We start from the raw sequence: 512,183 nt of genomic DNA on the forward strand, positions 1-512,183 counted from the left end.
CAATAGTAAAATATATCTTTTAAGTCATTGATTTTTTAAAAATAACTTCTTTCATTTGGATACCTGCTTTTACAATAGATTATATTAACGCCATGTTTGAAGGAAAAAAGATGATAATAAACTATGGCGGGGCTGATGAGTCTACATTAAAATACAAATTTAAGTTTTCCTACTATTAAAATATTTATAAATGATGAATCGCACATACGAGGGTCATCCGGAAAGTAGTACCCGTTCGTGCCGCATGAAGTGCTGACGACGCGAGTAGCCGCTGGACGAGGTCAGATAGCTTCAGTGGCTTGTCTGCCTTCTCTGAGCCAAGTTGCGTGACGCTAGCATTGCCTGTGTTGTTTCTGTGATTGTTTACAATGTTTAAAAAAATTGAGAACGCCGCCAGTTGTGAAGTGAGGGCAGTGATTAAATTCCTCAATGCAAGAAACGTTCGCCCATGTGATATTCATCGCCAATTAAAGGAGGTGTATGGAGACAATGTAATGGACGAGTCGTCTGTTCGGCGGTGGTGTCGCAACTTCAACATGGGGAGGGGGAACACACACGACGATGAGCGTTCGGAGAGACCGTCTGTCATTACAGACCAACTGGTGAGCTCAGTTGACGAATTCGTGAGGAACGATCACAATTGATGACATCTGTGAGCATTTTCCCAATGTTTCTCGAACAATTGTTCATGAAATTGTTAAACACCATCTGCATTATGCAAAAATTTGTGCAAGATGGGTCCCTCGCGTATCTCAATGAGCTGGCGGCGAAGGACTATGCAGCAGGAATACAGAAACTTGTCACACGTTATGACAAATGCCTTAATTTGCTTGGAGATTATGTTGAGAAGGAGTTTAAAGTATCCTCTTTCAAATAAAATTTTTTATGTTTGTTAATATTTACTTTTGTGTCTTTATTTCACGAACGGGTACTACTTTCCGGATGACCCTCGTACCTTTCAACGTTCAACGTTCGAATTTCCATAATTTCCGACCAAATACTGACCTGAAGGTAGGTTTTAATAACTTGAACACAAAGGGAATCCTTTCTAAAAACTACAACGATATTTTTGGAGATTAAAATTTTAGAGGGGAAAATTTAGAAATGATTCATAGCATGTCTAAAAATATTTTATATACCTTCGTATTGAAAAGAAAAGTCAAATATTAATCAAACCAAAAATAATTTTTGGAAATAACTCCTGCAGATTACGCATGTGATATATTGCGTCACTGCATATGATAATCACTCTTTCTTATCATCCCACGTCGGTCATTTTTGAATAATTATTTATTGTTACACATATCCTACGATATGATATCAAAGGGGTTTTCATACCTCTATTTAATAGAGCGTTAATTAATTAGCAACGTTTGCCTTCTTCACCAGACAAATATTTATCGATCGAAAGCAGCAATTTTTAAATAAAATAAAAGTGGCCTAATAAACCAAAGTTATACTTAAAATATGACATTAGGTTATCAGAGCACATTCAAAGTAAAATCAGTCGAATCATTCCATTGTAGATAAACTTAATTTCCCATTGAAATTTTATTCGATTAATTTGAATAGAATTAAAATTATTACAAATATATATTTAAGAAACCTTTACGTCAAACCATACATTAGGTGGATCAAATTTAATTGAATCGATGATATTATAAATATGTCAAAAATCTTACTCTTAACAACCGCGCAATCATATATTCTCAGAAGGTATTATTCTTTTTTAATGCTATTATTTTTTTCATCAGTTTTCCATTTTGGAACTTTAGTATTTCCTCAATACAGTACGGGAAAATGTGCGTGAAAACTAATTCTGTTTTTTAAACGAATTGGCTCGCTTTTATATTATTTACATTACAGTAAAAAAAGTCAATGCAAAAGCCTTGGAACATATTTTTACATAATGTTTCAAGACCTTTTACAGTAGTATGTGTGCGTATTTGTGTGTCCAAGACCATAATGAAATTGAAAATTTCAGGCGTCACTTTTATTTCAAAACAGAAACCTCGTCGAGAAATACTAAAACTGTTCAAATATATTAACAATGGTGGTCCCCTGGCATTGCTTTAATGTAGTTTTCTTCCTAAATCATAATATATTATTATTTAAATAATATACAGAAAGGCTTCAGTTGATGATAAGAATTTTAGGTAAAATATTTCATTTCATTATTCATTCCCTGGCGTCATATCTGCCACCGTAAGTTTGGCATGATGAGGAAATGTGATACTCCAATTATTACGCATTCCTATTACAAAAAACTCGCCAGAGAAATATACACTGAACAAACCAACCCTCGTATTTATCAAAATCTATTTACATTCATTCCTCAAAGAAAAATTATTTGAACACATTTTAAACAATTACTATAGCACTAATTAGTTTTTTAATCACCATTTTTCATTTCAAATAAAAAGATATTCAATAAAAATTAAGTATTATTTCATGTCATTCCACAGTGAATCATCATTTTTCAAAAAAATAATTAAAAATAAATGCGAACATTGTATTATGAGAATTTTATTTTTTGAAAATGAATGGGCACGATTTTTATTATTTTCATTAGAGTAATTAAATACAATTTATAAGCCTTGAAATAAATTTTTACATTATGTTTCAAGGCTTATTGCATGTGTATGTGAGTGTATTTGTATTTCCAAGACCATCATGAATTATAAAATTTCAGGCGGCCTTTTTTCCCTTCTATTTAAAAATGCAACCTTGTGGAGCAATACTAAAACTATTCAAAAATTATTAATCAAGGTGGCCCCCTACATAATACTAACTCTCATAAGTCTAACTCTCATCAAATTACTCTAAAAAAACTTACTTTGAACAACAGCACAACTGTTTATTATCAAAAGATATTATCCCTTTTTAATGCTTATATTTTTCCAAAAAATTTTCCATTTCGGAACGTTATGCTTTCCAGAATACAGTACGTGAAATACTATGCGTGAAAGATTATTTTATGTATTTGAAAAGGAATTGGTTCGCTTTTTTATTTTTACCATTATAGTAACTAATTTTAATACATAAGCCTTGAAACATATTTTTACATAAGGTTTCAAGGCTTATTGCATGTGTATGTGAGTGTATTTGCATTTCCAAGACCATCATGAATTATAAAATTCCAGGATGCCATTTTTCGCTTCTATTTAAAAATGTAAACCTTGTGGAGCAATAAGAAAACAATTCAAATATATTAAACACTTGTGGCCCCCTGCATCTTACGCTCTTCTAAATTTCACCCAATTTCATTATAAATGTTCATTTAATTAAAATTTAGGAAATATGAACCATGGTCACCCCCTGCCATTGCTTTAGTCCAATTATTTCAAATATCATTATATATTATTATTTAATTAATATTTAGAAAGTCTTCAGTTAATGATAAGAATTATGGCTAAAACTTTTCATTTAATTGTTCATTTCCTGGCGCCATTTCTGCCACCGTACGTTTGGCATAATGAGGAAATGTAATACTTCATTATTTACATATTCCTATCAGTAGAAACTCGCAAAAGCAATTATACATAAAACAGTTTTAAACTCGCATTTATCTAAAGTTATTTACATCAATTCCTTACATTAAAATCATTTGAAAACATTTGGAAGAACTATTAGACCACTAATTATTTTTTTAATTTACAATCATTAATATCTAATGGAAAGGTATTTTATATGAATTAAATGTTGCTTCCTATTATTTCACAAGAAAACATCATTTTATAAAAATCAATAAATACTTAATGGTCACATTCCATTAACGTAGTATCGTCCAGGTTTCATGCGATTTAAGGCTTCTAGAATTATAGGAAATTTAATATTAATTTTAATTTTAAATTATGATTAATAATGAAAAATGACGGTTTTATTGTACAAAATGGAAGCAAGTAAAAATTATATGGAAATCGTTCATAATTTAGAAAATATAAGCACGTATATATATCTTTAATTGAGTAATGGCTTTAATGTACGACAAATGTTTTTCAAATCAAGAATATCGGAAAATATAACATTTTAATAGGAACATGAAAATAACAAGAAATACAAAATGTTATACCATAATAAATAAAATGACACGAAACAATAAATAGAATTACAAATATATATGACCAGCACAAAACGTTATATTTTTTATATAATAATCTAAAAACACTTCAAATTATTATAAAATTAATCACACTGCTTGAGCCGTCATTGAAATAGATCAATTTAATTGAATAGTTATTCAAATATATTTTTAGTACGTCAGGATTTTAATTAGCTCCATGATTTATATTTGTATGTTAACCTATATGTATTCAGGAAAGTTATCATCTCTCTGGTTTTAACTTTCTTTCTTTACATTTTAGGAGGTTCATATACACTACTCTGTTTCATATCACAAGAGGCTTATTGGGTTATACAATATGAATAATATTTTCTATACCTGTCGTGGTACAGAATAGTAAAATATCTTTTTAAAATTAATGAGTTTTAAAATAACTTTTTTCATTGGTTTTTAAGTTTTAACAATAGATTATATAAGCGCATTGCTTAACGACAAAGTGAAGATAAAACACTTCGGTGGGTATAATGAGATTCTACATTAAAATACTAATTTAATTTTTCTCCATTATTGAAATATTTATTAAGTATCGATTGCGCTTACCTTTCAATATGGCGTGTTTGAATTTGTAACTGCATTTCATAATTTGCAACAAAACACGGACGCGGAGGCATATTTTTATAACTTGTACACAAAGGGCAATCTTTTCGAAAATTGCAACAATATTTTTAGAGATTATGTATTTCAATGGTAGCATTTGAAATTATGAATAAAATGCCTAAAAGCGTTTTTATTATCTTCGTTGTTAAAGGAAAAGTCAAATATATTAGGACCGAAAAAAATTATTTTAAATGCCTGCAGATTAGGCGTTTGATATACTGTTTCACTGCACATGTTAATCCCTCATTCTTTTCATCTAACGTCGTTAATTTTTACAAAATCTGTCATTGTAACATATATCCTGTGAATTGATATCAAAGTGTTTATTCTATCTAAAGTTAATGGAGAATTAACATATTAGCCATTCATAAGGAAATACTTTTATATTAAAAGTCGCAACTTTTTGCATTGATAAAAGTGGCCTAATAAACCAAAGTTATAATTAGAAGATAATATTAGGTCATCAGAGCAGTTCCACCAAAATAAAAGCGAGTCGAACAAGTCTATTGTAGCTCAACCACAAATCAAATATCAAATACAACTGAAATTTCACGTAAATAATTTCAAAAGATTTATAATTATTACAAATATATATTTAAGAAACTTTTAAATCAAACAATACATTAAGTGGATCAAATTAATTAAATCTATGAAATTATATAAATATTTTAAAAAAGGTTACTATTTACAACCGTAAAATTATATATTCTCTGAAGGTATTATCCTTTTCTAATGCTATTTTTCTGCAATCAGTTACCCATTTAGGAACCTTAGGCTATCTAGAATATATTGAGGTAAAATATGTGCGTGAAAAATAATTCTATTTTTTAAACGAATGGGCACGATTTTTTATTTTTTTCACTAAAGTAATTAAAATCAATTTATAAGCCTTTAAACATATTTTTACATAATGTTTCAAGGCTTATTGCATGTGTATGAGAGTGTATTTGTAAATCCAAAACCACCATCAATCATAAAATTTCAGGCGGCCTTTTTTTCGCTTCTCTTTAAAAATGTTAACCTTGTCGAGCAATAATAAAACTATTTAAATATATTGATCATGGTGGCCCCCTACATAACATTTATTATGACTCTCATCCAATTACATGATACTTGGTTCTTTAATTTAAATTTAGAAAATCTTCAGTTAATGATAAGAATTATGGTTAAAACTTTTCATTTCATTATTCAATACCTTGCGTCATATCTGCAACCGTAAGTTTTGAATGATGAGGAAAGGTAATCCTTCATGATCATTAAAAATCAAAATTTTATGTGGTGTACAATTCTAAATAAGAACAAACGTATTAATGCAACACTTGATTATTTTAAAGACTAAGTTGGCCTGCATATGATAGTTTTCTAATAATATTTTCTAAAGTATTTTCCATCAATTTTACCAAATTTTAATCTCCATAAATACATGAGGGAAGCATACTAAATTTACCACATATTACAATTTGAATAGATTTCATTTTATTAGTATAATAGATTATTCCGTTTATAATGATACATTAAAATATAATTTTTCTTTGACATGGGTAATTCATAACAATATGTTTATACCTTTGAATGTATTAGAATGTTTTTTATTATTGTGTTATTAAACGTTTCAATTATTTTTTTAGACAGTTTTCCCAATTATAACACCACTGCAAAATTTCATATAAATGTTTGCATATCAAATGTAAATCATGAATTTTATTTGTTACTGAAAAGGGTCAAAATGCAAATTTATATGTGCATTTGTATTTTCAAAAACAACATTAATGATTCAAATTCCCGACGTAATCTTATATTCATCCGATATCATTAAAATTGATTAATTAGTTAAGTTTGTAAACCTTAAGTTAATCATAAGATTTAGGGCTAACGCTTTTCATTTTATTTTTGATATCCTGGCGTCGCCGTAAGTTTTCCGTATATTTTGTTTCCTTTTGAATCGCCAGTAATCATTATTTTTCAAAGAACTATTAAAAACCCCATACAAACATTCTTTTATCGTAGTGGTGATCCATTTCCATGTTATTATTGTGTTCTTGACTTAAAGGTAATTAAATTCGTATTTTATTTTAATATTTTTTATAAAAAATCAAGATTATTTTCTACACACTGACAGCAGAATAATATTATTTGGAAAATTCTCTTAAGTTAAAAAATAACTAAAATTGTTATAAAAACATATGTCAAAAGGTTTACATGCAAAAAATATATTTCTCATTGTAAAAAGTAATGGAAAAATATAAAAATTCACATGAAACTTCAAAATAAGGTAAAATAAAAAATTTTATTATCTTTATACAAATTAAATGACATTACTAATTCTGTTAGAAGTTATATACAGGAGGAACAAATACATTTTATTTTTTGTGTTACGATTTAAAAGTTAATGTAAAATTCTTTAAAAAATCAATAATCAGATATTGCTTTAGTCTTTGTTGTAAATGTTGAATTTGATGAATATATAATGAAAAAATTGCCTGAGGGTGTTACTTATTTCCAAACTACATATTTCTTTTTTCCAGTACATATTAATCCAAGCTGTTATAATCTATTATAATCTGGTTTTAACTTTCAATCATAATATTTGAAAGGAATAGGTGAATACTATGATATATGAAATCTTAAGAGGCTCATTAGAATCCAGCATCTTGCATAATATTTTCTGAACATATGGTAGCAAACAATTGTGATATATCTCCTTAAAATTATTTATTATTAAATATAACTTTTTTCTTCTGGGTATAAATTTCAGCAAAAGAAAATATTGATGCATTTATTAACGGCTATGTGATAAAACTACAGCAGGGTAATGTGATTCTACATTAAATAAAAATTTCATTTTTCGCTTTATGATTTAATGGTATGATATTATTCATAACATGCCTAAAAGCGTTCATATTATATTCGTTTTGAAAATATGAGTAAAATACTCATATTTGCAAAACACAGTGTGGACATATTTTTTCCGATTAGGCATTAGATATAGTGTCATTGAATATGTATTTCTCTCATTCCTATCCACTCACGTCATCAACTTTACAAAAGTTATTCATTTAACTTGTATATGGTGAAATGCTTTCAAAGGATTTTCTCTATCTTAATTGAAATAGAGCGTTAAAGAAATAACCACGCTTGCTTTCTTCAATAAGCATTTCTTTTCGGTTCAAAACAGAAAATTTTGCGACAGTAAATGTGATCTAATTAACCAAATTTAAACTTAATAAATAACATTAGGTCATCACAGGACATTCACCAAGGCAAATATCAGCCGAAAAATCCATTGATGGTCAAACTTTAATATAACTGAAATTTTATTTAATTTATTTTAGAAAAAAGAAAACTATTACATATGTATATAAACGAAAATTTTTATTAAACAATACATTAAGTGGATCAAATTATATGAAATTGATGATATGATAAATATGTCAAAAATATCTTAATATTTGCAACTATACCATTGGACATTGTCAAATGATGTTGTTTCTAATCCCAAGCTATTTTTCTTCTTATGGGTGTTCCTTTTTGAAACTTTAGGCTTTCTAGAATACATTCCGGGATATTATGTGCCTGAAAGAAAATTTTATTTATTTGGAAGCGAATGGGCCCGAGTTGTATTAATCACATTAAACGAGTCATGCTCAATGCATAGGGCTTCAATGATAATGTTCACATATTACGTGTTGATTGATACACAAAAATTATCCTAGCTCTAAAATTTAAACTAGAAAATAAATTGCAGTAAAATTTCTTTTCCAAATTTATAGTGGCCAATTATGCTTTGGTTGCATTGTATCATTAAATAAGACTAGTATATTTCCATATCAAATTCACCTTAATCCAGGAAAAATATAGAATGATAGGAAAGGCATTGATATCAACATTCAATTCAAAATACAATGCTGAATATTATCAACACTAATTCGGGCTGCATATGATAAATTTCCTCTTTTGATATCGTCTTTGATATTTCCAATCGTCTTTTTGTGACCAAGTTTCTTGCATTAACTCTTCCCAATGTTAATGTTTATATATTACGCGAGTGGAGCAAATTTACTTAAGAATACACCTTGAATTGATTTCATTTTACAATTACTAACTAAAAATGAGATAATAAAAATGAGGAATTAAAAAATGCTTTTAATCTATTCCTCAGGAGGTAAAGATTATTCGGCTAATTATGTTAAATTAAAATACAATAATTCTTTGACACTGGTAGCATTCAATATATATGTACATATACCAATATATTTGAATTCTATGGTCTCGGGCTCAACTTTGTGGAGGTTCATGTTCGTTTAAATGAATATACTTTGTAACTTCCACACAATTTTTATTCGTAGTAGTAGTAGTAGTTTTGAGGGGAGGCGACCGACAGCTAAGGTCATTTGCGCCATAGGGGATTGACAGGAAAGGATGAAGGGTGGAGAGAAACCCGGCGTCGGCGTTAGCCTACTCTTTACGAAAGGCGCCAAGGGGTCCGCAGTTTAACGTCCCATCCGACGGACGGCGTACTCCCTCAAAGTGCCCTCCACAAAGCACCTCAAGTAGGGATCGAGATACCCCTGAAAAATATTCAACACCGCCGGGATTTGAACCCGCGCCCTCAGTGTGGGAAGCCAGTACGTTAGCCCCTGCACCATCTCGATCCCCTTTTTATTCGTACTACCGGTTTCAACGCAACGGCGTCATCATCAGGTTTGTACCTGATGATGACGCCGTTGCGTTGAAACCGGTAGTACGAATAAAAATTGTGTGGAAGTTACAAAGTATATTCATTTAAACGGACCAATATATTTATTCGTTTATAAGTAACATTCATTTTTGTATATTTTTAACTAATGATTTTATCTAAAATTTAAACGTTTTATTACAAACATCTGTATTACAATCGATAACAATATTTTTATACAGTTCCATGATATATGAGTGTTGATTATGTTAAAAGATTATGATTTTCTAAATTTTAAAGCAATGACAAATATATATTTAAATGTTGGATAAAATATATGAGTCACGAATTATATTTCTTACTGGAAAGGATCTAAATGAGTGTGTATACGTGTATTTCCAAAAACATCATGATTTTTTAACTTCCAGCCGCGAAATTGAAATGATGTAAATAAACTAAGCATTGCAATATATATGCATTCATCGCTTTTCATTAAAAATGATTATTTATTTAAAATTAGGATACCTTATGCAAACAATAAGATTTATACTAAAAACGTTTTATTGCATTTTTGATATTATGCCGTCATTTCTGCCACCGTAAGTTTTCATGATGAGGAATTGTAATACTTGATCGATTATATATTCTCACGGCATCAAACTCGCAATAGCAAATTTACATTGAATTTTTAAATACTCACATTCCTTTTATGTTTATCTGTACATTTTTAAAATTTACATTCATTTAAATTTCAAATGAAATACATTTTAAAATTAAAATAACATAAATCATCGCATTTAAAATTTTTATATTGATACATAATATAAAATTACATGATAATGCCTAAAAACATTTTTACCGCTTTAATGGGTTTTATTTTAATTTTACAAGTGTTATTACCAATCAGAAAAGAAATATATGTATGAATTAAATTTTGTTTCCTTTCGATTCAGAAAAAAATATAATTTTTCAAAGCAATATTAAAAACCTGACGGAAACATTGATATATCGTAGTGTTTTTCAGTTTTCATGCGAAGGCGATTTTCTTTCCTCGATGTATATTTTATAATATAATATATATTCAATAATATTTTTTATAATGTTAATATATATTTTATAAAATATATAAATTTATAAAAATCACTGTTATATTCTACACATTGACAGCAGAAAACTATTAGTTGCAAAAGCCTTTATATGTTAAAAAATATCAGTAAAAATATTTAAAAAAGATTAATGACTTAAATGTACAATAAATATTTCTCTAAATCAAGATTAACGTAAAATATAGAAATGCATAGGCAACTGCAAAATATGGCAAAAATCCTAACATAAAAAATTAAAAGGGTTTCATGCAACAGGAAAAAATAGTTTTTTTGTTTGCATAATAATTTTAAAAGCATAATATCTTTAATGACCCATTGTTTTAGCCTTTATTGAAAGAGGTACATTTGATTGAATAGATAATCAAAAGTACGTAAATATGTTATATCGTTAATTTACGCACTGATTTGGCCTTTATTTAAACAGTTAAATATTATTTAATAGGCTATAAAAATATTTCAAGAACAAGAGGGTTTTAATTAATTCCATAATTTATATTTATAAGTCAACCAATACATATTCAGCCAAGCTGTAACCACTCTGATTTTAACTTATAATCTCTATATTTTAAAGAAGTAAGAAACTATACTCACCAGTTAGGCATTCGCTGCATTGTATCATCCAATATGATAGGTATGTTTTCATATTAAACTCAGTTAAATCCAGTAAAATATTCAATTAAAGAAAAACTTTGATATCCCAATTTAGTATGATCTGCAATTCAGAATCCAAGAAAACAATTTATACTGCGCTTTATAATATTAACCACAAATTCGGCCTGCAAACGATAGTTTTCTCATAAATATATGCATACTCTCATCCCTTTGTCCCAAAACATTATGCATGAAATTAACCTTTGTTAATCTAATTGAATTGCTTCAGCGAAACATGCCAAATTTTCTATAAATTATACCTAGAATAGATTTCATTCTACAATTATCAAATAAAAATAACGAAATTAAAAAATAGTATTAGTCTATTTCCCAGGACTTATGGATATTTTCTTTTATTATGCTAGATGAATATACAACTTCTCCATAGGTGATATTCACTTTGAGTATACGCTTATATATATATTTACTTACACACAGGTTTTCAACACTGGCATTTTTACCTTAAACAAAATTATTAGATAAAATTTATAAACACTTTCACTGCATTTATTTTTTTCATTTTACATGTCTTAATATCAACCAGAAAATCAATAGTTGCAAAATTTCCTACTGATCATAATAATAGAAAAATAAGTAAAATTATTAAAACAGCAAATGACAAATCCCTCTGACGAAAAGCAAATATTTCTCGAAATGAAAAGTAACTGAAATTATAAAAATTCATCAGCAACTAAAAAATGAGATAAAATCCAAAATTTTTTGGAATAAATTTAAAGAGTGATAACATTAAAAATGATAATGGTGATGTACGACTGGAGGAAATACCTTTTTTGCATAATAAAGTAAAGGCTTATGTAAAACACTTAAAACTATTACATCATTATTAACACCCTGCTTAAGCCTTTATTGTAACTGTTAAATTTCATTGAATAGATAATAAAAATGTAAGTACGTGAGGGTTTTAATTTTATACCTGTTTTTTTATTTGTATGGTAGCTAATTCATATTCAGCAAAGCTGTAATTCTCTGATGTTTACATTGAATGAACAATTTTTAAACAAGTAGGTTCATTAATGCTACTCTATGTCACATCACAAGAGGCTTATCAGAATTATTTATAAAAGATAACATTTTCTGTCCAAGTCGTAGTATTTATAGAATAGTCTCTTTTAGATTATTGATTTTTCAAAATAACCTTATTCTTTTGGGTATAAATTTCAGCCATATAAAGTATTAAAGTACGTTTTAGGCCCAGTGATGATTAAAGAACTACGGCGGGGATGATGTAATTCTTCATTTCTCTACTTATAAAATAATTATTTATTTTGAATTTTGCATACCTTTCAACATTTCACTCTGGAATATTTTACTTCACTTCATAATTTACGAAAAAACAGTGACGAAAAATATTTTAATAAATTGTGCACAACTGGCAACATTTCCTTATAACTTCTTTATCTTTATGGGAAACCTTTTCTTATAGCATTTTCTTATAAATTACATACTTTGATATTAACATTTACAAATGATATATAACATGTCTAAAAATATTATGAAATGTGTTTACAAATTATAAAACCATTGTAAATAATCATATAAATATTTGCGCAATATATCTATATATATATAATATTTATACATATATATTAGAGTGATATTTGTATATATATATTATATTTGGTGTGTTTATTTGTATTAACAAAAACATCATGAATTTTGGAACTTGCATGCGTCATCGTTTCCTCTCCTTTCAAAATATAACCCATTCCGAGTGACAATAAACTTATTCCTATCTAAGAACCATGGCATCCCCTTGCTATTGCCGGAATCTAATACTCACCCAATTTAATTTAAAATGGTTCAATCGCCATTTTTACGCCAAAAAAATCAACATCGTTCATTTTTGGAATATTAAGCTAGGCATAATATTTAACGAGAAATTATGTTAATTTAAAGGTATTTAATTACTAAAAAAGGAATGGGACGCTTATTGTCTTAAACTACACAATATTTTTTAATTTTTTTTATTCGGCTCAAAACATAGAAATCACATCTTACATGTGCAATAAAAATATATTATTTCTTATTTTACAAGAAAGCGCGAAAATTGACGGCGAAAATAAAGGTTTTTCAAAAAGTTTGTTCACAAATAGTCATCGGCAATATTTAAAAAACAAGTGTGACAAACATTCATTTTTATGAAACTAAATTATTTATCGGGAATTAAATTGTTTTCAAAATAGCTTGAAAATTATTAGAAGTATTAACGCTGAAAATAATTTTCCGAAACATTTATATATTGTTTTTAAATATGTTAAATATAATTATGGTTATCCCTATCCCGAAATATTCCTCCATAGTATGGGATCCATATGAGGTGGGATATATTAAAAAGATGAAAAAAGTTCAAAGAAAGGCAGCAAGATATGTACTCGGAAGGTACAAAAGAAGATATAGTGTCACGGAAATGTTAAATGTACTGAAATGGAGAGTTAGAAAAAGAGTAGGCATAGAATGGTTAAAAAGGACGAAGCGTGGGAAGATTTATTGCAAGGGATTGAAAAGCCCAACTTTAAGGGGTAAAACGACTATAGTTTCAAAAGAGAAATAAGAACGCAAAAACAAATAATAGAAAATACTCAATAGAACAATAATTGATTGGAACCAGCTGCCTGGAGGTTATTTTTAACCCCTTCCATCCAATTTTAGAAGTTTCCATTGTTGTTAATATAATATTGTTTGTATGTGATGTGGACGGCATATTGTATGTGATGTGGAAGTTTGTTTGTATGTAATGTGGATGTGTCATATTATGTAATAATATATTGCCTGTTTTTCTAATATCTGTTTCTCTAATGCGTGTATGTGTGTCATTTTCGTTATAAGAGTTATCTTTGACCAAACTTAAAAAGCAATTTACTTTTCTGTGTATCTTAAATGCTGAACTAATATTTTATATTTTAGTAATACTTATAAAATAAATAAATATCAACGTATCGGCTACAATTCATTGTTGTAACTATATCAATTTAACGTGTATAATATAGTTCTTGTCTATAATATTTTTCGATAACATGGCTTATTTACTGCCACGGTAAGTTTAGCATGACTTATCAATGGAATACTTTGAAATGATAAATTGTTTTGATAAATTAAATTAGAGTAGCATCAAACTCACAATAAGATGTACATATGGATGTTGTTCATTCTTCGATTAGCTCATTAAAATTTAGAATTGCATTGAAATTAAAATATCCAAAATTTTACAGCCAGAAATTTAAGTGAAGACCAAGTTTTTTTAATTGGTTAAAGGCGATGGAAAAAATGTCTTTACTAAAATTTAATTAATAAATTACAAATTATTTCACATTAAAAATAATATTTCCTTATTCTCCAATAATTTCCGTTAAAATCTTAAAACTTAGTTTTACTCCTTTATTTATTGACTCATAATTTTTATTTAAGGTAAAAAACTATCATCAATATTTGTAGGCGGAATACTATAATTTTTTCAATCTATCCATGTGGCTCTTAACCCATTCAGGAGAACGTATTTATTATTTACCAATTTTTTAAATATTTAATTAAAGGATATCTAGGCATAAAAATCTGTCATACTTGATATCTAGGAGTCTTCTGCTACGGTAAGTTTGGAATGATAAGAAAATGTAATACCTTATAAATTACAAGTTCCTTTCATGCCATTCTCACAATAGCAAATACACATTGATTTGTTCTCATTTTATAATCTGTCAATATAATTTAGCTACAATTTAAATTAACAAAAATTAATACTCGAAGGAGATTACCTGATGATGAAGCTTGAGCGTTGAATCCGGTTGTACGTAAATAAAGGACAGTGGAAAGATACATTGTATTCTTCATTTAATTAAAATGAATTTCCACAAGGTTGAGCCGGGAACAATTGAATACTAGAAGGATATCTCCTACCAAAACTTTGTCTTTTAATAAATTTTAATGTTCCCAATAAAAACTTACACTAAACATTTAGCATAATTACCAAATGCATATTTTCATTTCTAACATAAGGGTTGCAAAACTAACTAGAGAAATACACATTGAACATTTCTCTCTATTCATCATATTCATCCAATAAATTTGAAAATCATACGAATAAACTAAAGCCTAAGAATATAGTATTGGCCTTAAAAATTTTCACTTTTAAAGTGAAGGATGTTTATATTGATTAATAATAAATATTTCATATTCCACCTTGTGCCGTTTCCCTATTCTTACTTATATACATGATATGAATTTTGGCCCTTATCTAAAATGGGCGCATAGATATGTCATTTATATTTTTTACTGCAATTCATTGTTAATTTTCCTTTATTCGGAATAAACTTTTCAATGAATGCTGGTTTTCATAAGGTTACCTGTGTAATTATATTGCAAATTCTTTTTAAATAATAAGAATAACATACACCTAGGTATAACAATATCTCTTTCTTGATAAAAAGTAGTATTTTCTTATTCTATTTTTAGATATTTTTGGCACCGAAGATTGAAAAAGGTGAGCCTCTGCAATATGATGTAATTACCTATTTAATATTTTTAATAGATATATAACCTACAACATAAAAATTTTCCACTTTGCTATCCGTCTTACCTTTCACAGTAGTTAAGGAATAATTTCCAAATATTTCAATTCATTAGTAATATGAAAGTAGCTTAAATTGCTAAAAACACATTGAGCTCCTCCATTAACATTTTACGCAATTTAATTAAGAAAGAAAGTAAAATAAATTTACTGGTAAATTAACACCGAGAAAACACAGTATATTGCTAAAATTTATCCTTATAATTTATGAAAAATTAAATGTATTTTTGTGATACATATTTATTTATTTTATTTCTGAATTTATTTATTACAAGTTTAAATTTGCACAATGTTTGCGCGAAGCTTTTTTCCTATGATTCCTATTTTTATTTTCGTATGTTTTAAAAATATTTTATTGCAGACCCGTTCTTTTAATAAATATTTAATAATTCCTCAACATTGAGTGCCATGTGTCTTCCCTGCAACGGGTTTTTGACACGAAGAGGAATTGTATTGCTTGATAAATTATAATTTTTCTACGTCTTTATTAAAAATACATTATTTCCCCTTATTCTTTTACTCCATATTCATTTGGTATTATAATTTTTTAGAAAAGAAAAACTTGAAAAGAGAATATTGTTGCGAGCCAATGTTTTTCAGTTTTTTCTGATGTATTGATGTATTATGATTGGATTATTGTAATTTTATTGTTAATTTTTCAAATGAAAACGGCGCTTTTTTCAATCCAATAAATTAAAATTTTCTTTTAACCTAAATAATTTTTTAGAGTAAAAATGAATTTAATTTTTGTCAATTGGTTAGCCTCTATGACTATGAGAGGAGTATATATTTAATGGAATGATTGGTTTACTAATAAGAAAAGTGGGACTTTTATATTAATATTAACTGTAAGTTAACATTTATTAAAATAATCAGTCTATTAATTAATTCTCTTAAGTTAAATCGAAGTTTTTTACTATTTTCAATTAATAAAGTAAAAATCAACGGCAGTATTATCATGGTAATGAAATACGGAGACAATTTTTCAATCTTGTATCCAATTGTAATGCATTTTTAACTATCCAGGATAATATAACAAAATTGAATTTAATTATTTTTTGCAAAATATAATATTTTTAAAAATTGGAATGGTAAAATATAAGTGCTTAGATATACGACATTTATAAATATAAATAAATATATACAAATACCTGCATACGTATATATATATATATATGCATTAATGTATATATTTCATTCAAACAATGTAATTTCTAAAAATATACTTGATAAACATGGGGTGTTTAATACTTTATAAGGTTTTCACCTACAAAATCGTACGTGACAGTAGTATGAACCAACGTATTTTGTGTATTTTATTCAATAAAAAGAACCCATATAATCAATGTGCAAACGCACGTACACATCTTGCAATAATAATGTGCATAAGAGGGCGAATGCATTAAAAACTAAATTTTTATAGGTATGCTTTTTCCACCTAACGCGGTGAGACAACGTTACTCAGATTTCTTATCTTTCGTGGTAAAAATTGCATCTTAAATTAATCTGTTCTACAATTAATCGATCTGATTTATTGGCATTGTCTCGTGTACCGTCGTATGACTGGGCTAAGGGCAAATTATCAACGTCATTGCCAAAGAGCAATCCTATCAATTTATGCAAGTGAGTTAATTTATCATTTAACCTTCGTCCCTTGAGTAATTACCGTCCTACCTTCTCTAATAATATTGATATGCTACTCAGTTTATTATAAAGACATTTTACAAATCTAAGCTTCTCTACGCTAGTCAAACACTACGGGACCCAATTCGGCAATCGATCCAACTTCATGAGGCACCCATATACTATCAGTGTATTTGAACTGAGACCTAACCAGCGAAAGATAATATTTCTCTTTAACCTTTCGTCATATATCCCCAACAATTTTGATAAATCCTATTTTTCTGTAAGCCTTTCCACATGTGCTTCGTATGCATTTCTTTCAGGAGAGGTTGTGAGTGAAGGTAACGCCTAAGCATTTAATAGATTCTACACATTCTATTTCGGTGTTCCTGATACACTAGGCGTTCGGTAGGGCATTTGCTTTATTTCTGAAAATTCATCAATATGTGCTTTTCAAGTTGAATTCTAATTGCTAAATATCGCGCCTGCATTGTATAGCATTTCAGAAATGCTATGCAATGCTTTACCCTCAGGATTACGGATATCTCTGTAAACCACTCAAACAATGCCAAATAAATGTTTCTTACTAGTGACTATGCAGCAATGTCGTAAGCGAAAAGAAGGAATAAAAGGATTTCAATGACAGTCACCCGGGGTACACCAGAAGTGACATCTATTGCATTAGAGCTGACACCATATATGAGTAGTCTTTTTACCCAACCATTCAAAACTATTCATCCCAGCCTAGGGTATATTTATTTACGACCCACGCTTCTACCTTTGTGAGCAAATTACGTATAATATGATACTTTGTTGAAAGCTTTTTTGAAATCTGGAAAACATAGTCCACTGGAACATTGCTCTCTCTCTCGAACTAAGGAACTCATGAAAAAGCGCAAGTTGTTTCGCAGGACTTAGCCTTTCGGAAACCGTGCTAGTTTTTCAATAATAAATATTTGTTATCGGGGTGTCTCACGATCGAACTAGCAACTCTCTATGTTCCATAACCTTGCATACTAAGGATGTGAAGAAAGTAGATATGATATTGATTGCAATGCAACAATTATTGTTACGGCCCCTACCATAGTTTCTTGTAATTTGTTATTGATTGATTTTTCATTGTCTCCAATTATAAATATAGGTGTTTCATAGCCGTTTTGCAATCACTGGAACTTTGTGATCTTCTAGAGATATCTTAAATATGTTTTCTAGACACGGTTTATTTTCCGACGCTATATCCTTACATATACAACCGGGTATTTTATCGGGCTTGGGCATTTATTAGGCTTAATATTTTTTCAGCAAATGGTTTCTTCCACTATATGATATTTCAGTTTTGGGAATAGTTTGTCGGGCACGATTTGGTCAGCTATCGAATAAATTCGGTGCGACATTGGTGAAGACGCTTTGAAGGAGGAAATTTAAAAAGTCTGCATTTTCCAAACTACTATTTACCCTTACGCCTCCATCGTTTTAAAGTGAATTAGTGTTAAACTTATTTCCCTGAACCTCATTCCCTGAACGTCTGACGTGCGGCCAATATTCTTCCGAATCCTCTGGAAAATTTTCTGTTGCTCTTTTCCTTTACATTTGCCTAACCCTGGCGGTTTCAAGGTCCCTCACAGCATACCTTTATTCTCTTACGAAGTATTTTGGCAATCCTACGCGTTTAGTATCCATTTTTATTTCAACAGTTGCTATGATTTACTTTACTCTTATTTTCTTAATTAATTCCTCAATACGAAATTTAAAATTCGTACATAACGGCTACTCACCATAACGAACCCTTCTAATAACTTCCCACAAATACGCAGCTAGATTAAAATATTTGTAAACCCAACATTGAGGTAGGATATCCTTTTGTCTATACTATTCATCCAAACATCATTTAATCCAAAGAGCCGTGATAGATTCCTTTGGCAGGCTATTTTTGTCCGAATACCTTTCTAGGAATTTCGTAATTTATCATTTACGAAAATGATTCCTAATGAATGGACAGATTTTATTTTGAATTTAGTCTATTTGACACATGACACATTGATACATGTCACACATGACATTTCTTTACTGGATCCGACACTCTCGAGGCGTCCCAATATGAAATTTAACTAAATGCAATATCTAAAGACAATGCAACGAAATTTTATAGATACATGAGAACAAGGAAAGATAACAGGGAACGCGTGAATATATTAAAAATTAAGGCAAATGGCATTGTAACAGACATTGTAGAAATAGCAAATATGTTAAATTCCTGCTTTACGGATGTTTTTCGGGGAATAGTAAACAAAAAGGAAAATAAGGCTTGCCTAAATTGCTCAGAAACGGCAGAGAACTTCATCAGTATAACAGCACCAAATAGCTTACTGCCCTCGACAAACGGTATTATCGAGGACTCATATTATGTGAAAAAATAAGGAGGATGAGGAAAAATAAGTCAGTGGGACCGGATAATATCTCAATTGACATTCTAAAACTGGGTGATACCGCAATAGCTTTGTACCTGAGTCATCTATTCAAAGTAACTTTAAATAATTATGCCTTGCCCAATGATTGGACAAAAGCAAATATTACACCAATTTTCAAGAAAGGTGATAAAAAAATTGCCAACAATTATAGACCGGTAAGCATAACCTCAGTTGTTTGCAAAATTATGGAAAAAAGAATCGCTGACTACATTCGGGATGGTGGACAAGAGATAGATGGCTATTCAAACACCAACAGGGGTTTAGAACGGGATACTCTTGTGAAACGCAGCTTCTGGGATTAAGCCAATATATCGGCGACGCAATAGACGAAGGAAAGGATGTGAATGCAGTAAGAGTTGATTTTTTGGCAGCTTTTGACCGAGTGCCTCACGATAAATTATTGTTAAATTTGGATTCATTACCATTGGACTTGAGGGTAAAACAATGGATAAAAAATTTTGTTAGAGGCAGAACTCAAAAATTAAAATTAGGGGATACATTTTCAAATGAGGCGAGCGTTTTAGCAGGAGTTCCACAAGGCAGTGTTCTAGGCCCATTACTCTTCCTGATTTACGTAAACGATCTACCAAACAATTTACATTCCCAAATAAGAATCTTTGCTGATGACTGCATTATATACAGACGGATAGAGCATGTACATGACCACGTAATACTACAAAATGACATCCATCGCCTCGGTGACTGGGTTACAAATAATAATATGGGCATTAATATAAGTAAAAGTAAGCATATAAATTTTTCAAATAAAAAGAATGCAGAAAAGGAAATTTACACCCTCTTTGGAGAAAGAATCCCATGTACCAGTCAATGCAAATATTTAGAAATTATATTAACTAGGGATCTTGGGTGGGGAGTCCAAGTAGATAATTTGACACAGAAGGCATTTAAAGTATTGCATTGGGTGATGAGAAATTTAAAAGTAAGTAGCGTAGCCACAAAAGAAAAAGCATATAAGGTACTGGTTATCCCTATCCTAGAATACTCCTCCATAGTATGGGATCCATATGAGGTGGGACATATTAAAAAGATAGAAAAAGTTCAAAGAAAGGCAGCAAGATATGTACTCGGAAGGTACAAAAGAACAGATAGTGTCACAGAAATGTTAGATATACTGAAATGGAAGAGTTTGAAAAATAGAAGAAAAAGGAGTAGGTTAGGCGCGATGTATAGAATTGTTAAAAAGGATGAAGCGTGGGAAGATTTATGGCAAGGGATAGAAAAGCCTAACTTAAAGGGAAAAAACGACCATAATTTCAAAATAAAAATGACTCAAAAAACAAATAAGAAAAAATACTCTTTTTTAAATAGAACTATAATTGATTGGAACCAGCTGCCTGGAGGTTCGTTTGAGCCCTTTCCATCCAATTTTAGAAGTTTTAAGTATAAATGTAAAGCAGCCACTGGGTAATAAACTTCATTGTAGTTATGATAATATTGTTTGTATGTGATGTGGACGGCATTTTGTATGTGATGTGGAAGTTTGTATGTATGTGATGTGAAAGTGTCATTGTATGTAAAAATATTTTGTCTCTTATCTGTTTTTATATGTGTCCGTATGTAGTTTTCGTTGTAAGAGACAACTGTGACCAAACTTGACCGTTGCCACCAGGAAAATCGCCTAATTGTAACGTAATTGTGTAAATAATAAATAAAGCAAAATACGAGATCTGTCCAAAAAGTAGCCATTCATGCAATATTTTGATCGGAATAGCCTACCTAGAATAATAACGTCTTAGTCTCCTTCGGATTACTCAAATTGGGACCTCGCATACTCATCCCTGCGCTCTTTCACTGTTAAAACCAACGGGCACGGTTCTTTTCCAGAATGATCATCAGCTGCCTTGCCGCATTCTTCTTTATCTCATCAAGAGAACGTTGGGAAGACTGAGCTTTTGTTTCAGGGTCATTGCCGTAGACCCGTGAATCGTCTCCAGTTTTGAGCTATTTTTAGAAGTCCTGAGTCATCGTGTACGACTTGAAGCGAGTACTCCGAAATTGCAACACGCCATAATTTCGTTTTCCAAGATTATTCGGGTCTCCCACCGGGTCCACGTTCGTAGGTTTGCCGACGTTTCGAGGGCCGAGTCGTCCATCGTCTTCAGGGCATGTCTTTACTCAGGTATTTGGCCGCCTTATATAGTTTGGCCAAACACCTCACCGGAATCCTGTCACCTCACGTCGGACTGTGTGAACACCACATCAAGAACTAAGTGAACTTCGTTAAAACTTTGGCTGAATTTCGCCTCGAAGAAGGAGACCTCATGATCAGCCTCGATGTGGTGTCGTTATTCACTCGCGTGCCTCTCAAAGACACTCTCAGACTACTGGAAGCCATGTTTGATCGTGACACGGTGAATCTCTTTCACCACGCACTGACTTCCACGTACTTCAAATACGATGGCGAGTTCTTCGAGCAGACCGATGGGGTGGCAATGGGATCTCCCCTGTCTCCTGTGATCGCCAACTTCTTCATGGAAGATTTCGAAGAAAAGGCCCTAATATCAGCCCCTCTCAAACCTAAATGTTACTTCCGGTACGTGGATGACACATTTATCATCTGGCCGCATGGATCGGAGACCCTCAAGCAGTTCCTGGAGAACATGAATAGCCTGCACCCAAATATACAGTTCACCATGGAGGTGGAGGTCAACAATAGCCTTCCATTTCTCGATATACTCGTCCACCGGAAAGCAGACGGGTCATTGGGACACAGCGTCTACCGCAAACCGACGCACACAGACCTTTACCTCAACGGAAGAAGTCACCATCACCCCTCCCAGAGAATGGCGGTTCTATCAACGCTTATACACCGAGCAAGAGCAATATCTGACACAGAAAGTCTTCACAAGGAGCTGCTGCACCTTAAGAAGACTTTCAGGCAAAATGGCTACAGCGAAAGAGAAATCGCGTTGGTGCTAAAAAGGACCGTCAAGCCTCGGGCCTCCACACCGAAGTAAGCCGAACCAAAACCACTGGCAAGGGCGGGTCTACCCTTTGTCTCCACGGTCTCGGGCAAGGTCACGAGAATACTGAAGAGGTACAACATCGACACCTACTTCCGTCCCTGTAACAAACTCAGGGACGAATTAGTAAGGGCAAAGGACTCCTGTGGCCTCATGAACCCTGGAGTATACCGGATACCCTGCGAGTGCGGCCAAGTCTACGTGGGAGAGACCGGAAGGACCATTGCTACAAGGTTAAAAGAACACCGGAGACATTTCAGACTGTGCCAACCTGAGAAGTTGGCCATTGCAGAGCACAGCATCATCTCCGACCATAGCATTCGGTGGGAGGAGACAAGGATCCTGTGCCGAGAAGAGAAATTTTGGGAAAGATTGACTAAGGAAGCAATAGCGATCCGGCTCGAAAACAAATCCATTAACCGAGACAGCGGATACTCCCTCAGTAACGCGTGGAAACCCATTTTGAGGAACATCAAGGCAAACAAGAGGCGGAAAGCGTCCGACCAATCAGACGTGACCTGACCTCCTGACCAAACTATATTAGGCGGCCATGCCCTGAAGACGATGAACGAACCCCACCAAAACCATAAACCCCACACGCCCCCCACTGCCACAACACATAGTTACCCTCATCAAAGGGAAGAGGAAACTATACCGCGATTGGATAAGGACAAAGGATCCATCACTAAAAACCGAGTGGAATAGAACAAACGCCATTATTCGCAGGGCAACCAGACAATACAAGGAAACGGCCTGGGAGAACGCGTGCAAAACCTTGAATTACAGGGACGGTGGAAAATTTTGGCACAAGTTCAAGGTGCTGACCGGACAAAAAAGGAGGGAAACAACCAACCTCATTGTACCCGACGGGACACCAATAGCCACGCCAATGGAGAAGGCAGAAGAATTCCGCCGAGTACTTGACGGCGTATACCAACCTTTGGAGGACAACCTTTTCCATGAAGACAACGTACACATGGTGGAAGAACATCTGGCCAACCTGCCGTACTCCTTACAACCGACCCACGACGCAAACCAGGAAGATGATATCACAGGAAAGATTGACGAAGACGATGTACTTTTTGCCCGACCATGGAAAAACACCGCACCAGGGGAAGATGGAATCACCAGCCGGCATATCAAGAATGCGCCATCATGCTATGCCGCTATGCTGAAAATATTCAACGGAATAATGACATTTGGCTACTACCCACTACAGTGGCGGAAGATGACGACAATAATGCTGCCCAAACCAGGGAAGGACACCAAGAAAGCGGAAAACTATAGACCAATAAGTCTTACTAGCAACCTGGGCAAATGGTTCGAAAGAATACTGGTCGCCAGAATGAAAACAGTGTTTGAAAACAAAGACATCCTACCACAACACCAGTATGGTTTCCGCCCGGGGAGATGCACAGTGGACCCCCTAGCACTCTTCACCACAGAGACCGCGGAGGCCATTAATCAGAGGAAATTTATGGCAGCACTCTTCCTGGACATCGAAAGGGCATTCGACCACGTATGGCACAACGGACTCCTGTACAAACTATCAACGATGCCAGAAGTTTCTCCCTCATTAATAAGAATTATTAATACCTTTCTGTCGAATAGGGTTGCTAGAGTGAAGGTGGGCAATACACTATCCAATCCCTTTTTTCCTTCAGCTGGAGTGCCTCAAGGCACAGTCCTGTCCCCGCTGCTGTTTGCAGCCTACTGCTGGGACATGCCAATAGATACCACGAGGAATCGGGTCGTAACAACTGCCCAATATGCGGATGATACGGCCATCTGGGCGCCGGCACGGACACCAGAATCGGCTATGGCACACCTCCAGAAACAAACTAAAAAACTGGAAGAATGGTTCCGAAAGTGGCGACTTCGGCCTAACCCCAAAAAATCCACCCTTATCATGTTTACGAGTCACTTAGACCGAAGGATGGTGGGACTGCGACAACCCACACTTGGGCTCTGGCAGCAACGGATCCTGACGTCCAACTCCGTCAAATACCTGGGGGTCACTTTGGACAGACACCTTACATTTTATGCACACATCAGGGATGTATGGTCGAGATGCAGTCGTCGGAGTGGTCTACTGAGAGCAGTCCGGGCGAGAGGGAAGGGGGTCTCTGCGGAGTGCTGCCTACTCCTATACAGGGCCTTTGTCCGCCCTGTTATGGAGTACGCCGCGCTAGCAATCCTTCCCTTCAACAACACTCATATGAACATATGGGCCGCCCTGGAAAGGAGAGTGCTCAGACAGCTGCATCTTCTGTCGCCCATGCATCCTAGTACTGAAGTATCTTTAATTTCTAATACTGAACCTATCCTCCACAGGTTATGCCGTCTCCGCGCCCGAGCTGCAAACCGGATTGCCACCTACAACGAAACACTCCTAGGGGAAATAATGCAGAGTGCCAGCGCAGTACTGGGGAAACGACCAAAGACGAAACTAATTTCCCCAGCAAGAATAATAAGCGACCAACTACACCTGTATTACGAAGAGACACACCTACAACCTTATCGACTTGGCAGCATTCTACCAGTTCCCGAGAATCTACGCCCCATCGAGGAGTACCCACTCTTCCGAAAGAAAACAAAACGGAGAAAACAACAAGGGACTGAAGAAGAGCCGCAATTGGAAACAACAGCGTAGTGATAAAAGTACCAGTGAAAAATGTGTTTTTAAACAAAGACAATTATTTATTTATACTATTTATACTATATTTTACATTACTATTTATTTATTTATTTATTTATTTATTTATGTATTTGTCTCAATGGACATAATTGTTATGGACTTCTTTATGGCGGCCTGCGAAGGGTTTTTCGGGTTTCCCCTTCGCCTAGGGTAAATGCCAGGCCAATGCTACCCCGCGAAAAGATACATGCAATAGCTGAACAAAAGACATTATAAAACAGCTTTTAGACCCTGAAGAGGCGCACAGCCTAAAACAGGGCTTCCTGGTTTGTTGTACAATGTTATTTACTATTTACTGTTATCCATTGTTACCTGTTATTTATTGCTTATAAATGTTATGTACAACAACCTGGATAAATAAACAACTTTTTGAATTGAATTGAATTGAAGACGATGGACGACTCGGCCATCGAAACGTCGGCAAACCTACGAACGTGGACCCGGTGGGAGACCCGAATAATCTTGGGAAACATTATTCGCCGGGAAAATACCAGATCATTCTTCGCCATAATTTCGCTTTCTAAAATTTCCCTTCGGACCTTTCCCCAAAAGCATATGTTCACATATTCTTTCCAAGACGCTACTGCTATTTTCGTACGCCGACATCTGAGTGTCTCTCTTCTGCTCAATCACCCCCAGTCATTTGACTACTTTTACGGCTTTTTATGCCTCTATGCCCCACTACTCACAGCAGCCGCTGTATAAAAGGAAGTGATTTGTGGATAGGGCTATGAAAACGCTTTTTTAGGGAATTAAATTGCTACGGAATTTTAGGGGACAGAAATTGTAACGTGTAAATATGTTGATGTGCGTCGAGGAGGAAAAGGAAACTTTCTACCCAAAATTCGTTATTTTTCAACTCCGCTGAAAGAAGAAATTTTTTTCAATAAATTAGCTCTCATTTTGAGGATAAGGGTTTTCAAAGGAGTCGGAGGGAAAAATAATAAGGCTCGATGAAATATTAAAAATAATTTTACTAATTCCCTTAAATGTAACCATTTGAGGGTATAAAATCATTCGCCTTGCCTAGAATGTGAATAATTTTTTGTAATTGTGTTTTAATTGTAACAAAACATCAGTCATTTGATGAAGGGTATAGGAAAATGATGGCATATGAGTATAAAATGCATAATAATTGAATAAATGAATTATTTTGTATAATTTTAAGATATTTGAAATAAAATGTAGCATAGATGACAAGGTAATAAAGGATATGAAAATGCTACCAAACGGATTGTTAATAGCATGCAGACACTAAAAAAAATGAGTACATTATTAAGGTAGCAAAATAATTCTGAATATCACAATATTGTGCAATTACCAAAGTTCATTCTAAAATTTTGGATCAAGGTACATTTTCCATTCTCTTAGTTAGATTCATACATAAATGCATTTGCCATCAAAACTATTATTCATATCTTTTAGCATCAGTTACAATTTTCAGTTGAAGTGGGTAACAATAAAAAGAGAAAAATATTAGTTATTCTAAAAAATTATGCAATATAAATGTTAATCAATGTGCAAAAGTTATTATTTAGTCAAGAATCAGCAAACCAAGATTTGATGTACCCTAATACCTTCATTTGCTTGGGTGGTTTATTGATCCTCCCATTTATTTAATAATATTTTTTGCATCATTATAATTATTATAACTTTATGTTTTCTTAGACTTAATTAAAAGTTCAAAGAAACTGTGGGAAACTCAGTAATAGTATCTTCAAAAAGCATCATCTGCTGATCGACATTACAATGAGGTCAATTAATCCTGGTCAAGACATGATTTGACACTTTAAAAAATATTGCATAATTAAACCATTTATTTCCTGAAAATGCATATATTAGGTTTTAAATAAAAGTACATCATACTTCTTCAAAGTATAATTATCATTTCACGTGTACACAAAACTTTGAAAAAAATTAAACTTTAAAAGAATAAGGTAGCATCAATCTACCATTATTTTAATAAGTTTTCTTGGTTCTTCATAACATCATTACCTTCAACCAATTATTATCTGAATATGTTGATTAGATTTTCCCATTCACCCTTCATGTATCCATTTCTGTTTGGTAACATGATTCATCCTTTCAGAAAGGATACTAGCATGCTTAGAGGTTTAAAGATTACTTGAGTTTTACATGTGATATGATGGTGAAATTGGCCCTGATGTACACATAGCGAATGATATGCAAAATCCAATGCGCAGAATGTGATGCTGAAATTAATGGGAGAGTCTGGGCCTTGTGGTCAGCAACTGATGATAATGTCCGAGGTAGGTAGAATGACTGAAAATTATTTGCTTTATATTTTTAAGCATTAGCTGTTTGATATTTTATATTCAAATATTGTGAAATTTTACAACATAAAGATATTTTGAAACTTACCGTCAACATTGCTTTTGACTGAACCTAAGAATAGAATATTTCCTCAAAGTTCTAAAAATTTAATATTTCATTGGATAATAAAGAAAATCTTACCTTGAACTAAATCTTATCACTCAGGAAGTTCAAAAATTCAGGCTATGCAAGGTAGTTCTTTGGGCATGTACTGTGAGTGGATTTTCACTAAAACTAGTTCCTCTAAAATATTCTTTGGGTTTGGCATATTACAGTTATGTTCCTATGGCTGTGAAGGGCATGAACTGAATATTATTTAATGTCAGTTAACTCTGTTTCCTGAACAATGTCAATGTCTTCTTAGGAAGGAATTTCTTTTTCCTGAGCCTTACTAATACATATCACATCTACATCTCTCTTTTCCCAATCAATTGCAATCATTCATTATTATCAAAAGTACCTTGATAAACCAAAGAACAACTTCTGTTACATAAGAAATAAAAATTAATGCCAACAGTTGCATATTCTTACATGAGATAGGAACTATTATTGATTTAATGAAATCTTTCAGCTAAGTTTCTCCCTCATTAATGCTACAGATTAGACCATAAAAAAGCTCTTTCTTTCAAGTTTTCCTAAATTATTAACCAGTAATGTGGGGATGTTATCTATGTCACCATACTTATTTGATTCCAATTCCCTTATTGCCCCTTCTGTTTAATAATCAAATATGCTTGTGCCAAAGCTATGGCATATTGTATTTCTGATTTAAACTTCCCATCCTGATACCTTGACCATATATATTCTTCACATATTCATTGCATCTCTTGCTATTCACTTGGTTCAATTAATTATTTTACTGAATGCAAATTTGATGGTGTGAGTGGATTTCAACCTCTTACTCCATGAGAATACTTTTACCTTTCTGTAGACCTATTTCTCCCTTCTTTTGCAAACTTTCCATAAACTTGCACTGTCTTTCACTGGACTTTATTAATCTTGCTAATTTACTGCCTCACTTTTGGTGGACTATTTATGTTCTCCTACTTCTTTCTGCATTTGCTGACATTCTTCCATTTTCTTCTCTCATCTATTTCACTAAACATATTCTTGGAAATGCATGCCGTCTTCTTCATATTTCTTTTTCTTATAGTTTTAGTTGTTGCTTTAAATAACCTTTTTTGGCTATGTCCCCATGTCTCTTCTAATTTAATGTGCCATCTCCCTTACCTTACACATAAATAATCCTACTGCTTCCTCTTATTCCTTTCTTTATGTTCCAGTTAATGCTTCTACATTCTATTTCCTGAACTGTCTTCTCATGATCATCCAAAGGAATCAGATAATATCCATTATTAGTACTAATTTATGATCTTACCTCTTTCCCCTCCCTCCCCTCTCCTTCCCCCCTCTATTACCCACCTTTTCCCTCCAATGAATGGTATATATATATATATATGGACCACAGCTTGACTGATGTGTACCTAATGATGATGCCTAAGAGTTGAAACTAGTAGTACCAAAATAAAGAACAGTAGAAAAATACATTGTACTTTTCATTTAATGAACATGAACTTCCACAAAGTTTAGCCAGAAACTGTCAAATACAAAGAATAGGGAACTTTCTCACCAACCCATGCTGATGGCAGATATTTTTTCATGGTATGCTGATCCCCACTTAAGGTGTTTTGTGTTTAATGATGGTATAATCATTTTAACCAATTATGCCGTCCATCCAATAGGTGTTAAAACTGTTCCATTTGCACCTTTCTTAAATATATACTAATACTGGTAATGTTATCTCTTCACCCTTCCTCGTTTCCCATGTATCCCCAAGGGCACAAATGACTTAAGCTATCAGTCATCTCCCCTAAATCTAGTTCTTAGATTAAGCAGAAAAGCGGTATTAATATTTTTTAAAAGAGGTAATAATACCTTTCCAAGATTATTCGGGTCTCCCACCGGGTCCACGTTCGTAGGTTTGCCGACGTTTCCCATATAAGGCGGCCAAATACCTGAGTAACGACATGCCCTGAAGACGATGGACGACTCGGCCATCGAAACGTCGGCAAACCTACGAACGTGGACCCGGTGGGAGACCCGAATAATCTTGGAAAACATTATTCGCCGGGAAAGTACCAGATCATTCTTCAGGTAATAATACCTTTTTCTATAAAGGCATAAAATTGTACAAGCAGAAAGTTTCTTGTAAATAGCCTTGTGCTATAAGTGCATGGTCATTCATAGTTCATAATAATTTTTAATATTATCTATTATTTTAAATCTTAACCTTATGTAATATTAATATAAGAATTTGATTATTGTAACAACATGGTTCTAAAATTATCATATTGTTTAAAAACCATCTATTTTAATTGTCACAGAGCATGAATGACTTTTAATGTCATTATAAATGTTTTCATTCTTCTATTATAAAAATTTTGTATCACATCATTACTTAAGCTGAGAACTGCTCTTAGGAAGGCATTGATCATATCTGAATTAGGCAGACTAAAAATGTCTCACTGAGTCTTTTTGCCTTTGATGTTATTCATATTTGTTATGTGATGCCTTCATTTTGTAGGTTGAATAAAACCAACAAAATGGGCCAGAGAACTACAGAAGTATATAGAATTTTCATTCATGAGTGGGTTAGAATGGGATACTCTCAGAAGAAGAAAAAGAAGGCCAAATTCTATACGCTTATCAGATGGGAGAAGGGATGCTAGAATGGAAATATTATAGCACTGGTTGAAGGGGGTGTTGTGATGGGAAGCCAGTTTAGGGATGGGGAGACCCACGGATGGGGAGGAGGGATTACACAAGGCACGATGGTTGTTGATCTTAAGGATCAGGGGTGTGGAACATTGGCCTATGTAAAAGGCCAGGCAGAGTTTACAGGTCAGAAGTAAACAACATTCTTGGATGTACAGAAGGAGTGCGGGAAGGGGTGAAGAGAGTTAAAAGGTGGGATGGTGGAGTGGTGAAAATATGGCAAGTGTTGCATCTTCCTCGATGATATGGAGTGAGTGTGGCTCTGGAGGTGAGAGGGGATTTTGAGAGCGGCTAGGTGGATTTGAGAAGATCTGCTTGGTTGGCGGGCCATTTGAAGGTGACAGAGGGGCATTTGCAAAGAAGGTTGGAGGAAGTGTTATGATTTTTGAGGATGGGGACAGGACTTTGAGAATAAATTTGAGGGACTGAATGCCAGGGAAGTAGGTAGTACAGATTGAGAGAGAGTGGGAGTCTGTAGTTGAGGGAGGCTTGGGGCTGTTGGAATGTTTGAGTATTAAGGTAGGTTTTTGGATGGACATAATTGCTAATTAAATAATTTGTGACCCCTAGCAAAACACAACATCCTACTCTACATCAGGTCCCTCTTCATCTCTGAGTACTTTCTTCCTCCCTTCATCCCGTCCAACATCCCTATCCTGTTCCTTCCCTTTCCTCGTTTGCCCAACATTCTCCCCTCAATTACAGTCTTCAACATCTCACTGCCGGTCAATACGCCCCTCATCCATTTTTCCTGCCTCCATAGGATTTCTCCTAACAAACCCCTCCCTTCGCCCACCATACCAAGAACTTCCTCATTTGTTTTCTTCTCTCATCAACTCCCTCCTCCTTGTGAGAGCCTCTTTGCCTAGCACATTTCTTTTCCTTACGTCCCTAATAGGATTTGATGGTAAATACTAAAAATAGGATTTGTCAAACTCTCCAAAATACGCCTCTGTCTCAGTGATAACTTCCTCATTTGAGCTAAATTTTTTCCCACGAGCCATTTCTTCATGTTAGGGAATAAGGAAAAGTCGAAGGGAGCCAGATGGGGTGAATATGGGGGATGCGGCAGCAATTCATTACGTAGTTCATGCAGTTCGGTAGGGACAACTCCAGATGAATGTGCTAGTGCGTTATCGTGGTGAAACAGTACCTTCTTCTGATATTCCAAAGAAACTGCGGGAGATGCCGCAACAGCAACTTTTAACGGAGTCATCCGCTAATGTGCATTTCAATGCAACAATTTCAGAGAGTAAAAATCATTCGCCTTGACTGGGATTCTTCTGATATGATAAGTTGGTGATGAAAAAATTGTCGGCCCGATGGGTGCCACGATTGCTCACGGTGGACAACAAGCTGATCCGGCTGTCAACTTCAAAGCAGTGCCATTTTCAGCAGATTTTTCAGCCTTCCTAAAATTCATAAAGTAAATATTCCCATGAGGCCAGTGATTTCCAGTGTATCCGTCCCCACGAGAAAACTAGCCTCCCTTTTGAATTCCCTCTTCAGAGAGTTGACAAATTTCCCATCTAAGTTAGGAGTGAAAAATTCCAGTGATTTCTGTGCACAGCTCTCCAAGAAAGGTCCCCCACCCTCCAAACATATCCTAGTGTCTTTTGATGTCAAAAACCTTTTCACAAATATCCCGGTTGTGCATTGGTAGTGGCGGAAAGAGTGCTAAAAAGTGTTTGGGCCGAACCACCCTTCCACAGTGAGTTCATGTCACTTTTGAGATTGTGTGTGGAACAAAATTATTTCCAATTCAACAATGGATTCTTCAAACAAGTTGAAGGATTAGCCATGGGGTCCCCGTTATCACCACTACTTGCTGACTTGTACATGGACGATTTTGAAAGTAAAATATTCAGCAGCCCCTCAATTTGTACCAAGAATATTCACTGTTGGTTTCGATATGTAGATGATATCTTTGCTTTATGGACAGGCACTGATAGACTGTTAGAAAAGTTTATGAACAACCAGAATTACCAATGCAAAAGTATCAATTTCACTTGTGAGAAAGAACGTAATAATCAAATAAATTTTTTACATATCACAGTGTCGAGAAAGGGACGGGACTTTGAATTTGCAATTTTTCAGAAAAGTACCACCACAGACCACTTCATCCCCTCCAACTCCCGCCATCACATATCGCATAAGCTTTCCACTTTTCATTTCCTTCTAAACAGACTGTTGGCCATTCCTCTTTCCAAAAGTAATTTGTTAAAGAACTCAAAACGATTAAAGGTTTAGCAATTAAAAATGGCTACAAAGAAAATTTAATTGACAAAATACTGCAAAGAAAATGTTCCTTCAAAGCATACAATCTTTTGTTCAAACCAATTAATGTGGAGGAAATAGGTTATAAATGGTGCAAACTCCCGTATTATGGATTAATTTCACCAAAGTTAGCCAACCATTTTCCTAGGGAGAAATTTCGGATAGCTTTTTACAATACTACTAACTTAAAATCATTCTTGAATACTACAAAAGACAAAATATGTACACAAAATAAAAGTGGCGTTTATAAGTTAACTTGTGGGGACCGTAGTGCTATATACTATATACATAGGTCAAACAGGGAGATCATTAAAAACATGGGCGGAGGAACACAAACGCTGTTTCAGGAACTGTGACCTCAAGCAATCACACTTCACCAAACATCTATGGGAAGAAAATCATGGGAGTGATTTCAACCCAGAACTCTTACACCAGATGGAAAAAGGAATGAGGATGGACAAATGGGAAGAACTTGAAATCAGGAAGAGTTTAAAAACGGGTAATTTGGTTAACAATTTATTGTTTTAATACCTCTCCCCAATCCTGGAAGTACCCCTTTCCTTCACAGATAGACCCGACAAACCCCCCACCCTCTGTAAACCAACCAATCACCTTTCCTGATGCTTAACACCCCTCTCCCCCCTCCCCATCAACGCCGATTGCAACCCCATTTTCTTTCCCCTCCTTCTCCCCCCTCTCTCACCCACCCCTCCTCTCCCTCATGAATGGTATATAAATGGACTGTGTCTTGATTAATTTGTACCTGATGATGACGCTTGAGTGTTGAAACTGGTTGTACGTGAATAAAAGACAGTTGGAAAGATACATTGTATTCTTCATTTAATTAAAATGAATTTCCTCAAAGTTGAGCCAGGAACAATTGAATATATATATATATATATATATATATATATATATATATATATATATATATATATATATATATATATATATATATATATTGGATCTTCAAAAACAAACTCTTCAGGTATGAGACAAGTCTAGAAAAGTTTGATTAAAACATTTTTATGCATAAACAAAGTGAAACAACATTGGCATACAGGTTGCTTCACCTGTATAGGACAAGAATACTCACATACAGGACATCAGCTGTATGTAGTTTCTTATGCTGAAATAGCGGTCATCTCCAAAATGCCATCTTTGGGGGAAGAGCAGAGAGGATATGAGTTTGGGTGAGGGGGAGAGGAAAGGGACAAATATTGAATGGACAATGGAGAGAGGGATTATGTGTAGGCGTTTTTTGAAAGGTTTTATTGGGCTGTATTCAATTGGGGAGGTTGGAACGACTGAAGACTGATATACGCTACCTTGCATGTTCTCTCCTAAAATATACTGCTGGTGGAATCAGGAATGGTTTTAATCGCAGAAACAAAGAAGCGGTTGTCAAAAGATTGGTCGTGGGAAGTAGTAAGAATAGGAATGGGATAATTAAGGATTATGGAAGATTAAGTTAAGTATAGGTGGTTATTCATGGGGAGGAATACAGTTGTGGTACATTCACCTGCGTAGAAGGCAGGACAGACGTTAACAGGAGAGGCAGTATATTAAGTTTTTTGAAATGCAGGTGATGAAGGAATAACTCCTGTGTAGGATTTGGTTGTCAGTTAAAATGTAGGCCAAAGAAAATTGCAACATTTGCGACTTGGTTGGTTGTATGGTGCAAACAGGACCTGAGTGTTCCATAAGTTTTCTTATCTCTTTCCTTCATCCTTTTTTCCCTTATTTTTCATAATTTCTATCTAGCTTCCCCTACTTTTCAATGGATCATCCTAACAATTTTCAATCATGGCTGCATTAATTCCACTTACATGCACACAAAGGAGCCCAGTATGCTAGCCATTCTGAGTTTCTCACCTCATGCTTATGTCTAATGATTATAACCAAAGGTCTTTTACTCAAAATGCCCCTTTCTGGTATCCCATCTAGCTTTCACCCATATTTACATACCTTCATATTTTATCAATCACAAAAACTCACACGTGGTGTCCTCTCACACTGCCTAACTCTTTTTAGTGAACTTTGAATCAACTTGCTATCCCTTGCCAAAATCAAATCAAATATTTTGTTTGCTGCAACCCGGTGTTTGACTGAGGAATGTTTTTAATTAAATCCAGAATATTATTAATTCGTATAATGTAGTTTTTCTTGAAACATTGATCTGGACATTGAAATTAATTATTTTAAATATATAGAAAATTTAAAGGTGTATGACCTCATTTATTCAATGAAGACATAATTATTAAAAGCTAATTAAAAAATTAAATTAAACACTTTCCTATCGTATAATTATATGAACTAAAAAGATTATTAAAATTATGTGCTTATATTCTCTTCACATGGACTACAACCATGACATGATGGATGGGCTTGTGTGTTCCAATGACCCCTGATCAGCAGGCCGTGGAGAAAATCACAACAGAATGAAGTTAGGAAGGAAGTCTACAGAGATGAAGTCAGTCTTTTTTGTACAGTGGTAGGCTGGGTCTTTTAATCTTTCAGAAGATACAAGAGAAATATTTGGTTGTTTTATCCATTCAAAACCTACCTTTACTGGTAGAATACCTAAAATTGTTATATTGCGAGGATGTGACAATGATACTACAACATTTTCTGTGATTTCTTTTATGCACAGAATGCTGCCAATTTATATTTGCATTCCTCTATAGAGGCCCTTTTTATGGTCAAATCCTGCATTTGTTTCTCCTTCTATCTAATACTTTTCCTCTATTCTTTCAGATAACCATTCTTCCATAGATTACCTAAAATTGTTATATTGCGAGGATATGACAATGATACTACAACATTTTCTGTGACTTCTTTTATTCATAGAATGCTGCCAATTTATATTTGCATTCCTCTATAGAGGCCCTTTTTATGGCCAAATCCTGCATTTGTTTCTCCTTCTATCTAATACTTTTCTTCATTTCTTCCGGATAACCATTCTTCCTCAGGGCCCAATCAGGTGTCATTTTTCCAGTGAAAATGATATGCTATTCGTGATGGAGTATGCCCAGATGACTGAAGTCTTGATCAGTGATAACTTCTGTGATGGTGGGAAGAAACAAGAAGGTAACAGTCTGTGTGTATCTTCTTTTGGTTTAGTGCATGACCCAGCTTCCCTTGGTAATCATTACATACAGGAAGTGTGGTGGACCAATCACATCTATCTCCATGGTAAGCTTGATGGATTAGTGTAGGTAGTTTAGAAGCTATAGGTATTATCAAGGTCTTTGATTCCTTGGGGCCAGATGATGAATGTGTTCCCCACCTATCTTACCCCTGGAGACAGTTACCTCCTTTGTAAGTCCAAGATTTTCCTTTCTAAGTCCTCCATGCATAAATTGGTAATGACTGGTGGAGATAGGATACTGTCAGGGCTCCCTCTGTCTACTCGCAGTAACATCCATTCCTCAGAAAGTATAAGTTTCTGAGACAATCCTCAATCAGCTCAAGGGAAATCTTTCATTACTCCATTTTTGAACCTCCTGACAATTTTTATCGAGCCTCCATAGCCAAACTATAGGTGGAATAATCAATGTTGCTCACAATGAGCCAGAATGGCACTCCCTCCATGTGGTTATTGGGAGGGCCTCAGATGGTCTTAAAGTAGACAGTAGTAGAGTTCACTGCTCCATGGGTAGTATAGATGTTGTTTGTTAAGGCTTCTACTTAGGGGCCCCATTATTGCAGTTGGATCAGACTTCAACTTTTTGCAAGTGGCACCACTAGTGAGTGGCAGCAAGCTTGTCATTATAGTTAGCTGCTTTTGAGATGAGCACCATTCTGTTCCCATGGTCTGCTAGGATTATGAGGAGGTCTTCATTATTTCCCAGCTCCTTAAACGAATCCTCAATCCTTTTCTTGATCAATATTCACAATACAGACTTTTACTTGGTCATTGGCACCTTCAGAACTAGTCCATTCCTTAGCATTCACTCTGACATCAGCAAACTAACTACATCTGGCCACCTGGAGAATGGGCTATTTAGCAGCTAAAATGCAATGTTTTAATCAAAGAGAACATACCCTTGTTTTAGCATTATTTTTATCTTCTGTTATTACATCTTTTTTATAGATGACCCAAGGCCACCCAGCTTCTTAGGGTCATTTCAAATGATTTTATTCAGATGCATGATAACAGTTTTCCTAATGTATACTCCATGAGGTTCTCCCACCAACCACCTTGGTTATACTCACTGCCAGAGTGCAATACTTAATCATATTAGTCCTCTAAGATTTTCATAATTGCCTCCAAGTATTTATTTAAAGAATTCCTGGAAGTCCACCCTAAAGTCGTACTTATGTGCACTAATGGATCTAGGTCATATTGAGTCAGTCCCCATGACTATAGTTTAGTCATGGTCTGTTTAAAGCAAATCTAAATTCTCATTGTTCTGCAATTAGAGTGGAATCTTTCAACATATATATGGTATCAAAAACATTAAATGCAAATCCTGGAATTCTTGTTAGCAAGGACTCCCTTGACATTTAGCAAACCATTTGTGGCTTTCTCTTTATGTGTTGACTTTACTTCTTTCTCTTACTCTTTTTCTCCCTTTCTTCTATTCAAGACAGTCATTCTGCAAAGTTGTCACTTAAAAAGAAGGAAGTGAAAACATGCGATTTTGTATTCCCTATCATGTTGGATTTGCCTGAAAAGAAAAGGCTGATGAAGAATTGAAAGAAGCCCTGAATGGCCCTGAGTGTCTATCTATTTCATACTTATGGACAATTCAAAGATGATGACAAGCAGTCCATCCCTAGTGAGGGGAAGGGAATAATCGAAACAGTGACAAAATAATCAAATTTGTGTAATTAAGTCCATAGCATGAGCGTGGCCCATTTCCATCAGTACTATTTGATGGAATAAGGTTACAATCACCCACATGAGGATCAAGCATTTTTTTTCCAATCTATTTATGTTAGGCAAAATATAGCCCTGACTCAATGACCTTGACTCTTAGGGTGAGATTATTTAAGACATGGAATGTTAGGATGATGTAGATTACAGGGAAATTGGAAAATATAAAGTAAGTTGTTGAGAGAAGAAACCTATAGTTTAGGGATATGCAAGATGAGTTGGAAGGAGAGTGGGGATTACTGGAATGATTGTTATAGGATAATGTAGATCAGAGGGGATTAGAGACAGCCGGGGTTGCAATAATAATGAAGGGAAAGGTAGGAAGAAGAGCAGTAAACATAAAACAACCAATTAACAGGCCATTACTAGCAGAACTAAGAGCTGAAATAGGGTATAAAATCATTTATAGGACATAATTGCAGGTGTTTCTGGAGGGAAACATTTGATATTGAGGAGGGATTTGAATTCAAGGGTAGGCAAAGGAACAGATGTTGGTGAGTCAGAGGACAACAGTTTAGGAACAAGGCATGCCTGTGAGAAGTAAGTTCTGCAGGCCTCTGATCATCATGATTAAAATATGGACTCCATCCTCCAGAGGACGTAATCCTTATTAAAACCTGATGGTTGATCATGATGGAGACTTGATTCAACCACCACAATATGCACATTAAAAATGTCTATGGATTCAGAACTTAATCAGCCTATGCTATGGTTAGGTACTGTTTCCCAGATAATTAAGATCATAATGTAGTACCGATGTAGTGCGACATCAGATTCAAGAAAAGAACACAGCAAAGACATTTGAGGAAATGAAATGTAAAATCATTATTTTGGGAGAAAAAAACAGCAAGCTATAGAGAAAATTGCTAGAGAGGAAAGCAAGATATGTATAATAGAAGAAAAATGGGAACATTGTAGAAAGGGATATCTAAAGCCTTTAATACAACCATAGAAACAGTAAATAAGAAAAGTGCAAGGAAACTTAATACATATTATGAAAGAGCTGATTAGAAACAGAGAAGAAAAGGAAAATGATAAATGTAAATGCAGGGTTAAGTAGATGGCAGTACAAAGATTTGGATAATAAACTGAAGCAGCAAAAAAATACACTAAAAGAAGTGGAGAGAAAAATTCAGGGCTTGGATTCAGAAAATGAGGATGACATTTTTGAGCTGCATTGGAAGGTGAAAGCATTGTCAGGAAGAAGGGAATATACTTGAAAATATGAAGAGAATATGCTTGAAAATATGAAGGAAATATGCTTGAAAATAGTAAAAGATAAGGCTGGAGAATTTTATAATGAACCTGGAAAGATTCAAAAGAGATGGAAGAAATACTTAGAGAAACTAATTTTTGGCAAAAGTATTAGGGCAGTGAACATAAGCATTGTAAGAAAAGATGCAGATGAAGATAACTTAGACCTAGACATACTTAATGGAGAGATAGAAGGCATACATAGTATTCAAATTAAACAAGGCTGTAGGGGTAGATAAAATTCCTCTTTCTCTACTCAAGGGTTTAGGAATATGAGTAGGAAGAGCTTTTGTGGACTTATTCATACCATTTATGAGGCAGGCATAGGCCGTAAAATTTTGTCAAATCAGTGTTAGTTCCCATCTCAAACAGGGAAAGGCTGTGTAAGGACTATTGAAAAATAAGTTTCATTTTGATTGTAGCCACTCAGGATACATAGTTGTGCTCAGGAACATCTCTGAGTAAATAGAGAGGATAACAAATTGCTTACAGAAGGGATGATCAGCTTGAGTTCACAGAGGTGAGAGGTGGCATGATGCCATAGCAGTATTGAGGTCACTAATAACAAGGAACAGAAAACAATAAGGAAGTGATTGTTTTTTGTAGATTTCAAGAAGGCATTTAATAGAGTGGATTGGGTAGAATAATTAATGTTATACTGAAAATTAAAGAATTTGGAGAGATATGAGACGTATCCACAATCTTTTAACATCTCAGACTGCTCAGGTGTGACTGGAGGATTAATAGTCCAGCTGGTCAGTATAGGGGAAGAGGGGTGAGAGAGGGGAATCAATTATCACTAGTGCTATTCCATGCATATCTTGAGGATATGGTTAGAGATGCATGAAAATAACATGAGATATTGATGCAATTCTGGGTAGAATTCATAAATTCAATAAGGTTTGTGGATGATCAGGGTTTAATAAGTCAGTCACCCAAGGGGATGCAGGCAGTTCTGAGCACATGAAAAAGCCTGTGTAAAAGATATGGCATAAGTAAAAATGTTAACACAACTAAGGTAATGAGGTTTTCAAGAAAGAAAAAAGCTAATTTAATTGTTGTAAAAGGAGTTCATGCACTAGAGGAAGTAGTAATATTTACCAATGTCAACAGTATTTTGGACCAAAATGGTCAAAGGGTTAGGAAAATAAAAAGAAGATTAGCATTAGCCGAATAAGCTTTTATTAGTAGGAGGTAAATTATGGCACTGATGTTGAGTAAGCATATTGAAAAGGCTCATAAAACTTGGATATGGAGTGTGGTTTTGTACAACATGTAAAAAATGTCATTGAAGTGAGATCATAGGCAAAGATTGGAGGCTTATGAAATGTGAGTATGGAGAAGGATAGAAAATGTGAATTGGGCAGAAATAAAAACAAATAATGGAATATTAGAGCTGGTTAAATTTAGGGGAGGAGTAGGGATTGTTGAGAGAAATCCACAGGAGGCCGGAAAGATGGATGCAGGGGGTTTTGTTTGGAAATGAAGGACATTAGGCTGGCAAGGAGGGTTTAGGAATCAAAGGAGCATGTTGGATGGAATGAAGGGAGGTAGGAAGTGTATGGAATTGAGGAGATGTTTAATTTATTGTTGGATGTCCGCTTTTTCTTGATATTAGATGCTTAGATAGGTATTGTTGTACCCTTTTATTGCCTCTGTCCTCCTAGAACCAACCTTAAATGGTACAATACCAATAATTATGAAAACAATAAATCCATATTTTGATTGGAAATTAACAAATATCATAGCATGATAAAATGAATCCTCACTGTCAGTCAGGATGCAGGAGTTTTTTTATCGTAAAAAAAGTATTGTTTTTTATGTTGAAAACCCTCACATGGACTACAACATGATGGAAAGGCATGTGTGTTCTGATGACCCCTAGGGCTATTCTGGCTAGAGCAATGTTAATTGCTCCTGGTATGGTCACCCATAGGTTGAATGTTAGAAGCCATACAATAGGTAGTCCATTCAGTGTCTGTTCCGTGAGGTGACTGCAAAGGCATCTGACCACAGTGGGGCAACCATTGAGTCAAAGACACCCAACCCCTGTGAGGTGGCCATTGAGGGATGGTTTTATATTAAAAACACTAATGAGGAAGGCAGCAGGAAACCATTTCAATTATTATTCCAAAGACTTTTATGATGGACAGTATAGAGAATATCAGTCCTGGCAACTATGGGACTCGGCCCTATCAGCTGTGTCATGCATGGCAGTGGGAGAGGCAAGGCTTCCTCGGTCTTCATCTCATGAAATACTTGCAAATAAAAACCAACAGCAGCAGCAGAGAAGACAAAACAGAAAACAAAATTAGTTAGATTAGGAGGGTGGAATATTTAGACATTGCTGGAAACAGGAAAATTAAAAAATATAAAGTGAGAGATGAATAGAGGAAATAAAAATGGTTTAAGGTCCATGTGAGGTGAGATGGAGGAATAGCTGGGATTACTGGTGTGATAGTGATAGCATATATACAGTGAAATGGATAAGTGCTGGCAAAAGATTGACATAATATTGAATAAAAATTATAGTTAAAATAGAGCAAGCGACAAACAGAACATTAATAGTAGAGGTAAAAGCAGAATCGATGCACTTGGTCATTGTTCAGGTACACATGCCATAAAACAATCATAAGGAGGAAGCAGTCAATAAGGTATAGTATCACTAAGTGGATAAAATAGGGAGTGTTTATGAAGTTACATTTGATAGTGATTGGGGATAGGAAGGTGGAAGTAGGCAAAGGAAGAGATAATGATGAGGTGGGAGATTACAGTGTACTTACAAGGAATGACTGCAGTGAGAAAGCATTTGAGTTCTACAGGAGGCAGTGATTTATCATCCCCAGTACTTGGTTTCAACCCCACAAAAGACAGAGATATACATGTAAATGCCAGGGACTCAGAAAGGTATCAGTTAGATCATATTATGGTAAAGTATAGATTAAAGAACATTATGATCAATTTGCACAGTTTCACGGGAGCGGATGCTGACTCTGATCACAATTTAGTCTTTATGAAGTGTAGGGTTTCATAAGCATAAGGCAGGGGTGGCGGATTGGGAAGTGTAATTTAGAAGCATTAAGTATATTGACAAGGAAGACATGTGTATCACCATGCTGTAGAGAAAATCACAACTAAGGGAAAGGAGCTGAATAATATGGGAATGTATCCAAAAGGGATATTGAAAGCCAAAAAAGAAAATATAGGAACTGTAAATAGTAAAAGAACGAGGAAACTATGGATCATGGATGAGATGATTAGAAGATGGATTGGAGCAGGAATTGGAAGAATACAAATACAGAGTTAATTAGAAGGAAGTGCACAGAGTTAAAAAATAAATGAAGATATATAATAAATAGATCAAAAGAAGCATGGTGGGAGACACTGTGCAAGGGCATGGAACTTAGCAGAGGAAAGGTGTAATTGGTGCACTATACAAAAAGGTTAAAACACTCTGGGGAAGTAAGAAGGAAAAATCTATGTTAACAATCAGAGGTAATATGGATAAAATGTTAACTGAAATAGAAAAATCCAAAGAGGAGGAAGAAATACATAGTTTAGGCCCAGAAATACTCAACAATGAGATAGGAACAGTATTAAGAGAGATGAAATCAATCAAGGCTGTTGGGTAGACAACATTCCCGCAGAATTACTTAAATGTTTAACGTAATGTGGAAGGAAGAGTCTTTATGGGCTAATTCATAGCATTTAAGAAAAAGGAATCTGGGTGGAAGACTTTTTCAGACAAGTGTAAGGTCTAATTCCAAGAGGATAAAGGCTACATCATTTGAGGACTGCAGAACAATAAGCTTGATTTCACATGCTGCTGAAGTGGTTCTCAGGACCGGATATCGGGGCTGTAAAGCAGCTGGGGCAGTGAGCAAGACCTTGCGTGAGATTTGCACTTGGTCAGCCTTCCTATAGCACCTTGGCTACCACCTCGTAGATGTATCTGCTTGTGTGTGGGTTGAGAAGGTTTTTGCATTACATTATGCCTCTGTGGGTTCAGGTTTGCATGAATATGTTGGTTTTGCATGTTGTTTTATCCTCTTTTGCAGGTGGTGACCTAACACCCCCCGCCACATGCCCTTGCGGCGGCTTAGTGGTACTATGACAATGTATATGCCTGGTTCCACCATAGGACGGATGCACGAGTAAATTTTTCCGGATACCCCAGCGACGACGTTATCACCTCGACGTTGTGTAAGGGCTCAGAGCTTCAAATCATGTTTATAGACAGGTGTATATATATATATATATATATATATATATATATATATATATATAGGGATAAGAATCAATATTAATGAAACAAAGGTTATGCGATTTTCTAGAAAGAAAAAGGCTAAGCTAAACATTAAAATAGGAGGGCAAAAACTAGAGCAGGTAGAACAATTTACATATCTCGGAAGTGTTTTGGACCAACACGGTCAAAGTAGTAGGGACGTAAGGAGAAGAATTGCGCTAGGCAAAGAGGCCTTCACAAGGAGGAGGGAGTTGATGACAGGGACGCTGAATAAGGATATTATGAAAAGAGTCGTAAAAACTTTGATATGGAGCGTAGCTATGTACGGCGCGGAAACGTGGTCATTGAAGCAGGAGGATAGACGTAAACTGGAGGCTTTTGAAATGTGGGTGAGGAGAAGAATGGAGAAGGTGAAATGGACAGAGAAGAAAACAAATGAGGAAGTGCTTGGTATGGTGGGCGAAGAGAGGGGTTTATTGGGAGAAATCCTACGGAGACAGGAAAAGTGGATGAAGGGGGTGTTGACCGGCAGTGGGATGTTGAAGACTATAATGGAGGGGAGAATGTTAGGCAAACGAGGAAAGGGTAGGAACAGGATAGGGATGTTGGACGGGATGAAGGGAGGAACAAAGTACTCAGAGATGAAGAGGGACCTGAAATAGAGTAGGATGCTGGATTTTGTGTTTTGTAAGGAGTCACAAAATATTTATTTATTTAGTAGCTGTGTCCATCCAAAAACCTATCTTAACCGGTAGATTACCTGATAAATAAAATATATATATCTCGAGATCAATAGCTGAGAACTCGCCGTTGGACTTGTTAAAACGATTTTTTCGCCGCTATTAAATTAAGACAATGTATAATATTCGATAAAATCTTGAACAATCTCCCCCTTCTGTTTCCCTGTACCCTAGGCCTATCTCATGCGCATTGTAATGCGCAATCAAAGAAAGGGCCGAGGTAGATGGCGGACAAGGGCCTTCCGATTGAATAGGGTGACCGTTGCGGCCTCCGGTAAATAAACGTTACAAAAGGTGATTTTTTTCTGGGGATTATACGGTTGTAGCAACAGCTTGGAGAGGTGTTGTGAGTTGCATGCGGGAGGGATAAAGGGTCTTGTGTAAAGGTGTTCAGCAACCTATTAAAGGAAGGGAGACACTTCTATAAATATTTCCCCTTCCTTTGAGCTCCGCATTATTAGTTATTTCTTACTTAAAACAAAAGCATTTTCTCCTCATTCCGAGTCTGGATGGGGTATTTTTAGCTCTGGAAATATATATATACTTCCATACCACAATTAAGATTCATCCCCTGGCCTCTCCACCCACCACGAGGCCACATACTCGGGACGCCGCACCGTAAAATCGGAGCGGTCGCCAGGGCTAGTTTCCGGAGTGGTTGTCTTTTTCTGGGTCGAATCTTCAATGCAAGAGCCCACCAAAACCCTCGCACCTCCAACCGCCCTTGGCACTCGCCACCGGAACGAAAGCGGGAAGCCGATTGACCGGGGTGGCTAGCCGTCGGTCGCCCGTTTAACCGAAATCAAGGGCCAAAACTACTCCCTGGTCCGTACCGGGCATCCGAAACCCGGTTGTGAGCCTGAGGGCTCACCCTCCATGATCCCCTTCTCTCACTTACCGGTTTCTAGGCACGGCGAACACCCGGGTGGACCGCAGGCCAGATGGCATGGCCGCACATTGGCAGCAGATCCACTAGACTGTCTGGACATATCCCTTCCTTGCTGAGGGTTTCTTTGCGGGTGTGTCTTCCCACCCTTTTAGTTGCATCCTATGACAACAGGGATACTGCGGGAGTATTCTCAATCCCCCTACCCGCAGGGGTAGCAAGAAAAAGTATTTATGGCCACTGTGTGTGTGTGTGTTTTTAAAAATGATTTGCTATTGTATCTTGTTTCATGCCAGTGATTTTCACTGTTTTTACTAGGACGTCCTAAAAATAATTATTACTGCCACAACTTTTAAGTGAGACTGAGTTATTTACAAATCGAAGGCTTCTCTATATTATCTTTGGTCCTACAGAGAAGAAACATACTCTATTAGCCTTAGTGAGGGGCTGTTGTCGATTTGTCTACCATCAGCTTTGTCCATACTGATAAAAAAATATTATGGGGAGCATTGCAATGTTTAAGAAAAATGTTCCATACCTAATTTTCATAGCTTTCAGAATTAAGAAGAAATCAACCATCACGCCGAGGTATTTTATTTTCATTCGATATTCAAGTATTTGACCTTCTAGTTCAGCCCCTTTTGGATGTTTTTGACACCACTTCCTGCTTCTTATTTGAATTTTTGATTAGAATTGCTGCAGATTTTTTAACATACAGTTCAATATACTCCTATGGAATGATTTTGACAGCTCCTTAAGATCTTCATTTAGCGTGTGTCGAATACTCTTTACCGGATACGTACACCAATACATCAGCTGTCATCATATATAAAGCTCCTTTCGAGCACGTTCAAATAATCAAAAATTAAAATATTTGTTGTTAAATTATATATTAATAGTAAAAGTTCCGCCAACACAATTCCTTGTGGTATATCTTCAGTGCTCTAAATTTGCAACCGAAATAATTCTTAAATTTTTATTCATACGCAGTATCTCGAGGGTAATATGTTCTTCGCTCGAAGTCAGGTTTTAGGAATGATCTCAATGAAAAAATTTCCACCAAACTAATTGTTAGCCGATGATGAGGGGAGCTAATTGATGAGAAAATTAAAGCAAGTGCGATTTTAGGCCTTAAAAGTATTTTTGGCCTTTATGTCATCTGGGTTTACCCGGTGATTTTGAATTAAAATATAATCTTTCTTAGGCCAATTACGCTAATGACTATGAAGTCACGAAATTGGATTTTATTTTATTTGGCTTTTTAATAATGCCAAAATGAAAATTATTCTCCCTGTTGGTTATAATGTGCCCTTCTTAAGGTCTTAAACACACTTCCTTTTTTTACGAGTACATATGCATCATTTTATTCGCAACTTCCATGTCATGTTCTATCTTTTGGTTACCATTGAATAGTATTTCATCATTATTTATTTTGTTGTCGCATTTCTTGCTTGAAAACGAACAATATGAGCTTTCCCTGCATTCTGTAAGAGTTTATTTCATTGTTTTTAGTAGCCTGTTAATAGTACTTTGATTTTCTGATTGCTTTAGTGAAGAATATTTTTTTCTAATCATTCTTTCTTTTTCCCTCAATTTTCTTTGATACATTAATTATATTTCATTTTCCATGGGCTTTTTAGCATTTCCCAATTGTTTACAACTTTTTTATCTTTTTTAAAAATGTCATATTAGCGTTTCATGACCATCAAATTCAAAAATCTGAGGGACATCATCTGAACAAAGCCAACGACCATCAAACTTCTCTCGATGAAAAAATTCTTCGTAAAAATGCTTCGAACTGGGTTTTGAATGCGATACTGGCCCAAAAGGCCTTTTCAAATTCTTCACCCCTTATCGTTTCACTTATTTATTAGAAAGTTAACTAGGACGAGGTGTGAAAACTCGCAGCGCACGAGTTATCGCCATGTTCAGCTTCCTCCCTGCACTGCAGTATCCATGGAAACGAAGTTAGACGTCAAGTTACGAACAGAACGAAAACCCGAATTCAAGCTAGCATTGAAAAGGGGACGATTCGAGGAGAAGGAGATGAAGGAGAAGGTTTGTAATATGGGTGAAGGAAAACAATGGCCGTGCACACAGTACGGCACCTGTCGCCTGGCAGAAAATACGATTCGGACAACTATCGTATTTATTACTTCAAAATTAGTATAGCTGCCGAAGCAAAATGGATGTATATGAAGGCAAGAGTTGGTAATTATTTTCGAAATTCGTCACTTGAAACTCAACCAACACACCTTTTACGAGTTTGAGTATGAAAATAATGAAACAAATCAAGTACCCCATACATTAGGAATAGGTAGATTTATTAGAGTGTGAAAAAATAAGATCTCCCTCGTGCCCTGGTGTGTTCAAAAATGTAATAAAATAAATATTTTACTGTTTTTTACAAAATAAAAGTGGAGCGAATATAGGATTCTAAGTTTTCCTGAATTAGGAAAAACGCATTTGTTGGGTTTAAATCTGGTTAAAATTATCAAAACTCACACATATGATTTAACATCGGCAATTGCTCAATGAAAATATCCCATAAGTGTGTGCTGTGAGTTTACACGTAATACCATGTGAACATTTTTTCTTCATTCAAACCTGCATATCTCTGACAGCGTCCGCGGATATTTGTAACCAATATAGGCTTCACCCATTATGTCCTGACTTTAAAATAATTCGATTATCTTGTGGAGGTGCGAGGTGACATGCATCTCACGAACTTCTGACGTCATTAGCGGCCAAGCGAAAAATTGTAAGTGGACACATGGCTCCTTCAGAGAGACGCTAAACGGAAGTGTAGCATTAGCGCCGAAGATGTAATTGGGCGAACTCGGTAAATTTTTTCACTCCTGATCGCTCCTTTAAACATGATGGCTAGGACGCAAACGGATTATCCTCACCCCATTGCCAATTCGCCCACGTTAGCTTCATGCTGCTAAGCGCAAGCACATAATGAGGACTTTCCGAAGTTCAAACAGTTTGAAGTATTTAGGTCTATCCTCACTCGAGAATTGTGAAGCTCTCCCAGCGGCGGTAGCCTGTGCAAATGGAGATGCTCATCGGAGAGGTTGAAATGCATTTCGCTCGGAATGATGGACTCCCCATTAGGCAACGTTACATACTCGATTACTTAGGGGGAAGGTCGTGATGGTGTGATAATTTTTGGTGTGCAACTCGAGAGGCGTGGAGTACCTTATGGTGGCTAGATGGCGGGTTGTGTGCCATAGGGTGAACCTCGTTTCTTCCTCCAGGAGGGTCGAATTTGAATGGCGCCTGCAAGACCTTCGAGATCAATCCACACTCCCCTTCTAAGTGGGAAGTGGGACCACGCGAAAGTTCACCATAAATCCAGTTTTAATTAGGCTGCATGACAATTCATACATGGCGGTTTTTTAAATCTTATTTAGAATTTGTCATGGAAAGTAAGATACTTAAAATGTTGAACCCATTTGTAACTGAAATAGCTACCCCCGCAGAAAATATTTTCCTCGGATTAGGGTAGCCCTCGAGTGCACGAAGAATTATGAGGATCAACGTTTCTCTCAGGTTCCAACGAGAATTAGGTTGGAATGCATGTTACTCCAGGCACACCATCACAGTCGAAAGTCACCTTAGCATTCAATCATTTGGAAATCGTAACACAGTCTATAAAGGATCTAAAAAATATTCATCTACCAACCTACTTTCTTAAGATGTCAGTGAAAACAGAGAATTTTCATTTTCAGCCTAAGAGTCGTCGTGGTGGACGTAGATGCATGTAAAAAAACCTCGGGTAAGTTAAGGCTAAAGCTGTAGTTGACAAAGAAGCAAATACGAGACACTACATAAACAAAAGCTTATTCGCAGTAGAATGAAAGTCGTGCGAAATGGTGTCACTGAAGTTGCAACATGGAAACATTTTCGTTAAAAATTGATTTTCGTCACAGAAATCAGGCGTTTCCGTTCCTCTACCCCTAGCCTGAATTGCTGCGAATTCAAGAAACGGTACTCTCACAGCATTGATTTCTAGCATTTGTTAGAGCTCATTTTTGCTCATTAATATGACTTTCGCAGTCGACTTGTCCAATACGAAGTAATACAGTCCGACAACCTACTTATAAACTGTATTCGAGGCAATCACCTGACATAAAGGCTCTATCCTCCAACAAGTCCATCAGGTAGGAGGTCATTTTGCAGGTAGATGATAAGGTAGGAAGTAGGGGAAATTTAAGAAGTGAGGGGCTCAAATAATTTTTACAAAGCAGAAGACAGAGGAACCTGCTATGTGGTGGACATAGATTGTGATCAGAGCGCTCTCCGGATATAGTTTGTGACACTGTTCCAAAGACTAGATATAAGTATATTGAATAATTTAAATTATTTTTTATATAGGCAACATAGGTAAAACAATTTTTCACAAACTTGAGTTCCAATGCTTACGCATCAACATCAGGTTCAGTGAAGCAGAAAAACGACTTCCTTGAGTACATGCATCTCAATTAGTTGGGCGGATAAAAGGGAACAAGATGCGAATTGCTAAAGAGTAACCTCTGGGTCATGGCTTCTTTTCCGTATTTCTAGCTGTTCCAGGATTCACGTTTGCTATTTGAAAAGCACAATTATTAAATTTTAGATCATTTTGTTGACGATAGGGTAGCAGATGTTCAGCGAAGTTACACTTAGGTGCATGATTATTTTTTAAACAGAATTATGTTATTTGGTCCCACTGAAATGCCATTATAATTTTTACAAATATTTTCCGTTTAAAGTAGGTGGCAGATGGATGCAGAATGTACACTCCTGCATTGATTAGCCTCGTCTAACAAGACAAAATCTGCCATCCTACACTAAAATAGGAGGTTCTTTAATCCTGCATGTATTCCATTCGCATTATATCTCCCTTCATTCCATCCAATAACCCCATATTTTCCTACCCCTGCCTAATTCTGCCTGCCTACTCTTGCTAAACGTCATCCTGATTTCCCTGTCATCAGCCTTCCATCGCTAATCAAAATGCCCTGCATCCATCATCCTTGCCTTCTTTGGATTTCTCCCAATAACGCTCTCTCATTCCCGAGCATGTCAAGTACTTCCTCGTTTAACCATTTAATCATTTCCATCCACCTATGACCCCAAAGTATTCCAAACGATTTTCTTCGACGACCAAGTTTCTAGACCATACAAAATCACGTCCAATAACACTTTTTATCAGTCTTAACCCACTTATTAACGCCCAGTTATCAATTTCTGTATTTTTGTGAAAACTGCCTTGCCTTACAAAATTCTTAATGTCTCCCTAGTATATCTAGCTCAGAGACATTTTATAGATACGAACATTAGCTGTTGCCCTCCTTTTTTAACGTTTAACTTAGTTTTCCTTTTCCTCTAAAACTTTTAAACCGCTGTCTTATTTATTATAATTCCCAATCTTATAATTAATGCACTCAGTAATTGTATTCTCTTGGCTGACTGGCTAACTAAAGCTTGCTTATCGCTAACCGAACTGATTTAATGAATTTCCCATCGACATTCAATCTTATTAAAGTAACAACCATACTATTTTTACCATTTCTTCCATGTATAAGCTGAAAAGCCCGGGTGATAACGGACATCTCCCTCTTACTCCCCTTCGAAAAACCTCACACCGACTCTATCCGCCCTACACACTTTAGTAATTAATCTACTGCACATTTTACGGAATAATAGGTTATCCCTCGATCTACTCTTATCTTCTATAATACAAGTACATCCATTACTTATACACAATTTATTCTAACAACACCCTGAAAGATACGAATTAAACGAATACATCCTGATGGTACTCCATGTTTCATTCTATTAGTGATCTTACCATTACTATGGCATCAAGCGTGCACTACCCCTTTCTGAATCTCAAATAATTATCCCCATAGTAATAATATTCCTTGCTCTCAATTCTCTTATGGATGATCGTGAGAACCAATTACGCTGCAGTGCGATCAATTTTCTATTTCTTTTGTCCTTTATGGAATGTGAACCAGCATTAATCTGACGACATATTCAGGCCAAATTCCTCCCACTTAAATGTTGCGAATGTCCCTATGAAAACACTCCATTCACGTTCAAGGAAACCATGGATTAAGGAGGAGATAATAGATGAGAAAGATAGATGAGAAGAGAAAAAGGAAGAAAGTAAATATAAATGTACGTAGAAAGAAGGACAAAGAGACATGTAATAAATTGAGATGGGTTACAAGTAAACGTAGAACAAAAAATCGTGGTGGAAGATGCAGTGCGAGGATATCGAAAGTTTGCAGAGAAAGATGCGCTATACAGCAAGGTATCGTGAAGTAAAAAGGGAAACTCTGTGCTAACAGTTACAGATAAGTCGGGTAAAGTAGTAGTTGAAACAGCAAATATCCAAGAGAAATGAAAGGAATGTATAGAAGAACTGTATGGTAAAGAGCGAGGTTAGACTCAGAGAGTGAATATGACGTAGATGAAGATAGTTTAAGTCCAGGGTGACTCGACAGTGAGATAGAAAGGACATTACGGGAGGTGAAATCAAATAAGATCGTGTGGATAGACAACATTCGTGCGGAACTACTTAAAGGTTTAGGAAAGTGTGGAAGGGAGACTCATTTTGGACTAATTTGTAAAATTTATCAGAATGTGAACGTGGTTGTTCAGGAGTAGAGTGTTAAACTAATGACTGGAGGGCCCGGGTTCAATACCCGGGCAGGCCTCTCTGGGCGCCCTCAGCTCCACCCAAGCTCTGGCATTTTTCGAGTATCAGATCTTCTTGAGAAACCATAAGCGCCATAGAGAAAGGATCTGGCCCCCTTCCCCTGACGAATGAATTCCACGAGCCGTTGGGCTTAATAATGGGTAAACTCTCTAAGTCAAACCAACCTTCGGGTTGATTAAGGTGTTTTACAACTACCCATATGCATCATTGGGTATCATCACTGCGCCCATCATGCATCACTGCGCCCAACAATGCGTCTATTACATCCTAATTTTTTACATGCTAGCCCGTAGATTTTTACTTGTGGGGGTCGTATTGTAAGTCGTAAGTTATAATTACACCTTGATTTTTACCGTATCCAAGTCCACATAAACACAACATTCGATACTATTTAGATTGTAACTTGGCCTGTAACAAATACCATATTTCTTATGTTCTGCTTCCATTCTTTAATATGGAATATTATTTAATATTCATATTTTGTCTTCAATAATTGATCTAACTAGGTATGTAGGCGTGCAAGTATACCATCTAAAAATATCTTTCATGTATTGTAAATCAAATTTTTTCTTAAATTTTAAATTATATTTTAGTTCTGAATAACGAGTGTGTATGTTTGAACTTTATATTATTTGTACTGGGTGTAAATGTTTTTATAAGAGTGGAACTAGTCTATGTTTTTCCTTTCTTTTTGTAAATGAGTTATTCCCGTCAATGAATATCTAAAATATCTAAATATAAAAATAACTTTTTCTATTTTCACGATCGGATAGTGTTATTCTGATCCTTTATCGCTTGTCAAATCAAATGACGCCTGTTTCACACTTAATCTCTCTAATTTTGTTTATGTGATCTCTCCTACCGTATTATGATGGGGGAGTAACAACTCGGTATTTTACCATATCAAACGCTTCTGCAGTCAACCACTCCCAACTAGTTTGTAATCAAAATCCGTGGTTCTACAACATTAATTAATCACCGAACATTAGCTTTTCTACCAATGCAGGAAGAACATTTCAAAAATGCATCAGATCAGCATATTTATTTACACGGCACCCCACCACCCACCCAAGGGATCGTGTGGGGGGCGTTTGGACGTTGGCAATGAAGTGAGTTGAAAGATTCTTACCACCGAAAATTCATTAAGACTAAGTTCCTTCACCCTTTTTTGCATCATGAGGAATTACTATCGAGATTATTTGCCAGGAATCCACAAATGAAGATCTAGTTTTTTCATATCTAATTCATCACAGATATATTGCTCATAATTTAAATCAATACTCAGTTTTTACCAATGAACCATGCAACCAAATATTTTACTGATTTTTGAGTAAAATGCGTTAAATATAAATAAAATCAATGTACGTGATGACTGAGAAATTAAATAAATTTATATGCGGAGTCCGGTGATGAAGGCACCCATTGGCATTGCGACCTAATTGGATTATTATTATTATTAGGTAATCTACCGGTTAAGGTAGGTTTTCGGATGGACACATCTACTAAATAAAACATTTTTTGACTCCTAACAAAAAACGAAATTCAGCATCATACTCTATATCAATTCCCTCTTCATCTCTGAGTACTTTCTTCCTACCTTCATCCCGTCCAACATCCCTATCCTGTTCCTTCCCTTTCCTCGTTTGCCTATCTCCCCTCAATTACAGTCTTCAACATCCCACTGCCGGTCAACACCCCCTTCATCCACTTAACCTGCCTCCATAGGATTTCACTCAACAAACCCCTCTCTTCGCCCACCATATCAAGCACTTCCTCATTTGTTTTCTTCTCGGTCCATTTCACCTTCTCCATTCTTCTCCACACCCACATTTCAGAGGTCTCCAGTCTACGTCTATCCTCCTGCTTCAATGACCACGTTTCCGCGCCGTACATAGCTACACTCCATATCAAAGTTTTTACGGGTCTTTTCTTAATATCCTTACTCAACGTCCCTGTCATCAACTCCCTCCTCCTTGTGAAAGCCTCTTTGCCTAGTGCAATTCTTCTCCTTACGTCCCTACTACTTTGACCGTGTTGGTCCAAAACACTTCCGAGATACGTCAACTGTTCTACCTCCTCTAGTTTTTGCCCTCCTATTTTCATGTTTAGCATAGCCTTTTTCTTTCTAGAAAATCGCATAACCTTTGTTATATTAATATTGATTCTCATCCCATACCTGTCGCACTGTATTTCCAATTCACTCAGCAATGCTTGCAACCCCTTGGCTGACTGACAAATCAGCGAACATAATTGATTTTACGAATTCCCAGCCCACTTTCATTCCTACTTCCAGTTCTTCCCATGCCTCTTTAATCATTTCCCCGGCATACAGGTTAAACAGCAACGGTGATTATGGACAACCCTGCCTTACACCTCTTCCTAACATTGCCCATCCGGACTCCCTATTCCCCACTCGCACCTGAGCATTCTGAGACATGTACAGGTTGCGGATTATCCTCCTATCCCTCCAATCTATTCCTATTTTTTGCAATGTACTCATTAGTTTTTCCCAATTCACTCTATCAAACGCTTTTTAGAAATCTACGAAACAGGCAAATACCGCCTGGTTGTGTTCTATATTCCTCTCGATTAATAATCTCATTACTGCAATGGCATCACGCGTACCTCTCCCCATCCTAAACCCAAACTGATCATCCCCTAAGAATTCATTTGCCATTCTTTCTATCTTTTGTTTATGATCCTTAGAACAACTTTAGCTGCGTGGGATATCAAACTTATTGTCCTGTAGTCCTCACATGATGTAGCCTTTACCTTTTTCGGAATAGGAACTAACACTGATCTCACAGTCTTCCGGCCAGATTCCTTCCTCATAATGATACAACGTGTCAGCCCATATAGCCTCTTCCTCCCACATTTGCCTAAACATTTTAGTAGTTCCGCAGGAATGTTATCCACCCCACGGCCTTATTTAGTTTCATCTCCCTAAATGCCCTTCCTATCTCATCGTCGAGTATGCCTGGACCTAAGCTATCTTTCTCTAAGTCATGTTCCTTTTCTATGTCTAACTATGTTGGTCTGAGTACTTTACTATACAGTTCTTCTACATATTCCTTCCATCTCTCTTGGATCTTTCCTTTGTCAACTATTATCTTACCCGACTTATCTCTAACTGTTACAATAGATCTTCCTTTCTTACTTCCCGATAAAGATTTAACTTTGCTGCACAGCGCACCAATTTCAGCCTTCCTCTGCAAACTTTCCATATCCTCACACTGCGTCTTCCAACATGCTTTCCTTGCCTTATTTGTTGCCCGCCTCAATTTATTGTTTGATTCTTTGTACTTCATTTTGCCTATCCCTGTATTTACATTCTTCCATTTTCTCCTCTCATCCATCTTTGTAATCATCTCATCCGTGATCCATGGTTTCCGAGTCCTTTTAGCGTGAACGGTTCCAGTAGTGTCTTTTGCGGCTTTAGATAACCCTTTCTTGATACTTTCCCATTTTTCTTCGATAGTACTTAGCCCTTTACCATCCTCCATAATTTCCTCTCCAGCCTGTTTGTATTCCTTCCTTTTCAAACTATGTAATGCTTCTACGTTCCATTTTCTAACCCACCGTCCCTGCCTTATCTTTTTGACATGGACGCTACATTTCATAACAACTAAATTGTGGTCAGAGTCCGCATCCGCTCCCGGGAAGCTGTGCGAATTTATCACACTGTTGCTAAACCTGTGTCTAACCAGAATATAATCTAACTGATACTTCTCTGAGTCACCTGGCATTTTCCATGTATACCTGCGTCTTTTGTGGTGTATAAACCAAGTGTTGGCGATGACTAACCCCTGTCTCCTGCAGAACTCAACTGCTTTCTCCCCACGGTCATTCCTCGTGCCTAAACCGTAGTCCCCCACCTCATCACCATCTCTTCCTTCGCCTACCGTCGCATTCCAATCCATCACTATCAAATGTTTCCCTGCGGGAACACACGGGATTATGTCCTCTAACTGATCGTATATCCTATCGAGATCTTCTTCCTTATGGTTGCTCGGTGGCATGTATACCTGAATAATAAACATGTTCGTCGGTTCTGCTTTTATCTCTAATAGTAATATTCTATCCGTTACATGTTCTATGTTGACTACGCTTCTTCCTACCTCTTCATTTAATACTATGGCAACCCCTCGTTGGCTCTCGTCCCCGCCGCTGTATGTTATTCTATAATTATCACTCCAGTAATCCCCGCTATCCTTCCATATCACCTCGCATAGACCTAAAATATCTATATTTCCCCTTTCCATCTCTCGCTTAACATTCTCCAGTTTTCCTGTCCTCATCATTGTCCTAACATTCCACGTTCCTATTCTAACTAATGTGGTCTTCTTCTCCTGCGTCTTCTGTCCTGCTGCTGCTGGTTTTCCCTTGCAAGGGTTTCGTGGGATGACGGCCGCGGAAGCCTTGCCTCTCCCGCTGCCTGGTACGACACACGGCCGATTGGGCCGGGCCCCGTAGTTGCCAGGACTCAAAATCTCTTTAGTGACCATCATATTTATCTTGGGAATGATAATTGAGGTGGTTTCCCATTGCCTTCCTCAATAGTGTTTTTAACGTGACACCATCACTTATTGGTCGCCCCTCTGGGGTCAGACGCCATTGCAGCCGCCTCACTGAGGAACAGACGCTGCGTGGACTACCTTTCGTCTGGCTCCTAACCTTCGACCTATCTGGCATGGGTGACCCTACCAGGAGCAATTATTATCACTCCCGCCAGCACAGCTCTAGGGGTCATTGGAACGCGCAAGCCCTTCCACGACGTCAAGGTTGTAGTCCAGGGGAGGGCTAATTGGATAAGTAGTTCAAAAAACATTCCCATTGTAGCACCCCTTGTACTATATGGATGGCTAAATTGTGGTTCACCTGGTGGTTTCCTCCCTATCACCATCTCAAACGCATATATATTCCTAGTAGTGGAAAAGAACTCGACTGTCACTCCGCCGTCGTCAAGATTCCCATTAATTACCTAAAAAGGCAATATCATTCCATGATTGCTCAATATGGACACAATGTGGAGATCTAGGTTTCTTTTGGTTGCAAGGGGTCTTGCCAGCCTCGGATCAAGAAGCTCCACGTTGACACTTGGTGGCAAGGATTGACGTCGTAGTCCTCTGGTTGCAACACGGGCAGGGCAAGGGCGCCGCCACTTAGGCGTCTCGATTAATTAGCATGCCACTCGCCACCACGTGAGCCAATCGTGCTTGCCAATGGAGGGGCCGACGGAATGGGACATCACGGGACATGGTGGACACCAAGCTCTCCTAGGGGAAGATAAATCCTTGCTGTGCAACTGTGCGTTGAACATGCATTTATTTTATCATTCATAGAGTATCGCATTATCATCAGCATCGATTAGTCACGAAAGAGATTTATTGCTCCAACAACACTTGAGAAACATTTTGTCCGAGTAGTAGTAGTAAGTGGAGGCTACCGACAGCTTAAGTCATTTGCATCATTAAGGATGGATGGGAAAGGAGGAAGAGAGGAGAGAAACCCGGCGTCGGCATTAGCCTACTCTTAACGAAAGGCGCCAAGGGGTCCTCAGCCTAACGTCCTATCTAGGTGGGATCATAATATCATTGAAAAAAACTGCTTTCCCCAGGATTCGAATCCGGTGGAAAGTCAGTAGGCTATCCATCGCTCCATCCAATTCCCAAATTTAGTCCGAATTATTGAAGGATGACCCCAAGGCTTTCTAATCACATGTTAGGGAATTATAAGAAATATCCAATTGTAGTCCTTTGAAGACAAAAATAAGTCACATGTTAGGAAATTGCAAGGAATATCCAATTGTAGTCTTTTGAAAACAAAAATATTAATATACAGCATATTAAAAGAGAGGGCCTAAAAAGCAAATGCTGAAAATAAGTTCTTTAAAAGCGTCTCTACTTACGACACAAAATACCCAGTAAAAGCTCAGTCAAAATCATTAGGGAGAGTGGTAGGCAAGGTAGGATGGTATACAAGTAAATCGGACTTTTTTGTATTTTTAAAAGGTATATCACTAGGTTTCCCATGGTAAAATAATTTATAAATTAAGGCTCGACGGTATAAATATGATCGCAATATACTGTGTAAAAGAATTTCCGTCGGCACAGGGACAGACTTATGCTTGACGGCACTATTTCCGATAGCGCTCCAGTAAGCGGCATAACATTAACCAAGAATGGAATAGAACATCTGCTCCGTAGTATCAAAGCACACAATGCACCAGGTTCAGAAGAAATATCTGCTAGAATATTGAAGGAATTAGCTGAAGACATCGCCCCGTTTTTAGAAAGTGTTTTTCTAAAACGATAGGAAAAGGCTCAGTCCCTCGCGACTGGAAGGTAGCCCGCATTACTCCCATCTATAAAGACGGCAATAGAGAGAAGCCAACCAATTACCGACCCATTTCTTCGACATCGATCTCTTTTAAAATATTGGAACACATTATTGTCACTAACATAATGAGATTCCTTGATAGTAGGAAAATACTAGCCCAGAGCCAGCACGGATTTAGGAAAGGCAGATATTGCGAAACACAATTAGGCCTTTTTATTCACGATATACTTAGATCGGGAGAAAACACACAAGTCGATGCAGTAGAGTCATTGGTTTCAAAGAAGCCTTCGATTAAGTCCCACGCAATAAATGTGTACGCAAACGTAAATTCTATAGTACCAATGAGAAAATAATCAGTTGGATTAGAGACTTCTTGTTAAAGTGCAAACAAATAGCACTCATCAATGGATTACGCTTTACGCAGGTGGATGTAACTTCGGGCGCCCCCAGGAAGTGTAATAGGGCTGTTGTCTATTCATCTCCATTATGCCCCGCAAACCGCCGCAAGGGCGTGTGGTGGGAGGTGCCAGGTCACCCCCTGTAAAAGAGAACAAAAACAAATGAAAAATCAACATATTCATGCAAACCTACACCCATTTGCCGTATACATTCAAAATTCTATTCTTAATATACATAAATGATGTAAGCTCATAAGTTAGTAGTAATCTCAGATTATTTTCGAACGACACGGTGGTATACAGGGAAAAAAGGACCCCATCAGATTGCGAGCTACTCTCTAGAGACGGACCCTTGGGAGGAAATTTGGGAAACATTAGATAAGGTCCAAAGAAAATCCACCGCATACGTGAAAATTTGTTATAGTAAGAAGGCGAGTGTGACACGTATTTTCGGGGAATAAGGCTGGGAGTCACCTTAGATGCGAAGAGAAGCATCGAGACCGACTTTTAGGAAGGTTGAGGACAAAAGAGTTTAGCAATGAGACTAGAGAACTTATTATGGCTCCACACTATTTAGGTAGATCAGACCTCAAAGATAAAATAATGGAGATAGATCCCAGTGCAGATTGACACAAATTCTCGTTCTTTCTACGGACAATAATGAATCATAATAACAAGAAATCAAGTTTACTATAGAAATATTAAATGCATTTAATTTAAAAGTCAGGACAATATTAAACGCTGCATAGAGGTAAGGTATATTCGTAGTTTCACATGTATGTTAGTTGATAGCATATTTAAGTTATGAAGGTTTTTGTATGAATAATTACGACTTTTTGAGTGTAGATTGGCATGAAATTGTGAGTTTTGCTTGCGGTTGAATTCTCTTTAACGAGTGGTGACCTAACACCCTCGCCACACGGCCTTGCAGCGGCTTGCGGGGTAATATGTAAATGTAAAAGAGCCTATACTCATCTATATCTGCTCAGTACTACCCGCAAACTGTCGCAAGGACGTATGGCAGGGGGTGGCAGTTCACCAGCCTATCTACACATTATCCCTCTACTTCCTCATGCACCTGGCAACCCGCGATCCACCAAAACAGCGTAGAAATGGGGCAACCGAACACCAATCATGCAACGTGCCTACATATATTACGAGTATTACATGGTTAGCAGCTATTCCTATGCCTACACAAAGAGGACAGGTAATTACATTGAAAAATAACAGGCACACACAAAATTCAGGCACTTATTACCGGTTGCTATACTGCAAATTCCGAATGGATGATTCACTAATACAATAACTCTCTTTACATTCACCTACACCCCACCTGGCACAAGAGCGCACGGCGGGGGGCGTTATGATGCCAGACTAAGAGAGTGTTTTGCGGGAATTTAATCATGTGTGCCCCTATTTTCGATAGCATGTACCTATTATTTTCTTATGTATTCCCCCTTTTATTGTTATCGCGAATAGTGCGCGGGAAAAACGAATTCTTGAATCCATCAGTTCGGCAGTGTAACTCTTTCATTTTGTGGCAATATTCGGTCCTGCCAATGTAATTTGGGTGTGTAATTATATCTCCAATGCTGCTTGCAGAACCACACGCTTTTTATCTTTGTAACAAGTTTAATCTAGCCCTTAGTCTTTGCATAGCTGTTTAAGGTTCCCACCCCAGTGTCTGTATTAAATGCTTGACGCTTTGTGTTCTTTTGTACGAATTTTTCACGAACCTGGCGGTTTTTCTTTGTGCCCATTTCAATTCTGTTATTAATGCCTTTTGTATGGACCCCAAACGCTCGCCGCAATTACAATGTGAGGCCTTACTAAATAAAAATAGCGCTTTTTCGTCGCTACACATTCCGACTATACGTTTGACGAATGCAAGGTTTAGTTTAGCAAGTTTGCGCTCCTCCAAAAATAGTGCGAATAGGTTTTCTCTAAGAAAGATCCGATGCAATTGTGACCCCCAAGTATTTTACTTCATCCACGACGCTCATCCGAACATCTCCGAGTGTGTTAGTTGGTAAAGTTTAGTTGTGTTTTCTATTGTTTAAGAAATGCATGACGTATATTATTTCGTATTTAATTCCAGACCCCATTCTTCATACCATTTTTTAATGTTGTTTAAGTCAGTTTTTAGTGTATCACGATCTGCGTCATTTAATATTTATTTCCCCGTAGATTACAGTGTTGTCGGCAATGAGTATTTTGTTGTTTTTTTTATTTTACAGGTTATGTTGTTTATGCATATGAGAAATAGTAGTGGTCCTATGACGCTACCCTATGGGACGCCGGATGTCACTTTCACATAATTAGAGCTTGAGCCATCTATCACTACCCTTTGTTTGCGGTCAGTAAGGATGTTCCGAATTCAGTTTATTACATTGCCGTTTATTCTATACCATTGCAACTTGTGAATAAATTTAGCCTGTGGGACTTCACCGACGACCTTTTTGAAATTCAAAAACATCGCATCCACTTGTTTATTTCCTTCCCCCGACTGTAGAACCTCGTGTAAAAGAAGTACCAACTGCATTTCACATTATCTCTCATTTCTGAATCCGTGTTGTCTGTTGGATAATAGGTTTTGAGTGTCGAGCAATGCCATGACGTTACTAACAATAACGTGTTCCAAGACTTTAAAGGAGAGGGAGGTTAACGATATTGGTCGATAATTATCGGGGTCTTGTTTATTTCCTCTTTTAAAAATAGGTGTGATGTTAAATGCTTTCCAGTCCAGGGCAACAACACTTTCTGCAATTGAATTGTTAAATATATATTCAAAAAAAGACGCAAAATCGGGCGCGAGCTCTTTCAGAACCCTTGCGGGAATATCCTCTGGCCCGGTTAATTTATTGCTTTTAAAGTGTAGGAGTTATTTCGTGATACCTTTGTACGAAATTATGTCATCCATCTTGGCAATAAGTATGACGTCGCCTTCATTGGGTGTCTCTCTATTATTAGTGTACACTCCTTTTAGTAAACTATTTAAAACATTTGCTTTTTGGGTGCGGTCTGGATGAACATATATACCATTGCACGAATATATACGCAACTGTGGGTATAGATTTGCATGGATGTGTTGATTTTGCATGTGCTGTTCTCTTTTCCAGGTGGTCACCTAACACCCCCAGCCGCACGCCCTTGCGGCGGCTTGGGGGGTATTAAGCAGATGTTGATTGCTGCCTTTGAGGGACTCACTCGGTGGACGTTTTCCCTAGCGTACGACCAGAATGCCTTAGAGTCATTTTCCAAGTAATCGCATAGAATCTTTCTTTTAAAATGTATTAAGGCCCTCGGCATTATTTTCTTTGTTTCCCTACAATGTATAGAGTGTTTTTTCATAAATTATCAGAAGTCGTTCCTTGGCAGTTTTTCAAAGGTTTTTGTATTTCGAGTGCAATACCCTTTGTTGCCTTTAAACCCTCTAACTTCACTGTAGTGCCGTCCTGGTTAGTTGCTGTCGTTTTTTCTTGGGCAGGGATATCTACATACATCTATATAATACCCCGCAAGCCGCCGCAAGGGCTTGTGGCGGGGGGTGGTAGGGCACCACCCGTAATTGAGAAAACAGAACGCATACAAAAGCCACAAATTTATAAGGTCCACAAACAACATGCCATCAATTCGTGCAAAAATCCCTACACCCCACGCACATTCAAACACACAAACTACCAACTAACATACACATGCACCAACAAATATATACCTGATAGCTTTGCATTGTTTAATTTTGTTCCGACTTGTAAATTAAATGTTTTTAATAATTCTAAAGTGACTTTGGTTTTATACTATTTCGATTTCTGATTTTTCTGGGAAAGAATGAGTGTTTGTATCTATCTGTACTGGAATCTATCTCCCTTATTTTATCTTTGTGGTCTGATCAACTTAAGTAATGTGGGGCCATTGTAATTCCTTTAGTGTCTTCGCTAAACTCGTTTGTTCTGAACCTTTCTAAAAGTCTAAGTCTCACTTGTTCTCTTCGCACTTCAAGTGGCTCCCAGCTTAAAACCCCCAAGAGACCTGTCGCACTTGTATTCTTATTATAACAATTTTTAAAGAACCTGGCGGATTTTATCTGGACTTTATCTTATTCTTTTTGCCAAACTTTCCCCAAGGATCCCAAACACTTGCGGCATATTCCAAATGAGGTCTAACTAGAGCAAAGTAACACCTCTCTTTAACTTTCTCATTGCATTTCCCCGCCGCCCGTTTAATGAAGCTGAGTTTTTCTAAGCGGATCCGCACATTGTCCTGATATGTGCTCCCCATGAAAGGCGTGGTGATAGATACCCCCAAATATTTAATTTGATTAGCTGTAGTTAGTACTGTACCCACTATTTCGTAGTTTATGTCCTGCTCGCCACTTACTTTGTTCCAAACTTTCAAAACTGCGCATTTGCCAATATTAAGCATTAATTCTCATTTCTCGCACCAATCCGAGATTGTGTCTGAGTCTCGAGATAGTAGCTCGCGATCTATTTGGCTCCTAATTTCCCTCTTTCCCACCGTGTCGTCAGCCAATAACCAAAATATTATCTCAGAAATCTCAGAAGTTTTGTAAGTCTAGTATATGTAATGATAAGGATGTTATCTTCGAAATTGGAGGTTAAATTAATGCCTTATCTTCTGCGTTTCGGGTGAATGTGACGTCGAATAACGAAATAATGCGATCTTAGTCAACGCCTATATCTTATGCCGAGCATGCGTCTTTACGTTACAGACATTGAGCAATGACAGTTATATCTTCCACATAGAAGCCCAAGTAAGTTCCTAGTGCATTATCAAGTCCTCGTTACACTCGTTTACATACATTTTGTTCCGTGCATAATTAATTTTTCAGTTTTCTCTGGATAGTAATTGCACCTTCAAACACTTTCATCCACCTCATACGCAGTAAGCTTTGGACATATTAAATCAAAATATACACCGCACCATACGAATACACTACCACAGTGTTTTCATAAAATTTGTCACCCCAGTCCTCCCCCTCTCCATTCAAACACGCTCACAAGAGAGGCCCTTATAGACGCGAGCATACTACCGTCTCCACACTTGAAAACCAACCGCACCCTACGCGTTTAAGTTCGCGCGCATGAACTACCGTATTTCTAGGGGCTATTCTGCAACTCTCACCCCCAATGATGAGCCACCGCTGGTTTTATCACCAGCGGCGGCTCATCAACTATCACCGCCAGACCTATTCCGTGATTCGTATCACCATAAAAGTGACATCACAGGTGATATATCTTCACCTAACGCACCGCAACTGCAATGATTCTGCTTCCCAAATAAGTGATGTTATTCAAACAAAAAGGGGCGGTAGGACTGTCTCGGGAAGGGTACTAACCGCATTACCCCGAAATGCGTCCATTGATCAGCATCATCATCATCAGAATTTCAATCGTAGGCTTGGTTTACTGCAGCCCTCCATTCTACCCTATTTAATGTCAATTCCCTCAATCCCTGATACCCTCTCTGTTTTGCGTCCTTCTTAATTTGTCCTATGTACATGTCTCTTGGTCTTCCTCGTGAAATCTTTCCTTCTATTTTGCCTTCTACTATATTCCTAATCAATCCATTTTGCCTCAATGTGTGTTCAATCCATCTGTCTCTTCTTTGACGTAGAGTTCTCCATATGGTCATATCCTCTTCTGCTCTTTGATATACTTCCTCGTACCTAAATTTGTATGTCCATTTAATCTTCAGTATTCTCCTCCAACACAATGTTTCAAAGGCTTCTATTCTTCGCTGGTCCACTTTTCCAATGTTCCAAGTCTCGGAACCATAGAGCGCCATGCTCCACACGAAAGTCTTGACGAATTGCTTCCTTATTTCCAGTCTTAGTTTCTTTGAACATAGCAATTGCCTCTTCTTCATGAATGCGTTCTTAGCTTGGGCTATTCTTCGCTTGGTGTCGGTCGAACTTCTCCCATCCCATGTTATGCTGCTGCCCAGGTAGATGAAGTATTCCACTTGCTCTAGTTTCACCCCTCAAATTGTAATATCTGCTTTCAGCTTATCTCTTCCGAATACAAGGATTTTAGTTTTCTTCTTGTTGATGTTCGTATTATATTGCCCTAGTACTTGATCCAAAGCCCTTACAGTTGCCTGCAGGTCCTCTCGCGTTTCCGCCACTACTGCTATTTCATCTGCAAACCGGAGCATGTTGATTTCTTCTCCATTTACCTTGACTCCTTTGATACCCATTTCTTGGGTTTTTTTTATTGCCTCTTCCAGGTATACGTTGAATACTGCTGGAGAGAGGTTGCATCCTTGTCTTACTCATTTGCTTATTTTGGCTCCTATTTTTCTTCCATTTTTCGTTTGTATTGTTGTAAACTGATTCTTGTAGAGGTTATTGATAATTCTTCTGTCGTTGTAGTCCAATCCAAGCCTCTAGTATCTTTATCATCTTGCTCCATTGATCAGCATAATAACACTAAATTGTCTTATTACTAAAAATATCTTTCGAATCCCCTCCAAGAACTTGTCGGACGCTCTGTGTTCCTATGTAAAATATTAACAAAAGAAAGAAATCCTTTTCTGATATGTTTGAGTTATAAATTCAATGTTTACTTGCTAGTCCCCAATTGACAGCGAAATGTACGAATGACGTGAGGTTTATTGAGGTCCTTCTCCTCTTGAGCATTTCATTCCAATAGTTCACCACTCTTCGTTCGATGACAAGTAGCTCCCTTAATAGGAATCGACTAGATTTCAAAGCCCTCAGGTCTTTGATATTTTATCTTGATTAGGTATGATACTAAATTATATTATTTGGGTCTCTTTGATAATATCCATCCATCTATGGTTAAAGAAAAGAAATGGATGAGATTCGTCCTTCCGAGAGTCCATTCAGTCATTACTACATAGCTTTCCTGGAAAATAAATATGAAACATTTAAATCACATTCTATTTTCGTCACTGGTGTCCTTTATTAACAGCCTCAAAATTGTCAAGATAATTTGAACCTCCATAGCATCCGAAATCCAATCTCCTCGCTTACAAACAAACGCACTTCTCCCGGTGTCTACTTTCACCTCGTGAACTGCATTGGCGCCATTTAAATTGCGAGGTCTTTTCTGTGCCATAGTTTACGGTAAATACTCTTTATCTCAGTCATACTTTGAAAAAATTGGCTCGTTTTCAGTATTTTGTTTTCTAAAATCGATAGAAAAAGGCTAAATACCTCGAGATTGGAAACTAGCCCGTAAAGCTCCCATCTATAAAGACGACAATAGAGAGAAGCCAACCAATTACCGACCCATTTCTTCAACATCGATCTCTTTTAAAATATTGGAACACATTATTACTAACATTTTGAGACTTCTGGATAGTAGGAAAATACTAACCCAGAACCAGCACGGATTAAGGAAGAGCAGATCTTGCGAAACACAATTAGGCTTCTTCATTCACGATATACTTAGATCAGGAGAAAACAACACACAAGTCGATGCAATAGATTCATAGATTTAAAAAAAAACCTTAAATAAAGTCCCAAACTATAAATTTGTACACAAACTTAAATGCTATGGAATCAATGAGAAAACTATTAATTGGATTAGAGACTTCTTGTCAAATCGCAAAGAAATAGTAGTCATCGATGGGTTGTGCTCAACGGATAGGGATGTAATTTCGGGCGTCTCCCAGGGTAAGGTAATAGGCCTCTTCTTTTCTTAATATACGAGGTCTGTTCAAAAAGTATCGCGACTTTAGTGTTTTTCCAAAAATTATTTATTTATTCATGAATATCTATTTTGTCCCCTTCAAAGTAACTCCCATCAGATATTATACACTTGTGCCAACGTTTTTTCCAATCCTCGAAGCACTTCAAAAAATCATTTTTTGTGATATTGCTCAGCTCCTCCTTCGATGCAATCTTTATCGTCAATCGTAAAGTAGCGTCGTCCTTTCACGGTCCTCTTCAGTTTCGGGAAAAAAGAAGTCACTGAGGGCCATGTCTGGAGAATACGGTGTTGGTGTATTGTTTTTGGCCAAAAATTCGCGCACAAGTAATGTGTGATCAGAGGCGTTGTCATGGTGCAAAAGCCAATATTTGTTCTTCCACACATCCGGGCGTTTGTGGCGGATTACTTCGCGCATAACTTGCAGGTAATATTCCTTATTTACCGTTATACCCTGTGGCAAGAACTCACGATGCACCACGCCACTACAATCGAAGAAAACTGTAAGCAAAACTTTCACATTCGACCAAATTAGGCGCGCTTTTTTCGGTCTTGGCTCGTGCTGCAGCTTCCATTCGGATGATTGGGAGGATGGGAATTCCCACGTCATTACCATAAACCCATGATTCGTCACCAGTTATGACCCTCTGAAGCAAATTTGGGTAGTCGCGCGATACCTCATTAGCAATGTTAGTGCGTTGCTGTTTTTGATCGAAATTTTACAATTTTGGTACGAATTTCGCGGCGACCCGTGTCATGCCCAAATTATTGGAAAAAATCGATTGGCAAGAGTCAGTCGATATATTTAGGTCCTCACCAACTTCTCTAACGGTGATTCCACGATTGGCCAATACTATTTTCTTCACTTCATTATTGTTTTCGTCTGTTGTTGATTTGCTCGGGCGTCCGGCACGCTCTTCGTCCTTCACATCTTCTCAGCCCGCTGATAACATTTTGTACCACCGATAAACGTTGCTTCGGTCCAAGGTAGCTTCTCCATATGCCATAGGCAATATTCGAAATACGTCCGCGCACTTAATTTCGTTTTTCACAGAAAATTTGATACCGATCCTTGATCTATTTTTTGGCACAGGCAAATATCGAATACAAGGCAAAACACGTCCAAGAAAAACAGCTGACAACAATTAACTGAAAATTCAAAATGGCCGAACTTTTCGGCATAAGTACCAACATAACGCGGCAAAAAAATCGAAAATAAAATATACAAACAAGCGAAAATTCAAAATTCGTGATACTTTTTGAACAGACCTCGTATGTTGGAGTGCGCATAATTTGCGAGACCTCGGTGCTGAAACATCCGGATCTAAATTTATTTGGTAAGTTCAACCTAGCGTTGAATCGTCTTTCTTCTAATGATTCCCACCCCAACTCCACAAGCATTTCAGTGACGCTTTTCGTTTTATCGCAAGAGTTTTTAACGAAACGAGCTGCCTGGCATTGAACCTTCTCAATTTCCCGAATGAGGCAATTTTCACTCGGATCCCATTCACTACATGCATATTCTAAATGAAGTCTCACAAGAGCGAGGTAACAACGTTGTTGACATTGGAGTCGTTTCTGCCTACAATGCGTCTAATAAATCCCAATTTTTATATGCTTCCCCACAGACTTTACGCATGTGGGTCCCCCAAGTCATTAGGGAATGTAACACCTAGGTATTTTACGGTATCAACTACTTCTAGGTTAACTCCAGCTAATTTGAAAACAAATTCCGTTAATCTTTCAAAAAAATTTACCATCGAATATTTATTAAGGTTTAATGACAAATCTTCTTTCAATAGACCGAGACAAATACTACATTAATGCATCTACAACCACACAATATCCCGCGATCCGCCGCAAGGGCGTGTGGTGGGGGGGGGGGGGTAGGGTCAACACTCGTTAACTAGAATAAAACCACAAGCAAAAGAAATCACGCTACCTCTACGCACATATTAGTTTAATCATGCATTTGAAAGAATATAATCACACGAAAGAAAGTACTTACCTGCGAAAATATTCAAATCATGCTGCAGAACTGTTAAAAATATGGGTCTATTAAATGAAAAAAATAATATGCCGGAAGAAACATGCAGGAAATCGGCAAATGTATTCACAATCAATTCTAACTATCTCCTACTCGATTGCTGTTATATGCATTATGATCTCTAACGGTTCGAGGAAAACACGACACATTAAATCTATCCGTTCTACAATAAATCTCCCTTATTTTACGTTGGTGATCTAATCTATTATAATAAATTGGGGCCTTTAATGCGTCTTTAGCATCCTCAGATATGTAACCAGCCTCAAACCGCAGTATTTTAACCTATAATTAATCCGACGGTAAACTTGTGGCTCCCATCCTGACTCTTGCAGTAGTGTCGTGACAGTGCTACCTTTTTCATAAGAACCTTTTACAAACCTAGCTGCTCTCCGTTGCACGCGATCTCTTTCCAAAATTAACCCTACTTAATGAGGGCCCCATACATTTGCAGTACTCAAGTTGGGACATAACTAACGTGAAATAACAAAGCACATTAACCCTTTGATTACAATTCCCAAGAATTCTTTTTATGAATCCTAACTTTTTATTACCTGTCCTTCAAATTTCACGAATGTGTTTTCCCCAGGACATATCCGTGGTTATCGTTACTCCCAAGTATAATAACGATTTCGCATGAGTAATGTTGGTTCCTGTATAGTGTAGTTGTTTTCTGTTGAAGTACTTTTCCTCCAAAATTTATCGAAACACATTTATTCAAATTTATTCATAGCTCCCATGTCTCGCGCCATATTTGAATTGCATTTAGGTCGTCAGCTAATAATACTTGAAAGTCGGTGAGGGATTTATAAAAGCAGGTTTGCGGATGATCAAGCTTTAGTTTCCCAGTCAGTCAACGGTATTGCAAGCATTTTTAAGCGCATTGGAAAGTCAGTGCATTAGATATGGGATGGGAATGAATTATTACAAAGCTTAAGGTCATATAGTTTTCAAAAAAAGGAAAGATAATGCATGTACAGGTATTAAAACAGGAATCCATAAAATAGAGCAGGTAGGACTGTTTACTTATCTTGGCTGTGTTTTGGACCAAAAATGGTCAACGCAGAAGGAATATAAGAAAAAAAGCGTTAGGCAAAGAAACATTCACAAGGATGGGGGAATTAACGATAAGGACATTGATTAAGGATGTTAAGGAAAGACTCGTCTCCGGAAATTTTGATGTGGAGCGTGGTTATGTACCGCGCGGAAACATGCTCAATGAAGCAAGATGATAGGCGTAGATCGAAGGCTTTTGTAATGTCTGTGGAGAATGAATCGAAAGTTGAAACGGACAGAAAATAAAACAAACGAGGAAGCGATGGGCATGGTGGGGGAGAATTCTTTGGAGAAATCTAAAGCAGGAGGAACTATTGATGCAGATGTTTTTGATTGGCATCGGAAGGTTGAAGAATGTGATAGAGGGGTGAACACTAGGCATGCGAGGAAGGGGAAGGAATAGGATAGGCGTGTTGGACGGAATGAAAGTAGGAAATAAGTATACGAAATTGAAGAGGAGCTAATTGCAGCGTCCGATTAAAGGTTGTGTTTGGATAGGAGAGCCAAGCAAATGCATCGCTGTTTAACCTTTGTCTACCCAAAACCTTCCCCAACTGGTAGAATAGCGAATAATAATATGAAAATAAATTATCAAAGGTTGGTTTTGGGAGATGGTGTGCATGGGACGTGATCATTGACAAAAATGATGGCTTTGGTGGAGTGCTGGTGATCGTCCACAGATGCAACACCCAGTAATGCAAGAGGTTACGCTGAGATGAGCGGTATGGGAAGGGAGCGCGTGTGTTTAAGGGATAGTGGATTTCGAGATATCAATCAAGTTATCTCGGTGTTTGGAAGAGACTGAAGGTCATTTTGTGAGGAGCGATGACGCGTATACTTGGTTGGCCGGAAAGGGGAATGACTTGTTGATCATGTGACTGAAATTGTGTATTCACGGAAATACATGGAGGCGCTTTAAAATTATCTTTGCGGGTAGTTACTTTTGGGTCGAGGATTGTAAATAGGGATGGGAAAAATATTTTTTTGGTAAAGTTTACAGATATCCGCGTCTTTGTAGGGCATTATGTTGATTAGTGGTGTAGTTTCGTAGGTAGGGGGGCATTGCTGCGAATTCGGTGAAGGGGGGTGGAGAGACTAAAGGGGTGTTGGTGAATTACGTGTATCAGCTGTCGAAGAGGTATTGCTGGTAGTTGGTGGACATTAATCCGGGAGGTGGTGTTTACTATTACAATGGAGGAGCGTATATGAGTCTAAAAAGTGGCGGTGGAGTCAGAAATAAGAGAAGCTAGGGTGGCCGAGAAGGAGGAATTCGGATAAAAAATAAAGGAGAAGAGGGTATTATGTCCGTGGGGCTGAATGAGGAATACATCTTCCATATAGCGGCCCAGCAAAAGAGGTATGGTGTTACGGGAAATTGTTTTCACAGCTACCGCTAACGAGCTGATGTTTTTCAGGATCATACAAGTGCTTGCTGTGATGTGTTATTCCGTTGCGTAAAATTTTTTGTAGATTGTGAAAACGTTTTTGGTTACAACTTTTTCTCCGAAGAAAAAGAGATACCCTTGAAGGAATTTGTGTTCGACGTTGGGAGAGACAATGCCTTTAAGGTCTGCCCATATATTTAATGCTTTGTATGAACCTCCTTCTCATGTGTTCCTTTTGTTTTATTAATTGCATCCCATCGCCGTGAAAAAGGGAAGTAAAGAGTTAGACTGTTAATCGACACTCATTTAGGAAAATCATCTTCAATTCAACCAGACGTTCGAGGAAAAAACAGACTCGGGCGAGTAACTTATTAGTTTTTTATCTGAGCCTGCACCATTGCTAGTACCAATTGGTTGATGGGATTACAACAAACACTTCTCAACATTCAAATTAAAGTTCAAGGTACAAGAACTGTGCGGGTGAGGTGAAAAAATCGTTTAAAAAACATATAATAACTGTCAGGATAGATATAGGAACGGTAAGCAGGGATACAAGTACGAAGTCCTGGATGATAAGATAATTTGACGGATTGAGGGGAGAAGTAAAGGGATGAACACTAATACTGATTGGGACGAAACAAAGAGAAGAACTGTTTAATAAACAAATAGCTCAGCTGATAAATCAATGCGGTTAACAAATCGAAAGAATCAGTGTACCGAGGTGAAGACACTTCCAGGAACGAGAGCAGTGGATGAGATATATGAGCTTTTTTAAAATATGGCAATATATAAAAAAAATACATTTTTAACTAAAAGAAAAAGGAGGGCTGCAATGAAGCCAAGATCTGTTAAGCAAAGGAACTAGGCCAGTAAGCTTAGATATAGAAAGGGGGCTTCATGTCAATGGACTTACAGACCGTACAAGCCTTTTTCCCTTCTACTGTAACTTCTCGAGTCCGGAAACATTACAGAGCAGGATGTAAAACACGACGAAGGAACAGAAATAATCCAGTGTTAAGCAGACCGCTCAAATTAAAACTATTCGCACTTAAGGTATAATAGAGAAAATAATGAGTCACTTTGTGGCCGTGTTCGTAGCCTTTTGAAGCAATTCATTTAGACAGGAGACTTCGTTAGACCAATTTAAATAGCCCTCTTGAGAGAAGAAAGAGCAAGGCAGAAGCATTTGTCGTACATGTCCATTAAGTGCTATTCGGCAGAGTGGAAAGGCAGAATTAAGAATCAACAATGGGAGACAGCACCAGAACAAACAACACCTTAGTGGTGAGGAATGGAAACGAGTTTGCGTTTAAAAGAAAGGAGAGAAATGTAACACCACGGCAGTAATAAACAATTGAGCATATATAAATAATTTTCATAGCCGGGAATCATTTTTTGGTCTATTGATTTTTTGGTAATCGAAGAAAGACACTGAAAGAAGTTTTGAAAATATTGCAGAAAAATAAAGTGAGCTGGAGAGATTTTAAACATATTTGAAGCATTTTTATGAATAAACGAGTAAGGATAGCGGAAGAGGACGGGAGATGAGAAGATCTAAGTAAAGTTGTGAGAAGAGGAAATCCGTTATCGTGCGCCCTTTTAAATTCGTCCCTCAAGGAAATGGTTAGATGGGAAGTTGATAATATGAGCTGGAGTGTCAGATGACGGAGGTGGTAGTACAGCTTAAGGATTGGATTCCTTGTTTATGATATTAGATATTTAATGCGTATTTTAAGATAAAAATACGACAAGAAAACTTATGAAAGAGCTCCTCGAGAAGGCTAAGAAAACTTTTAAGTAGATCATGAATTATAAAGGTGGGGCAGTGAAGAATCTTGGTAATAGTTTGAGGGGCAATGAGCAGAGAGGGAGGGAATATGAGGGGCGTTGTGCAAATAATTGTAACATTCACGAAGAGGGTGGAGTTAACGATGGGAATGCTAAACAGAAACGTAAAAATATAAAGTAAGGACATTCTTTTAGAACATAGTAATATATCTTCTGAATTTTGAACCTGAAGAAAAGAGGATAAGTATAGGTTTTGCGATGTGGAATGGATAGAGAAAGCATTGAGCAGAGAGGAGAGACGAAGTTAGGCGCTGGAAGAAAAAATCTCTAAGTGTGGCATGTGGTGAGATGGTGGTTACGTAGTTGAAGCGAAACAGGAGGTTTCTGGGGGTAATCAGGGAAGGAACAAATGTTAAGAACAAGGCAAAGATTGAGGGGGGAGGGAATATTGGAAGATGAGCTGGAAGGGAGTACGCTGGATGGGCGAAGAAGAGCAGGAAACACTGTATACCAAGAAGAGTAGCTCGAATGTCCGTCGTGTAATGGTTCCATTGAGGGAAAGGGCGCGCCGCGTAGGCGCCGATCAACGGGTGACCGCCTGGTGTATACCAGGCGGAGGAGTCCCTCAGGTGACGAAGGCGATCGAGGCGGCGGTCAAAAGCACGAAGTGCTCTAGGCTGCAGGTCGTGGCCCATGTGGGCACCAACGACGTCACGGACCGTGGATCCGAGGAGGTCCTCCGTTCCCTTAGGGAACTGAGCTCCGAGGTGAAGCGCGTCCAGGGCGTCGAGGGGGTTCGGCTGGGACTAACGGTCTGCAGCATCGTTCCGAGGGAGGATCGCGGGTCTCTGGTTTGGAGCCGAGTGGAAGGCATAAACCAGAGACTATCGAGATTCTGCTCGGACATAGGAGCCTCCTTTGTCGACCTGAGACCAACCCTCCGATCTTGCAGGACTCCCCTTAACCGATCTGGGGTCCATTACACGGCGGAAACGGCGAGTAAGGTGGCGGATAGGATACTCGACCACTGTAGGCCTTTTTTAGGATAAAGGGCAGGTCACTTAGTGGGTCAGTAACATCTGGGGATAGCGCGTATAATATTATTAATAAAAATATAAAAGTCACCGACAACACTGGCATTGATTTAGAAAGACATGTGACACGCACTTCCCCACAAAGGCGTCCTAAACTACAGTCAGGCACAAATAAGGACGTTATTCAACATCAAAATAATTTAACTATACTTGTTATAAATTGCAGAAGCCTCAAGAACAAATCAGCGGATCTAGAACACATAATCCAAACTCATTCCGCTGATATAGTATTAGGCACAGAGAGTTGGCTGTGCAATGACATAAACGACCAAGAAATTTTCCCAATATATTTCAAAGTTTACCGACACGATAGAGATACAAGTCCCGGAGGAGGGGTTTTCGTGGCAGTTAAAAGTCATTTTGAAAGCAGGCAAGTTTCATTTGAAAATAATAACATAGAAAGTGTTTGGTGCACCTTAATACGGACCAATCAACCCAACATAAATTTATGCTCTTTCTACAGACCTCCAGACTCAGATTTGAAAACACTTCACACCCTCAACGATCAAATTTACAATTTTACACGTAAATATAATAACAGCATAAACATAATTGGTGGCGACTTTAATCTCCCTGGTATAGATTGGGACAACAATATCGTTAAATCTGGGACCCGCGATCGCGAATCTTGCCATTCCATGATAAAATTGGTTCAAAGAAACTCCCTCCATCAAGCAGTACGCATGCCCACCCGTGGAAAGAACATATTGGATCTATTTCTTACAAACACGCCTGAACGTATTATTCATCTACATCTACATAATACCCCGCAAGCCGCCGCAAGGGCGTGTGGCGGGGGGTGTTAGGTCACCAACCGTAAAAAAGAAAAATACCACATGCAAAAAAAAAACAACACGGAAAATTACACCCACAGCAGCGCACACACTCATGCAAAAATCCCTTCATCCAATACTCATGCAAACACATAAACCGCAAAACAACTAAAAAACTGCACCCCATGATGCAGCACGAAAGACATCCTACAACACGGAAGCCAGGACACAACAAGCAAGAAATTGAAACATCACTACCACATGAAAATGCACCACGAAACACTCTACCCCCCAAAGAGACAGTAAAAGGAAGGGAATGGGACCCAACGTTGCAGGTAGCAGTAATTTGCCCCCGCGGAGAGGGACGAGGGATTGAAAGGGAAACTTAAAAACAGATGAACAGAACATGAATGAAGTCATTCGGAAAGAATGGGTTATTATAGCAAAACACATAAGGTTAGTGGAAGAGCATGCATTTAAATACAACTAATTATTTTTTAGACGCTGAGGGTGGCAAGTGGAATTTTTGCTATCTATAACCCTGCAGTTGCTATCCCGTATTGTCCGTGGGAAGAAGGAGTCCTTGAGTCGGCTAGTTCTGGCATCTATTTCCCGAATTTTATATGCATGATCCAAGCGACTAATGTATGTAGGAGTACGAATAATTTGCGAGACCTCAGTGATGAAACATGCGGATCTAAATTTATTTAATAATTTCAATCTTGCATTGAATCGTCTCTCAGCCAATGATTCCCACCCCAAATCCATGAGCATTTCGGTGACGCTTTGCGTTTTATCGTAGGAATTTTTTACAAAACGGGCTGCCCGGCGTTGAACCTTCTCAATTTCCCGAATGAGACCTTTTTCACTCGGATCCCACACGCTGCATGCGTATTCTAAATGAGGCCTTACAAGAGCGTGGTAACAACGTTCCTTGACGTTCGAGTCACTTTTGCCGACAATGCGTCTAATGAATCCCAATTTTTTATATGCTTGACCCATTCTTTCCGAATGACCTCATTCGTGTTCCGTTCATCTGTTTTTAAGTCTCCCTTTCAATCCCTCGTCCCTCTCCGCGGGGGGAAATTCCTGCTACCTGCAACGTTGGGTCGCATTCCCTGCCTTTTACAGACTCTTTGGGGGTAGAGTGTTTCGTGGTGCATTTTCATGTGGTGTTTCAATTTCTTGCTTGTTGTGTCCTGGCTTCCGTGTTGTAGGATGTCTTTCGTGCTGCATCATGGGGTGCAGTTTTTTAGTTGTTTTGCGGTATATGTGTTTGCATGAGTATTGGATGAAGGGATTTTTGCATGAGTGTGTGCGCTGCTGTGGGTGTAATTTTCCGTGTTGTTTTTTTTTTGCATGTGGTATTTTTCCTTTTTACGGTTGGTGACCTAACACCCCCCGCCACACGCCCTTGCGGCGGCTTGCGGGGTATTATGTAGATGTAGATGTAGAAGAGACGGCGGAGAGAACGAAAAAAATGAATAAGTCAAAGATGCGGGGCAAACGGGGTGAATGTTGGCAGGATGCTGGCGATGCGTGCATTCGTGACACTAAGTCAAAGAGAGGAGACTCTCTTCTCTCTTCGGGCAATACCTTCCAATGGAGGAACATCCCCTCGACTTCACACCATCCCCACAGGAAGTTAAATTCAAAGTTGGAAATTATTGAACTTTTTAGGCGCCTCCTCTGCCAAATCACGGGCGGTAGCGGAAGACCCTGTGCCCCGTGAGAGCTGATCAACTCGTGACGCACTCCGCGGTGCGTATACGAGTCGTCCGACCGACCTCCCATCCTTTCCTCCCCTTCCGCCCCCCGCATCGCATACTTCTGAGCGCACACATCGGTGTGTTCGCGGATCGTGCTGGAAGGGGGCTAATGGGTCTCTCTCGCAGCTGACCAGCCCCCGACACACCCCTGCTTATCTATGCGCAACCCAAGACGCGCCCCTCCATTCCTGCTCGCACCCCGCACTACTGGTTTCTCTGTGCGTTCGATGTGCGTGTCCCCGTCCACCGCCCTGTGGTGATGTTATGGGAGGGCGAGGAGGGGATCGGGGGTGGTTCGGCTCCGTTGGGGGGATGAGAGGGGAAGGAGTCTATTACGCGGAAGGCACGCTAGGCGGCGCTAACCTCGCAAGAATTCCAAACCGCTCGCTAACGAATATAATCCGAGCGCGCGTGGCCGTCAGTCGTCTCGTGCCGTCGGAGCGTGAGTGTCAGACCTCTTGTTCACACGCCGTGTCTATTAGGGTCACGTTTCCAGTCCTCGTCGCATCCCCTCAGGGACCAGAAGTCGAAGGAGAAGCGACATAGGCGCCCTCATAAAGGTATGCTTGCTATCATATCGCGTCCGTAAACTTCCGCCGGGCCCGGGAGGAAGACTCTTGTCGAATCTTACTTGTTTTTTTGCCCACTGTTCGCCTATCGAAATATGATGCTGGCTGGGCCTGAAAGTGGGGGCTGTGACATTTTTGATTAGGCCGTCGTGAGACGGGAGGCGGCGGGGACATGCGCCCGAATACGGCGAGACTATCCCGCCATTTCGGGGCTTCTATTCAGGCCGACGCTCACCGTCGCCCAAACCCCTCGACGCCCCGCCGGAGCGCCGGTTTTATCATCGGACACAATATCTAGCGATCGCCTTATTGTATGTGCTGGGGTGTGGAAACGCAATTAAGTGAAAGTTAACGGAAGCACGTACCGTAGTGATGAATGACTTGATGGCATTAAGGTCAAGAAACACGAGGAAGGAAAATTGAATATTTGAAAGCCCACTGCTTTCATTAATAATAAGCACGCAGTGATACCATTTTTGAGTCTTTCCAACATTAGTCTTACTAGAGTCACTTTCAAGCTTCGGGAAAATCTTTGGCTTTCGCATTTTGAGGGATATATACAAATATATATATAATATATATATAATATATATATAATATATATATAATATATATATAATATATATAATATATATATAATATATATATAATATATATATATATAATATATATATTATATATATATGTGTGTGTATCGCAGTTGCGTGGTACCCCTCCATCTGAACGCCACAATGCACTGAAGCGAACGTTAACCTGCGGTTAAGTGTAATTGGAAGGGATTCGTTTTCTGTGCTTTCTCGGTATGAATGTTTTGCCTGGAAATGGGGATCAGGAGGGCGTAGCGAGAGTGCCCCGTTGTCATATGATTTGAAAGTTGCGCCATTTTCTAATTCGCTCCTCGTGGGCCACTTCCTTAGGAAACAGACTGTACTTGTATTGGTCGGCTACCCACGTGCAACACCACTGCAAATGAGACGAGAGCTATCGGAGCATTTTCTTTAGTGCCTTGATGGACATCTGCGGGGACATTTAAAATTTCGTCATAATTGATGATTATTTAAGAAATAGGCCACTCGCGCACTAATTGCAGAAATGTGTGTGTCATATTATTTCAATTTAAAGTGTGTAAAAGGAAGTTAAGAGTGATTGATTTAGTTTCTGAGCGACCCCTCCTCCCTAATTCGGAAGCAAGTGATCCTCACTCCCTAAACAACGAAACGAATTCTCGAGTTTTACAACAAACTTTTAAAGCAGTAATGGAACTCTTGAGGAGGCCTCTGCATTCTGTTCTCATGTCATGTTACTTCCACTTACCGACTTGATTCTCCCAACTGATGTGTACACATATGTGACTTCAAAATTTCTTGGATAAATTATTGACCTTTTAAAATACATAATCTTTGCTTTTAATGTATAGATAAATCATTAGTATTACATGCGAAGTAAAAGAAAGTAATCATACTGTTTAGAATCATATTTGAATATGCAGTTCTAGTAGGCTCGCTCATCGACGACATTTTTCAATTCTCACTCGACGAAAGTCTTGAGGCAATTAAGTTACGTAAGGGTTTATTTAAAACACAGTCGGTACCGGTCCTAATAATAATGTCAGATACTTATGAAAAGTTTGATAATTAAGAAATTTCTCGGAGGGTTGAGTAAAAAGAATCTCGGCGCGCCAGTTTGCAAGTCCCGCTAGGGACGAGGGCAAAGCTTCGCGCCATGGAGATCCCGCTGCTTCGAGAGGGCGGTGGAAGGGCACTTTTTCCCTGTGCCCCCTGAGACTTCCCTCCAAATCCTTCGATCCAGGAAAATCACGTAGCTAAGGTTATTTTTCCGATTTTGTCGCATCACCCGGACTCCGGCTGAGTAGCCAATTCGTTCTCCAGCCCACCATTGCCATAAATCGTGTATCGCGTTTCGAAAAATCTCACACCGATCTATCAGTTTTCGATTTGATAATTTTCATTTGGTTTGGTGATATGAACCTATCCTCTTCGTGTTCACTTAGTTTTTTCAACGCGCCCCTCAAGTAATTGAAAAGGGTTTCGCACATTTATCTCAAAATGGTCATGCCAGTCATCTAAATTAAGCACCATGGCCGTGATACACTAGGTCAACTTTTTCAGTCGTGAGAGATGTTATCAGATCTTTTAGTTTGATTCTCACCATTCATTATTTATTATTAATTATATGTTCATGAGTGCCTTTTCAGTGAGCAGTAAAAATATGCGATTCGACTCTTTAGTTGTTTGTTCTTTGAAGTAAGTCTGCCCCCGGAGCAGTAACGTGGTAAAAAGAGAAACTCAACAGGCTTCCACGGGTGATTTTTATGTCTTGTCTCCGACAGTTACAACTTCCAAAACAATTAATATTCAAGGACAAGGGATTTTGTTCGAATCACTTTTTCCTAAAGCGGTTAGAAGCCCTGGAAACCCACTGTGAAGCTAAATACTGCTCAATCTCCATAAATTCTCGTAATCGGGTCTGCCGGTTGGTCCCATGCCGAACTCCACTAACCTCAACATAAAAACAAAGGACGCGGAAAGTCGGGAGAGCCTTCGCCCTCCGCCAACCATCAGCATCTCCTTGGTATGCAAATGAATCCGTGTGGACCGATGTGACAAAAGAAACTTGACATGCGAGGCTTTCCTTAGCGGATCATGGAATTACTAGTAAGCCAAAGTGACGGATGGGCCTTAATGCGTTTTCGTGTTTATTTGCAATGCCCGTCTTTTTCAAATGGATATCTTATCTTGATCTTTCCCGAAAAGAGTTTAGAATGAAAAGGTTGAAAGGTGTCCATGAGTTCCTTCGCCATGCTTTGAAAACCTTGATGATAAAATATTGAACCATTCGAGTACCATATATTTCCAGTAATTCGAAGGTTCATAGGTTTTGGATGAGTAAAATGCTGAAATGAATACTTGGAACACGACTAAATTAGAATGATACTACCATTAGCAAGTACCAACATCGATGCCTTGTCGAATGACAAAAAACAGAGACAAATTAGCGTCTGACTGTAAACCGCGGAATATTAAACTATTGCTAAATTTTATTGCCTCAGTGAAAATCCTAGGTCTTCGGCACCCTAATTCCATAGAAAAGTCAGACCAGTCTGATAATAACAAGAAAGACAGACTGTCGGACTAGTGGACTCCAAACATCCATTTGCACTCGCGTGTTTCTCAGTCACGACGTTAACAGCGCATTTTTATCACAATGGCAGGGTGGTGATAAAATAGCATCGTGCTTTTTAGGCGTCTCTCGGCATATAAGTACATGATCTGTTGATCTTGTAGGGGTCAACGGCCACGGGAACGTCCTGTTGCTTTCCCCATTCTAAACAGTGCCATCCCTCTCTTATTTCTCCGATACCAATCCAATTCACGAAATACAGTCGTTTTACTTTCACTCATTTATTGTTTTTAATCTCCGGCGTAATATCCGCCATGCTGATCGAAATGTATTCAGATGCTGTCCTGAAATCTTCCTCACTTAACTATTAAGGACTTACTTCAACCCTGTGCCCGACCGGATCATTATACCTGTAGCAGCCACTTGCTTGAATTGTTTTTTATTTCAGGCGGCAAATCCTGTGGTGGTAGATATTGTCATGATCCTGTTCATGTTATTTATGAGTGAGTCTTATTCCTGTTCATGGAAGTAGATCTTAGAATTCTGTCATTAGTGGAACCAGCCACCCGTGAAGCCTTGCACTTAGTGAGAATGAGGAAATGGAAAGGGCATCAAGTCACAGAATTGGGTTTCAGCGCGTGTGTGAGCGACCCTTGCCTCCACCCGCCTCCCACAACCCCCATTTCGGCCACTTCTGACGAGCGAAACTGGTGTCACGCGTGGGCCGCCCGTACCAAAGCAACCAGGGATTCTGCACCCGCCGCTGCCGCTGGGCAGCTCGGCTGAGTTGCCTACGCCGTCTATCGTGAGCCTTCCGAAGAAGCGGACCCAAGGAGCCCCTGCCTAAGAGGTTTCCGGGTCAATTCAATGGGTTCATTGAATTCTACATAAACATAATACCTCACAAGCCGTCGCAAGGACGTGTGGCAGGGGGTAGTAGGTCACCAGCCATTCTACATGTATTCTCTCAATTTCCTCATCCTCCTGGCTCCCCGCGATCCACCAAAAACCACGTGGAAAGGGGACAACCAAACACTAATCATGCAACATGCCTTCATATAAAACGAGTATTATATGGTTGGCAGATTTGCCTATGCCTACTCAAAGAGGACAAGAAAATATATTGAAACACATTCAAATACATTGAAATATTTTAAAATACATTAAAAGAGGGCATACACACATGCAATTCAGACACTTACTATATAATGGGTTAGTATTTTTCGCATTCCGGACGGACGATTCACAAACATAATAGATTTTATACACATTCGCCTACACCCCACGTAACACGAGGGCACACGGCGGGGGGCGTTCGGACTCCAGAAGTTGACGTTAATCCTGCGATGCAGGGTGATAGTGGCGATCACTATGATTCACCATCTAGAAGTATGTGGCAAAAATTATTTGTGCTGAAATCTTAGTTGGTTTTTTAACCACTTTATTAAATGTAAAAAATAATCAGAAGAAAGAAATGAATGCATTCGAGTGTGGCTGATTTTCAAACCAGACGCCCAAGTTCCCCGCATGACGTTTCCTAAATTGCACACTTATGGTCAGTATTTAACGATTAATTTTATGCTTTTATTTTATTAGTTTGGTGTTCCCCTGTTAACATAATTTTTCGTGAATGCAAGCGTATAGTTGACATTTCATTTTCTCAAAATATTTTTATTTCTTCGCGTAGTAAATTCCTTTTTTTTGTAAACTGATGTCACATATTGAGCAATGCCATGAATGGCGGAATAATGCGATGGAGGCAACTTCGGTTGCTCTCTGATGACAGTCGATTCCGTCCAAGGCCGTTGGCGAGTAACAAACTTTACGAGCATGTGAGATTAATTTTTTGTGCGACTAGTGTTTAGAAATTATATTTCTGGAGACCTGTTTGCAGAATTCCTGACATAATATGCTTAGGATCATTAATTTGTCATACCTGTATTTTTGCAAAAAAAATTACTCAAAAAAACTAAAAAAAACGGAAGAGGTTTTAGATCGCAAGGTAAAAATACATGATTTCAATACAAATTTTTTCTGACAATTCAATACAAAAGTTTTTCTGACATACCCCAAATCAGGTCCGAAATAAACTAGGCGAAACAAGCGCACTTGTTTCAATGCATTCAATTGATACTAGCTTGCATGGGAAAGAATACATAGTCATTACGCAAGTGCGCACGCACGTCACGAGCCATTTTTTGCCACCCACCCAAGCGCATTGCGCGATGTTCAAATAGTTCCCCCACTTCTTTAGGGAATTTCCTATTTATGGGAATAATTTTTTGGCTCGCAGATTTCGGAAATGATTTTTAGGACACTTGGGAAGGCAGGTAGGAAATTCTGTCGGATGTCTCCCTCGACGAATATCTAGAATTTTTCGATAGAATTATTCTTCCTCTTGCGATCGTATTACCGCTACCTTCAGTGACAGGTGCAGTTCTTTTTTAAATTGTCCAAACTAATCACCCGTACCCCACGCATCCATCCACGATTAAGTGTTGAATATAATGTAGCACATGTCACTGATCAAGTGACGACCTTTAATGAGAATTTATTAGCGGCAAAGAAAAGTTCGGGGGAGTGAACATGTTTTATTGCAACGGCCGCGACCCCTTTTCCCCATGAGCAGCCTTGTTCTTTCAGAGTATCTTTTGATTTCTCTATGTTTTCCCCAAAATATCGCCGCGGTGAACAAATGCCTGGAGTCTAGTCTTAACCAAGGTTCAATTTAAAATTTTCTTTCTAAATATCATCGCATTATAATCAGTATGAGAGCAGAAATCGTACTTGGTGTTGAAATGACGGCACAATCAAGCATGTCATGCTTAATTTGTTTTCTGATACGGCAATGAATGTCCTCAAAGGCTGCACAAAGTTCTAAGGTCGAACCCACGCCAATTGGAACCCACGCCTTTTTCCTGGCCCCTCCCTCGTTCCAAGGACTCAGGTGACTGGGTATGCTGAAAACTCCTATAAATAAGCCATCGCCAGAACGGTCACTCCGCTGAAATACGTATGTTAGCGCTTGTCCACGCCCGATGGAGACCGAATCCTCCTCCCCCTTGTTTCTTAAATTAAACGTTATCCCTTTTTTTTGGTGACTTGAAACATTTTCTCTCCATGGCCTCTTACGAGAGGTGTGGTCCAATGAAGTCATAAATGCGTGGCGAACGTTTGTTAAAAAAATCATATTTCCACAAGTGTACAGTATTTAACACAGCCAGTTGATTAAACATGGGGGAAATATTATGAAACGAGACAAAATAAAATTAATAGCGCACGAATGGAAGACATTAGACTCAAATAACCAAAACACCATTAAGTTAAAACGTTTCGTTACATATTTCATGCTTATAGTTTTCTGAACACAAGGAAGTTTAAAAATTGTTAATGGCTATAAAAAATTTTAATTTTTTCTAAGATGCCTTTTTGCCCAAATAGTTCTCTAAATACCGGTTATATTGATTGAAATCTCAGTCATTTCACCTGGCTAACGAAATTTGCTCAATGGGGAATGTTTCGCCTTTCTTCGGGCCCGAAGGATTTTTCTCTTTGGTTGGAGGGTAGCCATTTAATATATTAATGTATTAAAATAAATCCTGCCTTGAAATAACACCATTTTCTGTTTTATATCGATTTCCAGGTCATTAACATATGTTTGCCCGAACCGGATTTGGTTTTTTCTACGTTTTTCCATCGTCCAGGATTGCCATTTAGACGGATAAATTTTAATTTTTCACATTCTGGATGGAAAATTTAAGGTCGGCCTTTGGGTAATGCGTTTATAAGGAAAGTGAATTGTAAAAATTGTAAAGATATTAGGCCAATTTTAAATTTTTCGCCGTTATCAGTGAAACGTTTAAGTAATTAGTAAACTTAATAGGTGAGTTTCCACCGAGGACTTTCCATTTCTAATACTACCGCCAACACCCACTGAGCCACGACCTGATGCATAAAATGAAATGTTTAACCCAAAACCAAATCGCCTGATATAGTGATTTTAGCGGGACGGGGGTGAGTGGCAGTTGGTCAGATTCCCTAATGTGGGCGGGTGCCGATCATCGGGGGACGGTGGTTAGGTGTACCGAGGGAAGGGAATATCATAGGGGACGTCGAGAAGGGTAGATGCTTGATGGGATTGATTTCTGAAGTTCTGGAGACATTGTACCCATTTTCCGCCGAGTTCTCACGGTTGCTCTGCGTTGACCACAGGGATGAAATAATAGCTTCTTGTGAAGTCATATTTAAAGGAAAGCAGGTTCATACTATGCACTTTTGGTGTTGAATTTATATGCCCAGAAAGAAACGTCGCGTGTAACTGTCCCCAATGTGGTGTACCGCGCCACCACTCTATATAACCATAGAGTGGTGGCGCGGGATACTATTCTGCCATAAGGGCTATTCTGTTTTTCTCCGTTGATGCCCTATGAAGTGGTTTAAATTATGAGTCAGCCTTGCAGGTTGTAGATGGCTTATATTTTTTCATGCATAAATACATATTTTGCTTAGTATACCAAGTAGAGAAGAAAATTGCATCTGGTTTGATTTTGATTCTTATCACTCATCGAGTAGATATTATTAGGATAGATATAATACACAACTATTATATGTAATAAAAGTGAAAAAATCTATTAACATGTGCCTTTAAGTCTGGTGACGTGAATATTTTCGTTTTTACGTGATTCAGGTCAATATTAGTGTTTGCTACTTCAATGGTCTTAAAAACCGTGAAGTATGGGATAAATTAGGGTGCGGTTCCCACGATAAAATACGGTAAAACTAGAATTATTTAAAATTTTAACTATATTTCGTGCTTCACTTTCGACATGCTAATTTTCGCGGTTAGTAAGAAAACTATTGATGAGATAATATAGGAAGAGGAGTGGAAAGTAATAAGAGTTTAATTAACTATTCTTTCTTCCAGTTAAAAATTGTATTTCATAATTAGTTATCACTACTATGAATCATTATGAATTTATATAATTTGTTTCTTTAAATATATACCTTCTTGGAATCAGCCTTATGCATATTATGAAAATTGCTTGCCGTGATACGGACAGATATACTTCGAAATGTGCGATGGGTAATATTATTGATTCGATATTTCTCATGCTATGGCAAAAAAGGCCTATTATGTCTTCCTGTCGCATGTGGTTTGAACAAGTTTTTAGTTTTATCCATTGATTCACTGTCTGGGAGGGATTAAGCTTGAGATCGCCGTTGTCATTGAGATTCTTAGTAAGACCTTGAAAACCTTTTGCTGACAACTGAAAAATATTGAAAAATTACCACGTAATGATTGCAATTGACGAGACACCCTTGTAAATTGTACCGGTAATTAAATGATTTACCTCGAGTTGATCCCCACGCATGGCTGTCGGCCCGTGCGCATCAGCGCTCATCCCTAAGTAGGACTCTCCCCCTCCCTCCCCGCACGCCACTCGCTCATTCTCCTTGGTAAATGACTCTCTTATTTTCATGGCACATTTTCAACAAGTGAATACCCTTATCATCTCGTCTTACCAGCCTCTACTTCTAAATCCTAATCTACATACCTCTTTGTTTCCTTTCTACCTTCCTCCTTTCTTCTTTAAAATATCTGTATTTTTGTTTACGTATTCGTATTGCGTATACCCTGCGGAACCACGAGAGTTCGGACACCACTTATAAACATATAAATTCAGACTACTATCAAGTGTTCGTAATGACGATTTGAGATTTTAATTTGGTGTAGTGATAATTGTCGTTGGGACATTTTTTCTTGCTGCATTTTTTATTTCGCATTTCTTAATGTTGGTAGAGACTTCAATTTTGTTTCTCAAGTATATCCGTCACACTTGACTTGCCATGAGTAGTTTCTCTCAAGCAGGAGTTGTTCGCAAGGTTCTGCTCGGGTAGTGATAGGATTCATGTCACAGTCTCCCGGCCACCAATTCTATTGAGCCGTTTAACCAATAAATGTTTTCAGGCACGCTTTTGGGTCAAACATATTTTTCCTTGCTTGGATCGCTGGAAAACAGATTAAATGATTTTTTTTTAAATGGGATGTTTCACTTTTGGCAGTTTTGCCGTGATATGTTTTGCACTCCGCGACATTCAGGCGCGCCGCAAGCGAGTAAGTTTTCGAAATAAGTTTCGCGGTGGGTGCGCTGGCCTTGCAGGCACCGCGATGCTTCGAGAAGGAAGCACATCTCAACTAGTTTTAGGGGAGGTGACTGACAGCTGAGGTCAAATGGGCCATTAGAGATGGATGGGAAAGGAAGGGTGGATAGAAACCTGGCGTCGGCATTAGCCGATTCTTAACGAATGGCGCCAAGGGGTCCGTAGTTTAACGTCCCATCCGACGGACTGGGTATTCACTCAAAGTGCTCCCCTCAAAGCTCCTCAATCAGGGATCTGGATACCATTGAAAAAGATCTGCAGTCTCCAGGATTCGAACACGGGCCCTATCGGTGGGAAGCCAGTATGTTAGCCACCGCGACATCCCGATCCCCGAAGCGCATCTCAAGCGCAATCGTGACGCCATACTTGTAAATAAATCAACCAGTGGTGAGCTGGTGTGAATTGAATTGATGATTGAATGTAGATTGAAAAAAATACCAGGTTTTTATCGCAATGGATGGTTACTAAGTTAATTTGTATGAGGACAACATTCATTCAACATATACATGTGTATACATATGCATTTGTAAACGTATACATATATCGCCTTTTTTTTCAATCTTCCCAGTTGAAATTTCTAAGCGTGAGTCCGGGTAACGTCACGGTATAAATACAAATATTTTATCGAAATGCCACACCGCTGGAAACTATAGGGCGTATTTAAGGTAAAATTATGTTACTCATGGGTTTAAGGTTACTCATGGTACACAACGTTAATTTCATTCAGACTTGATCGACTCCCATACCATATTTCCCCGCAAAAGGCATACAGTCTTCGGCCCGATGGCACCGTCAACGCCCCGGGGTAGAGCAGTGGAAAATGTATCACATTCCATCTAAGTTGACGAACACGTTCAGTTTTTCGTTAAGTGCGATGTGAATGAGAGGGCGCGAGATCGAGTCGAGTCGAGGTTGAGATGTCGACGTCAACTTGTGCATTGCGAAGCCGATGCGTCGAGAGCGTTTGCAATAATAATCATTTATCGCTTCGCACTCATCTCATCCTATCGGGCGTCGCGCCTTGGCACCCTGCGGATTGGAGGGAGGAGGGGTGGGCTGGTGCGTAAGGGGAGAGGGTTGGACGTAGCTTCCGCTGGCAACATGCGTGTGGCGGCCCACAAATGCGCCGTCGCCAAAGAGGAGAACCTCAAGGCTGCGGAACATTCGACCTTCCCCACGCCCGTTCCCATCCCGGCTTGTGTGGCGGAAGGAGTGTCTCGGGCGTGAGGCGGCGTCGCTGTCTGAGAGAGAGGGATGGACGGAGGGGGAGAGTGGTCGTGGTGCGGGTGGGGGCGTGCGTGAACTTCTGGGAGGTACAGTGAGAAAGAAATGCGCGGAGGGTATGCTCGGGTGCCGGGGAGGTGGACGCACGCCGTCAGGATTCACGTAGATGTTGTTATCATAGTACACTACCACTGGATCTATTCATTATACTCGTAAAATAATTTTCGGATTATCCTGGTTGATTTGCTTTTTCGACCTCAATTTTTACATCAAAAGGATCCGATGTTTACCCGGCTTATGATGCCGATGAATTCTATTCGGCTTCTAAGCCGGGTCCAGCTCTTCATTTCTGCCGACGTATCGGTGGTCGAGTCGTTTGCTGTCCTCAGAGATGCACTGAAGACGATGAACAAATCAACCAACGAAACTTCGGCAGAAATGGAAAGCTTGGCCCGACTGCAAATTCGAAGAGAATTCATCGGACGTATCACGCACAGTGTACGGACGAACTGACAGGAAGAACTGTATTGCTGTCTTGTTAGTTTACACGAACATTGTGTACACCAACACGAAAAGGTTGGTGGTGGAATTATGGTTTTTTGAGGATAGGGTAGAGGTGTTTTAGGATTGATCTCAGAGACTAGACCAGCGATCTAGGCCAGCGATGTATGTGGTAAAAATTAAAAGAGGGTGGGTTTCTGTGGTGGAGGAAGGTTCGGGAGTGTAAGCATGTCTTCGGATTCTTTTGTTTAGAAGGGATTCAGGATAACCTCGTTGGAGGAGGGAATAGGGTAGATTTGAGAGGAATTTATTATCAAGGGAGTCGGGGTGATTGCAGATTCTGTGTCCTCTTATGAAAGGGGAATAAGGAATGACGCGCTTGAGTCAAATCGTGCCAATAATATAATTAGAGAATTCTGATTCTAACAATAGTTATAAACTGATCGCTACTTGGTGGTGATGGACAGCTGACTGCATTACAGGAGATGAAAGTGACATGGAAACCCAGATGGAGCACAAATATGCCGGAGGAAAATCAAGCAAGAGAAAAGTTCAATTGTTACCGGTTCAACTTTGTGGAAGTTCATGTTAATTAAATGAAGAACACAATGTATATGTCCACTGTTCTTTATTTACGTACAACTTGTTTCAATGCTTATGAGTCATCATCAGGTACAAATTAATCAAGTCGCGGTCCATTTGATGTACCATTCATGAGGGAGAGAAGGGGTGGGTGAGAGAGGCGGGGAAAGGAGGGGAAAACAGTGGGGTTGCGATCGGCGGAGATGGGAAGGGGGAGAGGGGTGTTAAGCGTCAGGAAAGGTGATTGGTTGGTTCACAGTGGGGTGGGGGGTTTGTTGGGTCTTTCTGTGAAGGAAAGGGGTACTTCCAGGATTGGGGAGAGATATTCAAACAATAAATCGTTAACCAAATGACCCGTTTTTAAATTCTTCCTTATTCCCAGCTTTTCCCGCTTTTCCATCCTTATTCCTTTTTCCATCTCGTGTATGAGTTCCGGGTTGAAATCACTCGCATGATTTTCTCCGGTCCCTCATGAATGGTATATAAATGGACCGCGACTTAATTAATTTGTGCCTGATGATGACACCTAAGCATTGACACTAGTTGAACGTAAATACAGAACAGTTGAAATATACATTGTGTTCTTCATTTAATGAGGAGAAAAGTTCACTGCGACTATCGACAGAAAAATGAAAGGAATAAATGGGACTAGCATAGAAGGGCGATGGAAGGAAATAAGAAATATCATGATGGAAGTAGCTCATTAGCTGCTGGATAGCGGCTAAAATTAGAGGCATCTTAGAGGCAAGGGAAAAATACAAGAAAACAAGAAATAAAACTAAGGAAAGCTTTTATAAGAAGTAGCGGAACCAAAAAATGCTAAAGAAGGGAAAAGGGGAAATGTCTTACAAGTATGGGCTGGTGAAGAGACAATTCGGAAAGAAGTAAACTAAAATCTCACAACTTCCACGATGCAAAGATACTTATAGAAGATGAAGATATTGGGAATAGATGAAAGAAATGTATCGAATAACTCTACCAAATGCCCAAAAAATCTAATGTGACCCTATTAAAGAAGAAATTGTGATCGAAGAAGACCAATGGGATCCGGAGATACGAAGGAGTGAATTCGACGGAGGCATGAAAGTGATGGTGATGAACTATAACGCACCAGGTGTCGGCAAAATACACGGAGACATATCAAGGCGCTCGGGTTTAAAGCAAAGGACACCTTCTTGGGAATAATTAAATATAGCTACGATAGTGGAAAACTACTCGAGGACTTAGGAATGTAGTGAGATGATTGCGGTACCGAAGAAACCAAGAACAGATAAATACGAAGCAGGTAGAATATTTACCCTGATGCCTCACCCATTGAGCATACTAACTGGGATTATTAGCCGGAAAATAGAAGAAAATATCCCGGAAAACCTCACAGGAAACCAATTCGGATTAAGGAAAAGCCGAGAAGCAAGATAGTCAATCCTCCGTTTGAGGGTGCTTGCCGATAAAATGATGAACGTAAACAGTCCTTGACAAATGGTATTCGTGAAATTACACGAGGGAAGGCCTTCGACAACTTCGAATGGAACAAGTTGTTTGAAATACTAGAAGCGCTTGGAATGGAGAACAACGGCAGAAGAATAGTTCATTAAATGTACTCAGTTGCGCTCGTCAAGGAGGGAGGGTGAAGAGAAACTCAGCGTCGGCATTAGCCTACTCTCAACGAAAGGCGCTGAGAGGCCCGCTGTTCAACGTCCCATCCGACGGACGGCGTACTCGCCTGAAGTGTTCAGCGCACAGAACCTAAATTAGGGATCCCACTGGAAAAATATGTAGTCTCCAAGATTCGAACCAGGACCTCTGGGTGGATTTATATAGGTAGCGGCAAATTTGGATTCTCCATCGTAAATTATCCATATCTTTGCAAGAGAACGCCATCCACTGCATCTTGATGAATAATTTGAAGGCAAAAATTCAATGGCCCGTCGAATTTTATGAATGGATGTTTGCAGCGACGCAAGGAGTTCATTACTGGTCATTAAAGATGTACGATGTTGAAAAAAGTATATGAATAAATGAAGTTCGGTCCTCGGCGAACGAAGGCGGATTATGACATCGTTTTGATAACACGCTCCTTCCCCGTTAGGGCTGACGCTTCGACGCCTGTTTTACGCACGCCATTACAGAAGAGGCATTGTGTCATAATTAGTTAACAGTATCAGGCTCGCCTTGTGAAATCACATTAAGGAATAAGGCAAACTTAATGTATATCACAAAAATGTATGGTGGTACAACCAGTTTCATCACCTACGCGACATCTTCAGGTCTTTGCAGGTGCAACAAAGGGGTTGAAACCGGTCGTATCGCAATGAAGTTTCATGAAATGTGCATTTTTTTCTAATTCCTGCATTGACTCCAAGCGGGCTGCTGTTCGGGAGGTAGGTGCGATTGCTTCCACGAAAGTCGGGATATCTGACAGTCTGAGGGCAGCAATACAAACGATATCCTGGAATATTTTTCTGCGTGCTACTGAGATGAATATTTAATTGTTAGTTGTTATTTTACAATTAATCAATATAAATTACTATTGGTGTATCATTATTCCATAAATCACAAGTTAATTTTTCAAAAAACCTCAATGCTCTCTAACATTTATTTAACGGAATGCAGCGAACTGTATCTTATTTTTAGAGAAACGTGTAAAATAATCGCAGAATTCTAACTCCAGTTAGCCTGTAACACTTGTAACACGATCAATCCAATTTTTACATATGTGCATGCGGCTTCTCCTCGAAACGTGCACTAATGTGTAAATTATTAGCCATCACTTCTCATCTTTATAATCATAAGTTGAACTTGGCCCAAGCATTCAGTCAGTCTTCCATTTTGCCACTCAATTATCACACAGAATGTATTTACTTCCGAGATAGGGCGCGTCATCTATAATAACTTCGTTTTCAAAAGTAATATCGATCCTTAGTCTGCGAGATATGTGCCCAGAATTCAAAACTTTTTACAAAATCCGAATTACATAGCCGATCACATTCCCAATTACATCTAACCATTTACTCCTCCGTCTGTTGAAAAATGGGAGCGGGGTCTTCGCGGGTGTGGGCTAGTCAAAGATATGTACAAGTGTCGTCTACGTTTCGATTAATCCCTCACGATAAATTGGCTCCAAACAGGGCACGGCATCAGCAATCGGAGAGAGTACTAAATGAATCGATTCAGAGCTTGGATATTGGGTAAATTGTTGCACTCGCATAGGGAGAAAAATGAGCCCATTATATTTATGGCCTAGTAAAAATAAATCTATTTGTCTGATTTGATGTTCGTAGGTCCATCGATGATTCAAATCTTCGCTGCGTATGGCTGATGAAACTTGCAAAGTGAACCGTGCCGCACTAAATACTTTCATTAGTTTCAATTATCCATGGTGATCTATGTCTTTACATCGAATCAATACGTGTTGCCGGTTTGCAAGTGCCGTTATGGCTCTTTTCATTTGCTCATAGCAATTTTTTCACGAATATTGCGCCACCTTTTGTTAAAATTGTGTCAATTTTGCGATTACAATTTTACAGGCCGGCTCCCAAGTACAGTGAGCGAGCACTAATAAATATGTCTCTAAGCTTATTATTACTTGATCTAATCGACTCTCATTTAATAAATTTTTCCTTGGTTGGTATTTGTAAATTGTTCGTGAATGTAAGCGTGAGAAGTTTTAGTTGGAGGTAGTAGTTGTCCATATCAATCACCCCGCAGTTAACGCCATCTAATCACACAATAAATCCACGCATGAATGACTAACTTCAGAAGAATTCAAATTTAAATAGCATTTCTCGCTAAGTTCCACAATATTAGTCAATCCTTTCGAAATGGACACCACGGCAGAATGTTATTCATTGAATGTTCCACTGAAAGTCATTGCATTGGCTTAGACATCCTAAGTTTGGAGTCATTCATATGGTCCACGTCGTTCCTTTGAATGGGGCAAATCAGGAGTTCCTCACGAGGTGCACCTAAAGTAATTCCGTGGAAATCAATCACTTAAACCATTGACAATTAATGCGCTCTAGCCCTGAAAGGGAAACCAAAAGTATCCTCGGAATGGTCCACAGTGCGGAAAGGGATGGCTCGGCTGCCTGCACACACCACTCGGCGCTAATCGTGAGGCGAACGGCGTCGCCCGCCCTCCTCCCCCAACCCCCCCACGCCCGCTCGCCGCAGCCCATCCACCCAGTAGGCGATCGGGACAATTTCACCCGGCCTTCCTTGGCGCTCAGCTAGCCACATCACAGCGGATCAGATTCCTGATCTGGTTGGGTGCAATTAAAGCAATATAGTGTGAGCCTTATCCGAATTGTTTTCATTTTAGTTGTTATATGATCGTTGAATTACAATATTTGTATGGTTTCCTCGAATTTGTTTTCAAAGTTGTGGCTAGGAATTAATAAAAAGGCACTATGACTGCGAACATACTCATGGTCTCACTGTTATATGATTTTTTAAGTGCTTCGTAATTCCTTAAACTTCTGTTTGACGTCCACCCGTCCTTATGAGTAGTTGTAAGACGAAGTCAGTGGTTCCAAGGAAAAGAATATGGCAGTCACATGTGGCGGCAGTATACTGGGTTTCCGACCGAGAAAGTGGAGACCGAGAAGCAGCCATGTACACATTTCCTTTGCCGCCCTCATAAACCCATTGACCTCCAAATACTTGGGTGTCGCCGACTGCCCCCCCTGTTTCTTTTTTTTTAACATTTCCCTAAAATGTCCTTCGCCCGTAAAACTTGGGTCATCCACTTTTTCCCTCTCGTACCCACTGCAAGCGTCCCTAATCTTACGACAAACCTTCCCATTCCATCCGTTTCCACTCTTGTGACCTCGCACATTTCCCACTTCAAATCACTCCTCCGTTCTTCTTCGCCCTCTTATTTCCCCATGTCTCTCGGAGGTTATTTTGAATATCACATCATGTCCTTGGATACACAGCGAACATGGAAATGGCGTTTGTTTGGATGTAATTACGTGTACATTAATTTCTTTGTCCCCACTGTGAAAGTCTTTACCCACCTATGGGTTATATTTTCCTGTAAATATAAATTAAATCCATAAATTCCATCAAAGTGCTTTCCAAGATATCCGTGCTACCATACGGAAAAATATTGTTCCAGACGCTGCGCTGAGCTGCAGGCGAAAGGTAGTTTTGCATTCTCTTAGATGACAACTTTTTCCTCAAAACATAATTGTGACATTTCATTTATTTAGAGTTTGCTGAAGAAATTATTTCCTCGTAGTTTTAACGTAAAAGTTTGTACAAAACATAGTTCGTCCAACTACGAATCTGACTTAAGGTTCATACTTTTTTAATAAAAAATGGGACGGCATCTTCAGACTTCAGTTTAATGGAGAAAAAATTAAATATTTACCAGCGGTACTTAAGAAATCGTCATAGCTATCAAGCGTCGCAACCATGACCGCCAAACAGGAGCAGTGTACAGGTGGGTAAGGCTGATGATAAATGCTCTCTAAATGTATTATATCTCTCCAAAAACGTTTAAATGGTGGTGTAGAACTCCACCATTATTTAAGTTGCATCTTCAAGCAATGAAACCTTTTTAAAATGGCCAAACCGTAGCCTTTTATCCAGTCGCGTTTGGATTCTGGACCTCTGTGCGATGGTGGCGCCGCGACTTCTTGCACTCCGTCGTCGTTCTGTCGCGAGCACTTCCTTGGGCTTGAGAATGTGAGGGAATGGGAATGCAGGGTGTGTGATTGTTAGGGTACGATCCCCCTTCGAGTGGCTCCTTCAGGGACGAGCGGCGCCGCGTCTCGGGGAGTAAGGGGAAAGGCTCAAGTCCTTCGTGCTGAAGGATTTAATCTTTATCGCCTGTTTGCCATCAATTTGGAACGTCAATCGTGACTTAGGCTGAAGGCTTACAGTTGATTCGTCAACCAGAACGTGAATTAGCAAAGTTGGTAATCATTCTCCATTTTATTTTTACTTGTTTCTGATCCTTTTCTACGATCATCGAGGCATGCGATGTGCATGCGCTGGGGTCAACCATGAACGTGAAATTTGGACCAGTTGAACTTTGAAGTTGACGTTAACAGCTCACGCCTTTACGAAATCGTGAATTTTTCCATAGAAATGAATATATTGAAAAAGCGTACCGTAAATGCGAATTTACCGTACGTAACGCCAAGTTTACGATTGGAATTAAACGCGAGTTGAACTCGTTGCTCTGTGTACGCATTTCCATGAAAGGGTTTACATTCCCGGAAAGGCGCGTCAATTGTGAAATTGCGATCGGTAATACGCAGATTTTTGTATAAATTATTCGTAAATGGTGCGTTTATGTCACGTTCTAATGAAAATATAGAAGCAAAGAGTACACTGAAAATGGTATTACCGTATGAATCATTTCGTTCCGTTGCTTAAAATTGGTATAACGCTATATGTTTAAAAGAACCTTCGCTCATTTAAGAAACCGTGAACGTATCGTATTCACAATTTTGAGAAAAATAGTTCAGACTTTTCAAAAACCTTTCTGGAAATATTTTCCGGCAGTCGTCCTTATCAAAGCTATGAAATTTAAAAACAATTCCGCCCACTTAAAGGAAGAGTATAATTTAAATGTAGCATTGAGAAAAGTCAAATTTCCACCTTCAAATTGGATGATACCATTGGATATTTGGAACGCTATTCCAAGTGTAAGTAAACGTAATTGGCAAAACAATATTTCAAATTCCAGTGGAAGCTGTGAAGTTGTTATAAATTGCCCCGCTAAACACGTCGTTCTTCCGGAAGTATAGCATTGTACAGTAAGTGACCATTTGTAATGAACTTTCAAGCTGCACGCAAATACTTTCGGTGATAAGCGCAGTGTTGCTTGGACTTGGTGAGTAAATTAGGGTGGAGGCGGACGGAGTGAAGGAGCGTGAAACACGCCGTCGGCATGATCTACTCGGGCATTATCTGCTCTAATAGTCCTCCCGTCGCTCAAAGGCTGCTCACCCAATCCGGTGCACCGGCCGAAATGCACTTGCGCCTCTCCCCCGGTGGTCGTTAAAAGCTTCCTGGGAGAGGAAACAGACCAGTAGCCTCCCGTGCCCACAGGGTGCGCAAGCTCAAGATACGCCATCGCAAAGGGACCTTCCACCCCTGCTATCTGGCCGGCCACGCATGGAACATGCCTGAGAGGAGATGTTCACCACTCGCAAAGATTTACCCGTCCGCAGGTTGGGAAGGCTGCCTTATCCACGCAATTGAAACCATAATAGATGTTTTCGGGGAGTCTGATGCCGAGTTAATCTTCAGTCAACATGACCGGTCAGATAAAGAATTAATCAAAGCGATTCGAGGATCGAGATTCATGTTTGCCTTGATCAGCAACTCTCGTGAACAGTCAGAGCGGCCAATCTCTGATATTCTCGGCGGCGTCCAATTCTCCGGGTCGCGTAGAAATGCGAAGAGAATTCAAATTTTGTCTCGAGTCAACCAATACATCATATTTTTTCAATTTAGTTTTAAAAGTGAACTTTCTGATTATTTTTTATCTGCAAAAGAAAGCATTGCAGATGTGTTAAGGAATAACGATTATTTCCAGTATCACAAAGTAAAAGATTTACATTTTTCTGGCCAGTGAGGTGAATTGTCGCGGATGAAATCCTGGTGGGAGGTCGATAAATGTTCTGTGGCGGACATATTACACTCCATGTATTCTAATAACTATATTCTAGAGCCCTTTGCCGATCCTACGGAAGTTTAAGGTTTAATAGTTTGGCAAGGAACTTTTAAACCCCTATTTAGCTTTTTAATCATCTTCATATCGTTTTGTTTGCGTGAGTAAAAATATATTTACGTTTTCCCTTAAAATTCAAATCTGTTAATTGAGAGCCAAAAAATCCTTTCTTTATTTAAGCATCACTTACATGAGGGCATTGGCATTCAGATAATGAAGCCAGCACTATTTTGGTCATCACATTAACAACCTCTTAAATATATTTGAGTTAAAGTAGAAGATTCATTCCATATTTGACTAATTAGGAATACATGGACGTGAAATGTTCTCATCTGTTCAAGAGAGAGTGATTTACTCGCACGTCATTCTTTCTTGATCCAATGATTGTCCTTATTCATGAGAGCCATCCACACGCGAAATCCCGATTTAGATCCCATCCATACAAGAAACAAACTGATTTGGATGAATAAAACTGAAAATCCAATCACAACGGAGTGAATTCAAAATCACAACATGAAACGGTCTTCACTCGTTATTTTATCTTAATGGCCATGCTCATCCATCACGGCGCAAATATGTAACAGTAAACTGAATTATTTTATCACATAAAACTTGAAACCTACCTTGCGGTTACGAATGGAACAGCTTAGAGCCACGCGGAGTAGACTTCGTTTCAAACTTAAAAGTTCCTCCTGCTATTTAAACTAAGTTAAAGTGCCGAAATTAGTCGTTTTAGTCTCCTTCATTCAACAGATACGGTTCGCAATGAGAGGTACTTGCTTCATTAGGCAAGGTAGGGTCCTATTGCTTGGGTCATATTGCTCCCCATTGTGAACTTCCGTGTATGCAGCACTTTCCTCTCTAGCACTTGAACGTGTTGGAGTTTCTGGCATAGGGAAGTGATCTTCAAAGTGAGTAAACTGGCTTCATCACACCATGTCATTGCTAATGGCAAAGATCGTGTGGTGGGAACCCATTGCCAACTTGCCCCAAGTGCACCCATCAGATGGCTCGCATAGGTTCAGCTACACATTGCGTAGGTATCCAATTTTTATCTTGCACCCACTATTCAGAGCGAAAATGTAGCTGCAATATTATTTTATTTCCAAAGCCAAAGTCATTGGACTTAGAACCACTTTTCTCGCATGCTTTTGCCAGTTGGCTGCGGTGCCACAAGTCTACAAAGTGAAAATAAAAGTTACAATCTTTTATGGGAAAACAATAATAACAATCACATTAAATGCAATGAGAACTGAAATTTTGTTAAAGAACTTAGGAAGCCGGATAACACACGATTATTAATTCTGTTTCCCCGACACACAGCTGTAAAAGTTTCGTCAAAGGGAAAAAATGAGTGATAGGCATTCCAATTGCATATTTGAATTCAGCGTGAAAATCTCTCCGAGAAATATTTTCTCTTTTCCATGACACAGAAATCGCTAGACAATGTTTTCAGAAATATGAAATTATTTCGTTAAATGCGTGCGTTTTAATGTTTTATAAATAGCTCACCAACCACACATTAAATCTACTTATAAGTAATCAATACGCCTACGTCAATTTTATTATAAAGCTATTATCATTAAAATTAGCTAACGTAGAGGTTAGCAGTCGTTTTACTTTGCTACAATGAAGCTCCATTTTGTGTTCAAATTCATGCATATGGAATCAGTGTGAGAGAGTTTCATTTGCAAGAGTCAGATTTTCATTGGAAGTACAGTTTCAGTGGAGGGTAGTCAGCTGCGTTAAAAATCGTTGCACTAGAATAAGAAGTGCCACTGAAATCAATAATTTTATACTCAAGGTGAAGCCTTAACCAGCAAAATACATAATTACACATAAACTACCATACCTAAGAGATCTAATAAGGAACACTTTTCTGCGGGCAGTAATTAATAGCAGCGATTTTGAGTGCACCACTCCTAATTCAAGACCGTGCATTTCATTTTAATCGTCCTTACTTCTCGGCGGTCGGATCAATAAGGGGGTGAGGGCCGATTGTAGGTAAAGGAAAAAATTGCCATGAAAAATTGTGTGCTATAACAAAGTTTCATTGGCGACGGCATCAGGTATAAAATTATTATACCTGATGATATCGCCCATGCGTCGGAACCGGTAGTAGGGTAATAAAGTTTAGTGTGAAAAAACACCTAATTTACTTATTCATTGGCCATAAATTTTCACAAAGTTGAGCCTGAAACCATAGCCTTCATATGGAAATAACTTGATTGAGCATATATTATGCGTAGTAATAAAAACGATGTGATTACTTCTATAGCCAGTGTTTTAAAGAACAGTCAAAACAATGAGTTTAAATAATTAGGGTTTAGAATAACGTTGCGTTATAATAACTGCGATTAACACGGACTGACACATTCATTACCGAGAAATAAGTTAGCGTGTGCATTAGTAAACATATTGTTGCAATAGTTCATGGTAAAGTGAAAATAATAGAGAATTAATTCCAAAAACATTGAAAAATGCATTTCTTATCTTTGAAACGTTCTGAATAAAAAAATGAAGTTAAGGAAATACTTGCCTGAGGTACAATTCACATGGAGTTTACGGTCTATCAAGATAAGTTTCAACTAAATGTATCGATTTCTGTTTCTTTGCTTTTGCAGGTCACTTTCTCCTATAATTACTGCTTATCCTAATTAACATCCACGTAATCAATTCGGTGTTCTCGGCGAGGTTCGATGTGTGAGGCGTGACCGTGGTCTTTGATGTCCGCGACTGTCTCTACTTGCTACATGCATAATAGTATTGTTTGAGCTCAAATTTACGCCCTTGCTCTAACGGGAATTCAAATTTAATTAGAGATGGATTTCGGCCAATGAGAAACGAAACGTTCTTCCAGTAATCTGATATCAAATGCGACTTACCGGTTTCAAATTGCCGAAAAGTTTTTCTTTTTACATGAAAAGACCAACAATAAAATTAAAATTTCCTTCGAATTATCAACATTTCGATTTAGCGCGATTTCAGGTACGGAATTTCGACCTCAAATGATATTTTGCTTTTTTCCTATTAGATGGTCTTCAACCTGACAACTTTTAAGAAAATAACCTGGAACCTTGGCAATCCAAGAGAGTAAAAGCAGTTCGTAACGTTCAAAACGGTAAATGGAAAGATGCTTTCTTTTTATGAAGCGTAAACGTTTACCAAGGAGTAGGGAAGAGTGAAGCATGTAACGCATCCGGCAGATTTTTTGAACAAAAATAGAAATGTAACATAAAGAATTGGGAAACATATAAAATTAAACTCTTGTTCAAAGGTTAACTAGAAACACAAATAAAGGACACTCACGAAGATGTGCGACGTTTCAATGGACCGGCCGTCATCTTCTGAAGATGTCCTTTGCTTTAGTTTCTACATAGGTTTCGTTCCGTTTTGATCAATAGTTTTAAAGATATATTTGTGCAGTTACTGAAGAGAGTTCGTTTTCGAAAATCTGCATTTATTAAAATAATAAGTGAGATAAGGACTCGCCCTTTAGGGAATGATTGATGCTTGGTGCATCATTTGTGTTGCTATGAATATATGTCAAAGAGTTCGGTTGAAGATGAAAACCAATCGCTAAAACTATTTTTCCCCCGTTCACCGTACTCTTAAGGAATTGCTTGTAGAATTTTCGGTGTTACTAAACAATATTATTTTATGTACTGTATTTCAGAAAAAACCTAATTCTTTCTGTTGTCATTTCATCCGACGCTTTTCCAAATTTTACGGTAACGAATTTATGACGATCTACAGGCAATCCATTTTGTCTCCTGGAAGCGGTTCTTTTCACAGTCAGCTTGATACCATGAAAATAGAAATGTAACATAAAATTCATATTAGATCGCTATAAGTTTCCTTATAAAGCTATTTACGGAAGTCGATTTTCAAAAATGCAATAGTAAATGTATTTCATAAAATATTGTAAGCTACATTAGCTTTCAAATGCATGTGAGCTCTCGCGTATGGGCGATAAAAATAATTTACTCTCGCTGAAAGATAACTTATGAGAAAATCACAAGTATTTATACATAGGCGTGTAGGTTTTGCAAAATGAGCCCGTGTTTACCCTTGGCCAGCCACGACGTCGCCGTAGGATTATCATGTCGTCGGAGGATTATCATAATGCACTGGTAATACTTCGAGATTATGAGCGAATTTTCTCCTTATGTTCTTAGGCATCCTTTTCGCAACTTATCGCATTTATGCCTTCCATCACTTTTTTGGTCGTAAATCGTCCTTGGCTTCCGTTGAATAACACGCTTAGGTAAATGAGGGTGGAGTGAAGCGTTGTGTCAAGCACGAAATTTTAGCACAAGGTCAAGTCCTTAGTTTTTCTTCATTGCATCTCAAAGGCGATTCGAAGTCGTCGCTCAGACCCAAACTGCTCCTTTTGCGTGATTGTGTCGTGACATCGACGTAGATGCAAGTGTCACGCAACTCCGTGGCTGCTGGAAGTGTAAGGTCTCCCTTTCGTGTTCTCCTCATTGCAGCGGATCACCAGTTCCATTAAACACATTCTTCTCTCTTGTTCTGGCTTCCCTGCTACAATTATCACTCTCTCCGGCGTTCGTTTTTTTTGACGGTGCATATTATAGAGAGCTCGCGCGGAGGAAAGAGACGATTATGAAGTTTCAGAGTCGGATTCGAAATGGATAATTATGGCCTGTCACCAGAGGTGTCGTAGCCGTTTAAGGGGGGTATATTTTCAGGAGTCATTAAAGGAAATTACGCCAGATCATATCCCATCCTCTTCATTGCTTTCATAAATTAATTTTGGTGCAGATGAAAACATTGACAATTGGTACTCAATTTTATAAATAATATGTATTTAGCTTTAGATGTCGATGGGTGTCATTTGCTCGAATACCCCTAGTGTCACCTTGTGAATTATATAATCGAGTATAGTTCGGCATGTTAATACTACATAGTTGGATTACAGCTCCTCTAGATGGCGGGCTTTTAAATTATAACCTTCGGTTGCATGCAGTTTTGGTTGAAATGTTTCCATGCATAAATATTGTCATGCATAGAGGAGTTCCAGGTAAATGACTTACTAATGTTTGTGTATATTAAATTTGTTGGCCGCCAAATATTCTGATTTTATGATTACTTATCCGATTAACGTTTGTTTATTAATGTCTATATGAACCGAAACCGAAACACGGTAGCCCCCTCGGGCTCGTTAGCTGCAACCTCAATGTAACAGCTGTCTACAGTGTATTTCTGATATTTTCGTTTCTTCTGAGTTTAATGATTTTTGGTGTTTCCAGCGTCTTGCTCGTAAGGTCGGTAGGATATTTTTATGGAATGGGGATCCGAGAAGGGAGGAGTGCCGCTTGTTGGCGGCGGTGTGTGGTTTTGATAGTTTTATCATGAGACCAAAGGTCTTAGAGTAGGAGTTTCCTGTCCTTGGTGGGTTTTCTTTCGTCCTTTCCGTTAGATTCCGGAGGAATTTGAGGGCGGACGTCAAATAAAAGTATTTTTGTGTGTCCATATTTCTTCGTATACACCTCGGGGCTCCTATTGAACGCCATTATATTATTTTCACAACTTCATACTCCGTGTGGATAAGTCGGTGCGGCATGAAGCACACTCCATGGTTCCAATTCAAGTTCCAATCTTCCTTAGCGGAGGATAGGTCTTATCATGGATTGATAAAGTAGCATTATTGTCCTCGGGGATATTTTTGCTGAGAGACACAATAATGGGCCCATCGCTCTTGCCACTGCCTTAGTTTTACCGGTGGCATAGTTCACATATTTTGCCCACCAGAGTCCGGCGTCTAAAATAACGCTTAGGAATTTGGTTTCATCGTTCCATGGGATTTGTTCTGTGCCGACATGGATGGGCGGTCTGTTGCCGACTCTTGGCCCTCGTGAAAACACGAGGTGTTTGCATTTTTTCGGGTTAGTTTCTAGTTTCCAGTCTTCCATCCAGTCGGAGAGGGTGTCCAGCTGGCTCTGTAATCTCGTGGCGGCCAATGTGGGGTTTGCCGCTTAGGCGATGGTGGTTGTGGCGTGCGGACAGAAATAGTTTCACATATGTTTATTATAAAACTCTGACATAGTCTTATGTTTCAATTTACAACTGAATTGTCTGTTTGCTTCCAATTACAGAGGAGAAAACTGATCTTCAAACGAAACATTTTGAGTTCAAGGATTTAATTTATACAGGTAACCTGTAAATTATCGCCATGACATTAAGGGATAATAAAAATTATTTTTTTTCGAGGCTGGAGATATAAGAAATACAATAGTATCGTTTCGTGCGATTTTCGAATTGCTGATGGAAAGTAAGAATTTCCACAACTTTGGGTGACTGGAACAAATTTCTCGCCACGGCGTGTTCGAAAGCTCTCGAGGTCATCACAGTGCGTAATATTAGTCTGGATGGAAAACATTCTTCACAGAAGCGAATAGTTAGATGAAATGGCTCAGAGTGTTGGAACACCCAGTAATCGTTCCTGAGAATGATCATTCCCTTCTCAAAACAATAAAAAATATTACGTTATGCCATGTACCCTCGGAGCTAAAACTCTCAAGCTTACCAACTTCCAAAGGCCTCTGCTGCCACTTGAGCCTTCCCTTTCGTCAACGGGTAGATTGTTAGTCTTACGATGATGCTCTTGGCAAATCATGCCGACACACGTTTTACCAGCCTGCCGCAAGAAGAAGGGACGGAAGCACCAGAGGTGTGGATGTCACTCAGTCTACCTCCGTCCCTTCGATCCCAACGTTGCGTAACTTCGATGATCTAACGGGATCGGGCTGGGCCCATCCCAGCCCCTTCCTAGCAGGGGGAAGCGAAAGGGATTACTTGTGCGGTAGGGGACGTGGCCGGGGGGGGAGGATGAGAGGTTTGGAAAGAGCCCATTGAAGGTGACCGTCAGTCACTCATGTCTTGTTCACATTATTATCGTTTTACGATCGTAGGAAACGCTTATTTGGAGAGTTACACTATTGAAGCCTACATTTTAGATGACAGTATCCGAGATCTAGGGTTTTTACTTCTTACGGTGAAAAGCGCAGGCAAAATGAAGACTTCAATATTGTCAAGTCCACATCGCTAGGAAGTGGTCTGTCCCCGTGTTTTCCATCTTTTAATCTTCCGGCAATGAGTGCACAACACAAGTGGGAGCTCACGGGGACCGTTGTTCTGCAACCATTCGCTCTTCCTTATGTGCGTTCCCACGACACCAGGGTCACAGATATAAATTGGGTATGACCGCACTTATCCTAACCAGAGTAAAATATTTCACTCAGGATTGGCTGGCGTTCATATCGCTAACTCTTACGCGCGTAACAAGTGGCACTCTCAGGAAAGCATTCGGATGAGCATGGTTTCCTCATTTCAATTGCATGAGACGAGGCGTCGTCGCACGCCGTTAAAAAGAATTACTGTCGTAGGTCGAGGGCAGGTAAGCATTTGCTCGAGTGTGACGGACGCTTTAGAGGGAATTATCCCGTCATGTCTTTCTTGTCACCATAAGAGCGAGTGGCGAGGTTTCTCTCATCACCTTTAACTGACTGTAAAGTTTTGAAGTGTGGATGTTTTCACGTCGTATCCGCAGGGGAAAAGTGGACGAAGGCGTGAGTCATTGCGTCACAGGTGATTACGTCTTTAACCTCGCTAACCTTTCATTTCCTTAAATCTTCCGAAAGAAGAACGACTATTGAGGTATTTACGGCGTACAAATAAGGTCACATGGTGCCAGAATGATCCCTGGTGCCATATACCATACTATAAGTCTTTGTCGTTCTGATTTCCTTCCTGTATGGACCGCCGACATCTGCATTAGTTTTCCCAACGAATCCGCCGGGTAAACTTGCTTGTGAGGCCACAGTTTTTCATTAATATACCTGGTCTACTTTGAACGTAATATTCTTAGGTTAAAATCTCCGATTGATACCTCATAAATAATTTCAGCTTATTTCACATTTGATCTCAACTATGCCCTTTGTCAGGTGGGAAATATCTGATACATACATATACTACATTAGCTGCCATCCTCGAAGGACAGATCAATGCTATGCAAAGCAAGGATCCTAGGTAACCTGAATGTCTTTGTTTTCGACCCTGTACGGCCTCGAGAATGCCATTTGCCTTTGGCATGATTCTATTTCAGACAATTCAAGTCCTAAATATGCTCTTCTCCGGTGCAAATGTTCCCATCAAAGAATATTTCATTGATTACAGTACGACTGCCGATAATTCCTCAGAAGATGCGGGCACCTGAATTAATGAACCTAACTATAGATCGTAGCTCAATTCGTAATATCATGGACTGCATTACGTGGAAGGCCAATTGCGGAATCAGTAATCGTGCAAGATAGATTTTATGAGAAGTGGTGCATGTTCTACAGATCATGAATCTCTGAAAAACCGGGGTGGGAGAAAGAAGTTCTTCGCGTGTTCGTCATGCATGCCCTGTTAGTCACCGTTTGCTGCACCGAAGTATTCATGTTATTAATTGAACAAAACATTTGCAATAACTATTTTTCACGTGTAAAAATTGTGACAGGAAATACAGAAAATTATTATTAACTACAAACCGGCAAAAATAGAGTAATTCTATTTTGTTTCCTTATTGACAATCTAGTAACTTTTATCTGCTTACCCACACATAATTTTTATTTCCATCCCATTCGGTACTTACTAGTTTAGAGAGCAATTCTACTTTGTTGAGTTCAATTCTTGGTCATTTAAGGTGTCACTGGTTTAAGTTTGGCTAGTTCTATATTCATAATACCTATCTCGACCCCATTGTGTGTGTTTCCAACTTTTCGTGGAATCTGCAAATTCAAACTGCAAAGGGAAAACTTTCTTGTCATTTTGAAAAATTCCTAGACCCGAAAGGTGTAGAACATTGAATAATATTTATTGACAGATCCCGTTTCAATTTCAATTACATTACAAAATTTGTTGCAGTGTTTTTTACCGTCATAATGCACTCCATTCAATTATAGTTTATCATTTGTAAATGTTTTAATCTACTAGCCTGGTTTACGAGCGCATTTGAGTTGAGGTGCTTTTTTTATTCCTGAGCCTCGGTTACTCTTGGCAATATCGTAACTCGTAAGTCATTTCTTGGAAAAAAGAAAAATTATATCTGAAATACTAAGTATTGCCCGGCATGGAAATGTTTTCCTTCATCCGTGACATATATTCTCTTCATAGGATCAATTTAATATCTCAACATGGGATAGTAGCATCTTATTTTCTTTCGCGTTTAGTATCATTGTCTTTCTTCGTTATATTCAATAGATTCAGGCGATATGCAGTGGAAGTTCGTCATTAACTTGTGGAAAAGAGCAAATTTGTTTTTCTCATAGCTATCTTCATTAACTGGGCCTAGAATTATCCGCCTGCATTTCTTTCTCTTTCTTCTTGAATCTCGCAAGTCCGGTGATTTCTCTGTGAGCTTGCAGGTGATTTGTGATGCTAACTACATCCGCCATCGGCGGTGCTTGATATTCGCTTTGTCCCTCTTTCCTTTGCGAAATTTTCTCTCGCATAATTTCCATCTTCCCTCGTTTTTTACATGCTGATGGCTCTACATTGCTCCTTAATAATATCGTGAATATTATCTGCCCATGGGTATGTGTATATATATATGAATCATAGCTAGTCTGGTGAATGGATGTCTCTCCTATCTCACCCATTGTGTGATGTTTGCTTGAGTTCAGTTGTGTGTGCATGAGTGAGACGTGACCTCATTCGTCGTAGAAATGTACGAATTTCTTTACCACTCCCAGTTATAGGTCTTAGGTAATTTAATAGATAAAATCAAATATTTGTGCAATAGGTTTTATTCTCTTTCCTAATATCCTTCCGAAGAAGCACTAGGTGTAGGAAATTTACTGAAGTGATACTAAAAATATGCTCTGAATCCAAATTCGACATCAACTGCCTTCACCCAATCTCTGCTGATTGCTAATTCTTACTTCTGCAGATACGTAATTCGTTGCGTGAAAAAATATCACAGATTAAAATCTGAATATGGAACCTTTCCTCATACGCCCATTCCCACAAATTCTATAATTAGAATATGTCTTAAAATAGTTCTTTGCCTAAAACATGTATTCTGGCTTAGTATATTCTGCATGCATTCTGATATATATACTTTTAAGAAATAACTTAAATATTGCGAAAATTGTTTCGGCTGTGCTTTGATTGGGATACTTAGTTTAGGCAAAGGAATGAGGATTCCCTTGTCTAGAAATGTTCTCTGAAAGCCGCCTTATGGTGAATGGTACCAATTAATGAGAACTGTAAAGTAGCGAAGTTTTTAACGGATTGCATTGGTGAGAATTTTAGGACGTCGCTATAATGTATTATCCCAGGAAAATAAACTACACAGGTCTGTTAATTGTGTCATATAAAACCCCAATTTTATATCCGCGCTCCATCAAACAAATACATATTGGGGCCACTGGTCGATTATCACATATCGTGAAAGTGTTTTATAACCTGGATCCATTCTTGGAAATCTCCGCAGGATTTACGAATGGGCGGGGTCACGAGTGGCATTGAAACCCATTTTTATATGAGATATAATTTGATTACCTCGTGAAAATCAGTGTTCTAAAACAATTGTTTTGAAGAAGTAACACTTGTTTAACGATTCCTAGATTATAAGATGTAGATCTTATAATCTAACAATTTCAAGTAGGACTATTGCCTAAACAAAATAATTAAATTATATTAATGTCTATCTTGTTACATGATTTAAAATGTAAAATCGACAAATGATAGGGAAATGTATTGTTGATGGTGCATCTTTGAAACTAGTCCTTATACATCAGATAAATTTTGTTTAATTTCTTTCCTTTGTAAAACCCAGGGCTGAAATCGCTTAAATTCTCTATGTAAAATCTGTTCTTACATTTGTTTTTGACGAAAAAACGCACAGAATGTCCTTTTTGTACAGTTTTGGTGCTGACATGACAAGATCTTGATGGTCATGCCAGCACCGAAATTTTCCTCTCACTGCAAAAGCCGATTCACATTAAGTTTCAACGACTCTTATCTCAAAATCCTTACCCAACGTCCTTTTCATCTATTCCCTGCTCATTTTAAAAACTTCTCTACCTAACATTATTCTTCTTAGGTCCTTAATACTTGGATCATTTTGACCCCAAAACATTTCCGGGAAAAGTTAACCGTTCTACATGCTCTAATTGATGAATTCCTATGTTAACATTTAAAATAGCTTTACTTTTTCTTGAAAACCATATGATCTTTGTTTTTTACATTAATTCTCATGCCATAATCATCACTCTACCCTTCTAATGCGCTCAGATATTCTTGCAATCTCTTGCAATTCAGTTAGATAACTGGTTACTTAAAGCTTGCCCAAACGCATACCCAATTCAATTTATGAATTCCCCACCGACATCCATCCGAATCTCCAGTTCTTCCAATGGCTCTTTCCCTCTCGGCGTGTGCGTCAAAAGCCACAGGCGAAAATGAATACCCCTAATCAACCCCTTTTCCTTACACTGCTCGACTTTCCATCCGCCGCTCGTACCCGGGCAGTGAGAGTCCTTCAAAATACAAACAAATGTAACAATTCTATCCAATTCACCCTATCAAACGCCTTCTCAAAAACCACAGAACGAGCAGATACTTACTGCTTGTATCTTATATTCCTCTCGATGTGTGACCCCATTACTACTATGGCATCTTTCGTACCCCTCCACTTCGGAGTCCAAACCAATAATTTCCTAAGTAATCATTTGCTCTGGTCTCCTGCCTCTAATTGATAATTTTGAGAATCACTTGAGCTGCATGCGGAATAAAACTTATTATTCTCTTGTCCTAACATATGAGCTAACTCTTTTTTTGGGATAGGAAATAACGCATATCTGACGAAATCCTCCGGCAAAATCCCTCCCTCAAAAATAATACGAAATAGTACAAATAAACTCTGACTCCCCAGTTTTCCGAAACCTTTAATTAGTTCCGCGGCGACTATTTCTATCTCCAAGGCTTTATTTGATTTCTATTCCCTAATGGCCTCTCTATGACGCAGGTAAGTATGCCTGTAATATACGCCATATTCTTTTTCTTTGCCTAATATTACGGGCCAAATATCTTTAGCATATCGATTCTCGATGTATTTTTTCCATCTCTCTCGAATCGTTCGTGACTCATCAAATAATTTCAGTTCCTTACATTTAGTAGTGTGTTCGGATTTTCCCGTCTAACTTGATGGTATTTCAATCATCTTTCTGCATAAAGCACCCATTCCAATATTCCTTGGTAAATTCTCGATGTTTTTGCACTGCCTCCTCCATCGCACCTCTTTCCAACTGTTAGTTTCACGCCTCTTTATTATTTATCTCCTTTTATTTCTGTCATCCTATTTCGGTGTTTATAATCTTCCATTTCCTCTGAAAGTTTTTTTCTCAGTCACCTCGTCTATGGCTTCTTGTCCTTCCACTTTCACTTGAGAGCCTGTTAAATGTTTCCTTAGTTACAAAGGCGTCTTTTGGTATACCTGTATTCTCATTTTTCTTTCACGGTACCCGTCTCCATGTCCTTGCAGATAATTTTCTCTACTGACTCCTGGTAATTCTTTTTTTCGTTCCAGTTTACGCTTCTACATTCCATTCCATAACTCGTTTTTCCTATTTTCTGCTCTCGAATCTGACGTTTTACTTTTTTAGTACTGCATTCGTTTAGTACCGATTCAGTTTCATCTCAATCCGCTCTCGGGTACTTTCCATGTATACTAACGTTCAATTATGTCTATGTACTCCGCTAAGCCGCGTGTTTATTATGATTTAATCCTCTCTCCTGCAGAATTCTATTAATTTGTCCCTCCGGTCATTCCTTGTTCCCAAACCGTAGCCCTCTTCCTCACACCCATCTCTCCCTCCGCCCATCTATGCAATTTAATAGATGGTAAATGTTTCTTCTCAGGAGCATCCTCAATTATTTCCTATGATTGATCGTATGTACCGTGTAATGCTGTTTCTTCCTCCCAATTATTTGTTGTTGGTATGTAGACCTGAATATTGGCTAAGGTTGTTGACTCAGCTTCTACTTTAACTAATATTCTGTCACTCACCTACTATGCTTCCTCCTGCCTGTTTGTTCAATACTGATGCCACTCTCGCTTGCTCTTTTCCCCTTCACTGTTTATTGCTCCGTAATTATCTCTCCAATTATATCTTTTCCTGTCCTCCTTTAGCCATAAAATATGTATATATATATATTATCTCTCTCCTTCATTTGCTTCATATTTTCCGATTTCCCTATCCTCAACATCCTCCTTAAACTCTAATTCCCTAATTTTAACTTGTTCGGCCCTCTTCTGTATTTCCTTCTCTGAAACTGCCGTAGTGTCCGTTTTGTAAGGAATTCGTATGATGACGATCGCGGACGCCTTGCTACTCGCGCTACCGGGCACAACAAACGGTCGAGAGTAGCCCAGTAGAGGTTGTTTGTTTTGCCAGGGTTATTATTCATATTTGTTTCTAGAGTGAGGTCTCAGGGGTTAATAATTGAAGTGGTTTCCCATTGCCTTCTTCAATAGTGTTTAAATGTGGTTTCATCATTGGTACGTTATACCGGTAGAACCACAGCAATCAACCCTAAAGTTAGTTTGATAGGTGAAGGTGGAGATTGCCTAGTAATTGGTCAAACGGCATGTGAAGCTCACGCATTAGAGTACGGAGGCCATCGTGTTTATCTCTGCCGCTTGTGGTTTCCCAGGAAGAGCTGGTATCTCACAGCTTGGGTGAAGCTGAGGGTGGCCTGGTAAACGAACCCTGGCCGTCGGGTCTGTAGTCCCGCTCTCCACAACTGGGTTACCACGTCTCCGTTCAGTTTTCCAAGTTTATCTATACAGTGCCTAAAAATATACTCTTTATTACAATAAACTAAAAATTGTGTGAGCAACCAATGCCCAGACATGAAACCTCTTTATGAATCCATGACCTTCACCCCTTTATATTTGTCACATGGCTCCATGTTTACGACCCAACGGGGTTTTACTTCTGCTCGTTCTGGATTGACCAAAGGAGCTGTATGAAAGACTATCATTGTGTTGTGATCGTTCACAGATAATGCATGAGCATGGAGACGTAAAGATTGTCGAAAAATTCGACAGAAAACGAGAGTTAACTAGCATGCATAAATCTGTCACGGATTTCACTAACGGAATCTCCATCATTTTTTATAAGTTAGGTCGGATATTAAAAGTACAAAAAACCCACTTCCAGCAAGAATATTTCGAAATATAAATCAAAAGGTCTTCTGGTTTTCTAATTATGAGTATAATTTAGGTATATAGAAAAAATAGGAGCTTTTGGTTTTTTCTTAATTTCAACTCTTAAGCATTTAAACATAATAGTACATTCATGTAACGATACATGAAATGTCTCGTATGTGACCGTGTAAGGACCTCACCAACGTGTGAAGTGCATCCTTGTCTGACGTGCATAATATGTGTTACTGCGTAAAGGAAATAAAATACCGAGTCGAATTTAATGTGAAAGCAAGATTCCACAATGCCGCAATGTCATTATGTTAGTTTTGACGAGCACTTACCGAAGTCCACACTGGCCTCCCTAGTAATCAGTTGAAGAAATTTTTATCGAAAACGTTTTGAACACGTAAACACTTGTTGCTTGGGTCTTATCCAAGTAATTGTGCGTAAGGAATATTAAAAAGTGAATATGTGAATAGAAATAAATATATATATATCTATATATATATATATATATATATATATATATATATATATATATATATTTTAATATTAATGGACTTTTGATGGACCATATTGCAAATTGTATTATTATAGTTATTCTTAAAATAAAGGTAAAATAAATAACTACAGGAAATACAGTTCTTCGAGCACCTTGGTAAATAGTTGGTAGCCGAGAGGGTTCTGCCTACCATTAATGATGCTGAATGCATAATTTGACGGAATAGTAAACTGACACATTGACGCCGTTAGGATTTTACCTCTATTACAATTTACTACTGAGCAATCGATAATGTGCTATGCGGTGTTGAGAATATCCTGGTGAAATACAAAGACAATGTCCTTTGATATTAGGCGTGGAATTTAACGATCCATGCACAATAGTAAACGAAATAAGCAGACACTAAAAACTACCTGACGTTATTTCCAAAAATGTAATGAAATACGTAAAATCATAGCAAGAACAATGTAGGCTGAATCTGCAGTTGATCAATATTATTAAATAAAGACACCGGCATGTGGAATAGTAATTATACACTGTATATTTTAATGCTACCCAGATAATATCTCTCCTAATATACACATTCGTCAATGGGAAGAATATTCCAACCGTTCAAGGACATAAATTAGGGTGATTTGAGGTGATTCCCCAGTGGCATTGAGGGGAAAAGCTTCACAGCGCGACTGGAGACGCTTATGTTGGTTACTTTTGCTCACTCATCCCCACATGTCCTGGTCAGTGTATTCCAGCACTGTTTCTAAATTAATATTGGTAGATGCATTTCAAATAATTACTTTTTTAATGGCGCATTTCATCAATTTGTTTTTCGGTTAAGAGGCGGAAGAGGGCTGTCGAAATTCCGGAAGTCACCGTGAGGAGAGCACTTTTGCGTTGCCATGGGGGGGTGAGGTGAAGGGAGGAAGGCGTACTCAAGACGCCTGAACTACTGTATTGACAACTTTTTTTCTGGGCTACTCCCATCCCGGGAACTACCCTCCATTTCCGTTTCGTTTACCCAAGTTCGATATTCCGGCTGATAAACTCTTTTTGTCCCAGCGATGGTTTTCTTTTCCATTACTTGAGTTTTATTCCTGCTTTTATGACGTGGAACATCTCTGAATATTTTCATTTGAATTCAAATTTATTTCATGTCTTCATACCACTGGACAAAGCTCATTTTTTCATTCCATTTCAGTGGACAAATATTTCACTCGTTCATTTATTTTATGCAATAATTGTACGTGAAAATCAGGGAAAGGCAGGGAACGTCTTCTCAGATAATATACTTATCGGTGTTCTTCTTTGAGTGCGGAGGAATTTAGCCTTGGGGAAGGACACGGGAATTGTACGGGTTTCCTACGCCGATATTCTATGCTCGATTCCTGAGGTGGGGTAATATTAGTGCTATCCCTATCATATTTCAGTTCCCTGTGTAGTCATAAAGGCTGCTGCCGTGTAGGATACACGTGTAGACGTTGCCCTGTAGAGTGTTGCAGAGGTGGAGGAGTAAGAGTTTTTGGGCTTAAATGTGAAATCATCCCACGTACATGACTGTTCAGAAATGAAACTCGGGCTTGCGAGGATGAGCATGTATGTATAATTGTCGAGTAGATGTGACGAATGTGGGATACGTGAGGAGTGTTGGTGTTGGCATTTGGAGAAGGAGAAAAATCGCGTGAGAGTTTGTTTGTGAAAAAATGTTGACGGAAACACCGTTAGCAAACAACCATGAAAAAAGTGCGCAAAGCTCGTCCGATCGCGTTGAATGGATGAGAGTCGAATGCACATGGGGACATATGAATGAAGAATAAACGGTTGAGGAGGAGGAGTTGACCGAGAACTTTATGGACGGTTATGGTCTAAGCAGCGGAGGAATATACTTAAACGACATAATGCATTAATGTGATGCCTTATAAGTTTGCAGCAGAGAAAAATATCGAGAAAATTAGTAAGAAAGAGTAAGATTCATTTTGTAACCTTAAACCTGACCTTTTTCTATCCATCCCTACCATGTAAGGTTAAGACCTGGAGCCCATGCATAGATTTAAGGCCACTGAAAATAGCCTGCCCGCGCCTGATGAAAAATAATTATACATATACCTCAAATCCTCCCTTTTCCACATTAGACTTTCGAGTTTTCTTTAGAGGCTAATTATAGATTCTTAAATTCCCGATTTATCATCACCCTCACATCCTGGGGTGGGGTGGGGAGTGCTCGCGGGGACTGAGGGGAAGTAAACCCCTTTGGGGAGGGGGGGGAGAAGGGTTTGGCGAGGGGTCCCTTCGGTAAGTCGGAGACAGGCGGCTGCACGCCCTTCCCCAAAGTGGCCATCCCCGCCGCGGGGCGAGCACGTCCGTCCAACGTCAACGCGGGCTTCTGCGCCGTCGGCCGCCGACGTCTAGGATATTTTCGGCCTTTTATTGGACACTTTCTCGGAGGCGGATCACGTTATTAGTTTGTTATTTGCTTCGCTTCGCAATGGCTCTATTGGGGCTAATTGATGGGTTAAGGACGCAAGGATGTTTTTTCTTCTCCTCCGAGGCATGGATATAACCGCCTTATCTTCCTAATGAGATGGCGCACAGCGCTCAAGCGGCTACCCTAAAGATGGATGGATGGATGGTGGCTGACGTCGTTATCGTCAGCGTGGCCATGGGAGCCAAATGCCTCGGTGACGATTTCACTGAGTTTTTCGCCCCCTAAGTTTTAAATGTAGGCCTAAAGCTGTAGGTTTCTGGTTTTCCGAAAATATTTCAAGACACCTCAGAGTTGTGCCGGCTCAGAAGAGACCCAATGAGTATCGTAGTAACAGCTATTTCGTGAGAGATAGTTCATTCAAAATATAAGTTAAAATATGCAATAATCGATAGAATATAATTGAAAATGAAAAACGCTGGTGATCTGTTCGAAAAAGAGTTAATCTGCCTCCAACATTTAATTAATTAAAATTTGTACTTGAAATCTCCTTGTAAAGAAAACGCATGAGGACTGCAGTTGATGCCTATGACGCCTTAAATTTGGCCCCACATCGCAGAGGATATCCAAGAACTGCACAAAAGACTATCTGGCGTTAGCCTCACGAGAAAGAAAATTATTCATCTGGATTTTATTGAAATTGTTCCTCGGAAGGACTCTCTCAAACCCCGCATAATTGTGCATACACCTGGGGAATAGTTCTCCTCTTTCCAGCAGCACCATTAATGCATCGAGTGTTATCATCAATGTCACTGAACTCTTTTTCGATTGCCGAAATTAAAAAAAAATAGAACTCGTAAGCCACTCTTGAAAAGCAAATCACACTAACGCCTACCTCAACTCCTTTGGAAGAATTGACTGTAAAACACTCATTTTTATGCCTGGGAAAACGCTTGCAGTGAGTGAACTTCTAGGTTTTTTCCACTACTTCGAGGAGTTCCTGAAGATGCCACCGCTGAAATACAATTTGTCTCTCAATTTTGACGAATCTAATCTTGCGGATTTCTTTCATAGTGACCTTGAAGCGGCTTATACGATTCTTTGAACGACTCATGAATAGGAAATAAGCCTTTTGCAGAATTAAATGGTGAACTTATAATTTTAATTTACTCTTAAAGGAAAATCTAATGCTCTTTTAAAATTTCAGGAAAAGAAAGACGGAAATAACGTTGTCTGTAAAGGGAAAAATGAATTCAGATTACGAGCAAATACCCAGGTACGTAACACGATCTTGAAAAGTGTTTCGCCTGTTATTATGTGTCCTGAGGCTTCTTGGGAAAGCATGAAACTGGTTTCATGAAGCTGAAGCATCTCTCCTAACCATGCTCACTTTACCCATGATCGGTGGCCAAAATGAATAAAAGTTGTATTTTCTCGCAAAGCATGTCGACTAGAAGGTGCCAAAATGTTCTCCCAGCATGAGTTGGGGGTAGAAAGTTCACTGGCTTATATACCTAAATATGTCTTCATGTATACTCTACAGACCTGGCATTGATGCCACGAAGGAGGAGCACCAGTGGAAAGCGATGGGCAGATATAGTGGGGCTGCAACAACTATATGAGGTCATAAGTAATGTTTCTCGACAACTTCGAATTCGCCGTCAATTTCATTTCCACGAGTTACACCCAAATCAGATCTGCATTGCTTAAGTCGCCGTCTCAATTCTCTCGCAAGCTTTTTGGCCCAGATTGAGGCCAAAGTTCAGCTTTCCGGGAGTCACCAACAGAACTCTTTTCGGCCAGACTCAAATATACATACAAGCATAGTTATTGTTGGCCGGTAGTCCTTAAAATACTTAACAAGATTCCGGTACGATAAGATACGGGTTCAAAACACCGAATTCGAAAAAACGGTAGTGATGTACTGTGGTGTTTGTTCAAAAATGTTTATAACCTGAATTTTCTCTAAAATTTAACATTGAACCATAACTATTTGGCTTTTCAAAGATGGTAACTGATTCAAAGTTAACGTAATTTAAGAAATAGGAGCCTTAAATAGGTGATTTTATTAAAAATCCAAAATTTTGTAGATTGTAGCCAGCTTGATTTTATGTAATAAAGAAACCTGCATTTTAATTAAATTAAAACCGTGTAGTAATACACAAATATTATATATCAAATATTATGTTTCAAATATTATGGATTATTTTCAATTAAAGGCTTAGAGTCATTTTTCAGAAAAAATTGAGAATATTATTTGGATCCCATAGTTAAATAACCTTGTCTATGTCATGTGGGAATCGAATACCATTTAAAAAATAAATGTTCTTATTCTCGAAGTTGATGACAACGGACTAAATGGAGTACTTTTCTCTCAATAGCTACATGCCATTTAATAATTCTTAAGTCTTCATCATACTTTTATGGATCGTGAGGAAACGAAACGTCACAAAATATTGATTGCCATTTGTTTCTGCGATTTATCAATACATCCTTTGAGTCAATACCTAAAAATGTGATAGATCGGTTACTTAGTTAAACATAACTTTTAACGGAATATCATCAGTAAACATTCACATTGTCAAACGGTATGTATGCGTAATACAGTACAGTCAATTAAAGTGTTGTGTAATCACCACACTTTAATTGACTGAAATGTTAGTATGGTTAAGAAAACAGTACAATTACATTTGCCATAAATTCAATGTATGATGTCAATTAACTTTGATATCTTTCTTCAATTTTAAATGATTGTGTAATGCTTCTGCAATGACAATGTTCTTTCTTTTATTGCATGAAAAACTTAGGGACATTTTAATCGCTTCATTTATCTCTGCTATAAGAGCACTTAACTTTTTTACTATACATAAAATTAGTGTGCAAATTTAAATGCAGAAGTCAGAAAAAATCGAAGAAATGCTTGAATAAATTTAAACCATGAATGCAAAGAATCACTGCAAATTGTATTCATCATAACGATCAAATTATTTCATCCTAAAAAGCTGGAACACCTGTCACCTAGCAAAAATACATGGCCATGAAAAACTAGCATTCCTAAATGGGTCGTAATTAATTGTGTGTGCGTAATTAATTACCAAATATGCCTTATTTTAATATTCAATTTGCGAAAAATTCATCGCTTATCACTAACCAAATATTTCATAACCTTAATTAATTAACATCACCGCACCTGGTGAAAATAGGGAAAGAGATAGAGAATACCTGTTGCTGAAAATTAAAACTATTTTTCAGGGCTCCCTTCCCTGCTTTGAACACAGTAGTTCCCCAACATTACTGTGAGTATAAGACTAGCTGTCATATGGGCTTTTAAACATCTTATTGGAACAAAGTTGGAAGATCTTTCTCTAGCTACGTGAATCATAACTCCAGTAAACACTCTCTCTCAAAATGATAAAACCGTCCTAAAATTTGCTGAGAAACTGTTCTTGTATCGTTACACTAAAAAAGAGATAAAAGCTTGATGTGGCCGTTCTAGGTCAAACCTTCAAAATCCTTGTGTTGATGAAATTAGGGGAAAGCATACAATGAGCATTTTTGGAATTATATTTTTTAATGATGTGTAATACATTTTAGTAATAGGAAATTGCGTAACACGGAAACAAATAAATGTTAAAATCATTAAGTTATATATGCCATTCGAAGTTTTGCTGCGTAAGCTTTTACTATAACCTTTGGGGTCAGCAGCCTTTTCACCTCTGGGGCCAAATTTTATCCTTCCTTACGATTGAAGAGCGTGGCATGTAATTTTATGCCTCTTTTGAGATCGTCAACCTTCTTATCCATGGGAAAAAAATCTAAATTTCAAATGAAGCACAAAGATATCCAAAGTTTTTTTCGATATCTCCACATTTCTCTTTTTGTGTATAGCTTTTATTTTGATAATTTTCTGAGGGAATTTGAAGTTATTAATGTGCAAACACATAGCGAATAACATAGAGCCGATAGAGCTTTCGTTGCCAAACTCTACCGTTGTCTGATGAAATCATGAAGGTTTTGGCAAAGCATGGAAAAGTTATGGAATATCGTGATGGATTGGACGGCCACCCGAATCACGCTGCCTACGCCAAAGGCCGTTCATTGAGTTCGAGTGACTTTTAGCTTAGTGAAGAACTTGATTGGGACTGCTATGCTTTTTCCCTTTATTTGTGAATCCTTTCCTTGAAGTTTCCTACAGAAGTCACTTGCCTATGCATGGAGCGTTAAAAAACAATTAGAAATACTGTTTTTGTGTTGCATTTAATGACCACCTACTTTGGTACAACTAATACGATCATTTTTATTTATAATATTTATATTTATTCACTGATTTACTAAAATGTAATGGAAGTCATTTCATTACTATCTCAGGATCTTAAAAATAGTCAATTACGCTGAAAATGAAACCAAGTTGTGCATTGCAGGCTTTTTCATATTGAATATCATTAAGGAGACTGTATACATTGACTGGTGAAATCGAGTTGTAATCGCTCAGAGTCTCAGTGAATATACATCTGATATACGCTCTCAAAAAAATCATCCTTGTTTTACGTGGCCAATTACTTTGGTAGCTCCACAGCATGAATGTTCCATTGAATCTTATTAAACAAGTTTTTCTTATTAATGGTATTTTTTTTCAGTGAAAGGGATCTCAGCTCACCAGCCATGGCTTCGTCAACCAACCAGAACCAAAGGAATGTCTTCTTGAGGCTCTCTGGTGAGTTAATATTCAATACCTTAATCTTTGATTGAAATAAATGTTATGGAAATACGTTTCCTCTCTTCAATCATTACGTTTCTTTATTCAAGTACAAGTATGCAATACATTGCGAAATTAGAGCGTGCTAGGAATCAGAATGCTCCTGTTCAATAGCTTAATTAAGATTTATTTAAGGTTTAACTAAGTATCTAATTTTTAATTGTCTGATAAAATTATTAAAGTAGTCCAGTATAGTTATAATTTGGCATTAAGAAATGACATTCCATTTGGAAAGTGCTAATCTTGTAGATACTCAAATTGTTAGTAATGTTTTAAGAGCGAATTTAACTGATAGTCACCAAATTGTAATATTGAGGCTGGCAATATAACTTCAAAGGAATTAACTGAATTTTTAACTTCTGGTTTTGTTGAGATCTCTCCTTTGGAAAGTATTCATTTAAATCAAAAAGATACGTTGATCGGCATAGAATGACCACTAATCAATTCTTTATGAATAGCTTAATGCTTATGTTACCAGATGGCTCGATAAGGTTCAAACTGTTTTCAAAAATGCGGAAAAGGGGCGGCATAATAACTTGTATGATATATCCGACCAATGTTGACAGACAACTGCGAGGGATACATCTCAGCAACGACTGCTATTAGTGTATGTCTGTTATTCATATAATTCTGTGGTCGTTATTTTATATCGTGCCCATCTAAATGCACACGAAAATAATCTGAGATTCTCCTCAGACCACGGAATTCATCATGTCGAATGTAAACATTAACTCGGTGACAGAATTACGATGCATTTTATAACCCCTGATTAATAGAATAAATTTAAGTAAAAAAACAGAAGGAAAACTTTAGATCCTCGCTGGGCCATCCTTATTTTACAACGAAAAGGGGGATAAAGTATCAAGTAGTCAACAATAAAGCCAATATATTAAACTCATTCTTCCACAGTAAAACATCGACCCCCACAAATCTCCGGGACCTGATGAGATACCGGCTCGCGTGTATAAAGAACTGTCGTCTGAAATTGCCCCTTATCTAGAAATAATATTTTAGAAATCATTAGCAAAAGAAAGAGTGCCTAGCGGCTGGAAGATAGCTTCTGTAACGCCCATATTTAAAAACGGAGACCGGGAGGACCCCAGTAATTACAAGCCAATATCGCTCACCTCCATCTCCTGTAAGATTATTGAACACATCATTGTTAGTTTCATAATGAGGTACCTCGATAGCCAAGATTTATTGATTAATGACCAACACGGGTTCCGTAAAGGTAGATCCTGCGAAACTCAACTTGCACTCTTTGTTCTTGATATAATGCATTCTGGTGAAAGTATTATTCCAGTTGATGAGATATTCCTATATTTTGAAAAAGCTTTTGATTAAGTCCCTCATTGCAAGTTTATCGCGGAGTTGGAAACTAATAGAATACACGGGAGTATTATATGTTGGATTAGACAATTTTTAAAAAATCGCGTTCAAACAGTCGTCCTGGACGGTGTATCATCCGATACTGTCAAGGTCACGTCGGCTGTACCACAAGGAAGTGTCATAGGTCTCCTCTTGCTCCTTATTTGCATAAATGACCTTAGTACCGTGGTTAATAGCAGGCTCCGTCTTTTTGCTGACGATGCGGCGATTTATGGAGACATTCGACGTCGCGAAGACAGAGTCGCGTTAGCTAACGACCTAGATTCAAGTCAGAATTGGTGCAACACATGGCAATTGGAATTAAATTTGAAGAAATGCGTAGTGGTACATTTTTGGGAAAAGAGTAATTCCCTCCCATTTAGTGACAAAGTGAAACAATCCGAAATCGCGAGTGTAGATTCCTTTAAATACTTGGGGGTAACAATTACTCACGATCTGTCCTGAAGAAAGCACATACGAGAAATATACGGTCGTGCTAATAAAAAATTGGGATTGGTAAAAAGAGTGCCCGGCCGGTTTAAATGACTGGGTCACCCAGATATGCGCCATCTCGCGGGGTCTCACCTCTATTATACTAGCAGATTTGGAAACGGTTTCAATTACCGAAACGGAGAGGCAGTCATCAAAAGATTGATTGTGGGAAGCAGTGTGAGTAGGGGTGGGATAATTAAGGATGGTGGAAGTTTTGGTGGAATATCGGTGGTTATTCATGCGGAGGGAAAGTGTGGTCGTGCATTCGCCCACGTAGAAGGCAGGGCAGAAGTTGCAGGAGAGGCGATATATAATATTTTTTTAGGTGCAGGTGGCGACCGGTTGGGAGTTGGTACTAAGTGAGGGGGAGGGTCTTAGAAGATGGCAACATTTGCAGCGTGGGCGGTTGCATGGTGCGGATAGGGGCGAGGAAGAAACGGGGGTGCTCGCAGTAGGTTTTGCTGACTTGAAGATGTCTCGCAAGTTCGACGGGCGTTTAAATGAAACAGAGGGACAATGTGGGAATAAAAGTGATGTGGACTGAGTGTTATTAATAATTGGGAAGAGGTCACGGATTAAATGTTTAATTTTGTGTGATCCGGGGAAGAAAGTGGTGATAAGATTAGGGCATTTTGGGCGGTTTGGTTTGGGGGAGGAGTGTATTGGGTTGACGGTTTGAGGATTTTACTGTTCCGTAGTTTTTCAGGGTACCCACATTTTCTGTGAGAGTCATGCATCTGATCCAGATATTTCTGTTGGGAGGGGGTGTTGTTGCAGAGACGGAAGCCACGGACTGAGAGTGAGAATGGGATGAAGCGCTTTGTATGAGGCCGATGGCAGCTGTCGAAATGAAGATACTGTTGCTTATTAGTTGGTTTAATGTGGACTGAGGTGTAAAACGTATTGTTTTGGAGGCGAATGTCGATATCTAGGAAAGTGATATTCGAGTCAGATATAGAAGAAGTGAAAGATACTGAGAAGGAGGAGTTGAGAGAGGAAATAAAAGAGGATAAAGTTTCGTGTCCGTGGGACCAAAGGAGGAAAATACTGGGAGACCTGGTGCCCGAAAAATCACTCTGCTTGTGTGGAGATGAGGGTGCCCAGTAAGGCTTATCCGGGAAGCGAACCCGGACCCTTTGGTCAGTAGTCCAGCTCTACCCCTGAACTACCGCGACCCACATATATATGTATACACATACACCACACGCCCTCTAATTTGTACAAAGAAATTGTTTTCATTTTAACTCATCACGGACGGAAAGAACATTGTGGGATTTGGCTAGTACTCATCGGTTAATTAAATTCTTTTTCATGGTAGCTTCGATAAACGCATAGAAAATAAAACTGTACCTGCTTTGCTCATTAGGGCGAACTGGGATATCATAGTGTCTTTCACTACTAGGAGAAAATGCGATCAAAATGCAACCCGCGTTTTGGAGATCCGCCCGGAGGCGGTCGCCGATCACACTCGCGGGAGACTGACCGCCCACACGAAGAGCGAAAGGTGGTCCTACAGAAGAGCTGCCCGAGAGGCGCCGTCCTTTCGTCGAGAGATACTTACCCAGAGGTTTATGGAAAAGGGCGGTACGAAATGAAAGCCGTAATCGAAACGAAGATTTGAAGTTCTTAGGGCTGAAGTGTGTACTTCGATGCTGTTAGAAAGCGGTTTCACAGGGTCCTAAAATTTACGCTCGAGCCAGGTCCGGCAGCATTCTTTCCTGTAAATAATACAATAACGATCCTCAATGTTTTGGTAAATTCGTTGAATGAGCGATTTTTCGTGGTTAAATTTTCATTCTCATCGCTTGAATTAGTATTGTCCAAGTATTTGTCAATTTAATGTAGGAATCAGTTCAAATTAAATATTTTGTTCTATTAATTGTTCATTCAAACAAAATTTGCTCTAGCATAAATGGGTAAACCGCTAAATTACAAAGAAACTGCGGGAGATGCCGCAACAGTAAATTTTAACGGAGTCATCCGCTAATGTGCATGGTAAACCGCTCTTTAAATTCTCTATTTATATTTTTGGTGTGAGGTGTTTTATTTTCACTTATTGTTTTGACGAGCAATAATTAAATTAATACTATTTCATATCTGTGCGAAGGTTATTCCAAACTTTCACCATGTCTGTCTGCTTCAAAATGGCTCCAAGCGCTACGAGAAGTGCGTTGAAGTATGCACCATTTGTATTCTTCGAGCTCCTTTCTGGTGCTTCAAACGTTAGAGCCCTTCGATCGGGTTTTAACTTTTGGGACACCCTTCGTAAGATAGCCGAACCCTCCGAAGGGTCATTCATAGTCGCATCGGCTTGAAGTAGCTAAGGCGTTGGCTGAAGACTCTCTGCCACCGAGAACGTATATATGCTTAACCCTGCTTCGTGCCAAATTGGGACGCCGAAAACGCGGCTCAAAAATAAATTCGCCATCGGGTGGAGTGGTTTCGGAGGCACCACCATACCGTGGTCTCTATAGGCTGCAGGGGCATTCGGCCGTGGCCGCCGCCGATGGGAAGGACACGCCGCGTCGAGCCTGGCAAAATCGCAGAGGCCAAAACTCCCCAGGCGCTCGTCCTCAATTTTTTGGTCAAAATTGAAAAAGTTTTTAAATAGATGGTGGGTGCCTTTTATGTTATGAAGACTTACCTATAGTGAATAAACCAAGGTTTTTCATACGCTGATTGTTACTATTTTCTAAGCTATAAAAATCGGCGTTTTGCCAAAGTTATCGGTTCCCCAAGAGCTGAGCGAGGATCTTATGGGGAGTTAATTCCCAAGTTCTGTTGGCTTAGGGATAATAATGTCTTTTTTTTACTTCAATCTTCTGTCAATGTGTTTTAATACCTGACTGAAGCAGGGCTCAACAACCATAGCCTGTGCCTTAATTGCCGAAGCTTTGGCGCATTATATACCACTAAAGCCTGGAATTAATGAAATGCCGGGCATCAGTGGCATCCCGGGACCCCCTTGGAGCGAGGGCATCATTAATGTAAAAAGAGAGGGTGCTATTTCGTAAAAATCGCTTGACCACAGGCCGCTTGGCACCGCCGCCGCGTCCTGTCCCGACATCTCGCCGTGAGCCAACGCTTTCCCGCTCGCAACCGCCGACCCATCCAGCGAACCTCCACTCCCGCGCGTGCTTTCGGCCTACCCACGTACCAAATGCGTATGAACACTCATCGACCCGTTACGGGCCACAGGAAGCCGCCCGAAGTGTTTCCCCTATCCCTACTTCCTGCTTTCGTGTGCCGAATGGATCGATACCTATATAACTACGGAGGTTGTCGGTGAATCGCGAATTTTTATTAGAATTCTATCCGACGAAGTAATATATCGCCATCAAGTTACCAATTGAATTAAGCGGTGGAGAACTTTTCGAATGGTGAATTAATACTCTCAACTCGTCCTCAGTTTGGTCGTAGATTTCTGTGTTATGGGATGCCGACATGTTTGGGGGTAGAGGGTTCTGAGTGGGGTGTGGTTCGGTTTGCTCTCTGACATCTGGTGGCGGGGGTCAGAAGTATGGAAATCGTTACAGGTCCTGAAATGAGAGAATTTGGACAGAATTATTTTACACAGTGTGTGAAGAGGAACTTCCTATTCAGGCATTTTTACTGCGTGAGCTCTACCACTGAAACTGCAGGCAACAGGACTCAGCGCGTTCATTTATTACCAGGAAAGTTTAATTAGGGATATGAAAGGCGAAGAATAACTCTAGTTCACACTTGTGCACTTTATGCCACCCCTTAGTGAAGGACCGCAATTTGCCCACCGCTATACTTCTCCTCCGACGGACATTTGCGCTTTCTCAAGCCGAATAAACACACTCAAGGCGGCCGTCTCATGACTCGGAAATCGTATTGTTCATCTTTGAGTATCAGATATACTGTGACTGCAACTCCCCCTGCCATCCGCTCTTTTGGTGACTCGCAGAATTTCCTGGCGATCATTTCAAATAAAACAAGGACAAGTTTCCAATGAGACGGTTTAAGAAGTCGCTCTTACTGGGCAAAAATCAGCAGGATAAGTCAGTGAGTACAAGAAGGCAATAGCATGCACAAATACCGCCCCTTATGTGAAACGTTTTCTTCGAATTATTGTCCATTCGGCAATTAAATGGCACGGTCGGAGTAACCCGATCAGCTGTCGTTGGTTCAATTATTTCCTGCAGCGCCAGTGATGGCGATGAGAGTCGTTCACGGCCGCAAGGAGCATTCTGTGTTCCAAACCAAAGTTGTCGTGATCGGTTCGGTTACGTCTGGTATCTAAGCCAAATTTGTATTATTTTAGCGTGGACAATTTTAGAAATATTAACTTTAATTTTGCCTCTTTTGCCTTTTTTATTTCGCAACGTCAGACAGTACGTCTTTACTCTACGAGCCGCCTCTTGGGCGAGTTGCAGGGGTGTTTCGGCATTAATCCTTAATTCTTTATTTGTCGAGGATAGAAGGCAGAATTCGAGAGAGTAGAGAAGGTATTCGGATGCATTAGGATGATGAAGACCTTGACGAAACAAAGAATGCTACACAAGTGGGAAAGGAACTATAAATACTGAACTTACTTGGGTATTCCTCTCCTCTAATTCAATATTTCACTCTAGTACGTGTTTATAAATCCGTGTCGGATTTGACTTAATATTCTTTAAAGGCTGAGAAAATCCCTTACTGTATTAACCACAGAATTTCGTAAATGTCTGATTTTTCGATAACACGACCATAGAGCAAGCAGTCTATCCGGTAATGCCTTGGATCCCCTTCCTCTGTCGTTACCTTCGTAGACGGAATTCGCATAAGCCATTTTCGAAACCTGATATATGGCAGCTTTAGCCACGGAATTATTTTTTACCGTTAAGTAAGGCGAAATTCCATTTGCAATCTCCTTCGGGTATCTCTCCAGGTATTCCTTTTAGGTATGGGACTTTATTTTCGCATTTCAGACTTTTTAATTTTTTTACACGAAATACTCAAGTGGCGGCGAGTCCACTGTCTAGGAATTCCGCCTCCCTCGGAATGGTCGAGCGTTGCTGTCTAGTCTTGCCAAGCCAGCCACTGTTAGCCGACGCCCGCCTTCAACTACCCGCCGTTCGACCACTTACACCTCATCCCCTCCCAAAGCTCTGGCGGCGACTCCACGGGTGTGACTTCGGGGTATCGGGAGCGGCGTCCGCCGATACCGGCGGCGTCCCTAATCTTCCTGGGTGCGGCGTCAGTGCGGGTGGCCGCGGACATCGCAACCTCCCCTTCCGCCCTCGACACAACCCGCCCCCCGCGCCGCCCGCTCCCTTTGCCGCCCGCCGTGTCACGGCTTGTTTACTTCCGAGGCTCCGAAAATATCCCAACGGACACATATTTTCGCGGTTTATTTCCGTGGCATGTCTCCACTCACTGGGCCACTCTTCCTCTCACTGCGAGGCGCTGTCCGGAGACTGTTATGGGTAGAGAGTTTGGAAAGAATGTGGAAACGCCCAAGGTCAAGTTCACCACTCCAAATTAGGGTGGCGCTTGCATCTGGGAACCCCGTTCCGAGGGAGATGGCCGCGCAACGAATGTTGCCCCAGCTTCTCACGATATCGCACGGCGCCCAGCGAAAACCGAAAAACAATGGCAAAATTCAATGCTTCGTAGATTTAGATCGAAAATATGGTACTTCAGCAATTTTTAGATTAATTGGGGTCTTGATTTCTATTTTGTTGTTTTTGCAATCATATCTGTGCAACGAGTTAATTTAAACAATGCGGTGATCAGGTGCGAACTCCTTCCCGAGGTTCCAAAATGAGACTTATTTGAGAATTGAAGCCAAATACATATACATGATGCACTATAAATTATTATATTTAAAAAAATTATGAAAGTAAATTATGATAATATAAATTAACCACCCATTGACTTAGCTGGAACAGAAAGAACTTTTCTCAATTTTATTTCTTTCAATTTGTGTTCCTTTCAATAATGCAAATCAGGAATTCTATTGAGAAAGAAGTAATTTAATTTTGGTATAATTAACTTTACTCTTCTTTAGTGAAAGTATTATAAACTTGGGATGAATAATTAATTATAAAAATAAATTATCCAAAGTCATGAATTCCTTTTCTCTGTTCCAAATTTCCTAAACTTAATTGTAGCGTGAACATTTCTGCCGGTTTTCTCCTGGATCAGAAGAGCAGATATTTGCGTTGATGTGTTTTAATGCATTTAAAAGTGCGATTGAAGAGCTTTTAGAAGAGTTACCTCATATTTTTCTTTTAATATTTTAATCCCTACTAGATGAGCTGCAGATTTTGCTTATCTTTATTTGACGGATAATATTTGGTGGTCATATTTTATTGCTGTTTCACTAACGCCAAGGCATTGAAATTTCGGTAAATCCCCCGCACTGATCATTAATTAGTGAGGGCCTGTAAATATGTCTTTAACATCCTCAGATAGGTAACCTGCCTCAAATTAACGCAGTAAATTTAACCTATATTCAAGCTTACGGTCAACTAGTGATTCCCATCCTAATTCGTCCAATGCTGTGACACTGCTACCTTGTTCATAACAACTTTTCACAAATATAGCTTCTCTATGTTGCACTCTAGTTCCACATCTAGTTCCAAAACTAAGCGTATGTGATGAGGATCCCATACACTTGCAGCATGCTCAAGGCAGTATACTAACCAACGCGAAACAGCAAAGCTCCTTGACCCTTTCATTACAATTCCCAAGTATTCTTTTTATGAATCCTAACATTTTTATTAGCTATTCCGGTAATTTCACGGATATGGTTTCCCCAGATTTCTCCAGTTTCAAATAAGATTTACTATTTTCATTACAATGGGAACTAGGGGATGATCAGTTTTTCCCTCCATTATCTTATGCGGTAGGAAATGGCCCATAGGAAAAGCGCAGTCGATCGGAATCTCTCCTATATCGTACAAATGCTGTCGAAATCCTTTTTTTTTACTGATTTAGTTCAAGTGGCAGGACAGGAGCTCCGCGAGAGATAATATTTCAAAATTTAAATGAGAAACTACAGAATGACAGCATGTGACAGTAAAATCCTGGAAATATATGAACAAGTGGTCATTATTGTGCATCATACCACAGTCGTGTAATACCGTATCGTACGGTATGCTATGTTGATCAATTATAAAGGCAAGAATGGAAGTTTCTCCAAGAATTTTCTTTCTAATTAACATCTCTATGGACGTCAATTGAACTGATAATCCACCGCAACAGCAAGCTTCAGATCCTATTGCTATTGCTAAAGCTATTTTATCTTAAAATGTAGTGGCGAAACATATATTGTAAAAAGTTTTAAAATCAAAATATGTAGACGATTATCTCATAATTATTGAATATGTTAATGTGACCTTATTTTGTGCCAAAATTGTTCTTACAATTAGGTTTGTTTTGACCTTAACCCATCGTAGTGCTATCCGCCAGAAAAATCATACCAGCGACTGTGGTACTGATTCACGCAATTTTGACGGGTTATTCATTAAGTTGTGCTCCTGTATATGAGCGTTTATATGTGTGGTACGTGGTATTCCAGGGGTAGAGCATTGAGCCAGAGGTCCCGGGTTCGATTTCCGGGCAGTGTGATATCTCAGGTATCAGAACGTCGTGGGAAACAATTGGCGGCACAGGGGACGCGCCTCCCTTCCCCTTCCCTCCCCATCCTAATCCCCTTTCCCACCCGTCCTCACTCGTACCGTAGCTCGTGACATCAATTCATTCCTCGAAAATTATCGCAGCATGCATACACCGTCGCAATTGCACGCACTCTATTTGCTCACGACGCATTTCACAAAGGCAATCCAAGTCGGGGGATGAAAAGTGGTGAGCGGAATGGTTCCAGAAACCGATAGTCAATCAATCATTGCGCAACATTTACTTTTCACGACATTCATCACACACCACCACCGATGAGGCTTGATTGTGGCTTCATTGGCTTTGCCTTCTCAAATATCTCCCAAATGGGGACCGTGACCTAGAGACCTTTCTTAGAGGTCATTTCGTGGTAACTGGGGATGCAAGGATCAATGATGTTTTCATGGCGATCTGACCAATTAATCAAATTAATAGTTCCTCTGTGTGCTTGTGTGCGTAATTATCGAAAATACTGCATACTTGATGCTGCCGGCGCTGGTCGTGCAAGGCCGGCGGTCACATCTTCACGAACGTATCACGGGGGCAGGGAGACGAGTTATTAGGAATGCGCGGTTTTAATATGCTCCAAATATGCATGAGGAATTTTTTATGGTGGCAGCTAATGGGAACTTATTATGTCTTTGAGTTTCAATTTGATGGCAAATTTAAACGAAATGGAGTTTAAATGGAGAGTGAATTAATTATTTTTTGTGAGATAAACGTAGCCGTTTCCAAAACGAAAACAAAAAATGTCTGCGATATGATTCATTGCTTTAGTCGGAATGTGAATGCATCGTAAACCGCGACACAGTCCCCGCCGAAAATTACTGCAATTTTTTTCATAATTTCGCTATCAGTTTAAATGGAGAGATAATGAATATATGGCATTTTTCCTTGTAACTGTCCGTTATTACGATTTTATTGGTATATCGCACAACCATGCGTTTAAATGTGTACAGTTTAAGTAGATGATAAAAATGAGAATGGAAATAATCTTCATTTGGAGGGCATTGACGCTATGTATGTAATAACTACATGCAATAGCAATAGGAAGAAAATAGTAATGCCTTAGCCTGTAGGGATTAGTATGTAATAACTACATGCAATAGCAATAGGAAGAAAATAGTAATGCCTTAGCCTGTAGGAATGGGTTTTCCATTGCAATGTCGGTGTAGTGGCATACATAAATAACTAGAACTCATATTTATGCCAGCATTAATGAAAATAAAATGCGCATCGTTTTGCATTGGAATTATATGAGCTAATTAAGTACTTTTCAAAGCATCATAGCGGTCGATGTCATGGTAAATTTCAAAATGCAATTGCCTCCAAATCCGAACATCAGTTGCAAGAAAGAACGCGCAAATTGGGCAATAATATATGTTAATATTGTGAAATGTGCCTTTGGCGGTTTGTAGAAATATGTTTCCTTCTATTCTACCCGTCTATGTATTGAAATCATTTTCCCCTAGTTTTTCTTATTTTGCTCGTATTAAATGTCCATCACAAGCTAACAAGCTATCACTTTTAAAGGAATACGCTTTTTTATAAGAATTGTATGAGGAATATGTTCTCATTCGATTGAATTAAAATTTTTATTGTTTTTTCAAGTATCTACCTATTTTGTGAGCATAATATAGCGTAGAATTTAGATTTTTAAATAAATTTGAATGCACCTTTTAACGCGAAAACAAAAAAATTTACTTCACCAAATCTGGTAAATGTTTGCTTCTATTTGACACTATTCGGATTGATAAAGTTATAATTTTTATATCCAATTAACATCTTGATTTCAAGCGTCATTTATGAAAATATGGTTGTTTTCTAATATAAAAGCAATTCTTTGCAAAGAGGCTTACCTTTTTTCGATAGGGACAGGTTTTTTAGTAAATAATCTTTATCACACCTCAGTAAATGATGTATTGATATTTCGCTGTAGCTATGTATATAAGTTATTATTCTTTGTCATGCTTTTTTACCCCTAACTCTTATCGTATGATTAGTAGGAAATAAGCAAATGGATAATATCTTTCGTAGGAGAATCTAGACTGATAATTTCGGAAGAATTCATTGTCGATTTGTCGATTAAGATGGAACGGTTGGTAGATTCTCGAGTTTCCCCTTACCCTACGCTGCTCTCGACCTTCTTGAGCAGTATAAAATGTAAGTCGCGGTCCAAGTTTAAGCTAAGTAAAATGTTGACTCGGCGTTTAAATATTAAGCCCTGGTAAAGTTTACGCTGCTAAAAGCGCAATTGAAGTAACAGTTACTGCGTGATAAAGTGAATAGGTTTCAGCCTTATTATATTTTACCCGCAACTGACGTGACATCGGATGATAAACCTTAAAACTGTGTTTTTATCTATCCACAATTGCAAACTGGGTAGCCAATCAGGACACAGATCACCACAAAAAATTGCCCCATCATACAGTTCTCGCCTCAGGCAGTTGCGTTGTCGAGCGATAACCTACGAACACTAATTCGTTCTTCTCTCATCAAAGCACACGTTGTCTCGCGGGTCATAGCATTCACCTGTCTTGTCCTCGCAGCGCTGCCGCATCAATGAATTCGGGGTATGGTGGCAAAGCGAAAACGCAACGAAAAAACAGATACGTGTAGCTTTACGCCGCCGCTGGCGACGTGACCACCCCGTCGCGGGAGCGCCGACGGTGCGCCATTTGGCCGCGCAGCCGCTCTTAACTTTTGCATATATACTGCCTTCCGTAGGCTCCGTTTCATCTGGCTGCAAATAAAAAAGTAAATAATCTAATTTCGCATCATAGACTGGAATGACAGCCGCGGAGATAACAAAAGCCGGTTAAATTGTACATCCCAGTTTAAAACCCATTCTGGTCGACGGAGGCGGCTAAGGAGCTCCCAGGGACACTAAACTGCGAGAGGAAACTGAACTGGTGACGCAGTTGACACTAGGGCATTTAAGTGAGGTCCGTGGGGCCCCTTAGAGATTGTCAAATAAAATTCTAATACGCAAAAATGGAGACCTTAGTGGATCGTGCCCGTGTAGGCACGTGATTGGCAGACAAAGACATTCCTCACTGACACGGTAGATAGCGCCGTGATTTCCAGCTGCCATGCCAGTTTTCATTGGTTTTGCCTCCTGAGGTTCGTGGTCTCTCTATGCATCTAGGCGACGTGGCATTTTGCAAAACAGTCGGCGAACCTATTTCAACACATTATGTTGTTCACGTTGTCAATTTGGAAGGTGAATCCATGGGCCAGTTTCAAATTTTAATAATGTATGAATAGCACTAACAAATGTAAATATTGTTAAAGAGAAAAGAGAGGAGGATAGGGTCAAGCAAAATCCTGCTGTCTCGACAAGTTAATAGCTTAAACTTCTAGTGTTGATTCATATGCGACAAGGTATGAGCAAAACCAAAGGGTGCTGAAATTCTTCTCAGGACACGACAAGGAGTGCCCACGTTATCTTCTGAAATAAATTCGTTAAACTCCGCGTATGAAACCCAAGCCCTGAACAGGGCAAGCCAATAAATATATCACATCACTACTGTTACCTATTTGTGTTAAGCGTTTCATTAACTGACCCGCCGAGGAAAAGTTAACGCCCCATTACCAGTGAAGTATTTGTAGCAACATTTTCTTGCGTATATTCATTTCATTACGTAAGATTTTTATTTTGAATTAAGAAGCCCATAGTTTTGAGCTAACGGATTTTTTTAATCCTGTAACTTGAAAACGTCGACATCCTTTCAGATATAAGTAAGGGGTTGGTTAATGAATCAGCTAAAATACAGGATTATTTTTGTTACATTTTCCCTCTTTATATATATTTACACATAGATTTACCTATAGATTTACACATTGGCTCTTGAGAGACATAAAACTGTTAGTTTTCCAAACATTCGTCAATATCGCTCTCCCTTATGTATGTATGTTTGATATGACAAAAATTGAAAGTAACTTGAAGGGCACTGACAAGAGGCCAGCCAAAATTATTTTCTCCGTCGAAGTTGAAGCTGATAGAACGTCTTTATCTCGAGTTGGCCTAATTTGTGATGTCCCTCCCTTCTATTTGATTCCAGTTAGTGTTTTAGTAGCTTGTCCTGCGTGTGGGCTGACCAATGTTGAAATCTCGCAACTGCCCGCTGGCCTCCTCCTGGGCGGAATTCTTAAATACTACGCGTCATTTGTCGGGTCCATTCCCAGAACAATAGGTTAAAGGGGTTATCATCAGTACTTGGGGGGGTGTTGGGTCAATATGCGTGCGCTCCCGCCAACCGAATCACCACCTAGCAACCCACCGCCCTCCACCAAGCGCTGCTCTAGATGGGATGGGTACTGCAGTGCCATGGAAAAAAAGTTCTCGTAATTTGATGAGAAAGTATCGTTTTTAATGTATATGGAAGACATTGCAATCGACATCACAAATCGCATCGGGTCGTCGACATCACGTTCATATCACAGATCTGCGACTTGATTACGGCTTGTGGTTTGTCATCAATTTGCCCCCTTTTCCCTCCTGGCCTCAGTGAGTGCATCCACACTAAACAACACCCCGCAAACCGCCGCAAGGCCGTGCGGCTGGGAATGTCATGCCACAAGCCATCTACGCATAAAAATGCACCTTCACTTAGAATCGTGTCTGCTACGGATTTTGTGACATTTATGGGACGGCATGCCGAATACATATTTCATGTGCCTCCTTTATCTCGGTGTTGTCGAAACCGAGATTACAATTTGCAATGGAACAACTCGTCAATTTTTACGTTTATAGCAGTACGCTTCCAGCCCGACTCCATCGAGCAAATTTCGTGCAGAGCGCAAGAGCATCGACGTCGACATTCCGAATCGGAATCGAGCAGCCATAATGAAGCACCCCTTGAGGGGAGGGGGTGTGCGGGAGCGGGGCTGGGATGGGGGCGATGAGACGTGGAGAAGGGATGGGTTTGGCTGATGGCTCCGACGGGGCGGAGTCCGTGGCTTTCGAAATGCGCTCGAATGCTAGGGGTTGGGAAGCTGCTGTCGCTGGAGCCACTGGGTCACTCTGGGCGCCGCGTATGCCGGCCGAGACGTGCGGGTACGGGCTGGGGGTTGCGGCATGCGGGGGAGGGGGTCAGAGGGGCGAGGATCAATGGGGCGGAGGCGGTGGAAGCGAAAGTGAGAAGGGGCGGACGAGCGAGCGAGTGGAGGGGGGTTGTTGTGGGAGGGAAGCGAGCGATGTTTGGGAAGAGCCGCTCTGGAAGGCTTGCGTGAATGGATGGAGGGAGGCCACGCCGAAAGAAGCGACGGGACGAAGAATAAATATAGAGACGAGTTTCAGGCAAACTAAGGAAATGCGTTCTCGAAACTCCGATTTAAGTTGTGCAATGTAAAGACTTTAAAATCCCATTTTATGAATTTTCACGATTAATTTCAATTCGATGCGGCAGGATAATTTCAATTCAGTATTTACCCAATCCCACGCTCAATTCTTCTGTAGTAAACTTCGATTTCTATAGCGTTAACTCTTCTTGGGGTTAGCGAGTAAGGGTGCGAGAGAGAATTCTTTCTATTTCTGCATGGTACTTCGCAAGCTACCGGTAGGGTGAGTGGCAAGGGACGATTCAACACCAGGCATGCAATATCAGAAATGAATATTTGATTAATTTTCATTTACTCTATATCTCTGTGAAATATTCAAATAGTGTAGATCATAACTACAGGTGGGCGCACTACTTTGTCTCCAGAGATATATTACTCTACGCGTATGAGAGTATCTGTTAGTAACAAGAAGGACAATAATAAGATTAGATGAGATAATGACAGCATACTAGTCCACTTAGAATGAAAAAAAAATAACTTTACCCTCAAGCGTTGTGTGATATAGTTATTTTGATCCGTTATCGTTCTTGGGAGAAATGACGTCTTAAATATATATGTTCTACATTTAAATCTCTCTTATATAAATGACATTATTACCGTTGTACGATAGGGCTAATAATACATACATCTTCAGCATCATTGCTGAAAGAACGTGCTCCCAATGGTTGCTAGAGTAGGTATCTACTATGTGCAGAAAATGCGAACATATAAATTGAGAAGCGATGAAAATAAAAATGCGTGACATTGCTGTGGTCATTATTCATTGATACTTAATTAAACTAAATTAGGTTCTAGTTCTACAATTAATGTAAGTGAATGGAATAAATGGTATAATACCACTTGAAGTATAGGTTTTGGCGACAAGAATTAAAATAATTCCTCCTCTCTGTAGGTTTGGTCGCCAGCATTTAGTTAAACTCGCCGCGGGCTAGGTCGCTGTCATACAGGTGCACTCCTTTCACTCTCAACTTGGCAAACGGCTACAATCAAAAATAGCGCCTTCATAAAAAAAATTGGCGCTCTAAATGTCTTTGGTGAGCCCGTGCTGCACAATTTCTTTTACCGTAGTTTCGAGGTAACGATGAACTACTCTGCTTGCCAAGGTGCCTGTGGTGTATTCGGCAATGATTAATTTAGCTGAAGATGCATTTGCCTTAGGTATGAGCGAGACGAAAGATAAATCTCGGGTAAATTGTCCAAAAAGGATTTCAACACACAGGTGCCTATCCCCATCACACAGGAAAGGCACGATCTAGTTGATGAAAATGTTGCATATTCTCCTTCCATGGGATTTCAGTTGTGGAGTTTCAGCAGCCGCTCTGCGCAGTTTACATGAACCTGTATTCACTGGTAATCAAAAGACGAACGAATTTCCTTTCATAATATTTCTGCATATTTATTTGTAAAATTATGTAGCCCAAAATAGTTGAAGGTTTTAGATATTATTGCAATTCGACATGCCACACTTAGGAACATAGGTCATACTTTTAGACTTGTGTTCCATTTGATTGAAGGCAGAAAGTGGACAGGGCGTCGGCATCCGTTGTAATCCCAGTAATCAAACATCTATGATTTGAACTTAATGTGTGAAGACTAAAGACTGCGAATGGTCATGTGTCTCCTTGTACCATATCACGTTTCAGAGGCAACCGATAAATGCAGTTAAGTGGTGATTTCATTAATCGATAATAGCAATGTAAGATTTACTTTAGACAAATCTTTTCTGCTTTCGTCCTTTTTTTCATTCGCAATAGCCAAATATCATCTATCATCGTAGGAGTGCCTTTTGTTTGTCCTCATGTCGTCCAGGAAGCCGCACTTTTATCCGATTGCTCGAATCTCTACCTTCTATACCTTCGGCTATACTACATCACTCACTACGCTTCAATTCCAAATATATTAGAAATGATATGACATTCATTTCGGTAGTTTTTCAAATCCTTTTTGAATCAGAGTATACGTATTTTGAAGTGTTTCAAACGAAGACGGGATAGTCTTTTAGTTTCGAAACTATAGAGTTGGTTATTACTAATGCAAGTGCAGAGAGAAGGTAATTATAGATAAAATGGAGGAATAATCAACCTCGTGTCGAGATCATTTCACTACATGGAAATAATGACATAATGTAACTCTAGCCGAATCTGGTTGGCCGAAGTCCATTTAGGTCGGTCGACTCAGGAGGTTTCACATTTCCCCCGATTGCTCTCAAGTCGGTCTGAGCCTTTGGCGATCCCATTGCCGCTGAACCTGCTTGTAGGATTCGCATGTTACGAGATACTGAAATAACTTTCACGTCCTCATGACATATCTCATTATTATTTCTCTTGCCGCACGATTAGAATTAATACCATATCAATAAAATATTTAAACACATGCGGCAGACAAGTGTTTTGCATTTGAATTAGTAGTAGATACCAGGTTAAGGTGCTTCAACAATTATTACTATGTGGCAACATCGGAACACAGTAACCGATATCCCTTGGCAGAGCGTATAAGTACATGAAAGAGGCGGTGATCTCCTTTAGCTAGGGCGACTATCTCGTTTTATTGTGAGCAGCACCTCAAACGGAGACAGTTAAATTCTCTTTCCTATGGGTGCAATCTCGCTATCGTCTGCCATTATCTATGCAAACTTCTTTATTCTTGACGAATTTTTCAATGAAGGTTGATATCCTAACAGCCCCTAGTAAACGCCTTCAAAGCGGCCTGGATGGTTTTACCTAGATATCTCGAGAGGGCCTGAAAAACGAGAAATGAGTGACCGCAGTAACGATAAGATTGATGTATCCTCAAGGTGCATTTTCTTGCTCTTACGGCCTTTAAACGCTGAAGGCATTGCCAATGTCGCAAATTAATTGCGGAGTAAATAATATTAATAGAATTCGTTAGTGCAGCATTTTCCTCACCCAATAAAATAGAAAAGTAGCAACGTGTTAGGAACATATGATTACATTCTCACTGTGACGATAACATCAATAGAAAGGAATATTTGCAATACTTAACAGTATCAAAGGAAGGAAAGTTTGTTTAGGCAGATGCTCAGAAATTTTACATCGCCCTGCTCTCTTATAAAACCTTTTCTCGTCACTTGACAATCCGGCATAATATTCAATGCTTTAGGATGACGTTAGAACGCATAGAAATAAAATAAATCAATGAACTCCTTTCCAAACTTCAATTGCGTCTTATCGTTTGGGAATTAGTGATGTTGTGACTCGCTAATTTGGGTATGAGATGAGCGATAGCTATAGGTGAGTAAGCTTAATATATCGTCCATTAATCGACAGTATTGTGCTTGTATTTTAACAAACTCAGGAATGAAATAAGCTACTAATGGCACGTGAATTTTCTATTGTCTTTGCACTTGACAAGTTTATTTTGCAGTGGACAAGTTTCCAATTGAAATAAGAGGGGTTCATTTTCCGCCAATTCAAATTTCATCTCCTTGACTAAATTCACAACTTATTTCATTCAAGATATACAATAGACAAGAAACGTTTTTTGAATTTGTTGATAGATTGACAACTATGGAATTATTGAAGCAAGAGAGAAGAATGTTCATGACCCCGTTCCTAAGTTTTAAAATAGCTTCAAGTATATTAATATCGGCGGAGAGACTTGGGAGATTACTGCCAAGAGCACGTCATGTTGGCGGGAAGTCGCGTCGACCAAGTTTACGTTAAATCTTTCCCGCCCAGACTTTTGGACGCCAAATGCCCTTCGAGAACTCCTCGAGATGGTTGAGCCGACTCATTCAACCTGGCGGGTGTCTAGCCACAACACCGGAACGGTGAGAGGTCGAATGTGTCGTCATTCATGCTCGCCTTTGTGTCTCGTTAATATCTAGATGTAATGGAAGGCATTAGACCTTGGGAGATTAATGACAACTGGTAGCAACCTGAGGAGAAAGTAGGGCGCCCGTTACCGCTGACAGGTGTTTTAGCGACAAATGATCTATGCTTCGAAAAAAAGAAGTATCGAAGCGTATATTTTGCGCGAGATAATGTGGTAATTATTACCTCCTTGTATTTGGTATTTGCATTTTTGTATTTTTTTGGTACCCTGCAAGGGCTATGGTACCCCACCAGGGTGTATGACAAAAACACACCAGACTTATTTTGACCCGAGTATTTTTACCCCTACCGCGGTAGGACAAAGTCCCTGATCCCTTATCGTTTGTAGAAAAATGTACATCTGTAATCTATCTGTTCCACACTTAAACTCTCCAATTTTATTGACATGCTCTCACCAACGGTAGTACGATGGGAGTAATAATACATTTTCTGCATCATTGCTAAATAGGCATCCTTCCAATTTATGCAAGAGTCTTTACCCGCGGATGAATTCTAACTCGGTGGTGATGTTGAGCTATCCAAAGGGAGTGTAACCCACAGTCTAATCTGGTCGGTGTCATTGTGGGAATATGGTTGTGATTTTCGTTTTAGCAATCCACTAAGTTTTACTATTGACTATCCCATCGATTGAATAATGAAGACGAAGCATCTCCCCTGACTAATAATTCTTTCACGGCTTCGAACGACAAGTGACTTACCATCGTCGCCTCTCTGCCGCTACAGCGAACTGGGAATGGCGAGGATTATATCAGTTTATCACGCATGTGATGTCGCAATGAAAAAAGTAAAAGGTTAAGGACATATGCATTGCTCGTCATTTGCATCAGTAACATCTGCTTCAATTATCTTGCACTTTTTCTTTATCCAATTAGTGGTGCAACTTTCGGTTCAAAATTGAGCATCAAAAGGTGCTCGGTCCCCAGCGCATCAGCGTTGGGGGCGCGGTGCGGAAGGTATGTAAAGACCAGAGGCAGAGAAGCGGGGGGAGGGCTTTCAAAAAAGCGAACACTCGAACCACACAAACGAGGTGACTCGCCTTTGCCCACGATCAGCGCGTGACGGCACCGAAGAAACAAGTGCTTTATCAGGAACAGCGTCATATCCTGCGCGGTTCAATGGCGCAAAGGGGCTGTGTTATAGCACCAGCCTTGTTTTTGTAATTTTGGGAAAATCGTCGTCAGTTCGAAAAAGGAGTTGTTAGTTGCAATTATATTTCTCCATTATTTTATTATATTTCTCCATTGATGTTGATCTTTACTTTGGCATTGAGGTGGTCGAATTTACAGTGGCGAAAATCATGGATTTTCCAAAATTTCTTGATTTAATTAGACGTTTATTTCTGAATTAAGTAAAACATTATTAAAAGTCATCTGAAGTTTTCTAGAATCGAATACACTCACGCTAATTCTACTCACGCAAGCACGCTTACCCATGTGTATAATTTTAAGATTTAATTAAAGCATTTTCCTCCAATGTCTTTGGTATGTTTAGCAGTAATACGTCCTCTAGCGACCAAGATCTCATTGCTAAACTATATCATCTTAGGATAACAACGGAGTCCCAGCGGGATGGGGGATTCAAACCAGCGTCCTCAGGGCAGCCAATTTATTGTATCAGTAACTTCCAAACCTCGGCCGGGAGTTTATTCTGCCTGTCCACGTCTTTCTAGATAAAATTTAGGGAAATTTCAGCAATTATGATAGCTATAGCATTTAAGGGAGGGTATGGTGGTCCAGTGGGCTTAGCGTTGCGGGTCTTCGGGTCTTGCGTTAGGGTGCGTTAGGGTTAGGTGCTTAGGGTGCGTTAGGGTCTTTCCTCCGCCCATTGCCAAAATAGCATCCATCTTATTTCCCTCATACGAAGGGAAAGGAAATGGCCCGCCTACCGTGATGTGTGAATTTCACACGCCGCTGGGCTAACCATTTGGTGAGCTCTACCATCACCTACCAAACCGACCTTAGGGTTGAATACTGTAGCGACTTTGGTACCTTCATGCACATCCCGCATTTTTTATGCTTCTCCCAAGCATCACTCACGCTTGCCATGTTGATATATTTTTCCCATCTCGCCCTCTTCGAGGTCATCTTGCCCTTATATCCGTACTTACCCTTATATCCGTACTTTCTTATCTTGCAGCTCTTGGACTTTGGCTCTCAACTGCTTTTTCGCTCTAGACTTACTTTCATCCCATTTGCGCCCCAAATTTATTTTTGAATCTACCAAATGGTGGCCTGTTCCACATTCACCACTTCTCATTTGCTTCGTGTCTATCATTTGAGTGTTAGTGAAGGACAATGAGGGATACTCACGGAAACCTCCTTCGCCATGTATATAAATGAATAAACTATGCTTAAGCCGTACGTAAGCATAGTTTATCTATAAAAAAGATTTTTTCAAAAATAGTCGATTCAAAAAAGATAAGTTTGTGTATAACACACAAGCTATCGTTTTTTCGTGCTCTCGCCGGCCCCGGTAGCGGCGGGGTAACGCCCTCGTCTGCCTATCCAGAAGTTGCGGGTTCGAGCCTCGCCTGTCCTCTGCCCTGTCCTAACTATTATAGTCTCGAGGCCTGTTTTCTGTTCCTTTAAACAAGCTGGCTACGCAAGCTTGGGGTCCTATTGAAGGGACAAACTGGGGAGGCAGCAGACCGCGGCCCAATACGCCCCACCATCAGCAGGTGTGACTGACACATTACGACGCACGAGTACTATTTATCCTGAAAGGTTAGCTAAGTTAAATTCGTTATTAACACAGTCATAAACATTATTACTATCGAAAAATTTAAATACAGTTAAAATGTACTATAATGGAGGAAAGCTGAGAAAACCGCGTGGGGGAAGAACTTGTAGATCAGAAATGAGTGCCCATGCGGGAGTCCGATTCAAATTTGTGTCAGTTTTGCGTTATTTCCGTTTTCCAAGCATCGGAATTAGCGTTTTGCGAGCGGGACGCTGGTCGTGGGTGACGGGAGTGCGTGGAGCAAGCACTACAAGAATGTGGCGGCGCGGTCGCAGCCGGGCCGCCACGCCTGTCAACCGGCGCCGCGAGAACGCCTGGTCGCGACCGCACTTGCCCAAACCTCCCCATCCCCGCGACCCTCCCCTTCCCCCGACCTCCCTCCCCAACCAACTAACCCCCACCCCTCAAACCGTCCCCTTTCCCCTCAAACCTTTCCCCTCCCCCGACCCCAAGCTGAGAGCCACGCTGCCACTTTCACCATGTGAATTGCGACGCCGGGAGAGTTGGTCCTCTCCGGGTTTACTTTCCCCGCCGTCGCCATCCCCTCCCCACCCCTTCCACCATACGTCACTAAAATACGCCTGATATGAGGAAGCGTGCGCTCCCAAATAAATGTGTTCATGATACAAACAATATTAGTGAAATGATTTTTGCCATTTTGCAATGCTACGTATTTTAAGCATGGGCTTCCATTCTCGTTTTGAAGCAGTAGTAGTTATGGAAGCTATTCATGTCTATTTTGACGATGATTGAAGCATATTAATATGGAATGCATATTTGTGAGAATTTTTCATTTATTTTTAAGCGTCAAACATCTAAAAAAAGTTTTGCTGCCAATTATGCGTTGAATTTAAATTGTATCATTATTTATTTGGAAAGCGATGGCCATCGTGACCGAATTTTGGTGACGTTACTTATGAGGACCCAAAGTGCATTATTTCTAGCCAAATACCCGTGTTATAAATTAGGTGAGGTGCCAGGCATAACTAGTGTGCGTTGGAATACGTATACATCTCACAATGCCCAGAAAGCCTCCGCCAAGGCATATTCTAAATGTGGCCTAAGTAAATCACGGTAACACTTTTCTCGTGCTTTTTCATTAAATTTTCCTGAAACCTAGTTGCTTTGAAGTTTTAGTGATATATATTTCCGGTAAAATATAAGTGTTGTTCGTAACCCTGACTAATGGTAACTCCTGAACGATTAAGAGGCTGTCTGCACGAGAACAGCCCGCAGACCAATAAAATCCACTCCAATACCCCGTCAAACATTTCCCAGTCTACTATTTAACCCCAGGAACACAGGTAATATTAAGTTTTGACTGCAATACTCGGGTAAAACATTTGATGAAATACAGATCTGAATGTTGGTCATCGAGACGTTAACTAGAGTCATTAGGGTAATGCGATAATAGGTAAAGTTCCAAATTTACAGATTTAAATAGCTTGGTTAAATTAACGGTGGCTAAGAAATACTTCTTCAAAATTCTCTCGGAGAAGCATTTCCAATAACATATGTTTTATTCTGAGTGATCAGACAAGACCGAAAAAGAGGAGGCAACGATATTCATAAGACTCCTCCGGAAAATACGCCGCCCACTTGTGCCGTTAATTTTAATTCCGTCGTCGCTGTGTCCAAGGGCGCTTGCTTGCTCACAGGGTTCTCAGGCGTGAGGGCGTCTCTCCCGTACCCCACGAAATAGGTCCGAGGTTACGGGGGCACACTCTTGTGTTGGTCGGGGGGATGCCAAGTCTCGAGAGGGCTCTCCAAACGACCAAAAATCCTGCATGTAGCCCGACTCTCCTCCGGGTGCCCCGTAGACACGGCAACCTTTCTATTCCTCCGCCACTACTACCCCCCACCCACCTCTCGTACGGTGACTTGACTGTCTCATCGGACCGTGTTCTGTGCTGGAGTGTGAAAAGCGTTGCGACGATGATTGTGCGCGCTGGGCGCATCGACTCCCAGAGACCACTGAACCTAAAGCCTATTCCGAGCGGGTGAACATGAATCGATGATAAAGTAATGGTTTCGCATATCAAGTTCCCAAAATTAGTCAAATATTCCCCCATTGAAAGTAAACCACACTTCTCCTATCAAAATATACTTCTTGCTCTCATAAATTTGCAATTCCAAAAAACAATTAAACTGATTTTAAATAGAGCAATTAGAACATTTGATCAATTGAAATAGAGCGATTTCAATTCTTCCAAAATGAGCTAGAATTATGAATATGTTGGAGAATAAAAACTTTCAACGGTGGTATTCGAAATTAGTTGGCAATTTACGAACGTAGAGCAAGTATTCTCCATTTACGACAATTTCTACCGTACGCTCTATTGTAAACACTTTCATTTGTTTATTTTTTGGTAGTAGTGCTTAAACGTGAATTGGACGATCATTATTAGTTATGAAGGAATGTACACAGAGTTTTAAATAAGATGGGTATCCAAGCTCTGAAAAGATAGAAAGTGTAAAATGTCTTATGGTGAGACGGCGATTTTTTTATATCCTTCGAAAAATAATTTATCTGGACTCCAGCACCACCTGTCTCTTGTATAGAACGATAGATATACTCGTCTCTAAATGCTACTTGGTTTTGGAGAACCGGATGGAAAATTAAGTATCGCATGTATATTACTCTTCAGTGCTAAGAATGATATTGAGTGTTATTATTGAAATCAGTCTCGCCTTGTTAACGGTGTGATTTTTAGCATCCTGATTTCAATAACGATTGAATTTAGAAATTAATTAAGCATGATGTAAAACAGCTATTAATCCAATTTGCGAAAAATTGTGTGTGTAGAAGTTACATACGCTGTTTGGAACCGAATATAGAAACAATTAACCTAATATATTTTTTTTACTCCTATAAATTGACCTCTATTACGTAACCAGTAACAGTCACGACATCTTTGGGCACGAAGATGAGCCGAGTGCCGCTATAACTGTATAAATGGTGGAAATGATCGTACATAAATTAAATACCAACTGAATGGAGTTACTAAGAGTTTAATTTGGTGATTATTTTAGCATTTTGCCAGGTAACGCTTGAAATCGTCACCGACGTTTATTTCTATTAATAGATTGATACCATCATGGTGAATTGACCTGTAACGGTAATTTTCTACGCCAAAAACTGTACGTTAGTAATTTTCCGCGATATTTTTCACCCTATGATCAGTGAAGAATTTATCCATAAGAACCACAGAAAAAATCGTTGTTAAATTGAACGAGAATTCTGACAGCGATGAAACCGTATTACCCGGTTATATTCATGGAAAAATAGTACCAAAGCAATATCCGAAGCGGGGTCAGTGTTATCCGCATATGATGCGAGGTATCGGATACGATAGCAGTAGTATTCGGGCTCACATCATTCCAGCGATTTTTACGGCGTTCTTCACTGACAGCTCTCCGGTGCTTGATATATGTGCTTTGTTTTACCGCGGTTATTTCAATTAGGAGCGAATGCATGTAGCCTTTTTCTGGAGGGCAAAAAATAGTCCGTGTTTAGTGAACAAGGCACTATGGAAACAACTAGGTATACATTCGATGCAGCAGATACCGACATTTAATGTGATAATCATTTTATACATATTTCATGTAACATTTATTAATTGTTCAAAAAACGATATTATTCATTTGCTATTTTCTTTTTGTAATATGGTCGTATGTAATGAAAGGGCGATTTATTAGCAAAATTATATGACGCCTTACCTTCGCTAGGATTCACTTATCAATATATCGTTCCCTCTATCATGAACTTGATACCCACAAATTATCAAACCTTCTTTTATGGTAACCCAGAGAAGCGAATGAATCCAAGAAGATTGGAAAGTACTCTACTAGTAATCTAATATTGTAGTAGTGTACTTGTTGATCTTTATCAGCGTAGTAAGATTGAACGGATGATTAATCATATTTAAAATTCTTATTTGCCCAAATAGCGTGCATGAGACCGACTATTAGCTTTTCGCCAGAAATTTGTTAATAATGAAGTTATTCAGAAAATATTACCTGCTCAACATCTCCACGTTCAATAAGTGTGGTTAATCTGACAAAAATGTGCAACCAGTGATTGTGCAATTTTTTGTGACGAATATTACACATTGATCCTTGGAAAATCTTTAAGAAAACCGCAAGGACGATGCATAATTCCGTTCGAGGTACTATGACTGAGGCGCGGTGGATATACATTATCGGCGGATAAAATAACGTTTTGGACGGAGCAACAATCGTGAGTCACGATTTTATGGGACCATTTTTTGCTCCAATGTCTTCGAAGCAGACGAGGAAAAGTGATCAAGGCCCCGGCAGCGTATAACGGGATCCACTCCGTCTGGTGAATGGAGCGTGCGACCCACAGACACCCTGAAAAGGTAGGATGGCGCTGATGATTTTTATATTTGAATGCCCTATCTCAAATTTACGTTTCGTTATTAAGTCATCATAAACATGGTTATCAATCTGGGAAACTCGTTTGTGGAAGCTGTCCAAGTAACCCTATTACTTGCCATCGCTTCATTCCATTATTGTTGACGCGCTGATGTGTTGCTTTAACTTATTCTCGTGATTTAGTCCTGGCCTTCTCCTGTAATTATTGCCTTCTACAGTTTCTTCGGCTCCTGCACAAATCTGACAAGTAATGAATGAAATGGATCAAGTATCAAAATTTATAGCCTGAAAACCGTCAAGAAATAGGACGGAAAATACGCAAACTTGCTTTGGCAGTTATGTTTATCGGTGACGGTAGCAAAATGTCTGTAAGGTACGGAAATTTATTTTGCTCTAGCTCTGGGGCATGTTTTTTATGTGTGTATATGGGCATGAGTATGAAGGCGAGGAAGCGAAAGAAACTAGGCAGAATTTTTTTAACGAAATACTCTGCAAGAATTCTTAATATATACAACTCAGTTGTAAAAGTACTACGGCAGTCTAAGTACTGCATTTACCCGAAATGCAGTATTTAGACAAATTAAATTCAATTTTTGTACAGATGATATCGGAACAGTGTGAAATGTCGAAGAGGCCGAAATAAAGATATATTTTGGACATTAAATAGGGCTCTTATTTTGGTCATATACTTGGAAAATACCGTGAAAAAACAGTGGAAAAATAAAACTTACAATAGAAATAAAAATATAGCGATACATATACCGGCACATTGGCATATTTTAAATACGAGTATATTGGTATATTTTAAATATACTAGTTTCCGATTTACCGGTATATTTACATATACCGGTATATCGGAATCTAGGATCGCATTGCACATATCTTTTAGGTACATTATTCGATTCGACATTACGAATACCATCAATAAAATATCTACGTATTATGTTAAGTTCTCTACGCTCCTTTTTCCCTGATGTGGTAGCTATAAACATTTGTTGATCATTTGCTTCTTCACTAAAAATAACTTTCGAATTATCAGGCCACTGAAATTGAAAATATTGAATGGTGTACGTGTGCTTCTTTCAATTAGTGCTTTGGTCATTTTTTCTCCCTCATTGTGGCCAAAATGATGTGGCGTAATGGCTTGCGTGATCCAACAATTCCTAAATCTGTGCTGACAGGAGCAATGGTAATTACCCTTGCAGAGGACCCATGCGTTGTAGATCGAAGAGTAGCAGCCCAATGAATGCTACGAATGACTCGTATTCCTTTCGACGGCAGTTCCTTAGTTAAGCGGCTTCAAAGGCGCCTGATCTTTGTAGGGTTTTGGTTTAAGTAATATTGCCAAGTTAACAAATGTATTAAGAAAGATAATGGGAAGCAATATAAATTATTTTCTCAAGACTTTAGAATGAATATAAGTATTAGGGTAATAAATGCTGGATACTACTGGGCTCCTTTGGGCAGGTTGTTTGGCGGCCAGTGGGGATAACAAGACCTCCACGATTTTCCTCCTAAGCAAACCTTACATAGCCGATTCAACATCATCAGAAGGGAATATGGAGGACTGGAAATAATGGAATGGGGATCTGGAGTGTTAGGATGACGTTTGCGGACAGGAAACTTAGAAGAAACAAGAGAGAAATGGAGGCTGGGAATATAGTTGGGTAGGACTGGCAGTGCGAGATGAGAAAGGGAGACAGCTTGGATAAGGAAGGAGATAAATTACGGGAGAGGAGCGTTAACTTATGGTAGATGTACATCTCTTATCCGCTCTTCCATATCAAACCCAAAACTTCTGAGCAATAGATCAAAAATTTGCTATCGACATTCGGAAGAAATTTGAGACTTTTTTCACAAGCTTCATCATGGGCTAGTTCACAGTATCACTGATATCGGGGTACATATTCTCTACAGAAGCACGATCTTTCTTACTTTTTCCTGGCCCAACGGAATCCAAAGACGTTTCCTGCTCTATGCCTTTGAAGAAAAATGCTTATTAATGAACGAAACTGCGATTCATCAGATGCATAGCAGGGAAATATTGCAATAAAAATAAGGCGAGGCAATTTCGTCCGAATGTGCTACGAGAACTTAACGTACCACGAGGTCCAAAAAATGTTTGTTAAAATTTTTATGATGTAAGCGAATACATCTACGATTACAGGAAAACTTAGGGTTATGAAAAAGGGCATGAATCTTCGAGACGCATGTCTAATGTCAACCTGCAGTTCGTCTTAGTTAAGCGCTGATAGGAAATTATTCCAACTCCGCGAAGTAGTGCGTGTAGGTGGGGCAACAGAGATAGGAATGGGAAAGGCACTGTCAAGCACGTCGACAAGGAACCCTTTCTTCTATGGGCAGTCTTGACTTTTACAGTCAAAGTTAATGGGCAAAACCACTGAAACTACTTGAGTGCAAATGCGTCAACTTTGAAATATACGATGGCGTCGCAAATTTCCCATACCTTTACGGTAATTTCGCGAATGACTTGAGTGCTAAAGCCACATGCCTTTTCGACCTTATGATGAGTGAGCATAATATTTGCGGAGGGGTAGGAATCCCATCGCTCCCGACGGTTGCACCGCTTGCTGGTCTCCGGATGCTTGTGTGACGTGAACATGACGGTACTCGCTCTCCCCCCATGGAAATGTATTTATACCCAGAGGTGGGCGTCAGAGGCGGGATCGAAATAGCCCGAGATGCAGATTTTAAGTCCTGATAGAAGGATGGCGAGGGCGGGTGGTTTGTTCGGCGGCCGTGTCCGTCGTCTCCCGAGAGATATTGCTCGCTCTCATACCGCCGGAGGATTTAACACCTCCCGTCAGTCGGTCGGCTGCCTCCGCCTCTCCCTATGCCGGCGGCCCACTCCGCCACCCCGTGGGACGCGGGTCTGAGCCCCGACTCGGGTGAATATGTGAAGACGCCATCACGGAGGGATTCCCCTGAATTGAGTGAGCAGTGCGATAAGAACTTTTCCGTCCTCTCCCATAAACCATAAAGTTAAGTTTTCACATGCTTGATGAGGGATTGGTTTTAATTGTTATCACATACTCGTACTAATCTTCAAATTAAGAGGAGTGAATGGAGGGATTTATTGGTCAACTCGTACGTTTAGAGTAATCGGGTGATGCTTCGTTTCCTTCACACCTTTTCTTAAGGGAGCTGGCTCTTTTCTATATGTATTTGTTAAATCCATCACTCACTGTAGGCATGAAGTGATTTCAAGCAGTATGATCGATATAATTGGCCGCGGCGTGGTTTAAGTTACGAATACTGGGTATAAGATTGTCTCAGTATGTTCTATTACCACTAAAGCAATTTAATTAGAACAATCTGGTTTCCTAATGGTATGTCGACACATTTGTCGGTAGTTCGGATTGGAAAGTAAGGGTGTGAGAGGGTGTGGGAACTGGTAGTCTGACTGGTTTTTCCGGTAATCCAGAATGGACGGAGGTTTTGGATGCCCCCGGAAAATGATTCCCCTGAAACACTTCGGCACGACGTGAATTTCAACTGTTATCTATGATTTCGTATTCAGCTCACTACACCAACCGCCGCGACTTTCAAAAATGTACCCATCAATTTTCTTTTGTTCTTTTTTTCACCCCTACAATTCGCCTCAAAATTTCCTGTTTATCCCTAGCATATCCCCAATCGCTAATTTTCCCCCTTACCCAGTTTAATTCATTCCTTCTCCTCCATATCCACAATTGAAAGAGTTTCCAATCTATGAGTGCCTTCTTTCCTCAAACGCATGATTCCATCACCAAAATAAAGTCCTTATCAAATAGTGCTTCGGCTAATCTTTTCTTTAGGCCTTCAAAATAATTAGCTTGGTAAATTAACCAGCCTTGGTTAAGTCAAGGGAATAAACAGCATGATCTTAACTCAAGAATCCCGTTCACCCTCCCCTTTGCTGCCTTTTACAAGTGGATCTATGGGGATTTAAAACAATGTAAAGGGAAACATGTGTACTCCTGCCCACGCGTGACGTCTTTGGAATCCAATCTTGATCCTGCGATGAAACCGATCATAGGATGCGCGGATAATATCCTGCAACAAACTGTTCCCCAAAAATCTGCTACCCCCACGACTCTTATGAGATCCGAGTGCAGCGGAAGGGTGCGTATTCCAGCGGCTGGCTCTGCTGCCCTCTCACACTCGCGCCGCGGCGTTCGATTCTTCGTTGACAATACAGGGGGCTCAACGCCCCCTCCCGTCTAGCGTGCCCGTCGAAATATAATGCATACTCTGATTTGAATAAGACGTTGACCTTCGGGGATGCCTCGGCGTTTATCGTTTCGATTAGGAAACATTGGGCGGCGGATGTCCCTTCCCGTCAACCCCCCCCCCCCCCCAGGCCATGCTTTCTTCCTCAGCTCCGGCGGCGGGAAGAGACACAACCCCAATTCTCGTATTCACTAGTGATACTGTCAATCCTCTGCCATATTCTTTGAAACTTTTTCCTCAAATGTCCTTCCGGGGTATTTTAGGAAATAATCGAAACATTGGGAATTCCGGTGATCGTGACGATATTTCAGCACCCTGGAGATCGCCGAGTCTCATAGCTATTATTCTTTGCAAGTAGAGGGAAATTGAATTGAGTAATTCAGACTTGAAAACTTTTTATGTCATTTTTCTCTGCTCCTTTGACTTCAATACATCCAGTCGATGGCCGACTGTTGAATACCATGAATTCACTCACATACAAATTGAGATGGGTAGGAGTGCATACCTGTCTACATGCCTATTTTATCGATATCTCGGAGATTTAACGAATGAAAATTATTTCGTGGGGCACATATGGTTGTGCTAAATATGAAAGCGGTTCTCAGTGTACATTTAGCACAAGTAAACTTACTTATGGTATGTTCTTAAATTATCAAAGTAAGTTCTTTTTTCTTCCCTCATAAAAAAGCTCTTTTTTCGCTGTACAAATACGCAAATGTCCTCGTTTTCTGTGCGCAGGAAATTATTAAATTTTCATCTAAACTAATTTTTTTTGAACATTTTACTGTAAAGCCTTTCAAAGGTACTCAGAACCATCTTGGGGAAGTCTATGTTAAATTATGAAAAAAATCGGATTTTGGGCCGGGCGTCCCGAATCTTTCTAGGGCAGATGGGCAGTGCGCAACCACCCTGATCTCTCTCGCAACCCGACATCCAACGCCCACGTCCTCCGCAGCCTTAGGACATGCATGGGATGGAGGAACGTATCACTTTCATAGGACGGAGCAATGCGACTGTAATTTTCGCGATGCTTCCAGATCGATATTTGGCGAAGGCCGAAGATGGAGGAAAGACTGATTAGTCTGCACTGGTATTCGCTTCAGGGGAAGCCAATTTTACAATAACTATGCCGTTACAGCGTTAGTCGGTTAGGTCTGGAAAGCGCGGGCGAGTCATATCAATCTAACCTAAGATCTTTCATGGGGAGCCAACGTTAGGGATCATCCATAAATGATGTTTAGCACTTGGGGAGGACGAATGATTTGGTTCCCCGTGACGTCATGACGACGTCATGCGAAGTTTCATGTCAATGAGGTTGCTAAGTATTTTGCCTGTATCTTCAATGCTTGAATAAGCCGTGGAGCATTTATGAAACAATCCAGAAATAATGCAATGAAAGAAAATGAACTGTTGGGAGTTAAACAAGAAAGATCTCCTTTTTGTTCACGCTTTCAGAATACGGTTTTTGTTTGAAATTTTGTAAATTAGACCATTATATGAAATATTTGTAGTCGCGTTGACACTCAAATTACGCATTGAACATGAGTTTATCAAAAAAGTATCCCAAAGGTCTTTGGGAATGATATCAAGATTGAATGATGTGAGGAATAATTTAAAAGATTAAATTTAGGTATTTTCTTATCAGGATCAAAGTCATGCGTCATTTTTTCAATGAATGCGTGCTAAAGTCACTTAAACGACCAATCGGAGCTTCTCAAATAATCAAGTAAGAGACTCTGTGATAAGAGAATTTCTGGATTTCCCTCCATTCATCCTTCACGAATTGTCCACCAAATGTCCCAGTCAGAATCTCAGAAGTCGAACTAGGTGACATTAGATCGATAGATAGAGGTCTTTATTCGGGCGAAATTGACCCACCGTCGTATACAATTATATTACCCATAACATTTGTAATTACATGCATACACATTAATACATATAGACAGACACTCATATATTATTCATAGATTTACACAATTATATATGTGTGTGTGTGTGTGTGTGGGTCGCGATAGTCCAGGGGGGTAGAGCGTTGGACTGCCTGACCGGAGGGGCCCGGGTTTGATTCCCGGGCAAGGCACTCTGGGCACCTGCAGCTCCACCCAAGCTATGTGATTTTTCGGATACCAGATCTTCCTGGGACACCATAACCGGCAAAGGGAAAGGAACTGGCCCCCCTACCCTGATGTGTGAATTTCACACGCCGTCGGGCTTAGTACTGGGTGAACTCTACCATCACCTACCAAACCGACCTTCGGGTTGATTTCTGTGCTTATGGTTTTATAATTATATATATATATATATATATATATATATATATATATATACTCATATATACAGAAACAGATATAAGGAAAAGGGATAGGAACACATATAAAGGACGAACACAATAGAGGTGGGGAAGGCGGAATCGAACGGATCACAAGAGTAAAAATCTTTCTTCTGGCTATGCGTGCCACGAAACGCACTGTTCCTTTCCTGTATGATGTTGTATGAATTCTAACCCACTGTCCTTCCCTTTCCTTGTGTATTGTCTATTTCTCCTTTGGTGGGTGAAACAGCCCCCTGACGCCATCTCTTGGCTGAAAGAATCGGGGCGCTTGGCGACATATTAGACCCACGGATCTCTGAGTAAATTGACTATCCTCGATAGCTCAAGTGGTTAAGAGCATCCGCCCGGCAAGTGGAAAGATCCGGTGTTCGAGTCCCGGTTGAGGAAATATTTTTACTCTTGTGATCCGTTCGATTCCGCCTTCCCCACCTCTATTGTGTTCGTCCTTTATATGTGTTCCTATCCCTTTTCCTTATATCTGTTTCTGTATATATGAGTATTTATTCGCCGTTTGGCGGGATTTCGTGTTTGAATGTGTATTTGGCCAATGTGGCTCATCTCTTTCTTCTGGCTATGCGTGCCACGAAACTCACTGTTCCTTTCCTGTATGATGTTGTATGAATTCTAACCCACTGTCCTTTCCTTTCCTTGTGTATTGTCTATTTCTCCTTTGGTGGGTGAAACAGCCCCCTGACGCCATCTCTTGGCTGAAAGAATCGGGGCGCTTGGCGACATATTAGACCCACGGATCTCAGGGTAAATTGACTATCCTCGATAGCTCAAGTGGTTAAGAGCATCCGCCCGGCAAGTGGAAAGATCCGGTGTTCGAGTCCCGGTTGAGGAAATATTTTTACTCTTGTGATCCGTTCGATTCCGCCTTCCCCACCTCTATTGTGTTCGTCCTTTATATGTGTTCCTATCCCTTTTCCTTATATCTGTTTCTGTATATATGAGTATTTATTCGCCGTTTGGCGGGATTTCGTGTTTGAATGTATATATATATATATATATATATATATATATATATATATATATATATATATATATATATATATATATATATATAATTGCACACATCCTTGTATACATACATATTCATATACAAATTAAGTACAGACATACTTAAAGTAAATGACAGTGAAGAAAGAGAACAATAAAATAGGTAAAGTCTAAGCAAAGAATGAGGTTTATGGGAAAAGCTAGGGAGAGCGTGGCATTGCTTACCTAGTAAAAACCCACGCAGGAAAACACCCACGAAGGAAAGGGGTGTGTGAAAAACCCTACGAATTAGAGGAAAGATACATGTACATTGTAACAATTATTTTTCGCATAGTATACATATTATTAAGTTACTTAAAATTAAATTAAGTGATTAATTATGTTAAAAACACATGAAGAGTAATGAGAAACATAACATTTACTAAAAATAATTTTGCAAAATCCTGATGCTTGAGATGAAAAAAGAAAAAGTAGAAACGGTGATCTGTGTAACAGGTGGTTTAAATGAGGGAAGGTGTACTGGTTGAGTTTTGTACCGGAAGAAAATGGACTTGTGAAACCCTCTCTTAATATTGTTTTGGATGGAGAGTTTTTTATGCCATCTGGGAGGAAGTTCCACACACGGCATGCTGTAAAATGAAAATATTTTATATAGATTTCTGTGCGAAGGTTTGGGGCAAGAAGTTTATTGTTACCCCTAGTATTCCCGTTGTGAAGTAACTGATGGGAAAGACATTTTTGTATGAATACACATGAAGAGTAGGTAATAGAAGGTCGCAGGCATTTATATAGTCTCCCAATTCTCAACAGGATATTTCCAAACCACTGGCGTGTGGTTTGGAAAGATCCTGTAGAGAATTGAGAGAATATGTAAATGCCTACGACCTTCTAGCTTTAACCAGGATATTCTTGTAAATGAGTCAGAAATATGATCTGATTTTCTAAGATCACATATGAACCACACACAGGAACTATTCATCCTCTTGAGTTTGGTTTTCAGTTCGCCTGAAAGGTCTTGGTATACCAAATCACAGTAATCGAAATGGGGTGTGAGAATGGAGGATAAAAAAAGCGTCTTTAAGGACGGAGGAGCGATGTGCTTTAATCTTTTCAGTGAATTTAGGGATGAGTTTATTTTTCTGCAGACAGCAATTGCATGATCAGTCCAAGATAACGTTTCATTAATGGTTGCGCCTAAATTATTTACTATCCTTAGGTATGGTATGATAGATCCTCGCAATGTTAATGGTGGGAGTTCATCGATACTTATTGTAGAATGCAGTTTATGGTATCCAATTATAATAGGCTGACTTTTGATGGGGTTTATTTCAGTAATTTTTGTATACACCATAGCGACAAAGCAGCAAGATGTGAATTAATTTCGTCCATAATTCTAGGTAGGTCGTGAAGGCGGAAATGGTGATATACTACCTTGATCAAAAATTTCCCGGAATTTATTCAGAAAATTAAAAATACAAGTTTATTCATCTAAATCTATATTGTCCCCTTCAAAGTAATCCCCATCGACTGCAACACACTTATGCCAGCGCTTGATCCAATCCTCGAAACATTTTTTATATTCGGTTTTCGGTATGTCCATCAGTGCTTCCTGCGATTTTTCCATTACTTCCTCTCGGCTGCTAAAACGCGTTCCCCGTAATGGTTTTTTAACTCGATTGAACAGAAAGAAGTCACAGGGAGCCAAATCAGGTGAATTCGGTGGCTGTTGGATGGTATTTGTTGCATTTTTCGTCAAAAAATTACGAATAATGATAGCACTGTGCGACGGTGCGTTATCATGGTGCAAAATCCACGAGTTTTCTGCCCACATTTCTGGTCTCTTTCGGCGAATTGCTTCACGCAAACGTCTCATAACGCCCAAATAATACTCTTTGTTTACTGTCTGGCCTTCTGGCAAAAATTCATGATGCACTACACCGTTGTAATCCATGAAAACCGTCAGCATTGCCTTCTTTTTTGACTGAAAACGACGTGGTTTTTTTGGTCTCGGCTCATTTGGTGAACGCCATTCACTTGCCTGATGTCTGGATTGCGTGTCGTACTCATAAACCCACGTCTCGTCTCCAGTAATGATCCTTTTGATGAATGTGGGATCGGATTCAGCCTCGCAAATCATGTCTTTTGCGACGTCAACACGGTCTCTTTTTTGCATGAAATTGAGGTCTTTTGGCACCAACTTTGCTGCTACACGACGGAAACCCAAATCATTAACCACAATGTCTTGGGCGGATCCATAGGCAATGTTCAAGTCCTCCGCTATTTCTCTGATGGTTAATTTGCGGTTATTGACCAACATTTCTTTTACTTTATCAATTTTTTCACCGACTTTCGATGTCGATGGTCTGCCACTGCGTTCATCATCTTCGATCGACTCACGACCACTTCTGAACCGCTCGTGCCACTGGTAAACGACCGTTTTTTTTAGAGAATCGTTGCCGAAACACTTTTCCAACATTTCCAACGTCCGTGCGCCACTAAATCCGTTTTTTACGCAAAATTTAATACAAGTTCGTTGTTGCAAATTTAAATCCATTTCTGCAATTGTAAAAAATCGCCAACACACACAGAGATAGATGTACTCTTGGCTACGTAACTTTTGCAAATGTCAAGTTATGACACTAAGATTTAAAGGGAATATCAACAACAGATGTACCAATTTAACAAAAAAAACAGAACTCAAATCGGAACGATGGGAGCGCCACACGGTGGTTATTCCGGGAACTTTTTGATCAAGGTAGTATTGGTAAATCATCCGCTCAAATGTAATGGTTGCAATCAGAAATACCTTTACTAATATCATTTATATACAGGGAAAAAAGCAAGGGTCCAAGAATGGATCCTTGTGGAACACCCCTCTGTATTGAAAGCCAGTGAGAGGATGAATTAGGTGTGATGACTCTTTGAAATCGGTTACTTAAGTTTGAGCGAATCCATTGCAAAGACGAGGAAATTGGATGTGAGACATCTTCTATCACAATAGGAAAGACTTAAAAGCTAAATTTCAGTGGAAGGGCACCTCTGTTTTACTTACGAGAGAACACGTTGTCTGAATTTTCTCATCGATTTTTTCGGCAAAAATCAAGCATGGGTATATTTCAGTCCAGCTAACCTAGCAACTAAGGTAACAATATAACAATAAGGCTATGTATGCTCGCTGGCTTCTCCATTAAACTTTTTAGTTTGCGCCCGAATACCACGGTAATCATCCCGATGACACTCGCGCGTCGTACAGCTCGCATTCGTCGCACATTTTTTTTGTAGAATTCCTTGCCTTGATTCGCTGAAGCTCTTCCGCGACACCCGAGTGCATTTGTTGATGCTGTGAGCAGGATCGCTATCACAGTGCACGGCTTCGTTCGAGCCCGAGTCCTGCCTCTCCGCAGATCGTGCACAAACACACTTGTCCTTGTTCGATTTACGGACGAGATGATACAGGCTGAAGTAAACATGATGTGAGCACTCCAGACATTTAAAAATGATTGGTTGGTTCCTTGGCACTCAAGAGGCGCAAGCAAACCGAGTCGTTCCTTCTCGGCTGAGGAAAGGATGTGAACATTACGGAAATATTGAAACCACGACACAAATATAATAATTTTCGTGAACGATATTCTTCATTATTTTCACCGACTCCCCATTAACTACTGCTCATTTCCCAATGAGCAAGTGATCAAGTCAGGGGACTTCCCTCGTTTCCGTTGCGCTACTGACTATACTTCTCACAGTGGAAATGCACGGATCGAATAAGAATTTCCATGCCCTCAAATTAAAACGAGTGGAGCATGAAAGCACGCGTGAGGGAATGGGGACGTCAATCCCCTGTAATAACCAACCAGCTTTCCTAATAATAAGCACTCGGCCCCAATTGCGTCACACTCGTGGAGGCTGGGTCGGAGGTCCGACCATTGGTCGCGGCATTTAACGGACGGGGAGGCTACTTGTTACTTGCGGCGCGAGTGACAGGCGAGGAAAGGGGAAAACGAGGATGAAAAAAGTGAGGAGCTAATTGTCGTCTGGGAAGATTTTACATTAAAGACAGCCAAGAAGGGAATGGCACGGAAAACTGCATCATATGGCTATGGCCGATTAAAATTAATACCATTAAGAATGACAACAGATGGGAATTCGATGAAGCCCGTCGAGTGTGAAGTGCAACAAAGTGCTCACCAGTTAATCGAGTTGAGAAGATGAGCACATATATTTGTAATCAAGCCTATATCCGACTGCGTACGCGAATTCAATGGGGATACACTCCCTCATTTTTGAAAATAGTAATTGTAAAAGGAGACACGATTTTTGAGGCCACAAGGGCTATTGAACGTACGAGTTGTAGTTGATTCGGTAATCATGGTAGTGTAAGGTTTAATGCGTAGGAAGTAGGGGGGCGACACACACGACGCATAGCAGGAACAAACGCGATTCTGTCTCTAGTGAATTCCACCGTTTATTTTTACGTAGACTGAAGATCTTGGGGTAAGACATATTACTTTTATCACATTTGAAACTTTTCGATGAATTATACCGACTGTTTGTACATGTTTTTCCATTGGAGAAAATAAAAGGAAGCGAAAGGTTCTTCTCCGTAGATGTAAAATTGCGCTAAGAAAGAGGGTGCCTGTTGCTATTGATTATTTGCAAGTGAAACATCGGCGAAGGTTAACTAGAGTACATTTTCCTCTCCGTCATTTGAACTATCCTTCTCTTCGAACTAATTTTCTTGAAGCTAATTAAACTAACGGAAAATACTAAATGAGCTGCATCTCCAGGCTCTTTCAGGTGTATTTCTATTTCAGGGAATAGTTACTGATCTTTGAGAGGTAGCTTGTCTTAGAATGTGACAACTTGGTGTGAAGCCACTAAGCACTTGAAACAGTAGTTCTCAGCAGTAGTTACTCTGGATATTTAGCATACCCTGTTTCTCTTTAGGTGTTTATACTCCAGTGTCGTTAAGAAAAGACGACACTTGGTATTTTAGCTGCCTGTTTACGACAAAAACCTGCTGAGTCCTGGATTTATATGCTCCCTGATGATGCATTTCCTCTTATTTTGGCCCCCCCTGTTCAGTTGTGTCTATGCCAAACCACACCAAGTTCCATTTGGACCAATTGCCTGAGGTATTAGATCACCTTATGTTCGTTGTAAAGTTGTTGATCAGGTTAAAATTCATTTCATTAAGCGTTTAAAGATGAAAGTCCGGAAGATAGCAAAGGCTTGTGGAATCATAAGTAATGGTACTTTGAGCACCTACATTGATATGTTAATAACTTGTTCTTGATGGTATCAATAGAATCTGTTACAATGCATCAGTTGTGCCTGCTACTTTCCATGGATTATCCTGACCGTCCTAGTTGTCTGATGCAATGCGGTGATTTGACGATCCTTCTCTATCGAGAGTAATCCTGAATGTTTTGCACTCTCGGAAAGTTTTATTCTGTTCCATTCTTCTGAGCGTTCGGTACTTTGGCTTATTAGCATGCAACATTTAGTATCCATAACATAACGTTATAATTAGGTAAGATAGCATATTTGGATAAAGAAAGACAAACCTAATAGGTCTCCTAAATGATAGGGAATCATTCAATGGGATGTCTATAAATGACTGCATAGTGCTTTTGACCGCTTACAATTCCCAAATCCAATTTGCACAGCCCGTCACGCTGCGCAAAGCCCCTGAATGGCATCACTTTACTCCCCTCCTGAGGGTATCGTGGCAAATCATAACTTTGACGAGGTCGCTGACATTTGCCTCGGATGCCATGGCCACGAAAATATTAGACGCGGATATCCTTTAAGGTTAGGGGGTGGTGCCATTTCATCAAATTTTCTTACGACGGGTAGGCGGAATACATGCAAGGTGCATTGCATTATTATTAACCATTGCTTATGAAGAAAGAATGTTATCCTAGATCGCCGAAGACACATTATGCGACTTCTTACTAATTAAACTGTCACTTCCGAATTATTATTTATCAACCTATTTGAAGTTTAATTTTTTTTTACTTCCATCATTATACATCCTGGTACCACTAAAATTAAAAAATACAAACTTCCATTCACGATAACACATTATTTTCAGCGCAAGTGCGCAATCAAAGTGAACGGTAGAAAATTGTAGAGAAACACGTTGGCGCCAAACCTAATTGCTTTTATTTTCTATTTTTTATAGAACGGTGCCGCTTTGATATGCATATAAATGGTAGGGCCGATTATTACGTAACAATAGGAGAGAGGTATTTACTTCACTACAAAGGCGGAAGGGATAAGGAAATGCGAAAATGGGCTCACGTAATTTAAGGAGGGCCTCACATGCGGACCGCGACATGTCAATATTGCCCGCGGAAGGATGTACACAGAGTGCATGAAAAGCCTACCTTGGCCGCTATAATATGTAAACTTCTTGGAATGAAGAGCACACTATATTTTTATACTCTTCTTTATTTGTTTACTTAGAAAAATACATTGTTCTACTTCGAAAAATGCATTGTGTTCTTCATTCCATTAACATGAACTTCCACGAAGTTGAGCCGGAAACCATCGAATGCATGTAAAATTCTGTTATCTCAACATCATGTGTGAGCATTTAATGATCCTATAGAATTTGTTTTTAGTAAAGGTATATTCCTGATACTCTTAAGAGTGTCTACTTCCTTGTTGCTGTTGCAAGTGCAACATCAAGGTGTTCATGACCAAGCGGATAAGATACAGGAAAATCGACATGTATGAGAACAAATTCATTTCCTTGTTTTATGCTGAACATAATTGCAATAGCTTATATCTTGGGACATTGCAGACGTCACATTTGATTTTCATTCGGAACGGTTGAGCAGAAGAATCATAAACAGTCAATGCTAGATGAAATCGTGTGAGGAAGACCACATAATCTGATGAGTCGCTTAGTCTCGTATCATTTGACTTAGTCGCGCCAAGAAAAAAATAATTTGAACGCTAATGTTTAAGCTCTGTAAATAGTAAAATATTGCGCTATGTGAATGCCAATGTTTCAATCACGATGCACTACACAGGTATTTTGGTATCGCGCTCTAGTATTTTGCTACATATTTCTGCGGTGTGATTGCAGTGCATAACTTGTGTCATGACAGTGCTAAAGAGAATTCCATTCGATTGGAGGTACCTTCTAGAATGGCTCTTCAAGCACTTATATTTTGGGACTGGAAATCTACTGAAGACATGTCTGCCTTCGTGTGGAATGGAAACCTGGACACGATCGAATCTCATTAAAACAATTCTTCGGTTCTGTACTGGGCTGATGTAGGAATGGAAGTGTATCAGTGTAAGTGTTGCAGTGCATCAAATCTTATCGAGTTCTATGTATTGTATATAGTTCTATATATACCAGTCCAAATTTTCGCTCCAGGTTATTATTTAATTATTATGTCCAATTTCTATTTAATTCCATTTTAACTCCATTTAATTAATTTTCACAAATAAGCAGTACTTCACGCGAATTTTATGCCTTTAAATGTTCCCAATGAGCATTTCTCTTCTTCATAGCTCTTGTGGGGTTGGAGAAAAATAGATTGAAAAAATGAAAGGAAAAGGTGAAATGCTTGGTATTATGGGGTAATTAAGGAATGCTGTCATCAAAGGTTGTGCTAGAAGGGCTGGGATAGCGGGAGGAATGGATACGCATATTAGACCGAATAAAGGGATTTAGATATTATGTGGAGTTAAAAAAATGGTTAATAGCAATGTTTGGTTTTAGAGTACTGCCACGGGTCTCAGAAAGGTACATCCTTGGATCCATTAAAGATCGGCATTATACTGGAAAAATGCTTTCAGCTAACATCTCTCACAATCACTCTTCATGGAACTCGTTAAATGTCTATTCGCGCCGTCCAGTTAGTCTCATCATTCTTCCGTTACACCGCATCTCCATCGCTACTATCCTTGTCTTTTATCGCTCTTACAGTTTTCCCCATTTCCATATAACTGTATCATTTATACGCGTGTTAATTGATTGTTTCCTCTTTTCCAAGGCTATGCTGGTCGCTGTTAGTCAATTTCCCTTCTGATTGAATGGTTTCCTTGTCTTGGCTCTTCCACACATAAAACATTCGCTTTTTCATCGATTTTTTCGTCATAGGTTGGCAGAATTCCTCGACTTGCAAAACAGGAGTTCAATCATAAAATAAAACATTAATATACCTTTTAGAAGAATAATTTTGATCGTTATACCCGAGACTTATGATAGTGTGTAAAATCAGTTCTGAAATCCGTGGTGAAAAACCGCCACCAAATTAGAGTAAAATTGAATGAAAGCTTTCACTGGCTGCTTACCCGTCTGCACATGGGTAGTCAGTGTAATTTCCAAAATCGCTTCCCTCGGACATTTTCCCTTCGTTTTGTTGCAGCAAAGCGTTCAAATATTAAGGGCATGAAGACTATGACGTTCAGCTAAATATGCCTACATAACCGTGCATGCTGAGCAGAATAAATCTATAATATGGGTGCTTTCTCGCTCCCTCTTTTCATACGCGCTGCCCTCAAGTCGGACTGATCTATCTGCTCCTTGGATGCTCTTGGCATTTTAGCACTAAACATTGGAATATCGCATATAAGGGTCTAATTTTTTATATTAAGCACGGTCAATTGAATTTAACCTAAGGACTGGATTCAATTCCTTGGTTTATTTTGAACCAATTCGTATTTATCTCCAGGAATTTAAGATCTTTAAATGAGAAGACATTTTTGAATACTAATGACGCAATTTACCTACTGGTGTAAATTTGATAAAAATAATAGGAAATATACCAAAGGACTATATTTATATATTACATAAACTCAAAGCTAAAGGAACCACTTCGTCTTCTGTGACTGGTAGAGACCTATATTGGTAGGACTTAGTTTTCTACAAGGTTATTACCAATCAGAACTTTATGGAAACATTTCTGTGGGCTTCTTCCAACTTTTAGGACGCCATTTCTCAATGTAATATTAGGTAATTGCTGGCATTTTTTCCAAAGTATGTTTATAGAAATGATAACAAAGGAGGAGGAACCAACTCACGAATGGCCTGCAAGTCGCCCCAAAGTTTGTGGCATCGGGTGTAGACAGCAACTGAGACGGAAAGGGTTAAGATGTGAAGAGTGTGAATTCGGATCGGGGAAATTTACATTGAATTTTGGCGCCACGCGCCGCTCGCGAGAGAATGGAATTCCCTATTCTCCTGGAGCTGGTGTCTGCTACTCTCCACTGACATTCATGGCCTCACGGACGCATGTTCTCTAAACTAAAAACATATTGATCGGGCATCAGAGGTGAACAGATCCACTCTTAACCTTTGAGCAGCAATTTCAATCTCGTATGAAATTTTTTCCCCAGTGGTCCATTAGGTTATCGCAGTGACCTTTGTATATATAGCACATATTTAGAACAATGTTTCACGCTGCTGATACACCCTCTGGACTCTAAACGCGTCCAAGTCAAAGATTTTTTGCCCCCTCTGCATAGAGAAATGAAAACAAAGGAGCGAAGCTTTCGTTTTTCAATTTGGGCTATGAAATGCATAAAACCTTGAGTGGGAGGCCCGGCCCTGGAGCACATCCGCGAGCCTCAGATGGAGAAATCCCGCTCTTTCCGTTTCAACGTCAAGCGACCTGGTTTTAGCAGCCATGATAAGATAAAAATGCCTTGTACCGAAGTCAGAATTCGAATGACGGGAAGAGGACGTGATGTTGAGGGCGCCCACCTATCACTTGGATACAATATCTGAGATCGTGTAGTGCGATCGGCTGAAGGAACGCGGTACAATCCGCCATCGAATGCCCTCTGAAAGTGAGGGGAGCGATGGGCACCGGCCAGGAAATATTTCACCGCGAATCCCGCACCATTTGGCCTCCATATCTTCGGAGAGATATGAAAAGCGATCCCAATCCGATATTCCGTCTTCAGCCTAGAGATGTGGCTTCCTTGACCAACTAATAGGCCAAGATGGACCTTGTTATGAACGAGGCTATTGCGTCGAGAACTGGGATAGAAGAATGATGAATACGTATGGGATACAATTGAGTTCGAGCGTCATCACATGCACTGCATAAAGTTCAATTCTGATGCGAGCCCATGCGGGATTGCTTGGCTGGCTACGCCCAGCCTCCAGAGGCAAGCCTACTGAGCCTTTCACTTACTCTAACTGCCTCTCTTTATGCTTGTGCCCCACGAGCTATCTTATTGATTGTGAGCCAGAAAATAGCTAGATGTGTGCCCGTCCTAGTCCCCTCCGGTGACCGATTGATTGAGCGTCATACCCATTCAAGTGTGATACGGAATGTGGCACATTACATCTGAACTCCGTTGAACTTAAATTAATAAAGTAACGTTACGACTTGGCACATGGTGTAAGAATTATCTTTGGCCTTGAGTTTATATAGCTCTAAACACGAAAGAAGGGAAAACTGTAATAATGGTAATTACCTCATAGTAGTGGTGTTATTTTCATTTCCTTCGATGTAATGACTGTATTTATCGTAGATATTAGTTTCTGTCATCAAAAATCAGCCCCCAGTTGACCTCTCGTAAGAGAGACTGTTCTACGGCGCCATTTTAGTTTTTGTTTTGCTTCTTTGTCATATTTCAAATATAATCAATTGAAACGGACTGCCAACTTTAGGATTATACTTAAAGGCTTCTGAGGTATTGTACATAAAATATTATAAAGCAAGCTACTGATGTGAATGCGACTACGGATACTATAGTTGTGTGTACTGCGAGGAAATTTCATGCTACAATAACATTTTCACGAAATTATGGCTCGCTCAATGTGTTCGACAACTCTCGTGCTGCTTGCCAGCCCTCGCCCGATGAAAGTCACTGATTCCCTTCCGACGCCCAAGGGAAGAAAGGACACTGCTAGGGGAAGGATGGAATTAAACGGAAATGACTAACAGGACCTCGGCCTTTGAAGAGCTTTGAGCTGCGTCTAAACTCTTCTATTATGAGCATGAATCGCTCACGTTTAGGGTTAACGCCATCCCTAAGGGTGTCCAAACTTGTTAGGCAGCAAGAAGCCGCAAATTTAGGCACCTATTTCGGCTCATGGATTAAGAAAGCAATAGTGTATCCGAAAAACGTAATTTTGCGGCCCCATAATTCCAAGCACTGGCAGCGTGGCAATGAGCAGAAGAATAATCACCATGGCGGGAATCTATTATACTTTATGTAAAATACAAGAACATTTTCTTTTGAGAGTTTTTTCTTTTCACTTTTCTTACCCAGGGATCGCTAGTAAAAACGGAGGGCTTTTTTAACGCAAGGCGGGAAAATGCTGAGCTTTGCTCAAGAAAGTGAAATTCGATGTATTCCGCATGGATGTAATTTTAATTCTTGCAATAACTTTATTATCCAGTTATAAATTACGGATATTTGAAATGTAAACTTAAGTACACATTTCTTGGTTTGGTGCTTAATTTTATGACAAAGAACTTGCTTGCTATTTTTTTATATTTTCCTGATTACTACTATTCGCCCATATTTTTTCAGAATACTGCTGTGATTGTATGCGTTTCTCATTTGTGTCCTTGTTATGTCTTATTTTGGCATCTTAACACCACGGAGAACAACCTTCAAGCGCAATGTTGGGCATGAAAAGATAGAACTCTAGATTCTTGCAAATGGAGTCACCATTTCACTGCATGGAAAAAATACATGAAATAAGATAAACAAAAATTAGAAAATGCCGAACGAAAATAATTGGATACAAAGCTAAATTTAAAAAATATATGAAACCTTTCCAAATAAATGTACTCCTAAAAATAAGTTAACTACGCACGGCACAAAGCACATTTTAAAACAATTAATTACGAGGATCAATAACCGAGAAACAATCATATGACAAATGCTAAATCATGAAATAACAAATCTAAAATTATTGGCATGAAATACTATCTGAACTAATAAATTAAAGTAAATCCTAAAAAAAAAACGGATAACCTCTACAGAATAAAAATAGTCCGGTATAAGAAAATAAATATGAAAGTGGTCACAAAGATCACATAAGCTACTAAATTAAAAGAGAGGAATGTCAAAATTTAAGTAAAAACTACCAAATGGATTGTAAAGAGAATTCAAAATTACGTAAAAAGCGCGTTGTGCGCAAGTAAACTCAATCTCAGCTATCACAGTATTTATAGTCGAGCATCAACTGTTAATTCTTATTATTTGATACAAAGATGGCAGTACTACTGCGTAGGGTATCCAAACTCAAGCTCCTTTTTTAAGAGGTGCCTTACATTTAGGCACTTTAGGCACCCTAATTCCTTGCGAGTTTGGACGCAGTTTTAAGAACTCACGTTGATGGAAACAAGAAATGGAAGAAGTTAATTTTTCTCACCAGCTGGTTTTAATGAAATTTATGAACTCCTACATCCCAAAGGAATAATCTTAATACTAATTCTCTCCACTCACTCTCCGTAAATATACGTGTTTCATTCACTCGCAATCAATAATTAATTAAATAATCAATGGAGAGAGGGCTAGGACTGGGCTAGACCAACGAACTACTCCTGACCCCATCCGAATCGCGGATCCAAAGTAATTTCCAATTATTTGTTCCCTGGCAGCATTTAGTTGAAAGTGACCGAGCAATTGGTTGATATTATAACAAAGGCATAATTCGAAGAACATAAAAACCATAAACACAGTAATCAACCCGGAGGTCGGTTTGGTAGGTGATGGTAGAGTTCACCCAAGTACTAAGCCCGACGGCGTGTGTCATTCACACATCAGGGTAGGGGGGCCAGTTCCTTTCCCTGTGCCGATTATGGTTTCCCAGTCGAAGAACATATGATGATAAAAATAATATTCTTTCGTTCATTTCTTATCCTGGCTTCGAGAATTGTCATAATATTGAAATTTGATGTCACCGCATTCCGTCGATCGCGCAAAAGACTCACGAAACTCTCGTAGTTTCTCGGTAATCTCTTAGTGGTGATAGCCGCGGGCGTAACAGTCCACGTCCCTCCCGGAAGGAATCTCGTCCAGGACACACTCCGAACTGGACCATTGGCTCCTACCACCCGGGTCGGTGCGGAAAAACACTCGCGAACGACGTGACCTCCTGTGGCCTTGGATCTCCTCTCAGCGAGAGGGAACAATGAGCTAGACGGATCACTCTCCTCGGATGGACTACGTCTAATGCACCAGATTAAGAATGTGGGTTAAAGCGATAGATTCGGATCAACGCGCCTTCGATGCCATGCGTCACAAGTCCATTGCAGGGCGTCCATCAGGGTGGGGGGTAGGTGATAGTGGAGGTTCGAGAAAGGAGGTCGGGGGGTGGGGTATGGCTGCTCGTCGTAATTTCCCATCGGGCCTCGTCCCACACTCGCCGCGGCCCATCTGGCAGGCCGCGCAGTGCTGCTCGCTTAACACGGCGCAGCATCTTTCGATTGCGCCCTCATCGTGTCAACCACTGGAAGAACGTAGATGGCATGCGTGGCATAGACCGAAGAACTAATCCTAAAATGTTTTCACACAAAAACATGCTCCCGATCAGTCTATACTGGTGAAACTAATTGGGATCTGGCAAATTATTTTGCGCGGAAAATTTAAAGTAATTTTAACTGTATGACAAATCATTTGAGTTTGACTCTGACACAAAGGAAATAATTTGAGCGCTACTTTGCATTGACACGCGAGGCCTCAGGGAGGGGTTGAGGGAAATATGTTCCCGAACTCCTATTTATGAGGGATCCTTTTCCCCCCAGCACAATTGGTGGTGACCTCAACGGTGGAAAATATTTCGCAAAACAATTCAGATTTACCGACAGGAAAATAATAACAAATTCCAAAAATTATCAAATTGCCAGTAATGGCAAGAGACCAACAATAACCCCCTGCCCATGTTCCTCTTCACCCCTCCGGCAGCAGCGGAACACCTCCACAACACCACCAGCCTCATTGGAACCTGGCCATCGGACCGGGAAGTCGTGTCGTGCCCTCCTGTAACGGAAGGATTTTGATTCTTATGAATGTTATTCATTTTTATACTAAACTTTTTCTTACGGGTAGGATTTTGAAATTTTATTTGACCTAAGTCTACTGCTCCCCGCATACCCTATGTGTGAAATCCGGAAATGAGAAGGGATATCTTTGGAGGCGCTCTGCAATTATGGAAGAAGGATAGGGAGGATACGATTTCCAGGAAGTTTCCCAAGCAAGGAGACACGAGAAATCTTCCTCATTTACGCGAGAGCAAAAAAATGCTTGCCAAAAGCTTAAAAAAATACTTGAGAGTCTATAAAAAGAGCAGCAGCAGCCATGTACCAACGATAACGCTGAAATTTGTTTTGGAATACAGTCGGTAGCATAACTAATCCAATTAGGCTGTATGGAAACATTTTTTTTTTCAAATCCATCTCATTGTGGTGGTATATATTAAATATTTGTGATGTTGAAACGAACTATCTATATTCAGCACATTGGTGATTATGTAACCAACTCTTAACATATCATCTCAGTGTTTTAGCGCAAGTTCATTTGGTATAAGACAAGCAGGGTATCTTCTCCATATTTCCACGCACTTACCTAATGCTTTTGCCCATGTATTATCTTTTTCGTTCCATCCCGTTGAATGAAATCGTAGCTCAGTTAGCACATAATTATTGTTCCGTGATAAAATTAACTGATCACGGAAACTCTCGCTAAATAAGTGGGTGGTACTTCGTGCTTCATCCGCTTCCCTTGGGAAGAAGATGTTGTATTAAAGAAGCTTCCTTGTTCAGGGGAAAGGCACCTGCAGATTTAAAGCAAATGAGAAGTTTAATTAATTAATTTAACTCGAAACAGGAAAAAACGGTGAATATCCTGTGAACAGCGACGACCAAAATGATCTGGAATCTGGTACCAAAGGATTTTATGCGTCGCAGCATTTAAAAGTCATAAAATTTGCCCAAAATATCCTAAAGGCTTCAACAAAGTCCACGGGACCCCGATGCAGTTTGAACTGGCGACTTTCCGATAAACCGGCGTGCGCGTCACTAGACCCACTAAGTGGAAGTCACGAAACATGGGGGAGGCAGCTGGGTAGGTTTCTCAGTATGCCCGAGTATTTAATTAAGTAATAGAATGACATTATTTGCTCTAATTCCACGAATTGTGTTAAATGGGAAATATTCATCCCATCTTGTAATAAAATCATATAAGGTTGTCTTATTTGAAGTGGAGAAAGAGGCATGTTTAATTATTGTGGTAGTAGTAATGGTATTTAGGGGAGGCGACCGACTGCTGAGGTCATATGCGCCATAGGGGATGGACAGGAAAGGATGAAGGGTGGAGAGAAACCCGGCGTCGGCATTAGCCTACTATTTACGAAAGGCGCCAACGGGTCCGCAGCTTAACGTCCCATCCGACGGACGGCGTACCCACTCAAAGTGCCCTCCACAAAGCACCTCAAGTAGGGATCGTGATACCACTGAAAAATATTCAACACCACCGGGATTTGAACCCGGGCCCTCTGGGTGGGAAGCCAGTACGATAGCCACCGCACCAATCCCGATCCCCTTAATTATTGTGTTCGGAGTATTTGCGCACACACACATTTCTTTCTTCTATCGCTTTCTTCTATCAGTATCTACATGTAGTCCTAGTAACATTATATGCCATTTCATCATTTAGTGCATGGTAAAAAAGGCAAGTAAACAACGGAAAGTATGTGTGTATTTAAACTTACATTATGAAGCATCAATCAATGATCATAAAGTAGTTTACTCACTGTGGAACTTAATGATCTTAAAAAATGTATATAGTTATTGATTTGGGCTTTATAAACCTCTGAAATTTCGTGACGGGACTAAAATAAGGGTTTTTTAATAGTTCCGGCTAAACCAATCACAGTAGTAACCAATAGCCACCATTTTCTTGCCACACCATTCGACGTTTCCTCCAGGTGTGTATGTGTGTGAATACTTGTATACATTTTTAAATCTTTGAATTACGAACTTGAACTTGAATTATGAACTTTTAAAAAGTTGAATCTTCCTATTCCTCTAATCTGATTCCCATAAACTTCTCAGCAAACATATATATTCTTCTGAATTCGGCTAAGTTCGGTTTTTCGGGGAAACGCTTCGGCACACTTCAATATTGAAACGAGCCGAAAGACCTTATGGCGTTGACCTAAGAAGATGGAAGGAGAAAGGATGCCCCAGAATCTATTGACAAAAATTTTCGCTGCTCACGAGGGAAAATTAGTGCCTTGACTGCCCTTAGTTTGGTGTGTGCTCAAAAATTAACCACTTAGCCAGGTTGGCGAGTTCGGACCATTGCGTTGTATCGCATCGGAGTATGGACCATTGCGTTGGTGTGATCGGATAAGACTTGGTTGGCTATTTCTTTCCACCCTTGTTTTCGTGTTGGAACTAATGTATATTGATGATCTCAATTGACCGCAGTCATTTCCAGCCGCCTTATCAACGTATCCCAACATTTAGGAAGGATTGCCGAAAATGCTCTAACCCTCTCATCCATGTCAGCTAACAGTACTCTTAGGGATCGTCATTGGGAATTATGGTCAAGACTATGGTAACTTAATGTATTGTAACCGAAACAACGAAATCAATGATTGAGAGTACACACACCTGCTAGGAAGTTGAATGATACTCAAAGGGTTCTTTACGCTGTGATATAAATTATTCCTGTCCAGCTTTCAATCGAAAATAGAAAAATCCAATAAATTAGTGTAGCTTACTACAGTCTACATAAGATGCAGAATAGACTTCTAAGAAAAGATATAGGGAAGCTATTTTTCCCTAAGAATAATATTTAGTAGGGTAAAGGATCTACTATAGATATTTTTAATTCCTAGAATAAAACTAGCCAATTTGTAGGGTTTAAAAGTTGAAACCATTAAGAAAGCAATAACAATTGAAATTGTACTTTGTACGCTTGATTTGCTGTTGTATGGTTATTTTTTAACTATTACACGACTTCAAAGTAAAAAAAAGTTGCCAATATTTATCATTATGCTTTTTATTAGTTTCTAAGTTAGGAACGATCTTGCAAATGTAAATCAACAAATTTAAATTCCGAAGTAAAAAATACTACTAATTTTGAAAAGATCACCTTGGAGAAAGGAGCACTCCAGCGATTCCGACGACTAAAAAATCTTTAACAAACACGCAAGCGCGTTTCACGATTGTGATTTGGCGCGATAGAAAGAATTAAGAGGTATCCCGAGGAAGAAGTGGGGCGCCTGAAGTGGTCCGTGCCCGCGTGTTTTGCGAATCGGTGTGTGCGTGTGTGTGTAAGTCGGTGTCTGTGTGTATGTCCGCCGAGGAGAGAAAGTAACGCGCTGGAACGAGAGAGAGGAGAATTGGAAGGGGATGCCGATTCACGAGTGGATGAATGAATACTTGGGTGTGCACCTCTGCGCTTCGGCCAACCAGCTGTCGCGTCGCTGTCAGTATTTTTCGGCTTGTTCACGGCTACTTGGGCTAGCTCGCAGATACTGCTTCACTTCTCATGACGATAGTGCTCGAGTAGCTCTTACCTCAAATTACATATTTCCCCTATAAAACGAAAACTTGGCTCCAGTGTTCGAATAAAATTCTATATTATTACATATATATACAGGTATATATATATATATATATATATATTTATTTATTTATTTATTTATATATACATGTGTATGCTCCATATACATCTATGTATAAATAAATATATAGAAAGCATAAAATATACATATATTCATATATATAAATATATGCACCATATATATAATATATAAAAATCATTTATTTGCCATATACTTTTACTGTATATATATATATATATATATATATATATATATATATATATATATATATATATATATATATATATATATGGTAAATAAATGATTGCGAATTCGGCACACCTTACCATACACACAGTAATCAACCCAATGGTCGGTTTGGTAGGTGATGGTAGAGTTCACCCAGTACTAAGCCCGACGGCGTGTGAAATTCACCCATTAGGGTAGGGGGGCCAGATCCTTTCGGCTATGATTTCCCAGCAAGATCTGGAGAAAAATCCCGAAAAATCACACAGCTCGATTGGAGCTCAGAGTGCCCAGAGAGTTCAACGCTCTACCCCGGGACCCCTGGTAGTCCAGGGGTAGAGCGTTGGACTACTGATCGAAGGGCCCGGATTCGATTCACGGGCACGCCTATCTGGGCACCAGGAGCTCCAACCAAGCTCTGTGATTTTTTGGGAAACAAATATATGCATAAATATGTATGTATGTATATGAATATATATATATATATATATATATATATATATATATATATATATATATATAACATGTATATATAATATGTAAATATTTCTATATATATATATATATATATATATAACATGTATATATAATATGTAAATATTTATATATATATATAATATTTACACACATGTACGTGTGAATTGCTAACCAGACATTAATTTATTACTCGAATAATATCGTGGTTAACTTTAATCGGAGATATGTCATCGCGAGGCAGAGCGAGGAGGCCGGCGGCGTCAGAGTGACACCGAGGGGCGTCGGAAGCTGGTTTGGATTGTTGGATGATCGTCCTTGGCTTGTTTTTCTCCTTCAGTGTGTTCCCACGGGTGCTACGATCATAGAATTCTTAACATTTCGCGGGTACGAGAAAGCATACCTAAGTTGTGGGACCACTCAAATATGGTGATAAATGGATCCCGGGCGATGCTTACTTACGACTCTCGAACCTCTGATTAAGGGTACAAGACGTTGTGTCAGCAGACCAAGCAACGGCAGTTTTCCTAAACCGGCTCGTGGTCAATATCCATGTTAGGCTCAGTAGACACGCAAATCCATCCCAAGCCCCCAATGCCCGCCGAGACATGATACCTCCGATATATCCGCTGTGCGCCGAGTTGTGGCGCTGCGGTCGAGGCGTTCCCCTCCACAGCGCGCCACGATGTGTGCACTACGTGGTTGCACAAAATTCCTTTTGCGTCATATACACAAAATTCGTTATGAAAAAGCGCGTCAGAAAGTACTCTTCCTTTTATTCCGGAAGAATAATTTTGGAGACGTAATAAGGGGTTGAATATTAGCTATTACAGAAGCAGGCATGATATGGGGGAAAATATCCATTTTGAGGGTTAAAGGTTACGACTTCCACGCTTTTACATATACTTGGAATGGTGCAAATGCGCTCACCATCGAAAAAATTCCATCGGATACATTATATGCACTAATTGGATCAGATCAATTTCAGTTGTGCTTGCCCTCCCCACTGCCCCGTTTAGTGGCACGATGCTTCATTGGCAATTCTTGGCTGAGTTGAGGTGCGGGATATAACTGCGTCTAAAGATGAGGCAATAATCGCAATAATATTAACGCGATGTGGGAATGTTTCTGATGATAGAATATACAACAAGCTCTGAGTAAGCATTCATGTATGTTTTCAATACGATTTAGAACTTTTTATCTGGAATTTCTCATTTGCCTAGAAATGGTAGTGGGTTGAAAATAGAATTACTCAGATACGGTTAACTATTTTGATATATGACTGACCTAAATACTATATCTATACTTTTTACACTAATAAAATTGAACTAGCGCTTCGTTTCGACAAAATAAGTCGACGAGGAAGCCAAATTTAAAATAATCAGTTGTGTACAACCAGCTGAACGCGGGCCGTATGTGGGCCGCTACTTCATTTCAAACGGTCTGCAAACGCTGATTTTAGACTTTTAATTAAACGTGAATGGAAATTTCACAAAAGAATTTCTTTAATTTACCGACCCTTGAAAGAATTTCGTTTATCGATATAATTTAAGATAATTACCTCAGCTAATATATGCACCTAATGATGCATGAAGTAATGGACGAAGTAACTTCTTTAAAATTACTATTTTCTTGTCAGTAACCTCGGGCAGTATCAGCATTACATTGAAAGGCGCGGATATAGGGCGACCAAATGGGATTAAGAGGAGAGACGATGCTCCTCTACGTGAATTATTTGGAGGGAAGTTGACTTTTTAAATCATTGTAGAGTAAATAGCCGCCTTTTTTGAAGTCTATGAACTGGCCCCGAGAAAAAAGATTAGTATTTAAGTTTCACGTCCGAGCTCAATTGAATTTTGTTTACTTATTGACTCACTACTTTTATGCACGTACCTTTTTCCTTACTCTTTCAGAACGCTTGTTAATGGCAAACACACCCTGGATTATTTTTGACTTTTATGCATTTTAATTTCGCTACAAAAGTCATAATGCAGTGTAATGCGCGTTGACCCGGTTAAGAAATAAATCTGAGCGTATGCTATGTACTCTAAAGATATTGGGTCTCAAAGGAACTTACTCTTACTATTATTGCACTGTTTTTTTAATTTACTCTGTGATTAATGTGTTTACCACTTCATCAAAATATTGGGGAAATTCATTATTTGTTGCATAATACTTGTATATAGGACTTATGCGCGTCAATTACTGTGGACAAAAATCATGTTTATCGTAAATATAGCTTACGAATAGACGTGGTGGGATTTGCAAGGTTCGTATATTTGATATATATATATATTGCCGTAAACATCCTCCAGCCTCTATTCCAATCTGTCCTTACTTTGTTCTCTTGAGTTCTTCATACAAATCTTCATCGTATTGGTACTATTCTTTACCGAATGTTTATTCAAAAGAGCATATATTCTTGCAAATATTACCAAGTGAATTGATATAATTTAACCTTATTGCTTTCCTAAATGGGATGTATTCATCATTGCGATATATTTTTTAAGATTTGGAAAATATGCTGCAAGGAATTGAATCGCAAAAAAGAGGGCCCAGTTCCTTAGTACGCCTATCATCTATTCAGCTTGTAAAATGTTTCAAATAAAGTGTGATACTAGTAATTAATTAATAAAGGACTGCGTAAATATATCTACCATGTATCAATTGGGTTCTCGTTGAAATTCTTTAATAAAGGTATTTGATAATAGGTATTATAGGCACTCAAGATAGTAACTTCATGAGTTAGGTTATTATCTCCACTCAAAATCATTTCCATTGTTTGTATGATATTACCTAATTCATTTGTATCAAAATTTTAACAAATTTTCATTCCCTCTATCATTTCAAGTGTCTTATCGATCTCGTGACATATCTTATTTTTATTATCTTATCCCGTATCTTCCAGGTCTGACCACGACAGTAGGCGAACGAAGTGATGGTATTGAACTTAAGTTTAGGTACAGGAAATGATGCTAGGAGAAAGCAGTAGAGTTCAGAAAGAGATAGGATTTGATCATAACGAACACTTGGTTGAAACGACACAATATGCCTAGTTGTACTTGGAAAATGCTTTAGAATTCAGAAAGGTATAAGTTAGACTACAATATGGTCAGGCACACATTTAGGAATGGCCTGATTATTTTTTAACCGGAGAGGGCTGCTAGAGTTCAAATAAGGACATGGATGGAAATAATCGAGATTTAAGGACAAAGGTTTTGGTAATGGATGGAAATTAGTGAAAGCATCAGAACAGGCTTAGACAATAACGCTTGAACAATAACGGTAGATACGAGGAGACATCAATTAAACAGTATTATTGTTAATAGTAGATTAAGAAACGTCATGGGTTCATACAACTTCCCTTGGCATATTCATATTTGCAAAATGTATGAAATGCAATTTAAAATTCAAAAGTATTTGAAGAAGTTGGAGAGTGTGATAGTGGAATTTTTAGGCTGTTTAGGGGGTAAAAAGGAAGGAACACCTTGAGCATTTAATGAAATTCTTACTGTGGACAAAGTGGTGGGAGCCATGAAGTAAAGGAATAGACTTAAGCAAAAGGATATCAAGGGCTACAGGAAAACGATTGAAAACCAAAATCCGAGGCTAAAGAAAGGTTAAAATGAAACAATTGGAACGGTAAACATAAAAATAATTGAGGTGCTATGGAGCACAGAGGGTATGGAGGAAAATTAACACGACATTAGGGATAAGAATACACGGAGAACTAAATGATAAATTAAGTCGGAAAACCTATAAGGCCATAGAAAGTGGCGGAAAGAGCCGTGTGAAGATATGAATAGCTATCAGGGATGGGCAAGATGAAGCACTACGTTAGTTGGTAAGAGAATTGCCTGGATTCATCAAAGTAAATGGCGCAGATTTCTGTTTACCAAAGGAAATCAAACATTAATACATAAGACAAAAATTTTCAGTTAAACCAAAAGTAATTAGACCAGGTGGAGAGGATCATCATTAACATAATTTCAATCCTAAGACTGATATACTGCTACTCTCCATTATTCTCTATTTAATGTTAATTCCCTCACCCCCTGAGAGATTGTCCACATGATGCGTCTCTTAATTTGATTGATTTATGTTCTTAAATGGTCCTCATAATTTTCTTGTCTCCTCGTCATCCTTACTGAATCTTCTCATGAATTTTTCCTTCTAATATGTGTCTAACTAATCCATTGTGCCTCAAAGGCATTTCCAATCTGTCTAGCTATTATTTGTGGAGAGGATAAATGTAAGAATATTATGGTAATGAGAGACCAGACCATCCGGCTTATAAAAAGGAGGAAAAATTGCCGTGGACAGCTAATGTGAATCAATGTTAGTTTTTTAAATAGAAAATGCTTGACTGGAAATGTGGTCTGAAATCCCGGCAGAATTAGTGAAGAAATTAGGGCAGATTGGATTGAAGATACCTTTTGGACTTGGAAACGAGGAGCGTGAAGGTTTAATGGTCTATTATTTTTCTTTCACATGCGTAAAGGCAATTCAGAGAATTAAAGGTCACACAGGCATCAGCTGGGGCTTTGAAACGGTAGAAAAATAAGTGGCGAAAAATAAGTAAATCTCAAAAGGAAGTTGCATGAAATATAATCAAGAAACTTTTTATTCCCTTCTTGGAATTAGAGAAGGCATTACACAAACTTTGATGAACAAAGCTAATGAAAGTATTGTCGAAGAAGGGGCATACTGGATATATGGACATATTTAATACCTGTATTGACGATCCAATTAAGTATATTGGAGGAAGAACCTGGATGGACATTCTTGGCCCGAGAAATGAGAGAGGGCTGCCTGTTATCGCCAGTGTTTTAAGCCTATATGTGTTGGAAATCCTAAGGGTAGTAGGGGAAGGGTTTGCGGTGAGAATTAAAGTGACCGGCAAGGTTATTAAATCAGTCAGGTTTACAAATCATCAAGCAAAAATTAACTAGACATCCTAGGAATCGCATTACTATGAAGAACTTATGGTAGTTGAGTCGATGTGTGGGATGAAGTTTATTCACCAGATAACGTAAATAATGAGGTTCTCAAAATGTAATATACCTAAGTTTAGTTTTAAAGTTGGAGAGAATAAACCAAAGTTGATTGAGGAGTTCTCGTGTTAGGTGAGTAAACTGGAGGAAAATTGGCGTAGTTTGGGAATATTAGGAAATAAATAGCCTTGGAAAATGAGCACTTGAAAGGAAAAGGGAATTGATGAGAGGTATGCTAAGGAAATGAAACATTACTCGACACTTCCAACGTAACGCTGAATTGTCGCATTGCTTCGCATGCTGCGTCGAGGAGCTGGATTTGTAAAACGTAATGATAAACTTAGTAGCGTGTACAAAATATTAGAGGGTCTAGACTGGGGATCACTCACAGAGAGGAGGTTAAAGTACAGATTTAACCTATTGCATAAAATGGAAGGATATCTGTAGCAGTGATGTTGAAAATGTATTATTACCCCATTCGTACTATGGTATGAGAGATCACGTCATTAAAATTAGAGAGAATAAGTTTAGAACAGATTTAAGATGTCATTTTCCAAGAACTATAAGGGGTCACGAGAACATTGACCGACCCTGGTAGGGTCATAGTCGGGTCAAAATAAGTCTGGCGTGTATTCAGCCCCTGCCACACACCCTAGCGGTGGCTTTCAGGGCACTAAATATCTAAAAAAAGTAGATCCAAATCCTGTTCTTGGTGCAAGAGGATGAGCATTTACTTGGAAAAGAATTGAGAAATCTAGTTAGTCAGAGATTAGGACTATTGAAGAAGTTGTTAAGAGAGTAGGAGAGGAACTTCGGCAATGCAATTGAAGAAGCAGGAAAAGTGGTTGGGGAAGAGCTTGAGGAGTGATTGGATAACAATGGGAGAATGCTGGGTAAGCGGGTGAGAGGAAGGTAGATAATAGATAGGTATAAGTTGTAAAGTCGGGTAGAAGCTGTGAAGAACTGGAAAAGAAAATGACTTGGGGTAAACAGGAGTTATTCATCGTGGTACATGGTACGCTCTAATAGTTGTTTGGGGCCGTCAAAAACATATTTTGAATAGATTTGTTACACCTGAAGATATATTGGAGAAATACTTCCGAAATTTAAGGGCGTGTAAATGTTGGCAAATATTTTCGAATTCATTTTTGGTATTCTGTTTGCATCAAGTTTATTGTCTAATAAATTTCATTAGTCAAAATATACTTCATAACTTCATAGACAATGATTATTTTAAATGTTAGAATATTGGTTAATTATACTTTCACTTCGTTTGACTGTTCCCAATGTGGCATCAAAATCAACATGCATATTTTTATGTTGATCATAGCGTCACATTTATTTAAACAATATCATGTTATATTTTAAATAAAGTGAAAATCTATCACAGTCTATCTTCAAAACACGTAGTTGAATACAAATATGTTAACTCTATGTTTGTAGTTGCGCGTTCACTGTTCTTATTGGTTTATACTTTAAATTATATCGCTATACGCTCGTATCCTTTATGTTCTTCTACACTGAGAACGTTAACTGTTGAAAAGGTGAACTGCTCACATTATTTGCACTTAGTATTTTAATTCCCCTAAAGAAAAGGCCGCATTAGTTTCCTACCGCCTCGTATATCAGAGAACTAGCGACTAGAAGGTCGATAAGTAGATTATTAGTTATCCTTAATTGTTGACTCGCCTCTCTATGCCTACATTATTGAAAAGTTGGGCAAACTTTTTCGTGGACTCTTCACTATCGTGAGCTCATGATCGTGGTATTTTTCCCTTATCAGATCTTAATATTTATTGTTTGAAATATCACAAAATCATTACGACCACTCATGACTGAACTATGATTTCTCATTGCGCAAGTTTTCAGCTCTTAGTATGACCTCTGGCTATCATTCAGGGTGATTAAATACTTCCGCGCATGATTTCGTTCCTTCGGTTATCGTGTTGGAGCAGAGAGCAGACTCGGGATGGGTAAGAAAATATCCCGACTCGACACCAAAGAAAGCATTCATTTTCGTCCGAACTTCAATCTTTGTCCGTTTTTATCGGTGCAAGCACCTACGCCGATTTTTAAATATATACTGCGCCAGAGCTTGCCACAGGGGAGACGACGGAATTGTATGATTCGTGATATCTTTCTTGAGTTGTTTACGAACGTAGTTAAGGAGAGGCTACTGCTATGCTCATAAAATCTAAGTTTGCAAGCAAGAAAGTTCATCGAAACGTTCGCAAGGAGCATGGCACTCTACGGATCAGAGGCTTGGTATATTGGAGGAATGGACCAGCGAAGAATAATACGAGGGTCATCCGGAAAGTAGTACCCGTTCGTGCCGCATGAAGTGCTGACGACGCGAGTAGCCGCTGGACGAGGTCAGATAGCTTCAGTGGCTTGTCTGCCTTCTCTGAGCCAAGTTGCGTGACGCTAGCATTGCCTGTGTTGTTTCTGTGATTGTTTACAATGTTTAAAAAAATTGAGAACGCCGCCAGTTGTGAAGTGAGGGCAGTGATTAAATTCCTCAATGCAAGAAACGTTCGCCCATGTGATATTCATCGCCAATTAAAGGAGGTGTATGGAGACAATGTAATGGACGAGTCGTCTGTTCGGCGGTGGTGTCGCAACTTCAACATGGGGAGGGGGAACACACACGACGATGAGCGTTCGGGGAGACCGTCTGTCATTACAGACCAACTGGTGAGCTCAGTTGACGAATTCGTGAGGAACGATCGGCGCGTCACAATTGATGACATCTGTGAGCATTTTCCCAATGTTTCTCGAACAATTGTTCATGAAATTGTTAAACACCATCTGCATTATGCAAAAATTTGTGCAAGATGGGTCCCTCGCGTATCTCAATGAGCTGGCGGCGAAGGACTATGCAGCAGGAATACAGAAACTTGTCACACGTTATGACAAATGCCTTAATTTGCTTGGAGATTATGTTGAGAAGTAGTTTAAAGTATCCTCTTTCAAATAAAATTTTTTATGTTTGTTAATATTTACTTTTGTGTCTTTATTTCACGAACGGGTACTACTTTCCGGATGACCCTCGTAGATAGATATAGGTATTTATTTGGGCGACATTGAAGATAGATTGAGGTCGTTATTTGGGCCAAGTATGCAGAAGAGCAAAGTACTGTATAATGTGGATAGCTCTACGTTAGAAAAGAACTAAATGGATTGGATACACCTTGAAGCGTAATGGATTAGTTAGAAATCTATTAAAAGGGTAAATTAAAGGGAAGGTCATATGAGGAATATCAAAATATGAGTAAAGAGGACTAATTAAGAAAGACTTGAACCAAAGAAATTATCAGGGTGTGAGGTCATTGACACTGAATAGAGTATCGTGGAGGAATGCAGTACATCAAGGTTAGGATTGAAGTCCTGATGATTTACAAATGAAATACAAATGATGATTTACCCAAAATTTCTTAACTCTACCACAAATTTTACGAATAATGATGCTTAAGTTAGTAAAACACACAATATGCAGTCTTGGTAGTTCGTTCCCTTCGTCAGAGAGACCTAAAGCCTCAGCCGTCTCACCGTCGCCTTGTAGTCGTATTAATTTTTTTAAATATTCCAAATTTCTGAACAATTAGAGGTATAGATAATTCATGATAATTTTTCGGAAATGTATTACAATCAATTATTAGATTTAATGAAAACTGAGAGAATAATGGTTTTATAAAATAAGTCAACATAGCATCTGTTTTGTGTCAATCAATTTGCGAATTTCTCGTTGAAATTCAGTAATAGTAAATAAGTTATAATTTTGTTTTCATTATATACGTTGAATTTTTAATCTTTCGATGTGCATCGGCGGCGTTGAGGTAGCTAGCTACGCTGTGAGTGGTTTCCCATGCATCGGGGAAATGACCTCATAACGTATGATTTCAGCCGGAAAATTAACGTGTTGAGATCAAGTATGTAAGCATAGGAACATTTCATTTACGCGTGGATTTACCTAAGCAATTAGCTTTCTACTTAACTGCTCACGTGTTAATGCCCGTGTCCGGCTTATTGAGGCGATCAAGTGAGGGACTGTAGCGATTGAATTAACATTGCAAACTTGATACGTTGTCTCGAAAATTTCACGGAGGGTTTTTTTTTCTCATTTGGACCTCACGGTTTGGCATTTATGGTGTGCGTCCTAACAAGTCCTCGTGAGTTGCGCAACCCCTTTCGGCGAGCCCACGGGACTACGGCGACCTTCGGGTGCGAGGCGGCGCCCAAGAGACACCTAGGCGAAAACTTGTCCGCGTTCCTCGTCCTTCGCCGCTCCTGGCCGCGCTCCCCCGTCGCCCCCCACCGATCCACATCCAGAATGATAAATGTGAATTCTTCGACGCACGGAGATGAAAGAGAAATTTTTTAGCCAGTCTCAAGATTGATCGGCAATGCAAACATTCCTAAGACCTGCGATTTTGCCAGGTTATTCAAAATTATACCAATTTGTATTTCTCCCACGTTCCATATTTCACGAAGTACATAGTACAAAGTCTTAAGTGCTATCATCTCTCTATTCATCAATGAGTGAAATGACCTACTATTAACGTACCAACTCCAGAAATTCTCCAATTAACTCCAGAATTGTGGCAATCAAAAGTAGTCGGGGTGATATGACGATGGATGAATTACCTTACGGGAAGACTAATAATTCAGCTGTTCAGCTGCTGTTCGCATAGTACCTGTGTACCCCTTCATATCAACAACCAGTGCTAATCGTTTATTCTTGTCATCGCTGGAGGCATTGTTTTTCATCACAGGACTAAATCTCTACTATTCGCCAGTTTTTAAGCTTGACTCTTAAGGTTATATTTTGGATGAAAATTTAGACGAAGACAAAACAATGGTACTCGTCCAATCTTTGAAAATTAATATGAATACGTAAAATAAAAAGGATAACTAAGATTCGGAGGTTTGTGTAAGCAAAAAATCTGGGAGAAGTTTTGAAAGTATGCAATGGCAAGGACTCCCGGGAATTCAGTGAATTCATTTCAGTATGAACATCACTTATGACACATTTTTAATATCTACACCAAGAGTGCGTCGAAACATTCCGCTAAACATGTGCAAGGGTGAATAGCGAAAATGCTTCCTACGCCTGACCCAGCTAGGCCTAAAAAATTTGAAATCAGTCCATAAAACTTTCGCATTATCCCTTCAAGGGAGCAAAATGTTATAACACGCGCTTTTCCACTCCCACCTTCCCCCTCGCAGACAACAAACTTGGCCTCCCTTAGATCAGCAGTGTCCAATCTACGGTCCGTGGGCATTTCAAAGAGCTCTTCCCATCTGGCCTCCAAGAGACTTGGGAAAAGGGAGAGAAATCGCATAATATTATAAATCCAAGCAAGGACATAGTTTGAAGCCGCAAAAAGAGAAATCTATCAACTTTACTAATACCTTCTCCCTGATTAAATACCTTTTTAGCAAATCATAAATCATGGAATGCATTTTTACGAAAAGTTTACGATGAAGTCTTAAGTGGCCCATCATACAATTAAAAGAACTACGTGGCCCGAAGTCCAAAAAGGTTGAGCGCTACTGACTGACAACTTGACAGAAGAAAGTGAATATAGAGAGGCCATAACCATTAAACTGGTTATAACAGAAGCTGGACACCCTGCTCGTGACTCGTGCTAGCTGGGTGTCACCTTTCCTCCAGCGCCGGGCTTGTTGCCTCCTGACTGTTGCTTTTTTATAGGTGGAATTGTTTCAGATTGTGAACAATGTACGAGTATTTCAAATGTTTCTTTCTTCATACGAAGTTACTAAAGTTCAATGGTGTAGTTTGCTGCAAACTACAGAAATTTCGTGCGAATATGAAATTTGAATACCAGGTCAAGTTAATACGATGTCGACTAATCCCAGGCCTCCAAGTCAGATCACTCGTGACCATGATAACTTGATATTTGCTCGGAGTCACGTAAAGTGATATAAATCGGCGTTTTTGCCCACTCCTTTGCTTATACCGAACAGTATAGGAGGTTTATAAAAGCAACGTTAAGTAGGTGCGTGTGTTTAATAGTTCGCCGATCGCGGCGTTTTTGTACAGTGAACGGTAATGCATTTACTTGAAAATCCGTTAATCGGGGCCGTAAAGGTCTGTTGTCTCCCATCTTATAATAAGACGGGAGACAAAAATAACGGTAGATTTAAGGACTTTTTCGCCCAGCTGACTCCATTACATGCAGTGCAATCAATGCGATCGAATGGCGAGAAGGGTCAAGGCTCATTCTCACGTTTTGCATTCCTATGTCGTGTGATTGCGACGAAAGAGGGGTGCCGTAAGTGTCATGGCAAAAACGTTCCATATCTCCATGAATCGACAGCGTTACCCGACTCGGAGACAAGTTACAAGTGCATCGACCGGTGGACTATCACTAAAAGCAGAATAATTTCTAAAGGTTCATACGCATTCACGGAAAATCACCTGGCGCAGAGCAAAGAGACCAATTCCACTGAGAAGTTAAATTTTATTTCTCAAAGAAATTTAATTACTGTTTCCATGTGGCGCGAGGGGCGGGTCCACTTACCTGTCACGGGCATGGCGTGCCAAGGATCGCACCCCAAGTCCCCCCCCCCGCCCAAGAGAGTTCGCATCCCTTGTTTAATCACAGCAGTCGACTTCAGTTTTCATCTGATGAATCATTCCTTTTTTGCAGTCCAAATCACGTACTGTTACAACTTATTTCCAGATTCGTGTTAGCAAAATTCTTACGAGTAACTAGATATGATTCCAACTAATTTGCAAGTGTTTTGAAGACGCGTGGAATTACCTAAGAGTTGATATATTAAGAAAAGAACATGTAGAAGCAAGGCAAAAAGTATTTTGCCTTTTGCCGCACTTCGTGATAAATTTAACTTTCAGATTCAGGATGACACGTATATACGTACTGTTCCTAAAAACTTAGATGACACTGCAAAAGGAAACAGGTGTACGATAGTCGTTCGGCAGATGTTACATTCAGGGATCGAGGTGGTGTAGTGGCTATTGTACTGGCTCTCCACCCAGAGGAAACTCCCATTCACTCTTTAAGAGTAGGCGAATGCCGACGCCGGGTTTCGCTCCACCCTTCCTTCCCATCCGTCCCCAAGGGCGTAAATTACCTCAGTTGTGGTTGTGGCGCCTTCCCTAACAACTACTGCTGCTAGATATTTCTTTGACACAGAATAGCGAAAAAGTAGCGGAAATAAGTAGCGACTGAGATTTGGGATAAACTTCCGAAGCTAAGTATTATATTCAATTAAGGTGACTAATTAAGAAACCTGTTTCACTGATAATTGACATACGAACTCACATTTTTGTTGAAATCAATTAGATCGTATTCTTTGGTCTTGATGTAATATTAAATCAATCTTATGAAAGTAAGGCTATCAAGTAGTCTAGTTTACCACGATAAAGGCAAGCAATTACTTCACGAGGGTGTAGTTGCCTTTGTCTGCCATGATATGCTACGGAGAATTATCTTTTTTCGCTTCTAAAGGAGCTTTTCCCCAAATTATCACGTGGAACTGTGCTGCATATAGACGACAGTTTGTAACCAGTGATTTGTGCGGACCGGTGGAGCAACACCGGCGGAGTTGCCGGTGTTAATCGTATTCATACCTGTCCTAACTCAGTGTATAATTCCTCAACAAATCAACGCGATCATTTATGATGCAACAAGGAGCTGCATGAACCAATAAGGAATACTAGCATTCGCTTGATATTCGATGGGTTGCATCGGGTGAGCAAAATTATCAGCGCCGTCAGGCCATTCTCTACTTCTCTTTAGACATGTTGCAGATAAGTATTTCTTTATTTTGTCTGTTTCCCATCTCGTTAAAATTCTCGATATAAGACTCGCGAGTCCTAAGAATGCTACCCGTCTTGAAAAATAGCTATAAAATTTTGATAGGAGGTCTCAAGATTCTGAACCCCAAAAAAAATCCAGAATGGTGGTCATTGTGCTCCAGGATCACTGATTCCAACGATACTTGACCCTAATTCACTCCCTATTTCGCCTGCGGAATGCGAGTGAGGTTTTAGTAAACGGACAACATGATGACATATGATCGAGCGTGTCTTTCGATGACCCGACCAACAAACTTAATGTTTTTTAAGTGTAATTGTCCCTCTATAGATATATTTGGCCCATTCCATTTCATGAATTCTTGAAGGTCAATTTACTGCCTCAGCAAACGAATCTATAAAGAAAAGCCAATCCAGCGAGGCCATCAAAAGCATGTTTTGGTCTTTTTCTTATAATTGATTCTGTTCAAGAGAAACCCCGCAGTTATCGACACGATTTTTTTTACCAAAAGCCAGAGAATATTAAAGATGAGATTAACTATACATTATGTTAAAAAGTTTAGTATTATTTAAAATATTAAAATGTTGTGGATGGCATAGAAATTCATCTCCTCGTCCAGTGCGGATGTCAGAAAAGTTCATTTGTGACAATTGGAGAGAAGACGCAAAGGGAAATCTTATCTTACATTTGTTAAATCATGAGCGGTTACTGGGCAAGTTTTTGAAGGCACGTAACGACTGCGTTCGCCGTCTGTTCGACCAGATAAAACGGATAACGTTGCAGCTCAGCACCCTTACCCGAGGTTGAATTCGAACATCCGGCTGAGATAAGTTAGACTCCAGACTAACCTGATGGACTTAATAACATTTTATAGTTGCGCTATTGGTGATAATCCTTTTCTTCCTCCAACCGCCAAAGCAAAGTCGTATCCATAAAGACCGGTTACTAAAAACGTGAACTACAAATTAACTAACACTGTAACGTCTAATTTACTAAGAAATTGGTGTTAAATTAGCGAAAACTGAAAGGTTTTCACAAAGAGTATTAACTTGTACTGACGGCATCCCGTGGTTTTAATTTTAACTAATTTAGAAAATGCCATGCGTTTTTCGTAAATTGCTTAGAAAGTCGTGGTGATTTTTCTTTATTGATCGATAAGGGTGTGGATTTAAGATTCTTAATAATGTTTATGGACCGCTTGACGATGACCTACCTACCTACCTATTGGCCTACCAGCAGCTTTGCTGATTGTCCCTGCGGGTCTCTCGCTAGAAAGACCAATTTATTTATTTAAAGATTTAATTTGGGCGGAATTGAGACTTATTCCACTTAACCCCTAAACATTGCATAGAAAACTAATGCAAACACTCAAACCCTAGGTACAGGAGAACTCTAGGCGGGACCCCTGGGTTGATAGGCGAGGACGTTACCACTCCGCCACTGGGGCCGGCAATCGGAATGGTCTGTTTCAATCTGAAATGGTCCATAGGGGCAGTTTCATTCGTTCAAGTACAGGAAAGTTTCTGACACCGGGAAAATCTTTAAACAGACTTGCATCACTCTAATTCTATTTGGTGAGAATACAGATTGATTGACATCAAAGTTGAAGGGCTAATAACAATTGCATTCACCTCTTCCTTATTCATGGATACCCTGCTTTTTATTAAATTTTGATAAAATATTTAAATAATGCATAGACATCCTCTAAGGGTAAACTGTAAAGAATATTAAGCAATGGTTGCTCAATGAAGAGTTACCGTAGCTTTTAATTTCATAATTTACAGTGAAAAAAATAAAATTTAGGTTAAATCCCTAGCTTAATGTGCAATTTAAATCATGATAATAGTTGCATTGATCTGGGTCGGGTACTACAGCAGCGTAAGCCTATTACGGTTTTGAACACTAATACGTGCCGCCGCTGTTATTGTGAGAGAAAACCGTCGAAAACTATAAGAGATCCACCAGAAATTTTGAAACTTTCTTTGGAAGCCACCCGCACGTTGATAGTGGAAAATGTCACATTACACTTGTTTTTACTGTTTGGGTTCCGCGAATCCCACCAAGAAATCGCGAACATCTCGCGAAAATCGAAGTAAATTTTGCTCCTAATCCGCACTATACTCTAGACCTGGGCCCATATAAAGTTTTTCCTGTTACGCAGTCTGAACAAACACTAGTGGAAAGCGTTTTTCATCATTATACGCCTATTTTGCGGAGAAATACGTCAACTACTATTTGGAAGGGTTGAAAAAGTTAAGAGTATCGCTGGAAAATGTGTTTTGATTGAGAAGGAGACAATGTTGAACAATAAAAATAAATTTGAAGAAAAAATAGGGTGCTGAAACCACAATGGCGTGATTCCAAGGCAAAAGCGAGTCGGGTATTCGCATGACTTTCCCTTTCCGATATCGGGTGCATATTATTACATCCAATGACATAAGCTTTGGATCATTCTCTTATCAACTGCGTCTGCTCCGCCATGACCTTCTTTAAATAGGACGATGTGACATTGTTGATTAGTAGATTAGTGGGATTTAATAGCAGTTAAATGTGATGGATGTAATTGCATCGCCATAAAAACTTCAGAAAAATATATTTGAGTAATGAGGATGAAATAAAATCTAACAAATATTAAAAAATGGATCTATCTTCAATGTGATTTCAAAATGTAATGTGTATTTCCTGATTACCATGCATGTGATTGTGGTCTAATGCCTATTTTACTTTCAATCAATAAGGGATTTACCTGCGGTATCCTCATCGACATCATGTTTCTTTTCTATAACTACACTTTCTGGCCTAATGTACCCGTATATACCATCCCATGGGGATCGAAATGGTGCGGGGGCTAACGTACTGGCTTCCCACCCTGAGGGCCCGGGTTCAAATCTCGGCGATGTTGAATATTTTTCAGAGGTATCTCGATCCCTATTTGAGGTGCTTTGTGGAGGGCACTTTGAGTGAGTACGCCGTCCGTCGGATGGGACGTTAAGCTCCAGACCCGTTGGTGCCTTTCGTAAAGAGTAGGCTAATGCCGACGCCGGGTTTCTCTTCACCCTTCATCCTTTCCTGTCCATCCCCTATGGCGGAAATGACCTCAGCTGTCGTTCGCCTCCCCTAAATACTACCATCCCATTTTTTCTATGTATTCTCTCCGCCAATAACTCTCCACCAAAGCTTGGCAGACTCGTGACAGTTACGAGTGCGTCAATAGCCCCTCATACCTCGTAAACACAAATGAATGACATGATGGCGACGCGTTCTGGAATATTTCATTAATTGATTCGTACCGAAGCAAATAAATCCGCTGAACTGGAGGAGATTCCTTCAAATGTTCAAGCTCTTGAAAGAAGTCGCATTTATCTTGGAAAATATATTTACCAGTCACTTTCCGAAAGAATTGTTCTTTTACATTGGAAGTCCATTGATAACACTAATTACTAAGGGAGGAATAAAAAGGTTATTTTGTATTTCATTTTGTATAGTACCCTGCAATCCACCGCTAGGGTATGTGGCAGGGGGATGAATACGCACCGGAAAAATTATGACCCGAATATGACCCTACCGTGGTCGGACAATATTATTCTGATCCCTTATCGGTTGTGGAAAATATGACATCCTAAATACACCTGTTTTAAAAATAATCTCTCTAATTTTATTAATTTCATCTGTCGTACCGCAGTACGATGCAGCTCAGATAGCGGAGCTTTTTGAAGTCTGAAATACTAGAGAACATAATTGTTAGCAGCGTGATGAAATTCATTGATAGTAACCTTTTTATATATAACAGAATCCATGGATTTAGAAAAGGCATCATGTGGAAGAGACTTGAAACTTAGTATACAAGATGCTCATAAATTAAGAGATAAAAAAAAGAATTTGAATTCTAATTAATCTTAAGGAAAACTCTCTCTGCCTAGCTGATATTTAAGCAGCAAGGGTATGGAATGGATGGAAGATCAAAAACTGTATTCAGGAGATTCTCTCCGACTGCCGACAACAATGTAGCGAAATGAAGATTCTAACAAATCATGAAATTCGCGCAATTTTACAGAATGGTGCACCAAATGCAGTATATAACTAGACACGAAGATACGTCTCCTACCGCGGTTCATTCTTTAGTGCCGCTGTCAAATCGATTCGAGGAGTACGCCTATAACTAGGGGACGCCTATAAATAGACGTGTTTGCGGGGCATGAATTCGGATTCGTCCGCCGAGAAGAAACTGACTGACGGCCGTAGTGGGGCGGGCGTTCGGGCGGACGGGACTGGAGGCATCACCCCGGGGAGGGAGAATTCCATCTCTTTGTATTCTCATGCTGTGATTTGTTTTCAGACCCTAAGTACATTGACGTCACACGCCGAGAGATCTGTGTACTTGAATTAACGACCGGTAAAATTTGCTCTCCTTTCCAGACCGTCTGAGCTGCAGGCAGGTCCTCAACATAATGGTGTTCCTTGGATTCATGTTCAACTACATGCTTCGAGTGAATCTTACCATCGCTATCGTGGACATGGTGCTACCTGCGAACAAAACGGACTCTGGTGACAACGGGACCGATCTCTATTCGACCGACTGCTACGTGGAGCCTCCCGTAGACGTCAGCCCTAACGCCACGGCCGTCACACCCACGGTGAGCCGCAGTCCCGCGTCCCTAGGGTCGTGAATGGTGAAGGGTCCGATTCGAGGCGGAAAAGTTCTTTGCCAATACTTAACTTATGCGGAGATCGTGAAACACGAAATTGGTTTCGGAGCTTGCAATTAAGCCTCCAATGTTATTCCATAATCATTTTACAATCTCCAGTTAAGTAGTAAGTTCAAGTTAGCTAAAACTTTCCCAAAGCGTCGTCTATTCCTCACATAATCAGATGATAAATTTGTCAGTCTGTCAATTAAATACCACGCTGGAAAAGTTTAAAACCTCATTTATCTTTTGTTGGATTTATTTTATGAAACCTGGATACAGCATCTGAATACTGAATAGGTTTTAATGTTAATCATTTGAATAATATTGAATTCTATTAGAATTACGACACTATACATCTCTAATGGTATTATGATACCCCAAAGTCGTGATAAATGGTGAAAAAAAATTTCTTTGGGAATTTTATATTATGAAACCTTGTGACGTACAACTACTTTCTCTTTACCCCATAAGGAAAGCTCTTACTACGAGCGCTGCCGTGATCCAGAATCTAAATGTGGATGGATAATACCCAAACATTTGACTAATTTAGAAAGTCTCTATTATTTGGAGGTGAAATTTAAATAGTATTGGAGTCCTAATCCACCACTGGAATGTTTTTGGATGGACACAATACCAGTAGGGGGCATATTTGATAATCAAGACTATTGTTTCTGCTCCAGGCGGCGGGGTTTTCGGCGCTCGATAGCCATCGGGATTTAGAGAGTACTGCTCTAAGCTATTTCATTTTATGCCATTTACCTTTATTCTGAAGTTGTCATTCATTTTGTCATTGAAAAAGTACATATCTAAAGTCAGTAATGTTGTTAGACCACCTTCGTGTGGGGTAAACCTTATTGTTAAATGCTCGGGTAATCATTTTTTAGCGCACTCTAAATAAAGAAACCATCCCAACCGGTATTAACTCATTTTCAGAGTTTAAATCATTCATCTGTGAGCGTATGAAACTAATAATGAGCGGCAACCTGGCGCCACATTCGTTGTAATGTTCATGTTAGTTGAGATGGCACGATTATCTTAGCATTTCTAAAAGTGCCCCCGGGTGAACGCGGTCTGTTGACTAGGCACTTATGTGAATACTGTCGTGTTTTAAATCACTGTGATTTAGGTGACCGTATGTAGGACATAATGGCATTAATTTATTTTGAGATCACGACCCAAAGGTACGTGAACGCTTTCAGGATGGCCGGTAGTGTGGAGGATATCTAAAACGTTGACCGGGAAGAGAGGCGTCGTTTATTGCCCAAATAATTCTACGTAAAAAAGTAATGAATACGTAAACAATTGCTCGTGAACGGAACGCAATTTGCGTATGCCCATCATGCATTCGAAAACTTGCTGCGATACCCAACTTCTTCAGCAGTTATTGGAAGGTTAAGAGCGTGAGGGAATACAGATAAACTACACAAGTAGAACGGATTTGGGGAAACGAGAATGGGAAAGACGGCGACATCCAAATCTTGGGAAATGCCTGTTAGTCGAAGACTTATTAAAGTGGGTGAAGGAGTCAGTATGGCCAATTCTTTGTTCTTTGCTGTTCTCCACGTCATGCTTCCTGCCCATAAAACTGTCGTCAAATGTGGCTCATAGTTCATTTCTAACAATGATTTTTCAGTTGGGGGTGCAAGAGCACCTCAGCTCAAGAAATATATTTTTTTAATGTACTCAGAATGAAGGTGACACTTCTTTTTTGTTTATAATTTCCCTTGTGTAACTACGAATGACTGCTGTGAGTGATGTTACTACTAGGTGAGGACTCAACTAATTAATTGCGCGGAAGAATCCGAAAACATCAACTAGGTATTGTCGGCCAGTCTACCTAATTTTTATGAACTAATCAAAGGAGTTGACGCGGAGGAGAGATCTAAAAATGGTAGACACAAATCAAGTGACTTTATCCGACTAAATATCTACTGGAAGGACGTTTTATTCCACCATGACGATGGTGCCTAAATGATAGGATGTGCGGTAACTTGTAACTGGCCGACAGTGGCTACATTTGCGGGCCAACACTAAAGAAATTGAATGAATTGGAGATTCTTCTGAAAAGATTTCTGGCACTGCTACAGTCTGTCATGCTTGCACGGACTGATTAGGTGGTTTGAATGAATGCTTTCTGCATCCTTTGCATTAGAAAAATTAGCGAGTAAAAAGTCAAAAGGAGAAAATGAGGAATTCAGGAGAAATTCCGTCAATAGATGAGATGACAAGTAGACATTCCTTGTTCTGGCAGTGACACCAAACAATATAGTGACCGAGTAGGCTAATTTTTTTCAAATCCTTCTGAATGTTCTGCGGATAAATATATATGAAGAACTAATTAAACCTTTTGTTGTTATTTACATTACAATTATTATTCTTTTTGAAATTGATATGAATTTATTTGAAGCTGACACGATGACCACCATTCAGAAGGACGAATCTTGTTATAAATGTTTATTTATGCCAGTAAGGTAATATAAAAATGTAATTAATAGTGGAGGACTATTAAATCTGTTATGCTGCCGAATTTTGTCTGAGGAAGCCCTTCCAACTCTCAAGAAAAGCTAAAAACGACTTATTAATCGGCTTCCGAAAATATTTTCAAGGAAGAACAAAAAAATAAACTTGTTCCATGCTGTTTATTACATCGGATCCAGTAGCAGCCAGCCAGAAATTAATTCTCTATAATGAAGTTCACAGTTCTGAGAGGGGCTGATAAGATTGTTGGCATATCCAGCAATATAACCCATAACGATTGGGCAGTTTGAATGTCAGAATAAGAAACTAGCTCAAATTCAGACGATCTTTAAACAATTGATTGGTGTACAAAGAAAATGACAAATAAGGATAATTCATAGAAGTTGAAGATCTCATTGATTGCTACTTAAAATAAAATTATGTTCATGCTTGTAATAAAAATTTATTAATATTGCTAGTAACTCTTAAACTTTTCGTCCTCTCCTTCCTTCCACTGAAGAAGGACAGCGATAGTACTTGTCTTATGATTACTGGATTCAGAATTGAGGTCATTGCATTATTTTATGGACGAATTTGCAAAAAATTTAAAAACTTATTTGTACTGAAAATAATGCCATTCAACAGTTACGCAAGAAATTGAATAGAAAAATGTTTGAGCTTCATTCATATTCATGTTAATTTTGTCCATCCAGATTAAGAATATGAACCACTGTGGATTGGTACTAAATATTCGCTGCGACGAAACAATACGAAAACAAGTGGTAATCACCCAGAACTAGTCCATCCACGGCCTCCACTGAGTCGGCCGACATATGAGAAGGCATGAAATCAGAACCACTCATCGATTAAATTGTTTCAGGATTCATCATAAAACGATTAAAAATTGCCAGACTCCTTATATTAAAAAGATACAGGATATTGCTTAACCAAATCAGTCTCCCCTACTCTATCTCCCTAGTCTTTCTCGTAGTCATTAATATTATGTTCAGCTTAGAATGCAACCAGTGCAAAAATCTTATCTAGATTGAAACCTGTACAAAAATCTCATTTGATAATTATAATTATTACGTAAGTAACGAAAACGGCGAGGAAATGATATATTTTACAACGGCTCTTTCTTAAAATGGGACAGTCCGTTTCATAACCCATGGTATTCTCTCTGCGTAGCGAGCAGTGACCTAACTAGGTGCCTAACCATCGACAACGCGAAAAGAAACGATACACATTTAGGAAAAATTAAAAAATAAATAGACTCATCCACAGGTACTCTTGCTTCTTAAAAGATACTGTCTCCTTGGATGATCCAATAGTGGGGCTTCTGATCGGGATACATTTGGTGTAACCTGAGTCAATATTCTACGTATTAAACAAGGAAGTTGACCCGGTATCGGAGGGAGGGACAGAGTGACCAGCTTTCCCGTGCTTGACTTCCGAGTTTTACTCTCAAGAGAAGTTGTTCCTAACGGGGGCAAAGCAGAAAGTGTGGCGCAACACGAACAATTAATTACCAATAGGACAATTCGGAAACATAATGCCTTGATGAAAAGTCTTTTTGTAAAATGAAATCCGGATGGCGTGAACGCAGATGAATTATCATCCTAAGAAATGAAGTCATACGACCATTATTTTTGCATTGAGATTTTCACACTCAGCAGTTGGTATTTGAAACAGATGGCGCTCAATTCTTGCGCAAGATCTTTTTTATCGCGAAGAGAAAAAAAATACGGATTGTGCAAAATTGCCAAATTACTCGACTTCAAGCAAGTTTAAAATAGTGAACAAGTCTCAGAAGGAAGAGCTCTGGCGTCTCAGTGAAGGGCTGAAATTAGAAGAAGGGCCGCTATCTTACTTTAACCGATGAGCCGCTTTTACCTTTGATAAGGTTGCCACGTGGTGTAGGACTATAAGCATTGATTAAGCCCACAAACAAGCATGATTTATTCCCCATGGTTAGGTGAGGTACCTACTTCTCGGGATATCTGACCAGTTTTCTCAAATGAGGAGAGCTAATTTGCGACCGCCTCGGATTGACTTCGGCCTAGCGTCGCAGTTGTATCCTCCAGGCCTCTCTCCTATCTGCGACCCCTATGCCTGGCCAGATTAAATTCCACACTCTTTCCAATCGGTCCGAAAATTTTGACCTCTCAGGGAGGTTAATCAGAGGAGCTTTACGAAGTCGAGTCGATTAAATCGATTCGGCGGCCCGCCGATTGGTCAGTTAACCGAGTGGATTTAGTTTTGATAACTGGGAGCTCATTCCACAGAACTTTATTTACCAAGTCTTCATCCAGTCGAAATAACTGACAGCGATGCCATCCGGTATTTCCTATCAATGGGCGTTGGCGGTGACGGCTGAAGTACTAAAATCTGACAAAGCCGGCGATAAAAAATAACCGGTGTTTTCTTGTGTATTAACTCCCCTTGTTTGAATAACTCAAGATAATAAATCATTTCAGACTTCACCTGAACCGTATTTTATTAACATGGAAGCAAATAATATCGACATTTTCATTTGAGAATCCCTTACAAAATATTTGGCGAGACATGGTATCAATAAATACCTTCCATCGGATCGCATAAAAACTAGTTAGTTTATATTTAATGTAATTTATTATTTATATCAGCTTCATTGTACCGTATTGAATTGTGTTTGAGGTGCAATAAGACTTTGGTCTTACTCTGTTTCCATCTTAATAATGGGTGTGTATTTGAATGAAAACTTGTATTACGGCTAAGGTTAAGAGTTATTATTAATATAATTATAAAGTTTACAATAAATGCACGCTGATGTATTTAATGCAAGTGGAATCTAGTAGACATTTGGTTTAAACACGGAATAAAATGCCAAGTTATCTTATGCAATTTTCAGGTATGTTATGTTGAATGGACTTGATAGGTATCAGGTACTTGGACTCGTGAAACTATGAACAGCGAGAAGCCATAAACAAAGGTGAGAAGATAAATCTAACCAATATCCACAACAAAAATATCCAGCGCATATGCTGGGATTAGAGTATTACCTTCGTATTTATTGCCCCATATAAATTATTTCTCATGATGTCCTTGACCCTTAAACATAGTCATTACTATATAAATAACTTATTATGTTCACTAGTTATAAATGATCTGCCTGGGAGGGTTGTGTGAGTTTTCCTTTTCTGATAAATCTTACAATACATGTGGCAATTCAAGTACAATTTTACTCGGTAGCAGTAAAGTTACAATAATTGCTGTTCACTGGAATCCCATTCAGATTAATACCTCAAAAAGGTAACGGTAATCATTCAGCAGCCTTACTGATAACTTAAGAAAGCATAAGAGGGAGGCTATAAAGCATAGGAAGGTAGTTCGCATGATATCAAAAAACAACGATAATTACAGATCAGTTCTTTTGAAATCTGGATGGGTTCGGTAGTTTTGATGATGGTATTAGTTCTTCAAAAATCATATAGACTACTGTTAATAATAGGATTAATATTGGGGAACGCAAATGACTGTTATTACAATGGCAGCAGTTCCTAACATGTATTAGCAACTAGTTTGTACCACAATGATCACTTTTATTGCACTCAAAATACAATGAATGCATGCTAGGGTATGATAATTTTATAAAATTAAACACAGTTTACGATTTTACGTCCAGTTTTGTGACATTTTGAGCTAAACCGAGGTAATCTAACTCTAGTCTTCAATATTTACACTTTTAAAGTGGTATATTCGAATCCCACTGAATCAGTCGGTTAGCAGTGTCAAGTGCCTTTAGCAGTCGTTCCCGAATATACGGTCCGCTATTTGATGTATTGGATAGCTAAAAGCTCTCAAATAGCAAGTTTGGATCATCCGGTTGGTAGTAACGCCAAACTGAATGTACGTACCTATATCGTTGAACCGATCGGCGCAGTAACTCCTGGATATGCCCCAAGCCGCTCTCCCCCTCGCTCCTAAACATCCCTGCACACCTAGAACATTGATGACACACGCCCTCTTGTACATTTACACAACTACCAGAATAACCTTAATAAAGTATTGAAGGAATTCTCTGAAGAAATTGCCCCGAATCCAGTCGTAGAAAGCTTTTTTCTCAAGTCGATAGAAGAAGGCTCAGTACCTCGCGACTGGAACTAGCTCACATAACACCCACCTATAAAGGCGGTAATAATGAGAATCCCGCCAATTACAAGCCCATATCTTTAACACCAATTTCATGCAAAATAATGGTACACATGATTGTTAGTTACGTGATACGCTTTCTTGACAGTAGGAAGATAGTAAGACATAAGCAGCACAGATTCAAGGAGATCAGATCTGGCGAAACCCAATGAAACCTTTTTATTCACAATATCATTAATGGCGATTAGGGCCCATGAATGAGTGCGATTCAGTCCATTACCTTAGAATGCATTGTTTATGAGCTCTTCTTAGCGAAATTTCATATATGAGGTCGCAGGCGGTAGGGTCTCTCTTCTAGTAGGGTCACTTCCTCCATTCTCCTTAATAGAAGAGGTGGATAAAGTTCTATGAGGTGGCCATAGTATTGATGCGTGTTTTGGGAAGGGTGTGATGGGGTCATTGAGGAGGAGGGAGGAGAAAGGAGGGCATACTTAGCATTGCGGGCTCTAACATGGGGAATAGCGGGGAATTGGGTTAGGGAGGAGGCGGAGTTGTGTCGGTTTGTCCTCCGGTATCTACACATACTACCTTGATCAAAAAGTTCCCGGAATAACCACCGTGTGGCGCTCCCATCGTTCCGATTTGAGTTCTGTTTTTTTTGTTAAATTGGTACATCTGTTGTTGATATTCCGTTTAAATCTTAGTGTCATAACTTGACATTTGCAAAAGTTACGTAGCCAAGAGTACATCTATCTCTGTGTGTGTTGGCGATTTTTTACAATTTCAGAAATGGATTTAAATTTGCAACAACGAACTTGTATTAAATTTTGCGTAAAAAACGGATTTAGTGGCGCACGGACGTTGGAAATGTTGGAAAAGTGTTTCGGCAACGATTCTCTAAAAAAAACGGTCGTTTACCAGTGGCACGAGCGGTTCAGAAGTGGTCGTGAGTCAATCGAAGATGATGAACGCAGTGGCAGACCATCGACATCGAAAGTCGGTGAAAAAATTGATAAAGTAAAAGAAATGTTGGTCAATAACCGCAAATTAACCATCAGAGAAATAGCGGAGGACTTGAACATTGCCTATGGATCCGCCCAAGACATTGTGGTTAATGATTTGGGTTTCCGTCGTGTAGCAGCAAAGTTGGTGCCAAAAGACCTCAATTTCATGCAACAAAGAGACCGTGTTGACGTCGCAAAAGACATGATTTGCGAGGCTGAATCCGATCCCACATTCATCAAAAGGATCATTACTGGAGACGAGACGTGGGTTTATGAGTACGACACGCAATCCAGACATCAGGCAAGTGAATGGCGTTCACCAAATGAGCCGAGACCAAAAAAACCACGTCGTTTTCAGTCAAAGAAGAAGGCAATGCTGACGGGTTTCATGGATTACAACGGTGTAGTGCATCATGAATTTTTGCCAGAAGGCCAGACAGTAAACAAAGAGTATTATTTGGGCGTTATGAGACGTTTGCGTGAAGCAATTCGCCGAAAGAGACCAGAAATGTGGGCAGAAAACTCGTGGATTTTGCACCATGATAACGCACCGTCGCACAGTGCTATCATTATTCGTAATTTTTTGACGAAAAATGCAACAAATACCATCCAACAGCCACCGAATTCACCTGATTTGGCTCCCTGTGACTTCTTTCTGTTCAATCGAGTTAAAAAACCATTAGGGGAACGCGTTTTAGCAGCCGAGAGGAAGTAATGGAAAAATCGCAGGAAGCACTGATGGACATACCGAAAACCGAATATAAAAAATGTTTCGAGGATTGGATCAAGCGCTGGCATAAGTGTGTTGCAGTCGATGGGGATTACTTTGAAGGGGACAATATAGATTTAGATGAATAAACTTGTATTTTTAATTTTCTGAATAAATTCCGGGAAATTTTTGATCAAGGTAGTATCTATATACATGATGCCCCGCAAACCGCCGCCTCAAGGGAGTGTAGCGGGTAACCAGGTTACCAGCCATGCATGCCCAATCTTTATATATCTACACAGAGATTAGTTCGATCATGCACTCGAACAAAGTTATTCAACATGAAAGAAGCTACTTACATGCAAAAACATCCCAAAACTGGATATATCCTAATCATGCGGTGGCAATGTTACAAAAATAGGTCTATTTAAAATTCAAGCAGAATATAGAAATATACGCTACCAGTGCTAATTATCCTCTTCGCACCTGCGATCACATCTATTTTTATCTCTAATCGTGCGAGGAAACAACGACATTATATAAATATACACACATATATATATATATATATATATATATATATATTTTTTTTAAGGTAATCTCCCGGTTAAGGTAGGTTTTTCGATGGACACAACTACCAAACAAATATTTTGTGACTACTAACAAAACACAACCCTAAATTCTACTCTACATCAGGTCCCTCTTCATCTCTGAGTACTTTCTTCCTCCCTTCATCCCGTCCAACATCCCTATCCTGTTCCTTCCCTTTCCTCTTTTGCCCAACATTCTACCCTCTATCACAGTCTTCAACATCCCACTGCCGGTCAACACCCCCTTCATCCACTTTTCCTGCCTCCATAGGATTGCTCCCAACAAACCCCTCTCTTCGCCCACCATACCAAGTACTTCCTCATTTGTTTTCTTCTCTGTCCATTTCACCTTCTCCATTCTTCTCCACACCCACATTTCAAAAGCCTCCAGTCTACGTCTATCCTCCTGCTTCAATGACCACGTTTCCGCGCCGTACATAGCTACGCTCCATATCAAAGTTTTTACGAGTCTTTTCTTAACATCCTTACTCAAAGTCCCCGTCATCAACTCCCTCCTCCTCGTGAAAGCCTCTTTGCCTAGCGCAATTCTTCTCCTTACGTCCCTACTACTTTGACCGTGTTGGTCCAAAACACTACCGAGATACGTAAACTGTTCTACCTGCTCTAGTTTTTGCCCTCCTATTTTAATGTTAAATTTGGCCTTTTTCTTTCTAGAAAATCGCATAACCTTTGTTTTATTAATGTTGATTCTCATCCCATACCTGTCACACTGAATTTCCAATTCACTCAGCAATGCTTGCAGCCCCTTGGCTGACTGACAAACTAAAGCTTGGTCATCAGCAAACCGAACTGATTTTACGAATTCCCCGCCCACTTTCATTCCTACCTCTAGTTCTTCCCATGCCTCTTTGATCATTTCCTCTGCATACAGGTTGAACAGCAACGGTGATAATGGGCAACCCTGCCTTACACCCCTTCCTAACACTGCCCATCCTGACTCCCCGTTTCCCACCCGCACCTGAGCAGTCTGAGACATGTACAGGTTGCGGATTAGCCTCCTTTCCCTCCAATATATTCCTATTTTCTGCAATATACTCATTAGTTTTTCCCAATTCACTCTATCAAACGCTTTTTCGAAATCTACGAAACAGGCAAATACCTCCTGGTTGTGTTCTATATTCCTCTCGATTAATAATCTCATTACTGCAATGGCATCACGCGTACCTCTCCCCTTCCTAAACCCAAACTGATCATCCCCTAAGTAATCATTTGCCCTACTCTCTATCCGTTTGTTTATGATCCTGAGAACAACTTTAGCTGCGTGGGATATCAAACTAATTGTCCTATAGTCCTCACATGACGTGGCCTTTACCTTTTTCGGAATCGGAACTAAAACTGCTCTCACAAAGTCTTCCGGCCAGATTCCCTCCTCATAAATGCTACGGATCAGCCCATATAGCCTCTTCCTCCCACATTTTCCTAAACATTTTAAAAGTTCCACGGGAATGTTATCTACCCCCACGGCCTTATTTAGTTTCATCTCCCTTAATGCCCTTTCTATATCATTGTCTAGTATGCCTGGACCTAAGCTGTCTTCCTCTACGTCATTTTCTTTTTCAATGTCTAACTGTGTTGGTCTGAGTTCTTTACTATACAGTTCTTCTATATACTCCTTCCATCTCTCTTGGATCTTTCCTGCGTCAACTATTACCTTACCCGCCTTATCTCTAACTATTAGCATAGCTCTTCCTTTCTTACTTCCCGATAACGATTTAACTTTCCTGTACAGCGCACCGATTTCGCCCTTCCTCTGGAGACTTTCCATATCCTCGCACTGCGTCTTCCACCATGCGTCTTTTGCCTTATTTGTTGCCCGCCTCAATTTATTGTTCAATTCTTTGTACTTCATTTTGCCTAATTCTGTATTTATATTCTTCCATTTTCGCCGCTCATCCATCTTTGTAATCATCTCATCCGTGATCCATGGTTTCCTAGTCCTTTTAGCGTTAACGGTTCCAATAGTGTCTTTTGCGGCTTTAGACAACCCTTTTTTGATCATTTCCCATTTTTCCTCGATAGTAATAAGCCCTTTACCATCCTCCATTATTTTCTCTACCGCCTGTTTGTATTCCTTCCTTTTCAACCCATTTAATGCTTCTACGTTCCATTTTCTAACTCGCCGCCCCTGCCTTATCTTTTTGAAACGTACGCTACATTTCATAACAACTAAATTGTGGTCTGAGTCCGCATCCGCTCCCGGAAAGCTGTGGGAATTTATCACACTATTCCTAAACCTGTGTCTAACCAGGATATAATCTAGCTGATATCTTCCTGAGTCACCTGGCATTTTCCATGTATACCTGCGTCTTTTGTGGTGTCTAAACCAAGTGTTGGTGATGACTAACCCCTGTCTCCTGCAGAACTCAATTGCTTTCTCCCCGCGGTCATTCCTCGTGCCTAAACCGTAGTCCCCAACCTCATCACCATCTCTTCCTTCGCCTACCTTCGCATTCCAATCCCCCATCACTATCAAATGTTTCCCTGCTGGAACACACGCGATCATGTCCTCTAACTGCTCGTATATCTTATCGACCTCTTCTTCCTTATGGTTGCTCGGTGGCATGTATACCTGAATAATAACTAAGTTCGTCGGTTCTGCTTTTATCTCCACTAGTAGTATTCTATCCGTTACCTGCTCTATGTTGACTACGCTTCTTCCTACCTCTTCATTTCATACTATGGCAACCCCTCGTTGGCTCTCGTCCCCACCGCTGTATATTATTCTATACTTATCACTCCAGTAATCCCCGCTATCTTTCCATCTCACCTCGCATAGACCTAAAATATCTATATTTCCCCTTTCCATCTCTCGCTTAACATTCTCCAATTTCCCTGTCCTCATCATTTTCCTAACATTCCACGTTCCTATTCTAACTAATTTTGTCTTCTTCTCCTGCGTCTTCTGTCCTGCTGCTGCTGGTTTTCCCTTGCAAGGGTTTCGTGGGATGACGACCGCGGAAGCCTTGCCTCCCCCGCTGCCGGGCACGACACACGGCCGATTGGGCCGAGCCCCGTGGTTGCCAGGACTCAAAATATCTCTATTATCCATCATATTTTTCTAGGGAATGATAATTGAGGTGGTTTCCCGTTGCCTTCCTCAATAGTGTTTTTAACGTGACACCATCACTTACTGGCCGCCCCACTGGGGTCAGACGCCATTGCAGCCGCCTCACTGAGGAACAGACGCTGCGTGGACTACCTTTCGTCTGGCTCCTAACCTTCGACCTATCTGGCATGGGTGACCCTACCAGGAGCAATTATTATCACTCCCGCCAGCACAGCTCTAGGGGTCATCGGAACGCACAAGCCCTTCCACCACGTCAAGGTTGTAGTCCGGGGAGGGATATATATATATATATATATATATATATATATATATATATATATATATATATATATGTATATATATATATATACATATGTATATATATACACACACATACATATATACATAGATGCATATATATATATATATATATATATATATATATATATATATGTACGAGGGTCATCCGGAAAGTAGTACCCGTTCGTGAAATAAAGACACAAAAGTAAATATTAACAAACATAAAAAATTTTATTTGAAAGAGGATACTTTAAACTACTTCTCAACATAATCTCCAAGCAAATTAAGGCATTTGTCATAACGTGTGACAAGTTTCTGTATTCCTGCTGCATAGTCCTTCGCCGCCAGCTCATTGAGATACAGGGTCACTCCTTCTTTAAGTTCTTCATCGCTGTCAAATCTTTTTCCTGCCAAAAAGTCTTTAAGCTTTGTAAAGAGATGAAAATCTGAAGGGGCCAAGTCCGGGCTTTACGGTGGATGGTCGAAAGTTTCCCATTTGAATTGCTGCAAAAGTTTTTGTGTTATCCCAGCTGCATGAGGCCTGGCATTGTCATGAACGAGAATGACACCAGTAGACAATAGACCTCGCCGCCGATTTTGTATTGCCCGCCGTAATTTCTTTAATGTTTCACAATACGCATTGGCATTAATAGTGTCTCCATGGGCCATAAAATCAATAAGCAATACACCTCGTCGATCCCAGAAAATGGTTGCCATGAGTTTCCTGGTGGACAGAACTGTCTTGAATTTTTTTGGTTTGTTTGGTGAATGAGCATGATGCCACTCCATTGACTGTCGTTTACTCTCGGGTGATGCATAACAAACCCATGTTTCGTCACCAGTAATTATGCGAGTCAAGAAAGAGTCTCCTTCATCAGAATAACGTCCCAAAAACGTCAGTGCTGCAGCCATACGCTTGGTTTTGTGCTCATCTGTAAGCTTGCGAGGGACCCATCTTGCACAAATTTTTGCATAATGCAGATGGTGTTTAACAATTTCATGAACAATTGTTCGAGAAACATTGGGAAAATGCTCACAGATGTCATCAATTGTGACGCGCCGATCGTTCCTCACGAATTCGTCAACTGAGCTCACCAGTTGGTCTGTAATGACAGACGGTCTCCCCGAACGCTCATCGTCGTGTGTGTTCCCCCTCCCCATGTTGAAGTTGCGACACCACCGCCGAACAGACGACTCGTCCATTACATTGTCTCCATACACCTCCTTTAATTGGCGATGAATATCACATGGGCGAACGTTTCTTGCATTGAGGAATTTAATCACTGCCCTCACTTCACAACTGGCGGCGTTCTCAATTTTTTTAAACATTGTAAACAATCACAGAAACAACACAGGCAATGCTAGCGTCACGCAACTTGGCTCAGAGAAGGCAGACAAGCCACTGAAGCTATCTGACCTCGTCCAGCGGCTACTCGCGTCGTCAGCACTTCATGCGGCACGAACGGGTACTACTTTCCGGATGACCCTCGTGTATATATATATATATATATATATATATACATAGATGCATATATATATGTATATATATATAGACACACATATATATATACATATCCGTTATATTATCTATCTCTCTGATTATACGTACGTGATCTCATCTATCGTAGTCAGTCGGGGCCTGTAAAACGTCTTTTACATTTTCGGATAAGGGACTTGCCTCAAATTAAAACTGTAAATTTAACCTGTATGTAAACATACAACAACTAGAGTTTCCCAACCTAATTCCTCCAATTTTACTTTGATACTGCTACGATGTTCATAGCAACTAGTCACAAACCTATCTGCTCTGCTCCACAAACCTTGCACTCGATTAGTTCAAAAATTAAGCCTGCCTCGTGGGATTTTAGGGTTTCTACGTTTGTTATACGAGTTTTAGGTATCCTGTATGTTTTCCAGTGAATTACTCTTACTCCATACATTCATCGAAACACATTTCTTCAGATTTGATTCTAGCTCCCATGCCTTGCACCACTTTTAAATCACATTTCGGTCATTAGATAATGATGCTCTATCTTCTTGACTGGATAGGTCCCAATAGATATATCAATGCTTCTTCAGCTAAGAGACAAAGGCATGATTATCCGGGGTCAAATTGCCTCATAGAGTGCCGCGGAGACAGTTGACTGTGCATTCAGAGGTTTTGAGGTGGATCTGCTGTTTCTAATAATTTGATTAAGCATCGCGGAGAATCTGGTTGATCTTTTGGGTTCTGAAAATAATGTAGCGAAGAGAAATATTTTTGTTCGGAGCGTGTGTGGGGCATGGAGAGAATTTCGAATATGAGGGAGGTGGTAGCTGATGTAGCAAAGATATAATTTTTTTGACAGTTTTAATTTGAAGTCGTTGTGAGTGAAGTGATTGAATAATATATTTATGGTTCTTTGCGTTTATAATTCTGATTTGGGGCTTAATTGCCGTAGGCTAGGAAAACTATGTATTTAGCCATCTGCAATGAAGTGACCGAGCTGCGATGCATAGTATACGTTAATTTAGTCGATCGGGTATCCGTTACCCCATTATATATTTATTAAATCAAATCCAAAAGAGTAGTAAACATTACATTAGGTACATAAAAAGAATGCTGGATAGTAGAATCCTGTAAGCATTGGTCGTATCTGTCTAATGCAAAATGATATTTTCGTGCTAGGGAAATTCCATTTCGAAAGTTTTGCCCCGATATGATTATTATTGGTGATAAAGTCGGTTGTGAGCGAGGCGAGGATTGGTTTACGCGCCGCACGAGATTCCGCTCTTCAGAGGCAGAGAACTAGAGCGATAAGAATTCCCCGAAGTTTCCAGCTCCTCCGCGACGAGAACATTCCCTTAACTGGACGAGATAAATTTCGTCCTGAGACCTTTACATCGCCTTCCTATGCGATAACAAGACGTTCTGAAAGCAAATAAACACGAGTGCACATACCACACGGCCAGCCGTCATTCGAATACGTTCTAATTAAGATCGAAATTTGATAATCGTATAGCTTATGTTTGTGATATCACGTGGAGGGGGCCAGGTTCATTAAATCCATTAATCTTTTACTCTTTGCTGATGGTATACGCAATCAATATTTAATCAAGATCATTACAATGGTCAGATAAAATATCATGAGCCTCAGTAACTTCCACAGTTCGGGGAAGACAACTCTTATAATGCGTGCTGAGTTTGGGTGATCTGAAATGATGCTAGAAAGCAAATCCCGGAATGAGTAACTGTGTATGGAGTAAAAGAGAAGACCTCACGCCTTATTTGGCTACGGATAAAAATGAAGACCAGGCAGGAGACTAGCCTCTTTTGAGGATTGTATGAAAATGTGAAACCTCAAAATAGATTTTAAAAACAAAACTAAGAAATGGTCTACAGTTGATGTATGGAAGACCATCTCCAAGTAGGGGTGATAAAAGATACTCAAGTGGAAGTATTTTAATATTCAGGCAGCCAGATCTTTAATGAAGCAAGAAAGATGATGCAAGGGGGATCAAGAAGCAAGAGAGATAGATAGATACCTGTATAAGTGGATTAGAATGGCGAAGAAAGCACCTACTAACGGTAAATAGTAAGATCCCATGAACAAGGAAGAAGCTCATAAGGAAGTGTGTAGTATTTTTGCGTAGACTTATATTTTATAGAATTTAGTGTAAGTTTATATGGACTTCCCACGGCTGTGAGACACATACGTTATTGTCATCCGAAAGAAGAGAATTAATAAATAGCGGTGGAAAGGCAGTAGAAGGGAATAAAGATGAATTTAAATGTACAGGCAAAGTAATTAAGGAACAATCCGAGGCAATCCGCTAAATTCCTCAGAAAATTGTTACGATAAGAAGGCCAGCATGACGGAGGAGTAATTAGGCTGGGAGTCACTTGAAACGCGATGAGATCAAGCGAGACTATTAGCAACGTTCAGAACACCGAAGTTTCATTATGACCCAAGGGAATTATTATGGCCCAACATAATATGAGCGGGTTAGTTAAGATAAGGTGTATAAACTCCAGTGCAGATATATAATATTATAGATACTTAGATATTCATATTCGGTCTTTTCTCTGGCGATCAGGAATCACAATAGTAAAAAATCGAAATCAATATTGTTACAAGCGGGACCCTGATTAAACGGAGCGAAGGCATCTCGTGCCTTCGTAGATGCATGGGATTGTGTATATTAATTGCTTGTGTGTGTATTTCCATGTGTTTAAGTAAAAATAATTTTTGCAAGAATTATACGTCTGTGTGGTTGTGAATTAGCATGTTTTTTGTTTGGAATTGCATGTATTTGCACTATTTTTACAGTCCGAGTACCCCCACCACACGCCCTTGTGGCGGCTTGCGGGGCATTGAGTAGATGTAGAATAAGTGCTTTGACGAGTGAGTTGGGCGAGAAGCCTATGGGAAATGCTTACTAGAAGAAGAAAGATCAAACTAATTGGACGCATCTTGAGGCACGAAAGTATACTGAAGGCCATAATCGAAGGAAGCCTATAGGGAGGATATTTCAGGTCCAGGTAAATTACGATAAACGGGTAATGAGAGACATAAAGCGGTGAGAAATATGAGGGAATTAAAGGATTTTGGGGGGGGGGGCATGATACAAATGTAGAGAAAGTCATCTATTCCTTGAACCGAATTGTGAGATTATTTGTGTTGAGATCCAAGTGGAACGTCATGACAGCAGTTGAGGGAAATTGTTCATCGGTTGCTCTCGCCTAATAGCAGTTTGACAGTCCTCGAAGCGTTCTTCGATTCTGTCCTCTCTAGGTTCGCCCATTGGGGAACGTGATTATATCTGTGGACTTATATATGTCCATTAGTGAACTTAACGCACTACAGGTCGTACCGTTGCTCCCATTGACGATTATTTCATCGAGCACTTTATTGAGGGGTTTTGGCTTGAACAGTGTAACATCCACAAGAAATCTGGCAACGCCTGATACGTTACTCTCCACCCTCGCAACTTTCCGGGTCAGGACGACCGACTACAAATCGCTTGAGTGTTCCCTTACCGTTACCCCCGCTCTCTTGTCTTTCACCACCCAGGAACAAAACCGACAGACCCGCGATAAACCATACCATCCCCCTCCTCCCTTGGTCCCTCCTGGAGTTCGGCAGGCCGGAGGAAGGCTTGGAGAGAGAGGTCTTTTGTGATCTCCTGAGCAAATTGTGTCCCTTGGCGATGTATTTCGAAGCAGAGACCCCTCTTACATTCCCAGAAAACTACTCAGGCTATGTAAACGAACTCGGGGTTTGGAAATTTTGAAGGCAAACCTAATCCTCTCACCCGAGCATCGTTCGTGGGGCTTCAGCGACATACGTGCTTTCTCCTTCGTTGTGAATACAAAAACTATAGCTGTATCCAAAATCATCAGTTAGGCATCTAAATCGCTCATCTTTAGGGATCTTGAAGGGTGTCCACAATCGTTAGGCAGCAAGTGGGCGCAAAATAGGCACCTATTTCTACCCCTGGCTTTGGGATAGAATAGCAGAAGAACAATCGCCATAGCGGGAATGTATTGTATTTGTGGATCATTGAGACATCGGTTTTTCTTTGAGGGAGTATACTCATTATTATTCAAGGAGAACTGAAAAAACTGAGGGCTTTATGAAGGCGAGATGGGAATAAGTGGAGCTTTTCTCAGTCAAGAGAAATTTGGCTACTTCCGCATGAATGTAATTTTAATTCTTGTAATAGCTTTATTTTATCAAGTTACTGTTTACAGATATTTGAAATGTAGAATTTGGTATATATTTCTTGGTCTGGTGTTTAATTTCATAACCAAGAACATTGCTTTTCTATGTAATTTTGTTCGCTCTTATTCGCGCATATTTTCCCGGGATACCCCTGTCATTGTATCCATGTCTCGTTCGTGTGCTTGAAAAATTTTTGATGATGAATGATTTTGAAAAATAAGACTTAGCAAAAGACAAGAGTTTTTAACTATAAATTTTGCGCCAGATTTTGGTTTTGTGCCGAATTACCTGCTATTCCGTGAATATAAACAATAGGGATAATAATCTTCGAGAGCATCATTCATGATCGCCTTCTCCACTTTATCTACAAAATTCTCTGCAAGCCACCGAGGTTTGTTTAAAAATCACGCAAATATATTAGTTTTAGGACGTAGAGGGGAAAGTGGTAGTCCAGTGGGCAAGAAGCTGGACTACGGACCGATGATCCCGGGTTCGGTTCTTTGGGCCGCCTTAGGGCACATTCAGCCTCACCCAAGCTGTGTGATTTTTCGGAAATCAGATTCATCTAGCTAGCTCCCAAACTCGAGTGTGCGAATTTCACGCGCCGTTGGGCTTAGATATGATGAACTTGGAAACTCGTTGAATATTTAAGTGCAACGTCAGAAAAGAATTAAGATTTGATGTTTTGTAAAGAATGCATGTTAAAAAACGCTAAATTGTAGCAATTTTGCGCAAAAGGAAAACTCGTAATAAACGCGCGTTTCAATTCAGAATCATTTCACGTAAAAGAAGTTTATGTCAATTAAAATGCGCGTCTTTCATCGAAACATATTGTTTTATGGAAAATGGCGAATTTTCTGCTTTTTAAGCATCAGAATAGTTAAGCAATGCATTCATACATTTATTATTGTACATCATGGGGATATTGGCAGCCAGCCCGATAGATGTGCATTGGCTAATGGCCTTGACGCTCTTCAGGAATGGTGCAGGGAATGTCATTTAAAATTAAAACTTAAAATATGTTTTCTTCTGAACTACAGGAAACCAAGGTCCTCTCCCCAAATTCCAGACGGCGTTAATAGCAGTAAGCCACCGAATGTAGAATGTATAAAATATTTGGCATAACGCCTACCTTCGATCTCTCATGGGGTGAACATGTTAGACAGATATGTGAAGAAAGTAACTGAAAATTAGCAATTGTCAAGAGGGGAATACGATGAGAAGGAGAAGGAGTTATGTCACTTCTCGCTTGTTATACCTCACCTAGAGTGTGCAGTCAGTATCTGGAATCCTCCTGGGCAGGTTTAGTAAAGGAATTAGACGCGTGCCGTGTAGGGCAGCGAGATTTGTCAAAGAAGTGTATGACACAGATAGAAGTGTGGCAAAACTGTTGAAAGTTTTAGGATGGGATCCCAAAGAAAAACGAAGTTAAGTTTTTTGACTGAATCTCCTAGGTTTCCTGCCTCCATTAAATACTTATGTAGCTCTAATTTTGTGTTATAGTGAATTCCCACCCTTTTACCGAGAATAAGTGAAATTTCAAGTGACTGTATCTAAAACGTAAATAAATTAAATTCACGGATAGCAGTATAACCAAAGGTTTGAGGCCTTTGAGACTGCTTAGAGGTCCAAGTTATGAGTAGTTTATATTGTGTATATATTTGTGGAGTAAAATGATGTTATAATATTATGTGTACATATTTCTCAAGTTTTTTGAATCAAGATAAAAAATCCCTTAAAATAATTTTCCTCGGCCTGATGTAAACAAAAATAGACAAAACTAAAGAGGAAGTGAATCAAATGATCCATTGCGTTGAAAAAAACACACTATCGACTGCTGTCATTATCATCAAAATATTCTATTTGATGTAAAACATATACTATCTCTCCTACTTTAAAAACATAGGTACTTCTGACAATTTTAAACAAATGCTGCCTCTAGTGCCAGCAGGAGATGATTAAGAAGATGTAGAATTGGCGTCGTGAGTAAAAGCAGAACGAAGTTAGAGTTTCCACCAAACTGCTAGTGCGAAACTCTTGGATGACTTTGAATCCTGGCTAGCTAGCCTTTAAATAAATCGCACTACAATGGTGTGATCATTATATACATTTTACAGCATACTGTGACAATAAATAATTATAATAATGTAGCATATAATTATGCAGGCATTAGTCACTTCGCGTGAAGCCGTTTCGACACCAAGCAAATCTACATCGTTATGCAAAAATTCGTGTACAACAACAACCATCGTTTTTTATATCTATAACATTTGAAGATTGAATGTCGAAGCAAAGGCAAATAGAAAGACGAATTCTCATGTTATTATTCTAAAGATTTCTTACGAGGGAATCAACAAAAACTCAACTGAAATATTTTGAAAAAAAATGAGAATGGAAGTTTCTGTGGAATTTGGTCAAATTTGAGGCAATTTTTTATTTTAATGCGTAATATGTAGACTAAATGGCACGGAATACAAGCTGGACCATTTATTTTAGAGTCAATTTGCTAAGTGACACCGCAAAAACAAAAGATTTTTTTTTTTATTTCGGGCCAGCTTTATCCGTAACTAGCCCATAGCACGCCCGTTGTCGTCCCATGGCGTCAGGAGAGGAATGTGTGGCGACGTCACCGCAGCGCCCGCAGATAGCCGTAGGCCGATAGGCACACTGCTCTTCCTCCCTACCAATAGCCTTATCTTCACGCCGATGATCCTCAGTCTCGCTCCTTGAACCAGCAGAGAAAACCGAAACATTGGTCGGCTTTTTTGCTTCCGAGTTTTCAGGGACCCCGGCCATAAATGAGGCCACGCTGCGTTTGATCATTTTCAGCATCTCAAAAATGTTGTTAATAGTAATAGATCACTGCCTATGGTCAGTGGATACTGACTGCCAGTAAACATGGAATCTAAGATAGGAAACATTCACTAGGCTTATTTCGCTGTGTAAAATAGACGCTTTTTTATATCTGAAATGGCATTTATTGTCGTGTGAAATTACATTAAACAAAAATTGAAGAAATGAGCTGGCAGGTGGTGGAGCCATGGTATGGAATGGTGAAGTAGAATCTTGGCAGATAGACGAAGTGCACCACGTTTGCAGAGGATTAGCGAAATTAAAAATTAAGAGGGGTGTAGAGGGAAAACATTGCTCTATTTTCCCTGTCAAGGTTGTACTTACTCTTCGTGCGCCAAAGTAGTTTCTCATCTAGCTGGACGCCAAGGGATTTAGCACCATGTGAAGCATTTTGCGTAAAAAAGTGGCGTGACTTTTTCCTTTCCTCTGGTGCGGGACAATTTGCCAGTTTGACTCTCTGCCGGGTTAATGGTGAGGTTCCCTGTGACAATTTATTCCTTCACACGAATTTAATTGATTCAAGTGAAAGTGTTTTCTATGATATTACCTTAAGTTCCACCATGAGTGATTAACAGTGGTTTTACGAATAGAATAATTATCCATTACTTTTCCGATGTTCGCTTATCAATCTTCAGAAAGAAATATAAGATTTTACTGACAATGGGAAATCCATTGTTAGTGGCAAAGAAATTGCTTTAAGCCTAGGCATTAATCTACATGCGTTAAAAAGATTAAACAAGAAAACTTAAATAGAATTACAGCAGACCCAATTGTCTCTTTAAAGTCTATGGAAATATGCGTAAATAAATATGACATCATAAATAGCTCGTCATATTTTGTGATGCATGAAAAATATGATTCAAATTAAATCCAGCTTCCCTCGTCGAGTCCTTATTACTATTCAAAGCGACAATGGTTGATTCGTTGTCTTTTATTTACACCACACATAAGATGAATCGCGGATTATTATTTCCATCGTACTTCTTTTTCTCTCTACGGTGACACTTTGAAATGCTTCAATATGAAATGAATAACATGAAATTGAAATATTATATTTGTTTGTAATCTCTTAATTCTCTTCATATACGATCAGCCAGCTTAATATTTTTCTCCTGTTGTGTAGCAGCTGCATGGTTTCATTCTCCAATAACAGGTTACGTTCTTGGAGAAATAAATGTAATTTTGTTTTTTACTTAAGCGAGTGAGCAATTTGCTCTATATTAATAAGCACACATTGCCTATGTCGTTTTCTAAACGCAGTATTATAGAAAATCTTTGAGAAGTGAGAAAGCCTTCTCTTAACAGCCGCAAGCTTCGAAAGAAGGCGCTTTCGTAACAGTACTGAAAACAATGATATTCTTCAGGGTTGTGGTTAATTGTTGGGGAGGAATTTCCGCGCAAATTATAGTTCTTTCAAACGTTCACCTACATCACCATTCACCCCGCCGACTTGCACAGTTCAGTGCAATGGAGCTCGTGAATTAAAACCAATCGTTCGCCAGTTACGATTGTTTGATTTCCAACCCGCGCCACGTAGTGTCGTCGGTAGTTAACCAGTCGTGTTTTTTTATATCTCACAGGCAGCGGCACCGTCAGGGATGCGCTTCGACTGGGACGAGTACACACAGAATTTGATCCTGGGCTGCTTCTTCTGGGGCTACATCTGCACAGAGCTGCCTGGAGGTCGGCTGGCAGAGGTGGTGGGCGCCCGGCGGGTGTTCGGCTACAGTATGCTGTCCGCCTCCGCGCTCACGCTGCTCACGCCGCCCGTGGCGCAGCTCTCGCACGTCGCCCTCATCATCCTCCGTGTCATCCTTGGCTTCATGCTGGTACGTGGCCATCTATTCAAATAATGCTCGACCAGCATTATAATGATTACAATTACTTCAATCATTCCAGGCTCACTCATGTGAAATTTCATTTTAATTAAATAAGGCACTGTAATTTTACGCAGTAATACCATCGGGATCACTATAAAGTTATGTGAAATCAAATGTTGTTCAAAATTACAACAAAAAGTTGGAAACAAAAGTGAATTAATTCGAATTCCATTTAAAAGGAAGGCATACATTGCATTTTGAGGATGCTTTGAAATGTAGGTTTACCTGTTTGTGGAAATGAAAAGTACTATTGAGTCAAATACAAGGAGTACATTCTACGTTGCCCCATCGCCTTATGTTGCGTACATTTTACGCAATGTAGGATCATGTCTCACAAAATCATGCGACCAGCCGGCGGAAATTTCCAGATTTCTGCATGTCCGAGGAATATCACCCCGAATTTTCTTTTTTCTCGGTCCTTAATCCTATGTAAAACGTGTTTTGGTTTGGAGGAATCCATTGCTGATATATTTATGTATTGAAGTTCAGAATTATCTATTAACTTCTAAATCCATATTCGATCTCCTATCTCTCTCGTCCTACCCCAAAGATAAAGCACACTCGACCGAGTAATTAATCTCTGAACGTGGAAGATTTTACACATTCAAGTGCACGCTCATTAGACATTTTTGAAGCTTGGTTCATTTCTCTTTCCTTCTAAAATAAGAGTGAATTTCATATCATTTAAGGTTCATGGAGATAGAAACTTTACAGGCCCTCAGTGAACGAAACATAGTGTTGGTAAGAATGAGGAGAATGGAAAATAAACGATGTGATGCTACGGAGGCCTGAGAGAAAGTTACTGACAGAAATTCAAAGAAGATGAAAGAAATGGCTTCTTAGTAAAACATTTGGCAAAGGGATAGGAGATCTTAATATGCGAGGACTAAATGAGGGGAGAATTTTGGAAGAGTAAATTATTGGGAAGAAAAAGAACATTAAAACATTCACGTATATAGAAGACAAGAAGTGTTTAAAAAAAGTACACGTAAATAAAAAATTACTCATTTTGATAGAGGGCGTTATTATTTACTGTTGTATCACTTTGGGCTTCGAAGTGCAGCAGTACTTTGTACTAAGTCCATGACGTGTGAAATTCACACATCAGGGTAGCGGGGCCCGTTCCTTCCCTTGTTCCGGCTATGGTTTCCCGGGAAGATCTGGGTCCCGAAAAATAACACAACTTGGGTTAAGTTGAGAGTAATTAGAGGCGTCCCCGGGAATCGAACTCGAGCCTTCCGTCATCCCGGCGCCCTACACACTGCACTCTAGTGACATCCCACTGTCAAGCGTTTCTCGGTGGAGATCCCTTCTGATAAATTACTTTTGATTTCACAAAAAACCTTTCTTTGGAAATTTCTTGCATATACAAAGGAGTTTATTTATAAATACATTTTTTATTTATAGTTAGTAACGCGGAACATGTAAATCCAGTTTAGAAAACTAAGTTCGTCATTCTTGATCCAAATCATAACTAAAACTGGCTTAGTTTTCACATGAGATAACGTGAGGATGCTGATGTATTTGATTATCAGAATGAGATTTACGAATTTAGGAAATAATTTTCATGATTGTAATTCCCTGGAGAAGGTCAAAATCTACACACAATCACTTATGCGATAGACCACCACCATACCAAGACAGGTCATGCGGAACTAATGCTTTTGGTAGACGTTCTAGTTGCCTCTTTTCGCCAAATGACGTGTCTACCCATCCTCATAATTCATGGTTCAGTCGTCTTGGAAAGATATTTTTTGCCCCTGTAAAGAAGGCAAAAAATGGAGGCATGGAAATCTCGTCTTCATTTTAAATATATAATGGAAAGATTTTATTCATATCTTAATTCTCTCAATCCAAGCAGTTTGTGGATAAATGCACTGTATCTCAAAATAGACAATTGCGAAAATTAATGGCATCACTTTTTGACATAATACAGTACCTCTTTCATTCCTCAGCTAGCTATTGCTCCTCTGCATTGTGGCATCTCTCCCTTTTCATCTCCCTCGTGATATGCGCCACGGTGTTTTCTCAAATCTTCTCATCCATCTAAGCTCTCTATCTGGGCTTGGAGCTGATCAACTTAGCCACGTCATATTATTATCTAGGAATCATCTTCTAGAATCTCCGCTAGGGTGCGCACGGAAATTAGTGTCTTGTACGAGGGTCATCCGGAAAGTAGTACCCGTTCGTGCCGCATGAAGTGCTGACGACGCGAGTAGCCGCTGGACGAGGTCAGATAGCTTCAGTGGCTTGTCTGCCTTCTCTGAGCCAAGTTGCGTGACGCTAGCATTGCCTGTGTTGTTTCTGTGATTGTTTACAATGTTTAAAAAAATTGAGAACGCCGCCAGTTGTGAAGTGAGGGCAGTGATTAAATTCCTCAATGCAAGAAACGTTCGCCCATGTGATATTCATCGCCAATTAAAGGAGGTGTATGGAGACAATGTAATGGACGAGTCGTCTGTTCGGCGGTGGTGTCGCAACTTCAACATGGGGAGGGGGAACACACACGACGATGAGCGTTCGGGGAGACCGTCTGTCATTACAGACCAACTGGTGAGCTCAGTTGACGAATTCGTGAGGAACGATCGGCGCGTCACAATTGATGACATCTGTGAGCATTTTCCCAATGTTTCTCGAACAATTGTTCATGAAATTGTTAAACACCATCTGCATTATGCAAAAATTTGTGCAAGATGGGTCCCTCGCGTATCTCAATGAGCTGGCGGCGAAGGACTATGCAGCAGGAATACAGAAACTTGTCACACGTTACGACAAATGCCTTAATTTGCTTGGAGATTATGTTGAGAAGTAGTTTAAAGTATCCTCTTTCAAATAAAATTTTTTATGTTTGTTAATATTTACTTTTGTGTCTTTATTTCACGAACGGGTACTACTTTCCGGATGACCCTCGTATCATTTTGTACGTATAAATGATATTCGCCCCAAAATTACGAAGTGACGGACGGGAGCATTACATTCTTCAACATTTGGACGTCTTTGCCACCATTTAGATTCCTCACTATTCCACCCTTCAAAATACTCAAAAGGCCTTTAGAGCAACTCCATGCCATTGTGGGGTTATGGGGTACTCACAGGAATAATCAACCAGCCGCTCATCCTCTTTGGCGCAGGTGATCCTCGGCCTCTCTTGGCCCTCACTTTTTCCAGGAAATCGTCCGTCGTCCGCCAGGCCATTAGAAGATACATTTTTGAACGCGCAACACCGAAGTGCCGTGAAATCTTAATTTAGAAAGGTCAGCCTCTAGTCAGGTCAATCGGATGTCTTTTCGTGTGAGAACGGTGCGGCATAAAAAGTATGACTTAGGGTCACTAAGCATGTAAATAAAAAGCAAGACAGCTATACTGATAACTTAAAAGAATTCTTGACCAGTCAATTGACGTACAACTTAGTGAGCAGGTTAACCGGAGTAAAAACTTGAAGTGGTGCGGGTGTATAAGGTCTTGAACCACGGAATACATTTATTTTTCCCACTACCCCTCACCTTCGTGAAAGGAGGTATTCTTCGCTGAGAATATCGAACTATCTACCAAATACCTCGCAAATAAAAATTTCATTGAAAAATGAGTTTTAAGACACTCCTTCGACCCGTACGCCCTCAATCCAAATAACTCTTATTTTGATTTCGCGAGACAAGGATCTAGCGTCAGATACGTGGAAGTCATGAATGACCCCTCGAAACTCCAGATTCTCATTCTATTGCCATGCTAAACAGCATCCATTCTCCCTTTTCTTCGTTTTCCTGACTGGAGTTATTTCTATAACGATAGGTATATAAGTTTGGGTGGGCACACTCTGCCCCTCGATCGATTATGACTCCTCTCAGGATGAGTTTTTCGAAAGCCTGGCTCACTGAGATAATTGGTCCCGCTACCTTTTCATTGGATAATCAATGCATAAATGACTTGACTAACCCGGTGGAAAAGTATTTACCTCATTACGCTTTTTATATTTAGTTTAAAACCATGAATATTAACACTAGAATATCGGTGAACAGGTCTGACATTGATATGGAGCTGTCACAGTGAATGAGTTGTGTATGACTGAAATTTTACCAATGACTACGTTTACAAGAGAAAATTGGAAATTTTGCTACGCATAGCGAAGCCTGGAATGCAGAAAATAGTAAAGGCACAAATCAATGGGTTGCCATTTAATTAATATGTAACCGGAGTGTATGCGAATCGTTGATAATTCATGTTTTTTTTTGCATGCTCTATGGTAAGTGAATCCTCCCTGTAACTATACATTCTCCCATTAACTCCCTCCTATTCTCACATAAAGCTCGAAAGATAAATGCAGAAATGCTAATTCTTTGGTTTTTCCGTCTTGATACCATTAAATTAATCATAAATTTCCCATGTGGTATTTCCGTGATGTTTTACAGGGCTTTTAACAGATTAGCTCTATCAATCAAAGAGCCTCATATTACGTAGAGTAAAATACCAGTAATCAAGTGTTTCAGATCCTACCCAAATGAAATTTTAACGTTTTTCAAGGAATTATCAAAGTAAACATTTTTTTCCAGTAGAAGTTCTCATTTTGATAACTAATTGAATTAGCCGCCTTACGTTATTTTCTATGACCACGGCGTTACCACTAGAAAAATATTTTCCAATTTTCTGCGAGGATACCGCATTCAGACGCCAATGAGTTGGCCAATCTTTGGAGATAATTTTCACATTTCGAGTTTCAGGCTAAATTTTTACTCACTCCCTGCCTCAATTAAATCCTGAATTAATTTCCCCCCACATCCCTCCTTTGATATTACGTAATGTGTTCATTATGCACGCAAAATGTTGAAAACAGACTTCCCTTTACCCATCTGCTTGTAAACCTAGGTCAGTGTCAAGACCAAATGTTGGCATGAGTCGCGGCATTTCTAATGTGAACGGGATGAAATGAAAGTCGTCCTTCAATGAAATGAGTTGCGGAAGGCTGGAGGGAGGAACAATCGAGCGACGCTTCACGAGTGTTGCAGAGAAAAGCTGGAGTTAATGGAGTGCTCTAACTTGATCAAATAAATTTCTCCAGAAATATGCATTGGCATACACTTAAGGTTTACAAGTAAAACAAACTTTCTCTAAATCGTGCAACTTGAAGGGAATCTTGCTTTTCCTTTTCCCTCCCAGTTTGTCGGCATCTGAGCCGAGCCTGACTTTACGCCTCTATATTGCGGGGGCACATTACCCCAGCATACGAACAAGTGAAATGATGAGAACCAATGAAAATTAGGGTCCTATAAATTTTACATACACCTTTTTTGCATCTACTAAAAATTCAAGCGCGTGGTATTTAAACGTCAGATATTTCCCGGCTATTATTTGTAATTAATACAGTATTTAGATAGTAAATATATAATTACACATAACTGGACTAATTATATAGATAAAAGCAAAAGGGTCTGCCCTAAACTCTCAAAAGGTATTGTCAAGGACTTCCTGTATTTTTTTCGATTCATTTATTAATACTCTTCACAGTGAAAAGCTTTTACATCGAATTTTTAGAGTGTAAGCCTACCCAAACACTGAGAGGAGTAAAACCCACCTAGGTGTGAATCGAACCCGTAACATCTTGATTGGCAGTCTGAGAAGGTTCCCCGCCGCCACCGTGAAATGAACACTCAGGCCCAGGTAGCCTAAATTTATCAAAGACAGGTTTTTCACGGTCCCGTGCAATAATGACATGCGCGTTGGCCTCCACCAGTTTTGTTCCCTCCCTTCCTCTTCCTAACTTACCTAATATTCTCCATTCTATGGCGGCCTTCAGCATTCCGCCACCTCCCAATATCCCCTCCACCCTCATTTTCAGCCTTTTTTGGGGTCACTTAGCGGCTTCTTCTCTCCTCTCTAAATGTAAAGCTTCGTCGTTAGCTTTTCTCTCCACCTTATTTCCTTCTTTATTCCCTATTACAACATCTCCAAAGCTTCCAATATGCGTTTATACTCTTTCTTCAATAATCCGAGATTGCGGATCCATGAAACGCTACTCTCCCCATTAAAGTTAGGTATTTTGATGAGTGGGTGCCACGGTGGTCTTTTCGCTCCCTACCGTAACATTTTGGGTAATAATTTATTTTCGCAAGTAATCAGTAAACCTGCATGCAACTCTCACTTTTTTTCAAGCGCTCGAAGAAGTTTTGCAATAAGCATTTGCAAAGAGGAGAATAAAATTTCTCTTTAATGGAAAAATTAACCCATCACAATATGAGGGATCACGGACATTGACTTAAATAGTTATTCGCTGGAGAGGGAAGTAGTTTCTAAAGAATTGAATATGCTAGCCTTAGTTACACTTCATTGGGCAGCTGGTGATCAGGCAGAGCGGAGGAGGATTGGAAAAGAATACGGTGCCGACACTAAATCTTAATGGAAGGTGCCAAATGGTTCACGGCTTAGCGTCCCACGTGACGACGCATACATTCCGTTGGACCCTGTACTTTCATCGCCCACCACGAAGTATTCAAAACAAATACTCAAATAAAGTTTATAGCTCGTGAACCCCTTAGAAAGCAGGATCCCTTATTATAGGGGGCCACCTCGCCAATCCAGCCCTCACATGTATGCTGAGAATTTACGATTTCCATGTATATTCGAGTCTCAGGAGGTATTTTTTGCTTACTTTTTGAATTTGAGATTACATTTTGACGCAATCCCAGTCTCGAGTAAATCCCGAATTAATTTACCCACGCTCTCTTCCGTTGAACTTACGTAATCTGTTTACTCATATCCACGAAATATTGAAAAGCCCTCCCTCTTATGCATCTGCCCGTAAACGTGGGTCAGTGTCAAGACTAATGACGATAGGAGTCGCGACACTCGTCATGTGAACAGGAGGGAATGCATGTCGGCCTTCAATGAAGGGACAATCGACCGAAACTTCGCGGCTGCTATATACTATATTATGTCTACGAGGTATCTAACATGATCTATTCAATTCAGCGCGTGTAAGTTTATAATGGGTTTCGTAAATATCTCATCATCATAGCTTCCCCAGTACCCTTGTAGTAGCCTCTTTATTGGCCTTGAAAACTGCTATTATCCTTAATGACATTAGGAGCGATAGAGACAAGTTTTTCTTAGAGTGTTACCTCTTTAGTAATCTCTGTCTCGCTTGTGGTCCAGAATTCCTTTCATCCACCCTCATCGGAAATCCTGATGTCATGCACACCCTTGACATTCCCCCCTGACGGCAGCAAAGTTGCTCCTTTGCCCAGCTTTCGGGCGTGCGCCATCCCGCGCGTAGCCACGCGCTACGCCATTGGTGAAATGCGTGTGCCAAGTGCGAAGCTTCCCGCGTTCCGTTTGGCGGAAACATTTGCATAGGCGGGAAAGGTGGGAAGGGAGGGAGGGTTCGTAATTCGTTCCTACGTGGATGGGGAGACATTAGCTATTTTTACGCAAGAGCCGGACGAGTTTCATCACGTATTTCTCACAAGGTCGCCGAGTAGTTTTCAATGTCCGAGGTAGGTGGCGCTGGCCAGGGCTCCATCACCAATGTTCACTCCCTCGTTCGTTGGCGTCGCTGTTGTGTGTGTGGGGGGAGGGCGAGGATGGCTGGGAGGGGGAAGGGAAGAGACCCGCCCGCTTCAATTCCTTTCAATCCAGTCAACGCAAAAGACTCAGCGGCGTAAAAAAATTCCACCGCCTCCCCAACGACGAACTCGTCAATCATCGCCCGCTGGGGCCATGTGTATGTTCGAATCTAAGGGTCTCTTTCGTGGTGCATAATGTTATAACAGAATGGCGTTGCCAGTAATCTGGCCAGATTAAACGCTGCGCCGTTGATGACTGCCGTCTAGGCTTGTTCTATCAATGAAAAAATTATGAGGTTAGTATACAGACGCGAGTGGGTTACTGCGACTCCAGCGGGTTATATCAAAAGTTTCTGTTCTCCTACTAACTACTCATGCTGCAAGCCTAAGCCCAAGCAGGAGGAGTGTAGATAATACGGAAAGTTCAGTTTAACTAATTGAAAATATGTCAAACTCAGTTATACACTCTTAATAAATTAAAAACGGAATGATTCCAAAATGATAGTTGTAGAATATTTTTGTGAAAATAAACCGTTTATAACTGTACTGATTAATGCATTCGAAGGGGGTATACGACGCGGCCTTTTAATTGAAGGAGTTGAATTCTGAAATATATTTTAAATGTTTTCAACACATTGAACGCCAACTGTACTCGTCCACCAAATAATCCATGATAAATTATTAAAATAAATACAAACTCTCTCCTTGGATTTGACGTGCAGACATCGACTCACACTTACTTCAAATAAATATAACGTTCATGTCATAGCAGCGCTACCAGCCTTCTTTTTCAATTTTTATCGATCAATTTTTATTCATATTTTACTTATGTTTTGCCCGACGCTATGATTTGTGTATTTTTATTTGTCTTCTCATGAGATTCTACTCAATGTTTATAATGTCCCTTCTAATTCCTCCACTGTCTGCTGACATTTAATCTAAGATTTAGCAATCTTAGTACTACCCTTTACGAGTACTACACTTTACGAGTACTACACTTTACGAGTACTACACTTTACGAGTACTACACTTTTAAGTAATTTTTGTCAGGATTTCAATTATCACTTCTCCCATGTATTCGAGACCTCACGGGAGTGGCGTGGCGTATGGTCAAGAGTGCGATCTGACTAGAGGTATGCGCCCTTCAATGGCAGCGATGAAGACAAGGATCTGCAGAGGGGAAGGATTTGCTGCAGTAGAGGGAGGCTAAAGATTCATCACGCGAATCAAATAATGGAAGTGCAAGGAACTGTTAAAGAATGAAGAAACTGACGAGGAATAGACGAGAAATTCTAGCGGCTAAAAACCAATCCACGGGTTGATGATCACGGTGACATGGTAGTCTAGTCGGTAGAGCCTTCAGTGACTACCAACTGACGAACGGTAAGGAGAATGGCTATTTGTTTTCATTTCTGTTGAATTTATTATTTTAATTATTCTTCACACAGGTATCTCAAAAGCCCTCCATATACGTTTATCCTTTTGCGTTAATAACCAAGTTTCCGAACGATAGAAAGCTCTGTTCCATATCAAAGTTTTCAATGCTTTTTCCTCCAGATCCTTGTCATGAGCTCCCTTCTTTGTACAAAAGCTATATTCAACGAATTTTTTATTGGGGTCCTTATGACTTGCTCATATTCGTCTTAAACATAATTCAGCAATATATTTGAGCACAGATGGAAGAGAACGCAAAAATGATAGCTGGCACAGAAGCGCTCGAGAGCTGAAATAAAAAACAACATTAAAGAGTTGTCTGCTATGCCGTGGAAGGTAGAATGAAGATAGTCTCAGGAAAGAAACGATTTTCATGGAAGAAGTTGATAAAAACCCATCTTCGGCGTTAGCCTTCTTTTACAGAAGGCACCAAGTAGTCAGTCCCTCGTTTGACCTCCCTTCAGACGGAATTACTAACTCCATCTGAACGGCTCACCAAGCGCCAAAAAAGTAGAGGTCGTGGTAAGGGTGTCAAATTCGCCCCCGTTGGGATTCGCTCCCGGCCCCTTGTCAGAGAGAAGCCCTTCTCTCAGAGCGATTGGTTCCACGATGGACGCACGCATTTTCCCAATTGTATTCATTCAAAGTCATTCCATTTCATTTTTCTTTTACACTCGTGATTTGCAATTGCAATTGGATTAATTACTTGTTCCTTAACCCTTTGATTTTTGTACAATTATTATAAGCACCATTGACTGTGATTATAATCAACGGCTAACCGTTATTCATGAATGCATAATGCCAACCGTACCAAGACGCAGATTTTTCGGTCTTGGGTCAAATCAAAAGAGATATACTGACTAAATTTTTAGATACAGAAAACAGAATCCAATATTTCCGATAGCCAGTAATCAATAAGAAGGCCAGATGTTTTAGAGTTTTCGGATCGAAGAGAGGTTGGAGAAGATAAGTTGGGGAAAGAAGAATGCTGTGACAAATACTGAATTTCATGTGCTGGGGGAAGAGGCTGATGGATTCAGGAGACTCTATAAAGGGCGAATGGCGGAGTGCTCTAAGGTGCCATCATAGTTAAATAGGGCACCTCCTCGATTTCCGAGCGAACAAATTTTCGACGCGCATGACTTAATCGCCGTCTTGCACTCGATAGCACTCGATACGCTGACTTCAATGGAACCAACCGTAATTTAATAATTGGAAACGAGAAAGAGGTGGTCTTTCCTCCTCCCATGTTAAACACCATACCACTCATTGGACCCCTCCCACCCCTTACCATCGTTACGCTGCACTTGAATTTTATAAAAGTATGTCCAAGGAGAAACCTGTTGACTAATTCGGTATTTAGCCACGCCAAATGTGAAGAATATCGTTAAGCACGGAAATAAAATAGCCATGATTCATTTAGGGAATGATGAAGTCAATTTTTGTTCAAGGCGAGGACAAAATTTTATAAGATGAAGATTAGTAATGTAAAACTATGAAAAACGATTTAACAGCTAAATAATGTTAGTTGAATATTTTCTCCTTCCCCATCGTCCAGGGGACTCAAAAATATTCAATTAGTGGTCACTAATCCCCTGCGCTGGAGAGATGCCTGCCACCAATTTCTCATAAGATTCCATTTAGGATCATTTTGGGATACCATCATCCCCACCAGAGGGCACCCACCCATCCACGCCGCCGGGACCGAAGCCTCGAATCTTCTGTGGTGTTGCGAAATCAAGGATTTCGTTCACGTCATTGAGAATTTCGACTCGAGACTTTTGCGAGAGTCTTTAAATATTGGACGGTGGGATTTATTTCGCTTCTCCTGGAGTTAAAGCTCCGGAAAGTAATTGCATGTACGTGTCCTCGGAGTCCATTATTGGCGATAAGTTTACTTAATCTCCTCTCTCATCTTTCTTCTTCAGTTGATTCTGAAAGGAAATCAAATGCCTCAATTTCTCTTTTTAAACAATAAAATAATGTATTCGTTTAGTTTCAAGCCGAAGTTCGTAATGATTCATAACACGAATGAAGGAATGATCCGCTTGATGTCTTCGATTTCGAGAAATGGCATCCGTACTCACTGACGAATAATTCGAGTAACATAATTCAAGTGTCAAATCTTCTGGGTGCGGTAGAGCGGAAGATTCAGGGATCCAACCATTGGGTCACGATACAGTCCCTTCATTGCGAGCCCTTCATTTCGAGCAAAAAATCAAATTAATTCAGGAATTATTCTTGATTTCAAGGTATGTGCTTAAGAGGTGGGTCACCCTCCGCTCGGATTTCTCTCCTCCTCTCCGTTATCCCCCTTCCTCTCCCTTGTAGTAGTAGTTATTGGGGGAGGCGACCGACAGCTAAGGTCATTTTCGACTTTGGGGATAGGTGGATGATTTGGTATGGGTGCGCTATTCATGGAATGGAGGAAGTGTGGAGAGAAACCGAGCGTCTGTATTAGCCTACTCTTGACGAAAGGCGCCAAGGGGTCCACAGTTTAACGCGACGTAATTAAACGGCCCTCCGCAAAGCACCTCAAGTAGGAATCGGGATTCCACCGAAAAATCCTTCCACCCACGGCCCCCTGGCTAGATTGTGCTGCAAGAATAACGTATTCAACATCGGTCAATTTAAGCAAAGGAAGCATCCGCTTAGGAATCTAAAATCCAGAGAAATCTCCGATAACGATAAGTGTGTTCAGAAATACTCTGTCCGTTTCTATTCTTGCTGCAGCTCGTTTGTTTTATTCAAGAGTGAGTTTGATTTGGAATTCAAAGAAAACGTGCTGATGGCTGTAAATGTTTTATTTCTGTATTTTATATTATTTTGAACTTTAATGGTGAAACAGACACATATTTGGTTCTTATTCTTCATAATACATTCCTGTATTTCACGAATCTCACGTATTTTGATTTCCAAGATCACCAAGTCCTCATTTACTATTTACAATCTTGAACGCAAAGTTTACTAAATTTCATGTGAACTTTTTAAACATCTCCCTCTCTCTCACCCAGTAAATTCCTATTCCCCTGAGGGAGTCCATAAGTATGCTTCACGGTTTTATATTTAATTCTTTCTCTCGCTGATCTCACTTAGAGGAGGAAGCCAGCGTTTACGATATGCAATAGATCAAAATGGACTCCATTTCCTCTCCTTCGATGTACTTCGATGAAGAAACCATATTGGCCTCACCACTTGTGGGTAGGCAATCGAAGGATTCCGGTCCGCGTGATGAAATGAGCGCGCAGCAATTGAAGCGATTCCTTGGTATGTGGGAATCGTAATTCTATTGACCTGTGTGCGGTCTTACGCTCGCTTTGAACGGGAATGTGCATGTTGACCCAATCAGTCAATAGCAGCGCATCACGTCTCCTGTCAGCACCGCGTCAGAAAACTCGGAGATATCTCAAGGAGATCGTATGGTTTGCATTAGAGCTCGTGGTTCGAAACATTCCGAGTTAACCACTTATCTTTTTAACTAGTAGTGGCCATTAAATACACACGGTTTGCTTCCGATTATGCTTTTAAAGGTACCGAAATATCTTCTCCCTCATTAAACCGATCGCTAAAGCAATTATGTTTATATCCTATGAACAGCTAAACTGATTAGAACTAAATGATTACTTTCACCATTATGATAGCAGCGTGGAATATAATTGTTTGGGATAAAAACTCCTAATTTCAATCCAGTGGATAGTTATGCTATAAATTTAAAAAAATGGGGAAAAGATGGTGAGGCAATAAGTATTTAATTTATCATGGAATACATACTGAAGCAATGATGGAATTTTATCATTCACCTATTGTAACACAGTTGCGCCTTTTTACCTCCGTGTCAAGATCACTCTCGCTTGATATGCAGAAAACTCGCGATGGTTAATGCCTGCTACGCGAAAACGCGTGTAGCCTGCAGCAGGGTCTCTTTTGAACCGTTTAGTTAATCATATAGATTTATAATCAATTAATTAATCACAGTAGTAATCCTGTCAAGGTCGGTCTTGGGCTCTGAGCCTAACCACTGCTACACTTCTGTAAGCCCCGCCTAACACCACTATGCAAAACCTAATACCCCAACTACACATACTTTCTGTCTCTTCCTTCTAACATACTCGTACTGTCTGCCTTTTCCTCCACCTACCCAACTGGCCCGAAGTTCTCTCCGGCCACAGTATTGATGAAAGTAGGAAACTTATAGAACGGACAAAAGGAGGAGAGTGGATTGGTGTTGCCGGTGGAATCACAATATGTCACATGGAGGGATTAGAGGACCAGAAAAGGCCATAGCATACGTTACATAATTTATAGACACCCTCTTATTATGGGGTTCACGTGGACGCTGCAGGAGGAAGCCTGAGGACTGGGACGAGGAGGAGAGGCGTTAGGAAGGGTGAGAGTGTGTCAGGCAGTAGACTAATGAATAAGGGGAGGGGAGTTGGGGACGGCGCTCGGGGGAATTGAAGAAGACTGCTGGAAAGAGTTTTCGAAAGGAAAGGAGGGAAGATTTTATGTAGGGGATTATTTTGGACGGCGTAAAGCACGCCAGGAAAGACATGAAATCATGAAGGAAGCACTTCCCCGGTTTTTTCACCTCAAGAAGGATTTCTTCTCCATTTAAGGGACTCCTCGATACCCTACTTTTCTGCAAGGCTTACAAAAAATGCTTCCTACAAAAAAATGCTTCTACATACATGAATTGCTTTGTTCGAAAACGTTATTTCATATTGCTACCGTTGGATTCTTAAACTGGGGAAATATATCTAATAAAAAATATTTTTTCAGAAACCTAACCTTTGTAAAAGCAATGCAACAATTTCAGAGTGTAAAAATCATTCGCCTTGACCGGGCCGGCCAAGGCGTATGATTTTTACACTTTGAAATTATAGAATTGAAATGCATATCAGCGGATGACTCCGTTAAAAGTACTGTTGTGGCATCTCCCGCAGTTTCTTGGAATTTGTCAAAGCACTTTCATTTCGAAATGCGCCCCAACGTGGGTTAGGTATATTTCTTCGATAGTCGAGAATTCTCTCTTACATGTTTCTAACTAAATGGTTGAGCTATTTTCTACTGTAATGATAGTAACGATATCCATAAATTACAAAATTTCATTCTATCTCATCGATTACATACAAGATAAGATATTACGAGTTAAGGGAACGAGTATAGAGCGGAGACACCTTTATTTTTAGCTTGTTTGAATTTTTGGCTGTTGAAGATACACTGATTGCTATTTTGATTTTTTAAATGAAAGCTTTTTTTATTTTAAAAATTATAATTATATTTCATGCTCTTTAGTTTTCACATAATTTTTTGTCTCACTTGCTACTCGATCATCACTCAGACACTCGTTCCACAATAAGACGTGACCACTAATTGTTAGCGATCAACCTCGCGAGTTTACCCATTCGTTACCAGATTCGAACCTTCACTCTGCCCACTCCTCAATCCCCGGACCACCCCTTAAGCACACAACCAGGGCGCCCTCTGAATGGGCTTTCTCCCGATGTGGAGGGCGACGGCCGGGGCATCGAAGTAGAATCAAAGCAAATTGTTTCACTATTGTCTTTCCATCAGCTACCTATATAGTATAGACAGGTACCTACAAACCTCGAGTGTATTAATATTATTTCTTCGCTCAGCCGGTGTGATAACAATGAATAATACTCTCCATTTATTGTTTGTCCTTTTTGCAACTAATCTGTGTACCGACGTAGAAACGCACCGGGATTGCGACGCCAAAGCGCCAAACTAGCTTCCGGATCGACCACACGATTAATTTTATTCTCCATTAAGTGGAAAATCAGCACTCATCACATTTTGCACACCCAATTTTCCGTGCAAAGTTGAAAACACTATACGTACCTTGTGATAAGCCTGTGGGCTCAACGTTTTCGCGAACTTTGATTCGTCAATTACTCCAAATCGTTTTGTGGATTTTGTCAGTCATTTCGGAGGAAGTCGTTCCCACTGGACGTCCCGAACGGTATTCATCATTTGTGGATGTACGGCCTCGTTTTAACTCATTTTCCAAATAGTAAACATTCGAAAACACGGGAACAGATGCTTCATGAACTTCATTCAACTCGGCTTTGATCTCTTTCGCTGTTAGGCCTTTTAAATAAAGGTGTTTAATCACAACACGAAGCTAATTTTTTCCACTCTTCAAAATAAACAAAAATTTGTTGCTCCAGTGGACCATGAAAGTGAAACCATATGATGGATATAGGTGAAACTTAAACAGCAGTCCAATGATGGGGCTTACTAAAACCAAACATTTTTCGGTACCAAGAGCGTTATTTCTTGGATTTTCTAAGGATTTATTGAATGGCCCACGTAGAGTTCACCCATTACGAAGCCCAACACCATCTGAAAGTCACATATCAGGGTAGTTGGGCTAGTTCTTTCCCTGTGCCGCCTATTGTTTTCCAAGAAGATCTAATCGCCCGAAAAGTCACACAGCTTGGAGGAAGCTGAGGATACCCAGAGGCATACCCAGAAAATGAAGCCGAATACGCTTACGTTAAATCTACGCATGCACGTTGACGCGTGTGCATATTTTTTAGGATTTTAATTAAAGCATTTTCCTCCAATGTCTGTGGTAGTTTGAACATTTCAGTGATAGGTCGTCTAGCGGCCATTACTAAACTAAATCATTCTTGGACAACAACAGCACCCTTTCCGGAGGAGGGATTCAATCTCAGCTTGGGTAACGTATAGAATGCCCAGAGGAGTCCCCGGGAATCGAATCCGGGCCCTTCAGCAGTAGCCCAGTGCTTTACTCACTGGACAACTCCTTCCCTTCCAATATTACATAAATTACAATTTTAATAATATTTTATGCCAATAAGAATTGTAGGGTTACTCACTTTTGAACTGTCCTCGTACTTAAATGTATTTCTCTTGTGCCCTAGGTTGTATGCTGCGTGATATTTACTTCCCAAAATGGCAACGTGCGAAATGTCTCCCAACCTAGAATAGTACCTCAGTCTTAAAAAAGATGCTCGTTGTGTTTTAACTTGTTATATCATGATTTAAGAGTCATAGCGTTCAACGTCATCGTAGCGAATCGCGGTTTTATGGACTAATGGGCTTGAAACGGCCATGAGTTTGCATCCCTTGAAATCTTTGATCCTTTTATTCAATCTGCAAGGTAGTTACAATGAATTTGTGAAATATTATTTTAAGATTTTCATAAAAGCATTTTCCTCCAATGTCTGTGGCATTCAGCTATAAAATCGCGAAATAAAAAGCTTTAAAACTGAAGCGACACGGCATTCAGCTCTGAAGACGATGATCGAGTCGTCCGTTGAAACGTCGGCAATAATGCGGAACCTAACCCAGCGGAAATCCCAAGAAGAATTCACCACGAAAAATCAGAAACTTTGATCATACTTATCCCCGGATGATTTAAATATGTCGCGATACACTCAAGACAGTCATCAGGCAAACCAGGTGATTGCTTAGGGTGGCGACATTTGGCGGGAGGAAGGGTTAAATTTAACTTCATTTATATGGGCTGTTTTTGCGAATCCCCTGCTCCGTTCCCCCACTCCGCCGTCGGGTGCAATGCCGATGGATGCCTAACCTTAAAATCATGAAACCTTCCGTGTGTACTTAATTATAATTAAGAATAGAGGTTTGGTATAATACTCGCTTCAACAGTCAAATCTCGTGACCTCAACGGCTTGAAGGTGTTCCGGCCCCGTGGGTCGCCACCGATGAACGACGAACGCCCTTGAACGCGGAAAAATACTCGCCCACTCCTTGAGCGTTTGATCCAATCTTCACTCCAAAGACATTGTTCCCATTTTCTCTGAAGCTTTTCATCTGCGTCATCCCTGCCTCATCTGTGAAACCTGTTCTTGTTGGATCGTTCACATTATAACTCTAGCCGTACTATCGTCAATGAACGAAAGTGAGAACAGTTTCCTTTCAAACGGCTGCACATTCTGTTACGAGGTCTAATAGGTCCAAGGGTATCGCATACCATCCAATAATTTGTTAATTATCAAGAAAAAATATATATTATTAATTCCTCGTTTCGGTTTGCCTACCATTTACTGCGAGATACAATATATAATTTGCATCTCTCCAACTCCCTCTTATCTTTTGAACGCCGCCTTAGTATTCTCAAAGAAATTGAATTTCATTACCAGGCTGAAAGAACCAAAATTTTTTGTGTGCAGTTCGCTTACTCATAATTCACCGTACGAAATAATTCATATTTATAGGATGGCGATTCAAGGTTGGATCTTTCCACCCAAGAAATCTCAATAGGCATGATGAATTAGAAATTGTTATAAATACATCATATTACGCGAGTTTTAAAACAAGAAGAGGGTAGAAGTTGCGGAAGAAGGAGCATGCATAGTGGAGGGAGAGAGATAATACTGCTGAAGAAATTCAAATGAATTTTTGAGGCAATTTCTAGTGGAAATAGTTAACAAGGGCAAAGGAATGAATGACAGTAAGAAGTAGAGATATTGCTAAGGAAAAATGTAGTCAGAGGCTATGGAATATTTATAGGGATTTGTAGAATGGTGGCGCGGAGGACGTCCACTTGGTTCTAAGCCCACGGAAGAGGCGGTGGGAGGAGTGAGGCCACGGGAGGGCCTTCAACGAGCTCCCAAGTATACGGCTGACGGTTTCAGTCAACACATTGGCTCCAAAAATCGAAGTACATGCCGGGCAGGCAGGGACCAGAAATGAAAAAAATAGTCTTGGTGTAGAATCGTCAGATGTGAAAACTGCCTCATTCATTCGAATCTGAAAAGGTTTGCACGATCTGGAATGGCATGATCAAATATGTAGCACAGATATACTTGGACTAGTGCGTCTTCTATTTCTCCAAAAATTCTTTTTCAAGTTTTCCTCTCTATTACTCCTACTCACCTATTCACCCTGATTAGCATTAGTCATAATCTGCCCCAAGACAAAAGGCGTGAGGCGCAGCATAAATAATGAGACCTTGAGAGAATGAATACTGACATTACGTCGTTTTTGAATGGGAAATTACGTGACTGGTTTGAAATAAAATACTGAGTGATAAAAGGAAATGTAATATCACCGTTGCCTTTCAGTGTTTTTTTGGGTAAGAGGTTAAACTACGGATAAAGCCGGTTAGTGTCCAAAAGAGAGTTCCAAATAGAGTTCTGAAATCTGCACGTAGTCCTGAAAAGATATAAATGAGAAAAAGCATTGAGGATGAATTCGTCCAAAATAAAAGAAGATTTACTTGATAAAGAAACTAAGAAGAATAATTGCATATTGAGTCCATTTAAGTTTCTCTTGGTACTACTTTCTTTTTACTATCGTAAAATATTCGAAATACCAATTCGTCACTCTCCTACCCCTCCCAATTCTTTTGTAATTTAGATGTAATATCATAGCTATTTAATGATTATCCAAAACTGCATCCGTCCTCAGGAAGCTGTGTGAGTTGATGAGGCTGTTCATTAAATTATGCCTGGCACGATGTAATGTAATTGGTCCCTGCCTGTATCTCCTGGCATTTTCCATGGGGATTATTCCCTAACGATGGCTCCCGATTTTATTTTCTGTCATCGTCTACGTGAAATGGCATCAGGAAGTTATTCCGTAAAAGGCGCCGATGCCATCGGGATGCTATTTGAGTGTCGACATAATGGCATTGCTGAAATACCATCGACGAATGCATTGCTTTTTAGTAGTCATTTGTCAAAATCGTCGTACAAAGTACAATGTAAACATGAGAATTGAAGGTAATTCTGGGAGTTAAATGCGGCTGAGTTTTATTCACTTGCTACAGACTGAGAAAATATGAGTTTTAATAATTCTAAAGAGAAAGTTCCGGGATCACTCAAACGATTTCGTAGTGTGCGGCGAAGATTTTGTCCGTTGTTTTGGAGTTCTCCACCAAGACTGAAGACTATGATAGGGGGGAGAACGTTCGGTAAACGAAGAAAGGGAAAGAAAAGGATTGGGATGTTGGACGAAATGAAAGAAGTATGCGCTATTGAAGAGGGGCTTATTGTAGTGTCGGATGTCAGGTCGTTTTGGTAGAAGAGGCATCATCATTTGGTAGAAGTAAATGTAACTGTACCGTTATCTAGACGGTGTCCATCCAAACCCCTAACCTTACCATTGGATCATCATTAAAATAACGATCGTAACACTGCATAACTGTAATAATAATATACCTGTGTCGGCATTTTTGGCATACCATAGATTTTACCGCTCCGCAACTTTAAACGCGTATATGCGCCTAATAAAGAAATTCCATAGGAAAAGCCAAATTGCAACGTTATCATTACAGAAGATTATTTGAAAAACCTTAATCGAACAAAATTACTATGTACTGTTGGACGGATATAGCTACATACATTTGATAATTTTGCAGAATGAATTTTGAATTCCATTATTGTTTGACAAATTTAACAAAATAGTATTTTCTACGAAAGCTACTTTTGCTCGAACTATAATTTATCGCTGTGAATAGAGTACTTGCGAGTTGTTGGACATAAATACTGTGCCAGGAAGCTAGTCGTTAACTTTTGAAACGGTAATAATAATATTCTTATTGGTCACTGATCATGCACATCATATAAGTAAGGGAGTCGTCAAACATAAAGAAAAGTACACAATACAGGTAGATTTCAACACTATGAACATGCTTGAAAAAGAACACTTTCGTTAGAGTATGCAATAAAAATACAATGCACTACAAATGCTTGTCATTTAAAAATCCATTACATGAATAATAACACTTCATTAGAAGGTTCTTGAGTTCCTATTTGAAAGAAAATTACTGTACATTACGTTTGTTTTAAGTTGATTTTACTTTTTAATTCAATTCCGTATTCAAATCTTATTTATTTAATGACTTATGACATGAGTGAATTTTGTAGAGATATGCACTAGTTTAAAAAATAGTACAAAAGATTTCTTGTTTCACAATCAGATTCTGTTACCTACCACAAGCTACCCATGTTAAAAATTATAATTATAAAACTCGATGTAAATATGAGTTATATGACTTTAAAAGTTATCCGACGTATATGTGAATAAAACTATTAAGTGAATATAAATAATCCGTGCCTACTGTTTTTCAGTTGCTGGAAATTATTATTTTTACAAATGGCATTGCCTGAAAAACGTTTTCCTTTTGTCAACCTTGCATCAACTTGGATCGTCATGCAGAAGGCATTAATTTTATTTTATTCACTCTTCCCTAATTCTTCCGTGGCATCAGAATAGCATCGGGCGTAGCCGATGCCGTTTGCCGACGCTATTGCCGGGCGCTTATACGGAATAACTTCCGATGCCTTTCGGATGCCGTATGAAGAATAGCATCGGGCGACTTAGAGTAAGGGAATAACCCACTATGTATGCCTATTCCTGAGGTGTTTGAATCAGGCGTTAGTTATTATCAAACTCTTTCACCCGTGGAACTCGAATTCTTCCTCTCCGCAATCACTCATAATTCCTATACCGGGCTCTCCAAACCTAGCTCCAATGCCTCCCTTTTCCTGCCACTGCAATACAATCCCTGACCAGCATTAAGTGTTCTCTTCCCGGTGCTTTTCCAACTGTTGCTTCTAATGTATCGTGAAAACTGTCAAATTCCACCCGGTGACTACTTGTCGCCATGTACACCTAGTTTAACACTAGTTTGTTCGGGTCTGCTTTATCTCTACCAACAGAATTCTATCCCTCACCCTCTACATACACTACTCTCCGCTCCAACATTTTTCTCTTCAGTGCCACGGCCACTTCGCGTTGACTCTCCTACCCTCCATTCTGAATGAACATATCGGTTCAGTGATCTCCGCTGTCTCTCCATCTCTTCTCAAACAAACGTAACATGCTTATACATCCTTTCTTCATTTATTTCAACCTGTTTTTTCCCTGGATAGATTTTAGTGAGATAAAATATAAGGCAAATGCGTTCAAAATGAAAGTGTTTTTATGGGGAGAATAAGAAGAGTAATTATATGAAGATATATATACTTTTATATCATTTCATAATTCTTTCAAACTATATCAGTATAGATGAAGTATTTAAAATACGTACGAGTCGGATTGTTTTTAATGTGGAGTATATAGAGAAAAGAATATTTAGCAAGGTGCCAAAAATAGATGTGTAAAAGTGTGCCGCCCACTTTTTCATGGAAAGAAAACATTGTTTGTCAGTGTATGAATAGAAATCGACTGAATTCGGTAATTTTGAGGGGTTATGTGTACTCGTGGAGTATTTGTGGGAAGAACAGCAGCGATTGGGTGTGGAATGTCTTTGTCTTACAAGTATGTGGTTTGGATGTAATGTTTACAGGCTAGTATGAAAGAAGTGTGTAACTTTAGTTTCGTCATTTTGGGAGAAATGACCAACTTTCCTCTGGCGTATCCCTTCCTCTTAAACTCATAAATGCTCTGTAAAGAGGGAACGTTTGACCGAGAATGTGGATATGGCTGAAGGGATGCTCAAGACGAGAAATAATCTAAGTCCTAGAAACAAAGGAACATGCCAAAAGCAATGTATAGCTGAATGGTGCTAATGAGGTGATTAGTGAAAGTTTGAGTAAGGTTCCTGTCATAACATAAAACCAGCTTTTTTTGGTTTTGCCAGCCCTGTAAGGAAAAACACATGTAGATATGTTTCATAATCATCCCGATATTTTAGCTTATGTGGGTGCGTTTGGATGCCTCTTTTGCCACCGCCAATTATCTACCAATTGTTTCCCGTGATTCATCACCGGCTGTTGAAGCCATTGATGAGATAAAACCATAAACAGAGTAATCAACCCAAAGGTCGGTTTGGTAGGTGATGGCAGAATTCACCCAGTACTAAGCCCAACGGCGTGTGAAATTCATACATCTGGGAAGGGGGGCCAGTGCCTTTCCCTGGGCCGATTATGGTTTCCCGGAATATCTGGTATCCGAAAATTCACACAGCTTGGGTGGAGCTGAGGGTGCCCAGAGAGGCTTGCTCGGGAATCGAACTCGCGCCCTCCGTTCAATAGTCCAACGCTCTACTACTGGACTACCTTTCATAGCTATCTCGCTATCCCTTTGTGAGTAATAAAATCATTTTTCTTTTCAAACCTTTCCACAGGGAGCCACATGGCCCGCGATGCACCCAATGGCTGCCAAATGGATTCCGCCGATGGAGAGGAGTAAATTCATATCCAACATGATGGGTAAGGGCAAATAATTCTTCGGGAAACCTTTCCGAGGCAATATTTTTCTAAAAGTCAATTTTAATGTTCCTTGTGCTATAACCTCTAACTGATTCCCGACATGCGTGATAATTGATAACCGCAGCATTATAATACATCTATTTTTTCTTTTATTATCCATTTTTTTCTTTGCATATGCTTTTTTTTGCTTAACTGTTTATGGGTTTATTTTTCTTTACCGTACCTTTTTATATTTGGATGTACAATATTTACTTTTAAGTGATTCCTAAAAATTACGGGTCAATTTTGATTATTATATAAACAATTGTGTGTTATCCTTAAGTTAACCGGCTGTCGGCATTCATTATCGGCCGGGTTCCGCACGCCATGAAATTTAGACACCATTTCACCCACTCCTTATTCGCTTGCGTGTTTTCCAGCGCGGAGCTTACCAAAGTTCCGATTTACGAGCGCTAATACGACACTCGAAGTGTGTATCCATCCTTTACCGAACCCAGACTAACTGAAGGTCGTTGGGGCGACACTTGTTGGGCATGTTGTCTTGACTTGATTAATTTTTTTTATTTCAACCTTGGGAATGGAAAACCTATCTTTTTATCGTATATTTAAAAGAAGAGAGGTAATATACTGGCCGGCTGGGGATGCATAGGGCTTTGATTAACTTTTGCGTTCATTAATGCTATGTTGACCACGTTGATTCCACTGTCAATTTAATAATACAAAGCTGTGCCTTTTTAAATGCGATTGTGCGAAAGTTAAGATCGATAATATACGATATTTATTAAGATGTAATTTCGATCATATGACGTAGTATGTTTCATAATGAGAATAATGCGCTTAACTTTTCCTCCTGATTTTTTTTACAATCACTTTCAATTTTGACATCATTCCGAAATGCATTAAAACATGAAAATGTTACGAAGCATCGAAAATAGTTCTCATTTACATTTCAATCAGATGAGACCTGATATCTTGACATTCATCAAGAATCGCAATTCTTTAAAAAAATCTAGACGAGGGAATATTATTATCACGGTGGTTTCGGAGATGCCGTTTTTTTTTAAGTTCCGTAGTCTTATGACTACGGAACTTGTTTTGAAACAACTTTCAATCACTTTTCCGGTCATACTTGCCAAATTTCCACAATACGCAATCAGAAATTTGTATCAAGACAAGAAAATGTTTTGCAGCCTGCGCCGTCAACCTCCGGTGCGTCGGCCAGCACCGAGCTGGGGGGAAGGGGGGCAGTGTGGCGCCGCGTGCCGAGAATCTGAAGGCAGCACAACGTGCCGTAAGTGGACGCCCATAACAACTTTTGAGGAGAAGGTGTGGCTAGATGGAAGAGGAAATCGATACCCGAGCACATTCAGTCATAGCGCAAAGGAACAAATGTTCCGTCACTTACAGTCAGTCGGTATGTGAAAGTCACTGATGCGTTTCTTTCGAGGGATAGGTCACCTTTCCGTCTGACACTGGGGTAAAAATTACGTTCCGATGATATCGTGTATATTTTTTAATCTATGTCACGTATTGCACTGCTTTATGAATGTTAATAGGATTTTCTCAATTGAAATTATCTCGACGGAAGACCTTGCCCTCCGTTCAAGCCTCAATACTGGAACTCACGAATTCGAAAAGAGGATTCACAAACATTCGAGTCCCATGGGTCCAACAGCAGACTTCTCGGTGAAGTTGAAGTCCAAGTCTGGCATGGTTTTTGTTCCGGGGCTTTAATGGGAAGCCCCGGAGGAAATCAAGTATTTGATATTGGGAGGGAAATATTTCTCTGCCACGTATGTGTGTGTGCATTGGCTCCTATATGAAATAAGAAGCGAGGAGACTCGACCTGATGGAACAATGGCGTTTGGCGTCACGTACGAGGAGGTGGGCTAGAGGGAGCGAGGGTGGGTAGGCGTGCTATTCACCATCGCCGAAACCTTTGTAGCATCTTCACTTTCCTGCCGGTCCAGAAGAGAAATGTTCCCTAGAACAGAGATTTTGGGTTGTTGTTATGTTTATATAGTTTATTGACTTGTTATTGTTCTGTGCTTACGACCACTTAAATAAATAGCTTTGAAATTGAAAGGAGCTGACTTGGGAGGCTTGGCTCTTCTGAGCCAAGAATGCCCACTTCCCCGTGAGGAAGGAGGGTGAGAGGGGAGGAGGCGGTGCGTGCAAGTTAATGGCTTTCGCGTGCGTTCGCTCATCCATTTTCGCGAGGAGTGGAGTGGGCTGCTTTGCGTCCCACCCCACCTCGGTGGCCTCGCGTGGTCACTCCAGATTCCGACAGCACGTTCGTGTGTTAGTCTCTTATAATGATGACTGGCAATTATGCTGAACCTTGTTTTACATAAATCCCTTCAAAGAATGAGCCTATGCTGGAATTTTGTGCATATCATTCGTGGGCTTGACCAATAACGGCTTTAGAATCGAAGTTATGTTGGGGGTCATTACGCGTCGATAAAAACCTATTTTGTGTCCCCCACTTACATATTACCAGCTCGGAAGGTAGTAGAAACCTGGATTTGACTTGAGACAAAGGTTTTTAATTGGTTTGAAATTACTATTATATTTCCGGTGGTTAAATTTGTCTGTGACTTTCATTCGATTTCAGCGAGCCAAATTTCTTTAGCTGCTAATCGGAATACTTACAGGAAAATTGAGTAATAATAACCTAAAACAATATATGTATTTGAAAATTCCCAGTAAATCAAAAATATGGTATTGCCAAAATATTGAAAGGGGAATTTTTGTTACCAGTTGTATTCTTCATCTTCCCTTAACCTCAAGAATTTCTCTCTCTCTTTCCCCAATGAATATTTGTAGTTCTTGAGCATGAATTATCGTTTAATATTGTTCGCAAAAAAGATTTTTTTCTGAAATTTTTCTTCTAGGTTGAGACAATGTCGATGCCGCAATTAAGTCGCGGGTGATACTAGTCATTGCATATATTCTTCACTGCGTTTCCTGAGCAGGGCTTCATTGATTCCCATGATGTGTGTCCTCAGAACATATTTTGAAGAATACAAGATCAATTGCAAGTCGTTAAAATAGACTGATGTCAATTGAATCGGATATAATTGAGCATTTCAAGTTTGGCATTCGCTCTATCTATCCCAGGCTGTCAACAAAGAGACGGTGATTTTAGAAACTCCCACCCAGAGCGTTAGACTGGTAGCATTAAGCTTGTTGAATTTTTAAAATATATTTTCTCCGGTGTTATTTTCGATCTTCAAAACATTTCCGCTTCATGAAAACAGCACGATTGGAAGTGCTTATTAAATTAACAACCAGCAGCAAATTTCAGGCCCCATTACTGTTTCACTGTTTCAGTTCAAAATATTTCACCGAATTATTTTATAGCCTAAACTTAAGAGAGTGTGTTGACTGAAGCAGGTTATTCTTAATTTATTTCTACAGTCTCTTGTAGTATTAGTGAGCACTGAAAGCCAAAACATTTCGTGTTCATGTGACAGCTCTTACATGTGCATGTAGGCATGGGTGGTATATGGGAGTGCAAAAGTAGTTCTCGCCGGTATCAAGATTTTGGTAATTATTACCTATTGATTTGTGGCAATTGTGTGAAAATTACCCGAGCAGTAACTCACTTGCCAGTCACGGCACTAGGCATATTATTACTTTTATTATCATTTGAAAGGAGAGCGAAAGTCACCCGCTTACTATGGAAACAGTCAGTTTTTATAATTAGTAGCACTGGAAGACTTAAGGAATTAGATTTCGAAGGCATTCCTGGTTCGGTTAGTACACGATAAGATATCTGGAAGTGCCAAACGGTGTCATAATAACCTCATTTCGATTAATTCTTGAAAAATAAGTGACTGAGGTCATTTTGTTTTTCTTTGGGGTCATCAGTAGAACACGCTGCCGCCCTTGGACTTTAAACCTTTCGTTTTCATGAAGATATGAAAATTTTGAATGACTCTCTCCTCTTGTCGTTAGATGAAAATAAAGTTGCTTTCCCAGCAGTGGTGTTTTTGCATGATTTATCGTTTCTTCATCTTTTATTTTCCCGTTTTACCTTCGTCATTCATTCTTCCTGATATTCAATCAGAATTCTAATTCCTAGTTTCTGAGGATTTAATCTGATTTTTATAGACTGGTGTCAATGAGGATTCATTGAAACCAGGAAATTTTTTACCCAAAGAAAAATGTTTCTGCATCTCGAGGAAGCTATGAGCGCATTATGAAAACGCTAAATAAATTAACACGCAAATTTATAATTCCGCTTCATCCTCCAAAAAGAACTACAATTTTAATAAATCTGTTATCGTAGAAATGTCTTTTCATAAAGGGGAAAATATATGTTTGTCAACCAATGCTTTTTGTGATATATGACGCTATTTGACGTTGTGTCTTTTCAGATAAGCCCATCTGCCAGCAGGGCTGATCTCATCTCTTTTGTTTTCTCTTCCACAGTTTTTTCCTCCCGTATTTAGTCACGATTTCCACTCTTCATCTGTTTTCAGTGCATTTTCATGTCAAAGGCATAATGAAATAAATAAATGGGTTACCATAGCCTATAGGCTATGGTAACCCTTTATTTCATTGCTGGGACGGCTCTTACCACACTTCTCTTGATTATTGTGCTCAGTCTCACAAGGATGCATTTGCTTTGGCATGCGGTTCATAGTTCCCGAAATTTTATTCGAATAACTATTTAATGTGGTCCGGGATAGCCGATTATAACATGGACGGTGATGACGGCTTCACGTCATCTTCACCCGAGGCATTAGAATTCCATGCATTCCGTTGCAGCATCTTCCTTGGGCGCGGCTATCACCATGCCAGTGTGCGGCTTTCTCATAGCAGCTGCCGGCTGGGAGTCCGTGTTCTACGTGACGGGGGCAATCGGGCTGGTCTGGAGCGTTGCCTGGATGCTGCTCGTCTACGACACACCCGCCGAGCACCCTCGAATTACGGTTGAGGAGAGGCGATACATCGAGACCTCCATTGGGCCGTCCGCTCACAAGGGAAAGGTGAGGTCGCCTCGCTCATCCCGCACTACCCGTCTCTCCTTCCGCCGACGTCCCTACGTTGGGCTCCTAGTGGCGGGGCAAAGCACACACACGCAGGGGCGTGCACGTGGTGCGGGCTGGAGGGAAAGCTTTGTGAAATGCTTCGAGACCCGTTTGTTAGGCTCGGGAAAGCGGCCCGATAAAAGTATAGGAGACTAATCCACAACTTGTACATATCTCAGACAGCTCAGGTGCGAGTGAGAGACGCCGAGTTCGGATGGACACTGTTATAAATAAGAGTAAGACAGGGTTGTCCATTATCACCTGCGCTGTTCAACGTATATGTGAAGGAAATGATAAAAGTGGCATGGGAAGAAATGGAGATAGAAATTAAAGTTTAATATAATCAGTTCGGATTGCTGATGACCAAGCTTTATTTTCTCAGTCAGCAACAAGCATTACTGAGTGAATTGGAAATTCAGTGCGATATATTTGGGATGAGAATAAATCCAAATAAGGCAAAGGTGATGCAGTTTTCCAGAAAGAGAAAAGTTAAGTTAAACATTAAAATATTAGGGTAAAAACCAGAGCAGGTAGAAAAGTTTACCTAACTTGGAAGTGTTATGTATCAAAATGGTCAGAGTAATAGGGACGTATGGAGAAGAATTGTACTAGGCAAAGCTTCCACAAGAAAGAGGGGATTAATGGCTGAGATGTTTAGAAAAGATGTTAAGAAAAAGACTTGTTAAAACTTTGTTAGGGAGTCTAGTTGTGTACAGGGCCAAAACATAGTCATTGAAGCAGGATCATAAGCATGGATTGGAGGTTTTTTAAATTTCACTTTGGAGAAAGATGGAAAAGATCTTGTGGACAGAAAGGAAAAAAAAATGAGGAAAAGCTGGGGAGGAGGGCAGATAGTTGGGAACAATCATAAGGGAAGAGGAAAAGTGTATGCAAAGCACATTGATTGGCAATGGGAGGTTGAAACTGTGATAGAAGGGAGAATGTTAGGAAAATGAGGTAAGGGCAGGAATGGTATAGATGTTGGACAGAATGAAGGGCGATAGGAAGTATATGGAGTTATATTATATTTATTATTAAATATATATTGTACAGATAGCACCTTTATGGCATTGACTAATTTTAATGAAGGGGCAAGATAGCATTAGCCAAACAAAATATAGAAAAAACATAAATAAGGACATTCACACATATTCCAAAATTTTTGACGGCTTCATCGCCTTCCTAAGGAGGAACTGAGGAGAATGTTTCCCAAGAAGAGAATGCTGGATGGGAGGGGAAGGAAGGGAATGTTTGGCAGTTTGGGATTGACATGGAAGGTTTTGGGAGAGGAGGGGGAATGGAAATATCTGGAGGGTGAGGTAATTAATGTCTGATATGAATGCCTGGTTCATTCCAGGATTCAAGGGGCCAGATGTACATATGCCTGGTCTATTGTCTTGCGCTTGAATTGAAAGTTGGAGGGTGGGAGGGATGCTAGAATAGAAACATTATAGCATTTATCAAAGTGATTACTATGTTGGGGGGCATGCTTTGGGATTGTGGGATTGGGAGCATCCTAGAACAGGAAGAAATTTTGTACGAGGCACGGTGGTCATTAATCATAATATTTAGCAGTGTGGTACTCTGTCCTATATAGAAGGCAGGCATAGTTGGCACTTAAGGAGATAAACTACATTGCTGGAGGTCCAATAGGAATGGGAAATTGATGAAAGAGAGTTAAAAAGCTGGTGGAAGAGGGATGATGGGATTTGAGTTTTGAAAATATCTTGGTTTATTGTAGGGCATAGGAGTGGGTTTGGGATGGGGTGAGGAGTTTATGAGTGGATTGGTTGATTTGAAGAGCTCTCGTTGATAGGCGGGGCATTTGAAAGTTATGGTGGGTCATTTAGGAAAAATGTGGAGGGTGGAATTATGGTTCTTGAGGATAGGGTACAGGTTTTTAGGATGGATCTCAAAGACTCAGAGACCAAGAAAGAGGTTGGCATAGGAAGGGATTAACCTACTACTCTTGGCACTGCCCTTAATCTGTAGGTAGAAATGGTTTTTAAAGGAAAAGGAATTACTGGTGAGGATGGAATAAGAAAGGCTAAGGAAAAATATAGTGCTGGGAATGTGTGGCTTAAGACATTGGGAGATAGACCACCTGAACCTGGGAGAGTATCATAGGGAAGAGAGGCCTTCTGAGAGGGGAATGGATAATGTTTTATTAATAGTAACATTTTATAATATTCAGTCATTTTTCCTTAATAAATTTGACTGACTAAAATGTGGCTTTAAATTGATAAAATGGAATTATTTCATTGCATATTTTAATGCTATTATCTTTTTGAGGTGCAACATAATGTAGTATTAATTTTGTTTTCTTAATTTTTAGCATCCTAGATTTTGCACAATGTTCCATGTTATTAAAGCAAACATTTCGAAATGTTTCAGATAAAATATGGCAAACCTAAGTGAATTGAAACTTTATACATCAATAAGAAACAATGGATCAACCTCAGAACTTGAAATATTTCATTGTTGGTACCATGCAGTGAGAAATTGCTATAATTTTCTAATGTTTTTTTCTAATGTGATATGGATAAGGTATTTAATGTTTTATAATTAAATTAAATTGAAGTGCATGCAAAATTTAATCCATGTAAAACTCTATCTTATAATGGCTTATATTAATTAACTTTCAGCCTCTAACTGTGCCATGGAAGCCACTTCTGACTTCCCCTCCAGTTTGGGCAATCATTATCACTCATGGTGCCAGTGTCTTCAGCTATTTCACTGTTGTAAACCAGTTACCTACTTACATGAAGTACATCTTATACTTCAAAATTAAAGAGGTAAGACCTAATATGTTTGAAGAAATAGGTAAGGGTATGAAGATAACAAGAGCAATTATTTACTTCCTGGTAATCACACTAAAAACCCTTTTTTATTGTACACTGTCTTCCATAAAGTGAAAAATAGCAAGAAACTGAACAAAACAATTCATAAATTAAGGCCATGTAAAATGATGTGAAAAAATCTCATTTGTTTAGGTAGTTGAAAATATAAATGATTTCCAGGTTAGTATAAAAGGAATTGATAATTATGAAATCCAGTTGCCCACCATCTCTTATTGACTTTATCCCTCAGCTGTTTTCATATGATAATATTCTTGCCTCATGAATGAATGAAATATATATTTTGTGGAGAAAAAAAGTAGGTATTTTTTGACTGATAATATAATAATTCAAATCCATAGTCCAAAGAATCAATCCTCCTAAATTGCTGATTAGATAACTCACAAGAAATATTGGTAATTACATTTATTTACAACATTCTTGTACCATTCACCTTACTAATTTTTTGCTTTGAGGAAATGATTAATGTAAAGTAGGAAATGGGAGTCAAAATTACCTAGTTCAAAATAACTCACCAAACTTCCATTGTTATAAGTAATTTTTCATCCTTTTAATGAAATGTGTTACCAAATTAATAATTTAATTGAATAATTTCAGATATCTGCTTTTAAATTATTTTATACTTAATAATCCTTGGACATACACTCCAGACTGAAAAATTTGCAATGCATAATTATGCTCTAACAGCAATTTCTAAATTGGGCTCTTATATTTTCCTTTCAGCCATGAAGGTCACAGTTAAATTAATGGTATTAATACAAAATGATTCATGTTGTTGAAAATGACTTCCAACTTTCATATTAGTAGAAAACAGAAAATTCCAGTTTCTCCAATAATTTGCGGAAGAAATTTCAGAGCTATTAACTTTAAAAGACCAAAAGGTACTGCTTTTTAATTTAATTGGCCACTTGCTAGCAGCATCTACTTTTGAGCCTACACATCAACGACATTGGAAAACCCTTGACCTCAAATTCCATTTGATGGATTTCGTGATATTTACTCAGTGTCAGTTTATATTTGGTTTGATAAAGTTATCATTTTTGACAAACCTCCATTGCAGTAAAGCCTCAATAATGGGTATGCTTAAACCAGACTGAGTCTGGTCATGTAGTGTAGGTGGTTTCTTATGGGGTCAATAGTTGGCTGTACTTAAATACTTTGCCGAATATTATGTTTTGCTTGCATACAAAAAAACTAATGAATTCAATAATTTTCAAAGCATGATTAAAAAAGTCATATTTCTTATTTCCTGCAATATTTTAACTGATCACTGCTACATGAAGCAAATTATTTCACTTGTTCCTCAAAATTCCTCATGTTGTTTAGTTTGAGAACCTTTGTTTATGATAGAAGGTTCTTTCTGTGTGATTTTTTTACTAAAAGAAAGCACAATTTTGAAAATTGACACAAAGTGGAGGCAATTAAGAAGTTAGAGACTGGGATCTCTATCCCAAGTTTGGTATATTTAGACAGACTGTCTCTCTTTTAAAACAGAAAAATGATAAAATCAAAGTATTTCATCTCAATTTGAAATAAATTCCCAGAATATTGACTGGAAACCTCAGAATAGACTAATGGTATCAGAAGATGGAAAGCTGAGAGAAGCTGTCCTAGGATGGTATGAGCTGCAGTAATCAAGTTGTTTAGGAATTCTTGGCACAGAAATTTAAGATACAGTACAAAAACTTACCAAGCACTTACTTGTTCAGAACTTCTCTGCAAGAAGTGGTTGATTGTGACGTTTTAAAATGGCACATAGAGTGCTGGTGAAGTCATGAGTGTTGATGGTGACATTTTTGAAGCATTTAGAATACAATTGCATGCACTGATGGCTGGATATGGTTCATAATTTTTGTCAAATGTGTAATTCAGTTGAAATTGGCCCATGCTGGAAAGCTTTGCCAGAAAACATATGGGCTTTATGAAGTGAATAAAAGGTTCCTGGGCGAAAAAACAGTGAGAAAGGCTCTCTATATTTTATGTGCTAATGAAGATGGTAGCCTTAAGTTTAAGAGTGTTTTTGTAGAAAAATGTTGACAATCCTAAACTCTAAGAAAAATAATGGATGAACCCCCTGTCATTGAGCAAATGTTTGGTTGACCAGAATTATCACAATGGACTGGGTCTACAATCTCTTCATTCCTGAAGTTGTGAAACACCAAGGCAATGCTATGAGAATTCCAAAGGATGAGGTAAATGTGCTTTTGATTTTGGAAAATGCCCCTTCCCATCCTGTCAAGGACAATGTGTTCAGTGGAGATAGTAAGATTATGTGTTTTGCTTTCTCCCTAATACCACTATGTTATTTTATGAGATGGATCAAGGGATATTTGTTATACACCAGAGGTTTTTGAGGTGAAAGTTGGATGAATTTAACTGCTGATGAGATTTAAGACAGCAAGGGACTGAGAACAATCATGAATATTTAAAAAAATACAATTTAAAGCATATGTACTTCAACTGGACTGATTTTTGGAGAAAGATGAAACATTCAACTATTGCAAATGCATGGAAAAAAATTTTATATGAAGAGGCTGTTGATTTCCACTCCATGGGATTTGAGCTTGAAGATTATAAGGAACTTTCGAAGACTGCAAGAGAATATCCTTAACAATTAATAAAACGGAGGACTGACTTTATGTTGATGAAGGTGATCCAGGTTAACAAACATTAACAGAAAAATAAATTGGTGGTAGTGTTTTGGCAGTTGCATATGTGTCTTCAGAATCTGAAGAAGGGCCTCCTAAGAAGTCAGTTAAAATCTCAAAGTTGTAAGAGAGCCTGGTACTATCATAAATTTTAACCCATGAAATGTTGTACACAGACATACAGCAATATTATAGGCATTTGAGGACTGTATGTGATCATAATCAGTAAGAAACTCCAAAGAAGCAAGAAAGAAAAATAAGTAGCTTTATAAAACTTTTCCATCTTCTTCCCATACATCTCCACAACCTAATTTCATGAATGCCAACAATGGCATGTAGAAAGTCCATATGCATGCATGAATATCACAACAGAAAAATTTTTTCCAAATGTGATTTAAAAATAATTATTTCTATTTGATTATAGTGGTTAATTTTCTGTTGTAATAATTCATTCCCATTCCATGTCATTTGCATTTTATGTTACCTAATATGTCTTGGTAATTTTTAACATCCTTTGGGTTGAAAGAATTGGGATAGAATTAATTTGCTGATAGTTAAACCAATGCCTAAATTTAAAATTTTGATAAAATTTTGATTGTCGTCTAGCACTAGACATTCAGCACAAAATAATCTTAACATGATTTCAGTGTTATAATAAGTAAAATTTTAACTAATTATGTGATGAAAATTTTAGTGGTTAAGTTCTACCATCTTCATTACAATCTCTCCCATATCATTTAATCGTCAACAACTATTCACTGGATCAACTTCACTCCTGCATAGAAGCCTGCTATCTTCTATAGAATATAGAAGAATTAAATTCCATTAAACATATATTGTCACATTGAAAACCATCAGCTGTCATATACTTAAATATTTCTGACAGATAAGTACATCATATATGTTACTCCTGCAAATTGTTTAATTTAAGCATGCCTGAGAACAGAGTTTGCCAAGCATTGTGCCAACACTGCTAAAATTCACAAAAGACAACTAAAACTATTTCCTAAAGTTTAGCATGCATTTATTAATTGAAACTTGTTTAATTCCCTTAATATTAATGTATGCATTAAATTGATTGGAAAATACTTTTGATAAAGGAGCTAATAACACATTATCATCATTGATCAACATTACTCAAGAATGACTGAGCTAATTTCCGAGGGTGTTCTGCAATGTGCTGTAACAAATACTACAAATTTTGAAGACTTAATACTATTAAATAGTATTAGGTCTTTAAATAAGATTTAGTCAACTTGTAATAAGATTTTTTTACACTTGGTACTTCCTATTTAGCACATGATGTTATTTTAGGTCTTTGGCAATACAGATAGCCCAAAAATAATGCTGAAATTACTCTAGGAATTACATTTGTCGAATCCCTGGTTAAACTAGATTTCGACAAAATTAGACAACCTTTGGCCTCAAGTCTGGATTGGCTAAGTTTTTCAATAATCCTCCAATGTACTTGAAGGTAGTGCCAATCTCTACTCATAATGGGTAGAGCTCCCAATAAAAATATTTTTTATATCCTCTTGATAGAAAAACGTACTAAAGAATTTCTCTAATCAAAAGCATTAGGTTCTTAAAAAAGAGCAATTAACCAGTCTCATATTTATTTTCACTATATAAAAGAATTCATAATTTTATCGTGAAGCTCAGCTCTATATAATTCTGGAGTAAGCTTGAAATTTATTTTGCTTTAATAAACTAGCTTTGCCTTTTGATAAAAAAATAATATTCCTTCTTTGATCCATCCCACAACACTAATCATAATAGTCACTGGCAATAGAGACAAAATATCATTATAAGCAATCAATTCAAACTGGACATTTTAGTGCACTAAAAATGTAGGTACTTATTGGCCTTTAGCCAATAGGTACCTGATAGGTAGGTGCAATGTTTTTCTTAACCTCTGAGCTGAGGGATAAAATTTCATAGTTTTTACTCACTACCACTGTATTTCACTCACTCAGCTCAACCTACTTGCTCCATACTCTTATCACTGACTAATACCATTTGCCCCCTCATAGTTAGTAACTAACTTTTGTAGCAGCCAAATGAACAGCTATATCATAAATAATATAGTATTCTACTTATGCAGCAAAAATAGTAACTGATTAAGCGGCATGCTACTAGCACCTAGCTAATGCTAACCATGAAAGGGAGTGATAGATAGTGGTGGATGCAGGAATTTTCCATGTCCTCATTCCTTCTAAGGTCAGATGTTGCAAGGTGGAGGAAGCACAGAATCATGTAAATTCTTACTGTCAGATAGATATTTGAAACTTCGTAATGTTTCATTTTATAAAATTTAATTAATTTCTAATATAGGTTTCTTTAGTTAAATGCATTTGCCTGTTCTTACTTATCCATTTTTCTTAAACCTGTTTTATTTTCCATGCATGTGCATCGCTAGGAATTGCTGTCTTGGTCAAAGGAACAATAAAACAGTTATAATTCAGTCACATAGCAACTTGGCTAAACATTATTTCTTTTTCTTTCAGAATGGCTTGCTGTCTAGTTTACCATACTTGGGTAAATATATTTTTGCTTTAGCAACAAGCAGCTTAGCTGACTACCTTCGTAAAACTGAAAGACTCTCCACCACTGCTACTAGAAAAATTTTCACTACATTTGGTAAGTTCACACTTTCATGCTCTTGGATGTCAGTATATCATGAACATTTGATGTGGATGTGTGGAAAATATTACTTTACAAATCCAAACAAAAGTCAATGTTTTGAATCCATACATGCAATTAGCTTCTAACATTTGTTTCAGTGTTGAGATGAAGCCATAGTTGAAATTGTAAAGGAGAGGGTCTCTGCTTGCACTTACTCAATAATACAAATCAAAATAGTGTAGAAAATACCTCATACACAATATGACCAACAAGATCCATAGAATTTTACTCTTACAATAATGAACTGTGGATATAGTTGGGGTAAGTGGAAGAGATTTCTGTTAAATGTCATCAGGCTTCATCTTACTCCACAATTAAAAGTGAAAAAGAAAATTTTAATATATTTTTAAAATATTATTTGAATTAAAGTCTCATTTTAATAAACTTTCATTTGTAACCAGACCCTTTTTTATTTGAAAAGTGAAACTAATTTTACCCCTAAATCGAAGCAATATTTTTAATCAACCTTGATTGCCTCTTTTCCAAGAAGACATGTGACTACCTTTTAAATAAATTACATATCTGAAGACTGTTTACTCAAAAGCCTTTTTATCAATTACCAAAAAACTTAGTTGATGGCTGAGCATTGGCCATGGAGTTTTTTAGGTGCATTATTATTCTCTTTAATGTGTTCACCTCACTTGCATTCATCTCCAGAAAAGTTAACACCAAGCAGAGTAGGTAGTACCTTCCTAATATATGAAATCTAATTCATTTACAACTACATACTTTTGGATAGTGTGAGGGGATTTTATGGCATCTGCATGCATGCTGCAGTTATCATTTGAAAGTAGTTCATCTTTAAAAAATGATAATGCTGCAATAATTTTACTCTTTTATCTGGGGAAATGATTACTTGTAGATGACAAAATTCCTTTTTTACCAATGTCATATATGTATCTATTAATGATAATATATTTCATTTGCCCAAAGAGCTGCCATATTTAGATTCTTGCAAAAGACAATTAGTAAGATAGCCACAGCTGCCACAGCAAAGATTCTTGCAAAAGTCAATTAGTAAGATAATGCAATTTGATGATGTGATAATATTATTGTAGAAAAAAGTTCAACTTCATTGATACTCCTGAATTGAGTAAAATATTAGGATTTTAAGTATTTTTTCGCCTTGAGTTTCAACAAAGAGGTACTCATGTAGACGTTAAGCACTTTGGGAAGGTTAGAGTATTACTGGAGGCCCATATGATTGAAGCCACAAGTATTTTTCGTGGTTTTAATAAAGTTACATGAAGGTCACCTTTGTTGCCAAGTACCATACTTATGTCTTTGTGAGTTTTGAATAACTTCCTCAATATTAGATTTAACATAAATCAAGGCAGTAAAAATGTGTAAAGAAGAAGCAGGTAGTATACTAAGATTTATAGTAGAATGAGATCTGTGGTAGAATGCCATGCAATAGACAGGCATAATTTTCATGATAGCACAGGGATAGTAGAACTTTGATAGCACAGGGATAGTAGAACCTCTGGTGATATAATAGATAAGATAAATTTGACAAGGAAACAGGTGGAGCTGAGTTCCATGGCTAAAATGCTGGTTTGCATTTCCTAAGATGCATGAGAATCAATGTTTATACCAATGAGTGTAGAGCAATCGACTTGGCTTATGCACTTCCTATCAAGATCAGAAGCTAGAATGTTAGTTTTATTATTAATAAGAGGAGGAAAATTTTCAAATTTTTGCCACTCACACCTAAGCAGTCTGAAACATATACAGGGTATATAAAAGTCACCTATTCCTCTCATCTGCTCCCATCTTCTGCAATAGATACATTAATTCTATCCAAATCAAAGTCAAATCTAACCAAAGTCAAGTCCTTTCTTAAAATTTACAAAATAAATACATCCTGATTTTATTCCATGTTCCTCTCTGTTAGTGACCTCATAACTGCAATGGCATCATATGCACCCCTCCCCTATCTGAACCAAAACTGATTCTGAATATTTTCGTAACAATGAGTAATATTTTGCCCTCCTCTCCATTCTCTTGCTGATGATCCTGAGAGCCACTTCAGCTGCAAGCAAAATCGAAATTACTGTTTTGTAGTCACATATGGCAGCCTTTTATTTTTTTGGGAGGAACTAATGCTGATCTGACAAAATATTCTGGTCAAATGTAGGAAATAAAGTAAGGGGCAGAAATGTCAACAAATGTGTTCATTTATATTTTAATACCAATAATTTTTTATTTTTGATGCTATTCAGAGAGTGGAGAGTCTATTATTAACCTAAGCTGTTCATTTAAAATATCTATTGAGAAGATGTGATTTTGATGATCTCTTTTTAATTTTTCTTGAAAATCAGCATTTAAGTAATGAAATTTTTTGAAAATGTCCTGTGTCAGTAATGTGGTTTCCTTCTGGGGTTATCTCAGAAAGTGTCAGATAGTGACATCAAAGGGAAAATCAAGAATCAAGGAGTGCATTTATGGACAGCCTATCCTTTAAAAACTCACTTCCAATCCCATAATTTTGGATACCATGCTGCCACCAATGAGCAGTATTATGTTCAACTTTATCAGTGGTCACATGACAGTCAACATGCATCTAGTTTTAACATGAGGGCAAGAGATCTTAATGCTCCATAATCCTACGATGACACAGCTTTGAGTTATTCCAGATTCTTGATAGTAGACATAAATTTACTGGCATTCTTTCAGCATCAAAAAATATTTTCAAAGAAATATGTAATTATCACTTTTTAAATAATTGTATTTACATGTTAGTGCAATATTGAGGTTAGTAAAATGTTTGTTGTAGAAGTAGCTGAGATCCTCATTGTTAAGGCAATCAAGGTCCCTATTGTTTTGCCAGCTAAGTCCTGTGTCACAGATTTATGATTTGAGATAAATATCTATTGTTAGGAATATTGCTATGCTAATCTCTGAGGTGCACCCTTCAAGTTAATAACTGAGGGAGGTGAATGATTGGATGACCTCATGAGGTGATTTTTTTACCTTACATTTTTTTATTCTTGTATTAGGTTGTTTATGATATATTAGATCCAAATAAGTGCAATTTTAATATTGTACTAAAATGAACATAAGCAGATACTACAAATTTATATTCAAATTTTAACATCCTACATGGTAACATTGATAGTTATTTTTTTAATTTTTCATTTAGAAATATTTATAAAACTACTGGGGCCACCTCATTGATAATAATAGTGCATCAATGAAGCATTGATGTGTAACTGTTATGGGTGTCATAGTTGAAGGTTAACTTAGTGATAAATAAAACATTAAGGACTTCACTAAGCCACTTTTATCATAAATGTCAAAGTTCAAGATATGAGTTAGCTTAGTGATTCCAAGAGCCGATGTACAGTGTTGATCCCGGAGGCAGACTTCCTACATTAAGCTTCCAAACAAAGAGACTCCTACTGGTCTCTGCACTGCTCCCAATTTGCAGACCTTGTTGGCTGCATTTAGAAGTTCATTGCATGATGGTTGGCAATGTAATCTTGTGAAAGCATTCATAGCACAGGGAGAATAGACTTCAGGTGTTTCACCAAACTTAAAATTTTCTGTGAACACTCTAATAAAACTCTACCCCAAAGAAGTTCCTCAAACCACCAACACAACCTTGTTTTGATCCAATCATATTGCCTAAGGGCTTAATTGAAGTGGTACTAAACAGAACTAAGTTGTAAGCAAGTTTGTTGAGCTAAGAGCTAGCTTTTTCCGGGAGTAATCCTTGGCCAGGAGAATTTTTTCCATACAATAATGCACTAAATAATGGCTTTGTTGTATGATATTATCTTGTCATTATTTATGGAACTAAGAAAAACTTTTAATTTCCATAGTAATAAGAAACTTCGCTGTCTTGGCTTTTCACTTAGTGTTAATATGTTATGACATTTGGTACCATTGCATTGCATCTCTTTTAATGCTGCTGAGATAGAAAACACCTCAGTCTTAAATTAAAGATTTGTAGAAAATAAAGAGAGTGATTTTTTTATCATTATCCTGTCTAATAAATATTGCAATTTTTTCTATTCTCTTTTAAATATTGGGCACATAAGTACATGGTATTGTCAAAGTTAGTTCATACTCAATATGAAATAACAAATGATACAGGGTGTGGCGACAGAACTTCCTTTTCTCAAATGCAAATGCTTTTAAAAAAGGAAGTAATGTTGCCCCACCCTGTATTATCACCTGGCAGCTGTGTTGATATTTTTTTGCAAACAATTACCTCGTAAACTGAGATCTTAAATTACAAGGTTCTCATGAAACCAGTATGGCTACCACAGCTAAAAAGGCTTAAACAGTTTTAGAATTTCATAGTCTTTTGGAACTAAAAAATACGTTACATTTATGAAAAACCAGTTCATTACAGCTTGAAATTTTCAATTCAATTGAAATTTTCAATTTAAAATCCCTCCTATTTTTTCCAAATATATATGTATAGTTAAATGGCAATTATTCTTTTCAACAGCTGTGATGCTTCCATCATTCCTCATGCTGGCTCAAGTGTTCTTAGGCTGTGATAGGGTAGCTTCAGTTGCCATATTTACCATTGCATTGACAGTAAATGGAGCAGTCACAGCAGGATATCTTGGAAATGGGTTGGATATTGCTCCAAATTTCTCAGGCAAGTAAAATTTCCAATTTCAACCCAACATTAGCTCTAACCATTCTAGGTTTATTCCATGGTAAGGTTTCCTTCTTGGTTCAAGGAGGAATAATAGAAATAATTTTTATCTGACTATTCTATGCCACTTATTTGTTGGAAAATTTAAAAATTCCATTTTAATGAATAGAGTAATATCGTTGGCCAGATGGCTGTGAGTGTTCTCTTCAAAGAATGAGAAAATACCCGTTACATATATGTTTATTGTATATGATGAGTTCTTTGAATGATACTTTAAATAATCAATACTGGCCAGCCAAGATCATAAAAGTTAGATATATTGTAAAAAAGATTTTTTTCTGTTTTTGCCTTTGAAAATATTTTATGGACATTTAATTGATTGATTTAACATTTTAGGAACAATTTTTGGAATGGCCAACACACTATCATCACTTGGTGGTTTCCTGTCGACGTTTATGGTTGGATCACTCACTTATAATAATGTAAGTAGTGTAATATTTAAAGAAACCATAAACACAGTAATCAACCCGAAGGTCGGTTTGGTAGGTGATGGTAGAGTTCACCCAGTACTAAGCCCAACAGCATATGAAATTCACACATCAGGGTAGGGGGGCCAGTTCCTTTCCCTGTGCTGGTTATGGTTTCCCAGAAAGATCTGGTACCCAAAAAATGGCATAGCTTGGGTGTAGCTGCAGGTGTCCGGAGTGCCTTGCCTGGGAATCGAACCCGGGCCCCTCCGGTCAGCAGTCCAACGCTCTACCCCCTGGACTACCGCGACCCACAGTGTAAAATTTATGTCCCATGTTTTTCATGGAGAAGGACATAATGTGGTTGCATATTAATTATATAGTTATGGTTCAAATGATAATATTTTCATTTATTACCATATAAATCTATGGTAATAGAAAAAATATTGACATTCAATTTGAAAGAAGAATTACGAAACCATGATATATTTCATGAGATAGTGTTTTCAACTGCATAACTGGATTTGATTTGTAGCTTATAATGAACACATACTCTAGATTGAGTGAATGTCAGTTACTGTCTCAAAAGGAGCAGCATTCTTGAACATATAAATCCAGCATATCTATGATTCGACCACATGATCAGACTTTACCCTTTGAATGGAGGTTATAATTATGGTAGTGATAGGTAATTTGTTACTGAGATTCAATGAACATAATTTCAGTGTGGATAGCTTTTCTATTTTTGCCTAGTACACTGTTTTTCCAGTGTTTCTCAGGAAAATAAGACAAATCTGAAATTAATTTTTATTTTTTTTTCAGCAAAAATATGCCCAATGGCAGATTGTGTTCTGGATATTGGCTGGTGTGTATGGTGTAGGTTCATTGGTGTTCCTCATCTTTGGGACTGGGGAGTTACAACCATGGAATTCACCTGACTATTTAAAAGGAGGAAAGCCTATTGCTGTATCAACCAATGATGATGAGGATATTGATGATGGAAAGGAAGAAATGGTACCGATCCGCAGTAAAACATAATGACGTCAAATCATTAATTCTCAAGGCAGCCTTTGTGCTTTTCATGTGACAGTCATTGAGAAGAATATAGGGAAATAGATGTAATGAGATCCAAGATGCAAAATGTTAGATTGGATAATACAAGTTATATGCAAAATAGCATATAAAACACGTGGAAAAATGTACATGGTACAAAACTCAAGGAGTATGTATTGCTGAGAGATCAAAGACAAGTATGTGAATGCAATTAGAGACAAGCACAATTTTACTTCAGTCATGTCGTGTAAATACTGCCAAAAGTGAAGTTAAAAAGATAATTAATCCATTCCAAAAATATCTTATTAGTTTTGAATATCTATGGTTGAAGACCTTATGTGAATGTAAAATTTTGTGAAGTAATTGGTCATCATATTTGAGCAGTCAAACAAGTCCTGGAGAACAATCGTTTTTTTAGCTTGGTTAACTTTGGAAAATCAGAGATGTTATCGTGAGCATTATGGAAGACTAAGACACAAACTGACTGAATTAGGAATCATTCATGTTGAATTTATTCAGAATTATTTTAAATCTTAGATATTTGAAATTTATGAAATTTTTATACAATGTGAGTATTACTCTTGGAAGCCTACTCTAGGAAGATTTTTATGGTTAAAAATATTTTTGCATCCTGAGTGTAGCAGAAATTTTTTATTGAAATTTTTCAAATACATGCCCATTGTATTTTTATGGAAAATCAGTTGAAAATTAAGAATCTCCAATTCATGGATGTTGATAGTATGGTGTCATGAACTGTTCATAGAAGTGATTCCAATCCTACAGCATTCCCTGATGATTTTCAATTGAGACTGGTTATTGAGCATTTTTATGTCAAAATATGTAAACTTCAAATGCATTTGGCCCAAAAACTTTAAAGTTCTATAATAAAAGAAAAAATAGACAAATTCAAGTCATACAGTCTTTTCCATAGTAAGATGTTGCATAATTTATGCTTTGCATAAATGTGAGGGCTACAAAAGAAACATTTTCATCATTCCCATTGCATGCTTTTATAACAAGTAGTGGAACTACTTAGAAAATTTTACTTATTAAAATAGTTGATTTGGGTATTTTTTCAAATCTGATTAGTTTTTTCGAAGAGAATATTATTTCTTGTATATTTTGAGACTTTAATTACTGAATTATAATATAATGACTGTATTTGTGTTCGTTGTAGTAGTACCTTCCTGGTGTGTGTGTGTGTGTATACAAAAGCATTCAATTTGGAAAATTTTATATTAATGATTTTGTCATCGAAAGAGCTTTCAGCTATTTTATATTTTATGCTACAGTTTCATATGAAATATAAGTGTTTTCATATGATTCCACATCTTATTGGGAGATTTCTTAATTGTATAAGCAATTTTCTTGAATAAGGGTTGATCAATGTTCTGAACAAATTTTTAACAAAAACTGTAATCAGGTTTTTAATCCAGTTTCCAAGAATTTATACATTTCTATTATGAAGCTTGTAGCCACCATAATTAAAAAAGTGATTTGTTTTAGAAATTGGTAAAAACCTTTGTTGCCCTTTTTACATGGTATTATATGAATGTAGAAATGTATATTCAGGAAAGAATTTTGTTCTAAATTGTAATTCTCAAAATAAATTTTACTTTTCATTCAATTCTGTTGATCTTTTTGTCTTAAACCAAACTGCAAAAAGTAACTACACTTACCCATTTTCAATGGGCACTAATATTAATATAGAATGATATTCATCATGGTCAACTAAGAAATGGGATAAAATGAAACATGCTTTTTTAGAACAATATGTTCTAAGAATTTGATATTTTCATGTGCCTAGTCATTTAAGGAACCAAGATGGAGTCATGAATTCACAAATAGTCATATTTAGAAGTTCACAGATAAAGGGAACTTGTTCATTCCATACTTTTATGAGAGAAGATTACAGTTTTAATTATACCACAGTATAGTGTGGTTAGAATGTTCCTTAGTACCACATTTTCCTCATCAGTATGTCCATTCATTCATGTTCTGGTTGATTCCCAATTAAATATAAATGGCTTATGTATTTCCATTGCCTATTTTATATGTTGCACAAAAGACTAAAATGAAAATTTGTTTGGGCAAAAGTAGACACCCAGGTGGTGAAAATGATTAAAATAGTAAGTGAAAAGATACCATTCTCATAAAAATAGACTTATTTCTCAAGCATTATTTCACTAGGCAAAAAGTTTTAAAAGGGACTTGTAGTCTGTAGTAAACAAGGAGAAATCACAAACCTACTAATCCCTTCTTTTTTTTACTTGATGATACCTCAACAAGTACTTGTATTGATTTCCTTTTTAAAAATTTAGATGCCAGTTTTTCACAATAGGATGAATATAGGTATTTTTTGCAATTATTATACAAGCAATTCAGGTGCCTTAATATCAGCCTAGGAGAAATATAAAAAATTGATAATAATAAAAATGCATTACTTACCATAGGCTTCAGCATGCTTTCATCCTAAAGTAAAAAAATAATTAATTTATTTGTAAACATCACTTAAAAAAAGGTTATCATTGAATAGGGATATTTAACAAAACATTTTAGACTTTTCTTTAGATAACGTACAAAATTCATCCACAGAGTACAAAGGTGTTATTAGCAAGTATGCTTAAAGATTATGCTTGAAAGTATTTGAAGGAAATGCTTTCAAATCTGGAGGAAGCTGGTTAAAAAAAGGGGCCCCTTGGCAGTATGGTCCCTCCCATTCAAATTAGATGATCTTGCCTCAATATTTGAGTCAAGCTTAGTATGTGTATCATGATAATGGATAACAGAGACGAAAACTCTTGTAGTTATCCACTTAATAACTTACATGACAGCTATTAAGTAGAAAATGGTTCGAGTTTTTGTCTCTGTTATTACGGAACAGTTCCACCACATCTCACCTGAATCTGTAACTTATATGTTAATGAATATTTAGGTTTTGTTCATAAGTTCAGGGTGCATTCCAAAAGTAATACTTTTCTGTAAAAATGTATATATATACTGTTTTGTTGTAAATTTATTGACAATAAGTTGTTTAATAAGAATTTAGTTAAGTAATAAGTTGTATTGAAGAAATTCATGAATTTCTCTGAAAAGTAGACAAAATTCCTTCCATATAAAGTTAATTATATTTAACAGCTTATTGTTTGTTAATTTATTGTTATGGCCATATTCACAATTAGATCGAATACTTGACTACGTACCTCATCATTTGCCCTGCGGGTCGCCAAGTTTTTCCAAGACATCATACCTTGGGGAAGAGATGTCTTTTCACGCTGCCTGGCAAGTGCTCTTAGATACAGGGTCTTGACCCTAATTGTTTCTCCATCTCGGAGGATAGAGGCAACCTTTTTCATCCCTCCATATTCCCACCGATGGCATTCGTCGCGCTCGAGTTCCACCCATGTGCCCATGAGGAGTGTCTTGTGCCACGTGTCGTTGCCCCCGAGGATGTGTAGGCTGAGCTTTGCATACTTTTACCTTTGCCTTTAAAGCTTTTTCGGCAAAATATTTCGACCAGCCAGCTCAAGTGGGCCATAGAGCTGGTTATGAGACACTTTCTTGACATCTTAGCCGATCCAGATCATTTGGTTGATCGCTCTAGTAAAATCTGCATTATATTTAGGGGTTAAGGGCCACAGATGGGCCATGTACCATAGCTACAGGAAAAAAACCTGGCTCAGGAGGCTGACAGTTCATGATCGGGAGGGAAGGGAGTGAAAATTTTCCTACACTATTTCATGTGGTGGTCTATAATTCCCCAGTTTCTCTCAGTCATGGTAGCCAGCTCCTTCTCCCACCAGAACTCTTAAGATTTTGAGGGAGGGCTCTTCCAACCAACCGATGGAGATCGGGGGCTAGTTGCCCTTCAGCGGTAGAAATTTCAATTTCCGGTGTATAAAATATATCTCTCCTGCCTCCTTTGAAAATCCCCCAAAAATATTTCTCCTCGCATACTAACCTAGCATTTCCTCATTTGTTTTTCTTTCTGTCCATTACACATTTTCATCCATTTCCTTAGACACATTATTTCAAAAGTGTACAATTTACACCCATTGCCCTGCTTCAAGGGCCATAACAAAGATTTAGCATGCCATTCTTAATATCCTTGCTCAACTTAACCCAGTCATCAGATCCCCCAATTTGAAACCCTCTTTGGCTAATGCAAGTTCTTCTTACATCCCCATCACTTTGTCCATTTGGGTCAAACACACTTCTTTGGTAGATAAACTGCTTCACTAGTTCTACTTTTTGATATCTTTCAATATTTAGCATCCATTTCCTCTTTCTAAAAAACCTTATCACCTATTTTTACATATATTCTCATCCCATACCTATTGCAATGACTTTCCAATCCCCTCAGAAATACTTTCATCCCCTTGGTGGACTAATAAAAGAAGCATGGTGGAAGACAGTGCAAGGATACGGAAAGTTCGCAGAAGAAGGGTGAAATTGGTGTGCTATACAGCAAGTTCATATCACTATCCGGAAGTAAAAAGGGAAGATCTGTGCTAACATTAAGAGATAAGAGGGGTAAGATCCCAGACAGATATAAGGAATATATAGCGAAAAAGCCCAGCCTTGCCCCGCACCTCTCCTGCAGCATCCCATACTGCTCTGAGTCCCGCTACATCCATCACCTACCACCCTCGATGGAGCTCCGAGCCATGGATCGAATGCTGTCCTGAGTTCCTCAGAGTTGCCATAAGTGCTCGCTCGTCCCTTCTCCCCTGTGCCTGAACCCCAATGTTTGAAATGGGTCAAATAAAAACTCATAAACTGAACACTACTCTCTCATTCTGTGCTATGCTCCCACCAATGATGTCGCGGCTGCCAACCACGCAACAACCACCTAGAGAGAGAACATAACATAGAGGAAGATAGCTTAGGCCCATGCATATTCGATGATGAGATAGGAAGGGCATCAAGGGAGATGAAATAAAATAAGGCCGTGGGGGTAGACAACATTCCTGCGGAACTACTAAAAGATTTAGGAAAATGTGAGAGGAAGAGGCTATATGGACTGATTCATAGAATCTATGAGAAAGGAATCTGGCCGGGAGACTTTGTGAGATCAGTGTTAGTTCCTATACTGAAAAAGGTAAAGGCTACATCATGTGAGGACTACAGGAAAATAAATTTGATTTCCCACGCAGCTAAAGTTATTTCCAGGACCATTGACAAAAGGATAGAGAGTAGGGCATAGGATTACTTAGGGGATGATCATCAGTTTGGGTTTAGGAAGTGGAGAGGCATGTGTGATGCTAACGCAGTAATGAGACCATTAATCGAGAGGAATATTCAAAGAATACGATCAGGATGTATTTGCCTGTTTCGTAGATTTTGAAAGGGCTTTTGATACAGTGAATTGGGAAAAACTAGTGAGTATATTGCAAAAAATAGATAATAGATTTGAGGGAAAGAAGGCTAATCCACAAGCTGTACATGTCTCCGACTGCTCAGGTGCAAGTAGAGAACGGAGAGTCCAAATGGGCAGTGTTAGGAAGAGGTATAAGGCAGGGTTCTCCGTTGTCACCAGTGGTGTTCAACGTATATGCAAAGGAAATGATCAAAGATCCATGGGAAGAACTGGAGATAGGAATGAGATGTGGTGGGGATTACATAAAATCAGTTATATTTGCCAATGACCAATTGTTAGTCAGGGGTTGCAAGCATTTCTGAGTGAATTGGAAATTCAATGCGACAGATATGGGATGAGAATCAATATTATTAAAACAAAGGCTATGTGCTTATCCAGAAAGAAAAGGCTAAACTAAAAATTAACATAGGAGGGCAAAAACTAGAGCAGGTGGAACAGTTTAATTATCTTGGAAGTGTTTTGCACCAAAATGGTCAAAGTAGTAGAAACGTAAGAAGAATTGCTTAGGCAAAGAGGCTTTCACATGGAGGAGGGTGTTGATGACAGGGACGTTGAGTAAGGATATTAAGAAAAGACATGAAAACTTTGATATGGAGCGTAGTTCTGTATGGTGCAGAAACGCCGCCACTGAAGCAGGATGATTAAAGTAGATTGGAGGCATTTGAAATGTAGTTGTGGAGGATGGATGAGGTGAAACAGACCGAAAAGAAAACAAACAAGGAAGTGCTAGTGATGGTGGGCGAGGAGAGGGTATTGTTGATATGGAGGCAGGAAAAATGGATGAAAAGCATATTTATCGGCAATGGGATGTTGAAGACTGTGACAGAGGGGAGATTGTTAGGCAAACGAGGAAAGGGCAGGAATAGAAAAGGGATGATGGGTGGGATGAAGGGAGGAAGGAAGTTCACAGAGATGAAGAAGGACTTGATGTGGAGTAGGTTGCTGCATTGTTTTGTTAGGAGTCTCAAAATATTTGCATGGTAGTTGTGTCCATGTAAAACCTACCTTAACTGGTAGATTACTTAATAATAATAATGGTGTGCACTGTCATCTCATCGTTACCAATACAATCTTTGATTATGCGCACACTTATTATACACTGATTATGTGGCCTGAATTCAGCACTTCATGTGCATGTCAGGAAAAAATTGTTGCCGATATTTTTTGTACAAAACTTGTATTCTATTAATTATTTGAAGAATCAAAATAGCTGAGGAAATAGAGATTTGACAATTCACATGAAATTTATTTTTTTCTTCAACCATCATGCATGGCAAAAAAACTATTCCAATTTTGTTCTTTTTTAGAACATTTGATATCTCCTAAAAATTAACATGTGCTACTTCCTTCAATTTACCTTCATAATCGATGCAATCAAATGTTAATTTCCAATCACTACTGAGAATGATCCCTACTTGGCTAAATATTTTCTCTTTCCAATGCATTTTTTGCCAATGCTATGACACTCAAGCATTACTCAGAAAAAGTTTCTCCCAGTTTTTGCAGTGTTTCCAGGGAAATATTCCTTTGACTTCATTCTTTAGGGACTTTGATTTGGAGTAGTAGTAGTATTTAGGGGAGGCGACCGACAGCTGAGGCCATTTGCGCCATAGGGGATGGACAGGAAAGGATGAAGGGTGGAGAGAAACCCGGCGGTGGCATTAGCCTACTCTTTACAAAAGACGCCAAGGGGTCCGCAGCGTAACGTCCCTTCCGACAGATGGCATACTCACCCAAAGTGCCCTCCACAAAGCACCTCGAGTAGGGATCGAGATACCTCTGAAAAATATTTGGAAATTGCTACATCTGTCAGCATTCTGGTGCCATTGAAAGGTACATGAATATCAGTAAAACATTAATATTGCTAAAAGGCAAAACATACACAAAATAGTTAAAACATGGATATCATTTTCCTTTTCAATATACTCAGAAAAAGGAAATCACACAAAATTTTCTGGGTAAATTACTTCATTCTATTTTCAATTTGAGAGTATTTAGAGGTATAAAACAACATATTAGTGCTTTTAAGACCTTTACATTTAAACACAAATGTTGATAGCTTAGCATTGTGTGCATGTATGTATTTGATGGTATGAATTCTTGAACCATGAAAGCAACCCAGAGGAGTGGGGTTCGAGGTATTAAGATGGGGAAAGGAATGAGTAAAGGAAGTGTGAAAGGAAGGGAAAGAAATTTAAACTGAACTTTAAACCGACCAAACTTATCTGGATGTAATATGCTGCACTTTCTGTCCTTCTCTTGATGATGGCTCAGTTAGTTGAAACCCATTATGTTTTTTTGGTGCAGAAGCTCAACGTTTGCTTTCCTACAACTGCATCAGGCTTGTAACTGTTAAATGCCATCATGCTCATTAAAACTACTTCCATTATTTGCATGCATTAACTTTGAAAATTATTTTATTTGTCTCCTCAATGAAGCTATTGAGAACTTCCTGAATAACTAATTGATTCTCAGTCATTAATACAGAAACATTAGAATATAGAATTTATTCATTCAGTATAAAATTTTCTACACACATCCACCACCTTATAAAAGCAATGTACATTCATAGCTACACCTTCACACACATTCAATCATTACACATGTTATATCCAGGCATCCCTAACTCAGCATGCCAGGGACAAAACCATTTTAAATCAACAGATTGGGACATTGGTAATTAGCCATTTCTAGGGGAGGAGATTGTGTCACCTTTGTCATTAATAAAATATCTAATGGGAAGTTTAACAATTATTAAGTGAGCATTTCACGTATAAAAATACCATTAAATTTCATCTCAGAAGGGAAATATGGTCAAATACCCAGAAATTATATTTAAAACATTGTGAAAAAGAGGAAGTAACATGTTTAACTGTAATAATATTTTTGTTTGTCTATCCTTATGATTTTAGCATATACTCTATGTTTAACTGCTTTATGTTTCAACCAAGAGTATGTGTGTATGTTATATACATATTATATATATATATATATATTTATTTATTTATTGTGTGTGCTTAGAAACACTCACAGTATTGGTTTTTTTGATTTTTCTAAGTTATATATGGGTGTGTTTGTATGGACGTATGGCAACATGGTATGGACTATGGTAAAGCTTTTTTTCTCTTCCCTCAGTACAGCATCTTCCATTTCCTTCACATTTTCTCCTCTTAAATCACGCTTTTAGGCATCCAAATCTCCTTCCTTAATTCCACACCGTAGTCAACAATCAAAACCATTAACAATCAATGGTATTTTTGTTCCAATAGTTGTCATTTTCTGCACTAATAAGAGTCAGTCAGTCCTGTATTCTCTTTCTATCCTAGGCTACTGCATTTGCAGCAACCCTGATTCCCTAAATAAATTCTTGTGTAGGCTTCATTCCTCTCTTACCTGATGTGGTTATCTGAACTCCCTCCTGAACAAATAATCTTAAAACATGCATACAACCCTAAAATATCCTATAAGAGAAAAAAGACACTACTTTTTTCACAACCTACTTCCTTCGTGTGCAATCCCTAAAAATTATTCTTAGAGATTCTATGCTGCTCCATCCTTGTCAAAAATTCCCTTCTGCAAGAGAGCCTTAAATATATCTCATCTGACTTCTTCCTGGATTTCAAAAAAATATGTCATTTATCTCCAACAATGTTAACTCTACCCAGCTTTTTATATTTGCAAATGCACCATGCCCCTCAATATTAGAATTAACAATCACAGAGCATCTTATAACCCATCCCCCCCATCCACCTACCTTCCAGTTCCCAGACAAGAAGCAACCCATGGTGAAAATTTTGATTATTGTTATAATGTATCTATTATTTCCTTCCTCCCATCAACAGCTGCACCCATAAAATCAAGCATCTAGGAATTACAGTAATCAGCTTGCATGTGGCTAATTAAATTCTGCCATGATCCCAGATTAAACCTTTCCCATTAGCTAACACCTTCCCCTCCTGTGGGGATCGGGATTGGTGCGGTGGCTATCATACTGGCTTCCCACCCAGAGGGCCCGGGTTCAAATCCCGGCGAAGTTGAATATTCTGCAGAGGTATCTCGATCCCTACTTGAGGTGCTTTGTGGAAGGTACTTTGAGTGAGGACACTCAAACGTTGGATGGGACGTTAAGCTGCGGCTTTCGTAAAGAGTAGGCTAATGCTGACGCCGGGCTTCTCTCCACCCTTCATCCTTTCCTGTCCATCCCCTATGGCGCAAATAACCTCAGCAGTTGGTCACCTCCCCTAAATACTACTATGACTCCTGTACTCTCAACATCCAATCACCCTTAATGCATAATCCCCCTCTCTGTTTATCCTTACCCCCAATATCGCCTCTCCTCCTTATCTTCCCATCAGTTACTCCCATGCTCTGATGAAAGTGTCTGGGACAGCTGAAATATAAGTGAGTACCTTCTTTATGCATCTTTTTATTACTGTCTGAGTCACAATTGTGCTACATTCAGGCTGAAAAATATCCTCAAGCTTCATTTTAATCTTGAATTTTTCTTATCCCATCCTCTGTTCTGTAACCATGTCCATGACCATTATGCTGATTTTTTTGTTGGCTTGGGTGTGTAATAATTCTAATGATAAATTGGACCAATTCATAAATGAAGAATAATCACAATTCAATTGTGCCCGTAGGTCTGTGGAGACATGGTTTGGGCAATTTTAAGAGAATTTTTTTTCATTTTTTTGCCACATTTGACTTTTTGTGTAAGATATTGTTTCAGAGTTTGTCAGTCTAATTAATAATACATACAAAAAATAAAAGGAAAACTTTATTATAAGTCAGACTGAATCATGGCAAACAAATTTCATGGAACATTATTATAATTTTTATTTGCCTTAAAAGATGATAGGCCTGGCCTTTTTTAAAATGTTCAACATGAGTACTCATGATCGCTAATATTCCAAAAATTAGGGGGCTCTATTCTATTTCACACCTTAGTCACTGATAACTATAAAAGAATTAAAATTATGGCAAACCTAGGTAGTGCAGCACAACATACAAAGAATATTTCTATTTTGAAGAAATAAAATATTGTATGAGCATTCATTAAAATGCAAGTTCTAAAGCAATATGGTCTAAACTTGTATACATCTTTTTAGTGAAAATAGCCATGGAATTTGGCAATGAGCTCATCTGTCAGAGGCATGGGTCTTACTTGCAACCAGGGCGTTTAGGAATGCAGTGGTTAAATGCATGATAAAGTCTCAAGTTAGCAATAAAAATATGGCATTTTTAATAATGCCAAGTATTTAATATTTATCACTCAGTAATCGCTGGGCCTTAAGCTGGTGCAGCACCCAAGATATGTACATGTGTGAGTACATATAAAGTGCTATCTATTGCAAAATCCTTCAATTGGCTGTGTTTTTTCTTCCAGCCAAGTATGTGCACCATGACTTCCTTGGTCAAGCAGCTGAGCACCAATTATTTCCATGACTCGCTGATGGTATCCATTGACCCAATCCAACTGAAAGAGCATAAATCATTCATATATGTCATCAACTTCCTGGCGAGTTCCTTGCTAACATATTGATATTGTTTTTTCTAAGTTATATACAAGATTTAAAATAGTTCTTAACACTAAGATAAGAAAAATATTACTAAATTTTATTTTAAACTAATCTCACCAGACTTTATTTTTTTTATTCCAATCAAAAAAATGATATCTCAATCCCTAATACTGGATAGAAAACAGTATATAACTTAACTCTCAGCCAACAGTTACTAGAGGATAATTGCTTACAGCCCACAGCTCAACATGATTAGCTTGAAATTCAGTTTTAGACAGGTACCCCCTTAACAGGGATGCTTTCTCTCCTTACAAAACAGTTGAAGAATATAAAAACAGCCTTGGAAAACTATTCATGGAAAAAATACTATGTATCAAAAGAACATTATATTCAGTCTCCATTAGAAGAGCACCTTGCATTTAGCATATAAATTTGCAAAAAGGTTACAAAATTAATTAATTGTGCTTTTCTCTTTATTTTTTTATCTGAGGCATTTGGTTGGCTGGGAGTTAATTAACAAATATTCAACAATCCCTTTTATTGCTGTACCAACATGAACCCAAGGATAAAATCTCTGGTGTAAGATGCATTACCTGATACTTGTTTAATGATAAACTAACAAGTAAGCATTGTAACAAATTATTAATATAAAATTTACAGCTACTCAAGTGACTTAAAATCAGATAACTAAACAACAAGATCTTTTGAAAGGAACTTATGTATCTGTTTCAGAGATTGGAAAACAAGATTGCTTCAATGACATGTTGAAATTGGTAGAAATGATTTTCCTGTAGTTCAGTGGTTGAGGAGTTGTAGTTGATCTGACTTCCCCATTTGGTTCTTTGTTCAATGCAAATTGTCGCAATGTTTGTTTATATTTAGGCACAGAATTGACAACCTGGACAAATTCTCATGAGGTGTCATTTCAACTACAGTAAAAATATTTCTATTCCTCCAAATAAAATCACATTATCATCCAAGACTCCATTAGCTTCATCTCATATGAGACATTTTAGCAGCCACAGAGACACATGCAAGAACTTAACCACAAGAACATATTAGTCTTCATTATCAGTTCAGTATTTTTAGTACCTGATTAAAAAGGTATGTAGTGGAAAACTTATAGTATGGCCTTATTAACATTTAATTTTAACATTAGTAATTTTATTATTTGTCCACTACAACCCATTTAATTGAGTAAATATTAAAACTCTTTTGAAGATCACGGTATTATACAGGGTGCTGCAACATAGCTTACTTCATTCAAATGCAAAATGCTTTCAAAAAGGGAAGTACACCAAAGGCACCCAGTACTCTTATGCACGGGTAAATAATAGTTAAATACTTTGATCAAAGAGCATAATTACAAGGAACTTCAGATCCTTGCTCCAAATCAGTGGCATAGGCATGGAGGGGACAAAGAGGAGCAGTTACCCAACCTCCGACCCCATTTGAATTGCCAATTTTCAAAATTTACTCAAGTTGAGGACTAGATGTATTGGCTGAGACAGTGAGTCTAGTATTAAATGCGTCTAGCGCCCCACTGTTTTACAGAAAATCCATGGGCCTTTTTGAGAAAATTTCTAAACGGGAAATAATCACAACAAAATTTTCTTCCAACCAACAAAATCAAATCTTTGTCTCAATTCCTAAACTTCACAACCTCGCCCATATTCCTTTCCACAGTCATCAACCCCTGCAACACACTCTGACCTACTTTCGCTTTCCACATCAGATTCTCTCCCCCTCCACAACTCCTCCCTCCCACAATTTTCACTTTTTACATCACTCCCATGAGTATCATACAACTCTCAAAAAAACCTCAGTATTCTAACTGAAGGCGAGTTTGATAGGTGAGGTTGGGACTATATATTATTGGAATCCCAAAGAAATGAAAAATTCAATCATAAGGATAAGGAAGCAAGTTCCTTTCCCTGTGCTGCCTTGAGTTTCCCAGGAAAATATTATCTAAAAAATCATACAGCTTGGGAGAAGCTGAGGGTGCCCCAGAATATAACCCAGGCCCTCTGGTCAGTCGTCCGCTGCTGGACTACCCCCACAGCTAGACTACCACTGACTCTCCAACATGCATGCAAATATACAATTTTTATTTTTAAAAGCTAACAATTAAACTTTCATGCTGGTAAGGCCTTCACCAAGGGGTTTGCATGCAACTCGTACATAAACCATAAAAAATATTAGCCTAAGTAAATTGGTGTTATAAACCAGTAAAATTGACCTTTCAGAAATCTTAAATACATGGTAATGAAAAATGAACTCCAAGGTATTTTTTGTATGCATTAAACTCTTTATCCTGCAGCTGCACTAGAAGAAATGTGAAAGTGAATCATACAAAAAATATGAAGAATATATTATGTTGAATTTCACTTATTTTTACTGCCTATGTATTTAATGGTTTATTTACAATCATAGCATTGTTTCATTTATTCTTCTTTTCTGAAAATATTTTGATAAAATGATTTTTGTATAACAATAATATTTCATTTAACCCATGGCTCCCAATCAAAAAAACCAATAATATAAGTGTTTCTAAAAAATAAAAAAAATATATATATGTATATATATGTATATGTATATGTATATATATATATATATATATATATATATATATATATATATATATATATATATATATATATATATATATATATATATATATATATGTATATGTATATATATATATATGTATGTATGTATACAGGTATATACCACGATTGTACGGAAAAACTCACACGAGCGGCACAATAATGGGCTGACACAATATAACACAAATAGAATAGAATAGCAACATTTAAAAGGACACTCACACGGTAAATTGTTCGAGCTTTCGGCCCTCTCAGAGGCCTTCTTCAAGTCTTGAAGAAGGCCTCTGAGAGGGCCGAAAGCTCGAACAATTTACCGTGCGAGTGTCCCTTTAAATGTTGCTATTCTATTCTATTTGTGTTATATATATACATATATATATATATATATATGTATATATGTATATTTATATACATATATATATATATATATATATATATATATATATATTCATATATATATATATATATTTATATACATATATATATACATATATATATACATATATATATATATATATATATATATATATATATATATATATATATATATTCATATATATATATATATTTATATACATATATATATACATATATATATACATATATATATATATATATATATATATATATATATATATATATATTCATATATATATATATTCATATTCATATTCATATATATATATATACATATATATATACATATATATATATATATATATATATATATATATATATACATATATATATACATATATATATACATATATATATATATATATATATATATATATATATATATATATATATATATATATATATATATATATATATATATATATATATATATATATGCAGTACTCCAGGGGGTAGTGCATTGGACTACTGACCGGAGGGGCCCGGGTTTGATTACCGGGCAAGGCACTCTGGGCACCTGCAGCTCCAACCGAACCCATGGTCTAACACTTTAAACAAGGAAACCCATGGTTCCCTCCTTTAAACTGTTAGAATTATAGAGAATCATTCTTTGAGAAATGTCATTAATTTAATGAATGACTGTTAGGTATCAGTAAAGACTTGTTAACAGGGCGTTCTTCCAGTATCCAGCTGATGAGAGAATTTGTATGCTTCATGGAATTGCATAACAATAGTTTGAGTAGCCTCTCCTCCAACTATATCACCTTGGCTACGCCACTGCTCAATATACCATCTTTCTACCTACTTCATTGATCAGGTTGCCACCACCCATCTTGAAATTGCATATGTCATTTTTGCTATCACTGCAAATAACCTCAAAATTCAAGTTCTAACCTTACATTCTTTCAGCTCTGTTGTAATTTCCATTCAATTTTTCTGATAACTTCTTAGCTCAGAATCCATTTCATTTGCTGTCCCATATTTATATATGTGATCCAGGAAGCATTTAAAGCAACCAGCATAACAATAGTGAATAGTGATTTAATAGGCAACCTTCAAGTACAGGCCTTTCGCAGTATTTTCCACCATCTCATCTATAACATCAACACTGAAAATGGAAGAAATTTTTTCTATTCTCCAAGGATTTTTTTTATATTTGTAGTAGTGCTACATTAGGATAGAAAGTACTTGGCAGCAACACATTTGATATGTTCTTCATTGATAATTTGCAAGTGAGATATCATCATGCTTGACAGCATAAGTAGAAAGGCATTGATTCATACAGCGCCTTCACGGAACCTGGTACCATGTATGTCGAGGCAAGTCCTATTTTCAATTCCTTTGATACTCCTAAAAGTTTGATTCAATTCTTAAACTGGCTAAATAATAAAAACAGTGGCCTGTTTTGATAGACAATCATGAGACACATGGATTAATTGTACAACAACTATATTTACAAGTTTCAACCCATAGGGTACAAAGTGGAAATAGATATTGACCTACAGAGGACACTATATTTTTCATTATGAAGCAGCCTGTACGTATCTGTTTTTGCTGGATGGCATTCTTTTCTATGCACCAACATTGAACATTGCATGAATATTCAAAAAAGGCTCAAAAAGGTTGGCATTAGTTTTTGAAGATATACAAAACAATGACTATTTTTGCTATTGAATCATTATATTGTCATGATATTCAAACTTGTACATTGAAATTAAAAATTATTATAATGTTGTTTTAACATGTTTTAAGGGTCATCAACTATGTACATTCTTCCAGCAAGAGTTCAACAATATATTTTTTCATTTTTTAAACCAGTTTTCATGACTCAGCAAATGAAATTTTCATTGTGAAAAATCACATGGTACTCAAGTGTTTTTTACAGTGCTTGCTTCTGTTTTTTAGGTGATCACCTGGTCACCCATGGAAGTGAAATCGACAAACAATTTAATAAAGTAATTTTCTTATCTGAATATTTTGACAAAATTCTTGGTGCATGTAGTCACTCTATAGGACAGTTCTCAACTGGGTTTGCTCTGGGTTGGCAACACAATTTTAGGGTTAGCAAGCACATATGTCACATGCTAGTCTAATCTGAGCAGCATTCAATTCATTTAACATGCAACTAATATTGCTGGATGAGTCAATTAAAAGTAAAAAACCAGTTTTTGTGAAATTCACACATCAGGGTAGGGGGGCCAGTTCCTTTTCTTGTGCCACTAATGGCTTCCCAGGATTATTTTGCATCCACAAAATCAAAGAGCTCTTGTGAAGCAGAGGGCGCCCAGAGGTATGCCAGAGAATCAAACCCCGGCCTCTGGTCAGTAGTCCAATGCTATACTCACTGGGTTACCATCTCTCAAATAAAGGTATGAAGTCATATGTGTAGGAATGACTTACCTGAGCATTTGTCATCATTTGTGGATTTATTAGTTTGCGCTCATAAGGCACAAGGGTTGCTGTGTCAAATCCCAAATAGGTTTTCTCTGCGTTTGGCTTGAAATAAAAAAATTATGTTATGAATAAGAATGTGGGAGGAATATCTTTACTGGATGTGTAAAGATTAACTATATAAGTTTCCATCAATTTTATTTTACTCTAGGCATGATATCCATCAATTTTACATATTTTCCTTCCATATATATATGCATGTATATATATATATATATAAAAATATATATATATATATATAAAAAAATATATATATATAAATATATATATATATATATATATATAATATATATATATATATATATATATATATATATATATATATATATATATATATATAAACATACATATATACGAGGGTCATCCGGAAAGTAGTACCCGTTCGTGCCGCATGAAGTGCTGACGACGCGAGTAGCCGCTGGACGAGGTCAGATAGCTTCAGTGGCTTGTCTGCCTTCTCTGAGCCAAGTTGCGTGACGCTAGCATTGCCTGTGTTGTTTCTGTGATTGTTTACAATGTTTAAAAAAATTGAGAACGCCGCCAGTTGTGAAGTGAGGGCAGTGATTAAATTCCTCAATGCAAGAAACGTTCGCCCATGTGATATTCATCGCCAATTAAAGGAGGTGTATGGAGACAATGTAATGGACGAGTCGTCTGTTCGGCGGTGGTGTCGCAACTTCAACATGGGGAGGGGGAACACACACGACGATGAGCGTTCGGAGAGACCGTCTGTCATTACAGACCAACTGGTGAGCTCAGTTGACGAATTCGTGAGGAACGATCGGCGCGTCACAATTGATGACATCTGTGAGCATTTTCCCAATGTTTCTCGAACAATTGTTCATGAAATTGTTAAACACCATCTGCATTATGCAAAAATTTGTGCAAGATGGGTCCCTCGCGTATCTCAATGAGCTGGCGGCGAAGGACTATGCAGCAGGAATACAGAAACTTGTCACACGTTATGACAAATGCCTTAATTTGCTTGGAGATTATGTTGAGAAGTAGTTTAAAGTATCCTCTTTCAAATAAAATTTTTTATGTTTGTTAATATTTACTTTTGTGTCTTTATTTCACGAACGGGTACTACTTTCCGGATGACCCTCGTATATTATACACATAATATTTGGATGGCACAAATAAAATAATAACACTTAAAAGGACACTCACATTGTAAATTGTTTAAGCTTTCGGCCTTCTCCGAGGTCTTCTTCAAGTGAGACTGAAAATATGCTGGAGAGGGGTAAGGGGTCTGGGGAGGGAGGGGAGGTGAGGTGCAGGGAATGCTGGGAGGGAAATAAAAGATGGTGGTTAAGGGTGGGAGTTTTGAAAGATTCGAAAGTTAATATATATGTGGATTCTCGAGTTTTTCACCTCTATATTGGTGGCTGAATCGGGTAGGGATTCTAGGATGCTAAGAGCAAAACACTGGTCGAATGAATGGTTGTGGGAATTTGCGTATGAAGAGATAGGAAGAGAAGTAACTGAGGCAGAATTGCAGGAGTACAGGTGATTGTTCATTCAAATGGATAAGGGGGTACTGCATTTGTCTATGTAAAATGAAGTGTACTGTACACTGAAAACCTTCCTGAAAGAACTGTTTCCTATTTTACATGACAATGATGCGACCTCATCCTTACTACCCCAATGCCCATCTCTTGCATACAGACAACCCGCCAATCTCAAAAACTTTCTGAGATCGACCGACCCTTTGGCGCCCCCCTGTGATAAATTTCCTAATATTTCCCCTACTTGCGACCGCCCCCGATGTAAAACTTGTCCACTTATTAGATCTGCTCCCCTCTCCCCACATCCCCTCATTGCCCCCTCACCTCGTTCCCATGCTAATTGCCTCTCAGAAAACATTATTTATCTTTTGTCATGCAAACAATGCACTTTATTTTACACAGGCGAATGCATTACCCCCTTATCCATTCGAATGAACAATTACCGGTACTCCTGCAATTCTGCCTCACTCTCTTCTCTTCTTATCCCTTCACACGCAAATTCCCACAACCTTTCATTCGACCAGTGTTTTGCTCTTAGCATCCTAGAATCCCTACCCGATTCAGCCACCAATATAGAGGTGAGAACTCGAGAATCCACGTATAGCTTTCGAATCTTTCAAAATTCCCACCCTTAACCACCATCTTTAATTTCCCTCCCAGCATTCCCTGCACCTCACCTCTCCTCCCTGCCCAGACCCCTAACCTCTCTCCAGCATATTTTCTGTCTTCCTTGAAGAAGGCCTCGGAGAAGGCCGAAAGCTTAAACAATTAACAATGTGGGTGTCGTTTTAAGTGTTACTATTTTATTTGTGTTCTATTTTGCCATCCAAATATCATACTGCTCATGCGAGTGTTTCTATTTCATCGATATATATATACATATATACATATATATATATATATATATATATATATATATATATATATATATATATATATATACACACACATACATATATATTACATATATATATATATATATATATATATATATATATATATATATATATATATATATATATATATATATTATATATATACACTCACATAAATATACACACATATATATATTCTAAAAGTGGACTTAAAAAACAAATACCAGATCAAGTTCATCATGTAAGTGTGACTATGGAATAAGGGAGCTGCTTTCCTCCTATTTGATGAATTTAAATGATAGAAAAATTCCATTTTATTCATTAAAATGTCCCTAATTAGTATTGATGTTTGCACTCCTTGCGGTGCTGTTGCAACCAAAGGATCTGTGATTGAATGTTATCACTGTGTAATTCATGTTCATAAGACTTTGGCATGCTTGGGTTTTTCATGGACTCAGATTGAGTCTCTGAGCAGTAAATCACAACTAAAGTATTTTTGTGTGAACTGTTCAAAAACTGACTCAGTGTCTGGCTGCCACTCAACTGGACTCAATGAACTGGAAACAATTTTGGAGATTTTCAAGACTGAGTTTCCAGAGACTATATCCTCTCTTACTAACTTCGGCAGGCAAATGATTTCTATTTCCAATGAAGTAATTGAGTCACTTATTGGAGAATTCCATTAGAGGCAATGGGTTCATACAATGTATTGCAGTTCAATATTCCCAAGATCAATTGTGGCAACAGCAAGAATGAGAGTATTGTTGACTTCAGACAAGTAATGGACTGAATCGATCAAGTTCCTTTAATTTCTAAAGAAGGCATTTCTGTACACCATCTTGGCCAAATACAATCAAGCAAAATGCTAACTGTTTAAGTTAGTCTAAGGAGTCTCTGTTGCTCTTAAGGAATAACAAGAAGTTTGATAGTGACATTGTAGCCAGAAACGACAGAATAATTCATGAATGTCATTTTAATCAACAACTATTGGGCCAGTTAAATGAAAGGAAGAGTAATGGTGAACCTAATTTAGTAATAAGGTTCTTTCATTCCATTCCCTCAATTGTTAGTCTAAGAAAAATCTAAAAACTTTGTCCTCTAATCCTAGAGTACATTACCAAAATTTTAAGAGGTCTGAGGACAAATTTAAGTCCAGTTATGTGTTTAACCTATCATTTATATAATATAATTTGTTTCCTGAAACATGGCGTTCACCATATTGAGTCCTCAGAGCTGGAAATAAATGGTTTTACTGTTCTAAGGAAAGACAGAAGCAAATTGTCATGCAGTAAAACAAGGGGTGGTATATTGATTGCATTATGTTCTTCTCCCTCATCTATGCAATTACAACATCATTCACATTCCATTGAAGAGTAATTGTTGCATATTTCTTTTAAAATCCAGTCAGTTTTAAAGGTATGCACCCCAAATTCAAGTTCTGAATTATTTACTGAGCATTGCAAAAACATTAAAACCTTATTACCTCAAATAAATTCACCAACATACTTTTGCTAGGTGATTACAATATTAGTGATTTTGACTGTGATACTAAAGACCCTGACCATATTTCCCAACAAAAATTTTTACAAGGTAAAATATTTTTAGGGACAATTCATTTTGTGGACTTACATCAAGATAATAATTCCCCTAACCCTCTGAACAGAAGGTTAGATCTAGCTTTTCACAACAAATCCTCAGTAATCTCTTATACTGACATACTCTCCTTGCCAGGTGACTTTACTATCCTGCTCTCAACTTTATTATCCCTTTTGATTTCTATTTGTTTCTTGATGCGAAGCATATCCCTGGTTTTGATTTTTATAAATGTGATTATGCCTCTTTTAACTTGTACCTTGAAGATATTAACTGGTTAGATGTATTGTGTAATAATTCTGTAACTGAGGCTTCCAGCATTTAACTATTTTAACAATCAAATTTTGTATGCATTAATTTTTATTTTCAAGTGTTTTATTGCATCATTTAGCCATGATATCATTTTATCTTTCATTTTACATCCTTTTATATGATACGGCATGTGAATATTGTATAATAAATTGGGCATTTGCCCAAAATAAAAATTATCATAATATTACTGACTATCAGAAAACAGTTCTCTGACTGAAAAATTTTTTAAAAATTCAATGAATATCCTGAATTTGATAGGACAACGGGTTGGAACAATTGGTCCTATAAATAGGAGAAACAAAGTTTAAGGGGTTCGATTTTGTCAAATTGATGATGTTGGTTTGGCAATGTTGTCAGAATCAAATATGAACTATGGGGCAATCAGTGCCGGGTTGTGTTTCCAGTAGAAAGGGATGAGAGCATAGGGGTTGGGGTTTTATTCATACCTCGGGCTTTGAGAAACTGGAAAGGGGAGATATAGATGAGGAGAAGAAATTTGGATGCAAATATGATAGCTATAGTGATTAACGGATAAGGGAATCAGGCAATGGATTGTGAGAATGAAAGGCCACCTGGTTAGGGATGTATATGAATGTTGGATCAATACAGAATGTTTAAACCTGAGTGGGTGAGTGAATGAATCAAAGATTCATATGATTGGGTTCCTTATAGCCTACTTTTTGATGTGATGCATGTAGGGAGGTGGGGAGTGAATCAGGGACATCTTGTGAAGCATTTGGAATATGGTCGGGTATGAGAAGTTTGGAGAGACCAGAGGACTCCTTATATGAGAGCCAGGGTGGTTGATGCATATGGATCAGATGTGATGTGCGATGATCTGATCAGATGAGTGGCATTCAGTGCATTATAAAAGGCAAAGCACATTGCATGTGGTTGAGGTGATAGATGTATGGATTTCTATGGAATCCTATTGTCTAAGCTGAAGAAATATGAAAATCAGGGCATGTTTTGCACCTTGGCCTGTAACATTGATAGGGATAGCAAAGAGAAGAGGGCCTCTTTTTCCATAAAATGTTAAGTGAATGTTGAAATTGTTATCAATAATCTACTTGTTGTGAGGAGAGAACTTGGCAAATGGCATGAAAATGTATTTTCTGATGAGTGGTGTTAGGAAATGTATTTTGGTAAGGGAAGTATGCAAATTATGAAAGAATTCATTTAGCCTATGCCCTATTTTGCATATATGGTAGCCATGTGGAAGTTTTATATGAATCTGATCAAAGAGTCTTGTAAGATGAAGACTACTTGAAGTCTCCAAGCGAAAAAGCTAGTATCGATGAAATCAATAAAAGAGGATCAGGTTCCTGTGAGCCTAAAGGTAAGCCCATTTTGACTGTTCTTGCTGCAAAATGGAATGGCATTAAGGGTATATGAGTTTTACAGTAAAACATATTTGGTAAAATTTATGCTTGCATTGCACCACTTAGAGCATTCCTAAATGTTTACTTGCATATATACCCTTATGCATGAGAACTATACTCGTAAAATTTGGGCCAAAAACTTACCAACTTTTTTTGAATCACACCAACTATATTTTCCAGTCGCATGCCAAACTTGTTGGGTATGTAATATCCAGGCTCTGAAATTTAATGCATGATTTTTTTGGAAATAATTAGTTCTATAAACTGTTGCAACAACTTTTTATCTAAAAAACTATTTTTTTAAATAGTTAATCTTAATGTATTTCAAATTATTTTAATAGTACATATAATTTCTTTCCCTCTTCTCTCACTCTCTCCCTCTCATTTTAAAGTTAGTTTTCTTTTCTTCTTATTATGTTTTTTGTCTTATAACTCCAATCATATATTCTTGTTATTTACTTAGCTTAGAAGCAGAGTTATACATTTACATAGACCTTAAAGATAAGCATAAAGATATCTAGTCAACTTTGAGATAAGGATATTGGTAGTTTACCTTGAGATCCAAAAAAGTTTTCTGCATATGTATAATGGAATGCTGAAAAAATAATTTAAATATGCTTTCAAAATTGTTTATCAAACTAAAAATTATATTAAATTCAGTATTCTAAGAAATAATTTGACCATAAATATGCAATTATCTAAACAAAATTATAATACAAAACCATAAAGCTGAATTAACAAGACTTTTAGTGAATTAACATCTGTTTTATACTACTTGTTAACAAATACCTTTATGGATCAACTTTTATAAGACAAAGAATTAGAAAAAATATTAATCATATAATTCAAAATGTTGTTTAAAAGTTTTCTTCCAGTCAACCTTGAAAATTAATGAGTAAAGGGGCAACATACCTTCATGAACACCTAAAAAGTGTCCAATTCCATGAGTACTGCCATGCCCATAATTTAAGCCTTGAGAATATAAATGTTGTCGTACAAGAATTTCCAAGTTTTGCATTGTGGTTCCCTCAGGGAAAATAACTGATGCAAGATCAGCAACTCCCATTAGTAAACGGGTATATATATTTTTCATTTCATCTGTTACATTCTCAGCCGCTCCAAGAAACAGTGTTCTTGTAACGTCAGTTGTACCATCTAGATTAAGAACCAGAATATTCAGAGAATTAATAATGACTTAATAACAGGAAAATTCAGGCAAATTCATCAACTCAAAAGATAGTTTTAGAAGTAATAAGCCAAGAAAATTTTTTAAACTTGAGGTTAGGTGGAAATCAAAGATTAAACTCGGAAATATTACTTTTCTTTTCCACGGACACTATATGTATAGTTAAAACCACAAGACTATTTAGCTATATGGTTAGTGCAGTCTGATATGTGTGCAGGTTTTAGGTGTGTCACTTTTCCCTCTTGATCTACTCCTACCTTCTGCAGTACATTAATCAATTACTCTGCAAATTGTTATCCATAATTCTGCAAAGTTCCTTCACTAAATAAACAAATCACACTATATCATCCTGATTAAGTATTCTATATTCATTTGTATCAGTCCCCTCATTACAACTGAGGCACCACATACCCTTACACTTTCTTGACTCAAAATTATATTGCCCTTAGTAATTATTGACCATTTCTCCATCCTTTTCTTGGTGATCCTCAACATTAACTTTGTTGTGCGTGAAATCAAACTTATGTTCTTATATTCATTAGATACTGCCACTTTTCCTTTTGTTGGAAGGTATTCCATTCTGGCTTAATGAAGTCTTTTGGCCAAACTATTTCCTCTTAAATGGTACACATGAGCCCATATAAATACTTTTGTAGAGTAATTCTGCAGGTATATTATCTATTCTCATCAACATTCTATGCTGAGAATATTAGCATACTATGTTGACAAGAATAGCATACTAATTAATTTATCAGCCTGAAATCTTCATTAAAATTTCTTCAGTGAATTCTTTCCAACTTGCCTGAATCTCCTCTGGTTCAACTAATATTGTATCTCCCACATCTGAAATAGTGCACATAAGATTTTCTTTCCCTCAACCCTTGTCCTTTTTCATCAAAACAAAATCTATTTATGAAATTGCAAATCATCATTGTGGTATGAGACCGGAGGTAGTAGTGCTAGTCACCTGGCGTTAGCACAATCAGTGATCACCTTCACCTAGGTAGTATTTTATTTTCAGGCAGTTTGAATTTCATTTGCATGCAATGATCTACACTATAGTGAGTGGTCATTAATTGAGTGATGGAGAAAAGATTCCTTATATTACTCAGCTGGGCAGTTCATTTCCCTTGAATTCTCATTGAAATCTTGCCTACAAATAATACACAGAATTATTCTCTCTATAACTATTAAGTTAATGTAACTTGCATTTTTCTAGTTGTTTATCTCAAAAAATTTTCAAGCTTACAGTGGCATTTCCAATAATTGTAAAATGCTTCCCTTTGCTGAAAATTTTTTTTCAGAAAACAATTTTTCTCTGCATACATCTTGTTTAATTTTGAAATTAGGTTTTTCTCTGCATGATTCAACACTGGAAGCATAATCCTGCTAACTATGCTCTTTTTGCACTCTCTCAGCACACTCGCCATATTCTTACAATGCTCTTATCGCCATTCTTCTTTTATCCTGTTAGTATTTCACCTTAAGTTTATTGTTTAACTCTTCATACTTTTGCCTCCCTTATTCTGTTGCTACACTCTTCCAATTCCTTCTCTCATTTCTTACTTTGTTCTGGTTGTATTGATTTGTTGGCACAAAATTTGTTTTGTTGACTGATTCAGGTTACATTTGTGTTTTGGTGGCCACTCAAGGGCCTCACTCAATACACTTCCAACACTGTTCCTGCCACATCCTATGCACTGTATTTTAGCATTAACAGAGCATAGAACTTATCAATAACTTAATTAACTAATTTAGTTCTTCTATAAACTCACATTTAATCAGTTTAGAAATATTCATTGTATCTTTTAATTTAATTGAATCAATTTTCTCAGCTTGGTTAATCTGGTGAGTATGTAAATATGAACTTTACATATAAAAATTACTCTACTAAAATTATAAAGTTATCGTGAATATGGAAAATAGCAAAACATTCACAAAGCAAATAAAAAAATACAGTCAAAATTCATATTTCCAAAGAGATGATACTTCATTTCAAAAAATAGACCCTATTACTAATCTTCTGGTTAGACTAGCTGTGTAATTTATACCCATTGACAACTCCCCAATTTAATCCTATGACCATGAGTGCCAGTGCCACTCTGCAAGTATTATAGTTATTTGACCCCAAGGAAGCATGATGGATGATCTCTCACCCCTTTCCTCGGTTCAGCCTCATCATATTGAAATGACTCCTTCAACTGAGGACTTCATGAAATGGTGACCAAAAATCTAATTGGTTCTCATTTACATGAAATTTTTGGCCCACTGCAGTTTTGAGGGTTGCACATTTTGAATACGACATAAAAAACACAAATATTAAAAAAACATCTGTAGAACTATCAAGTGAGCCATGAAAATATGAATGACCTGTTAGGCATCAGTCGTGGTGATATCACAGATGAAGTAATAGTGTTTAGATGCACACCATAGCCTGGATGTCAATGGTTGCTCATTTATTATGGTACATCCATGGTACCCTCATATACTGAGCACCCCCACATTTTGTACAGCATCATACCCCTTCAAGGGACCAAGCAGTTGTTCACTGGACCCCTTGGAACCAACTTTGTAATGACTATTGGTCTGCATTTCACAGATGGCATAGAATTTCACCAAATAATCACTCATAAGATCAAAAAGAATGTACAAAGGAGTGACACTCAAACAAGATTCTTCATAGAGTACCAATCTCAAATTACCAGATATGAATGTAATGCTTGGGCTAAGATTTAAAACTCACCTAAATATTGTCCTCCAGAATCAAACATAAAAATGTGATTCCCATCAATTAATTTATTGGTGTCATTGTTTGGAGCATAATGTGGCAAGGCAGAGTTTGTGCCAAATGCTGAAATAGGTTCAAAGCTGGGCCCATGGCATAATGGTTGTTTGGAACGAAAATATGTTGCAGCATTCCCTGCTCTGATTTCATCCCAATGTTCACCTTGTTTAACCTGAAGTGGTACATAGTTTGGCAGTAAATACAACTGGATCATTCTGAATACATCATTTTCACAGGAAAGAAACATCAAGTATTTCAATTTATCAATTCAAAGATTATTTGTAAATAGTTATTTCTCAGTTCTGGAAGCCTTTAACAGGTATCCTATTTGAAAATTTCCCAGGTGACTCTTCACAGAGGAGACTCTCCTGGAACTCAATAGTCAAAAATCACTTTGATGAAGGAGACCCCTTAGAGCCTCCCAAAGCTGGTAGTCTCATCTATTTGTACAGCCCTGATTGAACTGTAATACACTCATTTGTTCACATAAATCCCATAGAAATTTGCATTGTCATAGGATGCCTTGGTAGCTTAGCTAAAGCACTAAGTCAGAAATTCAAGGGATTTGGTTTAAAATCATGTTATAGGCAAATCCACAGAGAAATTAAATGTAATGGTTCTCCAAATCCCAAATGCCAATTGTTAGTAGGTTGATGCTTTTGGTTTGGGTGTTCTTTCTGGGATTCAGAGCAGTATATTCAGTGGGCCCCTGACTATGGCCTTTGACTACTATCTTTATTAAAACATCATTCAGAATAATTCTAGTATTTTCAAAATTTGACATTAAGAATGAATATAAGGGTTCAATATTTCTTCGTTCCTCAAATGAATAAATTTCATTAAACTTAAAGAGTATGATGCATTTAAAAATATTTTTTGCAATATCTATACAAGATATGGTTAATACACTGGGTAACATCATTAAGTACATGATATATTCAGCTTACAATATGAATCTAGAATGCATTATGCTTATAAGTGAGGGGCCCGCTATATTTGGATTTTCATTATGTTACACAGTCTAAAACACATCCATTATCAAGCACACACACTTGATATAGTCCTTACACCCACAACACGTGAGTTGGCAGATGTATGTGAAACAGACAAGACTAACATGCAGGAAACTGAATTCAGAGCTCTCAGGATTGGTGCTTACTGTCATTTTTCTCAGACAACTAGGGCATTTAGGGGATGCCGACAGAGTTCAGAAAGTCACAAGTCTGTTTGGCAACTCAACAAAAGTTAAAAACCGTTTATATATGTGTTACAGCTGTTGTTATGTTATGCTAAAGTTGTAATTTTCCAGATTTATTTCTGAAATGTTGATTGAATTTGTCATAAGCATAGCAAGGACACATTTTTTCATGTGTAATTTTTTCAATTTTCAAGTCATGTTCTGGTCTAATAACCTAAGGAATTCTAATTTTTTTCCTGTACCCATGCATACTGTATTGAAATTCAATTGTTAGTACTAACAATATTTGGCTTTTTCAAATGTTCAGTGAAAATAACAAATTATAACTACATTCATGGAAAATTAACTCAATATCATAGGTAAAATTCAAACCTGTGTCCTTAGCTCCATGGTCACAGGTCCAATTCAATGTCTAAGCATTATCTACTGTATTACCCAAGATACCCATTACACACTCTTAACCTTGGAAGTTAAAACTAAAATTCAAAAGTTGACTAAAGCCAAATATTACCTGAGTTATACTGTTTTAACTGATATATCATTCATAATAAGTATCCTTACACATATTCCCACTAAAATAATCCATTTTCCAACTATTTCCAGATCATTTTGCCCAATATACAGGTACTTTGATTTTAAGATCATTGTGTGATAGTGGATTTAGATCATGGCCAGTCAGTCAAAAATGCCAGACCGACATTTGTTGGAATAAACCGACAATAAAAACAAAAAAAACATTTGGATACAAACACACATGTAGATACAAATTTTTTGCATTTACATGAGGCAGTAGCAATCAGTTTTCTCAAAAGTTTTAAGAATTTATTGCATAGCTAGCAATAAATCATGGCATTCATAGAGATTCACATATTTTGTGATACAAAATAAATAAAATATTAAAGAGCATTCATTTGGATTTAAAATATAGCTTTCACCACTGATATATTGACTTCTACATGTAACAGAGAAAACCCAAGTTTTTTTGAGTAAAACTTGGCAATAATTACTTTAATTTAAAAATATATGCTTTCATGATGATGAAAATTTCCATTTACCTACTTTCAAAAAATTACCCCAGCCTACTGTTAAATAGTTGAGTAGGTATCATGATTTCATTAAAAGTATTAGTATTGAGTGGCTGTTGTGAAAGTGTTTTTGTCTCATCATTAATAGTGATGTTTCACAAAATGTAATAGTAAGATTAACAACTTGTAATAATAATTTATGGTTTTAAAATTGTTTACAATATCATTACTTACACCAGTTTCAATTCTGTAGAAGAATTCAACCAAAGCAGTTCCATCTTTGACATGAGCCATCTTCATGCCTTTGGCTTCTGTAGGATTTTTTATTGATTTCATTTCTGCAATTGGAGATGGCAGGAATTGTATCTTTTCTGCAGGGAGCTTGAATGAATAGTAATACAAAATTAACTGTCATGAAACATGGAATGAGTAGCCAGTTTGTTTTTAATAGTAAGTATATGGCCTACATTCAGATTACTTCTAAATTAAACACTTTAAGTTGCCAATAATGTTTTCGTGTAAGAACACTGACCAATAATTGGCTAGCCAACCCTTTGAATTATTCCCCCAATTGGGGCTCAATAATATAATCCTGTACTTTCATCAGAAATCCCAATCAACAAAAGTGTTCATAATATTCATTAATTCATTTCAAAATTCAGTTCACGGGAAATTCCATGATTGGAGTGGCTATGCAATGTACTAAGGAACAAATGTCTGGAAAAGTTATTTATTTTTATAGGATAATTGGATTTTGATCTAGAATTTGATTTATATTTGATAATTTTATTTAATTATTCAATGAGATACCTTCAATAGGAAACTTTCTTGTTGTATTCAATTTAAGATTAAACACATGCACAGTCAGAGCAAATGTTTTAGGAGTTGAGCTTAGGTTTCTAATGTTGACAGAGTGTTATCATCATTATCTAAGATATGTGCAGTCTACCAATCAGAGATACATTTTGAATAGTTCCTGAAACTATTCTACATGGTAGTAGACTTTCTAAAGCTTTTCTGAATTTCATTACTTAGTTTTCCTAACATTATTTCCTTCTTTAGCTTTTCATATATTCTGCCGCTCACCCCCTCCCACAGCTTGTGCAACCAAAATTACTACCACTCTCTAATTTTTCATATGGGCGGTCTTCTTCCTCATTCCACAGCATTTATTATCCCACTGCCTCCTGATATCTCCTCCAACCACTTTAAAATCTTTAAATTTTCTTTAAATCTTTTAATCTTTCTTTTCTTTAATTAAAGTCTTTAAATTTTCCCAAAAAACTTCCTCTCTTCCTTGCCACAATACCTCTTTGTATATCTTCCTCTCTATCAACTTATTTTTACCATCCCTTTCCATATGCATATCTAAAAACCCTCAAAACCCTCATTGTTCACCCTCTTTCCTCAAATACCAAGTTTCAGAAATATAAACCATTATGCATAAAATTCAACTCTTCACTAGTCTTCCTTTTTGTCTTACGTAATATTTCTATAAGTTATTCATTTGAAACTTATATTGAACCATTGCTTTCCTTTCTAAGTATCATCACCCATTTGCAACAGAATTACTGCCCATACATTGGTGGTTCTTCCCATAGACTACAATCTTGACATGGTGGAAGGGCTTAGACATTCTGATAATCCTTAGAGCTCTCCTGGTGGGACTAATGATAATTGTTCCTGGTATGGCCACCCCTGCCAATTAAAGCAAAACGCACAGATAGTGCCGGATGAAAGGTAGCCGTCAAAGCATCTGTTCCTCAGTGATGTAGTACATTAAAACTAGTTGGAAATCAATCTTTATCAAGTAGAAAATTGTAATAAGAGAGTGATAGTACTGTTAGTAAAAATAAAAGCCAAGGCAACAAATTTGGTCGTTATTCATGCTCGTACATGCCAACAAGAAATCTAGGGAGGAAGAGATTGACAGTGGATATGATCAGCTAGAGGAAATAGTTGTATCCCCAGGAAGAAAAATTTGATTGTGATAGTGATAGTAGAAAATGGTGGATGGCATAGGGAGAAATGGAAGTGAGGTAGGAGACTACAGTTTATGAACAATGACCACAGAGAGAAAGCAATAGAGTTATGTATGAGAAATGGTTTTATCATAATGAACACTTGTTTTAAACACCACAAGAGGTGTCGGTAAATGTGGAAAATTCCCAGGGAATAAGAGAGATATCAGTTAGAATGTAATTTGATTAGGCAGAGATTTGAGTGCAGTTCGATTAATTCACACTTCACTGGGATATTATGACTAAACACAGATTGAGGAACCATGGTATTTTGCACAGGGAGTGAATGCCAATTCAGATTATCATTTTGTGCTAATGAAAAGTAATGCCAGATTCAAAAGCAAAATGTTTGGAAGAAAGATGAGGAAATAAAACGTAGAAAGATTAACAGGGATGAAAATAAAAGAGTGCCATGAGAAAGTGAAAAAATTATGAGTGCATACAGGAAGATTACACAGTATAAGAAATATAGGAATATTTCAAGAAAGGTCCATGTATCAAAACCCACAAATAAAACTATAGGAGTAGTAAACAGGAAAAGGAAATCATAGATTAAAGATCGGGATGATATGACCAGGAAAATAGATGAGAGAAGGAAATGGAGATGGAAAACTAATGGGGTGAAAGAGAAGCATGATGTGAGATCAAGTGCAAAGCTATGGAAAGTTTACTAAGGAAGAGTGAATTTGGTGAACTGAACAGGAAAGTGAAAGAATTATCAGGATTAAAGAAGGGAAAATCCATGCAAACTATTACAAATACATCAGGAAAATTATTAATTGAACGAGGGAGATGGAAAGAATACATTTAGGATCTAATAATGCCGAGCTAATAAGATAAACTTATTTGCTCAGCAACCTTAGACATGGAAAGAGAAGATAAGTCAGTACTTACCTTATAAACAATGGCATAGCTAACCCCTTTGGCATAACTAAAAGGTGACGGCAAAAGTATTTTCTCAGCTGTAGAACCCAAAACTTTCAAGTCATTCCAAAATTCCTCATATTTTTTAATTCTGAAAATAAAATCAGAGAGAAGAATTAAATATATAGTTATTATAGCAATGTTCTAATGCTAAATTTTTGACATCATTCATAATTTTCTTTAAAAATAGGACTCAATCCATTTCTCTCCATACCATCATCTCACAAGCTTCTATAGCACAAGGGTAGCTAGATAGGGTCCTGGAATCACCACCAAATTTCAGTGCTAGCGCAACAAACTTCCCATGTAGTAATAGGTATTCCTCTATGAGTAAACACATAATCCATCAGTACTCTGCCGACTTTCAGAACACTCTGGGGGACTCTGCTCCTTTATACTCAACTGTTGCCAAGTGGGCAAACAAGTTTAACTTAGATCGGGACAGCTCAGATGATGATCCGCGTAGTGGTTGGCAAAAATGTGCAACTACTCCCAAAATGATTACAAAAGTGCATAAAATGGTCATGAAGGATCGCCGACCGAAAGTGCGAGACATCTCTGAAGCCGTAGGGATGTCATCTGAACAGGCATGTCACATTTTAACGGTGGACTGGGATATGAGAAAACCAATTGTAAAATGGGTGCTGCGATTCTTGACCCAGGATCAAAAACGCATCATAATGGAAATTTCCAAACTATGTTTGACCCGTTTTAAGAGCAACCAACAAGATTTTCTGCACAGCACTGAGACCTCGGATGTAACATGGGTTCACTAATATACCCCAGAGATAAAACTGCTATCAAAGCAGTGGAAACTTGTTGATACACCAAAGAAGGCAAAGGCAATACGGTCGGCCAGAAAGGTTATGGCCTAAGTTTTCTGAGATGTGAAAGTGATTCTGCTGATAGATTATCTTCTCACGGGTCAAACAATTATCAGGCAAAACTATGCTAATCTCTTGGACCATCTACAGCAAAAGATACATGAAAAAAGGACAGGTTTGGCAAGGAAGAATGTCACCTTTCATCAAGACAATCCATGCCGACACCCAAGTTTTTCTGCCATGACAAAAATATGTGAACTAAGATACGAATTGTTGCCACAGCTGCCTTATTTGCCTGATTTGGTTCTATAAGATTAGCATCTCTTGCTCAAGCTCAAAATTTTTCTTGGTGGATAAAGATTCTCTTCAAACAAAGAAATAACAACCAATGTAGATCGGATTTTTGCAGACCTGTATGAATCTAATTTTTGAGATGGGATCAAGACATTGGAGCATTGCTGGACCGAGTGCATTAGTGTACAGGGAAGCTACAATGAAATATTAAAATTTTTCAATGAGGTAAGTCATTTATTTGTATTCCGATCCGAGAACTTTTCTAACTATCCTCGTATACTCAGAAGTTTAATTTTCTGGACCATTAAATAATGTACTCCGTATTGCTCTTTTGACAAAACCCATAGTTCTCGTTAGCAGGTCCCACTTTTTTCAAAACCTCTTTTGTTAATACAATCCGTTTGGCTACATTAAATTATATAAAAAATAAATGGTTTTTGGTGGACCAACATATTCCTTTAGCTTCCAAGAGTCAGTCTAGTTATGGATACCCCATCAGAGAATTAAGGATATATTTATTAGATTTTCATTCAAATATATTATTTATTATTATTAGGTAATCTACCAGATAAGGTAGGTTTCTGGATGGACACAGCTACTAAATAAATATTTTGTGACTCCTAACAAAACACAACATCCTACTCTAAATAAGGTCCCTCTTCATCTCTGAGTACTTTCTTCCTCCCTTCATCCCGTCCAACATCCCTATCCTGTTCCTTCCCTTTCCTCGTTTGCCTAACATTCTCCCCTCTATTAAAGTCAACATGTATACCTCAATAATGCCAATAATGGCATGTATACCTGAATAATAACTAAGTTCGTCGGTTCTGCTTTTATCTCCACTAGTAGTATTCTATCCGTTACCTGCTCTATGTTGACTACGCTTCTTCCTACCTCTTCATTTCATACTATGGCAACCCCTCGTTGGCTCTCGTCCCCACCGCTGTATATTATTCTATACTTATCACTCCAGTAATCCCCGCTATCTTTCCATCTCACCTCGCATAGACCTAAAATATCTATATTTCCCCTTTCCATCTCTCGCTTAACATTCTCCAATTTCCCTGTCCTCATCATTTTCCTAACATTCCACGTTCCTATTCTAACTAATTTTGTCTTCTTCTCCTGCGTCTTCTGTCCTGCTGCTGCTGGTTTTCCCTTGCAAGGGTTTCGTGGGATGACGACCGCGGAAGCCTTGCCTCCCCCGCTGCCGGGCACAACACACGGCCGATTGGGCTGAGCCCCATAGTTGCCAGGACTCAAAATCTCTGTTTTGTACATCATTTAAATCTTGGGAATGATTTGTTGTCTTAGGCGTAACTTTGTGGAATTTGCATAACATATTGAAATGTAATGAAATAATTGACTTTGTACTTCCACACACTTTATTTAAAAACACGACCCAGGTTTCGACGTTGAACGTCATCATCACCTGATGATGACATTCAACGTCGAAACCTGGGTCGTGTTTTTAAATAAGGTGTGTGGAATTACAAAGTCAATTATTTCATTACATTTCAATATGTTGGGAATGATAATTGAGGTGGTTTCCTGTTGCCTTCCTCAATAGTGTTTTTAACGTGACACCATCACGCCCCACTGGGGTCAGACGCCATTGCAGCTCCCTCATTGAGGAACAGACGCTGCGTGGACTACCTTTCGTCTGGCTCCTAACCTTTGACCTATCTGGCATGGGTGATCCTACTGGGAGCAATTATTATTACTCCTGCCAGCACAGCTCTAGGGGTCATCAGAACGCACAAGCCCTTCCACCACGGCAAGGTTGTAGTCCGGGGAGGGTCATAATATATACTGCTTGAAAAAGCAAATTAACCAATCTACTCTAATATTTGTCCTGATAATCATAGGTTAAACTTAAATTTTATATTTGTTAAGTTTCATGCTCTAACTTTGATTTTCCCTAAACAAAAACCATTGCAATGAAAGGGAAGAATTTCATTAAGAAAACAGGTAACAGAAAGAACCATTTCATTATCAAGCTGGGTGCTAATGAAGTTGCTCAGGAGCAAAATGCCTTTATTTGTGATATTTAAAAGAAAGACTCTCCTCAAGCATGTGGTGTGACCACAAAATGTGATTGTTCATGGAAATTAATAAGGTTGGAATGATGCAAAAGTCACTAAAAGTTGTCTTCAGTATGCACGGGGTAAATCCCAATGAAAAGGAACAAAGTGTAAGTTGTTTAAATATTTAGATGCCAGCACATGCTTATATTAAGGACATTCTAAACAAAGATTTTACTGATGTTATCATAATTTCCAAGGGGTGATAAGTCAATTGCAAGTGATACATGTTGGCTTAAAATGAAAATTTAAAGTTCGTATGCATAAAATATGGAATGAATGGTTTCATTCTGGTGAACATTAATTGACAGCTTCAGGTAACTACAAGAAGTCAGACTTACTGCTTATCATGTAATGATTGGAAGAATTCTGAATAACTCTGAAAAATGCTGCCTCATGAACTCCATGGATGGTATCAAGGACAACACAATATAGAATGAGGAATACAATATGGATGACCAACTGGGTTAGCATGATGTTCTTAGGGATATCAGAAACACAAAAAATGAATGTGAAATTCATATCTTTGATGAAACTTTTGGGTAATGTGAAGACAATGACTTTCAATTTGAGGGTACTATTGATTAAGAGAGATTTAATTATATGATTACGGTTATTTTTTTGTGACATGCAAACAAATTGCATTAATAAATATGATTCTAAATGCCTAAAATACATATAAAAATATCATTTATTACCCTATAAAAACAATTTTAAAAAATGCACATTACTTTTTTGACAGTAAACGATGGCAAAATGCATATTAAATATGGATTTAGCAAGTGAAATTGATGGTACCTTCATGGTATCCAGAGTTTCAAGAATAGGGTATATACCTGGTTACTTGCTCACCCACTTTACTCATTGGATGAATTCTTTTGTGACAATCTTCATCACATTTAAGAACTTATGTTTATATATTAAGTAATATTATGATTGACGACATTTAATATGGTTGTACCATTTTTAAAATGAATAAAGTATTATTATTATTATTATTATTATTATCATCTCTGGTTATTCTCAGATGCTTGGCAGATGATAAATGAAAAAGATGGCTAAGCTGTAGACGACAAATATTCATCTCAGTCCTGATACACACTTCCAGTTTAACACATGTGCACTTCATGCAATAATAATTCAGTATTAAATGGTCCAACAATTTATATAATTTTATACCTTCAAAACAATTTGAGAAAACACTTTTCTAGAATACACTTCCATTAAGTCTAGACAGGATTAAAACCCTGATCCTTCTGATTATTTTTCAAGCATACTACCAAACTGACTTGACTAGGTTAATACTTGCATTGGATTACAATTATGATACTGAAAACTTACGGAAGGTAATGACCATCAGAACTCTTCAAATGCTCCTTAACTTCTTTGGTGACACGCTTTTCAGGATCTGGCAAATAAAGTACTGGCCAAGGCAAGTTGCCCATGTGATCTTTTTTTGGGCTAAAAATCACATAAGATCTGAACACTGGGGTGTAAAGGACATCATCTCCACGTAAATTGAAAAGCCAAGCAATTTCATCAAGAGCTGTCACCACAAATCCATCAGCATTCATACTTGACATTTTTTGCTGAAGTAATTTAACTTTATCTTCCCATGATAAACCTATCAGGAACAAAAGATTCTTACATGAGTAATACATCAAAGAGACCCATGAAACCCATGATCAGAGGAAAATTGCATACTCTTCAAATTGATAGCATCTGGCAATAACATGGAAGGAAATGTCACATTATACAATGTAAACAACCATGTGAATAGATACAAACACCTACAGTTAGTTCATATAAATCACAATTAAAATTCATCCTCAGGGAAGACTTTTCCCATTGTAATTGACTAAAATACCCAGCCAGCTATTAGGAGAGCTTGTGTTCAAATCTTGCCCAATTCTTATAATTTTTTCATAGTGAGCACAGTAACAGCAAGATATGCTGATGAAGTTCTCAAAAATACAATACTTTATCAATCCTATTTTTGCCAAAACACCTGGGGTAATAGTCAAAACAATATTTCAGTTCATAATGTTATTTACCCCTATTTTTCAAGAGAAAAAGAGGGCAAAAAGTAGTTACTTTATTGCTTTTTTTGCTTTCATGCACAATATAATACTTATAGTCCTTGGTAATTAAGGGGTTTATGCCAGAGTATAATAGAATGTGATGATTGAACTGGATATATTGAATTACAAGGCCATTTTGGTCATACATTTTTTCTGTTTAATGCTATATGGAAACTTCACATGTAGCTTTAATATACCATTTATTTTTCCTCATTATTGCATTGATCCATCCAAATTGGTAATCATGTATGCTCTTGAGTCATCTTTTTAAAAGTCCCAGTAGTCATAGCCCTAATTATCCTTTTCCAAACCCATTCCCAATCCAAAAAGACAATAGACCAATGACATGACTCTTCCCAACCTATTCCCAAATAATTGCTGTAGATAGCCTTCATTTATAGCCTCACCAAAGCATGATTACATAAGACAATTCCACACTTGTTTTACCAAATAATTTTCAATACTAAATAAGATACTTTTGTCTTTTAGATGCCAACCAGATGATCTTCAGTTTATTAAGAAACATCTCATTTACATGTTTCCTTTTTCACAATTAATTAGACTTTTTAAATCATTCAGGAGACTATATAAATGTTGATTGAAGTAATGTGTGCAGTTGCATCCTTAGGTGGTCTTAATGTGGAGCAATCTCTGAGAAGACTCACAATAGTGAAATTTTATGCTCATTAGTTATATGAGTAAATTACTTGACTGCCTCTTGAATATTTTTTCTAGAGGGTTAAATGTTATGAACTGCAAGTACAATAACACTATTGTGGGAATAGGGCAGGGAAAACTGGATGAGAAAGAAGGGTTAACCTCATCTGATAACCAACAGATATGGCTGATATGATAAAAAAATAAAGATTTATTTACTCTGGTTGATATTTTACAGGGCTATAATGCATGTATTATAACCTTGTAACCCTATGAATTTATGCCCAACTAGGTAAGTAAATTGCTTACATGCCTTCAGATCCAAATACAAATACATTATTATGCTTGTATGTAAACCAAAGGAAATATTCTTTGCTGAAATGTTTATTTCTGGAATAAAAGACCAGCACAAGTAAACAGCCAAAGGTCAAATGAAAGATGGGAAAAGCAAAGCCATTCCCATAGACACAAACATCATCAAGTCAATTGGTATATAAAGTTACCCGTTTGATCAACAGAAATTAATGACTACAATCTTAGCTAAAAAGCATTAAAATAAAAATGATGCATTCAATATTACATCCAAAATATTTTTGCCAACAAACTACATTATTCTCATCCAGGAATTACCATGATAAATGAACAAAGTAGTACGGCAAGGGGTACAAAAAGTTTTCTTTGGAAAAACCTTTGTTAGACTTACTCAACAGGTTTTAATTATACCAAAGTAAATTTCAAATAAAAATAGCAAAAACTCATTACAAAAATTATTGGGCACTTAGGTAAAAGTCAATTGTACAGATTTTTCATAAATTATTTCAGTAGTTTTCATTTTACCAGTGATAGTTGGATTTCTCTCAGGAAGAACTCAAAGCAATGGCATTCCGGAAAGAAAAAGACATGACAGAAAAAATGAAAATTGGGGATGAATACATGAGAGAGGAAGCAAAATTAGGGACAGCAATAAACACATGGTAAAGACGAAATACACAATGTGTGTATGTGTGCAATGAGTTTCTGATTACTCATTACTCCAAAGCTATAGACCACTCTAGGGGCAATAGCTACACAACTACTCACCAATACTTTACACACAGCTTTACTGAGATTAGTTAAGTCAAAAATATTCCAAAAAGCATCTTTAATAGCATTACATATACTCACCAGAAAACTGAATAGGGAGGCTTATGAGAGGGCCAGATGGATACGAAGGTCGACCAGTGAATTTGTTCCAAATCTTGTCCACCAAGTTTCTCTCAATGTATGACAGAGTGATACCAGCATTACCTAAAGTCAATGGAATTATCAGACAATACATTAATATCCATTTATTTATTCATCCAATGGGATCTTTCATTTGAAGAACTAAGCCTCTTCAAATATTCTACTCCTGAGTTGAACTTAACAGCAGGACTTAAATAAATGTAGATAAAGACCCAAATTAAATATATACCTGAATCTATTCACCTCAGAGCCTAATTGGTTGCATGTTTTCCCTTAGAGTTCAATAGAAAGTTGTGGATAATGTACTGAAACCAGTTTTTGGTCTGGGAAGATCTCTCTTAAAAAATTGGAGCAAGATGGAACTGTAAAAGAATGTGACAATTTTTCCCTTTGACCCTGACCTTTGTTCAAGATACTATCTTCCCTACTTCCTCCATGCTCCTCCTCCGGGATTATTTCCTCCCACCCTCTGCACATCAAGAGACTATGAGTTTTCAAAAAAGGCTATACCAACCTTTTTGAAATTAAAATAGAATTTCCCAGAAAAATTGTTCTCTGACTTTTTTCATTGCACTATCCATTCTGTCTCTGCTAGGCCTGTCAAAGCTGTTGTGAAGATTCCTGCATCATTGAAAAAGGATTCAAAACAGACCACAAAGAAAGTGATTTGAATTCATGCATACTTCTTTGGTATCCATTTTCTCCAATTTTCATGGTTGTCTTATGACCCAATCAACCTTGGATTAAAACTGAGTCTCTCACATGTTCCCATTAACTCAAAAGAGGTGGTGAAATAGTTTGATGGTAGGGCATCTGATTGGCAATTGAAAGATCACCGGCCAGTTTTTCCAAAAATTTTATTTAATTTACTAATGCTTTTAAACTATTAAACCTAACCACATTGAAAATTCAGATATGGTAGCTACACTGCAGTGATGGTAAATATTTTCATTGCTATATTCAACTCCCAAATGAATTTTGCAACTGCTTGATTTTAATTCGATTTTCAATTTGAAACCAAATGTAATTTACTGCTTAACATTAAATTTATTATATTTCCTGGCCCATAAGATGCACTTCTTTTACTTCAAAATGTGCTCTAAAATCAACCTGCATCTTATGAGCTGACACTTTTTGGATTTTTAGCCCTATTTGCCAGAAAAATACTTACTATTACATATTTTTTCCCACAACAGGCATAGAAAATGGTTGCCATTACTACAAATGTGGATAATGTCACTCTTTTGAGTTTGGGGTAAGCAACAGTGTTAACATAAAAATAATATGATCTTTTCTTCCGGAGAAGTATTTTTTGCAAATTATGACCTGAAAAACCAGGGTGCATCTAATGGGCCAGGAAATAAGGTAAGTTTTCAAATATCACCAGAGTTTTAATTATTGTATAGGTTTCTTTCTTAATAAAAAAACAAAACACAGTCATCAACCTGAAGGTCAGTTTGGTAGGTGATGGTAGAGTTCAGTGGGATATGTGAATTTCACATCCCTGATGGCAAGGGAAATTCGCATATCCCGGGAGGGGGGCCAGTTTCTTTCCCTGAGCTGGTTACGGTTTCCTAGGAAGATCTGGTACCCGAACAATCACACAGTTTGAATGGAGCTGAGGGTGCCCGGAGAGGCTTGCGCAGGATCAAACTAGGGCCCTCCAGTCAGCAATTCAATGCTATACCCCTGTACTACCGCAACCCTTTTATGCCATTCCAAATGTTCTGAGGAACAAATGCCTACAGATATTTTATATATGATTCAGGCCGAATGATTTCTCATGCAACCACCATATCATTTTGCATTTTACAATATAATGTAAAACTCTTCTCTGGAAACTGGAAACTTACTCAACGATTTGTTCATTGCAATCCATTCTGAGTAGGAAGAAGTTCTAGGATCAGTGGACACGACATCTCCAGCCTGAAGCTCACCAATCAGCCATTCTTCAATGCTGGGGGTCTAAATAATAAATAATACCGTTAGTTTTAAATATTGAGCACAGCTATTGAGTGTCACCAACCCAGCTACAAGGCACAGAGCACCCAAAAAATTATCTAACTATTGATAATCAAAAAGCATTGTACAGTATACAGATAGATTATGTCTTTTAGCTATAAGTTTTCAGTGAGTGGAGGGGGTTGCTATTGTACTATGTGTACAATCAAAGGACAGGCACATTTACTGATGCCTACCTCCCATTCCCATGGTAATCAAAAATGGATCGTTGACTTTCAATAAAATTTTAAGTTCAAAGAGACTATTATCCAGTGGTGTAGGTTCAGGGTGGCAGTCATACGTCCATCCACCAAAGGCCAACCCCACATTTATAGTCAAGGACCTTTAACTTTCAACATTTATTTCAGGGGGGGAGAGTAGATGTTTTAACTTTGTCAGAGGAGCAAGAAAGCTGCACTGCATCTTTAAATTTGTTGTTCTATGTAGCATTCAGAGTTTTTGGGGGAGAAAATTTAAGAACTGAAAAATGTCACAACAAAATTTATTTCCCAAAAGTTCATCATCTTCAGTTCTACCAACCTATCTTCCCCTCTCTCATATTCCCTTCCAAAGTGATCAACACCAGCCACACAACCTCCCCTCTTCTCATTTGAGATCTGACCTTCTCCTCAACTCCTCTCTCTCTCATAAATCAATATATATATCCTTCCCATTTCTTTCCAAAATGTATAGTAGATACTTGTATATAATTTGATATGATACAAACTGGCACTTAGACTTTCATTTTGGACTATGGCAATGCCTTTGGCAGAAGTTTTTGGCATGAAACTCAGATACTGACTACAAAAAATAATATGAAATATTCCTAATAATATCTATTCTATATAATTAGGATTTATATAATGATAACACTGACCATTTAGAAATCTTAACAAGTAGTGAGATAAATCATGACCTCCTTAAAATATTTTTCTATGCACCAACTCTTTATTCTTTAGCGCTGTACTTGGAGAAATGTGAGATAATGAGAGTTAAAATCGAGAAATACGAAAAAATTACAAATATTGATTATTACTTTCATCATACTCAACTAATTACTTCTTATTATTCTAGGGTGTTTCAATGATTGATTTTATCCTAGAAAGTATTATGACCAAGCGATTTTTGCGAGTTGATGATTTTTCAATTAAACTATGATTCTATTTCTTAAGTTATTGGAATTCTATGGGGCCTCACCTTTAAAAAAATGTAATTAGCGTAGTGAATGACTCAAAGGTGCCAGAAAGGGATTTTTAATGGCAGCATATGCATGTGTTGAGAGTTGCATAACATCATTTAGGTTTGCCTCCCCAACCCTATCACCCCGGTTATGTCACTGCAATAATATGTGTCACTCTACATGTGAATCATTCCAGCAGTTATTAATAATGAGTATAATAATAGGTGCTAATAACAATTTTAACCATTGTTTTCAAGAACCTATGATACTTTCAGTATCCTAGGTTCTTGAAAACTTTTAGCCAATAGAACATCCCCAGCTTCCATGAAGATATCCCATCTCAGATTCATACTCAGAATATATGTAAAAATAATTATACTCTATGCATTCATTCTAGTATTATTCCTCCCTCGAGGAAACGGTATGAAGAGATCCAAAAAATTGTGACCAACCATTAGTGCTGCATGGCTATTGTTAACCCTATCCATTGACTCACCCCATTTTCTGAATTTAAAATAGCATCATCCATCATGGATTGCCATGTTTGAATAAGAGCCACTTATTTTTTTAATACATGTGAAACCTATTCTCATAGATCTTTTACCAATGTACAAGTCACATGAATTGAACATGAAAGAGCTGACAGCCAAAACACATCAGCTGGATAACTTGGGAAATATTCCTTGAAGCAAAATTTCACGGAAATAAATTGTCAACATTGAAATAAAATTGTGACTCAACAGCTGACCCTCATTCAAAATTACTTATAAGATCATTTTTCCACGCCTTTCCACTGAAGTGATATACATTCCCTCCCTCACTATAGTAAATTTACAGTATGAAAGTCAGGTTAAGGTAAGGTAGTGAGTATAGATAGGAAGCTTTTCAGATGTAGGTATAGAAAAGGATGGAAGAAATATGCTGGTGGTAAGGCAAACAAAGGAGGGTTGGTTGGGATGAAGGAAGAAAAAAGTTGGTATAGAAACTGTGAAGAAGGCAAAAAAGTGAAAGAAGGAGGTACAGAGAAGTAGCCAGATAGTGAATGGAGTCATAATGTACCCTCGTAAGGAACATAGAAAAAGAATTAATATTATGGATAGCATGTAGGGATGAGGAAATTACCAAGAGGAGAATGGGGTGTTGATATATGGCAAATTGTTTAGAGTGACATAACTTCGCATCACTTTCCAAGGAAAACTTTTTACTTAACAATCTGGCTTTAACACAATATGCCACCATTAGAAGATGACAATAAAAGGCCGCTAGAAGATGCAAATATCAGGCAGAAAATGTCAGAAAGACAGAAGATGACAATGCCTTGTTGAAACCAGGTTGAGAAATAAAGTTTTTGGCAGAAACGAACAGTGATGGAAATCAATGGTAGTAGGAGTTATTTCACCAAGTGTTCATAATATCCACAAGATATGGCCATGTCCTTCAATCTTGTTAAGGGAAAGATGTTTACCTATATTGTACAGGAGAGTTTGAGAAGTCCAAAAGTGTATTAATATTTTTCATGGGCTCTCAAACACCATTATATACAAGTGTATAATACAGGGTCGCACCCAAAAGTGGTAGGACTGATTTTTTTACAAGAATTTTATTGACGACATACTTACATCGACTTAATAATCTTCAAAGTATGCTCCTTGAGCTGCTACACACTTAGTATAACGTTGCTCCCATTCCCCGTACGCCCGCTGGAAATTTTCTTTGGGGATGCCGTTGATGACCCTCGTCGAAGCCTCTTGAACGGCCTTTATCGAGTCAAAACGTCGTCCCTTGAGCTGTCTTTTCATCAGGGGGAAGAAGAAGTCCGGTGGTGCCAGATCGGGAGAATAGGGCGGGTGCAGCAACGTGGCAACGCCGTATTTGGCCAAGAGCTGTCTGACGACGAGCGCGCCATGGCAGAATTTTCGGCACCATCTTGGCGCACACCTTGCGCATGGCCAAATCCTGTGAAATAATGCGTTGGACGTTGGATGCAGACAGACCCAACTGGTCTGCAATTTCCTCACTGGTTAAGCGTCGGTCTGTGTTCAGCAGTGTCCTCACTCTGTCCACATTCGTGTCGGTTCTTGCCGTCGACGGCCGTCCGGAGCGATGGTCGTTTTCAACGAGCTCCCTACCCTCTTTAAACACACTTGTGCCACTCAAATACTGTGGAACGGCTTAAGGCAGTGCCCCCATAAGCCTGCTTGGTCATATCGAGGGTCTCAGTTGCCGTCTTCCCGAGTTTCGCACAAAACTTCACGGAATAACGTTGCTCTAAATTCAGATTCATTTTGTTTTTCGACGCGGACAAACAACTTGCTTCACTAAAAACGGTGTCTTCACTCAACGACAGCCCGCAGGCGACTGAAGTTGGTGTCGGTCTGTTGCTAAGAGCCCCCTCCACCTTACCATGCCAGGCAGACCCCCCTCCACCGCTCCGTTCGCGCCAGAGAAAATCAGTCCTACCACTTTTGGGTGCGACCCTGTAGACTAGCTATGTAGTATAGTAGACTAACTATGATAATAACCATTTCTATGGTTTACTTGCACGATTTCATTTTCTTTTTCTAAGCATTCCTTATGATATAAGAGCTACAGGGTCCGTACAATAAGTATCGGGACTGGTTCCAAAAATCAAAATTTATTACAGTTATCATTACAATTACTTAATAATCTTCAAAATACATTCCTCCTGCACCGATATACTTAGTTCGGCGCGTCTGCAACTCGTCAAAAGCCCGCTGGAAGTCGGTTTCCGGAATACTGTTGAGAGCCTTTGCCGTCGCCGCTTGAACCGCCTCGATGAAGTCGAACCGATATCCTTTGAGTTCCTTTTGTGCTATCCTTTGAGGTAATAATAGTGTCGAGAAAATCTTCATCTTCCTGGACGCAGTCCAAAATTTCTTGCGAAATTTCCACCCGCGATAGCTTTTGTTCCTCGCTCAAGACTTTCGGCACCAGCTTCGCGCACTTTCCTCATCGCAAGATCCTCTGTTACAATAGTGTGGACGGTTCCAACTGAAAGTCCGGTCTCCTCACTGATAAGGGCGATGGTTAAACGCCTACCTGAGTCCAAAACGTTTTTCACTTTGGCCACCTGAGCATCGGTTCGAACGGTCGTCGGGTGTCCGACGCGGTGCTCGTCTTCGACGAGCTCCCGGCCTCCCTTAAACATTTGGTGCCACTCAAAAACTCTTGTGAGGCTTAAGGCATCATCCCCATGAGCCTATAATGAGTTCAAGGGTCTCCGATCCGGATTTCCTGAGTTTAACGCAAAACTTCACAGCGTAGCGTTGCTCGGCGGTGCGCTCCATGCTGGCGCGACGACACCACAAAAAATCACACGTCACAAAAATCCATCTCCTGTCTCAACGCATGTCCGGAGGTGCCTGAACTAAAGTGTGCCTAAGTGGCACACTTTAGTTCAGTCACCTCCGCCACTCCGTTGAGGCTACTGCGAACCAGTCACGATACTTATTGTACGGACCCTGTACATTGGAATGTGGACCACCTTGGATATCAGATCTTCACGGAGCCACCACAGCTATAGCTAATAGCCACTTGTTTCCAGATGAAATAAGTTCACATACTAGATCTCAAGAAGAACAAAAAACTGAAATATTGCCCAATTTTCACCACACCCCAAAAAGAAACTACCCATGGTCAGTTTATGATTTTAAGCCGCCTCATTCAGACGAGTCATAAAATATTCGACAGATTTGTTCATTTATCTAACATTACTTGGTCCCTGTGGCATATAAGAGTCTGACCGCTGCATCAAGATTCCTTGTAACCTGACTACCCTGGCATGCCTTGGGAAAAAGACATGGGTTATGAATCTCCAGCTTCATGGATTGACTTGGTGAGGACTTCATACAATGGAATAAAAAGCTTTAATGTCATGAGAAATAAAGAATGCAGGATATTTTTCCACACACTGGTGTCCTGAAGATAATGCCTATGCATTGAAGCTAATCATACCTGAAATTAAAGTGTGGTAAAATGCCTAGTATTCTTCATTCCTCAAATTCCACGTAGTCAAGCGTGATACCATCGATTTGGATGTCATTATTGTTCAAAAATTGTCATCACTTAATAATGAAAAGATTACAATTTGTCACCATTATTCAACAAAAACTCATGATACTTCAATTAGTCAAACATAATATGTTTTATTAAAGATTACAACTAAAAACCCTAAGAGATTTACGGTGGTACTTTGAAAGGTTCTCGGAAACACCATTAAATGTCAGCGCTCTCGCAACGAGTTTCCCGCGTAGTAATCCTTTATAAGTAAGCACGTAACGAGTCAGCGATCTGGTAAGATATCTGTGGTACAGACGCCTGTCTGTTTTTCCCGCGTAGTGATTTGTGAAGATGAAAAAATTGAGATTCGAGCAGTGATTATATACTTTGTAAAGATAGGTATGAAAGCAAAGCAAAATAATGCCGACTTTCAGAACACTCTGGGGGACTCTGCTCCTTTATACTCAACTGTTGCCAAGTGGACAAACAAGTTTAACTTAGATCGGGACAGCTCAGATGATGATCCGCGTAGTGGTTGGCAAAAATGTGCAACTACTCCCAAAATGATTACAAAAGTGCATAAAATGGTCATGAAGGATCGCCGACCGAAAGTGCGAGACATCTCTGAAGCCGTAGGGATGTCATCTGAACGGGCATGTCACATTTTAACGGTGGACTGGGATATGAGAAAACCAATTGTAAAATGGGTGCTGCGATTCTTGACCCAGGATCAAAAACGCATCATAATGGAAATTTCCAAACTATGTTTGACCCGTTTTAAGAGCAACCAACAAGATTTTCTGCACAGCACTGAGACCTCGGATGTAACATGGGTTCACTAATATACCCCAGAGATAAAACTGCTATCAAAGCAGTGGAAACTTGTTGATACACCAAAGAAGGCAAAGGCAATACGGTCGGCCAGAAAGGTTATGGCCTAAGTTTTCTGAGATGTGAAAGTGATTCTGCTGATAGATTATCTTCTCACGGGTCAAACAATTATCAGGCAAAACTATGCTAATCTCTTGGACCATCTACAGCAAAAGATACATGAAAAAAGGACAGGTTTGGCAAGGAAGAATGTCACCTTTCATCAAGACAATCCATGCCGACACCCAAGTTTTTCTGCCATGACAAAAATATGTGAACTAAGATACGAATTGTTGCCACACCTGCCTTATTCGCCTGATTTGGTTCTATCAGATTAGCATCTCTTGCTCAAGCTCAAAATTTTCCTTGGTGGATAAAGATTCTCTTCAAACAAAGAAATAACAGCCAATGTAGATCGGATTTTTTCAGGCCTGAATGAATCAAATTTTTGAGATGGGATCAAGACATTGGAACATCGCTGGACCGAGTGCATTAGTATACAGGGAAGCTACAATGAAATATTGAAATTTTTCAATGAGATAAGTCGTTTATTTATATTCCGAAAACTTCAAATTCAAATTACCCTCGTTTTAAGATATTTCTAAGTATCTAAATGTGTTTCTAAGTGGCGTTGTATTTTTAATTATTCAGAAGATAATATGTCCCTCATACTCTGGAACATAAAGTTATGAATTCAGATGTATTAGCACAAATAAATAGATATTCAATTTTAGTCAACATTATTTTGAAATAAACCATACGCAAAACCTACATTTTCTTGCAAAAAAAAATCAATGGTTGACCGTCTAGCCTGCCATTAATAATGCCAACAGGTACATAACAGCGAAGGCTCAAATATAATTTTCATTTATGGGTAACAGGAAGTATTAGTATGGTCCCTGTTCCTAATTAGTTGTAGTATTTAAAATATTTCAGCATTTTCATTTTTAAATAAAATTAGTAAACCAGTTTTTCCATTTGCAACGGTAACTGAAGGGGTTACTCCCATCTGACTGGAGGGAATGAATGGCATTTCGCGTAGCATTTTAGGGCTTGGGGGAATGTATGCAATTCGTTTCATCGATAGCACATTTGTGCAGTGAGGGGAGGATATACTGCAGGATATTACTATATCACATGAGCAGCCACCACAAAAGTGCTGGCTGCTCTTGTATTTGCTTATGGTGTAATTGAGTGGCATGAGTTAACTTTCAGTTGCAATATAGGAGATAACATAACGATTGTGAGATGAGGAACCCATTACAAGCCACGCTTCATTCTTAATCAGGACTTTGAATTGGGAATATATGGTACGGCATAAATGCCCCAGCATCCTTTCTGATGAATAGTTATGCATACTGTGGGAGCACATTAAACACAAAATAAACCACTTACTTTTGGCTATTACAATATCTAAACATAGTCAAAACCACATACTTAAATGCCCAGATTACATATTAGAAGTTTTGACCAGAAGTTATTTGCCACACACATCTAAAGAGCAGTCGATTGCAAGAATAATTCTTAAAAATAGTTATTATCTAACAGGGTGCTGTAACTTTAATGTGCTCAAATAGGAGCTATTATATTTGGAAAAATGGCTACGATGCACCCATTCCATGTCATACCACACAAAGAAAATTTTAAGGCATGCCTCAATTAAATTATATTTCCGGGAACGGGTACCTTAACTCAAAATGCTCTTCCTCTCTCTGTCAGCACTACAAGATGTTCAGTTGTGTTATTATTCCAATAAATCGGTGCGAACCAAAGAAAAGTATCCCTCTTTGTTTTCACAGATTATACACAATCCATTTAGAGGATAAATCAGGTATTTTTTGTGGCCAAAAGCGGGAGAGGACCTGAGTCAGCTGAGTGGGAACCTGAAATATTTCAAAGAGAAAAGCAAACATTCCCTTGTTTTCCTCTTACTTTTTATTTTCCCCTTGGAAAAGAAAATAATGCGGCAGGCGGAAAGTTTGTCACAGCCTGTGTACGCACATACTCGACATTGCCGACCCCGGTGGCGGCGGGCTAACGTCCTCGTCTGCCATTCCAAGGGTCGCGGGTTCGATTCCCGCCTAGGTGAGTTTTCCTCCACCTAGGGCTTGGGTGTTTGTAAATGTGATCATTGTTATCGTTGTTAATAGTTCGATGTAAAGGCCAGAATGCGCTGTTTTCGGACTTATACTGAATAAATAAATAAAATAAATACCCCAGGCTCTCCTGCTTTCATAAGAATCCAGTTCGCGTCCAGCTCCCTCTGGGCCTGCAGGAAGTAGCGACTGTCGGTCCACAAAGCAGCCTTTTTCCCTGTCACTGCTGCATCACCACTGCTACCTGTGAAGCGACTGATGAATTGTCGTCTCTTGTCATGGCTCGGCAGGTATTCGTTCTGCAGAAGGAAACGGCAGTTTAACAGTAAATTATCAGTTCTACACATAGTCCATTTATCACGCATGCCATTTTATTTAAATTCCCCGGTGTGAAAGAGGTATTTCAGTATCCAAGTCGTAAAAATCTTTATGTTCCCTGGGATAAACGGAATAAATGTACAAGAATTCATGTAATTATAGAGAAACTTTTAAAAAACACGTTTTTAGCCGGTTTAACCCTAAACTTTCCATTTTCATAAATATGCTGTTCCCAACTCTCTCGGCTGCTATAATAATAAGCCGGACAAATATTGGGCATAAAAAAAACTTGTTCCTAATCGTTCATAATACTGAATAACCGCACAGTCCAACCTCATACAGGGCAACAACTGACAAACTGAACCTAGAGGCTTCGGATATTTGGAATAGTCTCCCAAATGATCAATAGTTCGACTCCATACACAAGGGCCACATGAATTTGAATCTTTAACTTCGCCCTGAATACACGACAATCAATTAAACCCAGACAGGTGAAATCAAATTACGCTTGAAATGTAAAGTATGTTTCGAGAGACGACCTACCCTACGGAACCAAGAACTGAACTATGCCTCCCATAAAGATAAGTTGTATGATGGGCACAGTTTTATAACTTCTCACTCACCAAACAGTTTACTGAGCTCCATAAAAGGCATTTATTTACATTGAAAGATTGGGAGTTTTGAAGGTGAAACAAAAATTTCATGACTCATGGGTTTATTTTCTAGAGGTTCATTGTTTTACGAGTCAATAGATATCATAATTTTATCGAACGACCACCGAAATTTTTATGCACGGGAAATCAGAAAACAGTGAGCTCTACCGCTTCAGGCAGGTGTAAATCAATTCCTGCGGACGCGCCTATAGCTAGCCACACTGATTCACTCCTAGAGATAGAATAGCAGCCTTCCATGAGAATTTTAAATGTGCCATAGTTATAAAATCATATTAACAATCAAGTATTCTGGAAGCGTCTTAAAGATAAGAGGGCGATGGAAAGCTTTTTTTCCGAGTGCAATGCGGGCGCTGGGAGAATGCGGGACCCGGTGGGTGGCAGCTCCACGGGTCGGTGCCCTCTCCCGCGCACATGGGCAGGTACTTACTCGGCGTTCCAGCGCTAAGTGGAGACGAAACAGCCGAAAAAGATGAGCGACACACGGATCCCTTCCGAACCACAACGCCCAAACCTGTAATATATGCCCTCTTCTGCTTTGTTCTATACATTCATGGAAGAGTTCGCGAAGCGATAATGGAACAGCTCGGCTGCAGGGGGTAAAGGAGAGGACTCAAAATTTAGTTCTTTCCTTTCTTCCACAAAAGAAGATTTCCGAGCCAACGAAAATTTCAATACTCGTATGGTTTTTCTCTTTTCCGTGCTCCTATGTTTGAGCATGTGTCGCACCTGTGGCCCCAAAGTGTTAAAATATTCGGTTTTTGGTATTATATTATTCAGTTTTATAATTGCACAAGTTTAGGTACAGGCACTCAGGGTCACTGCTTATCCGTATTTCGTTATGTTACGTCAAACTTATTTTTTTCATAAGACGGCAATGGCAAATTTTTTTTTATTTTAAAATTTGTTTTGAATCATCCCCAAAAATTATAAAAGAAATTTTACTATCAAAAGATCTCTGAGAAAAATGATAGACGCTAACATGGAGAGACTTATTTGCCTTAATCCAAATTAAAAGAATTAATATCAAAGTAGTACTATGCAAGCCACTGGTAGGTGAAGGACATCGGAAAAAAACCACAACAGAAAGCAAAATTGACATGACATGTCACTGCAAGTCAAGGAACTACTAATATAACTAAGAATAAGCAATTGAACTTAGCCATCAATAAGTCTTCATCGATACATAGAAATATTTTCCGCATTATGATTTGAATTACTGTTTCATATTATCGATAATGAGGTGATATTAAAGCATTAGCGTGACCAAAATAAATATCGATGCAATTAAATAATATATAGAATAAATTAATAATGCTGAATATACCGAAAAAATGTCCATGCCTCTCGCTGTAATTATATTTGCAAATACTGAAAAGCTCTTAAACTGTCTTCTTTAATATTTTGCTTTATTTCTTTATAAAGAAACAATTCTTGACATATCGTAATAGTGTAGGACTCGTTACGTTCTCGCGTCAATAGCACGTTTACTTCATATTTTCAAGTTTCTTTGCGTCAGTTTTCCTTCCTTGCGCTAGACTTCTTTCCTCTCTCGGTCAATAGCTTCCCAAAGGAAAATGTAAATGAAAAGCAAATTGCAGTGTCGAAACATATCATGACCCCATGCATTCACCTTACCATTCCTTAACATATCCGAGACCGCCAACCCATTAAACTTTTACTCTGGCGTTCGAAACGAAAAGGAGAGGCCGTTAAATCTGAAATATTAAATACTGAAGAGTATCCTTAACGTATTTGATTTTACAGCTTGTAAGAATATTTTAGAACTAGCAAAGAAACGCTGAGCTTGTGCAAAAATTGATATCGGTAGTATGCCATATTTAAAACCCTGTGCTGTAACGGAAAACGGAAACTTTCTTCAGAAATCAACCAAGACACTTAAGGTTAGTAATATTTTAAACGCTCCCGAAATAATGATATCCTAGCCGAAAAAAAAACTTCAAAAATTACCATCAATTCAAGGAAACACATGGATGATCGGAAGCTATCCCTACGCTACGTCGCATCCGAAAGGAGTGGGGTCCAGCAAAAAGTGAAAAAATGCGGGTGGTTTACAGGAAGCGGGACTTCATGCGAAATTCCCCAAATTTCTCGCGATAAGCTCCTCATTGGCCAAAAAAGTATTCACCCGTTAACAGACTTACCTATCGCAAGTCCGTCAACGTCGTAATCTATATTCGATGTTTTCAGGCTTAACTTTGTGGAAATCCATTATCACTGAAGTAAAAAACACAATATATCTTGCGTACCTGATGATGACGCCGATGCGTCGAAACTAGCCATACCAAATAAAGATTGGTGGAAACTCGTACATTGCGTTTTTTACTTCAGTGTCGCAATATATCGCAAACCTGTCAAAGTTTCAATAATATTAATTACAATTCGAAAATTTTTGGGAGGGATAAAAGGGCAAGTGTGATATGTTAATAATGCGGCGTTATAAAGTCGTGTAACAAAAAGACATTCGGGAAATCTGAAGTCAGTAATGGCCGAAACTATTATGACAACATATCAAAACAAGAACAGTAGAGAGAGCAACGGCTTTCATTACAGTTTTGCATTAAGGAATAAAAATCTCGAAAGTTTATAGAGCTAATTAATAATGAATATTACATTACTTACTGTGGGATTTCGATAATTTCAAAAATTACTACGAATAGCCTTCTTAAATAAGTGACAGAAAATTGCAGCCATTCGGTTAGCATGAAATATTGCAAAAGACATTATTAACCAAAATTAGACCTTCATTACAGCAAACCGAACACCATACATGTTTCAATCACATTGAGGTTTAGATTTCCCACACTATTGTTTTTAACATGCTTTGGATTGACCACAAATGTCGATCTTAATGTATAGTTAAGTTAAAACATTAAATTAGGAGAGTATAAACTAAAGTAGTAAAGGCACTTCACATATTGGAGCAGTATTTTGGAGGATAATGGGTGTCGTAGTGATGGCATTGAGAGGTGAACTGCATTGGAGAGAGGAATCATTGTAAGGATGAAAATGTCAAAAAAATTCACACATTTAAGAGAGCAAGGTAATTTATAATAAGAACGCTAAGTAAAGAAAAATCTATTGAGGACTTTAATATGAAGCGTAATGCTGGAACCAGATCTGAAACCTGCAGATTATTCTGAAACATCGGCTAAACATAGGGTTTAGCCCACAGCAAAGTTACAGCGTACTGTGATTGTAAGCATCAGGGTCGAAACTGAAGGTCTGGTCTGTGAGCCAAATTCCAGTTTCATGAGTATGAATGAGAACTATTTTTAGCACATAGTCAAAAAGTCAAAATCATAGACCTTTTATACAAAAATGAAGCAAGATGCCATTGTTGTGAGGAAGACAAACAATGAGGTGGTCAAATAGCATTCGGAAAATCCAAGAGCATCTCCAAGATGAACTCATGCTATGGATGCAAAGAAATTTCATGCGCTACATCCTTTCACAGGTAAGCTATTTCATCATGTAAGTATGATGTAAAATCATGCCTACATGATGATGCATGTCATGTAAAATGATACCTACTTAAATGACCATAGGTAACTAAGGTAATTCATGTGCAAATTATGGTAAAAGTAAATGGCAGGAGGCCCCAATTTATCTCTTTCTTTTACATTATATGATGACTATAATTAAAATTAATTCTGGCCTATATTACATCCCTACTATGATCAATAGTTTCCCTTCTAATGAAGAAACGAAACAAAATGGCATAAACACTATGAAAAGGGATTCAATTCCATCAATATCACATTATAAACTATGCCCAAAGCATGTTCCCGGAGAATTTTTTCAGTAAGAGACAGAATTTAAGCAAGAGGCAGTCGTCAGTTGGCTTCGCGACGCGGTGGGAGAAAGGTACGACGCCGGTATTAAAAAGCTGCTTACAAGGATGCAAAAAGTGATTGATCGTCAAGGTGACTATGTAGAAAAATAGCTAAATGCTCAACCTTTCCAACGATGTACATAAAGTTGAGAATGAATTTGATTTTTCAAGAAAAAACTAGGAGACCTTACTTTTCGAATCGCACACGTATACCTGTATATAATATCATAAATGACGGGTAACATAATTTGGAAGAAGAGTGTAGTGCAAATAAACTATAGACAGCAATTAAGAAGGAAGTGTTAAAATATCAAAAAGAACTCAGCAAAGAAAGAATAAAATTATATAATGATACTAACCAAGAGAAAAGAGTGGCACATAGGAAAAATGGAAATAAATATTCAAAATTAATAAAAGGAGAAAAGAAACAATTATTATGAAGGGGCTCTCGACAGCAATGAAATGGACTATAAAATTATGGAGGAAAAGCTCAAATGACCAGATTCCCATAAGAAAGATAACAATAAAATTAATAATCATGAAATAGTGTCCAATTATGCCAAATGAAAATAATATCCAATTCTGTGACTTTATGCTCATTATTTTAAATAACCTAAATCGTTTATGTGTATTTTAATTTAAAAATTACAACGCAACTTCAGATAATATAAAAAGTTAATAAACTTGAAGAAACATTTGCAGAATACTACACATACAATTAATTCGTATAAATCATGCAGGGTGCAGCGCTTGAATCCGGACAAATTTCAATTTGAATTTCCCGCCATATTGTAGTTCCACTGGAGGTTGCGATTGGCGTTCTTGAAAGCCATAGGCATCTTGTAAACAGTCATAACCTCAAAATGGCCGAGATGTTATGCGCAAGTGCGGAGTACAATCGAAGAGCCGCTATTATAAAAATTGTTCACGCTGGGCGTTATGTTTCAAAATAGTTCGACTCTTCTGGTACCCCAGATCAATTGTTTACAATAATGCAGTCAGGTATAATGCTTCGGAGAAGTCTGGGAAAGGTTTCGCTCACACGGCGATGAAATCTCATCCGAAGAAACGCGTACTTGTCCGGATTTAAGCGCCACACCCTGTATATTTATCCATATAAATAGGTAAAATTATTAATGAATTGGACACCAATAATTACATTCCCTATCCAAAAAATTTTTAATCCCACTAAAGCTGGAGAACAATGAACAATTAGTTTCATAGAAATATTTGAAAAAGTCACAAATTTTGATTTGTAAAATAATAAGTATTTTGAGGATAATCAGTTCCATGTTCATAGTGAGGTTTTAGGAAAAATATCAACAAATAAATAGCAGCAAGACTAAATTTTAGCTGATGTAGAGGGGAGCTAAATGGTGGGCCCATTGTAATAAGTGTGTGTCTCCTGATAACTACTACCTGTACTACTGCTACAATTGTAAAGGACTAGTATCAACGAAAAATGTATGCAGTAAAATAAACTATTCCAAGCAATGCCAAAATTCCATTTATTGCAAATAAATTAGTTGCATAATAATAGGTGAATGTGAATCACCTTTCAAAGTGATATTTTGTACAGCAAATGCCATGCAGGACAGTATGTGAAAGTTTACGAGAGAAAGACACAATTTAACAAGGAAAAGTAAAGGGATTACTGCTATAACATTAACAAATAAAAAGAGGTTGGCATTGCGTTGCATTGGTCTTCCTTAATTTTCATCTGTTCAATAGAAAAATGTAATTGATCATGGCAATTAACAATTTTTAAGCACCTCCACTTATGTCCTTATGTCTCATGCAATTCTGGTTTGGCATGCTTGCCTCACTCCAGGTGCATTCCTGACCAATGGCAAGCTCCATCCACCTATATTACTGATCTGGGGAAAAAATTACTTTCGAAACTACAACAAAAGCGATCACATGGCACAGAAGAGGAAGGAAGATATACCTTAGTTTAAAATACCGGTGGAGTAAGTGAAGGGAATCGTCCAAGACTTCCGTCGACAGCGCTATATTACCAAAATTTTCATTTACTTACAAGTCATAAATTAAAAATTACAAGATGTAGCACTGTAAAACTGATGCAAGAGGCATTATTTTATATTGTCACCGGCGGTCATCAATGCAGTTACATGTTTTCATGAAAACTACAAAAATACCTGCTAGGACAGGTGAATGTCACATCACATTGATGATAAATATGCGTTGAAGGTCAACGATTTCGACAGTAAACGATTTTAAGGTCAGCAAACTAAAATAATAGCTGAAAAGCACTACCGAGTGTTGAAGGAACTATTGTCAAGGTAAATGCCAAGTAAAAATATAGGCCAGTGAAAAAAGTGAGGGACTCACAATAAATCATCGTCATACTTCTTTCTTGGCAATCGTTTATCCATATAAAGTTGAGCATAAATCATTGTGGTATTACTTTTTCATTTTGTTTAATCTGAGCAAAGCCCCTTTAGTTGATTTGGTTGATTTTCATTGATGAAGTTGAGAGACAACATTGAGAAATCGTTAAGTTACCTGGTGGTCGTCCGAGGAGAGAATAACGTAAGCGCGGATCCCCTCCCGCCTCATCTCCTTCCGCAGCGCACTCAGGTCCCTCTCACTGGATGGGAGCTTCGCTTTCTCGACGGCAGCCGGTGGTTTATCCGGCAAGGAGACCCCACTGGTCGTTCTTTCGTCCACGGCTCCACCGTCACCTTCGGCCGTCATAGCCGCTGTTGCCGCCGCCGCTCCTGCAACGGCGACTGCCGGGGCCAGCGGGGCGCTACAGTCTCGCGCTGGGGCGGTCGACCTGTCGGAGTGCGGGCGCTCGTGCGGAATTTACGGTCCGTCTGACGCGTTTACTCGCCCAATTGCCCCACTCGCTTCCCACATTGCAGGCACAAATAGGGAGGGGGAAACTATGTGAAATTGCTTATTCTGAAAGGAATCCTGGGGCCAAGAAACCATTGTAATTCCTAATGATAGGAAAATAGGGAATTATTCTTATTCATGCGCACTAAATGTAATAATTTGATAAAGGACATTAATGAGTTATTTTAAACCCAAATTCAAAATACCAGGGGTTAGCAAGAGATATGCTATTTTACTAATTTTACATGTTCCCCACACATCCCACAGCTGCAGTAAGGTAAAGAAGAAATATCGTCTCTGCATAAAAGACGATGTGATAATACCTGTACGTGGAGAGTTTAAATATCTGAGCATATAAGAGAATGGAGAAAATTAAATGGACGCATACGATAATGAATGAGAACCCAGTGGCTTATGACAAACAACGTACTGATAAACACACCCATTAAAAAAAATTGTTTTCAAAAATACCATTCTAGGTAAAGTATTTACAACGTAGAGGATGAAAAGTAAGTCATATAATGGAAAACTTCAACGCAAATGAGAAGTGCACCTAACTAGCATGATTGGGCGGACAGTAAATGTCCTTGGAGATGACTTTCCGTACAAATTTAACGGTCTATCAAGACCCTTTGCAATAATAACGTACGAATAAACATGATTCTTCTCAACCGAGATGATAATTCTGAATGGAAAATGCCAAATCAATTCACAACAGGAGTAGCTGAAAGGAAATTGATCTTACCAAATACGATGAATATCGCGGACGGAAATGACATTTTTTTAATAAGAGACATTCCTGAGCCTGGGTATATTTTGCTTTCCTCAGCCGTCAGCGTTGGGACGGAATACGAATAGACGCTTTCATCTTAGCAACTTATATAGATAGACTGCGACACAATCTGCTGACAGCCCCCATCCCGAACACCTGGTGGACATTATGAAGAAACTGCGCTTCACGAGCTAATGAGAGTCATTTCTATATCAAAGGTACTCAAAAATCCATCATGAAAACAGATGCGATACCAATATTGTTTGTACCTCACTATAACAAGGTAAAAGTGACGTCAATTCAAGTTCTTGAAAAATAAACGATGAAACCAAAGTGTACGGAGGCGGACGAATATACTCCATGCCATGCGGCATTGTGGGACTGAGAGTGCATTGCTTGCCACTCGCAATACCGCAATTAGCAGCGAAACCAGGCCAGCACGTGAATCATACGCTGGCACAACCGATCATATCGATGATTTCAGCAAATATAAAACGCAAAGGAACATTGCCCAAATTGAACGGAAATCCGAATTTCACAGATTTTATCACAAACATAACTTTCTAAGGATTGAAAGGGAGGTAGATTTGATAACATTATTTGTTATGGGGAATGAGGGGTGGACAGGCATACAGTTCCTTTAATATGCATTCAAAAATTCACTTAAATTAGATTTGTTGACTAAAACTAACCACATAAAGTATTTTAACAATTTGCCATGAATTTCCTCGCTTGCCCTTTATCTTATCTAACAGCATCTGCCCTAAAAGGGGATTGATCCTGATTGTATACCGAAGCCATATTCTAATGTAATAATTTCGAATTCCTAGGGTAGAATATTTTTCAGATATATTCACCTTCCCACTATGGTGCCGTATAAAAAGCACTTCAACCTGCTATTTATTATTTTCTGAACCGACGTGATCATGTGGTAAGACACAGACTAATTTAACTCTGCCGACGTTAGTTAATGCATGCCAAAATTAAAGTGGGTTTCCCCTTTCACTTAAGCTTTGGGTCATGTGGTGCCAAGGCTTTCAAAATGGTTTTAATCCATTTAAACCTGACGATCGGAATATTCTTAAAGCTAAGTCGTTCCCAATGCGTGTGAGTGTTCCTTCGGATATATTCCTCGGGGGCTGAGCATTACCTCGGATAACTTTCCTCTCTAACCCTGTCTCTTGACCCTTGGCATTATTTCATAATGCTACATGTAGTTTGGAGATGAATGGTAGCTTTTCTGTGAGTGCAAAGTCAACGATCGCAGGCGGGGGGGAAAGAGCAGACCTTTAGCCGGATCTACTCTTGGAACCGGTGAGGAGATAACGTATGAGACAGAAAGACCCGATTCCAAATGCCATTTCAAAACACGCTATCCAAAACGATATCTTTAATTGCCGCGCTCCTCGACAACAAAAGCGAGCAGAGCACCACGAAATGAACAACCAAACTCAATAATGAGAGCAGTTCATGACCTGTGCATTGCCATTTGAGGGAGACTATGGAAAGGGGAACTGCCGCCTTGCATGAGCTCCTGACTGCGTCTCGGTGACCACTTTCCGAGGGACTCTTATCAAGCTATGGATATGGTTTCCCAAGAAGATCTGGCACCCGAAAAATCGCACAGTTTTTGACAAATATGAGAATCACCTAATATCTTTAAGGGCGTTCTAACAAAAAAAGGCTATGGAAAAAGTGCTCCAATAAGCAAACTCAAAATGACAAGTAATTTAACTCAATGAGAACAAGCCATTAGACTCTATGGAAGGCCCTTTTCTGCGAATGATATGAGTCTTGCCACAGTTCAAGAACAATCCACCTTGTCCACTAGCCACCTAACAAACCAATGGAAGAGAAAGTAGCCTGCAAAAAAGATTCTCTGCGGAAGGATTATGGTTGGTTCAGAATAGACTGGTGAAAAAAATATTCGATTTCATTATTCATTGTGAAGAGATTACTTTCACTGATTTTGGGGGTTAGGGCAAAAAACAAGCCTACAGTTTACCTACCCATGGTGATTTGCAGTTAGGCCATCACTTTCATGTTTTACTAAATACTCACTTCAGCAAGTGATTTCTTCCCAAACAAAAAGAGAAAATTCACCAAAAAAATGAGTTTCATTCTTGTTGATTCAATTTTCCTAGTATTTTAAAGGACGGATAAAAGGCATTTTGATTCAGTGAAGTAGTGATACTTAACAGAATAATTAGAATTTCTTGAAGCTCGTTAATTTCAAACATAAATATTATCAGGCCAAATTTTTTAGTCCCTTGAGTATCTATGTAATGATATTTAACTCTATTTTATCTTTGTAACAAAAATTCTTGGCATTGAGGACACAGTTGGAATGTTAAATGATTACTTCACAGTTGCCTTAAAGGTTCCATTACCATCTTTCTCCAACAAAGTATGATGTTCCCCACTAGACTTTTTCATGCTTTCTATACATTTTTTTCTTATATGATGAGACAATATACTTATGGTAAACTTTATTGTATACATCAGGCAATAACATAATTAACAATTTTCGGAACTCTTCATGAAGTATGACTTGAAATGCACTTGACCTTCTGGTACCTCCCTTCTCAAATCACATTGTACCAATCTGACTTTATTTCAGAATATAAATATTTTTTTAAGGGACTGCTGTTCCCTGAAATGAAAAATCTTCACACTGTGATGGTGGCAATCCATGTATCAAAATCGGTTACTTTAGGGTAGATCACTCTTGGGCTACATTTTGATGAGAATCCAAACTGTCCCAAGTCATCTGTGTTACTGTGTGTATTCATTCCTCCATTTGGGATTTATTGATCCATGAACACAGAACAAACTTTTGGGTTGGCGATTCTATTCCTCAGTAATGCACCCTGTTCATATTCCATTGCTCATCTAATATAGTTAAATTAATTTTTACTGAAGAAGCACAATACAGTGGATACCTGATTAATTCCTGAAACTCCACTTAATCAACATTCCATATTATTTCTTTTGCTAGCACATTTAAATTCGGTTAAAGTTGTTAGAACATGACTGCTTGCTTGCATGGTGTACCGTACAAACTTCATACCATTTATTCTAGCAGATACCCTGCCATTATGGAAAAAACATTGTAAAGCAAAGAAGTCAGTCAGTGACTCATTGTGATTGACAGATTTCAATATTGATAACACAGGCATTAAAACTTGATTTACATTATTGATTGCCATTTTCCATAGCATATTTCTCCAAATATAGTTGACCATGGAATGTAGTCACATGCTATTCTCAAACAGGTTTGGAACCCCATAACAGGCCTTATACTTCCTATTCTGGAGTTCAAAGTTTTTCCAATTAAAAAAACTTCAATCATAGCACTAAATACATAAATTCATAACAAAAAAGTTCTTTTTGTGCCTTTCATTCCTATTCATTAAGTTCAGAAAAGTGCTGAGGAGGCCAGTGGACTTGGTGGATGACAATGTCAATGATCACTGAGAAACAAAATATTCTTGGTAAATTTCCACAATTTTAGTACGGTTCTCACCAGTTTCCATATAACACTAATCATGATAAGAAAACATTAGTGTGCTCTTATACAATGAGCACATTTGATTGCCCTCAGTTTCCCTCAGGGCTGTTCAATAATAAGTTGAACATTCATTTTTTACTGCATAACATAAAGGGCAATTATATTGTTATATTTTTAGCTTATAATGAATATGTGGTACAAGTTTCATGATTTTACCACAGTAATGCACCAGTGACAGCCATTTAAATTAGAAACGTTCAGTTCATATAAGGCAACAATGGAGGTAACAAACAACAATGCATTGAAAGTTTGCTTCCACCCGAACAAATTGTTATCTAATGTTACAGGAGGCTTATAAATAGGCTGTTCTTCCCTATAGCATAAGTAGTAAATGGTCAGTAATGTTTAAAGAGGGGAGAAAATCAATTTCAAAGGAAGGTGGACTCCAAGCTCCAGTCACTCCTCTTAAGGAAGCAGTGCTGCCATTGTGAGAAAAAATTATTGAAAAATTCTAACAACAGTATCAAAAATATTGAAAATTACATTGGGTGCCACATGGTACACATTGGTAGCAGAAAAACTGCACACAAGATGTGTTGGTACATAGGTTCTGAAAAACAACCCACCACAAAATAACAATTCTCACACAAATCAATTTGCAGTGTGCTCTCCATCCTCATTGGTCACACGCTAACCCCATGTTACTTTTTCCTGTTCTCTAATGTTAAGAAACATCTTAAGAGAAAGAATTTTCCATCATCAGAAGTAGTCAGAGGTGAGCTGAATGTTTCAATTTTCAACTCCAACTGATGTAATACTGGAGTCAAATCAATGAAACCAGGACCATATATACCTAACACATTTACCTAAAGCATAACAAAATAAACTGTTAGTAGAATTAAATATGCAAATAAAAAATTTACTATAATTCCTTACTGAGCAGCCCTAATACAAATATTTTGTCATGAAGTGAGCATTTTTGAGAGCAGAGAATCCAAAGCAAACAAGAGTTGGTATGAGAAAATTTAGAAGTAATACAATCTTCATAACTTGATTTAGAGGTGAAGGGCCTTTGGCAGAGCATGTCATTAAAAGTGAGTTTCATGAAATTTATGTAAAAGAAATATTATCCAAGGGAGGGAGTCCAACAGTACCAAATAAACGACTACTTGATGGGGATATCATTCCTGACTGCAAGGATGGCATTCCATATATACCAGGCATTAACAAGATAAGATCTCCTGCCATTCAAATCATTCCTTTAGATTTGGTATTGACCAAGCATGTGCAATCATAACTAGAATTTCAATATTGGGGATTGTAATCCTGCCCTTTATCAGATTATTCATCTTTTTTCACTTGGTTGACAGTTATAAAATGAAATATCAGTACCAAAAATGGTAAGGACATCACTCGACCTTAATTCACATGTAAATTACTGCAGTCAAAGTAGATACAGACAAATTAGTTAGATAGTCACGTGAACCTCACTATACCTAACACACAACTTCCCATTTACTTAGCAATTTATCAACTGTGGGGTTTCTCAGGAATGTACCAACAGCAGTTGACAAGGAATACTATGGGTGGACTTCCCTATACTGAGGAAACAAAAACATAGAAGATGGAAAACGTGCAATAGATATGTATATCATAGTTCCCAAGAAAATTGCTTTTACAAAGTAAAATAGTTAATAACATTTAAAAATATTAGCTATATACCAAGGAAGAAGTTTGTAACAATGTGCATATTGAGTATAGCCTTGTATTGTTCAGAGAAATGAAAAACCTGTGAAAAAGACAAGAAGATAGTACTAAAATTGAAATTTGGTGCTGGAAAATAATAGAAAACATTTCTTAGATGAATGGTGTGAGCAATGAAGTGGTCCTGAATAGGGAGAGACAGAGAAGGGAACGCTGTAAAACGAAGAGGAGGAAACTAGATCAGACCTATTCCCTGAGACAACAAGCTATTTGTCAAGTTAGTATCAATTAAACAAATAGGGAAGTATGAGCAGAAGATCAAAGTTGGAATGGAACAGGGTGGTCAGCCAGCCAGGTTTCTGATTCAAGGTTTCTGAGGATAAAGTTTATATTTCAAGGTCTTTTGTTACCTCGTATCTATGATGTATTCCAATCAACACTGCCAAATTTGAATAAGGAAATTTTCTGATGTAGCATATATAGTCATCACTAGATAATTAATTAATTAAATTTTTTTGGAAATTGACCGGTCAGTTACATAAAAATTGCACTTGTGATAGAGAGAATACTTCGCCTGTAGTTTTAGTGTACTATATTTGGAGTTTTTTTAACTCAAGCAGCATCTTGAAGAATGTTAACAGTGCCATGGCACCTTTTTGAGTTTTTACTGTTAGCACTCAGGAAATGCACACTCATAAACAAGTGATGAATCAAGATAATATAAATAGGCATCCAAAGAAGTGAAACAATCAATCCTATTATGGTGTATTTATGTACCATTATATTATCACTCAAAGAAGTAAGGAACAATTGCAAAGCTGAATTTCAGAGGTAGTTAGCCAATTCTAAAACACAACACTCAGTCAACCTCATTCACTGAACAAGTGGTCCTCTAATTTCCTAAGTTCTTTGCCTTCCTGCAGTATACATGACACATAAAAAGCTGCTATTAAAAAAATATACTATATCAGTCATTCATATCAAATTCAAATGTCATTTTTCTGTCCACTATCTAAATGACATAAAATCTCCAAATTTCTAAGTTTTATAGCTTAATTCAAGGTATTTCCGATTTCCAGTTTTCAAGGATTTTAGGATGGTTGGCTGACCTGATCAAACATTCAATGAAGAATGTTGATAAACAAGCCCAAACTGAAAGACTTTGTACTTTTCCACAGATTTTTATTATAAGGTATAACACGTTTCACTGACTTGCGGCATCATCAGGTTTGTTCCTGTCCCCCTCCCCGCTCCTTTCTGAGAAACTAGACTAGAATTGGTCAAACCAACCCCCAACACACTTGATTGCCCCCTACCCTCGCAGGTCCTTCTTCCCCTCCCAGCTGTCCTGAGCATACATATTCTCACACTGTTTGTTAAGTAAATTTGTACCTGATGATATCGCAAGTTGGTGAAATACGTTGTACCGTATAATAAAAATCTGTGGGAAAGTACGGAGTCTTTTCAGTATGGATATGAAATACTTCCACAAAGTGAAGCCTGAAACAGTAGAGTATACAAGTTTCAAAGAAATGAAAAACTAACAATTGACAAAAAGGAATGGAAAAGGAAAATCATGGGTGCCAACCAATCAAGAATGACAAAACGAAAAAGAAGAGGGGCATGCAGCAAAATAACTTTAAAATACCCATGAACTATGAATCACTCTGGTATACTCTTTTACTATGTGTCAATGGTATATCTTCAGTTTAGTTTTTACATGCTGGAGATGAAACAGCTGTCCATCATCAATCACCTTGCATTTACCACCATCAGACAGGGCTATAAATAGCATAACACAAAGTTTTCAATTGCACAATCACACAAAATGTCATTACTTGCATTTTCTGCATCTTATTGCACCACTGGGTTCCCCGCCACTTCAGCCATTACGCAAAATGTTGATTAGAAAATACATTCACATTTAAATACGGGTACATAAAGCTCACTTTCCATTAATTAAGATACACATGCATAAACTCTTCTTAAACATATGCATACAGATTAAATTGCAGTTGGACTATCATTTATATTGCATTGAGGCTCATTGTAGAAGAAATATAAATTATTTAAGGTATGATCAAATATAGATTATATCCTTGTCAGACCACATAAATATATGTTATAACCAGCCGGAACATTTATATATAGATAAATGACCCAATATCAACATCTTAAGGCAGCATGAGAATCCATAGGTAGCCACCCATCACTTCATTGGTCATAATGACCTAAGATAGGAAACAATACTTTTTGCTCTGTATGTGGGTCATCCACTAACTCCTTGGGAAAACCAAGAGATGGCACACTAAGTATTCAGGAAAAGGTTTGTAAGCCTCACATGACTGTTGTTAATGTTTAAGCTGTATCGTCACATGATTTCATTTTCATAGTAAATTGCAGCAGTAAACTTTTTTAATTAGAAAAATGGAAAAAATGAGTTTTTGGCAGTTATTAAGCACTTCTATTTAAAAGACTTAACACGGAAAGAGACCAAAGCCGAGTTGAATGAAGTTCATGGCATACTTCTGTATGACTGTTTACAATTGGGAAAAAGTTTAAATGAGCTTGTACATCCATAAATGATGAACATCGTTCGGTATGTCCAGGAGAATTGACTTACACTGATATTGAGAAAATTCACAATATGGTATTGAGTGACTGACGAATCACAGTTTGCCAAACAGTTGAGGCGACATGCATATTACAAGGTACAGTGTTTTTATGCATGAAAAATTAGATGAAAAAAATTTTGGCACAATGGTTGTCGCATACGTTCTCAGTAGAGAATAAACGCAATTGCATGGTTGATTTGGAGATAGGTTTGGCATTATTCCATCACAATATTGATGAGTTTCTACATTAATGCATAACTGTGGATACACACTATACTCCTGAGGCAACAGAACAGAGAAAACAGTGGGTTTCTAAAGGCAATCTGACTATGAAGAAGAAGGTAAAAATTAGAAAAATGAAAGTATTATGCATAATTATTGCACCAGTTGAATGCAGAAATTAAGAAAAACATTCTCATTTGGCAAAGAAAACAATTCTCTTTCATCAAGACATTCACGCCGGCAGAGTTTTGACCGTAAAAATTATGGAATTAAAATTTTAACTATTACAGCATCCACTGTGTTTACCAGATTTGGCCCCCAGTGACTTTTTTTATATCCAAACTTGATTAAATAGCTCGGTAAAAAATGATTCAAGACGAATGAGGAGGTCATCACCAACACAGACACCTACAAGGGTGGTTTGAAAAGTTTCCAACCTATCAAAGATAAAAGACATTTTTTCCGGAATTTTCTGAGGTCAGTTTTCTCTCGTGTTTGAGGATCTTCCAAAATCATACTTTACAGTTGACTAAAAAAGTTGAAGAAACGCTGGGAAAAGTGTATCAAGCTAAAAGGAGATTATGTTGAAAAGTAAAAAAATCTACCAATTTAATTTATGATTATATTTTTTCCTAAGGACTTACTGAACGACCCACTTACACTTGTGAGAGTATTAGAGAGTAATGCACTTTTCCTTGCTAAAATAAAACGGTAACTAGCTAAAGTAAAAAACTGGATTGGAATAGAGGAGAAATCAGTGAATTGTGTAGAATGTGGCAAATAAGTACTACCATAGAGTAAAAAATCAAAATTTCTTTAATATATAGCATTACCAATGTATCTCAAATTGGTGAATATTTTTGATGAAATAAATATGCACGTGAACTTACTGAAGAAAATAAACAATTATTACAGCCTGCTGCCTTTGAAATTTTTAGGAAAAAGAAACTTTCCAGCATATATCAAGGTACCATTTTATTATAAAATAAACTGTAAAAGTGCACTGCATTTTATAGTGCTCCACAAAGAAATAATGGTCCAAAATGGTTTTTCACACAATATGTGCCATTTGAAAGACTAGATTTTTGGAACTTCAGCCTTTATAAGAGGAGTTAAAGAGTAGTGAAAAAAGAGTCCGCTTCTCTTTAAAACTTGAGTGGTGATGGTGACAGCTTGAAAAACCCATTAACTCCAATTTCAGGTGATAATTTTGTCTTCTGAGTACTACCATTAGAGCTAGTCACCACTGAATAATTACAGTGAAAACTGTGTAATCAGTATGAATGGCATTTCTCAATGTAGGGCATTGTGATGTTCATTACTTACATATTTAGCACATTAATTTGGTGAGACTTGGCATAAAAGAGCCTCTCTTCCATACTGAAGATCCAGTGAAATTTAATTTGGAAAGTGAATATTTTAGCAAATTATGATGCAGTGATTGATCAGAAATTATGAATTTTCAGCTTGCCACCAAAGTGGCAAGCTGAAAAGATGCAGCTCAGTAAAATAGCTTTAGAGTTATAAAAAAATTATAGAACGAATGGGCAGATAAATTCTCACTTTCAGACAAACTATAGTTTTAGGAAGAATGCCGATCTGATCTGAATATAGTTCCCACATGTTTGGTGAAAATACTTGTAGAAAAATGTGGGAATCAAGCACTTTTGTACCCAAAAATGTCACATTTTCAGAAAATAAGCCTTTAGAACCTGGGGGACAATATCCAGGAAGATATCATTTTTGGACTCATAACTGAAAGCGAATGTGGTTGAAATTGTGACAAATCTACTTACAGTAAAAGAAAATATGCCAATCACTACTCTTAAGAGTCCACTATTCAATCCCAGCTTCTGTAATTCCCTGGATACCATGGTAGTCTTTGGCATTCTACTCATACAGGTTCTTTTTGTTAGCCACCATCATATTCTTTGTAGGTTATCGGCAACTTGATTTAAGGAAAGAAATCCTATGAGCATGAGATTGAAAATTCTTCCCTTTGAAGATATCATGGAATTAGTTCATTCAACAATGAATGGATGCTGCTTTCTGATTTCCTACTGACATTATTAAACCCCCCATGCACACAGCCCCCTCCATACTACTGAACATATCCCCTCAAATTTTTTTCACTCGCCCACTCTCCTATTTAAGGTCAATTTACACTATGCTTATTTCAGTAGTGGATTTAGGATACATACTTAACATATCATACCATATTATTTATTAGGTTCATTCATATTAGATAACTTAATGCAACAATTTCAGAGAGTAAAAATCATTCGCCTTGACAGGGATGATTTTTAAGGTGAATGAATGATTTTTACATTCTGAAGTGTTGCTTTGAAATGCACATTAGCGGATGACTCCGTTAAAAGTTTCTTTGGAATTAGATAACTTAGTTGAATTTCATTCTCAGTGCTTAAAACAAAAATATATATGATACTTATTCTCCATCCAATTTTTTAATCCGACTAGAAATCATAGATGATCAGGGGCATTTCATGAGACTACAAATTATGGAGTTGAAATTATTTTTTTGATACGCCAGCTTTCAAGATGGGCCATTAAAAATGTGCTATTGGATGAAGAAACTACATGAAAATTGAAAAACCTCACAATTTACAATTGGAAGTCATTCACAAATAATTTTTATAATTGCCAATAACCTAATCCTGCAGTTCATCATGTAGCATTGCCAAAACACCAGAGCCATTCCTTAACATTCTTCTTCAAATCCAATTCCTTGCCTACATTTATCGTTTTGCATTTGTAAACATTCAGCAATTAACATTGCTTCTAATACCATACCCATTTCCTCAGCAAAACTATAGATGGATCTGACATGATCACTACTAGTCTGAAGTGTAAATGCTGGTGTCAACCAAAACAAACATAAAAGCATTTGTGCATACGCAAAAATCTTAAGGATAGTTGGATAACACAAAAGTGTTCATCTGAGACTCGACACCAAGTTCACATTCAAAAATAAACATCCTGATTTCAGTAACTGAAGTAAGCAATGCATTAAAACAGTATTTTCATTCTCTTTCCTACCATTCCTTTCCAATCATTCAACATGCCTTCTCCCAAATGTCTGCAATAGCATCTCAAGTACTCTTGTGTTGAGTTACCCTATGAAGGGGACTTGCCATGCATGGTTGCCATTAAGGAGTGCAGGGGAATAGGGGCAGATGAGGAATGTAGGAGATGGTTGGAGGGGGGAGCAAGAGCTGAAAGAATCATGGGGAGGTTTGATGGTAATGTGGGGAATGAGAAGCAGCATCATTGAACAGGGTAGAAATACTTGTTGTATATTAGCATCAACTGGAGCATCTATTTCTGATTCATTTTTGAATAACTTAATTCCATGATATGATGACAAAGAAGAATTGTTGGAATCTCTGTTTGTAAGAATTTTAACCTTTGATAGAGTTGCAGAATATGACTTTGGATATGACATTCACACATACACACACTTTTATAATTATATAAATTTATACATATATATTCATTTTCTCTTTCCCAATGAGTTAAATACCAAGCATCTGTGGCTAGCATGGTGATGTGTTTTCTGTTTGCCTGAATGTATGTATGCATTTATACATGCATATATATGTTATCATTATTAAAATAGGGCTCACCATACAGCATAAAACAATTTTTGAAATCACAGATGATTACATTTCAGCACTATGGATCAATAATATGGAAGAGAAGCTCCTTATCTCTTCCACAGTACATCCACCTCACTTCAAAAGGAAGAGAAGTTATTTCCATCATACAATAAATTCCCATAGATATGATAGATTAATTCCCTGCCACTTAAATCACACGCATCACATACTGTCTACTGTTTATGAAGTTGAATTTGAGAAAACTCAATAAATAATAGATAAATGAGGATTAACAAAAATTTAAAGCTTAAATGCATTGAGGTGGGCAGATTTACACTGGAAGATTTGTGAAAACATCAAAATCTCAAAAATCTTACTGGGAAGCTGCAACTCTCCCCTCATCCTCTCTATTACAGACTTCGCAAAACACTGATTTTTCTCCTGCATTCCATTTCTTGTGATTTGAGGCATTCCCTTTCTGGCTGAAAACCTTTCCACAGCCGGTACAGGTGTAAGATTTCTCCTGCTCCTCACCATGGTGTGAATTCTTTTTGTGAGCATTTAAATACCAGAGGAAAAGGAAGTTCTTGCCACAGATTTCACAGGTGTGAGGCTTGTCATCACTGTGACACTTCATATGCTTCTGAAGGGAAGCACGCTCACCAAACCTGGAAATGAATTCAAAACCATACATCAACATACTATTAGAGAATTTAAACAAGGCTGGACCAACAAATACAAAGAAAACCCATAAATAGCATGTGCCCCAACTCAAACAAACACAAAACCTAATTTCTGCTATTAGCTATTTTATCCTAAAGGTCATTCTAAAGGCTAAGAACAGAGCATGGATAGCAGTAACGGTTTATGTTGCTTACTGACACCACCACCAAAGTACCAACACTGAAATTCCAATTTTCAAATATGAATTAAAAATTATTCAGTTATACCATTGCCACTGGTATATTTATAAATGAATTGCACCCAACTCAGAAATAAAGAAAAGACTGCATTTTAAAAATATCCATGCCTTCCCTAGCATAAAAGTACACAAAAAAACCACAGCAAAACCCTATACTTGCACATCTGAATTTACGTTTTCTAACATTTATGACATTTATATCACGTCCCATACAATTTCCTATTTTTCCAACATTTGTGGAACCCATGTTTACACAATTTCATTTTTAGTTTTCCCCCTACTTGCATCACTATACATGTGCTGAATTAAAAAATCACATTTTTAAAACAGTTACTCATGTACATAAGCCTTCATAAAAAACCAAGTTCATTTCATAAATATACACCAAAAAAGATAGGAGATAGTAGTAATGTGGCCAGTTTTTTATTGTTGGTGGATAATTAACAGTTAGGTTTACAGATGATCAAGTTTTATTTTCCAGTCAGCCACGGAGTTACAAGCATTGCTTCGGCCATTTAAGTCAGTAAGATAGGTATGAGAATAGATGTAAAAAAACAAAGGTTATGTCATTTTAGAGAAAGGGGAAAGCTAAGTTAAACATTAAAATAGGGGTTCTTAAACTAGAACAGGTGGAACAGAATACCTATCTCGGAAGTATTTTGGACAAAAATGCTTGAAGTACATAATGGGACATAAGGATATGAATTTAACATGTCATTTGGCTTACTCCTAGGTGAAGCTCTGTTTTCACTTACAAAACCAACCTTAGGGTTGATAACTGTGTTTTAAAGTTCAATATGTGTTTATGTTTATACATCTAATGATTAAATACACATATACACACATTTACGGCCCAGACTTTGAACTGAACTGTGGACTCTTACAAACATACGTGCAGGCATATTTGCTTGACCATTTCACCGACAAACCCAAATGATTGTGGAATCACAGGAATTTATAATAACCCCATCCTAACTACTAATAGTTTCAGCCAATAGATGGTGTTTGAGCATCATTATACCCTCCACCTTAAGATAATGAATGGAGACAGAGAGAAAAGGAATACAGGGAAGTCAGATATAGAATTATGCTATTCAAAAAAATGTCTCCAGAACCTGACTCACCTCTTGTCACAAATTTCACAGTGAAATGGCTTCTCCCCTGTGTGGCCGCGGTAATGTTTTTGAAGGTCTGCTTTCCTGGCAAACTCACGCCCACACACACTGCATGGGAAGTGCTCCCCTGCATGAAGCCTCAGGTGAATGTTCAAGTTCGTCTTCCACTTAAAGCTCTTGCCACATATGTGACATGTGAATGGCTTCTCCTATGGAAACAAAGTACAGAAATTTGAACCGTCATGTGAAGCTCTACAAGGACGTCAAAACTCTTTGCTTGATCTTTGCTGACTTTAAAGCTGAGAAATTCAGCAAAATTTGGCCTTATGACACTCTAAATATCAATGTGCTTGCATGGATACAATTTCCATCAAACCAATGCAGTAGTACAATAGGTAGTTTTGGATCTCAAATTGGTGAACAATTAATTCAGTCTGGGGGCTGATGAGCTGAGCTTAATAAATGATTAAATAATATTTTTTTGGAATTGTGCAGCAATCTAGTCATCATTGTGTAGAAATACAAGCAACAACACTAACAAAAATAAAATCAACATCGACATAAAGCCAGCGATCCACCAAAAAGGTATGTGGCAGGAGGTGCAAGCAAAAGGTGGGAAGGGCAGGTGATAAGGGAGTATAAGGGAGAGGAAATGGAAAAATGTTGTTGTAAAAATCTATCAAATAACATGCAAATTTATATAAATGCTGGAGTAAGACTCAATTCAAAACAAGGGTTAATTCACCCAATAAATTAGTTATTTGTATATGAAAAACAGGGAATAAAACTAACCCACAACCATTTACACCACAGGCAATCACCATAACAAGACAGGTCATGAAGAATTGAAATGTAAGAGGGGGAAATTCTACTATCAAATGGATATGCAACCCATACTCTCTATCCCTAAAATCACAGGTAGGGAATGTGACACACCATTGTAGGCAGCAGATGGCGTGATGTTTCCCCCCCTCACAGAGAATGAAGAGGGATGGAAGAGGAAGCATGAAAACACCAAAGAAGAAAGAAAGGCAGGCAACATTGTACCAAGCACTGCAGTCATTAAAATGGCAGTCCAGTACAGTCAGGCAGGAAGGGATTTGACAAAAAATACATGAGATTAGGGAAAGTGCATGCATTTGGGTAAAACTAATTATTTCCTAGATGCTGTGAGTAGCAAGTGGTATTTTTGTGATCCATTACCCTGCAGTTACTATCCCGTATTGTATTCTTTCAGAAACTTTGGACCAACTAATGAGATGATTACAAATTCCCTACCTTCTTGCAAATTTTTATGCATTAGAGTTATCACATGGACCAAATTTCTCCTCGAGTCAAGCAGCTCTACCAAATCCTCCACATGGGGAGCACGTGCCAATGAATGCATTCCACCAACCCAAGACTCACCTGTGAATGCACTCGGCGGTGGTCCGAGAGATGTGAGTTGACCCGGAAACTCCGCCCACACAGGTGGCAGGTGAAAGGCCTCTCTCCCGTGTGGCACCGCCGGTGCGCCTCCAGGTTGCGCTTATCTCCGAATGCCTTGGAGCAAACATCACACGAGAAGGGGCGCTCACCTGTGTGGACACGCCGATGCCTCTCCAACTTCCCCTTCACCGAGAATGCCTTGCCACAGAACTCGCACGCAAACAGCCCTGAGTGAATCCTTTTGTGTAGTGTCAAGTCCCAACGCACCACAAAGCTCTTGCCACATATCTCACAGCTGTGAGGCTTAACCTGGTAGAGAGGATACAGCACATATTCACCACTGCAATGGAGACACACAGCTAATGTCACAAGACGCGGTGAACCATCATGTCAGATTTAGGCGTTTGTGCAAACCAAAGAGTAATGTTAAACAAATGTTTACACAAAATTCAGGTTTATCAAATATCTTGTAGAGAACAGCTTTTGAGGTTTTCCATTTTCAACATACCACAGGATTATAAAAAAGCTATGAATCAAAACAATTAATCATTAATTTGAACATTGAAATGTGCAATAGAGATTAATAAATTATAGTCCTATTGTATTTTGGCAAGTTCTACTCCACAGCATTCGTACTGACTTTGCCATGAATTTGAAGCATTAGCGCAACTGTCCATGTTTGCCACATTTTACAGTTACTGAGCTTAATGTTGCAAGCTAAATATCATGTTACACTAAGAGATGTCTAGAATTGCCAGGTACTCAAAGAGTTCAGAAAACCTTTAATTTCAGAATATTAAAATCATGTTTCTCACAGTTCATACCAATGTGTCAGAGAATACTCTGCTAATAATATTCTGAAAAAATGATTGAATTGATGCATTATAATGCACATTAGCGGGTGACTCCATTTCAGTGATACTGTCACAACATCTCCCATAGTTCAGTGAATTTGATAAAATTGGTCCTTAATAACTCAGCTACATAATACAGTTACTAATAAACAAAAAACTTACAAAGGTGAATGCATTTTATAAAATAACCAAATTTGGATTATCTTCCACGGGCATTTTATGTAAATTTTTGGTTGATGTATATAAATTTGAAGTATTTGCCAAAATAATAAATATGTACAGTAGAATACACAATGGCTAAAAAAATTGGTAAATTGAGCACTCCTTATAACATATGGTATCTGCATTGATCTGGTGAAACATCTATGATTGAAGGTCTCGAAACTGGAAACAATGGTGAAAAATAGCACTTCAATTCTGAAACACGCAAACCAGGGTGCATTTGTCTATAAAGAGAAAAAGTCAAGAATTTCAAGCATGACGAATTACTGAAAGAGTAATTTTTAATTTAAACAAGCTTTGTACGAGGGTCATCCGGAAAGTAGTACCCGTTCGTGCCGCATGAAGTGCTGACGACGCGAGTAGCCGCTGGACGAGGTCAGATAGCTTCAGTGGCTTGTCTGCCTTCTCTGAGCCAAGTTGCGTGACGCTAGCATTGCCTGTGTTGTTTCTGTGATTGTTTACAATGTTTAAAAAAATTGAGAACGCCGCCAGTTGTGAAGTGAGGGCAGTGATTAAATTCCTCAATGCAAGAAACGTTCGCCCATGTGATATTCATCGCCAATTAAAGGAGGTGTATGGAGACAATGTAATGGACGAGTCGTCTGTTCGGCGGTGGTGTCGCAACTTCAACATGGGGAGGGGGAACACACACGACGATGAGCGTTCGGGGAGACCGTCTGTCATTACAGACCAACTGGTGAGCTCAGTTGACGAATTCGTGAGGAACGATCGGCGCGTCACAATTGATGACATCTGTGAGCATTTTCCCAATGTTTCTCGAACAATTGTTCATGAAATTGTTAAACACCATCTGCATTATGCAAAAATTTGTGCAAGATGGGTCCCTCGCGTATCTCAATGAGCTGGCGGCGAAGGACTATGCAGCAGGAATACAGAAACTTGTCACACGTTATGACAAATGCCTTAATTTGCTTGGAGATTATGTTGAGAAGTAGTTTAAAGTATCCTCTTTCAAATAAAATTTTTTATGTTTGTTAATATTTACTTTTGTGTCTTTATTTCACGAACGGGTACTACTTTCCGGATGACCCTCGTATAAAAAGTATTGGTAACATTTTTTTCCAGTAGTGTACATGAAGTGTTGAATTCAGACCATTCGTTATATGTGCGCATGATCGCAGATCAAATTGGCACTGATGACAGCACACACCATTATCACTGAATATTGGGGGTGCAAAAGATCGGCACTAAACTCATCCCAAAGGTCTTGATGGACAACCTGGAGCAGAGTCAAATGTCTGCTTGCGAAGACCTTCTGCAAAGGCATCGCAAATATTCCCCAACCCCCTTAAAATTACAACTTGGCTCCAGCAGACTACAGGGTGGTCCCATAAGTACCCGGCCTGACCTAGACATGACGGTAGTTGTTTGAAAAATACCACTGCATTAGAAAGTATGAGATCTATTAAGCATATGTTTCAAGTTTGAAGACACTCCGTTTTTTAGTATTTGTTTGGCAGCCATCAATAGCGAATATTTTTGGTGAATTTGTGAAAATGGAGAAAATTGGTCATCGTTATGTGATACAATACTTTCCTTTGAAAGGCCTCAGCCAACCAATATAAGAGCTGAACTGGATTCTACTCAGGGTGAGCCTGCTCCTTCGTTTACAACAGTAAAATATTGGGTAGCAGAGTTTAAACGAGGCTGTACAAGGTCTGTTCAAAAAGTATTGCGAATTTTGAATTTTGGTGGGTTACATAAAATTGATTTTTGATTTTTTTTGGCGTTTTGTTGGCAATTATGCCTCTCACTTTTGCCGAAAAGTTTGGCCATTTTGAAGGTTGTTAATTTTTGACAACTGCTTTGCTTGGAAGTGTTTTGGCTTGTCTTTGATTTTTGCCTGCTCCAAAAAATGGATGTTCCAAAGAATCTGTATCAAATTTTGTGGGAAAAACGAAATTAAGTGCACAGACGCATTCCAAATATTGACATTGGCAAATGGAGAAGCTACCTTGAACCGAATAGACGTTTAACGGGGCTACAAAATGTTCTCATAGGGTCGAGAAAATGTGAACGACAAAGAGTGTGCCGGATGCCCGAGCATGTCAACAACAGACGAAAACATTGAAGAAGTGAAGAAAATAGCAATGGCCAATTGACCAATCACGAATACGAGCTGTCAAGAAGAGCATCGCATTGGTCGACCAAATGAGGTGACGACTCTAGAAACGGTGAAGAAAATCCACGAAGTGATACTGGATGATCGTTGGCTGAAAGTTCGCAAGCTAGCAGACATAGTAGGGTATTTCAAAAAGTGCGGTACATCGCATATTAACTGAAAATTTGGACATGAGTAAGCTGTGTGCAAGATGGGTACTGCATTTGCTCACACTCAAGCAAAACTAGTGCCGTGAGGATGTTTCAATGAGTGTTTAACAAATTTTCAAAGCAACAAAGGAGAACTTTTGCACCTTTTCATAACCATGAATGAAACATGGACCCATTACTTCACACCCAAGACCAAAGAACAATCATTACAATGGATTTAAAAGGGAGAACCGGCTCCATAGAAAGCAAAGACCGTTTCATCTGCTGGCAAGATCAGGGCGTCGGTTTTTTGGGATGTGCATGGGATAATTTTCATTGAATATCTCAAAAAAGCAAAAACTATCAACAGTGAGTTTTATGCAAACTTATTGCAATGTTTGAGCAAAGAAATAAAGCAAAAGCGGAGTAGGAATTTGACGGAGTAGGAAATGTTGTTCCATCAAGACAAGGCACCCGCTCACAAATCCGTTATTGCAACGGATAAAATTCATGAATTAAAGTTTGAATTGCTACCTCATGCACCCTATTTGCCAGATTTAGCCCCCTTGGTTTATTTTCTTTTCGCAAACTTGAAAAAATGGCTCAGTGGGCAAAGATTTTCCAATTGTGAATCTGATGTCAGCAGTTAATGGCTATTTTAAGGAGCCAGACAGTTCTTATTATAAAAAGGGTATCGAAGTTATTGAACATCATGGGGAAAATTGTATAGAGCTGAAAGGAGATTGTTGAAAAATAAATAAATTTTTTCCAAAATTTTTGAGTTTTCTTTGTTGGGTTGGGTACTTCTGGGACCACCCTTGTATTGACAATTCTCAAAAGTGAAATCCTGCCTCAAAGGACACCACCATGGGGCCCTAAGTGCCATCAAAGAAGCTTGCGTGCATAGCCTTAAGGACCTTCCATAATCCACCTACCAGGGAGCCTTCGAGTCATGAAAAGCCACTGGCAAAAGTGTGTCGACTTTCAAGGGATGTTGTTCGAAGAATTTTGAGGCATTGCAGCAATTTCTGAAATTAATTTAATTTTCTGAAACCTTTCCTGATACTTTTTACACAAACCATGTAGATCATTAAATATCCCCATGAATAGAGTCATCATAATAGAATAAGTATTGCACATTCCCACAATATTGGGAATCAAAGATTTCACAGCATCAAATGGTTGGTTGGATAGGTTACAAAATAGGCACAATCTTGCATGCATGGCTGAGTGCAGAGAAAGTATAAGGGTTGATGTTGAGACAACAACTTGGTGGAAGGTGTCATAAATTAATGAACTTCTTTAAGGCTATAGCCCATGAAATGTTTTGCATGCAAACGAGACAGGGTTATTTCTTAATATACTGTCAACAGAAACACTGTTCTTTAGAGGGAGACAAAGTCATGGAGGGTTGCTTAGCAAACATGGGCTTATCAATTACAAATGCAGATGGAAGTGAGAAACTTCAGCCACTAGTGCTTGGTATATAAATTTGTGCTGATTCTTTACATACATATCATTGCCTTGGAAACAAGTTAAGGATTCTACAATATACTACCTTGATCAAAAAGTTCCCGGAATAACCACCGTGTGGCGCTCCCATCGTTCCGATTTGAGTTCTGTTTTTTTTGTTAAATTGGTACATCTGTTGTTGATATTCCCTTTAAATCTTAGTGTCATAACTTGACATTTGCAAAAGTTACGTAGCCAAGAGTACATCTATCTCTGTGTGTGTTGGCGATTTTTTACAATTGCAGAAATGGATTTAAATTTGCAACAATGAACTTGTATTAAATTTTGCGTAAAAAACGGATTTAGTGGCGCACGGACGTTGGAAATGTTGGAAAAGTGTTTCGGCAACGATTCTCTAAAAAAAACGGTCGTTTACCAGTGGCACGAGCGGTTCAGAAGTGGTCGTGAGTCAATCGAAGATGATGAACGCAGTGGCAGACCATCGACATCGAAAGTCGGTGAAAAAATTGATAAAGTAAAAGAAATGTTGGTCAATAACCGCAAATTAACCATCAGAGAAATAGCGGAGGACATGAACATTGCCTATGGATCCGCCCAAGACATTGTGGTTAATGATTTGGGTTTCCGTCGTGTAGCAGCAAAGTTGGTGCCAAAAGACCTCAATTTCATGCAAAACGTCGCTGACGTCGCAAAAGACATGATTTGCGAGGCTGAATCCGATCCCACATTCATCAAAAGGATCATTACTGGAGACGAGACGTGGGTTTATGAGTACGACACGCAATCCAGACATCAGGCAAGTGAATGGCGTTCACCAAATGAGCCGAGACCAAAAAAACCACGTCGTTTTCAGTCAAAAAAGAAGGCAATGCTGACGGTTTTCATGGATTACAACGGTGTAGTGCATCATGAATTTTTGCCAGAAGGCCAGACAGTAAACAAAGAGTATTATTTGGGCGTTATGAGACGTTTGCGTGAAGCAATTCGCCGAAAGAGACCAGAAATGTGGGCAGAAAACTCGTGGATTTTGCACCATGATAACGCACCGTCGCACAGTGCTATCATTATTCGTAATTTTTTGACGAAAAATGCAACAAATACCATCCAACAGCCACCGAATTCACCTGATTTGGCTCCCTGTGACTTCTTTCTGTTCAATCGAGTTAAAAAACCATTACGGGGAACGCGTTTTAGCAGCCGAGAGGAAGTAATGGAAAAATCGCAGGAAGCACTGATGGACATACCGAAAACCAACCGTAACTTTTGCAAATGTCAAGTTATGACACTAAGATTTAAAGGGAATATCAACAACAGATGTACCAATTTAACAAAAAAAACAGAACTCAAATCGGAACGATGGGAGCGCCACACGGTGGTTATTCCGGGAACTTTTTGATCAAGGTAGTATAAATGCTTTAGGAAGGGAGGATTTTATGTTGATTGTGATGAAGTAATTCCAGTTGATGTTTGCAATGATGCTATTGACATTGACTCTGGTAATTAAGCATTAAAATTCTCTATCCCTCCATTTACATTTTCCTGCATTTTACACCTTTTCCTAGGGTCCTTAGAAGAGTGCAAATATTGGGTTTTACTGCGTTACAAATTTGTTGGAATAGATGTCATTTATCCACCAAACATCAACGATTTTCTGTCATCAAGATAAAAGGAGTTAAAATACCTATTTATAATACTTCACTGGCACCATCTACCTTTTTTTTGTTTCTTATTTCAGCCAAATTCTTTGTTTGCCTTAATTTTTACTAAACACCTAGTTTGTTCTTCTTAATTCGTATTTTCCTATAATTTATGATTTCCTTTCTTCTACGACCACAGAATGTAGAGGGGCTTCACTTAGTTCACCAAGTTCTGAAGAGCATAAATATTAGCTAGGAACTGGACCATGGCGATTTTGTTTTGGTTACACAAAAAAGGCCTAGTTTAAGTATTGTAAAAAGAGTATTACCTGAGTGTGAATGCCCATGTGAGCGTTGAGGTTAGTCCTCCTCATGAATGACTTCCCACACATATCACAAGAGAAAGGCTTCTCTGACTGCCCTGGCTGCTGCCTCCCCCCACCAGATTCCGCACCCCCATGAGACTCCGGCTCAGCAGTTGACGTCTCCCCATTTGTGGACGGCCCCACTGGTCTTGGCTCCCTTGACTCACTACCAGCATTGCCACTTTTATGATGTGGGTTCTCTGCAGATACACTGGCCCTCAGACTTTAATGAAAGCCAAAGTAAATATTATAATCTTCATAGGGCTTCATGCATTAAAGCTCTCCAACTTAGATCCTATTGTTTTACATTCTGTTCATAACTCTGTAAATGATCATGACAGTTTAATGCCATGGTAGGGCCTGGTAATGGGGACACACTAGACTTAATACAATGAATAAAATGTTCTGATTTCTTTTAAGCTTTATTAAGAAGGGATAGATCTCCAAATTGTTCAACTTGAAATAATGGCTTAGGTCCATCTTACATAAGTCATGGGCTACACTTACTCATGCAAGTTGATATTACCTACAAAAGATATGCACATTTAATCCATGACTAAACTCAAAGAATGAAGCTTGACCCTGTCACCCATAAAAGTTGGTTCACCTCAGAATCATTCAAGATGGAAACATTTTCTGCACCACTAAATTCCCTGAAGATTTCTAGCAATATGATAGGTGCATAGGTGCATCATGATAGGTGGAGGTCAATTGACAAGATAGAATTCTGAGGTTTAGTAGTTCTATGAATGGCAGGCATAAATTCACTCACTGCCGTTAGTTCCCATAGCATTTATCATTTTTCTTAAGTTTGATTTTTGCTAGGTTTAAACTATTTGAACATTGCATAAGGAGAGCAGTATCTGTTTGTGAATTAAACCATCAAGTTCAAATGTGATTGATGGTTGAGAGAGAAGAGTCACAAGTACTAGCAGTTAAAATGAATCTGAGGTCTCCAGAGGCAGAGGAGGAAGAATATATATGTATATAATTTAGCCCAAAACATTTTGTGCAAGAGTCTACAGAGCAAAAACATTTGCCTTGGCTGAGATTCAAACCTGACCAAATGCTTTAGATAGTTGAGCTCTTGGGGCATCTTCCTCCAATGAGAATTTCTAGGTGCTTTAAAGGAAAAAGCTGTAAGGACAAATTACTGTACACACAATCTCACAAATTAATTATAGTCAAGATTTTTTTGCCACGGTCCATGAGGTTAACGTCAATCTTAAACACATAAGTATTTACCTTTGAACAATTCAAAGACAATTTGATTAGCACCTATTTGTTCAAACAATGCCTTCTGCCTCGCAGCCTGTGGAACACCATGGATGAGTACAATTACTTTGTGACATTTGATGAACATTAATTCCTCAGAATGTCTCGTTCCTTAAAAGCACTTAGAAATTCAAAGTGTAAGAAAGACACCTTATTAGCTAAACTGGCTAAAGCACTCAGCTGGATATTGAGGGATCCAGGTTTGTATTCTGGGTAAGGTGAATGGTTTCTGCACTGCAAAATTCCGGCATTTCAGTGCATATCAGCAGATGGTCCCATTAAAGTAACTGTTGCAGCATTTCCTGCAGTTTATTAAATAATGAATGGTGTTTATAGCCTCATATTGTCACATTTGTCTTGAACCCCTGTACCTAAAGATGGTTACCAAGAGGGTTCTTTCATTAGAAGACCACAGGCATCAGCAATTTTTAAGGGTGGTAAACCAGATCCCTCAAGCTAGCAAAGAGGTGGGGTGAAAAATGTAGAATTGGACCTTCTCCTATCCTTTGTATCATTCTTACATGACTGGATTTTGATTCAATGGTTTCAGGGTCAAGCACAAGGAAGTTCATGTTTATGAAATAAGGGGCACACTGTATTCATATGCTGTATTTTATTCAGGTACCGCCTCCATAGTTTCAAAGCTTCAGCATTACAGGGTAACTGGGGTGTTCAGGGCACCTGATGAAGACACTGAAGCAATGAAATTAGTCGTACCTGAATGAAGATCAGTCGACAAATACAGTGTATTCATTATTTCATTATACAATAAATGATTATGACTCACCCTGCTAGCAGAAAAATATTTACAATGTCACTTCAGCTATCTCAGTGGAAGATAAGGATGATGAATAAATGATGCTAAAGACAATATTCTGCAATCAATATTTGTCCTTGAAAATTGACCTACATGTTTTATAGTTTTTTAGCGAATGGCAGCAATGAGTCAACATTTTCTCTACATGCAATGAGAAGATCCAATTTCCCTTATGCATATGTGCAGAAATATACATGATGGAGAGAAAGGTAGGATCCATTCACTTGGAATATCACATCAGAAAAGTAGGAAAGATGAGACCATGCAAGCTGTAAGGTTGAATGCACGGTGCATATATGATGAAAAGAATATTTTTACATTCACCAAACATGGGTGTATCACATGAAGATTACAAATTACAATCTGAAAATTACCAACCCTTGGACCAGGACAGGGTTGCAGTAGTCCAGGGATAGAGCGTTGGACTACTGACTCGAAGGCCAGGATTTGATTGCAAGGCAAGCCTCTCTGGGCAGCCTCAGTTCCACCCAAGCAATGTGATTTTTTGGGCACCAGATCTTCCTGGGAAACCATAACTGGCACAGGGAAAGGAACTGGCCCTCTACCCTGATCTGTGAATTTCACATGCTACCATGCTTAGTACTCGGTGAACTATATCATCACCTACCAAACCGAATTTTAGGTTGATTATAGTGTTTATGGTTTTAATGAACCAGGACAGATGGGAAGAAGGAGCACAGAGCAATAACAAGAGGAGCAATCATGGCAAAGTAGGAGATAACAGAAGCCTTATTTTCATGAACACAAAAACATGCACAACAATTTGCACAATATTTTTTAATTTCTTTTAGTCAAGCTAAATATTTTACTCAGTTTATATCACCTTCACTGATCATTGCATCACTACAAATATTCAATTATTATTCAATTTGAAGAGTCATAGAGGCCCAGTGCGTATAGTGCTGGGGTTCGATTCCGGATAGTGCCTCTGGGCACCCTCCACTTTGCCCAAGCTATATGATTTTTCGGGCACCAGATCTTCCTGGGAAACAATAAGAGGCACAGGGAAAGGAATTGGCCCCTAACTTGATATCTGAATTTCATTTCACAACTTCAACAACCAAACACACATGCATGCATTTTCTTACCCACACATGCTATATGGCTAATTTCAATAATGAGGGTATATACTTCAAGTGCCACAGGTATTTTTTGTGAAATTGCCAAGCACAGACGCTGGTATTTACCAGTAAAGAAAGTGATCTCTAGTTACCTTAACTATTAATCAGGACAGTAGCAGGAACTATCAGCATTTATCAATGGAATTGTTGATAGTTCATTGCTACTATTATAGAAAAATTTGGGGCTCCCACATCAAATTGACTTTTTTAAAGTGGATTTCCTGCTATTTTGCGTGCATTATCTCACATCTTTAAGGGCTTTCGTAAAGTGGTTAAGCACGACTATCGAGCTATGTCATTGCCATCACATATTTATAAATATGCAAATAAGTTGAAAAAAGGGTAACAATTGTCATTATTATAGGTTTGGAGATTATATTTCAATTCTATTATGGATTGCATGATTAAGTACAATCAACATATCATTGCTCTAATTTGAAAAACATGATGTAAAATTTAACTATACAACCCAATAACAGCTTGAAAGTTGAGATACCCTTCTCTGCATTATGCTCATATAAATCTTTCTCGTGGCAATTGCCATTCACACATTCCATTTGATTCATATGTTATGAATTTCTTTAAATCTATCAAATGTGATGGTACATTCAGCGATGCTGGAGCCAAGTACATGCAATTTCAATTTCCAGAGCTGACTGTCAGAAGCATTTATGTTTAAGATCACAAGTTGTTGCCATATCTAGTTCTTTGACCTCCCACACCAAGGGCATAGGTATAATTCCATGGGTAGAAGGGCCATTATCAACTATTTAGAATTAGTGCCACAACAGTCCAACCACAGACATTGTGTGACAAATGCTTCCAAGATTATTACACCAGTGTTTAGATACAAATCATCCTAAATGCTCCATGTGTTACAGTAAGTTTGTTTGGTTATTCTGAAAATTCATCCCTCCCTCTTTTCATCCCTTTCTATCCTGCGATGACTGGTGAAAATTATCTCAGATATCCATTTACCTCTCGGCACTTCCTCTACATTAACTTGGTTCATGACTCAGAGATGTCCTCAGCCATTACTCTGAAGGGGCTTTTAACACAACTCTACTTGGAAAGAGCACCCTATACTATGCTCCAAACCATGAAATACAAAGAGGGCAATTAAAGGCACCATTCCCTTTCCATTTGTCACATACTGTTCCCAGATTAAATTCAGATAATCACCAGCATAGGTTTGGATTGGGGTTGCAGAGGCACTACATAGGCTTGAACACGGGACCCTCTCATCAGGAGCTTGAAATTCACTCTATGCTATTATTCTACAAAGTACTTAAAAAAATGTATGCCAATTAACATGAGTGCTTCATTTCAATAGGATTGTGAGGATTTCAATAAGTTACGAAGAATTTTAAATAATAAAGATGCTAATTATATTTTTTAATAAGGCAGCACAACCTAAACTGACAGAAAAAATATTAACTGTTCATTGCAATGATTTGGAGTCAAACAAATGTGTACTCACGCAGATGCATCTAGAACAACCGTGGCTTGTGGTACCAAAGTACCACCTCCACCAGAAACTGAAGGGATTGTAGAGGCATTTGCTTCAATGGAAACAGTGGCCAAATCTTGTTGGTCTCCTGGCTCTGCTGATATGAATGTTGGTATGTCATGGTGGTGCGTTGCTGTTGCTTCAACTCGTGGGTCACTCACCAGCACATCTTTATATTTAAGCTCAACCATCACCAGGATATCCTTAATAAAATAACAGTTAAAAAATTAGATTATTAGATTACTAGTCAAACTTGAATTTAAGGTAATTAGACACAATACAATGTAATGACAGCATGGAGAAAAACAGTTAAACAAAATTTACAGAGGTCAATGTGCCACTACCCTGAGGATGTAAAGGAAATATTTATAATTTCCGACTAAAAATGGGTTCATCTTTTTCTTGTGAGAAATAATTTAACAGATAAAATAATGACAAGTTTTCTACTGTTTTTTACGAGTTAGATTTTCAACCACCAATTTCCCATGGAGCTATTATCACACTTCAACATATGCAAAAAATGACCGCATTTGAAGAAGAAAAAAGTGCTTTTCCACCTGCTCACACTTCAGTGGTCACTATAGCTACTTCAAATCAAACTGCACTTCAAATTGGTTTACCACTCAACATACTCACACAATTTGGGCCCCAGAGACATTTTCCTGTTTCTTAACCTTTAAGTTTTACTTTGAGTTAAAGTCTTTCCTTAAAGTTTCTCCCTTGCCTTGAAGTTTCACTTCGCTCAATGGGAAGAGATTTTCATCGGACAAGGAGGACATCACATAAGTAAATGCCTATTTTGCGGAGAACATATCAACTACTATTTGGAAGGGTTGAAAAGTTGGAGTATTGCTGGAAAAAGTATATTAACTTAAAAGGAGACTATGTTGAAAAATAAAAATAAATTTGAAGAAGAAATGTCTTATTTATTTGTTTGGTCAGGAATTTTTCAGACTACCCATGTATATATTTTAACAGTTTCACATGCATCCCAGCCACCTATAGGCCAGAAATTCTTCTGAATTGAAGAATCTGGCTAAATGCATATGAAACTACTTTGTCAAGAGATGGACAAATACGGAGGAAAACCCAAGAGGCCTTCATCAATTTTGGATTGATATTTCTCTTTTTTCTTGATCCATGAAAATCAGAAGAAACTATATTTACATCAGGACTCACTACTCCAAATAAACCAAGTATGTAAAATTTTTTAATGAATCAAAATTGGGGCTGTGGTAATCCAGTGGGAAGAGTATCCGACTACTGCCCAGAGGGCCTGGGTTTGATTATTATTGATTCCTGTAAATCCTCATATTAAGAGATGTTATGCCTCTATTTTACTGCAGATTATGTTGACAAATACGTCAGTAAAGTGAATTTTCTTCAACACTCGCACATGGAAACTTGAAAAATAAATTTCCAACTATTGAAGCTTGCATATGGTTACAAAATATCAATGCAGCAAAATATTAGGCACACCCAGATATCCATTACCAGAAGCGACATAACAATTGTCAATCAACAAGGTACTATTTCATAAACAGTGCATAGAAATTTTCCACATAAATTCCAAAACCAAAATTTATGCACCTGTACAACTACTTTGTTCTAATATTTTTATATTTAGTAAACTTATTACAATTTATCATGTACCTATGTGGCCAGGTTCTTCTCACTATTCACAATGATTCAGCTGTGAGACCTGACAAAGAATATCAAAAGTCTGGAATTATGTTAACTAAAATCGACATAAATTTTAGAAAATTACAAATGGCACAATTTATTTAAGTAAAATAGGAGTTCTTCAGACTGCATCCATCTAAGCAAATTTGGTTATTCACTGGGAACAACTGCATATATACTCGTATGCATGTGACAAAGTCACAGGCTCTAAGAGTGTAAATTAGCCATTATGCAAAGCTAAGACTTCATTATTTTGCATACATGCATGTGTTCTTGTACATTTTTTCTGTATACTACAGATTTTTTTGCCCTTGCAAAAACCATTTTATTTTAACCCCCCTCCCCACCACCACCATCCCTACTCTTACTCATCATCCCCTTCCCTAAGCTCAGCTGAGAGCTGACCCTCTGAGGTAAGTCGAAAGACACCTCACTCAAGCTTTTTCCTAGCTATAGGCTTGTCATGCTCCCCCAATTTTCGAGGTATTCAAAAGTCACAACAATATTGTCAGATTTTACAAGAGCATTAGGGTATCATCAAAGGGAATGGCAACAGATCTACTGCAGGAGCATTTCATGAGTTATCATATCCAAAGCTCTTTAAAAAAGTGTTACCCTTGTCAGTACTGTGCAAGCATTATACGATGTGGAGCTGGTTACGATATGATGCTATTCCATATAGAAATTATAGAAATGAGGCCAACCTGGCAATCACCATCTGCCACCTGCTGAGATGATGCTTGTCCTTGAATGGAGTCAACCCTGTGAGCATTTGGTGTATGATTTATGGAGGAATTTCGAATCCCTTCTGCCTTTCCAAGCACAATTACACCATCACTGGATAAATGGGCTGCATGTACTGTCAAAGATGCAGCTGGTGCCACGTCACTCTCAGTTCTACTGGTCCCTGCATGCAGAGGAAAATTTCCTGTTACTCAAATCCTTTCATGCACAAGGGAGCCATTGTCAATTTTCAAAATCTCCATCATTTCAATGAATATTGATAAAACATATGCCAAAACCATTATAGATGTTAATTAGTTGCAGATCTGCCCTTCTCAGAAGAAATATCACATACAATTAACGTCAATTTGGCATTAGTAAAAATTAAAATGTGTCATAGCTGTTCATCATCATGTGAATTTTTACTGCGGATAAGTAAAGCTTTATTAAATTGATTCTGAAGCATGAGAGTCAAATCACACCCTATACCGTTCATTACCAAATTAGGATTATGCACATACCAACTTTCTTGCTTGCCTGATTCCATTATGAGGAAACAGAGCAAATGCATAATATCAAACACAGATAAGAGTGGAACAAGAATAATAATGTTCCAAGAAGATTAGCCATGATTGATATCTAGAGTATTTAACTTCAAAATATCGCATGCCCATTGAATAGATCCATTTACCTTTATGGGCATGTAGCTAAGTCCCAGCCAGACACCCTGGTTGCAAGTGAAGGGCAGAATATGGGTAAAGTTTAAAGAAAAAGAATATTTATTTGGATTTGAACCAACTAGTATGATGACCTCATCAAGCACTTGAGCAGAATTTCCTTTAAAGGCACTCAAATTTTTCTATCCCTGACTTAACTTTGATATGTGTCCGAAAGGAATCCGAGTCCATTTCTTTAAACCAACTCCTTTTTCTTCTTTTGTTTTTAGAAAAAGCACTGCAGCAGCTGGTCCATAGAGCAATTTGGCGCCTATTTATAAAATGTGAAACTTTTCAAACTGATGATTGCTCTTGAGAAAAGTAGGATTTTCAACAAACATAATATAAACCTTCAGCTTAATCTGTTCCAGAATGCTGTAATGTCCCTTTAATACACTTTTTCAGTGATTTTCCAATTATTTGAAAGTTTCCAATGATTTTTTTTCACACACTTCCTAAATCCATTCTCTAGTTCATTTCCTTTGAAAGGGGAAAATATGGCCTTGCACCCATAGCTTGATGTAGACAGCATGGATGAGGAAACACAGGTTGATGAGATTTCAAAGAAGAGCTCTCTGTAGGCAGCTTCCAAAGAGGAGAACAGGGTTTTATCAGGGATTAAACTGTTCCCAGGATTTACTGGGAACAGTGTAAACCCTGATAAAATTAATGACTTCCTAGTCTCTCTTGCAAGTGTGAACCCGACTCTACGAATGATACAATCACAATGCATAATATTTTTACTCACACCACACTCATTGGAGTTTAGAGACTTTTCAAAACCTATTTCCTATTTGACATTAAGAGCTACTGCAATTATTCATCGACTATTACAGCATAAAAACAGCAGCTACATAGAATACTAAATTTATTAAGCACATCATAACATGAGTAACAGACTCTTAATTATGACCCTAATAGTTAAATACTGCATAATTATTGCTTAAAATCCAAATTTACTATTGAAATCTCTTCTTATGTGTGTGGATAGGCCTACTTTGTGGCCATAGATTGAAATAAAGGAAACTATTATTAGCTCTCCATTACACCAACCAGTATAAGTTGATGCTAGAGGTTGGTCGGAATCATTCATTTAAAAAATATACATAATGCTGATAAATGGCAATAGCAACCTCATAAAAGTTTCTCACAGCTTTCACAAACTTTAACAAAGAATACCAGAAAAATGTAAAACGACAGTTATCACATGATTTAACTACCATCACATTACAAGAACTCTAAAGCCACCCCATAGATAATTTAAAAACACACATGACACGTCATGCATCCATTTAGACCTATTTTGAGCCAGTATTACGCACAAACATATGCAGTAAGTAAATTAATGTCAAAACTTATTGTTAAAAATTTTATAAGAAATATTTTTAGAAGCATTATATTTACTTTCGATGACGGACTTGATAACATAATGTTGGTCCCCAACATGGACCTCTTCTACCAACTAAGTGATTAGGATACATATAGGAGTTCAACATATTATTTTCATTTGAAAAGATTTGTGCTCGCAAGCATTGACTTAGATTTTGCTCTTTGATAAATAATAAGATGAGTTTAGAAAAATAAACATTCCTCTGCCCCTAAGTACAGCTTATGCCTGTACCTTGTTTTTACCATCGTAGTACCACTTCACTAGCCTTTCCAACCGGTAAAAATAAATTCTCAAACTTAACTGAAAGGGAGACTGATCCAAATGCTTGTCGCAATTGCTACTTATACAAGCATTGGCACTAATATCAGTCTTTAAATGTGAAGTCATAGATTTATAAAGTGTACACTCACACTATAAAGTGTAACTTACTACATCCAGTAGTCTATCTGCCTGTTCCCTTAGGGAGTTACTACTATTTACCATACCTACTATTAAAATCTGATTGGCAGAATCACCTTAATGAAAGTGACAAGAATTAGTATAAAGTTCATCAAAGAAACTTTATAGGCATCAGATTTAAGCTAACTATATATATCACACTTCATATTGTATATCAACTATGAAGTATCACAAAATTTCAGTTGCAGGCATAATGCCAAAATATATTTGTCACTGAACATCAAATTTAAAACTTATTTACGTAGAAAAAGAGGGAGAAGTGTTCAATCAGTTCAAGAATACTTGCATTTTATACTGAAACTCAAATAATCCAAGAATAGCTGTTCCCTAAATCCCAATGGATGTGCACAGCCAAAGAGTGAATTAAGAGTATGCCTCAATGGAAAAAGCTGTCTTAATTGATAGTTAATTATTGCTTAAGTGAGAAAAATTTTTAATTTGAATAGCTGGAAAAAATCCTCCTTTTCACATCACCTGTTTTCATTAATATTTTAATATACTAAAAATGAAAACAATCTGATTGCCATATACTCAAGCTTCAACTAATATTATTATTGAAAAATGAACCTTTTGAGCATTAATTTGAATAATGGTAAAATTATAAACACTTAAGAGCTTGGTACCTCAGTGCTGGCACCCTCTTATCTGAAATTGTGTTATTATCCAGTTTCTACTCTCGGAAGGGTTAGCTATTTAATAGGGCTTTTTGAAAAGTATAAATACAAAGGTCACAAAATTTTCAAAACGCATTCAATGCCACTGACCATTTTATCAATTCAGTAACCTTGATGCGAACAGGGATAGTGCACAAGATGCAACAATTATGTGTGCGTCCCAAACCTCTTCTTCCCTGTCCAAGAGAGGCTAAATTTTTTTTATTTTGTGAATGGTCCTTTTTATAGGTTATAGTTGTTTCAATATTTTTGTACACTGTCTCATCCTGAAAAAATCAGTGCTTTTGGGAATATCTAAAAATTTTTACAAATCTGAAGTTTACCCTAAATCATTTTCCTTTGGATTTGGCTCACATCCTAGGTCCAAGCAGTTCTTTGTACAAGCAAACTGATAGCTTAATACCTTGAGATGTGAGCAGAAGTAGAGAAATTAGACATGAAAGGGTAGGAAGAAGGGTTTAGGGCAAGTGCAAGTGACCAGTAGAGGTACCAACCAGAGAATACATTTGAGGACAACAGAGCCATTCACTTCTCACATTGTGGGTTCTCATCACTCTCATATACCCCCAATGAGCAGTTTCCATAACCTACATGAGACATTGCATCACATTTAAGTTAGCTATGGAGGATTTTTTTTCAAAATATTTATGAACACTAGCTACCCTATTCCTCATTTTCAGAATTTGAGTTTGCATCCCTTCCAAAACGTGAATACAGGGCTGGCCTCAAAAACACTGAATTTATCTGAAATGCTATTGAGATGATTGTGCCTTTCAGATTGCGCCTCCGCAAACTCCCAAACTTCACTTGTGACAGGTCAGCGTCATCATCATATCACTGCCATTTACTACCGACATAACGACATTTTTCACACTGATGTAATTTTACTCCAGGAAATAATTTATTTACTATTTTAATACTCCAGGAAACATTTATTAAGTGTTTCCAGTGATGCAGCATTAATAGTAAATACAACTTTTCAGACCATTCCAAAAATGTTTTAAAAAATTCTTTTTAATTCAGTCATAAAATTTTACACAAGAGTTACTTTCATTTGGAATTGGTGTTTATGCATCCAGATTTTTTTACACCATTAACTTCTAAATAGTTAATTTTTTACACATCAACACCCACCCCAAAATTTCTCTTAACCGCTTTTGTCATCAAATCCCTCCATCCATGCTTTTTTGCCCTTCCACTCCAGCCCCTTCCCCTTCTGACCCCTCCGTAATGCTAGACTTGTCAAAGCAGAAGACCTTCCTCATACAATTCCCTCAAGACAAAATATCTGGGAGAAAAACTGGGTCATCTAGAAAAGATGCAAGGTGTGCTACAGCAGAGGGATATGTAAAGATACAAAACATTTTTCCCTCGTCTGTGAAGGTAATAGTTTTTAATGATGACTTCCTTGTACCTACCTCTTTTTACAAGCATAATAAATGTAACAACCAAGAATATTAAATGTTACTACTATTATATTTTTGCACAAAGCTTTATAAGAATTGGTAAATAGATTGAGCATTATATTTTTTAATTAGAAAATTGGAGATTCAAACAACCCACAGAGAAATTTGTTAATTTTGGCACTGAATGTGCCTTCTTCACGTGGAGAAGAAATTAACTGAGAGAAGAGTTACTCCTCTTCAACACCTCTCAAAGGCACATGCATTTATGAAAGATAAAAAGACTTTGCAAGAATGTCCCCATTTTGAATTTTTCTTTTTTACTGGTGATTTTGCCTACGTATTTCATTCATTTTTGTTTAGCATGGCATCAATAAAACATGCATATTATTAGATATATTTCTTAAGCAAAAAGTTTTCAAAAGTTTCATCAAAATCTAAATTGTTCATCTATATGAATTCAAAGTAAAATAATAACTCTTAATATTCATGCACATTCTGCGTACACAGCTCAAGTGCTTAAAAATACTTTTCTGTCTATTCCTTTTTCTAATCTTTTATGAATTTACCCATAATAGTTAAGCACTAAAATAATCTGTGGTTATATTGTGGGTGCAGAGATCTGGCACCCTAAATACCAAGCAAAAATTGTAATTGAATTGTGCACATCACTGTAATACGTGATTAAAAATTTCCCAACAAAATGAGAACCCAAGTGCAAATTTTATGTCCTTTTAGGACTTGTAAGGTACCAAATTTCCAGGTCCATAATATTCACCCTGTCTTACCAGGTTTAAAGTTTCAAAAAATATTTGGACTAGAAAGATAAGAATTAAAGAAAGTATTCTGATGTAAACACTTATTACAAAGAAAACTCATTAAAATTAAACAGCTACATGTGTCAACTTTTATTCATTGTAGAATTCCAGAAATCAACATCCCAGGGGCAAACTGCCGTTCTGCTACCATTTTTCCATGTTCTGGAGCATAATTCATGATCAATAGTCTTCTCTCTTACGATCCAATGAAGTTATTATCATTTTAACTTTTTATGAAATGCTTAGTTTCTGTTGTTATTTTGATATTATCAAAATTTGTATCAAAAGTAACCATTTTCTATGCCTTTATGAAACTCACATACTACTAAAGGTTGAATGCCTGTACACTGAAAGAGTTTATCGGGAGAAATAAAATGTATGTATTAGCAGAGGGGCAACATCCTTGTATGCCCAACACGTATTTAGTTCCATGGCAACACTACATATGAGATGAAACAAAATGCCCTACAGTGTATACATTATCAATTTATTTGGAAATTTTTTAGTACTTTTAACAAATTATTAAAATTCTCTTGCTCACTCCTGACTCAAAACGGTGATCTTATCGAAATATGTAATCAAGGCAACCATTTTCTATACCTGATGCAGGTAAAAATATTTAAGCATTTTTCTGACAAATCGACCAGTGCTTACATGTCAAAGTTGAACCCATACACTCCTGGCCTGTAAGATGCAGGCTGATTTTAGACTACATTTTGGAGTAAAAAAAGTCTTGCCTTATGGGCCAGGAAATATGGTAATTTAAATTCTCATTTGATTGTATACAATTCTTTCAATAGGAAATGATAATAGAGCATCAAATTCATTGCTTCAGCCAGTGATAGACAACTGTAAACTGGTTTCCCAGCATCCTTTGCTCTCAACTCAGAAGCAAAGAGCACATCAGCAATTGCTGCATATACAATGTGTTCTAATGCACTTCTCCATCAGAATTTTTCTATTTAATCTAGAGCTTTGACATGATATTTTGACTATTTCCAAATTAAATACCCACTTTCTTATCTGACCACAGATGCAATGAGAGAAGTGATCACAAAAAATAGTAACAACAGCAATTCAAAAGTTAATCCTCCAAGATAAATAGAGGAATGATTAATTAAGGTTAGGTATCTGTCATAACAATTACCTGGAGGTATTGTACCTGGCTCTTGAGAAACTGATGCAGCAATATTATGAGGGGAAGATGACATGAGTCTGTGGTTCTCTTCATCTGCATTTCGACAAGGTGCTTGTGCCTGAGGTAATGGATCTATATCCCAAATTGGAGGAGGCTGTGATGTTTCTGGAAGATACAGATGCCTTTGTAGTGGATCAGGTGCTAGAGGATCTTCATTCATTCGGTGAGATTGTATATGCATGCCTCTGGAAACAGTATCATCCGTAGAGTCAGTCATCGGAGGTGGTGATGCACACTGCAATTTATGATAGAAATTGTAAAATAACATTTCATCATGGTTAGGGTACTGATAAAAAAACATTAATACTTATAAGGACAAATTAAGGACCAGATCAAAACATGAATTACATTTCCGAAAGCCTCCTAACTTATGGCGTGTTCCTTCATATTGAGTATTCAAAGCCCTTAAAATGAAGTGCATGATTAGACAAGAATTGTGGAGTCTGAATACAAACGTCATTAATAATTACTCCGACACGATAAATTCCTATCAATATCCCTCTTCTCAATTTAGAAGTTTGCAATGTAGTTAAAAAAAAAGTACGCCGATGATGCTACTCATGCAAGTTGGTAGGGCATTCATTATTTAAGAATTAAAACCTTTCGGCATTTCGGAAATTTGATCCTTATTTGCAATAACTCTCTACATCTTTTTAATGAAAATGGTAAGTATAGTCATAATTATTTGATTTGATACGAGGTAAAAGAAAATAACTACTGATTGTTTACATCAACAGCAGCTAAATACAAAATAGGTTTAGAAATCTTGAGTGACATACTTGTATGACAATATTATCTGTTGTCTCCTTGTCGCTGGACATTCTCGGATCCAGAGTTGATTCGAATTTATATTCCGCAGCCAAACTTTGCTCTAGTAACCCAAATGAAACATTAAGTTTGGAAACACAGTCTAAGCAGACTTGCTGTGGCTTGTCATCATCTTTCCTTACCTGTAAAAGTAGTCATCTGAATCAGACAAATAATTTAACCAATAAAACTAAAGCCTTATGGCATTAATATTAAGCCTTTATACTTCATGAATACAAACAGCAAAGAAAATAAACAAATTTACTCAATTTGCTGCATTAGGGAAATATTAATGATTGCGCAAATCTTTATTTACCAATATAGGCAAGCATTTCCTAATTTTGAATTCTATTTTATGAAGCTCGCCACTTTCCGGATAAATTGGTAACAAAACATCGGTAACGTTAGCACACAGACGACACACATTGGAACCAAAACCAGATGCACTTCCATGCCAATTAATGGTATGCATTTTGTACTAGACAATAAAAACAATTCAAACTCTATTAATGGCTATCATGCGTTCTTTGACGCTTAAGAACAAAGTTTAACTTCGTATTCCTCATTATTGATTAGAATAGAAATACAACGACAGTAGAGGTATATCAAATACATTTCTGGTAGGAAAGAAAGATCCTTAGAGAAAGTAGCTGCCACTATTGCGTAAAGTTAAAAAAATTGTTTAAAACTGCTTAAAAAGAATTTTCAATTTAGGCATAGTAATTAAATTCCTCTGACACATTAATTTAGCGAGGGCCTAATCGTGGAAAGAGCTCGCGGTCACAATAATTGTCTCTAAGGCAATACCAACATTGCGTTAACGCAGAAGTATCGTGAAAGGAACTTGTACGAGGGAAAAACTACTCTTAATAAGATTAACTCGTCGCAATATCCAAACAATATTTATATAAAGTACGATCAACAGTATAAAATAATTCATAGGAGTTATTATATCACAATGCATTCCCATTGGAGGGTGGCTGCCTTGAATATTTCTATCGAAACTTTCATGTTGGTAAAAAGAGTAAAAAATTGACAACAGTAAATCCCAACCGCTAAAATCAATCAGTTACGACGGTTATGGTATTAAGTCGGTCTTAGATTGTACGTATATTTAGAGACCAGTTCAATTAAATTTGGAGATTCCATCTCTTATTTATTCGAGATATATTGAAAAGGCACTTGCTATTCTAAATTGGCTGAAATCTGTGTTAATTGTAAATCACTACATGTTATTATATATTAGCATTAATTTCACGGGAGAAATAATTGAGGTGGTTTCCAGTTGTCTTCCTCAGTAGTTTTTTTAATGTTACACTGCCATTTACATAGTGACCCCACTTGGGTCCGACGTATTTGCAGTCCTCTGGTAAGAATCGCCTATGACAATTACCATAGACAGTTTACATAGATGGCAAACTGAAGATCAAGGAAGAATCATCTACGAATTTTATTATGACATCCAAAATATCCTCGGCCTCAGATGCAATATTTACAGAGATCGTCTATGAATGTCGAATTCCCCGACAAACCTTAAGAATATTGGAAAAACCTGATCAGAAGATTGCAGCTGTATAAATTCAGAAGATAACGTCAATATGTGTGTGAGATATATGTATGTGTGTGGGTGTGGTAGTCCACAGGTAGAGCATTGGACAACTGACTTTTGGGGTAGAGATATATGCACAGAGTATATTTCAGAAGTGAAGGTAGATATTTTTTTATCAACACCAATCTTTATTCCTCATAAAATATAAATTTATAAATACATAATTATTTTTTACAATTAGCTGGCAGTTGGGGTGTGCAAAGCTTCATTGATATCATTTTCAATGATAATTAATCAAAAGTATGGACTCAATCAAATGGTATATTTAATAATTTTATATTAATATATTTTTTCATTTCAAAATACATATAAGAGTGACTTGCTCTAGCCTGGTAGTTATTCCTGGACAATCTATATTTACCAATTAGAATTACTTGTCATCCCCCATATTCACACTTATCAACAAATACAGAATTTAAAATTTCAAAATGGAAGTTTGGCTATAGTATCATGCATTATTAAGATAACCCATAATCTCCATAAACATAATGAAGACCATTTCCAGCGAGCCCAGTTACCACATTGAGACCATAATTAGTAAGAAAAATGGCTGATTCATAAGACAAAATTCTGCTTCATACATCCCAAGATGGCAAATTTGATTTATACATTATTTTGAACCATTTAACAAAAGAATTTGGGAAGATAATTAACAAATGAATACATGTTCTCTAATTAAGCTGGCCACAAACTATATATGCTAAGTGAATGGTTAGGCATGTGTAGGATAGAAAGGAAAATTTTAATATTCTATTTCAGTTACAAGTTATATTCAAAGCCGACAGCCACCTGTTACTTCAATGCAGGTACCATTAATATATGAGCTTCGGCTTGAAGCAAGAAATGTTATAACTTCAGCTATTTCTGCAAAATAAATCATCATAATTGGTTAATAGTCTTAGGCTAAGAGTGAACAGTAAAAACTTATACAAACTGCTGTAAATATAAATTCTTCTATAATAAAACTAAGAGAACACATAGAGCTTAAGACACGTTTCAAGATTGTGCCACTAAATAGTACAAAAACAAGAAAAAATCAAAAAAATAACAACCTTCAGGTTTACCAAATCTTCCAACCATTATCTGAGCTTGAACCATTTCCTTCACCTTAACAGGAACAGCATCTGTCATTGGACTCTCAATAAAACCTGGGACAACGGCATTACAACGTATGCCAAACCTCATAAGAGAAAAATAGATCAATAAAATGAATACAGGCAATTCAAAATTTAGCAAAAGTATATCAATGATATTTTAAATATAATCTGCACATTTTCTAAAATTCTGCATTATAAATGGTGCCATAAGCTGTCAGAACGGAATATGATATGTTTAAAAATCCTTATAACCATCCACACAACGCAGTACAAATGATCAAGTTATTAAACCAGTTCTGATTGAAATTTAAGGTAATTAATGGCCGATGTGATGACCAGATTAGGATTGACCGAGTTTCTTAAGGCTATGCTTTCAATTGGAGATAGGTTAGATTAGGGATGTAAGGAGTTAAGGAAAGGACTTGAGACCTTTGAGAGGAGAAGATTAATAAAGATGTCAACCATGTATGTGACTTGGGGGAAAAGGTTTAGTCTTATGAGAAGATGGAATATCTGAATTTAAGGAGTAAAATGTTAATTGATTTGGGTAGTAGTTGAGGTGGGGGTAGGGGAATTAAAAAAAAAAACTTTTCAAAATATCTGTGAGGGTGGTAACATGGTTGACTCTTGGGTCAAGAAAAAATGAGAGACCCTTATTCAGGAGGGAGATTTAGGGAATGTTCAGAAATGTGGATAAAAATCCTCACTGTCAGCTAGATCTTGTGAATTTTCTTGCTGCTTCGAAGGAACAAATGAGGGATCAATGTTTGGGGGATGCATTGCGGAAAAATCTGACTGGATGATGGGGGTTGGGAGGAAGGCTGGAGAGGGATTCCAGGCCAGGTTTTAAGAAATGTTGCAGAGGAGGAGGTGGGGGAAGGGTGACTAAGCATACTGGTAATGAAAGGCCTTGGCAGAAGTAAGATATGCAAGATGGAGGACAGTTTTATTAAAGATTACATGAAGCCGAATTGTAGGGAACACAGAGCTGATGTGTGAATCTGCAGAACTCAGGGCAAAGGGTGGGGTTAGGAGAGAGTTAAGATCTAGATGAGGGAGTGTATCAATGCGTAGTATGTATTAATTAGATCAGCATATTGATTTTGGATGCAGTGACAAGGAAGAAATAAGTATTGTTGGGCTAGCATGTGGAAATATGGGTGAAGGGAGGGGGACAGTCCTAACAGTGGGAACATTAGCATCATCAATCACATCAATTATACATGTACACACATACTTGCTTAGTTCTTTTGCTGCTGTTTTCGTTAATGCCTCTACCCCAGCTTTACTAGCCGAATAATTTGCTTGGCCAATATTTCCATGTACACCAACAATACTAGCAATATTCACAATAGAGGCCCCATGACTGGTATTGGCATCAATGAGTGCTTGGGCAGCAGCTTGAATGATCAGAAATGTTCCCTGAAGTGGATGTAAAGTAAGAATGATAGCCATAAGCAAATGACGTACGTAATATTACCCTGGCACATAATCTAGCTGACTATTAGACTTAAAAATAGAGGCATGTGCAATGTGTAGTCATTTCCTGTTCTTAAAGACTCACAGAATTAGTCCATGTTCATTGCTTGAAAAAATGGTGAAGTACAGCCCTTGAATTTGTATGCACATGATACCAAATTATAATTATAACATTTATGAAACATCTGCCACAGCTGGGATTTCAACTCGGGTACTCAGTGAAGAAAGTCATTCAGGTATCTACACTTCCTATCTTTAGTCCCATTTCTACAACTATACTAATTTCTGAGAACTATAATTTTGCATTCAGTGACAGAAGCCTTTTTTCTGGTAAAGCTTAAATTCAATCGTTGCTTGAAAATGAATTTTTCACGACAATATATTGTAATTGATATGTAATTTCATGAAAGTGATATGATTATTCCTGCATAGTTTCATATTTTATACTTAACGATGGCTCACTCTGTTCTATGATTTCTCGTTCTCCCAGTTTCTAAGACTGGAACTGGAATTGAGCAGAAAAATATCAGTTCTAGAAAATATGTTTACTAAGTTAGGTTGTTTTCACTCATAAACTTATTTAAGAGCCTTAACATTAACCACAGAGCAACAAAGATCCCATGAAACATTTTCAAATTACCATACTGTGTCAACCTTAAAAAATACAGTAGAATCTCTTTTAATGAAGATGCTCCAAAAAAGTAAATATTGCAAAGCTACATATTATTTCTGGGAATCATAGGAGTCAGCTTCATAAAAAATTTTGCAAAAGCCAACTACACTTACATAGTTTCATTTATCATACTTTTGATAATGTATATCACACTGCATGTATTTCTTCTAAAAGAGCATCCCATAGATTGCTAAGTACTTTGGCATTGGAGACCATTGAAAAACAATGCACAAGAACCAGAAATACTTAGAAAGCTAAGCATGTTTATTCCATCTGAGCATTTGAAATCTGTATACATATTTAGCTTTGTTCCAGTCACCTAGGTTACGATCTGGAAACCTGGGTGCAATCCACAGATGAGCAATCAGTTTTCATTCTGCAGAAAAAAGCTATCAGGATAATGACCCACGAATCACCTTTCGTAACCTGCAGACCACTTTTCATCAGTTGTAAGAGTTTGACAGTTTATAGCATGTATATTTTCAAAATTCTCTTGCGTGTAAAAATGAACCTCCAAGCATTCATTCTCCACAAAGCGTGAAACTCTTGATCACAATACACGAAAATTCCCAACAATCCTGTTCAAATATGGGAATTAAATTATTTAATCATCTACTGGTAACTGCAAGAATGGCAAGCTTTTCCTAATTCAGATCAGTGACTCACTGCTGTACTTTTCTATCTACTCTGTCCGCTTTAACGCATGGCTATCATCTAAAGCTATATATTCAGTAGATGAATATTTCTCTTATAATTTTTCTTATCTAACGTTCTGATGTACCTTTTTTTACAGCTGTGTGGTATGTATTGTGTTTATTGTCTTGATGAGGTCCATTGTATTTATATACTTAACAACCAATTAATATTAACATTATTATCATCTACACTTCTATGCATATATATATATACATGCAGTCAGCTAAAAGATGGAATTATGATTTGGGATCATTAACACCATTTCATTAAGCTTTTTAGGCACCAACAATAGACCAATAAAATTCTGGGTAATAACCCACAAAAACATGGACTCAATTTAAATATTTCAGAAATCTACCGCATCTAAAAATATTTTCACAATTCTCTTTGGTAGCACAGAAGTTTGTTTGATGGTGAATTCAATGAAAGAACCCAATCTATGTAGGTATGAAATTATTTGATTGCCTACCAAGAGAAATCTCACAGTTTAAAGATAAACTACACCAATATCTTGTGTGCGAAAATTTTATTCCACTGATGTATTAACTTAACTGCTTCAACCATCTTTAAGCATTATGCTATATTTCCATGCATAGCATTAACGATATATAAGCATTTAAGCTTCTTACAAGCTGTTTCCTTTTTGTGCCAAACACAAAAACTGAGTCAAACTATTTCTATCTGTTTTGCCATTTATGCGGTGATTGCATGAACATTTTCGAATCACAAAAGTTTCTCCCTTATTTTATCTGAAATTCTTTAGTCTCACTCTGCTGCTTGTATTTAGTAGTGCATACAGTCATGATGACAAGGTGTCAAAAAGCTTTCTCAGAAAAGAAAAGTTTTAGCGGCAAGTGACATGATTAAAGTCATAGCAGGTTCTCGTTAAAGCTCAAGGGATTGGGATCATTTTAGTGATAAAGTAATAAATTATCTAATGATGAGGATACTTTCTACCCTTTTCCAGGAAACTATCCTCAGGAATAACTTATGGACCATCTCTGGATTCTTTTTCCTTGGAAGTTAGAAGAGCTTTAATTTTGATGAAGTTTTGATGAACCTGTTCTTAACATTACTATACAGAAGTCCCTGTCAAGAATTTCTTCCTCCTTTTGAAAACTTCCTTGCCTAATGCCATTCTCTGCCTTTTATCCCTAATACTTTAACCATTTTGGTCCAAAACACAAGATCGGTAAACTGCTCTGGTTTTTCCCTCCTATTTTAAAATTCAAATTAGTTTTTTCTTTCTAGAAAACTGCAAGACCATTGCTTTATTTACATATATTCTCATCCCATACTTATCGCAATGACTATTCAACAATTTCAGCAGAGTTTGCAACCCCTTGGCTGACTGACAAACTAAAACTTGATCAAAATCATCTCAGGTCTTCCAATGAGTTAGTGTCTCCATTGCTGCTGATGTTTTAAAAACTGACTCATTCATTGTCCACGGGGTTTCTGAGGACAATAACAGCTGATCTGAGCTCTACATCCACCATTTGCACCTCAGCAGTCTGGGACATGTACAGGTTGCAGATAGGTCTCGTATCCCTACAATATACTCCCATTTTCCTCAGCATATTCTTGAATTCTACTCATTTCTTTCTATGAGGGATATCATTTTTAAGTAACCAATTGTTACTAAGAAATAACCAATATATTAGGCTAAAATTTTTGCAGATTAACTGAGCTTTATGCACATTTTACTGTAAATTACAGTCTCAATGTTGATTTGTTAAGTTTTAGATAGTGTAGATTGAAGTAACTCGCAGGATGGAGAACATAAGAGACTCGCAAGGAGATGCAGTTCCTTCATTTGAAAAGTTACATTGCCCAGCAAATCCATGATGGCATAATGGCAGCTGATGGAAATTATAGCCCATCACAAGACACAATTGAGGTAGAAAAGAAATTTTAAAACTGCCCACATGTCCCTCACAGACAATTCAAGAAGTGGAGGGACATCACTCATGGATGATGTTTCTACAGGGAAGAAAGTGGAGGCCTTTATCCTATTAGACCAAAGAGCAACCGCCAAATGATCATAAATGAGACTGATCATAGCATGTAAAAAAATATTCGTGATGAACTGCACATATTAGAGGTGTCAGCATACTGGGTTCCACGATTACTGACTCCTTTCAGAAGCAAACACAGCAAAACCTGCAATTGCAACTGCGGTAAAACTGTCAATCAAAGCAATGTAGCTTTGATATTTTGTTCTTATCTTTATATTTTGTCCACATCTACCCTATTCTCCCAATCTTGCCCCAAGTGGCTTTTTTTTATTCTCAGAACTCAAAAGCCATAGTAGGTTCAGAGATTTGACGACACAAATGGCATCATTCTAGAGGTAGAACAATGTTTTTCGATGCAATCTGCTGCTCTTTAATGATGGCCTTTGAAAGGTAAAGGGCTGGGAGAGATGTATAACTCTGGATGGTGACTATGTAGAGAAGTCTCAAGAATAACAAATAAAAATTAAGTTTCTCTCAGAATTATTTTCAGTAATAATTAGAAGTTTATGATACCCCCTTGTATATGGTAAGGAAATCAGGCCTGCAAGCTTAGATATTGGAAGAGAATATGTTTTAGATGAGGATAGCTTAGGTCCAAACACACTAGATGGTGAGATAGTAAGAGCATTAAGGGATATGAAATTATACAAGGTAGTGGGGGTATATAACAATCATATAGTACTTAAGAGTTAAGGGTATTATGAGAGGAAGGGTATTTATGAATCTATTCCCAGCATTTATGGAGGAGTTAGGCTGGAGGATTTCATTAGATCAATGTTAGTTCCCAAACGTAAGGACTATAGAACATTAAGTTTGGCTTCACATACAACAAATGAAGTACTTAGGATCATCAATAAAAGAGTAAAGAGAAGGACTATAGATTACTTTGGAGATAAACAGTTTATGTTCAGGAAGGGAGAGTTACATTTTATGCCATGTTGAGATCACTAATAGAAAAGAACATTTAATATAATCAGGATGTATGTTTTGTAGATTTTTAGAAGGAGTTTGATAGAGTCAATTGGTAGAATTACTGAAAGTATTACATAAGGTAAGAGTAGATTGGAGGGATAGGTTAATTATCTGTAACCTGCGCATGCATCAATTTGCTCAGGTGCATGTGGCAAATGGAAAGTCAGGATGGAGAGTTAGGAAGAGGAAGGAGGCAGGGATGTCCATTACCACCCATGCTTTTTAACTTAAATGAATAGGAAATAGTCAAAATGGCATGGAAGAATTGGAAATAGCCGGTGGAATATTCAGAAAATCAGTTATGCTTGCAGATAAACAAGCTAACAAGTTAACCAAGGGATAACAGTCATAGCTTCGCACATTACAAAACCAGTGCAATGGATATGTGAAGAGAACCTTTGCAAACAAAACTGAGGCTTTAAGGTTCTCAAGAAATAAGAAAGCAAAGGTAAACGTTAAAGTAGGTGGGCAAAAACTACAACACGTGTAGCAGTTTCTGTATCTTGGAAGTGCTTCGGACTAAGATGACCACAGTAGCAGGGAAATAAAAAGAAGCATTGTGTTAGGCAAAAAAGCTTTCAAAAGAAAGAAGGAATTAACTGCAAGGATGACAAGTAAGGATAACTGTTTACGAACATTAACGTAGTGTGGTAATGACCCGGTAATAAAAGCTGGAGAAGTATAAATGTAGGTCATATGGTGTTGAGAGAGATACCTCTCAGAATCTATAAAGAATGATGATGAAGCAAAGAAGAATAATCTTGGGAATGAAGGATAGGCAATGGTGAAGTTCGCACAATACGGCTCGTACTAAGCCCACAGGCATGTGAAATTCACACGTCAAGGTAGGGGAGCCAGTTCCTTGCCCTGTATCAGTTATGGTTTCCCAGGAAGACCTGGTATCCAAAAAATCACACAGCTGGGGTGGGGCTGAGGGTGCCCAGAGAGGCCTGCCTGAGAATCGAATCTGGGCCGTCAGGTCAGTAGTCTAACCCTCTACCCCTGGACTACCATGTCCCTAATCCCACCATGGAGACTCAAAAATGGATGCTGCAGTTCCCGATAACTGCTCAAAGCAGAATAACAAACCCCCAGGGATGTGTCACCTAAAAGAATGCATTTGTTCAACTACGTAGAGATTAACATATATTTAATTCACTTTGGAGAGCAACCTAACTTCAAGTTTTGGATTACTTGTACAGAAATTGTCCATAACAGTAGTCAAAATTATTCCTGGGAGTATTGCATTGGATTCCTGGTTGAATCAAAAGTAGCAAATTGACTGTATCATCCATTGTATTTTCTATTTGGTTTTCTACAAGCTACAAAAATATGCTGAACCAGACACCATGAAACACACTAATGTAATGAGGTTATCCTCATTAAATTACCTTGCATGTAGTATTACATATCAATAATCATAAATCAAGTATTATTACTTCAATCCTCTGGATGGCACTTCATTTAACACCCTAAATTTTGTAATAACTAGAGTAGTGCTCCTTCCTGCAAACTAATAGGAGTACATACTCCTTGAAATATCTGATAAATTATTTTAAAATTGGCATTTATAAATGCACTTACCCTTAAGTACATAATGGAAAATGTCAGATATTTAGACATTGGAGATATTTTGCCGCATTTCATATAAAACAGGACTGGGCACTAATAAAAATTGTCCTATTGACACTATCATTCAAGAGGTGTTCATTCTTTCTAAAAAAATATGGTACCAAAGAATCTACACTCATCAACACATGGGTACAACCACAATATAATTGTCAGAAAGTATTCAAAACACCTACAGTTCTACCAATACCTATCTGAGTACCTATATACATATTTATACACATTTTATTTGAATCATTAAAACTCACACCATGCATGCAAAATTATATGATGGACACACAGAATATTTATAAAAATAAATTAAAAAAACAGAACCACATGAAAAGAGAGCCTCTTCAGTAAGTTTTATTGCTATGAAAATATTTTAAATAAATAGCTATTTTAAGTTTACTATTTTGCATCTTATTATTGCTGTTACGAACATGGCAGCTACATTGCAAAAATAAGAATATCAATAGAGCTGGAGGTTTTTGTGACTAGCTGTAATTGACTGCATTAAATTACCTACATTCAGCTGAAATAAAACTGTGTGCCAATGCTGAAATGACAAAAAAGTTGGGATGAATTGCTTTGCAATTTTTATCAGCTGGGGAATTATTACAGGGGAACTCATCCGAGAGCTAAGAACATTTGTATCTATATTCTTTCCTTTACAAATATTTAAGAGAATGAATTAACCAACCTTCAGATTGACATTGATAACATCATCAAAGTGTGACTCTTCCATTTTCAAGAGAAATGCATCCCTTGTGATGCCAGCAGAGTTCACTATGATTGAAGGAGGTTTTGGAAAACACTTCTTTAGCTCTCCAAACATTCTTTGTATGCTTGATGAGTCCTTCACATCAACCTCCACACTAATATTTTGTGCTACATCACCTAAAATAAGAAAATTTACCATTTAGTCTCGAATTGTGATTTTAAGAGATAATTTTTATGTAACAATGATATTTATGAGTTTCACATGATTACAAGGCTTAATCATAACTTGGGCCAAATTAGCTGCACTGTAGGGGGGAAAATTTAAAATACAAGAGTAGCTCTAGGTCACACATTCAAATCAGCAAAACTTTGTTACAAAGAAAAAAAATCTTGCTTTGATTCCCCAAGTAAATGGTTAAATGTGTGATGCTGCTAGATTTCAAATATGTATGGGCACCTAATGTTTTGGTAGCATCTGATTATATGAGGAGAGTATGATAATATTTGAAGAAAGAATTAGTCTAACATATTTTGACAAGTTTTAAAATTTTGAGATAAAACTTTACACTGATGGAAGTTTTTATAATTAAAAATAATATTTGGAAAATGCAAGGTCACAACTGCTTTAGGAAAACAAAAGTGAAACTGTGATAAGTCATAGTGAAAATAACCAGTTTGGTTTGACAGCTGATGGTACAGCTCATATTTTAGTTAGCCTTTTTTTTTTGAAAGTGGTCTCCCGGGTGAGGTAAGTTTCAGATGGACAAAACTACCAAATAAATATTTTGTCATTCCTAGCATAACACAACCCAACATCCTACTCTACAACAAGTCCCTCTTCATCTCTGTGTATTTCCTTCTCCCCTTCATCTCATTCAACATCACTATCCCATTCCCACCCTTTCCTCTTTTGTCTAACATTCGCCCCTCTATTACAATCTTCAACATCCCACTGCTGATGAATAAGCTTTTCATCAATTATTCCTGTCTCCTTATCATATCTCCCAACGATTCCCTGTCTTCACCCACCATGCATAGCAATTCCTCATTTCTTTTCCTTTCAATCCATTTCACCTTCTCAATCCTTCTCTAAATTCATATTTCAAAAGCCTCAAATCTATGTACATCCTCCTGCTTCAGTGACCATGTATCCACCCTGTACATAACTGCACTCCATATCAAAGTTTCGACAAGCCTTTTCTTCACATCCATACTCAACGTACCTGTCATCAATTCTCCCCTCCTTGTGAAAGCCTCTTTTTTTCGTGCAATTCTTCTCCTTATGTTCCTATTACTTTGACCATTTTAGACCAAAACACTTCCTAGACATGTTTACTATTCTACCTGTTCTAGTTTCCACCCTCCTATTTTAATATTAAGCTTACCTTTTCTCTTTCCGGGAAATCACATTACCTTTGTTTTATTTATATTGATTCTCATCCCATCTCTGTCACACTGAATTTCCAAGTCACTCAGCAATGCTTGCAGCCCCTTGGCTGACTGACAAACTAGAGCTTAGTCACCAAAAAACCTAATTGATTTTACCAATTCCCCGCCAACTTTCATACCTATCTCCAGTCCTTGCCATGCCTCTTTATTCATTTTTCCCACGTATACATTGAACGGCACCTGTAATAATGGGCAACCCCACCTTACACCTCTTCCTAACAGGGCCCATCCTGACTCTCCGTTCCCCACTCACACCTGAGCAGTCTGAGACATGTACAGGTTGCGGATTAGCTTTCTGACCCTCTAATCTATTCCTATTTTTTACAATATGCTCATTAGTTTTTCCCAATTCACTCTATCAAACACCTTTTCGAAATCTATGAAATAGGAAAATACATCTTGATTGTATTCTATATTCCTCTCAATCAGTGATCTTATTACTGCATTTGAATTGCGCTCCCCTTCCTAAACCCAAACTGATCATTCCCTAAGTAATCATTTGCCCTACTCTCAATCCTTTTGTTGGGGATCCTGAGAACAACTTCAGCTGCGTGGTAAATCAAACTTATTGTTCTGTGGTCCTCATATAATGTAGCTTTTACCTCTTTTGGAATAGGAACTAACACAGATCCCACTAAGTCTTCTGGCCAGATTCCTTCCTCATTGATGCTACGAATGAATCCAAATAGTCTCTTCCTTCTATTTCTTCCTAAACCTTTTAGTAATTCTGCAGGAATGTTGTCTACCCCAATGTCTTTATTTAATTTCATCTCCCATTAAAGCCCTTTCTATCTCATCATCGAGTATGCCTGGACCTAAGCTATCTTCCACTATGTCATGTTCCTTTTCTATGTCTTGCCTTGTTGGCCTAAGTTCTTTACCATACAGTTCTTTTATATATTCCTTCTATCTCTCTTGAATCTTTTCTGTTTCAACTATTATCTTACCGAAATTTTCTCCAACTGCTAGCATAGATCTTCCCTTTTTACTTTTTGATAACTTTTTAACCTTCTTGTATAGAGCACCAATTTAATCCTTCCTCTGTAAGCTTCCCATTTCCTCGCACTGCATCTTCCACCATGCTACTTTTGCTTTATATTGTTACCCTTCTCAATTTATTATTCAACTCTATGTACTTCCTTCTGCCTAACTCTGTTTACATTCCTCCATTTCCTTCTCTCCTCTATCTTTCTGATCACCTCATCTGTGATCCATGGTTTACTTGTCCTTTTCCCATTAACCAATCCTATAGTTTGTTCTGTGGCTTCTGATATCCCTTTTTCGACATATTTCCATTTTTTCTCGGTAGTACTCAGCTGCTTTCCCTCATTCACGATTTTCTCCACAGCCTGCTGATATTCCTTCCCAGTCAATCCAGTTAATGCTTTTACTTTCCATTTCCTAACCCGCCGCCCCTGCCTTATCTTTTTGAAATGGAAACTACACTTCATAACAACTTAATTGTGATCAGAGTCTGCATCCACTCCTGCGAAGCTGTGTGAATTGATCACACTGTTCCTAGACCTGTGCCTAACCATTATATAATCTAACTGATACCTTTCCGAGTCACCCAGCATTTTCTATGTATACCTATGCTTTTTGTGGTGTCTAAACTAAGTTTTGGTGATGATTAACCCTTCTCCTGCAGAATTCAATTGCTTTCTACACGTCTTCATTCCTCATACCTAAACAATAGCCCCCCACCTCATTACAATCTCTTCCTTTGCCTACCGTCGCATCCCAATCCCCCATCACTATCAAATATTTCCCTGCAGGAGCACATGCGATTATGTTCTTTAACTGATCGAATATTTTATCGACTTCTTCCTCATTGCTTGGAAGCATGTATACCTCAACAATGACCAAGTTTGTTGGTTCTACTTTTACCTCTAGTAGTAATATTCCATCTGTTGCTAGCTTTATGTTGACTACACTTCTTCCTATCTTTTTATTCGATGTTATGGCAACCCATTGTTGGATCTTGTCCCCTCCGCCATATATTACTCTATACTATCATTGCAGTAATCCCCACTATCCTTCCATCTCACCTCGCATAGATCTAAAATATCTACATTTCCTCTCTACATCTTTGACTTTATATTCTATAATTTTCCTGTCCATAACATTGTCCTAACATTCCAAGTTCCTATTCTAACTAATTCAGTCTTCTTCTTCTGCATTTTCTGTACTGCTGCCGTCAGTTACTCTTTGCAAAGGTTTGGTGAGATGACGATCATGACAGCCTAGCCTCTCCTGTTGCTGGGCATGACACACAGCCTATTGGGCTGTCCTGTAGTTTCCAGGACTGATATTCTCTATACTGTCCATCAAAAAATCTTGGGAATAATAATAATTGAGGTGGTTTCCCATTGGCTTTCTTAATAGTGTCATTAATGTGACACCATCACTCAATGGCCGCCCCACTAGGGTCAGACACCTTTGCAGCTGTCTCACTGAGGAACAGACGCTGTGTGGACTACCTTTCATTTGGCTCCTAACCTTCAACGTATCTGGCATGGGTGACCCTCCAGGAGCAAGTATCATTGCTCCCGCCAGCTAAGCTCTAGGGGTCATCGGAACACCCAAGTCCTTCCACCATGTCAAGATTGTAGTCCATGGGAGGGTAGTGAGCCTTATGGCAAGTGAAAATATTAGATGAGCCCATGCACTGTTTGAACTATGCCACTTGTAATTTCCCAGAAAGATCTTTGACTGAAAAATCAAATAGCTTGGGTGAAGTTGATGATGCCCAGATGCCTCACCCAGAATCAAACCAGGCTCCAAGTCAGGAGCCAAATGCTTCACCCCCTAGGCTACCATGCCCGATGAAACAACGTACAATGTTAAGGAGGTTAAATGAACTAATTTCAATACTTATATTATTAATAATTAACTTATCATGTAGGTACTTACCAGAGATCATTCATAAATTATAACAATTTTGCTATTTTCAAATCAGAAATTACCTCATGGTTCTGACACTTCCTGTGGCAGTAAATTCTACAGACATTCAGATTATAATAGGAGGAAACTATTAAGGTATTCTTATACCAAGCTTATTATCATTATATTTGGCTTACATTTTCAAAAATTAGAGTCAAACAGAGCTTTATCTAACTGCTCAGCTTGCTACTCATTCAAAATTAACAGTGCCAGTAGAATAGTGCATCAAAATTCTTCAAAAAATGCCTGCCACATCTTTTAAATTAAGAAATGCAGATAACTAGCAGTGTAGTTATTATTTATGATGAATTTCCAGAGCCAGGTAAGAAAAGAAATTTAAGAGTTCTTTGCTGAAATTTGAAAATTTCATTATATTTGCAACTTCAGCATAAGAAAATAGAAATTTTCAAAATAAAATTAAGCATTGGTAATATATAAGGTGCTGAAAGGCTGAGGCAGCACAGCCTGGATAGGAGTAAGGGGAATGAACACTGATATACTCATGATCATACATGGTTGTACGAATTTATACAAAGTCTTACATCAGGTAAAAGCTAGTGAAAGACCTTTGTGATGGAGGGCAACAAAGTTAACTAATGCCTCTGCTGGAAAAAATATTCAATATATAAACACATAGAGTGAAACCTGCCTTAAGCAGCCATCAAACAAATATTTGCTGCCACAGGAGGTTGTTTTTGATGATGAATCTACAAAAGGAGTGACTTTAAATCACTGATGTTAGACTAACGTACTTAAAATAGGTAAGCCATTCACAAATATTCCTTTTATTAAAAAACTCCTCACTGAGTTATTGTTTATATAAATGTTTTTTTGAAGCTGTGGACACAAAGGTAGACAGATTACTTGTACAGGTGGCCTTCACTAGCGGCCCGTGCCATCTCACATTTTATCTGCCTGTCACATGGAGACACCCAGGGGACAAGATTATCATGATTAAAGTAAAATGGTCACCCATTCAATCTCTTCCTGCACCCAGTATCAGTTAACTTCAGTGATCTAATAGAAACCTGTTTCAACATGATTAGGCCAATACCAACATGCCATAAACAAAACTTTCTTCCCTCCACAATGAAAGGATGGTATGCTTAAGGATCTATTCATTATTACATAATCATTTTTGGGAAGGATTATGTGTACAGATTTTTCATAAGGCCACATGCTGTCATAAAGCCTGCTGACTGGAAGGGACATATTACATTACAATATATTGATAATATGGGAAATACATGTGGTTGCCATAACAAGGGAAAAGTTAAGAAGATGGCTGCTAAGTGGAAGTGGCAGTTTGAACAGGTTTCACAGCACTAAATGATATCAAAGCATTTTTCTATAATGTTTATGACTTTTCGTTGGACAGCAAGTATCTTTACTTATATTTTGGACTTGACCAACCGGCCTGCAATTTAATTTTGAATTGCATGGTGCTCTTTTTTGCTCAAGGATAAAATCAATGGTAATAAGGTATATCACCAAACATACTAACCCAAAATGTGGGAATATAGCAAGGACTTCACGACACCCCTAACTAACTTGATCAGCCTCCTCTTACACCAGCCAATTCACCAGCTATGTATGGATGTTCTATGTACTTAACATATATTCATGTACCTGAAAAACCTAGTCTAAGTGCAATAATTTCGGTAAATTGTTTTTAGATGAGTTTGCAGAGCCACTCTCTACATATGGACTCATTAAGGTTATCATGTGAGTACTTTATTAATGAAGCCCAAGCTCCAATCACAAAAGGAATCAATGGCATAATATAGCATAGCACACACAAAATGAATACAAGTCAAGGCCCATTGTATGCACGCATAATTCATACACAATGGATAGATGATTTGCTGAAATTGTTTATCCTGCATACAACTGTAAACAATGTCTCCAATATGCATCTATAAATATATGCTTCTCCATCACCACACTGGTTATGGCTATCTTACGGTCAAAATATGTACTTCAACTGGAAACAGTAACATTCTTTCTCTATTGTGCTTCGATGTGTGCACATGATAGCACATGTATACTCATGAGTAAATAAACATCTGTTGAATGTGTGGGTACTGGAATCCAAGCCTTTCTTGCAGTAAACAAGACCAGTGCCAAACACTCATGTTAAAAAAAGTTTTAACAAAACTATAGTCCATAGTACAAACAAAATCTGTAATGTTCAGAAAAAAGAATGTACATTTGTTAATATGGACTACATCACTCCATATATTAACATTGAATTACTCTTCAGTCTGTTACGCATATACCCATTCCAATTTAGTTAATGGGATAGTTTATTTAAATCAACTCATCAGAACAATAAACGGTTAGACATAATTAATACTTCATTGCACAAGGAAATGGCATCATAAACCTATAGGTCCATACTTCATTCTTAGATAGAAAAATAATACAGAGCCACATTAATTATGCAAGATTATTACTGCATTGAATTCCAAGTTCTATTCCCAAAGAGATGGATAGAATCAACTTGATCTCCTAATGCGACTTTCTATACAAGAAAATCAATGAAAACATTCACCCCGCTTAAGTATTATAATTACGAAGAGAACGCTTAGCCTATAAGCATTTGAACTAAAGCTATCAGTACCTTTCAATGACTGTATGGTTAACTTCGCATTTTTTCCTACTTTATCTGCGGCTATTATCGAAGCACCTTCTCTAGACAAAGCTGCACAAGTTGCACGACCAATGCCACTCCCAGCTCCTTTAAAATTTAATGAACGTAAATAACCATCACGGGAGATAATAATAGAAAAACTACAGTTTCAGTTTTCCCACCTGTTACTAAGGCAATTCTGCCAGCTAAGGAACCTATTGCCATTGCAGTAAATCGTTTTACAAATTAGAGATAAGCAGGAGTACCCTTAATTACTGAAGATTGTCAAATAAAATATAATAACATAAAATAATGGATACAAATGAAATTAACTGAAGCTGAACAATGATTACATTAACAATATTTTAATAAGACAAATTAAATAATGCAACTGGAATAGTGGTAAATTTGTATTCGCAAATTTTCTTGGGGCACATATGAAAACATACGCACTAACACTTGTATTGGACTGATAACAAGCTACGTTCCCTTGATCAAGTCTTGGTTACGAATACGTGTTAGGTGAGGCAAACATGAGAATACAGATTACCACGTGACATTAGACACACGAACGTGGCGGCGTTTGAAAATTATAAATCGCCATCATCAGTTAAATCTTCTAAATAGACAGATACCAAATAAGGAACAAATAGAAAAAAATTAACTAATAATGTAAATATATTTATGAAAATTTTATTGGAAATACCTCTCCTTTTCCAAAGTAAATCACAAAAGTTAAGAAACAATATCGATATCCCCCAGAAAGTGTTTTGGCAGGACTTTTATTTATGAAATAGATAAAGCAAATGCTTTTTTTGTTGAAACAAAATATGCAGTAAAGGTTCATGGATCAAGAAGGTGTTAGCAAATACTTTGTTGTGTATCTGAGAAAGTGTATTTGGCTATTTGTAACCAACTAATAACTAAACACGTCAGATGGTTCTCAAGAAATAAATAGAAACATTGTTAAATAATCTGCTGCAGCACTGATAGTACTTACAAAGAAATCAGTTACAAAGTTATATAGAAATTAGGCTGAAGTGCTAAAAACATGAGTCTGAACTAGAAACTCAAATATTACAATAATAAATCAAAATGCAATGCGTCGACGTGAATGTGAACTTTCTCTTGTGCTTGAAAACCTTAATCAATTAAGCATGGACATTGCTAAAAAGAATTCAGTATCAACCAAAGTAAGTTTTTATTGCTGCTAATATTGTGTCTATAGATCAATAAGAGATAATTATTCATGTCAATTTACAATTTTCAAACGCCTACAATGCATACAGAATGCCATGTGGAATTGTGGCTTGTCCTATTTGTCTTTCTTAATTTACATTTCTGACCGATGGTCTCCACCAATGACATGGCCCTGATTACGATGAGCGGTGACACATGTACCACCATCCCACTCAAGTGACGGTCCGTTTCAGTCCGTTCGTTATTTTGAAAATGCGATTGCGGGGAACGGACCAGACGAGTTTCATAGGTCGCTCATGTGGTTCAAATGGTTAACTTTTTCAAATATAGTTTGTAGAGGAGCCAGCTAGAACGAAGCTCGGTTTGTTGATTTAGCACATGCTGGTGTTCCACTAAGGCGACTAAAAAGAAATTTTAGTTTTCCTAATTCTTCTACTTCAGAAACTTTCTAACAAATTTCGTATCATAGTATTTTCATGCGTAATTCTGATCGTAGGTACTGCAAGGGAAATATCCAAGTTGGTTCGTTTTACTCGATGTTTAAGGGTCGAAGCCATGCGATTGTTATATTCAACGAATTAATGTGAATGATTGATTTAAGGAATATGTTGTGAATGTATCTCAATTGAAGGGGTATCCTTTTTTTTGACGTCTAAGCCAATTCTACCGGTGTTTCAAGATCGCTCCACCTGTGAGCTTCATTCTTCTCAGAAACCTACAGAATCATACCATAAGGGTTATTTGGGGATACGATCATTTACTAATATTTAAACCATGCTGTGAGGTACTTTTTTATTTCAGGATCTAAACAATGGAAGTCAGAACGCTTTCTGCTAAAGAGATGAAATCATCTTTGTCAAAAAGGAGCTCTCTGCCTAAGAAGAGCTTACGGAAAGCTATGTCGTCCCCTTATGTATCAATTCGGTAATTAAATAATTCATTATGTTACAACTTGTTTAAATGTGCGGTTAATCTTTGTTTTTAGATCTTTTAATATTGTGAAATTGGGAATAATGCTTTCAGTAAATTTTATGTACCTAAATGTACTTACAGATAAAAATATACGTAATGTCGTGATAGATACATATGATTCATATTACATCAATAATACACACACTTCTCATTATTGGAAGTTAGTTTCTATCAGTTTTTTAAATGATAAATAGTGTATATTTTATAATTATTTCTTTTAATTTAATTCTATAATTATTATATAAGTAATTTTTCTGGGAAGCGTCTGTTTGCTTGGGTAATTAAGTATGTTTAGATGAGTATTATATAGCTGAATAATACCCCGCAAAGGTGTATGGCGGAGGGTGTTAGGTCATCACCTGTAAAAGAAATAAAACCACATGCGAAACCAACATATTTATGCACACATGCGTCCACAGTGGCGTATATGCATGTTCATGCGAAATCATTTTTAACTTACACGCATGGAAATATATAAAGCTATCTACTAACATATATATGTACCTTAGAATGTAGTAAAAATGTATCAATAACCTGCTAAGTAAGAAGGAATAGTAAGGAGGGGAAATGATTCTATCACATGGACATGCCACTCAAGGTCTTCGCCCCCAAAGACACATGTAGAGAACATGACGCACCGCATCTGAAAGGCCGCAGTATTATGGAAATGAGAAAAGTGGCGGTTATTCTTAATAGTCCACATGATTGAGATCGGATTGATGCGGAGGCTAGCGTTCTGGCTTTCTACCCTGGGTTCGAATCGTGGAGACGGCCGATATTTTTATGGTATCTCGATGCCTACTTTAGGTGCTCTTTGGAGAGGACTTAAGAGTGAGTACGCCATCCGTCGATTCGGACGTTAAACTGCGGAACCCGTGGCGAATGCCGACGCCGGGTTTCTCTCCACCCTTCCTTTTTTAACATCTATCCCTAATGGCGCGAATGACCTTAGCAGTTGGTCGCCTCCCCTAAAAACTACTACACCACATGATTGATAGCTAATGTGGAGGTAATGGATTTGACTCCTATTCATTTAATAATGTCTTCTTTTCTCGGTGATTTAAATGTTCAAATATAAAACCGTAAACACAGCCATCAACCCGAAGGTAGGTTTGATAGTTGATGGTAAATTTCACGCGATACTAATCCCAACTGCATGTGCAATTTGCTCATCAGGGTAGGGTGTTCAGTATGGTTTCCCAGACAGTTTTAGTTCCTGAAAAATCACTGTTCAGGTGAAGCTGGAACGAGTCAATACTAGACATGTAAATAAAAGCTATGGATGTAGGCATTCATCCACAGAATAGAATAGCTTGCTTTATATATATTGTGTCGAAGTAGACGCTTAAACAGCCATTTTATTTACCTTTTAACTATGCGGTGAGACTTCTTAAGTAGAATTAACTGCATATGTTGAAGCTCATGGGCACATTTTCTTGTTCTTTCAAGCATTTAACAGATGTCAGTAGAATTTCTTGTATTGTGCCAGTGATAACTGTCATTTGTTGCATAATTTGATAACTTGAATTATATGAAATGAAACATATCACTTTATGTTTACAGGCCAATTTGTACTAATGTCTCCGAGTTGGAAGAAATAATGAAAAGGTAAGGAGACATAATGAATTTTTTATTGCCGGTCTCAGTGATAATTAAATTGTTTTTGATGTATCCTTTGTCATTAGACTTCTAGCCCCTGCCAAACGAGTAACTACTAGAGCTCCATGGTCAGTATTAAGGGGAATTACTAAGGATGAAATAAATGCCAAAAAGGGGCAACAATTGGAGGATGTCAGTAAGGGTCTAAGGTAATTATTATTTTTATCATTAGGTTGTGTTATCAAATTAAGAAAACATTTAAAAATGCTGATATATACATGGTGAAATCTGAGAGGAAATTACATCTTCAATTTCTATCTGAGATAAGTAATTGTTATGAACTTAGACATAAAAATTGTAATTTTGAGTGTGAAAAGGGAGGGCAAGCTGCAGTTGAGAATGATGATGTAGTTTATGGCCCCAGGTCTATGATAAAATGAACCAAACATTTCAATAGCTTATCAACCAATTCCCTACCAATAAACTTGGTGATATGTGCATACATTTTATCCAAGGGAACTTAAATTGATATTTCTCAATCGTTTTCTTGATTTATAGATTTGTCTTTGAACCAGGACAGGAAAAATAAAAATAGTGTTTATTACTACCACTGGTACCACGAACCCCATCATTAGCAATTTTATGGATCTTTTTTTAAGGGGATTTTTGTGATCAAAATATCCTTGTAGGGCCATATTTACATAGTTATGGGTGCTCTTTAAGACTGTTCTTGTATTCTAGGAAACAATTGGTTTGTGGAATGAGTGGGGTGATTTCTGCAATAGAAAATCACAATCTTTTCTCAGCTCTTGTGAGTGACGATATGGAACCAGCTTTCATGATGAATTACATAGTACAGCAAGCAACTGTTCATCGTGTTCCAATAATTATTTTAGCTGGGCTGAGGGATATAACTATGGAAGTATTGGGCTTTTCATGTTCCTGTTTAGGACTAAAGGTTAGTGATTCGTCAGTTTCTACTTTATGCAATTTATACTAGATTACAATTTTTTTAGATATATACTGTAGTGTGGGTCCCGGTAGTCCAGGGGGTAGAGCATTGGACTACTGACCGGAGGGTCCAGGGTTTGATTCCCGGGCAAGTCTCAGGGCACCTGCAGCTCCACCCAAGCCATGTGATTTTTTCGGGTACCAGATCTTCCTGGGAAACCATAACTGGCACAAGGAAAGGAACTTGCCCCCCTACCCTGATGTGTGAATTTTACATGCCATTGGGCTTAGCACTGGGTGAACTCTACCATCACCTACCAAACCAGCCTTTGGGTTGGTTACTATGTTTATGGTTTTTTTATATACTATAGCATCTATCAGAGGCATAACAAAATGAAGGTTACATCCATATCAGTGCACTATAATAAGCCTGATCCATCGTTATTATGGCATAATTTTACCATGCATGTTCTTAATTAAAAGAAACAGCCCTTTTTCATGGATATCATGCATTAATATAACTCTTAAGATTACAAATTTAATATGAGTGGTGCTACAATGTATTTCATATTTAAATAGTATTGAACATGAATTATGGTATGTTGCTACCCTACAGGGGTATACCCATTGAAAGCAACCCATTTAACAGGAAAATGAAAACTTTTAAGCTGATAATTTCATTGAAGCCCTTAGAAGTAAATACAAACTGAATGCTAGAGCAAAATGGCATGCAATTTCGAGCCCTGTCTGTTTTCATCCCTCTTAACTATCTTCATTAAAATTGAGAGAGCCTGTTTTTAAATGCATCTTCAGTGGATGAAAGAATTACTGAATCATGACATGTCATGGAATCTAAAATTCTGGATAATGTGTTAATTTCTCAATAAACTTTAATTTTTTGCTATTTATTTTAATAATTTATCTGATGATTTGCAGAGAATGGTGTCATATGTTGAAAATCCCCATTTCTACCCATTGCATCAGAAGATTGTAAGCATAGCGAATCAATATGAGCTTCCAGGGGATATAACTTTGTGTCAATGCCCCATAAATGAACCATTAGAAATGCATGAACTTTTGACTCCTATTAATATTAAAAAAATGCAAAATATGGAGGAAGAGGAGTTGATTAACATAACTAGCAGGGAAGGAAGCTCCGAAAGGTCATGCATATACCCTACTACGAAAGGTTGCTGGAAAATTAAAGAAGAAAAATTGAGAAAGGGAGAGAGTCTGAGACAATCCAAGAAAATGGGAGATGAATTGGCAGGTAAGGTTATTACTTAGGAATGTGCCATTGACTCCGTAGCTAATAATCCTCAGCTGGTAGCCAGTGGACAAGTATTGGTGTGCAGGCATTTTAATATAGCAAAGTATATGAATTTGAAAGATTCACACTGATGACTTGTGTGCTGTCTTGGTAACTATGAAATCACATTTGATTTGTCATCAGTTTTCCATTGGGCTGAACAACCAAGGTTGGGCATCATGAATATGTAGGTTATGCTCAAATCTGAGACCTTTGAGTTGGAATGCAGATGTAGTAGGTACACGAATAACATGTAGAACAATGACTCGAGTATTTTTACTTTTTTTAAAATAATAGTAACAACAAATACTTTTCAAAAACTATCTCCGTTCTAAAATAGATACATCCATGAAATACTTTGATTGGTGAATGCTTTCTGCTTATATACATACATTCCATACACTTATTTTCAATTTAATAACACTTTTTTAATGACAGGTTTCCGAAGAAAATCACTCAATCCACTCAAGATTATTTCATAATTTCCAGAGAAGTTGTTGCCAGTTTGCCATGACATATTAAATATCATTATGATGTAAATAACTTTATGCAGTTGTTGAGTAATACCCTCCACTCTGCATAGGCGATAGGGAGCTAGAAACTGGCATCTTCAGGCTCAAATACCCTCTTAATAAAAATTGGGTGAATATATTTTATGGATGGGACTTTTGTTGGGCTTGCATTAATGCTGTGTATAATCGGGAGCAAATGCTAAAACAAGTGCCCAAAATCCTAAAATAAGGGTTATTAAAAATTAGGAATCCATTATGTGCATTTTCTGTTTTTTTATCTTGTCTATCTTTCTAATCATCTCATCCATAATTCATAGTTTCCTTGTCTTTTTCCTATTCACAATTCCCTTGGTTACTTTTGGCTTTTGATATCCCTTTTTTGATGTATTCCCATCTTCATTGTACCTACTTCACTCATACTTTTCTGTACAACCTGCTGGTAGTCTTTCTTGTCTTTTCAGTTCCTAAATCACCCATCCTGTTGGGGATCGAGATGGTGCGGGGGCTAACGTACTGGCTTCCCACCCTGAGGGCGCGGGTTCAAATCCCGGTGGTGTTGAATATTTTTCAGAGGTATCTCGATCCCTACTTGAGGTGCTTTGTGGAGGGAGTACGCCGTCCGTCGGATGGGACGTTAAACTGCGGACCCCTTGGCGCCTTTCGTAAAGAGTAGGCTAATGCCGACGCCGGGTTTCTCTCCACCCTTCATCCTTTCCTGTCCATCCCCTATGGCGCAAATGACCTTAGCTGTCGGTCGCCTCCCCTCAAAACTACTACCCCCCCATCCTGTTTTATATTTTTGAATGCTGTGCTTCATAAGTAATAAATTGTGACTAGAGCCTGTATCCACTCTTTGGAAACAGTGAATTAATCAAACTGTTCATAACCATAATATAGTCTGGTAATTTTTTTCTGAGTACTCTGGCATTTTCCATGTGTACCTATACCTTTTGTGGTGTCTAAATCAGGTGTGTTAGTGATGATAAACCCCTCTCTTCTGCAGAAATCTATTGCTTTCTCCCCATGGTCATTTCTTGTCCCTAAATCATAGTCCTCCCACCTCACTACCATCTCTTCCTTCACCGTTGTGTTCCAATCTCCCATCACTTACAGATGTTTCCCTCCAGGAACAGCTGCGATTATATCTTCTAACTGATCATTTACCCTATCTACTTCTCTCTATGGTTGCTGCTTGGCAGGTATACCTGAACAGTGACATTGGTTCCATTTTTATTTCTACTTATATTATTCTATCAGGTGCTTGATTTATGTTTACTTTACTTCTTCTTATCTTTTGGTTCAATATTATAGCCACCCCCCACTGGTACTCTTCCCCTCTGCTGTATATTATGCTATAACTATCACTGCATTAATACCACTTTCCTTCCATCTCACCTTGCACAGACCTAAAACATCCACATTGCCTCTCTCCATATCTCTCTTTATATTTTCTAATTTTCCTATCCTCGAAATTGTCCTAATTTTTCCTGTCCCTATTATAACTAATTCAGTGATATTCTGTGCTGAAACTGTTGATTTTGCTTTGCAAGGATTTTTTGAGATATTGACCACAGTAGCCTTGCCTATCTCACTGGCACAATTCATGGGCAATTGGGCCAAGTCCTGTTGCTAGGAATAATTCTAATAATCCTGTCCATCATCTGTTCATGGGGTTTTAATTGAGGTGGTTTTTTGTTGACTTCCTCAATAATGTTTTTAACGTGACACTATCACTCAATTGCTGCCGCTCTGGAGTCGGATGCCTTTGTAGCCGCCTCACTAAAGAACACACACTGCGTGGACTACCTTTTGTTTGACTCCTATCCTTATACCTATCTGTCATGGGTGACCCAACCAGGAGCAAATATTATTGCTGTTGCCAGCACAGCTCTAGGGGGTCATCGGAACACACAAGTCCTTCCTCTACGTCAAGGTTGTTGTATATGGGGGGATAGCTATTATAAATAGAAAATGCATTTTTGAAGAGTGGTACATTGTTTTGGTATAGTCATTGTCTATGGAATCTCAAAATATTGTTTTGATCACCAGATAATTTTTTTTAAATGCTAATGGCAACCAACCTGTTAATTGTTAGTAAATATTGCCTTGAGGATGATTAACCAGTGTAATTAATGGTGGGTATCAACTCCAAAACATTGCAAAATCCCCCTGGTTGTGCTGGTCTATTGACTAAAGCATATCTACTTTTAGAATTCTGTTGATTTTATTTAGCTTGCGAAATTTTCCCATGATACCTGAACAAATTATTGTTCTTAGTAAAATCCACACCAGTAAGCTAAGTAATTTGTGAACAAATTTACTTTGGAATATTAAAGCCATGACTTTCATTAAAGGGTGTGTTCAACTTTTAAAGATTGCTTCCAAAATGGTGAATAGGCTAATGTGGTTCTCCTAAAAAATAAGAACATAATATTTCTGATTAAGCTTTCCAGTCTACTATTGATAGGAAAATAGGAGTTCACTTGTACAAGAAAAGTAATAATTGAAAATCATTTTCAAGTACCATATTATGCTTACCTCTTGTGACCAATTTTTGACCTAGCAAAATTTAATATATTCCAAGGAAAAAATATTGCTATAAAGAGAAATATCAAATGAGAAAAAATGACGGGTTCATTGGCCAAAGGTGAAGCAAATATTTGCTTAATTAGTCTTTCTTTATAGGAGGTGAGTACTCTTCTTGAAAGGGGTACTAAACTTTCATAGGGAATCAGTCTAAAGATTGTTCTCTAATGTATTCATGTAAAAGGATAGAATTTCACAATAAATCTTTCTGCAGGAACAAACATTTCTGCCTTGATTCAGTGTGAATCACGGCACTCAAATGAAGATGAGGATTGTAAGATATTTCCAAATACAGTAGCCAAGAGTTATGTTTCCAAGTGCCACTCTCGGGAAAAAAATCCTAAATTTCATCCTTACTTAAGAACTTTTTTGGAATGCCCTCAATCTAAGATGGTGAGAATTCAAATGGAGGCAAAAAGTGCTGCAGAAACTGTCAATGGGAAACATTCCAGGATAGAGTGCAGTTTTGATGATGGTGGTAATGGGAATGACTCGGATGGAGGAAGCACGGATGAGAAGAGCAAAGCTGTTGAAAAAGCTGAAGTAAGTGCTAAAAATACTGTTAAATATCTGTAGTATGAATCAAATAAAATAGAAAAATTTAGCAAGCATGATCCTAAGTTGTGAGGTTGGAGAGCATGTCTAACCTCATATCTCTTTTAGAATGTTAGCTAACTATTTAGAGTACTTAAATATCATTTTGCCTGAACTAAATACTGTATTTTCTTGCCCATATGACGCACTTTTTTTTACTTCAAAATGTTCTCTAAAACCAGTCTGCATCAATGGGCTGGGGGTACACAGTTATAATTTCGTCTAATAAGCGTAACCCATTCACCAGAAATATATTTACTATTATGTATTTTTTCCCACATCAGGCATAGAAAAAGGTGGCAGTTTTTAAAAATGTTGAAAGTATCAGTTTTGAGTCACTAGTAAGCAACAGAGTTTTAATATATCATAGAAAGCACTTCCTAAAAAAATTACCCAATAAATCTTAAATGTATACACTGGAGGGTATTTAGTTACATTTCACAAGTGGTGCTGCTGCAAAACTTAATATACATTGGCATTTCAATCCAGCCTTTTTACTGTGCCAATAAAGTTCTTGAGACTGACACTAATGACTTGGCATTGTAGTTCAATGTATAAAATTATGTACAAGGTACTTGTATACTGGTAATATTGTGCTTTTTGTCATATTGATATCTAGTGTGGTATTTAACCATCTATTAATAAATGATAATGATACCCACAACTGGCAGACACGCAAGTATTTCAGCTGTGGGTCCTAGATAAGCAAGACGCATGCGGAAGGGAGGCTCTTATAATTTTGCACTAAAGTAATTTGTGCTTTATGTAATCAAGTGGCTTTTATTTTCAGTCAGATAATGATATAAAGGATGAGGAAGTACTTGGTATGGTAGGTGAAGAGAGGGGTTTGTTGGGAGAAATCCTATGGAGGCAAGAAAAGTAGATAAAGGGGGCATTGACCGGCAGTGGGATGTTGAAGACTGTAATTGAGGGGAGAATGTTAGGCAAACGAGGAAAGGGAAGGAACAGGATAGGGATGTTGGACGGGGTGAAGAGAGGAGGAAAGTACTCGGAGATGAAGAGGGACCTGATGTAGAGTAGGATACTGGATTTTGTATTTTGTTAGGAGTCACAAAATATTTATTTAGTAGCTGTGTCCATCCAAAAACCTACCTTAACTGGTAGATTATCTAATAATAAGGTTCAATGGCAATGATATAAAATGTATAATAGAAATGCAGTACGATATGTATTTTTTGCTGTGTCATATTTTATTAGTTGCAGTTACATTGCATGATTAAAATGTTATTTAAATTTTTAAAGTGCCATATTTATTGCTTATTTATGTTTTCAATAATTTTATATTAGAAAAGCCTTGATATGAGCAAATTAATTTCATAAAATTAAAAGAATTTAATCACAAAATTTCAAGCTCTTCCATTACAGTCTCTCTTGCTTCTCCAGGGCAGAATAGATACTAGATATGTAACCTTGAGTCAGCAAATTAACCATGTCCAAATAATGCCCATTAATCAATTCAAGATTGAATTAATGTGTGGGTGAAAGTAGATTTAATGGGTGATTTTACAGGAACATTGTTTGTCAATTAGGCAAGGCTCTTGCCCAATAGGTGAGGGTAGAGAGCTCTTGGAATACTAACCATACAGTTGATGAAATAAACACATCAGGTGCAGTCTGGTGAAAGTTTTGTGGGTTTCCCTTTGCCCGAGGGTGAATACTGGGTCAATGCTGCTCCTGATGTAAATATATCAAGGTCTTTCCACCATTGCTACTATCTTTCTGTTCACCCTGAAAAGGGATTGTTCCTAAAATGGGGGTACCAGATTGTTAATGTTTTTCTTATTATAATGTGGTTATTATAATATCTCTGTCTTTATTATGATTATGGAATAAAAACCTTTAAAACTGAAACTGAACTGAACACATCAGGTTAGAGGAAGAGGCAATTCTTTTCCATGAGCTGTCTGTGGTTTCCCATCTATATCAGGTACCAGAAAAGTCATGCAGTTTGGGTGAATCTTAAGGATGTTCAGAGTCATCACTTGGAATTGTAGCCTGGCCCTTGAAAATACAAGGCATATTGTAAAAGTAAGGGCTGTTTGGTCATTAAAAAATATATTTGTCCGTAAAGTTGTTGATGATTTTAGTATCCTGCAAACGTACTTCACTTTGCTACATAGTTTCCATTCACATGTAATCAATTTTTGTAATGCTGAACTAGCTTCTTTAATCCCTCAGCATAGACGTTTGCTGCCTGGGAATTTAACCAGTTGAAAATGGCTGTCTTGAGTTCATTGTCGCCTTCGAATCATTGCAAGGCAAGTGCAAGAAGAGGAAATAGTTGCTAGGTGCAAGGTCAGGACTGTAGGGTGGGTGATCAAAATGTTCTACAGGGGTAAAGAAATGCTTGCCCACTTAACATTCTTTGCTCTTGTGTTGTTTGTGGGTTGGTGAGCATTTTTGGTACCCATGTTGCTCACAATTTGTGATATTAGAGTTTTCTGCAGCAATAATATAAATAGTGGTGTGTCCAACAAGAGGAAATTGATCAGACACTAATCATCAATCAGGTCCCAGTTCTTGGTAAATTTGTTGAACGATTTCATGGGTCTGGATACTGGGCCTGCCACTTCTCTCTTCATCATGCATATTACTGTGGCCATTTTCAAAGTCTCGACACCATTGTGTAATCTTTCCTTTACTCATTACTGTAGGTCCATAAACTAGGCACAACTCTCGGTGACTGGGGAGCTGGTGATCCTTCCGCACACAAAAATCAAATCTCAGCATGCACTTCACAACTGGCGGGAACAGCAATTTTTACAGACATTAATTTGCATTCACTGACAGGCAAATACTGAATCAAAATAAAAACTTAAGTGGTCTCAGAAACAATCCATAAATGGTGCTGCATGCATCAAACTTTATTCTGATCCACCTATATGTAAATTTAAGAAAACAGCCCTTACTATTCAAATATGCAGCTTAGATAATAAGACACATGCTCAGAAAATAAAAGTGGAACAAAATTGTACTCTCAAATTTTTCGGTGAGTAACTCACAACCTAGATCTTTATGAAGAAACATTTTAGGCTACTATTCTGACTTTTTTTCTAGTAATAATCTATTATTAATCTTTTTTTTAATCAGCCCTGGCAAAAGTGTTTGTGAATTTATGGGGTTTCATTTCTTTTATGTTGTAAGAGCTAATTAATGTTCTCTAGGCGTTGAGTGCTTTTTTTATGTGCAGACAACTGCACATAAAAATTTGGGTGTATGTGTGCTACATACACCCAATCCTACAGATTGAACCTGAGGTACATTCATGTGAATTATCCTGTTGGTATGTGTGTACATCATAAGCATTCATGCAGTGATTCAGAAATCATATTCAGCTAATTTCTTTCTGGTGTGATTGCATTCAAACCCACCAGTACTGATCATTAATACTGTGTTGCTTTTGTGTTTCAGGGTTTCATATACATGGGAAGTGAAAAAAAAAGGAAAAAGTGTACACTCAATCAATATAAGGCATTAAAATTGACTGATAATTAAGAAGGTTAAAATTAAAGTTCTAAAATATCTTTTAAATAATTTGCCCTGTTAAAAGTCTTAACAGGCATAACATGTATAAGTTCTTAAGTGGGGTGGTTCCACTGTGTGAAGAAATTTTGTCTCATTTTAAGTTTGTTGAGAATTTAAAATGTTATGAAACTTTATTTGAGCATTGAAAACCTAAGGTAGATGTAGTATCAATTTTTATGATGTTCTTTATAAATGGGCCATGTAGGCTAGCAATTGTCTTATTTTTTCTGTAAACCTATCAAGTGGGCTTCCCTGCAGCAATACTAAAATAGCAGCTCACCAGCCCCGGTGGCGGCGGGGCAATGTCCTTGCCAGCCAACCCTGTGGTCAATTTCTACTAGGTTCAATTCCTACCTAGATGGGTTTTTCTCCATCTAGGGTATGGATATTTGCAATTGTCTACTGTTATATTATTGTTAAACAGTCGGATGTAAAGTCAAAAGTGCTGTTTTTGGATTAATACAAAATAAATAAAATATCACTGGCCCCTCTAAAGGTATAGCAAAATTAATGAGTGCAGAAATTCATATTGATAGTGATTCGCGGGGCCGTAAGATAATGTGCATTTTTGAGTCCAAGGTATTGCCATGCTTGCCGTAGCCTGGGGGTTATTTCCTAACGATGGCACCTGATGCTATTTTCTTGAGGATGCAATTATGGCATCAGCTATGTGAAATGGCATCAGAAGTTATTCAGTAAAAGGCACCAATGCTATTTGAGTGTTGGGCATAAAAACCATAAACACAATAATCAACCTGAACAACGGTTTGGTAGGTGATGATAGAGTTCACCCAGTACTAAGCCCGATGGCATGTGAAATGCACACATCAGGGTAGAGGGGGGCCAGTTCCTTACCCTGTTCCGGTTATGGTTTCCCAGGGAGATTTGCTCTGAAAAATCACATAGCTTGAGTGGAGCTGCAGATGCCTAGAGGGGCTGGCCCAGGAAGCGAACCCAGGCCCTCTGGTCAGTAATCCAATGCTATACACCTGAACTACTGCAGTTCTCTTAGTTGGTTTTATTTGACTAAATATAGCTACATAACTTAATTATTTGATATTTTGTGGAATGAATTTTGAATTCAATTATTGTTTGATAAATTTAACAAAATGGCATTTTGTTCAAAAGCTACTTTTACTCAAACTATTATGTACGGCCGAGGATAGAGTATTTGTGAGTTGTTGGACAGAAATTCTGTGCCAGGAAACTAGTCTTTAACTTTTAAAAGGGTAATAATAGTATTTTCATTGTTCACTGATCATGCATATCATGTAGGCAAGGGAGGTACCAAACACAAAGAAAAGTACAAAATACAGCTACATTTCAAAACTATGACCATGCTTGAAAAACAACATATACATCATAGATTGTAATAAAAACACAATGCACTACTGTTGCTTGTCATATAGAAATCTATTTCATGAATAATAACATTTTACGAGAAGGTTATTGAGTTTCAATTTGAAAAAATTATTATACTTTACACTGGTCTTAATTTGATTTTACTTTTTAATGCAATTCCATATTCAAATCTTTTTATTTAATGACTTGTGACATGAGTGATGTTTGCAGAGGCAAATGAATTTGCACAGCAAATGATAATACTTCACTACAAAATAGCCAAAGATTTCTTGTTTCACAATTTCAATATTATTATTAGGTAATCCACCGGTTAATGTAGGTTTTTGATGGACACAACTACGAAATAAATATTTTGTTACAACAAGGCACTCTTCATCTCTGTGCACTTCCACCCTTCATCCTGGACTACATCCATATCCTATGACTGCCCTTTCTTCGTTTGCCTAACATTCTCCCCTCTATTACAGTCTTCAACATCCCACTGCTGATCAATATGTCCTTCATCTATTATTCCTGCCTCCTTATAATTTCTCCGAACAATCCCCTTTCCTCATCCGCCATATGTAGCACTTATCATTTGTTTTGCATTTGCTCCATTTCACCGTCTCCATATCCACATTTCAAAAGCCTCCAATCAATGTATATCATCCATGTTTCCACGCCATACATAACTATGCTCCATATCAATGTTTGGGCAAGTATTTTCTTAACATCCTTACTCAATGCCCCTGTTATCAACTCCTTGCAAAAGACTCTTTGCTGTGTGCAATTCTTTACCTTACGTCTCCACTACTTTGACCATTTCGGTCCTAAACACTTCCGAGATTCATAAACTGTTCCACCTACTCTAGTTTTTGCCCTCCTATTTTAATGTTATCCTTGACCTTGAGTCTTTTTGGAAAATCACATTACTCTTGTTTCATTTATATTGACTCTCATCCCATATCTATCGCACTGAATTTCCAATTCACTCAGCAATGCTTGCAACCCCTTAGCTGACTGACCAACTTGAGCTTGGTCATCAGCAAACCTAACTGATTTTATGAATTCCCTGCTGACTTTCATTCCTACCTCCAGTTCTTCCCATGCCTCTATAATCATTTCCTCCACGTACACGTTGAACAGCACCTGTGATAATGGACAACACTGCCCATCCTGACTCCCCGTTCCCCACTCGTACCTCAGCAGTCTGAGACATGTACAGGTTGTCCCTTGAATCTATTCCTATTTTCTGCAATATACCCATTAGTTTTTCCCAATTCACTCTATCAAACGCTTTCTCAAAATCTATGAAACAGGCAAATACTTCCTGATTGTGTTCTATATTCCTCTCGATTAGTGATCTCATTACTGCAATGACATCGCACTTGTCTTTCTCCCGCCTGAGACCAAATATCTTCCCCTAAGTAATCATTTGCACTGCTCTCCATCCTTTTGTTGATGATCCTGAGAACAACTTTAGCTGCGTAGGAAATGAAACCTATTGTTCTGTAGCCCTCACATGATGTAACTTTATCTTTTTTGGAATAAGAAATAACACTGATTTCACAAAGTCTTCCAGCGAGATGCTATGAATCAGTCCATATAGACTCTTCCTCCCACATTTTCCTAAACCTGTTAGCATTCCGCGAAAATATTTACTACCCCCTTTGCCTTATTTGATTTCATCTCTCATAATTCCTTTTCTATCTCATTGTTGAGTATGCCTGGACCTTGGCTATCTTCATCCAAGTCATATTTTCTTTCTACAGGTTTTATCTAAGTTTGTTGGTCTTAGCTCTTTACTCTACAGTTCTTCTATATATTCCTTCCATCTCTCTGGGATCTTTTTTGTTTCAACTATTATCTTACCCAACTTATCTCTTACTGTTAACATATCACAATTTCATATCAAACTCTATTACCTACCACAGCCTATTCATGATATAAAAATTATAATTATAAAATATGAGGTAAATATGAGCTATATGACTTTAAAAATTGAACTGAAGAATATGTAATAGAACTATTCAGTGAACATAAATAATCCAGGCTTACTGTTTTTCAATTGCTGGGAACTATCATTTAAACCAATGGCATTGATTGAAATGATAGTTCCAAGCATTGGCATCGGTCGTAACCGATACAATTTACCAATGCTATCACTTGGTGCTTTTGTGGGATAACTTGTGAATCCACTTTAGGATGCCATTTGAAGAATAGCATCAGATGACTTGACAGTTACAGAATAAGGCCCCTGGAAATGTCAATATCAAAATTCAAGATTGAGAAATAATTAATAAACACTGAAAATATAGAATTATTTATCACATTTGGCTCATGTTGATGATTTTACCTTTTAGTTCACGTTTATTTTCACGTTCACGTTTAGTTTGGTAAGAGCTATAAGTACTGTCCTCTTTGCATTCTTAGCATAGTCATAATAGCAATAAAATTGTGACACACGTCTTCTTTCGATGTGTTAATGGGGATTTGATATATTGCTATAAGTTTGAGAAATTGGAAAAAAACGTGTATTTCATCAAACTTTATTACAACATGACCAGTTTCTTCAGTTATGTCACATATTCAATTACCAATAATGTTCTCAGATGTTTCATTTTCTATGACTGGGACATACCTTGGATCACTGACACAAGCATTTAATCTGTATCTAGCTATATAATGTGACACTTATGTATTTCTATTGATTTTCAATGTTCCCCTAAATTATGACAGGAAAAATAAATTTCACTGGGAAACAATAATCAATCCAAAGGTTGTTTTACAAAGGTTGAGGATGCAGCTCACTCACTACTAAGCCCAAAGGCATATGGAATTCATACATCAGGGTAATGGGGGCTGTTCCTTTCCCGGCAATCTGTGGTTTCACAAGTAATGTGGTACCTGAAAAAAATGACTGCTTGTGTGAAGCTTAGGGTGCCCAGCATTGTCACTAGCAATTGAACACAACCCCTTCCATCAGTAACCAAGTGCTACCCACTGGACTGCCTTGCCCCTCTGAATGTTGAGTCATGCAAAAATAATATGGAAAGTATCAAGCAGATAATTAAACCATGGCATTACAGGACACAACCAACTAGGCTAGGTGGCTACCCAGTAGTGAGGGAAGGCAAGTCCTTTGTGGTCAGCATCACACAGACACCTAACTGATGAGATGACAGAAGTGAATTAGAAGATTAACATTACTGCTGTCGTTTCAATAGGGAAATGGAATGCTAGGATGATGTTGAGCACATGGAAGTTAGTAAGCCCAAAGAAAGAAATTAAGGTCAGTGAAGATCTATTAGGAATGAGTGAAATGAGATGGATAGACAGCAGGGATGACTGAACCTCTTACAAAGGAGGTGATATAATTCCATCTGGAAGGAAAAAACTTCGGTGGAGTAAGAGAATATGCGATTAGTAAATCGAGCCTTCAATCCAATGAAGTTGTTGAGAAGAAGAGAGAGCATGAGCGGCAACCAATCAGAAGTGACCGGAGCCTAAGCAGAAGGTGTATAAGGATGGCAAAAATGATAAACCACATCAATGCCCTAAGGACAATGGTGGAGATAGCATCACAATTTTGGCAGCCGAGTCCCAGTGGAAAACCCATCAAAACTTCATTAAGTAGGTATCATTTAAATTACACAATGGTTATACAAAGCTTTAGGAAGTTTCATCAATTTGCACAGTTTCCTGGACTGGGTTCAGATTTTGATCATAGAGTAGTCATTATGACATACATTTGCAAATAATTAGGAGCATGAAATTGCCAAAGTGAAAGCTGCAGCTTTAATGGAAGTATAAAGGAAGGAATATTAATGAAAACTTGAAGATGTAGGGATTGGGACTACAGGCGAAAGGTTCTTAACCTTAATAATGGGATCAAAAGAGCATCTTAAGGAAATAATAGCAATGATATGTGCTTAAAGGTATTATGAATCACAGGAGTGATTAGGATGGGAGAAGGAAATAAAAAAGCTTTAACATTGAGAGGAAAAGTAGAATTTACAGAGAACTATATAAAATTTTGAGGTATGAATAATGTCTGGGAATTATATCTTTGCACTATTTGGGCTTAACTTTGATTTGGAGGTTATTAAATTTGGGAATCACCTTTTAGGCTGATGCTCAAGATATTAGGAAATTCAGGGCAGGTGTAATTCATATCATAAAGAAAAGTTTATTAAGGACTTAATAATGAAAGATGGTACTGTAAGAGTCTGAAAACAGGTCTTTCAGAGAGGGATGAATATAGATTAAAAGCTTTTGATATTTGTAATCGAGAAGAATTGAAAACGTTGGAGAGAAATGAAGTGGTGTTTTATATATGGTGGGAGATAATGAAGTATCCAAGTAAATTTCAAAGAAGGTAGAAATAGGTGGGGGGAGGGAAAACTGAGAGGTACATGAGAGAAGGTGAAATAATGGGTAATTGGGGTAGAGTAAAGAACAAAATGGGAGGTTTAGATGATGAGACAGTTGATAGAAGGTACAAATTACAAAGGTATAATTAGGTCACATAGGAGGAATTTCACTCATTAAGCATACACAAGTATTACAGTTGTCAGGAACTATCACTGAAGCACTTTTTAGATTTCTGCGACAAGCATGCAAATATTTCATTATGGTATAACTAATGGTTGTGAAAAACTGCTTGGTTTCAAATGATTAGTTTCATTCAGATTATGCTAAGAAAAATGAATTTTGACAGTGTTTAAGTAGATAGTTTTGTATAAATTACTCAAAGATAATTTCTAACCAATAAGATCCAAATAATCTACTCAAGCAGCTAGAATCCTACTTCATCATCCCCTCATCAATACTAGCTCCTAAATGTGAAATTCATCACTTTGAGCTAATTAATGAGGCGAGAAAGATCAAAACGGCAACTGTAATTGCTCCTGGACCACCTCCTAGTAAAATGTTAACTTTCTTTTGTAGGATAATATCCTATCAACTGATCATTACATAGTGGCCTTTCAAATTACTACTTAAAACCATATACGCATGTATTTGCCATCATATTGCACATAATAGGTGTGCCAGCAAAGTTTTCAATATACACTTGATGGTATCAGGCTTGACTACGTGGAATTTCATTTTTGAATGAAAGAAGAAAACTAGGTATTTTCCACAGAACCTTTTATTTGGAGACTAGTTTAAATGAATTGGCATCATCCTCATATGTCCTGGGTACAAAAGGATGACGCTTATTCGTTGAAACTATTTGTACCAATTAAAAAAGCTTAGAGAAAAATTCATAGCATTCTTCCTTCATTCTGAAGTTTTTAATATTGGCCGCTAAATGTTAAATATAAATGTTCAAATCCAAGCTTACAGTCTTGGGAATGAGCAATTGAACAATTTTATAGCTGATGAGCTAATCTTGGCATTGCAGAATATTTTAATGTAAAGTCACAAACTAGAATACCATAAAACAAAGTAAAGAAAACACTGTAAATGAAAACCATTAACATATTTATTGGTCAGTGGTGTGGGGATAAAGAAGCCATTTTCTTCATCTACATAGCTAAATTCTTCAACAAATGCAATGCAAATGAACTACAATGAATGGAAAACAAATGCTGTTATATAACCAATGCCTGCATAATAAAAATCAAGAGTATACACCATTGATTATGAATTAGAACTAAACATATACACTGTAATTATCGTACATTTACGGAATAATGAAAGATACCTTAAAAATTTGTTTTTTACCTCATCACACTTTTTGTGACCTGAACTGAATGAATTTGTAATGTACAATTCTGTATTTTTTTCACTAAGTAGCAACCAACATACGGACAATATCAAATGCACATGCATTGAAATACACAAATGTGTAATTCATTGAAAATGGCTTCATTGGGGAATTCACGTGACAACCACAATATTAATTGCTCTTGTGTACAACATTTCTGAAGTAAAACCTGCTTAGTTTTCCTTCCAGAATTACAAGAGCTTTCCCAAAAATCCAACAATACATAGTATTGTCATTAGCAACAATTTACAAGGAATGCATATTAAACTATACAACATTATAGTCTAATAATGGTTGCAAGTTTTTAACGTTATCACATTTGCATATTTATGTCAGTCGAATGGTTAATTTAACCTATGAATGCGCAGTTAAAATCTCACTTGTTTACACAGTTCGTTTAGCCTAACTGAATGTTATCCAAGACATTTCATACAGTTTGACTTGAAGACTGCCAGTTCTTAATCATATTCCCATACCTATGACTTGGGAAACATGGAAAGGATGGCAGCACATATTTTTTGAGGATTCGTTTCATCTGGATAAAGATCCATAGCCATTCTAACGTGATCTTCTGGAAAAATTGAGGAAAGGTGATAGTGTAATCTCCGACGAGATTCTTCAGAGTCATCTGAATAGGGTGGGTGGGACAAGGGTAGCGTGACCCCAGAAATAGATGACTGGATGACTCGTGGAGACCAGATGCTGGGAGGGGGTTCTGACGTGTATGGAAACCATGATCCACCCTCAAAAGGATCCTCGCCCAATGTCGTCTCTCCCTCTCCCCCAAGATTGAGCTGTGGATCTGAAGTGCTGCTCAGGCGCTGCATGTGGTGGTGGTGAGGGAGTGGGGCCTGTGTCATCAGCTGCTGCTGCTGCTGCTGCCCATGGGAGCGTGAGCCAACCAGGGGCCACCTTTGGAATGAGTCTGGAGCCGATGCAATCCTCGTCACATTCTGGTGGGCAGCTGTCTGGTGTATGGGGGACGATCGGAAGTGAGTTTCACCACTGGCATGCCTTGCCAAGGGCCGGTGGTGACGTGACGGCACATAACCCTGCAACTGGTAGAGACGTGGATCACAGTTTGGATTCAGGGTGAGCTGCCGTTGGAGTTTTCGGTGCAGATTGACTTCCTCTCCACTCCTCTCAGTATCCGAGGGCCTCTCACCACCAGGAATTCGGTCTCCAAAGGTGAGACTTGCTGGGGGCCAGGCAGACGTGTTCCCTGGTTCTGGGGGCCAGGCAGATGTGTTCCCTGGTTCTGGGCTCACTAACTGCCCCCACTGCTGCTGTCTACAGTGAATTGGATGTACTTGGGTATGGTGGTGAAGTGCGCTGAAGCCTGGGGATGGCGAATGATAGCTGGCAAATGACTGCACTTCTTGAGGGGCTTGTGGGATGTTATTATGCTTATGGGAAGGTGCCAAGCGTCCATTCTCCGGCCCAGAATTATCAATGCCACTGCAAGTGGTCAAGCTCAAACCAGCACTCCTCGGTAGCTGTGACTGGTGGTTTTCACTTTCTTTTACTAATGGAATGGGAGCTATGGAATTTAAAACAGTTGACCGTGTTCTACTCAATGGCTTTTTCCGGTTAATGCGTTTAGATGAGTTTGAATCTTGTTCTGCACTCACTGGTTGAAGAGGGAGACTTAATGACTTCCCCTTTATATGGTCACCACCTGCAAAATTGAATGCATCAGTTGTAGTACTTCATTTTTATGTGGTCTATTGTAGACAATCACTAGTTTATTGTTTATATTGGTTAACATAATTTTAGAATTTTAGTTTTGATGAGTAGTCCCAGTCAGTATACAATAAATTATGTTTTGCAGTGTTATTGACAAACACATAACCTAATTTTGATAAAGCAAAATGAAATTACTTCATTTATTTGTGTAGATTGAAGGTGTTTCTCATTACATTTTAATGAAAATATATACTCAAAATATTTTTGATTTTTCATACTACTTTAACTAGAAAATGATCACCCAATTTCCTTAAACCTACACACTTTGAAAAAAAAAGTTTCATATGCATAACCATTGGAGAAACTGGCATGTATAAGAAAATTAATCTCAAAATATTAACAAAGCATTCACAATTCCCATTAGACACGACCTTTTGTAATTGTTTTTATGAAGAAGGCTGGCTCATACTGACAAGCTTTGTAGCCCTGCAAACACTTCTTTCACTCAATTTCTCACTACTTGCCATGTGTTGTTAATAATGCATTATTCCATAAGACCCTAGGCAAATTTTATCTTAATGATAAAAGAATAAGGTGGAATCATAGATATTGAAGAAAATATTATGTGACTAAAAAGTAAAGCATAAAATAATTCCAGTTTCTCAATCTTTGAAAATAAATTCCAATCCATAAAGAGTAAGTTTCTGCTTCTGGATCACTGTTTCTTTCAGTTGAAGATTATATTGTAAATATAATAGTGCTGAACTACAGGTAGTTCGCATTATACAGGTATTTCACCATTTTATGGTAAATAATAAATAATTGTAAGCAGATCTAAAATTTTCACAACCAATTCTTAGAAAATTGTACTCCTATCAGAAAGTATTTTTGCCCTTTCTCAGATTTCCACTATGCACTGAAAAATATTCAAATTAATATTAGTTTCACAGCATAGTAAGCAAGCTAAGTTTGGTGATTAGGATTTCCTTAATCTGCAGTTACAAACTGCATCTATTATCCCTCTTATAACCTATCATAATTCCTCGATCATCAACTTAACTTCAAAGTATGTTTCAAAAATTGACTGATTTCAGCATCATATCTTTTTCAACCTGCTCTTACCATGCTTTTATTAAAGTGACTTTGTGAATATTTTCATATAATATTAGGTCTGTTATCACGGTAAATGGCACGCATGCCATGCTAACATTGCATTTTGCAGCCATGAGAGGATGGATCTACAGATATGAAAATTCACACAATTCCGCACTCCTTAGCCTGTACTCATAACTAGCTGGATGGGAAACTGGATTGATATTTATTTTCAATTGCTGAAAAATTCATTAGATGCACCCTGGTTTTTTTGAGAAAATTGAATTGTTGCATTAAAAAATTAGCAGCATTTTTTCATTGCAGAATCCAGGAAATTCGTTATCACTCGGCAAAAACACCTTTAAGTTGCCTAATTTCTGTGTTCTGAAGCATTCACAAATTCAAGATTAAATGCAATACTGTATGAAAATATCTCTAGGTACCGTGATGTATTTATCAATTATCAAGCTGGTTTCAAAACATACTTAGAAGTAAAAAATGTTTCTATTTGGGCAGGGAAATATGGTTAATTAAAAAAGTATGAATGAATATAATACATCAAATGATTATTGACACTTCTAGGATGGGACCAATTGAGTCATAAGGACTACACTTAGGACTTTCTTTTTGCAACAGAAAATTTACCACGAAAACACCCTAACCAACAGACAACGCCAGTTATAAATGCCATAATAGTTAAATCCATAAATGCCTTCAAAATGTCTCTACTGAATTAGAAATATCCTTTAATAGTTGGTGATCTACCATAATTCTGTCACATTTGAATAAACAAGCATGCCTATATGAGCCACAGCAGCTATAAATGATTGACTACACCAAACTTAAAAAAGGCCTTGGGACGAGTGTACTCCCAATAGCACCCTACTTCAATTCTTACCTGCTCCACTAATGCCTCCCATTGAAGCCCTGGCCTTGACTTCTTGCAACTGCTTCTGAGCATGTTCCAAGAGCCGCTCTGTGACAGATTTATGGGGCAAGGGTCCTCTTTCTGGGTGGTGAAATCTACACTTATTTCCATAAGTGCACTTCTTCCCATATGGACATGGAGGCGGGTTTTCTAGCCGCTTTGCAGGCTGATAGCTGAGGAAGTTATCCAGGGTGGGCCCAGAGCGACCCAAGGGATCATCTGGAGGCATGAACCTAAGAAGTGGAAATGTCACATTACTGACAATAGTACAAAATGTAAACAGACTATAACATAAAAACTGTCAGTAAGGATGAATTGCAACACCCATTTGTGATATTCAACTCTTCAAGAAATCCATTAAATACAAGCTACAAAATGATCCCAATGTGTAAAAAAAAGGATGCAAGGAGTAAAATCTTGATATTAATGTGAAACAATATACATAATGAATAAAATATAGTTGATTTCACTGACATTTTTCATATTAATCCTCTGCTATAAACAGCTGGCTAGTTTGTCATTTTCATTCATGGTGCAAATGGTCATAAAGGTGGTGTATGAATAAGTACTTTGATTTATGATATTACTTTATTATTTACATTCTTGTTTCCCTGAGAACACACTTCCATCAAAATGAGGTGTAACCAAAATAGGAAGTCATAACCAGTAACATATTGGTGGGATTCCATTGCAAATAACTAGCTAAATGAAATCAAAAATCATAGAAGATAGTATGACATGAGGGCTTCTGATGGTCATGAATAACATTTCGGGTTAGGAGGAGGTACAGTTGATATTTAACTAAAAGAAATCTAAAAATACTACCTTGGGACCATTGGGCAAGGCATACAAGTCCAAAGTTTTAAGTTTCTAAATTTTCACTGTATTAAAGTATGACTATGGAAAACCCTTCCTATGAAAAAACTTTGTTAGGTCCATAACTTGGAGCAGTGGCAGAAACACTCACCTATCATTCACAAAGGAATACATAAGAATGCGTTCCTCAACAACTTTTCTAAACTCTGGATTCTCCTGTGCCAAATCACGGTAATTATCATTTGATACAACAATGCCATCAATTTCAGCTGCTAGACGGAGGACATAACGATCATCATAACAGACCATCCTTTTGCCTCCAACAAGTCTGGAAGGAGTGAAGACCAACAGCCTCTCCCGTTCAAGTTCATTTAAAATTTCTTGGTCTGAAAGGTATAGAATAGTGTCATAAGCATCAAAAATAAACAAGCAAAAGCATAGTAATGAACCAAAGTTTGGTTTGATATATAAGGGTAGAGCTCATCAAATACTTAGCAATATCGCATGTGAAATTCACCCAATAGGGCCCGTTCCATCCCCTACTACCTGTGTATACCCAGGAAGAACTAGTACCTGAAAAAAATCACTCAGCTTGGGTGAAGCTGAGGGGGCCCAGAGGTATCACTTGGAATTGTCGCCATATCCTTCAGATTGATAGCCCAGGTACCATGCCTTTCATCAAACAATAGCCAGGAAAAATATTTGATCGAGGCTTGACTGATGTCATTTCATAAGCGCACACTTTATATTTAAATACTTCTTCATATGTATCATTAAACAAATGTTAAATTTCCATTGCTTTAGATTTTATCTAGCAAAAGAATACCTCAAAAACAAGTTTCTGTTCATGAACAATTGTTCTTCAGTTCAGCACTTCCTGTTTCAAAATCAGAAGTCACAAGCAAAATAAGGATCTATCTAGAATATTGCTTACAGTGAAAATATGCATTTGGTACCCTTTATATACCATATTTCTTGTTGAACACCTACTCATTGTGAGGCAAACCAATCATTTTCTAAACATACCAGTTCAAACAAATAGTTTTATTAGGCGCCATACTTATTAATATAGTAGCTATGCATACATAGAATGATATGCCTGAAGAAATCAAGTAATTCATAAGAACATTCCGTGTTCATAGGTGCTTAGTAATTGAAACCAGCATTAACTACCGAGGAGTGGTTAGCTCACATGTTCTCAATTTATAGAATCAGCAATATTTACTCTTATGACATATGCCATTACGTTTTACCCCTTCATGATTTTCTTCCTGCTCAATATGAAAAAACCCAGTATTCTTCCCGCTCTCATTACCTCTCCTTCCCCTATATTCCTCATGCTGCACCCATCAATTTGCTGGACATTTTTCTCTCCTGCATCCTATGCACACTCATATTTATTGCTGCCTTCCAACTTCTCATTTCTGTGTCCTCAATTGCATATATTTCTGCAATTACCCATGATTTTGGTTAACACTACGTCAACACTTAAGTTCCTCATTTGAAAAGAGTTTATCCCGTAACAAAGAGCACCAGTTGCCTCCTAATTTCTCTTGCCTTATTTACTCAAGCACCAGCATGCCATATATGCAACTGAACTTCCTCTATCTCATTTCACCAACTAAATCTGGGGTGAGCACTTTTTCAAACGAATGTTCATGATTCATGTTGATATCATTGAACCAGCAGGGCTAGTGGAAGAGGGGGAAACAATAGGCCAAGTAGGGGCAAGCAGATGATGGGGGTTACGAAGCGTTTTGATACATACACCAGCTCTGTAAGATCAAGGGGTTGAATCTCATGTTCCCCATTCTTTGCTACATTAAAAAACCATGGAAGATGGCATTGTTGTAACAGAGTCCACAGTCTCTCCATAACTAAGGCTACTTACTGGTGAGCAGCTGGCTTATGAGTTCTGTCTGTTGCTCATTTTCCTGGTGAGCTGGCCTGCACTGCAAACATTCACTAACACTCCTAACTCAAGACATGAAGGGTGGAATCACCCCTACAACAACATGAATTATGCAATACTAATACTGTACAACATCTTTGAAATTTCTTGTTAGTCTATTTTTCCTAGCTGGGCAATAAATGCTGTTAACCTATTTTAGGTAAAAACATGCAGTGATGCAGCACAACTGATACGATTTTGGACAATTTATTAACTCATATGAGGTATGAAGTATGCCTCGCATGAGTAAATAATTTATATAGTAAATAAATAACGAGTGAGGCTCACCTGTTATGTGATGATATGGACGGGAAGCTTCTTTTCTCCATTTGGGTACAAACACAGTGATTTCTTTGTGGCCTCGTGATTTGAACCAATCTACACACAGCTTAATGCCTCTGCATGAGAACACCTCTTTGTTTCCATGACTGCAAAACAATGGACATTTTGTAATATTTTCAATTATCATAATTTGAAACACAATGATTCAGGTCTCTCTAAATATCACAGGTAGGTATTCAAGTAAAATTTGAAGCCAAATTAGAGGCACAATACAAATTTCTCAGTCTATATAAGTGCTTCAGTCAAAGTTATTCACAATATCTAAATATTTCTTTATGTTTTCTTCTTTGTCAACTGTGACCATTAATGCTATTGATGAAAAATTGTCAAAATGCTTTGCTAATCTCAATGAAAACTTTGACACATATAGTCATTCCTTGCCACTTTCATGACCATTTTACAAATATATTATAACAAAATAGCATATATGATTTAACTACAAACCATTTAAATGGATATTTATGATGATAACTGAAAAATATTTTCAGAGTACAATCAAACATTAAATCATCTTTTCCAGTGCCAATGTAAAATATAATGAGAGAAAGTTTGAACAACCCCACAATAATTTGTGGATTCTTATTATTCATTGGCTTTGTGGAGAATTAGAACAAGTTTTATAATCTATAAAGGGGAATAAAAAAAATCTAGATTCACACATAACAAAACTGTTTGTTTGTAATTCATGTGAAATGAAAAAAATAAAACTTCGTTATGGACAAATAATAGTTAAAATTATGATTGGGTGAAATAATACAACATTTTAGTCAACTAAGCAGAAATAACTATTAATTACAACTCAATAAGCCATCACTCCATGTAATTGTAAAATGCCAATAGCATATTGAGGTTGAATCAGCTTAAGCATAATCAAAATAAGGCTACAGTGCTCTTGGTTATTAACGTAGCCAATAAAATTAAAGCAATGACACATTCCAATTTTAAATAATAAAAATGATAACATTATGTAACTAGATTAGTATTTCAAGGATAAAATCAAAAAAATCATGGAAATAAATTTAAAGAAAAGAGCCATTGTTGACAATAAACATTGCAAGCAAACAAACGTAAAATGTTTGACATTGAGATATACAAAAAGAAAGCAGAACTTAAAAGGAGGAAAATCCAGGAAATTGAAAATTATTGGGGAACGAACGTTGGACCTGTATAAATTGGCATTCGTGTTTATTAATGAAATTATAGCCATATCATTTTGAAGAAAGTAAGTGAACAAATCTATCCATTTCAATGGGAAATATATTTGTACCATGATGCACAAGAAATACAGTTCCTGGTTTCAATTATAATAATACAATTTTATTACTTTTCAATGGCATTAAATATCCCCAAGTAGACGAATTGTACAAAAATTATTCAGTATTAAATATAGTATGTACAATCATCCTTAGGTGTTACATCTAACCATTTTAAAAAAAGCACATCAAAGGGATTTTAATCAAACCATTATATCAATACATTATAAGGTGAAACTAAAAATATTAATTACTTTGAAATAATGAAGATAAATGAATTTTTATATTCTGGCTTGATTCTTGAATTTCCTTGCTAATACCATAAATGTCATTTTCCTTAGTGTTCACTGTTTCACAATGAATTCTAAATAAAATATGTACTTGAACAGCAAACCATGATTTAAATAACCTAAATTTATCCTGATAAAAACTGGTCAGTGAAAAATTTAATGATAATTAGTTAGATGACAACCTGAGAAGAGGAGAATGGGTGAAATGCGGAACCTATCCAAATATAATATAATTTGCATGGGTTTTCCAGGGATTTGTAAAAATTACTTTTTAAATAGAATATTGAAAAACCATATAGAAGAAAATTCCAATCAATGTCCAGATTAATTCCTACATGGCATCGCTCTTACAATTGTTATAAACACATTTATTTACTTTCTGGACTTCAAGTAACTCATGTTACACTCAAGAGTAGTATATAAACCATGAGTGGCTTGTTCATCAGGTTTCCCAGGGGCCTAACTGCCAGTTTGCATAGCCTGCATGCACTGAAGAGGATGTGGGCAGGTGTAGGACAGGTATAGTTTACCCACCAGACTAAACCAGCTAACATGTTTTCAACTAGATAACATAGTATAAGATGCCCAGATGAGGAAAATGATCCTCAAGATAACCTTAATCGTCAGTCCTTCTGACCTGCCATCTGAAGAGGTTGGGTGAACTCTTTTTACCTTATGCATATAATGCAATCAATCCTTTCTACAAGCAATGAATCTGAATCCTGTGAGCATTGGTAGGCTACACAGCACCCTTTCACTCATTCATCCACTCTTTCATGCAAATGGAAATTTATGAGCACACCTCTGAAGATACTGCTTTTCCACTTTTACTTGACCCCACCAGCTTGACAAATGGGGTCTTCTTGGAATCTCAATTCTTTTGCAGAAAATGAATAATAACTCAAGTAACAGAACAATGACTAGCAAGAAACACATAAGAACTAAGCGACTAGAATAGGGAAATGTTTAAATGGTGATTGGCCACCCATTCTTTGTACCTGTCGCGACTGAATAGCTTACTGCAACTCCAATAGCCTACTCAAATGAAAAATTAAATAGTTTGGCTAAACTGAAAATGGAAATTAGTGCAAACATCGTAGTCGATAATAAATTAATATCACTATATGTACTTGACCAATGTCCTGTCATTCCCTGAAAACCCATTTCTTTACTGAAGATTCTCTGCTTTAATTTATCATAAAAGGAAAACTGGTATATTTCGGGAGATATAAAACAGTTACTGATACTCTATGATAAAAATTCATTTTCCATTGATATCCACTGATAATATTGTTTGCTGATACAGATAGTGTTAGAATAGCAGTAAAAATCTATGCTGAATTGACTGTTTGCAGGAGGTCAATGAGAAAGATAACCGTATTTGTGAGGAGTACGCGACTTTTCCAATGTTAATGTTCCAAAGTGATACACCTCTGCCAATTGCAAACCACCCGCGCCTATCCTTCCTCCATGGGCCAATTAAATTAGGTCACCGGAGGTTCCGGCACGAGACTACTCTGCCGAGGCCATTCGCAGGTCGGGCGTCCATTTCACCAGGGTGTTGGTTCTAGAGGGAGCAGAACAGGGGCGGGAGGAGGCGGCCGGCCCACATACCTCATGGCCACATTGCTGCCGTCCACCACGATGGGGCGAAGGCGGGAACCCTCCGCTGACGACTCCTTCATCGCGTCCCCTTCCTCGCCACCCCGGTGGTCGCTCCTGTCCGCAGGGGCGGAGACGGCAGGGCCCGAGGTGGAGGGTGTCGCGGGAGGTGGCTGGGGAAGCGGCATCGCGAGGGCCATAAGCAGCACCGAAGGTGCTGCAGGGGCCGGGGCAACAGGCCCTGGTGGCCCTGCCGCCTCCCCGCGCGACGGGGCCGCCCCCGACGCCTGAGACTGGGCGCCCAGCCGGATTAGTTCGGCGAGGAGCTCATTCTGCGCGGGGTTTGGGCCGAGCTTCTGCAGGGCCACCAGCACCAGTCGTTCCGAGTATCCCAGCTTGAGGCCAAACTCAACGCGGGCGTTGTATGGGGCGGCAAGGTCTGGAGGCACCGCCGCATCTGTCGAAGACGCCGTCACGTACTCGGCGAATTCGGCGCCCAATGTGTCGGAGGCGGTGCGGGAGACGCCGTCGTGGGCGGCGGGGGAGGCTGGCCGCCTCCGGGCCGACGCCTCGTTGTCGCAGTCGGAGTCGTAGCTGGAGTCCTCGCCGCCCCCCGAGGGGCAGGCGTCTTCCTTGCCTCCTTCCTCATCCCGCTCCGCGTACACCACGCTATCCACATAACTCTGAAATCCAAATGGAAAATCACCGTGAGGCGGAATGCATACGGTTCCGGTGGACGTCCGCGGCAAGATTAAACAGCACGACGATCGGAAAACCATTGCCGTGGGACGAAGTGTGCACGGGGCGGGAATGGGACTCGAGTGGGCGCGCGCACTGGCCGCGGAGCACGGCTGGCTCGTTCCCTCCCGGATGTACCACTTCCCCCTCCCTTCACATCCTCTCGAGAAAACACGAACGCGCCACTCTCGGCGAGAGACTCGACACTATTTCCGAAATGCTAAAAACTACGCTGCACAACACAACAGTAATGAAAAACTCATGGGGAGGATCCAACTCCAAAATCCCGACGATGAAGTTCACGAGGACAAAAACCAAAATAATAACCAAAATTTTGTCTCTTACGCTAAGCACGAGGGCACGGAATATTTCACTCCTTAGAAAGAAAACTACGCCACTTGGCAGTAGAGTATGCCCACCTTTCCGGTGACTGTCATAACACTCCCATTCGAGCGATCCGACATGAGCAGAGCGGCTACAGAGCCTGACCGTCTGCCGTGACCTCGGCCCACAGACTCGCGGGCACACTCCCGTCCCAGGCGGCTCGTCCAATGGAAAGCCACGAAGTGGATCCGGGAGGGAGCCACCTGAATATCAGTGACGACAGCAGGCCGCTGACCTGATTATCTCCGCCGCCGCATAAGCCAGCTGACTGAATATCCACCTCGTGACGCCACTTCCGGGTATGAAGGTCTTCGCGGCTCCCTATCAAATTTATCCGTCAATACCGAAGAAAATAGAGCACGAGCGGCAGGAGAGGGGGGACGAAAGGGCGACGGGAGGGGGATGAGGATGAAATGAGGGGGTTGGGTGCAATTACTAAGGGGTGAGAGGGGAAGCGAGGATCAGGCATCCGAGATGAACACGGATGTTCGCGGCGCACGGCCCCAATTTGCCTCCTCTTGTCCGCCCGCCCTCTCCCACCATGCCGCAGCCGCGCTGCTTAGTAAACACGGACATCCCACTCCGGCCTGGCGCCCGGCTGGTTGGAAGTGGGGGTGCCCGAGGAAATGACATCGGAAGCGGAGGAGGGCCACGAGGCTGGAGAACGGTCAACAAATACAATCCCTTGGCTTTGCGTAAAGAGTCGCGCGTTACACCTCACCTCCCTTATGACATGCTCTTTCTACGCTCAGCGGACCCACATTTCGCCCTTTTCGGTTGATTCCGCTCGTTTTACCACGGACCGGCGCCTGACATGACGCCATAAGTGGCACGAATGAAATCTGTGTTCAAAAATATACTCCGTTTCTTCACTATGTCCGGGTCATAAATTTTCCTTTTGAAGTAGCTCCGAAAGAATATTGAGAATTTAGACTAAGCCAATCACAAGAGGGGAGACTCAAAAGAGCGTGCGCTCAACCACCTGTGAACTATCTCTATTACCTAACCAGATGAGGGTCAACGGAATGAAAATGGGCGTAGAAAAGAGGATGATAGACCTACCGGGTATTCCAGGTGTTCTGAATTCTGACTTTACGATTCGTTTCCCTGAAAAATAGCACACCTCTTTGTTCTGGACTGCACTTTTGCATTGAAAAAAGACCAACATCCGCAATAATGATCGATTGATTGATATATGACTTCGCTATAACCAAGCTTAACCTTGTAAAAGTTGCCGCGTTAAATTTTTTTAGAACCGAAACAATTATTATTAACATTCGGCAGTCAACCGTTTAAAAGACTTTGCACTATATTTATTAGCTTCGCCTACCAAGATAAAACTAGCCACCCCCACTTCAATAAACAGTTCCTCAATTCCGCATAAATTATTCTGTTCTTTCATCTTCCATTCTCCGTTATTTTTTATTCATTCCGTCCAACATTTCTGTATTTCTCTATTATCTGGCTTAATAATAAAGATTGGGAAATATTGCGATAAGTTGGGGATTTAAAGGTTCGTATACATCGACAGTCAATATCACACTACATTGCTCAGGATATAAAACATGTACTTAATAAGTTTACCCAACATTTGTTTTAATTCCTTACTGTATTCAAGTTTATAAATAATAAAAATTTATAATATACCAAATGCCGTTTACCTCTAAAAATCTGGTCACATTTTTTACCCGAACTTTCGACAGAACTATCAATATGTTTCAAAGAGCTGGGAGCGATTTGTAAAAATTCATCTCTCACACAAATACAAAGAACCAAGGATTCTTCTACGCGGCGATGACAAAGTCATAAAGTGTTTATAATTAATGATTGTATATCGACTGAGCAAAAGTGTTTCAATCAATACCCTCGAGTTTTTAATTCTCCACATCATTACCATAAAGGGAAATCACTACATTCCAATTGGGATTTTATTTTTAAATGGAAAATGAAAATGGGTCCAAGCGAAATAAAATAACAATGACACGCAAGACCTATGGTTAGAGTCACCGCTTTCAGTTGGATATTGACCCGGAACCGTGGCCACGGTGAAAATCAGAGGCCTCCGAGAAACTAGTGCACGCACAGGACGCAGGCAGGTGGCAGTTTCGACCAAGGGGAGGGGTGTATATCAGCCTTTTTTTTCAATTGTATTTCGGTCCAATAGCTTAAGGCCGGGAACATATTTGACATGACCGGGATTCGAGCAGTGGAACCCTTTATTTGGCAGCCAAGGATGCTAGAAACCAAACAGTTTGATGTCTGATGGTTAAAAATACATTTAGTTCCAGCTTGCAATAAATTATACAAACCTGCACCACGGAGACAAGTATCAACAAATGAGAGTGATGAAAACCTCACCAAGGAGAGGTAAATCATTGGCAACGTGAAAGAAACATGCTTAAGTGAGCGGCAGGAGAAATTTTCCATTCCCGTGAGGAGTGCAATGATCTAAATTCGGGCGGTAGGAGGGAAGGGGCGGTGGACGGGTGGGTGGGCGGCTGCGTACGAGCTGTTCCGGCCCGTGAAGAGGTTCTATCCGGCTCACCTAATGAGAGATCCCTATTTCGTATCTTTTAAAACACGAAATATTGTACATGCCATTTCAGCAAAAGCGACTGCATCCACCCATGTCACATTGCGGGCATTTTTTGGCACTGTCGTCACGACGTCATGCGTGAATTTGGGTCTAATATCGGGCCAAAACGGCTTGCGATTATTTGGACACAGTCCTCACAAAGGCTTAGAAAATGATTTAATCGTGGCTATAGATTGGTGCAGGGAAATACAGGTATAAATCCTATAACTACTTAGAAGACTTTAGTTAGCCAATTAAGCATTTAAAACAGGAGGAAACTGGCGATATGCATTTCAGGTAAGGGCGATTAGAGGAGATAATTCAAATCTCTAATATGGAGCATAGTTACGCGTCCGGGATATGTGAATGGAGAAGAAAGGAGAAAATTCGCTGGGTCAAGGCGAACACAAAACTAAATTTTAAAGGGGGTTAAGGAACAGGAGTTAATAGGGGAGAATTAGGAAGGGTTAGGACGGTTAATGGTAGAGAGTGACTTGAAAGGTAGTGGAATAGAGATGAGTGAAGAAAAGAATTTTAGGCGATACGAAAGAGGCAGAGGGTATGAAATGTTGAGGAAGGACATAGTATGGAGCCAAGGTTTTGATAAAGAAGCGCTTCATAAGTCCACGGCGATATGTGATACTCCTCGTGGAGCGCCAAAAACCCAACTTTGATCGTTCGACCACTAAATAACCCTACCTCTTACAGTAACATCTACCCTGAGACGACTCAAAAAATGACAGAGCGACCCGAAACTGTGAAAAAGTTGCTATTCAGTTATTTGAACATTAACTCAGTAACCGGCAACCTAAAACACTACTAATTTATTTCACATGCCATACTACGTGTTCTACGACCACAAGTGGTCTTACTTCCTTGGGACGATCGGCACTTTTTTCATCGGGATTAAATTAATAATGGTAAACCCAGCCCATCATTCTGCCGGGCATAAATAGCCTATATTTATTTTTGGGTTTGAATCATCGAAGTGGACATGAAAAACCCTTGCCCGAGATTAGACTCGAACTGGCGACCTTAGTTTTATCAGGCCAGCAGTTTGCTCAATCGCCTTATCCGGCCGGAATAAAAAATGAAGAAAAAAATGAAGAGAACATTGTTATTATATAAAATTATTGATGGTCGATTAAAGAAATGAGAGCCATAGCAGATTATTCGGCAATTTATAAATATGAGAAAACTTAAAGTAAGTTATTTGAAAATTGAATTGAATTTACAAGTTTTCTCGGCATGTAAATTGGCACATTTACCAAAAAAGACGTCAGTAGAATTCAATACCTTTCAGGTTTTATCTAAGAGTTCTCAGCTCTTCAATAGGCTACTGAATAAGATATTTCAATTCTATTGTTCGTACCGTTGCGACAGAATGCTTCAGCCAGCTCAGGCTCTAAACCCACAGCCGAAAGAGTCCAACATGCTACCACGCAAACACGGCACCATTAGGAACACCGGGCGAGAAGTTAGTGAAGATGAGCGAGGGCTTGATGTTCATGCAGAGTTCGAAACCTTGAAAATAAGACAATATCTTCTTATCACTGGAAAAGAGGTTGTGCGATGGGCGAGGAACAGCCCGTTCCAAGCAACATGAGTCCTACTCTTACGTCGCATCGTAAGTGGTGCCGCGGCGCAAAATCTAGGCCCGTGGAGAGCTCGGCGAGCGGTGGATTTAGGATTAACAATGGAACGATTGCCAACTAGGTAACTTGAATCGACACAATCTAAGAAATTTTTACAATTATAACTCTATTATTTGATACAGTTACCCTACAGTGATTATGCTGCGGTGGGACGGTTAATTCAGAACCCAATTGCTTGCATTCCAACCCACGTGAGGAAACGGAGAAAGGTCAATTAAATTAATGGGGATATGAAGGTGCCGACCCGGATGGTCAGGTAGGCAAGGCGCTCGTCTAAAGGCCGACTCGACCGTGGATGCTGTGTTGTGACATACCTAGCCGTAAATGAAGTGCGGCCATGGAGCTCCTGAGCACCTAATCAATTCTGAGATTTCAGGCGTGATAACGTGGAAATGGAACATTATAAGTGACCAATAATTACAATTTTGACTCTTTGAGCCCGTAGCTTTACATCATATTCAAGGCACCCGACAGCGTATCAAAACCTTCGAACCTTAGGTGTCAATAAATTTAGATTATTTAGGGGACAATTGTAACTATAAGTCAATCGTTATGGAGAGCTTAATGCTCCTCAGATAACTACCAAGTTAATCATTATAGCTCCCTGTCAAAGTTGGCCGATGTTTCTATTTTCTTAAGGCCCGTAGAACTAATTTATTACGTGGTCGGTGGCACATCCAAGATTCCAACCTGAAGGCTACGGTATGATTAGCTGAATACTTAAAGCCACTCGAATAGTATTCAATTATCATTATTTCGTCGTCATTGGTCAGTATGATGATACTATAATTGACTTTTGAATAAAAAAAGCATTTGCAGCCTGCGTCCCTCTCCAAGGCATTCCTCACACGGAATCCATGGCGATCTTTACAGAGAATCCTCAACTTAACTACGCTCTAACTCTCGCTACTACAAATGGCATTCGAGGGTCGACCGCTCTTTCTCTGAACTAAACTGTATTAAGTAAGCGCAAGCGAAAACTGCATGCAATGCAACCCATTCAACCCCTCCGACGTGTGGCTCCGCACTTTGACTCAATGTAACAAGCAAGGGAGAACATTTTCACGGAGGCGACTCTCGACGCTCCGAACCCCAAGGCAGAAATTGACGACGACCACGGGTGTCTTTCAAGCAGCCAGCCAGAGGAGTTAGCAATAATGCAAGTATGTATTAGTAAACATATAATCGGTGCATGCAGAAACTCATTCAAAAACGGGAAAATCATTTCTTTAGATGGAATTTTCTCGACCTGGTATGGAAAAGAGCAAGGGAGAAAGGGCCAAGTCCTTCACTTACTATCAACAATCGTAAAACCTGCTGTATAACCCAGGCAACACTCATTTAAATATTTTTCATTCAAATTAAACGAATTACGTAAACCCACAATATGTTGTTCTTCTCAACGGAAATGCGAATTACTTCCCTCGAAATTGTCGACTATTCAGCATCTAGCGTTGATTAAATTATATCCAAACGTAAATCAATGCTATCACGCTGACCTTCGCGGGATTTTATAATTCTGAAAGGAGGAGTCCATTCAATGTGTTTTGTTTGCTGACCAGAATTTCGAATAATCTTTAGACAAAAAGGAGGATTAAATGGGAAAATGTAAGTGAACAACAGTGGAGGAAGAAGGGGATTTCATGGATGGCTAACGTGAATGTGTTCACAGATATTCTGCACTGTGCACGATATGAGTATGGCGTAGGGAATATGAAGAACTGAAAGAATGACGAGAGAGGAGGATGAGTGAGAGTTTAAGATAACCGCTGCAGACACATCTACATACATTTGTTTGATTACTTATGATGATAATGGAGATCAAGGCTAATTCTTACGAAATAATTTGGGGCCGCGACCGGCTCTCATGTAATCCCAAGTACACGTAAAATAGGAGGAACGGCCGCCGATCTCATGGTGGGAAAACACCAGCTCACCCAACCAACACCCACGGGTTTGGCGTGAGGCAGTGCACCCTTCGACACATCGGCCTCTCTGCCGATGATGCCGAAAGGAAGGCTGGGGGACGAAGGAGTGGCGACCTTTGTGCCGGCGAGGACGACTACCCGCGCCCCGGGATTCGTTCAAACTGAGTCACGCCACTACTCGCAATATCAAAGCGCAGAGTGCGATCTCGGAAGAAGAAAGAGAATAATGAAAGAAGACGGATTGGGAGAGATGAGGGTGGGGTGGAGGAAGAACGCCTGCGACCAAATTTACGGTATTATTTATGGCGTGATCGACCTTGATTAGTCCGATAACGGACAGGGGTGGGAGCGAGTGTCGTAAAGTCACGGCGTCCCATTGCGGCATGAGGGGTCGAAAAGGAGGGTGTGGGTTGCGATGAGGGGAGCTAAGTGACGCGCTGCTCCTCTTCCTTACGCACTCTCACTCACTCACTCACTCACTCACTCACTCTCTCTCTCTCTCTCTCTCTCTCTCTCGAGTTTTATGCTCATTTTCCACTCAGACCGCCTTCAGAGTGGGACGTCAATGAACTAGGGTTGCATTTCAAAAGCACCTCGAATGTATTTTTACGAAACATACCAGGCCGTATGAAAAAATTTCCATCAAATTCGTAGGTGCCATCGCTCGGTATCTAGTCGAAAAAAATCTAATTTTCTGCCTCGTCCTACTACTTTTTAAATGGTGGGGGCAGGGGAGGGGATTGTTGGAAGAAATCCAACGGCGACAGCAAAGATGGATGCAAAGCCTTTTATTGGCAATGGGATGTTGGAAGACTTAAATAAAAGGGAGAATGTTAAGCAGCCGAGGTTAGGATGGGAACATGATGGAAAGATTGGACGGAATGAAAGTAAGAAGGAAGTGTACGGAATAGAGGAAAGGCTTTTGGTAGTGTCCGATATCGGACTGTGTTTTGTCAGGAGAGGCAAAGAAATCTATCGCTGTTCCCTTGGTGTCCATCCAAAACCTACCTGAAACGGTAGAATACCAATAATAATTTGAAAAAAAAAGACATGGGATATGTATCCAAAAGGTAACTAGAACCTTGGACGACGAAAGGAAACGGAATTCTTCAGTTGGTATGAATGGCCACAACTACCCAAGAAAGCTACGCATATTATGTAAACCATTTAGCGTCTCTGATCAATTGCAAGACGGCTAGCAAATGGAATTTCCTTTAAATGTGTGCTTGAAAAGTATTTCGGGTGCAATGCTTGACTTTTTAATTACTGTGAAATATTCTTTGCATTAGAAATAACATATAAAAGAAGACAGACTGTTTCATTAACAGCAGCTAAATTAAATAACAGAAAAGCAATGCTAATTAGAGAATATTTTAAACACCAACTACTTAATTCAATCTTCTCGCTTTTAATAAGGGAATCTAATGGCAACAATTTTACGACCACCTTGGCAAAAACAAAGATGATTAGCGATTAGGAAATTTAAATGGAAAATAATACAAGTAAATATAACCAATTAACATCAAAATTTTTATCATAAAAATGTCTGACTAATCCTAAGTTAAAAATTGTCCTTCCTTGTGTTGAGGAACGGAAACTCGGTGACCGGCCACATGCAATCAGCTGCACGAACTCAAAGATCTCAGTCATCTGACGTCAACGCGTGAAGCAATTTTTTGCCGCCCACGTGAGTTCAGAGTAGGATTATCTTTTTCTTCCTCCTTCCCTTCCACCGCATTCCGGTTTTTTATGTTTTTCCAACAGCCTTCGGTTTACCATACCATTTTCATCTGTGACAGATTCATTAGCCAGTACCCATTCAAAGGACAACCTGTGTTGTTTCCATGAGCTTTCCACATGCCAACAATTCTGCATGCTTCATAACTTGAATGCAAGTTGGCAATTTATCATTAAATTAGTTGTCGTCCCTTTCTTTATGATAATATTTGGCTACTTTGGTGGTTTTTGCAGTCGTAAAATTTGTTTCCAATTCTCTCCTTCGTCAGGCTATAGCCGATTGGGGTTCTTCGTTCATAATTTCGTAATAACGGGCCTACATCATTTAATTAATTCCTTCAATGGTGGTGGCTTCGTGCTGAAGTGCTCCCTCAAATCTTAATCGATTGCCGATCCAAAACAGTCTGGAGAAATAACGATTCTAAAGCCAAAGTAAATATTTTGAACCTGGCGTAATAATAGTGCCGCATCGTTACGTTATTTGGTCGCAGGAACTACAATTAGCACCGATATTTACATAGAATGGCCGTTCTTATTTTGATCTCTCCGACCTTTGCTCCAGAATGTTGACTGTACACGGATAGATTATTTTTGAATCAGAGTACAAGACAAGAGAACTTGTATCCTCTAGTGACATTTCTGACCAAAGAGGGTGTGAATCTTGAGGTGGAATTTGGGGTTGAGTAGAACTACGCCCTTTCTTCCGCCGCCGGTGGTAATAATTGCAGCAATCAACATAAACTTAAGCGGTGAATTAAACAATGCGCGAGTCGTTGAAAAATTCATTTACCCTTGGAATAAGAAAAAATCATCCTCTCACCGGTCCCCACGAAGGATCATAACCCTGACGCACGCTGAATGTTGCGGGGATTCAACGCGAAACGCGAAAAAATACAAGCCATCGTGGACAATTAACGCTTCCTTGAGAAGGCAATCATAGTTATAAACTCGATGGTTCGCTCAAAGGTTTCAAATGTCATCTCCGCCTAGAACTCAAAAAAAAGTTAGGATTCCGAGAATTCAACCGATGCCGCCGATGAGGAAAGAACGTCGGGAACAAAAAAACACCCAAAAAACTGCGAACGCTGCCAAATATAAACTTAATGTCAAGCTGATCGATCCGTTACTCCAGCTGGAAAGGGACTGTGATGAGAAAAATCACTGCCGAGGCCGGAACTCCAGACCTACCGTTTGTCGTCTGGAGGGACCAGCGAGTCAAGGCCTCGCCGCTGGCTTTTTTCCCCTCAGCGCAATCTCCTTTCCTGTTGTTTGAGTCAAGGCCTCGCCAATGACTTTTCTCAGTGCAATTTCCTTCCTCCATTTACCCTGCGGCTGCAGTGGCATGCATTCTCAGTATTCAAATTCGCGAAAGTCAACCATTGTCTCTCGCAAAAAATGTTTTTCAACCTTTTTGTCCACTCCATGAGATTTCTACAAGTACCGTGAAATTGAACATATGTGAAATATTATACTGAGATATAACTTTCGTATGCTTCTACCATCACCTAAAATCACCAGGGAATAATCTCGGAAGTCTTGCTCCAAACGATTTAAGAAAATACAGCAAGATAAGCTGCGGAAATCAATGGGCGCTGCTGATGGACTCATCTTGCATTTGGTCCATTTTTATATGGAAACACAAGTGCAAAATGTATATTTCAGTGGTAATACAAATGCCAATTACGTTTCAATGTACAGTTTATTGCTAACACGCCACATATTATGTGTTCATACAAACTTGTCAACAATAAATCGACACAAATATTAAAATCGATTTAATGCTTACTGAGCTGAACGAATCACACGTCAGGGCTACAGTCACACGTAGGCCAGAAAATATAATGTTGGGGGAATTAGGAAAGAGAGTTGCACTGCAACTTATTACTGGCACGATACCATTAGCGGTGGCAGATTTCGTAAGAAAATCGTCTAATGCCAAAAGATTTTAGATTGCCGTTACTCGCCGTCCCGAAACGCCAAAGACAAATAATAACAATTTCATGGAAAATACTTCAGCGGCAATGGTCATTTGCATAATTATACAATATCAATTTATCAAGTTCCATTGCTCCCGTTTCTTCTCGTGTCTCAACTGCATCGGGGACTTTCAGCGCCCCGACACGATAGCCACTCCCCGGGGTGCGCGTTATTGGAATTTCAACACTCGCTCGAGAGCCATTGGGATTCATTCCATGGCGACTAACAAGTGTACGAATGCGCGGAGAAGCGATTAAATATCCGTTTCCACACAGATCAAAGTTAAAGGGTCACTTTTCTTCATAGGAGACACGTTCGCTGGAATGGGCTCGTGTGAGTGAAATAACGCAGGCGTGCCTAAGTGTTCACTCCGCAGGATGGCGCAATGTTAAGGCAGTCTCTAACTGCCCGAGGCGGCGTAATAGTACGAAGCGCCAACTGACTCCTTACCCCGACTAAAAACTTATTCAACTCTTTCATTTAAATTCCAGCGATTATTTTCCATCGAGATTGATTGCTTGCTACACAAGAAGTGCTAAGCATGGAGGAGAAGGAGAGAGGATTTCTGGGAGAAATCAAAAAGAGGTATGAAAGATGTATGCAGAGGATTTTGATTAGCAATGGGATGTTGAAGTTTGTGATTGAAGGGAGAACGTTAGTCAGGAAGGAGTAGGAATATGACAGGGACTTTAGACGGACTGAAGTATCCAGAATTAAAGAGGGGCCTTATTACAATGTTGGATTTCAGGTTGTGTTTTGTTTAGAGAAGCAAGGGAATTGTCGCTGCACCGTTCGGTACATTTTGTCCATCCAAAACCTACCTTAACCCGTAGATTACCCGCAATAAAATACTTTAAACACAAAAACGGTCGTCGCTGAGGAAATGACAATATCCTTCACAGCTCTTTCACTTATTTCTTATTACGGCTTATTTATATATGAATTATATATTTACGAATTAAACACGTAGATGATTTTAATTAAAACGTCCGGAAGTGAGAGAGTGACGTGCGCATTTCTAGCACTGAAGGCGTTCAAGTCATTTCCTCCTTGGAGGCGCAGCCGTAGTGGCGCGATCTAATATGAGTGTAATTCTTCTGGGCCTTGGGGAGGAGTATCTCCCGAGGCCTGTAGATATCAACCGGACTTGGCACGGGGCCAGCCGCGCTCCCCATAGACTTTGCAGAGAGAGGAAGAGAGGGGGGGGGGAGACAAGGGGACGCCCAAACAACGAGCCGTCCAACGCCGGCCCAAATGATGGGGAGATGAGCAGGCCCACAGATTTCTCTAGCATTGGAGTCGAGCCCGGGATACGTCATGAGTAACGTAACGCCAGGGTCGGAAGGGATTTTCCCCATGTTCTCAAATTTAACGAGCATCATTATTCAAAGTTTATTCAAAATAAGGTTTAATTCTTATCCACAGTCTTCATTTGAAGCGATAATGTGTGTGTAAGAGACACCATCGCACGGAGTATAACTTTTGGCATACCATTTGACTCTTAAACAACTTTGGTTGTATATTAATGTATGAAGGGGTTTATTGCGGAAATGAAGAAAAGAAATTATTTTTCAATCTTTCGACCAATGCTGTTTTGGAAAAAATATCAATTTTCTTCAATTCCAGGTATTTCAGATGGACTCTTACTTTTTATGGGAAGTTTTTCGCTCCCATAGATTTCAAGGGGCTCATGCCACCGCATGCGTCGTTTACGAGGGTGTTCGTTCCGGCCGCCGCCGCATCGGCATTCACGGGGGCCAAGACTTAAGGAAGATGAAAGGCTGAATGAAATAAATACCTGATTAAATGCGTTTGAAACCATGAGGATCGCTAAGGGAAGCCATTTACAGGGCTCACCGCACCTAAGAAACTCATATGATTAATTTTCAAAAGCTATCAAGCACATTGTGAGACATTTTCGATAGATGCTAATCAAGCATGTATTCATTCCTATTCGTGGTTATTAGCACGCTCAAATCCTTATGCCATCAGGAGGACTGCGCGTAATTTCCAGAGGGTTCTTAATAGACCTGCTGACGCTACGCTTATGTTAAAACGTTTATGAGCCTGAATTAATGAAAAATATTTTATTGATACAAGGTAACTAACAAGCAAATAATTTATAACACACAGGCGGCGCTTTCAAACACAAATTCTTACTTGAAAGCATTCACGCACGTGTTCGGTGCCGGTATGAGTGGGCACTATCCGAATAGCCTTAGGTCCTGATGACGCTGCACCGCAGTGAAACCTGGGTTCCCATTGAAGTTTATTTTTCACATGGATTTGCAAAGTATTATTTTGCCATTACTCATCATGGAACAATTCCACAAAGTTACGCCTGAAAGTATTAATTATAATTAGATCACGGGTTTGAAATCCTTCGTGCCACGAAAGTTATTATTAATTGGACAGTTAACGAGGCTGTTTGCTAAATGCTGGAAATAACCTCAAGTTAAAGCATGGAATTACTTCCAATGGATGCGAACAGATGGAATAACGCGCTTCCCAATTCCGCATGGTATGCTTCTCACGGAGGAAATAGAATAGTCGTACAAACTCAACCACAAACATATTTTGCACGCAGGATTACATCATTTTGAGTTGTGTGCGACGGTGAAGACTTGCTTAAAGGCTAAATCGTGTGATCAAGGGATGAAACTGAGGAGCACGGAATAATATAACCAAATGACTCACTTATTATAATATTTTAATGGCGAAAGGGAATTCCGCAGGATGACTACCAATGCAAAATGTAAGAAATGTGTCTCAACTCCTTCTCCCACGCTTCAGGCAGACTCATACGAGAACGAAATCACCACGGAGAGCACATCTGCTCATCTCTCGGCGGATTCCCGCCAAATGCCCTCCCTCCGACTCCCTCACCAAACTCATGAATTGCACAATCAACTGCTTCGGAGAGGGATTCCCACTGGGACCACCGTGACATATCACTTGTGGCTTCATCAAAGAATGCAATCACAACACTCACGACGACAATTAAAGTCGATCGACAGCGCTCTAAAGCATCGGAGTTCATTCAGCACATTAGCGATCCAAATAGGCGATCAGCCTTTAAATACATTCGAGTGTATATAGAAAAGTTCTCGGAATCACCACCAATGTCAGCGCTAGCGCATCGAGTTACCCGCGAAGTAATGCCACACCCGCCTTATTCGCCTGAATTGCCTCCATCTCTTCCCCAAGCTCAAAATTTTCCTCGGTGGCTCCCAAGCGTTGAACAGAGGGAGTTCCCAAAAAATGGATATGTATGCCGCAGTGAGGATGGGAAAAGTGGAAAATTACACAATATTCATGAAGTTTTCTCGGGTCTTCCACCGGTTCCATATTGGCCAATATGGAGCCCCTGACCCGGTACAACTTCATAAAGCAAATACGCCGGGAAAGCACCAGATCTTACTACACAATATTGTTCAGCCGCAGCCACTCGTCCTCGCCCCTCATAGTCCCCCAATGGACGCAGTGACCAGCCGAGTTCTCTCCACAGAGGAACGAGTCTTCTTCATGATTAATATTAACCTCTCGCCGACTTGCACCCAGCCAGATCGGCGTCGTCGACCTCTGGGGTACCCCAAGGAAAGGCGACCGCGGGAGAGCAAAATCGAACGATGAATATCAACGTTAGTGCATTGATTTCCCAGGTCGATGCACCGGGTTTGATTCTTGGGGGTGGAGGATTCTTCAATCGTTATTCTGGGAGATAATGTGAAGTCTCATGAGGCGAAATTCCCCTATCCTTTCCGCACCACTAGCTTCTTACCCATAAAAGCCGCGACACTGGCAAAAGTTAGAAAATCAAGAAAGCTGGGAAGCTCTGGCCATGGTAAAATATCCTATTGCGCCACGTCGGCTACTGGTGAGCATTCGCGCCCTTGAATCCTCGAAAGAGATGCGAATAGGTGAAGGGAAGTCCCATTGCTTCCAGGGCCGAAGCAAATACTTATTTTTAATGACGACCACTGAGGAACTAATTAAGACTTTGCGTTACAAGCGTGTAACTCTAACGGGAGGATTTGCGGATGAGGAGAGGACAATTTTGGCGGAGCACCGCATCCATCACCTCCAGCTATATCGGCTCACCCTAAATGACGACGGCGACCATCGAGATCCAAGACTGCGAGTTTCACTCCGGGGTTCTCAATTTAAGTACGATAATTTTCGAAAATTACCGTCCTCTTCATTCATTTACAGTTTTGAGCGTGAAACAACAATAAGTAGTCATTAAAATCCAACTACGATGGAAATAACAGCTACTTTTAACCCTTCCCTTATCTCTAAAGACATGCGGCAAAAACAAGGCACATGCATCTCGGCAGTATTTTGTCACACAACAAGAAAAACGGTAACCCAATTGAAACGCGGCTTAAAGGACACATGAAATGCACAAATTACGTACACATAGGGGATCGGAACGGTGCAGTGGCTAATGCAGTTGACTCCCAGGGGGTCCGGTTTCGAATCCTGGAGACGGCACATTTTTTCAGTGGTATCCCGATGCCAAATGAGGTTCTTTGTGGAGGGCAATTTACGTGAGTGTGCCGTCAATCAAACGGGACGTTAACCTGTGGACCCCTTGGTGCCTTTCATTACAAGTAGTATTAAAATTAATAACAACGCTGGGTTTCTCTCCATCCTTCCTCCGTTCTCATCTATCCCTAATGGCGCAAATGACCTCAACAGTCGGTCGCCTCCTCTAGAGCTGTAACTACTACTACTTCTAGTACTACGTACGCTGCTAATCACTGAACTCACAGTCGAGCGAACGATCACAAATAATTATAACTTTTAGCTGTAATTTAATTCCTCATTTGCCAATGGTTACTTATACTCATAAATGGAAATATTTTATTATTTTTAAAAGACAGGGTGGCCATTCATTTACTAGTCACCCTTCCCCGACCTATTCCCGCTTTTCCTAACAAACCTACCGTCCTTTTCCACAGTTTCTTTCGCCCTCGTGTTTTATAACTGATTAGTTATTTTTTAAAGTGGATCACTTCGCGTTCCTCTTTATTACCGAAGCTGATTCAACTGTAGATTCGGTCTTTGCCACGGTCGAAATGCGGCGATGGCATACGGTAAACTCGCACTGATCTCTACACTAAATGGTGCATTGTTCTCATAGAGTATCCCGATTCTAATATCATACTTCACGAGTATTGGATTTCCGACTGAAAAAAATTTGGCCAATTTCCCAATTTTTTATTGAATTGTTTAAGACAGTCATTCCCGGCGTGTTCGCTATTATATATTACAAACCATACCTAGTCAATAAGTGCACGTTTTGCAGTATTACATAAAAATATACCTATTGGTTAGATAATTTACGTAAGAAATGGGTAAATGATTGAATTACTACGGGTACATGAAGAAAACGATTGGAATTTAAAGCATATAGTGCGTAGGTGATACGTTATGAACAATTCTGAAAATTCCTGCAGTCTTCATAGGGTGTGGCAACTAACGAATTAACAACGGCTTTTCAGTGCGGATTAACTTTCCGACTCATGCGACCACCGGTCAGAAGTGGGAGGAGAAGGGTGGCGCCACCGCGCACCAACCTCCGCAATTCGCGTCTCAGGTGTTCCGTGAGCGCGCATCCTGACGCGACAAACGACGCTTCTCTGCGCACCAACCTCTCAAAGAGAAACGAACTAGTGACACGCGGAGCACTCCTTAGCCATCGTCCTTATTGGAGTAACCAATTATTGATCAAGGCTCTCGTATACTGGCGAAGCGACGGAGAGAAGGGCGGGCGGAGTCGAAGCGTGATCATTGAAAAAATAAAACTCCCGGAGTTAGCGAACCGAGCGGAGGGACACACTGGAAGGTTTACGCGATAGGGAGCACGGGCGCGGAGAACACGCGACCTGCGGGCCGACGAGTCAAAGATGGATCACCGGCCGCCACCTACCGCCCGGCGCACGGCCGCTCCTTTCCTCGCCCGTCCCATAGCGCGGAGGGTTAAGAGGAGAGGCTAACTCGACTGACGGCCGCCAAGCCATTTTCCAAGCATGTGACGGCAACTGATGGGAAACGATACGCAAGTTAATTGTGGTGTTTAGCACGCGGGACTTGTGCGAAGATAAATGGATCACGACAACGTACTGGACTTGGAAACCATGGTCGCACGAGGCGAGTGAAGAGTGACTTGCCATTCTTCCACCAACTAGAAGAAAATGTTATTTCTTGTGTGGGAAGACGACGTGCCCATTTAATTGAAAGGGTAACTAGGGTTTTACTAGGGTAATTTGTCCCACACCATTTGTGGAATTCCTTTCTACTCATTGACGATCATAGCTTCGAGAGTACGCCTTGGAAGTGCCCATTATTACACTAATACATTTATTTAGAATAATCAACCCCATGGGAACGCGAGGACCATGGATTTTAATAAGTAAAGCAACAAATTTTTCATAATAAACTACATATTGACGGGATTTCTTTGTTAACCTGTCATGCTCTATGCGGCATGGCCAAGACTAGTCGAAATGTTTTATAATTAGCATTAAACTAACATTAGTTCGCAATCTATAAAGAAACTGATGTGTTTAAGCGGCATGATGCACTAATATGTCGAAGTTGCGTAAGTGGTTCACTTCTTAAGTAACATCCAAATTCAAACATGGTATATCAAACTTTTCGAGATGCGATGAAGAGCGTAAACCTTCTTTTAAGAATTATGAAGCAGAAATATACCACATTCTACCGATGTTAAACAATGCTCTGCGGAAAAAAATGCGCATGCAAAAGTTGCGGCATCACAACAGAAAGTGGACGAAAGAAAATTAGGCTTGGAAAGTTGGGTATGCGGGATAAAACCAAATTCTTGACTCGGCAGCCATTATGCATGCGTATGCCCTGCCGGGAACAAAGGATACGTTCAGAAGATTTATGGGGCTCCCACATCGCCTCCCTACATTCTGTTCACACAATATTTCACGCACATGCTACCACTTAAAATCAATGCGAACAGTAAATGCATGAATGAAATCAAAGGACAAACTGACTGCCATCATACTAATTTTACTCTGATTTAATTTTAAAAACGAGTTATTTAATTACTTACTGAGTGAATCGTTTTCAATTACAATAGCTCGAGTTGAAAGGCATGCTTGAGCTTTTAAAATATCCTTAAATTATTCTAAAGAATATTTTATATGGCAGCTCAAAAAGTAAAAACGAAAGATATTGTCAAACGGCATAAAGGGCAGCGTGGTGGAGTATTCGGTGTGGCGTGGTTTGTACCCCCACAATAAGGCACCCGGTTCACATCCTGGGTAATGCATTTGAACCCTTCCAGCTTTGCCCAACGGGAGCCCTGACTCTTCACCCCGCGTTTCCAGTTAATGTGGATTCCACGCGCCGCTTTGAGCTTAGCCCAAAAATAAGTCATTTTCGCCTACCAAACTGACCTTCCGGTTGATCATTGTGACTGCTTAACTTGTATCACGCCAAAAACTAACATTGTAAGGAGCAAAATTAATAAAAAGAGACGAGATGTTCATCGAAGTATGTCCATCATGAAACCAACTTTGGCTTTTACATCATGAAAACAAATTTACTCAAAACCCTCTCGGACACAACTTTGTGCTTTCGACTCATGAAAATTGACACACTTACTCTTGGTAACTTCGCATAAGACTTGTTTTCGACGCCTAACCCACGATTATCTGGACACGATGATGATATCTGACTTCGTAACCCAGGGCAGAATGAAATAAATTGCATGCGGACTAACCAAGTGCTTGGAATGTACATAAAAACCATTAATAGGGTTATCAACCCGAAGGTTGGTTTAGTAGGCGACAGTAGAGTTCACTCGATACTAAACCAAACGGTGTGTGAAATTCACGCATTAGGGTAGCAGGGGCAGATCCTTTCTTGGTGCCGCCTATAGTTTCCCAGGAATCGAATCCGGGCCCTTCGGTCACTAGTCCAACGCTCTACCTCAGGACTACCATGCCTCCGTGTGATATATATATATATATATAATATTGGGGCGGCAAAATAGAACATAAATAAAATAGTAACACTTAAAAGGACACTCACACGGTAAACTGTTTAAGCTTTCGGCCTTCTCCGAGGCCTTCTTCAAGTAAGACTGAAAATATGCTGGAGAGGGGTAAAGGGTCTGGGCGGGGAGGGGAGGTGAGGTGCAGAGAATGCTGGGAGGGAAATTAAAGATGGCGGTTAAGGGTGGGAATTTTGAAAGATTGGAAAGCTTATTTATCTTTTGCCATGCAAACATTGCACTTCCTTTTACACAGGCGAATGCATTACCCCCTTATCCATTCGAATGAACAATCACCGGTACTCCTGCAATTCTGCCTCACTCTCTTCTCTTCCTATCCCTTCACACGCCAATTCCCACAACCTTTCATTCGACCAGTGTTTTGCTCTTAGCATCCTAGAATCTCTACCCAATTCAGCCACCAATATAGAGGTGAGAACTCGAGAATCCGCGTATATATTAGCTTTCCGATCTTTCTAAATTCCCACCCTTAACAGCCATCTTTAATTTCCCTCCCAGCATTCCCTGCACCTCACCTCCCCGCCCAGACCCCTTACCACTCTCCAGCATATTTTCAGTCTTACATGAAGAAGGCCGAAAGCTTAAACAATTTACCGTGTGAGTGTCGTTTTAAGTGTTACTATTTTATTTGTGTTCTATTGTGCCGTCCCAATATTATACTGCTCGTGTGAGTGTTTCCGTATAATCGATATAGATATATATATATATATATATATATATATATATATAGATATATATAATATATAATATACATAATATATATATATATATATACACACACACACATAAATACATAATAATAACATTTTTACACAGAAACACAAAGGACACTCGCACCAGGATGCCGTTCTCGGGGGCAGAGTGGAGAGGATAGTTGCGGGGGGAGGGGGGGGTTAGGGGGAAAGGTAAGGAATGATGAATAGGAAATGGTAATCGGGGTGAGAGGGGATGTGCAGGCGGCTATTGGATGGTTTTCTGGACTACGAAAGCGGGGTTTTGGGAATTAATTTCATAGTACATATTTCATATTTCTTTACATTATATTTCTTTAACAATGAGTGTCATAGCACGGGTTGTAGCTCCTCTAATGAGGGTTCTCGGCTCGATTGCGTAGCCAAGTAGTGCATGTCGGGAGGGAAGGGACGCCTGGCGACACCCCTCCCCCAATTCTCCTGGCGGAACGAGAACTACTTCCTCTCCCCTTCTGTCCAGCCGTCGCCGCCGTTGTCTACTGCCCGTTTCCAAACTACAGCGTTCATTTTCGAACGCTTATATCCCAGTGAACGGAACATATCACAGGAATAAAGAGCAAGATGAAAGAAAGCTTATTTTATTTGACATCACACAGAACAATTGAAAAACTTTCTCATCCAACTTTAGATATTGCTGGAGCATTCAGATAGAAAAAAATCCATTTCTTGGGCTCCGTTCAGGAAAGCGAACTTCGAACACCCGAATCTTCAGAATCAATCAATATTTTACCCTTTACTCTTTGTATAATGAGTATTATTGCAATGAAAAGGAATTAACGAAGCTTAAATTTTATATAATTCATAGTTACTCAACTAAGAAACTAAATGATTTGATGGGAAATGAGTCACTATAATTTTGATTCGGAGAGTGGATATTTCTCGTCGGCGAGGAAAGGTGGAGGATAATATTAAACCATAGGTAGGACCGAGAAAGTCATAAGTGGATACGGCGGAAGATACTCTAAGGACAAGAAATTACATGGGAAGGCCCATAAGTACTCGGCGTGACCTAGAGATGGTGGTAGTTGTTTGAAAAATATCACTGCATTGGAAAGTATGCGATCTATTAAGCATATGTTTCAAGTTTGAAGACGCTCCGTTGTTTAGTATTTGTTTGGCAGCCATAAATAATGAACGTTTTCAGTGAATTTGTGAAAAATTGAGAAAATTGATCATCGTTATGCGATACAATATTTTTATTTGAAAGGCCTCAGCCCAACCAATATAAGAGCTGAACTGGATTTTACTCTGGGTGAGTCTGCTCCTTCGTTTACGACAGTAAAATATTGGGTAGCAGAGTTCAAACGAGGCCGTACGAGCTGTCAAGACGAGCATCGCGTTGGTCGACCAAATGAGGTGACGACTCCAGAAACGGTCAATAAAATCCACAAAGTTATACTGGATGATCGTCGACTGAACGTGCGCGAGCTAGCAGACATAGTAGGCATTACAAAAAGTACCATACATCGCATATTAACTGAACATTTTGGCATGAGAAAACTGTGCAAGATGGATGCCGCGTTTGCTCACACTCGAGCAAAATCTGCGTTGTGAAGATGTTTCAATGAACGTTTAGCAAAGTTTCACAGCAACAAATCAGCATTTTGCGCCGTTTCATTACCATGGATGAAACCTGGGTCCATTTCTTCACACCCGAGACAAAAGAACAATCAAAACAATGGATTCAAAAGGGAGAACCGGCTCCGAAGAAGGTGAAGACTGTTTCATATGCAGGCAAGGTTATGAGGTCGGTTTTTTGGGATGGGCGTGGGATAATTTTCATTGACTACCTTGAAAAAGGAAAAACTATCAACGGTGAGTATTATGCAAACTGATTGCAGCATTTGAGCGAAGAAATCAAGCACAAGCGGCCGCATTTGGCTAAGAAGAAAATGTTTCATCAAGACAATGCACCAGCTCAAAAATCCGTTATTGCAATGGCCAAAATTCATGAATTTAAGTTTGAATTGCTACCTCATGCACCCTATTCGCCAAATTTAGCCCCCTCGGATTACATTATGCTCGCATACTTGAAAAAAAGGCTCGGTGGTCAAAGATTTTCCAAACATGAAGAAGTGATGTCGGCCATTAATGGCTATTTTGAGGAGCAAGACAGTTCTTACTATAAAAGGGGCATTGAACTTATTGAACATCGCTGGGAAAAAATATAGAGCTGAAAGGACATTATTTTGAAAAATAAATAGATTTTTCCAAAATTTTTATGTTTTCTTTGTTGGGTCGGGTACTTTTGGGATTATCCTCGAACGAGTATCATGGGCATAATGACATGCATTTACATATGTGACAGACGGCATACGTACGCAAAACTATGGTAGCTTGGTAGCAAGAAATTAATGACCAGGTGTAATTCCCTGAAATAATTTACAATTAGGCTTTTAGGCCTTTTGCCAACCCCAAAAGGAACAGCATTAAGGGCATTACATATAATTCTGCCGATCACTCGTATCGAGGAAATGGTGGAGTAGTCAGAGGCGGTTTATCGTGCACTTTCGACGAGGACTGGAGGTAATACGAGGCATATTCAACAAGGAAGGGCCGTTTTCTTAAATTTAAATAGCGGCGGGTCAGAGCACAGTAGTATGCATGCAGCGTCATCTATTGACTTTTTCAGAGGCCACTGAAGTTGCTGCTTTGACTCAGTAATCGTTTGCCTATCGGTGAATGCAGATAGCAATGTCCGCGAAAATTGTTACTCCCACAAGTTGCGAAGTGCGTGCTGAAATTCGATTTTTTGAGTGCAAAACGATAATCAGCTCGTCAACTTCATCGGGAGGAGTACTTTATGGACCGACAATAAAGAGAGAAGGAAAGGTCAGACAATGGTGTCGAGACTTCAAAAATGACCACACAAATGTGCATGATGAAGAGCGGACTGCCAGTCCCAGTTATCAGGCCGATTAAATCGTTCAACAAGTGGACCAAGAACTACGATCTGATCGACGATTGACGAACAGTGCTCAGGCTGATATGTTTCCTCTATTTGGGCGCACCACTACCCGTACTTGCACGATTGTTACGGCAAAGCTCGGATATCACAAACTGGGTACAAGGTGGGTACCGAAAATGATCGTCGACTAACACAAAGAGCAAAGAATACTGAGTGGACGAGCTTTTTTGGTCCACTATCTCCGGCCCCCAACTCGCGAATTTCCACGTAACTACTATTCCATCTTCTTGAGCTTGAAACATTGGCTTGGTGGACAACGGTTTGAAGACGACGAGGTACTCAAGACTGCCGTTGGAAACTGCTTCAATTCCGAGGCGGCGAACGTCTATGCTGAGGGATTAAAGAAGCTACAAACGGTGAACGGAAGGCGGCTATGAAGAAAAGCTAATCTAAAAAGTTAAAAGGTTTGTAGGAAACTAAAACCGTCAATAAAAACTTTTTCCAACATATTTACTTTGTGACCAAACCGTCCTTATTTTCCGAATATACCTCGTACACAGACGAGGAACACATCCGTGTTTTACATCTTCAAATCACACTCAATGCGGGGCTTGAAATCCGGCTTATATATTTATTTGTAAAATCCGGATTTTTTGTCTTTCTAGGGCCGCCGTTTGGGAGAACTTTTAAACTGTTCCACAATTCTTCACTTCCTCTCGGCAATGGAGCCTTTACTCTCATTCTGACAGCACTCGCCACACAAGGCTGGATGCATCCACAGTAGGAAGGAGTGTCACTTGACTTCATGGGGATTCAAGCTCTTTCACCAGTGTCACTTACAGAGGACAGAGGGAGAAATGAAAAATATCCCGCGAAGTGCTTTGTGAATTATACCCAAGGGCAAAAAATACATTAAACGGACGATCATGTACCAACAAAGATGGGACGTTGACGCTAGAAGAGGCGAGATAATTATCGCAGGATTCAAATTCCACAGACATTTTCCTGCATTGATACATCATAAAATTACCTCAAATTTGGTTAAAATTTTATTTTGTTGAACGAAATAATTGGCAAAGGCATTATGAATCTAATTAAAAAACCAACCCTGACTGCTTAAACGTGCTTGTGATGCGAATAGATATAGTAGACCATTCTCACGTCAATCATAGATAATGGAAGAAAACCATTCTTGAATCATTCGTACCTTTTTTTAAAAAATCAAGCAATTTCACATTAGTGTACCTAACGTTGAAACGAAAAAATTTAACTACTCGCTACATATTATGGCTGTGTCCTAACAGAAGTGAATTGACTAGAGAGAGTATTAAAAATGTAATGGAGGCACAGGAAGTTTATCCGCAACGTGCACGTGCATCAGACTGCTCAGGTGCGTGTGGCGGATGGAGAGTCGGGATTGTCAGCCTTAGGAATATGAGTAAGACAGAAGTGCCCATTATTGCCTACACTAATCAATATATATGAGAAATAAATGGTGAAAGAGGCATGGGAAGAACTGGAGATGGATGAAAGTCGGAGGGGAATCCCTAAAAGCAGTTAGGTTTGCGGATGATCAAACGTTTGCCAGTCAGCCAAGGGCTTGCACGCATTAGTGAGCGCATTGGAAGGTCAATGGGATAGGCATGGGATGAGAGTATATGAGAACGAAAAATTATGCGGTTTTCGAGAAAGAGAAAGGCTAAGTTAAACATTGAAATAGGATGCCTTACACTAGAGCTAGTGGGACAGCTGGCACATCTCGGAAGCGTTTAGGGCCAACATTAAAATATACAAAAATTGTAAATTAATACTTAAAGAGTGACAAAAAGTCATGACTTTATAATGTTCTTTGTATAGTATATTAAATATAAAAACGAATGAAATTAATTAATCAAATTTATCACACTGTATGTATAGTCACACGAAACAAAAGATATTTACCACAATGGTAATTGTGGTAAATACATGGCTACATGGATTCCATGAGTAGGAAATTAAAAAATAAAAAAATTCTGCAAATAATGTTACACAAAAAAATATGCCTATATTTTTTGCTTTCCCCCAATCATTTTTCCGCCAACCAAGACACTGAATAAAAGATAAACACTCGGATAAAAGTTGAAGTATGATGTCGTTGCTGATTAACACATGTGAACTCTATTATGGCGCTCAATCCGAATGAGCACGATAAGAGAATAATTTTCACATCGATGTCCTCATCGGTTGATATCTTAAGATTATCTATCTTATGAGAGGCGGAAGTTATCGTTAGATTTCTAATCCAAGCAGGATACTATACATTTTATGAAAAACTCGTCATATTTAATATGGAAGATTGTTCTTTCTTTGATTTCAGAGGAGTGATAAGAATTCTAAAAGTCAACAGCGGGCCGCAATTAAACGCATATCCCGATCAACATACCATTTACTCACGATGTACGGGGAGCTCGCGAGGGGAAAGGAAGGGATGGAGAGCGGGCGACCTGAATGAATACATTGAGGCACTTAGGCCTGCCGACAACCTCAGAATCGCTGACTCGGAAGCCTTTATGATAAGTCCACAGCTCACGGGATCACTATGAAAGACATGGATGTGCAGTAAATCGATGAATGCCGTAGGTTAGACTAAATTTAATTTACGATAATAATACGATAAAGTGGGTCCTGGTAATCCAAGGGTAGAGCGTTGGCCTACTGACCGGAAGGCCCGGGTTCGATTCCCGGCCTTGGCACCTGCAGCTCTACCCTACCAAGCTATGTGATTTTTCGGGTACCATTTCTTCCTGGGAAACCATAACCGGCACAGGGAAAGGAACTGGCCCCCCTACCCTGATGTGTGAATTTCACACGCCGTCGGGCTTAGTACTGGTTGCACTCTACCATCACCTACCAAACCGAACTTCGGGTTGATTACTGTGTTTATGGTTTTTTTAATACGATTAACACTCCCAGCAGAGCCATAAAAATGCAGCTACGTACTTTCCATTCACATTTATCATTCGCTACTCAGAATACTAATCAAGGAAAGGCAATCTACAAAGCATAGGAATAAATGTGTTCGAAACGCCCTTGAAAGCGCTCTGTATTTTATGTGGTAAGCCCCACGCGCTTCGAATCGTACACGGGCGGCCAGGGTGGTCCGCCGCAAGCCAGAAGACGGCACCAAGACGGGCCAGGTGGACGGACTGACCGACGCGACGGGGCGCTCACTCAAGGTTCGAACAAGCTTCGAACTTCGACACGTGTTGTCTAAATGCAGTGTATTATTTACGCTCGATTCTCTGAAAGGATAGCTGTAGGAGAACTATAGCAAAAATAGCAAGAGTAGAACTGGGAAAAATCCTATTCCCACCACTGAAAAATTGTCACCGACAAAACCAGAGGGAACAGCCATTTTACCGGGATAATCAGATTTTCCAGGACACATTGACAAAATATTATTTTTTGCGAAATGGTTTCGGTCTACCACCGATAAATAAATCCATTGCACTTGCACCGTGTTTCAATTCAGCTCCAGGAAAGAAATAAGAGATATTAAAAAGCCAGGAATTAACGTACAAAATTGATTAAAAAACAAAATTATGTCTAAACACGAAACGAATCTGATATCAGCTGTTTTGCTTAATTTTTTCCTTCATGAAGGTGAAGGTGACCTATAATCTACTTAAGAAAAATCATTCCAGGCGCACGCTTATTTGTCTGGCACGTGATGAAAGCGGCAATATTTTCTCAGATTGCTCATCTCCCCTCATCAACTGAACTGTCAACAGACCCAAGGGAATCGAACATAACTTGAATGTTTTTTCATCACGTTCTGTTAAGTCATCATTGCTCATGTTTACAAATTTTTTAGGTCTGCATTACCAAATTATTAAATCTTAATCAAATTGATTAACTATTAAAATTTGTATTATTTATCATCAATATAAAAAGTAGCTACATATTTTATTACTTCTCCCCACGCGTAGTGGAGTTTCCCCCATTACTTGAAACTAAGCGTCTTTGTCGAAAGCAGGAAAACCCGTCTGCCCCACCCCCAACTCCCCACCGACACACACGGATCATCATTGACTACCACACTTCGAACGTCATTTGAAATTTCGTTTGAAAACAAAAACGCTCGCCTCAACAACAATCTCCTGGGATTTATTTTCAAAGTTGATCCATTCTAATGCCACATTCTATCAGTATTGACAGCCCGACAGATCCTCTGGAGGATGATACTCCGAGCGAATAACATGTTTTAGAATTTCACTGCTCACATTCGAATGGTACCGTTAAAAGAGAGTTGTATGGTATGCAAAATCAGAAACGTCACGCGATTGCTAGGAAAGCCCATTTTCTTCATCAAGGTTTCGTGCATCACTTCCTGAATAGATTGAAATCGTACGAGTTTCCCCTCACCTTCGCTCCGAGAACACCATTCTTATTCGTTAACGTAGACGGCATGACAGTCGAAACGTAAAATATACGGGAGTCCTTATTATTTGCGTCTGTTTTGAGAGTGAGAGATATATATATATACATATATCACCACACACACACATGCATATACATATATACAAACATATATATATATATATACATATATACAAACATATATATATATATACATATATACAAACATATATATATATACATATATACAAACATATATATATATATACATATATACAAACATATATATATATATATATATATATATATATATATATATATATCTATATCTATATATATATATGTAGATATACATGTATACATAAATATATACATATATATATACATACATTTGGAGGATATTATGCGAGAGACGGAAAGGGGAAAAATAGATATTTTAGGTCTATGCGAGGTGAGATGGAAGGATAGCGGGGATTAGTGGAGTGATAATTATAGAATGATATACAGCGGCGGGGACGAGAGTCAACGAGGGGTTGCCATAGTATTAAATGAAGAGATAGGAAGAAGCGTAGTCAAAATAGAACAGGTAACGGATAGAATATTACTAGTAGAGATAAAAGCAGGACCGACGAACTCGGTTATTATTCAGGTATACATGCCACCGAGCAATCATACGGAGGAAGAGGTCGATAGGACATACGATCAGTTAGAGGACATAATTGCATGTTCCTGCAGGGAAACATTTGATAGTGATGGGGGATTGGAATGCGACGGTAGGCGAAGGAAGAGATGGTGATGAAGTGGGGGAGGTTGGGGACTACGGTTTAGGCACGAGGAATGACCGCGGGGAGAAAGCAGTTGAGTTCTGCAGGAGACAGGGGTTAGTCATCACCAACACTTGGTTTAGACACCACAAAAGACGCAGGCATACATGGAAAATGCCAAGTGACTCAGAAAGGTATCAGCTAGATTATATTCTGGTTATGCACAGGTTTAGGAACAGTGTGATAAATTCGCGCAGCTTCCCAGGAGCAGATGCGGACTCTGACCACAATATAGTTGTTATGAAATGCATCGTCCGTTTCAAAAAGATAAGGCAGGGGCGGCGGGGTGGAAAATGGAACGTAGAAGCATTAAATGGATTGAAAACGAAGGAGTACCAACAGGCTGTAGAGGAAATCTTGGAGAATGGTAAAGGGCTAAGTACTATCGAAGAAAAATGGGAAAGTATTAAGAAAGGGTTATCTAAAGCCGCAAAAGACACTATTGGAACCGTTAACGCTAAAAGGACTAGGAAACCATGGATCACGGATGAGATGATTACAAAGATGGATGAGCGGCGAAAATGGAGGAATATAAATACAGAATTAGGCAAAATGAAGTACAAAGAATTGAACAATAAATTGAGGCGGGCAACAAATAAAGCAAAAGGAGCATGGTGGAAGACGCAGTGTGAGGATACGGAAAGTTTGCAGAGGAAGGGTGAAATTGGTGCACTGTACAGTAAAGTTAAATCTTTATCGGGAAGTAAGAAAGGAAGATCTATGCTAACAGTTAGAGATAGGTCGGGTAAGATAATAGTTGACACAGGAAAGATCCAAGAGAGATGGAAGGAGTATATAGAAGAACTGTATAGTAAACAACTTAGACCAACAAAGTTAGGCATAGAAAAGGAACATGACTTAGAGGAAGATAGCTTAGGTCCAGGCATACTCGACGATGAGCTAGAAAGGGCATTAAGGGAGATGAAACTAAATAAGGCCGTTGGGGTGGATAGCATTCCTGCGGAACTACTGAAATGTATAGGAAAATGTGGGAGGATAGGATACTACGAATCAGCCCACATTACTATATGGGCTGATTCGTAATATCTATGAAGAAGGAATTTCTCGATAACTCTAGATCGATCATTTCAGAATCTTTAGATAAGAATAGAGCCGCGCAATACATCGTACCGTAATAAAATAAATCGAATTACACGCGGTGAAAATACAGTATTTTACATCAAAAACCGAGGAAGAAACTACCAAAGAGAAAGAAACTCTTAGGTTGGTGTGAATTGACAGATTTAGGTAGCAATAAAATTCCATTTCGCAATCTCATTTCCACAACAAACTCTCTAGTAAATCACCTTAACTAAGAATGACTGCTTAGTTCTTTTAGCTGATTACGTTAATTCATGTAAAAATATCATACCAGTTCTTAGCTTAACAGATACTATGTCTTTAAAGCCGGAGCTTATGTTTTAATAATTTGTATTGATCGCAGCGTGTCATAATGCAATCATAGAAAATTCGTGAAGCGATAATTACAGCTTCCTAAGAAATAAAGATTTCCCCGAGTTGTACAATATTTTTGTTTTTACCGCAACCATGTAAAAATGCGTATTGACACGAAATTTAAATAAACAGCGTACTAATTTACAATTAAAAATAAAACAAACTTTGTCACCCGAACAAATTAGAAGCACCAATCCAACGACGCAATCCTCTCGTTTTTACAGATTAATTCACTTTTACGGTAATTATACGTAAATTATCGAAGATTTAAATTCCAAATTACAGAGTTCACCTAATGCTGGTGCCGGTTTGTATTAAGACTCTTCCATAGACACGCAAGTTTTAATAATAGAGAACAAACTGCCTTCAAATAATAAACATTAGACCACATTTCACTCTAAAAATCAACAGAACACCTGTTGCAGTTACGGCATTCTGGAATCGTTTGGGGTCTTTGTTATTTCAATGAAATAGAGTCTCAAGTCAAGTTACAGGAATACACAAATAAACACCAACAGATGTGCTTCTGGAGCTATGTGCATTACTGTACTTTCACATAAAACACTACAAATTAGGATTTGGAACTCGAAAAGGATCAAGAGAACAATTTCAAAGGTCTCCCTTAAAGACAATAAAATATGCAGCAACAATTTGTAAGGTCTACTGATGGATAGGAAAGCCCTCCCTACTGTTAAATTAGCTACAGAATAACACAGCATGTGTCCTATTTAAGACTCGAAACCGCGACCTTCGGGTTAATAGGATAGGATATTTTTTCGCGAATCCACTTTAAATTAGCAATTGACACATTTGGGAACTTTCACTATAGTTCAAGGCCATGTTGTTTACTTAATGGCTCTGTGGTACGCTACTCCGAGACTGCGTTTTGCTTTCCGAAGAGAGAAGAGTGAAAATGCACTCAGATGCTTCAACGGAATTTTACCAACGAGTTAAACAATTTCAAGGCAACACGAAGGCTAAATCACAACCATGAGTTTTAAAATTCAAATCTGTGTGTGTATATGTATGCATGTATGCATACCAAACAATTGGGGAACTTGGTTGCATAACCCGTATATTTCAGTTAAAATTACGTTTCCTCGGTTTCTTAAGTAGTTAGAGCATCGGCCCGGCAAGTCGAAAGATCCGTGGTTTACGTTCCGATCAAGGAAATATTTTTGCACTTGTGATCTGCTCGATTTCGCCTTTCTCACCTTTGCTGCGTTCGTATTTTAAATGTGTTCCTATCCCTTTTCCTTATATTTATTTCCATGTGCATGAGTATATGTATATATATATATAGTATATACTTTAAATTAGCAATTGACACATCTGGGGACTTTAACTTTACATTCAAGGCCTTGTTACTTAAAAGGCTCTGAGGCCGAAAGCTTAAACTTTCTGAAATGTGAGTATTCTTTTACGTATTATCTATTTTAATTTTGTGCTCTATTGTGCCGTCTAAATGTTATATTGCTCTCATGAACGCGGCGCTTGAATCCGGACGAGCACGTGTTTCCTCGAATGAGATTTCCTCGCCGGGTTAACGAAACCTTCCCCAGACTTCTCCGAAGCATTATAGCTCGTACGTACTGATCCACAATATCGTGAACAGTTGATCTAGGATACCAGAAGAATCGAACTATTTCGAAATATAATAACTTGCGCGAACACTTTCGATATTAGCGGATCTTCGATTGTACTCCGCACTTGTACGTAACATCTCGGCCATTTTGAGGTGATGATTGTTTACGAGATGCCTATAACTTTTAATAACGCCAATCGCGATCTCCAGGGGAACTACGATATGGCGGGATATTCGAATTGAAATTCGTCCAGATTTAAGTGCCGCACCCTGTACATACACACGCCAAAAATGAATACCCTATGCCTTGCGATACGTCAAATGTGTTGTTGTTTCTCTGGCAACTTTCCTCGATTAGGGTCAAATATGAAACTTTGCACTTCCATTTGGAAGTGCAAAGTTTCTTTTTCTACCCTTGATGAAGGAATTCCGCAAATTTACCTGAAACTGTAATGTTTAAACTTTCCTCAAACTGGATAATTCATTTTTTCCTCTTTACCACTCACCTCCGCATAAACGAAATTTCGGAACTCGCTAGTTCGTAACTCTGCATCGAAGTTAAAAGAACGCATTTAAATTTCAGAGCATTCTCAGCAGAAACCTCCATAATTACTTCTCATACCCACTCTTCCTGAGCTCACCACGCCAATGATTGTGCCACAAGGAATTCGGTTGATTTTTTTCTTCGCACGTGCTGAAATAACAGGCACCCAAAGCGTATTTATCCTGCATTAACTTCCTATGATGTAATAGCACAATAACGACATAATAACAACCATAGAATATGATTAAAGCTGACAAAATGAAAGTGGAAAATAATGTCCACTGATCGGTCCTCTTCAGGTGAGACAATACATTTAGAATTCAATAAATTCAGTTTACATGTGCAAATGCACAGCCATGCTCGCTTTTTAAAATAGAGCTTTGTACCCACCTTAACAACCTGTAATTTATCCTACAAGTAATCTCTTAGAACTCGTTATTTAATTGATGATAAGAGGCCCGCCATTAAGGGTAAAATGACGACTCGATGATGTAACTTGAAGCAGTGATTCATAATTTAGAATTAGATAAGGTTAAATGATGGCGTCGAATGTTTCCAGGAGTTGTGGTCACGAAGTGTGATGGGGGAAATGGGATTTATGGCATCCACTGGCTTGACAGTATATTTCCCTTCACATTTCGCAGAGGTTCCGCCTACCTACGTCACGTGGGTTAGAATTATTCCCTACGAATCAACGCTTACGTCAAAACGATCCAAATTCGCCAGGTTGCACGTTATCTTCGCGCATGCAGCGACTCCTATTCTAGCTTTTCTAGGATCCATGCAACTTTTAAGAACTCTCCCGAGGATATTTAGTACGTAAATGGATTCATAGTGTGCATCCTTTCAACTGGACCAGTTAAGAAGAACTCCCTTTGGAATCATGGATGGAACCTGAATGCCTAATCCGGGCTAGGCTTACGGCGACTGACAAGGTGACAAATATTACCGCTGCTGTAGTTTGGGCGTCAACTCCGAATATGCCTCACTATTAACTCGAGAGAGCATTCTTTTCGTAACAGGGTCCGAGAGTCACTGACAATGAGGCAATGAATTTTGCCACCCGTACTAGTTCATAAGCATGAGATAGACGTGCATACCATGTTCTTGAATTAAATCTCCGATTTTGATGATCTGAAAATTTAGTCTAGACCAAAATCAGGTCTACATAGGCCAAGGAGGTCGGAATTTACACCAAAACAAAACAACTTGATAGGAAATTTCACCGAAGTGCCGCTATTCAATGTGAAAGATAAAGCAGTACCTCGCTGAAATCACAGTTCAGTATGGAAATTATTAATATTCACCCGACACCTTCCAACTTAATTCATTGACTTTTAATGAATCGACAAATTTCCTCAGAAAGAAAACATGCAACAACCTCTCGGCGGGAGGGGTGTAAAAATACCCTTTAAGATCCTGGGGGGGCACTGCTGTGCCAATGTTCCTTCCGCAGACAGGCGTCCATCCATAAAAGAATTCCACTCACCCCTTACGTCAACCACAGGAACCGGATTACTCAAAGAGGCAAGAGCCCTAAGAGCAGAGATAACTCGTCGAGGCATCGCACAAGGGAAGCGTTTGACGGCGTCCGCGGGGACCAATGGGGGGGGGGATCAACCGGCAGACGTCGGGCGAGGACGCGGGGGTCGAAATGCAACCGCGATCGCAAAGGTTGGTACGAAACGCAACCTCAGGAGACTGACTTCGATCCACGTGAAGGTGAGCATCCATTGTGGTGATTTCCTGAAGCGGGAAGCAGAGGGAGAGGGCATAGGTGTCGGGAGTGTACAACGCTTCGCCGCGCATGAATGTTGCAAGTCCTGTGGAGCGGTGTACATTTCATCCGAGGGCCGACCGGTAGTGGAATAAAGGGAGCGCAGTGGAGACACTTGCTCCCAACTCCTCGCGGCGGAAATGAAACAATCACCCATGGCAGGGAATGGAATGCGCCATAGCAAGAGTGCTCCCCCATTAGTTGCCGGAGGGGGGGATGATGAGGAGGGGACAGGTAAAAGGTAGGCACATAAATTTAAGCGAATCAGCAAATTAATATATTATACATTCTTCGATCCTTGTTTTCCCTAACAGTAGCATTTTTCAATAATACTAGGCCTATATAAATCGCGTGTAACAACATACACACGCAAGAAGTAAGAAACATATTCCTACCGAGTGATTGATAGATCAAACCATGAGGGTTGAAACTTAAAACCGGTGATTAATTAATGAATCAATCATTAGTGATTACATCTACTCTTCTCCCGAGAAAATGGGAGATTCCGAAGGTTACTCGCCATCTAGAGAAATTCAAAATCAAGTTTTTTTCTCTTTTTAAAGGAAAAAATTGAAGGCTTTTTCGGCGAGCACTGGAAATCATCTCAAAATATTTATGGCATAGAATACCGAATATATCTAGTCTAAACTTTCACATCATACTGCATGCGGAATACGACTTAAATATTTTCGTTATTATTTACATCCTCCCTGTAAAAAGCTAAAAGGGGCGCTTTTCGGCTAGCTATTTGCCGGCGACAGAGACCACTTCCTTTACGTGGATGCTGATATTTTTTCGAGCGAAACTAAAGCCAGTGGAATAATTCATCTACGTGGACAGCAGTACAATTTGGGAAGAAAGACGTTCGACCGATACCAAGCGAAGAATAGCTCAATCTTAGAAGGCTTTCATGAAAAAGAGGCACTACTATGTTCAAAGAACCTGAGGGTGTAATCAAGGAAGCAGTTCGTCAAAACGTTCATACGGAGCATGACACTCTACGGATCAGAAACATGGAATATTGTATAGGTGGACCAGCGAAAGAATAGAAGCCTTTGAAACATTATACAGTGGGAGAATGTTGAAGATTAAATATATCAACAAAGTGAGGAACGAAGAAGTACATAGAAGAGGAAAGGACCATTTGTAGAACTCTACTGCAAAGAAAAACTATATGGATTGGACACACCTTGAGGCATTATGGACAGAAACTTAATATTCAGTAGGGAAAAAAAGACGGGGATATCCCGCGAGGAAGACCAAGAGAAATGTCGATAGGGCAACTGAAATAAGGGCGTAAAACAGAAAGGTTATGAGTGGTTTGAGGAATTAACAATGAACATAGAAGAACGAAAGGCTAAAGTTAACCAATTCCGAGATCTTTGATTTAGAGTAGCTGAATGAAACTTAACAACGCCAAGTAACATTACCTGGAGTAATTTTTTCAGTAATTTCACCACGCCACGTGGCCCAAATCCCTGGCATGGAATTTGCTCACAGGAACTGCATCCGAATTTCGACCATTGGCTTAGGGATTCTGGTGGAGACCGTGCCAATGAGCTTCCCTAATTCGTTTAACATTTTCGACATCGACAGACACTCGTCACGGTCCGTTGAACTTCAATGATTGCTTATTAATACCAAGCTCGTCACGGTTAAGTGGCCTCCTTTTGGATTGATTCTGATAATCACCGCGACATAGTCGGTACTGAGGCTACTATTTGCTTGGCTTGGGCCGTTTGATGTGAAATTTTACAGCGGAATCTTCGCAGTTTTGCGTAGCGAACGTAGTTGTGTCGCCACACCATTATTGCGTTCAATTTTTTAATCCTTACCAGCCGAAATTCTTCAGCATTAATTTTTATGCAAGCAAAGACAAAAAAAATTGAATTCAGTTGATGAAATCGAGGGTGTCGTGAGGGGGTGAGAGGGGAAAGGATTTGATTGGAGAGTTGTAAAAGGGGGAGGGGAAGAAAAAAGGGGAGGGGGAATATAGGTTTAGTGAACAACATTGAATGACGAGTGTCGGAGGGCCATTGTTAATGCTATATGACTGCATATGGCATTTTGCAGGCACAAATCACTCACTCAATGTCGTTCACTAGGCCTTTACTCCCACTCCACTTTTTTCCCCTTCTCAACCTCTTCCAACTGCTCAACCACATCCTCCCATCTCTCTTGCACCGCCCTCGACGACCTCTCCACCTTCCGTCTCCTCAAGTCTCCTTCTATCCGCGGAAGAATGTGGTTGCACCACAGAAAATTATAATAAACCCACAAGTGAGTTCATTTTTTGTGTATTCTTTATGTTTTTGTCAACTAGTGTTCTCAGAAATATCGCTTCACGAGCATTTTCATGCAGGCACTCGGATATAATGTATATGTAAAAAAACCAAAAACACAGTAATCAACCCGAAGGTCGGTTTGGTAGGTGATGGTAGAATTCACCCAGTACTAAGCCCGACGGCGTGTGAAATTCACACATCAGGGTAGGGGGGCCAGTTCCATCCTCTTTGCCGGTTAAGGTTTCCCGGGAAGATCTGTAGGTGGAGCTGCAGGTGCCCAGAGGCTTGCCCGGGAATCGAACCCGGGCCCTCCGGTCAGTAGTCCAACGCTCTATCCCCTGGACTACCGCGACCCACTTAGAAAAAAAAATAAAAAAATAAATATATATATGCAACGGTAGGCGAAGAAAGAGATGGTAGTGAGGTGGGGGACTACGGTTTAGGCAGGAGGAATGACCGCGGGGAGAAAGCAGTTGAATTCTGCAGGAGACAGGGGTTAGTCATCACCAACACTTGGTTTAGACACCACAAAAGACGCAGGCATACATGGAAAATGCCAAGTGACTCAGAAAGGTATCAGCTAGATTATATCCTGGTTAGACACAGGTTTAGGAACAGTGTGATAAATTCGCACAGCTTCCCGGGAGCGGATGCGGACTCTGACCACAATTTAGTTGTTATGAAATGTAGCGTCCGTTTCAAAAAGATAAGGCAGGGGCGGCGAGTTAGAAAATGGAATGTAGAAGCATTAAATGGTTTGAAAAGGAAGGGATACAAACAGGCGGTAGAGGAAATCGTGGAGGATGGTAAAGAGCCAAGTACTATCGAAGAAAAATGGGAAAGTTTCAAGAAAGGGTTGTCTAAAGCCGCAAAAGACACTATTGGAACCGTTAACGCTAAAAGGACTAGGAAACCATGGATCACAGATGAGACGATTACAAAGATGGATGAGCGGCGGAAATGGAAGAATATAAATACAGAATTAGGCAAAATGAAGTACAAAGAATTAAACAAATTGAGGTGGGCAACAAATAAAGCAAAAGAAGCATGGTGGAAGACGCAGTGCGAGGATATGGAAAGTCTTCAGAGGAAGGGCGAAATCGGTGTGCTGTACAGAAAAGTTAAATCTTTATCGGGAAGTAAGAAAGGAATATCTATGCTAACAGTTAGAGATAAGGCGGGAAAGAAAATAGTCGACGCAGGAAAGATCCAAGAGAGATGGAAGGAGTACAGGGTTCGTCCGGAAAATAAGTGTACTGATTTGATTGTCTTTTTTGACAAAAGGGGAGTCGTCCACTACGAATTGGTACCTGAACGACAAACTTTAAATGCTGCATTTTACGTCCAAGTGCTCGACAGGCTTCGAAAACGAGTCGCCCGCGTCCGGCCAGCGATCAAAAACATCTGGCGGCTGCATCACGACAATGCGCCGTCTCACACCGCGCTTGTCGTGTCGGACTTCTTGCCCAAGCACGGCGTGGCAACGCTGCCAAACCCGCCCTACAGCCCGGACTTGGCACCACCGGACTTCTTTCTGTTCCCGAAGATAAAGAGGAGTTTGAAAGGAACGCGATACGGGACTTTGGACGCCGTCAAAGAGGCCGTGACGACGTGTCTTCGAGAGGTTCCCGATGATGCCTTCGCGGGAGCGTTCCAGGAATGGGAACGCCGCTGGAACAAGTGTATCGACTCACAAGGGTCCTATTTTGAGGAATATTAGCTTAAGATATGTAAAAGTGTAATAAATTTTTTTTTCCTGAGCTCAGTACACTTATTTTCCGGACGAACCCTGTATATAGAAGAACTGTATAGTAAAAAACTTAGACCAACAAAGATAGACATTGGAAAATAATATGACGTAGAGGAAGACAGCTTAGGTCCAGGCATACTAGACAATGAGATAGAAAGGGTATTAAGGGAGATGAAAATAAATAAGGCTGTGGGGGTGGATAACATTCCCGCGGAACCTTTAAAATGCTTAGGAAAATGTGGGAGGAAGAGACTATATGGGCTGATCCGTAGTATTTATGAGGAAGGAATCTGGCCGGAAGACTTTGTGAGATCAGTTTTAGTTCCTATTCCGAAAAAGGTAAAGGCTACATCATGTGAGGACTACAGGACGATAAGTTTGATATCCCACGCAGCTGAAGTTGTTCTTAGGATCATGAACAAAAGGATAGAGTAGGGCAAATGATTACTTAGGGGATGATCAGTTTGGGTTTAGGAAGGGGAGAGGTACGCGTGATGCCATTGCAGTAATGAGATTATTAATCGAGAGGAATATAGAACACGCCCAGGAGGTATTTGCCTGTTTCGTAGATGTCGAAAAAGCTTTTGATAGAGTGAACTGGGAAAAACTAATGAGTATATTGCAGAAAATAGGAATAGATTGGAGGGAAAGGAAGCTAAACCGCAACCTGTACATGTCTCAGACTGCTCAGGTGCGGGTGGGAACCGGGGAGCCCGGATGGGCAGTGTTAGGAAGGGGTGTAAGGCAGGGTTGCCCATTATCACCGTTGCTGTTCAACCTGTATGCAGAGGAAATGATCAAAGAGGCATGGGAAGAACTCGAGGTAGGAATGAAAGTGGGCGGGGAATTCGTAAAATCAGTTAGGTTTGCTGATGACCAAGCTTTAGTTTGTCAGTCAGCCAAGGGGCTGCAAGCATTGCTGAGTGAATTGGAAATTCAGTGCGACAGGTATGGGATGAGAATCAATATTAAGAAAACAAAGGTTATGCGATTTTCTAGAAAGAAAAAGGCCAAGCTTAACATTAAAATAGGAGGGCAAAAACTAGAGCAGGTAGAGCAGTTTACGTATCTCGGTAGTGTTTTGGACCAACACGGTCAAAGTAGTAGGCACGTAAGGAGAAGAATTGCGCTAGGCAAAGAGGCTTTCACAAGGAGGAGGGAGTTGATGACGGGGACTCTTGAGTAAGGATGTTAAGAAAAGACTCCTAAAAACTTTGATATGGAGCGTAGCTATGTACGGTGCGGAAACGTGGTCATTGAAGCAGGAGGATAGACGTAGACTAGAGGCTTTTGAAATGTGGGTGTGGAGAAGAATGGAGAAGGTGAAATGGACTGAGAAGAAAACAAACGAGGGAGTACTTGGTATGGTGGGCGAAGAGAGAGGTTTGCTGGGAGAAATCCCAGGTAGACAGGAAAAGTGGATGAAGGGGGTTTTGACCGGCAGTGGGATGTTGAAGACTGTAATAGAGGGGAGAATGTTAGGCAAACGAGGAAAGGGAAGGAACAGGATAGGGATGTTGGACGGGATGATGGGAGGAAGAAAGTACTCAGAGATGAAGAGGGACCTGATATAGATTAGGATACTGGATTTTGTATTTTGTTAGGAGTAATAAAATGTTTGTTTGGTAGTTGTGTCCATCCAAAAACCTACCTTAACCGGTAGGTTACCTTAAAATATATATGTATATATACCCGTATATATATACACGTATATATATATATATATATATATATATATATATATACGTATATATATATATATATACACGTATATATATATATATATACACGTATATATATATATATATACACGTATATATATATATATATACACGTATATATATATATATATATATATATATATATATATATATATATATATACATATATACATATATTTTTAAAATATACACAAATTTTACTCGCTCCAAGAATCGTCTAAATAAATACAGCTCTAGCAACAATGACTTTTATCAGTTATGCCTCTGTTTAGATATCTCACTATTCCATGATTCCCACTACGCTCGAGACGGGTAAATGGATCAAAAACAAGGTCCAATAATGCTCTCGTTGACATTGACCCGATGAAAATCTGTACTTCGATACACTCAATCGCCGATGCCAATCGCAGTCTCACCTGCCTCATTAAACTACACGCCCACGCCCCCCCCCAAAAATTCACTTCTCCCGACGTACGAATCTTAGACTCTCGCTTCTTCGTCACCCCTCTAAGCGGATCCGGAAGCTCTCAGGGGAATTGGGGGAGGGCAAGGGGCGAGATTGGGAGGAAAGGGGAGAATCCTGCCGTGGAATGCGAGACTTCCCCTCGCGACTTCCCCCCCCCCCCCGGCCTCCTCGGTGCAAACGCGTGGGGAGGGGTAGGCACGCACACAACACACGCACATCCCGGAACGAGCGCCAGACGAGGGGGCCGCCTCCGCTTTCACAGAGGGAGGGGAGGGGGGCGCACGCCACGTGCAACTGGGTCACTGGAGAGGAGGAAGAGAAAGACGAGCACAAACAGTTATTTCCCAATAGCGTATTTTCAGTGATTGTGGCTGTTTGGCTAGAGAGCATCGTCTGATATTTCTGCCGGGGACTGGGGGAATGACGGAAGTAAGCCAAAAAAAGGCCTATGCCTATGTAAAAAACTGTCAAACGAGTCCAACCGGGATTCGTGATAATTTAAGTCGAATATTAGAAAAACATTTAGCCAGCTTAAGAGTACAAAAACAAATTGAATAATCCGAGGAAATTTAAATTTACACACACAAATTACCACTAAATGCGCCGCGAGGGCGTGGTGTTAGGGTATCGCTCTTGCATGCTGAATTTTTAGTACATACTGTACATTCAACTTGAATATAGGTTAGCTCATATATACATAATGTATAAGCAGACTCGCGTACACACACGCCCACATAAAACACGCAATAATTATTGTCTTCGACTAATTTCTTTTATTTTAGCATGTACGACGGTAATTAAACACGTTCTCAGAATGTAATAGAGGTAAATGACTAACCTCTGTAAAACTTTTATTTTTCAATGTTGTCTCCCTGTACACTAATGCACTTGGTCCAGGGATGTTCCTAAGTCTTGATCCCATCTCGAAAATTAAAGAGTCCTCCATACCTGCAAAATACCCCTTTTCAACGGCTGTTAGTTCCTTGTTTGAAGAGAATCTCCGTCAACCGGGGAAATTTTGAACTTGGGGGGAGATGGAGATCTGATGAAGGCAAATCAGACGAATTAGGCGGGAGTGGCAACAGTTCGTATCATAGTTCAAGTATTTTTGACACGGCAATTGCACTTGTGTGTGGGTGTGCATTGATTTGATGGAAGATGACTCTATTCCTTGACAAATCTGGCTTTATTTCGTGTAATCTGGCTTTATTTCGTGTATCTTTCGGTCTTGTTGGTCCAGGACGTTAGTGGAGTATTGTCCAGTAATTGTTTGACCAGTGGGATGATAATCTATCGGCAGAATCCCTTTCGCATTCCATCTATTTTCCACCCGAACGTAATGCCTTTGCTTTCTTTGGTGGTGGTGAGTCAACATGTTTCCACTGCTTTGACTGCTATATTGCCTCTGGGGTATAGTAGCGGACCCAAGTTTTATCTGTGGTCGCAATCCGGCGCAGAAAATTTTGTGGTTACTCTTAAACCTGGCCAAATATTGTTCGGAAATTTCCTTTCTGATGAGTTTGTGATCCTGCATCAAGAGTCGTGGCACCCGTCTAGCACATAATTTTCTCATATCCAATTCCATTATTAACATGTGATATACCCGTTCAGGTTACATCCCTACAACTTCAGCAGTCTCGCACTTTCAGTCGGCGATAATCAATTACCATTTTATCCACTTTTGCAATAATTACTGGCGTAGTGGCACATTTTGGCCGGCCACCACGCGCAACATCATCTAAGCTGTCCCGATCAAACAAACTCCTTTGTCCACTCGGTAATAGTTTAGTATGAAGGAGCAGAGTCCCCCAGAGTGTTCTGAAAGTCGGCATGAATTTCCTTCGCTTTCATTCCTGTCTTTACGAAGTATTTAATCACTGCTCGAATCTGAATTTTTTCTATCCTCACAAATTATTGCACGGAAGCAACAAGAGAGAGGTGTCCGCACTGCATATATCTTCCCAGAGCACTGAGACTTCACGTGTTTACTTATTAAGGATTACCTATTACTACACGGGAAGCTCGATGCGCTAGCGCTGACATTGGTGGTGATTCCGAGAACTTTTCTATCTACCCTCGTATGTATATAAAGTTCGCTCGTGGATTGTAGAACCTGTCAAACAACCCTCGTAAAATATTAACTAAAACAAAACGGGGGTTCAATAGTATTTCCCCGAGGCACTCTTGAAGTTCTCTACCTCTAATGAACCCCAGGTAACTCGAGCCGTTGAAGATTTCTTTCGTTTACGGTGAGATAAGGAGTTCCTAATCCAGGTGGTCACTTTCTGGTTAATACCATAATATCATGGTGCATGAATTAATTTATGATAATGGAACTTGTCGGGATTCCGGTCAAGGCGAATGATTTTCACACTCTGAAATTGTTGCATTGAAATGCAGATTGGCGGATGAACCCGTTAAAAGTTACTGTTGCAGCATCTCCCGCAGTTTCTTTGAAATTAGGGTATCATGATTAAAAAGACCGAATCGTGTATCGCATGATATACTTTTCCTAAATCCACTGGTTATAGATAAGAATGTTCCTACTTCACAGAAAAGCCTTTATATTTCTAACAATAATGCTACAATATTTTGCAGAATATCAATATTAAAGAAATTTGTCGGTAATTACTGGACTACTACCTATCGTCCCCTATGCAAAAGGGTTAAGTGTGCTACTTCCATTCGTCTTCTCTCAACTTATAAAAAAACTGTTTTTAAACAAGGTTCAATCCTTCGCCTAAGACCTGGGGCATTATTTGCGTATATATTTCGGAGCTGTCATTCTAATTTTTCTGGTACAATTATATGTTGCTCATGAGTTGTTAAGGTGCACCGAGGACTTAACTTGGTGCACCACAATTTTTGGTGTAGAATCAAATGATGTAGTCAGAAAAAATGTTCGAGACATAAGTTGTGCGTGCTGGGTCCAACATGCTATCATCTGTTATATATTGTTTTATCGCTCACTTTCGTAGTATAAGTAGCTGTGCTGTGGAGACGATCGACAGTTAAGAGGTCATTTGCGCCAGAAGGGATAGGTAGGAAATCTGGTAGGGGTAGAATGTTTCACGGATTGGCAGAAAGGTAGGGAGAAACCTGGCTCTAACGGAAAGGCGCCAAGGGGCCAACAATTTAACGTCCCATTCGACGGACGGCGTACTCAAATTTCTCTCCACATATCACCCGAAGATCCGGGATACTACTGAAACATACGGTCACCACCGAAGCCAGTACAATAGCCACCGCACCATGCGGATCCCACTGACCTTGAGGCTGATTAAAATAGGACATTTTGTTAAAACCTTCGCTCGCCTGTGAAGAGCCTCCACTAATGTATAACACGATTGTATCAGGCCAGTTAATGAGAATATTTAAGTTCATACTCGTATTTAAAAATAGAAAGCGGTATGGGTCCAAGAAACGTGCCTCTGAGGCAGACGAGTATGAATGTTGGGCCTGTGGAAGGAGAAGGCGGGAGGGTGACGAAAGAGAGGAAGGACAGGGCGAGGCGTTGTTGCATGAAGGGATAACAGCAGTCTTAGGTGATCATGCAAGGCAGCCGTGTGATGATTGCCAGGTGAGAGAGGGGCGGAGAGAGAAATAGAAAAAAAGGGAGAGGCAGTCGGGGAAACAGGGGGGACACGGTGGGAGTCGAAAAGGTAATTCATTTCGAGAATATTCAATACCTAGCTCTATGATAACAATGGCCCACCCTCAATATCAGCAAAATTACCATGGAATTGTCTCGAAACTGCACCATACTTGCCGTGTCCTCCATCAAAAACATCTTTAAATGCTTAAAGATCATTCAAAAATTAAAAGATCAATTTATAGCACACATTGAATCTGTAATATCCTCCAATCGGTATGGATACAAGCCAACTTTTAATGCAGTTGAAACCGCAACAGATGTGACAGAAGATTTTAAGGACAATGAGTATGATACAATCATAATGCATGTTATAACAACAGCTTCTGACATGGCATTATAAGACATTCTAAAACAAACTACCTAACTACCAACTAACAGGTAGCAGTAATTGGCATTTAACAATGAAACATCTAACCCGCGACAAAACTTTAGTCCTATGCAGGTGATTACTTAAATGCGCGCGCATGCGGAATTGAAAAAAAAATGGGAGAATGGCAATTTAGATGATTTACCATATGCTAACGCAAATCTGTCTACAGACCGGTTTTGGAATAATTAGCTTTTTTGAATGATACTAAAACTAAAAACATTTGGATGGAGGTAAATTTATAATCAGACAATATCTGTAAAGTTACTAGAGTTACATCCTGACAAAAACTATCTTTAGAGGGCAACGTCACGATTACATGCATAAATGAAATTAAACAGATTTTTGAACCTAATCAGAAAACTGAAACCTCAAGTCTCGTTTTCTGTGTCAATGAATGCGTAATATGATTATTTTCAAAGCCATACTATGCTCGGGTTATTATTTTGGGGGCACTCAAAAAGTACGAAAAATAGACTGCGATTGCAGAAAAAGGCATTAGAGCACTCTTTGGCTTAAACTAAGACGAACACAGCAAGTCATAATTATTTCTTAAATTATCACTGTCTATCGCTTATATATTCTTCACTGACTTACGTGTGTAAAACATAACAATCAACTAGGTCAAAGAGCAGACAACCACGCAACCATCGCAAAGATGATTTAGAGGTACTATTCCGCCAGATTGATTCATAAAAAGGTTCTTGGTTCTTGACCTTAAAAGTTCTTGCTCTCAGAGTTTTCGATGAAATACCAAAAAATGCCAAAACAAAAAATACGGCAAGCTTTATCGTAAAAGGATTACTAAAAATTGGTTAAATCCAACCATTATAAAATATGGAAGAATATTTCCAACTTGGCTTAACAGGTTCGATATTTCAATAAATGTTACCTCCTGCATATGAGACAAAATAAGATGGCTACGTAAGGGAGCAACTTTAACCTTCTGTTTACTGTCTGTAGCTCCATGTAATGTAGTAATTTATTCTACAGTAAATAATTTTTATATTCATGCATATTTTACTACAAGTAAATGTTGTTATTATGTGACAAGCTCTATTTCACATAATAATGCCTCAACAAGCAATAAATTATTATCCATTGACGTCTTTTGCCGAGCTTTAATTTTCAAAAGGCCGGAGGAAGAAAACAGAACGCGATCGCGGGGGGAATATTTAACAGGAATCAAATAATAGGTTTAGTGCACTTAATGTGAATAGAAGACGATATAAGGTGGTGGATTGTTGTGTCGCACTGTCCGCATGCTAGGGGACCTCCGTCTAGAAACTTCATCCAAATTTGAATCTAAGTTGCTAGACTGGTCAGTATGTACAATTCTTTATTTCCATTGAAATCACACAGCCTTCGTCTGGAAACATGATCCTAATTTGAATCCGAGGCGCTAGACGGATCAGCATATAAATCAGTCTTTGCTTTCCATAGGTCAGCCCAGACATATCAGCCACGACTGACATAAATCACTTGCGACTGATATAAATCAGTTCATTCTTTCCATAGTCATTGCATCCCGTGCGATGAATCAATCACTGCCCTTTTCGACCAGAGAACTCGATTACTTCAATCGTGGCGAATTTACATACATCGGCCTTGAGTAGACAGCGAATTCAATGTGGCACCCGCAGCGCACCCCTCTCCTTCTCCACCCAACGATCACTACAGGACCTGTAAGTCCATCTCAGTACCCATACATCGTGGGCACATCATCTCCAACGGCCAAATCTCAGCGATTGAACTACTTTTTAGTTTTCATACACTTTCCGACCGTATACATTCATTTAACATTTTCACACGCACGAAATTTAGGTTAAAGCACAGGGACTTGAGCAAACAAATTATCCCAGGTTCCAACGGTTGAATTTTCTTGCGACATCAAAAGAATTGTTATGGTACCAAATTACATTGGTAGATTAGTAGGAGTATGTGTGTATGTATGCCAAAAGTTTACGTATACGATCAAATAATATGTTCAGATATATATATATATATATATATATATATATATATATATATATATATATATGAACTATATATATATATATATATATATATATATATATATATATATATATATACTCATATATACAGAAACATATATAAGGAAAAGGGATAGGAACACGTATAAAGGACGAACACAATAGAGGTGGGGAAGGCGGAATCGAACGGATCACAAGAGTAAAAATATCTCCTCAACCGGGATTCGAACACCGGATCTTTCCACTTGCCGGGCGGATGCTCTTAACCACTTGAGCTATCGAGGATATGTAATTTACCCTGAGATCCGTGGGTCTTATATGTCGCCAAGCGCCCCGATTCTTGTGATCCGTTCGATTCCGCCTTCCCCACCTCTATTGTGTTCGTCCTTTATACGTGTTCCTATCCCTTTTCCTTATATATGTTTCTGTATATATGAGTATTTATTCGCCGGTTGGCGGGATTTCGTGTTTGAATGTGTATTTGGCCAATGTGGCTCATCTCTTCTTGCTATGCGTGCCACGAAACGCACTGTTCTTTTCCTGTATGATGTTGTATGAATTCTAACCACTGTCCTTTCCTCTTGTGTATTGTCTATTTCTCCTTTGGTGGGTGAAACAGCCCCCTGACGCCATCTCTTGGCTAAAGAATCGGGGCGCTTGGCGACATATAAGACCCACGGATCTCAGGGTAAATTACATATCCTCGATAGCTCAAGTGGTTAAGAGCATCCGCCCGGCAAGTGGAAAGATCCGGTGTTCGAATCCCGGTTGAGGAGATATTTTTACTCTTGTGATCCGTTCGATTCCGCCTTCCCCACCTCTATTGTGTTCGTCCTTTATACGTGTTCCTATCCCTTTTCCTTATATATGTTTCTGTATATATGAGTATTTATTCGCCGGTTGGCGGGATTTCGTGTTTGAATGTGTATTTGGCCAATGTGGCTCATCTCTTCTTGCTATGCGTGCCACGAAACGCACTGTTCTTTTCCTGTATGATGTTGTATGAATTCTAACCACTGTCCTTTCCTCTTGTGTATTGTCTATTTCTCCTTTGGTGGGTGAAACAGCCCCCTGACGCCATCTCTTGGCTAAAGAATCGGGGCGCTTGGCGACATATAAGACCCACGGATCTCAGGGTAAATTACATATCCTCGATAGCTCAAGTGGTTAAGAGCATCCGCCCGGCAAGTGGAAAGATCCGGTGTTCGAATCCCGGTTGAGGAGATATTTTTACTCTTGTGATCCGTTCGATTCCGCCTTCCCCACCTCTATTGTGTTCGTCCTTTATACGTGTTCCTATCCCTTTTCCTTATATATGTTTCTGTATATATGAGTATTTATTCGCCGTTTGGCGGGATTTCGTGTTTGAATATATATATATATATATATATATATATATATATATATATATATATATATATGAACCAATATGTATGCATGCCTGGGTAGTGCCGTAACACCCATCGATACAGGACCTTGCAGCGGTTTGCGGGGTATCGTGTACAGCCGGATTAACACTTTTAAACCGGTATGTGTCTATATCTAAACCCTACCCTGCAAAGCACCCCAGGAGGCGTGAGGCAAGGGGTGTTAAGTCACGAGCCTCCAGTAGCTAACTGCGTGTGTTCGATGCTAGTGGTTATCGTCAGTAACTCAGTCAATAAATGAACCAATTCGGGGATTTTAATCAAAACAAAATCACCTTTGAGTGCTGCGCAACTCCTAGGAAATGCACTCAGCCGATACGAAATGATGACATGTATCCTCCAATAAGATTAACGTTGCAACAGGGGATACGATATAGGATTGTCACGCGGCTACATGATATCGATCTCCGTGGGCGTCCTTCCCCGGTGTGGCCACGGTGGGTGCCACTGGAGTGGTAAGTGAATCGGTGGTGTGGCGGGGGGCAATTTAACGTCGGGGTAAAATTAAATATTATTGTCAGATTCCAAGAAAGAATCACACAAGGACCCTTCACTTGACACCGAGACACAAACTAAGACATTATGGCATTAAAGAGAGAGCTCCCAAATGGATTAGAGACCTCATCTAACCACCAACAAAAAGTAGTCGTCCATAGATTGAGTTACCTGAAGAGGGAGATGTGACTTCAACAGTACCACAGTGAATTGTTATATGAACCCCGTTTTTCTTGATATACATTAAAAACCTAAGCTTCCAAAGTTAGCAGCAATCTCACATTATTTGCAGACGACACAGCGATTTACAGTGAAATAAAACCGGCAGGGTGCGTGGACTCACTCACGATTTCGAACAGATATCAGAGTGGTGTAAAGAAAGGGATTTAGAATTATTATTGCTTACATAGATATTCTACGAATGGACGCAGACTGTACAACCATACATTTATTTGCCTCCTCTTGCCTAAGTTATCACTTTCTCTCAGCTTCATACTCTTATTGATAACCCTGATTACCACTTTTGTTGCGTGCGAAATAAACTTATGGTCCTATAGTTTTCACATATGGTTGGTTACCTTTCCTTTTTTGGGATGATATGACGACATCTATCGACCAAATTCTTTCCTCATCAATTCTAAGCATCAGCCGATAAAAACTTTTTCATCTCTACCTCCCACGTTTTTCTAAACCCATAAGTAGTTCTACGGGAATCCTTTAATGTCCTTTCAATCTCGGGTTTAGAATTAAGAGAGATATTGTATTCATGTAAATGACGGGGCCGTGGGGTGCAGAGGCAAGCGGGCAAGGAGGTTTCAGCGGGAGAGACAGGGTCTTTGAGTGCGGGGGAGTGGGGGATATTGGGACGGGAGGCTGGGAGATCCCTGCAGTTCTCTCCTAACGCGTTGGAATCAAACCCTACAAACTAGGAGGGTGGGGGAGGGGGGGAGGAATAATATTCACCAATGAAAGTGCAAGTCTTTTTTTCACAGCACACACCGAGGTTTCCTCTGGAATGTTTACCCTCACGTTAACATCGAACCCCCGATCCGAACATCGACCCTCACCAGGTTCCAAACATTAAGATACCAATCAATTAATGAATTTGTGTCATAAAATCACGTCTAATCTGTTTCTCACACGCTCTCTTGCAGAACTTAGGCTGACAGAACCCCAGTCACTGAATGTAAATTTTCGTGGTGGTACCGCAACCTCGTCCCAGTCCTCCCCAGGTTTACCATCTATCTAACATTCAAGAAGACATCAGAGGGGATTGCGGCATTAGCTTCCAGGTCATCGACCACCGAAGAAATACATACAGGAGGCGTTTGGCTGTAGGAGGGAGACGATTGTACCAGCCAGACGGCCAGAACCAGCACGGCCATCCCAAAAGATTTCGAAAGACGTTCGGCGCCGTGATGAAGCAACGTTCCTCCTTCAACGGGTGACGGGGAGGGGCGGCGGATGGCGGATTTCACGTCAGTTGGTTGAAGCTACTTGCGCTTGGCACCCGAAAACCGATGATGAATGCATTCACGAAGGTCTCACTATAAACCCCAATGCTCAAAATTGGAATTGTCAAACATTATAAACATATGCTTGTTTAACTATCGTCAGAAAAAGTACACAGCCAGGTTTTCCGCTCTCTTTGTCGACTAGCTTAAGGGCATTTTTAAGGTATAACAAAATACAAAGAGGTAAGAAAGAAGTTAATTTGAGAAATAACATGGATTTATACTCTCTGAGTGCGACAGTTCCTTCGATATCTCGCCAAACCTCGAAGTTGAGCCTCCGACGGCACAATGTTTCTTCAAATTACAGCACGAACGAGCATAAAGCGTTAAGATACAATATTCGCTCAACGTCCCCACATATTTTCTTTACCATCACTTCTAACGATTTGCTAGTACCCCTAAGCTAATGAAAACACTTCCTTTAGTTCCTCCCCCGACACCGCATTAAAAAGGAAATGGCGCAAATGTGAAATGAAATTAAGTTTAATCACGAGAAATGGATGTACTCTCATTTTTTTAAGAAACTCATACGGTCTGCATCTAAATTAAATCCAAGCAATTGATGGACCATTAAAAATACAATGTCTGCTCATTTCATCTGAATTTATTTATAAAGATGCACGATGCATGGTAGAAACAATTCCCACGCACTCATCGACGTCCACCGTGTGAAAAGATGATTTGCCGACCTAAGCTTGGTTGAAAATAATTCTGACAATTTTTTCCTCAAATATCATAACTTCAAGGGAGTGTTCTTACATAAGGTTAATAATGCACGGAGAAAATTACCAAAGAAGAGTACGTAATGAAGCGAGTCCGGTAATTCATTGCTAACAAGAAAGACGTTCTTTCGAGACTTATGAAGAATGTCGACTGATGTAATCATTAATGGAAAATAATGATGATCAGGGAATTAAAAACGAAGAAACAAGAATGAAGGAAAAACGGCGTGTAGAACAAGGTGCTGAGACATGGACTCATTATCATAGCTGACAGACCGGGAGGAGATCTACTAAGAAAATATCTCTATCTTCGTATGGCAAGAATACCTCAGCATCGCGGCAGCTAATTTTAACTGAATATTAGAAAGATATTTATTTATTTCAATAATAAGCAGGCATCTGTAACGTGTTCACGTGACATCTGTAAATCTTTAAAATCTGATGAACAAGATATGTCCGCAGCATATGTCGTACCTTACAATCAAGGCTCGATCACGAAGAATACGTCAATGTTTACCGAAGCACGATGCTTGGCTCTCCAAGCCGAGAGCCTGGGGTCGAAATCGGTGGAAGGACTTTTCAGCTGTGGAATAAACACACACACACGATACGATACGCGATCCGCGGAGGTTAATTGCATCAGATATTATAGTTATTGGTATTCTACCGTTTCATGTTCAATTTGGATGGACACAAGACTATGCAATGGCACAACGATACATTTCCTTGTTTCTTCTAACAAAACACGTAATCCGAACAATACACTTCTTCAATTGCCCTCATATTCTCTTCCTTCCTTCATTCCATCTTATATCCTTATGCTTTTCCTACGCCCTCCTCCCTACGGTTTATATTTTATAATTAATTTTCTTTTTTTTTCTACCTTTCCTAAGGTTTTCCATTTTATCACAATCTTCAACACCCAATCGCCAAACAAAATGCCCTAAATCCACATTTCTTGTGCCCTTGGGACCTCTGCTAACAATCCCCTCTCCTACCCCACTATGCCTAGTACTTCCCTATTTCTTTTCCTTATTTTCCATTTATCCTTCTCCATCCTTCTCAAAACCCACATTTCGAATGCCTCCAATCTACGCCTATCATCCTGCTTCAATGAACATGCTTCCGCACCGTACAAAGCCACGCTCCTATCAATGTTTTAATGAGTCTTATCTTAAAATCCTCATTCAACGTCCCTGTCATCAATTCCCTCCTTGTGAACGTTTCTTTGCCTAATTCTTCTAGCTATGGCCCTGCTACTTTGGCTATTTTGGTCCAAACCACTTGCGATATATGTAAACTCCTCTACCTGCTTTTGTTAATAAACTTCTATTTTAATATTTACCTTCGATTTTCCATCTTTCTCGAAAACCGCAGAACCATTGTTTTGTTTGCATTTATAATCATCCCATACCTAGCGCAATGAATTTCCAATGCACTCAGCATTGCTTTCAACTCCTTGGCCGATTGGCAAAATGAAACTTAATCACCCGCAAAGCCGAGTGATTTTATACGCATGGATTCCCCACCTACTTTCATTTATATCGCTAGTTTTCCCATGCTTCATTTACTATTTCCTCCACGAGTACGACGAAAAGTAAGGGTGGGAATGGAATGGAGTGGTCTCATCCCTATTCCTAGCACTGCCCATTCCGATTCTCCATCCGCTACTGCCACCTGGGCCGTCTGAAACATGAACAGTCTGTGGAATAGCCTCCTATCCCACCAATCGATTCCTTTATTTCTGTAATTTATTCATTGATATGACTCAATTCACTCCATCTAACGCATTTTTAAACCTTAAAATACATTATGATTGCATATTAGGTTCCTCTATGGCGACTGAATAAAACCAAAACCTACGCATACGTAGTGTAAAGGATGAGGGAGATTCTTTACGAGCTTAATGACGAATGAAACCACCATGTACAAAGAGGGCTAATCAACGTTCAGATAAAATCACAGACTAAGTAGCCTCATGGGCAATTACCTGACTCGAATGCGAATCGAAGAGTTCACGTTTCAAACCCGAGTGCTGTCTTTGGACGGCCTCCACAAAACTCGAGCCACGAGATTTTATACGGGACCAGACGAGTTAATGGTGAAACCTCGGGTGGGAGAGGGAAAGGAGTAAGCATTAAGCTCTAGATATAAAAAACGCCCCTGTCCCGAATGTGCAGTTCCACGCGACCCTAGATCCCATCCGATTAGCACCACACTCGCCCATTACATCATTCTGGCCCACATTGACGATCACGGCGCTTACGACAGAAAACACTCCGAGGACGCGCAAGGGCGCTTTTTCAGGCGGAGATCAATTTCAACTGGGAAAAACTGGTACTTAAATACCTAATGAGATCGATAAGGAACCGTTCATCATATAGATCTGACATGCGGGAAATAATGAATTAGTCTGACAATAAGCGAGCAATGCTGGATGATAAGAAAAATTAAAAATGACTAATATTCCCTCCGGTTTGGTAGAGCATTGAGAAGGCTAATAACAAACCGAAGGATACATAGAACTCGGGAGGCACCGCGGAAATTATTGGGTGCCCACACTTCGCCGACAGAGAGCCGTAGTACACCCGGACAGAACGAGGGAAACAAGACTGCTGCGGTGATGGATTTACACTCTTTCCTTTGCCTCACAAAGCCTCGATCATAACATAATGACAGAATATGCCCCGATACTTGTGATACTCTGATCTTGTTTTCATATTAATCTCCCTTTAGAGAATACTTGTCACAAGTATTCCAAATTTTGAAAAATTAACCAGAGTAATCAGCCCGAAAGTTTGTTTGATTGATGAAGGTAGACCTCGTGTACTTATTATAAACCCGGCGACGGTTGAATTTAATATATTTCATTGAAAACGAAGGAGGGCCTTATTTTCCGTAAGTCACTTCCCAGATAGATCTAGCACCCAAAATAATGGCAAGCTAAGTTCTAAAATGGGAATAATGTTGGCATAACACAACCGGGTTTGAAAACTAGATCGTTAGATAAGAGAGGTAACATTTTCGCTGATGAAAAACTCACCCCTTTCTGCATGAGCGGAATTCGTTGGCGAATCGAGTGACAGCAGAAGTAAGCTGTAAGAACAAATGGAGATTCCCACTGGGTCCATATGCGAGTTTGATAAAAAAATGAGTTGCCGGATCTCCTTCTCCCCACCTTTCATGTTGGAGGATGCACGCGGAAAAATAAGAAATTGTCCTAAACAAAAATTTAACTGTGAAAACTATCTTACGGTAGAAAAATAATTTAATTTGACTAAGGGTGGTGGACCAAACCTACCCCAAAAGGAAACAAGAACCCTGATTGGTTTCCTAAGATTGTACCCACTTCGCCACGACTTACGGCAAGTTAACAAACGCTCCTATGGCAATATTGCTTCCTGATTATCTCTGGTTATCTTTATCATTTAACATAGCGTTCTTCGTGGCGGTTGTTTTGCTTATTATTACGTTGCTGGTGTAAAGACAAAATGAAACCGCTAAGTTAATTAAACTATACGACTACAGAAATCAAACCTCCTTCCAACATCCAGATTCATTTCATAAATTCAACTATATAAACAAAAGACGGCAGAGGCGAATTTACATGCTATGGTCCATCATTTAACATATTTCAATACAAAATACATTTCTCAAAAATTAAAATACCTGTTTCTTTGAGAATAATTCTCAAGGCTCGTCAATTACCACATCCGAGAAAAAGAGGCTGAGTGAAGACACTGGATTGGTTCACAGAATTGAAAACTATTGGAAATGAATACATCATACAGTTTTCTTGTTTAAAAGTAACAGGTGATTTGTAAAAACATTGTCAAGTCCAAATGCTTGAACTCTTACCACTTGAACGTCCAAACATCCTAGTGCGGTGTAAATACCGACGCAAGAGATGAAAACTGATTTCCTGAACTAGCGCAAGTTGGGCCGTGTCCTACGTGAGCTCTACTCTCACATTTCAAACGTAACTTCCGGAGAATTACCGAGGTCTAACATTAACAAGCATCCACTACCGACCTTTTATTTATTTGACCTCTTTGAAAACAGAATTCTGATAATTTTTCAATTTACGGGCTGAAAATACGGATCCAAATTTATTATTGATGAAAGCCGAAATTAAAAATTTCGAGGTCCTAGCTTACGCACTTGAAAGCTTGGCAATAAAGCGGGCTCTCGTATGTGCTGGACATAAATAAAAAATAGCGAAGTCAACAACATTAAGCGACCCACGATTCCAGCCCAAAACATCTCCGGGGGCCGTAACTACAATTTGCCGAATTTGTCTCCGCCCCGAGTTGCTCTTTGTTTGTTGCTTGACGACGACGCCGTCCTCAATGAAAAGGGACGCTGGCGGTAACCTTGAGAAAGAGCGTATACGCTGCCGTAAGATACGGAGAGATAAGACGGGAGATTCTGCACGGCTTAGTTAAAAAATTTCCCATGAAAATTAACCCGTTACCGCAGTGAATTAGGGATCACGGATGCATCGGCGATCGTGTTGAAAGCATTTTGGGACTGAGTGAGCCGAGATCGGGAAAAAGAAGCCTTGTCTCGCGGAGGCATTATGGAGGGCAATTGCGCGGAGAAAGGGAAGTATTGACCAGTTGAAGAGGGCGTGTGGATAGGAGAGGGGGTTCGGAGGGTGGGGAAAGTAGGGGAGGGGGGATCCGGGTTTCCACGAAAGCGCCCCCGCCACCTCGATGGCCTCAAGACGGCGGGGATTCGTGGAAGTCTTTAGTGCCCCCCCTCACTAAGTCACGCTGTGAAATTTGTGGGAGCACTCGCCAGTTATGTTTCGCACACAGGCTGGTCCCTGGCCCGCCACAAATACCCCAAACAAAGGATTCAGCGAGGTATGGCGACGGAAGTACACCGACGACGATAAATGTTATGCTCATTACGCGTCAAGTACAATATAGATGGCGAGCAATGACCGTTTCTGAGTGCAGACGTACCGATACTGCGAATCATTGACTTTTAGCGATGCATAGTGGCTCAACTAAACAATTTTTCTTCGGGTTATACGATACCTGGCATTCATTCGACAAGAGTTACTAATGAATAAAAATATCAAAGCGGGTTTATAACGATTGTATCCAAAACCCGGACAAGTTTAAAGTACAAATAAATGATTGTAGGGGAGGGGGAGTGAGAATCGACATAACGAAAATATGTGGACTTGGGGCCCGTCCATGATGTGAGCATTCATTAGATAATGGATGCCCTCCGTATACATCTACGATATCGACGCCCCCTTTGGTCCAAGATAGCATAATCTTTCTCAGACAACTTTTATGATAGATTACCATCGACTTACGACGCTTCACCTTACGAACTACTATGCACATACAAAATATATTATATACATATATATATATATATATATATATATATATATATATATATATATATATATATACACACACACATTCAAACACGAAATCCCGCCAAACGGCGAATAAATACTCATATATACAGAAACAGATATAAGGAAAAGGGATAGGAACACATATAAAGGATGAACACAATAAAGGTGGGGAAGGCGGAATCGAACGGATCACATATATATATATATATATATATATATATATATATATATATATATATATATATATATATATATACACACAGTAATCAACCCGAAGGTCGGTTTGGTAGGTGATGGTAGAGTTCACCCAGTACTAAGCCCGACGGCGTGTGAAATTCACACATCAGGGTAGGGGGGCCAGTTCCTTTCCCTGTGCCGGTTATGGTTTCCCAGGAAGATCTGGTACCCGAAAAATCACATAGCTTGGGTGAAGCTGCAGGTGCCCAGATATATATATATACATATATATATATATAGATATATATATATATATATATATATATATATATATATGTATATATATATATGTTTATCTATCACAAAAGTTTGATTTCGCATTCTTGGTGGCGCTTATATTAGACTATATAAATGTGGTACAAAAGAATCCGTACCCCAAGGCCAGCGGGCAGCATTTGCCGAGCAAATAGTTTCAATCCGGCGTGGGTAGTACATTAATTTAACGTTGCTTTTGAAAGCGTGGTAGGCCGATGATAGAGGAATTTCTGGGAGCCAGCTCCAGCACTCGACAGTCCTGAGCGATTCGCACGAACACTTAAAATTCCTAGACATCATAAAGCATAAGAGAAAAAACTACTCTAATAATCTAACTATGCCATAGATTATTAGATCGGCTTTTTCAGCACATCATCCGGAGAAGATTATGTACGTATATATACGAGTAATGTATATAACAGTAGTATTATTTAGGGGAGACGACCGACAGCTAGGGTCATTTGCGCCATTTGGGATGGACAGGAAAATGAAGGGTGGAGAGAAACCCGGCGTCGGCATTAGCCTACTCTTAATGGAATGCACCAAGGGGTTCGCAGCTTAACTTCCCACCTGACGGACGGCGTACTCCCTCCAAGTGCCCTCCACAAATCACCTCAAGTAGAGATCGAGATACCACTGAAAAATAGTCACCGCCGGGGTTCGAACCCGGGCGCTCTGGGTCGGAGGCTAGTACGATAGCCACCACACCATTTCGATTATGTAATAATAATAACACAGTAGTCAACCGGAAGGTCAGTTTGGCAAGTGACGGTAGAGTTCACCCAGTACTAAGCCCGACAGTGTGTGAAATTCACACATCAGTTCCTTTCCCTGGGCCGGTTGTGGTTTCCCAGAAGGATCTGGTACACGAAAAATCATAAAGCTGGGGCACTTCTTCTTTCCACTCCTCAATTCAAATGCTGACCGCGAGAGCAATTAAGGGTAAGGAGGAAATCAAAGCCCCGGGGTAGGCCCATGAGCTGGCCGGGCGACACTTCAATCAGACCGATGGGCGGGCCGAATTCCACCGACCCGCACTGTTTCGCGGTGGGCGACCCCGTCACACGGCACGGGAAGGCCCCGGAAACACCGAGGGACGCACACGCCCGAGAATAGAAACCAGGCCGCAGCTAAAAGTACGATGTAACTTGATTTCTACCCTCTCGCCGCCGATTTTCGAGCACAATAATTTCTCCCTGAATGGCACGACCTCTTTTTGGGCATCGATGACACATACTGGCATGCACAAACCGAACAATGGCTACGACAAGCGGAGATGATCCGTAGCTATCGTCGACCGAGCTCATCAGCCAAGCATTGCTGTCGCCAAAGTTTATGGAGAAATACGGAGGGAAACGCAGGGATTGCTAGCATTGATCACACCTTGATGATGGAGGCGCAAGGGTTTAACGAGTTTAACGTTGCATCCGTAGGGTGATGCCATTGATAACCATGTAAGGACCACTCGAAAATATTTCAATTGCATTCGAGTATTTTTTTTCCAAATAAAAAAAGACCCATATCAATACGATATCCTTCTGAATCTTTAATCAATGCGATGTACAACTATGCCTCACCGGCGCTGTACATGGATTGATCATATAAAGAAATGACAACTTTCCTCGTTAGAGTCGTATGATTATTTTCCATAAACGCGTATCTTTAGTTATAGTTCGCATTTAGAGACAAATTGTTGGATACGAAATGAAAATTGCGATATTAACCATTCAACAAAATTCAGGGGTATTACTCGAATTCCTCGTGCCACCTACCCCTATGGATCACCGACCAGGTCGAAGATGTGGATGGACAAGCATGAAAGGAAAACAGCCACTGCACCGCTCTTGGCATTTTTTCGCTTATTACCCATGTTGAGCAAAAGTAGGCAACAATTTCGGGAAGGTACATGTGAAGTATCAAACTTCCGAAAGAAACTCTAATAGAAAGGAATTATTTTTTACGCTCAATTTCTCATCCCAAGGATGAACCGCTTTCGTGTCACGGCACTAGTTTACCGAGATGCGTGCGAGTCTCCTCAAGGATGAAAATTACAGACCCTTGCGAAATTTTGGATATCTTCCAAGCGGAACGAAAATAATAAGAGACCACAAGACTTTCCCCGCGGGGAGGTGCTACTCCGCCACGGCATAAAGTACACAAGAGCATCTTACCTTCAGGGAATATTAATTAAACCAATTTCAAGTCATTTCAAGCGTATCAGCGTATAACTGGCGCATGAATAACACATCATGGTGTTCGGAGACCGAATTCAAAAGTCACCCTTGCCATTCAGCGAAAATAGCGAATTGAAGTAGTAGTCCATGAAAACTCTCAAGGAAGAAAAAAGTTGATTTCCCAAATTCAGTTCGCATAATGGCCGTGAAAGTTGCATGCTAACATTTAGTGAAATAACTCTCTTTAGAGGTTCGAGAACGACACTTGTTGGGGCTAGTTGCATGATGGCATTTCTAATTCTCCAGCGCGCTCTCCCACTAAATCTGCAAAAATGAATAAATATATGCATTATTTTTACCGCAGTTCTCCAACGCGTGGAATCCTTGGTTACAAAATCACCATCTCGCCGGAGGGAACGATGGGAGTTCCCCGAACCAACAAGAAGGCCTCAGACGACGGGAACTCGTAGTAGTAGTAGTTTTGAGGGGAGGCGACCGACAGCTAAGGTCATTTGCGCCATAGGGGAAGAAGGACAGGAAAGGATGAAGGGTGGAGAGAAACCCGGCGTCGGCATTAGCCTACTCTTTACGAAAGGCGCCAAGGGGTCCGCGGCTTAACGTCCCATCCGACGGACGGCGTACTCACTCAAAGTGCCCTCCACAAAGCACCTCAAGTAGGGATCGAGAGTACCTCTGAAAAATATTCAACACCGACGGGAACTCTCCCAGCTTACATGTTTGCACTCACTCCTCAAAGGGATTCCACATTTAAAGAGCAAAGTTACGCATGGCAGAGGTTACAGCTACGCCACTAAAAGACTTTCACTGCGCGCTTCACGGTCGATGTTTTCACGGTCCATTTTCCAATCGAGTTCCCACCCACGCACGCTCTCGCCGCGGCCCGTGACAAACGAAGGCTGGGAGCCACACCACGGCTGTTTCGCCGGGCACGCCTGAGTGCCTGCCGTTGACGAACCCCCCCACGAGCGAACGGAAAGCGTTACATGACATCCGGATAAGCTAGGGCGCATACGCAGGGCAAACTGTTAGAATATCATCAGTCGCACGAGTTCCATCACCCGGCACCCGTTATGAAGAATAAATAATGGCGTGGGGCAGCCCAAGCAAAAGTAATAGGTCTGTCAGTAGGAATAACCAAAAACATAACGCCTGACAGAACATGAGAGAAATATTTATTTAACTTATGTACCTCAATTGAAATCTACAGGATATTTTATGAACTAAAATTTATTAATTTCAGCGTAATGTCATGTCTGCTGACGGCAGCTAAGTCTGGTGTGATGTCTTCACAAGTTTCGACATGCTTCCAGCTCAGGAAAAGGGGACACTTTTTATGGAGATCAAATAAGTGACGGGAAACCAAGGGAAATGAGAACATACTGCACACTGGGAGCACAGAACATAGAGTAGAAAGAAAAAGGATAATTCGTGTATGTTGATTGGCAAGTACTTGGGATAACGCGTGAAGTCTCCGGAAGGCGCTGACAAGAAAAATAAAAATATTTGGAAAAATTATGCGGTTAAATAACATACTATGGCAATACAGTAAGGGACAACGAAACGTAAAAACTGAAAGGGAACGCCCATGGGGAATTAGGAGAAAGGAGTAATATAAAACCATGGCGTCAATGTAGGCATTTACGACGGAATGAGGGCATTGGCAGGGAACAGGATGACTTGCAGGCAGAGCTGCTACAAACCAACTCTCTGGCTGATAAACCAAAGCGACAGAAACAAAGGATAACATCCCATCTACAGCTCATACTACGGGATCGAGAAAAAGCACTTAAGTGAATGCGATTTGACTTCCGAACCAATAGCTGGATGGAATATTTTCCCCGCATTCAATCCGTGACGAAAATAACGGAAAGTATTCGGAGCTATCACATCTTAAATATTTATGTACACAATTCAACCACTTCAACACCGTATGGCAACACGCTTTGCCATACTGTTCCATGTAGCCATTTATTGGGCGAATATTGTTGCACAAGATGCTTTAATTTTAAAGGAAAAATTATTCCAATTTTATCAAATCTCATTTACTTATTTAGAGTATGACTACCGTAAAACGTTTTACAGAATTACCAAAAAAAGCTTCGACCCTTGGGTGAAGGAAAGATTATTCTATTTTCTCACTGCAAATTGTTTGCCGATTGAGGGGAAACACACGCCATTCTGAGAGTTTCTAACGATGGGTAAAACTAAACTGCCATTCACTGTTACGGTAATGACGGCGCCTCCTCAACACATTTTAAAATAAATAACACGTAACATTATGGGCCACCCTATTCAAATCTGCCGTACATCGGATCGGAAAAGAAACGGATGGAAAACTTTTAATTTCCAATAATATATTATTTTCACGGGTGCCTTGGACTAAAGAGGACTCAAGAAACCGAAACTCGGGTCGTGAAAATAAAATATTAGTGGAAATTACGAGTATTCTTTGTCCCATTTCAACAAAGGAAAATTCCACAAAGTGAAGCCTGAAACAATATGATTTCTGCCGGACATATTGGCGAAAAGGTGCACGCCGTGTCGATGGAGATGGCCAATTATTTGGCAGAAGATTTAATTGATCGTTACGGACAAAAATGCTAATAGGTTAGTTTTTGGTGTTTGTCCCTAAGTTTTGTTAGTAATTATAATATGTTAACATCCTTGCTCCATGCATATTATGGGCGTCATTCCTAAAAAATTATGAAAGGCAATGAATTATTTTCGTTTACTGTGGGCTAGAGTTCCCTGCACACGTTTGAGTCGCTTCAGGATTCGAGGAGCTTCCATCCAAGTTTTTCTAATGCTTGACAATATTTTTCTCGTAATGATACACGTACTTTAAAAGTTTCATGAAAATCTTCTCCAAACTTTTATTATTTTTTAATCACTAAATCTGTCGATCCTCCTCGTTTAATTCAAATAAGACATATCTTGTACCAAAACAATTAATAAATAATACCCATATTTACATATCTAATATTTTATTTTTACGCTACATACAGAAATATACACGACTACAGGGGAAATTAAACATCAATTAGAAGACAAGAATCATTCACTCAGAAACCATCAATCTGATCCTCTATTTTTTCTGGCATGCTTAAGTTGGCAACGTTAATTTTTTCTCAGCACGGACTGTAAAGTAATCAAGCGCGGGCTGGCTACACACCCCCGTAATCGGGTCCGCATGGTCACCGGAATAGCTTCCACTATGGACTGATAAGCCACTCTAAATCCAAGGGAAACCGCTACAGACAATCGGCGGGACGGATAGAAACCATTTGCGCGGCGAATCTCCCCTGTTAGGTTTCCCAACCCTGACCGAAAGCAACGGATACTTCATTTGGGTTGAACCGATGAATCCATGCTGTACGCTCAAGATGGATAATTTGGGTGTAGCATATACGATTTTCACCATAGGACATAAGGTGGCCACCCATGGAGATTTAAGGGATGGCATTAAAACGACAAGCAAACATACAGGAACAAGACACATGCACAAGAAACTACACCAATCGATCCATTACTCTACCCAACTTGAGCCGTGATTCACTTTCCTCCTTCGGTCTTATTCATATTCTGAATACTATTTTCGATATGGCAGAGGGAGAGAGGAAATAGTAAATACAAAAAAAGAAAAAAACAAACGAATAATTATTCACTCTTTATTTACAACACATAACTTCCAATACGCCACAAAACGAACTTCAGTTAGTATCCTCCTCATGACCAACATCTACCCTCTTATGCTTAGAGAAATATGGCTCACTTAGACACCGTAGTGTATGTACTTGTAGTTACTTTCATCTACATTATGAGTTGTTTTATACATACTGTAACTAAATATTAAGAAAAACCTAATTTTTGATACTACATGCCCGGTGTCAATTACTTCCAACCACACATTCTAGTCGTGGCTTGCAGGGTACCATGTATAAGTCCAAGTAGCCCCACTCAAACTTCAGATAACGCACCGCTGGATTACTAGTCCAAGCTTTTATAATAATTACTCATTAACAATTGGAAGAAGAAGGGGATCCCTCACGACATTCCATATGCGCCTCCTCCCGCCTGGCCAAACTTCGAAACCTTCCCGACGTAACATGGGGCCAACCGTCAACGTTTAAGGTCTGCAAGGTGACACCACATTTGCTCCAAGTCCCCGCATACACCGTCCCTGGACACACTTTGTCACACCTGAGAGATGCTCTCCCCTAATATGGGCGCGACGCGCAAGACACCACGACAGTGACAAGTTAATCTCATCGAGGGCAATAGGAAATTTGCAATTCAAGATAAAGCGCCGAGGAATTACGTTGCGCATATTGCATGGGAATCTGTTTTCCACCCGGCGGGTGAAATTCTAATTCCTCGATTCGGAGGATCATCATACATTTCACCGAAAATGTACACAAGATGACGATCCAGCAGTGGCGTTTAGGTATTTCGGACGATGTCACGTTTCTCATTCAATGAGTGAGATAGGGGGAAATTCAGGTGCCGAAATTTACTCAGATATCACGAGGCCCACCTGAAGGAACGAAACGGACGGCTAAGGTGCAAGCTAATTAGACAACGCAAGGAAAAAACCAGTGTGACGTCCATATCCACTACTAAGAATATAGTCTTAGAAGAAAAGTCAACGTGACATCTCCAAACACCCGGATGCTCGCCTATCCCTGATTTGAGGGCCCCGAACGTGACATCAAGGTTACGCAAACACGGCCAGGACGAGAGAGTTCGGCCGTGATTGTAGGCCGAGGGCAAAGGGAGGAGGGATAGCGGGCCGCGGCGGTTGAGATCCGGCGGCGGGGGGGGAGGCCGAAGCCGAGGCGAGGCTGGCGGCGATCGCTCTCACCCAAGACGCTGGCGTCTGCACCGGGAAATGCCACCGCACTGTTGCTCTCGCTCGCTCTCTCGGCCGCCTGCTAGCTGCCTCCAACGGCGCAAGGCGGGCGGAGAGGGGAGAGCAAGGGGGCGACCGAGGTCGGAGGGGTGGCGGTGGGGCGGCGGATAGAATGAAACGGGGGGGGGGAGAGACGGGAGAAATGTTCCGACAACCCGGACACGACGAGTGGAGGAATGGGGGTGGCGGTGGGGAGTGGGGGAGAAGGTACGGGGGAAAGTGTGTTGTGCGTGTGGGATGGAGCATTAGCGCCCCCCCACCCGCCCTCGCGGGAGCGGGACGGGGGGTTTAGGAGGTGGGGGCACATCCTGGAAACGTGACTCGGTCCCTCAGCCCTGGGAGGTCGGCCTTCGCGGGCGACGCGCGGCACCCGCGAAGAGAGATCGGCCGGGATTCGTCGAGACGGGATGAGGACGTAAAACCCGCGACGTGAATCGATTCACTCGTCGAAACTGCACGTTGAATCGATTCGTATTTCATCATCGATGAAGGATCGAAATTGATCCTCAATGAATCGGGCGAGAGGACTTGTACACTTGTATCCGTTGTACTCGGTGATTTCTTCGACGGCGAGATTTTGCAAATCAGGAATTTCTGTCCTGCATGCGGGATCCAAAGGGATGTCCGGCTCACCCTCGAGGCGTTTTGCGGGATTCAATCAAATAATTCAAGATAAATATGATCGTAGACGGTTGCCAAGGAATTACTATTGGAGCCTCAAAAAAATGATTAAAACCACCAACGGGGCCATATATTGAAAGCACAAGAGAATGGGGGGCCGTGGGATAAAATTTCACCGGCTCGAAGTAACTAAATCAACTAGTCACACGGTTTAATGAATACAAAGACGGTATTGGATCATTAAATGGAACTAAAACATCGATGTCATTCCAATTTTTAATCGCCTTCAGAAGTTCAGAATTCTAATAATGTAGCTGAACCTAACAGATGGAAATGAGAGATTCTTAAAAAATGTGTCCAAGTGATTTTTCCAGAACACCATATCTCTAGATTTCCCGGAGCTTTCCAGAGTAGGGAAATTCCTGAATTTTCCATTTCCTTCGGGTTAGCGGACACAATGGCTACATCAAATGGCCGGCAGCTTACTTGAATCGGGATGAATCGAAGTTGAACCGGATTTAAATCCATCAAATACAGAAATCAGCCCAAAGACTGTGTGATGCCTGATTGCAGAGTTCTACCTTTGGATTTATGTTGAAAGGTGTGAAAAACCGGGAATCTTAATTCATTGATCCCTTTTCGAATGGAACGAACAAGAATCGCTCCTTTCTGGCTGGGATGGTTGTCCTCGCCATCCACCCGCCTCACGCGTCAACGACCACGTGCTCCACTTCTCCCGCAGCGGAGGGACGCCCTTCGAAGGGACTGGGGCTCGTTAGTTTAACTCTACCTCAGTCACGTGCGCCACTTCAAGGACGTAAATATTTTGGATCTTCGGAAAATACGTAAGCGAGTTTATGGACGAACACACAAAAAAAGTGGAATACAGCCACGCCTCGAGCAGTCAACTAATGATCGTACTCTAGGAAATATCGCCAACCCAGAAATAGATTGGTTTAAAAATAGAAGCTAACTTACTTCCATAATGCCCATCATTTGACAAGCAGTGATTTGATAACTTTTTTGGCAACATATTTTAAACGACAAAGCTCCCATTAAGTACAATAGCAACAATGCTATCATTTATTTTTTAGCATTAATTCAAAAATAGCCTTTTTGACCATTAAATCGGATTTTTCAACATGAAAATAACAACTAAGACAATCCAAGGCACCAAAGCTCAGGGTGAAAGAAAACACCCGCTCGGGAACCGAACCCGCGATATCTAGCTTGGCAGACATGGTATCCCGCTGCCATCGGGGCCAACATGAGGTTCGAACACAAAGAGTACACATATGGGTATTTCATATTTACCAATATTATTAATATTTATCATTTTTAAATATTTTATCAAAGAAATATAGATTAGAAAATAACACCTTGCAACCTAGAAACATGAGAGTCCCCTCGTTGCTTGACGTGCATCCCCTTGACCTGGGAAGAGGGTAGGTCACACCGCATGGGATTCATAGCATCCAGCCTGTCATGCCTTCGTGGTTTTGCGAATGGAATGTAAAAAAATAATTTCGTAATTTAAAATAGGACTAAGACAAGCACTTAATTTGATTTCAGACGAGAAACCTGATACATGGTCAAATGCCACTCTTTCCTGGAATCCCTGGAGTATCGATCGATACAGCACTCGCTTCTCCAACAAAATTATTTTCGGGAAACTAACCTTTTGCGAAGATATCAAGTTCCGTTCCTATGCATAAAATAATAATTGACGACCGCTTAAAGATAAAATAACATACCGCCGTGAAGGAAATCATGTGAAAAAACATTTCCCTTACTACCAAATGGATCCATGTGTTACATTGGAATTGCCTGCCATTACTTCTAGAGAAAAATTCTATTACAGGTTGGAAAATACAAGAAACCATCCGCTAGCGCTACTCGCGTCCAAGAATGGGAAATTGTAGTATTTCCAAGTCGATATGATCACCGGATCAAACGTTACGCAAGCTGCGTTTGCGAAAAATGAGTCTACATTACTGAGGGTAAAATTGAATGAAATAGGCTTTACTTAATGCAAGGTATGGACTAAGCTGCTAAAACCGCCTATTACTTCGAAAACGTTCACCAAATGGCACTGGAAGGCCATCGAATTGAGGTTGGAGAGATGGCAGAGGCTATAGGCACATCGAAAGCACGCGTTTGTTACATATTGACTGAAAAATTGGACATGCGTAAGCTATCCGCACGTTGGGTGCCGCGTTTACTCACTTAGGATCTTAAACGCAATCGAGGGAACAATTCCAAGGCCCTGTTGGAGCGGTTTAAGGGAAGCGAGTCAGATTTTTTTGCGCCGATTCATAACTATAGATTGAAACTGGATCCACCATTACACTCCTGAAACGAAAGAACAGTCAAAACAGAGGACTGCAAAGGGTGAGCCTGTTCCGAAAAAGGTGAAGACTGTTTCATCGGCCCGGAAAGTGATGGTGGCAGTTTTACTGGATAGTCACCGAATTGTGTTCATCGATTATATTCAAAACGGTAAAACGATAACGGGAAAGTATTGTGCGTCGTTACTTGACAATCTGAAGGTAGAAAGTGCGACAAACAACCGCATTTAAAGTTGAATAAAGTGCTTTTCCATCAGGTCAACACACCTGCTCACACTTCGGCGGTCATCATGGCTAAAATTCATGAATTGAAATTCGAACTGGTTGATCCCTCGCCGAATTTACCAGATCTGGCCGCCAGCGACTTTTTCCTGTATCCCAAACAAAGTTTCGCTTGGAGGACTGAGATTTTCATCAGCTGAGGAGGTAGTCGCACACGTATACGACACTTTTGCGGAGCAAGTCGCCAACTATTATTTGGAAGGGTTTATAAAGTTAAGAGCATGTATGGAAAAGAATGAATCGACTTTAATGGAGCTTATGTTGACAAATAAAAATAAAGTTGAAGAGAAAATGCCTCGTTTATGTTTTAGGTCGGAAACTTTTCATATTTCCCACGTCGACCCAATTCATGCTCTGCATTGGCAGGTGTGACAGCACGGACAAAAATAGAGATCGAATGCCCAACGAGAAGATAAAAGGCAATTTTTTTCATCCGATGAATTCGCAATCAACACACGCTGAAAGAGGCAACAACGTACTCGTATTAAAAATTTTCACCTTCACAATCTTCTTTTTCCTGCTTCCCCCACTTAGAGCATTCGTCCTTACTTCCCATGCTTTTGCCCTACCACTCCCTTCTACACAACCTTATGACTGTTTACGGGGTATCATTTAGGTGATGCAACTGTAATCTTTAGTTGCCCGTGCATCATGTGCAAGGACATCCAAACCAAACATTCTCCGCTTGATAAATATTCATGGCTAAAGGTAATTCAGCGTTCTCCATCGAGTCGGTCAATTAAGCTGAACTGGTTCACGCCAGGTCGCTGGGTCATGAGTAAAGAAGTTTTAGGCGAAAAAATCCAGAAAGAATAAATGTGTAGCGGATACCTTCGTTACAAATGTCCACTCATATGTAATGTTCTCTCATGTTATCGCACATAGGCACCGAATGCATGGGGAAACCAAGGTAAAATGTGCCGATTTCCTTACACGGATTACCTTATAGGAGCTTTCGCATGGTCCGCTGCCTAAAGCGGTGTGTCACAATCTCCGCCTGTGACTTAAGGGGTGGAAAACATGAGCTGCATTTACATGCAGTGGTAGAATTTTCTGTTCTTACATTTCAATTCTGCATGACCTGTCTTGTTATAGTGGAGGCCTGTCGTACAAACGGTTTTGATTCACTTTTATTCCCTTTTTCGCATAACAAATAACTAATTTATTATTTGAATTAACCCTTGCTTTGAATTGTCTTCCTTCAGCATGCATACAAGCTTGCACTTCATTTCATCGTTTTTATTGATTTTTTTTCCATTTTGTCTTCCTTTCCCATATCCTCTCTTATCACTTACCCTTCCCAACTGGTGCTTCGACCTCCTGCCACACACCTTTGCCGTGGATCGCGGGATATTTATGTCGATATCTCGATCCTTGTTCACAAGGTCTCCACTCTTGTCCGTATTCACAACCTTCGCATATTTTCTACCTGCCCTAATATCGAGGAAAGCTTTTGAAACGCAGCAGCATGTCAACCACTTGGCACTAGAATTCCAATCCAGAAATATACAAATACATGATATGATATCTAAGTTCTATTAAATTCATTAGGGGCACAAAATGAATACGATTGTAAGATGAACGTATATATTTTAACAACCTGATTTCCTAAAATACATATTTATATAATTGTTACCCTGTATCCGCGGCCATTCACCATTTAAATCCGCCAATTTCGTCCAAGATATACTTCGCGCACGCCCCCAGCCGTGTGCGAGAGGATTGTCACAAACCAAGGCCGACAATTTCACGGCATTGGCGATGCGTGCTCTCCGACCATCTCGCATTCACCATCAGCCAAGATGCTTTCACAAGGCGTGGCAGCAAGCAACGGATATTAAGCCGGTCTCAATCAATTGGCAAATGCAATGACTTTTACCATGAAAATCAAACCTTACGCACTGAATTTTATTTACATCCTTTCAAAATGCCCTAATTACTCGTATTTTTACCTCAGTTTCTCACCTTCCTTCAATGTTCACTGTCCTAACGTTCTTCGCGACTTCACAAGTCTCTAGGAGATTCCTTTAATAATAAAGCATGGGGCCTCGTGGGAATTGCATTATTAAAACTGGAATTCAAAGTAACTGGACACTAATTTTCTATCTCATATTTAAGAAATGCACACTCAGTCGAGGGTGCCGACCCACACGAGCTACCTCGATTTTTAACACTTAATCTTATTTTTTAAAGAAACTAATACGGATTGGCAGGTTAAAAAAAAGTGGGTCGCGGTAGTCCAGGGTAAGAACGTTGGACCACTGACAGGAGGGGCCCGAGTTCGATTATCGGGCAAGTCTCTGGGTACCTCCAGCTCCATTCAAGCTATGTGATTTTCCGGGTACTAGATTTTCCTGGGAAACCATAACCGGCACAGGGAAAGGAACTGGCCCCCCTGATGTGTGAATTTCACACGCCGCCAGGCTTAGTACTGGGTGAACTCTACCATCATCTAACAAACCGACCTTCGGGTTGATTACTGTGTTTTTGGTTTTTTTATAGGTTAAAGGAAAACCGACTAGGAAACATGAAAAACAGCAAGGGATAAATGAATTTCCAATGAAACAATATGACGTTTAATAATTATTTACATACACACACACGGGTTTCATTGCCGGACATGCCTCTGGGCACCCACAGCTTTACCCGAGCTGTGTGATTTTTCGGGTAATAAATCTTCCTGGGAAACTATAGCCGGTACAGGGAAAGAATCTCGCCCCCAACCCTGATGGATGAATTTTACACGCCTTTGGCTTTAGTACTGGGTGAAAACACGCACACATAACTTTCTGTGCTTTCTTTGTGCTAACTTTCTTTGATTCAAACCACGTCTTGTTGCTAACTTGTGCTAACTTTCTTTGATTCAAACCACGTCTGGATGCTATGAACTCGATTAAGAGATATGACCTGTCATGGTACCATACACAATTCAATAATCGCCATTCGTCTTTAGTAATCTCCATTATGCCCGGGAAGCAGCTACGCAAATGAAAAATATCTCCAATTCTCAAATAAGTAAAGTGTCTTGCGGCCGCGGTGATCACGACGCCAATTAGAATTGGCGAGTTCGAGGCACGACTCCAGGATCTAGAGAGGGACGATACACCCTTAGCCGTTGGAGCACTTGAACACTGAAATTTACTAATATAAAAAAGTTACTTAGCAATGTTGAACTAATCTTACCACAAACTGAAGACAGCCCATCCATTTTACGCCCTAAACTCATTGTTCCCGGAACAGTGCATAATTACTGACTCATTTATTGATAAATTCGCATTTTTTAAAGTGAAAACAAACCCAATGATCTGAGTTTTTTTACTAAGTCATTAAATATATTTTTGTGAATCTGAAAAAAAACAATTACGTGATCGATATTGATATTATAGTATTAGCCTATTGCGAAGGACGGAAATTGGAAAAAGAACGGTCGACGAATACGAATAAGCATACAGGCGTAAAACACATACACACAGGTGAGAATCATAGTTTGGGTTTACGTAGTAAGGGAAGGGCATCGCGTAACGCCATGACAGACGAGAGTATTTGTAGAAATGAACATCGCATATAATGAGGATGTCTTCGTGTGCTTCGTGCACTTCGAGAAGGTATTCCACCGAGTGGACAATGTAAATGAAAGTATTATGAAGATAGGCGTCGACTGGAGGGACAGGTTGCTCGCAACGTGTACAATGACTAAACGGCACAGGTAGGGGTGAAAGAGAGTGAACCGTTGTTGGTAGTTATATATAACGGATTGAGAGACGGTTGCCAGTTATAGTCGGTACTATTCAACAAACGAGGAATGCGGAGGAGGGTTTAGGGTGGTATGGGAAGGACTGCATCTTGGAATTGAATGGACGTGGAGAAGATCTGAGAATATAAGTGGAACAGAAAATGGAAAAACGAAGTTTTAAATTTTGAAGAAAGGAAGTTGCCAGGGGAAATACGAAAAAGAGGGAAAATGTGGGAAGAGAATATATTAAAAGGAAGTTGGGTGTTAAATGGTCTGCCACGAGGTAGAATGCTACACAGGTACGAAGAGAATATGCTAGTCAGACAGCATGAAGACGAGTAAAAGTTCCGACGAAGTAAGAGTGAAAATAATGTGTGTCAAAAATAATGAACTTCTCGCGATAAATAGAACCTAGTCGTTAGGGGCAGTCTTCAACCTGCCTTCAATAGGTAGAGAACCTTGAATGAATGCAGTTCGATTATATTCTACAGACCCGGAATAGAGCCAAAACTGAAGTATTTCCCAAATTTAAGGAAAATATTACTAGAAAAAAAACCAGCCTCTTTTTTCCTATTTATTTTTTTGCAGAGTCAATGCCAAAATGATGCCCAAACATCGCCAGCCGCCGACGTCCACCTCCAATGACAGGAGGATGGGCTCCAAAGGGCGGAGAGGGTCCCGCGAAGCGTGTGTGGCTGGCGAGCAGTAGGCGTCTGCGGGGGAGGGGGGGATGGAGGTCGCTGGTGGGGGAGCCACAAATTCCGTCCCGCAGGAGGAGAGCCGATTGTTCTTCGGGGTCGCGAGCTTTCACCGCCAATACTCCGCCGCTCGTACAGAATGCTTCTCGGAATGCAGGGCTTGGCGATGCTCTAATGCGAAAATCGTCGCACGATATAACTCGAATATCCCGCATTACCTGGTACAACTATTTCGATATCAAACTCCAGAGCTAAAGTATGTCCCATGCACAGGTTTTTGATGAAATTATTCTTCAAGAATTAGAAAATATATATCCATTTTCCGCAATTAAAATGGTTGCTATTAGCCATGCGTCCAAAATATGATGCATATTTTGGATGTGAGGAAGGCATACATTGAATGCAACATCACAGTTTCAGTAGATAATATGAAGATTAAAAATTATATTTTCATGCTATTGCTTATTATAGTTTAATATAAAATAGTAAATTTGAATAAAGACATTTTTTCGGTATCATCGGATATTTCTCGCAGAATAAGAAATTTTTCCAGACATTTTTTAAGATATTTACCGATTTGTAACCTTCTACTAAGAACATTAGAAGAAACACACGAGGAAAGAGATAAAAGGAAGACAGTCACAAAATTTTAAAAAAGGATTTCAGTGCGTTTGAAAACACGCAACGCCAGGAGGGGATGATCAAAGATGGCTGCGTGCACATACATTCGCGTCAAAACACGTCAAAGAAACGCTCAATATTATTAGAGAAACTAGTAGAGAATCACTAACGGACCGAAGGTTAAATTACAGGTTAAATCTCTTGCATAAAATGGAAGCATGCCTCTTTAGCGGCAGGATAAATTATATTTCTAAAACTACAGAGATTAAGTGGACAAAGGATAGATACAGATACATGTATAATGACATTTTTCACACGCACGATAAGAGATCATTATAACTGTATCTGACCAAGGTTAAAGACGAAAAAGTATTTTTTTCTTTTCCTATGTTGTCCCTATCTTATCAAAACTTAGTTTTTGTCTTTCTTGTTACTAACAGCCTCCCAAAGTAGCTAGGATCGGGGATACTATAGAAAAATCTGGCCACCTTTGGGATCCGAATCCGGACCTTCGGGGTGAGAAGTTAATACATTAGCCCTCACCATCCCTGTCCCCCGGATGCTCCCGAGCTCCACACACAAAAAGACCGCCGACGAATTTTCGCATGAGGACGCGCCCATTCCTTACACATTCCAGGTTAACCACAACGCACCAAGTGATCGCTAAGGATTTAAAATCCTTCTATGACTCTCCCTTGATTCCCTCGCGAAGGACATTGGTGACCGCACACACTATTTGGAAAAATCTTCAAAATCCCACATTACCTGACTACTACTCTGGTACTTGCTGTATACGCGGTAGTCATGAAAGAAGGCAGCCGACCTCGGCGGGGGTCGGCCCACTACTGACCGGGCGACGAAGATTTCAGGAATATATGAAGCAGGTAAACCAGGCGACTGTATCTTTCCGCCCACAAGCAAAAGGCGCCCAAGGTGCTGACGCCCTATCTCACGCGAAGGAATGCTCCATGTCCCTTTTACTGCGTCACATCCGAATTAAGGCCTGTTCCCATGCACGCGTTCGTGCGTCAATGCGGCGTGCGATCACAATCGTGGACTCCGGAGCAAACCTCAAGGACGCGGTCAGATCGCGCATCCGCTGAGAGGCTGACTGCCCCGTGTACATAGAAATTTCGATAAAAATCTAACAGCAGCAAATGGTATCGATTTCACACGGGGAAAACTACGGACACAAAAATTGATAATGATTTAGCCACTGCGACGAGGAAGTGTTAGGTCATGTTCCATTTCGAAAGACACGGATACAATTATTATTATTATTATAAATTCTTCCAGGGGTTCGGGAAGGTGGATGGATAGACCACATTCCCACCAAACAACTTGAGGATATAGAAAAACGTGGGAGGAAGAGTTTTAATGGACTAATTTGTGGCATTTACGAGGGAAAAATTTGGCCGAATGATTTCGGCAGAACAGTGTTAGTTCCATTCAAAAAAGGGAAAGTTGAGGACAGTAATATGTGAGAATTATAAAACAATAAGTATGATCTAGCACCCAACTTAAGTGTTGCTCATGGTCATGAATAAGCTGACGGAGAGGATGAAACATGACTACTTAGAGGATGATCAGCTTTTTTCGTAGAAAGGAAGAGGCATGCGTACTGTCATATGAGCAACGAGCTCACTAATTGAGAGTACAATCAAAAGAAACTTTCGTTGATTTCGAGAAGGTATTCGATCGAGTGAAGTGGGCAGAATTAATTAACCCATTGCAGAAAATAGGAGTCGATTGGTGAGATATGAGACCTATACTATTAGAAGAAGTTAGGTAAGGATTTTAAGAAAATATTAGTGAAAACTGACACGGAGCGTGGGCTTGTGCTGCACGGAAATATGCTCATTGAAACAAGGTGATAAGAGAGTCAGTCGGAGGCTTTTGAAATATGGGTGTAGAGAGGGATGGTGAAGGTAAAATGAACAGGAAGGAAAAGAAACGGAGAAGTTGGTTGGGGAGGAGAGAGCATTGTTGGCAAAGGTTAAAAGGACACTCGAAAGGTGGATCAAGAGCATTTTGATTGGCGATGGGGTGTTTCAGACTGCGATAAAACCGAAATACTTATATGGGGAGGAAGGAACAGATATATAGGAATATTGCACGGAATGAAAGAAGGAAGAGAATATGAGGAATTGTAAAATGGTTTATTGTCCTACCGGGTGTCAGATTGTATTTCACTAAGAGAAGCAAAGAAATGTACCGTCGCTCAGTCTCGCAACATGCAAAACCAGCCACAACAGTTAATCACCTAATGATACTATTTCTTAATACATGAATGTACACGTATGCATCACAAGCCCCTCTCGCCAAGGAATGGTGACTTGGATATTCTGCCCTTCCTCTCGGACACATCTCCAATGGACTCCGTGACGACGGACGCAGAACTGCTCCAAGGAAATGTCATCAAGCTGTGGAGGAGCACACCACCGCTCTCCCTCTACTAGGGGAGAGGTATCACTCCCCCCACTCCCCAACCAGGGCACGCGGCGAGCGGGAGGGAGGGTGGAACCCATATTGAACATGTCCATTTGGTGATGCTTTCGGTAAATTTCTTCTCCAGAATTGTAGTGGACATTGAGAATTTTCGGCAGGCGGACGTTTTCCTCTCAAGGTTCTAAATATTATTCTATCCAGCGACGTTTAATTAGTAGTAGTATTTAGGGGAGGCGACCGACAGCTGAGGTCATTTCCGCCATAGGGGATGGACAGGAAAGGATGAAGGGTGGAGAGAAACCCGGCGTCGGCATTAGCCTACTCTTTACGAAAGGCGCCAAGGGGTCCGCAGCTTAACGTCCCATCCGACGGACGGCGTACTCACCCAAAGTACCCTCCACAAAGCACCTCAAGTAGGGATCGAGATACCTCTCAAAAATATTCAACACCGCCGGGATTTGAACCCGGGCCCTCTAGATGGGAAGCCAGTACGTTAGCCCCCGCACCATCTCGATCCCCCGCAACTATACGTACGTATACGTAAGTATACGTAAATAATTCTATACGTACATCCTTGCGGTGGTAGGGGTTGGATATGAGTTGGCTGGCTATGGAAGTAGTCCCTTTAAAAGGGATACTGTATTTTCTAGGATAGTGGAAGCTGCTTTGGCTAGGCTTGCGGCGCGCCGCCAACCAGACCAAATATTGCATAATATCAAATGTTGGCAAATTTAAACGACACGCCGAGGCGTGGCGTTCAGGCATGCCAAAACTGACCGGAGGAGTGTCGTAACCGAGCGGAAATGCTGCACATGGCAGAGGTTGCTGCAAAGAGGGATAATCTTGGAAATCAGATTATTCCTCACTCATACATTTTGGGATTGAGCTCAGGAGTTAAAGGTAATGAGCACGGAATTCAGGGTGAAAATTAGATTCTGAACGAGAGGCCTAGGATAGGATACATATAAGTACATACAAACCAGTGTTCACTAGAGTGGACTGGGTTGGTATGAAAATTGTTTCTTTAAGGGAAGATGACTTGTTGTGTACCAGCGGATGGCGAGAATGAAAGCGTGGAGAATGTGCTCTGGGGAAAATTCCGAGGACTAATAATGAGTGTGACCCTGATGAAAGAACAGCATTGTTAGGATACAAATAATTTAATTCGCGTATCGACAGAAACCATGGAAGGAACCTACAAGGAAAGTTAAATTTCCCGATGTTCTTGAATACACTCATTCTCCTCGTATCCGATAGAAACCGCGATGGATATAATGGCTTCAAGAGCCTCACATTCCAAAAAAAATCGTTCCCCGATTCCGACGAAAATGCCGTCTCCTTAATAATTACTGAACAACAAGACGGAGGATGATGGCGATGGTGCGTTGGCTCACGTACTGGCTTCCCACCGACAAGGTTCGAATCCTGGGGACGGCAGATATTTCTCAGAGGTATCCCGATCCCTACTTGAGGTGCTTTGTGGAGGGCACTTTGATAGAGTGGACCGTCCGTCAGATTGGACGTTAAACAGCGGACCCCTCGGCGCCTTTCGTTAAAAGTAGGTTAATGCCGACGCCGGGTTTCTCTCCTCCCTTCCCATCCATTCCTAATGGCGCAAATGACCTTAGCTGTCGGTCGCCTCCCCAAAAACTACTACTAACAAAATAAAGTGCAAATGGAATTAAGAGCAAAATACGAAGATCTGCAAGAAATAACGTAAGAGGGAAGTATGACTGAGTTATTGAAGAGAAGCTAAACTGAAATCATGCAGAATGGGAATTACATATCGTAAACTCGAGGGGGAGTATTGCTAGGGAAATTTTAAAACGTTTGATTAACGGATTCGCTGAAGTTGTATACGGAAACGATATGGTCGGGAGAAAGAAACGCGATCACTGGTGAAAGAAAAAAAGACTGTGACTGCAATGAGACACACAAGAGGATGATTACAGATAGAGGTGAAGAAGCTCGGGGGATAACTTGCATGTTTACCAACATCAGAGTCGGTATAAAAGCTCTTAAGTTAAAAAACACTGTTAACCTTTAATTACCGTAAAAGCGTAAAAAAGATTATAAATAACTCTTTTAGGACCTTAGATACCGTTTCACAGCCAGTTTGTTTCATTTCAGAGTGAAGCCTCTAATAAGGAATAAACTGAAAATTATTCAAGCAATATAGTGTTTCGTTTAGGGGAGTTTATTATAGTATAATAAATTTCAATGACTCGAAGTCTTAGACGAAATTGGCACTTAACGATTGTCATATTTCACTTTAACCACGAAAATCGTTGAACATTTTTTGAACGAAATTAGTTGACGATATTAATGATAATTCAAGTTAATTACCCTGACGAATTATCGAGTCGAACAAGTATCGATCTTTTCATAGTCACTTCAGCTCAATATCATTACGTATCTCTGCTCTTATCGTATTAATTTGTGTGGCACATTAGAAAATTTGAAAATGCATAAGAATCGCTTTGTAGCTGGTCACACGTCTCCCGAGACATCCGGGCGAGTTTTATCATCGGGTAACTCATTAAACTCGTTCGTGCTATATAATAACATGATTTCAGTATTTATTTCAAATTTTTAGTATTGCCTTCATTCAGAAAAGACCATTTTGATGATGTCGCCTATGCATCGAAACCGGTAAAATTATAAAAAAGCTTTGGAGAAAAAAGGTTGCTAATTAAGTGATCATAAATTTTCACAAAGTAGAGTCTGAAGCCATCGAACTCGATACATTGGACAACTATTTAGAAAGAAATGGGCAGTTGCCAAAAGTAAGGTATCCCACGGATTCGTCGCAGTTTCGTGAAGTGCACACTTAGAGAAATGGACAACGAAAGTGGAGTACAAATAAACTTGCTGCGTTGCGTCAAATCGATCGCGGTGAATCCAAACGACTGGCGACTGCTTTCGCAGAGGAAAAACCCAACACCTATGAAGAATCCACGCCTTTGATAGGGGAAAAAGAATGGCAGTGAAACGGAAAGCCCTCCGCCGGCCGACTGTAGCAGTGATTTCGGAATATCCTTGAATGAGGCAGACTACGTCATCGCAAGCCGAATAGCACTGTATGTCACCAAGGTTAGGGCACAGGTACAACGTTGCCAAACCAGTTTCGAAGAGATTGCTCCGGAATGGTCGTATAACTCTCGAAGAATATCAGCCAGCAAACAGCCGAAATGACAATTAATTGACTGCAAGCGACCTTCCATAAAGCGAGAAACTTAACAGAACGGCTTTACCGGAAGGAAAAATGGACTTGACAAACTTGAAATGGCCAAGAATGTTTCTTCTGCCCGGCGATCTTTATAGAGCGCCTTCAAAAATCAGCAACTGTTGAGGAGGGGAGGCTCGATGCCAACCAAGAAGAATCCAACCACTTTTTTACCGGTTTTAAAGACCCTAGCCTTGGGAACGAAAATTTGATAAACGCAGCACGACGACCTATGCATTCCAATAATAATAAAGAAGCAGTCTCCGAAAGAAAGAATAAACTTATCTTGATGCCACTCTGCATGACTAAGGGACACTACCTTCCGTACAATTTTACAAAAAAAACTGCAAAAAAAACCAAAAGTAAGAAAACCTACATAAGTTTTTCATGAATAACCATATAATCAAACGATAGCACAGATTACAGTCACGAAATAAAACAATGACAAAACCTAAACCCAAAAACACGGGTGGTGACCGAACACCCCGCGCCACACGCTCTTGCGGCGGCTTGCGGGGTATTATGTAGATGTAGATGAAACCTAAAACCATTTTACGCACGCATTGCTGGATCTCGTAACTTATTGGAACTCCATGATGCGTAGGAAAGGAAACACACTGCCATTGCACAAAATATAACTTTACTGCGACCGGTTTCGATACAACGTATCATCATCTGGCTATTGTGCAAGGTTTTCACATGGCTATTTAGCACTTTCCAGTAGCATTATAAGATTATTGTGCCTTTCACATTATAAATGCAGCAATGGCAGCTGGAAAAAACTATGTAACTCACCAATTATGGAGAATAGGCAATTTGTAATGAGAACATGACCCAAGATCAAAGTTACAAAGATAAGAGTAAACCCCTCGACGACAAACGACATGGACAATGGAGTATTAATGAAAATTCTGTAGGCACTGACATATCAGTCATTCAAACTATACCCGCAGGAGTTGTAAAACTGCCACGAGAACAAAATGAGCGTAAATTGGGAAAAGAGGATGACACTCCTCCTGGAGGGTTGTGCGTGCGTGAGACAAAGAGAGAGAGAAAGCAGTGAGGCTTCCATATGTTACACCGTGTTTGGAACCGTGTACACATATGGGATATGGAACTGAAATATATATATATATATATATATATATATATATATATATACACATATGTATATAATTATATAAACACATGTATATAATTATATATATATATATATATATATACTATGAGAGACTATATAATCATGACAATTGTATGAGTAGAAAAACAACTCCAAATCTTGTCCGTTTCTCGTAGAAATTAATTGTTCATCTCAGGGACACTTTCAGGGATATGGTTTCCAGAGTCCAGCATTCCCATTGCTTTTTTGGACAGAGAAAGAATCCTAGAGCCAGGAGACTATGACTAATGCGGCGCTAAGGCTAGTGGAACTTACGAGTAATAATTGGGGCCAACACTACATCCGTATACCAAACTTTCGGATAAAATAAAGAGGAAATGGCTCAAGGACTAATAGACAATCGATCATGATCGCGAATCAAGCCTCAGGGAAGCCGAATTTGAGCAAAGAAATCCAGTAATAATCTATAAACCTCACTGCAATTTCGCATTCGTTTCGCAAACACCTCACACCTGATTTGGCTGATACCACCCACCAAACGCTCGCAGAGTTTGTCAGTGTAGACAAATGTACGTACATGAATGCCAACGGCAACCCGATTCTAATTGGGGAGCCCTTGAAGACGTAACCAGCGAGAAAAGGAAAGATGGGCAGACGCACAAAATATGTCTTCAAATTTCCTTTTCCAATATCTTCTAATGTCGATCATTGCTAAAAGAAGTCACGACCACTAATAATTTTCTATTTAATATCACATGGCTTTAACCCGTGAAACACATTTACAATGAAAATCTTTTTTACACGTTCTCACCTGGACTGTGAATCATCTGCAATGCACGGCCGGATTTAAACTGAAAAGGTTTTTCACAAGTTCGACTTTCTAACCCATGAATGTTATTTCATAAGAACGTCATACCCGTGGATAATGATGGGATTTCACGATGAAAACTCAAAAATATGACTAATAATGTATTTACGGGGAATCGAACAATTTTATTAAACTTCCTATTTCACCAATTAGGGCCTTTCAAAATGATTTTTTAAACATCGTTATTTATGCCAAAAATCCAAAAACAGACTTGATTAATATCTGTACCAGCAATCGAACCAAATCAGTCGGAACATGTTAGAGTATCGTGAAATAGCTCCCAATAAAAAGAGAAGAACGTTGCATCACCTCAATCAAAATTGTATTACTATGCTGAATTTGCTGCTTACGCAATCGTTCAATGTTTCACCTCACATGAGAGAAAAGAAGCTACACACTCAAAAGCATTTCAGCCTTTGACTTCTACATATGTTTTAAGACCAAACTTGTTTACAAGCGTTTTGAGACTTATGTTTTAAACCATCAAAGGATGAGAACTGCATCTTAAAACCGGGCGTGATAAATGAAAGCATATGGAAAGCCACACGATATCGTTCAGGTGCCAGCTTCCATAGCCCGTCTCTTCCACGCAGGCCGCCCGTCAGAGCTATTGCACTCGGTAATATCCAATATAGAAAGAAGACAGGTGCTTTAAATGCACAGTGAATTACGGAACTGGAGGATTGGACCGGACGGTATTTTAGTTTAATATTTCGATTGATTCCTTTACACATAAACCCAAAGGATTTCACCGACCTGTTATCTCCCTTGCACCACGCTTCATACATCATCAATGCGCAGTGTATGTATGCATCCACGACCTATACGCTAAATGCGTTCAAGGAGTTCAGTTTTACGAGCGATACACAAAGTGTGTGCCAGCAGAGAAGAAAAAATCTGTACAGTACGTAGGACTGGTCCATTTTATTCATTCAAATAACCGAAAATAAACACCATTCTCTATATCACAACTGATGGGTAAAAGAAAATGCCAACACTATCCGGCACGCATTGGTTTTTATTCTCTCTGTCTGAACTCAACGTTTTTCTTCTCTCTATTGGCATAAACAATGTTTTATTATAGCCAACAAAGTTAAAAAATACAATTTAGTCTTAGATACTTTGTTCGTATTTTCCCAAGGCTGTAAGTCAGCGTACTTTATAAATATTATTGGCCAAGCTGGAAACATTATCCAAATCTCTAGCGATAATTCGACAACATTTCAAAACGCTCTCATGAAAAATGAATGATATGCGTACTACCGGCTAAACACCATCTGGAGTATATATATTGATTGGCTAAAGAAGAACGGTCCGTAATATCGACTGATGATGACACTCCGAAACAATGAAAAAAAATCGAGACTGGAGGCATTATCTTAGTGGTTGGAGCCGTATCGCTCAATTTTCCACTTCTCGCTGTGGACGCTAATGGGACGTAAGAGGCATCGTTTCTGGGCTGCAGCAAACTTAAACATTTTCATTTAACTGCTTCCTTGAGGAAACAGGCAGTGGTAAACATAAGTATCGAGGTGTAACCATAACAGTCCATGCCGTAACAGCCTACCCTGAATCCGCATTTCGCACCGTAATTTCATTGAAAGGAGGCTTTATCTGGTATTTGTCATATATATTATAATGCACTCGTTAATCACAGGGTGGGCATTGTGTGGGCGTAACGACTAATGTTAAATCATCGGAAACTCAGCACCCACTAGATACGCAGGTTAGTTGCTGAGAGAAACAAGAGTGATTTTTCATTAAAGAGAGAGCTATGAAAATTATTCAACTATAATATTTTACGAACGTACAACCAGACTGTGGCGGCAACATGCACTCATGCCTTTTCACCTCCCGATCCGCCTTTCCTTGGCGTGTGCCCACGCGGGAATCCCCACCAAGTTGTCCAAAGCGCCGTTCACACCCGACCTTACCATTTGACTCCTCAGCCACTGAAATACGACCCATTTCCGTGCCGAACCCTTTCCTTTGGGATCCCCCAAGCAGATTCCAGAGCAGTCTTTCTCCGAGGAAAGGCCTTCACCGGCGAGATATTGGGAATTTCAATCCTGCACTCTTGGACAACATCTCTCACGCAAATCAAATCGAAAGGTCAAGGTTTCCGTGACTCCGACGTATTTAAATGAAATTCTCTCTTTCAAAATACCCCACGGCTTCACAAGCGCTCACCTCACAACACCACCACCCAGCCCATACGTACTGGGCTCTCTGCAGAAAACCACCAGACCAAAAAGGACGAGCACATAAACGGCATGGGAAATATGAAGAGAAGTCATAAGGGGGAAATCACGATTAAAACAATAACAAAGCATAGCTCGTGGCTTTGGACGAGAGTAAGCACAAAATAATTGATACCAAATATCAAGATTGGTTTAGCTGCATTCACCACACAATAGTTGCAAGTAAAATGAACGAGAGAGTCCTATTTTTGGCAAGTCTCTACCTTCAAAAGGAGTAGTATGACAACAGACTTTTTAGGTCAATGCTAATCTTCTTGGCAACAAACAAAGCTGAAGCGACCACAATTTTTCTGAAATTATTAACCGATGATAAAGACATCACAATAAACACCAAGAGAATCTGTGGAGCGCTCATTCCTCCAACCTCGCAATCATACGGCCTCACTCCTTCACCACAGGAACAGGTCCCACTCCACTGTACCCGTCCGACAAACGCCATCGTTTCCTAGCTTTCCTCTTTTCTCTCCCCAGCTCTTTCCCTTCCCATCATGCACGGGACGCGATCCTAGTACAGCGGGTGTTCCTCTCACCTCCGACGTGGACCGTGCACCGTTTACCGAAGTCCATTTCAACGGGGGGTCGCGGGTGGCGAGGGGCGTAAAATGGAGGGGTGAGGTGGACTCCCTTGACAAGGGGGAAAGTCAGAATTGTTCCCGCACGACGTGAGGGTTACCCCGACCCCGAGAGGGATTTTCCGTAGGGTGCCGCCTACTCTTCGCTACGAGCAGGACCTAGCGTTTCCAAGTTTCGTTCAATCAAACGATTCTGAGCCTGAATCTACATTCACTGACACGATAACAGCTACTGAATTAAAACACTAACTTAAGTCACTTCAGAAAAAATCAATAGATAGCACAGCATTAGTACAACTTTGTTCTGACCCGCCAATATTTATGAATAAGAAAACGGCCCTTACTTTTCGAATATGCCTCGCACACAGAGTCTTAGCATTCAGACTACGTATCTCAAGGGAAAACCCTAGTTGATGATTAAGACAAACTTGGTAATATTCACAAATAGATTATCACTACGGTACAACTGGTTCTATACTTGTATCTATGAGGAAGTCGTGCCTATACCGCAAGTATAAACATAATACGGTTCCACACGCGCTATGACATTCAGGCCAGTACCTCAGCTTAATACCACCCTAATGATGATATTTTTCCTTGCGGTTGACCTTACATTACATGTAGTCGGTGATCAGCCCCATTTTTGGTTCGACATTGGTGGTACGGCATACCACACTCTTTCGAGGATTTTTTTACCCTATCTCCGTGCTCTCTGAAAAACAATGATTATACTTGCCACTTGAGAAGATACTCCTTCATACTCATTTTCTTCTACTACACGAAAGCCTATATGCAACCCTATACGCAAAAAAGATAAAATAATGTCTGACCTCATCGCCATTGGAAGGCTCGCGTTTACCTCCTCCGTCTTCTCAAAGAGATATCATACTATTCTGCCTGCCTAGCGTTTATGTCTGGCATCTGATTTCCGTCTTTCATTATTACATCCAAGTCTTATCGAGAGATCTTCTTGAACAACTCTCGGGCCATTCATGTACCCTTCGCCCCTTCGTTTCGACTTACAGAGAGTGGTCAGAAGGCTTCGCTGTCAAACACACTCCGTCCGTCGTAGAAGGGCAATGGATTCTAAAGGAAATGTCATTTTGGAATGAAGACGAAATACAAGATAAGTTGAATGTGTGGGAAGAAGGTGAAATGCGTCATGATTCCGGCAATGAGAGGTTAAGCGCAGAAAGTTCTATATCTATGAAGATTTTATTTGTACATGGATTTATTTATTTTCTGTTTTTATTTAAGAATTATCTAAATTTCTTCAACTGCTAATTCAACAGCTCCTTGGAAAATATGGAGCAAGGCCACATACATCGACCGCAACGAAACCACCCACAATATCGTCACCACGTCGTTTAGTCGAAAAGTCCTTCATTGAAAAAATACCGCCTACCGAGAAAAAAGGACTCCGATAAAATGTCAAGTATGCTCAGCTAATGGAATAAGGAGGAAAACAGTGTATTGGCGCCCTGGATACAACACAGCCTTATGGTTAGAGGAATATTTCAAAATTTATCACACTAAACGTTTCTTTTAGAGCAAAAGTTTGCCACGTTGATATGAGTGCACAATGCAAATTATAAAACGAAAAGTATGCTGAATTTCTATTGAATAAAGACAACATTTTAACACATCAGACAATGTTTTTACAAAATTTTTGTGGCAATTTCAACATATATAAAGAGTTGTTTGCAGAAGTGCGCGAAACGCGATGTAACAAATTAAAATACCACAAAGAGTGTCATTTAAACAAGGCTTTAAGGATTAACAAATCCGTAGGGAAAGCACATTTAGCGAACACATACATTCTAAACGTTAATCCGAGGACACCAAATTTTACGAAATCTCGAATTATCGTACGAGTACCAACAGGAGTTTGGGGATTGCGAAAAGTCGTGAACAGAAATCACTAAAATGCAGATGCTGAGAAATCCATGGATGCGTTCTCCGGCGAGTATCACAAAGGCTACTACGCCTGCCACTCGCGAGTAACACTTTCACTTTCACCGATTTACATCCACCCCATCCAAAAAAAGCCCGGCAAAACTATCGAGGTACTTTCAAAAACAGCTGCGACAGATCAAGATGGAGGCCACTTCCGCTTCCCAGGTTAGATCTGATCTATACCAACAAGCCACCACGGGGCCAACAATGGGTTTAGAAAACTCGCTATTTAGAGATTGCGTGTCTATCATTTTCTTCCACGAGCAATAATTAGGCATGAGAAAAAGGATGGACGCCTTATCTCAGTTAGTACTAAACTCTACTTCTCCCAACTTAAAAGTGCAGGTTCTGGTTACCTATATTGTGTGGAGTCAGTCAGTCAGCATGGAATTTGATTTTTCCCAAAAAAATGACCTGGATTTTATATTTTTTGTCATGTCATAAACATGATCTTTGTGCCTTGAGAGGCTCGCATTTAAAGTTTTCGATAATTTTATGACGCTTTCCAAAATTCACGGAAATACTTAACAAGGGCTTGCCACTGTATCTTGCTTGATTCGATGGTTAAATATCTTTGCGCTGGCTATGACATGCATGTAAAATCAGTTTCCTGATGCCAAGCTCCAGTTTGTCAATTAGTCACGGGGTTGCAAGCATTGATGAGTGAATTGGAAATTCAGTGATATGGGATGAGAATTTATCTAAGTAAAATGAAGGTTATTAATACGATTTTCCAGAAAGAGAAAGGCTAAGGTTGACATTAAAATAGGAGGGCAAAAACAAAAGCAGGTGGAACAGTTAACAAATCTCGGAAGTGTTTTGGACTAAAATGGTCAAAATAGTAGGGACGTAAGTGGAAGAATTGCACAAGGCGAAGAGGCTTTCACAATGAGGAGGGCGTTGATTACAGGCGGGACAGGAATTAATGACTGGGACATTGAGAAAGGATGTTAAGAAAAGGCTCGTCAAAACTGTGATAAGGAGCTTAGTTATGTGCGGCGCGGAAACATGGTCATTGAAGCAGGAGGATAGACGTAGATTGGGGCCTTTTGAAATGTGGGTGTGGAGAAGGATGGAGAAGGTAAAATGGACCGAAGGGACAACAAATGAAGAAGTCCTACGCATGGTGCGTGATGAGAAGGGTTCGTAAGGAGAAATCCTAAGGAGGCAGGAAAAATGGACGAAGCGCGTATTGATCAGCAGTGGGATGTTGAAGACTGTAATAGAGGGGAGAATGTTAGGCGAACGAGGAAAGGGCAGGAACAGGGTAGGGATGTTGGACAGAATGTAGGGAGGAAAAAAGTACTCAGAGATGAAGAGGGACTTGTGGCAGAGTAGGATGTAGGGTTGTGTTTTTTAGGAGAATTGAAATATTTATTTGGTAGTTGTGTCCATCCAAAATCTACCTTAACCAGTAGATTGCCTATTAAAATAAAATTACATCCGCAGGGGCTCCACCACTTTCTCCCAACCGCCCTCATTACTTTAATTAATAGCAAATGTAGTGAGGTATTTAATCCAACGTATATATGGTATTTCCTTGAAACTGCAATTCACCACCTCTTACAGATAACGTAAAATCCTATGAAAATTCCATATTTTTAATTCGAAACATTCCAATCGTTAAGATGCATGTTTTGCTTTCAGTACGGGCTGGATTAAAACATTGAATGCACGTATACTCCAAACGAACCGAAAATTATCACACTATTATGAGACTATAAAATGATAAGCTAAACTTCATGCTCGGCCCTATGCTAATATGGGCGTTTTGAGTGGCGTTCGACGTCAGATTTACAGTGAATCAACGGGGAAAATTCAAATTATACTTCAAAAAGTCAAATATCGAATTTTTTCTGCATTTCTCTGGGTCCGGACTACGATAGGACCTTTTTTCACGACCTAATTACTAAAATTACCCTAGCTTTTCAATGCATATCGCTTCAAGTAGAGGAAGCCATCGGATGGTTTCAGCAAGTTCGGAAATCTCCCCGTGGCCTTCTGACTGGTCTATGGAGGGCGCAGCACACCTCAGAAAGGACAAGTTCAAATTTGGGTTGAATCCTTACCCGTCAATAAGAATTAACACTGCTCCGACGTATCATTGTGAGGTGTGTGATTGAGTTACTCCGTTACTCAATAATTTAAATAACTATCTAAAGAGTATAGCCATCGCAATAAGTGGCTAAATTTGAAATAGGTGTATACATTGTCAATTGATTGCTTTACTTAAGGTCGACTGCTTCAACTTCGTTCCAGTCGACCGCGAGGATTTCAAGAATGCAGTAAAAATAAATTGCTTTGATACTGTGTAATTTCTCTGTTTAATCCAAAAAGAGGTTGATTTGTCCGATACAATAGTGTCACGTCAACAGTCACGTAAAACCGATAGTAATCAGGATTATACAAATAATTTGAATTACACTGCAAAATGCAAAATACTTCCTGGTAAAATATACTATGATAATTCAAGCATTGGTGTACTTTAAAATGTATTGTGTTATTACTTAATACATTCGATAACATTTTAATCACCCGCATGGATTTCAACAGATTAATCAAATATTTACTCTTGGTACAGACGTTACAACTTACGCCATAAGGACCGATGAGAAGATTTATTGTGAAACGGCTAAGTTAGGTGAGCCTAGTAATCAGATTAGCCAATTGATTCTTAAATTTTAGAAACCGTATTATGACCATTTACCAACTGTTGAATAAGAAACTATGGAATGCGACCATTTCGATAAAGGTCGCCCGCATTGCACAATTCCATTTTATTTTGTTTACATCTTATACCGCTGTATTTCATGTTTACTTTCGGCAATTTTATGAAGTTAGGAAGACTATTGAAGATCAATGAATGGAAAAGTGAGAAAGAGCATCTAACTTTAACTTAAAAAAATGCCTTTAAAGTTGTTATTAATCAATAAGCGGTAACACAAATACAACGTCAGCATACATCTTTTCCTTAAAAGCATTGATATAGAAATTGTAGAGCATGATTTATTTAAGTAGTTTAAAGGTGGACACTCCACTACATAAAATGCATTATAACTCCTTTTTCCGGGTACGCATAATGCACAGCTTCTAGTCACAATTATCTTCACGACATCGGTAACTCGTTGTAATTACTATAGTGATGTGACCTTAAACGAATCCATAAACGCAAAAACTATCCCGAAGGTCGGTGTAATAGGTGACGGTAAAGTTCGCCCAATTCTAAGCCCAAAGGCGGGGGGGGGGGGCAGTCCTTTTCCCTATACCGGTTATTGTGTCCCAAGAAGTTCTGATATCCGAAACATTACACAGATCGGGTAAGGCCGAGGGTGCTCGGGAATCGAACCCGTATCCTACTGTGAGTACACCAAAGCTCTACCCCTATATTACCGTGTCCCCTTAATTTAATATATAACCAAAATATTTCAAAACCATATTTTGAAATAATTACTGCACGACGAGTAAAGTAATAAGTAATGTAGAGTATAATCCACAGTTAACAAACATATTTTACCCAGCTAACACAAATTAAAAAATAGAATGAAAACGCATTTGAATATGTTTTCATGAATTACATGGGAAGACCTGATGAAGTTTACAATTATCTATTTTTACAAAATGCACTCTAATTACGATCCTACGTTTATTTCATGAAAATTTAAATAAAATATAATTCAAAATTTTACATTTATAGCAAAACAGCAGATTAATTTAAAAAGTAAATTGGAATTCACCCATAGATACCATGTTAAGCATGCAAAAGGGAATTTTGTTTAACCTCAGGATTATTTTTAGAAGAAATACGATAGCCTAAAAGTTAAGGTACCTACTGTGCCAGCATTTGCATTGAAAGCATCAACATAAGCCTATACAATGTCACTAAGAGTTTAGCACAACAATTTTCTCAACATTTCTGAATATTCATCATCTGTTTGTATTCACAACTAAACTTAGATTAAGTGGAAGGCATTACATGATCCCACTAGCATACTATGATAGCATTTTACATAGTATAATAAAATAGCATATCTATTTACTCTGCTTTGACTGGGGTATTATTTTTCTCAACACAGGTGCTCACCGACTTAAATTCATACCTTATTTACACAATATTTGAGCTTGGTTGTTCAATATTTACTATCATCAAAATTTTAAAATAATAGGTCACTATTTTAATTATAAATCTCACTGTAATGAATAATTTATGAATTACCTTAAATTTAATTAAGTCAATTCAATTGCACTATATATACACTGAAAATGTGTAGTAAAAATCTTGCACCCAATTATCAGATATCACCACCATGTGAAATAATTTGATGCATTCATTTGGATAATTTCTGCAACATTATTATTTCATCATACCATAACATACAAATGTGTTTCCAGAGATATTGGATGCTGTATGAATGCTCTTAGACGCTCAAATAATCTGTCGTCATAAAAGAGTAAACATATATAAAAGAAGAAATCCACATCACATAAACGGGAAGACCCCACGAGAAAGACCAAGAGACATGTAAAAGGAAAAATTAAGAAGGATATTAAACAGAAAAGCTATCAGGGGTGAAAAAATTAATACTAAATAGAGAAAAATGGAGGGCTGCAAGAAATCAATCCTAGGATTTGAAACACTGATGACAATAATGATGATTACCAACTCAAGCACGTACCTATTTACTGCCATAAATAAACTACAACACTATCTTTTTATGATAATGACTACAGCTTATGAAACTGGTGAGCACGCATAATTCTTGGAGATGACACCAATTCTATTCTTAGCAAGAATCTCTTCTCTTCTCTAAAATTTCATTGGAATACAATACTTTTTAGAGACTTCAGGCAACTTTCTGATCATATAACCTAAAACAACCACACAGCATAACTAAAAACCAAAAGGTCCTAACAGAGAGTGAGACACTTTTAAGGCTTATTTGGTAGCTAAACCTTAACAATGACTAACAGAGGGCCATAATACTGGCTCTAGGAGTTCTATTATTAGCAGTACACAACTCACCAAAGGCATGTTTTCACCAGACCAGAGAAACTACTACAGAGGCACTGTGATGCTTCTATGCCTCACCAAACACAACACTAAATATCTTCAGATTACAATGAAACATTTTTCAGTGACAGAGACTGCCTACAAGTCTTCATTTTATTCAACACATCAGATAATTCTACCCCTCATACTTGCCCTCCCCCCGAAATATGCCCTCCATCAGTCTTCAACATTCCACAGCCACTCACAATATCCAGCATCCATTTTTCTTGGCTTTCCATGCCACGCAGAATTTCTCTCTTCCCCTACCAGACACTTCTTCATGGCACCGCTTGGAATTTTCCTTTCTATCCTTTATATTTTACCAATTTCTCTCCACACTTCTGAAACCTCGACAGCCTGAAAAACTAACATCACACTCTCATCTCAAAGACTCAAGCCTAGGAACAATAGGACACCTAATTCCAATTTAACATATTCAATATTTTTTTTCTGTATGTCTATGTATTCATCAACTCTCTCACTTTTGTCAAGGATACTTTACTAAACTGGAGTGCTCAAACTGCACCATTTTATGCACTACTTCTTTGAAGCTCCAATTTTTATTCTTATTTCTTGATAACCTTATTAATTTTGTTTTGTTGTAACATGTCCCCATCTCATAAATCACACTTGAGTATTTAATACTCACAGCAAAAACCACAATTCTTGGCTGACTTGCCAGCCTATTCTAGATTTGGTACCACCACAAAATCTAAATAATTAAAAATGGCTCTTCACACAACAAATTCACATACACAACTCAAATTTTATAAGCTTGGGTGCAGAAAAGTATGGGTGATAATGTCCTGTTAATGATGATAACCCTGACTTTCTACTCTTCAGTATATCATGAAAAATCAGGTCAGTGCTAGTTCACACCCAAAAATTGAAAATTTTGTTCTACACACAACTAAGGTGGTACATAGGATCAAAAATAAAAGGATGGAGAGAAAACTGTCATACATTAGATATCTTTTGAGATGTGGGTGAGGAGAAGGATGGATAATGTAACATGGACATATACGGGAATGAGTGAAGAAGTATTAGTCGTCATGGGGTATCTGAGATGGTAATTGGGAGAAATCCAAAGAGGCAGGAAAGCTGGATACAAGGCATTTCAATTGATAATGGAATGTTGAAGACCATGGTAGACATGAGAATGATAGGCAAGTGAGGTAGCAGGGGAGGGAAAAGAATAGAATGGAGCTAGAACATATTTGGAAATGAAGAAGGGTTTACAATATTGCAGTGTAGAATGTCAGGCAGAGTAGGATATATTGCAGAGTATGCTATATTTTCTATCAGGGATCTCACTACTGGCATCATGTGTATTTTTTCCCTTTCTAAACTCAAGACCTCCAGAGTAATAGCATTTGACCATTTCCCACACTTAAATTGATTATCATCTGAATCTCCGAATACTACTTTTTCTTATGTGAAACTAAACTTGGTCATAACATCCTTAACAACTTCAAACATTCCTCCTCAGTTTGAGCACACTCATCCATGACTATCTCAGTCTTCTCAAAAAGATCCACTCAAAGCATTCACTCCACTCTCGTGTTTATGTTTAAGTGAGTCACTTGCATGAAGTAAGAGATATTTCATCAACCCATAACGCCGGAACATTTAATCCAACAAATCAGTCCTTCAAAGAAGCAAAGTTAGTGGGATCCAATGTGCCAAATTACAAGTTCGATAGACCAAGATCCTGCCTTTTGCAGAATGTTCACTAATTTTTCCAATTTACTTTGTCGAACTCATCATGGTACTTTGTTTTAATTAATGCTAATTTTATTGTGTTCTTTATTATTTGATGTTTTAGCATAGATTCAATTTTTTCATTTACTGGAGAGTCGATGATGACTACATAACATTGTTGTTATTACATTTTTGTTTTATTCTAAATTTAATTTCTAGTGTTTCTCTATATTACTGCCTTTATTTTTGTTCTAGTATTCGCAAGGAATACACATACGTTAATAACAACGTAAACACTACATTTTTTTAGTTTAGAAGTATCTACAAATCATAGCTCCCCACAGCAACCTTTTCTTTTTACCACTGCTGGTGAAGAGGGTTTTTGCTACTACGATACTTATCACCCTGGCAAACAAGAGAATAAAAATTGCATCCAGTAAAATATATACACTGTAACTTTGGATTATCGATGCTAATGTATGCATTAAGGTACACGGATAATCCAAAAACACGGATAACCGAAATACGCGGAAAATATGGTCGTAATCGTAATTATGTATTCAATTTGTAGGATTCAAAATAATTTTTACAAACAGGTGACTGGGACTAGGATACAAACTCTCCTTTTATATTACTTGTGATTCATTCGAGTATTTCAGTCATGGAAAGTACATTTTTGGCCGTTTTGTAAGAGTGGAATTATAGTTTTAGAAGAACCAAACTATCATCAAAAGAAAAGCAGAACATAAAATGATAGTCGAAGAATAAATAGAGGCAAAGATAGTTGACACTAATTAATATTTTCCAGGTGATACCGATTAAAATAATGCAGCGTCGGTAATTAATGACTTATTTTTTTCATAGTAAAACTACATGTATTTGCTCGCCTTAAAGGAGAATATTGAATTCCCAGGGCTTTCCCAGGGATTTTTCTCATTACTTCCTGACAGTGCTTTATGTTCCCTATAATTTGTCATTTCTCCGTAAACGCTGCTAATTCTTGCACTACTTCACCGTGTTTTTGCCCTATTCCCTTCTCACCTTAATTTCTTTTCTTTGTACTTTCCTCACCTAATTACGTGTTCACATTATTCCATTTCATTCTTAGGTCTATATTCCCAATAATATCCACTTTAATCGAAGACTTCCTAATCCTTGCCCTGCTTACAATTACTTTGGTTCCATTTGAGGTTTTCAATAGCCTTCTCAAGATATGCCGAACTTGACTCCACTGTATCCTTCTCCTTATCATACAAAGAAATTTCATCAAGTATTCCCTCTATGTTTAATTACGTTTTGTGTGAAGTCTGAATAATCCTGGGTGTCATCGTGTAAGCTGCTTTTGACTTGAGGGCAACAGCTACAACTCCAGCGGAATTGTTGTCAACAGAGTGCATTAAATTCAGAGAAACTCGAGATCATGCGGCCATCATAAACAAAAACTATGAATCTTTTGAGTCATCTCAGTTCGTACATTAATATTCTGACTCCAATTAAGCTTATAATATACAATCAGTATACATATCACATATTCTAGTAAAATATTAAGAATGAACTCTGAGCCTTTATTTTGGTGTCTACTCTCTGAACCGTAAGACTCAAGTGAATAAACATCTTCATAAGATTTAAGTACTATCTAAATAAAAGATTATGACCTTTAAGAAAATTCTCAATTTGTTTCATAGTAGCCTGAGTGTACTTCGTGCATTCCTGAAGGCTCAATACAATTAATATATTATTTTTTCTGACACAATTTCCGCCGTTAAGCAACAATGCATTTCGGGAAAAGGAAAATACCCCACTATTCAACAAATCCACGTTCGGTCTCTAGGGGATGGTGATATTTTGAAATACAGAGCCGTACTTACAAGCATGCTTGTAACAATCAGACAACCGTAGGCATTTCTGGATTTCCAATACTCCTATAATCGGCGTTAACAACAGATAAAAACAAAAAGGAAAAATAGTTAACATAATTGTGTTTGTGGTATCACTCAGTATAGGCTCCCCAATTCTTACTTATCTGCCACCAATGGCACACTTACATTTATAGATTAGGGATAATTTATGGACTCGAACAACATTTACTTTTCGCTGTTTTTTGTCGGTTACAAAGGGGATTCTTGTTTTAAAGGAATCCCAAAATAACTGCGACAACTTTTATTACCACCTTTCTAATTAATTTTTGTGGGCCAATTTTGTACGTCAAGTGGAAGTCAATTTGTTTACAGTCACCGCCCAACTACTAACAGAAAAGAGAGTAGATACACATTTACAGGCCTATATCCTCGCATGTATAAGTACACGTATATATTTCCAATCACTTCAAGGCAAACAATTGAGAAACATCAATGACAAATGTCTCAGTTACCTACATCGAAACAATTAGCAATGGTGGATGACTAGGAAAGATGGTTATTTATGCTCAAACAGCTCTCATATCTACAAGATGCCGGTGTCACAACAAATGCAGACCCCTACTTAAGGAATTGAAGTCGATCCTGATTAATTGCAAGGTGAAAATAAAGCCGCGAAATCACGACCATTATCACTCCCTATCTTTGCCTCTCTTATCTACAATCGACCCCCTCCCTATGAATTCCCTCAGGAAAGGAAAAAGGAACCGTCAATGAGAAATTTTATGAACGCTCCTATTTCTTGACGCAATGGTAACGGCAAAACTAGGGCAGACAGACATATTTTTGGAAAACATTATCTTTAAATAATATCACAGAAGATCAAATGGCGAAATTCCATTGAGTATTCCTTAACACTGTCGAGTGGTTGAGAAATATTCACAGAGGTCAATCTCCAGAGTAATTCTGCTATATCCTACATAAATCTATTGTGCATTAATCCACATGAATTACTTCAAAATATGCCACCCCGTCCTTCAACTTCTTCCCATTAAACCTCTTTATTGTTTTCGAGTACTTCTCCCTGCCCCTACTCAGCAGGTACAACAACTTAGAACAAATCATTTTACTGGACCAGAAACGTCACCATCATCTAGCTCAGAAGTACGATTAACACCGTTTGACATTTTCAGGGAAAGGAAGTACGAGGTAATGCAAGTGTTTTTTCAAAATAATTAATGGCAGGCCGTAATGTCTTTCATTAATATACTTTTCAGGATTATATGCGGGTCAGTTTTATCTGGCTCTTTGACTAATACCTTCAAGAAAATGAATCACTATTAAAAAACACTTCATAAACTTAGACCCATTGCCACAGTTACCAATTGTCGTTTGAAGTGCTTCATCCACATTTCATGAGACCTAGTATTGTCCCCATATAAAAAAACTCGATATTCACTCGCAAAAAAGGCGAAAGTACATATATTTAATCATAATTTTGTTGAAAATGATACCCCGCGTATTTTTGAATGCCTAGAAAAACCGAAAAGAAAGTCATCCTAACTACCTCAATATTAGCGTTCTAATTGAAATTTCACTAATTACAAAATTTGTCAACAGGATGAAAATCTAAAATGAATAATTAAGAAAAATTTCCAATACCGTCTTCATAAAATGTTTCCATTGTCTCACATGCAAATCACTTCAAAAAGGTATATTTCTAGCGCAGTACGCATAATTGTCATTATCCCAAAGTACTTGTAAGACTCCACATAAAAACGTACTGACAATGTATTCATGTCAACTAGTAGACGGGGAAATGATTACGACATTCTTAATTTTTTTTGTAACTGAAAAGTTCAAGTACAATTTGGCAATAAAACTACATAACATTACCGACTAAAACATCTTTCCCATTTCAGTTCTGTGAGAGTCTACGTGACTGAAAAACACAGCCTGCGAGAGTGTATGAATGGGTCAAATATGACTTTAAGAGACGGAGAGGCAACTACGAAAAGGGAAAAGCATAAAAGAATGAATGAAATTCAATGTTTTTGTGTCAACCGCGAGCAATCCCGGACATAAAACTGTGTCAGTTAGCTACGAATTCAGGACACTCCACACACTACTTTCATTTTAGCTCAAGCCCTATAAAGGGTTGACTAAACTATGAAGGGCAGAGGAGCACAACGAAAAATGCATGACATGGAGACAAATCACATTCCATGATACATACCTGAACTTTAGCTACAATGCCTGGGACCAAATTACTCCCTTCCGTTTCGACGTTGAGGTATGTGAATTCCAAATCTGACATGTCTGTATCAATTTTCTCTGACAGTCGCACTGAAAATATATACTTGATATTATCAGCATACTGTAGCACACACGATAAATATTTTTTTTTCACTCGTACACAGTCCACACAACTGTTGACACTAAGCGACTCTAAACCCATCACTTGGACTAGAATGTTATTTTCCCACGCTTTCCACCTAGAATAGCCTCCTTTCACCTGCTAGACGTGAATATCCTTCGTTATTCATTTAGCAGACAGTGCTTCCATCTGGGTATTAAAAACCATACCATAACTGGCGCTCTGTTGATTTCGTGAAGTTCCCACCTGCTTTTCATATCGAATGGGAAAATTCATGTTTAAATAGTGTCGAACTGCTTAATATAACTATTTACAATGCAAAATTTAATAAACACACAACATGGGACAGCATTAAACTTGCCACCAAATCATTCATTGCAAGTGTACGTGATAATGTATCTTCCAAATATTAATGTTTGATTCACATATTTCTGCAAACGGAATCTTAATATCTCTGCTAGCATTCAAGATAAAACCAACGTCCAATACGTTAATTGTGGTTAATTAACAATGTTTTATTCGCTAAAACTTCTGCCTACATTTTTTGGCACTAACTCAATTTCCAAATTGGGCACACTGGCCCAATTGGAAATTAAGCATTGGAATAGACATCTCACCGACTGATTTTAGATACTCTCATAAACTACAAACACAATGTATAATTCATAGATAAGCCTGTTCGGGAAAAAATTAGAAGAAAATGGATCCCTGGAAAGTAAATAGTGAGGAAGTAAGGGAATGTAGGTGATAACTAATTAGGGAGATTTGTTGGCCTCTCACACTCTTCCCCGTCCCTCTAATTCCAACCTGTCAGCGATCATGCAGTATTTATTAAAAGGCTATGATTATACAATGATTGGTTTCCAGCACTCTTCAAGTTACCACTTTCACGTCAATATTTTCATTCCTTGAAAGCTTATATACTCCATTATCTGCTTCTGTACGTAATTTATTTATCTTGGGTTTCCTTTCTAATTAATCCATTCTATATTTCTTCCAATTAGTCTTCAATGAAGTATCATGTCTCTGAAAATTTTCACATTCTAACTACTCTTGGTACACTGCTATGTGTCCAAGTAGTTTTCCTCTTCTAATTGACCTCTCTCTTTTATATACATTTTCATTTATTGTGCCCTCAGGCATTATTTTAATCATTCTTCAGTAGAACATTATTTCCATTGCTTTTAATCTTGTTTTATCTCCTTCTCCTATTACGTATGGCACAGCATCAGAAAAGTGGACCTCTGGTGTTAATGAGCTGCTTTATTATGTCTTGAGTAGTCCTCTATTGATAGTCATTTTTTCAGATGCACTTCTTCACCATTCCTATTCTGCCTGTGAAATAAATTAATTTTTACATTACTAATGATTCCATTGCCTAAATGGCAATTCTCTTCCATGTGTCTTTATCTGATCTTATTTGAAGATTCCCTACCTCAACTGCACAGCATGTATTCATTTTATTCTTTTGTATCTTACATATTTGTTTTATCCCTTAATGCATACAGATTATTATTCTTGTAATAAGTATTATTTCCCTTCTGCAAATAAAACTATATCATCCACAAATCAAAGCATGGTCATTTTTTCTGGGTGTCCATAAGATGAAGTTTATTTTACCCATGGTTTCCTTTATTGCCTTCTGAATGTCCATACCCCACCATTTAGTTTAGCTTCTCTATGTGCTTCTAACTGCTGCCACCTAATTTACGCAGAGAACATGTACCATCAATCCTCTGTCATTGCAGTTTCTTCAAGGATACATAGAAAAATGTTTCAGGCCATGTCAAAAGATTTGTCGTACCTTGAGAAAGGACATAAAAGCTGAGACCTCTTACAAAATATTCTGCAATGAATGAAATTTTAAGCGTAATGTGAAACAGAGGATTGGGAAGCTGCAATATTGAGATTTATTTCCAATTTCATGATCCTCATAGCAGAGCTTAAAGTCATCAAGGGCATCCACCAGGCTATGGTTTGCGGATTAATGCCAACATAGGAGTTAGTTGTAAAATAAGCCAATTTACTTAAATGGACAACCAGGAACAATTAGTGATAAGACTCAAAGATTGTGGGAGTCTATCCTTGCATTAATTCAGCATCTTTAGAAGGGCAAAACTGTTACAGAAAATTATGAATCCAAGTCAACTAAAAATCTAGAAAATCCATTGAGGAAAGGTTTTAAAAAAATCAACACCACCTCATCCAAGGCAATTTGAAGTATTTGACCCAACTGTGAGAAATCACTCCGAATTTATGCCATTCAGGATAGCAATGGTGATATTCATATTCAAAAGTAGATGAAGTAAGCATAATAAGTATTATAGAATCTCCAAACTGAAAAATAAATGCCAGAATAAAGAAGAAGAGAATAATATTAGTGAAAATGAACAGGGAGATAACATTCTCTGTCATGAATGCTGCTGTGAACTAGAACAATGTTAAGTCATTGTACACATTCTATTCGAGTCACATTTGCTACAAATCATAAGTCAGAATTCAAGTCATTTAAAAATATTATAATTCATTTGTGGCAATTGAGCCAATGCCCTGAAACTCTACACCCAGATGACATAATTACCCTTGAACAATGATTAAGCCTTAAAACAAGAAATGCAAGAGTTTTCTGACACCAACCAGTCAGTACAACTAAAATGCCATGTTGTTCCAATTTACTCTTTTTTTAAACCGTAAGCATTGAAAAAAGTCTACTGAAGAGTCACATTGTCTTATGCCATTATATATCATTCCCATTACTTTTAATATAAAATTTAGTATTCCACCACTGATTGGTAGCAGTAAATACGTGAGAGCAAACACTTAAATCACATTCATGAAAGTGTGGCCACAGGTGAAAATTTATCTAACATGTTTACCCCTCACAGTAGTAGGTAAAAGCATTTGGCATGCAAGATTAATCTCTTTTTTGAAAAATATTCTAAAAGATTTTCACCCAAAAATATTAGGAGTTTGAGTAGATTCATGTAAATCTGACAATAATAAATATACTACATTCTTTACTTTCAGTGTTAGCACCCAAATTTGAATTACTACGGAAAAAATAGATAATGTTCTAAATAAGATAACTAAAAGGACCACTAAATGAAATTAAATAAATATTCACTAATGAGAATGCTTTATTGACCCACAGTTACAAAAGTTTAACTAATCATTCTTTTCAGCTCAACAGCAACCGTACAACATCACAAGCTCAACTTTCAGAAATAAATCTTAAATGACATAAAATCATACACATTTTACAACAAAGATGCCATTGCCTGTTACACCAAAGATAAATTATGGAGAATCATAATGAATCAGATAAGTAAATGTCCTTCTAGTGACACTTTGTAAATATCCAATACAGAGAAAATATTGAACCAGTGAAACCTCCTTGCATTTTCAGCAACATGGTTTAATGATATAGTTCAAGTAACCTAAGACAAGCACACTTTCCACCAAAACAAATCTTACCTTTCAGTAACATGATAACAAAATATCAATAAAAATATGACATCTAAAAATTATACTGTATAACCCACAACTTTCAAAAAACACATTTAAAATAAAAACTGAACAAATCCACTTATTTGCAATGGCTGAAGAGATGTGATACAATACACAATTTAAAGTGCAGAATTCATAATGCTATATATGCACCAATGCCTAATGTAAATTTAGCAGTGAAATACTTGGGCAATGGATACTGGGGAAGAGCTTACAAAATATCATTAAACTAAGGCAAAAAAGAGCCACCTTAACCTAAGCAGCATAACTGTTGCAGAACCCTAGGCTACCACAATTGAAAACTAAACACTGAAATGCCTTTGCTAGGCAGAAGGTTGAGTACAGTAATGCTCTAGAACTTCAGTCTAACAGGATTCTATCCAAGAATTAAGATCATCTTTTTCTCCTCTAAAGAATAAAATAAACTCAAACTCCTCATAAATAATCACATTATATCCATTGGTGACAAATTTTAATTAAAAGATTCCATTAAGCTTTCCGTTAAACATGCTCTCTTATTTGGCTACATCACAGCATTATTATCATCATTGAAAACAATGACAACTTAAGAGAAAAAGAATAAAAAGCATCATTCAGGCTAGAATGACAATCCTACAAAGGTCTTGACTGTCACAGTCATCAACATAATTTAACTATGTGAGCTTTGAGTGATTTCCTAATTACTTTAAAAAATTAATAGCACTAAATTATAACGACTACTTAAGTATAGTAGGCTTACTTCGGTGCACTCTTTCATTATCATTTACCAAGCATAATAACTCACCCATTACAAAGAGCATCACACAGACAATGCAATTACGGCTTCAATCATGAGGCCTGCATGAACTGGTAGCTACACAAATGAACAAATTTACAGCACAATGAAATAAGTATATGACTTATGCATTGGGGATGCAAATCATTATAAGCTGATGTGAATAATTTATGTTTAGGAAAATTAGTCACTAAAAATCTACTGAATCTCAAGAATGACTGTCACCATGATTCTCCAAACATATTAGCTGAACAACAAAGAGCTTTAAAATAGAATTTGCAATTGACATGCATATTTTCCTTTATGAAGATGCCATTATGCGTTCATTATACAAAAGCAGTATGATCCGTAATTTTCAACTATTTCCATTCTACATAATCTTAACAAAATAAACATTTTAGCTACAAGAGGATAACTCAATGCCAACACAAATAATTTAAATAGAAAAATATATAACAACAAAAATGTTTAGAGAATTATACCTTTTTAGATAGTGCATTTTTCATGTACATCTTGCTTGAATTAAATAAATAATTTACCGGCGAACCTAAATGGTCTTATGATGGCTGCTCATAAAGAACAATCAGTTATGTAATTCCAAAAATTTAGGCTGACAATTTCAGCAAATGGTCATCATTAAACCAGTCCACTACATTTCTTTGTGAAATACACCATTTTAACAAAGCATTACGAAAATAACTTTCAAATAACCAAATGGGAATTTCTGTGAAAATATTCTGTTAGGCATTACATTTTCTATCTACTAGCTACACAGTTTTGTTATCTACACGCTTGTATGCCTTGCATTGATTTTATGAATATCTTTACACAACTACTTCACTAGTACATTCACATGCTTCTTATTCATCCAATAAGCACTGATCTTACACTAATGCAGTGAACTTCACTATAACTTTAATGCAGAAAAATTAACCTTTCAAATTAAAGAAAATGATGATGCATCACAGCTTTTGATGGCACACATGCCCTTCTGAGTCAGGCAAATAAAGAGAACTAAATTAAAATGATTTATGCCAATTGGTGTCCTACCATATAGGGATAATTACTCGGAGGAACAGTGTCTGTAATCAGGAAAGGACAATTACTGTCATCATTAAACCACCCAGTTCCAGCAGAAAGGACTTCAAACTAATACTGATATATTGAATGCCAATGAAAACTTATAGGGTATTTCCAGAGTTATACATACATACATGATGAATACTTTATATTCATAACAACTCAGTACATGCTCAACCCATTATTATTAATCATGTACCATGAAAAATATCATCTGATGCCAATACCAAGAAATTAAATATTACTCTGACATTGCTTCAAACCCCATAATACCCACATAATCCAGATGGTTATAGAGCAGTTTATAGTGCAACCTTGTCCAGCACCTCACCTCTGCAGTTTAGAATTGACTACTTTGCACTACTTCTCAAGCCAAAATCTAGAGATGGCACTAACAATACATCCTATTTGCTTCACCCTCAGGAAACCTACCACCAACACCTGTTTATACAGTCACATGGATGATTATCATTAATAAAGATCATATCCCTGACTCAACATACACATAAGGTATAAGATAACAACTACATTTTGATACCATAAACCGTGAGAGACAATATTGATTAAACTTTGATTCTGCCACAATAAACCATAATTTACAGAGAAGTAGCATTGGGCCATGGAACTTTAATTTACAGAATTAACAAAGTTTTCATATCAAAACATTATAAAGTTTAAAAATTATCCAAAAATCTATGCAGGTACTCCCTGACTTATGACCATTCAAAGTTATGACAAACATTTTTATAGGTGTATTAAATATGAACTACCATAAAATTTTCCTTTAGAACTCACAAAATCATGCATGAAGTATGGCACTGTTGTACCCTCTCAACAGGGTTTATCACATAGTTCTAGACTGAAAATTGTTGTAAAACGAGATTTGTATGCCTGTTACAATGAATGAGGAAAGGACCTGGTACAGTGAAGTACCATTGCCACATCCTTTTAGCATGAATTTATATAATTACAAAATATAATGATAGGCCAAGTGACTATATGCATGGTATATGGAAGAAAGTTCTTGAAAGGTATAAAAATAATTTCAAAGGTTTTGAGGAAGGTAGAGCAGTGATCAGTATTCTCGAGAAACCATGCCATTGGTATAAGCATATGTATTGATAGAAAATAATTAAGACTAAGTTGAACAGTATCCGGTTGAAATTCTGAACATCAACACATTTGCCCTATTCGTTAGATTATGTCAGCAGAGATCAGCTTTGAGTGAATGGCTAACATGAAAAGAATTTGATAGTGAAAATCATAAAAAAAAGTCAGGATTCTAAGGCATCAGTTTTGAGTAATGCATTGTGCAATTGCTTGCATTATATGCCACATCAGTCAACCTGAATGTTTGGAATGAGCAGGTAGTTAATTCTAAGTGCCTTGCATTACTTAGCATATAAGTAGTTAAAGGTTGAAATAAAAGCTGGACTCCATTTCATACATAATTTCTGAATAAGGAACAACCAACCAATGTATCTGATTCATTAGCTGGGAAGTATGTATGATGATTTCCTAATTATGCCTACGAGACATCACAAATAGGATACCAAGAAATTGCCCAGGTCCATGTATTATAATGTAAGTTCAACTATCTAATAAACACAAAATATCTTTTCAGGTAACTGAATATCAATTATTGATTTTAGTGAAGTCAAAAATATATTTTTTATTATGTTACCATTTGGAATCTTCTCCTCATCAAACATTGAATAATATTATAAAGTAACATTGCCCAACCAACGTTTGAAATTAATTTAATTCAAACTCAAAATCACTCGGCACCAAAAACATTTTTATCATTAGGATGAAGCTTCTACTGGTACTTCAGTACATAAAAGTAAGCCTTTTTTGAAATCACAACTACAAAATTAAACTCTCTTGAAAGATCTCTCTCCATCCATCATCATCTGAATATAAGTAGTAATTCACCGATATATGTATGTATTTCTCAAAGAAAAAGAATGAGCTACTTTGAAACAGTGCTCGAAAACGAATATCATTAATTTTCAACTGGGATCATGAATCTTTAGCAGTTTAAACTGACTTATGAAGCCAAATATTGGAGGTTACAATTAAATATGCTTTTAATTGATAACCAAAGAGACAAACGAAGTAGAAAAATGAAAACGATGAAACCTTGGCTCTTAACATGGCCATGCTGAACTTATGTTTGAAAATGTAGAGGTTTCACTGTTAGGAATTAATACATTTGAGGTTAAACATATCACTGCACAATTATGGTGTTTAACTTTATGTGCAAAATCAAATAAATCCTTACACAACTGAAATGACTACTGAGCAAATTATAAGCTCCTTCCTTCATTGATCATGAGATATTTGCTCAGAAACTCAACCAAATTATCAGCTTCCAAAGATATTAGAAATGATGGCTGAGCAGTTTTACTTCATCTTTCAATCTTTACCAAGAAAGAAGAGCACATGTAGATATTATACGATAGTTCTTGCATAGCAAAAAGCTCAAGTGAACCCTGTTCTAAATAAAGTTGCATAGAGCTTTTATTGCCCCATGAAGATGATCAAGACCTTTTATATTTAATGATAAAGCACAGCTATATAAATCAGACTTATAAATCCACAAATAATCTTACCAATTCCACTTGATGAAGTGAATATTTAACTATTAATTAATGGCATTTTACCTCTTAAGATATACTCATTTTTAAATTTTGTGACAATAACTTTCACTCTTTTTGCTTTTAAAAGGATCTCGGTGAGATTTTAAGGAGTATTCTGATTAAGCACACATATATATTAGCTTATACAGAAATGCCCACAAATAGAAGCAAACAAAAACATTAATTCTGAAATTCAAGGCTATGCATCTTCATGGTACACAATTATCCCCATCACTAGGTACAAACCACACAATCACCATCCCTGTCCCTGAGGAAGCTTAATTAAATGGTCATATGTAACCACGAGAGCAAAATTAAAATACCACATGCAAATAATATGGAAATAAACCATATTAAAAGCATTAATACTTGTGCTCCCCAGTGCTTTCGTTACGTTTGCCTTGCCTATTTAAGGCCCTACATGGGTCTAAAGTGGGATTACCACTCAACTGGCCACTGAGAGCATTACTGAAAATGAAACTAGAACAATGTAATACTCAATCAGTGAGAATCAAAACATATCAGTAAAGATCCCCCTCATAGGTGACCTTTCTGTTAATTGAAGGTGGGTGAACCACATAGATGCAGATTAACTAGAACTACCCAGTTCAAGAAATTTTGTTTCGCCACCAAGAAAATATAAGTGTAGGATTTGAATCAACTATACTCCCGAAAAAACCAAAACAGAGTGCATTTAATTGTCCACCATTGCACGCTATGGCAGTGATGATTGAAGTGAGGGTGATTACTAGTGGATGTTTTACACCAAGACTATAGCCACATGGATCATTGTGATTAAACATAGGAGATAAAATTCTGGATAACAAATACCCTTTACAACTTGTAACTTCACATGATAAATATAAATAGAGAAACAGCCCTTGAGATATGGGATTTGAGCAGAAATCAAAACAGAAGAAAACACTACTAAGAGTAGAAATAAGATGCAGGATAATTATTATATAGGCAACTAAGGGGAATATGAAAAACAACTGCACATAACTACAAAGAAACGAGAAAAATATGAAGAAAAAATTAAGGATAAAGGGGGAGAGGCGCCGAGCACCTGCCGGGAACGTCCCACAAGCGCCAGGGGCCACCGCGGACCCTCAGCTTGGGAATTTTGAGTAAAAGGCATAAGTGAGGTCATAATTCTTGAAGCGGCAGTACTGAATCTCATGGCGCATCCATGGCCCAAACGACACCGTACTCTCCAATTCACGTGGTGTACCAGCAGCAATCGAAGTCTGGAAAATTGCACAACAGAACACTTGATTCTACTTTCATTAAAATAGAGGAAAACAATAAATATAACCTAGTAATGAATGAGACCTAATAAGACACTTCTATTTTCAATTCTTGAAATTGATTTTTCAATTGAATGGACACAGGCAACACAACTGTACAATGATAATTCCATTGCTTCTCCTAACAAAGGCAACCTGAAATCTGAACCAACATGCACAATAAACGCCTCCTCACCTCCGTATACTTCCCTCTTCCCTTCCTCCCATCCAACATCCCTATCCTATTTCTTCCCCTTCTTTGCTTGCCTGACATTCTCCCCTCTATCACAGTCCTCCAAATCCCTTCGACAATCAATATGCTCTGCATCAATTTTTCCTGTCTCCTTATGCTTTATCCCAAATATCCCCTCATCTCCCCAACCACGCCCAGCACTTCATCTGTTTTCCTTTCTGGCATTTTCTATGCATACCGACATACTTGGCGGTGTCTACATCAAGTGCTTGTTATGATTTAACCCTATCTATCGCAGGATTCAATTGATTCTTCTCCACAGACATGGTCATCCCTTATTCCTAAAATGCAGTCCCCTACCTCACTTCCATCTCTTCCTTCACCTACCTTCACATTGCAGATAATAATAGTATTCATAATTTTTCCCGACTGGGTGGCCACCTTGATTTCCCCAGTTCTAGACAATCTTTGTGAATAACCGTTGAGTAAAAAGTACAACTTATTTGTCGAGAAAGTACAGATGGAGGTCTCAATAATTTCTTTTATCTGACACATTTTCAGGATTAGCTGTGGCCTAAAAAAGTCTCAGCTTATCCTCAAAATGAGTAATTTATTAAAGTACATAGGCATACATATGTGAATAAATGAATATCATGATGAAAGAAGACACTATGCTTTTCAACATAAAGTACTTTTATTACAACCTAGGGTTTGTTACAGCATAACATCTTTAGGTCTCGTAATATCTTCTAGTCACCTGAAGATATTACACTGTAATGAAATATAGATAATAATTAAAATACTCTACATAGAAAAGCAAAGTGTCATCTTTCATCATGAAGGATTTCCACCATGTTACACCATAAACTGTATTATTCACATGAATACCACTTATGGCTTAGATTAGCCGCATAATGGAAAGTATGTAATTGCTCCATTAACTTGAGTTATAGCATTCAGTGCAAGTCAAATGCTGAACCATTTTGGTAACAAAAGCCTCACTCACAATAAATTATGTGTGATACCTTTGAGAACCTTAGAAAGGAAGGCATATCCTACATATACGCCATCTACAAATGTACAATGGTGACTTATCCATGGCAGGGAGAATTTGAGCCCAAATTAAAATTATATTTAATGTACATAGATATACCTATGCTATCTATCAGAAAAGATAAGCATCACAGAATGTATGCTTACTGACTACAATGAGATTAAACTAAGAAAAAGTTCATTAAATATTACTCGATAAATTGCAAGAAACTGCGGGAGATGCCGAAACAGTAACTTTTGACTGAGTCATCTGTTAAGTGTGCATTACAATGCAACAATTTTAGAGTGTAAAAATCTTTCACCTCGACTAGGATTCGAACCCAGATCCCTCTATGTCCAGCCGAGTGCTTTAGCCCGTTAAGCTATCGAGGCATCCCCATACACTCCAAATGATTACACACTTTCTTGATCAAGACGAATTAAGCAACTTACCTTATTTGCAAAAACTGTCAGGACAAACTTTCCTGGTTGGAAAGTTTCCAAGACACGAGATATTACTTCCTTATAGGATGACTGAGGAACATTACTTTCAAAGCTCACATATGAGAACTCTGGCTCAGGAGTAATGTGAATCGTCATGTAGCAACCCTATAAAAAAATACAAATGTAACTAAATTATGTTTTTCTTAAAATTTATTTATACATATATTTATACACACTAACAAATTTATCTACGTTGATCGTTCAATAAAGCCTTAGAAATCCCAAGAGATGGTGCTCATAGTATCGTCAAAGGCTTGCTTTTAGTAAGCCTCATCTCTGACAAGACTGCTGTTAAATTTTCAGCAATATCCATCACGTAGTTTCATTTGCATATTTGATTAACGCAACAAACTTTTGTTTAAGTAGAAAAATGAAAAAAATGAGTCTTGTGTGAGAGAAACAATTGATTAGAAAAACCTCAGCAAGACGGGTTCTGCATTTTCCCTCAGCTTAGAATAAATGCAACATGTGGTCAATTTGAAGGCTGGTTTGGTGCTTTTTCGTTAAAATCCTGATGAATTTCTGGACATGGATACACTACTTCACCCCAGAGACAAAGGAACAGCCGAAACAGTGTGTTTCTAAAGAGAATCCAGCTCCAAACAAGGCGAAGACTGTGATATTGGCCGACAAGGTGATGGCCACTGTTTTTTGGATGCATACAGAATCATCTACATTGATTACTCGCAAAAAGGACAAATGGTAAACAGAAAGTATTATGAGCCATTATTGCACCAGTTAAGCAAAGAAATAAAGAAAAACCTTCCTCATTTAGCAAAGAAAAAAATTCCCTTCCATCAAGGAAATGCATGAGTTTAAAATTATTACAACATGCACCACATTCACCAGTTCTGTCCCCCAGTAACTTTTTATTGATTTCCAAACTTAATAAAATGGCTTAGTGGAAAACGATCTGCATTGAACAAGGAGGTCATTGACAACACTAATGCTATTTTGAGGAACTTCCAAAATGCTACTTTTTGGATAGCTTAAAAAAGTTGATAAAATGCTGGGAAAAGTGTACTAAGCTAATAGAATATTACAATGAAAAATAAAAAAATTTAACTAAAATAATATTTCTTTTTTATATTTTTCTAAGGACATATTGAACGACCCACATGTGTGTGTGTGCATATATTTTAGCTAATGTACAATTAGGTTCTAAACGTGAAATTTTTACTGCAAGGTGGAACAACAAAGTTAGAATAAAAGTAGCAATCTCTTTTCAATTCTAGAGCTATTAATATATTTGCAGAATTAGCACTGGACATGAGAAGCCTCTTGTGTTCCAGGATTTTCAGCATTTTACAAAGAATATATTTTGTTGCACATAGATTTGAACAACAACAAAGAATGATTCAAGGAAAAAAATTATATCTACATGACATACAAAAAGGATGTACACTAATCATTTTCAAGGAAAGAGCTCATGCAAGTCTTTTGTGTATAAACTTGTAAGGGGTTGATTTAGTTGACTGAGGAGAGATCAATCTGTTTCAACACATATCTAATGACCCATGTATCTTGAAATCTCCATAAACATAAATCTATATGGACAGAATTCCAAGTGTGAGGTATCTGGCTATGAATAATATTACATATAACAATATAGCAAGGTTTGATTGTTGTGAAAAGAGTTACTACAATGTTTAAAAGCAGGAATTGAGAGTTAACTAACAAAAATATTTACCACAGGATTTCAATTAATGGAAATATGGTGAAGTAGGTACATTTACTCTTTAAGTCAATCATTTATAGGCCATTAAGTCAGCCAACTGGACCACGAATATAATATTAAAGAAGTAATGCCCTAACCAATATATTCAGGAACTCATTTTTCCATTTAAAACGATAGGATAACAATATGCACAAGGTTGCCATTTCTTTAATGCTGTTCCTTCAATTCACTTTCCAATCACTTTAATTAACTTTTCTGTGGAGTTTGCAGCCATCATATTTCATTAAGTAGCTTAAAGGGTATTCATGAAGATTTAATGTTAAAACAGACATGGTTGATCTAGGATGCCTCCTCATAAGCATAAATTTGCATAGAGCAGTACCTCAGATTTATGCAACCCAGATTAACATAATAGTCACATTTATGTATAATTCTGTGTGGTCGAGACTAGTCTTCATACAAATAAATGCAATCAAATTTACACTTCTGAAACAGGAATTTACATAAAATATCAGTTTCCTACGGAAAATATGAGCCAATTATTTGAAAATTTTTGTTGTGCCCATCGAAAATTTTCCTTAACCAGAAGATTACCTAATTAAAAAATAAATATAGGTGGGTGTATGTGTAAATATATATATATATATATATATATATATATATATATATATATATATATATATATATATATATATATATATATATATTTTCATACACACACATATATAATTTACTTGACAATAAACCTGTGCTCTTTTACCCATAAAACCTAAAAATTAACTTATAATTTTTTGGCCCAACCCTAATTTTACATAAACCTCAGCTTCAGTGCTTGTCTAAGTTTCCTAAAAAACTCCAGGTTTCACTGTGGACTGTTTTTTCAACGTTAACATTTGAAGTTAGTGGTTAATGATAGAATTAAACAATCAAGATAAATTAGTTTTTATTGACTTTGGCTGAGTATCTATATTTTAATTGATGGTAATTCTAACAACAGAGCTTTTATGGAACATACCCACACATACATACTGGTTAATTGACATGTTTCTTAAGAAACATTTCCTATGAAGATCATTTAGTAGTTGAAAAAATTAATGCAAAAAAGGTGGTTTTTAAAATTTGAGAAACACTACATTAGCAGTAAGATATTTTACACACGACATGTTATACCACTCACCAATTAATAAGATTACTGATCTAATTAATTTTTCTAAGTTCATTGCTGTCTAAATTAAGGTATAACTTATTATTAAATACTTAAAATTACATTTTAATTCATCACTTTTTCAGACATCATGAGTTATGCAAATAATAAATTAAGAAAATGTTCAGTCTTAAATACATGGCCAAATCCTGATTCCCAGCATGATTATCCTATCCTTGCTCAAGAAAAATTACAAATACAACTGCTGTCTACTTTTAATCAGCATTAATGGCAGCCAAACCATTCAACGATTATCAAAGTTAGCTTTCATTTTCCAAAAAATCAATTTTACAAAGCTTTGATCTCAAGATGCAAAGCCTTGGTCAAGATGGTCTCTCTGGGGACTATTTATTGGCCTTTTAGCAGTGGCTACTTTTATACCAGTGATTTGCCAGGCAAGAAATTTTTTGAAGTACATCAATCAGCCTCAGCATAGAAAAAAATAATTCAAAATTCAGGCCTTTTTTCTATTTTCCCACCTAAGAGTGTGCCACTGTCCATTATTTGCATAAACAAAGCAGTTTAGCAGCAAATTGACATAAATGAAGAAAATATATCATTCTAATTGAATACTAAGACACAATGTGCAAATAAATGCATAATGTACTTACTGAAGCTAGATCAGGACCATCCTGAGAACAAAAAGAGTACATTTTACTGCATATTATAATGAAGTGTAGTAATTAATTTGAAAAAAGTACTATGCCAGAACATTACACATATCATATATACTAGAGACCCCAAAACAACTGTAAAAAATTCACGGCCATTTCTATGGTACATTTTGTCTTCATAATATTAAAAACGTCAAACTAGGTTATATTCAAACTATATGTCATATGTAATAATCATGAATATGAAAAAATCACTAATAAAACATTCCAAAAAACAAAACTTACTGCATGTACTAATATCAGGATTATTGAATGCAGACACTTTGAACATCAGACGGGAATTTTTGCAGCAGATATATTAATGATTGTTTCTAGTTGGCACAATGACAAAGTATCACTGTACACAACATACAACATTCATGAAAGGACCAAAGAGAACAAAATTTGAGGCTCATCATGACTCTGAATTACAACACCAGAAATTCCATCTCCAATAAAAATGTGTCGGCAGAAAATATCACCAGTCATTAATTAAAGGAGCCATGAAGTCAAAATCATTGCACTTGATGTGACCCAGTAAAAATTCATAGTTCTAGTCATATACATCCTTCAAGTTCATATTTAATTCATTTGAAACTTCACTGGCTGCTCCCTTTTAAGGGTAGAAGAGGATCTTTTAGTCTTAAGTTATAGGGTGTACATAAACTATCCCTTGAGTCATGTAAAAGCACAAAGAAATGGTAATGCATGCATTTTTAAGTCACATAAAAGAATTTTCAGGAGATGCACAACTTGACTTCCCTGACATCCAGTCCTGTGACCTCATTAACCAAACAGAAAATACTAAAACAGCAAATGAGATGCATGCTAATGAGAAATTAAGTACTACACAAAATGGCCCTTTAAGTTCATATTTTTGCAGTATCTAGACCTCAATGTTGTCAGTATTATTTTCAGCTATTTTATTCCACTTATACAAATTTCAAATTTTAAAAATTCATTGATGACGTTTCCATTATAAACAATGATCTAAAGGTTATATGTTACCCTAAAAATTAATTCCATGCCACATTTGTGGATAAGAAGCAGTAGGTACTGTTTTATGCCCATGAATTTTTTCATGTTCTGATTTTTATCATAAACAATATCTACTGATGTAAAAAATGGAAAATACATCGATAATAATAAATAAATAAAAACAACTATGTCATCAATGTACCACAATTATTATTGCTACAAGTAGTCTATTAAAAGTAATGCTTATTATTAATTGGAGAAACTCGTATTGACAAAAGTGTCCAATAATTTAGAATTAAGCCATTTTTCCATTTTAAAACTCAAACCACCTTAAACGCCACCAAATTAAGAAAGGATAAATATGGACAAAGATTAATTTATGGTATGAAGGTGTTTTATCCGCAGTATTATGCAGTATATAAAAGTACTTGGTCTGCATTGTTTGGAATATAATACAATGGTAATTGAAATGAATATCAGCAGAGCCTTATTTTACTAGAATTTCATGTGCAAATTATTTAAAAATACTTTTAATAATATCATTTTATAAAAAGTATTTTTCAGATCTAGCTTTTCTACAATATTTTTCACCTTATATGCCAATTGAACTAATGCAAAATTATGTTCTAGTCAGAATATATGGAAACATTTTTTTACAGTGACAAAAACACTTTCAGTCATGTGATACTTCCTCTTCTTTAATCAAATAACGTCATGAATAAATAAATAAAATATATGAAATAATCAATAAAAAAGATTAAAATAAGAAAGCCATGAAAAAATTCTACATGAGCATGCATATATGATGTTAATTAATGATTCATTTTTTCACTTTTCTAGCAATTTTCATAAGAAGTCACAACAAATTCCATACAAATCAGTCTTGAGTGCTTGGTCATCAAACTAGTGCCTAGTTTAAGAAGTTATGGAGTAAACCTCCCCTGATACTAGCCTCTGAAGTGGATGAAAGTATGTCTTTAGTACAAGAAAACAGTGCACTACCACATGCCAATTATAATTTTTTCGAGCCTCACCAGAATGAGATTACAAAGCATAGCCTAGCTAATAACTTGATAAATATCTCATCTCAACTTTTTAGTTAGGTCACACATACCCTCAATATTTCATGACTGTGACATCTTATGGTACCCTACACAACAATCAACACCCTCATAAATGATTAATAATTTCTTCCCATGGAAAATACAGGGTAATTACAGTTATACCAAACAAAAATGCAACTTGCCATGCAAAATGCCTAGGGAAAAAATACTTTCACTTGTACGCATACATTCTCAACCGATCTCATATGCTTTGTTGGCAAAACCCTTCGTGCATGACTGAGTTGAGCTGAAATAACATCTAATGTAGTGTATCTTAAAATTCTCTCACCATCTTTTGTCAAAAAAGCTCCCCCTATCACCATTTATCCCAATCTCCAGGGGCGATATCTCATATTGTCATCTGCTATGAACAGAGTACCACTTTTTCTGCCCGCTGCATGACGGGTGGGAACCTCAAATGACATGACTGTGGTGTAATAAATGTCTTTCAGGGGAATTAAGACTAGTATTATTTGTTTCCTTCACTACTTAAACACCCTTACTCTCCTCATTCATTACCCTTTCCACCTGGTACTTGCAACCACTGCCAAACCTTTTTGGTTGATTGCAAGGTATCTGTGTACATATATGTAGATATACCTACTAATGATCAGACTTACATTTACATACCCATTTGTTCATGCTAATGCTAAGAGAAAATTTTAGGAAAACAGCTATGAGGAGTTGCCTCTACAACTCAACCTAGTACCCTAAAATTACAAGGACAACTTTTCAAGCCTGTGAAATAAGTGAAAAGATACCCACTAGTGTGTATCCATATATTTTCAGATAGCATCATCTCTTGAAAAGTACATGTGGAAAGGTTGTCAATGGTGGTCAGTCTGATGTAGAATAGCAAAAATCCAATGTGTGAAAGCCTCAAAATTTCATGTACATAACGTGAGGTGTGCATTTTATACAATGACAAAAGTTTTTTAATATTTTGCTCATGATGATAGGCACCTATTACACATGGAAAATTGTGGTATTTAACATCGATGAGAAAAGTCAAGGAAGCCACAGAATTTATATTACAAATATAATCCAGTGGCTGGTCTCATACAGATTATTGTTTTCTAACAATAAAAATTTACCAACATTCAAACAAGATAATTGATGCAAGATCTGGTGCTTTCCCAGCGTATTTGCTTGATGAAGTTTTCTCGGGTCTTCCACCGGGTCAGGGGTTCCATGTTGGCCGACTTTTTGATGCCCAACTCGTGCATCGTCCTAAGGGTAGATGATTGCCACTCTGTTTTTGGCCGTCTTATATACATACGCTCTCGGGTTCAGGTGACTTCTGATTGGTCCGATGAGAAGGAGCTTCCTGATTGGTCGCTGGGTCGTTGTGCTCTGTTCCTTTCTCTTCTCACCTCCATTAGCACAGGTTTCCATGTGTTGCTGAGGGAATAGCCGGAATCTCTGTTGAAATTCCATCCTGCCATTCTAATTTCGATAGATTCCTTGATGATGCAATCCCAGTAGCCACTGGCGTGGGCAAGTAGCTTCGTCCCGTTGAAAGTAATTGAGTGACCCATCCCGATGTTGTGTTTAGCGATGGCTGATTTTTCTAACTGCCCTAGTCGTGTCTTTTGTGTTCCTTCAACCTGGTCTCGATGTTCCGCCCTGTCTCTCCAATGTAGACATCTCTGCAGGTACACGGGACTTGGTATATATGCCTGGGGTCTTTAGGTCGATTGGGTCCTTTGCTCTGACAAGCAAATTTCTAATTTTTCCCAGTGGTTTATGGATTGCCTCGCCAGTATCCTGGATATTTTCCCAGAGATCGAGGCGACGTACAGCAAGCAGGCCCTGGCTAATGGTTTTTATTTTTCCTCCACCGTGCATGCTTGCGGGTCAAAGGACCTTTTTAGGGCCAAGGAGGAAAAAGGTCCTTCAAACAGAGTGGCAATCATCTACCCTGATGACGATGCATGAGTTGGGAATCGAAGGTCGGCCAAAATGGATCCCCTGACCCGGTGGAAGACCCGAGAAAACTTCATCAAGATAATTGAGGACCAATAACTTCATTACTGGCTTTTAATAAATTCATCCGTGGCCAAAATTATTTCAAACAATTTAAAAATGAGAAATGTAGCAATAAATTTGTTGATGGGGCACTCAGTAAAACTACAGTCTGTTAAAAAGTAGCAGGAAATAACAATGTATGTAATGAAATGTACAAATAATAAGAAAAATGACAACAAAAAAGCATTTTGAAAAATAGAAAACAGAAATTTCACATTTAAAATTATTTTGATGGCTGAGATAAGTTCGGTTTCAATGATTACCTAACAAATGTAAATTCATGATAACAATATATCTGAGCTGGGATTTAATGCTGTGAACTATATGGTACTGGATTAGTAAATTTCCCAAAAATGAATTTGGCCACACCAGTGGTATTTTATAAATAACGATTATACTTGGTGGCAGTTGTCACCATTGCAAAATTAATGGGAAACATCAATGAATTAATGCAGACAAGATTACAACATGCAAACAATCAAGCATCAACAATTATTTTACAATCACAGAATTAAATACCATAGTGATGCAAAGCTGGGTAGTTAATTGAAAGTTAGTCCTTAAACAAAGTAGTGATTCCCATCTAACTGTAGAAAAGTTGATCGCTAAAAAACTGCAATACACATGAATTAGTCAAAAGATATTATACAAGTCTATGGCCATAATTGGCTACTTCAAATTCTCTAAAAATATAGTCTAAAATATAGCCAGTAATTGCATTTATAAAATTCTTAGGAAAGCATTAAACATATAGCAGCTAAAATGGACAACATTCAGTGCTTTAGCTTTCTGCTATAGGTTTTACATAGAAAAATGTAACAAAAATACCACAAAAAATGAGTTAGTTCCAATTCATACTACTTTAAAACAAATGAGTAGATAATTTTAATCTTCTTTAAGTTATTATTTTTCAGCATGATATGTGCCCCAGTGAAATATTCTGGAGTAATAGTTCCCATTCAAATCTGAGGGAATGATAGAAAAATACTAGTAAATGGTACCTGGACTAATTATTAATGGACAAGACTGCCATAGTATTATAAAAATTAAAACAAATGTGCACATAAAGGAGACAAAAAAGGAAAATTGGAATGGATTTCAAGAGATATGAATACAGCAGCAGAGTGCCTGGCACAGAGAGCAGCAAGAAATGGAAGAAAGGATAGCCTCGAGACAATTCCGAAAAGAAAATTGAAAAACAACACATTCATCTGATGACCATAATCAGGCCATTTAGAAATGAAATAAATAGGTTAGTGTGACAGGTGAAGGAGAAGTTCTTGGGAGACAGGTAAACAGAAGTGGATGAGCTATTGGAGAGAGGGAAAGCAGAGACTACATAAAACACTAATTTATTTTCATGGACCTCATTGGATTAAATGTAATGATTTAATGACTGATGGAAGCAGATGACATTCTTGGCAGAGAGTTAAGATGACCTCATGATAACGCTCACAAGGATGGAAGGCAATATATAGACTAAGAACAATTTGAAGATTAATATGAGCAAGACCATGGCACTCTTAACCAGTAAACAAAACACCTGCACTGCAAGAATGATATTCACGGGCAAGCAGATAAGAGATCATTCAAGAAGTTACTTACCAAGGAAGTATGACAATATCTGATGGGAGAAGCAATTGAGATGTAATGAGCAGGATAGATCAGGTGAAGAGCTTTTAATTAGAAGAGAATGTGGTTTAACTCAACCAGCAACAGCTAAGGTTGAGAGGGATATAATCAAGACTTTTTTGTCCAAAGGGCCCTTTAATATGCAAGTGAAACATTAACAATGGAGACCTATTTGAACCAGATTGAGGTTTCCGTGATTTGGATCTGAAGGAAAAATATTAAGATTAGATTGGCTGAAAATATGATGAATGATAAGGTGCTGACAAGAGTTGGAGAGAGAAGGAAACTGTAGAAGATGATAGAGATAAGAAGGGGGAAATGAATAGGATACATTTTATAATATAACGAACTAGAACATTTGATCATAAGAGAGACCATGGTAGGATAGAAATGCCAAGTCAGACCAAGGCAGCAATATATCAAGCAAATACAAAAAGAAGGGTTGCCATAGTTACATGGAATGAAGATACTGGCACCAAATAAAGATCAAAGAAGGGGTGCTTAAAAACGATCTACAGATTGAAAACCCAAAGAAGAATAATATACAGTAAACTCTAAATTATTCCTGAGTGGATTATCTGGTTTTTGGATTATCCATACTACTCTCTTCCCAGCACCCCAAAACTTGAATAAAATTACAATCACAAAGATAGTCAAATTCTTTGAAACTTCAATACACTTCCATAAAATTACAAGTTTAAAATATCAGGGCTTTCTTACAAGTTTTTAGTTCCACAATATTAATTGTCAATAGTATTTGATGTTTTAATATAAATATATTTTTACTATCCGTACTTTCCCATTATGGTGAGTTTAATGCCCATGTAATTTTTAGTATTCTTTTTTGGGGCCCATTACCCTGTGCTCATGTTGTATTTAAAATCCAAAAGAGGATACTAAGACTAATGTGCAATGCACCCCTCAGAGCTCCATGTCGCCCCTTTTCAAAAAACTTCGTATTCTCCCTCTTCCCTGCGTGTATATACTAAGTGCTATTGTTTATGCTAAACACCATATCTCATTATATACCACTAACAATAGCATTCACAATCATTATACCAGAACCTGCAGTCATCTACATGTGAACTTCATCAGAACTTGCAAGTCCACTTTTTCTTCCCATAACATGGGACTCTTATTGTATAATAACCTTCCTCTGGTTATCAAGAGCATAGAAAAAATGTCCACCTTTAAATTCAAAGTGAGGGACTTTTTCATGCTACACTTATTCTACAATATTGATGAGTTTCTGAATATGTAACAATGTATTGTATTTTATGTTAAGATCTTTGACGTGACGTACATCGTGGAACATGAATGTACCCAGATCCTCAGGCAAATAGATAAATAAATTTCCCTTGCATTCACTAGCACTGAGAATTCCATATTCTCCTTTAAGGTACATTGTTTCACTATGCAACAAACAAGCCATCAATCATCTAAACTGCATTATTTTAATTGGTATCATATGATATATGTGATTCTTTTTTAAAATTAAAAATTTTTTAAAAAATTAAAATTTTTTGCCAGGGCCACATGGTTGGTTTTACTTTCTGAGGATAATAGTCCGCTATTCACTTGATGATAGGTCTGGTTTTTCTATAATTCTACCCTTATAAAACAACTGAAAAAAGAGAAAAACTGTACTTTCCATTATTAAACATCTCTAATTAATCACATAGAATGTAAAAGAGAGTTCCTATGGATAATTTTTTATATCACGACAGTGTTTGCTGTGAATTTCAGTTATCCACCTTTCTCGATTTCTGTGCTTCATTAGTCAACTAATTGTACAGATAATCACCAGTTTACCGTGCTTAAAAATTTTTCCTCTCGCAACGCTTGGATAAAATTTCTTCCTAATTGTAAAGCTGACAATTCCATCGTTCAAGACTAGCTTAAAAATACTGAATGTAAGATTGTAAATTATCAGCAAAAAGAAACATGCACTTAGGAATTTCTAGCAAAGTAGAATACTAAACTATGATTGGTGAATATTCAAATTGCTACACACAATATGTGCTATGTTTACCAAAAATATGTACTAACTTAAGCACATCAGAATAGAATTGCCATGGCAGTGGGTATGCCTGAAAAATATGTTCCAGTTATTTCAAATTTCAAGTTCATTTTCATAATGCTCTAGATATTTTACAGGAACATAGATTAACAGGTCAAATTATAAAAACATTTCTGCAAGTAATAGATAGTACAAAAGCTTCTAAAGCATATATAAATAATGGCAATAGCAATCAAAATTTATTACGCTCCTCCGAGTGTTTGGCAAGTTCAAGTTACAAAGTATAAAATGCATACTTACATTTTTTGAAATCCCATTCATTGAGTAACCACATGGCTCGAAAAGGAAATCATCAATAACCATGTTAGGCATCAATTTATCGATTCCAGATTTCTGAAACAAAACTTTCAATTAAATACTAACCCTGGAGAAAATAAAAGTTTTGACCATGTACACGACAATATGAGGACACAAGCATTGGTAAAATCACCCAAAACACCAAATGTAGAACAAATCATTCACAACCTAGACCAAATATTCAAAATGTAAATAAATGATATCACTCACGAGCTTAACATCATATTTCATCAAATTGAATTTTAAGGAAGATAGTGCATGCAGCTAGGAAACCATTAAACAGTTGTAACTCTCTTCCCTATGGAGGAAGTATCAAACTATGTTTTATCAGCTACGAGGGATTTTAATCAGCAGAAAAATGTACACAGAGCAAGAAAAACCTTTATAATTGAAAATAATTCTCAAGAGGAGCTTAAAGATGAAGCCTATGATAGCCAGAAACTCATATGAATGATTACTCAAAAGAGTTCTCAGTGGAGTCTGGGGAGTAAAGCGTGAGGCAAATAATTCTGGATACACAATTTTCCAAAGTTCCCCCGCTTTAAAATGCCTTGTAGCATTAAATTACATATGAAGTGCAACAAATATTGGGTAGCACATTAATGCTTCCTAATTCGTTTAGTCTCTTAAAAATGGTTCAAATTTGGGAACTTTCAGAGAAAGTGTAATGAGAAGCCGAGGGGAGAGGTAAATAAAAGAGAACCACTCTTATTTGATTCTGAAGACATACTAGTCCAAAGTTACTTGGCCTTAAATCCCATAAAGATTTAATTTCTGATGAATAGGTTTCCAAATTCATATACTAAGCACTCATCACTCAACCCCTAGTGTCTTCATGTTAATACATTAAGCTATATTATGGGTCTGACATGACTTAGGGAAACCAGCTGACTCCTACACCAACTTGGCATTCTCCCTCCAATTGGTCAGGTCATTATTAAAATCCACTAGACTCTCTTTACTTCCCCTCCCCCCAAAGGATTCCCGAACCACCTCAAAAAGTCCGGCTTTGAAAGACACTAAAACTATCTGACCGCCCTAGACAAATTTTTGTTTTCAATTGCCAGTAATCATAGGATCTACTGAGAGTGAGTCAGATGTAAAGCACGTTTTAAAATCAAAATATAAATATTTACCAAAAGCAATGTTCCATGACTTCTGACTTTGTCAATCAGCATGTTATCATCATGACATTCCCAAAAGAAAGGTTACTTTAATTTCAACACATAATTTAACACAGAAATCAAATATATTCCTTATATTTTTAATTTAATAGTTGCTCAGAAAAATAATATCAACTAGTACTCACCTGTGTAGCTTCCGCAGCAGTTGATGAGTATTCCTTCGTGAACACATTCATAACATGTTGATCGAGATCAGACATCAAAATCTCTAATGTCTGATCTGGCTCATTCAACCCCTCTTCAATACTCTTTGGCAATCCACAGCACAGGGCATTTTGATTATTGTGAATACGATTTAAGGTGTAAAGGTACCAGCAATCACGGTTTATTGTTCCAAGACAATATGCAGCACCATCTGTGAAAATTAAGACATCATTAGCTTAGAAATGCGAACTTTCTCCTGATTTTGTCAAAAGGCTCTGCCTTCTTTCATAGCACCAAACACTAACACTTACCACTGAACACTCCTATTAGGCAAAAACTTCTGGAAAATCATGAATTATAGAATATAATTGATTTAAAAAGGTAAAATTTAGCAATATATTTACTAAAATTATAAAAAATATTCACTCTTACTAAAACAAAGAATGATAAAGAAGCATTAATTCCAACTAAGTAAGTATAGAGAAGGCACACACAAAATCAAATACATAACGATTTCAAGCTGGGGAAAGAAAACTAAAATTTCTATACATGTCATTAAGAAAAATGAAACAATCTGTAATGCCAAAACACAAATGAAAGGCTGGTAAATCTTTTGCAGCGCAATACCATTGGTCTCTCTTCAGCATTAATTTCTAAATTTAGCATATAAAATATCACAGTGAAGTTTTCATTACCTGATGGGCATAAAAGTGGATTGTGAATCACTGTCAAGGCCTTAGTTACAGTTAAACACCCTAGATTATTTACTTTCAGGATTAAGCCTCAAATAAAGAATAAACATAGCTAGTCCAGCATAGGCCATACTCAGCTTTAGGAAGTTTAAGAAAACAGAAAATGCTCAATCAATCTTGACTTGCTTGATGAAA

The 512,183-nt window shown here is 38.5% G+C and overlaps 7 protein-coding genes across 12 annotated transcripts in view; 2 read left to right on the forward strand and 5 right to left on the reverse strand.

The window, feature by feature from the left end:
- Positions 1-76,370: 76,370 nt before the first annotated feature.
- Positions 76,371-252,712, forward strand: LOC139685679 (sialin). The gene is made up of 11 exons (XM_071582657.1): positions 76,371-76,516; positions 117,602-117,678; positions 186,591-186,808; positions 209,259-209,507; positions 231,636-231,720; positions 236,497-236,717; positions 239,405-239,554; positions 244,773-244,905; positions 249,410-249,565; positions 249,962-250,047; positions 250,855-252,712. The coding sequence occupies exons 2-11, from the start codon at positions 117,627-117,629 to the stop codon at positions 251,068-251,070; spliced, it is 1,566 nt and encodes a 521-aa protein (XP_071438758.1). The 5' UTR covers positions 76,371-76,516; positions 117,602-117,626; the 3' UTR covers positions 251,071-252,712.
- A 9,046-nt stretch (positions 252,713-261,758) lies between these two features.
- On the reverse strand, positions 261,759-307,164 carry LOC139685802 (uncharacterized). Its single transcript, XM_071582919.1, has 13 exons — positions 306,973-307,164; positions 299,721-299,900; positions 291,288-291,399; positions 289,375-289,497; positions 286,814-287,096; positions 282,241-282,361; positions 279,560-279,706; positions 277,061-277,274; positions 274,044-274,286; positions 273,685-273,726; positions 273,276-273,349; positions 267,411-267,506; positions 261,759-261,944 (listed from the first exon to the last, which is right to left on the reverse strand). Exons 1-13 carry the CDS (start codon positions 307,162-307,164, stop codon positions 261,810-261,812), a joined length of 1,962 nt encoding a protein of 653 aa, XP_071439020.1. The 3' UTR covers positions 261,759-261,809.
- A 9,853-nt stretch (positions 307,165-317,017) lies between these two features.
- On the reverse strand, positions 317,018-345,381 carry LOC139685681 (uncharacterized). 2 transcript variants are annotated; one of them, XM_071582659.1, is made up of 10 exons: positions 345,265-345,381; positions 344,968-345,129; positions 344,624-344,794; positions 343,794-344,079; positions 337,168-337,370; positions 334,751-334,983; positions 330,001-330,259; positions 323,194-323,523; positions 321,796-321,995; positions 317,018-320,417 (listed from the first exon to the last, which is right to left on the reverse strand). In XM_071582659.1, the coding sequence occupies exons 2-10, from the start codon at positions 345,121-345,123 to the stop codon at positions 320,123-320,125; spliced, it is 2,133 nt and encodes a 710-aa protein (XP_071438760.1). In that variant the 5' UTR covers positions 345,124-345,129; positions 345,265-345,381; the 3' UTR covers positions 317,018-320,122. The 2 variants fall into 2 exon arrangements, with proteins under 2 accessions (XP_071438760.1, XP_071438759.1); XM_071582658.1 differs by having other exon boundaries at positions 344,968-345,298.
- A 1,011-nt stretch (positions 345,382-346,392) lies between these two features.
- Positions 346,393-362,996, reverse strand: LOC139685859 ((3R)-3-hydroxyacyl-CoA dehydrogenase). The gene is made up of 6 exons (XM_071582973.1): positions 362,733-362,996; positions 362,542-362,658; positions 355,507-355,703; positions 348,595-348,779; positions 347,313-347,440; positions 346,393-347,124 (listed from the first exon to the last, which is right to left on the reverse strand). The coding sequence occupies exons 1-6, from the start codon at positions 362,773-362,775 to the stop codon at positions 347,033-347,035; spliced, it is 762 nt and encodes a 253-aa protein (XP_071439074.1). The 5' UTR covers positions 362,776-362,996; the 3' UTR covers positions 346,393-347,032.
- Positions 362,997-364,036: 1,040 nt separating this feature from the next.
- LOC139685683 (uncharacterized) lies at positions 364,037-383,780 on the forward strand. Of its 3 annotated transcripts, none has more exons than XM_071582665.1 (8): positions 364,037-364,441; positions 364,552-364,674; positions 366,286-366,330; positions 366,408-366,530; positions 367,063-367,279; positions 368,209-368,542; positions 371,894-372,222; positions 383,722-383,780. In XM_071582665.1, the coding sequence occupies exons 2-8, from the start codon at positions 364,562-364,564 to the stop codon at positions 383,737-383,739; spliced, it is 1,179 nt and encodes a 392-aa protein (XP_071438766.1). In that variant the 5' UTR covers positions 364,037-364,441; positions 364,552-364,561; the 3' UTR covers positions 383,740-383,780. The 3 variants fall into 3 exon arrangements, with proteins under 3 accessions (XP_071438766.1, XP_071438764.1, XP_071438765.1); XM_071582663.1 differs by lacking the exon at positions 383,722-383,780 and adding an exon at positions 375,706-376,028; XM_071582664.1 differs by lacking the exon at positions 383,722-383,780 and adding an exon at positions 375,706-376,028 and having other exon boundaries at positions 364,037-364,674.
- Positions 382,644-487,385, reverse strand: LOC139685682 (endoribonuclease ZC3H12A-like). 2 transcript variants are annotated; one of them, XM_071582660.1, is made up of 6 exons: positions 487,156-487,385; positions 392,906-393,576; positions 389,695-389,834; positions 387,607-387,841; positions 386,610-386,872; positions 382,644-384,611 (listed from the first exon to the last, which is right to left on the reverse strand). In XM_071582660.1, exons 1-6 carry the CDS (start codon positions 487,375-487,377, stop codon positions 383,410-383,412), a joined length of 2,733 nt encoding a protein of 910 aa, XP_071438761.1. In that variant the 5' UTR covers positions 487,378-487,385; the 3' UTR covers positions 382,644-383,409. The 2 variants fall into 2 exon arrangements, with proteins under 2 accessions (XP_071438761.1, XP_071438762.1); XM_071582661.1 differs by lacking the exon at positions 487,156-487,385 and adding an exon at positions 394,051-394,120.
- Positions 487,386-490,423: 3,038 nt separating this feature from the next.
- The window catches only part of SamDC (S-adenosylmethionine decarboxylase), a 42,655-nt gene continuing 20,895 nt past the window's right edge, over positions 490,424-512,183 (reverse strand). Inside the window, exons 5-9 of one of the 2 annotated variants that reach the window (XM_071582666.1) lie at positions 511,278-511,507; positions 509,912-510,004; positions 501,809-501,829; positions 498,265-498,420; positions 490,424-496,547 (exon numbers count right to left, since the gene is read on the reverse strand). In XM_071582666.1, the coding sequence (XP_071438767.1) occupies positions 496,410-496,547; positions 498,265-498,420; positions 501,809-501,829; positions 509,912-510,004; positions 511,278-511,507 (638 nt within the window). In that variant the 3' untranslated portion in view covers positions 490,424-496,409. The remainder of the gene's footprint in view (positions 496,548-498,264; positions 498,421-501,808; positions 501,830-509,911; positions 510,005-511,277; positions 511,508-512,183) is intronic. The other variant, XM_071582667.1, reaches the window with a different exon arrangement.

The sequence above is a fragment of the Hetaerina americana genome, unplaced genomic scaffold (assembly GCF_022747635.1).
Source record: "Hetaerina americana unplaced genomic scaffold, ioHetAmer1.1.p SCAF_12, whole genome shotgun sequence".
Taxonomy (NCBI): Eukaryota; Metazoa; Arthropoda; class Insecta; order Odonata; family Calopterygidae; genus Hetaerina; species Hetaerina americana.

Excerpts from the sequence above, each read along its gene's own strand:
- LOC139685679 (XM_071582657.1), top strand. The coding sequence starts at position 117,627 with ATGGCTTCGTCAACCAACCAGAACCAAAGGAATGTCTTCTTGAGGCTC. Across the intron at positions 239,555-244,772 it reads TATACTTCAAAATTAAAGAG|AATGGCTTGCTGTCTAGTTT; the intron begins GTAAGACCTAAT and ends TTTTTCTTTCAG. Across the intron at positions 250,048-250,854 it reads GATCACTCACTTATAATAAT|CAAAAATATGCCCAATGGCA; the intron begins GTAAGTAGTGTA and ends TTTTTTTTTCAG.
- LOC139685802 (XM_071582919.1), bottom strand. The coding sequence starts at position 307,164 with ATGACGGCCGAAGGTGACGGTGGAGCCGTGGACGAAAGAACGACCAGT. Across the intron at positions 279,707-282,240 it reads GCTATGCCATTGTTTATAAG|CTCCCTGCAGAAAAGATACA; the intron begins GTAAGTACTGAC and ends TATTCATTCAAG. Across the intron at positions 277,275-279,559 it reads TCTACAGAATTGAAACTGGT|GTTAAACAAGGTGAACATTG; the intron begins GTAAGTAATGAT and ends GTACCACTTCAG.
- LOC139685681 (XM_071582659.1), bottom strand. The coding sequence starts at position 345,123 with ATGCATACCATTAATTGGCATGGAAGTGCATCTGGTTTTGGTTCCAAT. Across the intron at positions 337,371-343,793 it reads GCCAGGTACAATACCTCCAG|GGACCAGTAGAACTGAGAGT; the intron begins GTAATTGTTATG and ends CTCTGCATGCAG. Across the intron at positions 320,418-321,795 it reads TGTGAAATTTGTGACAAGAG|GTTTGGTGAGCGTGCTTCCC; the intron begins GTGAGTCAGGTT and ends ATTCATTTCCAG.
- LOC139685859 (XM_071582973.1), bottom strand. The coding sequence starts at position 362,775 with ATGGCAATAGGTTCCTTAGCTGGCAGAATTGCCTTAGTAACAG. Across the intron at positions 362,659-362,732 it reads CAGAATTGCCTTAGTAACAG|GAGCTGGGAGTGGCATTGGT; the intron begins GTGGGAAAACTG and ends TAAATTTTAAAG. Across the intron at positions 348,780-355,506 it reads TTATCAATGTCAATCTGAAG|GGAACATTTCTGATCATTCA; the intron begins GTTGGTTAATTC and ends CATCCACTTCAG.
- LOC139685683 (XM_071582664.1), top strand. The coding sequence starts at position 364,562 with ATGGAAGTCAGAACGCTTTCTGCTAAAGAGATGAAATCATCTTTGTCA. Across the intron at positions 364,675-366,285 it reads TCCCCTTATGTATCAATTCG|GCCAATTTGTACTAATGTCT; the intron begins GTAATTAAATAA and ends TTATGTTTACAG. Across the intron at positions 366,331-366,407 it reads TTGGAAGAAATAATGAAAAG|ACTTCTAGCCCCTGCCAAAC; the intron begins GTAAGGAGACAT and ends CTTTGTCATTAG.
- LOC139685682 (XM_071582660.1), bottom strand. The coding sequence starts at position 487,377 with ATGGGTTTAGAGTCGCTTAGTGTCAACAGTTGTGTGGACTGTGTACGA. Across the intron at positions 393,577-487,155 it reads GCATTGTAGCTAAAGTTCAG|AGTTATGTGGATAGCGTGGT; the intron begins GTATGTATCATG and ends TTTGGATTTCAG. Across the intron at positions 389,835-392,905 it reads GGCAGCAATGTGGCCATGAG|TCATGGAAACAAAGAGGTGT; the intron begins GTATGTGGGCCG and ends ATTGTTTTGCAG.